The 508,355-nt window shown below is 52.9% G+C and overlaps 7 protein-coding genes, 2 long non-coding RNA genes and 1 other non-coding gene across 16 annotated transcripts; 5 read left to right on the forward strand and 5 right to left on the reverse strand.

The window, feature by feature from the left end:
* Positions 1-19,462: 19,462 nt before the first annotated feature.
* Positions 19,463-36,916, forward strand: PGD (phosphogluconate dehydrogenase). Its single transcript, XM_004741519.3, has 13 exons — positions 19,463-19,603; positions 20,244-20,319; positions 21,097-21,276; positions 23,159-23,224; positions 24,352-24,470; positions 27,250-27,319; positions 29,533-29,667; positions 31,978-32,167; positions 35,372-35,502; positions 35,680-35,813; positions 35,982-36,081; positions 36,220-36,342; positions 36,427-36,916. The coding sequence occupies exons 1-13, from the start codon at positions 19,596-19,598 to the stop codon at positions 36,544-36,546; spliced, it is 1,452 nt and encodes a 483-aa protein (XP_004741576.1). The 5' UTR covers positions 19,463-19,595; the 3' UTR covers positions 36,547-36,916.
* Positions 36,917-43,556: 6,640 nt separating this feature from the next.
* Positions 43,557-53,502, forward strand: CENPS (centromere protein S). The gene is made up of 5 exons (XM_004741517.3): positions 43,557-43,841; positions 46,364-46,487; positions 47,213-47,246; positions 51,526-51,592; positions 53,236-53,502. Exons 1-5 carry the CDS (start codon positions 43,572-43,574, stop codon positions 53,371-53,373), a joined length of 633 nt encoding a protein of 210 aa, XP_004741574.2. The 5' UTR covers positions 43,557-43,571; the 3' UTR covers positions 53,374-53,502.
* Positions 53,503-57,937: 4,435 nt separating this feature from the next.
* LOC106003379 (cortistatin-like) lies at positions 57,938-59,754 on the forward strand. The gene is made up of 2 exons (XM_004741518.3): positions 57,938-58,442; positions 59,410-59,754. Exons 1-2 carry the CDS (start codon positions 58,341-58,343, stop codon positions 59,623-59,625), a joined length of 318 nt encoding a protein of 105 aa, XP_004741575.1. The 5' UTR covers positions 57,938-58,340; the 3' UTR covers positions 59,626-59,754.
* Positions 59,755-65,483: 5,729 nt separating this feature from the next.
* On the reverse strand, positions 65,484-73,158 carry DFFA (DNA fragmentation factor subunit alpha). Of its 2 annotated transcripts, none has more exons than XM_004741515.3 (6): positions 72,941-73,158; positions 70,747-70,908; positions 69,328-69,470; positions 67,352-67,541; positions 66,985-67,136; positions 65,484-66,296 (listed from the first exon to the last, which is right to left on the reverse strand). In XM_004741515.3, the coding sequence occupies exons 1-6, from the start codon at positions 73,062-73,064 to the stop codon at positions 66,084-66,086; spliced, it is 984 nt and encodes a 327-aa protein (XP_004741572.1). In that variant the 5' UTR covers positions 73,065-73,158; the 3' UTR covers positions 65,484-66,083. The 2 variants fall into 2 exon arrangements, 1 of the variants encoding a protein (XP_004741572.1); XR_198635.3 differs by having other exon boundaries at positions 66,203-66,296; positions 66,453-67,136.
* A 1,680-nt stretch (positions 73,159-74,838) lies between these two features.
* On the forward strand, positions 74,839-214,342 carry PEX14 (peroxisomal biogenesis factor 14). 3 transcript variants are annotated; one of them, XM_004741514.3, is made up of 9 exons: positions 74,839-74,939; positions 90,060-90,107; positions 125,205-125,289; positions 186,109-186,237; positions 202,876-202,961; positions 206,082-206,184; positions 207,334-207,431; positions 211,099-211,190; positions 213,045-214,342. In XM_004741514.3, the coding sequence occupies exons 1-9, from the start codon at positions 74,904-74,906 to the stop codon at positions 213,490-213,492; spliced, it is 1,125 nt and encodes a 374-aa protein (XP_004741571.1). In that variant the 5' UTR covers positions 74,839-74,903; the 3' UTR covers positions 213,493-214,342. The 3 variants fall into 3 exon arrangements, with proteins under 3 accessions (XP_004741571.1, XP_012904599.1, XP_012904595.1); XM_013049145.2 differs by lacking the exon at positions 186,109-186,237; XM_013049141.2 differs by lacking the exons at positions 74,839-74,939; positions 90,060-90,107; positions 125,205-125,289 and adding an exon at positions 184,729-184,991.
* LOC123387498 lies at positions 85,227-85,333 on the reverse strand. The gene has a single exon (XR_006601935.1). It is a non-coding gene; the product is annotated as a U6 spliceosomal RNA (small nuclear RNA).
* Positions 214,343-221,766: 7,424 nt separating the features above from the next.
* On the reverse strand, positions 221,767-366,967 carry CASZ1 (castor zinc finger 1). 4 transcript variants are annotated; one of them, XM_045063736.1, is made up of 21 exons: positions 366,825-366,967; positions 334,040-334,189; positions 286,564-286,615; positions 274,754-274,792; positions 246,776-247,252; positions 242,840-243,674; positions 241,771-241,839; positions 240,156-240,246; positions 239,297-239,461; positions 238,279-238,451; positions 237,259-238,103; positions 234,820-234,955; positions 234,531-234,594; positions 233,038-233,192; positions 232,811-232,933; positions 231,541-231,879; positions 229,815-230,013; positions 228,950-229,121; positions 227,123-227,274; positions 226,774-226,915; positions 221,767-224,105 (listed from the first exon to the last, which is right to left on the reverse strand). In XM_045063736.1, exons 4-21 carry the CDS (start codon positions 274,767-274,769, stop codon positions 222,961-222,963), a joined length of 5,298 nt encoding a protein of 1,765 aa, XP_044919671.1. In that variant the 5' UTR covers positions 274,770-274,792; positions 286,564-286,615; positions 334,040-334,189; positions 366,825-366,967; the 3' UTR covers positions 221,767-222,960. The 4 variants fall into 4 exon arrangements, with proteins under 4 accessions (XP_044919671.1, XP_044919670.1, XP_044919669.1 ...); XM_045063735.1 differs by lacking the exons at positions 286,564-286,615; positions 334,040-334,189; positions 366,825-366,967 and adding an exon at positions 275,233-275,457 and having other exon boundaries at positions 221,767-224,081; XM_045063734.1 differs by lacking the exons at positions 286,564-286,615; positions 334,040-334,189; positions 366,825-366,967 and adding an exon at positions 275,233-275,456.
* A 10,659-nt stretch (positions 366,968-377,626) lies between these two features.
* On the reverse strand, positions 377,627-382,897 carry LOC106007460. Its single transcript, XR_006601664.1, has 3 exons — positions 382,345-382,897; positions 381,023-381,167; positions 377,627-380,157 (listed from the first exon to the last, which is right to left on the reverse strand). It is a non-coding gene; the product is annotated as an uncharacterized LOC106007460 (long non-coding RNA).
* A 592-nt stretch (positions 382,898-383,489) lies between these two features.
* Positions 383,490-388,557, forward strand: LOC123387299. The gene is made up of 4 exons (XR_006601663.1): positions 383,490-384,142; positions 385,083-385,211; positions 385,445-385,558; positions 388,108-388,557. It is a non-coding gene; the product is annotated as an uncharacterized LOC123387299 (long non-coding RNA).
* A 99,302-nt stretch (positions 388,558-487,859) lies between these two features.
* On the reverse strand, positions 487,860-494,481 carry CUNH1orf127 (chromosome unknown C1orf127 homolog; the record flags this gene model as incomplete). Its single annotated transcript, XM_045064931.1, is given in 6 exon segments — positions 487,860-488,874; positions 489,491-489,516; positions 489,519-489,572; positions 489,575-489,907; positions 493,868-494,009; positions 494,221-494,481. Coding segments are annotated over 6 exon segments (903 nt in total), but the record flags the coding sequence as incomplete, so codon positions are not given.
* Positions 494,482-508,355: the final 13,874 nt, after the last annotated feature.

Here is a 508,355-nt window from a genome sequence, read left to right on the forward strand (position 1 = left end):
CACTGGCCGCTTCTCTCCCGGGCTTCCTGGCGGGAGCAGGAAGGTTCCAGTAACGGAGCCCACTTCACGTGGGAGGAGACGTCAGGAGTGCGTCTGCCCTAGCAAGGTCATTGGTGAGCAGAGCAGCACTGTCCTGCGTGGCGCTAAAGCAAGCCCACGGGGTAGGTTCAAGGGAAAAGGGGAGGAGAGGAGGTTGCAGTAGGACGACGGTCATTCTTCCGGACATTTGTACCGCAGCGGGGAGAAAGGGCAAGGACGCGGAGTTTTAAAGGAGAGAGCCCTGCGTACAGCCGTGTGCGTGCGCGTGCGTGCGTGCGTGCGTGCGTGTGCGCACGCGTGGGTGAGAGCAGGAAGGCTAACCCGGCCCCGGAAGAGAGCGGGCCGGAGAGCTTTGCTGGAGCCACACCCCGGAGGCTGGGGCGGTGGCGCGCTGGGTCTCAGCCCCCCAGGGGCTCCGGGAGGCCAGGCACGGCGGGAGCTCCCGCCGTGCAGGGCCACTAGTGGTTGCCACAGTTTCTCTCCGTGGGCGGCCTCAGCCCTGGAAGCGGGGAGGGCCCCGGGGGGGGGTTATGCCTTCCCGAACCCCAGCGGACCGCGCCCTGGCTCCAACTTGCTCTCACAGAGTGCGGTGTCTCCTGCATCCTGGCCTCATCCTGGCTCGTGGACACTTCGTCCCTCGCCAGGGTCGCTCTCTGGAGAGTCGCCATGTCTCTCACAAAGCTGACACAGGGGACGTCAGGAGGTCCCCGGGACAGTGCACATCGAATGCGTTACTTTTCTACCTGGTGCTTCTTACTTCACTTGCGGTCGGGTTCCCTTCGGAACTGATGGTCTCTGCACAGCCCCTTTTAACCTAGCTTTTTGAGTACTTTACCTGCTTGCTCCTCTGGCTTTTCAAGATACGGTCTCCTGGCTTTTTTCCACAATTGCTCCTTCTAAGTAGCAAGTGAACAAGTCCTTTGCGTTCAGATGCAGGAGTTAGAGCAAGTCAGTGGCAGAGCAGGGATTTTCAGATCTGCCCCAACTAGTATGTTTGTTAACTCGGACACCTTCTTACGTAAATCTAACAAAGGATTCTGCTCTGGGAGAGTTGCGTACAAGGACTGTTTTTGTATTTTGTAGAATTCATAGCCGTGCTTTGATCTGGGATTTGGGGATTTAGGGCAAGGTGCAAAGTTAAGGTGAATAATAATGTGAGTTGACTTTCTTAAGCATTGTAAGCCAAGCACTTGAGGATTTACTAAAAACTAAAGGTCAGCTTGCTCTGGCTCTAACAAGCTTTGGCTTTACTCTGTTAGTCTCTGGGAGAAACTTGCCTCTCTTGCCGCCCAGCCATTGTGTGCGGGTCTCAGCCTGTACAGCATGTTGTGGCTAGACCAGCCCTGTGGTTGAGGATTTTAACTGCAAGGTGCCCTTCAGCAAAAACAATCAGGAAACTGGGGAACAACAACAACAAAAAAAGTTTATTATTTTTACAGGACCTGGAAATTGCCTGGCACTCCTGGGGCCACCCAGCAAGGTTACAGTTAGAGCGCCCAGGCCTGTGGTTCTGCTTTTATTAGGGGAGCAGGGGATCCAGGGTTTAGCTGGGTTCACTTTTTTTTTTTTTAAGATTTTATTTATTTATTTCTCAGAGAGGGAGAGAGAGCACAAGCAGGGGGAGAGAGAGAAGCAGATTCCCCCCCTGAGCAGGGAGCCTGACACAGGGCTCGATCCCAGGACCCTGGGATCATGACCTGAGCCAAAAGCGGACACTTAACACACTAACCCACCTGGGCATCCCTGGGCTCACTCTTTATTGGTGAATTTAAAACAAAAGAAAGAATTTAAGGTGAGAAGGAATAAAAAAGTGGCCCAAATGGTCAGTTAATCAAGATCTCTAAAAAACAGAGGAGCCTGGGGAATTGGGGAGCAGGGGACGGGCTCTTTATCTAGCAGCCTGGCTGCAAGACGTCTGAGAGCCCCATCGAAGCTTAAGTGTCAGGTACTTAGAAAAAAAAGAAAACCCAGCTGTCACGGTACTGACACCTGTCCTCTCCTAAACCAGGTTGCGGCATGTGGCCAACAGTCCTGGGAAACAGCATTTTTTTGCCGGTGGTTAGCACCTTAGCCAAGAAGCGGGACAGCTCTGCCGCGTGTAACATTAGTAATATAAGGAAACAAACGGGGCTGTTGGATTCGATACTTAAATGTATTTGCCTAAAGCGAGGCCTGTTCAGTAATAACTCGGGTGTGTCCAGATGTTTAGTCACATTGACTCAGCACAATTTCTCTCGCTTGCCAAATCTCAGACGAGAGCAATCAACTTGTTCCTGCCGCCTAACCCGGTGGTCGGTCTTCCTTGCAGCCGAGCCTCACGGAAAGAGGGAATCCTGGCAGCAAAGCTGAGGGTGTGCGGGCCCCGAGGCCCTCCTGAAGGGAGCCGCCGTGTCAAGTCCCACCCGTACAATTTCCGGAAGGGCTGTTTGTTCTCTAAAACTAGTCACAGGAAGGCCATTTCGATTTAGCTTTCCTTTTAAAGTCCACTAAAGGTCACTAATATGCAGCTAAACCCAGTGTCGCTGGGGAGACGTGTCTCTGCGAGCCTCCTGACCACAAACGGCCTGCTGCTCCCATGAGGATGGAGTACGGGGCTCTGCCTCCGCCAGCTTGGCCTAAGTTCTGTTCTGCCTCTAACTGGCTAAGGAAGTCAGCTTCCCTGCACAGAGTGCCCTTGTCATATTAGATAAAGGGGCGTCTGGAGGGGCGCCTGGGTGGCTCAGTTGGTTAAGCGTCTGACTCTTGATTTCAGCTCAGATCATGATCTCAGGGTCAGGAGATCGAGCCCCAGGTTAGGTTCTGCTGTGCTCAGTGAGGAGTCTCTTTCTCCTTCTCCCTCTGCACCCCCCCACCATGCTTTCAAAAAACATAGCAATTTGAAGTTTGCAAGGAACTTTGCTATATACTAGCTGACTTTGCTCTGCCCGCCCTCGGAAGGAGGCAGGACAGACAGGAGGTGGTCCTGCAGTCAAGGACCCTACTAACTTCTTCTTTTTTTAAATAAACTCTGCCTGCCATGCAGCTCAAACTCTAAGAGTCACATTGTCTGGGGCGCCTGGGTGGCTCAGTGGGTTAAAGCCTCTACCTTCGGCTCAGGTCATGATCTCAGGATTCTGGGATCGAGCCCCGCATCGGGCTCTGTGCTCAGCAGGGAGCCTGCTTCCCTTCTTCTCTCTGCCTGCCACTCTGCCTGCTTGTGATCTCTGTCTGTCAAATAAATAAAATCTTTAAAAAAAAAAAAAAAAAAGGTCACATTGTCTGCCAACTGAGCCGGCCAGGACCCACAAACTTTTGTTAGCCCCTGCGGAAAAACAAGAATTGGGGGAGGTTCCTGATGCCTTCGAAGTCTTCAAAGCTTCTCCATGCACACTGTGCTTCTTGGTGGCTCTTGTCCTGTTATGAGGCTGTGGTGCCGAAGGTGGCCTGTCAAAGACCAATGCCAGTGGAGGCAGCCCCGGCCCAGAGTCTGTTTCATTTTGCCCCCAGATTGGTGTCTGGAAACCCCCAGACCCTGGCCACGCTCTGACGGACTCAAGGTGAAGGCCCTCATGGCCGACCAAAGGACAGTGCTGTGGAGGGACTGATTAAGAAAGTCAATTCGATCTTTAAAATGTATTTGGCTGAACTTGTATTTCACAGGTTGGGCAGCAGCAGTGATACCTGAAGCAAACTTCCAGCAGCACTTGGGAACGGATAGGAACTGGTGTGATCCCCGTGAACTGGTAGAGTTCACTGCCTTTCTCGCTGTTTGCAATGGCTTTTGGTGAGTTCCTCCCGGATCTAAGCTCTGCCCTTTTTGTGTTCCGGCTCCTGATCAAATCAGCTCTGCATTACAGAGCCGGTCAGTTTGAGTGGCAGAGAGTGATGCCCAGAGCCAAGCCCCTGGCCTTTCAGATCACAGGTCCCTGGATGGAGAACCTCTGCAGGTGTCCCCGGGTAGCGGTGGTGCTGCCCACGGGGCCGTCTCACGGCTGATACTGTAACATCTCTTGGTCCTGCTAATGCGTTAAGATGCACGTTTGTTTGTCTGGTTTCATAGAGATAAAGGCTTACTAGCAGGGATCAAAAAGAGGTCAAAAAGCCACAAAAATTGGTGGGCCCAGGTTGAACATTTATTTTTCTTTAATTTCTATATATTTTTTTAAGGATGTTATTTATTTGACAGACAGAGATCACAAGTAGGCAGAGAGGCAGGCAGAGAGAGAGGAAGAGGAAGCAGGCTCCCCGCTGAGCAGAGAGCCCCATATAGGGCTCCATCCCAGGACCCTGGGATCACGACCCAAGCCGAAAGCAGAGGCTTTAACCCACTGAGCCACCAGGACGCCCTGCAAGTTGAACATTTAAAGACGGTCTGAGCACTTGCCGCCTCCAGAAGACTCCTGTGAGAGGATTACGTTGATCACGGAACAGGCTAGACTGACCTTAGGTCACCCACCGACCTCAAGAAAACTTCATGCAACGAGGTACGCCGTCCAACACACACAGTCTCGGCCTCGCCACACATCCCATTACTTATCAGCTCGGCTCCAAGAAACCCAAAGTCTTAGCTAATAGGGTCCTCAAATTCTAAAGAGTCACACGCTCAACCTTCCAGCAGCTCACCTGCTTGCTTTATGTGTAAGAACAACAGAAGCTTTTCTTAGAAGTTGTAGAACTAGCAAAAACAGCAAAATCTCTTTAGGCTTCTTTTGTGTCCTGAGGAATTTGGTTCGAGAACCGTCAGTCCGGAGGCCCCAGAACAAGGCCAGACAGAACCATGCGTTGCCCGCCATGGGCGGGGCACACGGCTGTGCACAAGTCCATTTGCAGCCAGGGTCCTACGGAGCTGCCGCAAACCCTCAGAATTACAGCCTAAAAAAAAAAATCACACCTGAGGGGAATATTCCAATTAGAAAAGCTCAGTTAGGAAGTACCCTTGGAAGCAAAGTTTCCCAAATTAAGCCAAATGGGATTCCTGTTTTAATCGGCAAGTAGAAGCCTCTAAAAGCTTTCAAAACCCCAAAGTGGTTTCATTAAGATTCACTGCGAGAGGCTAATGAAAAATCTCAGAGGTGAGAGGAGCCTAAAACAAAGCCTAGAAGCCTGATAAACCACCGTTCCCCTCTGTGCTCCTCCCAGTGCTCGCTCTGCTAATCCTCTGAACGGTTTCTCCACTCTGAAAGGACCAAAGAAGTGTAGACAGAAGTCCACCAAGCGAATGGCCTTACCCACACACCCCCATCTACCTTCAAAGAAGGACGGGCCCCTCCAGAGCTGATGGAAGGGAGGGGTTTTCTGGTAAACCGGCAAAGGGCAGCTCTGGGAGATCCCAGAGCCAGCAGCGGGGATCCTGGAAAAACTGACAGAGGCCAGCAAAGGGTGGGAATTCTTCCCGGGATCTGCTCTTCGGAATCTCTCTGCTGTGTCCGGTTGCAAGGGGAAATTTTCATGTGGTCCCTTTCCCTCCAGACCCGCTGGTCATAGATTCTCTGCGTCCCAGAGGCTGCCGCCTTGCTCCTCTCGCTCACGCAGCTGGGCTGGGCCTTCCGCCTGCTTGGGACTTGCGGTTGAGTTTCTTTCTTTTGGCTCTCATTGGGAGTAATCCTGGATCTTGGGAAGTTACTGTCCTTCGCACCCTCTTTGTGGGCCGTCTTACACCAAAGGGGGGATTATTCAGTACTGCCAGAAACATTTAAAATTAGAACTATGGACCCAGGGGTGCCAGGGTGGCTCAGTGGGTTAAACATGAGCCTTTGGCTTAGGTCCCCGGGTCCCGGGATGGAGCCCTGCCTTGGGCTCCTTGCTCTCAGCGGGGAGTCTGCTTCCCCCTCTGCCCGACTCCCCCTTGCCCTCTCCCTCTCTCAAATAAATGAATAAAATCTTAAACAACAACAACAGCAACAAAAAACTGTGTACCCAGAGGGAAAAAACAAATTGAGATAATGTAGCTGACCCAGGATGTCATTGAAGGTACAACCCAATTGTCTGAGGAACTGAAAGCAACTATCCTTATCGTTCAAATCTTTACAGAACTAGAAATGCAGCTCTAGAAGCAATTCAAAGTTCACCCGTTCCTTTCTCAATCCCCAAATTTCCCCTAATTATCTTAAACCACTTGTAAGCTATTGGCTTTAAGAAACCAAGGTCCTTCTAGAGGAATGTGCATTCTTTCTTGGTCCGCAAACTTAACACATCTTATCAGAACTTTGAAATGCAAACACAGTCCACAATCACCTGAGATTGAAGGGAAAAGAGGGGGTAAAGAGGCCTTTTAATAATATAAACCACTAAAAGCGTTCTCATGCCCAAACTCTAGCACATCTTACTCAGGACCAGTTCCAAGAACAAAGACGAGTCTTGAAAATCGCCTCCGCAAATATTAGAATGACAGTGTCCCTGCATCTGCCTGGGTGTTCTTAGGTACATATGGTACAAATGTGACATTTTTCTACCTCCGGTAGTATTGCTCAAATTAATTTGTCAAAGAGCTCTATTTAGTTGGACAAGTGCTTGTCACAATGGGGCATTCTAAAATTCTCAGACGCACGGAAGCTAATCCAAACGCTTTTTCAAGTTCACATGATCTGGGAAAATATTCAGTTCCTGGTTTAATTAAAATAGACTTGTCTCTGGAGTTATCAGCATTAAAATTAAAATTTTCATTCTGCCTGAGTTTACTGAAAGTCAAAAAGGTTGATATCAGGATCTCTTGCACAAAATGTTTTTTTGTTTCCTTTTTAAGTAGCTCGCAAGAATGATGGACTTTGATGTCTCATGAAGTTTCTTTGTACCCATAAAGATCTTCGTAACCTAAAATCTTAAAGTTTTGCTGAGTTAGGTTAAATGATGAATTAAGTTAAATTCATTACCTATGTAAATCAATAAAGATATAACACTAAAATATTAGTTACTGAACATAGGTTTATCTACTTTTGGCTGTCTACTTAACAGAGAAACTACAGATAAATTTGGGTCGTTAGTAAATGTGGGTGGGGTTTTTTATTTTTTTAAGTTTATTTATGGGGGGGGCCTGGGTAGCTCAGTTGGTTAAGCAGCCGACTCCTTTTTTTCTTTTTCTTTTTTTTTTTTTTAAAGATTTTATTTATTTATTTGACAGAGAGAGATCACAAGTAGGCAGAGAGGCAGGCAGAGACAGAGGGGGAAACAGGCTCCCCATTGAGCAGAGAGTCTGATGCGGGGCTCGATCCCAGGACCCTGAGATCATGACCTAAACCAAAGGCAGAGGCATAACCCACTGAGCCACCCAGGTGCCCCTTGAGCAGCCAACTCTTGATTTTGACTCAGGTCATGATCTCAGGGTCCCGGGATCGAGCCCCGCATGAGGCTCCCTGCTCAGTGAGGAGCCTGCTTCTCCCTCTCACTCTCCCCCTACTCTCTCTCTCTCAAATAAATAAAGATTTCTTCGGGGGGCGCCTGGGTGGCTCAGATGGTTGAGTGCTTGCCTTCGACTCAGGTCATGATCTCCAGGTCTGGGGACTGAGCCCCATGTCGCGCTCCCAGCTCAGTGGGGAGTCTGCTTCTCCCTCTCCCTCTGCCTCTGCCCCGGCTTGAGCTCTCTCTCTCCATCTCTGTCTCTATATCTCTCTCAAATGAATAAATAAAATCTTTAAAAAATATATATATATTCCTGGGTTTGTTTGTTTTACTTTTAGTCTGCTTAAGTCTTTCTGACCTGGAACATTCCAAAGCATTTATCCAACTAATTGGCCTTATCTGCTACATTAAATTGCATCGTCAAATAAGAAGCAAAACTTAATTTTCTTTATGCTGTATTTGTACAGTGGTGGCAATGTGCATAATGTCCATTCTGCTTCTACAATAATGGCCCCTCGTTGCCAGACTTGCCATCCTGACGTCCTGGTAACATGGCGACAGTCCGCTCCTGAATCAGAGGAGGTAAGGGGGCTGACCCATGTCTGTAAATTACCCGAACCGTCAGGACCTCAGGCAAACCAGGACAGCACTTGGTGCTTCCCAATTTCCCAGCAAACGCCATTTTTCTGTTTTTGCAATCCCCCACCTACCATAGGGCCTTTCAAATAAGAGCACTCAAATTATGGACAGACATTGGTGGAGAAGCTTCTGTATTACAGAAAGTCTACCTGTAATGTCTACTTGTCAGGTCCATAATCCCTAATCCATAATCGACTTCGAACACCTGCCGCTGGCCTTCGGTTTCCGGTTTCCACCTAGTACGAGTTACCAATATGCCCTTGTCATTATGTACCTGTTTTCCAGGTGGATTAAAGCCTTTCCCTGCCTCATGACTATTGCCCTCACAGTGGCAAAGAAACTGTTAGAAAAATGTGTTTTTCATTTGGGTCTATCTTCTATGATCTCCAACGATCAAGGCACCCACTTCACTGGGCAAATCACACGAGCCTTAATGAACCTTGCGAATGTTGACATTCTATCGGTGTACGACCTTCTGTCAACTACCGTTAAGCCTCCAGTGTCTCCCATGCAAGGCTGTCACCGAAGTTCAAGGGGCCTTCCCAGATCCCAGTTCAGAGGATCCTGTGGGTCCCAGTCCAGAGCCTGATGAGTGGGTGTCCTGCAAACGTGAGCCGTGCTAGACAGTCGGAAGGGACCATGGCAAGGGCTGCTGAAGGTGTTACACCTCAGGTTCACGTCCCACAGCTGAAGCAGGTGCCACCTGCCACCTGGCCCGGCACAGACGCTAGGGACCTCCGAGTCCAAGTGGCAAGGAAGGAGAGTAGCTGATGCCAAGGCAGCGTTTCCGCCCAAGCCAAGGGATCAAGGCTTCTTAGTTTAAACACAAGAACGCTCTCCTTCTTTTCCTTTCTTTTACTCTGGTGTTGTCCTGGACAGATAACGCTCTCCTCTCTATGTCCCAAGCCACAGCTAAGGGGAGGGGTCAAACCTCAGGATTCACAGTGACCTTTTATTTCAGGCTATGAGAAAATCAAACTGTGCTCCTGACTTTTCACAAGCGAAATCAGACATCTCCTTGGTCAACTCCCTTGCCAGGAGGCTTTTGTGATTCTGGACGCACTCCTTTCCCTTCCTTTCCTGGTTAGGGATGAATGTCGGTGAGGGATCTACCATCAGGAACGTCTCCTCGGCTCTGAAAATGACAGTAAAATCTGCAGCTGAAGTTCAGGAGCTCTCCGCCAGCAAACTTGGGACTTTCTGGCCAAGACAGTTTTGTTTTGTTTTTTTTTTTTTATGATTTTATTCCTTTATTTGACAGAGATCACAAGTAGGCAGAGAGGCAGGCAGAGAGGGGGAAGCAGGCTCCATGCCGAGCAGAGAGCCCGATGCAGGGCTCAATCCCAGGACCTTGAGATCATGACCTGAGCTGAAGGCAGAAGCCGACAACAGAGTCACCCAGGCGCCCCTAAAGACGAAATGGTTAAAAAGTAACCACAGGCCTGAAATGGAGGCCCCTGGGTTAAGGCCCCAAGTCAGTAAACAAACAATACCTAATCTAACTACAGTTTTGACCCCCGTGCAAACCCACCTCCAAATGTGTAACCTTTAACATGAGAATTTCCTGGCCAGCATTAGGAATTTTACTGAGAGACTCTTCTGTTCCCATTAGGAGGCCAACCTTGCCTAAAACAATGAACTCATCTTCTTCTTCTTCTTCTTTTTTTTTTTTTTTAAGATTTTATTTATTTGATAGAGATCACAAGTAGGCAGAGAGACAGGCAGAGAGAGAGGAGGAAGCAGGCTCCCCACTGAGCAGAGAGCCCGATGCGGGGCTCAATCCCAGGACCCTGGGATCATGACCTGGGCTGAAGGCAGAGGCTTTAACCCACTGAGCCACCCAGGCGCCCCTAAGACAATGAACTCTTTGTGAACAATTTCTTTTTTTTCCACTCTCTTCTCTACCTTTAAAAGCCTTTCCTTTTCTGGGTGGGGGATAAGCTAGCCCCGGTGATGGGCATTAAGGAGGGCACGTGTTGTAGTGAGCACTGGGTCTTCTATGCAAATAACGAATCATGGACACCACATCAAAAACTAATGGTGTACTATATGGTGACTAACATAATTAAAAAAAAAAAAAAGCCTTTCCTTTTCTGTAACTAGGAGCCCTGCTCTACTTGCTAGACAGGATGCTGCCGATTCATGAGTCGATAAAGTAAATTAAATCTTTAAAATGGACTTGGTTGAGGGCACTGGGCGAGCTCAGTCAGCAGAAGGTGTGACTTTTGTTCTTGGAGTTTTAAGTGCAAGCCCCACATTGGGTGGGGCTATCTATCAAAGTAAATAGATAGATAAATAAATAAAATGTACTTGGTTGACTTTTTGTTACTTAACAGATCCAAAGAGGAACGTTTCTTGGTCGTGAGGGATCAATACATCAGAAGATAGAACCATTATAACCATTATCTACATCTAACATCAGGGCATAACATATGAGGCAAAGACAAGCGAAAAGAAAAGTGGGCAACTGAAAATTCATGATAAAAAGTCTCAGCAAATGGGATGCCTGGGTGGCTCAGTTGGTTGGACGATTGCCTTCGGCTCAGGTCATGATCCCGGAGTGCCGGGATCGAGTCCCGCATCGGGCTCCCAGCTCCACGGGGAGTCTGCTTCTCCCTCTGACCTTCTCCTCGCTCATGTTCTCTCTCACTGTCTCTCTCTCAAATAAATAAAATCTTTTTAAAAAAAGTCTCAGCAAATTAGAAATAATAGAAATTTATCAACATAATGAAAGACATCTATGAAAAACCTAAACTATCATGCTTAGTGGTGAAAACCTGATGCTTTCCCCCTAAGATTGGGAACAAGGCAAATATATCTCCTCTTACCACAGCAACACAACAGTGTACCTGAGGTGCTCTCCAGTGCAAAAAAAAACAAGGAAAATAAAAAACAAATTGGAAAGGAAGAATTAAAACTGTGTGCATTCACAGATAACGTGATCACAGATGACAAGGTGTTGGGACATGACAATCAATGAACAATAATTAGTTGGGTTTCTATGTACCAAGAATGAACAATCCAAAACTGGTCACAGGAAAGTCCCATTCCCAGTGACACCAAAAGGAGTATTTGGAATTCAGTTAACAAAAGTGCAAAGCCCCTGCACTCAAACTACAAACATTGCCGAAGCAAATTAAAGAGTATCTAAATATAAGGAAACATTGTAACCTGTTTATGGCTTGGAAGACTCAATATCCTTGAGGTGGCCATTCTCCCCAAATTAACTGTAGATTCAGCACACTCCCAATAAAATCCCAGGGTGCTTCTCTGTAGAAACTGAGAATCTCATCCTACACTTGATTTTAGCCAAAAGGCCGAGAAGTGATTAAGAATCTCATTCTGAAATTTATATGAAAATGGTAAATGACCTAGAACAGCCCCCCCCCCCGCCAAAATTGACAAGTGTTGCTTGAACAGTTGGATATCCATATGGAAAAAATATGAACTTAGACCCTTCCCTTACATGTCATACAAAAATTAACTCAACATGGATCGTGGCTCTACATGCAAGAGCTAAAATTATAAGAGTTCTGGATGAGAACATAGGAGAAAAACTTTGTGACCTTGGCTTAGGCCAAGATTTTTTGGATATGGCACCGAGAACATGATCAATTGAACTATATCAAAATTATAAATCTTTACACTTTAGAAGACACCACTGAAAAAATGAAAAGACAAGGCTCAAACTGGGAGAAAATATCTGCAAATCATATATCTAATAAAGAATTTGTATTTAGAATATACAAAGACCATTAGAACGCAATAAGACAAACGCTCCTACTTTTTAACAGAACAAACAGGCAGAAGTAGGCTGTACTTACGGAACGGCTTCCAAAGAATAGAACATGGAAAGGAGGAAAGAAATAACTTATAAGTTAAGAAATAACTTATTAGGGGTGCCTGGGTGGCTCAGTGGGTTAAAGCCTCTGTCTTCGGCTCAGGTCATGATCTCAGGGTCCTGGGATCGAGCCCTACATTGGGCTCTCTGCTCAGCATGGAGCCTGCTTCCCCCTCTCTCTCTGCCTGCTGCTCTGCCTACTAGTGATCTCTTTCTCTCTGTGTCAAACCAATAAATAAAATCTTTTAAAAAAAAGAAATAAAGAATTAACTTACTAGTTGGAGGGGCTGAACAGACACCGCCTTGGCTGGTGGTGAGTGGTACCATCCTTGGGGAAAGCCTGTACCTCTGACGTGATGACAAGAGAATAGCATGTTACCTCTGCGGCATTCTTCCACAAAACCCACAACCCCAGTATAACCAAGAGAAAAAAAAAACATGAAAAAAAAAATCCAAATTGAAGGGCATTCTATAAAATTCTTGACCAGCATTCCTCAAAATGAAGGTTACGAGGGACAGTTGGCAAAGTTGGTGGAGCCCATGACTTGATCTTGGGTTTGTAAGTTCTTACCCCATGTTAGGAGTAGACATTACTTAAGAATAAAATCTTTAAAAAAAAAAAAATGAAGGTCATTAAAAACAAGAAAAGTCCAAGAAATTGTCATAGCCCAGAGGAAATAAGACAAGATAGCTAAATATAATGAATCCTGGTTAGCCCCAAACAGGAAAAGTGCATTTGCAGAAAACACTGTTCTAATGAAGTCTGGAGTTCAGTGAACAGTGTTATACCAACGTTGTGCTTTCTTAGTTGTGACAAATCCGCCACGGTAACGTCAAGATGTTAACCACAGGGGAAACTAGGTGAAGCCTGCACGGTTCCTGTCTGAATTTCTGCGACTTTTTAAATAAATCTAAAATTTATTAAAAACAAACAGTGGGGGCACCTGGGTGGCTCAGTCGTTAAGTGTCTGCCTTTGGCTCAGGTTGTGAACCCAGGGTCCTGGGATCAAGCCCCACATCAGGCTCTCTGCTCCGCAGGAAGCCTGCTTCCCCCTCTCCCACTACCCCTGCTTCTGCTTTCTCTGTCTCTCTCTCTGTCAAATAAATAAAATCTTTAAAAATTTAAAAAAATAAGAATAAAAAAAAATAGTGAAGGGGTGCCTGGGTGGCTCAGACGGTTAAGCCTCTGACTCTTGGTTTTGGCATAGGTCATGACCTCAGGGTCATGAGATCGAGACCCTCATTGGGCTCAGCAGTGGGCATGGAGACAGCTTAAGGTTCCCTCTCTCCCTCTTCCTTCCCGCTTCCTTCTCTCTCTCTAAACAAAAGAAGACAAAACAAAACAGCCAAAAACAAAAACAAACAAAAACAAAACAAAAAAGCAAGGAAAAATTTGAATGGCTATTTCATCAGAGACAATACATGAATAGCAAATGAGCATTTGAAAAATATGCTCATCATCCTTAGACATTAGGGAGATGCCAACTGAAGCCACAAGGAGCTGCCCCCTCACACCCACTGGGATGGCTGGAATCTCTCAGACAGCACCAAGCGCTGGCGAGGATGCGGAGAATCAGAAAGGCTCCCACACTGCCCACAGGGGTGGGGAATGGTGCGGCCACTGCGGCCACTGCGGAAACAGCTCAGCCCCTCCTCAGAAGTTAAACTCGCACCCCTGGGGCCGTTTCTGCGGAGTGTCTACCCAAGAGAAATGAAAACATGCCCACACCACGATTTTGTATGTGAACGTTCAAAATGTCTTCATTTATTTTTATTTCTTTATTACTTTTATTTATTTACTTACTTTTTTTTTTTAAGATTTTATTTATTTATTTGACAGAGAACACAAGTAGGCAGAGAGGCAGGCAGAGAGAGAGAGAGAGAGAAGCAGGCTCTGCACTGAGCAGAGAGCCCGATGCGGGGCTCGATCCCAGGGTCCTGGGACCATGACCTGGGCCGAAGGCAGAGGCCTTAACCCGCTGAGCCACCCAGGCGCCCCTATTTACTTACTTTTTAATTAATTAATTTATTTGCATTTCCAAACGTCCATCAAAAGATAGACAAATTGCGTGGCTAGAGTACGCACAGCGGACTACCACTGGGCGATAAGCAGCAACGTACCGTGCATCTGTGCAGCAGCACGAACAAAGCTCAGAAGCTTCGTCTGCTTCTGCTGCGTGGAGGAAGCCAGACACAAAACATCACACCCTCCAGTCCTACGAAGTTTCTAGGACGGGCAAAACCACAGAGACCAGAGGTTGCCTGAGGCTGGTTGTGGGAGTAGAGGCTGACTACAGACAGGCACAAGGGAACATTCTGGGGCTGACTGGGGGGGGCTGGTGAATGCCACACTGCTGTGTAAATTAACTGAAAGTCGTCCAACCGCACACCTCCCATCTAGGGACGGTATGGCGCATAAACTACACTTCGAAACATCTTTTTTTCTTTTTCAGCTTTATTGAGGTATGGTAGGAAATTTCAAGTCTGTCTCCTGATGATCTGATACACACACACGGGGCAAGGCTGCATCCCATCTACGCAACGCATCGATCTCCTTATTACTTGTGTATGTGCGGGTCTTTGGGAACACCTGTCGGTTCTACTCTTTCAGCAAGGGTCAACCCCACAGTGTCGTGTTACCAGGTATTGGGTCCGTGTGAACATCACATCTCGGAACTTGCTCGTCTCCCGGCTGGAAGTCCGTGTTCCTTCACCAGCCCCTCCTTCCCCGCGCTCCCCGATGCATCAGTACATCTTTTTTTTTTTTTAAGGATTTTTTTTGAGATTTTTTATTTATTTATCTGACAGAGATCACAGGTAGGGAGGCAGGCAGAGAAAGAGGAGGAAGCAGGCTCCCCGCTGAGCAGAGAGCCCGATGCGGGGCTCGATCCCAGGACCCTGAGATCATGACCCGAGCTGAAGGCAGAGGCTTTAACCCATTGAGCCACCCAGGCGCCCCTTAGATCTTTTTTTTTTTTTTTAAAGGATAGTTCTATGAAGAAGTTGTGACATGTATATATATATACATATATATATATATATACATGTCACAACTTCTTGTGACATATATATATACATATATATATATATATATACATGTCACAACTTCTTGTGACATATATATATATTTTTTTTAATGTAAGCTCTATGCCCAACATGGGGCTTGAACTCACGACCCCGAGATCAAGAGTCAAAGACTCCACCGACTGAGCCCACCGGTCACCCCAGCATACGGTTTTAAGCCAGCGTGCCAGTAGAGTTTATCATTCAAGCCAGAACAGTTTAGAGAGTGAGAAGGATTGCTACTAAAGCTAGGCAGGAAAACAGGTGTGAATGAAAAGTGTTCTAGACATCTGCATGAACTGTACCCCTTTAATGATTTTTTAAAATTTTTTATTTTTTATTTTTTTTAATTTTTATTTTTTTAAAGATTTTATTTATTCATTTGACAGAGGTCACAAGTAGGCAGAGAGGCAGGCAGAGGGAGAGGAAGGGAAGCAGGCTCCCTGCTGAGCAGAGAGCCTGACGCGGGGCTCGATCCTCGGACCCCAGGACTACAAACCAAGCCGAAAGCAGAAGCCTCAACCCACTGAGCCACCCAGGCACCCATGTACCCCTTTAAAAAACAAAACAAAATGGTATAAACCAGACATTTGACAGCAACAGTTAGTGAGTGGCCATCCGTTGTGTGTAAGGCACAGGAAGGTGACAGAAACACACAGGACCGAGATAGACAGGATAGATAGGGTGTCTCTGCTGCTGCCCCCTTCCTGGGATCCCCTAAAGGGATGCAGGGCAGAGACAATGACTATGGGGAAGAGGATAGGCTGCTTGGAATGATACACATTTGGATGAGGAAGACAGATATTGTGCGATTCAACTTCAGGGGAAGTTTTTCCGTAGCAAAAAACTCAAAACAATGGAGCATTTTACCACCAGCTGAGTTAGAACTGCTCAGAAGCCTGCAGGAAGCTGCAAAGTTGCTTTTGTGTGTCTGTCCCCAGAAGGCTGGGAGAAGCCTGGGAGCAATGTTGTGACTGAATCCTCTTTTCCGCTACAGTTTGCGTCTCTTCTGTGTCCATTCCATAAGAAAAGACAGAGGCTAGCACGTCTCTGTTGTGTCATTTCACCCTAGAGCTACCCTCTGAGGTTTTGTCCTTCCTGTTTTACACATGAAACTCTTGAGACTCGATAACTGGCCCCAAATTGCATAGCTGGAAAGAAGCGGAACCGGAGCGAGCTAAGGAGTGTGGCAGCAAGACCCACTCTTCCCTTCTCTATCAGGCAGCTTCTGGATCATCTGAGCGGCCGTCCGACGGGACTTCTGCGTGCTGTCCTACCACTGAGTCTGTCTCCGGACCCCAGGGTCCACTGAGGGGGACCCTGGAGAGCATCTAATCTGTCCCCAGAGGGGCAGTTCTGGTGCACGTCTCCGATTAAGCCAGTCTGGGCTCTCTGAACCGCAATCTCGTCCTCTCTGAAACAGGAGTCGGGCTAGGTCTGCGGCTCGCGAACCACTGCTCTCAGTCCCTTTTATACTCTTAAAAAGGACTGATGATACAGGGAGCTTTTGTTTCTATTCTACGGATATTTACTATTTAAGAAATCAAAATGGAGAAACTTTTGAGTAACCATTTCCCAAAACAAAAGGAAACTCAGTCATTGTTTTACAGTTGTGAAACCTGATGTCTGGTTTACTACAGTTTAAGACAGCTGGATTCTCTTACTTGCTTCTGCATTTAATCTCTTCCATATCACCTGTCTCAGAGCCTCTAGAAAACTCCATCAGACACTTGTTAAGAGAACGAAGATGAAAAAGGCAAGTCACGTCTTGCTAGCCCTAGCGAAAGAGCTTTGGGCCCACTTCTCCCTGAAGAGGGTACCAGGGACCTCCACGGTCACGGACCACCCTTCAAGAACTATTGCAAAAGGTAGTCCAGAGACCATCTGGAGTGAGAATCACGGGGGTGATAAAACGCACTTCCAGATCTACCCCAGATCTGTGAAATCGGAGTTCGGATTTATCAAGCTTCTTTGCACACTGGAGTGTGGACACACTTCATTGGGAGAACTCCAAGATTCCTGCCAGCTGGGTCCACCCAAAACGACAAGGTCGCCGAAGCTGGGGTGAAGACCCAGGTCTCTCGGCCTCAGCGGTGACCCGTGGCCAGTGATGGCAGCGGCTCTGCCCTCCCTGGTTTTGCTCCGTCAGCTCCCTGTCCCTGTCCTTCCCCCTTCAGGGAGGTGTTAAGGGCAGCCAGACATCTCGCTTGTAGCTTTAAAATACATTCTGGGGCGCCTGGGTGGCTCAGTCCATTAAGCGTCTGCCTTCGGCTCAGGTCATGATCTCAGGGTCCTGGGGTGAAGCCCTGCATCTAGCTCCCTGCTCCGCGGGGCGTCTGCTTCTCCCTCTTCCTCTGCCCCTCCTCTCTCTCATGTGCTCTCGCTTTCAAATAAATAAATAAAATCTTTTTTTTTAAAAAGCTACTGTTCCTCTTTAAAAAAATAAAATACACCCTGGGCTTTATTGGTGAAAATCAAAAACAAACCACAACAGGTGTCGGCACAGGAGGTGGAGGAAAAGGAAACCTCTTGCACTGTTGGTGGGAACGCAAGCTGGTGCAGGCACTCTGGAGGACAGCATGGAGGTTCCGCAAAAAGTTAAAAATAGAGCTATCCTATGATCCAATAATTCCACTACTGGCTATTTACCCAGAGAATAAGAAATCACGAATTCAAGGGGCGCCTGCGTGGCTCAGTCGGTTAAGCATCCGACTCTTGATCTCAGCTCAGGTTTTGATCTCAGAGTTGTGAGTTCAAGCCCTGAGTTAGGCTCTATGCTGGGTGTGGCACCTACTTGAAAAAAAAAATGCACTACTTTGAAAAGATGTATGCACCCTTATGTTTATAGCAGCAGTATTTCCAGTAACCAAACTATGGAAGCATCCCACCGTCCGTCGATGGATGAATGGATAAAGACGATGCGGTAAATATATATAAAAGATTTCTATCGGAATCTTACTCAGCCTCAGAATGAACGAAATCTTGCCTTTTGCAACACGGATGGAGCTAGAGAGTATCATGCTAAGTGAAGTCAGTCAGTCAGAGAAAGACAAATACCAAATGAATTCACTCACATGTGGAACTTAAGAAACAAAACAAACGAAAAACAGACAAACCAAAAACCAGACTCTTAACTGTAGAGAATAAACTAATGGTCACCAGAGGGGAGTGGGGAAGGAGATGCGTGAAACAGGTGGAAGGGATTAAGAGTAGTTATTGCGGGGTGCCTGGCAGGCTCGTAGAGCGTGTGACTCTTCAAGCCCCTCACTGGGGGTAAAGATTACTTTTTTAAAAAAGGGTACACGTATTGCAATCAGCACTATGTAATGTATAGAATTCTTGAGTCACTACGCTGCATACCCGAGACATATTAAAATACTGCATGTTAACTATACTGGAATTTTAAAAAAATGACTAATGCTGAACCAATACGTAATTAAAATAAATTCTGGGCTTGCTTCCAAGCCCGTATTTCTGTGACCAGGAAAAGCAAGAAGGAATCAAGGAAAGAGCCTCAAGGGACAGGGACTTTTTTTTTCCTCAGAAGGAAGTTCTGTTCTAATCTTGGCCCCACCTGGACATTGTACAGCGGGTCAACCACAGAGTTCATGAACACCACCCTCCACGCAGGAGAGGAGAGAAAGGAAAATTGGAACTTCAGGACGGGAAGCGCTGGCTGGTACAACTCAAGGGAAACTCGAGGAAAAGAACAAATTAACAGAATGCCTTTAGTGCAAAAAATAATACAGGAAAATTTCTACATCCAAGACAGATCCTGAGATTTTAAATATTCAGAGTGAGATTCCATTGGCATTCACAATACTGTTAACTGTGATTTAGTCTGACCTAACTTCCAATAGGAAAAAACACGATAGTGGGACACAGCTTACAGGTAAGTTATTACACTGTATCTCTTAAAACCTGTATTACAAAGTAGCTTGTGCAGTTGCTGGGATGGAACTAGCTTTGGCCTTGAACGGGTCACAACTGGGCCACTAACGAGCCATTAACCAGCTGCGTGACTTTGGTTTCTGGTGAGCACTTACTACGTGCAAGGGTGCCAGGTACATGTTAGATGATACGAAGCGTTCACAGAAGAAAAAATCATCAAATGTACTGGAGGCGCCCACCCGAGTGTCCTCTGCTCCGGGGTCCGGGAGGAGCCGCCCGCCGTCCCTCCGCCGGTGACCGCGAGCCGCCGGGCCCCCAGTGCCCGTCCCGGGAGCCCCCCCCGCGCCCCCTGCGTCAGTCCCGGGAGTCCTCTGCTCCCGACCCGGCCCCCTCACTTGTCCCGGCGCCCCCGCTCCCTCCAGCGGTCCTCGCGCCCCGCCCACGCCCCCGTGTCCGTCCCCGGGGCCGCCGGGCCGCCTCCACCTGTCCCGCCTCCTCCGCCAGTCCCAGGCGCCCCCGCCCTGCCGGCCTCTGCGTTGCCATCGATGTGCTCGGCGCTCTCCTGAGCCGGCCCCCGGGAGTGGGCGGGTCCGTTTGCCTCAGGTGGTCTAACAGGCGCCGGGGAGGGCCAATGGCGTAGCTACAAAGCCCCGCCCCTTCCTTCCGATTGGTCAGCGCCGGAAGGCCGCGGCCAAGGCCCTGGGGGCCAGAGCAGGAGCGCGACTCAGTCTCGGTCGCGTCGCCGCGCGCTCTCCGCTCTCCCGCTCCGTCCGCTCCTGCCCAGTCTGCCGCCGCCGCCGCCGCCGCCATGGCCCAGTGAGTGACGACCTGCGGGCCGCGGGGGAACTTTCCGGGGGCCGGCGTGGAGGGCGGAGCCACCCCTGACGTCGCCTTGACCACGGGGGTCGCGGGAGCCCGGCCTCGTGGCGCGCGGAGTCCCGGACCTTCAGGGTCCCAGCCCCGGTCGGGCCCAGGCCCTCTGCCTCTTGCGGCGGCGCCGGGCGGATCCCCGTGTCCAGAAAGGGTCCGGCGGGGAGGGGGCCGGCATGGCCGAGGGAAGCCGGGGCCGGAGCCGGAGGGGAAGTGCCTGGACGGTCGGCGGCTGTGCCTGCGGGGCTTCTTCCCGGCGCGGGGGCGCGGGGGCGCGGGGGCGTGGGGGACGGGGACGGCCGCAGTGAGTCATCAGCGGGTGGCCTGGGCAGAGCAGAGGTTGCACGCCCTCCTGCAGGATTAGTGGATCTCAAGAGAACTCGCCGTCTGGTGAAGTGGGGAGCGCTGGGTGGCCCGTCTGCAGTGGCCTGGGCGGTGCACGCCTGGTTCTCCAGGGTGAAGGGGGGGCAGGGGAAGAGGGAAGGCAGATTGTTCATAGGAAAAGCTAGGACACTCTGGGTCTCTGCGTTGGAATGGATTAAGTGGAACTGACACGTTTTCTTTGTTCCCTTTCCTGGTCTTTTAGAGCTGACATTGCACTGATTGGACTGGCTGTCATGGGCCAGAACTTAATTTTGAACATGAATGACCACGGCTTTGTGGTAAGTCCGGAGAACACACACTTGTCTTGTGGGTTCTTGGTGTGTCTTGGTGCGCTGCTGCTGATTTCCAAGATCCTATGCAGCTGCCACTTCTGACAGATCCCCTGTTGCTGCTCAGGAGGTTTTGCCAAGGAAGGACAAGCACCTGTGGGTGGTGGGGGGGTGGGGTCAGCTCCACCTTCTCCGAAGGAGAGTCTTGCTAAATGCATCTGTAAGGTTGCAGCCGGAATAAACCTACCCAGATCTTTCTTTTCTTTTTTTAAGATTTTACTTATTTATTTGAGAGAACGGGAGAGAGAAAGTACGAGGCAGGGGTGAGGGGGAGAGGGAGAAGCAGACTCCCTGTGGGCAGGGGTCCATCCCAGGACCCCAGGATCATGACCTGAGGGAAGGCAGACGCTTAAGTGACTGAACCACCCAGGCGCCCCATCTTGCCCATAGCTGGAGGAGGAGAAATCCGCCCTGGGTTGGTAGAGCTCTAACATCTTTGTCTAGTGAGAACTGGGGTGAGTGAAAATTTAAACAGTACAAACACTAAGCTTGTTCTGATACAAGGACTATTGGTGACAAAAGATAACAGTTTGCAGCATCGAGTCCCTTGATTTGAATCTGAGTCCCAATCAGCTGGTGACAGACTCCAGCCTGGTTTGCCTCAGGCAGCTGACCTTTGCTTCTGTTCCTTTCTCTGCGGTAGAAGTTTCACTGCCTCTTAATCTAGGGGTCTGAAGGTCTTCTGTGTCCCTGATCTCCTGAGCAGACCTTTTTTTGTCCTTCTAGGTTTGTGCTTTCAATAGGACAGTCTCCAAAGTTGATGATTTCTTGGCCAATGAGGCAAAGGGAACTAAAGTGGTCGGTGCTCACTCCTTGGAGGAGATGGTCGCGAAGCTGAAGAAGCCGAGGCGGGTCATACTGCTGGTGAAGGCTGGCCAAGCAGTGGACGATTTCATCGACAAACTGGTGAGGCCAGCTCTGCTCCCAGCTGCTGCTGGCGGGGCAGCTTTTCTCCTGCAGTCCGTCAGCTGTGTCGCCACTTTTTACTTAAGAGATTTTTTTTTTTTGCCTCTTTGGTGTCTGGATGTGAGCTGCTTAGTTCAGACAAAACAGTGCTTCGATGTCTCGGTGTTGGTTAACCTGATCGGCACAGATTAAGTCACCGCATATCCTCAGATGGTAATAATTCCATATATATGAAATTCTAGGACACCAATGGACATTTCAATTAGAATTCACTAACAGTAGGAGTAGAAGTAGTAGGGAGCTTGGTCTGTCTCTATCATCGATGGTCAAAAAATTTACTGTTTTGGTTATGAATTATACGTGCTTAGAGCTGTTCACCAATAAACCGTGGTGTCCAAATTTAGAAGTAGATTTCACTTTTTTCAGCATTTGTGTAAAATAACAATATGTAAATTGTTCTATAATTTAATATAAATGATGAGATCTCCTTAGGGAATCCTAGGGATATCTACATGCTGGGTACTTATTTCTGAATGATTTGGAAGAAAAAAACCTATGTGTATAGGCTGCAATGGCCTTGGGAGGACAGGAGGGTGACCCTCGGGCAGGTGCCCAAGAGAGGGCCTCTGTTGTACTTCGGCCCTGAGCCTCAGCTGTAGGGGCACTGCTTTGTAGGGCTCATTCTGTTTCTGTAACACATCGTAGGCTGATGGGTCTTGTAGGCCCCAAGGCTAGGGGGTGGTGGGTTTCCCTGCGTGCTTCGCCAGGCTGTGCCCTCGCCGAAGGGCCGATGGCCACGCATCCACTGGGATGGCAGTGGAGGGGAGGAGCCAGTGGCGACAACAGGTTCTTCCCCAGGGAATGTCCCCAACAGCGTTTGGTTAACGTACGAAGATAACTCAAATTCTCAGTGACAGCTCTGGAAAAACCAAGGCATTAGTTGTGAGAGCGTAGGGATAGACAAAGGCAAGGGATGAACCATTCCTTTCCTGCGGGAGCCCTGTTAACAGTGGGGGGGTCTCCGCAGGGAGCAGAATTTGTAACCAGTGTGTTACCACTTTAAAAAAGAATGACCTAGAAAGGAAGAATGCTGTGATAAGGAAAGGACACACCAAGCTTTTCGTGTAGCAAGATGCTAAGCTGATCATGATTAGCTATACACAGAATGGACTGGAAGGCCGTAGCTTATTCTCCAGCATAAGAAAGTACAAAGTCAAGTTCACTGGATCCTTGTGCGGGGAGACGAAAGAATAACTAGTAAAGCCAGCCTCGTCGTGCCCTGTAGGAAGACGTGCTTGTCCGAGGCCTGGTCTCCTCCTGCCACCTCCAGACCGGGCTGGTCATGGAGTCACGCACCAGACCCGCTGATGGCTGCTTACCGGGCCCCTCCACTGCTGTGGGCAGATTCTGTAGGAAATGATGGGATCCTTTAGAACGAGTCCCTTTGCTGGGATTTGGGACTGTAAGACAGCCGGTGGCACCCAGTGGAAACACAAAATTTTTCAAGCAGGTTTTGGTTGTAAAATTTTAAATCTCTTTTTTTTCTTTTTTAATATTTTATTCATTTATTTGACACAGAGAGAGATCACAAGTAGGCAGAGCAGCAGGCAGACAAGTAGGCAGAGCAGCAGGCAGAGAGAGAGGGGGAAGCAGGCTCCCTGCTAAGCAGGGAGCCCAATGTGGGGCTTGATCCCAGGACCATGAGATAATGACCTGAGCCAAAGGTAGAGGCTTAACCCACTGAGACACCCAGGCGCCCCAACATGTGCTTTTAGATTGGATTTATCTGGGATAAATTCTTGTTTGTTTTAATTGGTTAAGGTACATTCTATTTTTGTCTTCCATTTCTTTGGCCCACCGTAATGCTTGCGTCTGGTTACAGGTACCATTGTTGGACACTGGTGACATCATCATTGATGGAGGAAATTCTGAATACAGGGACACCACAGTAAGTATTCTTCAGTCTGAGTTCTTTCTGGTTCTGAGAACATTCTAGAAAAAAGTATCAGCATTGCACACGTGCTGAAAGAGTGGGCCGTCCTTCTGCAGTGCCGATCCTGGGGCTTGGTGCCAATGCTGCTGTCCTCAGCCTCTGTTTCTGCTAGGACGTACTTGAGGTCACCTCAGGCATACGTGTAACTCAGAAGGAGGGCTTCCGCGTGGATGCAGGAGGCGGACGGTTCGTGCTTAGCTCTTCCCTTCTCCGCCAGCAGCCCATGGTTAAGAACCACGGCTTTACTGGCCTCGTGTGCTGGGAGAAGACCCTGTATCGTCCTAAGTGCCAAGTGGCAGGAAGTCATACTTGTATGAAGCCAACTCTTAAAAACCAAACCCGCACCCCCCAAAGCCCACCAGCTCTTAATGGAGTCTGATGGTACTAGACCTTCCAGGAAAAAGAGATTTATTTATTATTTCCCTTTGGGGAAAGGTAGCTATTTTAAACTTCCATGGATTTTTTTTTTTAATATTTTGCTTATTTATTATTTGTCAGAGTGATAGCACAACCAGAGGGAGTGGGAGGGAGAGGGAGAAACAGGCCCCCTGCCGAGCAAGGAGCCTGATGCGGGAATCGATCCCAGGACCCTGGGATCATGACCTGAGCCGAAGGCAATGCTTAACCAACTGAGCCACCCAAGTGCCCCAGATTTTTTTTTTTAGTTAAGTAATTTCTACACCCTCAAACTCACAATGCCGAGATCAAGAGTCATACACTTTACTGACAGCCAGCCAGGCTCCCTGGATTTTTTTTTTTTTTTTTTTTTGTCCTGATTCCCAAACTGAGGGTATTAAATCTCTTTTTAAAATTATTTATTTCTTTTTATTATTTATTTTTTTAAGTAGGCTCCACACCCAACATGGGGCTTGAACTCACAACCCTGAGATCAAAAGCTGCATGCTCTACCACTGAGCCAGCCAGGTGCCCCGGGATAAAATTTCTGGAATGATGAGGTTATTCTTGGCTCCTGGGGTCATTTCATGTCCTGGGTGGGCTCTCCATACCTGTCTTCTACCTCCTCTTATCCACTGGGAGAAACTGTCTTACGGAAGCATAATGAAATTCTTTCTCTCATGTAGAGACGATGTCGCGCCCTCAAGGCCAAGGGAATCTTGTTTGTGGGGAGTGGAGTCAGTGGTGGAGAGGAGGGGGCCCGGTATGGCCCCTCACTTATGCCAGGAGGGGACAAGGAAGCCTGGTGAGTATCAAAGGTGCCACCCGTTTCAGCACAGGGAGCCTGAGCTGTGAGGGGAGTGAGCCGTGGGTACTCTTGCCCCCCTGATCTCTGCGGGGCCTGAGTGGTGGAGATCCCAGGAATAGTTCTTCCGTCTGTACATTGACTGCTTTGACTTCCTGTGTGCGAGGTTCTCTTCTGCCCTTTGATCTCTGCTATTTCCTCCAAGACTGATACTAGAAGCTCTAAACAGGCTTACCGAGTTCAGGGGCTTTAAGGAAGCCGTTAGAATAATGTCCTGGGTGCTGTGTGGACTGGGAAGTAAAGTCTGCCTCTCTAAGTGGTGCCCAGTCCTAAGATAAACACTCATTTAATAATCATGAGTGATGGAAAAATCTGATGAGGCTTGTTTTGTCCCTGGGAGAGTGAGGTGGAAGTTTTGTATCTGACTTGGGGACAAAACAAGTTTTACACTGTGCTCTGTGCTGTCCGTAAGGGGAAGAGTTGGCCATGGCATCGGTGATGTAAGAGCAGGGGTACACGAGGCGTGGGGGGTGGTGAGTGGGACAGAACCAAAATGAAAAGGTACAAGTAATAATCACACCTGACTCAGACGGAGGGAATCCTGCTGCTGATACTGCAGAGAGAGCAAGCCAGACAGAGGGAGGTGGGTGAGCAGAAGAGAAAGAAAAAAGGGATCCTTTTGAGGGAGACGTGGAAAGGTACCATTCTTTTCTGAATGAGTTTGATTTCCAGTGTGCTAGAATGATATTAGGGGTTAAAGTAAGGAGTGATCAAACCTAATTCCCAGAGGCAAAGGGTTTCCTGGGGAAGGTTATTCTTTAAATTAGCTCTCTGATGAGTTACTTGGGATTCTGTGCAGTATATGAGATCTAAAAATTTTATTTATTTATTTATTTGAGGGGGAGAGAGAGAGAGTGTGTCAGTGTGGGGAGAGGCAGAGGGAGGGAGAGAATCACAAGCAGACTCCCCACCCAGCGCGGAGCCCGAAGTAGGGCTCGATCCCACGACCCTGAGATCATGACCTGAGTTGACATCAAGAGGATGCTTAACTGGGGCGCCTGGGTAGCTCAGTGGGTTAAAGCCTCTGCCTTCGGCTCAGGTCATGATCCCAGGGTCCTGGGATCGAGCCCCACATCGGGCTCTCTCCTCAGCAGGGGGCCTGCTTCGTCCTCTCTCTCTGCTTGCCTCTCTGCCTACTTGTGATCTGTCTCTCAAATAAATAAATAAAATCTTTTTGTTTTTTTTTTTTTAAGATTTTATTTATTTATTTGTCAGAGAGATCACAAGCAGGCAGAGAGGCAGAGAGCAAGAGGGGGAAGCAGGCCCCTTGCCGAGCAGAGAGCCCGATGCCGGACTCGATCCCAGGACTCTGGGATCATGACCTGAGCCAAAGGCAGTGGCTTAACCCACTGAGCCACCCAGGCACCCAATAAATAAAATCTTTAAAAAAAAAAAAAAAAGAATGTTTAAGCCACTAAACCACTCAGGCGCCCCCACAGCGTGTGAAATCTGGAAGTAGATAGAGAGCTTCCTGCTTCTCAGAAGTTTACAAACATTTTTTTTTTTAAGATTTTATTTATTTATTTGACAGACAGATCACAAGTAGGCAGAGAGGCAAGCAGAGAGAGAGAGGAGGAAGCAGGCTCCCCGCTGAGCAGGGAGCCTGATGCGGGCTTCTATCCCAGGACCCTGGGATCATGACCTGAGCCGAAGGCAGAGGCTTTAACCCACTGAGCCACCCAGAAGTTTACAAACATTGATCTCAGGCTAGATATGCAGACGATACACATGAAGACACTTGCTAAGGCAGCGGTGCCTCACTCGTTCAGTGACTCCATCTCTCAGACCGTCGGGCAGTCGTAAGCATACGGAAGACTTGTTCACTGTTCACTCAAAGTAGTAGGAACAGTGGTTAATACAGTATTTAAAAGGCGATTGTCTGGGTGGCTCAGTCAGTTGAGCATCCAACTCTGGATTTTGGCCCAGGTCACGGCCTTGGGGTGGTGAGATCGAGCCCCAGCAGAGGTAGGAGTGGCGCCGTTGTCCTAAACACTCCGTACGAGTTCAGGGAGGTTCTAAAGCTTCACGCGAAGCTGTCGTAGCTCTGATCCTGAGCATGAGCTTTGCAACCCTGGCAGTCCCGTGCCTTTACCAAAAACTTTTTGGGAAGAAGCCTTCAGTGGTCGTAGTGAGGAGAGCATAAGCGGAAAGCCTCGTGAGTTCGCGTCTCCTCTCCGCGGACAGTGGGAGGGAGGAGGAACAGCCGCTTTTTCTCCGGGTCATCACAAAGCTGCCCTGGGAATCCTCGCCCGGTTGTGCGGGTGCGGAGCCCCGCCGGGCCTGAGGCCGCGCGTCCAGACCGACGACAGGACGACAGGACGACAGGATGACAGGAGGACAGGACGACAGGACGGCAGGATGACAGGATGACAGGACGGCAGGACGACAGGATGACAGGATGACAGGACGGCAGGACGACAGGATGACAGGCGTCTCCCCGGGAGCCTCCCTGTTGCTTGCTGTTTGAGTCCCAGCGCCCGAGAAATTTCTCCTGTGCTTTGATGCTTCCGCTGGCCTTCCTGTCTTCTCTCACCAGCCAGTCTGCCGCCTCTGCGGGGCTTACCTCGTGGACTCGCTCATTCATTACTTTTTCCACAGTGGGGGGGGCGCTTCCACCTCCCACCCACAAGAAAACGATTGGGGTGGGGGGTCCTTGAGTATTTAACGGAGATCTCGGTCCCTCTTTTCAGGAGCTAAACTACACGGTTCCTTCCCACAGGCCCCACATCAAGACGATCTTCCAAGGCATCGCCGCAAAAGTAGGAACGGGGGAGCCCTGCTGTGACTGGGCAAGTTCTGGCTCCTCTTTCAAGCCGGCTGGTAACACGGGCACAGACGGGACAAAGCGCACAGAGCCAGGACCACCTGGGGGGCCACAGTTAGTTTGGGGACCAGCTTCACAGTCTTGAAGTCGCTAGCGCAGTGATGGCCGAGGACGCGGGCCTCTTTTACGTGGCCTTGCCTCCTGAGTGTTTCAGAGCCTCGAGGCTGGTGCTAAAAACAGCCCTGCGCCATTCATCTAGAAGTTGGATTCTTCAAGAAGGCACGGCAAGGACGAGGTGAAGCGAGACTCGTGTCATTAGCTCTGTGACTTCACGAAAATGAAGAAAGTGTCACAAAGCTGGGCTTCGCCCGCCTGCACGGAAGGAGGATTGAGGGGCTGGTGCGGGGCGCTCAGAGGTCCGGGCCACGGATGTGGAAAATCCTTCCCGTCGCCCGGGATCAGGTGTTCTGTGCTCGAACAGAGCCCGCGACGTCAGGCCTTGCGCCCGCGCGAAACAGGAGGGAGGCCTGGGCTTGTTCCCGTGCGCCGCCTCCCTGCGTCTCGTGTTGCCGCCAGGATAGTTCTGTCCCAGCTGCAGACTCAGGCCGTGCCACGGGTGGGCGAAGCGCCAGGCTGAGTGACCTGACCTGTCACCCCGGCTCTCCGTCCACCGGGGGCCGTTAGCGAGTCAGGAAGGTACACGGGTCAGTGTTTTGTCCCTAAAATGTGAGGATGGGGTGGTCTCCGAGGTCTCTAGCTCCTAGTCCGCTCTGTTTGACTCTGTGTGCGGGCGGTGAAAGGCAGAGATGGAGGAGGCCTGAGGCCGATGAGCAGTGAGGGGGAGGCCCGACCGTGCCCGGGGACGGCCGCGGGAGCCCCCTGTCTGGTCTGTGCCTCTTAACCAGTGTCCCCGAGTCCGGCCCGGTCTGCTTAGGGTGGAGAGGGGCGGGGCTGGATCTGGAGGGTTGAGATGTTCTCATTAGTGTCAAGGACTAGGAAGGGAACATTCCAGCCTCGACAGTCAGTGACCGCCGTGAAAGGACAGCCGCGGTCCCTGCTTTGTAGACGCGCTTGGGACAGAATCGTGACGAGAGGCCAGTACGGGCCCTGCTGGGTCTTGACCGAGTCGGGGGCTGACATTCCAGAGCCTCCAGGCTTACTCTCGGGCTGTTGGCAAAGCTGGTGCGGATACTGAGAGCAGACGCTCCTTCGCTCACTACAGGAGCGACGGGGCGAGGGAAGACGATACTGGCCGTGGTCCTTGGCAGCCACAGGTGTCAGGAGCCAGAGGGGGCGGGTCAGCCGCGGAAACGCAGGTGGCGGAAGTCTCCGACAGAGGGGTCAGTCGTACACAGTCAGCGGGCACAGCAGAGAGCACGCGGGTCAAGCAAACCTCGGGCCACCGCGCACGTGGATGCCTGTCGTGGAGATGGCTGCGCCCGACTCGGAGCTCGTCGCCACCGGATGCTTGACCCCGAAACTCCCTTTGTTCTGATGCCTGGCCCACCGTGCCTGGCCTACCGTGCCTGGCCCACCGAGCGATTTTCAGATGCTTTGGTTCCCCACCCAGCTCGTCTGTAGGGGCAGAACATGCCGCTGGGACTGAGACTTGTAACCACTAAAGTCTGTAGTTACTTGAACTGAATTCACAGACTGGTGTTCCAACCGTATGCGTCCCGCCAGCTTTCTCATAAACCGTATCTCGTCACCTGAGACGCGCTGGCACAAACACATTTGGAGGCTTACCAGGTGGACGGCCAGACCATGGATCCAGGGTCATTTTACCCCTAGGTAGCCCCGTAGCAGCAACTACGACACAGTTACATGTTTTCTAACTTGCCGGTGGTTTAATCAGCCGACGGGCTATAAGCCCCGGCAGTGGGAGAGTGGTAACTTCGGGAAGGGGGCATCTTTCACTCGTGGGCAGGGTGGGGAGCGAGGGCCCTGCTAGCAAGGGAGGGCGGGAGATGCAGGCTCGTGAACCGCACGTGCTTGCAGCGAGTTGGGAGGCTTGGAGAAACCTCGAGAGAACCGAGTTCTGAGTGAGTTTGAGAACACTCGGCTGGCTGGGGCTTTCATCGGATTGTTGCGTGGTGATGCTCCGTGTCAAAGACACTACAGATATTTGCTTCCAGCCTGTTATTTTCTCTATGGGGAGGGAGCCTCGCCAAAGAATGGGCCGTGGGCTTTCCCGGGGTCCTGCCTCTGAAGGCCGCCTGGTGCCTGTCACCCCGACAGGTGGGAGATGAAGGAGCCGGCCACTTCGTCAAGATGGTGCACAACGGGATCGAGTACGGGGACATGCAGCTCATCTGTGAGGCCTACCACCTGATGAAGGACGTGCTGGCCATGGAGCATGACGAGATGGCAAAGGTGAGTCCTGGGCCTGCGTCTGGGCTGCAGCGGCCCCTGCTGCTCGGGTGAGAGGGATTTGCCTGCGGAGTAAAGCCTTCCTCCGCCTCCTTCCAGGGGTCCTGCTGGTGGGAGGATGGAGTCAGCCTCGGGGCGTCTGGGAGGCTCCGTTGGTGAAGCATCGCCTTCAGCTCAGGTCGTGATCGTAGGGTCCTGGGATCGAGCCCCACATCGGGCTTAGGGGGGAGCCTCCTGCTCCCTCTCCTCTCCGAGCATGCGCTCTCTCTTACTTTCACTCTTGCAAGTAAATAAAAATGTTAAAAATCTTTAAAAAAAAAAAAGACAGACTCAGTCCAATAGAAGGGAAGCTGTACGATAGGATAGCGAGCCACGGAGCCAGAACTCCCCCGAGAATCTTGGCATTGATCACTAGCACCATTTAGTGGCCCTTCCTGTGTCGGGCCTGTGTGCTTTCATGGTCGTTACCTCATTTGGTCTCGCATCGTCCCACGGGGGCGGTGGAATGGAAGCTTGCTTTCCTGGTCAGGCTGGGAATGGCTATTGGGCAGTTAATCAGAAGTTAGTCAAAGTGGGGGAAACATGAACATCCCCCACCCCGGGGCGCCTGCGTGGCTCAGTGGGTTAAAGCCTCTGCCTTCAGCTCAGGTCATGGTCCCAGGGTCCTGGGATAGAGTCCTGCATCAGGCTCTCTGCTTGGCAGCGACCCTGCTCCCCCCCATCTCTCTGCCTGCTGCTCTGCGTACTTGTGATCTGCCAAATAAATAAAATCTTAAAAAAATCCCCCCCCAGCATTTTATTAGGAACCAGATATTCAAACACACAGCAAAGTTGAAAGAATTCAGTCGTGAATATTTGTGTGCTCACCACCCACGGTGTCCTTGCATTTTTCTTGCTTTGTCAAATGTCTGTCCCTCTTTTATCAGTTTCATCTTTTAAAAAAAACATTTCAAGGGGCACCTCATTGGCTCAGTGGGTTAAGCCTCTGCCTTCGGCTCAGGTCATGATCTCAGCATCCTGGGATCGAGCCCCGCATCGGGCTCTCTGCTCAGCAGGGAGCCTGCTTCCTCCTCTCTCTCTGCCTGCCTCTCTGCCTACTTGTGATCTCTGTCTGTCAAATAAATAAAATCTTCTTTAAAGGGCGCCTGGGTGGCTCAGTTGGTTGGACGACTGCCTTCGGCTCAGGTCATGATCCTGGAGTCCCGGGATCGAGTCCCACATCGGGCTCCCAGCTCCATGGGGAGTCTGCTTCTCCCTCTGACCTTCTCCTCTCTCATGTTCTCTCTCACTGTCTCTCTCTCAAATAAATAAATAAAATCTTAAAAAAAAAAAAATCTTCTTTAAAAATAAAGAAAATTTAAAAATAAAAATATATTTCAAGGTTAGCACTAGTACTCTTTTCTCTGAAGACTTCAGCAGTGTCACTAGGTAAACATTTACTTTAACTGGAAATCGAGGAAGACACGTTCCTCCCGCATCCAGTCCTTTCCTCCAAGTGTGGCTCTGCTGGCCGGCGTCATAGTCCTTTTTTTCGTCATCTAGGGTGTCCCCTTCCAGTGCCTTCGAGTGGAACATGATTTAGGGATACTTCCTTGCAAGGTGCACGCTGCAGAATCCTGCCAGAGTTTTTACAGTTTTCCCCCCTAATGTTTTTGTTTTAAAGTTTATTATTTTTTTAGAAATCTCTACACCCAAGATGGGGCTTGAACTCAGAACCCTGAGATCCAGAGCTGCAGCCTCCCCTGACTGAACCCCAGCCCGGCCGCCCCCCCCCCCCAACTTTGAAACGTGTCATCCCTGCTCTGCTTTGCTGACCTGCCTTCACTCTTCTTTCTAAAACAATTTAACTTTATTTTTGTAGAAACAGGGTTTCTCTTTTTGTTTGTTCAGATGTAATGAATTTACTGAAAACAATGTATTTATGGATACGAGTGCTGTCCTATATGCCAGGAACCATTCTCGGTGTTGGGGACATAATAGCCAAACAACCAAAGCCCCTGCCCCCTGGCTGCACGGAGTTGGGACACACGACAGTTGCTCCGCGGCAGTGTGCAGCTGGCTGGCGGGAGCTTTTGCAGGAGAGGAGGGGGCATAAGGAGGTCCCGTGAGCCGGGGCGGCCTCCGAGGAGGCGACGGTGCGAGCAGACACAGCCGACTCGTGGGGAGCATCAAACTCGACTCAGGGGAGCGGGGCTCAGCCCCGTACGTAGAGCGAGTCGTGAGCACCAGTCCTTGCAGACGAAAGCCGGGGGCCGGGGGGCTTCTGCGCGGGCCGGGTTTCTCTCACGCTGTGCCTCCCACGTCCCGCGCTAGGTGTTTGAGGAATGGAATAAGACAGAGCTCGACTCCTTCCTCATCGAGATCACGGCCAACATCCTCAAGTTCCGAGACAGCGACGGCAGACACCTGCTGCCGAAGATCAGGGACAGCGCGGGCCAGAAGGGCACGGGCAAGTGGACGGCCATCTCGGCCCTGGAGTACGGCGTTCCCGTCACCCTCATCGGTAACGTGCGCTCCCCGCCGAAGCCCCTCGTCTCTTTCGCTCTTGCTGTGCTTCTGGGATGCTGGTGTAGACCGGCCCCTAAGGACCGGCCCCCGGGAGCCTGTGTGCGGCGCTCAGCGGCGTTCAGTGCTTTCTGCTCCTCGGGCGCGAGCCTGCGCTCTAGCCTCTCCTCCTGCCAACCTTCTCTCGGTCACACGGGCTCTGAGGGCCATTTGGGAGTTCCTGGCTTTCTTATTCAGCTCGACCTTCTGGCTGGCTTTTGTCTTGGGAACTGAACTGTGGTCGGTGACCTCCATGACCTTTCTAATGGGGGAGGTCCCGGTAACGAAATTATTCACGAATGACGTGAGATTCCGTCCTCAACTTTTGTTAATATTTTGCTGTGGTTCCCCCTCCTCGACACTTTACTTATTATTTATTTATTTATTTTTAAAAGATTTTATTTATTTATTTGACAGACAAAGATCACAAGTAGAGAGTCAGGCAGAAGGAGAGGGAGAAGCAGGCTCCCCACTGAACAGAGAGCCCGATGGAGGGCTTGATCCCAGGACCCCGAGATCATGACCTGAGCCGAAGGCAGAGGCTTTAACCCACTGAGCCACCCAGGCACCCCTATTTTTAATTTTATTTAAAGGTTATTTATTTTTAAGTTCTCTCTACACCCAACGTGGGGCCTGAACTCATCACCCCGAGGTGGAGAGTCACATGCTCTTCCTACTAAACCAGCCAGGCACCCTTCCCCCAGACATTTTAAAAATGAAATACAGCCTATACATTTCAGGTCCTTTAGGAACTCTCTTCCTTTGTTCCTTCCCCTTCGTTTAAAGAAAGGCACGATCCGGACCACTGGTGTGTGTCCTTTTTGTGGATGTTGTGTTTTAGAGCAGCGAGCTCAGCCTCGAACGGGAAGATACGGGGCGACGGAAAGCAGAAACGGACAGATAGCAGATAGTAAGAGGACTCAAACAAGTTGGTCCTTTAAGAATAAAACAGATACACTTCCGGCGAGATTGAAAACAGTAGAACAAGGTGCCTGGCGAGCTGAATGAAAGGCTCATCTCCGCTCCTGGCAGAACGGCTCTCCCTCTAAACACAGATTTTCCTCTCTGCTCGGCCGGTTAGAGGCTGCGTCCCCCATGGATTAGGGCTCCCCGCGGCTGGCTGTGAGCCACGCAAGAAGCAGGTCGCTTAGCCAGCTCGGTGCAGAGGGCAGCGGCCGCTCTTGAGCTAATGTGAGGGCTGCCCAGGGCAGGGGAGCGAGGGCATAGCCGCCAGGAACAGTTTCTTGGTCACCGACACCGGTGGAAGGGCGAGGAAGGGTCAGAAACGATCCTGCTCTTGGGTGGGGAGAGGCCCGTGCCTCCCGGTTGGGGGCAGGCCAGGCTTCGTCTCTGGGTGGGCGCCCTTCGTGTTTGCTGCACCACTGGGGAAGGAAGTCTTCGAGCTGACCCTTGGGTAACACAGGGTGTTGTGCCACCCTGGCCTCCTTGCGCCAGCCATGTCCCACTGACACTTCCGTCCCCTGGTGCCAAGTCATCGTGTGTGTGCAAGGCTGGCGAGGGTGGCCCGGTGGGCTCGCCCCTTGACGCCGGCGTGTGTGCTCCGAGTTCGGGCAGTGCTGTTGGGTGTGTGGCCAGTCCCCTTCCCTCGAAAACAAAGCCCAGAGGTTTTACTTCATTTTATCTGCGGGGGACGGATTCGTATGTGTAATTGACTCTAATTGTGTAATGTGTCAGTTGAGCAAGTCGGCTTTTCGAAGGGCAAATTTTTGAGAAGTTTAAATATCTTGATATTGAAATGTTCATTCAAATGAAACAAAATTATGGTGATTGTGGACGTACTGGAAAAGAAATTTAAATAATTAAAAAATGGGGTTTTGGGGGCTCCTGGGTGGCTCAGATGGTGAAGCGTCTGACTTCCTTTTAGATCATGATCCCGGGGTCCTGGGATCTAGTCCTGTGCCGGGCTCCCTGCTCGGTGCGGAGTCTGCTTCTCCCTCTGCTGCTCCCCCTGCTTGTGTGCTCTGTCTCTGTCAAAATAAATAAAATCTTAAAAAAAAAAAAAAATGGAGTTTTTTGAGGGGCAAGTCTGCTGTTTCTCCGTGTACTGGCTGTTGCAGGCAACCCCCAGCTCAGGGTGACCCGACTGTAGTTGAGCACTGAGCGAAGTTCAAGGCTGTCTGCTGTGAACTAGTTTTTGAGGGGCAGTGAGTGCTCCTATAGAAGAGAGTCTTTGGTGAACATTAAAAATTCCAAGCCCTCCCAAGTGAAATTGATATTTAAAAAAAATAAGATTTTATTTATCCATTTGTCAGGGGGGGGGGAGCGAGCGAGCACAGGCAGACAGAGAGGCAGGCAGAGGCAGAGGGAGAAGCAGGCTTCCTGCTGAGCAAGGAGCCTGATGTAGGACTCGATCCCAGGATGCTGGGATCATGACCTGAGCCGAAGGCAGCTGCTCAACCAACTGAGCCACCCAGGCATCCCTGAAATTGAAATTTTACATATGGATCAGCAGAGTAATTCCGAACCAAAGTGGTTTTACTTCCTTGTTTTTTCTCTAGAACTCCTCCCGTTTACTTTTTTTTAAGATTGTATTTTTAAGTAATCTCCATACCAACGTGGGACTCGAACTTAAAATTCCAAGATCAAGAGTCGCAAGCTCCACCAGCTGAGCCTGCCAGGCGCTCAGAGCTCCCGTTGTGAATTGCACGTTGATCTTTGTGACTGTACTTGGGTTCATGCTGGAAGATTGATTTCTTTGGAGTTTTGATTATCAAATCAACTGTCTAGAGGTTTTTATAAGTTTAAAACTTTTTGTAAGTTTGAAAATTCTTTTTTTTTTTTAATTTTGTTTGACAGAGATCACAAGCAGGCGGGGGGGCAGGGAGGAAGCAGGCTCCCCGCTGAGCAGAGAGCCCAATGTGGGGCTCGATCCCAGGACCCTGAGATCATGACCTGAGCCGAAGGCAGAGGCCCAACCCACTGAGCCACCCAGGCGCCCCAAGTTTGAAAATTCTTTCTGAGCCAGGTTCAATTTTGCAGCCGAAGGTTGAGACTTCAGCTCTTGGTGCGACTAGAAATCCGATCTTGACTAATTTCCCTCCTCCTCTCTGGCGTCTGTGTCCTCTTTTCCCGCCGGCTTCACGAATGAGCTCCGGTCACGCTCTCCCCTCCGCGCGGTCACGCTCTCCCCTCCGCTCTGCAGGAGAAGCGGTTTTTGCTCGATGCTTGTCATCTCTGAAGGACGAGAGGATTCAGGCCAGCAAAAAGCTGATGGGTCCCCAGAAGATCCAGTTTGAAGGTGATAAGAAAGCATTCCTGGAGGATATTCGGAAGGTGGGGCCCAGTCCCTGACCGTGGTGGCTGTGGGTGCCTTGGGCAGCAGTGGGGGCAGGAGGCCGCGGGAGGCCGCAGAGTCCAGCTGTGTCCTGTTGCCACCATCCACGCTAGGCCCGGCCTGCTGGCGGGGAGCGCGTGGCGAACTCTGGCTCACACGGGTCCATTGTCCCTTAGGCCCTCTACGCTTCCAAGATCATCTCGTACGCGCAAGGCTTCATGCTGCTGAGACAGGCGGCCACGGAATTCGGCTGGACCCTCAACTACGGCGGCATCGCCCTGATGTGGAGAGGGGGCTGCATCATCAGGAGGTGAGTGTGCGGCACAACCCCGCCCCCCACCGCCCGCCGCCGTGCCCCAGGGCGGTGCTCTCGGCGCCCGAGCGGACAGTCTCCCCGACGACTGCTTCCCCTGCTTCCTGCCGGGCGCTCAGTGCGCCCAGGTTAAGGTGGTGCTTTCTTCCCTCCTGCTCATTTCAGCGTGTTCCTGGGAAAGATAAAGGACGCATTTGACCGGAACCCACAACTTCAGAATCTCCTGCTCGATGACTTCTTTAAGTCAGCTGTCGAGAACTGCCAGGTAGGCCGCCCAGAGCTGGGTGCGGGGGTTTGGTTTTTCACTTCCCAGCCTCGGCGCCCGTGGAATTCTGCCACTTGGGAAGGAAGCAGGCGTCTTCCCTGTGGGCTGACCCCTCGTCTTTGGCTTGTTTCGGCTCAGGGCTCGTGGCGGCGGGCAGTGAGCACCGGGGTCCAGGCGGGCATCCCGATGCCTTGCTTCACCACCGCCCTGTCCTTCTACGACGGGTACAGACACGACATGCTGCCAGCCAACCTCATCCAGGTGAGCTGTCCCAGCCGGGGGGCGGCGCTAACCGGGCGGCGGCGCGACCCCGTTTCTCCAACCACCCGACTTCTTGTCTTCTAGGCTCAGCGGGATTACTTCGGGGCTCACACTTACGAACTCTTAGCCAAACCCGGACAGTTTATCCACACCAACTGGACGGGCCACGGGGGCAGCGTGTCGTCCTCTTCATACAATGCCTGATCAGACCAGTCGCCTGCCACGGTTCCCGGGACGGGGGGGGACATTCCAGGGGCCGCCCGACGCTGCTCACCTAGCCCTCCGCCCCGCTCTCTGCTCAGACCTTTTCTAAGATAGTCTCCTAAGGGACTCCTGACAAGGTCACGTGAGTGTCCATGTGAAGTGGCCCTGGAGAAGCCCGGTGCCCTCTGCCCCGGCGTCCTGGGGCCGAGTAGGAGGCCAGCCTGTGCGCCCGTGTGCCCCAGCCCCATGCGGCCGTGTCCCAGCTCGAGGCACACGTGGGGCGGGGGGGGGGGGACGTCGCTCAGACTGGAACGTTTGCGTCACGTGGTAGGTTTCCCGCTTTTCTCCACACAATAAAAGGTAGATCCTACGTGTGCCTGTTCTCCCGATCAGTGCTCTCCCGTCGGCCACGCGGAGCCGCCGCTTTCCCCCCACTGGAGCCCGTTCCTTCCGGCCTCGTGCGCTTTCTCCTCTCCATTTTCTTTTCAACTCACTGAGCCCCCCCAGGCGCCGCATCTCTGTCTTCTTTTTAAAAAAGACTCCCAAACGATACAAGAAACACAGCAGAGTTTAGCGTCGTTACCTGTGCGGGGAAGGACGAGGAGGCGACACGGGACACGAATGTTTTCTCGGGTTGGGTGCTGGTGTGTGGCTGTTCGGGGAAAAGTCTTTGAGCCTTCTCTGTGTCACACTTCACGCTGAACGCGTCAGGAACTACATTTAAACGACATGAGGGGCTCAGTGTGCCCCCCTCTTTCTGCTCGTCCCTCAGCCGGGCGCATGGGACCTGGGCATTTTTAGCGACCTGGGCCTAGTCTTCAAATTGGGCTGTTCGCTTTATCTTGTTTACTCAAGAGAAAGAACCCTGCTGGCGTACTTCCTTACTGGTAGGGTTACGTGGCCTGGGGCCAGTGGAATTGCTTTATTCCAACAGCTTAACTTCAGAAGAGTTCTCTGGAACACTCTACACCATCCTGCGAGAAGCCTAGCATAGAGCAGAGTGCTTCCTTGTTTTGACAGCTGGCGTTACTCCGGCCTCTGACCGCTTTCAGAAAAGCGCAGGGGCTCGCAGAGCTGACCCGAGAGCCCGTCCTTTTCATCAAATGCTCAGCTTTTGGAGTTCTCAGCCTGGATGTGAAGCCTTAGCTAGACACGGCCCTGTCCCCCCGCCCCGCCCCCACCCTCAGATCTCAGAGGTGCTGAGTCACTGCCCATGACAGTGTTTTTTCTTTCTTAAAAGATTGTATTTATTTGTCAGCGAGAGCGTGCAGGCACATCGGAGAAGGAGCAGCAGGCAGAGGGAGAAGCAGGCTCCTTGTTCAGCAGAGAGCCCGATGCGGGGCTCCATCCCAGGACCCCAGGATCATGACCTGAGCTGAAAGCAGACGCTTACCTAAGCCTCCCAGGTGCCCCGACAGGGCCTTTTTTTTTTTTTTTTTTAATTTCAGCTGGCCACCGTCCGGCAAGTACGTCCTTCGTTTCTGACGTAGCGTTCAGTGATTCACTTGTCACATAGAACACCCAGTGCTCGTCACACATGTGCCCTCGCCCCCTGACTTGGTTCTGTTTGAGGGGATGTGAACCCCTTGATGCAGCGTTTCTCACAGGTGACCTCTGACGGCCTGCGCTGAGGCAGGCAGGTGCCCCTCGGGTGAAGAGCGAGTCCTTCGAGAGAAACACTAGGGCGGGGCGGGAGGCCAAGCGTCAACAGCCTGTGACGTAGAGCTGGACCGTCCAGAAGGCTGAAATCCTACTACCGCACGCAGCAGAACTGACCTGCTCAGCACCCAGAAGCTACGGAGCTTCAGATCCAGCCTCTCCCTGCCCCCCTGCCCCCCTCTGCCGAACCCCGGATGCTCCCTGCCCTCAGTTTTCCCGTGTGTAAAACGGGATAATAGGGCCTGTCTGCTCACGGCTATTTTGAGGACTCAAAGGCCAGCACCTGCAGCTAGTAAGCCCCTCTGTGGCATTCCTGTTCCCGCTTCGGGCTGCCCGTCCCTGACGCAGCGGGGTTTCTGCCTGTTGGAAACCACATTGTGTCCCAGCAGCCCGCGGCGAGTGCACTGCAGACCAGGCCTCGGGAGGCTCCTGGTGGGCTCTCCTGCGTCTGCTGGTGGGGCGTGTAGGTTGAGACTGACATCTTCCAGGAGACCAGAGGAGGCCGGTGGTGCTTTTCCAGTTGTGGTCAACCCCCCAGCCCCAGGGGAGGGTCACGAGAAAAAGGGCAGATTCGGATTCAGCAGGATGGGGTGTGGCCCCGCGCTGTGCGCGTCTGAGCTCCCCGCTGCCGCCGCGGTGGCCCCTGGACCCAAGAAGGGCCTGGGCGCACGGGGAGGGCGGCCAGGCCCCGGGGGTGTGCGCCCCAACTCTGCTGGCCAGGAGCGGCACCAGAGGCCTCCGACCGCCACTTCCTCATCTGCGAAGCGGGGTAAAAACCACTTCCCCGTCCCCGGGGATGGTGATGCTGTGTGAAGTGGTTGGCACAGCACCTGGCACAGCAAGGCCATGGTGAAAGGCTGCTGTTCTCCCGGTGGGAGGCTACCGGCCTCGGCCCATGCCCTTGGTGGGGAGACTGTTCCCACCAGATCGGCTTTTGGGCTTCTTGAAGTTTATGTCCCATGACTGACTTGAAGAACAGATCAGTAAGAACTGTTAGCTCCGGTAAGCCCTGCCCGGATGCCCTGCTAGGGGCCCAGGCCCCCTGCCCAGCCCCGCCACCGACTCACCACCGCGCCACACGTTACTGACCCTCTGGGCCCAAGCGCTTTCTCAGCGGCACAGAGGCCACTGCACAGGGTCCTGGCCCGCCGCCTCTTACCCGGCTCCTGCGGCGGGTGTGCTGGTCCGCAGTTCCGTGGCGGTGGCGGTGGCGGTGGCTGCACTGGGGTTCCACCTTCCGCCGAGTCTGTGTCCTTCGGCCTGGCCATGCGGGGACAAGCCGATGGCTACTCCAGGAAAGGGCCTCTCTGGGGGCAGACATCCTAGGCCTATTTGTTTCGGGACACAGACAAGTTGGTTATAAAGAGTGACGGGTCAGACGGGAGCAGACGGGATTTCTCAGCAAGGAGACTTCAGGCAGGGGTGGGCGAGTCACACATTCCTGGAGGAAGATGTGGAGCCCCCCCCCCCTTTCAGAACAGGCAGAGAGGCCTTCAGGATAAAGGTACCATGTTAGTACACTCACACGTACGTTAGCGCGTCTGTGTTCACTGCCTGGTAATCCTGTGTGCTGTCCCAGGTACCGGCGCGGGGTACATTACAAAGCACCCGAAGAGCAGGTAATAACCATTATCACCCTAATTCTGTGGGTCAGGAACTGGAAGGCACAGAGGGCATAGCTTGTCTTGGTCGACGGTCTCTGGGGCTCCGCACAAAGACCTGAAAGCTCAGGGCCACTACATGGCCGGCGTCACTCCGAGGTGTCTATCCTCTTTGTTCATCTGGTGGCCGATGCTGGCTGCTGGCTGGGACCTCAGCGAGGCTGAGGAAGGTACGTGTGGCCCCACCGTGTGGCTTTGGGCTGCCTCATGGCCTGGCAGCCCCGGGCTGGACTAACGTCTTACCTGGGGGCTCGGCTCCAAAGCAGTGTTCCGGCGAACAAAGCGGACATGACCTCGCCTTTTTAAACCTAACGGTGGATGCTGTGCGACATTGTTTCAGCCACATTCTGTCAGTTACAAGCAGGTCATAAGCACCCCAAATTCAACAGGTGGATGGCAGTGCGGCAAAGTTCCAGGGGAAGCATGTGGGTTGGGAGAGGGTAGCTCGATTTTTTGAGCCAGTAGCGGCCACATATGCTTCTCTGGAAAAAGGTGATTTGTTACATGGAGAAGCCAGGAGCTCTGGCCCTATTCGGGAGATTTTCTGAGCGTCTCACACCATATCGATGGCACATACAAGAATATAGTCAGAACTGTGGGCCAGGCGCTGTTTTAAGGGACTCATTTAGTACAACACCCCCCGAAGCAGGTACTGTCCCTACCCCAGTTTACAAAGGAGGCACTGGGATGTGGAGGAACTAGTCCGAGGTCACAGGCCCCTGGAGCCCTGTCGCCGGAACACGGCCGCCCCGCGCACCACCCTCCTGCTCCTCGGGCACATTCACTCCTCCACGCAGCCCCCCACAGGCTTCCTGTCACCTCCACATGCCAGGCACAGTGTCGGGGACCCCGCGTCCGTGCGGGGAGCAGACAGAAGGTCCTGAATCCTTATGACGGCCTACAGAGATCCAGTGTTCGGAGTCAGCATTTAGAGGGCAGTTTTGGAGGAAATAAGTGAGGACTGTTAGTGAACTAAGTGTTCAGGGCACCCTGTTTAATGCAGCTGAAAAGGATCCAGGAAACCTGCAAAGGCCGGTCTGACGCAGGGCGAGGGCTCAGAAGCCAGGCGGCTGCTCGTCAGATCTGGGCTCCACCACTTCCTAGTGTGTCAGCCTCGAGCAAAGTCCTCTCGCCTCTGTGACCCTGGCCCCTCACATATCAAATGGGGCCCCAGTACCCACTGTGAGGGCGCCTGGGACAGCGGAGGAGCCTGGTAAGCCCCAGAGAAGGGCAGGCTCACCCCTGGCCGGACAGGCCTGCTGTCACAACGTGGCACAAGGCTGACATCTAGTGGCCGTTGTCGTGGCTGGGTCTTCACCCCGCAAAATCGCTCCATCCGAATCGATCCATTTTCTGTGCCACAATGTCTCAGCTCCAGATCTTCTCTATCAGACTCCGAAGTGCATGGGTCCCCCACAGACCCCTAGAATAATGTTCTTTTGCCGTGGGAAGCGACTTATTTGTTTATACATATAGATAGATGTGTGTGTGTGTGTGTATTTTGTAGAGAGGGCGGGGTGAGCAGAGCAGGAGGGAGAGAATCCCAAGCGGACTTCACACCTAGCGCGGAGCCCGATGCAGGTCTCAGTCTCATGATCTTGAGATCACAACCTGAGCTGAAATCAAGAAGAAGACGTCTAACTGACCGGGCCACCCAGGCGCCCTGGCAAGCAGCTGTTTTAAAATGGGGTAACATGCAAGGTACAAAGCACAGACACGGCCCAGGAAATAACCATGACTATTTCTTGAGCACTCAGGTGCAATTTGGGCCTCACAACCACTCTCTGACGTTAGTACTAGGGTCCCCACTTTATAAATGTAGGAACTGGGGCTTGGAGAGGTTCTGTGGCTCGCCCTGGGTCACAAAGCTTGCGACAGGGGCTGGACTCTGAACCTGAGGTCTGGGCCTAGGGCTGGAGCTCCCCACCTGCTCCCAGCCGACTCCACACCCCCACCCCGGGGTCCCCTTCTTTCCTGCTGGAGACCAGAGAGTGGCAGCAGGGGGAGCAGGGTGGCTTCCGACGGGCAGAACTGGGCCTGCTAAAGCAGAGGCTGCATGTCAGGGACATCCCATGAGAGGTCGACCCTGCATGGCACTGGGGACCATCCCAGAAGACTGGACACTGGGATTCTCTCAGGGACCAAGAGAGAAGAGGCCGGAGGCACCTGTCACCTCAGATTCAATGGAAATTGATCAGAAGGCCAATTCCTCCAAAAAGAGGTTCTCTGGTCTCTGCCATCTGCACGCTTGTAGGGCTTGGGGGGCACTTCTGTGGAAGAGGAAGACCAGGGGTGGCTGATGGGCTCACCTTTAATTGTAACACACACACACACTCGTTGAGAAATGTGGAATACAGGAAAATATGAAGTGAAAATCTGAGTGCCTTTCTCTGCCTTCTCCTCAACTCACTGCTCAGAAGTCAACTGTGTTTATCACGTGTCCTTCTGGCTCTTTTATTCCTTTCAAGTATCCCACATCTCCATACAGATGCACATGATCTTTTTTTAAAAAAACAAAAAAGGTTATTCGGGTTCATACCGGTCTGTCTGCAAGTTTTCTCTCCCTTAAGGTCATCATTCTATAAACTGACAATTAAAATACGTTAGAGCTTTGTGTTTCTAAGAACCCTTTGTAGATATTTTGAAGAATAAAATCTCCGGGTTCGGCGAATAACCGGCCCTCACAGCTGTGTGTGTCAGATCGCTGTGGGATTTGGCAGAGACGTGGACCGCTTGCAGGTGAGGAGTCAAAGGGAAATCCCTGTGGGATTCTGCCCCGCAACTTCTCCCCTGCCCCTGACTTTCTCCACACACCTGACAGGCGGGGAGGTTGCCCGTGGGTTCTCTCCGTTGAGCACACCCCGAGCGCCCTGGTTTTCTTCCTTAGTTCCGTTTTTGTTGGGAAAGGCCGGCGATTTCCTCTGCACTGGGAAGGGGTTGGTTAACCTGCAGCGGCTCTCAACGCTCACCTCCCGCTGTAACCAGGAATGAACAAACCCTAAGCCTTAAGTGTGGGGAGGCCCAAGGACAGTGTCTGCTCCCTAATGACTGCAGCGACACCAGAAAAATATACAACCAGGTCAAAGGCCTTTTAAAAAACTGGGGGCCCTGGGGCGCCAGGTTGGCTCCGGAGGTGGAGCTCAGACTCCTGATTTCAGGGAAGGATCTCAGATTCCACGTGGCTCTGTGTCTACTTTCTCCCTCTCCCTCTGCCCATGTACACGCTTGCTCTCTCTCTCTCTTTAAAATAAATAAATCATTAAAAAAAAAAAAAAAAGTTGGGGGCCCTGGAGCACCTGGCTGGCTCAGCTGGACCAGCATGAAGTCTCTGGGCGCCTGAGCTCGAGCCCCATGTTGAGCAAAGCTTACTTTTTTTTTTTTTTTTTAAACTGGGGGCCCTTGGACTGCTGATGAGTGACTGAGCCTCTGCTGTGTCACCTACTCATTGACTGCGCTGCCGAACGGGACAGTCATCCAGCAGATATCTGCAGACTGACGTCCTAACGCGGCTGTTGGCGACACAGTTACGGACAAGGGGTGGATTCTGCAAGGCCTGCGGAAGTTAGAGCCCCACGCATTTTACAGGGAAGGATGCCGCCCGGCGACGCTGTCCCTGCACACACGCGTTCTTTCCGACGGCTCGACTAAGCCGCCATCCAGGGACCCAGCCGCGGGGAGCTGGTGGGGGGCCAGCGCGGCGGGGAGATGGCTTTGCGCCGCCGGGCCCCGCCCCCGGACCGCGAAGGAACGTTCCCGGAACGGCCGCCAGAGGGCGCGCGCGGCGCGCCGACCTGGAGCTTCGCGCTTTGTCCCACCGCGCGGCCCGTCGCCCGGCGCCGCGGCGGGAAATACGACGCGCTCCTCCCGGCCACCGCCTCCTTCTGCTCTCGCGCGCCTGCTGGGGTCTGCCCTGCTGTGATGGAGGAGGAGGAAGACGGAGCGGCCGAGGAGCAGCAGCGATTCTCCTACCAACAGGTACGGGAAAGTCGGGTCCCCGCCGGGCTGGGGGAGGACGGCGTCGAGCTTCCGGAGAGGGAAAGCCCCGGAAGCCTCCGCCGCGCGCTCCTGGGGGCGCGTTCCCGGGGGCGGAGAGCGCGCTCCGGCCGCCTGCGCTTGCGCCAGCTGGGCTGCCGCGGGGGTTGCTGGGAGGCGGTCTCCAGGGCAACGCGGGTTGGAGTCGGGCGGAGGGGAGCCGCCTTCTGGCTGGGACAGCCGGTCGGCCTTCTCAAGACCCGGCCGTGGTGAGCATAGGGTGTGCGCCCCGAAAGGGGATCCCGGCGAAGCCCTCCGCGCGGGGCCGGCTCGTCGCCGCCGGGACGTGCGCGCTCCGACCTGCAGACGCGGGGACGGCGTGCGAGCCCGATGGCCGGCCGGCTCCTTCCCGCGTGGGTCCCAGCCCCGGCCCCGCAGCCCGAGCGGCGCGCGGCTCTGCCCCGGCCCGGCCGGCCCGTCCGCAGAAGCCGAGCGACCGGACCCTCCTCCCAGGGCGGTTGCGGGCAGCGCCAGGAACCAGCGCCCGGCGCGGAGGCCCGAGACCGAACCGCAACGCCCTGAGGAGGTAAAAAGCAAGAACCAGGGCGGCCGCCCCGAAGAGGGTGAACTGAAGAGCCGGGAATGAGCTCAGTGCCCGGGAGCTGTTTGCGCACCGCCTGCCTTTCTCTCGGGAAGCGCACGGTTGCGGGGAAAGTTGCGGGACTAGTGCACGCAGCAGCCGCGTGCCTTGAACCCGCAGTCACCCGTTGCTAGCGCTTGGCTGCATTCACTCCTTTGCTCTTTTTTTCTGAGTCACTGGCGATTTCACTGCGGGTATCTTCACACTTTCCCGTTAAGTTTTCGTACCTTCGTACCTTCGTACGAAGTGACGGGGTGTGCACTTCCGTCCGTGACCTCCAGTACCACACTCAGGCAGTTCACTGTTGGGAAAATCCTCTTGCCCGACGTTCTGTCCGTTCGCACAGTTCCCCAGTTGTCCCGAAGCTGTTTCTCCTACTGGTCTTTTTTCTCTCATCCAGGATCCAGTCAAGGGGCATAACTTGAATTTAGTCATCCTGTCTCTTTGATCTTCCCTGGAACGGTTCTCCTCCACCTTCTCCGTCTTTTCCTGACGTGGACGGTTTTGAAGAGCCCACTGGTGGCAAAGGTGTCCTGGGAGATCAGCTCTGAGAGCTGGGCTGTCTTCTCCAGTTTTGTATTCTCAGACCCTAGTCCAGAGCCTGGCCTCCTGTGGACAGTCGGTGCTCGCTGAAGAAATGAGTAAGGCTGCAGAGATGGGCCGAGCAGGCTGCCGCTCATTCCTCCGCTGTTCTTGGCGCTGGGTGGACAGGAGGGAACGAAACTGTCAGGGTCCTGCCCTTGAGCCAATCAGGATCTAGGGGTTCAGCCTTGAAGTGCAGGGTTGTCTGCATCACTGAAGAAGGCACTTGGCCTGGTCCAGGAACATGCAGAAGGAGGAGGGACAGAAAACTTCTGGAACATTCAGAAGGCTCCCTGTCCTGTTCCTGTAATGACACCCCCACCTGTACATAAAAAAGATGACCAGGGAGGCTTTTTATCCCTCCCAGGGTGATGGCCTCTTTGTCTTCTCCTACCATAGGCCTCAACTTACCTTTTGACATCTGAAACTAAGAAAGGTCATTGCCCTTGCTTATCTCTCTGGCCTTTCCCGGGGGGTCCTGGACCCGTGTTTCTGCAGTTCCTCCTCCTCCGGTCTCAGCTGTGAACACGTGCTAGTAGAATTTATGCTGTTGGGGTTCAGCTGCCCCCCCTGTCCAGTTCAGTTCTGTCTCTAGCATAGAGGAGGAGCACATCCAGGGGCACAGTAAGTTTGTTGACAGCAGACTGAGATCTTGGCCTGGCTTTATTTTGCTTCTTTGCTCTTCTGCAAGGGAAAGCTCTGTTCTTGAGTATCTAAAAGGGTTGCTAAGGAACAGTGAGGGTCCTGGTAAGGAACAGGGAAGGCTAGCAAGTTAACAAATCAAAAGAAGGTAGGAGGTGTCCTCCTAGGCCTTTCTCAGCATGGTCCTGAGTGTTTGTCCTTTGTCGCATGTGGGCCTGAGGCTGGCAGAGACGCAGCAGAGGGGTGGGATCCTTTCACATTTCACTACAGTAACTCTTGTCTGGTTTTTCATTGTTTCCGAAACACCTAGCATATGCTTTTGCTCAGTAGGAAAGGGTGCGTGTTTGTGGAATATCTGGGTGAAATCATGCAGATATTTTGCAAGTGCGAGTCTCACTTTTCTCCCCGCTGACCTGCCATTGTAATTCCTTATCTTTACTTGACCTAAATCATAACCATTAGCAAGGAAGTAATGTTTCTCCAAGTCACACTCCAGAGGGCCTCACTAATTTATTAGTACACTCGAAAAGTCACGCAGCCATTATGGAAAGTGCTGAAGGAATTAGGCTGAGCAGACCCTCTCCTCCGTCTTAATTTTCAGAGACGCGGAGAGCTCTTATCTGCAACCTCACCCATGAAGTATTTTGCTTTTTTGCTTCAGAGGCTGAAAGCAGCCGTCCACTACACTGTTGGTTGTCTCTGCGAGGAGGTCGCATCAGACAGAGAGATGCCTTTCAGCAAACAAACCATCGCAGCGATCTCGGAGCTGACCTTCCGCCAGTGCGGTATGAAGCCAGGGCCTTCTTCTCTGTGGATAGAAATCCCCCAAGTAGCTTTGCCCGGGAAAAACGTGTGGCTGGTCCTACCAACAGGTGGAGAACATTACCGTTGGGTACTATTCATGAAACATTCCTTTTCTTGGCTGTAAGATTCAGATGTTTTATGAAAACATCTACTTCTGATACCTAACCACTGGGCATGAATCCTTTTATTTCTTCTGTTTTAAAGTACCTGGAACATTAGTGTAATAGACATTGTAATAGACATGACATTGTAATAGACAATGTAATAGACATTACATTTTTATCTCATCGCTTTATAACATTTTTATATCGCCCATGCCATGTTCATAAGACAGCTGAGCTTATGGCATTGGTATCTGCCCAACATCCAGGGAAATGAATGTCCTCTCAAGCCTTAACTTGTAGCAAAATTTAAAGCTAAGGACTAGTTTCATGGAAGGAGAGGTGTGGCCACAATGACCACAATTATGACAAGGAGGTCATAATGAATAAAATACACAAACCAGGCTAAAGGCTCCCAAGATAGAAAAAGTCAAAACCAGTGAAAAGCTCCTGTCCAGGGATGGGGTGACCCGAAGTGCCTCCTCCCGCCGCAGAAGAGGCTCGATGCATTAGTCACTGTGTTGTGGGAGCTGAGGTTGCACTTTGCCACCTTCCGAAATAAGATTGACATGAAGATCGCTAAAGTACTTCTTTTTCTCTTTCAGAAACTTTTGCCAAAGACCTTGAAATGTTTGCAAGGTGGGTAGAGAGCTTACGTGTCTGATGCCGTGTGTGGTGACGTCCTATTCGCTCTCTCCATCTGCTGGTGCATTTCAGGAGAGCTTTCAGATTTTGTGTGTGTGTGTGTGTGTGTGTGTGTGGATTTATTGGAAGCTCATCCCTCATCGTGATTCTGCAAGAATAGAACATCTGTTTTAATCACATTCATTCAGACTTGATTTGGCATTTTTGTTTTTAAAATCTCTTCTGAGTACTTTTTGTCAAAGAAGCAGAGTTGTTCAGTTCCCGGTTTAAAGGGAACAAAGAGGGGCGCCCGGGTGGCTCAGTGGGTTGAAGCCTCTGCCTTCGGCTCAGGTTGTGATCCCAGGGTCCTGGGATCAGGCCCGCATGGGGCTCTCTGCTTGGCAGGGAGCCTGCTTCCTCCTCTCTTTCTGCCTGCCTCTCCGCCTACTTGTGATCTCTCTCTGTCAAATAAATAAGTAAATAAGTAAATAAATAAATAAAAGGAACAAAGAACAGCTCGAGGGGTAGGAGCGCGCAGGGTGTGTGTGTCCCGCAGGGCGCCGTGTGCCTGCTGTGGCAGCGCCCAGCACCCAGCACCCAGCCGCCGGCACCCAGTGCCTGCTGCGCTCAGCCTCAGGTTCGCGGCGTCTGTCACCAAAGAGACACATTCCTTGAGAAGTGGGTGACTTGCTTTTAGTGGGGAACCTTGAGCTTTTACATGTGATTTATGCTCGTCTCTTCAATTAGTATCTCAGGTAATTGAAAACAATCGCAACGAACTGCTTTTACGGAGCAGTTTGAGTGACGGGGGCCGCGAAGGGCTAACGCTTTCCAATTTGCTCCCACCTCTGAGGCGGTGCCAGCCTCTCCCGCAGCCCAAGCTTTCACCTTGCTCCTCTCAGCACTTTGTTGCTGGGGTGAGTGTTTTGAGTGAATTAAAGCAGTAGGGTCTCAGGGCAGGCTCTAAATCTTTCCTGTCCCTGTGTATAGGAATCCCTAAAAACCACTCAGCATCGCCAACTTGGCCAAAAGGGGTGAGATAACATTACGGGATACTAACAGTGCCTGCCATTTCTTCGTTGTAAATTCAGGTGGTGGCTCCTTACGCGACGCCCGTTACCTCCCCCACCATGTCCCCTGCGATCACAATGTGTCACCCCTCTTGCCACGTCGTTCCTTTTTTCGGAAAATACAAATTCTGTTTATTACGAAGGGTGGCACAGAAATGAAATATGTAAGCTCATGATTATTTGGTTTGACCATAGAGTGGATCAGCACCAAGCTGGGTTTCTACATCTCAGCACCGCTGGCATTTTGGCCTGGCTCATTCCGGGTTGCGGTGGGGCCTGTCCTGCGCATTGGAGCGCGTTTCTGGGCCTCTCCGGCCTCTCCCAGGTAGATGCCAGCAGGAAGCCCCCAGTCACGACTTTACCTGCCTTTTCTGTGTTTGCTGTGGGAAAAGACAACGAGTGTTTTTAGGTGCTTCGGTAAAAAATACTAGAAATAAGAATGGAATTGGAAATATTTAGCATTATAATACATTGAGCTTTCAGGACTGGGTGTTTTATGATTGCATAAAGAGGTTGATTTTTTTTTGCTGGCTGCTTGGTGGGTGGGGGCAGAGGGGTGTGTGTCGCTTGGACTGTAAGCTAGGAAGGGCATCACCTAAGTCAGGGGATCTGTGTAAGGATGCTGGCTGGTGCTGTTGCCGAAGTGGGAGAGGGAGAGGCTTACTAAGAGATGCCTCCCCTCTGTGTCCTCCAGAGCTGCCCCTGCTCCCCCTGCCCTCTGAACCCTGAGCCAACACAACTGGGGATTTTCTTTGAAGATTTGTCCTTTGTCTATTTTCGTAATACTTCAGTTTGCTGCCATATAAAAAAAAAAATCCTGTTTTAAAGTTTATCACAAGGTGGGGGTAAGGGGGCTCCTGGTGGCCCAGTCCGTTAAGCATCTGCCTTTGGCTCAGGGCCTGATCCTGGGGTCCTGGGCTCGAGCCCCGTATCGGGTTCCCTGCTCAGTAGGCGCAGTCTGCTTCTCCCTCTGCCTCTCCTCGCTGCTCATGCTCACTGTCTCGCTCGTTCTCTCTCAAATAAATAAATAAAATTAAAAAAAAATTAAGTATATCATGGAATAGAATTGATATGCCCAGAAGGTAAGCTTTGTTTATCCTGTGGCTTCGTGTTTTCCCCGAGGCCACTGTCTTCTAGAACTGTGAGTCCTGCAAGGAGTCTGAAGTGCTGTTTCAGGCAGCTGTGTATTAAATGCTCTTTGTAAGCTGGCTGGGGAGCGAATGGGGATTTATAACATTGTTTCCATGAGGAAAGGGGTTTGAATTTGATACAGTTCACCTGTAAACTATGGAAAATCATTTCCCAATTTAAGTTGCGAATTTCCTTTACTTGGCTTTGAAATCTCCAGTCACCTGATACCGTTAACGGGTTAAAGATGTCACATTTTGAAGAAGATAGATACGAGACAGTAAATAGATTTTAGGAACATTTTGGGAATAGTCTTTAAAACCTGTGTTGCTAAAAGTGTTACATGAAAAACTGCTTTGTAATTTTCCCCCTGGGTAATTTTCTGGAGTCGGTGGTTTGATTTAGAGAGTGTCTGATGTGCGGGCTGCTCTGTTTAGGGAGGCGCTGGCATTAAAGCGGGGTGCAGAGCTGGCACATACCAAGCTGAGTAGCGGAGAGGCTCAGCCTTGTGGTTTCCCAAACACTTCCTTGCGAACAGATCAACGAACCTTACTCTGCAAACAGGTCACTATGCTGCTTCCTCCTGCTTGTTCCTTTTGTGGCACTTTGTGAAGAATGTGAAAACCAGCAGAGCGGCCCGAGCGTGTGTCTGGGGATCACGCTGTGTCCGTGGCACCTAACCGCCCCCTCCTCCTCCTGGTATGTCTGTGGCCTGGCACCCTGCTTTGTGGCGGCTCTGATCTCCCCTCTGACTCTTCCCCTTCTCTGCTGGGCCTTGCGGATGGCTAATTAGAAGTTGTCTCCTGCAGTGGAATCTGTCGCCACGGGCAGATGCTGTCAGTCGTGAGGCGAGGACACGGCCACCTGCACATTTAGTGGGATGTGATGGTTTAGTTGAGCCAAATTATGGAGTGTAATTTCTGTAGTTTTATCTTTTTTTTTTTTTTTAAGATTTTATTTATTTATTTGACAGAGAGATCACAAGTAGGCAGAGAGGCAGGCAGAGAGAGAGAGAGGAGGAAGCAGGCTCCCCGCTGAGCGGAGAGCCCGATACGGGGCTCGATCCCAGGACCCTGAGATCATGACCTGAGCCGAAGGCATCGGCTCAACCCACTGAGCCACCCAGGCGCCCCTGTAGTTTTATCTTTAACGGAACAAATAGTCAGGAGGACTGTGTTGGCCAGTCTACCGGTTATTGAGGTTACGAAGATGCCTACTTATTCCTGTGAGCAAAGTTTCTACTTACTTTTGGCGGAAGTAAGAAATGGTGTAATTAGGGGCGCCTGCGTGGCTCAGGTCATGATCCTGGAGTCCTGGGATTGAGTCCCATGTCAGTGTCCCTGCTCGGCGGGGAGTCTGCTTCTCTCTCTCCCTCTGCCCCTTCCTCCTGCTCATGCTCTCTCATTCTCTCTCTCAAGTGAATAAATAAAAATCTTTAAAAAATGGTGTAATTAGAGCAATAAATTATTCACTAGAGCTTATTATCTGAAATTACCTTTTAAAGCAAAGTTAAGAGGCCCGGAATGAGAATTCGAGTCCGAGTTGTGAGCAAGACACCATCCCCAGTTGAAAGGACGTTCTTCGTTCTAGCTCGGCTGTGTCTTGCTGGGAGGTGTGGTGTGGGGGGGATGTTTGCCTGAGCTGCTTCCTGTCATTCAGCCCTCGGAGAAGAGCTTCGGGGTCTTGGGATCTTTGTTCTGCTTCACATCGGTTTAAGCAGAGGCGATCTTTGTGCCGTGAGGTACGGTGCCACTTTCTCTTTCCACTAAAGGCGTGCGCAGACGTGCCGCGTGCGCTTCCTGCCGTGTTCCGTGTGGCCGCTGTGCCCAAGCAAGTGCCCACTCGCGCCCCCGTGGCCTCGGGTGGCGGACGACAGACAGATGGGCTGCTGCTTCCTTGGTCTCTTTATTTAATTAGTGTCTTGGCGAAGTCACTCTACTCATTTTTATGTCATTGTTGCTTAATGAATTTAATCTAAAAAGATGAGCTACTTAGAGATCCTTGCTAGTTTGGAGTCTGACCATGAACTTTTGGGTTTCATCAAAACTCGAAGTGATACTAAACATTTGGGTGAATTGTTCCTGCCCTTTCTACAGACATGCGAAAAGAAGCACAATTAACACCGAAGATGTGAAGCTCTTAGCCAGGAGGAGTAATTCACTGGTGAGAGATGAATTTCTTTCCTCACTCCCCTTTCCCATCAGAATACATTATTCCCAATTAATCACTTCCAGCCATGAAGCGATTCCCCGGGGCACCTTGCATTAAAAACGAGAGAGGGTTGAACCATTCAGACCCGCCCGCAATTTATAGTCTCTCTTTCATTATGATGGATCTTGCTAAGCCAATTTGAAATTTTCTAATCAGCACTCTCTAGATTTCATAATTTGCCTTTTTCGTAATATCTCAAAACTTTGGCCCTGTGTTTCATTTAGCGCACGGTGTCAGAGACAGGCCACAGGCTAGAGCGTGTGGGAGAGTTGTGCTGCGTCGCCCACAGCTCTGATGGCCGGGTATGGAAGGAAGGTCCGCACAGCCAGAATGGACAGAAAACTGAGCAGGTTTCTATCTCTCCAGAGAAATCTAGACGTCGTCTTGGCCACACCCTCATTTTCCAGCTGATGCTGTGATCATCCCTGGCCAGTGGCCGCGACCCGGGCCAGACCCAGGGCAGCTGAGGTTTTCTGACTTTGTCTAATCCTGGCAGTGAGGATCCGTTCCCTTCCCCGTCATGAGCGCGCCGCCAGGGCAAACCTTTGTCTCTCCTCTGCTTCCATCTGCGGTGCCCAGAATAGGGCCGGGCATACAGCAGGAGCTCAATCAGTAGTTGCGTAACAGTTGACAGTTTACAGGGGGCTTTTGTAGGTATTATTTTACATGTATTATTTAAACCTCATAACCACCCCCTGAGGACTTTTCATAACACAATTTATTAGCCCAATTTTGTGGAGTTCCAGAACCTTGCAGAGCTAAACACGGAGCTCTCGGGTGGGTAGCCGAACCCAGACGGTCTAGCCCAGAATCTGGTGCTGCTTCCATTGGGCTCTTTTTTCTAATACCCTCTCTCCAAAGTAGAAGTCAAGGTTAAGGATGATGTGATTTCTAAGGAAAACAGCTAAGGTGGCAGGCGGTGCTGTGTGTCCTCAGGGAAGATACTTCACTCTCTCCAGCCGTTCTGTGTGGGTCACGGCTGGTAGCTGGCCAGCTTCGGCGAGCCGGGTCTGCCTTTTGCAAAGGAATGTGCAGTGCCAGTCATCTTAGAATATTAGCTGGGAAGTTACCTGTGTGTTGGACATATGTTTACTTCCAAATACTGTTTCTATTTTGGGCTTTTAATTTTTTTTTTTCATGACAGAGTTGTGGAGTTGGTAAAATTTACATAGTTTTGTAAAATTCTCCCCGATGATCGGGACTGGAGTATTTCCCTCCAGCTGCTCCGCGATGCTAGCTGAATGTGCTGAGCGGGTGTGGATGGTCCCGGGGCTTGGCAGTATACGTAGGCCTGGCGTGCCTTCTGCTCGCCCCACATTTTAACTCTTCCGGGCACTCGAGGAGCTCCTGCCTGTTGGGTAGCAGCATGGGCAGCCGTCCCTTGATGTCTGGAGTTGACTGCTTCTTCCAGAAACAAATTGGAAGTTCTGTTTCACTCTGAGGAATGTAACCCAGGGTTTTCCACCCGAATTCTTTGGATGGGGGCGGTTAGGAGGGGTGAGACTCCCTTCCCCTCTCCTAGGCTTATACAGTGGCTTCACAACCAGCCAAAATGTAATTCTTTAATTTTTTTTTTTTTTTTTTTTTTTTGGCAGCTAAAATACATCACAGAGAAAAACGAAGAGCTCACTCAGTTTAACACAGAACAAAAATCGAAGAAGAAGAAGAAACTAGAGGATGACAACACCAAGTCAGTGGCTGCGGCCGCGGCTGCTGGCAAGGACAGTTCTTGACCCTGTGACCCTGTGGCCACCGGCAGCCGCGGCCTCCGGCAGGGGGTGCAGCTGGGAGCAGCGCTGCCACAAAGGGATTTTCTTTCGAAGGGGTCAGTAGAGATTAAAATAAAAGGCTAAGAGGCTTGCTGGGCTGGTTCTCTGAGTCATTGGCTGCAAAAGCTAGTGTCCAAGTGGGAGACGCTGGAGCGGAAGGCTCCGTGTGTCCCCCCCGTGCCAGCACAGGGGCCCAAGTGGTCACTGGCGTCGTTCATCAAGTGGTGGCCACAGTGCCATGTGCTCGACTTTTTCAAGCAAACATCTTCTTTATTCTTTATTCAAACTTATCCTTAAAGCTGTTTTGTTAGTTCCATCGCTCGCCGGTGTGGTTTTTAAGCCTGCATCACGTGTGACCAGGAGGTAAATGGGACTTTCCCAGGTGCACGTTTGGAAAATGTCCATTTTTAAAGGTGATTTTCTCCAGAAATAGCTTATGCCACTTTTCTCTGGCCACCTTGTAGTTTAACTGTGGTTCTATGGGGCGAAGACTTTGCTTGAGAGGAAAACCTCCATTCGCCAGCACTTCTATGTGTGGGGCTCTGGTTCGATCTGTGAGGGCCGGAGCTTGCAGTCTTGCTGTCTCCTCCGCGAGGTGTCAGGGGCGCCCAGGGCATCCCCGTGCCTGCTGGGGCAGGAGGGATAAGGAACGGGACTGCATTCGGGAGCCTTCTCTGGACCAGGCTTCCCCGGGCTCCGCATGCACCTCCGTGCCCCCTCACAGCCTTACGGGGTGGGTCTGATTCTCCCCACTTTACTGATGTGCACACTGAGGCTTGAAGAGGTGGGCACGCTGCCCAGGTCTGCTGACTGGTCGAGATGGTATTCACCCTGGGGGGTGCTCACGCCCAAGGAGGGGGCGAGAGAACAGGACAGATACGGGTCAGCAAAAGACACCCCACAACAGTTGGCTCTCGAGGGAACACATAAACTGTGGGCACAGGAGGGCCCTGGACACAAGCTTCATAGTCACACTGTGTCAAGTGTCACACCAGGTGAGAGAAAGGAATCTTAAAGCTTCTGTCCTGAACGTCCTGCTCCCGCCAAGATCCGGATGGCGCAGCTTCCTTGCCGGGTTGGCTCTGTACGTCCGCATCAGGCGACGCGGGCGGCCGGATGCGGCAGACTTGCCGCAGGGCCACAGACAGGGATGGACCTCCGGGCCTCGCGACTCCAGTGGCGGTGTGACTCCCTGTAGCCCTGTCTTCTCATCCGCGAGATAGGGCGTGCGTGACAGAGGGAATGAGGAGGGCCGCTGCTGGGGGTCTCGTTTTGATGGCTTCCATAGCGCTCTGAACTCCGCATCCACGGGACTGGAAGTGGAGAACTCTGGGTGCCATGGGGGTCCCGCGTCTGGTTACAGGGCGGGGGGGAGCGGTTGGGGGGGGACCCTGGCCCTGGCCTGGGTATGTCGATGAAATTTTCTAGCCAGGTCGGAAACTCGACTTGATGTTCAAGTTATCTTTTGGTGTATTTGCACATTTATGTATGATTATGTTTTTGAAGATTTCATTTATTTGAGAGAGAGAGAGAGAGAGTGCGCGCACATAAGGGGAGGGGAGGGGAGGGAGAGGCGAACTCCCCGAGGAGCTGGGAGCCCGATGGGGGGCTCGATCCCAGCACTCCTGAGATCATGACGTGAGCTGAAGGGAGATGCTTCACCCACTGAGTCCCCCTCATGTCCTGTTTATACTTCAGATGAGAAGGCTTACAACACATTTTTCATGGCTTGTAGCACAGGAGGGGTCGGACTCTGCGAGGAAGAGCCGACTCCCTTTCCTGGGTTCTCTGAAGCGGCCTCCCCCCGCCCCCATATGCTCCACGTGGGGTTTCGCTCACTCTGGAATGTCCACAGTGATCATTCTGTGTGATTCCGTCTTTGGGGAGAGATGGCAGAACGGACTTAATGGAGGGCCCTGCCTCCGCGGGCTGGCTTCCTGAGTCCTAGAAGCTCCCCTAAACTTGAACCTATTAACCCTTTACCAGGCGATGAACCAGATAAGGAAGTGGGTGTCTCTGGAAGGAATGTGTCCTGGTCACATAGAAGGGGGCAACTTCCGTTTATAATACTTGCTGTCTTCTTGTTAGACCAGTTTTCTTGAAGCACTTGAAATAAAGGGCCGCTGGTGACGTGTTATTACTAAAACTCAGCGGAGTCTGGGAACTGAAAGCCTCCCTTTCTGCACACAGCGGCAGCTGGAATGTGCCGGGAGAGGTCTGCGCGCGCTCAAGCACAGCCGAGGCTTTAAAACCTGTAAGGTCCAGGGGCGCCTGGGTGGCTCAATGGTTTAAGCCTCTGCCATCAGCTCAGATCATGATCCTAGGATCTTGGGATCGAGCCCCGAATCAGGATCTCTGCTCAGCGGGGAGCCTGCTTCCTCCTCTCGCTCTGCCTACTTGTGATCTCTGTCAAATAAATAAATAAAATCTTTAAATAAAAAATAATAAAACCTGTATGGCACAGAAAGCCTTCACTGGGACAAGTTTCTTCCTTTACTGAACTGTGGAATTTCTAAAGAGCCCCTCGGGGTCCTTTAGTCCAGGTTCCCCACGACCTGGGAACTCCGGCAACATTCTCCAGGGACAAGAGCCCTTCTGGTGACAGGACGCTCGCTCTTAGGTTTCTTCTGTACTTAAGAGAAAAATTCCACCCTCAAACTTTCTCGGTTCCATTTGGACCTTTAGAAGGAGCACTCTTGTTTAAAATAATTCAGGACTGAGCTCCTTCTAATCAGAAGTTCCCTTTTGACATCTTTCCAGGAACATGTTCTTGCCTAAAACCTTAGGTTATCAGCTTCCGGAGGGCAGGCTCTGGGCCGGAGAGGTGAGGTTGGGCGCCTTGTGCAGTGTGGGGCTCGCGGCAGGCACCCGGGATACCCGGACCCCGGCGTGGAAGATGTGCTGGTGGAGTAAGTGGGAGCGCTTGGGTTGCCCGGCTCTTGTCGGGGCGGGGGGGGACTCCCACATGGAGAAGGATGGAGAATGTCTTCGTCTTAGCGCTGCCCGATGTCCGTGCCTCTTGTGGGCTCTGCGTGGGCTGGGGTCTTCACAGGCGGGACAGTTGTTGGTCCTCACAACAGCTCTCTGAGGAGGTAAGAAGGTACTGTCTTTTTGTAGCCCCATTTTACAGATAAGGCAACAGGCCACAGAGAGGCCAGGAGCCAAACCTTCAGCCCTCTCCTCGAAGGACCAAGACCAGTGGCCGCTGGCTTAAAGGCAGCCCGTAATGAGAGGGCACGTGGCCTTCCTCCCCCCGTGGCACCCACCCTCCCCGGCACACTCCCATCGCGCTGGAGCCGTGCTTCCGTTCGTGGGCTGTGGGTGCTACCCCCTGGCTAGGGCTCTCCCGGCCCCTCTAGCGTGGGCGGCATGGGTCCTGCGCAGTTCTGTGGATGCGTGCCAGGTGCTCAGAGTGTCCAAGAAGTCCGTCCAGTAAATTCGGCAAGAGGAAGCAGGCTGAGCTGCTGTGAATTTCTCATCTGTAAAATCTCTCCATCTGGGGGGCACCCGGCAGCCTTAGTCAGTAGAGGAAGGGATCCTTGATCTCAGGGTCATGAGTTCAAGCCCCATGCTGGGCATGGAATCTATTGAATTAAAAAAAAATCTCGGGATGCCTGGGTGGCTCAGTTGGTTAAGCAGCTGCCTTCGGCTCAGGTCATGATCCCAGCATCCTGGGATCGAGTCCCACATCGGGCTCCTTGCTCCACGGGGAGTCTGCTTCTCCCTCTGACTCTGCCTTCCACTCTGTCTGCCTGTGCTCGCTCTCCCTCTGAAAAATAAATAAAAATCTTTAAAAAAAAATGTTTAAAAAAAAATCTCAATTTTTAATACCATTTGTGGGAATTTTCTTAGGCAAAAAAACCACATTATTTTTGTATGTAAAGAAAGGACCAAGCAGCCTGCGGTGATGACCCACGACTCCTTGGGCCACCCCCATTTGGCCTAGAGTGGCCACAAGCCTCCGCAGAGCTGGGCTTGAAGATGGAGATTTCCGGGGGGGGGGGCAGGGGTGTGAACCAGGACTCTGGAAAACTGAGAGGGTCCGTCCGTCTTCACTTTTGGAGAGAGCCGTCCCCTCGGTGGCTTCACTCTTCCACTTGGAACCTGGCCGTGGCTGCTGGCCCGTGTGGCAGGTCTGTGGCCAGTGACTCAGTTTACCAGCTGTCTCAGTTGGATGAAGACGGTCTGCGCATTTGCCTGTGGAATTCTCAAACCGGGGCCAGGGAAGGGGAAGCCCCCGCGGGCGGCGCAGAGGAGGACTCCAGGGTCGGGCCTTCCCGGGAGAGCCGGTCAAGTGCAGGGCGTCGAGTCGGAAGTAGCAGGTCCCTCCGGGGCCGGCCCCGCGCTCCGGCACCTGCTGCCCTCGCGTCTGGGTTTGCAGCCTCCCTGCCTGCGTTGGGGAGAACCGCCGGGTGCTCCGAGCACCTCCCTGCACCCCCCCAGGCCCCCTCGTCTCGTCGGCCCACGGCGGATCCCGTCACACCTCACGTGGGCGGAATTTCAGCTCCTCGGCTCCTCAGCCGCCGCTGATTTTCTATTGTGTGGAATCACTTGGCTTTGTGCTCCGGCTTCCTGCCGCCGCGCGCGTGGTCGCGGGGAAGCGGGGCCGCGGGGGGCCCGCGCACGTGTCGCCAAGTCAGCAGCTCCGCTCCCAACTGGCGCCACCGTCGGCGGCTTTAATGAAGGGGTTAACTCTGTTCCAAAAGCGCTTTTATGGACTGATGGCTTCGGCAGGTGCGTCACTGCCTGAGTGTGAGGGAAGCGGGGGCACAGGCTTTTGACAGGCACAGAGACCCGAAACACAGCTGCAGGTGGAGCTTAATTAAAATGCCCCCCCCCCCCGCACCCCACCCCTCCACGAGACCCAAGTGCACAAAACACCGACTTCGGGGCTGCCCAAGACGAGCGGCCCCAGAGCTTCGGCCCTCAGAATGCCGCCACCTCTCTGCTTGCTGCTGCTGCTGCTGCTGTCGGGGGCCACAGCCCCGGCGGCCCTGCCCCTGGAAGGTGGCCTCAAGGGACACGACGACCAGGTGAGTAGCGTGACGGGCAGGCGAGCCTGCTTTCTGGGCGGCTCGTTCCTTGGCCTCTTTGGATCGCCCCCGTCTCCAGGGCCGAGTGTGTGTAGGACAGTCAGCAGGCAGGGCTGACCCTTGCGGTGTGCCCTTCAGCTGTCCCCGGGGCCCGGGATGTCCCCTCTTAGACCACGGGTTCTCGTTTACCTTCGGAGGTCCCAGCAACCTGCAGAGAGCTCAGACACTCAAGCGGGAGCCTCCCTGCCGGGCCATCTCCATCACGTCATCTTTGAAACGGCCCGCATTATTCACACATGCTTCTAGAATCTTAATTTATAGGTATGGGACTCTTCTCACTGGCTCAGATTCATTGACATCATTACAGTTTCTGTTGTGAGAATTCGTGACTTTGTAAGGTGATTTATTTTTCTCTCTTTTTTCCCCCCCCCATTTTGAAAAAGTTCCAAGAAAGAGTACATAAAGTTGGCCATTAAAAATGGATTTTTCTCTAAAATTACCAGATGAGTTTCAGACAAGTCATTTATCATCAGGTTACTCCTAGAAGCTTTCTAAGGAATTTGAAAGAGGGGAATATCACGTCTCAATCTGATCTGTCTCAAAGAGTAATTTGTGGACATCCAGGAGTCAGACCGGGCTTGGTGGCGGTCTTGGCGGCGGGGAAGATGATAGATTCCCTGCCCTCTTCTAATGAAGGACCTCGGCCAAGATTATGGGCCAAACAAGCCATTTGTTTTCTTTGAAAATTCTTAACTTTTCCTTCTCTAATTAGAACTATTTCATTAAAGTGTTCTCTTGAGTTCTTCATCCTTTATTTTTTAAATTTCTCATCCTTTAAATGGAAATGTGATTTATTCTTTTGAAACATCTTTTTTTTTTAAAGGAAGGAATTATGGATCTTTTAATGCTGGCTGAACCAGATGGTTGATTATTTTTCTTTCCTTTGTTCTCTGCTTCTTTTTAAAAGCATCTGCAGGAAGGGATGGAAATGAAGAAAAACAGCCTCTTGACTTTCCTGTCTGGGTGGTACCAGTGGGTGTCCCAGGCGGGTGCAGCTCCCTTCCCAGGAGGGGGAGTCGGGGAGGCGGCCAAGCGACAGGACATCCCACCCCCTCAGCGGTCACTGCGGGAGAAGACACCCTGCAAGGATTTCTTCTGGAAGACCTTCTCCTCCTGCAAATAAAACTCCACCCCATCGCTCACGCAAAGGAGTGTAACGAACCATCTGAATAAAATGTATTAACAGCTGTGGTCTTTCTTCTACTTCCCGAGTAATATGAAAAGTTTTATTTATTTATTTATATCTTAAAATATTTTATTTTTAGGGGCACCTGGGTGGCTCAGTGGGTTAAAGCCTCTGCCTTCGGCTCAGGTCATGATCCCAGGGTCCTGGGATCGAGCCCCCAATCGGGCTCCCTGCCTGGCGGGGAGCCTGCTTTCCTCTCTCTCTCTGTGCCTGCGTCTCTGCCTACTTGTGATCTCTGTCAAAAAAATAAAATAAAAATCTTAAAAAAATGTATTTTATTTTTAGTAATTGCCACACCCAACGTTAGGCTTGAACTCAGAATTCCAAGATCAAGAGTCCTGTGCTCCACTGACTGATCCAGGAGGGCGCTCCCCAAAGTGAACATTTTGATAAAGATTTTCATGTTTTCTGCTGTAGGGGACCCACTGGGCTTTCTTTCCACCTTCGTTATGTGCTTGGAAGGTCTTCCTTTTTCTCCCTTACTTTGATTTAAAACAGCTAAAGGTGACATATTTAGGAATCCAGAATGACATCTTACTCAGTTTGTTTTCATAGAAATTGTCTAATTTTAAAAAATATTTCCCTCGTATCAGAGGCAAATTTTTAACATTGTGCTCCAAGGGCAAAATAATTACTTCTTGTGTTTCGGCAAAAACCAATTTAAAAACAAATGTCATGCTCTCAAGCATGTTCTCCTGTTCACATACTTAGAAGAAGAGTTCCATTCAAACCTGCTCTGATAAAATACCCGCACTGGTTTTCATTAGCAACTTAATTTTAATTTGTTACAGTTCTTTCATGGATCAGAGCTTCTACATTTGCGTCTTGAAGAATGAAGTCTGTTTGCTCCAAGGCCTTATTTCAAACCAAATACACAGCAGGGCTGCTCTCTGGTCTGATTGCCTCAACTTCTAATTCCAGACTATCAGGATCACAGGGTCCAGGCTTTGTTCCGTGACAGATGCATACATGTATTTTTTTAAAAATATATTTATTTATGTAAGACAGAGTGGGCACACAAGCAGGGGGAGCGGGAGGCAGAGGGAGAAGCAGGTTCCCCGCAGAGCAGGGAGCCCGAGGCGAGACTTGATCCCAGGACCCCGGGATCATGACCTGAGCTGAAGGCAGACGCTTCACCGACTGAGCCCCCCAGATTCATATATGTATTGATATCGTTACGTGCATAATTGTGACATTTTCCCGATCCTCAATAATTTCCACAGAAGGGACAATGAGTGATGGCTACGCAGGAGGGGCGTTTCTTTTTCTGTGATCTGAGGCCGAGCAGCTGTCAAGCCGCACGCGGACTGGGATTTGGGGCTGGTCCAGTGAAATGATGGGTGAACAAGTCAGTTTCTAAACCCCCAATCAGGTCTTTATTCTCCCCATAGCCCCAATGTCCTTGCTCGATTCTGTGTATCGTTTATGGCTCTTGAATGACAGACTCTAACGGAAACTTCCAGGGTGATGGTATTTAGATGCTAAACTTTGAAGCTACGTGGAGTTACGGGAAGTTTCTGGGGGTCTGATATGAGGAAGCTTGGCAAAGGCTGGCTGGAGGAGCATCGTCATCGTCTTTTCTCTGGACACCAGGGGAGCAGGCGCGGAGGACTGCTGACCGTTCCGTTCTGTTTTCCGCGGCGCTGAGCTCGTGTTCATAATTACGAGCTGAGTAAAGTATAATGTGTTCGAGGAGCCTTAATAGCACCCACACTTCCAAACACAGCAGCTTTAAGAGACCGGTAATTGGGTCAGTGCCCTGGTGCAGGATGCCAGCCTGAAGGGCCAGCTAACCTTCAGAACTTGGTCTTTTAAGATTTTTCTAGAAGAAATAGCCTGCTCATTGTTTTTCAGTTTCAACTGGGGTCATACATACAGAGTCCTTAGGATTGGGGACTTTTAACTTTGAACTAAGTAATATCTGAAGGATAATGAGGCTATGCTAATGAGACTGGCAGGACATCTGTCAAGTCTAAGCTTACCTTATTTGGTTCCGGGGCTTAATAAAACGTTAACTGGCCGCAACTGCATGGTAGGCTAGATTAATATGCTCATGATGAATATACATTAGGGTGAAATGGGTATATTAGGGCAATTTTCTACCATCAGGTTTCACGTAGACTTTTCTCGAAGTATACCTTTGTGTAGCTCCACATAGACAAGTGTGTAGATGTGGTCGTCGGCACCTGGACAGCTTGTAATTCATTCTTGCGTGCTTCTTTTTTAAAAACTTGTTATTTGAGAGAGAGAAGCACAGATGAGCGGGGGTTAAGGGCAGAGGGGGAGAGAGAGAATCTCAAGCAGACTCCATGCTGTGGGCAGAGCCCAATGCGGGGCTCGATCCCACGACCCTGAGATATCATGGGCTGAAATCAAGAGTCACACGTTCAACTGACGGAGCCACCCAGGCGCCCCTCTTGCATTTATTTCTAATATTTGGCACCAGAATGGATCCTTAACTGCTGAGAAAGAATTCAGTGTGACACGAACACTCGACAGAAATCCTTCCTAGTAGCCCTATTTCAGGACTGATGGCAAACCATTCTAGGCTTTAGGAAACTCAGACCAATAGGCTCATGGGAGACACTTAAAAAACTTGATGTAGTAGCACCTGCTGAAGGGATCACCCACATCCTAATACCAGCTTCTTCAGTAGCGCTATGGGTTCCATTTTTAAAAAGTTTATTTCAATAACCTCTACAGCTAGTGTGGGGCTCAAACTCTAGAGATCAAGAGTTGCACCTTATGCCAACTGAGCCAGCCGGGAGCCCCTGGGTTCCATTTTGAATAAATCGGAAGAGGAAGAGTTAGGTAGGTTTTAAAAAGAAGGAAAATTTCAGTTTCTAGATGAGAAAGGAAGAGGCAACGGGCAGCTGGGCTACCATTTCTAGCTTGTCGTAACACTAATAAAAGTAACACTGATTTATCTTTTCCACTTATAATTAGTTAAGGGATCAAAAATACATGTGCTTGTCTTGTTAAAATAATAGTAAACTGGAGGAAAAGCTACATTTTGGTGATAGTTCTTAGACAACTGTTGGGAAATGCTGAGGAAAATCCACTATCTGTCCATTAACCTGTTGGTTCATTTCCTCGTAATTGCAAAGTGTGCTCTTTTTTTTTTTTTAAGATTTTATTTATTTATTTGACACACACAGAGAGAGAAATCACAAGCAGACAGAGAGGCAGGCAGAGAGAGAGGGGGAAGAAGGCTCCCTGCCGAGCAGAGAGCCCGATGCGGGACTCGATCCCAGGACCCCGAGATCATGACCTGAGCCGAAGGCAGAGACTTAACCCACTGAGCCAGCCGGGCGCCCAAGTGTGCTCCTTTTAAAAAATAGATTTTACTTTTGAGTAATCCCTACAACCTGCCTGGGGCTTGAACTCACAACCCTGAGGTCCAGAGTAACATGTTCTATACTGACAGAGCCAGCTGGGCGCCCCTGCAAAGTATGTTCTGATTTAGTTTGAGCAAACAGTGAACTCTGAGGTTCTGCAATCCGAAAATTCAGTGCATTTCCTGGGAATGAGTCTATCCCCGTCATTGGAAGCCTTCCAGTGGGACGGAGGACCCCACTGTCAGAGGACTCACGCAGTGGCTGGGTGTTGAGAAATACCACTTATAAAGTCCTTAAAAACTTCAGGTAATGCAAGACACAGCCAAGTGGGCGCCTGGGTAACTCAGACCCTTAAGCATCTGCCTTCAGCTCAGGTCGTGATCCCAGTGTCCTGGGATCGAGTCCCATATCGGGTTTCCTGATCAATGGGGAGCCTGCGTCTCCCTCTGCGCCTCCCCACACTCGCGCTTGCTCGCTCTCTCTCTCTCTCACACAAAAATAAGTGGATAAAATCTTTAAAAAAAGAAAAAAAGAAAAAAAAGACACAGCAAGATATTTTAAGGCAAAACCCTACAAATAAAATAGAATGGAGGAAAAACCCTGAAGCGCCCCCCCCCAAAAAGAACAAAAGAAAAAATTGAGTGGATGGCTAAGAAATAAAAGAGCTAAACAATCTGGTTAGTAAAGGCACATTCATCATTTTTGTAATTAATGAAGGTTTTCTTTTCCCAGACTGCTATTATTTCATCCCTTTCTCTCTGGAAAGTGAAAACCCCATTAGTTTTTTTTCCCTTTTGCTTTTCCCCAGAAATTAAAGGTTGGTAAGTGGTAATTAGCACAGCTCCTGTCAAAGCCAATTGCCTAATGGGGACCGACATTTGACTTGAGCTGAAAGAATGGAATATGGCCAATGCAGAGTTCAGTAGTCCCGGCTGCTTCCTCTGACGTTCCTTTCTCCCACCGTAGGAACAGGCTGCCCCGCTCGCTCTCTCCTATTTTTAGACATATTGCTGGCTGCTACGTTTCTATTCTAGAAGGCCTGGAGGCACAGCAGCGAAGGGACGGTGAATGGCACTGTGGGCAGTAGAATGTGTTTGCGGCTGCAAGCTCTACGCATTTTGGGCCCGAGTTTGCAGACTAAGGTCTTTGCTCTGTGGATCCATAGCTGGGGGCCCCCTCCCGCAGCTCTGTCTTTGCTCCTGCCCCACCCCTGGGGGGAATAAGGGAACCTGCTCTCCAGCCTGAGCAAGGCACTGGGCTCCTCCTCAGACACTGCTTTATTTAACCCTTTCAACAGTGGGCTTGGTTCCCTCCAAGCCTACAGTACTTTCCCCATTATTCTACGCAGCCAAGAGGCTTGGTGGATTGGTTTCTAGCATAGCATACCAGCCCCGACACCCAGGCCAGTCAACGAGAGCTCTCCTGTGGATCGGACACACATCACTAAAGACAGTATTTTTTAACTCAGTGGGGCAAAGGTGGAGATGATGTTAGGACTGGTGAGTAGAGGTACCACTGTTCCTGGAATCCAGGCTCCCTTTACCACTGGGCTCACTGTACAGTGCTCGCAGGGCTGTTTACTTGGCTTATACCACCAGCACTGTGCCCGTGATCAGAAATCTTTTGGCAGTTATGCTGTAGGCACAGGAGGACTTTTCCAGTTCGAGCTGACTCCCACTTCTTAGGTTGGTGTAACAAAACCAGTGATCTGGATGCAGAAGGAAGAGTGTGTGGACCCAAGAGAAAACACCTGAAAGTGGGAAGATCACTGGGAACCCGGTGGCTCAGTCATTATCAGTCATGATCCTGGGGTCCTGGGATCGAGCCCCGCATCGGGCTCCCTGATTGGCAGGGAGTCTGCTTCTCCCTCTGCCTCTGCTCTTCTCCCCAGTTTGTACGTGTGCTTTCTCTAATAAATAAATAAAATCTTAAAAAAAAAATAAGCGGGAAGAGTACTGGAATTCGAACCAGAATCCTGACCCTCCAATTAGCCTTCTGACATGGGGCCCGTCTCTACGCTGCACTGAGCACAGCTTTGCTCATGGATGTGAGACGGGGAGCCGCACCCTGGCAGCTCACTCAGTTTTGTGAGGCTCCAGGATGGTCAGTGCTGGCACAGAGCAGACCGCAATGTACTAGAAGAATCCCCCACTGGCATTAGTGCCCCTCCAGGGGCATCCTGAAAGTGTGTGGGCATGTTTTCAGTTGTCTCGGGGCCTGCAGACTGCCACTGGCATTAAGCGGGCGGAGGGAGGCGGGCGATGCCAGTTCTGCCCGCCTGTGCAGGATGATTCTGGATAACGAAGAATCGGCCCATAGCATGTCATGCTGGACATTCATCTGGATGGAAATCTGTTCCAAGTCAGAGTACAAAACCCAAAGACCAAGTTTGTACAGAAACAGGAAGTACACAAACCAGAAGGCTCTGCTTTGCACCCAGAGAGACTCACAGTCGTATCACATGGAGATCGATTTAATGACCTTTCATCCCCCCTGCTGATGAAACATATTAGAAGACTGGAAACAGTCTCACAGTGGTAACAGATATAATTTCACAATTAGAAATGGCAAATTGCACTCACCATATGTCCCTGTGGTCTGCAAACTTAATACGTGTCTTTACACAAACCAAAAAACTCATTAACTTGAGACGCGAGTTTGTGGCCGTACATCAACTCCGTTCTGTCACCTTCTCGACTATCATCTGCGTTTAGAATTCTGCAGTTCTGGCTTCAGAACAAGGACAGTGCGTCTGGAATTTCTTTTTACTGTCCTTGACAGTTTCTTTCAAACAGAAAACGTAAGAAGCTCTCATCAGAAGGGGCGGGGTTCTGTGGACACGGCCTCGTCATTCGAACAGGTGGAAGGGCTCCTCGGGAAGGGAAGGAGGCCGGCCCTCCGGCCTGCTGCGGGAGAACACCCCGGCCTGCTGCGGGAGAACACCCCGGAAGCGGGGGTGAGGGGGGGGGGCGGCCACCAGTAAGGCACCAGCTCGGGGAAACAGGCTGAAGGTATTTCTCGCGAATAAAAACAAGGTCGCAGGTTCTCCAGCGGCGGCTACGCGGGCTCTTGTTTGGCTCGCTTGGGCTCCGGCGGTTCTCCGGGCGGCGAGCTCTTCCTCGTGGACATGCTCCGGAGAGAACGCAGGCTCTGCACCTGCTGGAGCCGCCGGCCGAGCTCCTGGCGACAGGCCTGCTGCACCGTCTCCGTCTTCTTTACGTCCCAGCTCAAGGCAGCGGCCAGCGCTCTGGGGTCTTCCTTGGTGACCAACTGCGGCAAGAACAAGAGCCACTGAGAACCATGACCTCTGCTCGCAGGCTCCCGGGAGCTTCTTTAGGGGAACAAGACCAGGCCGCACCAGCCTGGGCTATGTCCTGGCGCGGAAATGGCAGCGTTTGCATTTGGCGGCCACAGGCCTTTTCTTACCCTCCAACACCGCCAGGAAAGGATCTCTGGAAAGGCAAGTCCTCCCCTTACAGGAAATGTAGCCCAGTGCGAGTCCATAGGCTTCCTCCCTCCCAGCGACACTGGGGAGGTGCTTGGGACAGGGACGAGGATGAAGAACGAGAAGTGGCATCCGGCTTCCGGTTCCATGGCTGTGGAGCCAGCACAAGAGGACCCCCGCAGGTGCGCCTTTCACTACATCCCGCGTGTGCCTCACTGCCCACGGATTGTCCTCCGGGGCCGACAGAACCAGACACCTGAGCCCTGCCATTCCTCCCTGTCAATGTTTGCTCACTCCATAGCCCGCCGTGCCCCAGAGAATAATGTTTGACGATCTGAGGGAGTGCACCCCGTTTTGCTCAAGCCATGTGATATAGAGATGCTTTGCAAACGGGCAGCTGTGAGTCAGGGTCTGCAGAGGTGGAAAGCGCCCTCGCACGCGCCTCTGGAGGGCAACACTGCACCCCCGGGGGGAGTGGCTCGGTGCAGCTCAGGGTCCCTGGTTCTCGCCCACCTCCAAATCCCGGCTAGACAGACTCAGCTCTGGGGCCGGCTTCTCCTTCAGCGCGGTAAGGACCTGGCCAGTAAGGGTGACTCCGGATGAGCTCTCACGGTTAGTGCCTGCATCGACTGCATCCATGTCATCACTGAAGCTGGCACTGGACTCTGCAAAGCAGACGTGACGGAGACGGCACACGGTGTGAGTGCACCGCCGCACACCCAGCAATCAGGCAGGACGGAAGCAAGTCATTTCATTTCAGGACACCAGCAGCTGCGGCTGCTCGCCTGTCTGACCCTCTTATAAACCCCGGTTCTCTCCCCAGGAAAGGCTCTCTAGGCCTTCGGCCCTCAGGGGGACTCCCCTGGCCAGTGGTTCCTACCTTGTTGCTTTGACAAGATGCTGCCCTCCTTCTCCAAAGCCTGGAGGTAGAGCTCCAAGAGCTGCTTGGACTGACGGGCTTCCTCCCTCTGGTCAAGCACCTGCTGGAGGGTGTTCTGAAGCCCCTGCACCGTGATGCAACTTTGGCAGAGTTCCTGAGCCAGGTCTGAACACGGAACATCAATGAGGACCTAATGAGCAAAACAGACTTTAAGAAACCTACAAATAGGGGCACCTGGGTGGCTCAGTGGGTTAAGCCGCTGCCTTCGGCTCGGGTCATGATCTCAGGGTCCTGGGATCGAGTCCTGCATCGGGCTCTCTGCTCAGCAGGGAGCCTGCTTCCCTCTCTCTCTCTGCCTGCCTCTCCATCTACTTGTGATTTCTCTCTGTCAAATAAATACATAAAATCTTAAAAAAAAAAAAAAGAGTAAATATGCTTCCACTTGTGTAATATAGGGGAGGAGAAAATATACTTGTATTTACTAGTATATAAAATAGCCCTAGAATGGGAATCTGACAGATCGGTTATCTCTGGGAAGGGAAATGTAGTGGCTGGGGCAGGAGTAAGATTTTTCACGTACGCCCCCACCCCAGCACCCCCTCCCATCCCCCTCCCCCACCAGGCCAGGCAAACAGCTTTACTGAGATATAATTCACACACCTCACAATTCACCCATAGGACGGGCATACCTAGGTGGGTTTAGTATCTGCACAGAGCTGTGCAGTCATCGCCGCGATCCAGTTCAGAACATTTTCACCACCCCGAAAAGAACTGTACCTACTAGCAGTTACTCCGTTTCTTCTCCAAGTTCCCCCAACCGCAGCCCCAGGCAGTCCACTCGCCTACCTTCTATCTCTATGGATTTGGCTATTCCGGCCCCTTCACAGAAATGCAATTATAAATCTGTAGTCTTACACGTCTGGCTTCTCTCACGTAGCACAGTATTTTGAAGGCTTGTCCATGTCACAGCGTGTGTTAATCCGACATTCCTCTAAGGGCTGAATGACACGCCACTGTGCGGCTCGGCCACATTGGACTCAGCCGTTCATCAGTGCCTGGCGTGTTTCGGATGCTTTCACTTCTGGGCTACCAGGATAGCTTTCCATACCCCTTGGATTTTGAGCCATGTGACTGTATTCATAGTATTTATTCAAATATATAAGCTTCTAAGTTTAAAAATGACCAAAGCCACTCCTTGAAGGGGCCTCCCCTGACCTCCCCATCTAGACCGCTAGCCCGGCTGCTCTCGGCACACTGCCCCACCTGCTACCCCTCTAAGATGCTTCCCTCCATCAGAATTCTGGGTCTGGCTTGTTCACCACTGCACCCCTAGACAGGACCCTGCCAGGTACAGGGCAGGGGCTCAAGAAATATTTTTTGGAATTAACACATACTATTTTTATCCCAGTTTTACTGGACAGGAAATATAGGCAAAGAGGCTAAGTTACTGGCTCAAAGTCATAGTGAAGGAGCTGAGATTTCACTCGGTTCCTCTCAACTCCATGCTCTGGTGCTACGGCCTTAACTCCCCGCCCCCTCCGTGAGCCTAAATAGGTCTAGTGGGGCCTGGACATCTGAATTTTCTTTTCTTTCTTTTTTAAGATTTTATTTATTTATTTTGAGAGAGATGGAGAGTGAGAGAGCAGGGGAGGGGCAGAGGGAGAGAGAATCTCAAGCAGATTTCATGCTGAACACAGAGCCTGATGTGGGGCTCCATTTCACCACTGTGAGATCGTGACCTGAGCCAAAATCAAGAGTCGGACACTTAACTGACTGTACCCCGCCAGGCACCCCTGAGCTTCTGTATTTTCTACTCTAGGTGCGAGAATTAGAAAATGAAGAGTCTTGGTTGTCACCAAAGTAGCGTTTGAAAATTAAGAAATAATGAAATTATTCTGGCAAGATGCATGGAAACTAAGGGGCTGGGGGCAGCGGAGGCCGGGTGAGTGTGGCTGCGGGCTGTGGAGGGGGCTTACCTGGAGGTCTTCCTCGGACAGGAGGATGATGCTGGACAGGTCCTCCTTCAGCTGCCTGGCCACATGCTTCCACTTCAGCCCTGCCCCGCTGTCTGTTTCATCCACGTCAAAGGACTCTTGGGAAATCCACGCTGTGCCTCCATCTGACATGGGGGGAAGCCAGTCACAGAGAGACCTGAGGTGCTATGTTCACCTCCTCCTCCAACACACAGGCCTCGAGGATACTGTACGTGCTTCCCTGACCATTTAGGATAATTTCAGTGGTGAAGAAGAGCCTTTCCTCAGGGGTTCAGAGGAAAGCCAATCCTCATCTAGGACCCCGATTTTCCCTTCTTGTCCACCTTCGATTTTTTCCTGTTTGAAACTGCTCTGTATCCTTCTTACGGAAAGAAGCCACTTTAAACCTGATGCACGATCACGCACACCCAGGACCCTGCCACATTTCCCTTTAGGTGGGCTGTATTTCTGCGTGCACCTTGTTTTTGTACACAAAAACGTTCATTGTCCGCAGCACTTTCTCCTGTGCTTGGGGTTAGTCTCATCCTTGACTGGAGCAGCTGTAGCCACTGTCTGCTGTCCCTGGGGCTGAGTACAAAGGCGACTGGCAGAGCCACTGCTGGAGGGTGACTTCCTCAATTTAGCGGCATGGTGGCTGTCTCCAATGGGGACATTTCTTAGCCTTTGATCCTTGCTCATCAATATTAGTCCCCTTTGTATCTCCAGTGATGATGATGGTGTAACACTTACTGAGAGCTTTCTGTGGATCAGGCAAGATCTACAGGTTTTTTTTTATCAGTGGTTCTCTGATTCACTGGGAGTGATTTTGCCTCCCCCCAGAAGACATTTGACAATGTCTGAAGGCATTTTTGGTTGTCACAAATGGGGTAAAGAGATACTGCTGGCATCTAGCCGGCAAAGGCCAAGGTTGCTGCTCACATCCAATGGACAGAACAGTTCCCACAACAAAGAATTCTTCAGCACAAAGTGTCAATAGTATTGTCGAGAAAGCCTGGTTTGGTATATACTATGTTCTATCAGCCCTACCACACCTAGGAGAGAGAGGTACTACAATTATTACCTCAGTAAGGTGCTAAGAAGTTAGGGAACTTGCTCAAGGTCACATGGCTAGGAAATAGTACTCTGGAGTGAATCTGGACAGCTTGACTCTGCCTGGATCTCCCTGACATGCCGCATTTTAGTTACTGTTGGTCTTTCAGTTATTTGAGAACCGGGCCCACGTCTCATTCATCTTTACTCCAAGACTCTGCACCACGCCGTGGCAGGCAGAAGGGGCTCCGTAAATGTTAGCTGCGTAAATGCTGAACCAGACAAATGGCAACTAGGCGTCTGTGCAGTAGAACGAATCACGGTGGATGCTGTATTGTATAGATGACTTCATATGTGGCCAGGGTTTCTTACCTGAATTGCTGTATGCCCACTTCTCATTATTGGCCAACGCTACAAACTTGGTATTGGAAGGTAAACACAGGAAGTAATCGTCATCATCCACGATGGTGCCGTCCTCTGCCAGAACCAGGGTGACTGGAGCCAGGGACTTATCAATGGCCAGAATGTCACAGGCTAAGAGGAATAAAAAATTTGGCAATTGACAAAGTATCCATAAGGAAATTACATCTGTCCCTGTACTCTCACTAATATATGCTCCCAGAGCATAGCAGAATTCCTGGTAGTTAACGTAACTACAACAACAACTAAAACTACTGGCAAATATACCACTTACTACATGCCTGGTACTAAGTGCTTCTCGTATACAGTATTCTCCTAAAAATCCTCTAAGTATGGATGATTGTTATTCCCATTTTACAGATGTCAAACCCAAGGCTCAGGGAGGTTCCGTAACTTGTCCAGAGTCACACAGTAAGTATCAGAGCTAAGATTTAAACCCCACAGACTGACTCTTGTAGCTTCTCTACCTCCACATTAGAAGGCCCTCACACATCTTTACTTGAAAGATGGATTTGGTTTGAAAAACAAAGCAAAGTCTGATTTGATTCCATGGGAACGGGCAGTCTTTCATTAATTTACTCGGTGGTCATCTTAAATTCTCCTGTGTCAAAAGTCAAAAGAAAGAAAGAAAGAAAAGAGAGAAAGGAAAGTAAAGAAGGAAAAGGAAAGAAAAAAGAAAAGAATAGAAAAAAAGGGGGCTCTGGGTGGCTCAGTGGGTTAAGCCTCTGCCTTCGGCTCAGGTCATGATCTCAGGGTCCTGGAATCGAGCTCCGCATCAGGCTCTCTCTGCTCAGTGGGGAGCCTGCTTCCCGCTCTCTCTCTGCCTGCCTCTCTGCCTACTTGTGATCTCTCTCTCTGTCAAATAAATAAATAAAATCTTAAAAAAGAAAAAAGGAAATGCTTTGTGTTCTTTGAAGCATTGATCTCTGCATCCTTTCTAACCTACAGGAAGGCACAAGAGAAGCAGAGGTTTGTATCAGTAGCGTCTCATCTTTATTGTCACAGGGCAAGAGGCTTGTCCAGGGAGGTCTGTACCTCCCATTTGGTGATGACAAAGTCTAAAATGCGACTGGGATGAGAGTGAGCAGCAAAGTAGCCACGAGAGGACATATATGGTTGGGCAGTGCTGTCCAGCACCCGAATAGAACCGCAAGTCTTGCCAAGGCTGAGCTCCAGAGAACACAAACACTTAACACAAGCTTCTGTGCCCAACGCATCCAGCTAATGCACTCAAGGGGAACTAAAACGTAAGCACCCTAACGCCCAGAAAAATATATTCATGTTGGTATGGCAAAAGCCATCTCACGAAAGCATCTATAACGCTTTGGCTGCTCCTGGGTCTCTGAAAGATTCCTGTCTGGTATCTTGCGGGTCTTGGTGACTCTGAGAAAAAGCACTGAACACTGACATCCCCTTTGACTACATTCCTGGGGACCGCTCGGCTCACACCTTTAACCAGTAGAACTTCAGTGGATAAACAATCCATTGCTACCGGCTCATAATACATGTAAGTCATGTAAATGCATCATCTGCTTTGAGAGTCCCAAGGATCCTGTAAAGCAGGGCTGGAAATATTAGACCCATTTTGCGGATGAGAAAACTGAGGGTCGCGGGCTGCTTAAGTACAAGGTCAAGCGGCTAGTCAGTAGTGTGGGGCCAGACTCAGGACTCGGGTCATTCACAGCACCTGCTCCTTGCCTGGAACTCCAGAATGGTCTGCAGCATTTCCCTCCTGGCCGCACAAGTGCCTGCCAGAACTGACGGTGCAAAGGCGCTCCCACCCCGCCCGGGGGCTCAGCTGGGGGCGCCAGGATCACCGCAGGGAGCCCGGGAGGCAGGAATACACCCCGGGCTGGGTCTGGTCCGAGATCTGAGTGATTTTAGGCAATGCACCCAAGTCCAGTCGGTCTTAATTTGCATATTGCTTCCCGTCTACCTTCCCACCATGAGGAGTCTCACACGAGATAATCGCTTTGAAACTTGTCAATCGCTGTGCCCACGTCGGTTATTTCCGTCCCAAGTCGCTCCAGCTGACCCGGCTTCGCCCCTGCCAGACATCCTCACCCGGGCCGGCTCCCCGCAGCCACAGCCCCCGCCCCGGCCTCGACCCCGGCCCCCACAGCCTCCGCCCGCGTCCCGCGCCCACCCTTCCTCCTCAGCTCCTCGAGACAGGAGGCCGCCACGCCATGCTGCTCTCGGCTGTGGTTGCGGCGCAGCAGACAAGGCTTCAGAGCCCGGGTCTCAGTCTCGGCTTCCCCGACCACCTCCATTCTCTTCAGGGTGGGACCTGACTGACTCGGGGAAGTCAGGGAGGTTCGGCGCGGCGCCCTCCTGCCTCCCGCGGCGTGCCGGGAGATGTAGTTCTCTTTGCGGCAAATCACGCGTACCACCAAGGCACGCCGGGAGATGTAGTTTTAGTTGCGGCTAATCACGTATGGCTTCGGGGGCGTGCCGGGAGCTGTAGTCTCTTGGTTCGAAGCCTACTTCGTTATGTGGCTCAGTTCGGCCCAGGGGAGTGTTTTTGTACTTTATATTTAGGAGTTTCAGTACCGGGATCAAAATGAGGTCAACAGGGATTTATTTTGCATAATGAAAGACACGCATATATACTCCCTTGTGTTTTTAGGGCACTCTTGTTTACATATATAGATGCAAAATGTTAATATTTAAATGGAACAATCTGTCATTGTACTGTATTAATTTGTTTTTCCTCTCCAAACTGAAAAGATCTGTAAGATGTCCCAACTTTCAGGATAATCTGAAGGAAGTCAGTTTAAAAATTGATGACTGTAGTTTTCAGTCCTGCTGAAAATGTAACAGAGAAGCACAAGATACATTTCCACCAGTTCGATTCCCTGCTTTAGCTGTGCAAATTGGGTTGGGATCAAAGCAGGTGCAAATTGGGTTGGGATCCCGGAACAAAATGCTTACACAACTAGATTAAACATTAAGGTCTCAAAGAAAGCAGAGGGGAAAGGGAAAATGTGAACCGCATCACAGTTTGAGATTGTCCAGATGCTGCTTGGCAATAAATTTATCTTCATTCTAATACTGCTACTTACCCACTCTGAAAAATTAAACATTAAAATAATAATAAAAAAATCAGGGGCATCTGGGAGGCTCAGTGGGTTAAGCCTCTGCCTTTGGCTCAGGTCATGATCTCAGGGTCCTGGGATGGAGCCCTTGGGGGGGGGGCTCTGCTCAGCAGGGAGCCTGCTCCTCCCCCCTTGCCTACTTCTGATCTCTCTCTCTCTCAGACAAATAAATAAATAAAATCTTAAAAAAAAAAGTTTCCTCCTTTAAAAGTGGGGGGATATTATGTAAACAAGAAATAACCCATATTCATCGAGTCTCTTTCATATTTTGTTTATAAGAAAATAAGATATCTCCTAAAGAAAGAGTAGGCATTTAAAACAGCTTTTGGTAGGGGGAATTGTTACTTGAGGCAACCGTTTTGAACACTCCATAATCAATCACAAAACACAACTGCAATACGAACTGAGTTCTAATACATGCAATCTTTTCGTGTAATTTTATAGTTAGCTTAAAATCTAACTACTATAAAGTAAGAATGTGGAAGCCTATCCTCTCCAAAAAAGCTCCATTCAGCGTTCTCCTAATAGATCTGCAAACCTTTATCAGACTCCTATCTCCAAGATGCTGTAGTTGTGTGTGCAGGAGCTGAGTCTTGGATCTTTTTATTTCTAGCGGTTACCAAAGTGCCTGGCAAATAGTAGGCATTCAACAAATGGTACTGAACTGAGCCTAAATTAATTAATTTCCAAGTTTCTTCCCATTCATTCATTTATTAAAGACTTTGTGAGTCCCTGCCTGTACCCAAGGCATCGTGGGGATGGGCAGAGATTTAATTCAATGAGAATAATACACATATAAAAATGCAAAAAGGACGGACTTAGGATCTCCCTGGCCAGCGGAGACCTAGTAGCAATAGCGTGAGGTGACCCAGACGTGGGAGTTCACTCTCCTCCCTACGTGCCTGCCATCGACCAGCTCAGTTCCGGCTACTTCGGTCTGGGCGTGTGTGCGAGAGCGAGGGCGCTTGGGAGAAGCCTCGCCCAGCGGCGATAGATTAGTTAGGCCTCAGAAAGATGGCGTCCTCGGAGCAGGCAGAGCAGCCGAGCCAGGTAAGGGGAGTGGGACTGCCCTGCCGTAGTGGCGGGGACCCTGGCTGGAGGGGGCGCTCGGCGTGCGGCTGGCAGCCGAGCGGGGGCCCAGAGCCTCCGCAGCGAGTGGCCCCGACCTCTTGCCCCCTCCTGGGCCCCGCCCCTCCTCAGGTCCTAGCCGTCCGGCCCCTCCTCCGGTGACCCCTCTTAGACCACATTCCCGAGCCCGGGCTCGGGGGCACCGCGGGCCCGCACTTCCAGCCTGAGGGCCCCTCAGGCCCCACTTGCGCTTGGCCGGGACGGTGGCAGGACGCTGGAGAAGCCTCCAGCCCTGAGCCGTAAGGGCCCCTGCTTGAGAAGATAGGGGTGAGAGGCTCGATCGTTCTCGGTTGTCCGCTCCCAGGAGGGCCCAGACTCCGGCAGGGTTCCCACTTTCCCACAGCCTCAGCCTCGCTGAAGTGGCCCCACTGCCAGCCTCTCTGTCACCTTTGCGCGTTCCCTGCCAAATTGGAGGGTCGGAAATGTACTTGGACCCTCGCAGTGCGTTGGTAGGAAAGGGACTCACTTGTAAACAACAGACGCCACCAGGCTTTTGGTTGAGGATCCGTCCTTGCTTCCCAGAGTTTGGTTTTCTCCGCCAAAGGACTCCGTTCTAGCTTTTCAGACACCGATTCAGCTAACTCCCATTCCATTTAGGGGACCTTGAGGGCCGGTGCTCTTGCCTGTACGTCTGCTGTCGGGAAGCAGTGGATGATAAGGCCTAGGAAAGGATTTGAAATTCAGAGGTGGAGTGGGCTGGAGTAGACATGGATGGGGTAAGCGGTACCTAGCATTTACTGAGGGTGTGCTGTCATGCTGGGGACAAATTAACGTTTATGGTTGTTTAGTGCTCATTATGACCTTTATGAAAATCAGGCTGTTAACTGCCATTTCACAGAAGTGGATGCTTAAGGTCTGTAACATGCCCTAAATCATGTGTCTGATTGGGTCTGGATTTAAACCCAGATGTGTGACTCCACTAGTTACCACACATGCTTACATTTAGTTAGGATTAGACAGAGGAAGAAGAAAATGGTTCCAGTCTGGACTTCATCATTCACCTCCCACCTCCTTGAAACCCCTGTAGACTTTTCATAGGTTACTGGTATTTTCCTTCCTTGGGAGAAGAACACTGCTTAAAGTTTCTTACTGTTATATTCTTCATGATAAGTCTATTACAGGAATAGCACTTAAGAGGAGCTGTGTGTTCCCCAGACCAGCTTCTGTTAGCAGAGTGCCTGGTTCAGAAAGATGTCTGGATTGTAAATTATGGGAAATAACTGAGACTGATTCTGGCCTTCTCACTGTCAGAAATTTTGGAGTGTAGGAGTGTCTCAGAGGAGGGGGCCTTCTTTCTTGCCTTCTACCTCTTAGCTTGCTCAAATGCTGAGGCTTCTCAGAATCTAGGCCTTTCTGAACTGTTTTATGTTAGGAATGTTCACAGGCTGAGATTAAAGGGGTCTTCAGTCCTGATTCTTCTAGGACTTTTAATTTGCCAGTGCTGTGAAGGCTACTAAAACGCTTGCCACTTGGAACCATTGTAGTGCCCGAGGATTCCTTTGGTTCTGGAAATTGTCCTCTCTGTATGTGTAGAAGGGATCTAAGGTCCTTTCAGAGGGTTTGGCCAGCACTTGTTTGGTTTTCAGCTCTGCTGCTCCTTTGCCCTCCTTTCCAAAGCTGGTAGAGATGGGATTGCATCAGAATACGCTGGCAGTCTCTGGAGAATTTGAGGTCCTCATGCCAAATTCTGTCACTGTCTAACAATAAGCTGCAAGTGCACACTTATGAAATGAACGAACTCTTTTCAGCAGTTGCTTGTCATTTTATTTTCAAGTCCTGATCTACTTGGCTTCCCATTCCTCCAGTCAAAGCGGAATGGAATTGAAGGGACTATTTGGATGATTCCCTGCAAACCTGGTCTGTAAGAAAGAACACATTTTGCCTTTGGGGCTGAGTCAGTATTTGTTTCATAGAAGGTCTAGGGGTGGGCTTTGTGGCCTCAGTCACTCATTTTGAAAGCTACAGGGTGATACCCAACCCTTTCTTCCTTTGAGAGACAGTGTAGAGCAGTGGTGTGGGCTCCAAAGCCATCCCTATTGGCTTAGAATCCTAGCCCCACTACTTAACAGCTGTGTGATCTTGGGCAAGGTACTTCTTTGGCTTTAGTTCAACATCTGCACAATAGGAATAACACCAGTGCCTATCTCAAAGGATTTCTCTGAGAATAAAGAAAATCACTTAAGCAACCAATTAATTAATTAATTAAAATATTTATTTATTTATATGATTTTATTTATTTATTTGACAGACAGAGATCACAGGTAGGCAGAGAGATAGGCAAAGAGAGAGGAAGGGAAGCAGGCTCCCCCCTGAGCAGAGAGCCTGACGCGGGGCTCGATCCCAGGACCCCAGGATCATGACCTGAGCTGAAGGCAGAGGCTTTAACCCTCTGAGCCACCCAGGAGCCCCTATTTTAAAGATTTATTTATTTGAAAGAGAGAATGCACACGTGTGCATCAGCAGGTGAGGGGCAGAGGGAGAGGGAGACAGAGCCTCAAGTAGACTTCCCACTGAGTGTGGAGCCCGATGGGGACTTGATCCCACAACCCTGAGATCATGACCTGAGCCAAAATCAAGAGTTATATACTTAACCAATTGAGCCACCTAGGCGCTTCTAAATTAACTTAATTTTAGAACAGTGCTTGACATAGTGTGTTATCTGTTATTATTGCATTCATTAAACTCTGGATTTTCACTTGCAAATGAGAAATCTTTTTTCAAGTCTTATAATGTTTTTTGGGGGGCATGATTTTTTACATATTGCCTGCCAGCCCACTGAAGTTCTTCTTTTATTTGTTTTGGAGTAATTTCCTTCCAATTTAAAGGAATATCCTGAATGTTGGTGTTTATTCCAGTTGTCCTTTGTGACTTTTAGAAATCAGTAACATACTTGCTTTTTTTCATAATGGTAGTCTTTTTAGTCTTTCTTCAGGATGGTGTGTTGGAGTTGGAAGTCAGATTTATTGCTTCCTACCCTTGTTGTTTTCTTCATGTTACTCTGGTGTGCATGGTTGATCTTACAAGAGGCCCTTCTAGTCTGTATGTGGTGTGGCCCATAGGAACAGGAGCTGTTATCCCTGTTTCTGTACTTCCCCGCCAGTTGTCTTCAATGAAGAGCAGAAGCATGGTTCAGTTTGATTGTTTAGTGGGTTACTGACTATTGAGTCTGTTACAGAGCATAGATTTCAAATCTGTCGAGATTCCCTGGATGTAGTATATTCGGGACTGAAAAAACCCAGAAGCAGGGAAGGGAGAAGAACACAGTGAGGACAGTAGGGAGTAGAAGAGCATGACCGTGTATCCTGACAGACTTTGAACTCGCACTCATGCATATCGGACCTGTCACTCCACCTCTCTGACCCTGTTTTCCCCTTTGTAAAATAGCGATTACCCTGCAGGGTTGTTCTGAGGGTCAACTGAAATCGTGGACGTAAAGAGCATCTGCTTCAGTCGGTGTTCAGTCTGCGTTGGTTCCCTTCTCCGAGAATCTATGGGTAGTTTTAGAAATCTGCTGAACTCTTGAATCACAGGAGTTCAAACGACATACTTTCCCCCTCACCTTTTTTCTATTTTGAAAAATTTCCAACCTCTAGAAATGTTGAAAAAATTATACAGAGAACTCTTGTAAAACTCCTATGAAAACTTCAAGATACACTGTTTACATTTTGCTGAATTTGCTTTATTTCTGTCTCTTTACATATATTTTTTTAAAGATTTGAGGGTGAGTTATGGACATCATGGTATTCCATCCAAGAATACCTCACCTTGTCATAAGAGTGAGGTTATTCTCTTATATAACCGTGATACCATGATCACACAAGAAATTTAGTATTGAGGGGCGCCTGGGTGGCTCAGTGGGTTAAAGCCTCTGCCTTCGGCTCAGGTCGTGATCCCAGGGTCCTGGGATCAAGCCCGGCATCAGGCTCTCTGCTCAGCGGGGAGCCTGCTTCCTCTTCTCTTTCTGCCTGTCTCTCTGCCTACTTGTGATCTCTGTCAAATAAATAAATAAAATCTTAAAAAAGAAAAGAAACTTAATATTGATAAAATCTTATTTACTAATACAGTGCACATTCAGATTGTCCCAATTAAGAAAAATCCAAATGCAATCAAGAAATAGGGATTGCATTGATTTTTCTCTTTCATATGCTTTAATCTAGAATGATCCCCTAGTCTTTAAATTTTTTCTTTTTCTTTTCGTTTTTTAACTGAAGTTTAACATAGACTGAGAAAGTGTACAAATTATGAGTCCGGCCTAGTGAATTCTAACGGTGAAAATACTTGTGTAATCAATACTTACAGTAAGAAATCAAACATTACCAGGACTTCAGAAGCCCCTCTGGTGTCCCTCCTGTCCAACCTCCTAAAAGTTGCCCCCATCGTGACTTAAAATTCATACATTAATTTAATAGCTTATTGAGTGACAAAGTCCTTATGGCCAAAAACTTTACTGTGGAATTCTAAGAGGTGTGTTGTGGTCAGTTTAATGAGTTTTGACAAATGTATATACCTGTGTAACCACCACCACAGTCAAGAGCAAAATAATTCCAATTTTCCTAAGTGTCCCCTTATGCTTTGTCCCAGTAAATCCTAGCCTTTGGCCTCAGGAAATCTGAACTACTTCTGTCATATTGATTATATTTGTCTTTCCTAGAATTACATATGAATGAATTCATAGTGTTTGTGTTCTTTTGTGTCTCACTTCTTTTGCTCAGAGTAATGTCTGTGAAGCCTACATTGTTGTATCAGTAATTCGTTATTATTATTATTATTATTGTTATTTTTTAAAGATTTTATTTATTTGTCAGAGAGAGGGAGAGAGAGTGAGCACAGGCAGACAGAATGGCAGGCAGAGGCAGAGGGAGAAGCAGGCTCCCTGCCGAACAAGGAGCCCGATGTGCGACTCAATCCCAGGATGCCGGGATCATGACCTGAGCTGAAGGCAGTGCTCAACCAAGTGAGCCACCCAGGCATCCCAGTAATTCATTATTTTTTTATTAGTATGTAATATTCTCTTATATAGACGTACCACAATTTGTTGATCTGTTAGCCAGTTTATGGACATTTGGATTCTGTTAATTATCTGTTTCTGCATAACAGCATTACAGCAAATTTATATAAATTACCAAAAAGAGCACACATTTTTTTGTTTCATTTTTTGACACAGTTTAGCTGAGTCTGACAAGACAAGAAATCAAGGTGTCTGCTGGGGCTGTGATCTCATCTGGGTCTTGGCTGGGGAAGGATCTGCTTCCTAGCTCGTGTGGCTGTTGGCAGTATTTAGTTCCTTACGGCCTGTGGACTGAGGACTTCAGTTATTGGCAGTGAGCCAGAGGCTACCAACTTGTTTTTTGCCACAGGGGTCTTCCTAACATGGTCTCTTGGCTTCTTCAAAGCCAGTGAGGAAGAGAGTCTCTTAGCAAAATGGACATTATAGCCTTACATAGTGTAACCACATACATGTAGTTATGTTCATCCTGTCATGTTTGCCATGTCCTATTGGCCAAAAGCAAGTCACAGGTCCTGCCCGCTCTCAGTGGGACCACACAGGGGCAGAATACTAGGAAGTGGGGGTCCTGGGAATTACCTTTGAGTCTGTTCCCGTACATGATTGGTTCTAGTGGGGCTGCTCTGAATACTCATGTATTCTGAGGAGATATATTTTCATCTTTTTTGGTAAAAACTTAGGAGTGGAATTGCTGGGTCATAGGGTAAGTATATGTTTAGTCTTTTATAATAAACTGCCCAAGTGTTTTTACACAGTTGTACTTTTTATTCTCACCAGTAGTATACAAACATTCTACTGTCCTACATCCATACCCACACTTGGTATTGTGTCTTTTTAATTTTAGCCATTCTACTGAGTATGTATTCAGTGGTATTTCCTTCTGGTTTTTTTGTGATGACTAATAACATTGGGATCTTTTCATGTGCGTATTGGTAGAGACTGGGGTTCACCCCCCCATATGGATATAACTTATTCCAGTATTATTTCTTGAACAGGTTAGCCTTCCTCCATTGAATTATCTTGCCACCTTTGTCAAAAATTAAAAAATTGGGGGCACCTGGGTGGCTAAGTCGGTTAGGTGTCTGCCTTCAGCTCATGTTGTGATCCTGGATCTAGTCCTGGGATTGAGCCCTACATCGGGCTTCCTGCTCAGCAGAGAGTCTGCCTCTCCCTTTGCCCCTCACCCCACTCGTGCTCTCTCTCTCTCTCTCAAATAAATAAATCTTTTTAAAAAATTTCAAAATTGGGGGCGCCTGGGTGGCTCAGTGGGTTAAGCCACTGCCTTCGGCTCAGGTCATGATCTCAGGGTCTGGGATCGAGTCCCGCATCGGGCTCTCTGTTTAGCAGGGAGCCTGCTTCCTTCTCTCTCTCTCTGCCTGCCTCTCAGTGTACTTGTAATTTCTCTCTGCCAAATAAATAAATAAAATCTTTAAAAAAAAAAATTTCAAAATTGTATATACATAAGTCAGTTTCTGAGCTCTGTTTTGTTTATTTCTATGTCTCTCCTAATGCAAATGAAATGCTGTCTTGATTGCTGTAGATATATAGTAGATCTTAAAATCAGGTAATGTAATGTCTTTTGACTGATTTTTCAGAATTGTGTTAGCTTTGGTCCATGGCATTTCCATACAAATTTTCATTTCATTTCATTTCATTTCTTATTATTTTTAAAGATTTTATTTATTCATTTGAGAGAAAGAAAGAAAGCATGAGCAGGGGGAGGGGCAGAAGAAGAGGGAGAAGCAAACCTCTGCTGAACAGGGTGCCCGACACAGGGTTCGGTCCCAGGACCCCAAGATCATGACCTGAGATGAAGACAGACGCTTAACTGACTGAGCCACCCAGGCACCCCTTCATACAAATTTAGAATCACTTTATCAATTTTTTTTTTAAGATTATATTTATTTATTTGATAGAGATCACAAGTAGGCAGAGAGGCAGGCAGTGAGAAAGGAGGAAGCAGACTTCCAGCGGAGCAGAAAGCCTGACTCGGGGCTCGATCCCAGGGCTTCTGGGATCATGACCCGAGCCGAAGGCAGAGGCTTTAACCCACTGAGCCACCCAGGTGCCCCCATTTTATCAATTCTTTCAGAAAAGCTTGTTGGAATTTTTGTTGGGATTGTGTAGAATCTATAGATCAGTTTGGGGGGAGAATTGACATCTTGGCAATATTGATCTTTTTTTTTTTTTTTAAAGATTTTATTTATTTATTTGACAGACAGATCACAAGTAGAGAAGCAGGCAAAGAGAGAGGAGGAAGCAGACTCCCCACTGAGCAGAGAGCCCAATGTGGGGCTTGATCCCAGGACCCTGGGATCATGACCTGAGCCGAAGGCAGAGGCTTTAACCCACTGAGCCACCCAGTCACCCTGTTGATATTGATCTTTTAATTCATTAACATGATACATGTCTCATTTAGGTTGTCTTTTATTTTTCTCAGTAGTGTTTTGTAGCTTTAAGTTTGTGGGTCATGTACACATTTTATTAAATTTCTCTTCTAATATTTCATATTTTGGCATGCTGTTTATGGTTGTCATGTTAAAATTTCATTTTTAATTGTTGAATGCTAGTATATAGAAATAAAGTAAAATTGTATCATTATTTACAATAGTCATACTATGGAAACAGCCCAAATGTCCATTGATAGATACATGAATAAAGAAAGTATGATATATATTTATTTATATGTACATATATGAATATATATAATGGAATTTTTTTTTAAGATTTTATTTATTTACTTGAGAGTGATAGAGCAAGCACTAGGGGCAGAGGGACAAGCAGACTCCCCGCTGAGCAGGGAGCCGGATGTGGGGCTCCATCCCAGGACCCTGGGACCGTGACCTGATCAAAGTGTTGAAGGCAGACACTTAACTGACTGAGCCACCCAGGTGCCCCAATATAATGGAGTATTAATTCAACTATAAAAAAAGAATGAAATCTTGCCATTTGCAACAACGTAGGTTGAGCTAGAGAGTATAATGCTAAGTGAAATAAGTCAGAGAAAGACAAATATCATATAATTTCATTCATATGTGAATTTAAGAAATAAACGAGCAGAGGGAAAAAAATAAGAGAGACAAACCGAGAAACAGACTCTTAACTGTAGAGAACAGCCTGATGGTTGCCAGAGGGGAGATGGGTGGGGGGATGGGTGAAGTAGGTGATGGGGATTAAAGAGTGCACTCATCATGATTTAAAAAATAATAAAATAAATAAAATTGAGTTTGTATATTGGTCTCGTATCTGTAACCTTGTTACACTCACTTAAAATTCTAATAGCTTTTTTGGTAGATTATGTGATTTCTCTGTAGATGATCCTCTCATCTGCAAATGAAGATAGCTTTACTTACTGCTTTCCAATTTATATGCTCTCTAGGACTTCTTATACAGTGTTAAGAGGAGTATTGAGAATAGATTTTTTTTTTTTTAAGATATTTATGTATTTATTTATTTGCCAGAGAGAGAGGGAGAGATCACAAGTAGGCAGAGAGGCAGGCAGAGAGAGGGGGGAAGCAGTCTCCCCACTGACCAGAGAGCCCCATGCAGGGCTTGATTCCAGGACCCCGAGATCATAACCTGAGCCGAAGGCAGAGGCTTTAACCAACTGAGCCACCCAGGCGCCCCAAGAATAGATATTCTTGCCTTATTTTTTATCTTAGAAAATTCAGTCATTACATTTAAATATGACATTAGCTCTAAGTTTTTTTTAAGGTGTCCTTTATCAAATGGAAGAGATTTAATTTTTTTCAACTTTTTGATTTGTTGAGTGTTTTTGAAAAAAATATGTGTTTTGACTGTTGTCATGTGCTCTTTTGCTATCTGTTGTTCCTATTGTTTTCTTTATTAATATGATGCTTCATGTTGTTTGGTTTTCAAATGTTAAACCAACTTACTGTTTGTAGAATAAATCCTATGTGGTTAGGATTTGTTATCCATTTTATATATTGCTGGATTTGGTTTGTTAGTATTTTGTTAAGGGTTTCGTCATTTATGTTTGAGAGGTATTGATTTGTAGTTTTCTTTTGTGTGTATGAAATCTTTGTCTAGTTTTGGTATTAAGGTAATGTTGCCCTCATAGAATGAATTGGGAAATTTTACTGTTTTTTTTCTTTCTTTTTTCTAAAATAGTTTGTGTAAGGATGCCTGGGTGGCTCAGTTGGTTGGTTCACTGCCTTCAGCTCGGGTCATGATCCCAGGGTCCTGGGATCGAGTCCCACATTGGGCTCCTTGCTCAGCAGGGAGCCTGCTTCTCTCTCTGCCTCTGCCTGCGTTTGCTCTCTCTCTCTCTCTCTGACAAATAAATAAATAAATAAATAAAATCTTAAAAAAAAAAAAAGTTTGTATAAGATTGGTTGTATTTTTTCCTTAAATGTTTACTAGAATTCACCACTGAAGCCACCTGGACCTAGAATTTTTTTGTTAAGTTTCATTACATATTAATTTCTATTTTATTTTATTATTTTAAAAAATATTTTATTTATTTATTTGACAGAGAGAGAGAGATCACAAGTAGGCAGAGAGGCAGGCAGTGGTGGGGAGGGGAAGCAGGCCCCCTGCTGAGCAGAGAGCCCAAGGCAGGGCTCAGTCAAAGGATCCTGAGATCATGACCCGAGCCAAAGGCAGAGACTTTGACCCACTGAGCCACCCATGAACCCCTATTTATTTATTTTTTATGATTTTATTTATTTTGAGAGTGAGGGAGCATGCGAATAGGGGGAGGGCAGAGGGAGAGGGAGAGAGAATTTCGGGCAGACCCTTTAAAGGTCATGATCCTGGAGTCCTGGAATTGAGTTCCGTATCAGGCTCTTTCCTCAGCAGGGTGTCTGCTTCTCCCTCTGACTTTTTCCCCCTCTCCTGATGGCTCCCTCTCATTCTCTCTCTCTCAAATAAATAAAATCTTTAAAAAAACCCCTAGAAATGGATAATAGAAAAAAAATCTGGAAAGATCCCAAATGTTTGGAAATTAAACAACAGATTTCTAAATTATGGGGGAAAGAAGAAATCATAGGGAAGTAAAATATTCTGAGCTGAACAAAAATGAAAACAATATAATTTAAATTTGTGGAATGCAACCAAAGCAGTGCTGGGAAGGAAATAACATTTTGAGTACCATACTAACTTTAGAAAATATGCTAGAGAAATAAGAGCAAATGAAACCCAAAACAGAAGGAAAGAAATAAATGAGAAATTCTACACGTTGCAAAAAACATGGAATGCTTTCAGATTTGCATGTCATCTTTGTGCAGTGGCCATGCTAATCTTCTCTGTGTTGTTCCAATTTTAGTATATGTGCTGCTGAAGCAAGCACGTACTTTATTTTGTATTTATTTTTGAAATATATTTTCACTGGATATAGAATTCTAGGTTGACACGTTTCCCTTCAGAGGCATTTTAAAGATACAGTGCTATTATATTTTTTATTTGGGTTGCATATCTTCTGATTAAAGTCTGAATTCATTCTTGGTCTTGATTAATATTTGTAGGTAATGGTTTTCTTTGTTTTCTGGCTGCTTGTAAGATTTCTCCCTTTTCATGGGTTTTTAGCAGTTTGATTGTATAGTGCTTTAGAATGCTATGTGTTTGCTTTGCTTAGGATTTGTTGAGCTTCTTGGATTTTGGAGTTTGTAGTTTTCATCAAACTTGAAGAATTTTCATCCATTATTTCTTCAAGTATTTTTTGTTCTTTTTCTTTTTTTCTCTGCCCTTCATTTTGGTCAGTTTCTGTTGCTGTGTCTTCAAGTTCACTTACCTTTTTTTCTGCAGTATCTAATCTACTGTCATTCCCATTTGGTGAAATTTTTATTTCAGATACTATATTTTCATCTCTTGAAGTTCTACTTTTGTTTTATGCAATGTATTTCTCTCCTTACTATGATCCTGTTTTCTTTTTCTTTTTTTTTTTTTTTTAAGATTTTATTTATTTATCAGAGAGAGAGAGAGCGAGCACAGGCAGACAGAGGCAGAGGGAGAAGCAGGCTCCCTGCCGAGCAAGGAGCCCGATGCGGGACTCGATCCCAGGATGCTGGGATCATGACCTGAGCCGAAGGCAGCTGCTTAACCAACTGAGCCACCCAGGCGTCCCTATGATCCTGTTTTCTTTTGAGTTTTCTTTTTATTGAGGCATAATTGACATATGTCATATTAGTTTCAGGCATGCGACATAATGATTCAGGTATGTATTTTTAGAATTGCATTAAGTTCTTTTTTTTTTTTTTTTTTTTTTTTTTTAAAGATTTTATTTATTTATTTGACAGAGAGAAATCACAAGTAGATGGAGAGGCAGGCAGAGAGAGAGAGAGAGGGAAGCAGGCTCCCCACTGAGCAGGGAGCCCGATGTGGGACTCGATCTCAGGACTCTGAGATCATGACCTGAGCCGAAGGCAGCGGCTTAACCCACTGAGCCACCCAGGCGCCCGAATTGCATTAAGTTCTTGAATAAAGTTATGACACCTGTCTTAATGTTGTCTGTGAATGATTTCTTCTAATTTTTCTTATTATTATGGATCATACTTCCCTGCCTTTTATCTTTGAGATTATTATTATTTTTTAAAGATTTTATTTATTCATTTGACAGAGATCACAAGTAGGCAGAGAGATGGGTAGAGAGAGAGGAGGAAGCCGACTCCCTGCTGAGCAGAGAGCCTGATGTGGGGCTTTATCCCAGGATCCTGAGATCATGACTGGAGCCGAAGGCAGAGGCTTAACCCACTGAGCCACCCGGGCACCCCCATCTTTGAGATTATTGATTGGGTGCTGGATGCTGTGAATTTTTACATTGTTGAGGTCTGGATTTTGTGGTCTTATTTTGAAGAGTGTTGAGATTTGTTCTGGTGGGTAGTTGGGTTACTTTTGGTTCATTTTGATCCCATGAAGTCCCGTTTTTAAGCTTTGTTAGGGTGGACCTAGGATGGCCTTTACCCTAGGGGTAGTCTGTCCTTCCCCTACCAGGCTGTGGTCCTTCCAGGTCTCCACTGAGTGCTCTGACCGAACGGTGAGGACACCCCGTTCTGGTGCTCATGGCTCACGAGGGCCTGTGAGGGCTCCGGGGGCCATTCACCTCACGGCTTCTTCATTGCTGTTTCTCAGCCTGTGGAGTTTCACTCTGTGCTTGCACACATGTTGCTGTGCACACATTTACTCAGGGAGCTTCTGTGAAGGTTTCTGGAGCTCTCTTTTGGCATAGCCCTCTCCTCTCTGCAGCTCTGTCTTACAACTTTGAGCTGCCTTAGCCTCCCTGAACCCTAATCTCTGTTTCCTCAACTCCGCAAGAGACTGCCATGCTCTGCTGGGATTCCCCCCGCCCCGCCGACCCCATTCCCCTTCTTCGTCGGAAGCATGCCTCTTGGCAGAAAACCAGAGTGACCGTAGGGTCATATCATTTGTTTCTGTTCTGTCTGGACTCAGTACTATCCAGTGTCTACAAACAGTGGTGTCCTGTATTTTGTTTAGTTTTCTAATTGTTAACAGTGGGAGGTTAAATCTGGTCCCAAACCCCATCACAGACAGAGCAGAAGTCTGTTGGTTGATTTTGAGCGGAGAAGCGAGAGCATATACCTTCTATCTGCTCATCTCACCCTGAACGCAAGGTGGTGATATTTTTCCCATTATTCCCACAGGTGGGGAGACTGAGGTTTGGGGAGGTAGAGCAGTAGCCCCACCGTCACTCACTTACTGCCGCCAAAGTTCATGCACTTGCCTCGGTAGCAGCGCCTCTCAAAAAATAATTGTTGAATTGAACCTTATTCTTCTCTGCAAAGAACTACAGGCCAGACTGGCATAAGACGTACTCAGAGTTACCCAGCCTCAGGGCAGACCTGGGACAGGATGTTCAGCCAGGTGCTCTGACCTGAGCTGTGTGTGCCATCGGTCTTTGTCGTGCTTCAAGGTCAGCACTTGGGCACACCTCTGGCTGGGGGAGGTTGGCGCCTGGGCATCAGGAGAGAGAGCACCTTTGTGCCTATCAAACCGGGAGCATCTCTCTACCACTGGGTTTTTTTTTTTTTTGTCTGTTTGTTTTTTTAAAACAGTCTTACGCCGGGCGCCTCGGTGGCTCAGTGGGTTAAAGCCTCTGCCTTCTGCTCAGGTAATGATCCCAGGGTTCTTGGATCAAGCCCCACATTGGCTCTCTGCTCAGTGGGGAGCCTGCTTCCTCCTCTCTCTCCCTGCCTCTCTGCCTACTTGTGATCTCTGTCTGTCACATAAATAAAATCTTAAAACCAAAAAAACCCAGTCTTATGCTCTTGCTCTTGTGGCCACACTGAGAGGGTTTTCTGTGTTAGAGCCGTTGTCGTAGTGGTTTGCTGAGGTGGGCGGGGGCGAGATCTGATTATTACCGTTTTGAAATTATCGTCTGCGTGCAACATGGAAAATGAATTAGAAGAAGCCAGCCAACATGGATGTGGGTGAACGGTTGCGAAGGCTCTTGGCAACGGTCCAGGGAGGAGATTTTGGAAGCTTTGACCAAAGTGATGGCAATAGAAGTGGTGAGAAGTGGACGGACTGATTGCATGGATATTTAGGAAGGAGTGTTGGCAGGACTTGATAATGTGTTAGCTCTGGTGAGTGGGAGAGGAAGAGCTGTCCAGAATGGTCCTTTGGCCCCGGGTTTGTGTATTTTGCTGGAAGACTGCCATTCTCGCAGACAGGGGACACTGGAAGAGCACGTGTGGCAGAGGGAGAGGATCGGGAACCTGAGGAGGAACTTGTTGAATCCAGAGGAGGCCGGAAGGCGGCTGAATGGAGAACTCGGACGGGGTCAGGGCTAGAGGTCCTAATGCGGGAGGTTATTCCTGCCCACGGGGAGCCTTAGGAGGGAGCCAGCAGGGTGGGGGAGGGGAGGCAGGGAACAGGAGCGCAGATTCCCTGAGACTTTCCACTTGGTTTCATGCGGGCTGACCTCGTCCTGGGACTTTGGATGAGGAGAGAGAGTCCTTCTTCCAGCAGAGTCCTTGTCATTGTGCTATGTGCCAGCCATTCAGGGGCAACGGGGAGCAAGGAGATCTTTGGGGACCTTCTGTGGACTGGACTCTTTCCTCTCCCACCTCCCCCCCCACCCCAACAGGAGGCCTGGCACTTGCCATCTGAGTGAGGTGGGAGGAGTATGGAGGCCGGAGGCTGGCTCCGGAGACCCACAGATGAGCTGCACTTGTCTGGATATTATCTGTAGATAATTGGAAATTGGCTTGAACATCAGTAACAGTAAACTAATCAGAACTCCCTCAAACTGCTTGTTCTAGTCTTTTGGAGATTTGTGAGTTTCCTCTGAGTCTGTCTGTCTCTGTCTCTTCCTTTCTCTAAATTTGGCCAGATCATCAGCCAAAGGTTGGAGGCAAATGGGAGATTCAGTGAGAGGAGAAGGTAACAGACTGCGGCCGGCGAGTGGGCCACATACTCCTTGCCGGCCGGTTGGTCTTTAGGTCCGTCAGTAGCTTATTTACACAGCAGGTTCCAGCTTCCTTACTGCTGGGGGTTGGGGTCCTCAGTGATAGGTGATAGTAGGAGCCATCGTTCCTTGTTCCTGTTTCTTTGCTTCCTGACTCCAAGTAGATGCCCAGAGAAAATCCAGATTGTGGGTACCTGGGGCCCCCTTGTGGCTGAATCTTGTTCTCCACATCGTCTCTGCTTTTCCTGGTCACTCGGTGGGAAGATGGCAAAAGGGAAGTTTCCCTCTCACATGAAGCCTTTCCCCTGGACTTTGCTTTTCCTATGGCTCTTGTGATGGTCCGCAGCCCTCGCTGCTCACCTGCTGATCTTGGGCCCTCCTAAGCCAAACCTAGCCTTCTCCTTGAGGCGCTGTGGCAGTGAACCCCGAAGAAGTCTCTTCACGTTCACCAGCACATTCAGACTCTGTGGGTGGGCCGCTTCTTACAGGCAGCCCACCATGGAGCCCTCTACAGTCTGAGAGCTGGTGAGAAGTAGGAGGAACAGGTGCTGGTGTGTGGCTTGAGAATGGCCTATCTTTTGCGTATCTTTGGTTTTTGGATGTCCATTGGGTGGCACTGTGATCTTATTTTTGTTTCTGTTTTTCTTTGCAGCCAAGCTCTACTCCAGGAAGTGAAAATGTGGTGCCTCGAGAGCCTCTGGTAAGTACCCAAGATGTATAGTATCGTTTCTAGTCATGAAAATACTGTGTGAGTGTGGAGAAACCCTAAGACCCGGTAGTTTTGCCTCCTCGTTGTCTCCTGAAAAGTAAGTGCTGTGTGGAGGCTAACTTAGTGACCTTTGACTTATGTCTTACTGTCTGGCATGTAGGGGTTAGTGGGCTGCCTCCTTGGGAAAGCCTGGTCTTTTCTGGAACGGAAAGCATCCACCGCAGGGTGTGGTGCACCACTTCGTTTGTTGCTGATCAGTAGTGATCAGTGGGATGCCCGAACCTTCTGGAGGTGGGGTTGGGACCAAGTTGCTACTTGATTGTCTGAAATAGCCATTTTGCCCTTCAGGGTGAGGGCACGGTGCGGTGGCCTTTGAGGAACAGGTAAGGCAGGGAGTTCTGTTTTTGCCTGGTGGGTCATTTGTGATGCTCGCTACCAACAGTAAGTGCTTCTAGTACTGACAGGGCAGTGGCCTCCTGAGTACTGAATGAAGGTAACCCTTCTTCACGAAGTGCTTGTGCTTTGATGTTCTGAGCCCCAGTCCCTGCCAGCACCCCCCCCCCCGCCCCCCGCCATTTTCATCCTGGCTTGCATTTCAGGGCCCGCCGCAAATCCTGTTTGTTGGGTAGCAAGACCTGTTCTGCACTAACCAGATAAGTTTTATGGCGGGCCAGCTTTTAGAGCTTTGTCTTTGTTTGGATGGTGATAGCAAGCTCAGGGATGCACCGCCCAGCTTTGGTTTCCCAGGCCTGGTTTTCTTGCCTCTCCTCCAGCAGTAGTGGGAGGAGGTGATGTGAGGCCCTTAGCTGGCATGAATAGGCCTGAATTCTAGCCTGCACTCAGGCTTTCCAAGGCAGAAGGTGAGTTGGATTTGGCGGAGGCTGAAAGACCAGGGTGACGCAAGCCCTGCTGGGGCTGTTTCAAGGAAGTGTGGTTGTCTTCTGTGACACCCGCTGTTACCAAGCGTTACCCAGTCCGGCTTCCTTCCCACCACACCCCACAGTGCCTTCGGTTCACTCTTGGTATTGCCTGGGTTTGTCCTGGTGATCAGGGAGGTGGGAAAGCCAAAGACTTCAGAAGGGCTTCCCCAGGCCAGGCCTGTCAGTGCCCCGCAGGCTGGAGTTGTGGTTGGTTTTGGATTAAAGTCCAAATTGAACGCTGTAGTCCTCTGCAGCCCTACCTCCTTGGTCTCCTTTTACATTTTTATCTACTGACCTGACTACTAACCCCCGGCAAAGCTGGCTGGTCCTTCTTTTGCAGCATGATTGGGCCAACACTTCGGGGTTCTTTCTAGCAGCGAGTGCTAAGCAGTGGCAGCCTTGCTGATTTCTGGGCATTTGGAGCCCTTTGCTCGGCTCGTGTTTCTGGATGCTGTTCTTTTTCCTGCTCTACTCTTCATCTGCTTGGTGTTTGGTTGGATTTTCATTTCTTTCTTTTCTGGGAGGCCCCGAGCAGTCTTCAAACCCTAGTAGCCTGTGATTGTCCAGAGTTCAGACTTATTCTCTCCAGGCCAACTCTACAATTACCTTATATTTAATTAATATTTTTTTCCCCTCTTTACGTACTTGCTGCATAATTGCTCAGAGGAAAGAAAACACATAGCAGCAATTTATATATATATATAAAAAAACAATAATTAAAAAAAAAAACCCCGAAATAAACTCCCATCTCATTTGGGACTGATCCTATGAGTTGGGTAATTAGGGCCCTATTAGAAGGTAGACCCTTTCTCCTTCCCCCCCTTTTTTTTTATTAATTTTTTTATATTAAACTCCCACAGTCTCTCAGTCATGCCCTTATTGCTTTTGGCCAACCATTCGCAGCAGCCTGATTAAATGAGGGCACCAGCCGAGCTGTATGGTCTTGTGTGAGCTACTTCTGCCTCTCGAGAGCGGTGGTGGGGGGGTGCCAGGCAGGGGGGCCATCCAAGGACTAGCGAGGACTCATGGCGCGTAGGGGTACAGGACTTTGAGCTGGCAGTAGGCTGGATGAGAGTCACAGGGTGCCGGCGAAGGGATGGGGTGCTATCCCCCACCCACAGAAAGCCCACAGCCCTCTGTCTGAGTCTGCCTTCCCTAGGGGAGGTTTCTCAGGCGTGTGCGTTACCCGTCTCTCGGATGCTCAGGAGGAACAGACAGTTGAAGAATAAAATTAAGCCTTCTTCTTAAGTAATTTATGCACTTTATTGGGGAAGAAAAGGCATTTGTACACATGAAACAATTAGTAGACAGCACAAGACCATATATAATTTTAGCAAACAGTACAAAATCGCATATAATTTGGTGCGGAATTGCCTGGCTGGGAGTAGAAGAGCCCTCATTATTCGGGAAGGAAGAGTTCTGCCCGGGGTATACTTAGGGATGTTTTTTGGTAAAACTTGAAGCGAGGTCTTGAGGAGTAGGATTTTCCCGTGTTGGGGGAACACCCTGCTAGTTGCTTTTGGTTTTGTTTTTAACTGAGAGCATATTTTCCATAAAATTCTTCCGTGGAAGCTGCCTGTTCCCTACACTGAAAGGGCTGAGCATGGGGTACCGAAGGCATCTCCTCTTACTCTTGGTCTCCAGAACAAGATGATGACTTTGGAGTAAATTTTCCCTTTATTGGGGAAGGGAGTTGTGACCGAAGAGGCTCCGAGGAGTGGTCAGTACAACGCAGATGGCAAGGACAGGTGATATTCTGTTCACACTAGTTTTTTGCTTTAGCTGCTGGAGAAGGAGGGCCTGATTTTCATTTCTGCCCTCTCCGGCCCTGTCCGACCAAGTTGTGATTGTGGTTGTGAGGAGTATTGCCTTGTAGTCTCTGAAGGACGCGCTGATGTTTTTCGCCATCCCCATGTCCAGGTGACACCCACACAGTGACTGCATGTTACCTTCCCTTGCCCCTCAGTCCTCCTCCCTGCCATGAAAAAACCACCCCAGCAACCCCGGCCCTATGAGTGAGATAGTTGCCCTATAATGTCGTAATGCCCTCGGGGGTGGAGACTGGTGAACAGACCAGTCTTGATAAATTCTGTAAACTCCCAGTTGAAATTCCCTTACTATTGACGATAAAACTCTGCCCAAGTTAAAATGGCTGATCGCTGTTTCTTTTTCATACTTTCTTCCCTGAGCTTTGCCTCCTGGGGCAAGGAGCTTTGGCAGTCCTCCAGAGTATTGACTTCCAGCTCCCCCCACCCCACAGCCAGTTGTAAACCTTCCATAAATTCTCTCAGACCCAAGTTTTCTCATCCCCTGTGGTGGGCATGTGCTCGGGCCTTGGGTCAGGTCCTGCACAGCTCTTGCAGGATCAAGCCCCACGTGGCTCACGGGTCTTTAAATCGGTGGACGGTTGTTTGCACGGAGTAATTGGGGTTCTGTCTTGCTGGGATTCAGAAACCAGGTGACTTTTTTTTTTTTTTTTAAGATTTTATTTGTTTATTTGACAGAGAGAGAGAGAGTATGTGCAAGCTGGGGGAGTGGCAGGGAGAGGGAGAAGCAGGCTCCCCGTTGAGCAGAGAGCCCGACATGGGGCTCAATCTCAGCACCTTGTGGGATCATGACCTGAGCTGAAGGCAGATGCTTAACCTACTGAGCCACCTAAGCGCCCCAGAAACTAGGGTTAAGTAACCGTCTTTTAGTCATCTGAGTTTAGGTTATTATTTGAAGTGAGCAATCAATAAAGTTTCATGTGTACCTTGCTCACTGGTTTCAACACAAGCTCCTCAATACCCAGCGGTCCTGGAAGCCACCTGTTTTATACGATGCTTAAACTAGCATTTTGGCTTTTTGCTCCTTGACACCAAGTTCTTCTAATGGATGTGTCTTCTGCCATTCTTTCTTCCTCTGACTTACGGGTATAGTTTTTGGTTCTGTTTTGGTTTTTGTCCTTAACCTGCATCCCTCCACCCCAATACTCCCAAACTACGATGAATTTATTCTTAAAAATATGATGGTCATTTCTACTTTATCACCTTCCCTAGGCTTAATTCTTTTTAGTAGGGTGAATTATTATTAAAAATAAGGATGCCCTGCGCTCGCAGAGCCAGGCCACGTCTCAGCTTTGCCCTTTAAGTACAGAATATCCTGTAGCCTCTGGTTTCTCCTTGAGGGTGATGGAAACTTGCCCGGGGCTCCTACATCATGGATCCGATCTCAGTCCTTCTCGGGGAACTCATCTACCTTATGCCTGGGACTCCGGAGATTTTCTGTTTGGTTTTTGAAGTCAGTTAATCAGAGGCCAGTAATCAAAAGGCCATTAATCATTAATATCTTGCTGAATTAGGGAGTTTGTGAACTCTTCTTTAAGAATACCTATGGCTAGTTGCCTATCTCCTAGAGACCTTGAGAGTGTATTCCTGGCACTCACCCTGTATTTGTATCTTTTGTGGCTAGAGTACTTCGGTTGTACCTCCTTGTGGGCTCACCAGGGATAGGTGCTTCTCGTGTCTTGTTCCCACCAAAAATCTCCGAAGGATGACATCTACATGCTCAACCCATTTTTCGTGTACACTCATGTGCCCATGTGTGTATGTAAGTGTGTGTATGTAGGACGTATAATGGATATATTTCATAAATGCCAAAGCAGTTGGCAGAGAAATAAAATGGATTTTTAAAAAATATATTTTATTTTTAAGTAATCTCTGTACCTGATGTGGGGCTTGAACTCAAAACCCCGAGATCAAGGGTAGCATGCTCTACCGACTGAGCCAGCCAGATGGCCCAAATTCATTTTAATACTGTTTTCATGAAGATATATTCATAAGCTCAGGGGTAATGAAACTGGCCCATTTAGAGATTTCAGAAAATTGCCATTTTCTTTAGGAAAAACAAATCAATATGGCAGATCTAAAGTATTAAGCATCATTATTGTGAGGATCCGTCGTGGTTGAGTCCTGTGCTGAGTTACGTTTACTCAAGTGAGCTGTAATTTCCACTCAGGGACATCTGTCTGGGTCCAGGTGAGTGAGGCCGACATCATAGGGCTAATCCTAAATCCTCTCTGCTTATTTCTTTTTGAAAAGTGAATCATCTACAGATGTTAGTACTTAAACCATTACTAGCAGCACATGGGGGGTGCGTGAGCCCCTCACAACTGCTGTTGAGAAACTTGGGACTGAAATCAGGAGCAGACAACTGAAGGGTGGGGATGGCAGGACACCCCTCTGACGACACGCCTTTGCCGTGGGAGCAGGCCTGAGGCCTGGTGCCTTTCAGATAGGAAAGGTGGTTGGCTCTCCTTTCCCACTCTTAATAGATGGTGGAAATCCTTCATTGATGAAAATGCTTATTTTGACACTGACACCTTTTGTGGGAGGGTGCCAGAGGGTTCCATAGGCCACGGGGAGAGGAAGCTGATGAGAGTCCTCCGTGCTGGACAAACTTGAGAAAAGCCTCCTTCTGGCTCTGGGTGGATTGTCTGTAATCTCTAGGCCACTTACTGATTGTGAAATTACTGTCTCTCCCTACTTCGTCCTTCCCGTTCTAGAGGAGGTTTATTGAATAGATTAGGTGGAGGCCCTTCAAGTTCTTTCCTCTTTCAGGTGAATGAAGAGGTGGTTTTCTTCAGTTTTAAGGTATCCTTGTACAAATCATTATTAGATGAATTGAAACTCTTAGGAGTAATAATTAGAGAAATGGAATTTGAAATAGTTACTCAGCTTTGTTTATACTTTGGGTTCCTGGCTTTCATGGAAGTACCTGCCGTTGTGAGAGCTCTGCAGTCAGAGGCCCTGTCTGGTGACCGACCCAGCCAGTGTCCTGGGACTCAGGAGCCGAGCGCCCCTGTGTCTTTTGCAGAGGCACACAGAGACTGGGCGAATTCAGCCCATAGTCTTGTCACCTGCATCACTGGTCCAGAAGGACAGGCTGCAGTCACCTGCTGTCTCCTGGAGATGGTCTCAGAGATCTTCAGATGTTCTTGGTCATTGCTGAAGAGAGGGTAAAGGAAGCTCTTACTTGGGCAGAGGGACAGTCAAAGGTTTTGCTTCTGCTGCAGATCGATCATTATCTTATTTGAAAGACTTTCCACTTAGAAGCATTTTTTTTTTTTAAGTGCCACCTAAAGGATGGGTATTCCATACGCCAACTCCGTAAATCTCTCACGAGCCCCTGGTTTGAGGACCGCCGAGTGTCATGTACTGAGGACTGCCAGGTGCCCTGGCTTTTCCAGGATAATTTCAGTTGAAATATCTTCATGCATCCTCCAACCATGCAGACCAATTTGGGTTTGAGAAATACGGTCCTGTAGTTCAGAACCACTTCTGCGCTCTGAGAAGCCGTGGGAAGATGAAGTAGTGCTTTGCAGGAGGGCGCGTTCGCCGCCCTGCCTTCTCCCCTGCCAGCTCTCCTTTCCTTTATGGTCTGTAGTTATCACCGAGATTTATGCTTGTTGCTCCACAAATCTTCTCCCTGCCATTATGAGTTTGTCTCAACAGCCTAGAGATGGGGCTGACACTGAGTGATTCTTGAGGTAAATCTACCCGGGGGCACTCTGTGACGCTCAGAGTCACCCAAGAGCTAACTCATAGCCCCCAGTGGGCCGGATAAATTGCCCTTGTCGAGAAAAAGACGTGCCGCCACCTTTGTGAGCTCTTGCCTTAGCAGTGTCCCTGGTGGCACGGGGGCCTGTTTGTGCTTACTGAGTGTGGGGGGTGGCGCGCTGGGTCCCAGTCACACCCTTCACCCAGCAGTGTCTGTCAACAGGCCTTTCTCTGTCTCTCTGCTTCTCTCCCCCTCCCTGTCTCTCTCTCTCTCTCTCAGTCCCCTGTGGCCGCAACAGGATCTCTGGGGGGACAGGCCAGCTTTCGGCAGCCTGGTGGGGAGGAGCTGCCGACAGGAGCGGCGGGCACCCTGATGGTTTGTACAAATGGCTTCGTTTGTCCACATTTCTCTGCAGATGGATTTTGGTGGAAAAGGGGAAAAGTAGGCCGCACGTCTTAAACATTGTTTCTGCCCTTTCCTTATGATTTGTCTTTGCAGCATCCTTTGGCTTCTGTGTGCTTTCAAGACTTCTTTCAAACCTCTTGTCATGTGAAGCACCAGCTCAGTAAATACGTATTTTTTATTAAAGTATCAAGAGCTCACATGAGACAGCTCCTTGAGGCGATGGACCTGCTGTTTGGCACCAGGTGCGGCGCCGCTCCAGGAGGCCTGGGGGGCTCCGAACGGGCGGCTCCTGGCCGGTCCCATCTGCCCCGCTCTGCAGACCACGAGGTCCTCAGCTCACCCTGAACCTGTGCGTGCCCATCGTATTTGTTAGCGAATGAGGCAGTTTTGTTAAATATGCTGTAAAGACACGAAATACAGAAGTGCACAGAGGGAACTACAAATACGGGGTGTTTTGTAAACACGAACGTGAAAAGAAGGTTCTGGGGAAGCTAAGCCGAATGCTTTGGTCCATGTGAATTTACCAAAAGAGAATAACTTCTCAAGTGTGAGCAAGATGACAGTTAAACTGGGGGAAGATCATAAAAATCTAGAAGTATCCAGTACTTTGATTTGCCTTACTGGTGTCTTTAAGTTCTCACTTTGCTTTAGAAATTGCGAAGGGTGTGTCATGGGTGGGGTTAATGTAAGAAAGATGTCTGGGAACTTCAGTCTGTGGGCCCACACTCAAAGAAAAGGGCTTGGCTCCACATCAAAAGATTAGCAAATGACTGTACGTTTATAGGTTTTGAGTTAATGTAAAATGTTTAAGGTATGTGGAGTAGGCTCCATTTTTAATGATTCCCGGCTTTAACCGATTTTTCGATTAACTGACCAATTACCAGCTCTGATGCCCTAGGTCAGGAGGGGTCTCCTGTGCATTTTTGCTGGGCTTGGTGCTGGTCTCTTCATTTTTGTTAGTTTGCTTCACCCTAACAAGCAGGAGAGAACTGAACTACTCTTTTCCTCAGTTTACAGCGAGGAAACCAGCCCAGGGCAGTCCAGTTCCCACAGCTTGCAAGGGGCGGGACTGGGAGTGACCCCCCCCCCCCCAGTGCAGGTGGGGACAGCCGGGATCTCTCATCTGGGTCACAGGCAGGGACAGCGTGCTGACCTCGGTCTGCCTCCAGCCAGGGTGCGGGAGGGGCCTTGGCTCTGTTCAGGGGCTGCCTGGTGAGTCTGGGCTGCCTCTGAAGCTGCTGCCTTCGTGCGTGTTCCCCGGTTGGAGTCTTCCTTTCGCATCTTTGCTGTTGAACAGGCACCTATTAATTTATCAGAGGTGATGTGGGCCTCCTCGTGCTGGAGGAGGCGTCTGTGCCCATGAACCTCACTAATGACAGGTTAAGGGATCGAGGCGAGATAATAGGGTCTTTGCAGCCGGGCCTCTCGAGCAAAGTGCTGTGTCCCTGCTAGCTTCTAGGGGGCAGCAGCTGCTCACTGTTTTACCTCCTGCGGGCGGAGGAAAGGTTCCACAGTCGAGCCCTTTGCCTTCTATTCGAGCTCTGAGCTCCGCAGTGGTGCCCGGGCTGTGCAGGTCTCCGGGAGTTGCCTGAACCCGCATGAGTAAAGAATTCGCTGGATCCAGGGCACTCCATCCCTGCTTTCTCTGCCCCCCTCAGGTGGATCCTTTATCTGCGTCCCCATCAACACCCATAAATCCCTCACTGTCACAGTGAACAGCAGAGTTCACTTGCTTTGAAGATAAGAGACGTAGAGAGACGTCGGTTAAGAGGGTAAAATCTCTTTGTCAGATCTTACTTGTTGCCATTGATAACCCACTCTAGTAATGTGTAGATGTTTTGAAATTTTCCCCTGTGGGCACGTGTCTTTTCTCTGTTGGGAACAAGACTGTCACATGCTTGATTACCTGTTCTTCCTCTGGGCGCATCCTCGGCTTCCCTCCCCTTCTCTCCCCCACCCCAGCCAGGGTTTACAGAGGTGTGTGTGTTTTCGCTAAATGACTCACTTTCATGAGCACATCCAAGGGGAGACTTTGGATTTGCCGGTTTTTTGAGACGTTGGGGCCCGAGTGTGCACATGGCTAACTTGTGCCTTGGGTTGAAGTGAGTGACAAGCACCCGCCCTCCGGCTCGGGGCCCTGGCTCTCAGGGTCATCCAGGCCTGTGGCTCAGGCGAGAGGCGGGAGGGGGCCGGCTGGGTTGCAGGCAGAGCCGGATGCTTGCAGTACACACCGAGAAGCAAATTGGCCACGACATTTCGACATTTCGGCCCTGGGAGGTTTATTTAGGATTAGCTAAGAATTCTCAGCCCTGACTCCACTGTGGGAGGAGCTGGTGACTGACGGCCCCTCTCGGGGCTCTGCCTGCTTGCGGGGCTTTCATCTGAGGCCCCCCCCGAGCGCCGGGGAAGGGTGGGGGTTTCCATGCCGGCTCCCAGAGTGGCTTTCCTCAAAGACAAAGGCCTGCCTCTTCACCTCACCTCTCCAGCTCGCTCTGTTGTCTCTCTGAAAAATGGCAGTTAATAGAACCTGCTAATGAACAGAAGAAATAACTAGAAATAGTGGCAAGTCATTTGACAGTGAAGTGGTTTATAACTTCTGTTTATCAAATGATTATAATTATTATTATTGTTATCTCTATTGGATTTTTGAAGAACTCAGCCTGGTCTCCAGAGCCCCATTGATACCGCCTTTTCTTATTTTCTTCGTCATGTCTAGAAAATAACTTTATTCCAGTGAAATCCAGATCTGTAGTCCTCCCCGCCCCCGCCGCCCCCGCCCCGGGCCCCCACGCCCTGGCTCCGTCTCTCCCCTCTCTGCTTATCTTCTGTAGCCTCAGCGGGCTCCATCAGGTGGGGTATCCCCCACTGACCAGCCTGGCAGAGCTAATACTGGCTGCAGGAACGCTGCGGTGTTTGTTTTTGCCGTTCCTGGATTTGGTTTAATGTACAATTGATTTTTTTAATGTATTTAATCATTTTTTTCTTACCTCATAAGGATTAACCTGCACAAACCTCATTTTATCCAAAGTGTGGCTTTGGGAGGAAGGGAGAAGAAAATTGAGTTTCTCTAGCTTATTTTTATTCTTTCACTTTTTATTTTCCGAATGGCTTTTCCTGCTGAAGCAGCTCCGTAAAATACAATGTATTTTAGTGGCCATTACTTACTCATTACTAACTGGTCTCTCCTGCTTCCCTTTGTCTGTGAACTAAATACAGGGGGCCTAAAGATAATTGGTAGCTCTATCACAGACTCGCCAATTATAGATCAACAGGGAAGACAGCCCCGTGATGGTTTGTGGTTGCCACTGGCTGCCCACCTAGCAAATGTGAGTTATCCCTCCGTATCTGCCACCGGGCGGGGCTTGACGGCAACAGGCCTTTCCTAATTTTGTACCTTGGCTTTCCTAATTGCTGCACATGGTTTCCCTGATTTACAGATGTCAGCTTCACCTCATTTCTCCCTGCGAGTGGTTCTCACGTCCGTCTTGGTCTTCTTATGAGTTCCTGCATCTTTGTTATGTCTGTGAAGTATTAACGTAGGTTTTGTTTCTGTTTTTCTTTGCGGTTCCCTGTGGGCCTAGAATGGTGAGGCAGCAGGCTGCAGATAAAAGATGCTCTTGAAATTAGTGCTTTTCTGTAGTTTGGTCTGCTGAGTCCAAGTAAAGGCAAGTCTTTGTGGGTGCCCAGTTTCGTCCCCTTTTCGAGTGTTTATCTGATTTGTATGAGAGGAGGCCCAGGAGCGGGAGAAGGGTTGCACCTCACTGTTGGTTACCGAGCTCTGGTGGAAGGGCGTCAGGTGCAGACATGGCATGGGGGTCCCCACGTCGTGCGGCCGAATTTCCAAGCAGAATGCATATTTCGTTCGTTTGTCTCCTGGGTATTTGGCACCTAGGCATCATGCTGACGCCTCTGTGGGATGGGAAAACATCCTTATAGCTCTGCTCTGGGCAGGAAGTAGGCGCTCAGTACATTTCTGTGGAATGTGTGTGTGTGTGTGTGTGTGTACGCGTGCAAGCGTGCATAGACTCACTTCGGTCGGTGGTGATGTGCCCTGGAGCCAGAGAGCACAGCTGCTGCCTGGCTCCGATGGGATCTTAGGGTGCGAGGCTCCCACTGGTGCCTACATACGCGGGTGTGTAGTGTATCATTGCCACGTAAGCAACATAAAGTGGGCATTTTATGACAGGGAACATCAGAGGAAACATTAGAGCTGAGACCTTTATAGCCTTTCCATTATTATGGTTTAAATCTTGACAGTCTTTATTCGCAGTGACACTGGGACCAGCCAAGACCGTGCTCACTCCCACCGCCCTGTCCTCTCTCCACATCCTGTTCCGTCGCTGTGATAGGCATCGCGAGTGTGCGGGCAGCAGGGCCGCTCTGCAGTTTGTCTAGAAACAGCCGCTTTTGACTCAGAAGTTGGAAACCAGATGACTCACCGATCTGTTTGTTTTTTTGTAACTGTCATTTCGTAAAATGCCCTGAAAGCTTTAAACTGTAAATGCCAAAGTGGGCTTTTCGTCTTTCTTTTTTGGTTTGTTTCCTCTTGGGTTATCTCTCATCTTTTCTCTCCTGCCTCTCCTTCCTCCTTCCCTTTCATACTTGGTTTCTCTTTCATTACTCTCTCTCTCTCTCCTCTCCTCCCTGCCTTCCCTCTCCGCCTTTTGAGGGCTGTCAAGGCCGCCGCAGTCGAGGCAGTCTGCTAACATCATGCTGCTTTCTCTCCCGCCACCTCTTTGAGAGTCTACACCCTCCAGTTTTTGTGCAGTGCTTAGACTTAGAAACAAACATCTGTGCACGTCAAAGTTTATGACGTCCTCGTTGGCGGCGGCTCGAGAAGCTGAGTGTCATGTCAGATCATAACAGCTACTCACCTGTCGTGAATCTACGTTTTGCACAGTGGGTACATCCTGGCTCTGCCCACATACCCATCTCCGCCCTTCTGGGTGCCACAATCATGGTGAGAGCACAGGATTTCCTACGACTGACTGGAGGACCAGCTACCAGTCTCCCTCAGCAAAGTGCTGATTTCCGTGAGAGGCCTTGAGCGAGCATGCCAGCCGTTTTTGCTGCACGATGTCATTTAACTGGAATTCCTGAAGTCAAGGGCACCTGCTGAGTCCTATAGCTTAGGTGGGATGTTGGGATCTAAATTTTTAAGGACCTGAGCTCTCAAACCAGGACTTGCAGGATCTTTTTTCCAGCAGTTTCTGACACCGTGGCACTTGGCTGAGTTACCTGATTGATGACATGAACATCACTGGGTGTTAAACACCTGGCCAGGGAAACGGGGACCCTCAGTGGATTCCCCCAAAGGATGGCAGACAGATTGTGGAATTTTAATGAAGGTGGGGTGGGTCCCCGAGGTTCATCTGCTTTGGAGCATAGCAGAATCCCAGCATTAACTTCAGGATTGTCGGTTGGAGGCCTGCACTGGTGTCAGTGGTTCTGTTCCGTGTTGGTCAGATCCATAAATCCAACTGAGCTAATTTTAGAAGGAGCTAGTTAGAATGAAAAGGAGCAAAAACTTCAAATGTGCAGGAACTTCTCTTAATCAGATACTCCTTATTGTTTTTCTTCTTCTTTTAAAGGCTTTTGGTCTGTTTTGGCCTTCAGAGTGAGCCATCCTCTGAAGTCTGTTATAATTAAACTTCTTTCCTATATGTGTCCAAGGAAGGAGAGTATTTCCCAAGTTGTGAATCAGGGTGGGGGAAATGGGCCATCGTTATAATATTTAATAGATTGATGGCTGTGAATTTTAAAAATGAGTTCTGTGTATCTGTCTGCTGGGTGGCATTCAACATAGAGGCTCTGTTTCTCACCCACTTGGCTGGATGTCTGATTCCAACACGACCGCCATCCCTGCTGCTGGAAAACAGAAAACCACAGGCTGTTAACTTAATACTCTTCTCTTCTGGGGCTAAGGTGGGAGTAGCGGGGGAGTGGGCGGGCAGGAATGGGGCGGGGGCGGGGGGCACGGGCTTCACATCAAGATACTCTCATTCCCCACTGGAGACAGATGTTCCCCTGTTGCAGCTGACCTTTGAGCAAGGATTCCAGAGTTTCTGGCCATTTTAATTAAACCTCAACGAGAGGTGCCTGGAAAGCCTGTGTATGACCCGGACATTTACTCCTCGGGACCAGGAGCAGCCTGCCAAGTGTCCGTTGCAGGCTCCCCCCACATACCCTGCATATGGATGATTTCTCCCTTCCTGGGCAGGGCCTGCTGGAGAAGCAGAAGGATCATTTAGTGCTCATGGCTTCTCTGCTGAGCTATCCAGCAGGGGTGCCAATTCTTCCATTTAGCTGACTATTATATAGCCCTTAAAAGGGAAGGGTTTATTTTAGCTGGCTGCTATATTGATTGCTACAGGGACGTTTCTATTTTCACTGGCTGCTATATTGACTGGGAAAGGGAAAGGGGCCGTATTGCCGGGAGCTGTCATATTGACTGTTACAGAAAAGATCTGTATTTAAGCAGTACCAGTGCACTGGGATCTCCCAGGCAGGATATTAATGCTAATTCATCCGCTCACCCCCTGCTGCGAGTGTTATTTGTTTAAATCTGTAGATTCCCACAGCGCGTTTATATCCTCACTAGAGTGAGCTCTGCTCCCTGTAATTATTTAACATTATATGCTGATATAAATTGTAACAGTTAAAGAATGGTAATGAGTAGCCAAAAAGAAAAGAAGAAAAAAGAAAAGAAGGAAAAGGGGAAAAAAAAGAAAGGGGAGAAGATATATTAAAAACACATATGATGTGTACGGATTAGAGGTGTGTACATGTACACGTATGACATTAGAAACAGAGTCAGGTCCTAAAACAGCAGCGTACAACTTGTGGCATCCTTTCTCCCACTTCAAGTTGACTTGTACAGGGCGGCAGAGTCCCTGCCTTGTGCATTGGTGTGTGTGTGTGCGTGCACACGTGTGCTCACATCCCCCATCAGAAAGAGACTGCACTGATGTGTGTTCTCTGCAGTTTGCACACACGTGTATTACCACACGCGGTGTGTATATGTACTCTGTGTAACGGCAGGAAATTTATTCATTAACAATTCAGTTTCTTTAAAGATTTTTATTTATTTTTTTGATAGAGATCACAAGTAGGAAGAGAGGCAGGCAGAGAGGAAAGGAAGCAGGCTCCTTGCTGAGCAGAGAGCTAGGGACCCTGGGATCATGACCTGAACCGAAGGCAGAGGCTTTAACCCACTGAGCCACCCAGGTGCTCCAGCAATTCAGTTTCTTGATGACTACCTGATATCTGAGTTTCTTTGGAGCTTCTGCGTTTGGGCAGGAACTCTGGACCTGAGACCCATCTCTGGGAGAGCCACAGGGAATGCTCAGTTGGGATTGAACCAACAGGCCATTGGGTGTCACTGTCGCTCTGTTGGCTGTAGTTGAAAGAGGGCTTTCCTGCTGGGGAAACTGGATCTCACGGGAAGTTCTGCTCAAGTTGGAGGTGTTGTCTTTGAGTTGTTTGTCTGCCTTCTGAGACACCCTCCCCACCCCCATTGTAGAAAGTTGTTTTTTTTGCTTGTTTTTGCTGTGTTAAGCCCTGACATTTATATTGTTCTTGAAAACTGTGTGCAGATGGCCAGTTTGGCTATCACCTGGAGCACGCAGGATGAGGACTTCCCCTGAATAGAAAACTTCCGCCTTCATAGAGCCCGCTCAACAGCATTCTGGAAACCCTTATTGAACGAGGAGAGGGGGTTTGGGCAAGAGCTTGAAAACAGAGGAAGAGAAATCTCCTAGCATCGTCTAAATTCGGTGAGTGCCTGTAGCTCCTCCGCTGCCTGTCCTGGCCTCATGGAGGTGGGAAGTGTGCTGAGCGCCAAGCTGCCGCCTGGTCTCCGAGGAGCGGACGTGCTCCTCCAGCTGCTCCGGCAAGCGTGGAGCCGTGCCAGGCTTCACCACAATTCATACTGTGTCAGTTTAATAAATGCACTACTTAAATTATGAAATTACAAAAGAAAAAAGAGAATGCACTTATTCAGACTCTTAATACATTAAAAATAAGGCATTAAAACTCTTGACTTTTTTTTTTCTTCCAGAATCAATAATGAACAGGAAGGGTTGTAGACATTAACAGTCATGGACATTCAAACTCTTATACATAAATTATCTCAGAAAAATGCACATAAGACTTGAATAATGTAAATACATTAATGCATTTAATAATTTAAACATTAAAGCACAAGCAGGAATTTGAGGCAGAGGCTGTTCTGAGGTAAGGGATTGGTCCTAGAACGCGTGTGTCCTAGGATCGATGGGTGATTTCCCCTAGAGACACCCTGGGAAGAGAGTGCCTGGCTTGCTGGTGTGAGTTCCCATGCCAAGAATCCCTGGGCATTTCTGATCTCAGCTGCCTCCCAGCCCTGCATTTTCATATGTCCCGACCTTCATCCTCAATTCCGTGTTCTCACTAGTTCTGTGCTTCTAATTGTTTGTGTGAAAATCAAATGCTTCCACTTCAAAAACCAGTGAACTCTGAGAGTGTCTTGGTTGGAAAACCAAGCCAAATTAAAAAAAAATCCTTCACCCAGCTCTGGCTGCTTGTGTCTGGGAATACAGAAGTGCTTGTTCTTATCATCTGGCGGTGCGCTCAGCCCGGACCTCCCCCGCAGCCCCGCAGTCAGTGGGGCCGGGTCGCAGTGCGCTGATGGATTTGGAGACAAGATCTGATGGGAGTGCAGCAGTGATGGATGGTGTTGGCAGCTGGGTGTTGGGCATGAAGGCCACAGGTCGCCCCGCCAGGAAACAAGACAGGTGCCATGCTGTTAGACTCACTGGTCGGTGACTGCTTATGCCTCACTTCGATTTGAGGGTTTAACCACCGGAGAGACTGATGTTACTGTTTTGTTCCCCTGTCTTCCAAAATCATATTCACAACAGCAGAAACGCTGGAAAGTTAAAGCCCCCTTTTTCTGGCAGAATACACAATGACTGGATTCAATCTTTGGCATCTGCACTGTAGAGTGCCCTAGGAAAAACTCGGAAGCCAAGTGTTCATTTGTTCGCCCGCTGCTGTTTCCCGGTAGCTCCCCAGCATCGTTTGAGAGCCCAAATCACATGCGAAACTGGCAGAACCACAGCAAGTGCGTTCCCGGGCACAGAGTCTGAGAACTTTTTCTCCACCTGTGGAGGAGGTGTGTTCACTGGGTCAGTGACGCAGGTTTGCTCCCCTGGGTTTGCCGTGGGCCTGAGGGACCCTTGAGAAGTGGTTATCAGATGGTAGTGACCAGACAGAACCTGTTTTCGTGATTGCCAGATCCGTTAGGGATTCTAACCTGGATCTCTGATCGCCTACCTGAAACTTGACCTGGGGTCATCTTGATTTGACCTAGGCCTTGTCTGTTCTGGCATCTGTGGCTTTGTTTGCAACCATTTCCAGGCTCTCTTGCAGCCAAAGGCAGCCTGCTCTCCAGCGACCAGTGATGGTGGTTACAAGCCAGCTCGCAACCATTCTCAGGACCAGCAGTAGGCTGTCCTGGTGTGGGGACCGTACAAACAGCGTTGGGCTGTGCTGCCCAGACAGTCAGAAGGAAAACCAGTTTTGTTTTTTTTTTTTTAAAGAGTTTATTTATTTATTTGACAGAGATCACAAGTAGGCAGAGAAGCGGGCGGGGGTTGCGGGGTGGGGGCGCAGTGAAGCAGGCTCCCTGCTGAGCAGAGAGCCCAATGTGGGCTCGGTCCCAGGACCCTGAGGTCATGACCTGAGCCTAAGGCAGAGACTTTAACCCACCGAGCCACCCAGGTGCCCCAGGAAAACCAGTTCTTTAAAAACTGGTAATCAGGTATTGGTTTTGAAGGGAGAAGTGTCAGGAATGGGTGAGGAACGCCTGGGAAGACATCTTGAGGTCATTTTGTCACCCTTGTGAGGTACACAGGTTCTTCTCCATACCTTGTGAACAGAGTCTTCAGGTCATGACCCTTCCCCACCTGTTTTGCCTTAAAGAGGCATGGCCTTCCTGGCCAGCTGCTTCTCAGCTTCGGGATGAGATGTCCATCCCAGGTCTGTTTTGTTTATTTCTTTTCAGAGTTTTCAAAGCCCAGGCCTGGTCCCTCTGTTGCTTGTCGACTGAATAGTGGCTGCCTTTCCTGACGGCACTCCCCTCTTCATCCTGGCGCAGGGAAGAAAGTGAAATCGGGGAGCGCTTGGATCAGGGGGAATCTAATTCTCTCTGGGTTAAATCTAATTCTCCCTGGTCACACCCAGGGAGGCTTCCTTCTCTTCCCTGAAGTTCCAAGAAATGTTTTATGGCCTTAACCGCATAATATGCTTGTGCCAGATTGGGATGTGTAGCAGAGGTGATGGGGGGAGGGGAGGGGACACCACCTCACTCTCTTGTTGGAGGTGCATAGTGTTGGCTGCCGGCAGGCGGAGTGAGCAGATAGTGCTGATTGGGGGTCAGTTCACCCCTGTGATATATCCCTTATGCAGATTTCCTTTGAAGAGTGAGGAGTCAGGTTCATTAATTAAAGGAGCCTGGCTCGAGCGCCCTGTAATTATAGGTGCTAGAAATCTGAATTTTAAGAGGTCTGTGCAGCTGCATTTTGAAAAATGTTAGGGAGGCACCGAGAAGTACAGGCTGTGGGCAAGAATGTGGCTGAACCAGATTTGGGAGGTTCAGGTTTTGGCAGAATTCCCCTTTAAATTCATATTTACTCTGTCATTTTTTTTCTTTTTTTTTAAATGGGAAGCTGAAGCTCTGATTTTTATTTATTTATTATTGTTACTGTGATTATTTTGGGGGATGAAATTTACACCCTGTGACAGGCTGGTATTGTCAGAGTATGGAGGCAAAAAGTATAAATTAGATGCTTTGTTTTTAAGGAAGCAAAGGGTATCTTTGGATTCTAGGGATGCAGTGTTTGAAAAAATTAAGTAACTTCTTTCTTGAAACGAGTGAGGGAGAAGGGAATAGGAAGTTATTTTGAATTCGATATAGGGAGAGCACTCCCAGGCATGTGTGGGACTCTAGAATCTCTGTGCCTCCTTCTCTTCCCCAGAACAGTGTCCCCTCTGCCATAAATCACTTTTTGATGTGAACCGAGAGGTATAAACAGAAAACTTCAGACCTTTGTGGGAAGTCCTGACCTGTCCCTTTTCTTTCTCATTTCCTTAATTATTTGTAGGTTGACCTTTTGCTTTGGGTGGTTTCTCTCTCTCTCTCTCTCTCTCCTTTTTTTTTTTTTTAATTTTTCTGTTTGATTTATAAGGTCTCTTCTTACTTCTTGTTCAAAGCCTTTATTTTGGACCGTGACTGTTTGCATCTCTATTAATTAACACAGCTAATTTGGAATATGGATAGGAGGGGGGAAATGAAGATATGTAGGGGTCCCTCACTCACTTCCCCCAAGAAGGAAAGAGGAGGCAGGCGGTGAGTGGGGTCTCACTAGACACCTGTGCGGCCAAACACACGGCTGAGACACACTAACCTGAGGCCTCTGTGAGCCTCCTTTGTCCTTATTGGCCATCTTTTTGGGGGTCTTGCAAACGTTATCCCATTTCACAGTACGGGCGCTCTGCCTCTCCTTTGGGAATTACAAGAGGCTGAGGAAATATTTTTAATGAATAAATACACACAGATATAAATAGATAAATAAATAAATAAATATATAAAAATATAAATGTTAAAAGATCACCTTCTGTACTCTTTTCTTCCATTCGCTTATGTGCATATACTGGGAAATCTAGTGAACCCATAAACTGTGGAGTAGAACAAAAGTCTCGAAGGCTGTCATTTGCTGCATTTACAATATGCAGATTGCAATTCCAATTAGATTGAAACCTCTATTTAGCAGAGTGGTTTTGGGAAATAAATAACTTTTGAAGAAGGCCTACTACATATAATAAAGACCTATTTTTCCTTCACTCGCTGGCATCGAGCTTCCTGCCTTCCACACACTTGCCCTGAAGTGCTGATTCAGAAGCAGGCGGCATCTTTGGGCTCTTTACAGAAGAAATGCTTCTCCCTTGCTTTCCTGGCACAGGGATTTCATCCTTGATTTACAGGGCTCAGCTTGTTAGCGCCGGCAAAGGGGAGATGGTGTGAAGGTCATTATGTCCATTTTGTCCTCTCGGGGAGAGAATGAGGGTGTGTGTGTCTCCCTGTGTGCGTGCGGTGGTACCCTCCCCCCCCCCCCCCGTTCTGTCCAAATGAGCCAAAACACAGCCAAAACTCTTGTTTCTCTTTCCCATCCTCTCTACTACATGTCGTCCAACAGGGGGTGAGTGATTTTGAAAGCCTAATTCAGAATTTCAGGAAGAGTAGCGCACCACCTAGTAGAGAGCTTCCTCGCGGTGCCCCCCCCATCCTCCTCCCCTTCTCAGCCCAGGCGTGACAAACTGGCGGGTAATGAACAGATCAGGTCCTCCTATTAGGCAAGTCCCAGGGCTGGAAGCTGCTCTCGCTCTGTGCAGGTCCTTTAGTAGCTCTGCGTTGTGGGTGGTGGTGCTCTAAGTGGCCCTAGTAGAGGGCAGTGAGTGCTTTGGGGAAAAGCGAACAGAACGCTCTTTGGAAGAGAGAGTGCTTAAAAGGGAGAGAGGGGGCAGTAGGTGCCCAGCTTGAAAGCACCTGGTGAAAATACTTGGACTTGCACGGTTGCCGTCCTGAACACCGCTGCCTGTCTCAGCACCGGTCCTCTGGGTTATAATAGGATGCCTGATTACAAAGAACATTTTGAAGGCCACTTAGTTCCAGATCGAGCTGTGCATTAGGCGGCTAATCCTTTGCCGTAACGCTGGACTAGAATCGCAAAATTGGAAGTGAGCCGTGTGTTGTGTTCCAGCTTTGGTGGTAAATGATTGTTACAGGTGCTGCCCTGTGTGGCTTTTTCTCAGCTCCCCAACTTCTCTTTCCCCAGTGGAAAGAAAAATTCGTTGTGAGAGTGTCTTCTTCTACCTACTAGTGACTTTTAAACATGACTTTTCTACTTACCTTATGTGGCTGCTTTTCTCATCTTTGTGATTTGAAATATTGACATGTAGATTAATATAGTAACGTGCAGGAGGCTACACATAGGCTCAGGTCCTCGGGCCTGGCATGTTGGAGCAGAAAGAAATACCTAATTGCATCAAAACCACTCTAAGTTCATATATGTGGAACCCATCAAGCTGAAAGCATCCAGACAGCATCTGCTGTTATCAAATCACTCGCGAATTCAGCTAATTAAAATAGAGCTTCATTTTTCTGAACCATTGTTTGGCAGGAATTCGAAACGGGTCTAACCGAATTTCTGCGTGTTTATGAGCCTTTATTATATCAGAGGTACTTTTCTGTAAATGTACAGGGCAGCGTTAAATGAATTGACCCGCGCTGTATTGCTGTAGACGCACTGTGGACTTGCTAATGATCTCTCCTCCAGCTTTCTGGTTTCCAGACAGACTCCGGAAAGCTTCATGCCCTCCTTTTATCCTCTGCTCCTCCTCCTACTCTTCTTCTTCTTCTTTTTTTTTTTTTTTTAATTTTTAGTTTTTAGCTTTTACTTTTGAATGTCTTGCTTTTTTTTTTTTTTAAACAGGACACACTTTTCCTATTTGCTCCCTCAATGTTTGCTTTTTCCATTTCTCCGGTTTTCTTCCTTCCTCCCTTCCTGTTCTTCCTGTGCTTCCAGGGGATGGGGTTTGCCCGCTCGTGATTTCTCGCTGTTCCCTATTCCTTCTTCCCCTCCCTTGCCTCTCCTCCAGTCTCTTGCCTCTGACATTCTCTTCATCGCCTTTCCTGGAACCTTCTTTCTCCTTTTTCACCCCCTCCCATTTTTCGCAATAAAACGTTCTTACAACTTTGTCTTCACATGCAGATGCAGATTAGGGCAGAAAGTCGGTGCCTCTGGAGGTAGGGGCATTGGCTGGTGGGAGGTGACGTCAGCCCGTTTTGTTTCTCTGAATTTGCTTGCATGCTTTATTTTCGGTTTTTAAAAGATTTTTCAAACCACATCTACTCTAGTTTATAGTCTAATAATCTTACTTTGAAGATCAAAAGTGTGGTATAAATGCTAACTTATTTTTCCACGTGACACTTCGGCGCGTCTCTCGGCGGCCTTAGTTCCATTTTACAGATGAGGAAAGTTAAGCACCTCTTGGAAAGTTACCAAAGAAGTTGGTGACTGAGTTAGAATTAGAACCAGGTCAAGTTTGGCTCTGCTTCGTTGACGATCCTTCCTCATCAGAGCTTACTCTTTGCCCTTTAAGAATCCTTTGTCTGCCAGAAAGGGCGAGAGAAAGGGCGAGAGGACGCTGCTCTGCCTTTTTGCCCTTCTCTTCGTGTGCTTCCTGTTAGCCTTATGAAGTTTTTTACATTTATAGTCTCTAGACGTTAAATGAATTTCTAGGTAATGCCTGGGAAAGGAGGAGGCCAAACCATTTACGGGCTGGTAAAAACCCGTCCCTTACAGCAGAGCGCTCTCTTTTTGCTTCCAGCAGCTTCCAGTAAGTGGGTCCACGTCACGCGCGCTGGCCCCAGTGATCAGAGCATTGTAGGAAGCATTGCCGTATTTGATTGAATTTAGCCATTCGGGAGTGACGTGTATATGAAGTCGTCTCTTGCATTACTGTGGCCTTTATTATTGCTAATGCATTCTGACATTACAGGTGTAGCCTTGGCCCTCCCACAAAGGGCAAGGCTGCTCTTACCAGGCTTAAGAGCAGAATTCATGAAGCTGTTATACAGTGAAACTGGTGTTCACATTTAGTTAATAAGCAGAGTAAGGGAGATGCTTTTATGGGAAAGATAGCCAAGTGACAGAGGCCTTTCCTAATTTTTCATCCAGCATTGTTTCAAAAACTAGATCTGTTATTGTTTTCCTACAGAGAATGGGGCCGAATGGATAGAAGGCTCAGGAAAGTAGATTTCAGCTCTGTTTAAGGAAGGACTCCTGAGGGGCACCTGGCCTTCTTAGTCAGTAGAGGATGGGACTGTTGGTCTCAGGGGTGTGAGTCTGAGCCCCGCATTGGATGTAGAGATTACTTAAAAAATAAAAAAAAGACTCCTGAAAATGAATTGACAGCCTCTTGAGAGTGTGTTCTCTTGTTTCTCTATTTTATCTGTAAGCATTGAAGTGGAAGCCCATGATCATTTGTCTGGGTTGTTGAAGAGAGGGGAGTCTTCGGTCATATGAGGGCCCAGATGGCCTAAGATCCCTTTTGACCCCTTTCCTTCTCCTGGATTGTAACAGCAAAAGCCTCATCTCCGCTTTGTTGTACCTGGTTTTGTAAGTGCCTGGTGTGCTGTGTGGAACCGGTGGGCGCCCACCACGAGTCATTATTTAGTCTTGGGCTTCCTGCTTCTTAATCCGACTTGAATAAAGACTGTTCTTGTTTCGTCCAGGAAAACCGCCATCTCTTGCTCCCTCCTGGATGAGTCATTTTGGACAGGCACAGGGAGATGGCCATCCGGATCCAAACAAAACACTTTGAAACTTTGGGCTGGGAATGACATAAAATGGGTTATATACTTTCTTACTTTATTAGGCAGAGGATCTGGAATGTAATTTAGTCCTCATGACTCAGTATTGCCATTGTAGATATAAATGTTTATATTGTGTTACAAGTGTAGCTCTGCTTTCAAAAACTGTTAGACTGTCGACATGTTGTATGACTCCACCTATGCCGAATGACCCCCCATCTAATAAAGTTTTTGAGTTTTTTATTTGCTTTCTATAGATGTTTCTCTCTTGACATTTGTTGCTAGGCTTCTTCCACGGTCTGGTCTTTGTCCCCTAAGTATATCTCTGTTAGCTGGCTTGTTTCTCTTTTCTCATTTACAGTATTAAAACTGCAAATGGCTATCAGATAACTAAGCCTGTATGTAAATTAAGTTGTAAGTAAGTGGTGTGAGTAAAGCTTTGCTAGGTCCAAAATACGTGGAATCTGTCATTTCTTTTTTGACAGTGGCGATTTTCCCTCCTTTTCCTTCTCTCCTTCCTCTTCTCTGTTGGTTTTCTTGGCCCCCCCCCCCACTTTTCTTTGATTTGGGTGAGATTAAAGAGCTGAGCTCCAGAAGGGTTGGGTCTTATCCTTGACCCTCCTTGACCGAGCCCGTATCCCAGGGTGAGGTATCACAACAGACCTGCCGCCTCTGGGAGTCAGCTGAGAAGTGATAGAGTGGATGGCAGGAGGGTCCAGAAGGTGTCTGCATAAGCTCTTCTTTTACGGAAATGAAGGAATGAATCTACGGCCGGAGTGGGACTCGAGTGGCCGCGTCTGAGGACATGTTAGTGTTAGGGCTGGACTCTGTGTGCAGGTGTCTTGAGACCCAGCCTGCTTTCTCTCCTGCCATCCTGCCAGGTTCCGTTCCTTACCAATTTTGAGCAGAATGTGGGTGAATGAGGAAATACAGGGTTTGTGCAAGGTAAAGTCATGGAGAAAACCTCTCTGCTGGCTAGGAGCAAGTTCAGATGAAAGTACATAAAACCAAAAATGGTTTCTGTTTGTTGCACTGTTTGGCTGTGTTTGCACTCAAGGCTGATATCGATATTGTAGGAGAAGCTTTAATCCTTTCATTCAAATTTACAAGAAATGCTGTTTCCTTTTAGTTAAATGCTCTCTTGGACTTTTTTTTTTTTTTTTTTTTTTTTTTTTTGATTTGAGGAACCAAAAGTCTAGAAAATGTATCCGGGAGTCCTCGTCAATTTGGGGCATAATGAAATATAAAAAATATTCAATAAAAGCTCCTTTATTACTTTAACTGTTTAAATGTGGAGTTTTTAGCCATCAGGTTAATGTTTTGGTATCATTTTTTTATTTGATTGTGAGCACTTTTCCAGGTAGCTCTGCCACTCGGGCGCTAATCAGATTCCCACAGATGAATGGTGCTAGCTGCAGCCTGACATCACCGCAGTTTTGCTTCGACATTATTTTATTTGGTTTTCCTGTAAAAGTGAATAACTCTGTGTCCATGTGTTTAAACAGGCAGGAAGAGGGAGAGAAAGGACAAGGAGCAGAGAACGGTGAGCGAGGTCTCAGGAAGCTTCTGCCACACTGAGGAAATGTAGGGATTTCTGTGATTTCAGAGTATCTCACCCTCCTGGTGGGGCGTGGAGAACCGAGGAAGGTTGCAGAACAAGATGGTAATTCATAATCCTTCAGATAACAAAACGTGAACTTCCCTGTTTCCCAGACAGAGCTGGAAGGCATTGGAAAGGAGCTACTGTTGATTGAGAGGGGGAGGAGCAAGGTGCTCAACAGAACTGATTTGCTTAATGGTGAAAATTGTTTAAATGTTGCGTTAATTGTAAGTAAATGAGGTACTCATTGTAGATGACCAAGATTGGTAAGAACAGCAGATGTCGGGTGTAGAGAGCCTCCGTCTTATCTGTCCATCAGAGGTGGGAGGTCTCTAATGAGGGCCTCGTGGCCAAGGTGGCTCTGGTGTCTAGTAGGCTTCTCTTGAATCTTTTATCTTTAAAGGTATATATATTTTTTTATTGGTAGCATTGTTAATAATAGGAATGTTCACGATGTTTAGTGAAAGATAACGGAATGGTTCAAGGCCATGATAATTACCATTTGATTCTTCCTGTGAGCCGTGGATTTCCTTGCTGAGCTAAAAGTTTTTAAATTGGGGCTTATCAGAGGAGGCAACTGGAGTGATAGTGTTTGATTCACTCTCTTTTCTGAGTGGCCTGTGGGTACAGATCTGATAGTGGGGGTAAGAAAGTTCCACAGCCCGTGTTTCAGTGCTTCGGGAAGACCTAAGAAGAGCGATGCCTCTTTCCCCATCTGTGTCCGAGGCATAGCTTGACTTGCTTCTCTATTCTGTACTTGTGGCATCGACAAGTTCCTCCTAAAGTCAGCTACAGCAGCGTGACCTACATCAGATATCCCTTTCTTAGAAGATAGAAGCTGGCCACCAAGTTTCTTATCTCTCATGGATGACAGATAGCCAGAGTCAGTTCAACCAATGTGGCCCATCTCTGTGGACGGCCTATTCCTGTCTGCTCTCTGGGGCTCGTGTGCTTGGGGAGGAGGGTGCTTTTCCTCTGAGAGGAGCTGATTTCATTTCACTTGTTTCTAGAAACTGTTTCTAATCCCTATCATCTTACTACAAATTTGAAGATTTTTGAGTCTGCCAGTATAAGGAATCATACTTTTGGATCTCACACTTTTGTTTTTTTCCTCTTAGGCTATAAAAGAACCTAAACTAATGGCAGAAACTAGGACTTGGTCTTCTGTTAGTACAGATGTTAACTGTTTACTTACCTGGGCTCTCTAGCGGATGTAAGGGTGATTTAAAGGCTTTCTGCGTTTGTCATTCTATATTTATTTATTTATTGGTATGCAAAATATTTTACATTTAAAAAAAGATTTATTTGTTTATTAGAGAGAGAGCAAACATGAGCAGGAGGGGCAGGGGGAGAGGGAGGGGGACTCCGAAGCAGACTCTGTGCTTGGGGTTCGATCTCATGACCCTGAGATCATAACCTGAGCCAAAAACCAAGAGTTAGAGGCTTAACTGACTGTACCACCTGGGCAGCCTGTATACAAGATATTTCAAATAACACACTATTCTGTTAAGCAATATCCAGTCTCAAGGCCAAGGCAATTGCATGTGAGTTAGAATGGAGTCCAGGCGGCCCAGCTGAAAATTCCTTTTTATTTTCTTTCTTTTTTCTTTTTTTGTTTTGGAGGAGTACAAATTAATTCAGTAGGTTAAGAAGGGAATGCTCCATGCAAAGAGGGCAGATCAAGTACAAAAGCAAAAAATTACAGCCTAATGTTACAGTGTGGAAAGAGCTAGACCTTGTCTCTCCTTTTGTGTGTGGCATTGCTCTAAAGAAGAGCTAGAGGCATACTGGCTTCTGTTACGAAAACAGTTTTCTCTCTTCTTTTACCGCTGTCCGTCGTCTCTCTGCTTATTCGCTCAGTCCCAGTACACGCGTATAGTGGTACCAGGACTGTTGACTCGCACTCCCTGGGAAACAACTGTGTGAACCACATGTCCGTGCTTACGTATGGTTCCTTTAGTCCTCAGACTACGGTCTGCACTTGTTTCCTGAGGTACCTTCGTCATTTTCCCCACATGCCCTTCAATGACCTTATGTCCTACACCTGAAACACAGATTCTTTTTTTGTTTTTTATTTTGTTTAATTTTTAAAAAGATTCTGTTTATTTATTTGACAGAGATCACAAGTAGGCAGAGAGGCAGGCAGAGAGAGAGGGGGAAGCAGGCTCCCTGCAGAGCAGAGAGCCTGATGCGGGGCTCGATCCCAGGATCCTGAGATCATGACCTGAGCCGAAGGCAGAGGCTTTAACCCACTGAGCCACCCACATACCCCCACAGATGCTTTTTTTAAAATAATTTTTTACCCCCTTCACCCGTTTCTTCTATCCTTCAGCCCCTGTCTGGCAACTACTAATCTGTTCTCCCTATCTATGAGCTTGTGGTGGTGGTGTTGTTGCTGTTGTTTTAAAATTTTATTTATTTATTTGAGCAGTGGGAAGGGGCAGAAGGAGAGGGTGAGGAAATCCCAAGCAGACTCCCTGCCGAGTGTGGAGCCCAACAGGGGGCTCCCGCCTGCCACCTTGAGACCCTGACCTAAGCTGAAACCAGGAGTCCGAAGCTTAACTGACTAAGCTACTTAGGCATCCCTTCTTTGTTTGTTTGTTTGTTTTTATTCCACATATAACAGAGGTTATATGGTATTTGTCTTTGTCTGACTTCACTGGGCATAATACCCTTGAAGTTCTTCCAGGTTGTCACAGATGGCAAGATTTTGTTCTTTTCTTTTATGGCTGTATAATACTCCTCCATGCGTGTGTGCACTTGTGTGTGTGTGTGTGGGGAGCAGGGAGAGAGAAGGAGAAAGAGAGAAAGGGAGAACACACATAATAATTTCTTTATCCATTCACCCATTGGACACTTAGGTTGTCTCCATAGCTTGGCTATTGTAAATAATGCCATTTGTCATTTTAAACTCTTTTCTTGCTGTCTTTGCATTCAAACTGTTTCTAGGCTATGTCTGTTTCTATTGTATTCAAATCTATTTTTTAATATTATGTCTTTCTAGTTTTTTTGTAGCATGCCTGGTAGGAGTATCTTTTAGTGATGCCTCGAAGGTTTTAGTGTTGTGTTGTATGTGGGGTGACTGTAGACAGAATTTCTTGGTCCAGAGCTTTTCTTCCGTGGAATCCAGGAGCCCGTCTCATTGCCCTCTGAGCCCAAGGTGCTAAGCCAACCTAAAGGGGCCCTGTCCTACACGGCCTGATGGTCATCCGTTCGGTGTCCAGCCTCTACCATCTCTGTCTATGCCATAACCTTTGTCCCCTTTCTAGTCGTCCCACATCTCGATAACGCATGACTGGAGAGAGCTTTGCCAATCTCCCTGTGGCCCCGACTTCAAAAGTAGGGGGACATGAGGCACATCTGAGAAGTAGTGGCATTGGGGAGCCGTAACCTTCAGAAAGCAGAAAATTCAGCCTGCAGTGGAGAGGCACAGGGAAGCAGAAGCAGTGGTATCATTAGGAAGGTCCTGGGGACTGAGTGCTACATATTTTTAGTGTTGGAGTCACCGGCCACCATCACTGAGTGAGCTCACAGTTCTCCTAGGGAGCATCTTGGACACTGAGTCATTACATTCCTTTGGAGTGATTCAACTCAACAGCTTGACACCTTCATTAATTTTACAACACGAAGCCTGGGTGCTCTCTGCTTCCTCTTTAGCTGCGCAGGAAATTAGAGGAACATGGAAAATGCAGAACCGAGGGAAGCCGGCAGAAGGAGCAGTCAAGGAGCTGTTGAAAGACACCGTGTTAAGGAATTGAACTCCTTGCCTTTTCTTGGTATCTCTTGGGACCGAGCACCCAACTCTTGCCACACATCTCTGGCACATAAACCTTTTATTTCTGTTCCTGGCACGCCGGCTGGACCTCCGACTTGCAGCCAGCTCGTTGGCCTTCTGCGCTGAGGTCACTGCTACCGTGATCCGTGTATAATGGCATTTTCCTTCTCTTTTCAGTATGGAGGCTATTACAGTTTCTTCTCTAAGCAGGACTTCAAACAATTTGCTGCCAGTTGGATTTCAAAGCCAAGGAAAAGGCAAATGTCATCCTTTTTTCCTCCCCTCTTTGGGTAACTGCTTTGTTGGTCGCATCAAAAATTAGAGGGGCTGCTATCTAAATTCAGGTGGGGAATGCATGGGGACAAGGCATTTAAATTTGCTTTTCTTTCTCCCTGAAGGAGAAAATTCTTTTCCTTCTCAACCTTTCCTAAAAAGGAACTTTGATCTTCTCAACCCAGAAGCAAGGGTTTTCATTTCCTCCCGGGCAAGCGTGTGCACTCCGGCCCTGTGTGCGGCAGGCATGGTGACAGGCGAGCTGGCGGCACAGCTCCTGCCTCTCAGCTCTGCCGCCAGCTCCCCGTGGGCTGCAGGCTGGCACCGGAGTACCCTCCAGAGTCAACCTCGCGCCCTGAAATCACTGTCACTTGATAGTAAACCACGCACGTTGGCTTGAGATGCTTTTTATTTCCACACACATTTCTGGAAGAACTAGTTTAATCAAATAACAAAACAATGACATGGTGACAGGCAGTTCATGCAATATTTTTAACTCGGGCCAAGAAGAAAAATGTAAATGCAGAGGTATTTCACTTTGAAAGGTAGTTTTGGTGCACACAACGTTGCCACTTTTCATAAAGGCTTTTACTACATATATCAGTGTGTTTTAAGAGAGACTAGGGTCAATAATGCGTGCTTTGGAATTCCCTAAATACAGATTTACACAGCAGACCTTAAAAATATTATGTTCTATCATGTCAACTCTCATGCACTCCTACCAGATACATTTTATTTCCTTAATGTGAAAAACAAAGGGACAGAGGAAAGTAAAACAAAGGAAATTAGGGCCCACAAGCTTAATTAGTATAGGGTTGGAACCCAAATCAACAATGGGAAGGACACAGTGACAAAAACCAGGAAATTCCAAGTTGAAAGAGAAGCTCCTTCCTTTAACTCCTTGAGTGCTGGGGCGCTTGCTAGCGTACTCCTTGCCCAGGTGCAGGAGGCTGACTCTAGTACAACGCACTGTCTTTAGCTTTGAACTTCCTGGCTTTTGTTGACTTCCCCCTCTCCTTTCCCCCCTTGATGTAAATGAAACATACCTGTGTGTGTGTGTGTGTGTGTGTGTGTGTGTGTGTAACTGTAGATAAATGGGCTAGAAGTACCTCTTGATTTTGTAACCCTTAGAGAAGGAGAAAGAGTGAAAAAAAAAATTCCTGTCACTGTCATCTGTTCATTTTTAATGAGCAATTTTAAAAAATTGAAAATAAAAGAGGAAAATGAATAGGTGTTGAACCAGCCCGTGATATGTAAATGCCAACTAGTAATTACCTAAAACCTCAATTTTCATTCTGTTTCATCTTGCAAAACATTTCATTTTCCTGGAGTGAAAACACTTCACTGGGGCTGTGCGAGTCAGCGGGGCGGCTGCCCCTGGCCTGCGCGGCCGCCGGCTCCGGCTAGGGGGCACTTTGGCTCTGCGCTTGGGCTGCCCGAGCGGCGCGTCCACCTCAAGGTTATTCCCCTCTTGCCATTCCAGTGGTTTTGCTCCGTGCGTTCCGTGGCGCCCCTCCCCCCGCTCCCACTAGTCTGGTTTGGGGAGCCTCGTTCCTCCTTGTCCTTGCACGGACGGGATCGTATTGAATTTTGGCTGACCGAGCCTTCCTGTGCATATTAACTTTCCCCTCACCTGCCTGCGAGCCCCTCGGCTTCCGAGGGGCACCTCGCACTCTTCAGAGCGGCTTTCTGCCAGGCCCCCTTCCTCCCTGTGGGATTTCAAAGGCAGCAGTCTCAGTTTTTATGTTTACTGCTGCTGCTTTTTCTTCTTTCTTTTCATTTGGGCGACTGGGGGGAGGATGGGGGTGCGCTCCCCCACCCCCGCCCCGGTTCTGAGCTCACACTCATTTGCTCCCGTTTCGTACTTAGAACAAGGGTTCTGACGTTTCTTTTGCAGGCTCATAGATTTCCTTTCGTTCTGGTCTAGGATCTGACCCCTGGTGGGTGCATTCGCGCAGCGTCTCGCTGTGTGTCTCATGGGTGCCCCTGCTCCTAGGGCTGTTACCCTTCTCAGCCCCTTCCCTAGCTAGAAGGAGAGCAAGGAGGCTTGAAAGAGCCTGAGATGGGTGGCTGCAGATTAGAGAAGATTCTGGATGCCGAGAGCCAGAATTATGTTGTCCTAGGACCCTGGATCTCAGAGTGCTTTGCCTGGAATCTCAAGGAACACGGCCTCTTTAGTGAGATATATAGCTTCATAATTAGCCCGTTGCATTTTTTCACGAGTGCTAGCATCAGCGTTCTACGATGTGTTTCTCTGATTAACAGCTGCTTTGCAACTATTTCCTTGTGCCACCGATGACCATATTTGTCAAGGAACTCCTGACAGAGTACTGATTTCTTACTAAAATGCAGCATTTCTGTTTGAAGAGGGTGCTCTCATTCTCAGTACTACCCAGCTTTTAAAGTCAGTCCTTGTTAAAACTCCAGTTGGCTTTGGTCTAACGCTTGTTAACAGGATTCTGGGTATCTATCTACTTTAGAGCTCGAGCATAGGAACCTTTCACAGGCAATTTAATCTTCTCAGCAGCGCACGTGTGGCCGCGCAGCCTTGGGAGTGGGGTTTCCAGGCCACACATCGGTCATTTCTTTTGCCCTCTGGTTGTGATCTCTCTGGGTTAAAAAGGACTTGGCTTTGGTTGTTGATGTCATTAATTTTTGAATATTTTTAATATTTTAAAATGGCTAATGAAGGCTCACAGTTTAGGAGATAGATGTGTATGTAGCACACAGGAGTGCTGGAGTTGGTGGCATTCCAAATAAGTGTCACTAGAGACAATGCATCCGGTTTACATGTCAGGTGCAAAGTGCTCAGGCTTCCTCACACCCCAGGCTCTTTATTAGGCAAGCTCTGTTCTCCCCTCCCCTGGTGCAGAAAATAAAGTGTGTGTTCTGAAGATCACAGTGTGCAGGTCTTTTGTAGGAGAGTGGAGAACACAGGGGAAGCACCTCTCCAGTGAGGACTGCCAGAACCTCGATTCTTCTCACCAGGGATTACTTACCCTACACAGTGCATTTAACAGCACATAGTTCATTGTAGATAGCCGCCGAGTATACCGTATTCCATTGATTTACAGTGACAAATCGTAGGCTCTCAAAGAAGGATCTCGCGATTGGCCGATCATCTGGGGTCCATAGGGACCTTCAGCCCCAAGTCCCCTCTTCCTCCTGGATGCAGCGATCCCTCTGGCACGCCCAAAGTGGAGGTGGGCAGTCACTTTAGTCACAAACAGGGAAAATGACTAAATCTCAGCAAGACTGAGGAGTTGGTGGTGCCAGGGTGGTTTTTATTTTGCTTTTTGGGGGAGGGAGACAGAAGATAGGGTCACAGGAATAGGAGTGGCAAGAAACTTTGCTTCTGTTTTCTTCTGAGTTCGTCACCTATATTTTTATGACTCCAGCTCCTGGTAATTCAAGGTGCATTCATTTGGAACTCTCGGTGCAAGAGGAGGGGAAAGGAACGCCGATTCTACGTTTCTCGTGGGCTCAACAGCAAGTGGCTTCCCACAGCGGCATCAGGTGCTTTGCACCAGAATTTTCCCTGGCTTGCTGCACTCCCACAACATGTGCAATAAAGTTCCTGTCTCCGTTTTACATCTTTGACATTGAGGCGGAAGATTTGGCCTGAATTTATGTAATTTAGTTGGGCACAAATATAACCCATGAATAGTCACATTCATCTCCTAATTAGAAAATCAAACGATAATACAGGACAGGCTGCAGGCACCCCATCACGGCGGCCAACAAAAGCATGCTGTGTGTGTGGGGCTCTGCAGAGGAAGAGTCAGTTGAGTTGCTTCATGAAGTTAATGAAAAGTGTCCAACAATGGGTGAATGAAAGATGCAGCGAGGGGTGCTGGCAGTTATTAGTGTGCTAAAATCTTTGCATTGTGGGTAAAGATTTGGGGGAAATCTTGGGCCATCTGTAGATGAATCAGCGGGCATATAAAATTCCAGATTGGACAGGCCTTTCCCCCCTTTTGTGGCGCCAGGGCCTCGGGCGGTGGGGTGGGGTCGGAGGACGGGAGGAGTAAAGAGTAGCCAAAGAAATAATTAGTGAAGGCGGAGCGAGGTTTTCCCGTGTTCACACTTACACGGAGCTGCTTCCCTGGGTATCTTTCTTATTCAGCACATTATGTTGAGGCTGTTAGTTTGGATGCTTTATATTTTTGCATCTGGCGTAGCGATACCGCTGCTGTTAAATATGTGATTTGCCTGTCGCCTGCATTTTCAGACAAAGATCAAGAGGAACATAAACAAGCCCCAAATATACTTTATGTAGGTGTTTGGCAGTATGATTTTATATGGCTTGAAATTAGTGAATGGAAACTTTAAAAGAAATTGTTCATATTTTTGCAAGTTTGAAGTGTGCCGGGACTTTGTCAAATTCCCGTTAAAATAAATACGTCAATTTCATCTCCCTTCCGAATTCATTTATCTTGCTTTTTTAAAAGGTGTTTTCTACTTTACCTGATGTTTAAATTGGATTCGCTCGTTTATGCTGTTCTTTGCTATATCCCCCACGTTTTTCTTAAATGAATTACTAATGACAGAGCACTCCATCATTCCCTCTCTACAGCCACTTTAAGGAAAGCATGGTGATCTAAACCTTTTAACCTATTAAAGATGATTTTTCCCAATTGAATCAGACCCACCACAGGTGTAATAACTAATCATTTAAACTACACCTGCTATTATGTATTTTTAAGCCATTATGCGTGTTGGATAGATGATAATTCATGTTTATTGCATTGTCCGATGGATCCGTTTTGCCTACACTAGGCTGATTAATGTATTTAAAGAAATAAGAGATGCAATTTTTAAAAAAAAATTGATGGAATGCGCCAAGCACTGCATTGAGTGCACCATTAAACCCATCAGAACTTTGCTCTCTGACCAGAAATGCATATACCAAGGACTATATTAAAAAAGCAAGGTGAAACCTGTGCATTTTAGTGGTGGGATTCTGTTTTCTTTCTCTGTCATGGAAAATTTTGGAAGGATGAAGGAAAGGTCGATGCTTCTATGGGTGAATGAGAGGAGCTGTGCCGTTAATATCTGCTGCTTGAGGCCCGCTCATCCTCGTCCCCCCGACAGCTGGTGCACACGCCAGCACGCGCGCTCTCTGCCGCATGATACCGGGGCCGTGATTGTCTTGTGTGTAGAGGTGTGTTCTTCCTCCAGAGGAAGAACAGTCATCCCCGAGCCATGTGAACCAGGCCAATGGCCACTGACCCCGTGGGGCCTGTGACTGTGTAGCTGTCCACTCCTTCCTGGACGTGGGCGTCTCTTCCTCTTGTCTCTCACCTTCCCCCTTCCCCCTTCCCCACTTCTCTTCCCACTCCTGCCTCCCCTTCTGGTCCAGCTCCTCTGCTTTCTCCGCCTGTGCCATGGCCACCTTCCCCCCTGCCGCTCCATCCCCCTCCCCTCTTCTGTTTTCCTCTTCTTTCTCTCCCTTCTCCCACCGATTCATTAAAATGCATCCATTTTGTCGATGTCTATTAGATTTTTCTTAGATTTGGTACCACCCGAGGGGGGTGCATGCGGAGTTGGGTGTCTAGAATCTGGAGCGTCGGTTCCTCTCTGGTCCAGAGCTGGCTGGCTACCACCGCAGCTCATGATGGGCGCTAAGAGGTTCTCAGTGCTGGACGGATTATAGCCAGTCTCCAGGAACATGAATGTGTCTTATCGCCGCCAGGCCTGCATCTGAAGGTCTGGGACACCTGAATTCATCCTTCAGGGTGAATGTCTCGGGCAGCCTCCAATAGAGGGATTACAGGGGAAGGTACATAAGGGAATTGACCTGGCTTCTCCCCCCCCATTACCCTCGTATCTTTTGTTACCAGAGAGGTCTGGCTGGTCTCAGGATTAAATTCATATAAAATATGAGGGGAATACTTGTGAGTTGTCGTCCTTTGATAGTCACAGTACTTTGTGTTGAGTCTCTGGATAGCTGCCACCCTGAGTCTGAAGGATCTTAGAAAAGTTCCTTATATTTGGTCCCTTACAAATGTTTTCTTTCAACAGCTTGGGAGTGCACGCCGCGGTCTGTTGACTCTACCTGTAACGCGAGACTGTATTATTCTTTTGGTGTTGATGAGATGAATAATGCCAGTCATTTAAAATGGCCCCTTTCCTCTGTGGGGCAGGTTGTCGTGTCCCACCCATTGCAGTAGTGCCTGGGAGCGCACACCAGTGACGTGCAAAACACACGCATCCTGTGGGCCGGGTGGTGCGAAGGCTAATCCGTTCAGTGGTTTTCCTTCCACCCCTTCCTTGGCTTATTTGCAGATATGCAGATTTCATTAAATAATATCATTACCAGAGATGGGGGAGCATCTGTCAGTCTGTCAGCTTTTAGTCATGAAACCCCAAACTTTGTCCTTTGAAGTCTCTTCAGTATCGAGCTCCGTTGCATAAGAGGGACCAGTGTGAATGGCCGTGTGTGCGTCGTCTCTTATGTAATCCTTCCCAGCCGGTCTGTGCTCAGCACTTTGCCAGGCTCTGTGGAGGCAGCTTGGTCTCTTCTCCTCCGATGCTTGCAGTGTAGTTGGGGAGGCAGCCTGAACATTAGAAGACAGTATAATTATGTCTTCAATTATATGGTACACACTACGAGCATTAAAGAATTCAAGAGAAGAGGGAGATCAGAGATGGCTTGCTTACTTAGGGAAGGCTTCGAGGAGTTAGCACAGGCTATAAAAGGGCCGTGCTGGTGTGCGTGCGTGTGTGCGTGCGTGTGTGTGTGTGTACATGTGTACGTGTGTGTGATGTTTAAACTGGTAGAGGCGAGAAGAGAGACCTTTTAGAACAAGGGCATAGCGCGAGTGCAAGGATCGTAACATGGTTGAGCATCTCCAAGAGAGGGCTACCTGCCGAGGAGCAGGAGCATTCAGCTTGAACAGGGAGAAAAGGAAAAGATTATGGCAGGTCTTAAAAGCTAGGCTGAGGGGATTAGGTTTGATAGAAACAGATACAGGAAGCCAGTGGGAACTGACATAGTCTCTTATTTAGGTAGATTTTAAATGTGAGAAACAACTGATTATATATTTGACCACAGTGGTGTGCTTATTTCTGTGGACTTAGGATAAACTGGTGGGATTTTTAATCTTGAAATTCAGACTATTGAAGTTTACTTTTCTCTCTCTTTTATCTCCCCGACCAGATTGCCACAGCAGTGAAGTTTCTGCAGAATTCCCGGGTCCGCCAGAGCCCACTTGCAACCAGGAGAGCATTCCTTAAGAAGAAAGGTACAGGTTCCCCATGGCCATGCAGCGTGGCCTGCAGAAAGGGACTGGGGATGGGACAGATGGAAGCCCTGGTGTTGCTGGAGGGACCTTCCGTCGCTGTCCCGTTGATGTGGGGGTGAGGGGAGCCCCCTCAGTGGGAATGCAGGCTTTTCTCCTTACAGAGGAGCAGAGAGGTGATACTGTCCGAATGACCCAGCACCAGATGTAAGGCCAACAGCTTAGCCCAGGACAGCCCGGTGTGGGCAGCAAGAAGAGGCCCACTGGATAAGACCGGAGGACTTCTGCTTCTGGTCCGTTCCTCTGCTAATACGACCCTGGCTACACAGTGACTAGCTTTAGGTTAGGAGGTCAGCTGCCTCAGTAAAGAATCAGGAAGAAAGAAATTGAAGGACGAGGGAAATGAGATGACTAAACAAGGTCAGGTTAAGGTCGAGCTTGGGGTCAGTCTGATTTACGGATTGAAGTGGTGAATTACTGGTTTCATGGTATTTCTGTAAGCAGGGATTAAATGGGTCTTGACAAATTCAATATTGTCCAAAGCAGAAAGAATCTCTTCTGGCTCTGTTGCAATTTAGGATTTTTTCTTGTTCTGTAAAATACAAAGCAAACCCCACAACAAACAAAAAAAGGAATGTGACTTTTTTACTCTTTGAACATCTGATTTTCTAGAAAGCTGGAAGGTTATGTAGAGGCGCTTATACACTATGGTGGGGGGAGCCTTTTCTTCCTCCTCCTCCTCCTCCTCCCCCTCCCCCTGCCCAGCCCCGGCAAACAAAACTCTTTTTCCTTCAGGGGCTGGAATGTCAGCTTCAGAATTCGAGGTTGTGAGCTTTAAGTCAGCTGTGGTTGGAACAGAAGATGGAGTGGTTTGGTGGCGTTTCCTTGGTCTGCCCCATGGCGTCCCACTGCAGAGATGCTCGCAGGACCATGTCCCAGGCCTGCACCCTTGGGGTCGGGGCAGAACGAGCCCGAAGCTCTCCACTTGCAGGCATCTGTTCGGAGGTAGCCTTAGGGCTGGCCTCTGCGACCCAGTTGGTGAGGGGCGCTGTGCATTTGCAGGCGGCATCGCTCTCGCCCCCCATCAGTGGGAGGTTATTACAATTTGGAGTGCGTTGGCCGGCCTCTCTACTCCGCAACCATCATGCCATAAAAGAGTTTTTCCTTGAAATATGTGTACCTATGGGGAGTAATTAATCATAAAAGCTTGGGGATTTCAGCTCTCTCATCAAAGCATCGAAGCCGGGGAAAGCTGAGCCTAAAAGCTGTGCTGATTACCCGGGGTAACCTGAGACAAAATCTATGGTTGCCGAGAGATCCTCTGCCCTAGTATATTGTGCGGTATTATAACTGCCTGATCTTCTCTCCCACTGACAATGACCAGTTATTCCTCATTTTCTCTCAAACGCAGCTGGGTTAGAATTTCATTTGCAGAAGGTATTTAGAGCAATTTAGAGACAAATGTCTCTGGTGTTTGCTCGGCACTTCCCCACCGCAGGCTTTGCTGAGCAGTTTTAGTATCGGGAGCTCCATCTAATCTGTTTAATTTTAATAAATCCCTGACTGGGAGAGGGAGAGGGAAAAAAGGAGAGAGAGAGAAACTCTGGACCAAATAATACTTCTTTTGAGTTAGTTGGCTGATAATTACTGTGGAGAGGAAACTGTTTTGTGCAATTATTATTTGATGCTCCTTTAAAAATAACACAAAACGAAACTGATCGATTAGTTAACCCATTGAAGAGTGTTTGCCCTACACATGCCCCATTCTGGGCCCCGGGGACTCGGCAGAGAAGAGGGCAGACAGCAACCCTGCCCTTGCCAGGCTAACATTCTAAGGGGAAGGCAGACATTTAACCAATGAGAAAATGAGATCCATAGTATGTAGAGTGGCAGGTGCCACGGAGAAAGACAATGCTGGGCGCACAGGGCTGAGGAGCACCAGCACCCGGTGGTGGGGAGGGGGGAGCTCTGGCTTGCACACCTGGACACGGCCACCGAAGCACACCTCTCTGAGAGGAAGATGAGTACTGGCCAGTGTGCATGGGTGCAGTTCCTCCTCGACCCCTGATGTGGGTGAGAGCTTTTAGAATTTCAGGCAGCAGGAACCCGGAGAGGCCTCCTACCCTTCTTCCTCTAAAGAGAGCCACAGGAGTCTATCCTGCGCCTCCGTCCAGAATCACTGGCCGTAATCACCCGTCTCCATTATCCTGTAAAATGCTGCTTCAATCAGTAATTATCTGTTTCCGAGTTGAGTCCCAGTAGGGTTAGTTCTGGCAGGACCTTTTCTGGGCAGAGGATTCCAAGATTTGATTGGAGTCTGGGGAAGAAGCGCCCCTACGTGGATTTACACTTCACTTTTTAAATTTCCAACTCTTCGGTGGGTCAGGTATGCTTGGTCCGTGGCTGGTGCTGACGGGGTGAGGGAGGAGGGGCTTTTGGAGAGGAGCCAGCATCTCCCCTGTCCCTAACAGTGCTTGGGAAGGAAAGAGAACTGGCTGGCTGGTGTGTAGGGGCGGGGAGAGTGTCCTGAGGGGAGGGACCAAGGTTCTGGCATCCTCCCCACGGCTCCCCGCAGGGCTCGTTGCAGGGGTGGGTTTGGAGCGCTGGCTTTGGGCGAGCTCACAGCTACTGTAGTCTTGGCTTTTCCTAGCAAATGTCACTTCAGGGAATTGCAGTGGAGCACTGCCTTGAATTATAATCTTGACTTTCTTTTTTTTAATAAACATCTCTTTCCTGAAAAGGCAAATCCAATTTTGTTTTTCTTTTAATATTATTTAATATTTAATATAGAAATTGAGGTCCCTGTAGTGCATGTCAGTTCAGTGGAAAATGAGGGTTACTTTAGGCACATCAGCTGAGTTTGTTTTAATGTGAAGCCTCAGCCCGGAGCAGGGCTGCCGCCTGCCCCTGTCACTGACAGGTTACATGTTGTGCTTTCTGATTCGGGGTGCTAGGGGCACCGGGGGCAGGCTAGTGGGGAGTGGATGGAATAGGCAGGCAAGAGCATTGGTTTGCAAAGGTCTTCTGTGTTTGTGGCTTTTTGGTTTTGTTTTGTTTTTGTGTTTTGAGTTCTCTCTTAGATGCTTTAAAGTCTGAATATAGAGTCAGTAATGAGAAACATGAAGTCATTGCGATCATTTATCATTTTCCTTGAAGTTTGTACTGCCATTTTGTGTAATTTACAACATTTCTTTCTTTTATCGGGAATTTTTTGGATGGAAGAGAAAAGCAGCTGTTCACCTTCGGAGTATTAGAATAAACGTTTTTGTTTTCCTTCCAAGCACTGGATTTTGCAGGCAGCACCTCAGCCACACAGGCAGCCGTGCATGAGCGTCACAGGACTGTGCGTGGGGTTTATGCCCTCCTGGAGCTGGACCACGTACGGAGGCTGTTCTCACCAGGCAGGCATCATGTCTGGGCTTTAAGTGGGCTGCAGTTCAGGAGGTTAGAGCAGCTTATAAACAGCCATAGAATCGGTCCAGAAAGTTGAAGGCTTGGACAGTGTTGTCAATAGGCTTACGTTGATTTGACACCCTGTCCGACCACAAAGTGTAGGAGGCAGGCTGCTTCCAAACACGTCAGCAGGCTGAGTGTAAGGTGGGTAACAGTGATGCCTGTTCGTTGTGGGGGGCATGAGGGGAATAGGTGGGGTGGGCGGGGAGGTAGTGCTGCCGTAGCTTACTCCTAATATATCTGTTGGCAGAGCAGGCTTCTAGAAAAACGAGCATCATTCACTTCTGTGTAATCCTTTATAATGGGGCCTGGGTGGTGTTGGGTGAGACTTGAGACTTGAGATACACTTTCTCAAGTGTGTAAGTAAAGGGCTGTGTTCTTGCTCATCTCATAAAGAGCCCAGGGGGAAGGGAAAACTAAGCAAAAGAGACGTGCCCCCATCCTCTCTCATTCTAAAAGGGGAAACAAGATCTGATCTTTCTTCTGTTCCTGGAAGCGGAACCCCTAATAGCAAAGCCGCCTCCTTGCTGGAAATGAACTTGAGGAAGAAACCTGATGGTCTCAACCTTGGTAGTGGGGTAGAGGTGAAGGGCTGATCTCGATGGAGTATTTCAAGGGGGAGTAAATTCTTACACAGATTTCAATTTAACTCTCTTTTATTACTTTTCTTTTTTATCATTTACGTCCATTTCATGAGGTAGTTTGCATGTCCTTGAATGGAATCTCGTTACCATGAAAGCTTTTTTAGCATTGATTTCATAACAGTCTTAATTTAATAGCTCCGTCATTACTGAGAAGCTCTGGGAGTGGGGCCCTGGCTTTCCAGGTCACTGACCTTTTAATTACAAACCTTGTTCTGATGGCCAGGTTATCGACTGGACAGCTCCCAGCTTGTGCCCCCAGGATGAGAACGAAAATAACTGTTTCCTCCCCCATCTCCAGGAAAAAAAAAATTGTAACCTCATGTGTTTCTAAAATTAATTTTCTCCTTCAGCTTTACTTTGTAATTAATTCTTTAATGTGTCTTAGTGAAGCCAGAAGTATTTTTATAACGCTGTTTTTTCTAGAGCTTGGGTCCAGCAGAGAGCTTGAGGGGGCAGGGAAGGAGGACCCCATGCTTGGCTGTGGCCCATTTCCTCACCCTCAGAAACTTCTGTGGCTGAGCTGGAAGGCAGGGTATTGGCTCTGTGAGGGATTGTCTGGCCCTTCTGATTCTTTCTTAATGAGATGTGGATTGTGGCATCGAGACTCAGATCCATTCCTACATTTGCTGGAGTAATTGTGTCTTTTCTGTCATGGACATTTTATTTTATTTCTCTGTTTTTTTTTTTTTTTTTTTAAAGTAATCTCTACCCCCAATGTGGGGCTTGAACCCACGACCCCAAAGTCAAGAGTCATATGCTCCACCAACTGAGCCTGCTGGACATTTTAAAAAGATGCTCCCCTTCTGGGCAAAGACGGGGATTAGGTGATTTTTCTCATTGTCTTACCTCTCTGTTAGTCAGAGATGACTGGAAGAAACAAAAGACCCGACCTCGAGAGTTCTGCTCAGTCATGAGGTTGAGCTGAATTAGATGATCCAGGTTCTCTCTCACTGATGATGAAGAGGGAAAGAAAGAGGAGAGGATGGTGGCTGGTGAGTAGGGTGGCCACTGGCTCTGGTTTGCCCCACACTGTCGTGGCTTTAACACTGGAACTCCTGTGTCCCGGAATTCCTGTGTTCCTTAGGCCTGGGCACACGGGTCACCCCACCCCGGCAGGGCAAGCCTTACCCCAGAGCGTGAGTGACCCAGAGAGACAAACTGGGTGTGTTTTAGGAAGCTGGAGGAAGAAGCTCACCAGCAGTCAGTCCCCGAGAGTCCTGCCTGCAGTCCAGTGGCATTTCCTCAGACACTGCCTGCTGTCACTCCCCTGGAGCCCGGCCCGGTGTGGGTCCCGTGCAGAGAGCCTCTGGGGCTGGGGCCGCGCCCTGCAGGCGAGTGAGGAGCTGCCGGTGCCCGAGCAGATAGGGCTGTGTATGGCAGCCTCGGGCTTGTTCCTGAGGATGATTGAGCACCTCCATCCATCTGTCGTGGACGGACCGTCTTCCTTCCCTGCCGGTCTTGCATCTGCAAATCCGTCGCCTGCTGTTCTGGACCAGCCTATCCATCACACTGACTGGTGTTCCCCCCATCAATTTTCCTGCTCCCCTTGTTATCCAAACTTGTCTTAAACTCCAGAGATTTTTTTCAGCATCCAGGCTGAGAGCTGCAGCAGTTAGACCAGCGGAAGGCTGTAGAAATGGGGACGCCATGGCTTCCCTGTTCAGAGAGGGAGCTGGTAGCACTTGTTCCCCCAAGAGTCACGTGGTTCCTACACTTCAACCTACCACGGGGGACCACGGCCCAGAGGAGCTTTGGTGGCGGGGGGCGGTGGGCAAAGCGCTTTTGGATTTACCCAGTTGCTTTGAGGTTTTTCCTGAAAATGAAGAATTATTCCTCTTTTCTTAACCTTGTGTGCCTGCAACAAGACCACAAGGAAAAGCAAAGTGACGTTATCATGTATGGTAGCAGTGGTTTTGGAGTTTTGTTTTCTTTTGGAAAGGTAAGCTACGTACGTGGCTTCAGATATTAAAACCATAAGGAAAGATACGCAGTAAAAAATTAGTCTTCCTTTTGTCTCTTTTTCCTGTCCCCCTCATTCTCTTTTCCAGAGGACGCTTCTGTTTATTCACAGTTTCTTCTGTATCATTCCCAAGATCATCTATCCATATAAAAGCACGTTAATATTTATTACTCCTCTCAGAGAAGCACAAACACTTTAAATACAGTAGTAGCATATTTTGCACTTCACCTTTACACTTGACATTACATTTGGGCATTCATTCCACATCAGCACCTACGGATCGGACTCATTCTTCTCAGTGGCTGCGTAGTACTCCAAGATGAGTGTGTATCAGACGTTTTTCTAACCAGTCCCAAATTAGTGGACATTTAGATTGGTTCCTGCCTTCTGCGAACGCCCCAGCGAATATTCTCGTGTTGATGTTGTTGACCCCGTGTCAGTTGGCACGATGCTAAAGTAGAAGCGCTTTGCATACGTGAGTAGGCCAGGGTATATTTTTCTTGCTTAAGGTTTTGTGAGACTTTGAATAGAAAGAATACAGAAAGAATATAAAACTGTTTTCTAATATAAATGGGACTATAGGTAGAAAGAATTTAATAAGAGAGAAAAGGCTGCGTAGCAAATTGTCGTTAACCCTTAGCACAGATTTGGATTCTGAGAGGACGTTCTGGTCATTGGTTACAGGAAAAAAGCTTTCTAAAAGAATCTTTTTTCAGCCCCTTTTTGAAGGGATGTGGGCTCAGAAATTTACTTTTTGATGCAAAAAGGCATTCAAATAAATGGAAAGCTTCAGAAACTTGGCTGCCACCTGTTCCAAATGGAACACACGGCTTAGTGTTCTTTTGTCGTTATTGGACGTTTTACGGGTCTTTGGCCATTGGTTAGGTCATTGGTCTTTATTCAGTACCTGTTGTGTGCAGAGTGTTACCAGGTTAGGCACTCCCTGAGAGAAGAATGAAGCACCTGTCTTGCACAGTGTAAGAGGCTCCTTAGAAGGAGGCGGGGACGGGGGTGGAGTGCCTCTGAACAGTGTCTACACGGAACCACAAAGGGCGCCAGAGTCTCAGTGAGAAGGCGGCCCTGTCCGACCAGGACAGACCGGCGTGTAAAGCTCGCTGGGCTGTGAGTCCCTCGAGGGCAGAGACTGTCTCACTCATCCCAGCTTCCTCCATTGCCAGCGGAGTCAGCCCCAGTGTGAGGCTAAGGCTAAGGAGGGAGGGCCTGGGCAAACGAGGCATAGGAGGTGCCTACCAGGACGAGTTGCAGAGGAGGTTCGCTTTTTCTTGACTTGACAGCTGCACACAACTGTTCGTCTCCGGCGCACACGTAAGGCGGATTCAGGACTGCTAGCCTGTTCACCGTCACCAACTGGAGTATGGTGTTTGTATGCAGTTCTTTTTTTGTTTTTGTTTTTTTTTAAAGATTTTATTTATTCATTTGACAGATCACAAGTAGGCAGAGAGGCAGGCAGAGAGAGAGAGGGGGAAGCAGGCTCCCTGCTGAGCAGACAGCCCGATGCGGGGCTCGATCCCAGGACCCTGGGGATTGTGACCTGAGCTGAAGGCAGAGGCTTTTAACCCACTGAGCCACCCAGGTGCCCCCATATGCAGTTCTTTTTGTCTTTAGCCTTGTAGTGTCCAGTGAAAATGCTCTTTTCTAGTTACTTAGGTCAGCAGAGTTCCTTCTTAACTGTCTTAACATGGACAACCCGGGAGGCAGTGGGTGTAGATGGTCAAAAGAGTGGGGAAGGTTGTGTTAGGGAGTGAGGCTCATGCGGAGGCTTATGTGCTGTTAGCTGTTAGCTGGGTTGGCCCCTGGGCTCGGCAGAGAAGAGAATTGAGGTTGGTGAGATGGGAACAAGGTAGGAGCCAGCCTTAGGTCTCAATATTATAAATCACAGTTGACAGCAGTATTTGAACCAGTTGAAACTCTGGCTTGGTGCTATCGAGGAAGTTAACTCTGGGCTCTGCATTTATGCTGAATAGGCCTGGCGATAGAACCCAGGGAGAAGGCACTGCCACGTCTCTTGTCAAGTATGGAGGATCTGGATGGGGAAGGTGGCAGCAAAGATGGAAGAATGCCAGCACAGGGGCCCCCCCGGGGGGCTCAGTCAGTTAAGCCTCTGCCTTCGGCTCAGGTCATGATCTCAGGGTCCTGGGATCAAGTTCCGGCTTGGCCTCCCTGCTCAGTGGGGAGCCTGCTTCTCCCTCTGCTGCTACCCCCTGCCCACGCTGTCTTCTTGTGCTCTCTCTCTCACTCTCAATGAAATACAATCTTTAAAAAAAAAAAAAAGCCAGCATATTTATGTAAAGAATTTTAAGGTTTACAAAACACAGGTTAATTTCTTCTTCACTGTGGTCTTTTAGTAGGCAAGTTAGTAAACATTTGTTGAATGAATGAATACGTGATTTAATGAGTCTCCCATTTTATAGTTGAGGACACGGAGGCTCAGAAAGATTAGGTAGTGCAAATACATGGCAGAAGTAGAGGTAGGACCAAGACTTCTGACTAGAATTCTTTGAACTCTGCCCCATTATTTCTGGGAAGAAAGGACAGAGCTACAGACATTATAGGAAAAAGAGTAAGCCATGCTCAGTAGTAGTAGTAGTAGTAAACTATCACTGTAGTCAAGATAGTGAACACCCTGGTCACAACCAGATGTTTCCTCCTGCCTTCCTTCTGCCACCCACCCCACCCCCCACTCTGGTTCCCACGTAAGCTCCGGTCTGCTTCCTTTCACGTAGATTACTTCGCCTTTTCCAGAATTTTATATGAATGGGATTGTAACTGTGTATACGTTTTGGTCTGGCTCTTTTCACACAGCATAATTACTCTGAGGTTGACTAGGTTGTCATGTGTATTAGCGTTTTGTTCCTTTTTTATTGCTGAATAGTATTCCATTGCTTGGATAGAATACGACTTATTTATCCATTCACCTGTTGATGATTATTTGAATTTCTGGTTTTTAGCTAATAAAAATAAAGCTGCTTTGAATATTTGTGTATAAGTCTTTGTAGGGACATATGATTCTTTTTCTCTAGAGCAGGTACTCAGGGGTAGAGTGTCTGGATCCTATGGCAGGTGTATGTTTAACTCTTGAACAAATTTCCAAACGGTTTTCAAAGTGGTTGTGCCATTTTTTTTCTCCCCAGTCGGGTATGAGTGTGTAGGTTTGGAGCCTGGAGAAGAGGAAGATGCAGGTGTCATATTTATAATGTCTTTTCAGTGGTAAAACCACGTGGCTTTGGAAGCATTGTTAAAAGAGACTAAATAATAGGTATGTTTGGAGTACTCCAGCGTGGGAGGTAAGAGTGCACAGACTGGGTTGAAATGCTAATGTCACCACTTTCTAGCTGTGTGGCCCTGGATAAAATACTTACCCTCACTGTGCTGTGGTTTGTCTGTCTGTAAAATGGGGTTAATGGTAGCATTTACTACAAAAGGTTCTTGTAAGGATTAAATGAAAATAAGGTGAAAAGCACTTAGCAGAGTGCCTGGTGCTGAAAATCAGGGCTTAGTTGACAATGACCATGATATGACAGAGTATATCCTGTTACAAGGCAGACTCTTAATGGGGTACCATCAGTTTGCTGTCATGTTTTTTTTTTTTTTTTTTAATTTGTTTATTTGACAGACAGAGCTCACAATACGCAAAGAGTCAGGCAGTGTGGGGGAGGAAAGCAGGCTCGGCTCCCTGCTGAGCAGAGAGCCTGATTCGGGGCTCGATCCCAGAACCCTGGGATCATGACCTGAGCCAAAGGCAGATGCTTAACCCATTGAGCCATCCAGGCGCCCCACTGTCATGTTATGTTAAAAAGACAACTGTGTTGGTATCATAAAAATCCACCTCACGAGAACCTCTAGGAATTTTGAGCAGAGAGGGATTTAATACAGGCAGTTAGAAGCTTGCTCCCTATAGAAAGGGCCGGAGAGTGGAATCAAAGCCAGGCCTCCAGGAATGACTTGCCGGGGGTGGGTGCCGCTCCGCCCCCTGTTCCAGTCAGGAAAGTGGGGAATCAGGAGGCTGCCACCAGAACGTTCAAGTTCAAGAGCACACCCTTGTAGCTGTGACTCAGGGATCGGTAAGTTGCCGTTGCCACCACTGCAGTGTGTTCTACATCTATAGAAACAGTGACAGGACATTAGGGTGTGAACTTGGCTTCTGCCTCTGTAAAATTGCCCCCAACCCCCATGAAGCGAGGGCTAGAGATTGGGCACTGCGATAGGGAACCTAGGTATTTCCAGTATCTGACTTGCCGATTGGCCCATGTTCGCCATAGTCAGAAGCAGCAGGTATAGGTCTTTGACCTTGGTTCTACTTTTCAGATCACCTGCGAGTGCTCCTAACTCCTATCCAGAACCCTTGCTGCCAAGGAGTCTGGGGAGGGTAGCCTTTAGCATCCGGCGTCTCTAACAGAGAGGAAGGCACACTTGGAAGAAGTGGGAATGGACGCCGAGTGCCGTCGGAGGAGCCCGTAGAAAAAAAAGATTCACACATAAAACATATTTGCCCCCAAACAACTTCTAAGCGCCTCTTGATCACAAGCCTCTTTCTTACTGAAGGCTTAACTGGGGATTTTCCAAGCCATTTAGATAAACGGTCCACAAAATGAGGGAGGCATTCGTTGGGCTCCGAAACACTCTAATAAAAAAGTTGTGCCGAGGGGCACCTGGGTGGCTCAGTGGGTTGAAGCCTCTGCCGTCGGCTCGGGTCATGATCCCAGGGTCCTGGGATCAAGCCCCGCATCGGGCTCTCTGCTCCGCGGGGAGCCTGCTTCCCGCTCTCTCTCTGCCTGTTTCTCTGCCTACTTGTGATCTCTGTCTGTCAAATAAATTAAAAAAAAAAAAAAGTTCCGCCGAAAGAGTTCACTGTTTCAGTCTTCAAGCAGGTGGCGGTGGTTTAGTTGTCGATCTGAAGTACTTCATTCAACAAAGAGCAAGTTGGGTGTATGGAGGATTTTGTGTTTAGTCACCTGTTTTGAGAAGAGCTGGCCCGTTCGTTGTTGACAGAAGCCGTGTGGTGATGTGTCTTCGGTTTGTCTGAGAGATAAATATTGACGTGTTCTTTATCCCCCTGGCTTTCCGAGCTGGTTGTAAGAGTACTTGTCAGTCCTTCCTGGCTCACTTAGGGATGGGGTCGTAATGAGATTCAGCTGCTAAGGGTGGGCAAGCGAGTTTTCACCAAAGGGACTCCATGGTCCGTGGGTTTGTCCGGGAAATGTGGGACGTTTAACCTAAGGTCTGACATGAGGCGATCTCTGCTTTACAGTGTTTTATGTTGACTGGACTATAGTTAGAAAGATTTTCAACTAACTTTGAATAGTATTCATTCATGTACCAGTACATTATTATATTAACATTTGTGAGCCTCTCCTGCTGTGTGTGTGTGCATGTGTTAAGAGTATCTGTGTTGGGGCGCCTGTGTGGCGCCAGTGGGTTAAAGCCTCTGCCTTCCGCTGGGGTCATGGTCCCAGGGTCCTGGGATCGAGCCCCACATCAGGCTCTCTGCTCAGCAGGGAGCCTACTTCCCTTCTCTCTCTCTCTGCCTGCCTCTCTGCCTACTTGTGATCTCTGTCAAATAAATAAATAAAATCTTAAAAAAAAAAAAAGAGTATCTGTGTTTGCGAAGTATGAGTTAGAGTGTTTTTATTTATTTATTTATTTATAAAAAGATTTTATTTATTTATTTGACAGACAAAGATCACAAGTAGGCTGAGAGGCAGGCAGAGAGAGAGGGGGAAGCAGGCTTCCCACCGAGGCGAGAGCCTGACTCCGGCTGGATCCCAGGACCCTGGGGTCATGACCTGAGCCGAAAGCAGAGGCTTAAACCCACTGAGCCACCGAGGCACCCCTAGTGTGCTTTTATTTTAAATTTACTTTTCGTTGTAGACTTGCTAGGTTGGTCAGTCAACAGCTCTATCTTCTTTCCATTTGGGATAGTGAGTAGAGGTCGCTTCTAACGGTCCCGAGGCAGCAGTGTGGTGGGGCAAGCAGGTTCCTGCTTCCATTGAACAACTCGACTACTTTTTCCCTTCCAACTTTCCACAGGCCTACATCTGGTTTTGAAACCAGCCTGGTAGGCCCTAGTCTTCGCAGATGTCGCTCCTTTCATCAGACAGAAGACTTGTGAGCACTCCAGTCTCTTACTGTTAATTATTCTTTTTAGTTTGAAAGCCCTTTCGAGCAATCTTTCTGTAATTAGATTGTCGAGGAGATTGTAGTAAGACAGTGGTCTTTAAGTTTTGTGTAGATTTTCAGTTTGTTAAATGATTGCAAAGGCTTTCATTCATAAAGTTGAAGTTTACTTTATCATGGCATTTCAGGGGAAAAAATGATGACCGTCTGTGATAAATTAAATATCACAACCACACAAATGTCATCTTTTCAACAAAACCTAAAAGTGCAGAGGAACGGGGCTCTCGTCCACTCTGGTTTGGGCTTCAAGCTGGATCTATACTCTCAGCCGACAGGAAAAATATTTTACCACTGACAGGGGTAAACCTGTGAAGCTGAAGAACAAAGCCATACCCTCTTCTGCTTTGCGAGTCACAAACAGAATTGTCAATTAAATTATTCTAATTGCAAAATTTGGGGTCTTGGCCGAAAGAACACAGGTTGAGTTTGAAGAAGAGGCTGTTAGAAAAATCGGTTTAACTTACAAACGGAGCTAATTTGTATAGAATGTAATTGAAAGAGAATAAATATGGAGATTCATGATGACCTCTTTTGAGTCCATTTCTGATATTTACTTACAGTTTTTTTTCAGTCAGAGCCTCTCCGTGAAGCAGTCCTGAAAAGAGCAGACTAAGTACTAAAATAGCACAGGAAATAGTGCCATCGTGTGCAAGACCTGAATGTCTGATTTTGAAAGGTTTTTACCCTTCATTCATGCATTCATCCGGCAAGTATTTATTGAGCCTGTTTTTTTACAAGGCATTTTGCTGGCCATAGGACCAAGAATATCAGGATTGATAAAATGCAGTATTTTGGGGGTGGAGACAGATGTGTGAAATGTGCAGAATTGTCACAGTGAAGCAAAGGTGCTCTGATAGAAGGTATTGGGAGGGTGGGGGCAGGAGTGTTTGCATCGGGAGGGTCGCTGAAACCGGGCTACAGAGAACGAGTGTGGGCCGAGCAACAGCCATCTCAAAGACTCCAAGGCAGAAAAGGAGCCTGATGTGACCCAAGAACGCATAGTAGTCATCAGCAAAAAGAAGAGGGACATCTTACCAGCTTCCGTCTGGAGAAGCCATTGAAAAGAAAAGTTCCATTGGAGTTTCATATCCGTCAGTCTGTAATGTTTCGTATCACCAATGACCAAATTCACCCCTGTTCGCCAGGCATTCCTAGCGTGTGGTCTGCTGAACACTGTGCTGAGTGCATGCAGTGGGGACACAAAAACCCGCGTCATTGCAGAACTTGGTGCTGAGACCGTAGAAACTACTAGGGATGCAATTACCGTGACTCATAAGCAAGCCCGAGGTGATTTGATCCGGCCTGTAGGATCACCGCTAGCCTATATAGATTGCTTTATATTTTTAAAAGTGTTCTCACATACGTTTACTCATTTAATCTTCATGCTAACCCGAATTAGTTCCTCAAAAAAAGTGCCCGTGAGTGTGAAGGCTTTGGGCAGCCCGCCGAAGCTGAGGAACAGGTGTCTGCTATCACTGAGCGGTTGAGTTTCAGTGCACCGTCTGCTCATGCGGACTGGGGCGCGCTCCTTGAAGAGTTCTGTTATTAGCAAGGAAAGCCGGAGTGACCACAGAGGTGGTTTATTTCCTGCGTGCCTTTTCACATACCTTTCTGTGATCAGGAATAGGAGTTGAATGTAATTTTAGTTTTATTTCGTGGGATTTTCTCGCTGCCTTCTGCTAGGGTTCTTGCCTAGAGAGCTTATTCTTGCGTTCGAGGAGAGGAAGGTTCGGGTTTGAGAGGATGGCTGCATTCAGAAACACTGTTGACTTTGTTGTTCTGTGTGGAGGCTTTTATCAGGACAGTAAAGGGTAAACAGAGTGATCTCTGCTCTAGCGGAGAGGTCGAATGGTTGCATCACACAATCTTCTAGAGCATCTTGCAGCAAATACATGGGTTATATTAAAAATTGCAATCATATCATTTTTTATAGTAAATTGCTGACCTTATGCAGTAGAATCAGCTTTATTGAATTTCGCCAAAAATGCGTTTATAATTCTGCCATACACACATGATATTCATGTCCTTGCTGTCCATGTGGAAATGTCCCTCTTGATGATGTTAAACAAATTAAATCGACTTTCTCCTGAGCCGCTGTGCCTCACCTTTAAGATCCACTCTCAGGAGCTGAACCTCCACGGAGCAGAGCTCACCTCCGTCAGCACGGATGTCATCACGTTACCCGGAACACCGGAGTCTGGTGCCCTAGGAAGCCTTGCCCCAGTGACACAGACCTGGCTTTGAGATTATTTTGAGGTGGTTCCAGGGCCGTTAATGTGTATCGCGCGTACAGCTGAACGCTAACAAGGCCTTACCGTAATTGCTCTGTTTGGTTTGAGGAAATGGTAGGTATTTGTTTAAAAGCATCTCATGATGAGCTGAGAGTAGTTCACCCAGTCTGGTTGGTTCTCAGCTACTCGTTGGTGAATATTCATCGCAGAAGTTTAATCCTGGATCAGTTCTTTAATTCTCTGTAGCTCTGCTTCCTTTCCTGCCAGGGACGGGTCCAGGATGCAAACTAGTTTTCAGGTCAGTCTGACAACAAACATGGTCAGGAAGTTATAAATCATTTTCAGGTCAAACAAGCATTTTTAAATTTTCTGGTTCTTAGAATCATAGCTCTGAGTTTGTTTCTCCTTTATATGGACTGTTAGGTAGGTATATGTCTATGTATGTCTTTTTTACGAATTGCTGGTTCCCAGTTTCATACACAAAGACAGTATGATTCAGTAGGAAACCCATCCATCCATTCTCTAATTTAGTAAATACCCGTTTTCTCTGTGGCCAACATTTGTGCTAAGCGCCGAAAATATAAAAATAAGATTTAATATTCGTGGTCTACTGAGGTTCCATGATGTGTAAACACGCGTCGTATGCGTGGTAACAGATTACAGGGCTCTAATAGGTATATGTGGAGGGGCCCAGAGGAGGGGGTGACCTGTTCTTTGGTGGGGCAGGAGGATTAGAGTGGAAGGGTTAGAAAAGGCATCATTATAGGGGAAGTTAACCTTATAGGTCTCCCCAAGAGGATTAGTTGTCTTTAGGGTTTGGGGAGCAGTGGCTGACTTTAATCTCTGCAGGGATGTCATTTTCTCTGACAGTAGGAATGGCCTGGAGATTCAGGAAACAGGCTGGAAAGTTGGAGAGGTAGAAAGGGGTCAGACCTTAGGTATAGTAACTCGGGGTTTGGATTTTATTACGTGGACGGTGGGGAAGCACTGAAGGTTTTATGTTGAGTAATGTTGTGCTGTTTGTGTTTGAGAAAGCTCTCTAGAGGCCGGGTAGGCAGTTGGGAGTTTGGTGCAGTAATTCAGGTGAGAAATGATGGATGGACAAGGGCGGTTGTTCTGGGGTTGGAGAGGATGGGTTGGGGACGGTAGGGAAGAAGAATCTGCAGGCATTGGTGGCCGAGTGATGGAAGGAGTGCAGGCGTGAGAGGCGTCTGCGCTCACTGTCAAGGTTTTGGCCTGGGGACCTGGGTGGAGGAGAACAGATAGAGGGGAGAGAGCACCGGTCCAGGAGTCAGACAACATGAGGTCCAGCGAGGGTCCCCGTGTGATGAGTGCTTACACCGGTGGCTGCACCACAGTGTGTCACCGTCAACACCAGTGGCGTGGTGTGGGTCTCCTGGCTTTCATATTACTTCCACGTGGTGACTGTCAGATGTTCTTTCTGTGCAGACGCTGATGAGTGGTCTCACTGACATTGGAAGCTCTCTGAAGCTAGAGAAGATGGCATTTGTGAAGCAAGTGGTATTTTATCTGGAAATGGCTTCTCTCTCTCTCTCTCTCTTTTTTTAGATTTTTAAAATTTATTTGACAGACAGAGATCACAAGTAGGCAGAGAGGCAGGCAGAGAGAGAGGGGGAAGCAGGCTCCCCGCTGAGCAGAGAACCCAATGCGGGGCTCAATCCCAGGACCCTGGGATCATGACCCGAGCCGGAGGCAGAGGCTTAACCCACTGAGCTGCCCCTGGGCTTAACTCACCTAGGCACCCCTGGAAATGGCTTCTCCATGAGAAGGCTGTCACTGCTTCCTGGTGAAGCCTGCCTCTCCTTTCCAAGAAGAGGGTCTCACTTCCAAGAAGAGGATCAGGATCATGGTGGGCTGCCACTGGAAACACTTCTTCCAGAAAGCTCCTCTCTCCCCCGCCATCTGTTCTGTTTGGCTGTTTATTTTATTTATTTATTTGATCCTTTTATATTTGTATGTATTTCCACTAACCTACTCATGATGGCCAGTAGGCTCTGCTGAGGTCTCCACGAGTGTCAAGGCCTCCCTGCACAGTGTACGACCTGATGGTGACAGCGACCTGACCCTGCATGTACCGTGGTTTTCTGGTAGCAGATGGCCTTCTCGGTACCTTAACTCTTACGAATCTATGAGTCAGAGGGGTAGAAAGCATGTGGAGCTCAGACAGAAAGCCCGAGGCAGCAGCTCCAGCAGGAGTGAGAGCGAAAGAGACCCAGTTAGTGTTGTTAGAGGTGGATGACTCCCTGGGAGGTCGCCCAGCTCACTCAGTGCGGGTGCCCTGGAGGGGGAGTGGGGAAGAGCATTTTCCTTTCTCATCTCCTCTGGTGCTGGTCCAGCTCCACCCCAGGGGCAGACTCTCAGCCGCAGACTGCCCTGTGGCTCCCTTCCGACCCATGCCTCGGGCAGAGTACACTTATTTTGGTGGTGGGTTATGATCCGCAGTTTTATTTATTTATTTATATTTAAAAAGAATTATTTATTTATATGTTTATTTGACACAGAGAGAGCACACGTAGGCAGAGAGGCAGGCAGAGGGAGAGGGAGAAGCAGGTTCCCCGCTGAGCAGAGAGCCCGATATGGGGCTCGATCCCAGGAACCTGGGATCATGACCTGAGCCGACGGCAGCCACTTAACCGACTGAACCAGCTGTGATCTGCAGTTTTAGAAATCATGTAGGTTGCACACCTTTTTCAAAAAAGCATACGTGAGAGCAAGTTTCTTCCCTGTAGAGATCTTGCTCAGTTGGCTTTTGTCCAGCCTTTTCATGGAAAACAGCCTCCGTATTTGTATTGGGGCAGCTTTAAAGCTGGACGTCTCCAGAATTCACCCCTCTGGTCCCCGCATTAGAGTCATCTGCAGGACGGCTCCTGGTCCCCACACGTTCCCCCTACCCCAGCCCGGTCAGGTCTCTCACTGACCATTTGTGTCTGGGATGGTCATTGTCGTAGTCTCCTTTGATGGCTTTTGCCTCTTCTGGTTTTTTTTAGATTAAGATTTTAAAACATTATATTGAAAAGAAATTGTTAGTGCATGGTTTGGATGTGTGGTATTGGCATCCTTTGCCCTCTGGTAACTTTTCAAGACATTGGCCTAAAGAGCCTTTCTCCTTCCTCTTTCCCTGCGCACATGGGGGCGGTGGGGGGGGGGGATGGGGAAAACTATGGAGAAAAACATGTTAAAGATGACTTCCAGTGTAAAACGAGAGGGAAAAATCAATGTTTAAGGAAACCCAAAAAAAGCACCTCTCATTATAGTAATTAAATGGCAGCATTTAACCTATCAGAATGTTCTGCATGTGTGAGAGACAAGCCGGGGAGCTGTGGGTGAAATTACAGCTCTAATCCTCAGGGAAGAGAATAGTTAAATAATTTGTTTTTGAGGTGCAAGAGCAGAGCCGGGGAGGTTGTGAGTGTGCGTGTGCGTGTGTGTGCGCGCGCATGTGCCCCTGTGAGGGTGAGGGGCCGCGCTGCCTGTGTTTACCGAGAATACCCTGGAGATCAGTATTTATCAGCACCTGTGTGCTGTCAAGAAGAACACAAGCTGCTGTTGCCCGTTCATTAGGTTTCCAGAAGAGTCCAGGTCTCACCTGTGGCCAGGCGTTGCATCATAACCGTAGGACTTGCTTCACGCCTGCCCTCTGGGACACACAGGAATAGATTGGAGAGGAGGCCGGGTGAGACAGAAAGAGAGACAGGAATTAGGGAAGGAAGGAAGCGGAATAATTTTAAAGAATGTGCATGGCACAGACTGTCGGGCAAAGCATTCCGACTGACAGGGCTGGCACTCGCAGGCCAGGCTGGACATTCAGTGAGCGCGGGGCCAGAGGGAGAGGGGCCGCCCTCTCTGTACGGCCTCCTCTGCCAGTGTTCCCGGCTGCTGGCAGGGCTTGTCCTACGCCGTGATGCAGCGCTGGGGTCTCTGTGCATGACGGGGATTAGCCGTGGATCCGATCTGCCCCGTCAGTGGCGTGACCTTTGTCTCTCCGTGCCCCTGGCTGCACTTCGTGCTACTGTTAACGCTCTGGCCTCTGCAAGCTGCTCTGTTTCTCCCGGGTTAGTCCCCGAGATTGGCAGCTGCAGTCAGAATTCCACAGGATAGGCTGACACATAGCAAAGGGGAGCCGTGCACATCTGTCCCCGTGCCCCTCATTAGGGCATGAGTTCTTCGGTGACTTGGGGTGGGGGTGCCGAGATGCTGTGTTTCTTTTAGGCTCACAGTCCCTGCCGGTCTCTATGAGAGTACGAAGGGTTTCTATTATACTAATAAGGAGCCCTGGGGACTCTGGTTACAGTGTGATAATCGTCCCCTTGGAGGGCCCAAGGCAGTCTGTGTGTGCTGACCTCATCCTGGGGGAGAGCTGATGAAACTCGGGCGGCCTCGCTGCCTGCTGTGGAGGAGGAGGGGACAGGGTTGCCGGGTTCTTCTTCTCCTGCTTCATTATTATCACTCTTGCTTGTCTTTGGGGCATTTCATCAAAACTTATTCAGTTTTGCATAAGAACTTTCAAGAGCTGATGAACCTAATGGAAAATTTTCTGTAGTAACTCAGTACAGCAACTCCCTTCACAAATACTAGCTAATTAATCCTCAGAGCACCCTGCGGACTGTAGAGGGATCATAAGGGCAGTGACATTTTTAAATTTCCATTTTATAGGCTGAGAGACTGAGGCACCTGGAAGAATCTGTGACTTGGGTCCAAGGTAGGGGGGTGTGCCACAGATCAAGAAGCTGAGCTTAGAGCTTCTCTGCCTTTTGGCTTCTGTTGAAACTGCTGGGTCCCACCTTAGAGGCACTGAGAAAACCACCTGGATTTTGCTTCTCCTCCCAGCCTTCCCCTGATCCCCACGTGACGCTGTGTTCGTGTTCACGACTACAGATCCCTGCCATTCGTTGTCATTGCTGCCTGGTATCTGCGGAGAGTCTGTGCCGTCGCTGGCTTTAGCCGGTCCCCTAGGTGGACATCTAGGTGATTTCTGCTTGTTGCCACTATAGCAACCCTTCTTTAATATCCTTAAGAAATAGGCATTTTCTTCCTTTTGTGATTACCTTTTTAGAGTAAAGACCTTAGAGTGGAACTCTGGGGTAGGGAGGTGGGCTCGTCTTCATCTCCTTGCACATTGCTGGCCTGTGCTTTGACAGCCTGTGCCCGCTCCCATGTCGGCAGCTGCCCCTGGTGCGCTTGAGCCGCGCATGAGCTCCGTGAACTCAGCTGTGTCGTCATCACTGAGTCTTCTTCCGGGCAAGTGTAGAAGCCGCTGCCCAGGTACACACACACCACCTCAACAGCATAGAAATACTCACCTGTTTCTCTTCTTTTATGCATTTAGTTTTCTTGTATAGAATTTGATTTGTTGTTAGTAGAGCCATAGGAGAGAGAACTTTCTTTCTTCCTAGTGACCAACTCCATTGTTCCAGCACCATTTCCTCCCGCTCATGTCACGTCACTGTTCACATATAGGAAACTCTTAAGTATGCTGATGTGCGGTCAAGGATGATCTGTTCTTGTTCTCAGATATACGTATTGCTTGTTGTATCTTGATTGTTGTAGACTTGTTACTTTTTTTTTTTTTTAGATTTTATTTATTTATTTGACAGAAATCACAAGTAGGCAGAGAGAGGGAGAAGCAGGCTCCCCGCTGAGCAGAGAGCCTGATGTGGGGCTCGATCCTAGGACCCTGAGATCATGACCTGAGCCGAAGGCAGAGGCTTAACCGGCTGAGCCACCCAGGCACCCCTTGTTACATTTTTTTATCCATGTAGTGTAAATTGTACTCTCCCTTTGTACTTTGGAAGAATATTCCTGGCTTTTCTGGCCCTTGTGTACTACTTTTTTTTTTTTTTTTTTTAAAGATTTTTAAAAATTTATTTGACAGAGAGAGAGGGCACAAGCAGGGTAGGCGGTAGGTGGAGGGAGGGGGAGAAGCAGGCTCCCCGCCGAGCAAAGAGCCTGACATGGGACTCAACCCCAGCACCCTGGGATCACGACCTGAGCTGAAGGCAGAGGCTTAACCGACTGAGTCCCCCAGGCGCCCCTTGGCCCTTGTGTACTTCTAAGCTCATGTTCAAGGCACTGCTTCAGGTTTCCTCCCCTCCTCCTTGATCCCACCCCTCCCCCTGCCAATCAAAAATAAAAATCCTTTTGGAATTTGGAATTACATCCAATGTAGAAATTGCTTTGGGGAGAATTGGCATCTTAGCGATACACAGTTTTCCACTCATGAAGGTGGTGTATTTTTCAAGTAAACTACGGTCCTTGCTGATGAAGTTTGACACTGTTCCTTTTTTTTTTTTTTTAATAATTTTTAAAATTTTTTTTATAAACATATAATGTATTATTAGCCTCAGGGGTAGAGGTCTGTGAATCGCCAGGTTTACATACTTCCCAGCACTCACCATAGCACATACCCTCCCCAATGTCTATAACCCCCCCACCCTCACCGCCCCGCCCCCCACCGCAACCCTCAGTTTGTTTTGTGAGATTAAAAGTCTTTTATGGTTTGTCTCCCTCCCAATCCCATCTTGTTTCATTTATTCTTTTCCTACCCCCCAAACCCCCCATGTTGCATCTCCACTTCCTTATATCAGGGAGAAGTTTGACACTGTTCTTGCATTAACACTTACAGGGCCTTAATTTTTTTATTTATATTTTCTAATCTTTGCCAATATTTAGGAAAGGTATGGATTTTTATGCTTTAAAAATGATCTTACTGTATTCTTTTTAGTAGTCCTAATTGTTCTTACTGGTTTTCTTAGTAACACATTATGTGGAAATAGCATTTTCTCTTTCCAGTGTTATATGACTTTGTTCTTATTTTGACGGGGCCCCCCAGAACAGGATTAACCAAATACATGTGCTCAGGGAAGTGAAATGTTTCTCTTCAAAGCATCAGTTTAGAAACAAAAGGCATAGGAATATGAAAGAAATAATAACAATCCCTAGACTTTTAACCTATGCTAGCCAATATGTATTCTTCGACCAAAAATGCTTGACATGCTCGTAACAACTTGGTATTAGACATTATTTCCATTTTTTTCAGGCGGAAAAGCTGAAAGACAGTGGACATGATTTCCAAAGTCACTTGGCCAGTAGATCAGTGACTAGACTCCAGAAGTGTTGCTCTCTGTGTGAAACAGAGCCACCGCCTCGGAGAGGGAGGCGGAAGGGTTGGGGGCCAGTAGAGCTGCTGCCCCTGCCAGCACCACCACAGCCCTTCCTACAAACACTGTAAAGTCTGGGGCAAAAGGGCAAGTTTTTGACTTAAAGAGTACGTAAGAGGAGAATACCATGGGCCATCAAAGGTGACCTCTCCTGTCTCAAGGAGGTGTGCGCTAATGGCACCTTCTGTATCTTCAGGCTGCTGCTACCCTCACCCTGAGACAGATTATGGCACTGGATGGAACATTGGATTAATGTGGGGCTGGATAACTGCAGGTTGGGGCACTGGGGCTGCCGTTGTCACCAGATCTTGTCTGTCTGTGCACTGTCACCGGATGGTAAGATTTCAATTCTGCTTTTAGCTGTCTCTTCCCTGCACAGAAACTTGGGGTAGCTCTTCGTCGTTGTCTTCTTCTTCTTTTTTTTTTTTTTAAGATTTATTCATTGAGAGAGTGAGCGAGCGTGCATGTGGGCGCACCAGTGGGAGGGGCAGAGGGTGAGGGAGAGAGAGAGAGAATCCCTAGCAGACTCCCCACTGAGCACCAAGCCCGACTCGGGGTTCAATCGCTACAATCCCCAAATCACAACCTGAGTAGAAACCAAGAATCAGAGGCCCAGTCAACTTCGCACCCAAGCACCCCTATAGTTCTTCATTTCTTATAGGATCAGATCCTGCCTGTGCATACTCTTTCCGACCTGGGCTTCTTCCCCCCCCCCCCATCTTTTTATTTTGAATAAAATTTATTTCAGAACTACTGAAGAATTGAATGGTGTACTCAACATCCAGATACCTCAGATACCTCTTATCCAGTCTCTCAGTTGTTAACATTTTGCCACACTTGCTTTCTCTCTTTCTCTTTCTACACACACACACACACACACACACACACACACACTTATTTTTCCTGTTTTAAAAGTAAGTTTTAGGTACCATGACACTTCAACCCCAGTTATGTCAGCATGTCTCCCCAAATAGGGCATTCTCTCATGTGACCATAGCACCTTGTCACACCTAGGAGATTAACACTAATTCCATAAAATGGTCTCACGTGTAGCCCATACGTATATTTTCCCAGTCCCCAAATTTCTTCTGTACCCTGTAGTCTGGAGCTCATGTAGGGGATTTTACTGCTGTGTCTCTTCATCAGGAACTGTCCTCTTGCCCTTTCTTGTTTTACTTGTCATTGACTATTTCGAGAAGGTCAGTCAGCTCAGTTTTATAGCATATCATACATACTGGATTTGTCTCATTGTTTCCCCTTGATAAGGTTGAAATTAAACATTTTCGGCAAGGATACTTGATAAGCAATATCATGTCTTTATTATTGTATCACATCAGAAGGTGAGAAATGTCAGATTCTTGCTAATGGTGGCGTTACGTCGATCACTTGGTTTGTCAGGTAGCTACCAGATTTCGCCACTGTAAAATTCTCCTTTGTAACGAGTAAGACATCTGAGACATGCTTCTTTGAGGGCATGTTCTCTTAGTGCTCAAGAACCTGTCATTCGGTGGTTTTAGCGACCACTGGAGATCCTTGCTTGAATCAGCTGTTTCTTTGGGATTTTAAAAATAGTAATTTCCCAATTTTATTGTTTTATATACATTCACTGCGTAGTATTTTTCTATAAAGAAGAACTTCCTCACCTTCCCTTTTCTGGCTCTCTTTCTCTTGCTCTCACTTTCCTTTGAGTATCACCGTATACTCTTTAGTTCAGAGTATTATAGTTCATTGTTATCATATTTCATTTTAATGCTCACATTGTTCCAAGTTAGATCAGTGGGTGCCTTGTTCAGGTTAGCTCCTGGGTCCTTTGCTTTCTGGCACAAATGTCTCAGGTGCACCTTTTACTGTCTGTGACCTAAGCCAGGCATCAGACATTTTCCTCAAGTGTTGTTTAGTAGGAACATTACTTAGAAGCTGGGACCTGGACACTGGTTTTTACACACACACACACACACACACACACACACACTGTTTTCTTTTTTTCACATAACTTATGTGTATATGTATACATGCAATTCAAACAATATTATAAGATTTTCCTTTTGTCTCTTATTTTGCATTTATATATTTTCTTATAGTGAAAAACTGGATTTTTCAGAAGTTTTATACAGTTATCATTTATTGTTTCTCATAAAGAAAAATGGTTTTTAAGTTACAAACGAATATTATCATCAACATTTCTCTCACTGAGGAGCTTAAGAAAGTTTTGAGCTATCTTTGCAGCTCTTTCTGTCTTTAGAGTAGATTAGAAGTTTTCTGAGTTTTAGCTCTGTGGAGGTCTGGGGTCCCCCACAACCCTTTCAGGGAGTCAGGTCAGAATGATTGTCAAAGCCAGCAGTAAGACATTATTTGCCTCTTCATCATGTTGACGTTGGCAGTGACCCTGCAGAAGCAAGGCTGGGTAAACCTGCTGGCCTCTCGCTGTAGTTTCTACTGCTGTGCACAGGCAGTTTAAAAAAATGCTATTTCACTGAAGACCATCCTTGATGAAAGAGTGAAAATGATTAATTTCATTAAATCTTGCCAATTGAGTATGCATCTTTGTAATATTCATGTGACGAAATAGGAAATAGGCATTAAGTACTCCTGCATTCGTAGCAGAGTGGGTGCCTGAGGAGAAGTTCTCGTGTGCTCGTTTGAGTTATGAGCTGAACTAGCTGCTTTTTTTCTTGGATATCAGTTTTACTTGAGGGAGTGACAGAGACGCTGTGATCAAGTCAGACTTCGGTGTTTGGAAGACACAGTCTCAAAAATGAAGAATAAAATGAGCCGGTTGTTTTGTGGGAAGCATACTGACAGTATTTGTTGTCAGTAATAAAAGTTGAACTTTCAAATGAAATTAGAATTTTGGAAAAACATGTATCCACCACCGTGAACTAGGCAGTTTCCCCACAGTTAATGAATTCTGAGGAGATCATGGTGATCTGATGAGTGTGCTGTTTTGATAGTATATAAAACGTATGTTGGGGCGCCTGGGTGGCTCAGTGGGTTAAAGCCTCTGCCTTCAGTTCAAGTCATGATCCCAGGGTCCTGGGATGGAGCCCCACATCGGGCTCTCTGCTCAGCAGGGAGCTGCTTCCCCCTCTTTCTCTCTGCCTGCCTCTCTGCCTACTTGTGATCTCTGTCAAATAAATAAATAAAATCTTCAAAGTACAAGATAGACCATTAGATTTTAATGAAACAGGATATGGAAGTTTATTGATAGAATTTCAGATACCACATTGCAACGAATCCTTAAGAAACTGGCACTTGTGGGGATGCCTGGGTGGCCCAGTTGGTTAAGCATCTTGACTTCAGCTCAGGTCATAATCTAGAGGTCCTGAGATCAAGCCCCATGTTGGGCTCCCTGTTCAGAGGGCAGTCTGCTTCTCCCTCTGCCTCTGCCCTAACTCTGTCCCTGACGCATGCTCACGCTCTCTCTCTCAAATACAAAATAAAGAAGTAAATAAAAGACTCCTCTCTTTTTGCGCTATATATTTGTACTAGTCTGTATTTTCTTCTTTTGCTTCAGCCAAACCAACATATCATAGCAGATACGAGAATCCTGTTGTCTTCCATTAAGCCAGACATAAAAGAGATTTGCAGAAAAGTTAAAGTGTGCTACCCTTCTCAGTAATTATTTTTTGTTCTGGAAACTAGTTCTTTTTTTTAAGATTACTTATTTGAGAGAGCGCTTGGATTTGTGTGTGCAAGTGGGTGGAGTGGCGGAGGAGGAGAGTCTTCAAGCCGAGCCCCCGCGGCAGGCTCAGTCTCAGGGTGCAGGAGACCATGACCTGAGCTGAAACCAAGGCTTGGACGGTTAACTGACTGAGCCACCCAGGAGCCCCTACTTAGGGTTTTTTTTTTTTTTTTTTTTTTTAAAGATTTTATTTATTTATTTGACAGGCAGAGATTACAAGTAGGCTGAGAGGCAGGCAGAGAGAAAGGAGGAAGCAGGCTCCCTGCTGAGCAGAGAGCCAGATGCGGGGCTCCATCCCAGGACCCTGGGATCATGACCTGAGCCGAAGGCAGAGGCTTTAACCCACTGAGCCACCCAGGCGCCCCTGTTTTGTTTTTTAATAAAGATATTATTCATATTAATATGTAGGAAGTTTATTACTATTATTTTTAGCTGAATTATTTTTAAATTTCTTAGTTTTGATTTTTTTAAAGATTTTTTTTAAAAGATTATTTATTTATTTATTTGACAGATAAAGAGAAGCAGGCCTCCCCGCCAAGCAGAGAGCCCGAGGGCAGGCTCGATCCCAGCACCCTGGGATCATTACCTGAGCCAAAGGCAGAGGCTTAACCCACTGAGCCGCCCATGTGCCCCAAGACTTTTTAATTAATCTCTGCACCCAGCCCCGGTCCCGAACTCACAACCCGGGGATCAAGAGTCACATGCTCTTCCGACTGAGTCAGCCAAGCACCCCTTCAGTTTTGATTTTTTAATTGAGGAATAATTGACATACAATATTATATTAGTTTCAGGTGTCCAATGTAGTGACTCAGTATTTATATACATTATGAAATGGTTGCCAGGATAAGGCTGGTTACCATCTGTCACCATACAAAGTGGTTACAGTGTTATTGACTATCTTCCCTTTGCTATATACATTGTATCCCCGTGTCTTATTTACTTTGTAACTAGAAGGTTGTGCATCTTAATCCCCTTCACCAATTTTGTTCACCTCCCTCCCCCTTCCCTCTGGCAGCCATCAGTTCTCAATGAGTCTATTTCTGCTTTATTTTTTTAGATTTATGTAGAAGTGAAATCATACAGTATTTGTCTTTGATATTTCATTTAGCCTAACATCCTCTAGGTTCATCCATGTTATCATAAATGGCAAGATTTCATTCATTTTTTTAATGGCTGAGTAATATTCTGTTGTTTATATATCAGATTTTCTTTATCCATTCATCAGTTGGAAGACCCCTTAGCTTGCTTCAGATCTTGGCTGTTGCAGACAGTGCTGTGATGAACATAGGAGTGTGTATATCTCTTTGAATTAGAGTTTTCAATTTCTTTGAATAAGCACCTAGAAGTGGAATTGCTAGATTGTAGGATAGTTTTATTTTTAATGTTTTGAGCAAACTCCATACTGTTTTCCATTGTGTTTGCACTAATTTACATTCCTACCAACAGTGTAGGGGGGTTCTGTTTTCTCTGTATCTTTGCCAACACTTGTTCTTTCTTGTCTTTTTGATAACAGCCCTTCTGACAGGCGTGAGGTGATACTTCATTTTGGTTTTAATGTGCATTTCCCTGATGGTTAGTGATGTTGATCATCTTTTTTGTGTGCCTGTTGGCCATCTGTATGTCTTGTTTGGAAAAATCTCTGTTTTTAGTTCATCTGCCTATTTTTTAATTGGATTGTTTGTAGGCTTTTTTTTTTTTTTAAGATTTTATTTATTTATTTGACACAGAGAGAGAGAGAGATCACAAATAGAGAGGCAGGCAGAGAGAGGGGGGGAAGCAGGCTCCCTGCCCCACACCAGAAAGCCGGGTGTGGGGCTCGATTCTAGGACCCTGAGATCATGACCTGAGCCGAAGGCAGAGGCTTAACCCACTGAGCCACCCAGGCGCCCCTGTTTGTGTTTTTGATATTGAGTTATATATATGCTTTATACGTTATAGATGTTAACCACTTATGGGTCTGTTATCTGCAAATATCTTCTCCCATTTAGGAGGTTGTCTTTTTTTGTTTCATTGATGGTTTCCTTGGCTGTGTAAAATCTTTTTAGTTTAACGTAGTGTCAGTTGTTTATTTCTGCTTTTATTGTCTTTCTCTGAAGAGACAGATCTAGAATATTACTAAGACCAATGTCAAATAATTTACTGCCTTTTTCTTCTGGGAGCATTACGGTTTCAGGTCTTAAGTGAAGTCTTTAATCCATTTTTTTTTTAAGATTTTATTTATTTATTTGACAGAGAGATCACAGGTAGGCAGAGAAGCAGGTAGAGAGAGAGGAGGAAGCAGGCTCCCTGCTAAGCAGAGAGCCCGATGCGGGGCTCGATCCCAAGGACCCTGAGATCATGACCTGAGCCGAAGGCAGAGGCTTAACCCACTGAGCCACCCAGGCGCCCCTCTTTAATCCATTTTGAATTTGTTTTTGTATGTGGTATAAGAAAGTGGTCCAGTTTTATCTTTTTATATGTAGCTGTCCAATTTTCTCAGTACCATTTATTGAAGAGACTACCTTTCCCCTATTGTATATTCTTGTCTAATGTATTGCAGATTAATTGGCCATATATAGTGGGCTTATTTCTGGGGTCTTCATTCCATTGATCTTTGTGTCTGTTTTTGTGCTAGTTCCATACTGTTTTGATTATTGTAGCTTTGTAGTATAGTTTGAAATCTGGGACATGATATATCCTCCAGCTTGTTCCTTCTCAAGATCACTTTAGCTAGTCAGGACATTTTGTGATTCCATACAAATTTTAGGATTATTTGTTCTAGTTCTGTGAAAAATACCACTGGTGTTTTGATAGGGATTGCATTAAATCTGTAGATTGCTTTAGGTACTGTGGACATTTTAACAGTATTTTTTTTTAAGGTTTTTGTTTATTTGAGAGAGAGAAGGTGAGAGAGAGGGAGAGTACAAGTGGGGTGAGGGGCAGAGGGAGAAGCTGAGCAGGGAGCAGGGAGCCTGATGAGGGGCTCAGTCCTAGGACCCTGAGATCACCACCTAAGCTGAAGGCAGATGCTTAACTGTTGGAGCCGCCCAGACACCCCTTAACGAGATTAATTCTTTCAATCCATGAACATGGTTATCTTTCTATTTATTTGTGTTGTCTTCTAATTCTTTTTTTTTTTTTTTTTTAAATTTTTTATTTTTTATAAACATATATTTTTATCCCCAGGGGTACAGGTCTGTGAATCACCAGGTTTACACACTTCACAGCACTCACCAAATCACATACCCTCCCCAATGTCCATAATCCCACCCCCTTCTCCCAAACCCCCTCCCCCTGTCTTCTAATTCTTTAATCAGTGTCATAGTTTTCAGAGTATGGGTCTTTCACCTTCTTGGTTTAATTCCTAGATATTTTATTCTTTTGGATGTAATTATAAGTGGGATTGTTTTCTTAGTTTCTTGTTCTGGTAGTTATTGGTGTGTAGAAACACAACAGATTTCTCTATGTTGATATTGTATCCTGCAACTTTACTGAATTCATTTATTCTGATAGTTTCTGGGTGGAGGCTTTAGGGTTTTCTATATATACTATCATGTCATCGGCAAACAATGATAGTTCTACTTTTCCCTTACCAAGTTGGATGCTGTTTATTTCTTTCCCCTGCTTAATTGCTGTGGTTAGGACTTCCAATTCTGTATTGACTAAAAGTAGCAAGCGTGGACATCCTTGTCTTGTTCTTGATCTTAGAGGAAAAACTTTTAACTTTTCACCAATTGAGTATGATATTAGTTGTGGGTATTTGTAATATATGGCTTTTATTATGTTGAGGTACATTCTCTCTCTACCTACTTTGTTGAGAGTTTTTATCATAAGTGGGTATTGAATTTGTCATGTGCTTTTTCTTCATCTGCTGAGATGATGATTTGATTTTTTAAGAAGATTTATTTTAGAGAGAGCGAGAGCATGAGGGGAGTGGCAGAGGGAGAGAGAGGGACTCTCCAGCAGACTTTGCACTGCCCAGGGAGCCTGACGCAGGGCTCGATCTCATGACCCTGAGATCATGACTTGAGCTGAAATCAGAGTCAGACACTTAACTGACTGCGCCACCCAGAAGTCCCAGATGATCTGATTTTTATCCTTTGTTATGTTGACGTGGTGTGTCATGTTGATTGATTTGTGGATATCGAAACATCTTTGTATCCTTGGATTAAATTTCACATGATTGTGGTTTATGATCCTCTTAACATGTTGCTCAATGCAGTTTCGCAGATTTTTGCATCTTTGTTCACCAGGAATATTGGCTTGTGTGGGTTTTGTTTTGTTTTTGTTTTTGTTTTGTTTTGTAGTGTCTTTGGTTTAGGTATCAGGGTACTGCTGATCTCAAAATGAGCATGGAAGCATACCTTCCTTTTGAGTTTTTTGGAACAGTTTGAGAATGATAAATATTAACTCTTAAAATGTTTGATATAATTTACCCATGAAGCCATCTGGTCATGGACTTTTGTTTGTTGGGAGTTTTTTGATTATAGATGCAGTTTCATTACTAGTAATCAGCTGTTCATATTTTCTCTATCTTCCTGATTCAGTCTTGGAAGATTGTATATTTCTAGGAAATATTTCTTCTAGATTGTCCAGTTTGTTGATGTATAATTGTTTGTAGTAGTCTTCTTTATTCTTTGTATTTCTGTGGTATTGGTAACTTCTCTTTCATTTCTGATTTTATTTATTTGGACTCTCTCTTTTTTCTTGAAGAGTATTGCTAAAGAGTTATCAGTTATCTTTTCAAAGAACCAGCTCTTAGTTTCATTAGTCTTTTTTTTTTTTTTTAAAGATTTTATTTATTTATCTGACAGACAGAGATCACAGGTAGGCAGAGAGGCGGGCAGAGAGAGAGAGAAGAGGAAGCAGGCTCCCCGCTGAGCAGAGAGCCCGATGTGGGGCTTGATCCCAGAACCCCAGGATCATGATCTGAGCCGAAGGCAGAGGCTTTAACCCACTGAGCCACCCAGGCACCTCTAGTCTTTTTTTTTTTTCTTAAGTTTTTGTTTTATTTATTTCTTCTCTGATCTGTATTATTTTCTTCTTCCATCTACCTACTTTGGACTTAGTTTGTTCTTTTTTTAAGTTTCTGTAGGTGTAAGGTAGATTGTTTATTTGAGATTTTTCTTGTTTCTTGAGGTAGGCCTCTATTGCTGTAACCTTTCCTCTTAGAACTGCTTTTGCTGCATCCCATAGAGTTTGGAATATTGCGTTTTCATTTTTTATTTATCTCAAGGTAATCTTTCATTTTTTTAAATTTCTTCGTTGACCCATTGATTGTTTAATAGCACATTGTTCATTCTCCACATGTTTGTGTGCTTCCCCCCCCCCCCAGTTCTTTCCTTGTAACTGAAATTGTGGACAGAAAAGATGTTTGCTATGATTTCAGTCTTAAATTTATTGAGACTTACTTTGTAGCCTAACATGTGATCTGTCCTAGAGAATGTTCCATGTGCACTTGAGAAGAATGTGTATTTTGTAGTTTTGGACGGAATGTTCTATATCTGTCTGTCTATCTATTAAATCCATCTGGTCTAACGTATTGTTCAAGGCCAGTGTTTCCTTATTAATTTCCTGTCTTGATGATATAGCCACTGACATAATGGGGTGTTAAAGTTCCATACTGTTGTGTTGCTGTCAGTTTCTCCCTTTGCATCTGTTAGTATTTGTTCCATATATTTAGGTATTCTGATTTTGATTTCTAATATGGTTAAGTATCAATGCATATGATCTTTACTAACAAAAGTTGTTTGAAATCCTTAATAATTTCTAAGAGTGTGAAGGGGTCAGGAGATCAAAATATTTGAGAACCACTGCCCTTGAGATTGTAGTGCACATCTTTATTCACTAAAGTCTCATATCAATGAGGATCTGTACTGTTTCCCAGCGTGCTTGCTCCTTAGAACACTTCACTTCTCTTTATTCTCTTCCTGCCTTTTGTGTTATTTTTGTAGTTTAGTACAACATAGATTTCAAACCCTATAATATATATAATATATATAACAAACAATATTAATCAACATTATAATGTATAATAAACATTATTGTTGTTATAATATACAGTCTATATTTATTTGTATTTGGTTTTACTTTGTTCTTCATACCTTCCTGCATTTCTGCCATCTGTCTAGGATCATTTTCCTCTGTCTGAAGAACTCCTTGAATGTTTCATTTAGTGCAGGTCTGCTAGTGACAAATCCTCTGATTTTATCTGTTTGAAAATGACTTCATTTCTCTTCATTTTTTAAAAGGCTTTTTGATTTTGAAATGATTCTTTTAATAGTTAATATATTTTTTAAAGATTTTATTTATTAAAGAGAGAGAGAGTGCACAAGTGGGTGAAGGGGCAGAGGGAGAGAATCTCAAGCAGACTCCGTGCTGAGTGTGGGCTCATCATGGGGCTTGATCTCATGACCTTGAGATCATGACCCGAGCCTAAACCAAGAGTTGGTCACTCAACTGATTGAGCCACCCAGTCACCCCTCCTTAATCATATTTTTAAATAAATTGTAATAGTCGCACAATGAATTCCCATATACCTTTCACCCAGATTCCTTAAATGTTGACATTTACTTCACCGTATATACTTTCTCCCCACTTCCTTTCCCCTTCCCTTCTCCCTTCCTGTAGACACATGTGCACATGCATCAAAATCAGGAAAATAGTTTGATAAAGTTCAATCATGTAATCAATGCACCTAGTTCAGTTGTGAACTAATATATATATATATATATATATATATATATATATATATATAATATATATATATATATAAAATAGAGTCAGTTGTCCTAATAATGTCCTTTGTTGCAAAAAAGAAATGTCTTTCCAGGTCTGCTATCCAGTCCATGATCTTGAGTTGCTTATGACTGCTATTATCTCATTAGCCTCCTCTAACTTGGAACACAAAAGGCTTTGTCTTTTGTGACCTTGAAATTTTTGTAGGATAAGAGGACAGTTTTGCACTCTGTACCTCAGTTTGCATCTCTGCTCTTTCCTGAGGACTGGATTTAGTTCCTGTACTTTGTGTGGGAATAGCGTGGCCGTGGTACTGTGTTGTTCTCAGGGCGTTGTGTAAGGAGGTATATGACACTGGTGTGTCCCACTCTTGGTGGTTTCACTTTGGTTTGTTGGCTGAGGTGGTGCCTCCCAGGTTTCTCCACTAGAGAGTTAAGATTTTTTCCCTTTTGTAATTAAAAAGTATCTTTTGAGGAGATACTTTGAGATTTTGTAGATATCCTATTTTTAATCAACTTTCATCCATTCTTTTTACCATTAATGATTCTTAATCAGTTATCGTGGGGGTTGCTGAATCCTCCTATCGGCTCCCTTGGATAAATTATTATGAGGATTGCTGAATGGTGATTTTCTGATCCTTTCTTTTGAAATATGTTCTTGCTGGTACAGAATTCTAGATTGGCAGCGGTTTTCTTTCAGCACTTTGAAGATGTTATTTCATTATTTTCTGGCTTCCATTGTCATTTATCAGTCTTATTATTGCTTCTTTGAAGGTAATACGTCTTTTTCTTCTTTAGTTGCTTTTAAGATTTTTCTTTTTCTTTTTAAAGCAGTTTTACTGTGATTTGCCTAAGGTGTTTTCTTTATAGTTATCCTGCTTGAGTTTTATAGAGCCTTTGAATATGTGCCTTGATTGCTTTTTGTTAGCTTTATAAAATTATTGACCATTATATCTTTAAATATGGCTTCTGCTTTGCTCTTATTTAGTTCTCTTTCTTGGACGTCAATTAAGATTATGTAAGAGCGTTTTCTCCATGTTCCATATGTTCCTATGTCTTTTATGCTCTGTTCTGTGTTCTCCATCCATTTCCTCTTCTTTCTCTTTACCGACCTATCTTCTAGTTAACTAATCCTCTCTTCTGCTGCGTCCAGTCTGCTGGTAAACTATCTATTGAGTTCTTAATTTCAGTAAGTACATTTTATAACTGTAGAGTTTCCATTTGATTCCTTTGCATCTACTCTGATTGTCTCTTTGTGTTCCAGTGTCACATTATCTTAGAATACGTTTAATTAGGGTTAATCTTCCCTCATTGTCTTTTCAATTACTCAGAATTTATTTTTTTGGCCTTTTTTTTTAAAAAAAGATTTTATTTATTTATTTATTTGACAGAGAGAGAGATGGCGAGAGGGACTACAAGCAGGGGGAGTGGGAGAGGGAGAAGCAGGCTTACTGCTGAGCAGGGAGCCCATTGCAGGGCTTGGTCCCAGGATACTGGGATCATAACCTGAGCTGAAGGCATATGCTTAATGACTGAGCCACCCAGGTATCCTTTTTGGTTATTCTTATTACTTCCTGTATAATTTTCAAAATTAGCTTGCTTGGTTAGAAAAAAGACATAAGACTGTTAATGTTTTAAATATTGGAATCATATTAAATTTATAGCTTAGTTTAGGCCAGATGAAATCTTTATAATATTGACACTTCCTGTGTAAGAGTAAGGTAACCCCTTCCATGTATTCAAGATTTCTTTAATATTCCTTAATATCTTTATATAGATCTTGCCCATTTACTTCTTTTTTTAAATTTTTTTTAAAAGATTTTATTTATTTATTTGACAGACAGAGATCACAAGTAGGCAGAGAGGCAGGCAGAGAGAGAGGAAGGGAAGCAGGCTCCCTGCTGAGCAGAGAGCCAGATGCGGGGCTCGATCCCAGGACCCTGGGATCATGACCTGAGCCGAAGGCAGAGGCTTTAACCCACTGAGCCACCCAGGCGCCCCAAGATCTTGCCCATTTACTTCTAAATTTATGTTCTGGTATTTTTCTTTTGTTTCTGCTTAAGTGGTATCTGTTGTTTCATTATGTCCTCCATCCAGCCTTTAATACATTTATTTTATTTTATTTTTTAAGATTTTATTTATTTATTGGAGAGAGAGAGCATGACTAGAGGAAGGGGCAGGAGAGAGAGAGAGAGAGAGAATCTCAAGCTGACTCCCTGCTGAGTGCAGAGCCCAGCACAGGGCTCAGTCTCAGGACCCAGAAATCAGGACCTGAGCTGAAATCGAAGAGTTGGACACTTAACTGACTGAACCACCCAGGTGCCCCCAGCCTTTCAATTTAAAGGTGATTTTCTTATACAGTTGGCCCTTGAGCAGTGTGGGGTTTCGGGGTACCACCCCATCCATTCTGTGCAGTTGCAGATCTGTGTATAATTTTTGACTCCCCCAACACTTCACAGCTAATCAAGTGTTGATTGGAAGCCATACTGATAATAGTTGATAATTACATATTTTGTATGTTATATATATTATATAATGTATTCTTATAATAAAGTAAACGAGAAAAACCAAAATGTTATAATGGAAGTCATACGGAAGAGAAATTTCACTTATAGTATAGGATAGAAAATACGCATGTTAGTGCACCTGCTCAGTTCAAAGCCATGTTGTTCAGGGTCAGCTGGACTGATTTTGAATGCAAATATGTGTCTGTATGGTTTATAAAAGGTGTTTTTCTTCCTCTTTTTTCAGTTGACTCCTATTAGTTTTCCTGGCGTATCAGTTTTCCGGGTACTATTGGGAAATCAGATTTTCACCTGTTCCTTTACAGTATTTCTGTCTCTTCTCTTCTTATCCAGTGGCATCATCTAATACCTTCAGAAAAGTAAATACGATGCTTTGTGAACATCTTTGTCCTCTTCTTGGCTCTAAATGAAATGCGTTTGTTTCCCTGTTAAACACGATGTCCGCTTCGGAGAGTGACGCTAAGCCACATATATACAAGTACTCCTGCGTCTGTCTGTCTCCCTCTCCTCACCTTCCCATCATGTTAAGGAAATATTTATTAAGAGTTTTTACTGTTCTTGGAGTGGGGCAGGTTGCTTAGTGTTCTATATACTTATCAATAAGGAATCCTCAGAATTTCTGCTGGAGCTGTAAAACTCCCCTCAGTATCATCAAAAACATCATATGACTAATTTTTTTCTCGGTGCCATTTGCTCTCTTGCTCTGGTCTGAACTTTTTGCTCTCTAGGCCTGCTGTGTAGCTGTCACCCTTCTGCCGTTATTCTGGATAGTCCCTTTATCTCTCTCTTCTGATCGGTTCCCTCTTGTCCGGCTTCCTTATGTTCTTTCTTGGAATTGCTTTTTCGGTTTGGTGGAACAAATCTTTCCAAAGCTTCCTAAGGAGCATGTGGGAAGAGGGGAGTAAACATTTTTAGACCTAGCATTTCTGAAAATGTTCTTAATTTTACCTTCATGTTTCACGTTTAAGTTGGCTGGGTTTAGAGATTTAATTTGGAAATATGTTGCATCAGAATTTTGAGGGTACCTGCTGTTGTCCTAGAACCTTCCAGTATTGCCGCTGAGAAGTCTGAAGCTATTCAGATTCCTGATCCTTTCTTTGAGAACTGTTGGTTTCCCTCTGAAAGTTTACTTCTCTTTTTTTTTCTTTCTTTTTGAAGATTTTATTTATGAGAGAGAGAGGAGAGCTCCCAAGTTGGGGGGAGGGCCCGAGGAAGAGGGAGGAGCAAACTGCCTGCCGACCTGTGGGGCTTGATCCCCTCTGGTTCCTGACCTGAGCCAAGAGCAGATGCTCAACCAGCTGAGCCACCCAGGTGCCTCTGAGGGTTTACTTCTTATCTTTAGTCTACAGATTCTGAATTTCACTGAAATTTTCCCTGTGCATTAGGGAGCCCCCCCCCCCCCCGCATTCACAGTGTTCATCCTTTGGTGACCTTTAATTAGAAAACTCATATCCTTTAGCTTTGTGGAATGTTCCTAAACTATTTCTTCAATAATTTTCTCTCCTTTGTGTTCTGTGTTTTGTTTTACAGAAATTCCTGTTGGACTTTAGATGTCCTGGGCTGACTCTCAAATATTTTCAAAAAATTTCTCTCCTGTTTTCCATCCTTTTAGGGGGTTTGCCCTGCTTTGTGGCTAGTTCCTTCCAATATCTTCTAGTAATTTTATCTTCCAGTATTACTCTTGAAAAAAGGTGGGGTTTTTTTTTGTTGGTTTGCTATTTTGCTCAGATCTTTAAATATCTTCTTTTTCTCTTAGTGTTCTCTTTTTCTGACATTCTGTTCTTGTTTCTTGGCTGCAACATCTGTTTTTTTCCTCTGAGAATATTTTTTTTTTCCTGTTGCCTAAGTAATTTGTTTCCTCTGAATTCTTTTTGATTGTTTTCGGGGCTCTGATTTTCATTTTTTGAGATTTTGTTTAAATGTCTGGTGATCCTTTACTGTCTAATATTTAGACAGAGGCTGTAAAAAATTATTTGAACTATTTGGAATACTTTGGGCATGAGTGCTTTTTATCTTGTTAATGTAGAATGAGTTAAAATCATAATCAGAGCTGTGTGTTCAAGCTGCCACATCTAGCCGGAAGTCTCCTCTAAAGGGGATTTCAAGCGCTATTTTGACTCTACAGAATTTTCATTGCGTAAATAACTAAAATTTCTGGCTAAAATGTGATTTCATTTTATGTTCAGTGTATTAACAGTAATTGCCTCTGGATGGTATTATGTAGGTGATTTTTCTCATTTGGCTTCTTTCAGCTTTTCTCTGTTAAAATAGTTGTTTTCAGTTTTGGAATATTACTTTCATAATCAGAAAAATAGCAAAAGGACCGAGTTTTCTTCCTGTTCCTTCCCTTAAACACCATCATTCTATAGGATATTTGGGAAAATTGAAGCAAAAAATGGAGTTTAATTAATTAAGTGCAATCAGGTGGCTAGATACTGGACACAAGTTAGAGATTTTTATTCAGTTGTTTCCTCAAATAAAAAATTTTCTGAAATTAAGGGCTGAGAGACCGACTTGTTAAACTGCTCAGTAGAGTCCATGAGGATAGGAATGATATCTTTCTTGTTTACTGATTTGTCTTCAGCTCCAATATAGTGTCTGATTTAGTAGGCTCTCTATAATACATTTTTTAAAAGATTTTTAATTTGTTTATTGAGAGAGAGAGAGAGCGAGAGAGCATGAGGGGGGAGGGTGTGTGGAAGAAGCAGGCTTCCCAGCTGAGCAGGGAGCCTGACACGGGGCTTGATCCCAGAACCCTGGGATCATGACCTGAGCCAAAGGCAGCTTCTTCTTCTTTTTTTTTTTTTTTTGAATTTTTAAATTTTTTATTTTTTATAAACATATATTTTTATCCCCAGGGGTACAGGTCTGTGAATTGCCCGGTTTACACACTTCACAGCACTCACCAAAGCACATACCCTCCCCAATGTCCATAATCCCACTCCCCTTCTCCCAACCCCCCTCCCCTCAGCAACCCTCAGTTTGTTTTGTGAGATTAAGAGTCACTTATGGTTTGTCTCCCTCCTAGTCCCATCTTGTTTCATTTATTCTTCTCCTACCCCCTTAAGCCCCCATGTTGCATCACCACTTCCTCATACAAAGGCAGCTTCTTAAGTGCTGAGCCACCCAGGAGCCCCACCTATAGTACCTGCTGATAAATAGGTAAGTTAACAGAACATGCCATTGCTCCAAAATATGGTTTTGGAATAATCAAATACTTATGTGAAAAAGTCAGCTTTGATTCTTACCTCACAACAAACATAAACAATAAAGGTAAATCTGTGAAGTTCCTAGAAAAACACAGCAGAGTATCTTCATAATCTTTGAGTGAACAAAAATTTTTAATTTAGCCACAAAACCTACTACCATAAAAAGAAAAAAAAAGCTATATCAAAAGTAAAAACTTTTATTCATGAAACAGTAACAGTGAGAGCAAAAGGACAAACCATACATCTGGGAAAATATATTCATGATCTATGTATTCGATAGAGGTCTTGTATCTAGAATGTATAAAGAACTCCTACAGATCAATAAGAAAAAGTCAAATAACCTGGTTTTAAAAAGTGTTCAGAAGGGGCACCTGGGTGGCACAGTTGGTTAAGTGTCTGACTCTTGATTTTGGCTTAGATCATGATCCCAGGGTTGTGAGATGGAGCCCTGAGTCAGCCTCCCTGCTCAGCATGGAGTAGCTGTCTCTCTCCCTCTCCATTGTCCCTCCCCCTGCTCATGCTCATTTGTCTTCTCTCTCTCAAATAAATAAAATTTTTAAAAAAATGTTCAGAAGATTTGAGTAGATGTTTTATTAAAGAGCATTTCCAAATGATTGATGAGCTTATAAAAAAGATGCCCAACATCATAACTTACAGGAGTAATATAATTCAAAAGTGCAGCAAGTCACCACCATATGCCCATCGGAACGATTAAAATTTAAAAAACTGAGAATACCAAGTGTCGACATGAATGTGGAACAGCTGTAACCCTCATACTTTGTTGGTGGGCGTGCAGCCACTTGGAAGAAAACTGTCATTTTCCACTAAAGTTAGATACATCCTTGTTCTGTGACCTAGCAATTCCAGGTGCTGGGTACAGACCCAAAAGATACGAGTATATATAATCATGAAAAGACATGTGCATGAGCATATATATCAGTTTTTACTTCTATTCAAAATAGCCTAAACCTGGAGGAAAGTGTCCATTAGCGGAATAAAGGGTAATTTGTGGTTTAGACACAAAATAGAATATTACACAGAAAGAATCAATTACTGCTTTGTGCAGCCAAAAGGATGAATCTTAAAGCATTTTGTCAAGGAAGTCAGATGTAAAAGAACAGATACCATTTATATGAAGTTCCAGAACAGGGAAGACTACTATTAAGGATCAGAGTAATAGTGTTGCCTTGAGGAGGGTGTGGATGGAAAGTGCTGCCTTACTGCATACTGAGAAGTGTCTGGGTTGCCATCCGAGTGGTGGTTACACAGTAAATGCATATGGACAGATTCTCCACGCTGTGTACATAAGAATAACTGGTATATTATCTCTCAATTTTGTAAAAAAAATATTTTACCCATTTTTTTAGGCAGAGAGACAGCAAGAGAGGAAACATAAGCAGGGGGAGTGGGCGAGGGAGGACAGGCTTCCCTCCCAGCAGGGAGCCTGATGCGGGGCTCTATCCCAGGACCCTGGGATCATGACCCGAGAGCCGAAGGCAGACACTTAATGACTGAGCTGCTCAGGCGTCCCTTATTTCTCAATTTAAAAAAACAGGGCTCATTCTTATATTAGATTAGAGGAAAATAGGATTTAGAACTTTCAAATCACATTCAGAGGGAAGAAAATGATCAGATCAACAAAGATCGGGAAAGGAAAAACAAAAACTAAAACTAGAGGCAACGAACACAATAAATATTTGTGGGATTAAAACAATCCCCTATTAAATAACAGATCCCAGACCCACTACAACCTGAGGGAAAAAGCAAAGGCCAGTTTTATGCTGTTTATGGGAGAAACACTTTGAAATGAAACAGCATAGGAAAATTGAAAACAAGGAACGGGCCGGATGTAGTGAGCAAATGCAATCCCAAAGAAGCAGAATTGGCAGTATTTATATTTGGCAGATTAGAAATTCCAGGTTAGAAAATATTAAAAAGAATGGTCAATTTATACCATTACAAAGTTCACTCCAGCCAGAAGACATAATAATCATGAAACTTTATGCACTTGAGAACATTTAATAAAACTATATAGAGCAGAAGCTTTTAGAAATACCAGAAGGGGCAGCTGGGTGCCTCAGTTGTAAGCATCTGCCTTCGGCTCGGGTCATGATCCCAAGGTCCTAGGATAGAGCCCCACATTGGGCTCCCTACTCAGTGGGAAGCCTGCTTCTCCCTCTCCCACTCCCCCTGCTTGTGTTCCCTCTCTTGCTGTGTCTCTATTAAATAAATAAACAAAATCTTATAAAAAAAAACAACAACCAGAAATACAAGAATTTAAAATTGCATAGTTGAAGATATTAACATACTTCAGAATTTAATATACCAAAGTCACAAAATAAATAGGAATGTGGAATAATTGGATAACAATGAATAAACTTACATATAAATATGTAGAATTTTGTACCCACCAAATGGAATATTCAGTTTTTCAGCATGTATGTACATCTGTAAAAAGGTAAATTGACTGCAAAGAAAAATCTCAAAGTCCAAAGGCAGAAATCATTTAACACCCCCTTCTCTGCCCAAAAGACAATAAAAGTAAGACTTACAGTAAGAAGGCCCATAAGAAAATTTGGCCACTGGAAAACTTATAACATTTTTCTACAGAATTCCTTTCATCTATTTTGTTTGGATTTTTCTGACATTCTTCTTTTAGCTTCTTGAGATGAGTACTTTATTTTCTTTCTTAATTTTTATTTTTAGGAATTAGGGAAAAAAAAACCCAGAGATATCTAATACTCCCTCAAAATAGATTCCTGAAATGAGGAAGTATTGACTCACAGGAAATGATTTTTTTTTTTTTTTAAAGACTGGATACATAGCAATAGTTTTCCACATAATATTACCAATTCCTTCACCAGGGTCTAAGAGTATCTGTCTTAGTGTACTAAATGTGTCTCATCCCTAAAAAACAACAAAACAGGAACAAGATCACTTTCTCAGATTACTTTCATTTGCATTTATTTGATTAGTAACACAGTTGAACTTTTATAATATGTTTATTTCTTCTCAGAAATGTTCATTCAATCCTTTATTTTCTACTGGGATATTAGTGCTTTACTTATTGATTTTTAAATGCCCTTTATATATTAAGAATATTAATTCTTTGTCATGTTTGCAAACATTTTCCCCATTGTTCCTTGCCTTTTATGTTTTTTAATATATAAAAGTGATTATTTTCACATAATCAAATCTATCAATCTTCTAATAACTTCTCTATTATTTTTATGAAAGAGATTCCTTTCCCATAATTATTAAATAATAATAATTATAGTAACAACAGCAGCAACAGCTAACATTTATTGAGGGGTGATTATGTGTCAGGCAATGGGCTAAGTGACTTTATTTAATCATAAGAGCCCTGTGAGGTGGGTATTTTTTTTATTATCTTGTTGTATTTGAGAAAGAAACTAATGAGAGGTTCAGTACTTTATCCACAAATATCAAACCAGCAACAAGTTAAATATTCACATGCATTTTATTTCAGTATATGGTTTAAGTTTTATACTTAACTCTTTGATTCCTGAATTTAATGAAGTGATATGAAGTGACATTCTTCAAAAATCAGTTTTCCCAAAAATGTTCTTCAGATAGTTTTTCCCCATTTGTTTGTTTTGCTTCCTTTATCATATATTAAATTTTAGTATATAACAAGGTCTCTTTCAAAGATACCTGTTGTATTTATTGGCCTATACACTCTTACACAGGTGCCACAATGTTTTAATTTCTGTATCTTTATCATTAGTATTAATATATACAAGAACAAAATTCACTACATCATTTTTCTCCTCTAGAAACATTCTGGGGGCACCTTAGTAGTTTATTTAGTTAAGTGTTTGATTTTAGCTCAGATCATGATCTCAGGATTGTGGGATCAAGCCCAGTGTCGGGCTTCGTGCTCAGCAGGGAGGCTGCTCAACATTTTTCTCTTTTCTACTCCCCCTTCCCTGCTTGTGTATGTGTGCACTCTTTCGCTCTAAGACATAAATAAATCTTAAAAAAAAAAAAAAAAAACCAAAACATTCTGAGTTAGAGTTCTGGCTTTCAGTCATAACCAAGTAGCTTGTATCAGAATAACATTCCCACCAATAACAGATAAAAATTCTGGACAAAATATTTTGAAAATGTTATTTGAAGGAAAAAAAAGCAACCAAATGCAATCAGAAATTGGGAGTGAATTTGATTCTTTTTTTTTTTTTTAAAGATTTTTTATTTTATTTATTTGTCATAGAGAGAGAAGCGAGAGCAAGCACAGGCAGACAGAGTGGCAGGCAGAGGCAGAGGGAGAAGCAGGCTCCCTGCCAAGCAAGGAGCCCGATGTGGGACTCGATCCCAGGATGCTGGGATCATGACCTGAGCCGAAGGCAGCCGCTTAACCAACTGAGCCACCCAGGCGTCCCGGGAGTGAATTTGATTCTTGAGAGAAGGAATCACTTTGGGTGAGAGCCAACTCTGTATGCCTTATCCTTGAGGGATTCTGTCCGTTAGGTTTTAGCAAGTAGAAGTTAAACAGAAAGCTGCTACCATGTTGGTTTGAGGAATTGGGGGATAGATTTCAAAGATGCCAGATTGGCTAGAACTCAGAAATGGAAATTACAGGACGAAGAACCTTGGAGGGAGTAACACCAGCCTGCATAGAAACACCCTTCAAATTGTAGGCTAACTCCTGAACTGCCCATGCACAGGGCAGGTGTCCTAGGTTCCAGGCTGATTTCAGCAGCTACCTACTGTAGGAAAGGCAGCATTTAGAGCTTGAGTCTTATCAGGTTAGAGGGTCTTCATAAACCCTTTGGGCTTTCATTTGAATCTGCAGAAGGAGCACCCAGTAGGAGGAAACAGGTAGAAAATGCCTACGACTATGGCATTTTCCCTAGGATTAAGGATTAAGCACAAAAAAGAAATAGGTATAAAATGGCCTGCCCCAGATTAAGATGATCTGCCAGTAATTTGACTGCCTACTAGGATAACACTCAGGTCTTTAGAAGGAGACAGCAGGATCCAGAGCCTCTCTATAGCCTACCATCCACAATGTCCAGTATAAAATAAAGACTTTCTAGACATGCGAAGATGAGCAAACAGGAACCTGCGACTCTTACTTGAAGTGAGAATCAATAGAAATAGACTCATAGATGCACACACAAAAACACTTTAAAATAGCTGGAAAATTGGGACGCCTGGGTGGCTCAGTTGGTTAAGCAGCTGCCTTCGGCTCAGGTCATGATCCCAGTGTCCTGGGATCGCGTCCCACATCAGGCTCCTTGCTCGGCAGGGAGCCTGCTTCTCCCTCTGCCTCTGCCTGCCATTCTGTTTGCCTGTGCTTGCTCTCCCCCCCCCCCCCCTCTCTGATAAATAAATAAAGTCTTTAAAAAAAAAAAAAGAAAAAAAATTAAAAAGAAATAAATAAAATAGCTGGAAAATACATTGAGTATATGTGAAAAATACGGGTGAAAGGATGAAGAGGTGGGGAGTTGCTGTGTAGATACGGAAGCTGTAAGGAAGAACCAGGGGAAATCTTAGAATTAAAAAAGATAATACTTGTCACTGAGATCTCACTGGATGGGGCTAATAGCCAGCTGGGCACAAGAGAAGAAAGGATCAGTGATCTTAAAGACAGGTCAGTAGAAGTCATTCAGACTAGAGTACCGAGAGGAGAAAAGATTGAAAAAATAGGACCAGACCTTCACTGATCATGTTGGCTAATACTCGGGTAATCACAACCTCCAAATCTGAGAAGAATGAGGCTGAAAAATACTTGAAGGAGTGTCAGGGCTCCTGGGTGGCTCAATGGGTTAAAGCCTCTGCCTTCGGTTCAGGTCATGATCCCAGGGTCCTGAAATTGAGCCCCGCATCGGGCTCTCTGCTTGGCAGGGAGCCTGCTTTCCCCTCTCTCTATCTGCCTCTCTGCCTGCTTGTGATCTCTGTCTGTCAAATAAATAAATAAAATCTTTTAAAAAATATTTGAAGAAATGTTGCCTGAAAAACTTCCACTTTTGGTTAAAACATGCACACACAGAGCAACCAGGAAACATGGCCAACCTCAAGCAGGATAAATACAGAGAAAATTACATATGTTATGTTATAGTGAAGCTGCTGGATACTAAAGACAAGAAAAAAGAACAGTGATCAGAATGATGCAGTCAGAGTTACAGTTAGAAGTTAGGTAGTCCATTAGACAGTAGAATAACATCTTCTAAAAACTGAAAAAAAAGACCATCAACCTAGAATTCTGTACACAGCAAAAATATCTGTTAATATGAAGACAGAATAATGGTATTTCTAGTAAAAGCTAAGAGAGATTGTTGCTAGCAGACATGCATTATAATAGATATCAGTGGAAGATCTTTGTACTGAAGAGAAACTAATACCAGGAGGAGATTTGGATCCTCAGACAGAATAAGGAGCATAGGGAATGTGAAATTTGTGGGTGAATACAAAATACTATTTTTTTTTCTTAAGAAAAAAGTTGTCTAAAGGAAGAAGATACTTTTGGATTTATAGCACATACATGTATGTGTATATGTGATGAACATTAGAACAACATCACAGAAGGTACAAGGAGGTGTAAATGAAATTGATTCCTAATAAAATGTGTTAATATGTACAATATGGCACATATAATTATATGTATCGTATTAAGGCCCTTAATATGTAAAGTGGTAGAACATTAATTCAGAGTAGACCCTGATGAGATATGGAAACAAATCCCTAGAGGAGGTAGTTTAAACGCATTTCCAAGAAGTAGAGGAGACAGAATGAACTCTCAAATATTCCTTATTCTTACTTATACATTTTTTTTTTTTTTTTTTTTTAAGATTAGTTATTTATTTGAGAGAGAGAGAGGGAGGGAGAGAAAGCACAGAGTGAAAAGGAGAAGCAGACTCCCCGCTGAGCAGGGAATCCCGACATGGGGCTCTAGCGCAGGAGCCTGAGATCATGACCCAAGCTGAAGGCAGCCGCTTAACTGACTGAGCCACCCAGGCCTCCCTTACTTGTACATTCTTATGTGCTTATGCAAGATAACCTTTTGGAACTTTGGAAAATATTTAAAATAATTGGAATTTTTATTGATCAGATCTTTCAAATTAGTTTGAAAAGACTATTCCATTTATTTCAGTATTTTTATTTGTTTCTTTCTTTGAGGGACGGATAGGTAGGGGAAGGGAGAGAGGGAAAAAGGGAGAAAGAGGATCTCAGGCAGGCTCCACACTCAGCGTAGACCCTGAGGTGGGGTTCGATCCCTGGACCTTGAGATCATGACCTGAGCTGAGACCAAGAGTCAGATATTTAACCCACTGAGCCACCCAGGTGCCCCATCAACATTCTTACTTCTCTTGCAAGGTTTTCTTTGTATAGATCTAACATACTTTAAGATTACTCAGTAATTTTATATTTCTTGTAGCTATTGTGAAAGGAATTGATCATCATTTTAATTTTTAATTACTTGTTGCTGGTATGTAGGAATGCTCTTGAATTTTTTAAAAGTATATATTATAAATCAGCTATGTCATTAAACTTTTTTATTGAATTGATTTTTTTTGGATATGTAATCCTGTTGTCTACAAGTGATTATTTTGTGATCTTCTTTCCAGTTCTTAAATATTTTAATTTTATATCCTGCCTTATCACGTGGGGTAGAACTTCAGAAATAAGGTTACATGCCTATTATGGCAGTGGTAATGAGTTTTATATACGTAACTTTATTTTAAAGAGAGAAAAAAAGAGATTGTCCCCACATGTTATAAGTATATCTTTCAGTTATTAGCGATCTGCAGTCCATTAAATACCAGTAGGCTTTATTCATGTTTACTGACGCACTGAACAACTGTTCAGTGACTGCGCTTGACAGGTTGATCCATATGTTAAGCTTTGGGGATACAGCAGGGAGTAAGACAGTAAAAGTCAAAGTTCAACAATGTTAGACTCCTTAGAAAGCCATCCAAGACAAAAGGAAGGTTACAAAGCTACCTATGTTTGACAACCAGAGGAATACTGTATAGATGGCAGTCACTGCAGACATGTGATCTGGCAGGGGAGGGGACCAGAGGAGACTCCGGTGGTGGAGGAGAGAACCCAGGACAAGGGACAAGACTGGAGTAGGATTGGAAGGAGTGTGCGGTGCGTGGAGCATCAGGGGAGGGGACTGAAGAGTACAAGGCCTGTCCGACTGGGGAACAAACTAGTTTGCCATAGTGCAGGGTGAATACACAGTTTTACATTCACCTCTGGGACTCCTTGGAGATTCTAAAGAGATGTTTCAAGGGCAAAGAGGGGTCAAGAAAGTCGGACTCTGGGTTTGCTCCATGTGCCAGCTGGCTTTCCCCAAACCTGAGCAGCTGTTTTGCATATTGGGCTTCCATTGATATATTTCTTCTGCACAGTTTCGTTGAACACCTGCGTAAGTGCCCATAGAATCTAGGCAGTATTCTAGGTCCTGCGAATATAGCAGAGAATGAAATAGGCCCCATGTCTGCCTTCAGGGAGCTTCCATTCTAGTGGTGGGAAGGAAAGGAGACCGTTAGGGGAAGAAAATGTGACCGTAGTGTAAGGGGAGTAAGAGCAATAGAGAGCTCTTAGAAGGTTATGATTTTAAATGGAATGGTCTGGAAAGTCTCCACCAAGGTGACATTTAAGCAAGAACTTGAAGAAAAGGAGGAAGCAAGCCATGCAGATTTCTGGGCAGAAAGAGTTCCTGGAAAAGGGAACCAACTGTACGAGAGCCTGAAGTGGGAGCTCGCCCGGCAAATTCTAGGAACAGAAAGGAGGCCACAGTGCGGGCGAGGCCGGTCCCCGCGAGAGCTGAAGACACAGCGTTGGTAGGAGGTGAGGCTGTGCGGAGCGGCACTGATCCCCAGGAAGACTTTGGTCTTACTCTTTTAATAAAATGGAGACCATCATTGGGTTTAAGCAGAGGACTTAAATGGTCTGACTTAAGCTTTTACAGGATCACCTTGGCTGCCGCCGTAAGAGCGCGCAGTTGGAGAACAATAATGGAAACTGAGAGAGCAGTCACATCCCTGGCCGTTGCGTGGTGGTAAACCCGGCAGAATATCCTGATTTGTCGGATCTGAAATCTGAAAGAGAAGCAGAAGTTAAGGATGACTCTGAGGGTTTTGGCCTTGTGACTAGAAGGATGGAGTCACCATTAATCTTGGTGGGGCAAGATGAGGAGCTAGGTGGATTTGAGGGCTCTGTCAGACATACAGGTGAAGCCACAGGTGGGCAGACAAATGAATGTGAATAGAGTTCAGAGGGGAGGTCTGAACTGCAGATAAAAACTCAACTGTGTTAACTTCTTGATTTTGATAGTTGTACTATGGTTGTATATGAGTACCGACTCCCTGCCCCAGAGTCAGGAAATTAATACTGAAATACGTAGGGAGGAGGGGGCATCCTGTCTGTAACATAGTCTTAAACAGTTCAGGGGGAAAAAAAAAAACCAGGTAGACAGATCGATAGAGAATAATAAAGCAGATTTAACATTTAAAGAACCCAGGGGGAAAATATATGAGATTTCTTTGTACTATACTTGCACCTCTCCTGTAAGCCTGAAATTATTTCACAGTAGAACACTTTTTTTAAAAGTGAGGGAAAATACAGATATTCCAGATAAACAAAACTGAGGGAGTTCATTGCCAGCACACCTGCACTGAAAGGAACACTAATGGGGTTTTCAGACAGAAAGAAAGTGATCGTACCTGAAGACGCAGAGATGCAGGCAGGCAAGGGAAGGGACAAATAGAAATGGATATTGGCTGTATAAAATCACACAGTGTCTTTCTTGGGGGGTTTAAGACGCATGTATAAATGTGATGCGTGACGGTACACAGGCGGAAGGATGGATGAAAGCGTTGGAATTGCTGACAAAATGGTAACATTTCTCATTTATATGAAACGATAGTAAGTCAGGGGTGTATAGTGGCATCTGGGGCATCAGTTTCAGACTCTTTGAGCCTCGGACCCTGTTCACTCATAAGAATCCAGGATCCCCCATTAGGCAAATGCAACAGTGGTTATCATCGCAGATGCACAGTCCACCAAAGGATGCTGAAATTAGAGGGGAAAGTTTGAGAGTCTCTCCTCTAAGCTATAAAAGGAAGGTTTGTAACACTGTAGTGAAGAAATCCATCAAAAATCACCTTGTCTACAAGCCTGTGGAAGGGAAAGCGGAGTTAAAAAGTTGGCAAAAAGCGAAAGGAGGGCATTAAACAGATCAAAAGGAAACCAGATTGTGAGATGAAAGAGATAAGCCCCCAAATTTCCGTATTCATCTTGGATGTAAATAGACTAACTACTCCCATAAAAGCAAAGTTTGTCAAGATTAGATTAAAAAAAAAAGCTAACCCCCATCAGTGCTGCTTACATCCAACATACCTTTAATGAAAAGACACATAGGATTAAGAGTAAAATGATGGGAAAAGATACTACGCAAACACTAACCAAAGAAACCAGGTACTAATATCAGACAAGATAGACTTCAAAGTGGAGTGAGAGGTAAGGAGATTTCAGAATGATCAATCACCAGGAAGATTTGACATTTCTAAGCATGTGTGTACCAAATAACATCACTCGATTATACAGAAAGCAAAAAATGGACAGAACTGAAAGGAGAACTAGACAAATCTGCTGTCACAATGGAAAGTTTTAAAACCTCTTTCTTACTAACTGATAGTACACACAGGCAGCAGTCAAGTTTCTAACAACACAGTTAATCAGCTTACCGTATTTATGCATCTGTAGATAAATGGCGCGTATCCATACATACATGTACATGGCACTGTACCCAGTGAAGACAGTAAGTATGCGGAAAGATAGTTCAACCTCATTAGGCATCAGAGAAATGCAGATTCAATTCAGAATGATATAATCACTTCACACCCACCAGAATGGCCAAAATGGAAAACCCCTGAACTTTGGTGTTGGGAGGAATAGCTAGAACTCTCCCGCACTCCTGATGTGAGTGGAAATTGGTGTGGCCACTTTGGAAACTTGACACTGTCTGTTTGGCTGAGAATACGCACACCCCATGTGATTGAGCCGTTCCCCTCCCAAGTCTGTGTGTAAAAACGTGGTCAGCAGCATGGCTGTGGAGCAGGCAGATACGTTGTCCTGTACGGCAGTCAGAGGGAGTGAACCAGGCGATCACACAGGCATCATGTTGAAAAAATGCTTTTGGAATTGTTCTACTTATATGTAGTTCAAAAATGGGCACATTTCATCCATGAGGGGAGAAGTTCAGTGGTGACAGGGAGGACACATGAGAGCTGCTCCCAGGGGCTGTTGTTTTAGTATTATAATTTTTTAATCTGGGTGGTGGCTACATGGAGGTTTTCACTGTGCGAAAATACATCAAGCGGTCTGCTTAAAATGTGTGCTCCTCTCTCTGTATATGGAAAGCCAACAGAAGTTTACTTAAAACCACAATGAGGCTATTCTTTTACCTTTCAGGATGACAAAGGAAAAGCTTGATAGCATCATGCAGGCAAAGTTGGGAAACACACGCACGCCGGTGGGAAGTAAATGGAAGGAAACCACTCTCAGGAGGGTCCGTCGATGTTTATCAAAATTAGAGCTGCGCGTATCAGAGTCCACTTCCAGGGACAACTTGCACATGTACAAGTGGTACATGTAAGGACTTGTTTTGGGGCTTTGTAGTATATGTACAATAGGGAGCAAGTGAAATAAATCATGGTATAGCCACAAAATGGATTGCCTTATAGTCAGTAAGTAGAATGAGAGAGCACTACAGATGCTAGTAAGAAATGCTCCCTAAGATGTATTAATTACAAATAGCAACTTGTAGAATAGTGTTTACACCATGTTATTATTTGTACCAAAAATATGCATGTGCATATATACGCTAACATATAAAATGTACATTATATGGATATGGAAAAGCACTTTCATATTCACAAACTATCTCTAAAAGACACCTAAGAAACGAGTAGCAGTGGTTGTCTCTGGGAAGATCTAACGGCGTGGCCAGCTGGCAGGAGTGGGAGGGCGACAGCTTTCCACTATATTCCCTTTTGTATCTTCAGAATGCAGAATTGTACTGTGGAAATATACCTGTTGAATATTTCTTTTTTTTTTTTTTTTTTTTTTTTTTTTTTTTTTTTTTTTTTTTTTTTTTTTTTTTTTTTTTTTTTTTTTTATTTATTTATTTTGTCAGAGAAGAAATTTTTTATTTGTCAGAGAGAAAGCTAAAGACAGAGTGGAAGGCAGAGTCAGAGGGAGAAGCAGGCTCCCTGCGGAGCAAGGAGCCCGATGTGGGACTTGATCCCAGGACGCTGGGATCATGACCTGGGCCGAAGGCAGCTGCTTAACCAACTGAGCCACCCAGGCGTCCCCTTGTTGAATATTTCTAAAACAATTATTAAAAATCCCATAGGTGGTGTTTCGCAGGATACCGCTGTGTCGCTTCTTAGTAAGTCTGGTACGGCCACATTTTCCTTCCCATTGAAGCAAATCTTTGGTTTAACACCGGACGACACGGTTGGCTTTGCATATGGGTGCCAAGATGTATGGGGAAAGCGTTCCCGCTGTCAGGATGCTCCGACTGTGGGGCGTGTGGGAATGAGTTGATGAGCAGACAGCAAATTCGTTCGTCCTGTGCCATGCCTGCTTGCAAACACAACACTCCTTGAATGGAACGGTGGGCCCTCCCTGCGGCTTGTAGTGTCATTCCCTTCTCTCTTCTGAACATGTATAAGTTGGATTCAGATTAAGTTAAAAATGATGCAACTCTCCTGCTTCCTTTTGTTCTTTTTTTAAATGTAATTAAGATCAAGCTATGAATATAACATCTGCTTTTTATGTCTTAATGTATCAAAAGCATTTTCCCATGCCATCAGAAATTGTTCATGAGAATGTGCACAGTTGAATAATATCACATTACTGAAATGTGTCCTAATTTGTCTAATCAGCCCTCTTTGGACATTTATGTTGTTTAAATGTTTTGCTTTTCTTAAAAAGAAGGCGAGGAACCGTTTTTGCACAGTAGTTTTATACCACATTATTTTATTATTTCCTAGAAGCAAAATTGTTGAATCAAAGGGTTATGAACATTTTTATTTTTATTTTTAAGATTTTATTTATTTGGAGGGGGGAGGGACAAAGGCAGAGGGAGAGAGAGAATCTCAAGCAGATGTCATACTGAGCACAGAACCCAGCACGGGGCTTGATCTCAAGACTCTGAGATCATGACCTGAGCTGAAACCAAGAGTCGGATGCTCAACCCACTGAGCCACCCAGGCGCCCCTGAACATTTTTAATACTGTTGAGATAAAGTGCTGACTTATCTTCTAGAAGCTTCTCGGTTTGCACTTCCACAGCAGACTTCTCAGTTGGCACTTCCTTTGCCAGCTTTGGGGTATTCTCATGCCAAAAAGTCATTTTTATTTTGAAGAAATCCAATCTTAATAACTTTACCAACACATCTGAATGATACGCCCGGAGCGAGGGCAGGATGTCAGTGCCTGCTTTCAACATGAGCAGAGGTTTGGAATACTTCCCCTGTGTTGTCTGGAGTCCTGCGGATTCCTGAGCATCCGCACCCGCGGGCACTGGGACCTGAGCTAGACCGCTTACTGTCCCTGTAGCTCAGCTTCCTTACCTGTAAACTGGGAGCCAAAGGGGCTACCCTGCCACCCCTCACTGCATGGGCTACACGCTGCACAGGCCCACGAGAGGCCACGGGCACAGGGACATGGGACCCTGCTCCTGTTTGGGATTCAAACAGTTAAAAATACAAAAACTCCTTAAATTATTCTTTGACACATGGGCTTGATAAATTTTGGTGGTTATTTCTAGGAGAGTGGAAATGTGGATGAATTTTACTTTTCGTATTTTTATTTTCTGTGTGTTCTGCAGTTGATGTGCTATTTTTACTGTCAATAGATACGTCTATGTATTACAGATCTTATGTTTATATATTATACAATATTACATGTTTTATATTATAAATAGAAGACAGACAAAATATTCTTTCAGCATAGGAAATTGAGGCTGGAGGAGGTCTAAAGGAGGCTGCCATGTAACAGGTAGGGAAGATGAGGTCTCGGTTCTCACACTGCCTAGCAAAATAAGCACTCAAATATTTATGCATTTGGTTGAATACTAAATATTTATCTCTGCGCTAGTAATGTTGACTATAGCAACCAATACCAAAGTCATTTGTGCTACACAAATAGGTGGTGACAAAATAATTTATGTACTGTATTGGCCTATTAGGACATAGAATGTTTTAATGTGTTAATATCAGATTAACATGAGGACTTTTAAAAGAGTTTGATAGCTGCATAGTAATTTAAAACTTTAGGAAGTAAGTTGAATGCCAAATAGTAAGCCTTTTCATCATATATTTAAGATTCAAGATGTTAAAGAAAATCCCAAATAAACCTTGAACCGTCACGGCATTCAGCTGAGTGACTGTGTCTTCTTGGTACACTGAGCTCTTGTGCCACTGTTCTCCGTAAGGAACAAAAATCTCCACCTTGATTTGCGTCCCATAGTAACTTGTTTCCCAAATCAGTAACATATGAAACAGCTTATGGCTGTCCCTACCATCCCAAAGCAAATGTTTGTTTTGTTGCAGTGATGGAAACATTTCCATTGGCGAAGCAAATATTTAGAGCTGAAAGAAACATTTGGGCGGCCAGGATGTGTCAAAATAGAACAGATGCCTGCCTTTTAAAAACACACATTAAAAATAAAGAAGAAAGAAAGCAAGCTACCTTGTACTTGGCTGCTGTGGTTACAGCCACAATGGGTTAAGCAAGAAATTAGAAAATGTGGATATCGTTCTGATCGGTTTCTGGGCTCGTCCCTATACCTTTTTCTATCTTAGTTTTTCTCTTCCAGGAAATGGGGATAAATAACCATTTTAAGTGATCTTGCTCCGGATTCAGGGTTTTGGTTTTTTTTTTCTCCCCTTCTAGACATTTTTTTGTTCTTGAAAAGTAATTTATCCTTTTGGGGCGCTGGGGTGGCTCAGTGGGCTAAAGCCTCTGCCTTCGGCTCAGGTCATTGGTCTCAGGGTCCTCAGGTCATGATCTCGGGCTCCCTGCTCAGCGGGGAGCCTGCTTCCCCCTCTCTCTCTGCCTGCTTGTGATCTCTGTCAAATAAATAAAATCTTTAAAAAGAAAATAATTTATACTTTTGAATTGGAAATATATTCACATGGAATACAGTTCCTCAGGATAGGCAGTGTAAAGTCTGCCTTCAGCCTCTGTCCCCAGCTAAGTCCCTTCTCTGTCTGTAACCAGAGTTACCTCTGTCCTCTCTATTTTATGCCTGCAGTGACTAACTAGACTTGTTTTTATGTGTGTAGATGCAAATATTTATTTTTTTTAACGCAGAAGTTCTATATACCTTTTACCTTGTTTTCTTCCTATGGTCATATATATTCTTTTTGTTTTTCTTTTTGAGGTGATTGATTTTAAGAGTTTGCTTATCAAAAATATTCTAGTTGTGTCAGATAGTAGAGGGGAGCAGGCATGTCAGGCTGCTCCTACTTAACCCCCCCCCCATAAAAAGAACTCAGTGTGGAAAATCTGGTTCTGCCTCTGGGCTCACCAGGGGCTGTAGGTGAGTCACTGTCCCTCTCTATATCATTTTCTCTTGATTTTTAACAGAAGAAGAAGGAAAGGAAAAGAATAGGTCAAGCAGATGAGCTTCAGCTTTTCTGCCAGATCTGAATTTCTTGCTTGGATGTCAAAGGTGGAAAAAAAAATTTTTTTTTTTTTTAAATGTACTTCTTTGCCTCTTCTAAAACAGGAGCAGGATTCAAGTGTAGTTAAAAGTGCTTATCAAAAAAAAAAATTTAAAAAAAAGTGCTTATTAATTTGGGTTTTCTGCCTATGCACAAACATAGGCTTACCTGCCCTTGGCATTCAAATAGCTATGATTCCCGATTATCACACCCTTCGGTCTTTAAAGACACAGTTCCTTCCCCAGGACTTGTTCAGTGCACCGTGGCAGGGCTGACTTAGCCTGTTGCCAAGGACCTGCTGGCGTAGATACTGCCGTCCACAGCCGGCAACAATATTTGCCGTGCTATTAATCCTTTGGAATAGATGATCAAATAACAAAATCAACTCCTCTTTGTTTTTGTTTTTGTTTTTAATTTAGAGGAGAGGGATTAAAAAAGAAAAAAAAAAAACCCTTCAGACTATAGATCTAAAAATAGACATTGTGGATGCTGATTGGAAACCCTCCCAGTCTTTCATACGAGAGATCTCAATTTGTGTTACACCAAGGGGCAGCTCACTTCTGTCTTGTTCACCAGTTATACTACTCCCCAGAGAAGCTCAATAAATTTTATAGGGAAGTTTCCTCCTTAGGCGGAAGGAGCTAAGCTCGGTGACTGGTGTGGCTGAAGTAATTTAGGGCTCCGAGGGAGTACATCTGGCTGTGGAATAAGGTATCCGAAGTAAATGTACAAAACTTGTGATCCTGGCCATTGATGCTGCTGTGCACCGGGTCCCGTGGCCCCAGCCTGTCTGATTTGGAGTGAAATTGATCCCTGAAACTTGCATTTAATTCACGGCTCAGACAGTCCTGCAGTCTTCACTAGTGGAGGCTGCAAAGCCTGCCTGCTGGTGTGCTGGCGTTTTCACCACCAACTGTTTGAAACATCCAAACTTGGACTTGGCTGAGTTTTTACATCTCTCGTCTGCCTCTCTGAGACACAGAGGGATCCTCTTCCTCTGACATCAGGGGAGCAGACTGCCTTCCCTTTCAGACTTACAGTGGAGCGAGGCTTCCCGGTTCCTCGGTCTCAAAGCTAACAGTGCAATACATTTTGCACTGGCTTTTTACTCAGTGATTTATACTAGGAGACGTGCTGGGTGATATCCAGTGTCCTTTTGTCTTTGTGTTTATTTTTCTTGCACATTTAATGTATTTAAAGGATATATTGTCTTTATGGTTCACTGGGATAAGGACGGGGTTGGTGCAAGTTTTAATGAGAGGTCCCCCGGCTCCCTGTGTTGAGATGAGAATTATATTCATGGTTGGGTATCTTTCTTTCTTTCCTTAGGTGGCAGGAGGCAGTGTTTTGCTGCCTTTTCAAATAGCATTTCTACCTAACGATTTTTAGAAGGGTACTGTGAGGACATTCAATTTCAGGGCATCACCAGCAACTTTTCTCCTGTTGTTTGAACTTTCCTCGTTTAAGGAGACAGGAAAGTCTCATATCTTGTGTCTGCATTTACGTATTAGTGTCAGGATGGTGGAGACCGGCCCTGCCATCAGGTCAATTTTTATAAAAACTCTTTCATTTGTGAGGTAATGATATTTGGAACTAGTTTTCTCAAAAACTGTTTTAGCCGCTTGGGAATAGTTAATCAGTAGGGGAGAAAGCACTTGGCTTATTTGCTTAATATTTTAACCAAGTGAATTAGACAGGTTGGGGGGCTGGGGGAGGGGATAAGAAAGTGGGTGGGGGAGGCCCCATAAACAAGGTGATATATAATATTTTTTTTGTTCTCCTTTTAAATAAATACCGATCAGCTTTATGTTCAGAGACAATAGGAGCCGTTGGCTTAAATTTGCAGTTTACTGTATTTATGGCTGTAATATCAAGGTGCTGCCGTCGTAATTTCATGCCCCAATGAGAAGAGCAAGGTCGAAGCAAATGCTTCCATCGGCATCTGCTAACACACTGACTCATAAACAAGGCCCGGCTGGATCAGGTGGCACGGAATAATACAGGCTAATGAAATACAGCACAGCTTTCCATTACTGTTAGTTTTTACAGTGTCGTCATTACGTGTAATTTATGTTTAAAAAATTCAATTTTATACAAGGCACTGGGAAATAGGGGTCTACAGGTCATCCAACGACTTTTAGAGGCTCTGAGAGTCCTTATTGTACTCTACTGTTCCAACAAAATGTTAATAAAATAAAATAAAAATACTTTTTCCCCTCCCCCCCCAAGCCTTTTCTGAGAGAGTTGATTTTTCTTTTAATTTGGGGAGTATTTTTAGCCAGCTGTCTTCTCTGCCTCATCTCCTCTCAGAGTGCACATGGGGAGATAACTAGTCGTGTTCTCAGAGAGGTGACCCCCGCACGGTCTCCGCGCGTCCCAGATGAATCACCCAAGTCCTATACATGGGCGGACTGTGACAGGGGAGGAAGATGGCCCCAGTGGCCAGCCCGCAGCTGCTGCCCTTTGCTGCCGGCCCTCTGGCCCTCTTCCCTAATCCCAGCCAGACTTGACATTTTTATTATAAAACTCAGGTCTGGCTGGAAGGTGCTGTCGGGTGTTCATTACCTTGCTTATTTCCAAACTATTCCCAACCCCGCTGTCCCGGTCGTTGTTTGACCTACAAGATGCAGAGAATGCTGCTGTCTGCTGTCACCTGTCTCTCTGCTTCACCTGAAATGGGCCAGGCCCTGTGGCAGTGCTCTGCGGTCACTGGGGACAGCACCGAGGTGACTTATTCTGAGAAGCCCATGCACTGCCCGTCCTGCAGGGAAAAGCTCTTCCCGGTGCCCAGTTTTGTCTGAGTCCGTGGGAAAGGACCTGCAGCCTTGTGCTCCGAGCCAGCAGGCTGCAGCTCACTAAGTCAACCCCGTTTGGTTTTGTTTGCATTTGAACCGAAACCTCTAGAAAAAGAAAACAAATCTGCGTATTTTCTAGGGGATACAAATAAGCAGGTGTGGTAGCCCCAAGGCACTTCAGTTGCCCGCAGCAGTACAAGGGGCTTTATTAATCAATAGCTTGTAGCTTGCTTGCTCTGTTCTTTGAAAAGAATCCCACCCTGGAGAAAGCATTGGAGAAGAAATCTTTGGCCAGCTCCTGCACAGGGGCAGCAGCCGTCTCCTTGTAAAGGGCACTGGTTATGGAAGTAGATTCCAGACAACCGAGAACAGGGAATCCACCCTGATGGCTGGTGCCTGGGACCTTCGTTTGCACAATGTGCACTGAGAGCTCTCAGTTTTGCCAGTCAGGCAGCTGTGGTCTTTTTTTCTTTCCTTTTTTTTTTTTTTTTTTTTTTAAATTTCAAAGATTTTACTTATTTGAGAGAGAGAGAGAGAGAGAGAGAGAGAGAATGAGCAGTGGTAGGGGCAGAGGGAGAAGCAGATGCCCCTGCTGAGAGAGAGCCGGACGTGTGGCTCGATCCCAGGACCCTGGGATCATGACTTGAGCCGAAGGCAGACGCTTCACCGACTGAGCCACCCAGGCGCCCCCAGACATCTGCGGTCTTAAAGGTGAAATGACACTGCCTCTCAGAGGCAGGCGTCCTGGCCTTCTCACTTTGGACAGGTGCCCTCACTCCTTTCTCCTCCTGTTGGCTAAAGCTAGTGAGAGGACAGAATACCTGAGCGGGACTTTTAGTTTGATTCTCTGTCAATGATACGTTTTAACTGTCACAGACCAGGGCTGGTAGCTCTTGGAATTGGCAAGTGGCAGAGGTTGACGTTACTGAAAGCGTCTGAATGCAAAGTGCTAGTGATACCACGTAATGCAAGCTGATACTCCAGCTGAAAGAAAATCTTGGGCTTTACTTTTATCGAAATGGGCTGATTCTTCCAAAGGTGGCAGCTGAAGGAAGACTTGAGGGCAGGAGGTTTTCCTGCCCTGGGACGGCGACACCCTTGGCCCCCATCTCTGCTCTGCTCAGCCCTTGCACGGTCCCTCTGCGGTTAGATTTTTCCTTGCAGATAGCAATCAACTGGAAGGAAGTGTGTGTGTCTAATTTGCATGAGATTATTTAAAACAACAACAAAAAAAAGGTCTGCATTAGTCAGGGTGGTGGTAAACAACGCAGAGATGCCTTTTATAATATAGCCTGTGCCTCAGCCTTCACAGCCAAATATAATTCACTTCCAATTGGCGGTTTCCTTTATTATTCCTTTTAACCTTTAGGATTCTGCAAGGTCTCCATCTAAGCTCTCCGTCGCTTGTCTGATGAGGGCGGGCGGGGACCTGGATGTCCTGTGTGTGGGACCTGAAGCTGTCCCTCTTCCTGAAGGCAGGGTCGGTTCAGCACCAGGAGCCCATGACTGCATAGTTAACTGCTGTGTTCTGAAGGAGATGACACCCCTTCCAGCCGAGTCTCCGTGAGTCCCATATGAGTCCCCTGAGTTGAGAGAGTCCTGAACCTGAGCCTGAACCTGGCTGGCCAGTGCCCCCGACCTGGGGACACTCCGAGGAAGGGGGCTCTGAGGGAAGCATGGGCACCCGTCTGGGAGAGGCCTCCGGATTTCCTGGGAGTTAGAATATTAGAACGATGCGGGGACACTACCCTTGTGGTTCCGGAGTTGTACAAAAAGTTGTCCCAGTGTCATTTGCAGATAGGATGCAGGCGTTCTGTTCCTGTGCTGTTTTGGTCTCTAGGCTCCCAGCGCCATTCGTCAGCCCTCACCTGGGGATGGGGGTGCCAGGTGGGGCTCAGAGAGACCCTCTAGTGCTTCTCTCAACCTCTCACAAGCTTGAAGACTTAAGACATGGTCTCAGAAGCTGCCGTTTGTTGTTTCTGTGCTAGAGGGGCAGTCACCAGGCCCCAGAGAGAGAGCCGTGGAGCCGCGGGTTGTCAAGCTGGCAGCACCGTGCCCTGCCTCGTGGGTTCTGAGGCACGTTTTCCCCCTCCTTGGGCTTAGTTGTTGTTCTTTATCTGTTAAATGAACGCAGTGGCTAGGATCATGGTCCAGCTCTGAAATTATATTACTCAGTGAGATCATGAAAATGCTTTTTTCTTTTTTTTTTTTTACAAGAAGAAAAGTGATTCATTTTATGTAACTAAATCAAAATCCTGGCTCTCCGGAGGACTGGGGATATCAGAATTCCAGCCAATGTAAATTTAGAGCATCAAATGATAAGGTCTCTGAAAAACAAGAGCTTGGAAGGAAGTGCTGATGCCCTTTAAACCGCGGCCTCACTAGTGGGCTCGGCCGCAATAATGCAAGGAACATGTTTTATTAGGAAAATAGGCTTTGTAAGAGCTGTGGGCCAGAGGGCAGAGGGCAGGGAGCGCTGTCCCTTTAACCAGCTCCGCAGCACAGCCGTGACTTACTGTATATTTCCCCAGCGTTAACCGTTATCGTACTTGTTTATATTTGAAAGAGCCAAAAGGGAAAATGAGAAAGCAACTGAATGCTCCTTTTGGGAAAATTATCCTCATTTGCAGCCAGCGGCTGACAAGGCACACGAACCACCAGGTTTATGAAATCCCGGGGTGTACTGGTCACCACCCGTCCCCGCCCATGCCGCAGGCGTGCCTGCTTCTCCTGCGGCTGATGATGAACTCGTTAAAACCGGGTCTTTGCTCCCAGAACTCTGAAGGGGGTTCCCCTTCCCCTTTGGAAGTTGAGGGCCGGGCCTCCAAGCTGGATGGAACCTGAGAGACACAAGCTCGGGGTTCCTGCCCGTCTGTCCTGCCCCCGTTTCTCTCTGGAGGCCTTTGGGGCAAGCCGGGAATTTGGTAGGAGGAGTGGCCCAGTACAGCCCTGCATACTTTTGTACTTGAAGGTGCTGGGCGCCGGCCTTTTCGTCTGCCCGGGCAATGCGTGGAGAGCTGTTGGGGGGAGGAGGGCCAGCAGCACTCCGGCTTCCCAGAGGGGCGGCCTTGCCCACCACTGGCTGGCTCCCCTGGGTGCGGGGGGGGGGGGGGGGGGGCCGCGGTTTCAAAGGGGGCACAGTCCTCAACTGCTCAGCGCAGGGAGGGGCAGGGCCCGCAGTCAGAGTAGTTCAGGCCTTGTCGCCCACCTGAGAAGCGGCAGAGGCGCTCAGCCTGCCACACGCCAGTGTGGTGTGGGCAGCGTTGGGCTTCGGAGCATTAATGTGTCCCATCTGTCAGCCGCTTGGCACAAAGTGTGCAGCGCCGAAGCTGGAAGATGCCGGTCCTCCGTGTACTTCCTCTCCCCCCCACCCCGGGACGGATCCACTGTGCTGTGGGCTGCCAGGTGGGGAGAAGCTCTCGGTCCTCGTGTAAAGGCTCTGTCTGGCAGCCGCCCTGGATCCTGGGATTCCTGGAATCCCGGGCCAGAGGGGTGTCTGCAGACTTAGCGATACGTCCCTGCTGCTGCTCCCGCGCTCGGTGGCCCCAACACTCTTGTACCCGCTGTACCCACTTCTGGGACCGGCCTTGCGGGCAAGTCTTTCTCACACCTGTGCACCACACCTGTTCCTGCTCTTCGGTGGGTGGGCTCGCTCGTCCTCTTCCCACAGGGCCAGCGTCCCCAGTCAGCCGCAGCCCTGTGCCCCCTGGAAGTGGGGTCTCGTCCGGCCCATCCCGGCCTGTTACTCTCCCATGGGCAGATCCTCGCCACACCCGGCGGCCACTGCAGATGGCGCCCTGCCGTTCCCGGCCCGTCCTGAGCACAGCGCGCTGGTGTCGGGAGGATTAAGACAAAGAGAAGCGGAAAAGCTAGCCAAGGGCGGTACAGGCAGCCTGTGCTAGGCTAGAGCAATAACCATCTGAAAGTTTGGGCCTGGCCTTGTTTTGATCTGTTTTCTTGTTTTATTTTCTTCTTTACATTCTATATCCCATTCATACTAATCACAGTCAGTCCTGATTTTTCTTTTTATTTCTGCATTTGTCATAAAATAAAGCAAATTATTCCCGTCTTCGGAAACGATCGAGACTAATTAGTCGTCTCACCCAATAATTAGTTTTTTGTTTCCCTGTCTGTTTTCATGCATTATTGTTAGTTTTTCCCCCTCTTTTTTTAACACCATTACAGATTAAAATGAGTCACATTTGCAGTTGATGGTATCTGTTTTCGGGGGAAGAATGGAGAATTGCAGTACGGAGCGACTTCAAAAGCAGCAATAAACTCAAGGATAAATTAAGGAAATTGAATGAGCCACATTTGGAAGCAGTGTGGAGGCTAATATTCTGTCGCTTAAGGTTAAATTGCAACTGAGAGAGGTTCCGGAGAATCCGAAATCGGAGAGGAAACTTACCAGGATGCTAGGCACTCTGTGGCTCTCAGGGTCTTTTCTCAATGAAGATTTCGTTGCGTCCAGGGACAGTGGCAAAAGGTATTCACCTGCAATTATGTCCTCTTCTCCCCCCAGGGCTGACAGATGAAGAGATTGATTTGGCTTTCCAGCAGTCGGGCACGGCTGCCGATGAGCCTCCGTCCTTGGGCCCGGCCACACAGGTGGTTCCTGTCCAGCCCCCTCACCTCATTTCTCAGCCGTACAGTAAGTCATCCGCTCAGTCTCCTGCTTTGACCTTGACTGGGGTTCAGGATTCTGGCCAAAGAGCAGTGCTTCCCAGCTCCCAGACTCAGAAAGCCAGGGGGGTTTAACCGGGACTGGTAGACTAGCTCTTGGGTTTTTCCAAAGGAATGTGCCACACCCAAATCCTCTCCTAGACAAACTTTTAAGTATGTGACAAAGATTTAAGGAGAGACGAGGGACCAGAATAAATGAGTATATTGTGTTGTTTCAAGTATTTTGGTTACAAGTAAGAGTCTATAAAAGTATTTCTTGGTTCTGTTTCTGTTTTCTTACATCATGCTTTGCGTGTCACTCCTTCATCAAGTACGTGAACGTCTGATTCATGAACCCGGTCTCGTTTGCTCACTGAAATGACTCCTCTCCTAATTTTACTTTTTAAAGTTAATATTAGTAGATTTGGGGTGGCTCCTTCCTTCCTCCCTTCTCCTGGCTATACCGTGTATATTTGTGTGGTGACAGTCTCTTAGAGAACTTCAAATTAAATGTAAAGGTCCTTTTTGAGTTAGCTTTTAATTAGTACATGAGAACATACCCATGTTGTTTTTAAGTGAAGCTCTTTGAGGAATAATGCTTCTTCAAACTAGCAATAAATGTACAATCTCCAAAATACGGCTAGAACCCCTTCTTTAAGTCACTTATGAGAAGTCAAAAAAGATTAAAATTCACTTCAGAGTGGTGGAAAATAGCTCAAGTTTCATGTCTTTAACATAACTCACCCTTGGATCTGTTGTCTTTCAAAATGCCTTTTCTGTAATTGTCTTCATTTTAATTTTCTATCTCGGAAGTTTTATTTTTTCAAAACTTGTTAATTTAAAACAGTGTTAGATGTCAGATTTTGGGAGGCATAACAAAATGCCTTCCAAGCCCAGGCTTGTTTGGACCCCAGCACGTGGTCTGGCCCCTTCCTTTGCCATCCTTATGGGCTCAGGCAGTGCAGGGGGCCGGTGGTGGGTTATGGTGTCACAGATCTCAGTTAGACATCTCCTTTTGCTTTCTGGATAAGGCTGAATGGGCGAGGTCAGGGAACACGAATTCAAGTTCATTTCATCCTTAGTCACCTTGTCTCACAGACTACTGGCATCCTCTGACCTCTGAGACTCAAGAAATGGTGCTCAGCGGTAAGCCTTGCACTGGATCTACTGAGTCAGGAGCGACCACTTGTCGGCCTGGGACTCACGTCTCCTTCCTGGCCAGCATTCTTTCGCATCTCTTGTGTTTGTTTTGGGTCACTAAACATACTCTCCATGTTTCCTTCTATCCAAAGACTAGGTCTCCACACATTTTCTTTAGTTGTGTCCCTGGGCCCAGCCATTTAATGGGATTTGTTGAGGACAGACAGTGGCAGCTGGGGTGCAGAATTTTCTAAGACGCACATCTGTTCTATTCCAGCTGCTTCCTCCATGGCTTAAAACCAAACAGGTCTCTCGGCTACTTGGAAACTTCTTGCTCAGAACAAATTGTTCTGGTTGGTCACAGAGTTGGCCTAAAACCTCATGCGCACGTCTACTTTTGGTAGGCACAAGGGGTTAAACTGTTGGTCCTTCTGAAAGAGAAGAAGGGGGGGTGGAGGGGGACAGTGCCGTCATCTAGATTCTTCTGTCCAGGTCTCTCTGAGAAGAAGCATTACACGTTTAGGTATTTAGGTAGGAGTATTTTTAAGAGTCTCCCAGCCCTAAAAATAAAATATATCTTCTTAGAGACAGACTCCTTCCTGCTTTGACGCTAGTATAAAAACAATGGTAATGGCAATTTTAAATTCCTGAAGTTTCTGCTTGTCATTGTCGAGCTTCGTTCCTCTTGTACTGTTACACCGCTCCTTCCAGCTCCGGGGGTGACTCTACCTCTTCACTTCTGTACTTTTGCCAAGAGGTGTCAAAACTGTTCAAAAGGAAAAAAAAAAAAAAAGCTTGATTTTGATTAATATAGAGAAACAAGACTTTGCCTGACTGATAATAAAACTGATAAATGACATTTGAATTACTTGTAGCGGTAATTTATTACATAAAATATCTTTTATTTGACATGCGATTAGTTGCTGGAAGCATCACTCAATCTGACTAGTTTAAACATGCTCTAAAATGAACCCCAGTAAAAACCAGGGCTGTCTGCTGCCTGCGTTATGAAATATACTAATCCTGGAGTGAGGAAAAAATCTGACTTTAAATATTTAAATGATTAATTGGGTTTATATATTTTTTTTACCTTTCTAACCCCCTTAATTACAAGCAAACTCAGGGGAGTTTCTGAACTAGGTGTGCAATCTGTATGCTTATCACCGAGGCATTGTCTGCGTCCTGGGAGGGATTTATGGCCTCCGCTCGTGTGTATTCCTGCCCATTTCACATCCAGAGCCCTTTCTTTCCATGTCTTGGCTCTTTAAGGGCAGATACTCCATCTCTGAACCTTAGCCTAGAAAATGGGATTCTCTGGGCTCAGTCCCCAATGCTCACATCTTGGGGAGGGGTAAGCTTTTTCAAGACAGCCCCGGGGAGCCCGGTGCTCTTGGATGATCTCCTCTGGATCCACTGGCCCTTCTGCTTTGGTGGCAGATGTCCCACCCTGTACCTCTTTTGGTGTCTCTGCTCTTTGGTGAATGTGGTTGACCTTGAGCTGGTGGTAAATGCCTGTGTCAGCAAAGGGAACTTGGACACCTGCCGTAAAGGCACCAGGTCAGTCTGCCCGTGTTTGCTAAGCATCTACTGTGTGTCATCAGAGATACAAAACATGATCCTTAAAAATCTTACAGGCTCTCTGGGAGAGAAAAGATGAACTCTTAAGAAAAGGATAATAATCAAAGACATTGTGATTTAATGCCAAAATTAATTATGCAGACAAGAAATTCCGTAAGAATACAGAAAAGAGAAAAATTAATGTGGGCTAGAGAAGTCAGAGAAGTCTTTGTGAAAGCGGTAGGAGGTTGACATTGAGGGGAAGCTTCATGTCACCTGGTGTGAGAATAAACCAGTGTTGTCAGGGCTCAGAGGAAAGTCAGGCAGAGCTCTGGAAAAGTCAGACTGGGATTCGAGAGCAAATCTGATGTTCTCTGCTTCTCGTTTTGCTTTCTTTTTGTCCAGCTTTTTTTTTTTTTTTTTTTTAAAGATTTTATTTATTTATTTGACAGAGAGAGATCACAAGTAGGCAGAGAGGCAGGCAGAGAGAGAGAGGAGGAAGCAGGCTCCCCGCTGAGCAGAGACTCCATCCCAGGACCCTGAGATCATGACCCGAGCCGAAGGCAGCGGCTCAACCCACTGAGCCTCCCAGGTGCCCCTCTTTTTGTCCAGCTTTGAATCAGGAATCGGTACCTGTGTATATCCACAGCGCCTACCCAGTCCTGCACGTCAAGTTCTGATAAGTGCTTGATTGATTTGCTGCAAGCTGATTTTTCTTCTTTCCTCCCAAAGAAACAAGAAGCAAGGTAGCTTTGAGATTTAGGCAGGGCCATTGTAAATTTTGTAGGATAATATTTTTTTTCTTAGGCTTAAATATCTTCCCTCACTGTCTTTGTTAACCAGCTTAGGTCTTTCAAAGAGTGACCTGTATAGCTTCAATTAGGATGTACGTGTGTGAGGTTATTGAAAGGCTTTGACATTTGATTAGAAATCTCAAGAGTGTGGGTTCTTTCTCACTGTGCTTCTTCATAGCCCTGTTTAGCACCTATACGTACCTTGAATATCTTCATTCACTGAGCAAGCATTTATTATTTTATTCCTGCTGTGGGCCAGGCACTGTGCTAGACCTCTGCGGTGAAGTGATTAATAAGACTTGGTTGCTTTCTCTAGTTTTTCTTGTTGAGCAGAAAAGGCAGTTAAGCAAAAAGCGGTGCCTGCGAAGTAGGTCCAGGTGAAGCCAGTGGTGCAGATGAGGCCAAGGGGCACCTCAGACCTCGGGAGAGGCTTAACTGGGTGGGCGGAGGGGGACATGGTCAGTCCATTGACCAGCCAAGACAGGTAAGAGCAACCAGGCTAAGGCAAAGGCATATGGACCGTCAGAAGTACATTGATTTTTCTTTTTTTACATCAAAATGTGTCACCTAATCATTCTTGAGGCTGTATTACCTGTCTGACCATATTATTCTTAGACTAATATGAAAATTACTGGGATCTTCTGAGAGGATGCTGCGTGGAGAGTTCGGGAAGGTGTTCTGGGAGTGTGTGAGGGGCTGTCCAGATGCTCTGCCGGAGCGCCTTCCCCTCTTTGCCCGGCCAGCTCGTTGCTGTCCCTCAGGGTCAGGGGCGGCCGCCAGCTCCTCCAGGGACGCTCTCAGATGCCTCTGTTCCGGCAGGACGGAGGTTCCCTTTGGCCTGCGCTCAGTCCCCCGTTTCCTGCCATACTACCCTTAAGTGTGTATTCACTTGTCTTTTATGTCGGAGTTCCTGGAATTAGAGGCTTTTTTTCTTTTTTCAAGCTCTGTAGCCCAACACTCAGCCTCAGCCCTGAAAGTGCTTGTTGAATGGGTGGGTGGTAGTGGAGATGTGCGTGGGAATCGACAGGCTGTTCCTGTAATACCGCCAGCGGGGCTGGGGGGCTTCCCAGGCAGCCAGCGAGTGGGGCCTCCCGTGTGCTAGGCCATGCGGGCTGTGGGAGCGGAGGACGGGCCTTGCCTTCGGGAGGCCGCCGTTTGACCATTTAGAGGAAAGCCCAGTGCTTGCGGGAGTCCAGCGAGGACTAACCCGTGCCATCTTGCTGGGGGCGATGGGGACAGCTTTCGGAATTTACGAAGGCACGTCTCGCTTTTGACTTACATAGGAGGGTTTGGCTTGTGTATTGAAGGAAGTATTTCTCTAATTTCTAGGAGATTATATTTTTTCTTTTGTCCATGTGATTGGTTTAATAAGTGGTTTAGCATTTCAAGAGCGAGCACCCTGTGTGTTCTGTGCTTTGTGGTTCCCCCATTGCGGTGCCATGCGGGTGCCGCAGAAGTGCTATTTGGAGACACTGAGGAGGGCAAGTGTCGCAGGAAAGAACCAAGTAAAGGAAGCCAAGCCTTCAGGTTCTTAGGCCGCTGAAAGCGTCTCTGGTGCTGGTGGTAGGTAGGATTGTATCTTTGCCCACAGTGCAGCCTGTGTTCGTTTTACAAGTTTCTGCAACAAATAACAGGAAACCCAAGACAAGAGTGCCCTTAAACGAGATGGAAGACTATTCCTCAGTTCTGTGAATGTGCTCTGCACCCCGACACCTGGCCGGCAGCTGGTCTGTGCTCCGGTGGGACAGCTCCAGCCCCAGCTGTCCCTTCTGCCGTCCAGCCAGCACGAGGAGGGACAGGAGGGAGAAGGGTCAGCCTTCTAAGGACCCACGGCTACACCCTCTGCACAAGAGGCTGAGAAGTGCAGTCCTTGTCCTGGTGGGCACGTTCCCAGCTTTTCCTATCCCGCAGAAGGTTTGAGTTAGAAAACGCACCGACTGCAGGATGATGGTTTCCCTTGGGTGGAGAGGAGCACGTGGCTAGTTTCAGTGGTATTTGAAAAGCTTTAGCTGGTAGAGTAGGTGGGTTTAGGATTGCTAATTCATCATGCTTCATAACTTATATAAATGTTATATTCTTTTGTAGGTATCAGAAATTGCTGGGGGGGCACTTTAAAAAGTTGAATGTGGGGGTGCCTGGGTGGCTCAGTGGGTTAAGCCTCTGCCCTTGGCTCAGGTTATGATCCCAGGGTTCTGAGATCGAGCCTCACATCGGGCTCTGGTTAGTGGGGAGCCTGCTTCCCTCCCTCTCTCTGCCTGCCTCTCTGCCTACTTATGATCTCCCTCTCTAATAAATAAATAAAATCTTAAAAAAAAAAAAAAAAGCGGAATGTGAATTCTCAGGTGTTGCTTCTCCCCTTGGTGTCAGCTGCCCGCCGAGCAGAGGGAGGACCCGGAGTCCACACTGCCGGCTGCTGTTCGCAGTCCCTGCTGGCTCCCTGTACCTCTTCTCTTTGTTTTAAAAATTCTAACCCTTTTTTTTTTTGTTGTTGTTCTTTATCAGTTTTATTGAGGTGTAATTTACCTAAAATAAAACACATGTATTTTATTTGTATGATTCTGAGCTTCGACAGGTGGACACTCCCATGTAGGCATCACCACATTGTCGAACATTGGCGGTACCCCAGAACATTCCCTTGTGCCCTGTTCCCGGCCAGCCTGATTCTGGGGCAACCCTTGGTCTGCCATCCGTTGCTTCTCACTAGACTTTTCTTTGCTGGTTTTTTTTTTTTTTTTTTTTTAAGATTTTATTTTTTTATTTGACAGAGATCACAAGCAGGCAGAGAGGCAGGCAGAGAGAGAGAGGAGGAAGCAGGCTCCCTGTGGAGCAGAGAGCCCGATGCGGGACTTGATCCCAGGACCCTGAGATCATGACCTGAGCCGAAGGCAGTGGCTGAGCCACCCAGGTGCCCCTGCTGGGGTTTTTTATACATGAAATCATACAGTATGTACTCTCTCTGGTCTGGTCTTTCACTGGTCTTTCACTCAGCATAATGTTTTTGAGCTTTATTCAAGTCACTGTGCAAAGAGGTACTTGTTATTTACCGCTTGTACATAACTACTTGTTACTACTGAGCTGTATTCCGTGGTGGGGATGGGCCATGTTTGTCCGTTCACCGGCGGACAGCCTGTGGGGCTGTGGGCTGTCTCCAGTTCTGAGCTATGGTGCTCAAAGCTCTTGCGAATGTTCGTGTGCAAGTCTGTATGTTTTTATGTCTCCTGGGTGAATGCCTCAGAGTGGAGTTGCTGGCTCATATGTTAAATGAATGACTGTCTCGATAAGAGACTGCCAGACTCAGGGCGCCGGGGTGGCTCAGTGGGTTAAGCCTCTGCCTTCGGCTCAGGTCATGATCTCATGTTCCTGGGATCAAGTCTCGCATCGGGCTCTCTGCTCAGCAGAGAGACTGCTTCTCCCCCACCACCTGCTCCTGCTTGCCTCTCTGCCTACCTGTGATCGCTGTCAAATAAATAAATAAAATCTTTAAAAAACAAACAAACAAAAACTGCCAAACTTGTTTTCAAAGTGGTAACACCATTTCCCATCCCCATCAACAACGTGTGAAAGATGTGGTCGCCCCGTAGCCTCGCTCTTGGATGTTTTCCGTCTTTTCTAACGCCAGCAATTTTCACGAGTATACAGTGGTATCTCATAGTGCTTTGAGTTTACGTTTCCGGGATGGCTAATCACGTTGAGCGTCTCTTTACGTGTTCACTGTGCATTTGCATAACTTCTTCGGTGAAGCGGCTGTTCCCATCTTTTGCCAATTTTTAATCATCTTCTTGAGTTGGAAGAGTTCTTCCCATCTTCTGGATTCATGTGCTTTGTTGGATGTCTGTCAGGATTTCCTCGTGGCCCATGGCTACCTTTTTCTTTTTGAGATTGTCTTTTGGAAAAGGTTTAAAAACTGATGATGTCCGTTTATCTTTGGGTTTGTGTTTAGTTTAGTTTTGTTGTTGTTGTTTTCATTTTTGTTTTTACAGCTTACGGTTTTGGTGTCTTATCTGTGATAACTTTACTTCCCCCAACGTTGGAGAGGTTTTACAAAATTTTTTTAAAATTTTTTTGTTTTTTAAATTTTTATTTTTTTAATTACTTTTCAGTGTACTAAAATTCATTGTTTATGCAATACGTGCCCTCCACAATACCCACCACCAGGCTCACCCACCTTCCTACCCCCCGCCCCTCCAAAACCCTCAGATTGTTTTTCAGAGTCCACAGTCTCTCATGGTTCATCTCCCCCTCCAATTTCCCCCAACTCCCTTCTCCTCTCCATCTCCCCATGTCCTCCGTGTTATTTCTTATGCTCCACAAATAAGTGAAACCATATGATAATAAAAATTTTTTACACGAAGTGCATTTTACATATCGTAACACTCACCCGTCTCAAAGGTGCAGTTCCTGACTTTCCGTGTCTTACTGAGTGGCACACTCGTAATCAGTGCGAGCACTTTCCTTCCCAGATGAGATCCTCTGTGTCTGTTTACCGAGACTCTCACCACCCACCCAGGCAGGCACTAATCTGTCGCTGTAAATTTACCTTTCTTGGACATTTCTGGTAAATGGAAGCATCCTATGTGTGGTCCCCCGTGCCTGCCTCCTTTCAGCGAGTGCTTTTGTGGCTTCTCCACGGGCTGGCGTCCAGCAGCACTTCCTTTGTATTGCTTTTCTCGGCACCCGTTGTATGGGCAGACCGTCTCGAGTCTAGCAGCTCACCGGCTGACCCACAGTTAGGTTACCTTCAGTTTTGACCAACCTGAACCACACTGCTGAGAGCACTTGTGTGCAAGTCCGACGTGGGTGTATGTTTTCAGTCCTCTTGTGTAGACCTCTGGGAGTTAAGTTGCTAGGTCATATGGCAGTTTTGTATTTCTGGGTTTTTCTTAATTTTTCTTTCTAGTCAGCTTTCTTGAAGTATGATTTTTTAAAAAAAGATTTTATTTATTTATTTGACAGACAGAGATCATAAGTAGGCAGAGAGGCAGGCAGAGAGAGAGGGGGAAGCAGGCTCCCTGCCGAGCAGAGAGCCCGATGTGGGGCTCGATCCCAGGACCCTGAGATCATGACCCAAGCCGAAGGCAGAGGCTTAACCCACTGAGTCACCAGGTGCCCCTGAAGTATGATTTATACATCAAGAAGATTAATCAATTTTAGGGGTGCCTGGGTGGCTCAGTTAAGTATCTGCCTTTGGCTGAGGTCATCATCTTGGGGTCCTGGGATCAAGCCCCTTACTGGCCTCCCTGCTCCGTGGGGAGCCTGCTCCTCCCTCTCCCCCGCCCCTCCCCTGTATGTGTGTGTGCATGCTTTCTCTTCCTCTTGCAAATAAATAAATAATCTTAAAAAAAATCAATTTTAAGTGTATAGCTTGGTGAATTCACAAGTTGTAACTCATTTAACTCATGTTACCAACACTACAATTACAATATAGTAAATTCCCATGACCCCAGGAAGTGTCTTTGTGCCCCCTGCCCCGCACCAGTCTTCTCCCCAACATCAGGTTCTTTCGAACCAGCAGTCTACTTTGGATCACGCAATTTCAGTTTTCCAGAGATGTTCACATAAATCGCATGATATAGCAGGTAGTCTTCTGTGTCTAGTTTCTTTACCCCAAAGTAATTCTTTGAGACGGATCCTTTGAGATATATAGTCCGATCAGATCACACACACACACAAACCCACACACACACACACACACACACAAATATACACACGTTTCTGTGACATATACCCCCCCCCATTCCTTTAAAATATAAAAACCATTCTGAACTCACAACTGGATAGAAGTAGGCCAAGGTGGGGCTTAGCCAAGTGGGCAGTTTGCTAACTCCTATTACTTCGCTCTTTGGATATACCACAATTTGTCCATCGACCATTGATAGTTGTTTGGGTTTCTAGTTTGGGGCTCTTATGAGTAATGAATGCTGCCGTGAACATTCACGTGCAAGTGCAAGCATGCTTCCTTCTCTCTCAGTTTCACATCTGGGAGTAGATTGCTTTAGCCACACGTTAGGTGGATGTTTGACTTTGTAAGAAATTATAAGACTAGTTTGCAGAGTGGTTACACCATTTTACACTCCCTTCAACAATGGAGGAGAATTTAAGTTGCTCTGCATCCTTGTCTACACTTGGTATTCTCAGGTTTTAAGTTTAGCCATCCTAGAAATAGGTGTGTAATAGAACCTCATTGTACTTTTAATTTGTATCTCTCTAATGACTACTAGTGATATTTTCATGTGCTTATTGGCCATGCATAGGTCTCTCATGGATCATCTCTTCCAATCTTGCACTTTCTTCCAGATCATGTCGTTTTATTGTCGAGTTGTATGGATGTAGCCCTTTATCAAGTACACGTTTTGCAGATATTCCCCCCACCCCCAGTCTATGATGTGCCTTTTTGTTTTCTTGGCAGTGTCTTTTGAAAAGCCCCGATTCAAGCTTTTGATCATGTCCATTTTATTCTTTTTTTCCCCTTTTATGGCTCATTCTTTTTGTTTTTTAAGATGTCTTTGCCCACCCCAACGATTTTCTTCTCTGGTTTCTTACAGCAGCTTTAGAATTTTTGCTTTTTGGCCTCAGCGTGTGATCTGTTTTGAGTTCATGCTTATGTATGACACAAGGGGAGGGTCGAGGTTCGGTTTCCTCCCTCCGTGGCTCTCCACTTGTCCTGGCACAGGTGTTACACAGATTATTCTTTCTCCGTAGAATTACGTGGGCCTCTTCGTCAGAAGAATCCTGGACTAGATACGCCTGGGCCTATTCCTGGGCTCTTCTGAATTCTTACAGTTTAATTAGAGCTCATATATTTTAATCTGTGAGTGAGGATATAGATATGACTGTCAGTGTCCTTCCTGCCTGAAGATGACACTAGCGATAGAGTAGTGGCCCATGGGAAGTGGGAAGATTGTCTTTCACAGGATGTTCACGTGAAGACAGGTCTTGGATTTTCAGAGGTGACTGCTGTGGGGCTACTATGGTGTCTTTGCCTCACAGCTGTCCAGGTGCTTCTGTTCGGAGCTGTTGTGTTTCTAGCTCCTGCTCTCCGGTTGGTATGTCCTTCCGGCTGCTGCTGGCCATGCTCTGCCGGGGGCCTCAGTGAGCCCCCCACACGGTGGCCAGCCCCCCGCAGCTCCACCGGTTACAACTGTCCCGCGGGTCGCCGGCCTCGGTGTGTGTCGCCAGCCCCGCCCCTCCGTGCCGTAACAAGGCCAGGTTTGGCAGACTGGCTTGATGCCAGGACCTTGCTGTAGAGGAGCCTGTCTTATTTAATTTTCAGGGTGGCTTGTTGGGATGATTTGAGCAGCTAGATGCGGCACCGTGTGGCATCACAGCCCCAGCCTTGGGGAGTGTGGAGGGGACCTTGCCCCGCGCTCAGGCTGTTGGCCTCCCCGAGGACTTGACAGTTTCTCCGCGTGGTCAGAAGCTCCTCAGACTGCCACAGCAGGACGATCCTGGGCCATCTCTAGCTCTTCTCTGCTGATGACCCGTTAGCAGATGCGGCATTTCCACGGCATCAGTGAATCCAGGTGCATGACCAGGTGGCTTCAAGTTCAACATTGCTGTGGTGTGTGTGTGGGATTGCCAGCCCCACACGTGCTACCCGATGTTTGTTCTCGCCTACTAGGTGAGAATTTCTTGGTCAGCGGAGGTTTAACTAAAGGAATGGAGTCATGTTGGTTTACGTGTGTTCACAGAATGGTTAGGGAGTCCCAGGGATGCGTCTCTCCTGCCCCCGATGGGGCCACCGTATGCTGTGGAATTGCTTTTGGGCAGCCGGACCTCCTCAGAGAGTGTCCAAGCTCCCACTAACTGACAGAGTCCTTGGGAGGTCAGAGAAGCCGTTGAGGTTCGAAGAACCCCACGCTCTTCTCCCTGCGCGTTTGTCCTTGGACCTCGTTGCTGCCCGAGACAGCGGAGCAGGGCCAGCAGTGCGCGTGTGGGGAGACACCTGCTGCCAGTGATGGGGTCTTGGTAAAATACTGGGCCATTCAGTTCGTGAGCTGGTCGCGCCTGTTGCGGGAGTGCTGGGGACAGTTTGAACCTGAGCGACAGAAAACATATCATTGTTCCTCTGTTCTTCCAACGTAGCAGAGCTCTGCCACCTTCAGTCAAGTGGCCTGTGCTTGACGAGAAGAGGAGAACGTCCTTGGGAGCCGTCGGGTTGGTGGTGTGGAACCAGGATCTCTGATCTCGGGCTTCGTGTCGGCTTTGTTCGCAGACAGGACTCTGCTTCCGGATTGGAGGCTCTGAAGCTTTTAAAAAGCTCATTCCTTCCACTCCCCTTTCTTCTGAGTGAGAGCGGAAAAGTGACGGGCCCCGTTTTCTGCCCTCGACTATAAAATTCTGGACGTTCGAGGAGCGTGGGGACCTGCTGCCCTGCTCTCCGTGCTCCTGGGGGGGTCTGCACCCGCTTTGGGGAAGATGGGCCCCAGGGTCGGTGGCAGACAGGACTCCAGATGGTCACGGCTGGGGCTCTGAGCCAGTTTGGGATCGCGCCGAACGCTTTCCCGCGAGCCCCCGTCTGTTACCCTTTGAAAGGCGTGCGGCAGGTCAGAGTTCCCTCCGTCTTCGTTTCTCTCTTTTTTCATTTCACCACAAGACAGAATTGTATCACACATCTCCAAAACGAGTAAAATGGCATTTCAGCTTCTTGTCTTTATAGACTCTCTGAACTTTAGGAAAGATCATTCTGGTCCCTTTTCATTAATAATGAAAACCAAGGGGCAATAAAATGTTCTTAACGCGAGCATGTCAGGAACGAGGTGCGCTGCGGCGGGTGAAGGGTGCGGCCGGCAGGCAGCCACAGGTGTTGCTTGGTGCTGAGGAGGTCAGCGCTCTGGGGAGGCCGCTGCAGCTGTCGCCGGGGCTCTGGTTCTCGAACCCGTGAACTGCCAGTACCTGTTCAGCCGTCCAGCCCCTGCGCACGGGACGAGAGGCTGCGCTTCTCAAGACAGCGCACGTTTGCGGCAAGAAGGACCCGGCCGACTTCGGCTTTGTTAGTTTCTTGCCCGTTGCTGCTGTTCTCTTGCAAGGTTTTGACGGGGGATTTGAGAAGTCGGTGGTGAATACAGAATTCTGGACACGTGCCTGTCTTGAAGGTGCTCTCTCTGATGACTTTGACAGCAGGGATGGATGTTCTGCGCATGGATGAGAGCCCTCCTGGCCAGCGACTCTCTCCAAGAGTGATAAGGTTACTCTGTCTCCACTTTTTCCTCCTAAAAATGAGCTCGTGCTGGATGTTGGGTGTTGTATCAGGGCACTCAGAGCAGAGTGGACTTGGAATGAGACAAGCGAGAAGGTTGCCCGGAACTCAGAGCCTCCTGGCTCCTCCAGGTCAGGGTGAAAGGTCCATCCATGGTCTCAGTGGTCTCAGAGCTTACGATTTCATGAGTCGCAGCTTCGCCACATAGACGCTTGCTTGCTGCCTGGGGTTGTTCCCACAGCAGAGCCGCAGAGTTCCTTCCCTTCTTTCTTGTTAAGAGAGGGGGTCGGGGGAGGGACAAAGGGAGAGGGAGAGAGAGAGAATCCCAAGCTTCACACCCAGCATGGAGCCCGGGACGGGGCTCCATCCCAGGACCCTGAGGTCATGACCTGAGCCGAAATCAAGAGTTGGACCTTTAATCGACTGAGACTGAGCCACCCAGACGCCCCGGTGGAGCTCCTTTCTGGAGACAGTTTCTGTGACCCTGCGTGTCACTACACAACCCTGGGAGGGAGCGGGGATGTCCTGGCTTGCCATAACCCACACCCCAGAGCCCATGCGAGAGTGGACGGATGCATTTATATAAACATGGGTACACTACACACCAGGAGACACCATAAGCAGAGTCAAAAGAAAAATATACTGGGAAGGATTTTTGCAATTTTTTAAAAGGATTTTATTTATTTATTTGAGAGAGAGAGAGTGAGCGCACAAGCAGGGGGAACAGCAGGCAGAGGGAGAAGCAGGCTCCCAGCTGAGCAGGGAGCCCAATGCGGGTCTCAGTCCTAGGACCCTGGGATCATGACCTGAGCCGAAGGCAGACGCTTAACCGACTGAGCCCCCCAGGTGTCCCGGACCTTTACAACCTCTGTCAGAGATGGGGGGCTTATTTTCCAGGCTCTTCCATCACTGTCCCCTCTGCCTCCTGAAAGCCACATTCAGCTGTATAAGAAGTTTCTATAAATTGATGAGGACATTGCTAAAGACATTGAGTAGGGGAATAGGGATCGTACACAATACGCCAAAAAGGACAGGTGCTGCAGGGATGCTGGGTCCTCCCTCACAGCGAGGTGCACGCAAACGAAAACGGGCTTGAAGTCGTCTCTTCTGGTTAGTACGGGCAGCAGTCGGTGTGAGGAGCCCATGGTGGTGGCCGTGAGGGGTAGGCACTCTACCTAGAGCCACTCTGGTGCGAGTGGACCGGCTCAGCTCCCAGGGGGGATGATTTAAAAATCTCTTTCTGGGGCGCCTGGGTGGCTCAGTGGGTTAAAGCCTCTGCCTTCAGCCCAGGTCATGATCCCAGGGTCCTGGGATCGAGCCCCGCATCGGGCTCTCTGCTCAGCAGGGAGCCTGCTTCCTCATCTCTCTCTGCCTGTTTCTCTGCCTACTTGTGATCTCTGTTAAATAAATAAATAAAATCTTTTAAAAAAATTTTTTAAAAAATCTCTTTCAGAATTTGCACATCGCATGTACCTCCAACCCAGGCTCCTAGGAATTCACGTGTACAGGTGTCCTCATACATACGTATGAGATGATGTGTACCCGACCCTTGTGGGCAGCATTTTGTGACATAGTGGAGGCTGGAAATCAGTGGGGAATGGCTTCAGCGGAGTATCACGCGGCTCTGGGCAAAAGCAGGATGAGAGATAGGAGGGACTAGAAGGAAAACAGGGCACATCTGTGTCGTCTCCCTAGTGCGTAAGAAGTCTCGGGCCAGACAGGGAGCTGCTCACGGGGACTCGTGGTGGTGGAGGGAACCAGCTGGCAGTAGGGTGACGGGTGCTTTGTGCCGTTTAGACCACATGTATCCATGAGCCACTCAAAAGTTGCCAAACAAGGAAGGGCGCTGGGGGCTGAGGGTGAGGCCGCGCAAGACTCCAGGGCTGGGCCACCTTGGGAGGCTGGTTTGGGGTCCACGGGCCCTGCTGGCAGTGTGGGGAACTGGCCACGGAGAGCCTCCTCCAGGCCCTGCGTCACAGTCCCATCTGCCTCCTGAAACCCCATTCAGCAGCTCCGGGAAGAGGGAGGGTCTCCCTCGCCCCTGGGAGGTCTTTGCTCCTTGGGCCCCCCGCCGCTGAGCCTGGAGAAGGTCCCTCTCCTGTTCCCCTTTGTCCGGAGATGCCAGGATATGACGAGTACCTGGCGAGCTTGTGGGTGCGGGGGGAGGTGAAGGCTGAGACACACAGTGTCTGTCCCCGCAGGTGCCCACGGTGCTCTGCTCCGGGAGCCGCGCTGCACTTTTCAGGAAGTTGGGGACAGCTGCTGCCCTTCTCTCTTCACTTTTTTGCTCCCAAATGTGCGTCCAGACCCTAGCTTCCTTGTCATAACAGCAGACCCCGGGTGCACGCCGTCCGGAGAACTTGCCGTGGGCACTGTGGTCTGATTCTGCAGACCCGATTGGTGTCCTGCCCCGCCGATCATTCTGGAAATGGTATGCGGTGCCTTCGTGGCCGATCCCTTGAGAGGAGGCAGAGCGTCCAGGGAGATTGTGGACATGCAAGCCCTTTGTGAACCGTCTGTGGGAAAGATCATGAGGTAGAAACTTCCGCTCTCCTCCTGTGGGATTGGAATTCCGTTCAGGAGTCGGGGGAGCCCCTGAGATGGTGTTCTAGAGCCCCAGGCTAGGGGCCTGCTCCTGCAGGGGGACTGGCTGCCCGTGTCTGGTTCCCGCCCAACAGCAGCCTCTGTTCTCCTGAGCCTCTTGTCCTCTCCCGGTTGGTCTCACCTTTTGTAGCCCCTGGCAGGAGCCTGTTCCCACCTCTGCGTCCCTCCCCGCCCAACCTCTATCGGCCCTCGAAGGACCCTGCGTTGTTTTCCCGGAATGTCCGCTGCCTGCGCCACTCCCAGATGCAGAGCCTTCAGTGACCTCACTGCCTGGGACCGATGATCGGGTGGCCGGGCCCCGCGCTCCACCTGGCTGCTGGGTGTCCCACCTCTTCCCCCCCCCACCCCCCCCTCCACCACTCCCTCTCGGTTGACTCCGCTCGGTTCTCGCCCGTCTCCCCCCGTGGGTAGGCCACTTGCTCACTTGGACCACACCAGCTGCCTTCTCTCCTTTGAGCCCAGTCAACCCCTGCCTCGGCACTTGCTTGCCCCCTTCCTCGAGCTCTGTCCCTGGGACCCCACATGTTTCCGCGTCTGCCTCCTCTAAGACCCTGCCACCCCCGGCTCCCCTCTCTGGCCCTCCCCCCCAACATGGCCCCATTGGGCCTTCTTTTTGTTGTTGTTTAAAGATTCTATTTATTTAAGTAATATTTCCACCCAGTGTGGGGCGCGAACTCAGGACCCCGAAATCAAGACTTGTATGGGCCTGCCAGGCCCCCCTCCGCACTGAACCTTCCTGGTCACTCTCTGGAGTCACTTTGTTCCGTCGTTCATCAGCTGCCTTCTGCACAGTTCAGGGTGGCGCAGGCCAGGGCACTGGGGTCTCGTCGCCCCACGCCCCTGGGCCTGCGGCACTGTCGGGCGCACAGCCGACGCTTCGTGAAGTCTCCAACACACAGATGGTTCTGTCTCTTCCTTGTCCCTCCCCTCCTCTGAGGTGGCTCTTAGCTCATCCCTGTCTGCACTGGGGCGTGGGAATGCGTATTGATGCACACCCAAGTGTGTTTGTGTCAGCCTCTCAGGACCCTTTGTTCCCGGAGAGTGGAGACCATGGCCTAGGTCTGTAGGTCCCTCTGCCACCTGACTGCCGCTCCGGGACTTGGCTCCCGGCTACCCACCTCCACCCAGCAGATGTGCGGTTGAGGCGGGTTGTTCCGAGAGCCTGGACCGAAGAAGGCGACGCGGCCAGGCCGCTGTTCCCACTGGCACATGCTGCGTCCTACAGTTGCGTGTCGCAGTTGCTGGTCCTTCGAGATTAAGAGATGGTGCCCGTGCCCTCCCCTGCCCGGGAAGGACGCGTGCACTTCTCCTGATGCGCCTTTTCCCCCAACCTCAGGCCCCGTCGGGTCCCGATGGAGAGACTACGGTGCCTTGGCTGTCATCACGGCAGGCATCGCGTTCGGCTTTCACCAGCTCTACAAGGTACGTCCGCCTTTCCCTGTGCCCCCCACCCCAGCCTTCAGCCCCACTACCCTCCCTCCCGCCCCCGGCCCGAGGTTGTTCTGTGTCAAGGTGCCCAGCCCTGGAGCGCGATGGCAGGACGGCAGCTGTCCCGGGGCAGAGTACGCATGAGCACGTTTTCTGCGGGAGGCATCTGGTTCAGTCTCCGACCCCTGCCACCACCTGGGCGGGTGCCTTGACGACTTCAGACCCTGCTCATCTGCTACTCTGGGCATCTCTCCTCAGAGTCCCCACTGTGCAGAGTGACCGTGGGGCCCGTCCATCAGCAGGCCGTGTCGGGTACTTAGAACAGTGCCCAGCATACGCTGAGCAGTCGGAACATTTTTTTTTTTTAAAGATTTTATTTATTTATTTGACAGACAGAGATCACAAGTAGGCAGAGAGGCAGGCAGAGAGAAAGGAAGGGAAGCAGGCTCCCCACTGAACAGAGAGCCCAATGTGGGGCTCGATCCCAGGACCCTGGGATCATGACCTGAGCCGAAGGCAGAGACTTTAACGCACTGAGCCACCCAGGTGCCCCATTTGGAACATTTTTAAGAGACAGAATGACAAGGTTGTTGAGAGCAGGGGCACTGGAGCCCAGTGGCTGTGTTGCATCCCGGCTCTGCCACTTAGCAGGAGCTCAGTGGTCCCATATGTAAAATGGGGACAGTTGTATCTACCTCACAAGGCTGTGGTGAAGCTCCTTTGGAACGTCTGCGTGCCCGGCACATGGGAACCACTCTCTGTGCTGCTCTCGGGTCTTAGTTATGGGCTCTGGGTTTGTCTTCTACGTATTGTGTTGGCATCCATGTAAATCTAGGATTTTCCTCCCAAACTACGTAGTCAACCCTCAGAATCCCAGTGTTGGTTGCTTCCAACAGAACCGCAGGCATGAAATGAACACGTACTTCCTTGTTATCAAATACTAACCAGATACGAACTACCAGAGACTAACTTCGACTAGAAGCAGGCAGGTCTTTTCTGGAGGATGCAGAGCCAGGGTAGGCCCCGGAGATAAAAGGCAAAACAGTGGCCAGAGGACTTGCTCTCTGCTGTTCCTGGAGAGAAGGCCTCTTTCCTCCTGATGCCGCCTGCGGCTCCCGCCCTTAGAAGCGGAATGGACGCCCGGCCTCACCGTTGTCACTTTCAGCACGTGAGACGTGTTTCAACTCCGGGATTTTAAATTTTTGACTTCTGCAAAAGCTAGTGACAGGGTTGTTGCAGAGTATACTTTTTTCAGCGGAACGTCTATTCTTGGAATTGGAAATTTCCATGTCAAAAATCCAGAAGCAAAATGTTAGAGGTCCTGGGACTTCTCCACTTGACCCGATGCCCTTCCCTTACCCTGTGTGCTGGAAGCCCTATTTCCAGTCACTGTGTAGTCACTAAGAAGAGTAAAATTCTAAGCCACAATTCTCAAAATAATGTCCCAGCTCTACTCAGCAGTACTTAATGATCACATGGCTGCCCTCGGACAGCCTGTGTTCTGCTGGAAGCAGCATAGTTCCTGTTGCAGCGAAGAAAACATACTCAGTTTTTCCCGTGAAGCTCTGATCTTTATTCTTTGCCTTAAAAAATGCAAGAGACATTGAAAGACCAGTGGCCGTGGTGATGAAAATTTTTTTCGTTTCTTTAAATTAAAAAAGAAAAAGGTAAGAGGCCTCACCTTGTTTTGTGACCGTGTAACCATGTAGGCTAGGGGAGCATGTGCTCTTTCCTTTGGCTTTTTTGATCTCAGAGGTTTTCACGTGTTTCATGTGTGAGAATCCCTGACTTATCCTTGGGAAACTCTCAGCCTGGAAAGTAAGGCTGCATTTGGTGAGTTTCCGCTCAGTTGTGGGTAATAACTCACATAGTGGTTGAAAAGCACTTTGCGAAATAGAAAATGCTTCTGTGTGTTTGCTAAATAATGATCTTCACTCCGGAGTCGCTCCTGAAGGGAGTCTCCCGCAGACACCTCGTGAGAGAGCTCTCCCTTCTCCTTCCCTAGGATGGAACCCTTAATGGAGAAGTCGCTGCCTTTTTCCCCATCTGGGCCCCAAATGGAGTAGGAGCCAAGTGCTTTGGTCCCACCTGCCAGTTACCCCACCTGCCGGCCCCTGCTGCCTCCAGTGCTTGCTCGCCCCTCCCCCGTTAAAGCCAGAGACTCAAATACAGAGCTTCTGGGGTGTGATGCCGGTGTTCTGTCACCCAGCCCTCCCAGCGGCCGCCCTGCTACCGACCTTCCACCCCTTCCCACCTCAAAGCAGGCAGCCAGTTACCCGTGACGCCCCACTTGCCTTCTTCCTGAATGTTCCAAGACCCGTCCTCGCCTGGGCTTCCCAAATTCTGGGCCGCCTTGTTTGGTTGCCCTGTGGCATCTGCTGCCTTCTCCCCAGGGTCAGTTTCTTCAGGTTCTGCCCCTTCCTGTGCCTTCTGGCCTTGTGTCTGGAAGAATTTGACCGTGTCTGACTCTTACCCGAAGGACGCTGGTTCCGAGGGTTCTGAGGACTCAAGGCTTAGTTTAGAAATAACTGAGTTGTGACGTCCTTCACTGGCCTCAGAATACCGTGTATTGTTCCCTCGTAAAAGGACCAAAGGCCCCGAAATCTGCTGTAGATTTTCATCTAGTTTCTTGAATAACTTTTTTGTTTGTTTTATTTTGCTCATTTGTCTCTGAATGGTGGATCATTCACGTGGGTCAAAATGTTTAAAGGATCAGAAAAGTGTGCAGTCGAAAGCGTCCCTCCCGCTGTTGCCCGGAGGCCACCAGGGGTGTCACTGTCTTGTATCACCTTCTACATTTTTATCTTAACAGCTTTCAAAGCAGAATCTTAAATATTTTTTGTTACAGAAATATACGTAGCATCATGGAGGTAATTAAATAAAAGGGCCAAAAATAGACTGACTTGACTTTAACTTGTCCCTACTTCCTGGTCCTGGTCCTTATGCAGAATCTTAATCAGCCTCGTAACTTTCAAGCGTCTCATTTACGGTGTTTGCGTCGGGTTTCCGAAGCCCAGGGGTGGCAGAGAGAAGTGGGTGGGCAGAATTTGCGAGGTGGCTGGAGAATGACCCCCCGCACGCGCCCGCTGCTCATGCCTGCCCTGCTCCTTCTAGAGATACCTGCTCCCTCTCATCATGGGTGGCCGAGAGGACAGGAAGCACCTGGAAAGGATGGAGGCAAGTCTCTCGGAGCTGAGTGGCAGCGTGGCACAGACAGGTAAAGATTAATGACTCCATCAAGTCGCCCCTCCGAGCCTCGGCGAGCAGCCCCTTCTCTGCCCCGCCCCTCCCCCTCCGTCTCCACTTTATGTGGTGACTTCATTTATCTGCTCTGAGAATCTGTTCACATTTGCAAATGAAGCCGCCGTCATTTCGGTTTAATTTGAAATTGCTTGTTTACTGTCGGCGCGGCCTCAATTAATTATGTTTTTACGGAAAGGCTCCCAACCTCAGAATATTAATAAGGGGAATAAAATGACAGCCTTTCTAAGGGCTGTAAAGTTCATTTTTAATTTCTGCTTCTGTGAGGTTTTCAGGGGGGTTTTCGGCGGTTTTTCCCCCTTCCCTCTAAGAATCCAGCTCAGGGTCAAGAAAGGCTGTAATTACTGTGGCTCCGAGGACCCCAGCCACCTCCTCTGTCATCGACTCCACGGGGCTAGCGTTCATTACCCGGTGCCCCAGCGATGGCCCAGATTAGCTGGGACCTGTCGCACCAGAGGTGGCTTTTCCTCTTTATAAACTTGTTTACTAGGTGGAGGCTCTGAAACTAAAAACTCCCGCAAGTTCCGGCGCCCCCGTCCCACGCAGGAGGGGCCTGTCCCCGCCAGAGTGCGTTCGCAGAGCCCTCAGAAACGCTGTGCTGTGTCGGCCCCGGGGGCCCATGGCTCCTACGGGGTGCGCTGACACCGTGATCGGGGCTGGTGGGGGGCACCTGCAGCCTCAGGACTGGAGGTGGAGGGCAGGGCTGTAGCCTTGAACCGCTCCCAGGGTCGCGGACCTGAGATGCGTTTCTGCCAGCACGGAGAGTCCGCAGGTCCCTCCAGGACGCGGTGAGGGGCTGCGGTGAGGGAGCACGGAAGTCGGCAGAGCCGAGCACATCATAAGCACGTGTAATTGGAGGGGAGAGGTTTCGGACGGATATACTGTTGACCACGGACAAGTGCACAATGGGAAGATGGAGTGGGAATGCTAGAGGTTAGCTACGGCGCAGGTAGCTGGCCCAGAGTGCAGATAAATTACATGCACTGCGGGGTGGGGGTGGGGGTGTCTGCGGATCAATGAGATGCGGCAGCTCTAGGTGTGTGGACAGAGAGAGAAGAATCCGTGTGTATCATTTAACAGAGATGCGACTGCTTTCTCCTCCCAGTGACTCAGTTACAGATGACTTTAGCGTCCGTCCAGGAGCTGCTGATTCAGCAGCAGCAGAAGGTCCAGGAGCTCGCCCATGAACTGGCTGCAGCCAAGGTACTGGTCCCTGACCCTCTCCGGATCCAGGTCTGCCCTGCTCGGGGCTCAGACCAGGGCTTTGTGCCCGGTTCACTGCATTCCATGGCGGCCGACTCTTGTCTTCTCTCATGCCCGGTACAGAGCAGGGGCCCACACCGTCCTCTGCAGAGAATGGAGGCAGTCACTCTCTTTGTGTCCCTTCCTAGCAGGAGCGGGGAGAAGCAGCTCTTTGCCTGTGGCCCTCCCGCGGGAGCCCACACCCAAGCTCTGGACATGGTTGGGGTGGACACAGGATGGTTTCCACAAACATGTTAGGTCACAGGAAAGTAGGGGGAGTGTGCCAGGTGTCAGGTGACGTCTGCTACAATGGGCGGATTCTCTGCACCCAGCTCTCTTGAGTCCCATGAAATCAGGTGACCCCCAAAGGCGCACCAGCTGGGGTCGCCCGGGGCAGTTTCCATGCCTCACTGCCCACATCTGAGTAGTCTCGGCAGAATGAGAGCCTAGGATCAGACTGCCTGGGTTGAAATCTGCGTCTGCCATGGGCTAGCTGTGTGAGCACAGGCAAGTTCCTTAACCTTCCTGATTCTTCATTTCCTCACCTGTAAATTGAATCTGTAATGGCACCACCTTCATTGACTGTGCCCACAGCAGGGCCTGGCTCCTGTCGGCAGCCAGCCTGGGTCTGTGGGTGCGTGATGGGTCATTCCCGGGGCACTGTCTTGGACAGATGCAGTCTAAGAGACGCTGGTCCAGGGGCTCCAGGACATCCTCTGTGCTCCCCACTCCTTCCTCTTCCCCATGCTGCTTTCTGGCTGCTTCCACGCACAGCCCATACAGTCAAGGGACCTCCTCTGAGTGGCTCTCCCAGGAGAAGCCCTGCCCAGCGCAGAGCCACATGGGAGCCCGCACTCAAATCTTTTGCATTTGCGAAACCAAGTGAAACAGGAATCTTTCCATTTCTGATGGAATCCGGGGTGCTTCCTATGAAGAGGGTCCCCGAGAATCCCCTTCAAGTGCGTTGCCTGCACTTCCTCCTCAGATGGCTGTGGTTGTCCATGGCCACCTCTAGCCACGGTGCGTGCTCCCCGTGGGCAGGCAGCCCGTAAAGCAGCCGGGAAGGCTGGGGTATGGCCCCCACCCTGCTCTCTATTATCTTTGGGAGCGGTGGCCTGCCAGTGGCCAGAAGCCATTCCGGAAATCGGCAAACTATTTGCAGACCTTAAGCATTAAGATTAAGACCACATGTTGCATTTTAAGGGGGTTGGGGGCAAGATGGTGCTTGGAGGCTGAGAGCCGGCTCTCTGAGTTTCTCGTGCTCGCTTCTCTGACGGCCCCCAGCCCCCTTTCGTCCTCTCTTGTCCTGAAGCGGGGCTCACTGGTGTGGTGTCTGAACCAAACGCGTGAAGACTTCGGTTACCCCGTAAACCAGCGACTCAGAGCTGTGTTTTCTCAGCTGTAATGTAAGTTTTTATATCTGGCTTCCAAACTCCTACTGCAGCACTGTAAAAAATTAAAAAGAAGAGCGTTAAGTAATTAAAAAACCTACATAAAACTGAGGGCTGAGAGTTTTCTACAACTGTTTTTTAAAGAGACTGGCTAAAAAGCCCCAGATGTCAGATTTTATTTCTAAATCCTGGCATCTGGCACCATATGCGTTTGGAAATTTGAGTCCTTTGTAGGCCGGTGAGTGGAAATTGCTCCCTTGTTAATGGGCTGCTATGGCTTTCAAGGTCTCCGAGAAGCCAGAACGGTGGCTCCTGGGTCTGCGCCGTCTGGTGGTCTGGAGTAAGGACCCCGAGGGGATGTGTGTGCGGGGGGTTGCGTGCGCTCCCTCCCAGACCTCCAGCCCTTCTGCAGGGCTTCTCCTGTAGAGGAGTGCTTGCCCAAGCGGGGGTCCCTACCCCAGGTCAGACTCCCCCCCCCCCCCGCCAGGCTGGTGGGAACAGCTGGGGTCCCTCCTTTCTCCCAGTCTGGGCCTCCCTACATTCTCCTGAACTTACAGTTCCGGTTTCTGGGTCAGGCCAGGGTAGAGGCATCAGCGAAGCTGGGTCCTGCACGACTCATTCCCCCCACCTCCAGGCTGGCGGGTGCGGCCCCCACACCTGGGCCCATCACACCCGGAAGTGCCCGTAAACACTTCATGGGCCACGTGGCCACCGGCAACTGCCATCTGGGGGACCACTGTTTGGACTTTCCTCTTCTCCTCGAACCCAACAAGATTTGCCAAAGAAAAATCTTTGTGTGGTTCTCTGAAGTTTATTTGGAAAATGGTCAAGGATGGCGTTTGTCCGAGGGGTTGTGGCGGCTTCTCCCGCGGGCCCTCTTCAGGGAGGGATTTGGCGTTAGGTCCTGGGACAGCTTCTTTCTCTGCTGAGCCTTCAGGATCATCCCAAAGTGGTAGCTGCGGACGGGTGGTGTGGTCCGCGCATTTTGGAGCTCTGCAGATAGCAGGGTACAGCCTGGGGGCCTGACCTTGCTGCGGCAGGAACCACGGGCTGCCCAGCGGCGTGGGAAGCTGCTTCCGAGGCGAAGCCTGCCTTCTGGCCTGCTTGGGGCTGGAGCTGGGGGCCAGCCGGACAGGTGCTCAGTGGTCTCCCCGGCCCTCCAACATGGGCAGCAGCTCAGGGATACTGCGGGTCTTTTTCCAGATCTCCACAGTAAAGCCAGTGTTGCAATGAAGTGAGTCAAATTACTTTTTTGGTTTCCCAGTGCGTATGAAAGTTATGTTTACACTATAGTCTGTTAAGGGTGTAATAGCATTATACCCCCAAAACGTGCATACCTTTTAATTTAAAAATACTTTATTGCTAAAAATTGCTAACTGTCAGCTGAGCTTTCAGGGAGTTATATGCACTGATCATAGAACACTATAGCAAACACAACAATAATGAAAAAGTCTGAAATACTGCGAGAATTGCCGAAACGTGACACAGACACACAAAGTGAGCAGATGGTGTTGGGAAAATGGTGCCGACAGACTTGCTCGACGCAGGGCTGCCCGCAAACCTTCACTTGGTAAAGACGCCCCCAGTACCTGCGGAGCACCGCGGAACGAGGTGGGCTGTCCAGCGTGGGTCGTGGCGGCCGCCGGTCTCGGCCCCGGGGTTCCCTCCTGTGTGTGCTGGGATTGTCTCACGCAATCCCAGGGAGGGCGGCTCCGGGGGAGCAGTCCGTGTGGAGCTCGAATGCACTTAGTTGATTAGTTTAGTTTTAATGGGACATTTCAAACACGGGCGGAAATGGCTGCAGAGCGGACAGCGTGCTGTTGGCCGTGGGGCATGGTCTCGCAGCCCCCAGCTCGCTTGGTGGCACACACCAGACGGGGGATCACTTTCTCCTGCAGACACTTCCGTCTGCTGCTCTTGGGGATAAGGGCCCTTGCGTGGCGGTTGTTTCACACAGTCGGAATACCGTTGTTACAGATCTAAGTACGCGTCACAACTGCCGGCATCGTCAGATGCCCAGACAGAGGGTGCCATCCCTGGAACAGAGAGACCCAGGGGCAGAACCTTCCCGAGGGGTCTCCAGTCTGTGTCCAGGACATAGCAGGCCCTGGGTGTCGCACTCTCGCGCTGGGTCCTCTAGAAGCGGCAGCCCCTCCTGCCACCCTGGCGTCTGAGCCCCGTGGGGCGGGGGGGGAGGTGCCTCTCTGATACTTGTTCTCTCATGTTTTGACTTTCAGGCCACCACATCTACCAACTGGATCCTGGAGTCTCAGAATATCAATGAGCTCAAGTCGGAAATTAACTCGTTGAAAGGGCTGCTTTTAAATCGGTAGGAGGAGAGCGGGGGTGGGCTCGGGCCGGCGCTCCAGGGGCCCGGCCAGCTGTCGTGGGAGGGGCTCGTCTCCCCGAGGGACCCTGTGCAGCCGGCGCCTGATGGAGCTGGGCGACTCAGGCATTGAGTTTGGGAATCTTCGGAGCTTCTGCCTTCCCTCCCTGGGAGGCCCCCTCCCTCCCCACTCCACGGGGGACAGTGTGCAGTGTCCCCGAGTTCTTGAGCACAACAGTTCCTCGGCCCTGTCAAGACCCGCTCAGGGATACTTGGAACCAAAATGCAGGACCTGGGACGAAGGAGAGCATCCCCATCCTGAAGCAGGGCCTCCAGGCAGAGACACCACCTCCTCCTCTGTCCTGAGCCCCAGCATGGGCTGCTTGGGGACTGTTTGGCCCCAGAGAAATTTTTCGCCAAAGGGCCAGGGAGTCCTTGGTTGGAAGGATTCTAGATTCGAGGCAGGGACAGAATCAGTGCAAGCCACCCCCTCCCCAGCTCCTTTGGTCTCCTTCTGCTGTCCCTCTGCGGTGCTGGCACCTTCCATGAACCCCCACAGGGGAGGCCGTGTGACCAGTGCTGCCCTGAGTGGAGGGTGACCCACTTATCCTGGTTTTAAAACCACAAGCCCTGTGTCCCAGGAGCCACTCCGTCCTGGGATGGGTACTGGGACGGTGGGTCACCTCACCTGAGGGGCAGTGAGGGGCTTCAGGTGGCCTTGCCTGCATTCTCAGTTCTCCGGGGCTTCGTGGGGACTCCGTGAGGGGGTCCAAAGGCACCAGGTGGCCCTTCACTTGGGGTCAAAGGTGGGGGCTGCAGGGTCTTGTGGCCCCAACTGGGGGATCCGGTTGTCCAAGGCACCTACTTCTAGGCCCTCTCGAAGGGAAGGAATGCGGCCCTAAGAGAGGTGTGTCAGGAGGAGAAGTCCTTTGTTTCTGAACCTCAGAGATACGAGCCTTGGAGGTCAGAGGGGCAGAGTGTGGGCCTTTGGGGAATGTCAGAGCCAGAGAAAGCTCGAAACACTCATCTTGTTAGCATCTAGGCAGCGGTCGCTCTGTGCTCTCCGTGCTGTGGGATCCGAGGAGAAGAGCTGTTCTGGGACCAGCACTGGTGGACAGAGTGCCCGGGAGAGAGCAGGCTTTTGTCTTCTTGGCTCAGGCACAGATGGGCCCGTATGCCCTAGACCATTGCCAAGTTGACCTGACCTTCCGATCCCTCGTGGAATCGGCTTTGGGTCGGCTGGCTGCGGGCGCAGGGCGCAGGGCGGGGAAGCGGGAGCAGAGAAGCTACTTCCCTGTCCAATGTGGAGCTCAGGGGTTTTCTGGCAAAGTGCACCACTGTTACCCTTCTGGTTGGGAGGTTTCTGACCCCACGGCCGGCGGCCAGGTCTTCCCACTTCGAGCCAGGCCATGGACAAGGTAGATGGGAGTCGAGGCCTTGTGGCTTGGGTTCCCGACTCAGACTCAGTGCCCTGCTGGCTCCCCGTCCTCACCGCCTCTGCTCCAGGGCCGAAGGCCCAGGGGGGAGCGGGCTTCGGTGGGGGCAGCCCCTGGGGCCAGGAGGCTAGTCCCTGCCAGGGAAGGTGGGCCCAGTCCCAGCAGGGAGGGCCCGAGAGGGACCGAGAGCGGGGCCGCAGCGGCACAGGCCTCCACTGGCTTCCACTGCGGCTGCTCCCGCCTCCGGCCGGCCAAGAGGCCTTCTTTTGGGGAAGCCAGCAGGGAGGGAGGTGAGGGGCTGAGTCCATCCTGTGCCCTGCTCAGCGGCCCTGGGGGAGCGCTGTGCCAGGGGGTGGGGCCTGGGGCTCTGCTCAGGGCCCCAGAGTCCCAGACCAACCCTGCTTCTCGTCCCCTCTGTCAGGAGGCAGTTCCCGCCGTCGCCCTCAGCTCCGAAGATCCCGTCTTGGCAGATCCCGGTCAAGACCCCGTCACCCTCCAGCCCCGCGGCCGCCAACCACCACAGCAGCAGTGACATCTCGCCCGTCAGCAACGAGTCCACGTCGTCCTCGCCCGTGAAGGAGGGCCACAGCCCCGAGGGCTCCACGGCCACCTACCACCTGCTGGGCGCCCAGGAGGAGGGCCAGGGCGTGGTGGACGTCAAGGGCCAGGTGCGGATGGAGGTGCAGGGCGAGGAGGAGGAGAGGGAGGACGAGGAGGACGAGGAGGACGAGGACGCGAGCCGCGTGGACGAGGAGCACTGCCTCGGGGTGCAGAGGGAGGACCGCCGGGGCGGGGACGGGCAGATCAACGAGCAGGTGGAGAAGCTGCGCCGGCCGGAGGGCGCCAGCAACGAGAACGAGCGGGACTAGGCCCCGGGCTGGTCCCCCGCAGAGGGACGCCGGGGCCTGGCTCCTTCTCTGGCTCCGGGAGGGCGGCCTCGACCCGTGTCCGGGCACAGCCGTTGCAGCCTCCGTGGGGCCCGAGCCCTGTGCGTGGGGTCGCATGTCCGTGCGGCCAGCTGCCCCTCACCCGAATGCCAGCCCCAGCCCGCCACTTCCTCGGCTCGGCCCCAGCCCCGTGGGCCTGTGACCTCGGCTCATGCCCGGCGGGGGCCACCGAGTGCTCTGGGCTCCGCCCCCCTGCGCCCCGGCTCCCGGACGGAGGTCTCGGCCAGGGCGGATCTGCGGGCCTCTCAGCTGACCGAACCCGTGCATGACCAGAGGTAGCTGAGTTACGGGGCTCCGGGTCCCCGTGGGGGCAGGGCTGCCCTGGGGTGTCTGCTGTCCTGCCGCCCTCTTGTCCTGCCGTGGCTCCTTGATCTGCCTCACGAGGGGCAGGGGACCGTCCTGTCACGTCTCCGGAAGCCACAGCCCCGTGCTCTTCTCTCTCGGCCGGGCCCCCCGCCCCGGGGTCCCCCACAGCCAGGTCTCGTTCAGGTGATGCTGCCCCACGCACTGCCCCGGCCCCCCCGTGTCCCGTCATCCTTCCAGACGAATGAAATCATTCTGCACTTCCGCCGTCCTCGCTTGCTGCGTCGTGGCCCAGCTGACCCCGTGGCGGGACGTGCTTTGCTCTTCCACGTAGGAGCCGGGCGCCAGGGCCTCCCTGTCTGCCCTTCCCACCCAGAAACACATGTTCATTTGTGTGATCAGGTAGAGGTTTCAGAATACAAGATGCTACTGTATATAATTGTAATAAATACGAGTTGTCACTATTTAATTCCTGGCTCCCTGTCTGTCCTGGTACCCTGTGCCCGGTGGCCGGGCTCCCCTGGGGCTGTGCCAGGTGTGCCCTGGGGTTGGGGGGGTGCGGCTGGGGGGCCAGGCCTGGGCAGCCCTGCCCTCGGGGCCAACGGGTGGCGGTCCCCTTCCCGAGGCGGGTTTTGTGAGCTGCGCGCTGCCTGCTGGAGTGTGGCCCTCGGGGCCGAAGGGCGACATCCTGATGCAGGAGGAGAAGGGACCTCACGTTACTGTATATAGACCTGGTGTGGAGTGTGAGGAGCTCCCCTTCCTTAAATGGACGCGTGTGCTCCCAGGAGAGCGCGTGTCTCGCTCTGTCTTCCTCCCCCCGGCTCCTGCTCTCCCTCCCGGAATCCGTCAACCCTCACACAGCGCTCAGCTGCGCCCGGAAAAACAGCGCGACCCGCCTTCCGAGGAGCCCCCGCCCCCCCGCCCGACGGAGGGGATGGCCACCTCCAGGTGCCTGTGTAGATACAGAGTGAGGACAGACACAGCGCAGGACGCGCGTGGCCGTGAGGGCGGAGCCCCGCCCCGCGCTCTGTCCCCGCCGTGGGCGCGCCCCGCGGGCCTGCTGACCGCCCGCTTGTGCCGCTGCCCGCTGCCCGGACTCGCGCCCGCCGGTGGCTTCAGGCAAGGAGGGGCCGCGGATCGACGGGTGACAGACTCGGCGCTGGGGCTGTTCTGGCTCAGAAAACATTTCTTCTCCTGCCTACGCACCTTTTGGGGGCTCAGAGCCCAGTGCCCTCCCCGCCGCTGCAGACTCATTCCTGGCTCCGTGGCCCGGGGCACCATGCAGGGTCCCGAGACGGTGATTCAGCTCTTCCAGCCCCTCCTGACCGTCCTGCCCTCTGGCTGGCTCTCAGGTGTCACCTTTGATGCCATAATCTCCCGCAACATCCCTGCGGTCCCTTGTCCCCACCACGTGCTCCCTAGGGCCCAGCAGACCCCGCAGTGAGAGGCCCCCTGCCGCCTCGGCTGCCGCCTTGGCTGCCCCCGAAGCAGCCGGGCTTCTCAAGTCTGCGGGGGCCACAGCATCCTCTCTGGGGCGGGGACTCCCCCGTGTTGGGGAGCCGGGTGGGGGGACCCGAGACAAAGGAGCAGAGGGTGGAAGCCTGGGCCCAGCCCTCAGCCTCTGCGGGATGTGGCCGGAGACTGAGCTGCCTGCTGTCGGACCCCTGGGCCGCTGCCTCTCCTCAGGGAATGGAAACCCCAGGTCCTCGGTGGGGTGGGTGCTTTAGGGGTTCCCCCATTCAGCGCTTCAGCCTGGTGACCACTTGTCACCGTCTCTAACTTGCTCTTGAGCTTCCCAGAGGTCCCCCCTGCAGTGGCCCCAGATGGGGAGAGCAGAGGGCAGGGAGCCTGGGGAGGGGCTGGCCGGAGCTGTCGGGGTGGGTGTGCCGGGCAGCGGCCCCCGAGACGGGGCGACCCGAGGCCTCCTCGTCCCCAGCCGGGGGCAGCAGGGTTCATTTGGGGGTGGGCAGGGCCCTGGGGCTCACGTGTGGGGGGTGGGGAAGGAAAACTGGACCTGGAGGCCTTTTGCCCTGCGGGTCCTGAGCTCCAGTGTCAGCTTTTGAGGACAGAGAGTCTGGCGAGATTTCAGGGAGGGAAAAAACCCCTCCCCAAAACGGCGTGAGTGCTGCCTAATAAAGGCAGCCGCTGGACGGAGGGAAAACAGCCCTTTGAAAAAAAAGCCTTTCATTAGAAAAATAATGCATTTCATCCAAATAAGGTAAAAATATTTGGAATGGGGCAGAAGTGAGCAGCAGGCAGCGCCCATCAGGCCTTTCTGGAAGGGGGAAGATTATTAAACTCAATGACAATGTAGTTTTGTAAAGTGTCTTTTAGGAAGGAACCAGCCTCAGCTCTGGGAGGCTGCGGGGCTGCTGTCCCGGCCCCCGAGGCCTCCGCCACCGACCCCCCGTGACTCCCAGGCTCTGGCCCCGCCGTGGCCGAAGCCCACCCAGGCCAGCCCGGCCTCGTGCCGGCCCTGCTCCGGGAGGCTGCTCCCCCACCTGCCCACCCGGCCTTCTGCGTTCCGGGGCCCGGGCCCCTGGGGCTGGGAAGGAGAGCTTTCTGGGGGCGGGAAGGGGCTGGTTTGGAGTGTTGGGTGTTTGTCCTACGGTGGAAGCACAGCGCAGAGGTTTAAGCAGTCCCGTCGGTACAGAAAGGAGTAGAGAGCACGGGTCTCCCCTCCTCTCCGGCTTGGTGTGCGGCTGTGCCTGCGGGCCTCCCCCCTGTATTTTAGTAAAGACCCGAGTGGTCCTGTGACTTGCTTGTCATGTGTCTTTGGGGGCTCACACCAAGCGGGAGTGGAGGGCTTCTCTAGAAGCTTCCTCTTCCGCCCTTGCCCTTTGCCCAGCCAGGAGCGCTGAGGTTGATTCTTGGGTTCTGGGTTCTTGGGTCTGGTCCCAGAACCGCCCTCTCCTCTGGTGACTGCCCCAGCCCTGCCCCTGCCCTCCTCCTGCCTCAGCCCTGCCCCAGCTCTACCCCTGCCCCAGAGCCCAAGGAGGAGGAAGGGCAGGCAGGAGACGTTTTCTGACAACCTGACCTCAGGAGTTTACTTAATCCTTAGTGTCTCTTCCTCTGTTTGTTTAAGACAGTTTCTGCCAAGGCACCCAGGGAAGAGGGTCGAGGGCTCCAGGCAGCAGAAACGAAGGTGCTGGTGAGACCCTGCAGGTGCGGCTGCGGCCTGGGGTGCTCACCTGGGGGGGGGACCCCAGTCCTGCAACTTGGCCTTGCACAGCTGTCTCCCATCCTGGGCTCAGCCGCCCCTGCTGGGGAGGGGGCGGGGAGGCGGCCACCGGGGAGACACCCTCTGGGTGTGGTGCTGGGATGCGACGGACTCCCCCATCCGTGGGACCGCCTGAGCTGGGGGGTGCTCTCTGCAGCCCCCCGGGCCCCCAGCCCCCGGCTCCCTGACCGCCCTCCAGCATCGTGCGTGCCTTTCACCTGGATTATGAACAAATCTTAGTAGTTCCTGAGCACTTTAAAGTTCAGGCTTTTCTAGAAGAAGAGAGAAGATTTTACTCTTTCGTAAGGGGAATGCCTGAAGCCCTTCCTTGCTCCCTGGCAAGTCCTGGAAGGACCTTCTTCGTGTGGCAGCCACAGTTTTAAATCCCCCGCAAACTCACAGTGTCTGGCCTCTGCCTCCCCCAGCCAGCGGCCCCGGGAGAGTGGTTTCCAGCATTTAGCAGTTCCGGGGATGCCCGAGAGGGGCTCTGGCCGGGGCTGAGCGGGTTCTTGGGTGGGGAGAAAGCTTTGGACTTCCCGAGGCCACGAGGCCACGTGTCTCCCCCGAGTGGCAGGGGTGCGGGGCTCACAGCAGCAGCAGCTGGGGCGCGCTGCCCCAGGCGCCGTCTGCCTCCCGTGCTGGCTGCGGGCCTCCTGGGAGCCGCTTCCTGTCTGGCCGACGGAGAAGGTGGGGCAGCTCCTCCCAGTGAGGGTGGCACGGGCCTGGCCCCACAAGGTCCCCAGGGCTCCAGCCCGTCTGAAGGGCCCTGCTGTCCACCCTGCTTCCAGGAAGCCTGACCTGGGCCGCGGGGCGGCCACACTTCTTCGGCCACACGTTGTGCCCTGGTCCTGGGCCAAGAGTGCCCGAGGGGCCAGGACCACCTCACGGGGGCCGGCGAGCAGGCCACCTTTGCCCGGGTCGACTGGGCATGCTGGCGACGGGGCCCAGGGAGGGGGACCGGCCCGTCGCTGGGTCCCGGTGGGGATGGGGCGAGGAGACCCGTGAATGCCGGGCCCGACTCCCGTGGACGGATGACTCAGCTGCGGGTGGCACCCAAGCCGGGCCAGGTCTGTGGGAGGTGGGCAGGCCGCTGAGCTCAGCGTGAGCCTGTGTGGCTGGTTCTGGCTCCTTCCGAGAGGTTACAAAACTCTTCAGTTTGCCCCAGTTTGGGTGTAGGAGCATCACAGCACCGCAGCTCATGAAATCCAAGAATGAAGACGTGTTTTACTGCGCTTCCTACTGGGTCCGACTGCTGCGGGCGGGGGGGGGGGGGGGGGGGGGGGCGGGGCGCTGCTGCATGTGCAAGCCCCTCCCTCCTGGGGGTGGAGGAACATGGTCTCGGTGGGCACCGGCTCCAGGTGGGAGACGTGGCCACTTCTCTCTGCCCTCATCTGGGGGCCGTGCCTGGGACTCGGGGCAGGGAGCTGGCCTGGTGCAGCCTCCTGAGGGTTCCCAGGTCCTTGTCCCCTGTAGGGTGTATGGAGGGGCACCTCGAGACCCAGCGCCCACCTCCTTGGGCCGGGTACAACGCCCTCCTGATCTAGCCCCCTGGGCCTCGTGCCTGCCTTGTCCTGAGTCAAGCTTAGAAGCCGGACCTGCCGGCACCTCGGCCGGGCCGCCCTCTTGTCCACTGTGTGTGGGTCTGCCGAGATCTGTCTGGGCCGGGAAGGCCTGGGGGGAACTGGGGAGGGAGCGTTTGTGTTTGTGGTGGGGGGGAGTGGGGGGGCATCTGCTCTGAGTCGCTCCTTCCTTCCCTGGGCCCCAGGAGTCCCTGAGAAGCAGCTGATGCGGGAGCCCCCGCGAGCTGGCCCTCCAAGGCCTCCCTGGGCCCTGCCCCCCAGCCCCCTGCTGCGGCACCCAGGGGCAGCCCTGCGGCCTCGCCACCCACTCACCAGCTGAGGTCCGGGCTTGGCTCCGTGCCACCCCTCGGGCCCCATGGGAGGGCCGCTCGGCCCACCAGGGCCTGTGAAGCTCCAATAATGGTTTTAATTTGTTGAACTTGTGTTTTATCCCATAAATTAGTCACTGTTTTATTTAACAGAATCGAGATATCCACAAACAATAGGCGAGTTCCAACTTGAACATTTTAATAAGACAGAAAAAAGTATATATTTTCGCGTCTGTTACAAACATATTTATGTAAATAGCCTGTGGGCTGCGATCCAGGAAAAAGAAGAAAAGGAAGGGCCTTCTGTGCTGGGGCTGGGCTGGAAAGGAGCCTTTTGCGGTGGGAAGGGCACCGAGCGGGGGGGCTGGGCGGGGCGGCCCCGGGGAACTCGGGGGGGGGGGGGGGGAGGCAGCCCCTGCGCAGGTCCTCCTGCAGCCACCGTACCCCGCACCCCCAGCCCTGGCAGGCCGCTGCCCAACCAGGAGAGTGGGGCCCCTGGTTCCCTCCTCGGGAAGGTGGGTGTGCTCAGTGCAGGGCTGTGACACGCAGGGAGGTGGTCCGCCAAGTGGAAGGACTTGGGGGATCCCACACATGCCCCCCCCCACCCCCCGTGGGGCTTTCAAAGCGATGCTTTGGCCACCCGGAAGGAGGTCAGCTCAGGGCAAGGCTGGCAAGATGGCGCCGGTGATGAGGGCTCATGGGAACTGGGTCACCATTTAAAAGTGTCCGGGATACCAGGCCCTCACTCTGGGCCAGCCTGGTCCTCATCCTGCCGCCACCCACGCTTGCGAGGGAGCCCCCCTGCCCGGGGGCCGCCAGGGACAGCAGCTCAGGCCCGGGGCTGGTGGCTGCGGACCTAGGAATCAGCCCCCTCTGGCTCTGCCCCCGTGTGCTCCAGGCAGGAGCTGAGCCAGCATCCGGATCGGATCCGGGTACGCGCCGTTCCCAGCCCAGGCAGGTCCCTGCAGGAAGGAGGAAGGAGCCGAAGGAGGCGGCAGAGGGATGACCCTGCCAAGCGCCTGCCCAGTAGCCCTGGCCAGAGAAGTTGGGGCCGGCCAGGGTCTCGGGGGCCCGCGGAGCCCATGGAGCCTTTGCCTGAGGCCAGAGGCTTCTGTGCCAGTCGGCTGTGCCCTCCAGCAGCCCCTGAGCCTCACGCGGGGGCTTCGGGCAGCGCTGGGGAAGGCGGCCGCCCTTTGAGTGCACAGGGCCTGAGCGCCCCACCGCCTGTGCCCAGCAACGGGTAGGAAATTGGGCCCATCCCAGGGCGAAACTGGTCTGCCCCTTTCCTGCCAGGGTTGAGGGGTGACTGACGCCCTCCATGCTCCCCTGGCCTGTGGAGTCCGGCTGTGGCTGGACCACGCTGCACAGCTGGGTCCCTGCCGGCCACTTGGGGCTGATTTTTAAAAATAAAAGCTCACTTGATAGATTTTTTTCCAGTTTTTATTGAGTGAAAATGTCAAACCTTGCATCAGTCATGCAAAAAAAAAAAAAAATCAAATAAATAAAACACATATATTAAATTTCTAATAGCACTAAATTCAAGTGGAAAAATATTCAGTTAACCAGGTGCCGAGGAGACCAGATTCAAGTAATCAGAGCACACGCTGTTGAGTTCGGTTTTCACGTTCTGCATTTTTTCGTCTCAAAACCTCTCTATATATCTCTATATATCTATATATGTATATACATATAGATATATACACACATATGTGCATACATATTATTTTGTATTTATATATATACACATACATAGTTATAAAACATTAAAAAGAGCATTGGTGGATCAAGCATTGTTTTCCCCACAGAAAGAAAAGAAAACAAGAATTACACATTAAAATTCAAAATGAGCTAGCAATGGCTTATAGTCCTAGTGTGCAACATGGAGGTTACAAAAGGCTAGACTTCGCACTGTCGGCATCTTCGATTTTTTTTTCTTTTTAATTCTGCTACATTGAAAAATGTTTTTGTGTTTTGTATTTTTTTTTTGTTGTCGTTTTTTCTTTTTTTGTTTGTTTTCCTTTATAAAACTCCCTCCACACACCCAGCGGTTCGACGCTGGGGCACAGAGTCTGGGCAGGTGCCTGGCAGCAGCGCGCGGCGCCCGCAGAATTCAGGAGGCTCCGGTAGGGGCTGTTTTAGACAACGACTCGCTGCCCGTTGAATCAGGTACGCTCCGTGTGGCCGCTCCTCCCTCCCTCTCCAGTGCAGATGATCCTGGCTCTCTGGCTGTGGGCAGCCAAGAGGACACGCACACACACATAAACACGCACACATACGTACACACACGCACACACATACAGACCAAAAAAAAAAGAACAAAAACAAAACACCAGCTCCCCCTGCCATCTGGGGCTCCCCTTGGAGATCTGCCGGGAGGCTCTAGGCGACAGGCCTCCTCCAGGCTGGGCACGGCTCTCTCCCTGTGGCCGAGTCTCAGGGTCCCACCTGAGCCACGCTGGTAGCCAGGACTGGAGACACGGGAAGCTCGGGCCCTCTGCCCTCGTCCCTGTCCCTGTCCCAGCCACGGGCCGCCCGGTGCCCTCCCCCCCGCCCTGCCAAGCTGGGCTCAGTGACCTCATCCACTCTGGGAAGGGGGAATGTTTTGCAAAGGGAAGCAAATCTGGGTGGGCTGCGCCAGTAAAGAAGCATCCAAACAAACAAGAAATAAAAACAAACTGGGAAAAAAAAAAAAGCCCTATAAAGCCACACGCATAACCAATAGAGAAAAACTCAATTGTTAAGTTAACTACAAACTTGTATCAACAGTAATAGTCCTTTTTCCTTGTTTCTACAAAATTCAAGTTAAAAGTTGGAATCACGCAGCTCCCGTCAGTGCTAGTGTAAGGACAGACAGCCTCAGACTGGTAAGGCCTCGAAAATCAATGCGAAACGAAATCCCACGTGAGCGATTGCACTCGGTCTCCAACCTCAGGGCTGGTCCGAGGCGGGCCTGTGCTCTCCGGGCCCGCCTGCCTTTTTTTTTTTTTCTTTTTTTTTTCTTTTTTTTTGTTCTATGTAGAATAATAACCTTTACAGGAAAAATACTGTACAACTTTCTCGCATTTTTCCCCCCATTTTGAATATTAAAGCCCCAAACAGTGGTATCCTTCCTGTTCCCACCACGTGGGTGGCTCAGACCCCTGCGGGGGCCCAGCACCCCAGCAGCAGCTGCTCGTTGGTTTGGAAGCGCACCCAGCTTCGGCCTCCCCCCAGGGGGCGAGGCTGGGGCCTGGGAGTCACCGAAGGGCAGGCCGAGGGCCCCAGCCCTCGGGAGCAGACGCCAGGGCCTCCCAGCTCGCCTAATTCTTCCGTGAGGTTCCCTCCGCGGTCCCTGCAGTGTCGCCTCTGCCCCGCGCCCCCCCCCCCACGCCCCAGGGCCCGGAGGGAGCGTCTTAGCTGCATGAATGGAAGGCCCTGCCAGATGCTGCTGGGGCCCGCCTCTGGGGGTGAGGGGTGGGGGTCGCGGGGACCCCCAGCGCCCTTCCCAGTCCTGAGCAATGAGGAATCCCACCGGCCTGGTCGTGGAGCCCGGGGTCCGGCCGCGGGGAGGGGCGCGCGGGGGCGGCTGCCCGGTGTCGGCGCCCGCCTGGCCCTGGGGGGTGGGGGCCCCTGCTCCTCGGTCCCACCCCGGACAAGAGCACCTTCTGTTTCCCTGAAGAAGAAGATCCCCGAAGTGCAGCCAGAGGAGGGTCGCTCGCAGCCTGTCCTTCCAGCCGCGGGCCGCGCGCCGCGGGCGGGGCGGGGGCGGCCCCGGAGCACCAGAGGGAGGCCCCCGCCTCTGTCCTGAGACGGACTCGGGGTCCGGAAGCACCGGCGGGGCCGCCCCGAGCCCGGCAGCGGGGGCGACCGTCTCGCTCTGGACCGAGGGCAGCGCTGCCCAGAAACAGCATCTCTTACGAAGGGAATCGCAGTGGCCACCAGGGCAGAGGGCGCGGGCGAGGCGACCCCGGCCCCGGGCCCCCCCACCCCCGACGGCCGGCTAGGGCGAGGCTGCGGCGGGCGCGGGGGCCGCCAGCTCCGGCCTCCGCGCCCCGGGCCCCGCCGCCGCCGCCTCGGCCAGCGACTCCTCTGAGTCGGTGCGCAGGTCCTCGTCGTCGTCGTCCTCCTCGTCGTCCTCGTCGTCGTCGTCCTCGTCGTCGTCGTCGTCGTCCTCGTCGTCGTCCGCCTCCTCCTCGGGCAGCTCCAGCTCCTCCTCCTCGTCCTCCTGCGACGACTCCTCGGCCGCGTGGCCAGGGGCGGGCGCAGCGGGGCCATCGCGGGGCGCGGGGCCATCGCGGGGCCCGGGGCCGTCGGGGGGGCCGGGGTCGCCGGGATCGCCCGCGTCGCCCAGCCCCAGCGCCCCCGGCCCGCCGGCAGAGGCAGCGGCGGCGGCAGCGGCGGCGGCGGCGGGCGGCAGGAAGAGCAGGGCGCCCCCGGCCTCGGCGCCCAGCGACAGCGCCCCGTCCAGGCCGACGGCGGGGCCCGGGGACGCGGCGGGCGGCTCCCCGCGCTCCTGCTTCTCGTGCTTGCGCTTGTGCGAGTCCATCTGCGACATGCCCACCACCGTGTGGCGGCAGCCCGGGTAGGTGCAGTGGAAGTGCGAGCACTTGAGCTTGTACTTGCAGTCGGGCACCGCGCAGTCGGCGCTCGAGCTGAACTGGCAGAAGCCCGCCGCGCTGATCACGTCCTGCTTGCCGTGGTGCTTGCGGTGCGCCGTGACCTTGGTGCTGTCGGTGCAGCGGAAGCGGCAGCGCAGGCAGTGGAAGTGCGTGCTGCTGCCGGAGAAGGGGCAGTCGGCGAAGTGGCAGCTGAGGGAGGCCTTGAAGCGCTTGAAGTCGTCCAGCACGAGGTTGTCCACGCGGTCGTGGTGCTGCGCGTGCTTGTACATGTGCGTGCGCCCGCAGAACTTGTAGCCGCAGTTCTCCCGCGTGCAGTGGTAGTGGGTGACCTTGAGCGAGAATTGGCATGCGGCATCCTTGCAGTCCTCGTAGAGGTCGAAGCGCCGGAAGCCCTCCAGCATCATGCCCTCGTCCAGCATCTTCCGCGAGGAGGCCGTCTTGCGCCTCTTGCCGAAGGGCGACATGTCCTCAATGATCCAGAAGCGCTTCTTGGCCCCGGAGGCTGTGGGCATGGAGATGGTGTTCCCTGGGGGAGGGGCGGGGGAGGTCAGTGCCCCTGCGGCACCATTCTCAGCATGGCACCCATGCGGGCTCCCAGGGCCTGGCACCATGGCCAGGGGGTGCCCCTGGGGGGGGGGGTCACCGCCTTGGCTCCTGCGGCCCCAAGGGGGCTCTGGGGGCCTCTGCCCTCCCCCTCCCCAGAAGAGCCTGGGAGCCCCAGGCTTCCCCTGGCGTCATCCCGTGTCTGCAGGATAACGGCACAGGCATCCGCCTGGGGTGGCAGAGCAAGTAGCTGGGGCGGGGGGGGGGGGGGGATGTGGTGGCTGCTTCCTGGCCAGTTTGGGTGGGAAGTGAGGACACGTCCTGGTGCTAATTGAAGCTGAAGGGGGAATCTAGGTCGGCAGAGTATAATTACCCAGGTTGGACGAGGGCCAGGATGCCATCATGCACCCGCCTCTAATGAGGGACAAGCCAGCTCCTTCTCCGGCTGGCTAACCAGTTCCCCTGGCTGCCCACCTGTCTGCCCAGGGGACCAGCCTATTTGCAAAAGGGAGGCCAGGCACCCTGGGGCTGTTTGGGACTGTAACTCCCTGCCCCGAGGGACACCTTCCCCTTTGTACCAAAAGGTTCTTTAAGGTCTTGTTGGGGTCTTCTGGCCCCAGTTAGCCGGGAGAGGGCAGCTCTGCTGAGGGCCTGGGGCCAGAGCAGGGGTTCAGCCAACAGATGGGTGCCCATCTGTGCCCTCCCTCCTGAACCCGACTTCTTCCCTAGACTTAGGGTGCCCTATAGCCAGGGCTGCCTGACTGGCGGTGTGGCTCTTCTTCCGCTACCCCCTTTCTGGGATGCACCGTGGCCCCTGTGGCTGCAGGGTGAGGGGTGCGGCACAGGATATCTGGGAAGGGGCAGCCATCCTAGGGCTCCCTGCCCCCCAGCCTAGAAACCAGAGGGAAAGCTCCAGGGCCCAGCCCTAGCCAGGGTCAAGGGCGGGCATCCCTCCAGCCTTCTCCCATGTAGCTGCCCCACTCAGCCCACCGGGAACCTGCCTAGAAGGCCCAGCCTGCACGGCCCCACTGGGCTGCACCGTCCACTCAGGTATAGACCAAGTCACCCACCCTTAGCGGGTGAAACCAAGGTCTGCCATGGGTTGGGGGTGCCCAGCAGAGGACAAGGGACGGCCTGGGGCTAGGAGATCAGGTGTGTGAGCAGCAGCAGCTCTGGTTATGCTAGGGACAGCTTTCCATGGGCTGAATTCCATGGGTGGGGGGCCCTCTACCTTGCTCTCTGCCACAGCCCCGGGGCTGGCACAGTACTGGCCTGGCACTCGGGCAGAATGGGAGGCACAAATGAGTGAGGGCAGGTGCAGAGCCGAGGTGATGAGTACAGCGGAGGGGAGGGAAGGTAGGTCTCATCCCGGCACAGCATCGGATGTGTGGAGGTGGGGGGTGGGGAGAGGAGGTCCCTCTGCCCGCGAGCACGCCTGGGGCTGGGCCCTGAAGACCCCCTGCCTCTCCCTGCTTGGACCCAGGGATGGGGTTCAGGCCGCCAGGACCTTGCCTGGACCTAGTGCGGGCAGGTGTCGAGAGGAGCTGTCCATGGGGCAGGACTAGGCTCTCCGGTTTGGGGTTGGGGGTACTGGCACAAGGTGGCCTGGTCCTCGGCCCAGCAAAGCCACAGAAAAGGTCAGGTCCCAGATCTTGGCCTTGAGGGTCAGCCGGGGTGACAAACACCGGTGAGGAGGTGTGTGCGAATTACCTGCGGCGTCCTGAACTAGGGGTACGTCACTTTTTACTGGAGTTGGAGTGGCAGTGGCGGGCGGGAAGCGGGGGGGGCTGCCGACAGGGTGGCCCAGACCCCGCGTGGTTCCGAGAGTGGCACTGAGCAGAGAGTATGAGAGACAGGGCGGAGAAAAGAGGCATGGGAGGGAGGGGAGGGGTGCCCGGAGCACGGCGGCCGAGAAGGATGGGGCCAGTGGGGGCTGCGGAGCCCCGCGGGCAGCCTCGTCGCCAGCGGCAGCAGGAGGAGGAAGAGGAGGAGGAAGAGGAGCCGGGCAGCCTGGAGAGGGTGGAGAAAAGCAGAAAAAAAAAAAAAAAAAAAAAAAAAAAAAAAAAAGAAAACCAAAACAAAGAAAAAACAAACAAAAAAGAACCCAAATGAGAAACCCAATGGCAGAAGCAAGTATGATATGAAAACATGTAGACAGAGGAGGAGCAGAGAGGCAACACGAGAGAGCAGGGAAGGAGGTGGCGGGGCAGGGAGAGAACGGGAGGGGAGGCTGTGCAGGGTGAGGTCAAGGTGGCCTTGGGTGGGCCTGTGGCCCAGCCCAGCCTGGGGCGGAGTCCGGTCTGGGCCAGCGGCTGGGGTGGTGGGCCAGGTGCCTGGGCCCCCGGCTCTGGCATGTCCTGGCCAACCTGCCCTCCGGGCGGAGGGCTGTGCTACTCTGTTCGCGCTCAGAGAGGACAACCCAGGGTCCCCTCCTGGAAACTGAAGCCAAGGGCTGAGTGCTGGCAGGAGATGGCCTCTTCGACCCATGTCCCAAAGGCTCCCACCCACCCGCCGTGCCACACTCAGAGGCCGGCTCTGGCTCCCTCTGAGGCCACTTGACCATGACCCTCCAGTCCTCAGGGGGACCCAGCAGTGCCTGGGGACCTGGATGGAGGGGCCCGTCTGGAAGTCCCCAGGACCCCCGCACTCACCGGCTGCGGTGCTTTCGTTGCCCACCGGGGTGCTGGAGCAGCTCCGGTCCATGGTGGACGACTCGGAGGACACGGCGCCAGGGCTGCAGCCTGTGTAGTCCATGTAGTCATCCGTCTCCGCATCCATCAGGCTCGGGGGGCCCTGAAAGCAAGCAGGGGAGCCCTGAGGAAGCTGGGCTGGCGGCTGTGCTGCCCCCGGGGAGGTGGGCGGACTGTCGCTTCGGGGTGGTGTGCACGCCCCCACCTGGAAGCAAGAGCGGGCTGCCCCCGGTGATGCCCTGTTGCCACCCCAGCGCGAGGTGGGGGGGTGGCGGGGGTGGCGGCCGTCCCGCCCGGCCCCGGCTCTCACCTGGGCGGGGGGCGCGCGATCGAAGTTCTTCCCCAGCATCCTCCGCATGTGCTTCCGGGCGTGGGAGGTCATCTGGTGCTTGAGCAGGAAGGAGAACTGGCAGCCCTCGCGGATGCAGTGGAAGTGGCTGTTCACCTGGTTGTACTTGCAGCCTGTGGGCAGAGCCCCGCCGGGCCATGAGCGCCCGCCACACCTGCTGCGGGTCACAGCGTCTGGGCCCCGGGGAAGTGTGGCCCGCGGTGAAAACGGCGTCCCCCCACCTCCTCCTCCGAGGGCTTGTGCTCCACCATCCCCGGGGGCATGAGGGCATGTGCCATGGCAGGCTGGGCCCCCATCCCCGGCCCCTCCTGGGGCTCCAGGCGAGAGAACTTAGTGACCCATCCACCAGGTCAGCCCCCTCCCAGCAAGCGAGATGTGTCCCCTAGTCCCTTCTGGGGAGCCCCGGTGCCTGTCCCCGGCTCTGTTTAGGCCTCTGCCCTGCCCCCACCCACCTCTTGGCTCTGGGCTGAGAACAAACAGCAGGCAGGGCTGAGCCAGTGTCGGCACAGGGCAGGTGAAGGCCTGCCCGTCTCCATGGCACCGGGGCTGGCCAGGTGTCTTATATCACCCCCCAGCTTTGTTTGGCCCCAACTACCACCCAAACCCCCCAAAGTTGAGTAAATACAAACAGCTACGGAGCACCCCGACACCTGTAAGCTGAGCCCGAGGACAGCACGGGCCACCGAATATTGACATCTGTTGCCACGGTTACCAACCCTCTCCGGGGCCATGAATTCTTCTTGAATTAATACTTGAAAGAAAAGGTTTGTTCCCTGTCTTTCTCTGGCAGTCGCCCCGGGTGTCTCACCCTCTCCCTCTGGAAGGGGCAGTCAGCAGAGGCAGCAGCCACACCTCGGCTCTGGCCACCTGAGTCCCAGCAGGCCCAGCCTGCGCCCAGAGGTCTGCTTGCCTGCCTCACAGCCACCTGCCTTCCGGGTTCCAGTTTGTTCTGGCAGATTCCTGCCCGACCTCAGCAGGCCTGGGAACATGTGGCTCTATCCTGAGGCACATGGGTGGGCTTGGCCTCTGCCCGCTCATGGTGGAGCCCAAAAGACACCCCCACTCAGGGGCCCTGGCTGGGGGCTGTGGCCGGCTTTCCAGCTGAGGGCCCAGCTCTCAAAGCAGACTCCGTTCCCCGGCATCTGCTGAGAAGCTCAGGGCACATGTGGTCTCCTTCCCGACCCTACGGCCACCTCCCTCTGAGTCGCCCAGGTCGCAGACACTGGGCTGAATCACAGTGCCCCTGCCTGTCCCACCAGCTCCCCCCGACCAAGCACCGTGCTGGCCAGAGCAGACGTTCTAAACACTGCCTCCCACCAGCCCTGCCACTTCCTGCAACAGTGCGCTCCACACACAGCCGTCCCTCGATAACGCGTGCTCCATGACCATGGGGGCAGACAAAGCAGGGTCCGCTCTGGACAAAGCCCTTGTAGTGCAAGCCCGGGAAAGAGATCCTAGGGCGGCCCACTTTAGGAACTCCTACGTTACCCGCACGGCCCCAAGGGAAAAGGAAAGAGCAGCAGGTTCAGGGCCTGACTCTGCCCATGTGGCATTTTCCCCGGGAGATGTGGGGGGTGGTTGGGGCACTCCAAATCACCCTCGCCCCGATTCCAGGGCTCTTTGTTTGGATGGTTTTCCCCATGTGACAATGTCCAGCCTGTGAGATCTGGGATGTTAACGAATCGCAGAGCCTGAGAGGCAGGGAGGAGAGGTGGTACCAGGAGAAGGGGCCAGAGCTACACCCCGCCACCTGCCGCAAGCTGCCGCCCCAGTCCCGGCTGCCAGTACCTAGCCTGCCACACTCTTCGCGCTTGGTGAAGTACTTAAACCCGTTGGCCGCCCGCCGCTCGGCCTTCTCATGCTTCTTTATGTGCCATGGCAACTTGGTGGTGATGTTGGTCACGAAGTAGCAGCCGGTCCGGAGGCAGTGGTAGTGTCCGCGCATCCGGAACTCGCAGTGCTGCAGGAAGGGGCAGGGGGCGGTCAGGAGCAGGCCAGTAGCAGGCCAGTAGCCTCTCTGAGCTCCCACCTGGCCCCCGCCTCTGGGCCATGGCAGGCCCTCCTCCGTGCTCAGAATCAGGAAACATGATCAGGTACAGGCCTTTCACGAGTCCAAAAGCAGTATGTCCCTTTTGTCATTTGACTGAAACATCGACCTGGTGATTTGCCCACCACCACTGATCTCACACCCGGAGCAGACATCACTAATCTATCCCCGTGCTCTTTCCCGCATCACTCAGCTCTGGGATCAGACTCCTCCTCAAGGTGTTCTGACAAACAGCCCCTGCTAGTCTCAGGGTAGGCCTTCATGAAGGTGAACCTGATCTGCCCTTCCTGCCTGTGGCATGGACAGTTCAATCTCTAGCTGTCCAGTGGGCAGGCATCTGGGGAGAGGGAGCACAGTTCCAGAGTGGGTGGAATGATATCAAGCAGAGAGCAGTGGTTCAGCATGAGGTCCCCACTGAGGGCTAGAATGACGTGACGACCCTCACCAACAGAGCCCCAGTTTGGACCCCTGCCCAGGAGCCTCCAAGGGCCCAAGGCCCGACGGCCCCATTTCCAGGGCGGAGGGCGTAAGGCAGGAATCCCTGCCGGGCGGAGCTGGTCCCAGGCCCCGCCCCGGGCCCCAGCCCTCCCCCGCTCCCATGCTAACCTGGTTGGGGCAGAGACACTGCAGGGAGTAGTATGCGAACTGGTCTCGCACGTTCACCAGGTTGTTGCTGGGGTTGATGTGGTCCAGGCAGTGCGACTCGGCCTTGCCGGAGGTTTTACACACGTACTTGCAGTTCCCAAAGAGACAGTGGAAGTGGAACTTGTTGGCATACTTGCAGTCCGTCGTGAGGCAAGGGTCGCTGGAATGAAACCACAGCCCAGAAGGTCACTGGCAGTGCCAGGGCCCTCCCTTCTGACATCCTGACATTTGTCGTGTCGGGGTTTTGCTCCCTCATCCCCCGTGGCGCAGCCCAGAGGATGGCCCCTGGGCTGCCCTTCTGAGCAGCAAGTGGCTTTGGCCAGAGGAGACTACAGATCCCAGCATGCACTCCTGCCTTCTTTTTGGACTGGATGGGGCAGGAAGGATTGCACTGTGCAGGCTGCCCAGAGCATTGCATGCTGGGACACGTAGTTTCCATGGCCACACCTCAGGATTATAGATAAGGACGGCTGCAGTAACCTCTTGGATGTGAAAATGAGAGATGGTGCTGCCAGCCCTGGCGGGGGGCCAGTGAGGGCCTGGCTGGCCTGGCACAGGCACTGCCCTGGGTGTGGCTGACTGACAGGGTGCAGATGGGTGGGCAGCCCTACCAGGAAGCTCAGCTACCACGGGGCCCTGGCCATTGGGAATGTGTGCCTGGTGTTGGGTCCTGCCGAGGCGCACGGCTGCCGGGGGCCCCCCAGGGTTGGCCCAGGATGTGGGGCTCCCGTCCACTCAGAGGACCTCACAGGCCGGCTGAGTGGGGGAGCTCGGGGAGCAGAGGGGTGCTGGGCCAAGCCCCCTTGCTGGCTGGCCCCAGGAGCAGCAGCCCTGCCCCACGGCCTGCCCCATGGTCGGGCAGACAGGTGGGGAGGACGCTGTACGCTGGCCTTCCACCCTGGCCCCCGGCATGGCTGGTGCCACGGGGGCCCCGGGGTGGGCACCTGGCCATACTGTGGCAACTACGAGGGCTGCTGCGGAGGGGAGGCGGAGCGGAGGAAAGGAAGCCCGGGGAGGAACGGAGAGGAGTGCGGGACCTTCCATGCCATGGCCCAGCCCCAGGTGCTCAGAGAGGGAGGACAGCTGCCACGCAGGCCATGTGTGTTCACATCCAATTTATTACTTTTATTGAGAACAGGAAACCGCACACATAACGATACAGAGTCACCGTTCTCGCCACAAGGCACCACCACCATCCAGTGAGGAGGGGCCCTTCCACCCCTGAGAGCTCAGGCCATCATGCAGATGGGCGCGGGCCCGGGGGGCGCCTAGCCCCCTCGCCCCCACCCGTGACTTCTCTTGTTCTGTAAAGGGTCGGCCATGAACACGAGCCACCGAGACCAACAAGGAGGCCCAGGGCAAGACGCAGCCCTCCTTGCGAGGCAAGGACTACCACTCCCAGCCCACCTAAGCTGGTCCTCGCAGTGTCAACACTGCCCCTCTGGAACAGCGGCCACGGCCACCACCATCTCCCCCCACCCCAGCTGGCTGCTCTGGGAACAAGCGGGGAGGTCCAAGCAGCAGCATCTTTGGCTAGAAGGACATTGCCCGGTGACGGTGTCCCAGAGAGGCTGGGGACAGCCAGGGCTAAGTGCAGGGTGAGGAGTTGGGCCTCGGCTGCCCTTGCTAGCACCTACTCCCGAGACATGCGGGGGACGCGGGACTCCCGGCTCATCGAGGGACTCACTTCTCCTGGAACTGGAGGAATCCGGGTTTGACCTGGGGCTTGGCGTTTTCTAGAGAAGTCGTTGCCAAGGGCGAAGTGGGCAGGTGAGGCACTGACGCTGGAATCTGAGGCATCTGGGGGATGGTGGAAGCCAGCTGCTTCCAGGCGAGCAGCGTGGGGGTGGAGGGCACGGTGGCCGGGCTGGGAGTGGGACCCTCCAGGGAGGACACTGTGGCTGTGGTGACAGGAGGCGCTGGAGGGGATGACGGGGCCAAGGCAGGTTTGGTCTCAGCAGCCGAGGTGGGGAAGGAGGCCTCCGTGTTCCCCTTCACTGCTCCTCCCTCCGTCCGGAAGTGGAAGCTGCAATAGGCCGGAGCCACGTCTCAGGTGGGGAGTGACAAGGGCCCTGAGCAGCTAGCCTTTCCTGGGGTCTGATCTCATCACAAATCTTGGGGCCCAGTGTCCCCCCGCCAAGTCTCCAACCCTAGGCGTGATCCTACCAGGAAGGAAGGACGGACAACAAGTGGTTGTATCCTCTGGGCCTGAACTTGGGCTCCTGGCTCTGCCCTAACTGCACCTTCCCACCTGTGACCTTCCTGCTGTGGCTGTCCCTAGCTCCTCCCTACACGGAGTGGGGCAGGGGATAGGGACACCAGGCCCTGGTGCACAAAGTTCATGCTTCCAGAATCTGCTCTGAGAATTAAAGGTGGGTCTCAGCCTTCGGCGAAGCTGGCTACCTGCAGATGAGCATCTGGGGCTGCCTAAGAGGAAGCAGAGCCCAAGCGAGGGTCCCACAGCCTCGATCTGTTTGAAATGTCCTCAAGTTCTGGGTTCAGTTATGCTGGGCGGCTGGACTGCTGCTTTTCAGCTCAGTGGGTTTACAAATTAATTTCATTATCTTTAGGTCAAAGAGAATCTACAAATCTACAACTGTGGCTTAGAAAGATCTTCACCCAGGGTCCCTGCCTGGTCAGAGCAGGGTCTCTCTGGCTGACTCTGCAGGAAACATCTGTGGTCGGGCCGCACTGGGTGGGGGGCTGAAGCAGACCCTGCTCCAGGTCTCTAAGTGGGGCCTGGGCGGGCTCAGAGGGCCCTGCTGGGAGTTGAACTGGTGGAAGGGAGGGCAAGTCTGCCTTTTCCTCAGGCAGTACCTTCTAAGAAGCCAGCTCAGCTTCTGAGGTCTGGTGGGAGCTGCACACAGGGCAGCTAGAGGCCCGTACAGCCCCCGGCCCCACCCAGCCCGGAGTCCGGCTGGGATGAATGAGGCTGGGCCCCGGGGACCCCCACTCACTTGGCGTGCTTGATGGCCCCGTCCAGGGTGCTGAAAAGCGCGCCGCACTCCTCCACCACGCAGTGGAAGTGGGCCTTGTGCAGGAAGTCACACTGGGCGTCACAGAAGTCCTTGGTGCCAAACCTGGCAGAGGAACTGCTGGTCAGAGGAGACCCTGGGGGCAGTGGCCACCATGAAAGGTGGGCGTGGCCCTCCCTGCGCCTTTGCTCTGCCAGGAAACCCCTCACCTTCGAAGGTACACCTTCCAGGGCTCGGACAGCTTCTCCTGAACCAGCGCCTTCACAGCCTTGCCCAGGAAGGGCGAGGACTCCATGGCGGCACTGCCCTCTGCTTCTGTCTTGATGTTCAACAGGCTGCCGAGGTTGGGGTTGCCCTGAGACATCTGCGAAGGGCACAGGGGCTGTGCTTGAGGCTGGGGACCTCAGGACACAAACGTGGCTGCCCTGGGAGAAGGAAGAGCTCTGGGCCCCTTGGGCCTCTTGCAGCGGACCAGAGCCACAGAGAGGAGCGGAGACCTGGCCACAGCCAAGCCTGCTCTGAATGGAGGTCGCCGCAGGCAACGTGCAGCACTACCCTGGCCCCATGGAGATGTCCGGACTCCTCCACACAAGCCCCGGGGTGCTACGATCCATCACTCAAGTAAGGCCAAGACTCTGGGCACACACTCCAGCCTAGCTTTTCCCAGACTTCGTGGCTCCCTGGTTATTTTCCTGCCAGGTTTTCAAAAGAAGTGCAGGAGGAGGGGGGGAGCCCCTCTGAATTCCTTGAGAACAAGAGAAGGCACACAAAGGAGGAGCAGAGAGGGAGGGAGGGAGACTCACAGGGTGAGATCAAGATGGCTGCTGCTGCTGGCCGGGGGGGGGGGGGGGGGGGGGGGGGGGGCGGGAAGAGTCGGGGGGGGGGGGGGCGCGGAAAGGCTCCACCCACATGGGGCGTGGGGCCCTGACAGGAAGGAACCAGAGGGTGCAGGGGGCAGTGACCCGATTAGGGTAAAGAGAGCTAGGAGGGAGGGAGGGAGGGGAGGCGGAGGGCCTGGGGCCTGGGGTGGAGGGCAGAGGGTGGCAGGGGGTGGCAGGGGGTGGCAGGGGGCTCCTTTCCTGCCAAGGGCCCAGCCGGGACCCCCGTCCGTGAGGTCCGGCCTGGGCCCGGTTCCTTCAGCAGTCACTTGTGTGCGGTAACCAAATTAATCTTGCTGTAGTCAAATTTATCATGTGAAGGGGGAAAATATATTTGAGATGATGTATAATTTACAAAGACCCTGCATTATTTAAAATAAATATTCTGGAGCGACCTCTGCGGAAGGCGTCCGAGACCATTACTCAACCCGAAAAGTGGAAATTGATGCTTTGCTTCCACTTCAGGGCCCCTCCCCCACCTCTTTTTAAACAAACAAAAAAATATATAAAATAAATAAATAAAATTAATAACTGAGAGCAGAAGAAGTTAGAGGGCTCTGGAAAAGCTTTTGGAGCCCTCCATCTGAAGGGAAAAAAAGGGTGTCAGAGGCTGGAATATATTTCTTCAGCCAGTTCATTAAATTAATTTGTAAGCAGTGGCTCTGAAATTATATCCGATGAAAAATGGCCTCAAAATTTAAATGGTACAAACTCATCTTATTAGAGGCAAAACATTAAAAAACAAACACATCCCCCCCACCCCCCAGCGTAGCTTTAATTTCTCTGGGTGGGGGAACGGGGGGCGTGTGATCGATGGTCCTTACCTTATTCATAAGCGAGGATAAAAGAGATGAATTTGCCGGGACTGCGTGGCCATTTGATTCATTACTGGAACATACAGACCAAGGGGCTTTAGCGTGGATGTACGTGGGACTGAGCCCAGATACTCACCCTTCCCAGCCCACTCCTCGGGCCCTGGCCCCCACTCCCCCCCCACCCCACCAGGCTCCATCTGCCTGGCAGGAGGATGACCCTCCGCTAGCCTCTGTGGGCTCTGCCTCCAGGGGTGCTGTCCCAGAGCCTGTCGCCTGGAGCAGAGCTGGGAGGCCTCACCTGGGCTCCTTCACAGTGAGGTCTAAACTGCGGTCCTGGGAGACCTCGTGGGGAACCGGGGCACCAGCGTTCTCACCGGGCTCCTGCTTCACCGAGGCCGGGGGGAACCTGGCGGGGGTGGCCTGCTGCCCGCTTCCTACAGGGGAGGGGAAGGAAGAGGGTGTTAGAGGGGCCTAGGGCTTCCTCTGGGCATGAACCAGAACCCCTCACCCTGCCGGGCAGGGAGGACACTGGGCTGGGTGGGCCGGGGGCCGTGGGGAGCCCTGGCTGCCGGTCAGCGATTCTCCCCACTGACATGATCGCTTGTGACGCTTACCCCTGTGTGGCAATTCTTCAAGTGATAATTATTGCAAAATTATGTCAAAGTTGTCCTGGCTCAGGGCCTCCTGGAGGAGAAGGGCGGGAGGCTGGGGAGGGGGCTGGCACGGGGGTGGGGGCCCTTCATTTTCTCCACCGACTGTCACAGTCAATTTGTGGGGCTGCCGCTTAGGCTTTTATTAAAGACTCTGTTAATGCTGAGGCAAAGTGGCAGATCTAGACTGGGAGCTGCGCCCCCTCCACGTCCCTGTCCCACTGTTGCCGGGGCGACGATCCTGCCTTCCACTGAGCATGCCTAGGAGGGGCATCTGCCCTGTCAGGGCTATGGAAGCTGACAGCCAATCAGAGTGGTTCAAACTATGTGACCTCGGCCGTCAAGCTGTCCGGGGCAGGGAGAGGAGGCCCTGCCTGGCCGGGCCGGGCCGCACAGGGGCTAGGTGGGAGCTGGCGGGGTGCAGCCCTTGGGGGAAAGGCTGAGCAGAAGAAATTGCTGACGGGAACGTGTCCACTGAGTCCTTCTCCACAATCCCCAAGTGGCTCAAATATTACTTTGCCCCAAGGCACTGCGGCTCACAGAGGGCTGGTTCACAGGCAGCAAGTGGCATTTTATTAAAAAATCAAGGAAAACGGGCCCCCTCCCCTTCCCTTCACCTTTGTTTTGGGGGTAGATTTTTCTAATGAAAAGGAAGAATTTGCCAGTCTGGCCACGGAGCCCCGTGTGGCCCTGAAGTGGGTTCCACCCCAGCCGGCAGGCAGCTGGCCAAGAGGGGCTCGGCCCCAGGGTGGTCCTGCTGTCCCTCCCACACCTGGAATGAAAGGTGGGTCACTCCACTTCCAGCTGACAGGAGCGTCCCACAGGGGACGGACGAGTTTTTGGAACTCAACATCCACATGCTGGGAGGTCCCCAAAGTCACTTGCTCAAGGTCCCCCAGGACATTGCCTGGCCCCGCCGCCCAGTACTGGCTGGCCCTCCGGGTGTTCTGGGCAGATCCCTGGGAAAGGCCGCAGGGTCTTTAGGGTTTGGGGGGGTCTCGAGAGGCTCTCACGGAGGAGCAGGGTGCTAGGGCTCAGGAGCTGGCCCACGGAGGTCCAAGTCCAGTGCCCGCGAGCAGACTATCCCCCCTGGTCCTTCAGCTCCACAAGGCAGGACTCTGGGTCCCTGCTGTGCCCCAGCACTGGCCAGGTGTGTGGCCCCCAGCAAGCACAGTGGTTGTTGAGTGAGTGGATGGAGTGGCCGCGGACTTCTGTCAGCCAAGTGCCAAAGGGAGGCTGGGGGCAGCAGGGGACAGGAGCCAGGTAAACAGAAAAGCCAAAGAGCTCCAGAGACACAGAAGACGTTTACAAAGACTAAAAATGTAAGCGCCTCACAGCAAGCCAGAGGGAGGGCGGAGGTGTCACCGGGACGCCCGGGCTGTGTTGTCCAACATGGCAGCCACTGGCCAGGCGTGACTCAGTTAAACTAGTTCCAGTAGAAATCCAGTTCCCTGGCCACACAGCCAGCCTCAAGCACTCAACAGCCCCCTGTGACTAGCGGCTGCCTAGGGGACAGCGCAGAATAGAACGTTTTCCATGGCTGCAGAAAGTTCTCCCAGATGGCACCGACTGACGGGGAGAGACTAGCAAGATGTCCTTGGCCTCGAGGGGCTGGCCAAGAGTGAATCCCAGGGATCCCTGAAGTCTGGCCACCCCACTGGCCACCCCTGAAGTCCTGCCCCATCCAGGGACACAGAGGGGGCCCTAGGGAGACATGAGCCTCTGGACTGCTCTCATCAGGGGCCAGACTTGGTATGAGGTAAGGTGAAAAGTCAGAGCAGTGGGCAAGGACCAGTTGCCCTCAGGATGCAAAGGCTTAACCACCTCTGCTTCACAGATGAGGGACCAGAGCTGCCTGGGGTGGGGTGAGCAGGCCAGAATGAGGCCCACCCCCCAAGAGCAAATAAACAGTAGGAGGCAGAGGCCAGGCAAGCTGGGGGTCTGAGCAGGCAGGGACCGTGGGTGTGAGCGTAGAAAGACCCCTCGCCGGCCTCCGCCCCCACTCCCACTCTGCTCCGCAAACTGGCGCCGTGGGCTCCGGGGGTCTGTGAGCCGCCTGCTTCCTGGGCAGGGCCCAGCCTGCTCACCTGGGTCAAAAGTGGCAGAGGGCTTGAGGGCAGCAGCGGCCAGCCTGGCCATCATGGGTGAGATGAGGCCCTTGCTCGCTGAGATCCTTTCCATGATAGAGGCGGGGGGCACCGGGACAGAGGAGGCAGCCGCAGGGGCAGAGTCGCCGGCTCCCGAGGCAGCCAGAGCAGGTGTGTCAGCGGCTGCGGAGGCCGCTGCCCCCGATGACATGGCCCCCAGGAGGCCAGGGGTGCCCACAGGCAGGGAGGCACCGCTCCGGCCAGGCAGGATGGGGAAGTAGGGGGCGGCGGTGGGCAGGCCCGAGTTGGAGAGGGCCAGTGCCAGCGGGATGGACGCGGGCAGGCCCTGGGACAGCAGCCCGGAGATCTTGCTGTTGGGAGGCTTGGTGGCGCCAGGCACGGCCTCAGCAGCGGCAGTGGCGGCAGCGGCCAGGGAGGCGGAGGACTGCTGGCTGGTCGGGGAGGCGCTGAGGCTGGAGTTCTTGCTGCTCAAGGCCGAGAAGTCGACCAGGTCGTCGTTGCTCGACTCCTCGTGCTCCGTGTCCTTGGCGCCCAGCAGCGAGGACGGCAGCCCCAGCGCGCCCGAGGAGCGGACGTGCCTGCGTTCGTGCTTGCGCTTGTGCGAGGTCATCTGGCTGGTGGAGGTGAAGGTGAAGCCGCAGCCGGCGCGGATGCAGTGGAAGTGGTTGGTGGCCTTGCTGTACACGCAGCCCTCGTACCTGCACTCCTCGTACTTGTAGAACTTCTTGAAGCCGTCCTTGGCGTACGCGTCGTCCTTGATGTGGTAGCTCTTGTGCTTCTCGATGTCACACTTGTTCTTGAAGGTGAACGTGCAGCCAGGGCGCCTGGACGGGACGTCGGGAGCCTGTTGCAGGGCCTCGGGGAAGGGGGAGCCCAGGAGGAGCTTCTGGGCAGACCCCCACCCCTGTGCCCACTGCCTTGAGGAAGCAGGACCCCAAGCCCCCCGCACGGGCCCACCGGCCTGGGTCCATCCCTCCCCCTGGCTGGCACCCCACTCACCTGCAGTGGAAATGGGTGGTCTTCTGCCCGTAGAACTGGCAGTCGGCCGTGCCGCAGTCCTCAGTTGCTCGGAAGCGCTGGAAGCCGTCGTTGATGAGCTGAGTGTTCTTCTTGTGGAAGTTCTCGTGGGTCATCACGTCCGATGTACTGGTGTACACCTTGTTACAGCCCACCTGCAGGCAGGACGGCCGTGGGGGCAACTGAGGCCAGGAGCCCTTGGGCCCAGGCCAGAGCTGCCGTGTTGTTGGCCACTGACCTTCCTGCTCAGGGTCGTCGGCCCTGTAAACGTCCCCCTGGGCCGTGGGGAGTCTCTAACCTCTCCAGCCCTCCAGGCCTTGCCTGTGCTGAGGGCCGGCTTGTCCTCAGGGCCTCTCCTACGCCCCTCCGGGCAGAGGTGTGGCAGTTCCCTCCTACAGGAGGTGACTTCGGGGTCCTCAATGGTGCCTCTCTTTCCATAGCCCCTAGCGGTGGGCAGGGTTGGACCCGGGGGGCCTGGCAGTCACCTTCAGCCCAGGGACTCAATGAGTGGACAGTTCCTGGCATGGGGCCCTCCCCACCCCACCCGGGCTGGGCCACGGCAGGCAACGTTGCCATATTGAGTAAAAACCCGTGGAATCCGAGCACTCTTGAAGGCTGGGCCGTGCCAGTGTCTGCACCATCTCAGGGCCCGGAGACCGAGCCCCCCTCTGCTCCTGGTCCAGGTTGTTCCACGGAGCCCATAACAACCCCCTGACAAATACCGGGGGAGGCACGCCTGCTGTTATGTGCAACCCCCAGCCGCTCCCCCGGGACCTGACACCTTGAAAAAGCCCAGACTCTGCGTGGCATTAAAACAGAGAATTAAACAAAAACCTCCTCGGGAACCATTTGCGATGCGGCTCTTGGTGTTAAAGCCTGAAAAATGTTGGTCTGTATAAACAGCTCCCTGAATTTCGCCCGCACCAATTAAGGCCACGGGGGTGGCCCCGCCCCCGTCCGGCCCACCCCCGGCCCCGCCCGGCCCTCCGTGGGTGGGCACCTGCATGCAGTGATAGTGGGTGCTCTTTCCGTTGAGGTGGCAGCCGTGGTAGTAGACGCTGCAGTCGTCCAGCGGGCTGAAGCGCATGAAGCCATGCTGCAGGGAGTTGTCACGCTTTTTGTGCATGTTGTAGTGCCGGATCACGTCCTGCTTGCTCGTGAACCTCTGCGGGACAGCGCCATGTGGGTCGGGGTCGGCCACCCGGTGGGGGCCGGCCCCTACCCTCACCCCACAGCCCAGACCGTGGCCCCCAGCTCTCCCAGGGAACAATCCTGCTTCTGGCAGAGGCAGCCTGTGTGGCCTCTAGGCCAGCACCGGGGACCCAGTCGGAGCCATTCCAGTGGTTCCGGAGCCCCCAACCCCCAACCCTGTCCTGCCTGACCTCCCGCCAGGCTCCCCCGCAGTCATGCCCACGAGTGGAAAAGCTCGGAGCAGGCTGGGCCCCTCAGGCAGGGGCTCTGGGGCGTGAGGACAACTTTTGTCTACGGGCCCCCTGTTGAGCAAGAGGGGACGACCCGCTCTGCACGGACCAGAGGTGGTTTGACCATAAACAACAATCTGTCTGGGCCTCAGTGTGATCATCGGTTGGATGGTACAGGAGTCCTGACTTCACGAGGACACTGGGAGGCGTCCCAAAAGGGGCCTTAGCCCACGGGCTCCATCCCTGGGCCAGGGTGGGCTCCTAGGGAATGGGAGCTTCTGTCACTGTCCCGGGCGTGCAGAAGGCTCTGGATCCTATCAGATGGCTTTCTGGGTTCTCTGCCTGCTTGGGTTCAGCGCCCCCAACACACCTGTGAAAAGCTTGTCTGCCCCCTGGAGCTGGCACACGGGGGCAGGGCTGGTGCCCACCAGGCCCTACCTGGTAGTTGCACTCGGGGTCCAGGCAATGGTAGTGCTCTCGGTACTGGTAGGCGCAGTGGATGTGGCCACAGTGCTGACTGCCCGAGAACCTGCAGGGAGGAGGCGAGGTGGGCTCAGGCCTCTCTGGCCAGCAGCCCTGGGGAGGACACTTCCCAGGCTCTCGGCCCGAGCAGCTGAGAAAAATCTGTGCCTACACCTCAGGGAAGTGCTGCTGGGGTTCAGAGGCCCTGTGCTGGGGTACAGGGGTGGGAGGCAGAGGTAATCTGTAGGGGTGAAATGGCAGAGGCCTAAAAAAGGCAGGGGACGTGACTGCACCTGTTGTGCATCCCAGAGCCACTGGACTGCAGACCTTTGCCCCCTGCCCTGGGGATGAGGGCCCAGGGAGGCACACAAGCCTCGCACCAAGGCGGGAAGGAAGAAGCCAGGGCAGGCCAAAAGTCAGAGCAGAGACAGGGGAAGAGGCCAGGATAGGACGGGAAGGGACGGGGTGAGGCGGTGAGGGCAAGAGCCCCCATGGTGGCCCGACTGCCTTTCCTGCAGGGGCCACCGCTGGCCGCCTACCCAGGGCTCAGCTAGGTGCAGCAGATACAGGCTGGGCGGGCCCGGCTGCTGAGAGGTGTTAAAGCCTCTCTCTTTCCTAGGCTTTCCTGACACTTGAAACAGCCCAGGGTTATGAATTTTTAAAGTACAGCATCTGTTCGGCGCCCTGCGGCAGGCAGGCTACGCTCCAGCCAACCCGGCAGCCGGGAGCCCCGTGCGGCCCGGCTGCGGCCTGGCTCCCGGGAAACCCCGTGCCTTCTCCAGGCCCCGAAGGCGCCGGCTACCCTGGGGAGGCCGCTCTGGGGGGAGAGCCCGTGATGACAGCAGGGGAGGAGACGGTCTCAGCCGGCAGGACAGAGCTGGAGACCCCCTTATACGGAGAGAACAGCTCGCAAATACATATTTACGCTGAAGCTGCCAAAAGGGCCATCTGCTGCGGCCCTAATAATAATGATAATAATAATAATAGAGAGAACGGAGCGAAGCCGAAAAGACAGAGAGGGCTGGGAAGAACCGGGCAGATCCGCAGACAGACAGAGGCTGGGGAGAGCTCCCGCCAGGTGCTGCCCCATCGGCTGCTGGCAGTGAGGGACCTGACTGGGGGGGAAATCTGTCGAGGTGAAGGTTCTCGACCTGCCCATCCCACTGCCTCAGAAATGTACAGGAGTGGGTCTAGAGTCGGGCTGTGGGGCCTGGCTCAGGGATCACCCCAGGCCAGGTCTGGGAGGACCATCCCCCACACCCTTCTCATCCCCGAGGGTTCGGCACTGGTCTGTATCCCACGCAAGACTCTGTAAGCAATTGCGGGGCTTTGGGCTCCCCTGTGGCCTTCGGACACTGTGGCACTGCCTAGGGCTTGAAGACATGCAGCCCAGAACACGTTAAGGGGCGAGGGCTCTGAGATGGGGTGGGGTCCCTCAGGGGAATTTGAGGGCAGAAGCAAGCGCACAAGAGTGGGGAAGCAGCAGGCACCTTGGCTCTGGCGCTCAGACGGACCTACGGTCCCACAGTCCCCAGGCGTTCCTGGCACCACCCACCTTCTCTCCATGGCTGTCTCCTCCCCAGGGGCCTACCTGGCAATATATTTCTGGTAAATGTTTACATCTTCAGTGACAGCTGGTTTATCTGTGGGCAATCCATTCCTGGCAAGAGACACACAGGGCACAGCTGATTAGCGGATGGGGGTAGCCTCATGCCCCAGGAGCATCTAGGGGGCAGCTCCCTGACCTGGGGCCCTGACCCTTCCCTCTCTTGCTCTGTCATGTTCTGAGGCCCTCAAGGTGGGACTGAAAAGCGCTTTTGGCGGAACCTTGGCTCAGGTTCAAGAAGCCCAACTGTGGCAAAGACAGGGCCACCCAAGCTGGCTGGCTAGAGGGCTCCACCTGAGTGGTGGGCCCGACCTGGAGTCCAGCTGGGTAGGAAGTCTTGGAAGCGGGGGCCTGGCCCCTGTTGCACACTGGGAGTCAGGAGGATGCTGGGACGACCCAGGGGAGGGGGCGAGAGCAGTGCCAAGAAAGTGTGGTTAGCTGGTCAGAAGCCCCCTCCCAGGCCAGCGGGCAGCTCCCTAGATCACTCCCAGGTTGGGGTCTGTCTCCAGGGGGACAGCGGCACGGGGGAGGGTGCCTCTGGGCCACACAGCTGATCCAGGGAGCAGTTTGCCATGGCCTGGGCGTTAGCAAAGAGTGGGCTCTTCCCCACCCCAGACTCGTGCCTTCCCTCGCTGCCTTCCCCGGGGCCCAGGCTTCGAGCCTGGGAGCCATGGTCACCAGCTTGGAGCCCAGAACCCCTAACCCGGACTGGGGCTTCCCGAGCCAACTGTGAGGCTGCATCTGAGGTGGAGAAAGCCTGTCACTGGGAAACGGGGGTCACAGAAGTCCCCGGTGTGCATGTTGGCGGACGAGCACATGCGAGAGCAAGTGTGCACACGGCTAGATGTCTGCCCATGAACCGAGCATGAGCGATTACGTGTGTGTATAAGTGTGCATGTGTGCGCACACATGTGTGCAAGCATGTGTATGAGAACCTGGGCGTGGTGGATGCGTCTGAGGTATGAGTGGATGTGTGCCCAGGGCTGGCCTTCTGAGGCAGAGAGTGGCCTTCCCGGCGACTCTAGTCCCAAGCTCAGGACAGGGGGTGCCTTACTTGACAGTGGAGACGGTTCCCGTGGTGATGGAGTCTGTTTTGGAGAAGGTCGACTTCAGGTACTCAGGAGTGTTGAAGGGCAGGGAGGCAGGTGGCTCAGGCCCTGGCCCAGGGGCGCTGGGAGCACTGGGCACACTGGGGAGGGGCGCAGGGGCCAGGCTGGGGGTGGGTGGGACCTTGGCGGGGCCCGGCTTCTGGATGGCCCGGACGTCGTACTTGGAGGGGCGCCCCACCTTGCCCGTCTTGAAGGCAATGGCCCCGCCCATATCGGGGCTGCCCTCCCCGGGCTTGAAGAGATGGAGGTACTTGACGTTCTCCAGGTCATACTTGGATGGCTTCTTGTAAGTGCTTCCGTTCTGGGGCCGCAGGTTGTCACCTGTCTTCAGTTTTTGGATGAAGAAGTCGTACTTGGAGGCTCGGGCCACCAGGCCCTGCATGGGGACGCTGCTGTGTGATGGCAGGGGCAGGATGGTAGCCTTGGTCTCCAGGTGGGCCGTGTTGCTGGGCAGCCGCAGGCCAGGCAGAGGCCCCGCCCCCTCCTTGCCCGCCCGTTCCTCGGCCTTGGTGCTGTGGGCCGGCCAGGAGAGCTGCTCGCCGGCCTTGAGCTTGCGGATGTACTCCTCGTATTTGGAGAAGCGCGCCCGCTTGCTGAGGGCGTCCTCAGAAGCAGGCAGCACGGAGGAGGTGGCCACCTCAGGGGTGGAGCCCGCCTGGAGCTTCTCGAAGCTGATCTTCCTGGCCAGCTCGTCCCTCGTGTTCTGGTCATCATAGCCGAACATGCCGAGGAATTCAGTCATGGTGGAAGCCGCGTAGTCCCGGAGTGAGGAGGCCTCTCCTGTAGCACAGGGAGAGCCTAGTCACCTCTGGGAGGGAGCAGGGTGGCCGAGGGCTGGGGGGGGGGGGTCCCCCTCCCCGCGAGCCCCCACCCACGGAGGGAGGAGGCTGGCGTGGGGAGGGGGCGGAGCACGACATGATCTATGGACATTTGGCTCACTTGTTAGGTTTTACGACTCTTAAATTAATTTGTTTAAAAAAAAAGTAATTAATACCGGGGTAAAATAAAACGAGTTCATCAATGCCAGGAAAATCAATTTCCTAAATGTTCTGGCCGATGGCTTTTCAGTACATTAAACAAAGTTTCATAAATGTCTCCTCTCTCTTGCCTTGGCCTAATATGAAAGAGAAGTCACTTTACTGGAAGTAAGGCCAGATCCCAACCTGCCTCCTTGGGGTGGGGTGACACAGGGGCTGGGGACAGGTAGGGACGAGGGGTGGCGTCTGGGCAGTCAGGAGGGACCCCAGGAGCTGAAGCAGCCACTGGGGACAGGGATGGGGTGGGACTGGCTGAGCCCACCTGGCGGACTCTCCCTGGGCCCCATAAGTGGACATACAGCCCCTCATCCCTGGGAGGTGGACAGCTTGCCCCAAGCCTCCCCAGGAGCGGGTCTCTTGGCTCCGCAGCGGCCCCCTGGTGACTGAGGGTCCCAGACAGCAGGGCGGAGGGGGCAGGGGCCCTGCTGAGGTGTCCAATCAGACTCACTCAGGGCTCCTTGCCTCAGCGAAGATTTATGACAGGGGGAGTCCTACGCACCTCCCCTGTCCATCTACTGCTCGTGTGTGAGGGTGGTCCCCTGAAGAGAGTCCGGGCCCGTGAGGCTGGGCCTGCCAGCCCTAGCAGCGCTCACTCCAGTGCGTCCGGGGGCCCCCTGTGCCCAGTCCGGGGCAACCTCTCCACAGGGATGTGAGCAAATACACGTGCACACGTGCACACACACGCACGTCCCTGGCTACCTGCCCAGCTCTAGAGACACACACACACACACTGATACAAACCACCCCGAGTCCTGCGCGCATCTCCCTAGGACGAGTCTCCTGGTGGTGGAGGCAAGCCGATCCTATTCTGCCGGGGTTTCTCCTGTGGGGACCCGCCTTCTTGCACACACGACCTTCCACCACAACACACGTGTGGCTTCCAAGCATGCCCAGACCGGCTCATCCCGTGCAGAAACTCACTCCGCACCTACTATGTGCTCTGCCTGAATCAGGGGCAGGTGCACCTAGAATGGTGAGGCCCACACCCGCCTCAGGGACACACACATTCTCTGCATTCTCGCCTGAACCAGCAAGGCCGGGCATACTCAGCAGTAGGACACTGGGACAGCCGGGGAAGGCGTGGCTGCAAAAGAGGTGGCCCAGGACCCCAGCAGGGTGGCCGATTATGGGGGGCCACCTCCCAACCCACATCCCCGCCTCCCAGGTCCGTGTGAGAAGGACAGTCACAGGCAGCACCTGACCCGCAGGGTGAGCAGAGTGACTCCAGGAGCCAACAGGTGGCTGTTCCTTGGACAGGGTGGCCAGTGGCCACTGTCCTGACCCCAGGCTACGTGGGGTAGGGGGCCCAGCCTGGGAGGAGTGGGCTCTGGCTGCTAGATTCTGTGGTTCAGGGACCAGGGAAAGGGGCTAAAAATAGCAGGAGGCAGCTGAGCCCTCACTATATATGGCAGAGACAGAAGGCTTTGAAGGGCAGGCAGCTTAGAGGAGGGAAGGGGCCTGGTGAGGGTCTAGGGCAGCCCCGAGGCCTGCATTCCTGAGCCCCCAGGCCCAGAGAAGGTGGCCCACCCCAGCCCCGGTGGGCAGCTAGGGCTCCAGCTGCTTCTCCCTGGTGCCCCAGGCTGAGCAGGCTGCCCCAGGTGTCAGACTACAGTCCCTCGGGGCCTCTACCCGAGGAACGATGCCTGCCTGGATCATGAGGCCACTGGCAGCTCCCGCCCTGCCTCCTACGGCCCCAGCTCTCCACTCGCAGGGAGACAAGGCAGCAGTCAGGGCAGAGCTGGTCCTGGGAGGGGCTGGGGCCCTGACGGGACAGCGGCCCTGTCCCTGTCCCTCCCTCTCCTCTGGCTCAGCACAATCACCTTGTGTCTGGGAACGGCAAGGGCTTTTCCTATCAGAGGAAACTGAAGGTCACACTTTTCCTCATTGATCTTGCAATGTTTGTTAATTACTCTGTCACTGATGTGGCGAAGGATAATTAAACAGCTCTGTTTATATCTTATATGCATAATTATGTGGCTGCGCAGGGCTCCCCGCGCAGGGAGGAGATGCGCCCCTCGCTGCAGGGGAAGGGGACCGGGGAGCAGGCAGGGGAGGCTCGGGGCGCCCAGCGCAGGCCTGAGAAGGAGGCTGGGAGCCGGAGAAAAGCCCCCAGACCTGGGGTTCCATCCCAGCGGTGGGGACCATGGGCCCTCCACCCGAAACCACAGGCCCTCCCTCCCAGGAGGGGAAGGAGCTCCGGCTGCTCCAAGTCGTGAGGACAAGGAGACGGCCGCAGAGCCAGGCCTTAGCCATCTCACGTGCGGGGAAGGACGTCAGCCAGAGGAGCGTGTCCCAGGCAGGTGGGTATTATGGGATATTCGGGCTGGGCCGGGCGGGGCCATCCTGCTGCCCTGGGCCTCACCCCTGAGAGGTCCTGCCTGGCACAGCCAGTGTCCTTGGTGAGGGGAAGGCTTCCAGGAGAGGGCAGGGGAGGGTGGGGCAGCAGACCCATCCTGGAGCCGACAGCCCGGCCAGGCCCCCCCCCCCCCCCCCCCGGCCCCCCGGCCCCCCGCAGATTTCTCTGATGCAGGTGTGGAGAGACAGTCCCACCGGCTGTCCTCCGGCCCTCGTCCCTGAAGCTGTCAGACCCACGGTGCTCATGGCGGCCCCCAGCCCGGCTCACACTGGGAAGCTTCCCGCCCGCCCCAAAAAAAGTCTCCCCTGTTCTTGCCACTACTTTGGCCCCGGGCCCCCACAGCAAGAGAACCGGTGGGGCAGAATGAGGTACCCATAAGGGGAGCATGCGTGGGGGAAGCGGGCAGGTTCTGCAGACCCCCCACTCCTTCCCCTCCAGGGTCATGCCATCCATCTATCCGTCTGTCTGTCCGGGGCTCAGACACCTACCTGAAGCCTGCTTGGCACTGGGGCTGCCGTCGTCCCTGGAGGCTGCCCCACTAGACTCCTTCTCCTCGGCCACGCCGCTGCCGTCCTTGGAGGGCGCTTCGCCATGGTCCTCCTCGTCGCTGCAGCCCTGGGGCTGCACCATGTAGACGCCCTCGGGGGGCAGCTCCAGGCCCTCGCGGCCGATGCGCCCCAGGCTGGGCGCGGGCGCGGGCTCCTCGCTGTACTCGCCGTTGACCCACTTCTCGATCACCGCCCGCCTCTTGTCTTCCTCGCTGCGGGCGCCCCGGGCCACGCCGGCCTCTCGGTCCCGCGGCCGCAGCGGGCTGCCCTCGGCCTGGGGACCCGCCTCCGCCCCCTTCTCCACCACCACCTGGCGGCTCAGCTTGGCGCAGATGGCGTTGAGCTTCAGGCCGCCTTTGCGCTTGGCCGCCATCGCGGGCTTGCCTGCGGGCGGGTCGGTGCACCGGGTGCCTTCAGCTGGGGACAGACAGAGAGGTCAGAGGTGGGCACGTGCCGGGCTCGGCCCCCCAACCCCCGGCAGCCCCCAGGCCCTAGGTCTTCCCAATCCTGCTTTCCTCGCACTGCCCTGAGCCTGGATGGTGGGGCTTTGGGCCCCTCCCCAGACCGTGAACTCCAGGGGCCCCGCTCGCCCAGCGCTCCGTGCCCAGAGCTGGGCACTGGGTGGGCCTGGACCGGGTGGTTCAAGGAGAGCTTGTTTGTAAACGAGCATACACATGGACGATCTTCAAACACCAGGGGCAGGCTTTCCTCAGCACCTGGTTTCTGGAAGCATTTCCTACACCTGTTCGGCCCTCAGTTCCTCTCCTGAGAGGCAGGCCAGACACGACCCCAGATAGAGGAGACAACGCATCCTCGGACACTCAAGGATACTGAGGCATGCACGCTGGCTGAGGGGCTGGTCACTGGGGAGCTCTGGCAAGTGACAGCGGCCTGACTACTTGTGAGCCTCTGCCACGAGGGGAGGAGGCAGCTGAGAGCCTGGGAGCAGCCCGCACCAACCTCCTGCTTCCCTGTCCCAGTCGCAAGGGGTCGGCGGCACCCTTGCCCACCTGAGCATCTCATCCCTGGCCGCCCCTCCCTCAGACCGGGCCCTGGGCCCTTCCGGACCCCTACTTGCGCTCACTGGAGAGCTCCGATAGCTCTTCCTTCGTCCCTGGCTACCCAGGGCCCTCCAAAGGCCTCTGTTTTTCCTCCCAACCCTCCCCTTCACAGACCCGCTCGAATTATCTGACCATGTCCCTTGCCCAAGCCTCAGTGAGGGCCATTCCAGGACAAAGCTCCTCACAGCCGCTCCGAGAACGGCTCATCCCTGTCCCGGGATCTCACTCAGCCTGCTCGGCCTCACCCAGCTCCCGCAGCCCTCGAAGGCCTGGTTGATTCCGGGAAGCCCACATCCCAGCCTGGAGAAGCCACAGCTGGAAGAGGTTGGGTTCCTCAGATCCCCAGCAGCGAGCCCGAAGGCTGCAGGCGCGGTGCCGATCTCCTGCACAAGACGGAAACTCTAACGAAGGCTGCCCGAGGTGTTGCCACCTCCATCACGGCTGCTGAGCGGGGGCGCCCAGGGTCCGGGGTGGGGGTCCAGCGCCCAGCAAGTCCCCTCACCACACAGCCTGTGACGTGCCAGGAGGGCCAAGGGTGGACACACATACGCCTGCTTGCGTGCCTGTCTGTCTGTCCTCCGCCCTTCCATCTGTCCATTTAGTCAGCTCCTGCTGTGTGCCAGATCCCGTGGTGGGCCCCACACGCAGGTTCAGCCCAAGCAGGCTTTGGGCACGGGGGGGCCCTGCTGGAGTCTCTCAGTGGTGGGACCCCCTTGCGTGGGCTTGTCTGAGTGTCCACCCACAGTGGTCAAAAAAAGGCCCCTCATTCCGGGACCCTGAGTGAGGGCAGGGCTCTACTCCCCAGGCCGTGGACGGAAGGGTCTCCCCTGTAATGGGTCAACCCCCCCCCCACCTGGAAGGCCCCCGAGAGGCACGCTCAGACAGGATGACGGCACCTGGGCCTCCCCAGGGACCCCTCCGAGGAGACTCGGCTTGCGTGCACGGGCGCTCGTACGATGCCCAGCAGCCCCAGAGCGGCCCTGGAGCTGGCCGCCTATGCACAAGGCCTCACTAAGCCCAGCGGCCCGGCGACCTAGCCCAGGCCAGGCAGCACCCTGCCAGAGAAGGCTCTGCTCCACTCCCAGTCCTGGGGTCCTGGCTCTGCTGGGCCCCACCCTTGCCCAGGCCAGAGGCCCACTCTATCCAAGTTCACCCAGATCTCCAAGTCTGTGCTGCCCACACCCAAGTCTCCAAGCACTGACGTGGGCTCCTCCTCAAAGTGCGGCGATGGGTCCCCTATTCCCACTGTCCCGCCTAACTGCTGGGCTGGCTGCCAGGCTGCACGCTACCAAGTTTCCTCCAGCAGACCCAGAGGCCGCGGGCCTCACCTGGCCCCGTCTGTCCTCTGCCCTGGTGGGGAAGCGAAGGGGGGGAGCAGGGGAGCCTGCTCTATTTTTACCAGGAGGTAAGCAGCCAAGTGTATATGGCCGACAGCAAATGGATCTATAAATATTTATCCCAAGGAAGAGGGAAGCAGAAGCTCCCAGGGCTGCACTTGCCGCTGGTGACAGCCCCTCCCCGGGCTCCCACCCATCCTGGAGCCTCCCGGCCCTTGGGCCCACCCTCCCCTGGTCCCGGCCCTGTGCCTGGCTCCGTCCCTCCTGGGCCCCCGCCAGCTGCAAGGCAGCTGTGCACCCAGGGCCCACCCGCAGCCCGCAGGCCCCTTTGCTCCGCCTACGCCCCCCACACCTGCCCTCCAGCTGCCGCTCTGCCCCAGCCCACCTGCCTTCCAGATGCTGCCCTCCCTCTGACTCTACTCCCGGCCCCAGGGCTAGAGGCGGAGAAGGCATGTGGGCCGGGGGAGCAGGGCAGGAGGCAGAGGCTAGGGCAGCCGTAGGGAGTATGAAAGAGCTCAGGTCCCAGTTGCCTGCCCATCCGTCTGCCTTCCGGCCCACTCCGCGGAGCCCTTCTCCCCTCCCCCTCGCTCAGGGCCCTGGGACATACAGACTACCCCCCTTGTGGTCTGACCCCAGGCTCCTGTCCATGTAAACATTCCCCCGACTTTCTTCCCTAAAATATAAACGCCGTGGCCAGGCCTCAATGGGAGGAAGCCATCCGTCCCCGGCCCTGTCACTGCCCCTTTCATCTCCTTCCCGCCACCAGCCTGCCCGCTGCTCTATTTACACTGGACACTTCCTCTGGGAACAATACTGCCCAGGAGGCAGGCTTCGGCCAGAGGGTGGGAAGGCGAGGGGACTCCTGCCCTGCTTACTCAGGGCCGCGCTCCAGAAGGGAGGCAAGGGGCCGGGCCGCTCAGGTGGGCCTCGTCAGGCCCGGGGCAAGGGCTGGCCAGGACCTGCGCACAGGTAGCAAGCCCAGCGGCCCTCCCAGACTCTCACCCGTGGCCCCGGTGGCTCTGGCCCCGTGCGGTGAGCCTCAGGAGGTGGCACGGCTCCAGGACATACCTGGTTCTCCCCCTTGCTAGCTCAGGACCCTGGGCGGTCTCTGTCCCCGAGAAAGGGCCACGGGGCTATAAGGTGGGAGAGCTGTGGCAAGCAAGGACCCGAGAGAAGGCTGCTGAGCTCCGCTGGGGACAAGCAAGTAGGTGTGATGCACACCTAGGCACAAGATCCCAAGACCTGGACATCTCGCCCAGTGCAGAAGAGAGAGGAGAGCAGAGAGGCTGGGGGGCCTGGTGGGGGACAGGCTGCCCACTCAGCAAAAACAGCACGGCCCTCCCATCAGCTCCCAGGGTCTGACCCTTCCCTCCCAGGGCTCCAAACTCCACCAGCCCACCTGCACGCCGCTTTCCTCTCTGAGCTGAGCAGATCCTGGCGGCAGGCCGGCAGGGGCAGAAATCGGACACACATTTCTGGGTACTATCTCACCGTATGCCTCACGATGACCCAGCCAAGCAGGGACCGCCATCATCCCATTTGATGGAAGAGGCAACTGATCCCGGAGCCACGCAGACACCCCAGAGCCTGGGCTCACAGAGGCCCCAGGATCAGCGAGGCGCTGGAACTGCCACCATGTCCCCAGTTCGGGCTCCTGGGTGGGCTGTGGGAAGTCTTGGGCCTCTCTGCGCCGCCTCCTCCTCACTCCCACCCCCGGTTCCCATAACACAGAGCCCCCTAAAGTGTTAACTGCAATGGGTAAAATGGTGCAGCAGATTGCTACAATAAATAATTTACTGATATTTATAAATATTCAAATCAGCCAGCTTCAGAAATCAAATGACGGGAGGGCCTCGGGAGAAGGGCCCGTTATGGCAGGAATCTCATCACTCCCTGCAAAGGCTGAGGCGGCCAGGGCTCCTGCCAGTTACGGGGGAGACAGGGGGGCTCCTAGAGCTGCACCTGGGCCCCTGGTCCCTCATCTCAGGGGACTAAAGGGCTGGGGGTGGCTGGGACAGCTCCACCCCCTGGCCAGGTTGGGGCCAGCCCTGTCCCTGACCCGCGCAGCCCACGCTCAAGGGGATGAGAGGCTCCAGTGCCCGGTGCCCATGGCCTGGGTCTCCAAGTTGCCTGTCCTGCTGTGGGCGGGGGTGGGGGCGCGGTCCCTGGGGGCTGGGCAGGCCTGGCAGCGCCCCCCCCCCCCCCCCCCCGCACTCGTGAGTAATGTGTTTCGGGGCTGGGCGGCCTGTCAGCTACCAGGCTCCGGGTGCTTTATGGGCTCTGCCTGGTGGCTTTGAACTCCCTGGTAGGAAATAAAGTTCTCCCTGTGCGTCCCTTCTAAACATTTCACTCAGTGGAAACGGTGTTTAAGAAAAATGAGGACATATTTCTTCCTAAGGATGCAGTGTCCCCTTTGGGCAGCCTAATGCCCGCTGTATATCAGGGGGTGGGGAGGCAGGGCCCGGGCACCCGTCCCCTGGGGTGGGGATGCTCCAGGGCCCACCTGTCCGTGGCCAGGCAGCTCAGGGGCCACGGGCACTGCCAGGCCACTGGTGGCTGCCCTGTCCCACAGCCCAGAGGGACAGGGCAGCTGACTGGCTCTGAATACCTGGCCTATGCCAGAGACCACACCGGGCACTTCACAGTATCGCTTCAGTGGACGCCCCCCTCCCCATCCCCATGAGACTTTTGACCTGTCCCCATTTCCAGACGAGGAAGCAGAGCCCGGTGAGATTGGTAACTGCCCATGGTACCCACCCCCATGTCAGTGCTGGAACTGGACTCCCACGGGGCTCGGATGTCCGCGGTCATGGTCTAACACCCCCCCATACCCCTCCCACAGCCTCCCAGTCTGGGTGGTGGCAACGTTGGAGCCTCCACCCTGTCATCCCTAAGAACTTGAACTTGATGGGCCACAGGCCCCAGTTTTGGCGGGGGGATGCATCTATGTTTGTTCAATAGCCCCTCTGAGTTCCTTCTAGGGGCCAGGCTCTGGGCTTAATCCTCTGGACACGACGTGAGCAAGAAAGACTGTCCTGGTTCCTGCCATCCCAGCCAGCCCAAATTTAGACAAGGGGGCAGAGGTTCACGTCATTACAAGCACGACCGCTGCGGTGGAAGGTCCAGGTGCCACAGGGGCAGTGAGCCTGGGGAGTCAGAAGATCCTCCCAGGGACAGGCGTCCCATTCCCTGCTCCCCCCAAGCTCCGTGACCAACTCCTCCCACCTCTCTCCTTGCCCCCACTGCCAGCCCAGTTCGCTCCCCTATCTTCTATCTTCTCCGGCTGTGACCCCCTCCCCCAGCCAGCACCTGTCCCCTAGGAGAGGGTGTCCTCCTCTCTCGGGCCAGCTTGGAACAGAAGGGCCGTCCAGCTTTTGCGGGCGGGAGCAGTGGCCGCTGCTTCCCAGGGCTCTCAGCCAGGCCTGCTGGTCCCCAGCAGCGTTAAGACGGGAACTGGGGGGGCCCCGGCCACGGGGCCCTACTTGCCCCCCTTTGTTTATTTATTTATTATGATTTTTTAGTCCAGTTAAAAGGTTTACTATCCAGACGCGTCTAAGTGGCCTCACTTAGCGTAAGTAACTCTATAAATCAGGGCAACTGTTAGCATCCACCGCGCGGGCTGGCTATCAATCTCCCCCAGGTCACAGCCAAACAGGAAGGGGAGAAAAAAAGAGCTACCACCCAGGGGAGATTTAAAACACACATACACACACACACGGGCGCGCTTGAGGCACACACACACACATGCACCGTGCACACGCGCGCACACTCGGGCGGCTCCCTATTTGTACAATCATGTTAGAAGTCACACATGCACAAGCAGAGCGGCCCGGAAACTGGCCATGCCGCGTGTGGTCATGATAACAAACAAGGCTCCTGCAGCCGAACAGGGAGTCAGAGGCCTAGGGCAGGGAGCCTCTGTGGGGCCCCGAAGGCCCGGAGCTCACTGCTGGAGCTGCCCTGCTGGGGGAAGTGGCTCTGGAGGGCCGGGGAGGGGCTCCGCTTGGTCCCCTCCGCTCTCTGTGGCCCCTGCCTCTGCAAACCCAAAGGGCTGAGCGTTCCCCTTTTGCGTGCCCAAGGTAAACAGCAGGGAGGCTGGGGCTCGCTGTGGTCCCGGGTCTTTGCCAGGTGCACCCGAGGCCGGGCACGCCCCCCGACACAGGGTGGCACCATCTGAAGGAGTGACCAGCTGCCTCGGAGGGTGCCAAAGCTAGGAGAGCGGCCGGAGCCACCTGTCTACAGGGACGCCCCACCTTTTTCCTCCCCTAGGTGTGGTTGGATGTGCACGTAGACTGGACACAGGCCCCTACCGCCATCACCCCAAGAGGCCCCAGACCTGGAAGGACCCACTGGCTGGGCCACAGCAGGCAGCGGAGTGGGAGAGGCCTCCTCTGGCCTGCTCTGTGGATCCCCGCGGCCAGACAAGGCGGGCCCGACGGGGGACGGGCCCACCCGGGACCCACCTCTCCCACCTCGCCCTGGAGGCCTCCCGGCTCACCCGCCCGCCTGCCCGCAGCATCTCCCGTGAACTCTATTTCTCTTTCCTCTCTGAAAACAACTGAGCTGTAAATACTGTTTAACCTTCTCCCCCCCTCCCCCCCACCCCCTCCCCTCCGCACTATAAAAACACAAATATGCCATAACTCAGCCGGCCCGGCCGCCCAGCCTCCAACATGCCCCGCGCCCGGGCCTCTCAGGAAGGTCATTACAAACGACTTTCCGATTCACTGCTCCTGAAATAATTTTGTGTATTAAAACCTGAATCTGCACTTTCTGGGGCCGAAAGCCTCGCTTAATTATGGCGGGTGTCCTTGGGACGGACAGTGATCCTTCACTCGCCAGCCCGCTCCAGCCCTCCGCCCGCCAGCCCGCCCCCCTCCCTGGGCCCAATCTGTTTTCAAAGTGTGTCTGTCCTTTATTAAATTGTTTTCTTTTCCACATTATCAGTTGCCATGGAGACCTCATCTCTCGGATTATTTGAATTTCATTATATCTATTGATTTGGGAGCATTTCATCTTTTTTATTGTTTTTCTGTCAATTTTCAAAACGAATAACCATCTAATTTGCGTCAGTGCTGATTATGTTTGTCCCTCAATAGAGGTCGGCAGCTGCGCTGGGGAAACAAATCAATGAAAAACCATCATAAAACTCCCCACTCCAGTCTCCGGGATGTGTGGGTGACATTCCACGCCTGTGAGAGACACACTCATCAGCTCCAAGTTCGGCTACGGTGGCAGCGCTCGGCTCCACGTCCGCCTCTTCTGGCCTTAATATTTAATTTTGCGATTTGGGCCATTATTAGTGGTGTTTTTATTAGTGCGTGTGCATGTGAGTGTCTGGTGGTGAGCCGGCTGCTCCGTTAATTTGTGGGTGAGGCTGGGAAAGCCCAGAGGAGGGCAGGGCGGACGGTGCCGGGGGTGCGGTGGGAAGTGGAAGGAGCAGGAGGGGAGCCCCGAGGAGGGGGGCGGGGGGCCCCCGGGAACGGAAGGACCATGCCGAGGGCCCGGAAAAGGGGGGTCGCGGAAGGGGGACCAAGCGAAGGGGAGGAAAAGAGGGAATTCAAATTGCTTACTTTGTTGGTTTTTTTTAAATAATTTATGCAATTTTAAGCATTTATGTATAAATTTTTTAATAAGCCACCCTGGAGCAGGATGGCCATTAACATCCCAACGTCCTTCTGTCCAATGGGCTGGCGGAGAGGATCAATTTCTGAGAGTACTTTCCCTTTTTTATGACATGATAAAATGCTTTTAAAGCAACTTACACAAATATGGAAATTTTTTTTTTCTTTTTTCCCTGTCCCCTCTCCCTTCCCCTAACAGCCTTCTTATCCACCAGGGTGCGGGGCAGGGGGGCGGGGGTGTATGTGTGTGCACGCACGCGGGGACACGCACGCGCACGCGTTCACACGCACACACACACACACACACACACGCACGCTTGTGCTCCTCCTGCTCCCTCTCCTGCTGGGGAGGGGGGCTGCGGGGGGGCTGGCAGGGAGACAGCCCCAGTTCTAACTGGAACTGGCCGCCTGTCCTTCTAACAAGGGCATAAACTTTCATTACCCATGCACGCAGTCAAAGACAATTTAGGGAAACGCGCTGCTCGGAAAAGGAAAACCTCAGCGATTCGTGACCCACGCCGCTGCCATCTGGGGGGCTTTCGCCTCCAGCTCCAGGGAGCCTGGGCCCTGAACCTCTGGCCCTGCCCACTGGGAGGGTCAGGGAGGGGCCCTCGTGGGGGGAGCCTGTGGAGGGAGGGGAGAGAGCAGAGGGAGAGCAAGGGTCTCTGCCTTGGCTGGCAGAGAACACCCGGGCAGACCAGAGGGCAGTGCCCCTTGCTGTGCTCTCCCCCAACATGCCTTCACCAGCCCCACCAGGCATGGGCCTCCGAGGGCAAGCATGGGGCTCCTGCCCTTCTGCACCCAGTGCTGGCGCAGAGCAGAAGCTTAGCTCTGTGGATGGATGGCGGGATGGAGGGATGGATGGGCGGGCAGATGGAGGGACCGAGTGAAGACAAAGTAGGAAATCAGGCCCAGACGCCCTCAGACCCCAGCAGGAGACTCACAGATGCTGGAGAAAGGCTCCCTGTCCGGGTTATGGGGATGGGACAGGAGTGCCTCTGGGTAGAGAGGATGGGGGGCACTGGAGCAAGAGGGGCGGCCTGGCTACCATCGCCCCTACCCTAGGCCTGAGTCCCAACTCCCTGAGATGGAGCCAGGTCTTGTGAGGAAGAGGGCACGTGTCCTCCGCCCAGCCTTGGGGACAACCCTTACTTCCATGCCCCCTTCCCTTGCAGCCCTTCCTCCCTAGGGCGAGCAGGACGAGGGGCCCAAGGGGGGAGCCCCGCCCCAGGGCTGAGGGGGATGGTCCTGGTTCCCAGCACAGAGCCTGGAGCCTTTCCGGGCCTTGCCGCTGCCGGACAGTGCCCGGCCCTCCCGTAACACCCATGCTTGGGCACTGGGACTCCGGCTGCGTCCAGATCAGACAAACCGACACCAGAATCTCAGTCCTCCTCTTAAAGCTTGCCACTTCTGACAGAGTTTGGTCTCTGCCCTGGAACTCAGTGTCCTCCTCTGAAACAGGGCTCTTGAAAGTATGGCATCGAGTGACCGGTCTGGCACAGCACCACGGAGCACGTGGGGCCTGCCCCTTTACTGGACAGTGACTCTGGGCAGGGTCCTGTCTTGGGAGCAGGGAGGGCTGCTCCCTCCCAGACCTGGGGGCAGACGCGGGCAGGGCAGAGAGTCCAGCCTCCCTGAGCTCTAGGAACTCTGGGTCCTCCTGCTTCTCCCAACCCCCAAAGCCCCTTTTACTCCTGGGCCCCTCAGCTGTCCAGGCTACTGAGACCCGAGTTCCCTCCTACCCTCGAGTTCCAGAGCATCTCCTGGGAAGCATCTCTCCCTCTGGGTGGGCCTGACCTTTGGCAGTCCAGGAAGGGCGCCTCAGCGTTCTTGGAGGCAGCAGCAAGGGGCACCCCTGCTGTCACCAGGCCACCCCAGCCCTTGGTGGGGACCTGAGGGGAGCCCACCCTCCGCCCCTTCTGTGCTCAGATGCCCCCCCCAACTGTCATTAAAATAACAAGTTTCTGTTACAATCTAAACATTCCCACATCGCATAAAGGGTTATATTACACCCGAGTCACTCCCGGGCCCGTGTTTGCACAGAAAAGCTCACGGCAGGTCCCCCCTCCTGACGAAGTGACTTATTAAAGTTTAAACAGTAATTAACAGAACAATAAAAATAAAGGGATGTTTGGGGAGTCATAGCGCACACAGGGTTTTTGGCAGTGCCAGCAGTTTTTCAGTGCCCTGTGCTGGCAGCAAAATGCGACTGTGAAGCCAGGGGGGACGGAGGACGGGGCCGGGCTGGGGCCAGGGAGGCTTCAGGCCTGAGGGGTAAGGAAGCTTGGCCAGACTGTGGGGGAGGGGAAGCGGGGCCCTGGACGGGGACGCGGAGCTGGGCGGGGGCCACCATCCCCCCCCCCCCAGACCCAGAGGAGCAGGGTGGGTACCCCGGGAGCAGGAGAGAGAGAGAAGGCCTGACGCCGGCAGGAAACGGCCAAGCCCAGGCTTTGCCATACCAGAGCCCAGCTTGGCCCCGGGCACTTCCGGGAGCCCAGTGCCTTGGTCACATCCAGCCAACTCCAGCGCGGCCCTGGCTGGGGGAGCCCTGTGGGCATCACCAGACCCTGCCGAGAATGATTCCCAGGGCTGGACCCCGGCCACTCTGGGCTCCTCTCCCAGTCGGGCAGGTAGCTCTCCCGGCTCCTGTGGCTGGGACACCGCATACCCCTCAGATCTCTCCGGGAGCTTCTGGCCACTAGGAAACACGAGCAAGGACTCAGTGGCAGGGAGATTAGCCCACTCACACTGGGCCCCAAAGGGAGGAAGCCCGGGGCCATGGAAGCCAGGGTGGGCCCCGCTGGTGGGAGTCCTCACTCAAAAACTGCCCCAGGGAGCTGGGCCCGGAGGGCTGGTCCAAGACCAAGCCAGTCATCCTTCACCCTCTCTGGTTCTCCCTGCACAAGCTCCGCCTAGAGGCTCAGACACCTGGCCATAGGGATGGCCGAGAGCCAGGAAGGAGCCCTGGAAAGAGGAGGGGCTCCACCTGGACAAGGCCAGCACGGTCTGCTTTTTCCTAAAGCTGTGGGGGCTGGGGAGGAAGGGGGGGGGTGGGAACTCCTGGAGGCCACAGTGCATGTGTGTTCTCAAACGCCGGCCGGGTGACGGGTACCAGGTGCTGCTGGGCCGGCCTCGGACTTAGCAGCCCCCAGATGCCCTTACTTCATCCCTCTCCCAGACTCCTTGGGCTGCCCTGGGCTGTGCTGTGGGCCGTTCCCTCTCTCTCTCTCTCTGACCTTATAATCTCAGAGCCCGTGGCTAGTCTTGAGGACCTCGCCTACATGCCCACTGCCTATGCCTGTCCTTCCCAGAGAAGCCCCTGCACAAAGCTCCCTCCTCACCGCACAGGATTCATTCCCAAAGCGGTTTTGGGTACAGCACCTGCAACTGCAGTTCTTCTCACAAGGGCAGAGCAAACGGCCAACCTGGGGACACCATGAGGCCCTCAAGCACTCTTGACCCTTCTCTTGGCCTCTTCCACCTCCCCGTGCTTCAGTGCACCAACCTGTCCAGGCCTGCCTGGGCATCTGACCTCTGCTGGAGCCTCTCTCCACCATGGTGGCTGCCCCGAGTGGCCCGGACCAGCACCCAGCCAAGACCGGCCCCAGGCTCGGCAAAATCAGCTCCATTGGGTGGCTGGCACTGGGTCCTGGCCAGTTCCCCTGCATCACAGCTATGGGGGTGGACATGAGCTGCTGATAGCCACACGGGGAGGTGAGGCGCTGGGTCGGTGCCGGATATACTCTCTTAGCTCTGTGTCTCTTGGGATCTAATTCCTGCGCAGCTGGCGGGCATAAAGGGCAGGGACTCTGGCTCTGGGGGCGCCCATGGTGCACGGCCATGCCCCTGCCTCTCACCAAGTTCCCGCAGGTACATCTAGGGGAGTGCTGGGCCCAAATGACCTCCCTGCCGCCTGGGCTCTAGGCAAGAAGAACTTTGCCCTGAAGACGTGGAGAAGAGGCAGTAGGAGAAGGGCTCTCCTCCCCCTCTTTCCTGGGCAGAGTGCTTTGGGGCTCCACCCCCTGCCCCAAGATGAGTGAGGGTCAGGCAGAGAGAGCTCAAGAAGGGGGCAGGCGATGCTTCCCAATCCCCCAGTGCTCAGTTTGGGAGCCAGCCTGGAAGGAAGTCGGGACTCAATCCCCCCCTTGCTCCTGGAGGAGGCCCCCCACCAAGTCACCCAGCACCAAAGCTGGGGTAGAGCCGGGAGACAGTCAGGGTTAGGATAAGGACTGCTGGAAGGAGGGCAGGTGGGGCCAGTGAGCTTCTAACAGGTGTGTTGTAATGTGGGGCAAACTGGGAGCAGAGTGCTCATCCTAATCTGCTCTGTTTCTAGAACCTTCTACCTTTTCCCTTATTGCAGGGGCATGGCGAGGAGCTCTGGCTGGACAAGGAGCTCCAAGCGTGGCAACAATCAGAGCACAGGTTGCCCTAGATCTGCATAGAACTTTAGAACTGGAAGGGAACTGAGGCCCAGGAGGTTGAGAGGCTCGTCCGTCAGAAGCCCACGTCACTAACTTGGGAGGACCAGACAAATCCAGAGCCTCAGTTCCCCACCTGGGCCGCTCCCATGACCAGCAGATCAAATTGCTCCCCATTGTGCTTTAAAGGGGAACTTTCTGCAGCCCTCGCAGACTGACTGCTCCAGGACCCACTGGCCCCAAACCCCACAAGGGCTCCCTGCTGGAAAAGCTTCAACCCCATACTGGACCATCTGGGCAAGGCTCTGAACCAACACTTCCAGGGTGCAGGGCCTGCGGGGGGTGCACGGGGAGAGCCTGCGGCCTGGCTCACGCCCTGGAAAAGGGGCAGGACACGGGGGTGGCCATCTGAGGGAGAGCCTGCCTGGGCTCAGGGCGGGAGCATGTGTGTTCGAGGGAGGGGACCCTCCTCTTGCAGAGACTGAGACCCCCAGAACTTGCGATTTGTTCTGCAAAGGGGAAAACAGGGCCAAGCACCGTTCGGGGACTTAGAGGAAAGGCCCGAGAGAGAGGCAGCCCCGGGCGAGAAGGTGGGGACGCGGCAGCAGGTGGCAGAGGGGTGCCGTGGGGGACGCCGCTGTCCCCACCCTCCCTACAGCCCATCTCCACAATCCCTTTGCTGAGGCTGCCAACGACATGAGGGGACTAATTTAGGAGTATTTTTAAAACTGTGGCCCTGGTGGAGGGGTTTAGCAGTTGTCAGCCATCTGGAGTAAGGAATTACCGTCACCTCCCTGATCCTATAGCCCTAAACCCAAAGCTGGTTACAGCTCAAGGGGGAGGCAGCAGGTGGGTGGGGTGGGGGCCTGTCCCAGGGAGGTGGCCCCAGGCCTGGGGAGCCCCTCCCTTTGCCCTGGGAAGGGGGCCTGGGTCTGGGGAGGGGGCTGGAGAGCCCCGTGTCCTCTGTGCCCACTCGGGCTCCCCCGCCTGCTCACGCGCGCTCACTCCCCGGGCCGCGCCGGCTCGCGCAGGGGCCGTCAGGTAAATTAGATCTGAAAGCTGACAATTTCTGACCATATTTCCTTGATTATTTCAAACAAATGCACAGCAGCCGCTGTAAGGAGATTAAAGTGACATAAACGTCCCGAGTGGGAGGGGGGAGGGCAGAGGATTCAGGTCACCCCCATCCGTCCCCCGCCTGACAGACGCTATATCGCTATCCAATCCAATAAAAAATCCCCCCCTTTTGCTTTAATTAATTTTACAGCTAGCTTGCTTAATTACTTTCAATCAAAATCCTCCTGCCATCGCAAAATTAGAGATGGTTGAGCTCCATTAGCCTAAATTCTTCATTTCCATATAGAAAAGAGGCTGTCTGCGTATCCAGCCTGGGCCCCTGGCAGGACAGACGCCCGTCTGCCCGCCCGCTGCCAGCCAGCCCACTCCTGGCCTGCGCTCCCTGGCTGGCTGTGGACTGGGCATTTCCCCCATCCCACTCCACCACTGCTCTTGGTGGCTGGGGGGGGGGGCAGGCAGAGTTGAGGTCCGGGAGGGTTACACGCCCCCCAGACCCCAACCCTTCCCCTGACTCATGCAGAGACTGCGGAGCAGAGCAGAGCTGGACGGCCAGGGCCCTGGGGCCGGCAGCTCCTGGCTGAAGGAATGGCGGATCCTGGGATCCTGCTTTCTGCTCCAGGGGCCCCTGCTGCTCCCTGGAGGAGCCTAGTCCCCTGGCTGCCCAAGCCCCCCAAGGGACCCTTCTAAGTCCCCTGCCTCAGGCCTCTTCAGGAAGCAGAGCTCCTGGGAGGACAGAAGCCCTTCCTGCCTTGCACTTAGGCCCTGGTCGGTGGAGACCCCTGGAACCCACAGCACCCAGGGTCCCCTCCCTGCTGTCTCTAGGCCGGAGTCCTTGCTCACTATCTGAGCGACTCCAGGGCCAGCTGTCTCAATGGTGCTAACAGACCACGCAAGCAGCCCCCACAGACTCTGGTGTTCTCCAGGGGGCCCCGTGTGGGCCCCTCCTCGTCCTCTCATATCCCTGGTTCCCAGTTTGCAACAGCTGCTCCTCCACCCCCAGCCTGGGTCGGGTGGGTGGCGGCTCTGGGCTCTGTCCACATCCTGTGCCTGCACTGGCTCTCTTCTCCTCCCCTCCACCTGCCTCCTCCTGGCAGCCCCCAACCCCAACTCCGGAAGCTCCGCTTCAGGTTTTCCATCCTACAGCCCTGAGTGTCACCACAGGGTCCGGCCCAACCTGGGCTCCAGCTGATTAAGGATCTGCAACAGGATGTAGGGATTACAGTAAAACCTGGCTCCGGATCTACAGGGGCAGGGGGCCAAGTCCTGGCTCTGGGACTCCCCTCCTCTCCCATTTCTGCACGCCTCCTTCCTCTCGCCTGCCCAAGGGCCTGGAAGGCTGACCCTCTGGGGCCTTCCTGGGGTCTTGGCTGGACTCTGAGAAGTGGATGACAAGGGGTGGCATTATGGGACCCAGGCCAAATCTGGCAAAAAGGCAGTGTGGGGATGGGGTGGGGATGGGGAGTTACGGCTGAAATCTGCCCTGGACCATTTAACAACGGGATGGGACTGGGCGCTAACCTGGTCCTCCTCAGGGAACAGGTACAGAGGCAAGGTGTCCCGGCTCTGACCTCTGGGCACAGGTGGAGCAAGGGAGGGAAGGAAGCGCTCTAAAGGCTCCGTGAGGCCCTTCTAGGCAGCGGGCCTTATGGCTGCCCCATTGCTATGGAGGAATGACTCTGGGGTGTGGGGCCAGCTCAGGTTCGGTGAGGAAACTGACCCTGGACCCCCAGAGCCTGGCTTCCCGGACACCAGGGGCCCCCTGGTCTGTCTCTGGGCTCCTCACTTCTAAGGGTCAGTGCACGTCCTCCTCTTTCGCAGCCCGGCTGAGTTTCTCCGATACATCCCAAGTACCTACAGGCAGATACTTCCCAGACTCCGGCTGGCCCTAGGGACTCAGGGAGCACGGTTCCAGGTGTCAGAGGGCTGGAGTCTCCTGGGGAAGACACACCAGCCTGGGAGCATTCTGCACACCACGGAAGGCCTGGGTGGAGGCCAGCTGTGAGTTCGAGGGGGGCCTCATGGAGGCCAGCAGGTGCAGGAGGTAAGAGGTGGGTAGTAAGCAGATACCCGGACTCGTGCCACAGTCCCAGCTGGACTCCCCTGGGCTTCTGCAGCAGCTGTGCCCCCTACGCGGGTCTGCACTCTCCCCTGCCCCCTCTTCAGCGAGGCATCAGCAGGAGGAACGGGGAGCAGCCCACCCCTCCGTGTCACTTGCTGACTTCCGGGCTACTCCCCGTCCCCCAGGAACAGGGCTGAGCCCATTCCTGCTCTGCCTCCAAGCACTGTCCCTGGCACAGATAGGTCTATTTGGTAGGAGGGTGGCTGGAAGAGCAAGTCCCTGGCCAGTTAGCCAGAGCTTGAAGGAGCACGGCCCTAGTGGACTGGCACAATTCACCACCCAGCCCTGGCCCGCCAGCCAGCACCTGTGGAACAGGGAACAGCAGCCCCACCCCCATAACCTCCTTCAGTTCAGGGACTGGCTAATCACACCAGGACCTCCATGCATCCATGCATCCCTCCAACATCCCAGGTGAAATTTCACTTCCTCCTGGAAGCCCTCGGAGATCACCACACTCTGTAGGGCCCTGGCCTCGTCCTCTCCTGACGCCCTGCTCCGTGTGCAGCTTTGGTAATGACTTGCTTAATGACCCTTCTATCTCCTTAGACTGCAGGATCCGTAGGACAGAACTACTGTTTTAGCAGAGCGCCTGACCCAAATAAATATTTACCGAATGAATACAGAAAACTAAGTGCTTCTTAAGTTCATTAGGGGAAGAGCGGGGATGAGGGGTGTGTGGCCGTGCTTCTGTACCAAGCAGGCCCTGTGGAGCTCTAGGAACCCCTCCTCCCTGTCATGAGACAGAGGCTGAAGCTTTTGGGTCTCTGACCCTCTTGCGCCTCAGGCTCACCTCCAAATGCCCTTCGCAGGGCTCTGCCTCGAGAACAAAAGAGGCCCCAGTTGTTCCAACATTTCTCTGGGAGAGGAACAACTGTTACCAGCCAGGCCCCTTCGGAATCAATCCAGCAACTGTTTGCACTGTGCTGCCCGGCTCTCCCTCCACCTCCAGTCTCTGTCCCAAAAAGGAGAAAAGAAACTGAAAAAAGATGGGGCGAAAATCCCATCCACAGCCCCACCACCTTCCTGCAGCCCCTCTCAAGTCTGCCTGAAAATGTTATTAACACAAAGAGGGCACAGGGACAGACACCTGCCCCAGCAAGCAACCGGGACAGCCACAGCAGAGGGTGAGGCTGTGAGATCAGGACCCAAAAAAAGGAGAAGGGAGAGATCAAAGCGGAGGGAGGGGGTGTGGAGGGCAGTGGCAGAGCAGGGAGAGCCGGCCCGGCCCAGGAGAACAGCTCTGGGGTGAGGGACAGACGGAGAGGCCACAGGCCAGTAGAGACCCCAGAATTGGAGGCTCCCTGAGGCCAGGCTGCATGGAGAGGCAGGAGGCTTCTGTGGGGGCAGTGGCTACGGCGTGGGGGGAAGAGGGACAAAGAAGTTGACTGGGGAGGAGAGAGAGGTCTATTAAAAACCTCTCAGTGCATAACACAAAATGTCAGGGTTTATAGCTTCATTCTTGGCATTGCCGGGACCGAGAACCCTGCACAGAAATGTCACCGCTTGTCATGTTTAATCACCTGCTGTTTGTTAACACCTTCCCTGCAAGGAGCCTGTCTCAATCTGCCCCTGGGCCCCCAGGGGACCCCGAAACAGAAAACATCCTGGGTTCCTTCTCTGGGCTCTTGGCCCTGCCCTGGGGTCTCCAGGGAGGCACGCCATTCACCACCTATCTGAAGGCCTCCCGGGAACCCCCAAAGTGACCCTTCCAATCAGGCAGGCCCAGGGAAGGGGCCCATGCAGACTGAGCAGGAGGCTGAACCCTCTGGCCGGGGGCTGGGTGTTCCCAGGCTGCCTGTCTCCTGCTCCGTCCACCACCGGCCTTTCTAGAGCTGGCTGGCCGACTGTCCCCCCTGTCTAACCCGGCATCACTCCCTCCCCTCCAGGGGTGAGAAAAGATGAACAGAGGAGGGCCTGCTCAGATCCCCACAGGCAGGAGTTCCCCAATCAGTCTGCTTGAACAGCAACTGCCGTAGAACATGGAACATTTGCAGCTCCTGTCCGCGTAGTTACAACCCAGGCTCACACCAGCTGAGGTTCCGGCTTGGCTCACTCTTGGAACATGCTTTCCTGAGTTGTTTAGACTAGGAATTCTCAGTCCTAATGCCCCATAATTCCTTCCTCTGGGGTGGCAGTGGGGGGAATAGGTGTGCGGTAGGAGCCTGGAAGAGGCCACTCAAGCAGCCTTAGTCCGCCCCAGAGCACCCGGCCGCTCCCTCCCTCCCTCTGAAAGCAGCGTGGGCAACACGGGGAAAGGAGCGGGTCCCCTCTGGGATTACACCTGCCATACGCAATACAGCCCCTGGGCTCAAACCGCAGGCAAGGACAGCAGCAAGTTTATCCTCTCTGGTTCCCAAGGAGGCCCCACTGCTTCTAGAAGCCGTGAAGGCCAATGGTGATATGCACCCCTTCGCTGAGCTGCAAGTGTCTCCTGGTGAACCAGGGGAAACATCCCTCCAGCGAAGTCTATGCGTACACAGAAACACATCCACAAACTCGCTTTTGCTGTCCTGTCTCCTAGGGGAATGCCCATTCGTTTAGACTCTCCTCCTGAAGGGCCCAGCGTCCAGTCTGCACATTTCCATTTCACCAAAGAGACAAGCCAGGATGTTTCCCCACTCCTCTGCAACCCTTCCCTGCACACAGAGGGGGAGACCCTTTTTCAGGAGATAGGCAGGGACGAGTGCCTCGAGGGGAGGCTTCCTCCAAAAAGCTCAAAATGCAACCGTGTGAAAAAGTGCGCTTTATTTTGCAGGGAAGGCCCAGGGTGTGCCACAGGTTACTGGCGGGATCTCGGGGGGACCTAGAGATGTTTGGGGCAGTGGGCCCAGCAGCACGGGAGATATCCAGGAGCGGGCTGCCAGCAGAGAGGTCCTCCAGCAAGACCCTCTTCCCCATGGGAGGCAGCCCCACTCCCTGACCTATCCGTGTCTCTGAGCCATAGGACAACTCCCTGTCTTTCTCCCGGGGACTGCAGTATTAGACGTGGAGAGCTCAGAATCTCTCGGAAGGCAGGTAGGCACCAGGTAAACTTGCAGGTGCTCTGCTGTCATGATCCTGCCCCGTGTGCCCATCCTTGCCATAGGGGGAAGGGCTCAGCGGAAAGGGGCGGGGCATGGAGGTGGGTGCCCAGGGGCAAGTCCCTTCCTGTGCCCTGCAGAGGCTCCGAGGCAGTGCCTCGTCCAGCCTGGGAAGGCTTGTATCATACCCGCTTGAGTTCACACACGTCAAAGGCAGCAGCCCTAGTAGCTGGGGGTTTTAGGTGGTGCCTGTTGTAAATCACCCATCCTGGACAGACAGCAGTCTAGTCCAGGAGGTGCTTGGGCTCTCTGGGACCCCAAGGGAGGGGCCGTGTCAATCAGCCTGTCCACCGGCCTCCAGAACTCAGGTATTCACAGGATGTGGGTCTTTCCGGTCCTGGGCGAACTAGGGCGGCTGGTCGCCATGCTGGGATCTGGAAAGTGCTCCCGAAGCTCTGTGTTCTTGGGTGTCAAGAGACATGCTCCTGGGTGAACTGACTACTACCCAGAGCCTTCTCATGTCTGAGGGACATCAAACTTGAGCCTCTCCCACTTGAGGGCTTTGAAAAGCCGGTCCCCGGCATTGACAGGGACTTGAGCATGCATGGGACGTGTCCTCTTGGCTCAGCAGGCCATGGTGAAGCACGAGAGGAGCCGGGGGGGGCAGGGCCTGGCCTGAGGTTTAGGGGACCCCGACTCTAGACCTGTTCTGCCCAAGCCACTTGGCTTTATCCGATGAGCACACGGCCTCCCAGCCAGGCCCTCTGGTATAACCCTTCCATTAACTTACTATTCGATGGGAAATTACGCCTCACCCAGGAATATAAGTTTTCATCTTATTTTAAGTTAGATTCTTAAAGCAATTAGCAAGGCATCTGGCGATGACCTCACCGCTGTGGCTGGGCCCCGCAGGGGAGGAGGGCTGCCCTGAAGCTGCACAGACCCCGGGCTCCAGGCCATGGGGGAGCTCAGGGAGAGCTGGGAGCCCCTGGACACCTGTCCTGGGTCCTGGGAGGGAGGTTGGTTGGGGGGGGGCGCAGTAGTGTCTGATACTCGCTATTTGTGGAAAAACGCCTTTCCCGCACCACCTGCCCCGTGAAGCTCCCGGTGGCAGTTGCCGAAAAGCCTCAGCAGCTGGGGCCGCGGGCACATTTTCTATTTTTAATTGTCTGATTCGGAATATTAACTCATCTAGGTCCGCTCCCAAGACAGACTCCGTAGCCAGAGGGTTTCCCCCATTTCCCAGACCTTCCTCTCTTTCTCCCTCTCGAGTCAGAAATCAACTTTGAAATTAAAAATTGGAGACGCAGACCTCGGTGAGTTTGCAAAGGATCAGGGCACTGGGGAGGAAAAGCAAGTAGGCGCTCCTCACCCAGAGGCGTCCCCACCGGGCCTCTGCTCTTCCCTCTGAGCCACTGACCCAAAGTTTTGGGGCAGCAGCTACGGGCTCGAGCGCGCATAAGCACTGCCCCGGAGCCCTGCTCTTGCCAGCTGAGAAAGACTCCGTCTCTCCCCCACCCCTCCCGGTCAGCCCCACGGACTGGCTGCTCACTTGTCAATCTCGAGGGCCATCCAGAGGGGCTGGGGTCACTCAGGAGGCCCCTCGGGAAGAAGGCGCGAGCCCCTGGGCGCAGACGGCCTTGGCAAGAGGCTGACATTCCTTTTAGCTTCCATCTCCGAAAGGCAGGGAGGGCCGCGTCTCTACGGAGCCCAGAGGAGAACCTGCCAGAAACTCCTCTGTGGGAGCAACACCCAGGGCTCCCAGCCCAGTCCACCAGCGGGAAAGTCACACACGCCAGCCCGAGCCAAGTGTCACTCGAGCTTGAGGCGGATCACGCTGCTGGGAAGAGACAGTTAGGGCCAAACCCAAACACTCTGGCCTCCTCACCCCATCTTCGGGGGCCCCCCAACAGCACCGGGACCACTAGGTCTGCTTTCCCCTGCATGCCCTTGGCCCCCCTGCGACGCTCCTCCTTCTCAAGGTCACGGGGCTGTCCACACCAGGAATATTTACTCACCAGCCTGGCCCTGTTAGCAGCACTCACCACAAATATGCTTTCTGATAAAGTTGGCAGAAAAAAAGTTCTAGTGCTCAAAGCAATGTCAGAAATCATCCCCCACCCCCAGCAAGGGAGGGCGAGGTGAGGCCTGCAAACGGGCTGCACAGCCTGGCCGGAGGAGTCCTGGGGGAGGCTTCTGTCACTCTCATGGGTCTCCTTCCTGTGCTACTTCCCAACATACAGCCTGTTGCCAGGGCACCAAGGGCTGGGGACGGTTCTGAGCCAGCCCTGGGTCTCGGCCCCCAAAGGGTACAGCTCAGAAGCCAGGCCATAGTGAGCGGTCCACTGCTTCCACCGGCCAGGAGTCCTCTTGGTGGCCTCTGGAGGACAAGGCCAGCGGCCTCTTACCTCTGCTTCTCCCTGGGCCGTCTCACCTCACTGAGCCCCCTTCCCACCCACCGCCCTCCCTCAGTGCACATGGGCCTTAATGTTTTTATTACCTGTTTGACTCGCTGCCTTATTGCTTCTCCCCTTAATGGGGCCGTAACCGTGGAAACGAGGAATAAACGGCCACCAGAAAATGAGATGATTAAACAGGTCACCCTGGCAAAACAAACTCAGCCAAGGAACCTCTGGGGGTGGGGAGGGGAGGCTATCCCTCCCCCCCACCCACGGCCAGAAGGCTCAGACCAGACAGGGGACCAGCATCCTTGTCCTTAGAACTAGGGCAGATACGCTGGGGCGCCCCCTGCTGGGCAGCAGGGCACCTGGCCAACCCCTCCCCCAGGCAGCCCACCTGGCTTGCTGTGGCCTTGGGCTGAGGGGGAGGCAGGCTCTGGTCTACAGGCAGGTGATGATCTAGCCAAGATGTACTTCCGGCAGCCGTGAGGTGGTGGACCCCCACTTACTCATCGCCAGTTTGCACGCAGCACATTCCCTCCCGGGGTGGGGGGGGTCCCCCGAAAGCCCTATAAGGAAAGGCCAATATGGGCTAAAGCTCAGCGAAGGTTCCCTCTGGGAATCCCTGGTCTTTGGCAACACAAATGTGTCCATTCCTCTGCTCTACTCTGCTCCCCCAAAGCCAGCCAGTGCCCCAGCCTCAGGCCAGAAGGCAACAGCCTTCTTGGCTTTCAGGAGAGTCTCAGCATCCTGGAGCCCATGGCACCAGCCGAGACTGTGGGGCCAGAAGAAGCCCCAGGAGGCAGCCTATGGGATGCTCTAAGAACCACAGCCAGCTCAGGAGGGGCCCCAACGCCACGCCGGGGGACAGAGGTCCGAGGTCTCGGCAATGCAGGCTGGGCCCTCTTTATGGCACAGGGTCCACCTAGTTGCAGGGCTCCTGGGACCTGGGAGGTCCTGGGACCAAGACCTGCAGAGGATGGACATGCTGCTGTGAGGTCTGCTTGGGGGGAGATGGAGGTGGGCAGGGGGGGCGGTGGAGTCCCAGACCGCACATCAGTCACTGCCTGCTTGCCCCTCACAGGGTGGCAGGCTGCAGGCACTGAGGACCCTCCCAGGCCCAAGCCAGAGTCATGGTGAGCAGCTAATGGAGGCCCCCACCTAACCATACAATGCCTATCTTTACCCTTGGACCCCCTTCGTGTCATCCTTAATCCCAGCCCCACTCCTTCCTGTAAACCAGGCTAGAGAAAGCTCTCAAGGAGCTAAAACCCAGGTCCCAGGGGAACCGGCCAATGTTTCCTGCCTGCCTCCTTCTGCCCCCACTAAGAAGCCGGGAGGCACTTGGCAAAGAGGTACATCCATCAATCAATTCCACCAGCACTAACAGTGGGAAGGCGCGAGACCAGCCCCAGACCGAGTGCTGGGAGGGGGTGTCAACACAGAGCTAACTCTAATGGTGGCCATTAGAAGCAGGAGTAGCAGAAGCAAGCACTTTGCTTGACCTTCTGGGGGCCGGGGTCCAGAAGTCTGAGTGCCACCTGGACACACCCCTGCCGTGGGTCTAATCAGATCCTCAGAGATGCAGGCCTCCAGCCAGCCTCTTATCTGCTAGGTCTTTCCAGGGCCAACTGGGTACGAGGCTGTCAGGAGGAGGGACGAAGTAGGCAGGAGGGCCTGCCTTTAGGGAGCTGGGCGGCCTGGAGCTAAAGGGCAGAAGGCTGCGGTTGCACGATGGGAAGCAGGAGTTCTGCTGGGGGTGAGGGGCTGGGTGGCCAGGGACTAGAAGGCAAGGGAAGCAAAGTCGTGTGAAGTCCAGAAGGTGCTGGGGGTGCGGGGAACATCCCGCCACCTATCTCCTCTGTCCCGCTACTTCCCATCCTTTATCAAGTTCAAAGGTGGCTCCTTCACAGAGCTCCTGGGGCTCTCCGCCCTGTGCTCCTCTGCCCCTGGTGGCAGATGGACACACCTGTCTCCCTCCACCGGACGGCTCCTGGAACACAGGGAAGGACCAGGCAGCTTCACTGCTGTGGCAACTCTACCAGGTTCTCCCTAACACGTTCTGAATCGCCAGCCTCACCACCTGCATGGGGTCTCCTCCAGACAGGGGCACTATGAGCTGATGAATGCAGGGCATGAGGATGCCCCCCGAGGATGCCTTTGGGCAGCCAGAAGGTGAATGCTGGACCAATCGGGGTCCAAGGGATGAAGGCCGTCCTCTGCCCCCTGGGATGGCCAGCCTTCTCCTCCTTCCTCCGGCTGTACCCTGGTCCAGGGACCCTGGGACAGCTGCTGCTTGCCTTGGGGGACCCACAGGCTGGAAATACTAGAGAGCAACTTCCTCCACCACTGCCCTCCCCAACCCCAAAGATGAGAAGGAGATGCGTCCCCCACCAGGGTGGTCAAGGTTTAAAAACCAGCTCGGAGAGGGCCGTGGTAGAGGACAAGGCTGAGGGCCCCGGGTTGAGGGTTGGGAGGAGAAACGGCCTGACCCCTCTAAGCATGGCTGGGCTGCCGGAGAAAGCTGATGGGGGGACAGGCGCACCCCTAACCTGGCAGGGTCCAGGTGGAGAAGCTGGCGCCCAGAATCTTCCCGGGCCCCACCCGATCCCCAGCCCAGGGACTTGAGCCAGGGGCAGCAGCTTTAATGAGGAGATGCTGCTGCGTGACTCAGCCCTCCAAAGGTGTCTCCATTTATTTTATTTTTCCATCATAAAAACCCAAGCTGCAACTCAGCCAGATTCCCTGGCCGTGGGGGATGGGCGGACAGTGGCAGCGATGGCGAGGCGGCAAGGCGGTCTGGCTAAGTGGCCACAGTGCCCTTGTCGGAGAGGAGAGTTAATGGGTTCTCCTGGCTGGTCCCTACAGGAATAAACGGCCCAGGGTGGGGCCCTTCTAGGGATCCTTCCAGATCTATCTGCCCTTGCTGCCTCTGCCTCGTGTTGCAAGAATGGTTACGCCAGCGCTTTTATCCTGTGTTCTGCTCTGATGTCTCACAGCCAGGACCGGGGTTGGTGCGAGGGCCTCCTGGCAGTCCAGAGCCCCGGGTCTCAAATGCCTTCTTCCAAAGAGAAGGCCCAAACCATGTGCTTCTCACCTCATCCCCTCAACCACCCCCTTGCTCCCCCCCCCCCCCACCGCGCCATGAACTGCCCCCACTGAAGCTTCCCAGTAAGATCCAGCTGGGAACTGGAGAGCCAGAGACCTTAAAGGTCATCTGATGCTCCAGTCCCCGCACACGTCACAGCCAGCCTCTGTTTGAATGGTACCAGGAAACTCACTACTTCCGAGTCAGCCCACTCTGTCCTTGGCTCTGACGGCTCCTTCCTGCCAAGATGGCACCTACCCCTCGCGGCAGACTGGCAGAACCGGTGCACAGCCTGACTGCAGGGACTGGCCCCAGCTTAGACTGGTCGAGTGGGTGTATCTGGCCAAGGAAAGGCTTGAGGAAGGAAAATTGAGGACAACCTGCTCCGGCTTCCTCCACCGCTGAGGCTGGGGCTGGGAAGCAATGGTGGGGGTTGGGTTGGGGTAGGGGTGTCCTGGCCCAGAGTTCCAGCAGAGCTTATCTGAGGGAAAAAGAAGCAGGCCTGGCTCAGCGAGGAGCCCCGATTCCTCCCACTGACCTCACCTTGACCCAAGGCTACCAAGTGGACAGAGCCACCCCTCTCTGGCCCTCCATCTGTGGCCGTCCTCTTGAACTCAGTCTCTTGCCTCTTTGGCCCTTGATCTGGCAGGGCCTAGCTTGGATCCTGACATACAGCTCTAGCCCTGGACAGCCTCTCCTCTTCTTCTCATGCTCTCCCTGGGCAGAGTGAGGGCAGTTACAAGCAGACCCTGAGAATCAAGGGCAAGGTCCTTCCCAAAGCTTCACTGTTGCTTCGCGGCCCTTGTGCCCCGGCCTCCAGTTTTGTTGGGCCAAGTCATCAGCCTAGTGGGACCTAACCCTGGGGAGCTTCCCAACTGCAGGATGGATTTACCTGTGTCTGAAAGCTCCCTCCCCCCTCCCCTCCCCTGCCCGGCTCCCTCCCCCAGGGAAATCACTCTAAAAGGGCCTAATGGAACTATGTCCTCCCCTCTTCCTCTCTCTCCTCCCTCCCTCCTCTTTCCCTTTCCTTTTTTTTTATTAGCATTTGTGGAATTTATTCCCAAACTCTCCTAATCTTCCGTACACAACCATTTGATTTGCATAACCCAACCCCCTCTCATAAAAACTGGCTGCTAGTTTAATTAAAAAATGTAAATTTGCTGTCATCTCGGGGCCTGGTGAATTAGGACGACATCGGCATTTTTTATTGCTAAAGACGTCCAGATTGAACTATGGCTGAACTATGGTGGGGGAACAGGGGTCCACATGGCCTCTAAGGGTCCTGAGGTCCTGCTGTCCCCTCCTGAGAAGCCTAGGTTCTGCCACCACTGAATGGCTTCTGAACGGAATGCTTCGGGACCTGGACCTGTCCGAGGCAGGACAGGATGTTAACCCGTAATCCAATGCTTGTAGGGTCCCTGGTGTCAGCAACCTCTTTGGAGCTTGTGCCTCCAGTCTTGTCCTGTGCTAGAGAAGCTCTCGGTGGAAGCTGTCCAGGGTCCCCCCAAAGAAGAGAGCCCCTCACAGTCCCAGCAATGAACCCTGGCCAGTATTGAAACTCCAGGCCCTGGCTGGGTCCAGAAGTACCTTCCAGATCTTGAGGGAAGGTGAGCACGGAGTCAAGCCAGAGATGGGCTCTGAGGGGGATCTCAGAGTTCTCACCTGCTTCCCTTTTTTTGTGAAGAGAGAAAAAAATGCTTTTCTTCTGAAGTTCTGAAATTAAGCAAAACTTCCAAATTCAAAGAAAAGGCTGAGATAGTCTCACCAGATGACTCCTCCAGGAAGCAGTCAGAACTCTGACACCCAAACCTCCCCTCACTGAGTGGCCAGAGTACAGGTCTGGGTCCTGCTGGGCTAGCCCTGCTCCAACTAGAGAACGTAGCAGTCCATCTCAGTGGCTCTTCCCAGGTTCTAGGAAAAGTTTCCAGAGCCTATCCCTGGAGTGCTGGGAGAAGTCAGTCTCCCTAAGGCCCAGGAGAGATGCTGTAAGAGGTTCTGCACACGCAGGCTCGGGAGGCTCTCTCTCCAGTCCGGGACACCTTCCAGAAGGGCTTCGGAGTCGTGCGCCCACAGCAGACTGGGAGGCACTGTTTGGCGTAACGGCAGGAGGATGGACGCCCGCTCTAGTTGGCAGCCAAGTTAGAGGGAGGAAGATGGGGAGGGTCCACCTTCCAGCTGAGTAATGCCCAGGTCCACTGTGCCCGCCCACAAGCAGAGGCCCGTCTGTAAGGACTGCTTCTTGGCTGGTTGGGTGGGGGCCCTTTTTCTGAAGAAAGGGGGTGGGGCCCGAGGGAAGGAGGTGATGAGGCACCTGATTAGAGTGGGGGTGGACTGCCTCTCTGGGGCGTGGAGGCCAGGGAGGGGCAGGGTGGCAGCACTGGCCTTAGACACCTTCACTGATTTGCCCAGCAGGGGGTGTTACACCTTCCCTGGGCGCAGAGGTCCTGAGGCCCTCCACATCCGATTACCCGAGATCACACCTGGTTGGACACTGCCACAAAACTCTGAGCCATCTCCCTCCCCACAAAATACACACCCACTTCCCAAAGCTGACCACCTTGTCACCCACCCTGGGCCCCACAGTGCTGCCTCCTTCCTGTTCTCTCTGCCTACTCCCCTTTGACCTCAGAAGGTCAAATGTCAGCTCATGGGTCCCAAGGGGCAATGCCATGAACTTGAGCCCATTATAAACAGCAACCCAACTGCCACCTCTCCTTCTATAAATGAGACACAAGGGTTCAGAGATCAGCCTCAATGAATGATAAGCCTGTTTCTTACGGACTTCTTTCAAAAACGTTTAAGACGACGACGGTGGCTTTTCCCAGGCTAGGATCCGAGGGTCCTGGTCACAGTGTGGTTTCAACAAAGAGGGCTAATTGAGAGCCTATGGTAGACCTCACTCTGGCCTCAGGTGCCCCCTCAGGAGCCCCAGATGGGAGGAGAAGCAAAATATTGAAAAAAATTAGATTAAAACCAGTAAAAACACCAACATATCAGGATAAATGGCTCCAGGCCAGCATCATGCTATCTGGAACCCTAGCCTAGGTGCCATACTAGGCGCCCCCCAAACCCAGAGACCACATTTAGTAGTTTGCCTGGTGTATCCCCTGGGGGGAGCTCAAAAGGGGGATGGGAGAGAGTCCTGGGCCCCTCACTTTGAACTGATAACAGCCGCCTCATCCCACGGATTCTCAGGTGAAAAATACTCATTAGCCATAATAAGCAGCTTGATCATCCGACACAGCCTTGTCCCAAATAAATTAAATTCCTTTACCTTGAGACAGTCGCCCCGAAACCAGACTAACCACCTTTCCCAACAGGACGCTGCTTTCAAAAACTAAACCACCCCCCACTAAAAAAATAAAAACACACACCCCACAGCCTGACACACAATCTTTGCAGGAGAAAAAGAAAAACACACCACACACTAAACACGGAGCCATTCAAAAAACACGGAGAACAAAAAACCCCCACAAAAAACCCCTAAATCCTCTCTTTGGGTGCCCCCCAGCTCCCTCTCCCCTCTGTTCTTTCATAATGACAAGCATCAAATTAGTCACAGTCACTAAGCAAGTAACAAATAATAACAATAATATCATCCGAAGCCTCGCAATCCAGAAACCAGGGCGAGCGAGAAGCGCAGCGGGCGCCGGACCCTCTCCAGGCCAGCCCCCACCCCTGCTCAGCTGCTACTGCATTGGGCTAAAAATACTAACTTCCGTAAAAGAACCGAAAGAAAAGTGAAAGAGCCTCCCCTCGTTCCCACCGCCGGTACCTGTACCAAGATCCATTCTCCTCTCTTTGGTCCCAAACTCTTCGAGGAACGCCAAAAACAGAAGGGGAAAGAAAAAAACATCTGTTTAGTCTCGCGCAGCGGCCCCCGCCGCCCCTCTCCCGCCCCCCTCCGCTCGCCGCAGCCCCCAGCGAGGGCCGGACGAGTCCCCGGGACCCGGCCGGCAGTGACAGGGGGACCCGGGAGGGAGAGCGAAAGTTTCTCCCTCCCTCCCTCCCCCGTCGCTCTCACGCTCCGGCATTGCACACTCGGAGCAGCTCCTCTCGGCTCTCGAGTTTATTAAACTAAAAGAGAAACTATTTATAGACGCGGCCCGGGTCGGGGGGCCCGAGCTGCCCGAGAGGCCGAGGGGGGCCCCCCCGCCCGCGCCCGGCCCGGCCCCGCCCGCGCCCCCCGCCCGCGCCGGGGTCGAGCCCCGCGGCGGCGCCCCCTGCCCTCCCCCGCCCCACTGCCGTACTCACCATAGTCGGAGAGTCGAAAGCCGAATTCACTTAAATAATCAACTTTCATAATACTTAATTAATGCCTAATTGCAACTGATTACTCCCCGAATAACAAGTTGTTTTAAAGCCCTGATGTCATTGCTCCTGACGGTAACACTCAGGGTAACAGTTTGGCAGGAGGGAGCGGGCGGGCGGGAGCGGCCGGGGGCGCTGCCAGGCGCCGAGGTGATTGGCAGGGCGGCCGCGGCGCCGCCTCCTCCGGGCCGAGCCGCGCCGCCCCGGCAGGTGAAAGAGCAGAGCTCGGCCCGCCCGCGCGCGCGCCCGCCCGCCCGCCGCGGTGCTGGAGTGAATGGGCGCGCGCTCGCCCGCCCGCCGGCCGCGCCGCACGCGCGCCCCCGCCGCGTGCGCGCTCGCGCGCGGCTCCGCACACCCGCTCGGGCGGCCCGCCTCATTGGCTCAGTGATTCCCCAAACCTTAGACTTCGGAAGGAGGGAGGCGGGGACTCAGCGCGCGGACCCGGGCAGCAGGGGCGAGGCGAGCGGCACTCGCGTCCCCGAGCCAACTCTGGCCGGACAACGGCGGGCCCGCGAGCTCGCTCGCTCCCGAACGCGCCCGGGTCCCGGCCCCGCGCGCGCCCCTCGACGGCGGCCGCGCGCGGACTCGCTCCGGGTGCCGGCCGGCCCAAGGCTCGCGGGGCGCGCGGCCGCGCAAACTTTTCCGCGAGGGCGGACGCAGGTGTGAGCGCCTCGGGGTCGCGCCTGCTCGGTCGCGCGCTCCCGTGCTCCATCTCGCGCGCCCTGTGGGCTCTGGGTGAGGCGGTACCAGGGCTTGTGCTTCCCTTCATACCCGACTGTCATGGTGGGGGTGGTGGCCGGGCTCTTTAGTCGCAAGGAGGCTACCGGGAGGTGGGCCTGGCGGGGTGGGGGGCGGGAAGGGGGACAGGACACGCGCTTTGGCCCTGCGCAGCTCTGCCTGCCACCTGCAGCAGCTTCCACGGAGAGCCAGGACCCCTAGCTTCCACCACTTGGGCTTGGCTGTGCCTTGAAACGGGCGCTGATGCCGCGCCTACCGAGCCGACCCAGGCCGCCTAAACATCCCTGCTCTTGGCCCGGGGTCTTTCTCCTCCTCCTCTGCCCGAATTCGGCCCCCCAGCCCTGCTATGGGGCCCCGAGGGGCAGCCAGTACCTCACTCCGCTAGGCAGCCTGCAGTCAAGCTCCCACCACAGATCCATGCCATCAGCTGGGCTTCCCTTCCACCCTCTTGCCTCATTAAGAACCTTGGCATGGAGGGGAAAGGCACCCTTGAACCAAGGACCCAGCCTCCTGCCACCTGCCCCTCGGGCAATGGCCGCATTTCCTGTCTGCCATCTCATCTCTGGACAAGGGTTCCTGTGCTCTCTTTGGCCCTCCTCCTTTTTCCTCAGAGAAAGTACTTTGGTGGGTCTCTCTGTGCCCAGACATCCCTGCTAGGGCCAGATACGTTGAAATTCCTTAAATTTTAGTGATCCAAGTTACCCAATGGTCGTGGTGGGGAGAGGCGGGGCGGGCTCAGGAAGGAGGCAGTCCGGTGAGCAAGAACCTGGGCAGAACCTGGGCAGCGTTGCTAGTACAGTACCTAGATCTCACTGTCACAAGCTCTTTGTCCCTTGTGTCTCCACGCTGCCACCTTCCTCTCCTCCTGTTTTAGGAAAGGCCACACTGCCTCCAATTAGGGCAAGGGACTAGACCCTGGGTTTTCTCTGGTCTTTGGGCAGCATTCAGCAAAATGGCACTGGCCTATTGTTGCAATATTTCTATTTTGCAAAAGGAGAAGCCCAGGGAAAGCTTGGGGCAAAAAAATCAGGGACTAACCAATCTAGTTGTTCTCCCACTTTCTCCTTGGTTTTTTTTTTTTTTTTTTTTTTTTGTTCCAAATGGCTTCACAGGGAGTTAGCATCTCTTCCCTATTTGACTGCCTTCCCTGATGCCTTCTTGGCAAGCACCTTTCCTGGTTGCCACATGCAACCCTCCACCCTTCACGCCTGCCCTGTTCCTATGTAGGAAAAGTAGCTAGAGAGGCCCAGACACTTTGCTGGCAGTCCCCCGTCCTTAAAACCCTGAATAACCAAGCCTTAAGCTACCTGGAGACCAGGACAAGCATTGGTATAGGGCAATCACTCACAGAAGACCGTGAGCTCTGCTCCCCACGCAGGATCTCAGGGAGCACATCTCCGTGTCCAGGACTACTCCAGAGTATACACAGGCCTCTGGCTGCTCTCACCCACGACTCTCCAAAGCAAGGCTTACAGCTTTGGGTTTTAACAACAGACACTCAGTCCCAAACCCCAGTCCTGGGCAGCTGGGGTGAGGCAGAGTAAGAGTCACAGAGGAGTGGAGGGGTGATTTCTGGGTTTATTTGATGACGCACGTAATGGAGGCCCCCTGCATATGTGACCCACATGACCTCCTGGCTGTGTCTAAGTATCTTTCTGGGCTTCTGCTGCTGGTGGTCGGGGCATGGGAGGGCGTAACTTCCAGTTACCTAGACAAGGCCAAGAGGGTTGGCTGTGCAGCGACTTTGGGGCCTCTGATGGACAAAAGCTGGAGGCACCCGTCAGGCACAGTGGTGGAGGGGGGTGTGGGCGGCCCGAAGAGCCTCTGTTCTGCCAAGGCGACAGGCGCAATCAGCCACTACAGGCTTAAGAGGCCTCGCCCGAGAGCAGAGGACAGGCCAGAGAGGCCCAGAGAATGAGGCCATCTTGGTGTGTTATGATTTAAGAAAGTCTGAGAAGAAGGCTGAGGCATCGAGGTCATGAGGTATGAGTCAGAGGCTGCATAATGGAGGGGTCCCCAGACTTCTCCCTCTTTCTTTCTCTTCGGGTGTGTGCTTGTAGGAAGGGGAGAGGCCCAGAGCTCTGCCATCTCTGAGGCTATGGCCCATTTTTGCCTTGAGGACCCCGATGAGGGGACACCTCTTAGACCCTAAGGCCAGGCCACAGTGAGGACATTTGTGCCCAGGACTCAGGTCACGGAAAGCCTAATGCCTCAATTCCTCCCGGTCTCGAGGCCCCAGCTCCTCCTCACGCACTCCATCCCGTCCCCAAGAGAAGATGCGGAGCTGCGCACGGGAAATCCCAGCCACCGGGCCCCTCACACGAGTCCAGGGAAAACTGTCAGCTCTCCCCAGGATGGCTTCCACGCTTGGCTCCCAGTCCCCTCACACCCCCAGAGCGTGCCCACTCATTCTCTATCCCTCCCGAGCCCGGGGCCTTCTCACTCACCAGCCTGTTTACACACCAGGTATCTCAGGCTTTATCTGCTCTCATTCTGAATTTGTAACTTTCACATAAACTTGAACAAAGCTCCTTTTGTTCCTGCACCCCACCCCAGGATCCCAATAAACTGGTTCCCTCCGAGGCGACTGGGCCAGGGCACGGAAGCCTTGGCCAAAGGGCTGTGTGTGCATGTGAACAAGCATGTTCGCACCTGCGATGGAGTCCGTGTGTTTGCGTGTGAGCGCACTGCTCAGGCTGACGGAGGGAGGGTTCGGGGAGAGCGTCGAGTGAGCAAAGTGTGGGCAGGAAACATTGTGGCACGGGCACGGGACGGTCCGCCAGGCCGCAAGAGGCCATGGGCCAGGGATGGGTGGGTGTCCGGGCAGGGGGCACACAGGGATGCAGAGAGGAGTAGGGGAGTGGGCGGCGGAGTGAGGGGCCGAGGCCAGGCTTAGGCTAAGTATAAGGCAAATACAGGGATCGCATTATGGCCCATGTATGGGGCTGGCACAGCCGCGCGCTCGGCCCCGTAATCCTGTTAGCCAGCAATCTCCATTCCGAAAGAGCTTCATTTCTTTGTGAATATTTGTAAACTAGATATCTAATGGAAAATTATAGGAAAATTATAGTGAAATTCATGACGGAGAAATCCGATTATCCCTAATTCAATTATGCCATCTTAGCCCACACAGCACATTTCCCATTTTTTTCCCATAAATACCGATGCCAGGGGTCCCGGTAATCAAATAAAATTGAAAATCATCTTCCCATTAAATTCAATTAGCCGCAATTTCTAAAGCCTATCAGAGATTTTAATTACTAAATTATAAAATTCTCCAATGCTAAATTGAAACCAAAAAAATTGCACATCCTTATATTTCAGAGAAAAAAAAAAGGGCCAGCAAAATCCTTGAAAAAGAATGCCCTCCTTTCTGTACCCAGCTCCAAGGCAGGCTCCCCACCCAGAGGGACCTCATATTGCTGCCTACTTGCCCACTTGGGGTTGCAGCCAGGGGCATGGAGGAGAGGTCTCTGCCCGGGGAGGGGCTGAGGCATATTCATTTAGCAGAGGGACAAACCACACCTCCAACTCTAAGCTTTGGCTTGGCTGGCCCCTAGGGAGGACCTACCTTCCTCGCTGGCTGTCCCGTCTCCCGAGATACTCTCTACTCTGTCCCCCCACGGAGACAGTCTAGAACTGCCACCTTCTTGGCCCACGGACAGGGCTCAGGCTCAGGTTGGGGCTTGGCCTCGGGGCTCTGCATGTTCTAGGGCGGCAGGCCAGCGGCAGCACAGGGTACCCTCACCACGTTGCGGGGCCCCCGGATAGCCTGGGCTGGGGCAGAGGTGGGAGTGGGATGAGGCCGGTGTTGAGGGTAGACAGTGATGGCGGGATGGCTCCGTGGCCCTGAGTCTCCTCTGAAGAATACCCAAGGCCCATAGGTCCTGGCAGTGTACCAGCCTCCTAGGAGAGCTGGGGGTGGGCCTGGCCCCAGCCTGGCCTCTCTTCCACTGCAGCTCATTCTGTTCTCCTCGCCCTCTTCTGGAAAGCGGACAGCCGCGAGCCGGCCAAGGGGCTTATGCCCCAGCCCAGGGGTAGCCCTCGCTTCTCCTTTTAGGGAAGTGGTGGCCATAACCCCAACAGTAGCCCTCCTCTCTCTCCCCCACTTACCCAGCTCTAAAGGGTGCTCTAGAAGTCAGGAGAGCCTGGGGACGTGGCATCGGTGGCGGCATAGAGTGACCCTAGGTCTGACCCCCGAGGTGGGTGGCTGGGGCGGCAGCCGAGGGGCCGGGCAGCAGCCGAGGGGCCGGGCGGTTCCTGGGCAGCCAACAGCCGAGTTGCCAGCAGCCCAGCGCCCTGGGAGCAGGGAGAAGCTTTAATTTGCCAGGCAGTCAGGAGTGCCAGCAGGGGAGGCACCCGCAAACAAAACAAAAACAAAAAAGTTAATTATCTTTGGCTTTTTCTTAATAAATATCCAAACTGGCCGGGCCGGATCCTCCGCTTTGGAGGGAGAGAGGAGAAGGAGGAAAAAACCCCAAACCAAATCCAACAGACTCATTCTCTGGTCTGCCTTTCCTTTGTGTCTCCTCCTGTATTCATCTCTTATCAGAGGCAGGATGAGTTTCAGATTAATGTCCAAATTTTGCAAGTCAAGAGTATGGCCACCAAAAAAAAAAAAAAAAAAAAAAATTCTTTTTGCAGCTTTGGGGGTGGGGACAGCGGGGGTGTAAAGAAGAAAGAGGCGGGGGGAGGACAGGACAGGAGCAAAGGAGAGAGCGAGAGTTGGACAGAAAGAGAGTAAGTGTGATGTGGTGCTGAGCTTCTCCAGTTCCCCTGTGGGCACCACACGGCCCAGCCTGTGGCCCCAACCCGGGCGGGACCTGTTCTGGAATGTTGTGTTGGCATTGGATTTTAGTTACAACAATCAGCTACAGGAGATGTGGAGATTTCTCCTTTTAAAACTCTGAAACAACCGAGGTCTCACTGGCCACTCCAGCTCCCCTGTTGCCCTTGGATCCTGTGCCAACCCTCCCTTCCAGGAGCTGGGCTGGGGAAGAGAAGGTGCTAGAGGAGGGGACGTTGGCCGTCCTTCTGCGGGTGAGATTTTTCTGTATGGGCTCGCAAGGGTACCTAGGGAGAGAGATGCGTGTTGCTGCCTGGGCCTACGTGTTTGCATGGTGCTTGTACACGCCTGAGCCTGGGCTGTTAGAAACGTGTGGCGGGGGAGAGGGGGTGGGGTGGCCGGGGCAGCCAGGACATGGGCAGACAGTCCCTCAAGGAGCGCTGACTCTGGAGGAACCCACTACCTGGGTTCACACTCCCGCTCCCTCACTCCCTGGCTGTGCCACCTTGACCAAATCACTGACCCTCTCTGAGCCTCCATTTTCTCAGCATCAAAGGGAATAATTAGTGACTGCCTCGGGCTGGGGGTCAAGGAGGAATGTGGAGTGACTGCTAATGAGTATGGGGTTTCTTTCTGGAGTGATGGAAATATTCTAAAATTAGATAGTGATGGTGATCACACGATATTGGGAATATACTAAAAAACCACTGAATTGTACACTTGGCATGTAAATTACAGCTCAGAGAAGTGGATTATAACAAAGTGGGAATGAAATGGGGGGGGGGGAGAACAATAGCACTGCACAGAGTGGTAGAGGGCACAGCATGTAGCCTGGCACAGAGTAAGCACTCAGAAAGGACTGGTGAGCAGAGATGAACACGGACCTGGCCGGATGGGCTGGCATCCCGGGCCCTGGGCTGGGTGCCAACAGACATCTACCTGGGTCCCCAGCACTGGTCCAGCAGGTCGTTGAGCAAGCTGAGCCACCCGCCCCTGCGTGGATGGGGTCCCGGGTGGCTGTTCCCTGGCAGGGATGGGAGAGGGCATGGCACTCCTCCTGCCTCTCTGCCCAGGTCCCTGGAGAGGAGGCTGCCCACCGTGGCAGGCAGACTCTGCCGCTCACTTTCCTCGTCTCACAGAGCACTCATATTTTCCATGTGCAGCAGACCGTGAATTCACCTTCATACTAGTTACAGGGTTATTTAGCTTCTCCTGACACTGACAATCACCAAACTTTAATTCGCTGCTTGGCTTCTCCCTGCTGTGCCCTCTGCCCACCCCCAAAATCCCTGGGAGAGGGTGGGAAGGATCTAGTCCGGCCCCCTGTTGCCAAAGCCTGCCCTTCCGAGTGATGGAGTGACAGCAGGAGGGGGTGCTCAGAAGAAGATGATGGGCAGAGAGTGGGGGCGGGGAGTAGGGGGGAAACAGTGCGGGAGAGAGGAAGTAGCACCAGGGCTAAGGGGAGCTTCTGTCCTGCTCCTCCGGCCTGACACTAATGTATTCAAGCCGGCATCCATCCTATTGTGAATGAAGATTCGGCTGACCGGGCTTTGGGTCTGAGGGCTGGGAGCCCCAGCCAGGACCTTCAAGGCCGGGGCTCACCGAGCTCCCAGGACCGGGCAGCTGGCATGGACTGGCTCGTTTGCCTGATTGCTGGATGAGGAGGTGCCCGCCCGGCAACCCATGAGGGAGCCCGTTTTTACTAACCTGAGAAGCCAGCTTTCGTTTTCCTCTGCCTCCCCCATGCCAGGTCCTCCATTAGGCTTCTGCCTGCCTTGCAGAAGCTTCTCCCTGGCTTACTGCTCCGCTGCCTGCATCCCCTCTCTCGGCCTCCCGAAGTGGTCACCAGTATCTTTCCCCAAAGCCCCCGAGACAAGCGAAGGAGCGCCAGTTTGATCTGAAAACCCTCTGGTGGAACCAGGCGATTCCCTTATTCCCCAAATCCAAAAGGGTCCTGTCAGCCACTCATTAGTCAGAGTCCCGGGAGCGGAGAGCCAAGCCGAGAGGATTCTCCAAGACCAGAGGCCAGGGGAAGGACCTGGGCTGGGAGGTTCCGAGGAGGAGGAGAGGGACAGCAGGGCAGAGCCAGGAGGAGGGGAGGTACTGGGAGATCCCTGGGGGGTGGGGGGAGCCAGGCTGTGTCAGCTTCCACCCAGCCTCATTCCGCCGCCCCACCCCTGCCCACGGGGGAAGTGGCCATGGTGGCCGGGGCAAGAGAGATGTCACGGGGCCAATGGCAGAGAAGGGAGAAGGAGCTTGTTGACTGTAAACTGTCCATTATGGCTCAGATTATAAGCATATTGCGCAGGGCTCTCTGCACGATGCCGAGGAATCCAATACGCTGAAAGGTTAATGCAATCAATTAGGGTGACAAGGAAGTAAAGTAAAGCCTTCGGAGTAGATGAAAAGGAGAGAGAGAGAGAGAGCGCGCGTGCTTGCGGGCGCTGTGGAGTTGGGGGTGACGGTATGGGTGGTGGGAAGGCCAAGAGGGAGAGAAACCAGCGGGATGCTGGCAGGGGGAAAGGGAAGGACAAAAGGCCGGGAGCCCAAGAAAAGACGGCAGTAAGAGAGCCGGCGGCAGAAGCAGCAAGAGTGGGCAGCCAGTGGACAAGCTCTGGCCTCAAACCTCCGACTGCCGCCCAGCTTCACCTTCTCTCCCCCCGCCCCGGCCCCCTCTCCATCAGCGGCTCCCCTAGGGCTTGGAGCCAGGCTCCCAGATCAGCTCACAGCACCAGTAACGTGTCAGAGCTGCCTTGGTCCCTGTTCCCGTACGCAACAAGGGCCCACCACACAACTTCCAGGGCCTTCTCAAGTGGAGCTATGGCCTAGTTGCCACCTTCCCCAGAATGGGCCCAGGTTCAAATGCAGACTCTCCCCTTGGCCTGCTTCACTCCCAGCAGCACCCATGAACACAACCTTCACGGCTCTCCCCTGAGTACCTAGTTCCTCCTTGCAACAGCCTGGGAAGCAAAGAACATGGTGCGGGGCCCTTTTACAGAGAGAAAGTCAGGTGCTCAGAAAACGTGTGTGGTTTCCCAGAGCCTGCCGCAGCAGAGGACCCTGCAGGGGAGGGCACACAGGACCCCACACTGACCTGGGAACCCCAACGCCACTCAGCCTGCCACCGCGGGGCTTTTCTTTCCAGGGCACCCACTGGAGTGAGGAGACTCATCTTCCCCAAGAAGTCAGCCCCATAAGTCCTTGGGCAGGGGCGGGGAACCCCTGAGAACCTGCCTGGGGATGGCGAGGGCTCTGGGAGGTGAAAAGCTACGGGGGAAGGAGGGAATGTGAGCTCTTGCTACCGGTCAGGCCCAGGCCAAACACCTTTGGCCACGTGAACTCACTCATCCCCCTAATTTTGTCTGCAAAAGTAGTTGTTTTGGGGGGCGCCTGGGTGGCTCCATGGGTTAAGCATCTGAGTTTCGATTTCAGTTCAGGCCATCCTGTTAGCGTCCCACATCAGGCTCTGCGCTGAGTGCGGAGTCTGCCTGAGGTTCTCTCCCTCTCCTTCTCCCTCTGCCCCTCCCCCCCACCACAGGCACACTCTCTCAAATAAATATACAAATCTAAAAAAAAAAAAAAAGTAGCTATTCTGCTCACTTTACAGAAGAGGAAACTGGACGTGAGAGCTTAGTGAAGGCAGAAGACTACGCTGGGCTCCTGGAATAGGATGCCAAGCTCTCAGGAAATGGTGGCTGTCAAAGGAAAGGCAAACCTGGACTTGTAGGTGGGTAGGACTGAGCAGAGGACAAGGCCCTGAGGAGGGCAGAGACAGGGGGGGCAGCCCCTAGCAGACCAGGTCTGCCAAGTAGCCCGCAGCCCCCAGGATGGGCTCCCACACCACTGCTGGAACCCCCTGGAGCAATCCCATGGAAGACAAGAGCACACGGCGGGTGACAGGCAATGCTATGGACTTAACGCCAGGAGACGCTACACTTAAAAATGGTTACGGTGGTAATTTTCACTTTAGGTATATTTTGCCAGTTAAAAAAAAAAAAAAGAGCAGAGGTCAAGAGACAGCAATCTTTTTTCATAAAGGCTTAGAAAGTATTTACGCTTTGGGGGCCAAATGTTCTCTGTTGTAGCTGCTCAGCTCTGCCACTGTACAGTAAGCTGCAGCCACGCCCATATGCAAATGAGTGGGTGTGGCTACGCACCAATAAAACTTTATTTACAAATACAGGCAGTGGGCCTCCAGAGAATAGAAGCACCTAGGGCTGATTTTCAAGATCCAGGATGCTGTCCCGCTGCTTGGGGACAGGAGTATCTGATCTGGACCTTGCCTAGAGTGGAGGGAAGGGCTGGGCAGAGGCCTCAGGTGGAAGTCAGGCTCTCATGATCAGCAGAGGATAGATTAAAAGAAGAGAAAGAACAGGTGCTGACAGGGGGAACCCCATGTCCCCGAAACGGGTCTGGCACCCAGCCTGCCCAGAAGCCCTTCACTTGGCTTCGGATCCTCATGGATGATACGCAGGGGCAGGCGGTGGTGACTTGGAGCTCTCTACATTCTAGGAGTCTCGACACCACAAGAGAGGCATTGCGCTACGGCAAAGAGGGGATGGGAGTGGGCAGCGGAGGGCCAGCCTGGCCAGAGGGGACGCCAGGGGGAGGAAGGCGAGGAGAGAGGCCCGGGGAGTACGGCTGTAACCAGGGTGGAGCTGGCGGCAAAGGGAGGAATCTCCGGGCCCCAGCGAGAGCGCAGGGCGCGGGCCGGGCCTGCCCTACACCGGCCGCCTCTGATCACGTTTTCAGGGCCACTGCCCGCAGGCACAGACAATGCTGGGGGAGCCTTTGAAGTCCGAAAGGGATGCCGCGGTGGGAGCCGCACGAATCTCCTCCCTTCCCCCCATCCTCCCGGGGGAGGGGGCCAGCAGGACAAAACCCGGAGCCGGTCACAGCCAGGCCCGAAATGCGGGAGACAAAGGGAAAACAAACAGGTTTGGAGCCAGGCGCACGGTGCCCTGTCTGTCCCCCGCCCCACCAAGCCAGGATGATGGATGGCTGCAGCCAGCCAGCTCGCCCGCCGGGCGGGTCCCGCTATTTACATAACACTGGCGTTCCACCGGTCACCTCTGACACCGCGCTGCCTGGGGCCGAGGCCCGGTGGCCCCCGAGGTTCCTCGAGCCACTGGCGAGGGGGGGGGGGGGGACGACTGAGACAGCCTGTGAAGGCCCAGCCAGACGGGGGAAGCCCCCGGGTCTGGGAAGGGCAGGTCAGCAGCAAGATCTGGGCTCAGGATCTACGGCTTCCTCCCTACCAGCCACTCACGGAGAGGGGAGGAGGCCACCGGGGACCTGCAGCTTCAAGGAGAGAGGCAGGGCTGGAGTTCTAGGGCTTTCAAGTCCATGAGGCTCCCCAAGAGCTAGAAGCAGAGCTTCCAGAGGTAGCCAGCAGAGGCTGCCACAGTGGGCAGACGGTGCTGTGCAGAACCGGGGCTGGCACCGACGGGTGACCGAACCCAGGCACCAGGGAGGCCTCTGCCCCACACCACCTCGAACACATTCCATGCCCACAGTCCACTAACCAGGAGCCCCTGGCCCATTTCCAGCCTACAAGCCAATCTGACACGTTCCTACAGGGCTATTGTTTCTGGCCAGGTTCAAATGGGCAGTGTGGCTCCGATCCTGTCTCCATCTTCCCAGTCCCCCTTGGGTACTCCACAGGACAGGACCCGGCCCTGAGTGACTCCAGCACCAGCTCTCCGGTGCAGGAGACAGGACAGCATATCGGGGGAGGGTCTCGGCCTTACCTCGCAGCGGGTCCTAGAGGCTCCTCTTTAACAGTAGGGGCGTCACTTCATCCTGGGGAGGGAGAGAAAAAAAGGCCGGTTAGTCTTTGAAGGCAGGATGCCTGCAACTGCCTAGTGCGTGCCCTCCATCCTGCTGTGTGCCCAAGGACTCCCTGACACGACGGGCCAAGGGGCTGATATTCCAGGACTGGCAAAGGGGGTCAAAAATGGATTTTGGATCATTTAAGTATATTCCAACCAAAATTTGAAAAAGTTCAGAAAGCAGTGGGAGCTGATGCCAGGGGAAATAGGGCCCTCAGGACACACCCCTAACCAAAGAGGGAACAGTCACACCCTACTGCACACCTGTCTGCGGAGACAGAGATAGAAGTCTGTTGGTGGCCGGGGAGCGGGGTGCAGTGGTAAACTGAGGGGCCTGGGACGGCAGAGCACAGCAGCACCCATGCCTTCACTCTCTTCCCCAGCCCCTGGGAATAAAAACGCCACAAGGCAAGCTGTTCACTACTTGGAAGTGAGAGACAGAGGGCAAAGATGGACCAGGGGCCACATCACCCAGAAGCCTCACCTCCCAGGAACAGACTAGGACAGTACCTTCTACCTTGAGGTCCTACCAAGGAGACGAACCCACCCACGCCGGGGGCCCACGTTAGGGGCCCATGTAAGGAAAGGGACATGGTCCAACAACGGAGAGGATCTTTAGCCAACATATAACTCAGCCCAGCTTGCCAGGCTCAGACCCTCCTGCCCGGAGTTGAGTTTGGGAAGACAGACTCCTGATGTGGATAAAAAACCCAAGGAGCCCTTAGTCCCCACCCCGACTCCCACCTCCACCCTCCGGCCCTGAGGCCTCAGAACCCTACCCCTACTCGGGAAGACTTTTCTGTTTATTACGTTTTTTCCTCCCCACTCCCTCACTTGTGGCTTATCAATGATGCAAGAGGAATAACACCAATTTCCTTAGGCTGTGTAATCCCCAAATCAGATTGGGGGGATTGCAAGAGGTGAGGTGACCTTGTACAGGGCTCCCGGAATGCCACCCAGTCCTGCTGCCTGCCCTCTCTTTCCCAGGACATATTTAGACAGATAATGCTAATTGTACTTGACAAGTCCTCCTAAGGAGGGCTGGGTCTTCTGCCAGCTTTCGTGGCCTTGGCTGAGCTGCCTGGGCAGAGGGGCCTACCCAGGCAGAACCCACCCTGGCAGGCACAGGGCTCTGGGGCACGCTGGGCTGTTGGGAAGGCTGCCCCCCGCCCCCAGGGGTGCCTCCTAGGCCCACCCGACACAGAGGGTGAGAGGCCGGGGGTCCACTGAGATAGGGGGCAGTAGAGAGGAAGGGAGGGCTCTGAGGTAGGAGAGTGGAAAGAGCAAGAGGCCAGAGAAGGGAGCTGGGGCACACAGAGGCCGAGCAGGGCGGGGCCGCAGGGCGGGGGCTGGAGAGCTGGGCCTCGGCTGAGAGACTCTGGGCAGACCTGGCTGTCAGAACCCGGCCGCGCGTCCATCCCACACTTGCTGCCTGAGATCTCTCCGGGTGCCCTGGCCAGCCTCCCTTGAACCCCCAAAGCCCCCCAACCCCGTAACTCCAGTATCTCCCTTCCACCACCTTTTTCTCCCCTCCCATCCTCCCCTGCAACTGTGCATTTATTAATTCATGAGGCACTAATTAGTTCTTTGTTTAATTTTGTGTTAAACAGACTGACCGGAATGATAACGACTTGCAGCACGGTGTTGCCGTCCCCAACCACCCCTGTTTTCTGACAACAAGGCAGCGAGGGAGGCCGGAGCTCTGAACCCAAATCCCTCAGCAGTTGCACTTCATTAAGTCAAAATGTGACAAGAAGCTTAGAGAGCAACTTGCAGATCCGATCGCACACAACAATCACAGGAAACTTTGCGGGAGTTGGCCCGGGGGGGGGGTGGGGGGGGGGAGTCGGGGGGGTGGGGAGGAGGAAGGGGGAGGGGCAGGGATGCTGCCCGTGGAGCCCCAACCTGAGGTGGCGCCTCTCACAGGCCCTGGGGCAGGTGGCCTGGCAGACAGGAGCAGTGGGGCGGCTGGGTGCGTTTTGGAACCCCAGGGGGAGCTTGAGAAGTTCAACTTCTCTGTTTTCTTCCTCCCCCCTACCCCCCCTTGCTCCCAGGCATCTCCTCCTGTCTCTCTCTGCACCCCCACTGTCCCTGATGTCTGGTCTGGCCTGTGTGAGCTAGTGGCCAGGCACCCTCAGGGCCCCGCAGAGGATCAGAAGAGCGCTGGGGCTCAGGAAGGGCTTCTACAAGGCCAGGGAAAAGACACAGTGTGCGAAAACACAGAGTAGAGCAGGAAGCTCGAGGTTTGACCGAGAAAGAAAAGTAACGCGTGCTCAGGGATCATGGCCCATGCGTCTCTTCTCTGCCAGCTGTCCGCGCACTGCTCCTCTGGCCAGCTGTCCGCCACTGCCCCTCTGGCCCATCCACCCATCCGATGGTCTTTCTCTTAAGTACTCCAACCGGAAAACTGAGGACCGAAAGGTTGCGTTCTGGGTCGAGGTGCCCGGGAAATCAGATACAGAACCAGGTCCTGGAGCTTCCAGAGGGAGGCAGGCAGCTGAGTTAACCAGACCAACAGCCGGAAGACTGGATCCCTCCTGTCCATGTGAAAAAGCAGAAGCCTGGCCCCAGAGGTGTCAAGCCGCTAACCCCACTGGCCCGTGGCCCGAGTGAGGATCGGGGGGGAGCCCACTCAAGCCAGCCCCACCCCAGTCTGAAGGCAGGGCCCCTGGCCTCCCTTTATACCTGGCCCTCATTCCGCAGATGTGGACGACACCATCTGTGAATGAGAACACGAGAGGGGTGTGAGGAGGAGGAGAAGAACAGAAGTGCCCAGAGAAAGTTGCCAGTTATGTGCCTCGTGTGCCAAGAGTCCATTGCCTTCTCCCCATTGGCCACTGTGCGCCCGGTGCGGCCCGGCCCTGGCTGTGAGCGCGGTGCTCCTGGAGCCCGGCCGGCCGGCCCACGGCACCCCCCCCCCGCTCCGCCTGGCCTGCCCTCACCCCCGGCCAGTGCAGGAGTGCGGTGGTCTCTCCCCGAGCCTGGCAGCCCTGGGCTGGCTTCTGTTAATTTGCTGTCAGGCTGCCTAAGCAAACCAATTAAAACTAATCATTAATTATAAAAGCGAGTGAGGAGAGTGGAAGAGAGGGAGAAGGTGGACATCTGAGAGGGGAAGGGGGAGAGGGAAATGGGAAGGAGAGGGGAGACCCCTGCGGGCCAGCGGGGAGCTCTGGGGCGGGGGCGGTAGCGGGGTGGGGGGGGGACACTAGAGGCTCCTCGGGGCCCAAGGAGTCCTAGGGTGGAAGGCGGGCTGGATGGAGGCCAGAGCTATGGAGGGGGGCTGCCTCCGGTGAGGAGACGGAGGGACAGGCAAGGCGAGGAGGGAAGGGGCAGAGGGAAGTGTGAGGAAGCTGCCGTGCCCAGCACGCCGGGACCTGAGGAGGCCTCACCCAGCTGTAGTCCCCTCTGGCTGGAGCCACCGACTATCCCGGACTTGGCTTCGCAGTGTCTCCCCCACAGCTCCCCAGCACCATATGTATGAGGCTCTGCTGATTATGCAGCCCCAGGCCAGGCTCCTCGGCCCCTGCCGCCCCTACCTGCTTCCCCAACCCTCTCAGGCCATGGCGGCTCGGGGCAGCTGTCGGCCCCCATCTACCCCCCCCCCAATGCGTCCCCTGCCCCCGCCCCCATCCTCACACACACCCTCTCCACGGCCCTTTCACAGGAGCTGAGGCCATGTCAGCCGGCAGCTTGAGGAGGGGGGCAGCACAGACAAGGGGCAGTGTCATGGAAACGGGCACTTTCCCCGAGAAATATTCTGTTTGGCCTCCTTCCTGCATTGAGGAGCTGTCAGGAGCCTGAGTGAGAGCCACACCACCCCGGGACCAGGCGTGACAAAACCTATTTTCTGCCTCAAATTTGATTGATTAAAAAACTTTTTAGGAAAACCATGTTAAAAGAGTGAAAGAGGGAGAGAGAGAGAGAGAGAGAGAGGCAGGGAGGAATAGAGGGGGAGAAAAGAAAGAATGGAAAGTTCTGCCAGGGAGAGAAAGGCCACAGGCAGGCAGGGGCTGAGCAGTTACCCCGCAAACAGGCCAGGGGATGTGGGTCAATGGGACAGCCGCAGTGTAACCAAGCAAAACGGAAAGGTCAAAGGAACCTGAAACTTTTACACAGTGGTTAGCAGGACAAAGAGGGGTCCAAGGGCTCTGCACAATCCAGCAGGCATCTGTCCCCTCTTAGGGAAAGGGACCTAACACCCCAAGGCAGGCAGGAGGTGGGCCCCCCAGCACCAGGAGTCTGAGCAGGTCTCTGGATGGGTTCTGGGGGTGGGGAGAGTGGGGAACTGGTTTCCAAACACTCTGGGCTGGAATTTGGCCAGAATCCTGAAAAATCTGTACAGGGTCAACAGGGAGAGAGGGTCCGGTCGTTTTGGGGCAAGAAAGGGGTTTTCCTACCTTGATCTGTCAAGTCTTGGCTCAAGAAATATGTTTAATAAATACATAAATGAAAAGCACGAAAGTACTCAGCTGACTCCCACCAGCCCCAGGGCCTCTCGCTCACCCTCTCCGCCTTACACGTTCCCTGCCCAGGCCTTGGTCCCTTTGCCGGAGGATGCCCTGAAAATCCCCATTCCTGGCTTGCCGTTTCTCTTCTTCCTGTCTCAGAAATGCTGGGTTGTGATGTGATCAGCCCGTGATGGGATGGGAGGCCCCTGCCTGATACTCAGGCTTCCAGAAGAGGAGCCAGCCTCCCCACCCCTCCTGAGACCCCACGAGAGGAAGACACTTTTCCATTTCCCAGAGGCCCTGCCTGATCATTGAAGGCAGAACTGCCTGAGGTCTTCCTGGTGGAGCACATCCTCTCCCTACTCAGAGGGAGCCAGCTTGGTAGCGGGGTTTGCACGTGCTTCCCCATCTGAGAGCCTCGAAGGTCAAGGCGAGGAGTCATTCTGGCCAGACCATCAGCAAGAAAGTTTCCTGGGAAGAGTGCTCGGCAATGTCCAATCCAGTCCTTGCCAGCTCAGAGCTCAATGAGGGTAAGGCAGTGCCTCCTTGGAAAGACGGTCACATGCTGCCACATAGATGCACAGACAGACAACACCTGCTCTGGGCGTCGCCCAGCCCCTCTGCCAAGTGAAATGACCCTAGATCTCTCTCTGTCCCCTGCTCTGTAGTGGTCTTAGAAATTCAGGGAGTGCATATGGTGTGCATGGGGTGCGGTGCTAGGCATGTGGAAGGAAAAACATCCAGCACATGGGAGCAAGAGCAGAGTCAGGGTGGAGGGACTACAATCTTGCTTCTGTCACTTATAACCATGGGGTCTGGCAGGCCAGCCTGCTTAACCTTTTCCAGGCCTCAGCTCCTTTAATGAAAAGTAGGAGCAGAAGTGCCCACCTCAAAGGCAGTTGGTTCCCTGAGTCTCCCCTGAGTACGCACCACAGGCTGGATACGGTCCTAGGCCTAGAGAACTGTGGGAAACCAAAGACAGTCCTCACGGACCTTCTGTGCTCACGGCTGTGGCCAAGATTTGCTGAAAAAACGCGCCACACTCTGGTCCCACACCGGGGGGGAGTGCTCAAGCTACGTTCCCTGTTCGTACCTTTCAGGGTCCCCGCCTGGAAGAAGCTGCGGGGAGATGCAGGTATAAGCCCAAAAGAATGGAACATGGACCCAAGTAAACTTGGACACGGACATTCACAGATGCTCTCCTCACAAGAGCCCAAAGGCAAACAGCAGCCCAAACGTGCACCAGCGGATGACGGGATGGACGGGGTGGGGCGAACCACGCTGCGGAATATCGGGCAACCGTAGAAAGGAACGGGGTCCTCAGACACACCCCAGTGTGGCCGCACCCCGAGAACGTGCTAAGGGAGAGAAGACAGACACAGGGGGCTCGGATCGTCCCATTGTGAGTACGTGGAATATCCAGAGCCGGCAAATCCATGGGGACAGAGGGCAAGTGGGTGGTTGGCAGGGGTAGGGCGAAGGGGACTGGGGAGTGGCCGCTAACGGGCATGGGGTTCTGTCTGGGGTGACGACCAATTCCCAGAACTGGATGTTGGTGAGGGTTGCACGACACCGTGAAGGTGCTTAATGCTACTGAATCATACGGTTTAAAATAGTGACGATGGTGAATTTTAGGGGACGTCCCTTTTATCTCAATGAGGTAAAAGAAGAAAGCCAAAGAAATGGTGGCAGAAGCAGTCCTGGCAGCTTGAGAAAGGAGAAAGATGGCCCCTGGGTGGCGGCTCAGCCTGGGTGTTACAAGGTCAATTGTCACAACTCAGACGGTCCCTTATTCTCGAGAATGGCGGGCGCCCCTGCCCAGGGACTTCCTAGGCCTCTGCGAGATGCGGTTTATGACCGCCAAGGGGAAAAAAGACAATGTGGAAAGGCGAAGGTGGCTCCAGGGGTGGGCCTCCCAGCAGCCTACGTCACTTAAGAGCCCAGGATTCTGTATCCCGGATGCTCCGGTTCCTGCGAACACGCGAGCGTCCCGTCTGGTGAGCGGAGCCCAATGCACATGGCCTTGGCCAGCAGCCTCTGCCAGGCTCCCCCGATGACTTCCGCTTCTGCTCAGATGCCTGGTGCGACACGACACGCTGCCCTCTGGGCGGGGAAGGAGGGTCTGGATCGAGGACTTCCCCACCCACAGGGCTAAGGGCCCCCCCCCCCCCCACCGAAGGATGGGGTTCCACCTGGCAGGGAAAGCCTGGGACATCGGGAGCGCCGGGCCCTGGGGGCAGCCTCCCGAGCCCTCGCCCCGCCCTCCTGCCCGCATCCTGAATGCGTGTGCGCCCGGAAACCCCTGCCTTGGCCCGGGAACTGTCAGGAGATCAACAAACAAAAGCTGCTTCTTGACAGGGAGTCATTTATATTTTAGCTTCGTTCCATTATCCTAACGAATCCTTCATCAGCAGATGCAATATTAACAGCAGAAAATCAGCTCATTACATCCGGGGGGAGTTCATCAAGACGGCAATCATGTATGCAGCTCCCCAAGCCTGCGAGCGGCCAGTGTGGCTGTTATTTATTTATTTTGTTAGTTATTTATTTAATTTTGGGGGTTCTTTCCACATAATTGCGCCGCATCTCAGATCTTTAATAAATAATTTGTAGGTCCTGAACTGCAGACGGCTTTGCTCTCTGCCATGAGAGCCTGCATTAGCCAAAATATTTACCAATATTTAGAAGTCATTAGAATCAGAAGGGAAGTGAGGAGGGGTACTCTGTTCTTCCACAAACAGCCTGGTTTGGGGCTAAGGTGCTCTGCCCTCACTCCGGTCCTCCGACCCCATCTCCTGGTCTGAGAGGAACCGTTCTGGATGGGATGGATACTGCCGCAGGGCAGGCCTGCGTCACTTGCTTGGGCTCACTTGGTTTGAGGGGGTTTCCTGGGAGCTCTTAGACACACAGGGCACAGAGGTACTGCGGGCTGCTCACGGCTGATGGGACTGGCTGCTGGAAGAGCCTTCCTGGGTGCAGGGGTGGGCACCTTGGCTTGGCATGCCGCAGCATCCTGCAGGAATGGCACTCCCCGGGTCCGCCCAGCACTGGGGAGCTCAGCCAGGGAAGACTGACCCCCTCCTCTCAGCCTTCCCAAGGCTACGCCTTCAACATCAAAGGACAGGAAAATTCAGGCAGACTTGTCCCATTTTACAGATGCGGAAACTGAGGTTCAACCAACTTAATTAAGCTTTCTCCCCAAGGTGGCACCACTAGGCAGAGGCCTACAACCAGGGTTTAGACCCAGAAGGGGCTCTGCTGCACTTCCATTGTGTCCGCTGGGTCTGAGGCTTCCGGCGACACAGCCCGGCCTCCCAAAGGCTCCTGGCTCCAGCCCACAGGGCTGAGGTGGCCACTGGGCCTGATGGGCACCCCCGCCACCGCCCCTGGGCTGGCCATGCTTTCACAGGTTTTTCCCAGCGGGGGCTGGATTTCTGCCCAGCCAGGAATGTGCTCCCGGGATGTCAATTCTAATCTCCCTAGCGCTCTGACAGAATTAAGCTTCAGTTTGTCCGACAACATCCCAAAGTTTCAGAAATCCAGGGCAGACTCTCTAATCAGGCTGGAGGACAAAGGTCTGGCCTGACCCTGTCACTTCCATTCACTCCTCCTGTCTGTCTCCCCGCTGCGGCCTTTCCACAGCTTCCTCCACCCTCTGCCCTTCCCTGGCCAGCTCAGCTCCCCCCTCTCCTCCAAGCTCCCCTGTTTCTCCGCCCAGCATTTCCCCTCTCCTGGCAGTGGGCTAATCCTGGGGCTCCACTATCTGTAGCGGCACTCGGCCTGGCTGGCCTCACCTTGGCCAGGTGACCTCTGGGAAACTGCCTCTAGAGAGCACACAGGCACGGCCCCTCCTCGGCTCCAGGTGAAGGGTGCTTAGGGCAGAGCTGTTCTCAAACTCTGCCTCCCCTTGCCTTGGGTCAGCCTGACTTTGGGTTCCCCACAACTGCTCCTGAAGGATCTTCTGGCCTCAGCCAGCCTCCACCCAGTTAGGAGGGCCCTTGGAAGCCTTGGCCCTTTAGCCATGTTTGGGGACAGCTATGTGAGCAGTGATGTCCCCACCTCAACCAACCCCTTGAGGCACTGAGAGGGACACTGGGTAGAGAAAAGGGGCTGCGGCAGCCATGGATCGGGGATAGGCAGGGCCTGTGGTGACCACCCTGATCCCTTAGCTCTGCCAGGCCATGACACCGCTAGAAAGGGGTGAGGGGCTCAGCAGCGAGGGAGCGGTGCTAGCTGGGCGGAGGACAGTCCCCAGGAAGCTGCAGAAACAGAGGTGCCTCCTTTTTACTACACACAGCACCTAACTCACTCCTCTCCACGTGGCTCTCATCTGGACCCAGAGAGGTGGTACCTGCCTCCGTTTCTGGAAGGAGTCGGAGTAGGCCCAACCTTCAGAGAACACACACAGAGGTGTCGTAGGGACTGCAACTTAAATTCCATCTGCTTACACCGAAAGGTGCACATGGAGCTGAGTGCAAGGGGAGGACAGGGGCAGTCCTTGAGCCAGAAAGCCAGCTCAGGGAGGGGCTCCCCGAGAGAAAGGGGCAAGAAGAAACATACAGGGTGTAGAGAGAAGGCTTGAGGAGGAAGAGACCGAAGTGGAAATGTCGTTCTGTCCTTCTGCTGCCCCTCCAGAAGGTACAGAAATCTCGAGTGGCCAGGATAGGGGGCTCCCCCAGAGCCACCCAACTGGCAGAGAGCTTGGAAAGTCCTGGAATGTTGCAGTAGGCGAGGCCTGCCAAAGCGCCTCCAGCTTCCTCCTGTGACCTGGGCAGAGACTTGACCCTGGGCAGGGATCCTCCCCTCCCCTGCTTCCTCGGCCATGCGGACGGATGGACCCCCTTTCCAGAGTTGCAAATTGCCATGCCTGAGGGTCTCTCCTGCATTCTGCCTTCACCAGCTCAGCTCGAAGGATTCGCCTAGAGACTGAGTTGGGTTGGGACGGCAGGGGGACAGGAGGAACAGATAGAAGTGGCCAAGGAGAACGAAAGGTCTCTTTCACCAGCCCTTTCCCCGGAAGAAGGAAGATACTTCTTGCACTTTTGCCAAAAACCAGAAACATCTACAAAGGCCACCGGTGGAGAATGGAAGAACACCTGCCTGTTAGTACTTTCCAGAAAGCGCCTGCAATTCCCACTGCTGCCACCAGCCCCCCCCACCCCGTGCAGCTCCACAGCCCCCCAAAAGTCCAAGTTGGCTCCTCTGCCCTCCTGCCCGCCTGGCCTTCTCTCCCTCGCCGTGCTGGGTGTTGGTGAGATGTTGGGTTTTTTCTTTTTTGCAATTTATCAGCGGATTGTGTGGAGCTGAGTGGTGTGAGCCTCACCCTGCTAAATAAAGCTTTGGTATTTCTGATAAAGCCATCAAATTCCTTATCACACTGACACAAAGTGCATTTAAAGAGACAGACACCCTGTCCCTCCCGCCCCACCGGCCCCTGCCCCCTCCACTCAGTTCAGATTTCCAGCTGCTCCGGCTGTTCTGGATCAGACACCAAATAGAGCGTCTGAGGATGTGGAGGGGGGTCGGGGAGAGGGCGCAGGGTGGAAGCCAAGGGGCCAGTTGCCCCCTCCGACTCCCACCCACCCACCCATGTCAGAGCGGCCGGCACCCAGACCAGGGACCCGGGTCTGCAGGGAGTGGCATGTACTTCCTGCCCCAACTCTGGAAGCAGAAGGAAGCTATCAATAGAAAGGTCCTACAGCAGGGGACGTCCTCATAAACAGAACAATCCTGTGTTAGGACAACAGCCGGCAGCTGGAGGAAGAGGTCCTGATGAGCTGCCGGACCAGCAAGGCTGCTCAGTTGACATGAACATGTCCAGTCACTGTGCCCACAGCAGTACCAAAAGGGGTGCCCCGGCCGTGGTGCTGCCCAAGACGGGGTGCCCCAGGAGTACCAAGGTGGAGTGCCCTGGCCATGGCACTGCCAAAAGGGGGTGCCCGGGCCACGGTAGTGACAAAGTGTTGTAAAAGGAAGACCAAGAGGGCCACTGGACCCCACTCAATGTAGGGCTCGACTCCTCCCACTGCCCCATGCGGTGGGGGACAGACGAGGAAACCGAGGCTGGCCCAAGGCCACAGAGCCAGTGGCAGGCCCCAGCAGGGGCTCCAGCCCAGGCTGGCCAACAGCTCTGTGGAGTGAAAGACCCTCTTCCCCTAATTGATTTGCCAAGCTCACGTCTACCTCCTCGTTTATGATCCCACAAAGACAGGCCTTCCTGTGTCCCACGGCCCCCTCCCACCTCCTGGCCCTAGCTCGGCAGCCCAGGCCCTGCGCCCACACACAGCCTGTTGGTTGAGGAATCAAATTTATTATTTTTAATTATTTTGATTTATCAAAGCAGCAGCTACAATCATATTAAACCAACTTGGCTTCTTGGCATTTAACAGATACGCTGCTGCAGGACTCCCCCAGACTCCATAAAACACCCAGCCTGTCTGCGGGCTCTTCAAGGAGGGCACCCAATGCTCCTTCTCCAAGAACCCCAAATTTGAGGGCCACGAGATATCCCCATCTGCCCTGCCGGAAACACATGCTGACAAAGTTGCTGATGGCCAGAGAGAAAAAGGAACAAGCTGGGCAAAGCTGCCAGGTCCTTTGGGAAATGATCGCTTCCATTCCAAAGTCTCGACCTCCTGAGGAGTGGGCAGTAGACCCAAGCCCCTGCCCCCTTAGCTGGCATGTGTGGGGTGTCTGTCTTATCCCAGGCCCATGTCTGGGCCCTCAACAGAGATGAGCCAGATTACTCCTTGGGAAGAATGACTGCCCCCTCTTTGCAAGGGGAGAAATCCTGCCCAAGGTACACAGCTCAAAAAAACAGCCAGGCCAGTGTCCAGGCTGATTCATTTTGAATGAAAAGCCCTGGTTCTTTCTACCATACCTCTGTACCTTCCCCCCAGACCCAGGAGCACTGTTTCTGCCCAAGCACCATGGTTAGTAGAGGAAGACTGTGAAAACGAAAGAACCCTGAAGTTCAAGGTGATGGCCCAAGGCTGCACACACCAAACATTCAGAATCTGGGTGCTTGGGAGAAGGGGTCCCTAGAAGCAGCACTGTGGGGCAGGCAACACCAACCCAATAGCCTTCCACTGGATGCTCGGGCCCACCGCAGGGTGTAAGGAGAGGCTGGCCTGCTTTTTGGGTGGGGTGGGGGGAGTTGCACAGGTGAGTGGCTTCTCAGCTCAGCCAGGGAGCTGACCACGCCCTCAGGGCCAGCCCAATCCCTAGGGAGCCCAAGAGCCCAGGGCCCTGCATGGCAAGGACCAGCAGGGTGTGGGAACAGGGTAAGTGGGCACTTCATAGTTCTAAGCAAAACCGCACACCAGGAGCATAGGTGGGCCTGGAACAGACCCCTCCGGTTCAGGGGCCCACAGAACCCCCAGCAGTCAGCCCCCTGCAAGTCTTGTGAACACGGGCCGGCCTCTCTCGGCGGGGTGAGAGGAGGCAGCAGTGCTGAGACAGAGTCTCAACCCACGTCCTCTGATTTCATATGTGGGAATTATAGTCAGCTGCCGTCAAACCAGGAGCCAGACCCCACTGGTCCCCACGGCCCAGAGGTCCCACAGGCTTGTGTGAAGAGTGCGGACCTTATCCGGTCCCTCTGAGGTCAAGTTTCCTTATCTATCAAATGCATGGGCTGATAGTAGCAGTGATGATTCGGGGAGACAACGAGTGCCACGCTTAGCCAAGTGTCTGCACATTTCCTAGGTGCAAAAAGTAGTGGCAATCAACCTTGTCATCATTGTCACCATCATCATCATCATCATCATCATCACCTAAACACAAGGGATTGTGGCTTTAGGCCCAGTGAGGGCAGAGAGACTGGGGAGCAAATCTGATATTGCTGACTGGACTCACTGCTGCGCTCCTCCAAGAGTCCAGGGGAGCTCTGAAATGTCTAGAGGAGGCTGTCCCTGGTGCCTGCCCAGCCCACAAGGACCTAGAGTTGAAGGTGGGGGGGGGGGAACCAGGCTGACTCTCTGGGAGTCACATTTGCCTATCAAAAACTCTACCTTCACTCAGCTTTCCTGGGGAACTCATGCCCTAATATGGGCCCAGCAGCTTTCTGGGTTATTTCGAGTGAGTGCTTGTGATAATGACTCCAGGCTTTGCTTCTGCTGCCCCCAGAAAACTTTCCATGTGGGGACAGGAAGGATGGCAGGCGCAGGGAAGCCCGAGGTCAGAGAGCATGCCAGAAAGGAGGCACAGATGGGTAAGCCAAGGGGAAAGGAAAGCAAGAGGCCAGAGAAGCAGCTGACCCAGAGGTCAAGGTGGTAGGGGGGACAGAGCTGGGCAAAGAAAGCCAAGATCCCCAAGACACAGGTGGGCACTGAACCACGCCCTCTGCCCACTACTCCCTGCCCCTGGGAAACGCACCCGGGACGATAGTCAGGATGGCACCCTACCTCCTTGCCCACATCTCTGATAGGGGTCCCTTTTGCACAGAGGCCAAGTCGGGCTCCTGGGCCACTCCGAGATGCCTTGGGGCCCCTGGTCTCCTGGATTGATTTACATATTAATGATCTTCTGCCCAAGCTTGGCCCAGGACTCCAGCCCGCACAGGGTTAACTCAGACAGAGGGGTTGGCTTGCCTTCACTCTACCTCAATTTCTACTGCACCCATCACCTACCTCCCCCACCCCCTGATCTTAGGGAAAAAAAACCCATCAAAATAACTATTTTATGTCTCCAAATATGCAGATCATTTTCTTTAATGAAAGATGCTTGACGTCTCCGATCCAATTAATATGCAAATGCAGGAGAGGATTTATTTGTGACATTCTGTCTGGGTGAGAGAAAACAAAAAAGGCCTGTTAACCAAAACACTAATTGCTGTGACTGATTGTCACATATCATCATTTTCATAGGATCTCCTCCATTCCTGGCTCTCAGGGAGCTCGAAACCAGGACTCATCCATGTAGGCATCCGGGAGAAGCAGGGCAGAGCGGCTGCCCGTCTGTGTGGCCCCTCCCCACCAGACCTATGTCTGGGGCCAGCTGCCTGCTTCTGGTCCCACGGGGCGGCCGGTGACCCTAACCTTCTACAGGACTTTGCCAGTGGTTCTCCCTTCCTATGTGCGCTTCGCTCAGGTGTTGGCCTGCAAACCGGGGAGCGGGAGGCTGGGGGTCTGCTGGGTCTGATAGGCTGGGGCGGGCCTCAGGCAGGCCACCTTTCTGCCCCACTCCTGGCCAGGTGCTTTGTTGCTTTCTACTCCCTCCTGCTAGGAAGCTTTTAGAGGAAGGAGTGGGAGCTTCTTTGGGTCCTGCAGATGCCCAACCCCAACTCTCTTCTCCTGCTTCTCCAGATATATTTCTCACAGCACTTGTTGAGAGAAGCCACCTGGGGAAACTGAGGCATGGCACCCTCCCTTAGATGACACAGGGAGTCTACGGAAATGTCTGAAATGCCTGGGCACACACGCCAGCTAGGCAGACATCTGCATGTCAGCCCCCACCTGGTGACCTCACTGAAGGGGGTGGGTCAGCTGCCACAGCCCAGGCACCTCCAAGCCACTTAGACCCCTCAGGAGGACATGGGACTTCCTTTTCTTTTAGAGGGAATGGGGAAGGGAATGAGTGGTGACGGGCATCCTTATTACCAAAGGCCAAACGGAAATGGTAAAGACAGTTTTTTTTTTTTTTTTTTTTTTGCTCAAGATACCAGGTGAAGAACAAGAGGGTTCCAGGTGTGGTGCACTTCTCCCCACACAAGGGGCCAGTGGACCAGGGAAGACCAGAGAGCATTGCCTTGTGGCTCAGGAGCTTGGAAGGCTGGTCTCTTGCCATTTGGGCTCAAACATTCTGGACACTCAGAAGGCCTCTACTATCTTCCTGCCTCCTCCCTAGAACCCCACCGAGTTCCCAAGGACATTGAGAACAGGGATTGGGGAGCCAGGGTGGGCAAGGCCAAAGAGCGATGTGGGTCCCTGAGCACCGCTGAGTGCTGGGCACAGCTGAGGACACAGCAAGGGACTCTGTGGGCCTCCTGCAGGTCAAGTGCCCCTGAGGGCCACTGAAGCCACAGCCACCTAGTGGGCACCAACACACATCTGCCCAGGGCTCTGCAGTTGTCTCTGGCCTGGGCCGCGGTGGCGGCGACAGGGAGGTGGCTCCATCCCAGTTGACTCCCATCCCCGACGTCCCCGGCTCCTGCCCTGGCCCAGCTGCCTGCCTCCGGCAACTCCGACATGGGCCTCCAGGAAGAGCTGGCGCCAGGGCAGCGCAGGGCAGACACTCTCCCCCCAAAAGGCCTGCCCCCGCACCCCAGGAACAGGCTCAACAGGATGCCGTGCGGGGGAGCTTGGAAGCCTTCCGGGAAGACCGCGGCCCTGGCACCAGTCCTGCGGGGAAGGAGGTGAGCTGGGTCTGCCACTCCGTCTGCCGCTCACCTGACTCGCGCCCACGGCGGCTCAGCACCAATGGGGTGTGCGTGGGCGCAGACGGGAGGCGCGCATCATGGCGCCAGGAGCCAAAGGGGGAAGGGCAGGCGGCTGGGGAGTGGCAGCAGGTGGGCTGGTCAGCTGAAGAGTGCTCTGCCCGTACACCCCAGGCGGGACCGCCCCACCGGCCAGTGGGGAACCCAAGAAAGGGTCTTCTAGAACACTGAGCCTCTCCCTCCCCCGGCCGGAAGTGCCCGCTTTCCCCTTGGTCTGTTCTCCACCACTGGCCCGGTGAGAGAGGACAGGCCTTGTTCCGACTTTGCATATGTCCACCCCACAGGCGCTCCCAGGCACAGCCAGTGGGGCACTGGGGTGTGGGGAACAGCGATATGGTCTCACGGTGCCATGACTTAGAATCCCTTTAAAACCAACCCATCTGTCCAGTAAACCTTCCCATAAAACAAAGGAGTACACGGCCGTGGCTCTGAGCATCGTGTTAAGGTCAGACGCCTGCCCCCCAGCCCACTGGCTCACCCTTCCCCCGGTGCCCAGCCTGGGAGCAGCACACGCCCAGCTGGACACGGCAGCCTGACCTATGGAAGGCATGATTACTGGATCCGGGTCAAGCTAGACCAGCTTCCTGGCACAGGGCAGAGAGGACCTGCCCTTCACAGGTGCCCTTGTCCGGGAAGGACAGGACCCCAGGGCACCAACTTGGAAGCACCTTCCCTCCCTCTGTCTTCCTCGGCCCCGTCTCCCACTTTTTCTCCCCAAGTGGTATGGGTCCAGAGCCAGAAGCCTAGGAAACTTGTCTGCTGGTTGCATTTCCCCTAAATTCCATCCGCAATGTGGCTGCTCCCCGAGTCTGCTTTACACCAGCTGCCGCAGGTGGCCACCCCGTCCAGCACGGCCTCGGCTTCATGTACCTCCTTCCCCATAGCCCTCTTTTTCCAGGACCTCGGGGTTCTCACCAAGTCCAAACCACATCAGCCTGGGTCAGCCCCAATCCTGGTGTCTCCTAGGGTCTCCCAGATCATTCAGGTTCTTGGTAGGGAAGAGTCTAGAATCTGTTCTCAATCTGAGACCTAGGAGCTCTTTCACCCTGGGTCACTTTCAGAGAGGTAGAAGCGTCCCCCCATCTGGCTGTAAAGGGTAGAACGTCAACGCCATACTAACGTTAAAAATACCCCAGCACACAATCCACGGGGTTAGAGCAAGGGCCACATGGTCAGAGCCGGACTATAAATAACCAGCAAATCATTTCCCAGAGCCGCGGCCCCCTCCCCAGCACCAAGAACCTTTCTGAGGAAATCAAAGTGAACACAACTGTTACCAAGTCACTACTAAAATATTTACCAGCCTGGCGAAGTGCCGAAGGTGCTTGGCACCGAGTGTTTGCTTATTTACAAGGCTGTTTTAAAGGGTAGAAAGCAAAATAAGGTAACCTGAGCTATTAAATGGAGGGGCCAGGTGGTACCTACCAGCTGTCAGCTGTCCCAGGCACACGGGGAGCTGGGTGAGGGCGGGCGCAGAGTCCCCCAAAATGGGCTGGAAAAGCAGAGACAGGCTTTGGAGCTCCAGAATAACCCAATCAGCAGTGGGGAGCTTGGGGCTATCAGTTGTGGGTCTGTGTGTATGTGGGGGGGGGGTTCTCCTTGGCCCCAAACACCAGCTAACATAAGCCCCCAACCCGCTCCTGGACTTCCGCATCCACACTCAGAGGGGAAACAGGGGTCACTGCCCTATCTAGAGGGGGGTGCCTAGGCAAGGAGGGGGAAGTAGAGGAAGACGGGCGGTGGGGTCCCCCAGAGGACGCCGTACGAGGATCCAGGGGAACCTGGGGGAGAGAACTGCACTCCAGTGTTCTCATCTTCCTCTTTCTTTGAAGTTCCCTTGTGGTTTGAATTTCATTTTGATTTTCTCAACTTTGGCAGATTGGAGTTGAAATAACCTACAAATTACTTAATGTGTTGTAAATCTGGGGGAATTCAGGAGTAATGGGGACCACATGTTGGCCTGGAGGAAGCCCATAGAGGGCTGAGGAGGGGCGGCTCTCTCAGACACACAGGTGGCTGTCCCAGGCAGGGACCCTGGATGCCCGCGGTCCCCTGGAAGGAGGGGACGTGGGCTCCCCTGCAGGTGGGGTAGCCTTCCCGAGTGGGCCAGGGAGCTCCGGATGGACGCAGAGGGAACGTGTTAAGACAGCGGGCTGACCAAGTCGCTGCCTGGGGCAGCCTGGTGACCCTGGACAGGGGGCAGCCAAGTAGGCCGCGTGCCAGGTGCCTGCCAGGCCCCTCGGCTTCACCAAAGCCGCTGCGCTGGCCGTGCTCCCCTCTGGCCTCCCGCTGCCTGTGTGTGGCTGTCAGCTGAGCTCCCACCGCCCTCCCCCCTCCCGCCCTCCCTCTTCAGCAGATTTCTCTCAAGTACTAAGCCATATGGTTCCAGTTAAGCTCCATATTTTTCCTTGTCGATTGAAGAGACACACTTTCCTCTTTGCCAGACAGTTTGCAGATTGCTCTGTTGGCTCAATTTCTTATTGGATTTCTCAAAAAACCTGACATTTTAAATTAATTTACAGCCACAACAAAAAGAGTTCAGAATTTTAATGGTGTTGTAAGTAATTTTTAGGTAATCCACTCCAGATTTTGATATTAACCTTTGAAACTGGAGTTCATTCAGCTACTATGTTACAATACCCAGTCAGATTCCAGGCCTGGGGGAGGCCAGGCTGGGCTAGGAGGCAGAAGTGGGGTTCTGGGGGAGCCCTTTCTGCCAGGAAAGCCCAGGGGGATGGTGCCTGGGGAATCCTGGGCCAGTGGGTGACAGTGACAGAGGGCCCGGGGGGCATGGCCTTGTAAGACAGCGGGGCAGATGCTGGAGAGTAAATGTGGGGGCAAGGGGACCTACGGAACATTCTAGAAGGACCAGCCAGACTCGGCAGGGGGCAGCAACTCAGAATCCCTCAGTAGCAAGAGCAGGGCTCACGGTACGGGGTGTGCCCTATGAGAGAGGATCCACCTCAGTGCACCAGGAAATAATAATGATAATAGTAATAATAATGGTGACCGCTAACATTTGCTGAGCTTGCTGTTTGTCAGGCAGCGTATGAAGTGCTTCACGGGCTCTAGCACATCCGCTCCTCACACCACCTCTGGGGTAGCCACTGTCACAGCTACAAACACTACTGCGCCTTGTTCACGTGTGTGGAGGGCTTACCGTATCCCAAGCAGGTCAAAGCCCTTTACACCCACCGCCTCACTCAATGAGACAGGAGCTAGGGTATTCATCTCCGCATTTTACTGAGGAGGAAATGAGGCTCTGAAACATGAAGCCAGCCCCCCCCCCCACGCCTCCCCGTTTGGCCTCTGCTGACCAACAGCCAGAGAGTTCTGGGACCCCAGCCTGCCCCGGCTGAGCCTGCACCGTGTGGCCCCTTGTCCCCAGTGCGACAAAACCACCCCATATGATCCTTCCGGCGGGGGCTAGTGCAATGTGGCAAGGAGGTGTGGTCCTCCAGGCAGGCCAGGCTGGGCCCTGCCCTGCCACCTCTTCCCCACGCTGCCCTGGGTTGGCTGAAGGCCGCGTGCCAGTCCGGACAGAGGAAGCTCTGGGCATGGGAGAGGAGCCTCGCCAGCTTCTTTACTAGGCTCTGGCACTGAGCAGCCCCTGCCTGGGTACCGAGCCAGCTTACTACACCAGCAGATTGCTCGCATTCCTTCCCTGTAGGAGCTTCCCGGGGCACCCAGGAAAGGAGAAGCAAAGACAGAGCCCCGGCCAAGGCTGTTCCAGTCCCTGGAGGGTCCTCACGCCAGCAGCGATCCAGAGCTCTGAAGGGAGGCCAAAGACAGGCTGGACCGGGCCTGCCCTGAAACTGGGGTGGCTCCCTTGGCCTTCTCATCTTGGGGGAGAATGGCTCAGGGCGCGGGGGAGCGGGGGCAGAGAGGTGTAGGAATCAACCCCCGCCAAGCCCATTGAGATGTCATGTAAATAGTGCTGTGTGGGCCCTGGGGGGGCTCCCCCCTACCCCATCACCAAAGCTAGAAGAAAGGAAGGAGTGACGGCTGGGTGGGGGGTGGCTTTACCGGCCCTGCCTGTGAACAGAGCCCCAGGGCACACGAGTGTGAGTGAAGGACCCAGCACTAAAGTGAAGGCAGAGAGGGGAGTGGTGGGAGCCAGGGTCAAGGCCTACAACTTGTCAGGGAGGGCAGGGGGGCAGCGAGAGGGCCATGGGAGAACTGGGCCGAGGTAGCATGGGGCCCAAGCAGTGCCAGGTCTGGGCGACCACGGTGTCATGCAGAGCCTTGGCTACAAGGCCATGAGGCCTACATATGCCCTTCAAGCCCAGCCCACAGCCCCAGTATAGGAAGAGGCCCTGGGACCCCATGCTTTGGCCAGGTCATCCGTCCATCCATCCATCCACCCGCAACCCCTGGTTGTTTGCTTATTCTGGGTGCGAGGTTTTTGCAAGGCCTTAGAAGTCCAGAAAAAAAACTAGCCTCCTGGAAGCCCACAGACTCCAGAACCCCAGCCCTTTCATCCTCGGGGACCTGAGGAATCAGCATGGCCAAAGGGTGCTGAACAAATGCAGACCCAAGGCCCACTCTCAGACAGGCTCTGCCCTCCTGGGTCCCCCCCCCTCACTCCCCTCAGACCCAAGTTGGATTCTTAGACTCCAAGGAGAAAAGCCTCCTGAGATGCTGGGAACCAGGAGCTTCTGACTTTCCCCCACTCCCGTGGAGAAAGGAGACCTGGGGCCCCAATTTCCGGATGGTCGGCATCCCAGAGAGAGAAGGTCCGGGCCTCGAAGCTGGCCTTTGCCTGTTTCCTGAGCACAGAAGGGCCAGGCAGCAGCTGCCAGGCCACCCGTGCCCAGACTGCACCCGTGCCCAGACTGTGCAGACCTTGGAACCTGTGGAGCCCCTGGCTAGCGGCCAGACAGCATGTATGAGTATCAGGGGGTGAGGTGGGGGGGGGGTGAGAATTCAGGCTTTCCGTGCCCCCGGCACCATGCCAACACGTGGAAGGTTGAACTCACCCCTGGCGGGATGCCACGTGCCCAAGGAGTGGGCATCTGCTGGCATGGCATCGTGTGAAGAACTAGGGGCCCAAGCACCGCCTGTCGCTCTGGGCTTTCCCTGACACGTCACAGGGGTATGTCTGCTCCTTCCCTGCGTGGCACGGAGTACAGGGGCCCCCAAATGTCCCTTTGGCGCAATGCCCACCACATACCATGGGCCATCCTCATTGGCACCCGGCCGCACGTGGAAGAGCTCAGACGCTCTGCTGGACCCCAGCCAGGCTCGGAATGGTTCTCCCTGCTGGCTCAAGGCCATAAACAGGGCATCTCCGTGTTTGGGCCCATGGTACCATCTTTTCACCATGGCAGCCCAGAAGACCGCCCCACCTCCCACTCTGTCCACAGACAACCATCTTTGACCATTTTATGGACCATGGGATGATGTCAGAAGCCTTTGTCAAATTAGTTGCAACATAGGTACTATATGTAAGAATTAAAATGAATATCCTTCCCCTACAGTCACTGGGACAACTCACCCAACAGAGAAAATTTTCATTTGTGTTCCCACTGAGGGAGCAAACCCCAGAAACTTTCTGAATTGTACCCCACCCCCGCCTTCCCCCGAGTTGTCTACTGGCTTCTTGCTCTCTTTCCAAGTCTTTCTTTCTTGGCTTTTTTTTTTATTATTTTATTTTTTATTTCCCCCTCTGGGTCAGGTTAAAGCGCTCCTGAGGGGCGACTGACGGGGGTTGCCATGGAGACCCTGGCTTGAAAAAAAGCCTCGTTAGTTGCCAACTCTGTGTGTTGTTGTTTTACAACTGTGACCGACCGTCACATGAGAGGGGGGACAGCTGGGGGCCGGGCAGCACAAAGGGGAATGGCTTTTTAATGGAGCGCCTGGCCAGCGCTTGAAGACTCAATAAAGAGTTGCTGGCGAGTCCCCTCACTGGGCCCGGCCCAGCACACGGGAGTCGGAGGCCCTTTGTTCCTCAGGAGCTGGGATGGGAAAGTTGAGAAAACCAGCCACTGGGAGGTGAAAACAAGAGGCCTTCCCCCACCGCTCACAGGCCAGCTATTTTCCCTCTCTCTCAGGGTGCCGGGATGGAGGGGACAAAACCCAGTGTCTCGGACAGGCTGCCATGCTGGGGCGGGGGCGGGGTGGTGACTGGAAGGCAGCTGGGGGAAGCCAAGTGGGGAAGCAGAGGGAGGAGAAGGGGGCGGGGGCCTGCCTCTGGCTCCTGCATGCCGCCCCGCCAGCCCCCAGCATGAAGGCAGGTGGCCGCTGGGAAACTGGGCCGCTGTGGGGTGGAGACAGAGAGAGCTCAACACAGGCTGGGCCCTAATGGGAAAACAGGGGGCTACAGGACTACAGTTTTCTGGGGGGAAGGAGACCCTGTAGGAGTGATTCAGGCCACGGCCAGGAGGGTGCCAGTGTCCACGGACACAGACCGCAGGGTGGTTCCTGTCCCACTCCCTGGGCCACCTGCCAGGACCTCCTTGATGTCTCTCCCCACAGCAGCTCTTGATGGACCCTGTCCCCAGGGGGCCCAAGGGAGGGGCTGAATCTGGCCAAGACCTTAGCTTTTTCTGATGGGAGAGACAAGATGCTAGAGCAAAACGCTTTTCTTCAGCCCTGACCAGAGAGACGGACAGAGATGGAGAGCGAGAGAGGGACACTGGGCTGTCTTAGGGTGACGGTTCTCAAAGTGTGGCCCGATGGCCTCTGGGGGTTCCTGAGAACTTTTCATAAAGATGGAAAGGTGTAACTGCTTTTCTCACTGCAGCAACCCGGGCATTAAGGGGGGGAAGCAGTGGCAGGTAAAACCGCTGGTGCCCCACACCAAGCAGTGTGCCGGCGGTCACTGTGGTCGTCATCGCTGTGCCCTTGCTGGGAAAGAAGAGCTATATTCGCTTAAGAATGTCCTTGATGAAGCTATAAAGAATTGTTAATTTTTATGAAATCTTACCCCCGGAGTACATGTCTTTTTAACATTCTGAGAGATGGAGAGGGAAATACACACAAAGCTCTTGCTGTGTCCTGACATCCAGGGCTTGGCCTCGAGGACAGGTACTCTCGTGACGACGCTGAGAGCCACTTTTTTCACCAAACGCCACCTGAACTTGAAAGAGTGACTGACAGACAAACCCTGACTTTTTTGAATTTGGGTATCTGGCAGACATTTTCTCAAAAGTGAACAAAGTCAGACTGTCACTTCAAAGGGGAAACAAAACTGACAGTATTTGTCACTAGTAATAAAATCTGAGCTTTCAAGTGAAAATGAGACTTTGGATAAAAATCTCAGGCACTGTGACTCTGACAGTGTCCTACGACTCAACCAGTCACATGTTCCGATGAGACCGGTGATGATACCAAGGAATGTCATTTTCTAGAACATCGTGGCATGAAACGTGTCGACATTCAGAAGATCTGCATTCCTCAGTGAACCAGTATTTTCTGAATGACCCACGCAACAGGTTACAAAATCACGCGTTGGGAAATGATTCATTCAAAGTGCAAGGCAGACCAGTGGGTTTTAATGGGAGAGTGCGCAAAGTTCAGAGCCGTGGTTTCAAGATTCCACACTGCACCCGACCTTTGAGAAGCCACCACTGGCCGAGTTTTAGTGTAATAGCAAAGAAGAGCAGCCACCGTGATCTGCAAAGTCCACTTCAATAGTCCTCCCTTTGCCAAACACACATCCGTGGGAAGCTGGATTTTTTCCACAGCCTGACCAAAACAATGTATCAGCCAGGACTGAAGACAGAAGCACATCTGAGAGCCCGGCTGTCCTCTGTTAAGTCAGACACTAAAGAGGCTTACGAACAAGTCACGCATTAATGTGTTACCACTGTTATCTTTACAGAAATTAGTAAGTTCCGAATTTTTTTTTCTCAGTTGTAATTTCTCATACAATGAATATCCATAGCAATTGGCCACACGAAGCCAAAGCTCCTTGGGGTCCTCAATACTTTTTTAAGAGCATCAAGGGGCGCTGAGACCAACGGTTCTAGAACCACTGGTTTAGGGCATGGGAAACAGATAGGAAGAGGGCAGAGGGCATGTGTTGTCACGTTTTGTGGAGCAGGGCGCCGGCAGGAATCATTCTCTGCCCCCACAGTTGGCCTTGGATTCAGTAAGGGCGTTTGAGAATTCTACACTGCATCCTATGGCGACAGACACAACCTTGGGTGGGATGGTGACATGGGTGAGGGGGTCCTGGCAGGTAGTAGAAGAGCCACTCAGAGGCCCCGAGTGAGCGGAGGGCGAGGGAGAGGAGGCAGCCACTTCCGAGTTGGCCTGGGAGAGGTGGGGCTGGGGGTGGTGGCGGCGGTGGCGGCGTGGGAATCCGGGCTACAGGGGAGGGAACACACCCTGGGCCCCACTGCTCCATCAGAAAGTAAAGAAGAGCTGGTGGAGGGGGTGCCCAAGAATTTAGAGCTGAACAGGGAGGGATTCCTGCCACCAGTGTGCAATTCACAGGATGCCCCGGGCCCCTTCCCAGGGACGTGTTAATTACCTTCCCCCACTGGTCCCCATGGGTAACCAGGCTGGAAATGAGCAGAGGCAATCTCCAGCTCACTTTCCTCTGTTCTGGCTGGGAAAACCAACCATCCTCAGCCCCAACCTTGGCTCTGGTGCAGAGATGTGGAATTTTCCAGGAAAACTTCAAAATCATCACTGAGAGGGAAAGACAGTTGAAAACTGATCTCGAAGAGGGGAAAGAAAATAAAAGGGCAGGGGCTGGGTTCCCCAGGTACCCTCAGAACACAGGGCGCTGGGGATGTGAATGCTGAAACTATGTGTTTTCATCTCACACACAAAGTCCCCAGGCCAGCGCCCAAACTTGACCTGGCGCCCCGGGTCATGACCTCCTCCCAGGATTTAAAGCTAGGGGACCCACAGGCCTTATGGTTTTTGCTGAGAGCAGCATCTTAGAGGCAGTCTCTGGACAGTCAACCAGCCAAACATCTAGGGTCTGATATCCCAAACAGAGGTGAGGGTACAGCACTCCACCAGACACACCTGTAGGCCCATCCATCCCACAGCCAGCCATGAGAGCTGGCTTTGCACCAGACACCAGATTACATGCTAGGAGCCCATCAGGGACAATGGCAGGAAGCCCTCCACCCTCACAGATCTCACTCTCAGAGAAGGAACCAGGCCACTGGGACAGACACCTTGCATGCAAAGCTGTGGGAACGCAGGAAGAGAACCCGAACACAGCCTTGGGCAATCAGGGAAGGTATCTGGAGGACCTGCTCAGAAGAGACAATACAGTGTAGGTGGTAGGAGCCTTGGGTTTGAAGCCTACTTCTTAGCTCTGTGATTCCAAGCCTTGACCCCTCCCCTATAAATTAAGATGATATTAGTATCTGTATCAAGGGTTGCTAAAGAATTAAGTGAAATAATGCCGGTAAAGAGCACGAGATGGGGATTGCCACATAAATGTTAAGCGTTCTATTTACAACCATGCCAGGTTCTAATCTTTCCCTTGCTAAGTCCACCCAGAGCAGACCCCGGACTGGTCCATACCAGGCCAAGCTGCCAGTGCTGGGTGGGAGCACTGACAGACTGCCTGGCCCAGTCAGCCTCAACCCTGACCCTTTCCATACAGCAGGCACACTCGGGTTGGAAGGGTTCAACCCCAGGGCCTGGTCCGGCAGATGGCAACCAAAGGTGGCGGCTGCCCACCTCTCCTGGGTCTGTGGAGCATCAAGCACAACTCAGTGCTGATCTTGATGAATGTTATCTTCCAGCATGGAAGCTCCAAGTCACCTGCCTGGGAAGAAGCAGGGGAAAAAAAAAAAAATCCCACGGCCATGCCCTTCCCTGGAAAAAAAAAAAAAAATTTCTAGGAAACAAAATACAACGACATCTTTTTATTTTGTTTTTTTCGGTAATTATACTAAAGATGAAAAACTCATAATAAACATCTCCCAGTCCCCACCTGCTAACAGTAATTATAATAGACTCAACAATAAATGGTAAAGCAGGGCAGAGCTGCATCTCGGGAATTCTCTAGGGCATGTGGATTAGCTCGGAAAGCCTGAATGATTAAAATACACTAATTAAAATTTTGTGTTCCTTGGTAACTCGTCTGCCTGGGCCCCTGGTGTTGGCAAAATGGGAATTAACGTGACAAAAGCAACACAGAGGGTTTTTGTTTTAAATAAAGAAAAAAAGAGAGAGAGAGAGAGAGAGAGAGAGGGAGAAGGGAAGATCTATATAAACAAGTTAGACACCAGGAGAAAAGAAAGACGAGGTGGTTTTCTTTTTCTAACTAGAGCACCAATATGTTTGGGACAGCAAAGTGTAAGGGACAGGGTCTGGGGCCTGGAAGGGAGTCCCCCTGCCCGCTCTGGGGTCCTGTGTGGGGCACGAGGGGCATGTGTCCAGGGGTCACTGTTTAAAAACAATTACTGGAGAGAGGAGGGTGGGAGGGAGAAAAGTGGGGGCAGCAGGCGCCCACCCAGTCCGGCTTTCCAACGACATTCCTCTAGGGCAGGCCACATACCCCCAACTCCCCGCCCCATGGCCAACGGGACCCTGGGAGGACGCAAGGGAGCTTCTACCCCATTGCAGTTGCACAAAAGAAATTGAACACTTTTGAGTTGCCCTTAGCAACCTAATTGCATCAGTACATTGCACACAGGAGCCAAAGTAACTGAATTTTGATGAAAAGACGGCGGTAATTTACGGCATCACAAAATTAGTTGTCATGGCGACGGGTTAATTACATCTCAAATTAACAATGCAAGTGTGGTGAAATTAAATATAAATCATATTTTCTGCATAAATTATAGGGGTTGATTAGACCGGGGCTCTGGGAGAGGGAAAGGTTGAGCCGCCACGGGCCCCAAGCTGCATTCTGAGCTGCCGAGAGAGGCGCCTGCAAACGCGGGCGCGGATGGGGAGCTCTTGGAGGGGACGGGGGACCGGCGGAGTCAGGCGCCGGGGCTGCCGAGGCTGCCTCCCTCCGCTCCTGCTGCCACTCGCAGGCTCAGCTGGCTCCACGCAGTGCCAGGGCTGTCCCCAAAGTTTGCTTCTGTTTGGATCAAACTTTGACTGGGGGAGGGGGCAGGCAAGCGAGGAGGAGGGACCGCAGGTGCCTCTTAGCTGAGTGCCGGGGACAGAAGTTCTCTACCTTTAACCATCCCAGATGACTTTCCCGCTTTCTGTGCCCTGAGCCCTCGAAGAACCCTCCACAGATGGCCGGCTTAACCTCCCTCTCTTCAGTTAAATGGGGTCAAATGGTTTCTGAGTCACAGGCATCTGCCTACCAGGGGACAGGCCCCATGCCACCTGCCAGGCAAACCGCGCGTGGCCAGCGCTGCACCGAATGGGCAGCCTTCATTGTCGGTGTCCAGGGTATCCAGAGACAGACCGTGGGGGGTGGGCAGCAAGCACATGTGGCTGAAAAACGAACTTTTCAAGCCAGCTCTGGTCAGGGAGTCCCCTGCTGACCCCGCTCCCTGCTCCCCAAGGGCAGGGCAGGCTGACCCTGCCTTCTTTGAATGGGGGAAGAACAGCAGAGAGCAAAAAGCACCATGGGCATGTCCCCTGGGGGCTCTGCCAGCAACATGCTGCTCTGGTGCCCGGGCCCCGGTGCCACCCACCTGTCGCAGAGGGCCAGTCCTGCCATTGAGCACTAGCTCTGGGCCAGGTGCTCATCGGCAACCCCCTGCTGGTAGAGGGTTTAGAATTGGGCCTCCCTCCTCCTGCTCCTGGCCTTGTTTCTTGGCTTCTGGGAATCATGCCGTAGAACTCTGGTTCCCAGAGGAAAGCCCCATTTGCTACCCAGACAAAGGTATCATGAGGCAATAAACTGGGAGTTCCAAACTTTGGTGATCAGTGACTCACTGGAGAACCTCCTTAAACCTGTAGGCTCATCAGGCCCTGGCTTCAGAGAATCTGATGCTGTATCTGGAGGGACCAGAATCCGCGTTTTTAACCTGTCCCCCCGAGAGCCTGAGACAGGCGGTCCCAGGCCCACACTTAAGAGGCACAGGCAACACGGTCTGTGATCCCAGTCTGCAGATGAGGCAACGGAGGCCCAGCGGGGTTAAGCCACTTTTGCAGATAGGGCAGGACTGAGATTTGAAGCCACCTCTGAGCTGTCACCTGTAACATGCAATGCCCCTCTCCCAAGGCCGTGTTAGGCACCGGGCCAGGTCACGTGGGAAACACAGGGACCAATGGAGCCACAAGCCCGTCCTTGAGGAATGCACGGTCTAGTGAGGACACAGAGGGTCAAGCAAACACACACGGCCTGACGTGTCCAATCCGTCACTAAGGGACAGGGACATGGGAGCACGGGAGCGACAGTGGGGACAAAGGGAAGGCAGGGGTCAACACGCAGTGAGGTGCTCCCCCCAGGGTACCTGGCAGGGCTGAGCACCCCGCTGGGTGCGCCACACCTCACCTGGCCCAGGTGGGAGGAATTTCCTGAAAGGCCCCTGCAGAGAGATGGGGCGGAGGGAGGAAGAGAAGGCCCCTGGCGGTCCCCTGACCACGGATGTGCATGTGCAGCTCATGAATATTTCAGCGGCCATTTATTTATCCCTACACCATCCAGCTGCTGGGGCCACAGACCCAAGGTGGGTAAATATAGCCACTGGGCGATCAATGAGGCATCCGCTCCCCCCCAGCCACATCCATTAGGCCCCTCGTTCCCACAGCCTGCTGGCTGGGCACCCTGTCCTGCTCAATTGGTTTCCGATTTTCATTAGTGGTGGAGGCACAGCCCTGCTCCAAGGCTGGGCGTCCCCCTCACCCCTCTGGGCCCTCCCCCTTCGGGCTGGGCATGGCGCCCAGGCCTGCCTACCATCAGCCTGGAGGGGCCGTTCAGAAAGCCCAACCCACCAGAGTGGTGAAGCCGGGACGTGCAGATCTCAGCAGCCAGACCTCGCTTCCCTGGCTGGCCCTTGGGCGACGCAGAGGGTGGCGGGGTTTCCCTAGGACTCCAACACCCACAGTAGGACCAGCCGGTGAGCATGAGCTGGTTCTAGAAAGCTGAGGTTCTTGTTTGCTGGCTCTGAAGTTTCTGGGGGGGCCTCCACCTTCCACACCTGGAGTGAGGGAGCCCAGGGGGGAGTCTGGCAGCTGTAGGGTTGGGCTGCCACAAGGTGACCCCAGCTCTCTCGGCCCCCACTCTTCCCCTGAGCCAGAAGTTGCACCCAGGCCACTCAGGCTGCCTGTCCTCTAGGGTCGGGTCTGGCTCCAACCTCCTGTCCAGCCTGTCCAGTGGGCTACCACGCCCTCTTCAAGGGCCTCATATCAGACTGGAAGGTGCTGACCAATTCCCAGTCCCGCTCCTCTTGCCGGGCAGAGCGCCCCTCGCACAGGCTGGGCTCAGCAGCTGGGGGCGCTGTGCTCAGCTGGTGGAGACTCCGGGGTGGTCTCAGCCCTGGCTGGGGTCCGGGCGCCTACTCCTTCATCCGACAAACGGTTCCTCAACACCACGATGTGCCAGACCTTGTCCTACGGGTACAGGTGTGAACAGACCCAAATCTCTGCCTTCATGGGGCTTAGCCTTGGTGAGGGGGTGGGGAGGGAGGGTGGGAACAAATAACTGAGTGAACCAAAAACTACTGAGCTCTGGGGGACAATAAAATAAGGACGGTGGCAGAGAGTGACAGAGGACAGAGGTGGGATTACTTGAGTTGCCTCTGAGGAGGTGCCATCCAAACCAGATACCAGAAAGATAAAAGGGAACAGGGCAGCCTGGGCCTTCCAGTTGAGGAAGGTGGGGAAGCTCTTGTCCCAGGGGGCTGACGCAGCAGAAAATGCCAGAAGGAGCACCCCCTTGGTGCCAGGTGTCCAAAGGCTTAAGCCAGTGGCTGGCAGGACGGGCGCCCTGAGGCTTGCCGAGCATCCCCATGGCCTGGGAAAGGGTAAGAGGGGCAGAATGAAGGGAGCAGGACAATGGCTGGCAGAGGACCAGGGACATGAGGGCACCTGCCCTGTTGCTGTGAACACAGGGCCCTCCTCCAGGGCCGCCGCCAGGACAGAAGGGAACTGGGTGGCCCGCGTGGGGTCCTGCCTGCACTGGGAGGCTGGAAGGCCAGGGGATGCCCAAGGGCCCCTTGACTCCACCCCAGGCCAGCCCCAGAGATGGACGGCCTTGACCCTCCTGTCCGCTTGCCACGAAGACACAAAGGGTGGGGTGGGAGGTGAGAGGCAGAGTGAGCCTGAATTCCAGAGGGAGCAGGAGAGGGAGGCAGGCCTGTGCCTTTAAAAGAATTTTCATTTAAAGGCTCTTCTCTCTTCTACCATTTCAGTGATCTATATGCAAATATGCTAATGCATGCAAATTAAGACACCACTTTTAGTCCCAATTTAATAGAAAGCATTAAAATACCATTTTTTTTTCCAAAAAACTCCATATGCATGAAGGAAGGATTTTTTTTTTCTTTTTTTTTTTTCTTTCTTTCTTTTTTTTTTTTTTACTTTTCACTAAAGTCACATTCCGGCAGCAATTTTATGCTGTCAAAATGTTCTCAACGAGGGGAGATTTGACTGGCTTCTCTGAGAGCCAGTCACAGGAAGCTTGGGCTCTGCTTCTTGTTGAGTTTTCTTTTTTCTTTTTTTTTTTTCATTTTGGAGGGGGTGTCAGAGGGAAAAAAAAAAAAAAAAAAAGAAAGGAAGGAACAACAGAAAACAAGACACCCAAGAATTTTCTGATGGGTAGTTTCTAATTCCAGGCCAGGGTCCAGTCGGCTCTATATCAAGTGTGTCACTCAACCACAGTCACCAAAGACATGCGCACATGCGAGCCGTCTGGGTGTGTGTGCACGTGGGTCACTCCTGCTCTCTGGTGTGGGCGCAGAGAGAGTGGGCAGGTGCCCCTCTGTGTATGTCACTTGGCGGGAACATCCTCCCAGGGGCCTGGAACTACCAGCCACACACACCTCAGGAGGGCAGTGCCCTTGGAGAGGAGAGGGCGGAGGGCACCGGGGCTGGGGGAAGGGTGCCGGGGGGCGGGGGACACGCTGGCCGCTCCTCGGCAGCCCCAGCTGCACATCAAGGACGGCGTATTTTCACTCCACTCGCTGCTCTGTAATTAAACTCGGCTGCTCCCACTTGGGCTAACAGACCTTTTCCAGAGCGCCCCAACCCTCCCCCCGTTAGGGAGCCCAGTCCCCCTACCCCAGCCTTGCTGGCCCCTCGGTCTTTCCAGAGACCCTTCAAGAGACTTCAGATTCTTGATCTGAAAGGCCTCTGTCAAAACCACGGGCGCCCAGTCCCTGAACCGCCGCTGTGGGTCATCGCTCCCAACTCCCTGTGCCCACTCCCCGGGGTTCCGCTCCGGATTAGACCCCCAGGCCTCTGGCACCTGCGGTCCGCCAGCTCCTCCACTGTCCCTGGCTTTTCCTTCTGGGCTGAAGCTGGTCAGGGCCTGAGCTCTGGGAAGCTACAAGGTGCTCTGATCCACCTGGGGGCCTCCTGAAGGGGTGACACTCGGCCATTCAGGGGGAAAGGGGGAAAGGCCACCCTGCTGTGTGTGGGCACCCCTGGCGGGCAAAGCCTCAGTTCCGTGTCACAACGGGTCCTCATTTCACAGTTACGGTGAACACTGACTCCCACCACCCTCTGCGGAAGGGCGGCCCACAGGCCGAGTGCCCACCTAGGGGCTCATCAGTGCCTGGCGCCTTTACTCTTCTCAGAGACCCTACGGCATCAGAATGACCTGTTCCAAGTTACAAATACAGAAAAGCAAGGCCAGGGGAGGTGAAGCCACTTGCCCAAAGTCTCACAGAAACGACTGCCAACTGGTGGTGCGGCCTGTGGGTCTGTCCCACTCCCAGAAACAGCTGGAAGGCCAGGGGTCACACTCCCCACCCCGGCTCTGCCCCGTCCCAGTTAGGAAGCCCGCCTGCGCCACGCGGGGCTTCAGGTCTCCATCTGTAGAATGGGAGAGGGAGGCCGCGCTCGTACTTGGCTTTTTTGGCTCCATCTGTTCACAACTGTGTAACAGATGGAAGAGAATCTGGGGCGGGGGGTGTTCTCCCCAAGCCGGGGAGGTAAGGCAGACGGGCTCCCCCAGGCCGCCTCACGCTGTGGAAGAGGCCCTGAATGGGCCAGGAGGTTAAGCAGGGCTTGGGAAAGTGGGGAGAGAAGGATCTAGAAGCAGGAGACTGAGGAAGAGAAGCTGAAAACTGGGGGTAACAGGGCCTTAATGAAATCAGAAAAATACTTAGATGGGGCTTTAAGGGATAATGAGGCAGAAACCCCATTCCAGAGAATTGTTCAAAGGGAAAAAAGAGCAAAGAACAGAGAGAAGCCCCCCAGGCAGTGGCTGGGTGAGGGCAGAGGACAGGGACACGCAGCAGACACGAGGTATGCGAGTGCCCACGCGGGCCCGGGCTCGGCGTGCAGGGAGGGGGCTCGGCACACACGGGCTTCTCCGGTGCGCATGAGAGGGCAGGAGGGAACAGCGGAGCTGGGCTGACGCGCTGGGCCGCCTAGCAGAAGCCATGGTGCAAAAAGGTTGAGATATTTACCGGAAGTACCTCGGTTGGTGCCAAAGCCCTGGTTTTATTGTCAGGGAAAAAACAAACCCAACCACCGAAACTCGTCTTCAACTGAGAATCCAGGCAGAGGGAAATGATTTCCCCATCAAACCAGTTTTATTGGATATAAATATCTAATTATTTGTACCAGGCCCTGGAATGCCAGACATTCTGCAGCTTTTATAACATGTGTAGGAGTCTTTACAAACGACATACATACAACTATACACATATATATCGTTATATAGAGAGTTATATATAAATATAGCTATATATTAACGAACCTGATTTGAATTTCATCTGAATTTTTTGCTTAGCGAGCACTTTTGTGTGTGTGTGTGTGTGTGTGTGTGTGTGTGTGTGTTTTCTCCCCCTGAACCTGGGAAAGAGCTAGAACAGTGCTGCTCAGACCCTCTTTCTGGGGGGCATATTTCTGAGCCCTAATGTGCCCAACCCAGAAAGCTCCAGGGAAAGGGCCACCACGCCGTATGCGATGACACACGTGCCTGCCCCTCCCACGGCCACTCGGTGGCTCTGAACCGCACACTGGCTCACAACACTTCACAACCACGGCTGCAGGGCTGCAAGTTGATACCTCACACATGACACAAACATGATGTCCCAAACAGACAGACAAAAGTATTGACTTTTCAGACACAAAGAGCACCATCACGCTTCGTAGCAAGCCCGTTGTCGGCTTTGCACAAACCGTGGAGGGCGACAAAGAACCGGGCAGAGGGAGGGGGGAGGGTGAGCGAGGGGGAACTTGTCTTGTGGGGAATAAAGGAGATCAGCCTGTCATCTGGAGACCCATCTTCATCTAGAATTAATGCACTAAAGTTCTTTTGTTTTTCCCCTAAATGGTTTTAAAGAGACGGGCGAATGCTCCGTCCGGACCCGGGGGCTTGGTGTGCAGCTGGCCCGGCCTCTGGAAAGTGAACAGGCGGCCCATTCTCGCCAGGCCTGAGCCCATTATCTTTCTTTCCCCGGCCCACCCTGCTGCCGCCTGGTCTTCTCCCAACTTGTAGAAAGAAAGTTACCCAGGTCTGGCTTTCACGGTTCCCGGCCTGGGCAGCATCCCACAGCAGAGCCCGCGGCTGGGCAAACTGGGGGCAGGCGAAGGGGTGCGGCCTGCAAGGGCTGTGAATCAAGGTGCCGGGGTCAGCGCCGGGGGCAGGGGGGAGGCTGGTGGCAGTCTCCCGGAGACAGCGCTAAGAGAGCACGCAGGGAGGGCGGAGGGCGGCTCCCCGAGACAGGAGTCCCCTGCAGCTGAGGACAGAGAGGCCGAGGCTAGGGAAAGGAGGAGACTGGGCATCAACCACAGAATTCCAGGGGGGCCCTGAAGGAAATCACGGTCAGGGGAAACTGTCCCTTGAGGCCCAAGGGCCAAAGGACCCAGTCCAGTTTGAGTGATATTTGGGGAGACTGTAGCCAGGGGTTGGCTATTGGCTTGGGTGGTGAGAAGAAAACCACATTTCCAAATGTCTCTGTCTCGGCCCTGTGGATTTTCGGGGAGAAAGGGCTCAAAATCCAGCCGAGCCCTGGACGTCTACCGAGAACCTTCTGAGAATGCCCGCACACCCTCTGCTTAGAGACCCATACTCCGGGGGCTGGGCCGGGGACCCAGGGGCCGATTACAGACAGTAGCAACAGGAACAGAGTTGAGCCATTTCAATTATTCATATGCCAGATGGATTCTTTTCCTGCCTTTTTTTTTTTTCCCTATAAAAATAAGGAGGGTGGCAGGAGTGGGTCTTACGACAGTCTCCAAAATGGGGGGAGGAAGGGGAAGGGGAGAACACATAGAAATCAAACCCCTCGCTTGTGCCCGTCCCCTTCCCTGGAGACCCCTGGTCTCCGGACAGGAGGGCGGGAAGGACAGAATGCCCTATGGGGCTGAGATCGGAGGTGTCGTTTAGGTTCTCTATGAGCAGAGAGCAAGGAGCAAGGAAAATGGTTGAAGGAAGGGAGGGAGAGAGAGAGAGGAGCACGGAGCATGGGGTGGAGGGGGGAGGCAGGCAGAAGAGGGTTCCGACCTTCTGTGAAGGATATAAAAAATCCAGCCGCCTCGGGGGACACCCAACTATCTAGCATATTGCTGTTAAAATGTCTGCAAAATTTAATACACTTGGCATGCCATCTAATCAGTCCTTGGAAACTCGGGCACTCTCTCCCTCCTATCTATCGTCAAACTGCCTTAGACCTCAAGCCTATGGGGTTCCCACCTGCACCCTGTCCCCCCATTTTAGATAAAACTGCCCCCCCCCCCCGTAAAACCAGCTGCTGTGGCTTTTAGGACACATTTCATCCTGAAGTTTGCCCAAGGTCCAGAATCTATAAGGTTTTCTAGGAAGCAGGCGGTGCCAGAGCGAGCTGGAGTTGGGGGTCCTGGGGCCAGGACTTTGGTCCCCAGACTTCTTGGGGTGGGTGGGTGGGGTGCATTAGTAGGAGAGAGAATGAACGTGAGGGGGTAGCATGTAATGTCACAGGAGTGTGGTCCCAGACAGCCAGGCAAAGGCCGCTCTGTCTGGGGGAGCCGGCGATAGCCATTCACTCGGTTCTTCAAGTGGCGGCCTGGGACATTGAGAGCCATGGCCTCACCTGAGCGCACGCACACCCCACTGCACGTGTGGACCTGTGCCCGCCTGGGCACTCTATCAGTCCATCCATTATTGGGAAACTTTGGTGAACCCCACAATGTTCTGTGGCTACTCCAAGTCCCCAACAACCCTCCAGGAAGTTTCCAGATCAGCCCCAGGAGTGGCCGCCTGACCTTCCTCCCCAAGCGCGGCAATCGGAGCCCAGCACGACTTGGATACTTTGGTGAGTCACCACCTGCTTCAACTTGACCAGGAGAGCTCTGTGGAGCTCCTGAAGGGGCCTGGAGGATCAATGCCCAGAATCTTCCCTCCACCCTATGGAAATGGAGTTTGTACCAAATTCTCTTTATTCTTTCTTTTTCCCCCTCACCTCTGACTGACTTAAAGTCTCAGGAGAACTTAAGGAGGCCTGGAGGACCCTGAGAGACTCAGGGAACCCCAGAAAGCCCGCACCATGCTAAGGCAATGGTTCTTCATAAGATAGGGGTCAGGCAGGACAGGCCAAGAATCAGAAGAACGCAGAATCCCCTCCATCTGCAGGAGAAAGCCACACTGGCTGGGGACCCAGAGCATAAGTGAGCCCTTGTGAAATTCCCTGCCCCTCACCACGCAGGCAGGAGTGTTGGCAAACAAGAGAAGGGAGCTCAAGGGGGTGGAGACAGCGGGTGCTGTCTGGGTAGGCAACCCACACAGTTACCCAGGGCCCCATGCTCAGGAGGGCACATGCTGTCACTGCCATGAAATCACTATTTTTTTTTTTTTAAGATTTATTCATTTATTTGAGAAAGAAAGAGGGAAAGGGAGGAGCAGAAGGAGAGGGAGAAGGAGAATCACAAGCAGACTCCCTGACATGGGGCTTGGTCCCAGCACTGAGCTCATGACCTGAGCCGAAACCAAGTTGGGCACCCAACTGACTGAGCCACCCAGGCACCCCTGTCATGAAATTCTTAATAGTTTAGAACAAGGGCCCCCATATTTTCATTTTGCACTGGGCCCCTCAAATTACGAAGCTGGTCCTAGGTTTTGGGAGATCAGAGGATCTGGATTAGAACCCCAAGGCTCTGCCCCCTATAAGCCAAGTGACATCAGAAAAGCTACTTATTATCTCTGGCGGCAGGGAGCCTCGCCTATCAAGCGGGGTGATCACACCTGCTCTCACGGTGGCCGGGGGAACCAAGATGGGCAGAGTGGGGAGAAGAAATTTGGGAACATGATTACACGATCCTGTCAAACATGAGGTGTGTTGACCAAGAGGGAAAAGTGAGGCTGGTCGATTCGTGTTGGGGGCGGCTTCCTCCCACCCCAAGGATGACCTTCCTCCCTGTGGCAAGATGTCTGCTTTCAAAGCAGTGTGGTAGGGAAGCCTGTGCCATATGCCCAACCCGCTGGCCCCATTCTCAGTTGAAGAAACTGGGACAGAGTCAACAGATGACCTGCCTGTTGTCACAGAGCCGCCTCCAGGCAGGGCAAGGCTGAGGACATACTGTTCCTGCTGTCCAGGCTCTGCTCTGGCCACAGGACACTTGAGATGGGGGCAGTGAGAAGGAGGAGGAGGCAGGATTTGGAATGGTGAGGACGGAAAGGCTTCATTCCATTCTATCATACACACACACGCACACACAACTCGGGCGCGCATGTGTGTGCGTACACACGGCGAAATTAAAGCTGAGAACTTGCCCAAAAAGAAAAATCTTACCCCTGTTCCATCGAAACTTATTTTAGGGCGGGAGGTAATTGCCAAAGACCCAAATAAAAAGCCAACCACAGGCTGTAAATGGTTCCAAGTCTTTAATTAGACCCCAAGAAAAAATAGTGGCAAAAGGAAAATGAACGTAGGAGAAGGCTCCCCGAGGAGGGATGACGCGTGTGGCCCCTTCCCCCTTCCCAGGGCCAGGGGCTCGGGGTGAAGGCTACCCTTCCTGTGGCGGGCACTGGAGTGTTGGCACTGCCCATAGTGAGGGCAGGCACGAAGCCAAGCATGGCACACCCCAGGTGAGGGCCAGGCTTGGTCTTGGGTCCTTCACCCAGGGCTTTCCTAGGCCCCAGCCTGAGGCGGCTCCCCCAGCGTTGGGGCGCCATGAGGCTGAAGGGAAGGGAAGCTCTTTCTACCAGCCCTGGAGGTGAGGAAGCAAGGAAAGAGGTAAAGCTTTGGGTCTGGAATGACCTTTGACTCACTGAAAGATGTGCCCATCAAGTCACAAGGCCCGGCTCATTGGCCACCGACGAATCTACCCACATGACACGGCTCCCATTCCCCGGAGCGGTCCTCCCATCTGTGACTCTAGATCCTTGTCCTGGGTCCATGAGAAACTGGGTGGCCCTGAGGTCATGTAGGCAAAGCAGATGCCCCAAGGCCTCTCTTCACCCGGGCCCTCCATGTGACGGCGTGCTCTCAGGAACCCTCGGGGTGACAACGTGCCCAGGCAAGGGAAACACACATGGCCCCTGGGCTCCAGGTGGCACTGGCCACCCCGTGATCCTGCCCCAAGCCCCTGCCCTGCCCTGCCCTGGCCCTTGGAGGACACAGGGGACCCTGGACTGGGTTTGTGGGTCTGGAAAGAAAAGAGAAGATAAGGGTGTGCCGAGAAAGGTGTCCATACTCTTCCTCCTCCTGTCACCAGATGCAACTCAGCAGCCGGAGCAAACCCCACAGCGGGGGGATCGTGCTAAGCAGCAAGGCCAGCACGAACCCCACCATGGCCAAAGCACCGGCTGGCATCAATGTCATAACAGCAGCTGGTCCCCATGGCAGGAGAGAGGCGGCTGGGGAAGAACCCCGGAGGGTAATGAGCCCCAGCCTGCCTCAAGCCCACCGGCGGGATCAGGTGGCCTGACCCCACACCTGTGAGGCATGGCAGGATGGTGAGGGGGCTTTCCAACTAAAGCCAGCCAGCGACCGTTGGGCACATCCGAGGGAGGGACAGGAAGACCCTGCCTCACTGCTGGCATCCAAGGCAGTGGGACAACCATGTTGAAGACCCCCGTCCTGCTTTGTCCCACGTCACCCCAGTGACCACACCCACACCTGGTTCTCCTACCAGAATGGGCACTCGGGCTGAGTGGGGAGCACGGCGCTCTCCTGGCTTTCCTCTGCATTACCCCCCACCGCCTCTGCGAAGCCTAGGCTAGGAGGATGTGCTCCAGAAACCCCACCGAATGGATGGGCCAGCCCTTGCCTGCTGCAAAGACGACCCCCTGCTGGAGATATGCTGTGTTCTTCACCAGTTTCCTTTCTCAGCTCTCGAACAGACTGTCAGGGATGGGCGATAACCAGCGGGAGAGGCCAGGCAGCACGGAGCGCTCCCTGTTTCTTAATAAGCTATTTATCACCAGCAACGAAGGCAGGAGCATCTAAGGGGCCCAGACCCTGTTGTGAGCACTGTAGAGGCCATACCCCTGCAGAGAGGGGACTGTCACATCCATTTTACAGAGGCGGACATTGACGCTGAGCATGGTGACGTGATGGCCACACATGAACCCAAGGTGGTCCTGACTGCAGCCCAGGTGGGCCCGCTTCCAAAGCCTGTCTCTCACCACGAGCCCCTTCTGCCGCCCAAGGTCTCTCGTCTGACCCCTGGCATGAGGCCCGGCTGGCCCATTCCCACGGGCTGCTGGATTCTCTGGTTACTGGTTTAATACATATGCCTTGAGCGCTCAGAGTGTAAAGCAGGTGATAAGCATGACTCTTCCTAGCTACCGCCCATGGTGAAGGTCAAGGCCTGCGTGGCCAGAGCAAGCTGGAAGGCCTTTCCAGGAGGAGAAGCAGGCGTGAATCTGACCTTCCAAGGTGGTCCCCACATCACCATCTGGTCAAGTGGGCCTCCCTGCTGGCACCTTCCTGTTTGCCTTGCTCTGCGCGGCTAGACAGGCTTCCAGCCATCGGGATAGGTGGAAGTCCTTCTGGACGAGCCCTGTGGCCACTGCTTCCCAACTTCCTTCCCAGCTTGGGAATAGGATGGGAGAAGCAGTCGAAGCTCCTAGAGGAGGCAGCGGGAGTCCTGCTAATTATTTCACTCTCCATCTTCCCCATGTGTTCTCCAGACAGAACCAGATGGTCCCAGCGATGTGCCCCGTCCTCCCCTTAAAATGACAGGACATCTTCACCTTACACCCTGCCTCCAGCTTCCCCTTCTCTATTGCATAAATCCCCCCCTCCAAACCCCTTCTCTGCCTCAGCCTGTCCTGGGCCCAGAGAGCCCCAGGAGGATGCGGAGGACGATGAGAACTCTGATCCTTGTTTGCAGCGAAGAGAGTTCTAAGGGGAGCCAAAGCTCAGACAAGACTCCACTTTCTTCTTGCCTTCAACTCTTCTTGCCTTCAAACAATTCAGCAAGGGGGTAGGGGACCCAGGGCTGAGTCTGCCCCTATTTCTTGGAAGTGTTAAGAGATGACTCTGTTTCCAAAACCACTAACTTAAAACCCGACAATCAAAGCTGGCTGGTCCGCTCTCCCCTGCCCGAGGAGGACACCATAGAGACATGGCTCCAATCAGAAACAAAACACTCACTGGTGGCCAGCCTGTGTAGACACACTCACCCAGACATCAAGCGATGGAACAGCTGGGTCCCAGGGCAAGGAGCTACGGACAATCGAGGCTGAGAAGCCTTGCTGTGTCCCAGAGGCCCTGGGATGGGGATGGCCCTGTTTCAGGAGGCCACCCAGTGCCCCAGTGCTAGCACCTGTGAGGTGGACTCTGGCTGGTGAACCTGACCCACTCTTCTGGGCGTTGGTTTTCCCGCTTGTAAAATGAACCTGAGCTGCACGACCCCTGGGGTCGCAGGGAGCAGGCCAGAGCTGCTACAGGGGAGAGGAGGGGTCACGGGCCTGCTCCCACTCAGCCCTCAGAGGTGCCAACTGTGATTATCATTGTCATGATTATTATTATTATTAGCAACATTTTCAGGCGCATCACTCTTTTGGATTCCAGACATTCTATGTGCCTCCTTTCAGAACTACAGAGTGAAGGGGTCGATCTGAGCTTATGGCCTAGAAAAGCCACATTTCCCGAAGTGTTGAGCCCAGAATTGAAACTAGAGAGGAGAGAGAGGGCAGTGACGATTTGATTCGAGGCTGTGAGGGGTCTGGCCAGGTTGCATGAGCCTGAGTGACCCCTAACTGGCCCACTCGGGCCCCACAAGGCGCCCAGCTCAGAGCAGCCAGACCTTGGACCCCCGGCTGCATCGTCCAGGCCCACAGTGGAGTTGGGGGAGAGGAACTTTGGGACGAGACACGATTATCTCAGGCAGCAAGGGTTAACGCCGGGGCTGGGAGAGGCCAGGCGGCACGGAGCACTCCCTGTTTATTAATAAGCTATTTATCACCAGCTTTGCTTTTAATGCCATTTGGGCTTAATGTCGTTAATGAAATATAAATGCCCATGCTAACGATGTGGGTCAGAGGCAGCACGGGCAGCAGACGGCTCGCGAAACAGGGCCAAACCGCCGGGCACGCTGGGGAAGAGGCTGAGAGCTCGGCAGGAGGAAGAGGTTCCCACCGGCTCGGCACCCCCAGCCCCCTCTGCTCCTGCGCCAGGAGCTTCCTCAGCTGGCAGTGCCGGGAAGGGCTGGGAGGAGGGCAGCCCAGGGGCTGGGGGAGAGGCGGCCTCGAGGGCACGGGCTGCCGTTACCTCCTAGAGGACGGAAGGGAGCGGGAGTGAGAGCGCTCCCACCTCGGGGGCACCGCCTGCCTGGCATCGGGCTCCTTGGCTGCAGGCGGCTGGCCTACCACCAGCTGGCAGTGGGCCCCTCTCCCCGCCCTGAGCGCCCTGACCACTGGGAACGGAGCCAGGGTGAGAAGGGTCATGACAGGGAATAGGAAGGACCCCACAGCAAGGACGGACTCCAATAAAGACCACCCCAGCATGACATCACAGGCTACCCTGGCTTCGGCGGCTCGGTGGCCTTGGGGGTGGGCCCCAAGAGGTCTGCACATGGGCATTTCCATCCCGTGCCCCGAGGTCCTGGAACCTGGCGGGGGCCCTGCAGGGCAGGCTGTTGTCCCTGACCTCCTGCCTGACCTGGCCTGACCCTGCCCACCCAGTGGGCCCCCCTGCTGACCTCTTCCTGGGCTCAGAGCAGACAGGTGCCCTTAGCAAAGGACGGCCACCTAGCCCAGCTGACCCCAGCAACTTCACACCTTCCCCTCTGGAGAGGCCCCAGACTCCAGCCATCAGCACCCCTCCCGGCCATCGCTCCCCGACTCCCACCAGGGGGAAGCAGCCATGGGACATCCTTCTGGGCCCGGAGGTCATGGATCCTTCGGAGGACACTTGGACTCTACTCATCCAAGGGCCACCTGGGCCCAAATATAGGTCAGAGACTCCTGCAAGCAGCTGGCTTGCAGGAGTCTGTTCCATCCTCCGTGTCCTGCACCAGCAGACCCGTGGAGGTCTCTGGCCTGGTCCTCCCTTGCTCCCTAAGGGTGCTACCTCTTCCAGGGGGAGCTCCAGGCTGCTCTTGGGAGAGAGCCCAGAAGCCTCCGTCCCTCCCTGCTCAGGACCGACCGTCTGAGAAAACGACGACCACTGGCGAGATCTGAATTTCAGATAAACCTCACCTACTTTTTTGGTGTACGTCCCCAGTATTACACGGAACATGCTTCTACTCAAATTTACTTGTGGTTTATCTGAAATGCAAATCTCACGGAGCATCCTGTATTATTATTATTATTTTTTTCAGTTTTTATTTGAATTCCAGTTTGGAAACATACAGCATTCTGTTAGTTTCAGGAGTCTGGCCCCCAGCCTGTATTTTTATTTGCGGAGTCGCCCCTCTCCCACTTCTCAGCCAGGAACACCTGGCAGGTGGCTGAGCAGGACTGCAGGGGTGCAGGGGGCAGTGAGGGAGAACGGAGATCCCGGCCCGTCTTGGGACAACCATCCATTCAAGAGGCTGCTTGTCACTGTCCCCCCACTTCCGCCCTCAGCCTCTCCCCTCAGTGGTCACTACAGCACAGCCTGGTGCCGCGGCTCACCTGTGGGGGTCCCCTCTCCCTGCACCCCTCAAAGTCACCTCCGTGTCCCCAAGGAGTACAGGGCTCATTTGCTGGGGCTTGGTGGAGCTCAGCTCAGCGGCTAATCCCCTGGGTGGCTCCTGTCAGATTATTAATTAGCTAAAGCGGATCGGTCCTGGAACAACATGCGCTTGGACTTCAGATAAAGCAGGCCAGGGAAGCTGGGCGGGGGGCTGCTTAAAGTGACAAGAGCCTGTTTCTGAACCGCTCCCTGAGGAGGACTGAGGGGGGCAGGCAGAGCCTAGGGAGGGTGGTTTGCAACAGAGCCCTCGGCACTCCCCTCCCCTGCTCAGAAGCGACCACCCAGGAGGCAGTGGGTGCCAATGCACCCAGGGACTACACCTAGGGACCCCGGAGAGGAGGAGTCGGTGACAGTTGGGTCCTGCTTTTTAATAAAGAGCTTGTGCCTAATCAGATCGAGTCACCCGGAACTCTTCCAAAAGCTTCTTATTTCACTTGGGGTAATGGCGACGAGGCCTGTGGGATCTGGGGTCCCCCACACACCCCCATGACTTCATGTGGCTTCTGCCCCATGAGCAGCGCTTCAGCAAGTTGGGCCGCTCTTGAGCCCGGGAGTTCACACGTGCTGTTCCCCCTGTTGCAACACTTTTCTTCCAGGTACTAAGCAGGGGACTTGCTCCCTCACCTCCTCCATCCCTACCCAGATGTCACCATCCCAGTGCTGTGTCCCCCAGATGCCACACCTAGAATTATAAGCCATCCCTTCCACTCCCGCCGCACGCTCTCCCCAACCTATTCTCCAAACCTGCTGGTTTTCTCCTGGACGCACGTGACCATCCTACAAATACCGCATTTCTTTATCTCATTTGTCGTTGGCTTCCCTCCACTAAAGCACAAATCCCACAGCACTGTTCATTCACTGCTGTGGTTCGGGTCCAGTTCGCCGTGTCTCTCGGTGAGGCTTGATGAATGAATGAAAATGAGGAATGAATGACTGCGCTTGAAGGTCGAGATTTGGACCACCACCTCTTCCGGCTCTGAGCGGATTGTGGCTGAACCCTGGGCCGCCCTGGGGGCTTCCCGGGCACCCACCTCCCCGATTCCTCCTTCCCCAGCTCTGCCCCACTGAGGCAGGCGTTCCTCTCAGCGGGTCCTATCATTTTCCCTAAGCCGCACTTCCGGCTCCGGGTCTCCTGAGGGATGGCCCCGGGGACCCATCTCCCTGCCACCCAGACCCTCCCCTCCCAGCTGGGCCTGCTAGCGGCTCTGCCCCAGAAGCGGGGGTGCGGGTGGTGGCAGTGAGGAATGAGGGAAGAGGAGAGGGAGCAGGGACTCCCAGCTGCTGCCCATGCCCGGCTCGGCTGCCGGCAAACTCCTGGGCTTGGATTGTTTTGACTTGAGTCGGTGAAGCTGAAATATTGAGTCACGACGGCCCTAAACTTCATTACCAGCTTTTAGCGCAGATTACTAAGGGAAAAAAGTTGCTTTTAATTGCTTCTCCCGATTAGCATTTCTGGAGGAGAAACTAGTGATTAATTACACCTTCCCATTTCCACTCGCCCTGGCCACAGGGGTCCCAACCCCGGGTTGCCATATGGAGGCTCAGGGACAGAAAAGGCACCTGCTCCCTGGGGGCCAGGAAACCAAATGAGAGAAAACTCGAGTGGGGAGTGGAAGGTGAGGAACATGTCCGGAGCTAATTTAGCAGAGAAGCAGTAGCTGGTGGTGTGAAGTGGCCACACAAGGATCTCCACACTGGGCTGCCCAGGCCTCCGTGTGGTGTCCTCTGGGCTGGGGGGCTTTCTAGACCTTTCTACACCTGGGTAGATTCTGGAATAATAGAGCCCAGAGAAGATAGGGAACAAGATCTGCAGAAGCCCCAAGATCTGCCAGAGAGGATGACGTGTTCACAGCCCCCCGGGCTTCCTCTCTGGGAGCAGACCGATGGTGGTCCCCCAACACCACCAGAGTGCTCTCCCTGTGGAGGCCCCAAGGTCATGAGGATGGAAGCAGGGCAGAAGAGCTTCTTGCCTTGTCCACCATACATTAACCCTCCCAAAGCCATGGGCATCACCAAATGAAGAGAGGCTCCGAGGTAGCTCCAGGCAGGCAGGAGCGGCCGGTCCTTCCCCATCCCTCTCCCCTTGGGTCTGCACCTGGGACCCAGGGGCTTCCTGATTTCTGAGTCTGCTAGGAGACAAGGGAGAACTGAGAAAGCAGGCCCAGGGCTGGGGAGTCCACAACATCAGGGCTGAAGTCCCACCCCAGACAGAAACCAGAAGGGTCGATGACACTTCCCAAGCCTTGTGTTCAGCCATCCCCCCAGGTGTAAAGTGCCCCAGGTGGGGGGCAGAGTCCCGCAGCCAGCTCCTCTCCTGATCACCCCCTAGCCCAGCTGCTGGCCTCAAGCAGCCAGCCCCACATCAGATCCGAGCCTGGGAGGAAGGAGTTAGAACTGTCCAGTCTGGTTACGAGTGAAGGCCATGGATCTAGTACAGGCCATGGAGGCAGAAAGCCAAAGAGCCTCCCCTGCGCGCAGACGCAGACGCACACGGCTGCCCGCCCAGATGCACCCTCCCCCGGGGCTCAGCCCAGCGTTCTGATGTTGGCAGACACACCCAGGAAGGCTGGCTGCCACCCGCTCAGAGCCAGGCGGAGGCACCAGCTGCCCGCTCGGGACATCCCTGTCACCCCCTGCGAGATGTCACCAGCGTGCCCTTCTGCTCCCTCCTGTCACTCCCCCTGGAGGTCAAGCCTCCAGAGCTTTCCTGGAGGGCTGAGCTGGCCCATATGGCTAGGAATATGTTGCCAACATGGGCAAGTACTCACTGGGGCGCCCGCAGCCGGCTGTGACATCTCCGTGCTCCCTCCCGCCAGACCTCTGGCTTGCTGTTTGGGATGCGTGACATTCAGCGAGGAGGGCCCAGGGTCGCTTCACTGTGATAGCATTGCTGTTTGGGGTTGCCTGTCTCACCTGAGCCCCAGCAGATGATACCAAGACCCAGGAGAGTCGAGCCTTGTATCAGAGGCCCAGAGAAAAGAGACGGTGGCCCAAGTCAAATCTTAGGGGGATACCCATGGGAATCCACACCGTGTATTGTGAAAAGACTTGCCACATGCAAGGACTGCAGGATCCCTGCCCACACACTGGGGCTGGAAGCTGAGATGGCCCCAGCGGAAATGAGGTCTCAGACAAATCCTTTCCTCGGTCCTGGGTGACCGGAGGCCTGGGGGAGGGTACGCAGATGCTCAGCCCTTGAAAACACAGATCCTGTTCAAGACCGCAGTGACAAGAGCGATACGAACTAGACCCAACCTCAGACCCAGCACCGAGCCCACGGAGCAGAGGCACAAACCAGGCTCCAGTGCAGTCTTCGGGGCCGAAAGGATGGCGAGCTTGGAAATCGCAGCTGAAAATGATGCCAGAGATGAGCGGGCCTCTGGCCTTCCCTCCGCACAGTGCCGGCCAAGATGTGCCTAACCCACTCAACCATGCTCTCTCAGCAACCAGCCCCGGCCCCGGGTGGTGCTTCTCCCTAATCCACAAAGCACAGGGCCTCTGAAAGGCCTGGGAACTTCCTGGCCCTGGCAGGATGGGGGCAAGAGAGGGGAGGAGATGCAGGGCGACATTGGGGCGCCCAGAATCTGGGGCTGGCCTGGCTTTTCTCTTCACCGTTCGTTCCCACAGCAAGTGCTCCTCACCTCCCCCTCAACACATGGACCCTGAGCCCTTCCGGGCGGCCCACCTCCTGGCGTCAGCGCCCATAGCAGCCCCCCTTGGGCCTCCTGCTTTCTCCCCGTCCCCGTGTGATCCAGTCTTCCCACTGCAGCCCCAGCCAGTTTTCAAAGCAAAACCCAGATCGTTTTCCCTCCGCGCCGAAAACCCTCCAGCAGCTTCCTGTCACCTGGAGAATAAAACGCCAGCTTGCCTGGGCTCCACGACGCCTACAAACCAGGTCCCCGTCCCGGCCTCTAGGACCTTCTGTCTGTTACCAAATGTACTAAGCTCAGACCACCTCAGGACCTTTTGACCAGTTGTTTTCTTTCTGGAATATTCTGCCTGCTCCTCCGATGGTTGTCCACTTCCTCTCCTTCCATCTCAGCTGCCTGTCTCCTCCTCAAAAGGGCCACTCGGGACATCGAGTGATGTCCGTAAGAGTCCGAACTGTTTTCTCCACTCTACCCCTAATGACTGGAAGACCACAGACCCTCGGCTTCTGTTGATTAAACATAACCAGATCTTAGATGGCACAGCCAGAAATGGGAAGAGTCTGAACTAGACAGGAGCAGGCCTGTGGACAGGGCCCGAGTGTAGACTCGCTCCTGGCCCACACTCCAGGGTGGTGAGGAAGGACCCTTCCGAGACCATGGATCAGCCCTGTCCCAGAGGACGCGGGCCTGTGGCCAAACCCAGTCCCCGGGAAGAGGTGGGCGAATGCAGAGCGGCTTAGCCACGACATTCCCTCTCAGGGTCCTCGGAGTTCCCAAGCTTTATTATGAAGCCTTAGACGGCCGATGCCAGGATGCGGGAGCCCCACAGGACTCGTGAAGCCCGTCCCCTAGGCCAGCCTGGCCCCTGGGAGTCAACAGTGAGTGGAAACTTCAGAAAGGGAAAAACTAATAGGCATGTTTTGCTGAGGGAACGAAGAAAACAAAAAGCCTGCCACTGAGAACAGAACAGGCAACATTCGCCCTTCAAAGCAGGGCCACACGCACTTTGGCAACCTGCTCATGGGTTGGGCCCAGGCGGGGCCTGGGAGGCCAGCCAGAGGCTCGAAGACACATGGGCCTGCTTTCCCAGGACCCCTGATCATCAGAGATGCCGAGTCAGGCAAGAAGGACCCAAGAAGTGTAGAGCCATCGAGGTACACATGCCAAACACCCAGCAAGACCGCGACGCCAACAGTCTCGACGCTGCCATCAGAGGACAATGGCGGCACATCTTAAATGCAGACGGACCAACTCCCGGCGTGTGATTGCATTCTAGACACCAGGAAGCAGAGTCTCCGCCACCCAGTTGCTCCACTGCAGTAACCCAAGGCGACATTTACATCTGATTTGAAATCCCTGCTCTGTATCCAAGGCTTCTGCAGGTCCCTGAGGTGGCACGGCCCGGAACGAAGCAGGCCCACAGCTTCAGGGACCTCTCAAACCCCAGTGGGCACCAACGCACCCATCGCTGCCAAGTGCTTCCTCCCTGGAAGTTCAAAGTCCAGAGTTGCAGAGCCTGGCCATGGAGGGAGGGGCAAGACACACCTGCCCATGGCACCCGCGGGGAGGGACGGAACTGGTAAGTAAGCTGGGGCTGCTGACTCCCATCCGGTGCACGGAGAAGGCGTGGCTTACAGCCTTGCCCTCCCTGCCATTTTCTAGACCCTCCACCTTGGCCCCTGTCCTAACACCATGCCCATCAACTTCATCAGCACCCAACCCCTCTGGACTGGTTTCCTTGGGACCCCGAGGGAACGCTGAACAAGGAGGAACACATGGTAAGTCACCTGCTGTGTGGGAACCTCCCACCACAAAACCCACCAAGTCTGCTGCCTGCGGGGAGATGTCTGACCGCACTAGCCTCACAGACGACCCTTCCGTGCTGTAAGGGACCAGCCTTCAGCGAGGGGCAATTTCTGAGCCTGGATCAAAAGACACCTGTGGGATGTGCCCGGGTGGCTCAGCTGGCTGAGCATCAGACTCTTGATTTCGGCTCAGGTCGTGATGTCAGGGCCTTAGGATCGAGCCCAGCACTGGGCTCTGGGCTTTGTGCCCAGCAGAGTCTGCTTGAGATTCTCTCTCTTCCTCTGCCCCTCCCTGGGCTTGCATATACACACACACAAACACACAAACACACTCTCTCTCAATAAATGAATAAAATCTCTAGGGGAAAACAAAAAAAGACACCTGTGGCTTCTCCTCTCAGGAAGGTCCTGCCTGGGCTGGAGGACCACCCATAAGAGCTCCCACAAGTCATACCTGAGCTCAGAGCGGCTCTGTGGCCTTTGGACACGCAGACGGACCAGACCTATGGCTCCCAGAGAGGATGCACAGAAATGACCCAACACTTAGCTCCAGGAGTGCTGTCTGTTAGGGCACAGGCCTCGCCTACAGCACCCGCGTGCTGCTGGCACCATTCAATGTCATACACAGGTAATGCTGGGAGGATTTTAAAGGCCAGTTATTCTAATACCCTTATTTTACCCACGGCCAAACCAGACCTGGAGGGGAGAAAGCAGAGACTCAATGTCAAAGCCAGGGCCAATACGTCTGGTCCTGTTCCTAGGCCAGGGCTCTGTCCTCAATCCTACATCTTCTTATTTGCACCGAGGGTGCCTGAGCTGCCGCCATCCAGGTCAGAACCCTCTGAGAAGGGCCTCCTTGTGCCCTCTCCTAAGAAGGAACCCCCAAACTGGCCAAGCACAGCCCCCGCCCCCATTTCCCAGCCATATCCTGGGCATTAGGAGCAGCTACCTTTGCATCCCAAGAGGCCGGTGTCCGAAGTCCACTCCAATGCTGGGGTTACAGGATCCCCTTCTATGGGAGGGGGTTGACAACCGTGGCGGCTGAAAGGGCAGGTGAGATGGAAGGAGTCTTTGCCTTCAGTCAATGAGTTCTGTTTGCCTACCAGAATGAAGAGGGAGAACAGATTATTAGGCTACAGTGGAGACCCACAAAACTACTCCAGAGAAGAGGGCAACAGACGGCGTGATGCCGACATCTCACACCGTAACCTGTCAGCAGTTGCTGGTAACAGAGCCTCGGATTCTGCCTGCCAGTGGGCAGACCGCATCACCGTGTTACGTCCGGTGATGGACCCGACGACCAGGCCCCCTTTGCACAATCACTAGCCAATCGCTAAGCAGCTGTGCCACCAAACAAAAGAATCAGACAGGTGGGAACCATGATAGGCCGATCAGATGCCACCCCGGCTAGTAACAGAGGGATCGCACCCAAGGCTCCGCACCCCAGGGGGAAGGTCAGCCTGACAATGGATCACACAGACCCTGGAAGCCGGATCAGAGTCACACAACTGCACGAAGCCTTGGGCTCCCCAGCCTCTGCTCCCTCCAGACTTTCCCCAGACCAGCTCCCAGCTGCTCTCATGACCCTCCAGCGGCCGTGTAGGAGTCTCTAAAAACGGAATCGACAGGTGTCTCTGCAACGACCCCGGATGGTCAGTTTGGTTTCTTCTGTCACCCCCCGGCCCCCAACTCCCCGCCATCCGTGCTGGCCCTGTGCCATCTCATCCCCACTGAACAGAACAGAGGACGCAGGCACATACCGAGAGGGGCTGCGGAGATTCGTGTCATAGGTGGCGGGCCAAAAAAATGTGGCCAAAGAAAGTTGGTGCCCTGCTACCGGCAACCTTTGTGTCAATTTAAGCAAATATTGTGGTGTTTCCATGGTGATTCCTGTTTTGAATATCCACTACACTCACTTTTTAAAGGGCTTTTCCTGTTTGCGTTTCAACTTCAAATCTGTAAATATTTTCAGCCTTTTTAGAAAAATCAGCCAGTGTGCGTTCAAACACAAGCACGGCACCTGACCTCGGTGCACAAGCTTCCAGACCCAGAGGTCCGGCCGCATGGATGGGAGTGGGGTGTGGAATCCCCAAGGGGGCTCTCTATCTGCTCCCACACCCACCCCCTTGCACATGGGGTTGGCATCAGGGAGGGTGGTGGCTGAAATTCTGGTCCCTTCCTTCCCCCCCTTGGCTGGGGGATGGCAGCATCCAGGGTGCCTATGTGTTCCCAGAGTGTGTGAGTGGGCTCAGCCTGACTTGACGGTGTTGTGTGGTGTGGGCAGCGACCCAGTAGGTTCTCCAACATGACCCAGCCCTCAGATCCCAGAGCCTCCCTGGAGGGCAGGAACCCCTCCTCTCCTATCTCCCAAGGTTGGGCCCGGAGTGGAAGGGCTGGTTGGGCTGTGAAGGTGAGAGGTCTCAGCAGCAGCTCCCCCCTGCCTCTGCTCTGGGGCACTGCCACCGTGATGGGCCAGTGACAGTGGCCCCGGGGCTTGAATCAGCCTGGCTCCCACCCCACCCTTCGGCACCACACAGGGTTAACAGCGGGTTTCCTGGTTTCCATGGATTCCCGCCAGGCCCCTAATGTGAGTTTCGTGTGATTTGGGGGAAGTGGATTTCCTTTGTTTTCCAGTTTGGGAATATTTTTTTCTTTAAAAAAGAGGAAAAAACACTTTAATGGGAACTTCAGGGCCACTGGGAGACTTACTCTTCTGGGCTCTGACATTCCCCTGCCTGTTGGTCCAGAATCCTCCAGAGCTCTGGGCAGCCCACCCACCAACCAAATATCTCCAAGCCAGAGAGAAAGGGGTGCCTCAGACCACCTCCAGCTCCCTGCCCCCAGAACATTCTTGGGCTGTGTGTGTGTGCGGGGGGGGGGGGGTGCTCCAGCACCATTCCAATATGCCATCAGAATGGCCCCTGCCTCTCCTTGTACAGGTGGCCCACACTCTCCCCTTGCAAACATACACATTTCCCAAGGAAAAGGTCAAGAAAAGTACTCCCAGCTCCCTGACTCCTGGCAAGGAGCTTTCTAGATAGACCAGAGCCTGGGGGCACCTGGGTGGTTCAATGGGTTAAGCCTCTGCCTTTGGTTCAGGTCATGGTCCCAGGATCCTTGGATTGAGCCCCGTATCAGGCTCTCTGCTCAGCAGGGAGCCTGCTTCCTCCTCTCTCTCTCTGCCTGCCTCTCTGCCTACTTGTGATCTCTCTCTCTCTCTCTCTCTGACAAACCAACAAATAAAAAATAATTAAAAAAAAGAAAGACCAGAGACTGATCACACACAAATGGGAGCAATACTAGGCTCTCATGCCCTGGCTTAGAAGGGGATTCTAGTTACAGGAGAAGAGGGGTTTCTAGACCCTGGAGGGGCCCTTGTCTGGCCTCTTCCAGCTGAGGTAGGGGCCTACCCAGGGCAGAGGGAGCTTCTCACCTTAGCAGCAAGAACAACTGAAGAAAGGGTGTGGCCAGGGCTCGTCCTCCCCCTCCTCCTCAGTCTTCCCCATTCCTGCCATCCTCCAGCCCTGCCAGGGTGCGGCCTTGCTCAGGGACTGTCCCCGAGCAAGTGGCCTGACCTATTTACCAAACCAGGGCACAGGCCTCGGGGCCTGCCATGGACGGGGCCCTCCCACGGCACAGGCCCCCGGGGCCATGGTGGCAGCAGGAATCTCGGTCAGTAGGTAGAGAGCCCAGAGGACAGAGCTCTCTGGCCAGCGGCTCTGGGGTGAAGGGGTGAGAAGCCATGTGCAGGTACAGAAATAACACTGGGCCGAGAATCAGAAGACATGGGTCTGAATCCCAGTCAGGCCACTATAGACCTCTGCAGGGCCCCATTTCTTCACACCTTCTTCCCTCCTACATAGCGGCTGTGGTAGGGCATCCCCAAGAGAGGGGCAAGGTGCTAAGAGCGCTCCAGAAACTTCTCCACTCCCACCACCTTCTCCTTCCACACTTCTTCAAGGTAACCTTCCAGAATCCGCTCCAAGCGGTCCATATACTTCTCTGCTCTGTTCCTCACGCATCCTTCACTGTGGCATTTAAATCTGTACGGGACTAAAGCACTTTGTTCACGAGTCTGTCCCCACCACTGGGTTTTTAACTCCTCAAGGGCAGAGAGCAGGTCCTAATTATCTTTGTGGCCCCAGCATTTAAGCACAACAGCTGGTCCATGGTCGGCAGCGTAGGTGTTCGCGGAACTGAACTCATGTCCCTGATCTCACGTCACAATCAGATGGGCCCGGCGCAGCTTCCTCCCTCTCTAATGACAGAACACTCCTCCGGCCGTTTTTCCTGCTCCGCTCCCTCTGGTTCCCCTAAGCCCCCACCCGCATCCAGATCTTCTCGTTCCTCCATTAGCACTGCGAACGAACAACTCCCAGGTTCAAGGGGAGTGCTTGCTGACCTGATCCTCCTCCGGCTGATGCCAGTGAGAATGGATTGAGCAGCTACTATGTGACGGAGAGCATGCCGGGAGTGCAGGGCACACCAGCTGAGTGGTTTTCACCCTCTGCCAACAGGCCCACATGATGCCTTCTATTCGCCAAGCCCCGTGCTAAGTGTTGTACACGTGTGATCTTGCCAAATCTTTACAACGCGAGGTAGGAAGGATTAGGGTCCCCGTGGATTGATTAGGGAACGGAGGCACACAGATATGAAGTGACTTGCCAAAGGTCACACAGCTCGGGCCTGGACTTGGGGCTGACAGGCTCCCAGGCCCAACTCACATGAAAGTTCTCCTCTGTCCCCACCCCTGGTCTCAGCAGCGACCCATACCTAAGGCTTTTTCTGCTCCTGGATCTCAGTCCTCCTGCCCCCAGACAGTTCTCCCTCAAACCCCCTAAAGCCAGCAGGAAGCACCCAGAGGTCACAGCCAGAGGGAAGACAAAGGTCATGCTTACGTGCTTCCTTCTGGCTGGGCTGTGAATGGGGGCAGGTGAGGCCTATGGGGAGGTGCCAGCGGAGCAGGAGAAACACCTGAACCTACTTGGTAAATGGGTCCCAGCCAAGGGCATGGCCTCCTGGAGGGGAAAGGGGCTGAGCCGCCCACTGCTGTCATTTGGTGAGATGGGGACAGGAAGGCTACCCAGAAGGCCGCTCTGAGTCAGAAGGTTCTGTTCTTCTCTCCAAAGCAGCACGCGGTGGGGCTGGGGGGGGCAACCTAAGGGGCTTCACCGTGGGGAATGAGCGGTGGGGGGGGAGGGGCACAGAGATTTCTGCTGCCTCCTCCACATAGGGGCCTCCTATTACCAGGCCCCTCTGCCACAGAGATGTGGGACTGAGAAGCAGGGACACAGGAACTTCTGATTATCATCTGGGTGAATGCATATGGGGAGGGTACCCAGCATCTCCCGAAAGGAGAGAAGACAACAGGAGGTGACAGGGAAAGATCTACACCCGAGAGGATAAAGGGTGGAAAGATCAGGCCAGGTTGGGGGCAGGACAGAGCCTTAATGAGCAGATTTCACAAACCACCCGGAGTGAAAACAAAAACACAGACATGTACATTGCCCAACTTCAGGCTGTATGGAAAAGGGGAAAAAAAAAAACAATAAAAAAATCCACATCTTAATACAAAAATCCTACATGATGTGTTGTGGCACGAAAGTGTTTTTCACTGCATTTTTCATCTGTGATCTCACACAGCCTACGACGGGTCCGCCCAAAGCAGAAGGTATTTGATGGTACACAAACAGAGCAAACACATACACAATTAACCAAAACAAGGGCAGCAAATATTCAAATTGGTCTGAGTTGGCATCTCAGGACTTCAGGTGGCCACCAGAGATGGCTACGTTGGCTCTGCGGACGGGCCCCTCGATTTCTAAGGGAGAAATAAGAAGGGACAAGCGTGCAGCTCAAATGGAAGGAAACTCAGGAGTTCTGAATTCTCAGAACCCCGCAAGCGGAACTCCTGGCCAGCTGCTTATGTGACACTTAAGGTGCTGTCCTGCTGCCGACTGGGGGAGAGGGAGGGGACCCACGCCTCGGACGCCCCTCCTGCCTCGCTCACCCCAGTTACTATCCGTCTCCTTTTTGTTCCGCCCCTCCTCCCTTTTAATTGTTGGATGAGTTTACAGAGCTGTGTGCCAAAGACAATCAACTCTAGGGAACAGAGTTCTACAAAAAGGGCGTGTCGCCAGAGGGAGCCGGATATCCATGGAAACCACCACCTTTTCAGGGCAGCCTAGGTGAAGCCAGGATGAGGGGGATGGTGCAGCGGTAGGGAGAGGACACTCCACACAGAACAGGGCCCCAGAAAATGCTGGGCTTCCCGATGATCCGAAGGAGCCCCATGAAGTGTGGAGGGTCAGGAGGAAGGGCTGGTCAGAGACCACCATGATGGCAGGGCTCTTGAAGCTCGTGTCAGCGCACACGTGCAGGCACACGCATCTGGGCCACCCCTGCCAGATCCTGGGGACAACACGACACGGGAGTTTAGTGTACAAGTCCCAGAGCCAGGCCGTCAGTCAGGAATCCAGGCTCTGCCATTTACAATTTGGGTGACCTGGGGCAACTGACTTTAACCTCTCTGTGCCTCAGTCTCCCCATCTGTAAAATGGAATCATAAATCAAAAAAGCTAAATGAAGGCGGGGATGAAGGGTCTCCAGACTGCTGCAGTGCAGGAAAATAACAGTTGATGTTTATTAAGCAGTATGTACTAAGGATTTTAGCCCATTTATACGTATCATCCCAGGAACCCAATGAGGTGGGTTATCATCTCGACTGGAGAGCTGAGGAGCTAAGACTCAGGGAGGCATGTGACCCACCCAAGGTCACACACTCAGAAGCAGATTGAACCCAGGCCTGCCGGCCACCTTTGCACCATACTGCTTGACAAGGAGAGGCAGGGGGGAGTTGGGGAAGGAGCAAGGGAGGGATGGGCTTCCAGGTGGTTCTCTTTCCAGACTGGATCCCTGGGTGCATAGCAGTGGGACCCAGACCTGTTTCTCTCAAGCTTCCAAAGGGAAGACAGAAATCTTCCAAGCCAGGGACTGCAGACGGAAGGAACAAGCAGCAGGGAAAAGCTGAGGTGGTCACGTTCTTCCGGAGTTCCTATCCCAGTCCTGACTAAAGGAGGCCCTCTGGATCGCCCCAGTGCCCACGCGGGCACGTCTAGAAGCAAGACCTCCCTGGAGGGAACACAGCAGCACCTTCCAGCCACAGAGGCCCAAAGCCTGGGAAAGGCCTTTCTTCTGGGTCGGAGCCCTGCAAACAGCCCAACTGTCTGCCTTCCCAGAAGCTAGCCAGATCCCTGCAAGGGATGGGGCACAGGCAAGGGAAGCAAAGGGGAGCACGGGCTTCCCCGATGGCAGGTGTAGGCTGGAATCACAGGCTGCCGGCCTGAGCGGTCTGGTCCTTTCTCTGCTCCGGAGACGGAGGCCACGCAGGCTTGGTGGCTCAGCCCTTTCTGCCATCGACCACCCAAACTCATTCAGATATTTCCTCTCTCACTTGCTTTTTAAAAAAAAATTTAATGTTCTCTATAATTCATCCGTCCCAGAAGATAATCGATAGAGCCCGTAATGAAAATCTGAGCCATATTTTATGATCCGCTGCGAGCAGAAAGGGCCACATCAGCAGGTCCGGTTTGGACTCTGCCTATCTGTCTTGCCCACCGCTCCGGGGATCACACTTTCCGAGCCGGTCCTGCCCACCCGCAGCCCCCATCCGGAGCGCCGCCCTCAGCCACGTGCCCGGGGCGTGGACCACCCCGCTGGAGGAGAGGCTGGGGCCACGACCCCGGGACCCCCACACTCCCTCCAGCACCCCGCTGCAGGATGCCACCTGCCATCGCGAGGTCTTCCTGGAGCGCCCCCGGGCCGGGACCCCCAGCACCCCCACCCTGCCACCTCACCCCCCACCTTTAGTCCCAGCCCTTCCTGAAGCCTGAAGACCCTCACTAGGATCCGGAGGCCTGCGCTGGGGACCCCCAACCACAACATTCATTCCCACGGAGAAAGGTTGCCCGCTCCCTGGGGGCTCCCTGAGTGGGGGAGGGGTCTCGGCGTGGGGAGGCGGGCTTCGAGGTACACCTGGGATTCTCCACTCAGTGGAGGATGGGTCATTACTGCTCGTTATTACTACCTCGGACTCGTTCCTCCTCTCCCTGGTCTGGGAACTGAGAGGTGACGCTGTGGATGAGCCAGCCCGAGGGGCACACACTGGGGGTTCAGGGGAGGCAGCCTCCTCCTGCTCTGCCAGGACCAACTGGGGGCGAGCAGAGCCCCGCCCCTTGCCCTGGCACCACCACCGGGAGCCAATCAGCAGGCAAGGCTCTGCTCCTCCCAGAACCCCTTGCTGCCTAGCACCAATCAGAGAGCGCCACAGCGCCTGAGCCGGGCAACCCCAGCAGGCCCAATCAGAGCCCAGAGGATGCTCCAACACCCCAGGAACAAAGCCTCAAGCCAATGAGAAGGGCGGTTCCCACCTCACAAACTACTATGCACCCATCAACACCCATTTACCCAAAGCCAGAAAACTCAGATGGCTCTGTTGTTTAGAATGCGGTCCAATAGAACTTTCGGGGCTGTCCAGGATGGGCAGCCACTGGCCACGTGTGGCTGCGGAGTCCTTGAAGTCCGGCGGCTGCGACGGTGGCGCTTAATTTTTGTATTTGACTTAATTTAAACAGCGACACGTGGCTAGAGGCTACGGTATTGGGCCGCACGGGGTTAGACAGAGAATTTCATCGATGTCGGGAAAAAAAAAATTCTTAATAAAAAATTTAAAAGCCTATTATCCCAAAGCAGTGGAATAATCATTATTAACTACAATAACAGAAATCGTGAATGTTTACGGGCGCTGGGTGCCAGGCTCGGTGCTCAATATTTTATGCGGATCCTCACACTGAATCTGCCCACTTCCAAGCTGCAGATGACCACGATCCCCACTCTACAGGCGAGGACCCTGGGATTCAGCAAACTTGAGTAACCCACCCGAAGTCGCCCTGCCCGGGTGGTGGCAAAATTAGGTTTCAAACCCAGGTCTCTCTGTTCTCCTAGTTCATGTGATTAACGAGCACACTGCATATTTTAAAATTATTTTCTTTACACTTTCTTTGTATTTTTCCAATGAGCCATAAGCATGCGTTATATAATCAAGGAGAAAAATGTGTTTTTTAAGACCCTAAAAAGAGGCAAATCCTTCCTCCCCTGGTGGGGAGTGTAGAGAGAGATCTCTGGGACCCCTGACCAACTGGGCCTCCCACTTTCAGATGGAGAAAGAGAAGGAGGTGAGGTCAAGGGTCCCCTCCGTCCCTCATGCTCCCACTGCCCAGATGCCAACATTGAGGCGGCGGGGGTTGGGGGGTGCCCACAGACCACACTGGGGCCTAGGCTCCTCCAGCAGCCAGGCTGCCAGCCGGATCTGGGTTCCTCCCAGCCCCACCCCAGAGTCAGTTCCTAACAGGTTTCTCAGCAGGTTTGCAACCACCACCCCAGGTCTGCATCTTAAAGAAGGCAGCAGGCCACAGGGCTGTCTGCAAAAGACAGTGCCCACCATTCTTACTATGGATCACCTTTCCCACTGCGTTCTAGGAGAGCCAGGAACTCTGGGCCTGCGGCCCAAGCCTGGGGACACCCTGTCTTCCTTCTGTGAGCATGGAGAGGCTTGTTCTTCCCGGGGTGGGGCGGGGGCAGCCACTGCCTGCCTTTGCTCCCTCTTGGGACTGCATCTAGGCTCAGAACAAGGGGGACGATGAAAATCCTCTTGAAAGGTCTGTGATGAAAGAAGCAGCCTCAGCAAAGAAATGGAACCAGGGAAGAGTCCAAGTGGTTTTTGGGTTTTTTCCATAGCACCAACTAGGGGGTGCGGGAGAGTGATAACCCCACTCGGTCTCATTTCCATTTCAGCTCCCCCCTATCTTCCAACAATCCCAGATGGGAAGACCAGTTCTCCTTTTGGGCTAGGCAGGATAAATGTCCTTACTTAAAAGGGTTTTTTTTTTTTTTTATTATTATGGATTTTCGGTTCCCTGCTGTCTGCCGTTCTCGGTCATTTCCAATCTACCTTAAGATCCCCTTGGATTTATATATTTATTTTTTTGGGTTGGTTTCAGGTGCTTCTAGTTTATCAAACAATCAGCCCTGTGAGGTACACTGGGTGTTTCCAGAAATTACATCACAAAAAATCATGCAATTAAAGTGTAAGGGAAAAAAAAACATAACTGTTGCTTCACTTTGTATTTTAATTAGCGACTTATTGTAAACGTAGACTTTTAAAATGGAGGTGCCTAAGCAAAGCCAGTAAACAAGTTTTTCTAATGAATGAATTTCACCGCTTCCCTCCTCCTCCTCCTCCCGACTGCCCAACTGTCATCTTCCAGAACTTCTTGGCCCCCTTTTTACCTATTCCACTTTTTAATCCTTGCCTAACACATTCTAGAAAAAGAATACTCCCAAATAAAATTAGGAGCCTAGCTTGTAAGATCACAGAAGAAGCCTGGCTGGTGAGCATCCTGGCTGAGGACCCAGTATGCCACACCCTCTGTCCTGTCCCCAGCCCTGCAAACCCCTCTCTGCCAGGCCCCAGAGATCCCTCTGCTCCTGTCGGTGCCCTGCACTCAGAAAGGGAGAGAGAAGCCCAGCGCAGGGCTGACTGCCCAGGCAACGGGGACAGGGTGGACCCCCGGAAAATCTGCAGCAGGATCCAGGGTAGACCACCTGGAGAGTGAGGGAAAACCAAGCCATCTCCCCACGCCCGCCCGGAGGAAGAAGGGGAGAGAAAGAAGAGGGAGCCTGCCGCTAGGGAAAGAGAAGCTGAAACTGGAAGGGTCTGTCTAGGTCACGTGGCAGCTCAGAGACAGGACACACCCATCAGTCCCAGGTACCCGGGAAGGGTAGATCCAGGCTGCCACCACCAGTGACGTTTCTGAAGGTTGCTGTAAAGTCCTGCCTCTCCCTTCCTAGAAAGTTCCCAGCCATGGGGGTGGCGGTGGATGGGGAGAGTAAATTAATCTGCGCCTTTAGCCTAGTTTCCAAAAGAGAAGGCTGAGCATGGGGACAGAGTTCGCAGGAATGGGAGACAAGCCCTGGATGTCCCAGAGAAGGGAAGATCCCCGGAAGCCGCCTCTGCCCCAGATCAGAAAGTGAACATCACCGGGTGATTGACTGTCCCTGTTCACTGGGGAGTCTCTGAGCCCTCCTGTTGCTCCTCCCCAAGGCCAGGCCAGCTTAACTAGGGCTGCCAGGAACACACAGCCTCCCTAGTCCTGCCTCTCCAAAACCAGCGTGGAGACACCATGGAGGAACAGGTTTGCCTTGCGGACTGTCTCCTAGGGCGAACCAGGCTACTTAGCATGGTGAGCAGAACTCCACGCTGGCCTTCTGTATTCTGAGTGGGAAGAATCCGAACGATGTCCTGTCCTCGGGAGAGGCTCTCGTTCACCTGCTCATTTCCACCGCAGACCGTCCTCAAGCTGGGGTCCTCCTTGCTTTTGACCCTAAGCCTACTCTGGGGTTCCCTCCCCCAGATGACAGCAGGTGGCCTCAAGACAAAACTGGTGGGGAAAGGGGCAATCAAGAAGGCTCTGGAACACCTGGCAGCAGAATCCTGGCCTCCCCATTCACTAAGATTCCCTGAGAAAGGAAGGAGGAAAGGAAGGAAGAACCAGAGAGGAAGGGGCTGGCCCTCCATGTCATCGAGCACCGGTGGGAAGCCAGACCCAGCCTCGCGACAGATCCTGCTCAGTTCAGCTTCAATCGGAAAGGAAAGCTCCCATCAAACATGGGCTGGGCAGGGATGTGGGCACCGAGATTAGGAATTTGGAAAACCATCTGAGGAACCTGGCCCTGGGAAGACAGCAACAGGATTTAATACCTTATCCCTGCTGTCTGGTAAACACCCTGAACCATCCCCACACTCCGTTAGGCAGCCTCGGATCCTCAGGTGTGCCGGCGACGGGCAGGTAGAGACAGACGTGGGCAGAGACAGGAAGGGAGGGAGTGTGGGCCTGGGGGGAGGGGGGCGGGGGAGGAGCTGGCCTGGGAGGTAGGATGGGTGGCAGCCAAGCCAGACAGTCAATGAAACAGCTGACAGGTGCAGGGAAGGGGGGCAGGGAGAAGAGAAAGGTGAGCCGGGGGTTTGCAATACTTGGGGATGCCACCGTCACACCCCAGGGGGCTGAGTAGGATGACAGGAAGGGTCACGGGCTTGTGGGCCAAAGACCTAGAAGTTCTGGCCACCTTTTCACCCGATTAAAATGGCATCTGGGGAGACGCTGTGGACCAGGCCACAGGCTCCCCCAAACCAAACAGGACAAAGCAGCAGACAGGGAGCTAGCTTCTGGGGCTTACCAATGCCACCTATGAGAGTGACCCGCAGTGTCGTCTAGGGTCACTCTCTTTCTCCAACACACGTGCACAGACCTCGCGCTGAGAAGAAAGTCCGGTCCTTCTATTGCAGGCTGGAACTGACATGCGGAAGCCAGCGTGGAGAGGAAGCAGGGAGCACAGGCAGCAGCCCTCGAGCCGCACGGAGGAGCCTCAACTCTCCAGGGCTGGCCTGGGGGCCGTTAAGAGCAGACGAACAGAAAAGAGGTGCCCAGGGTCCTGGCTGTTCCTTGGGGTGGTCGGGGGCGAACCACCTTGGCTAGGATCGTGGCACAAAGGTCGAGCCTGAGAGGGGCTCCGGGAGCCACTTCCACCGCTAGGCGCAAGCAGGCCACACCACTAATCTGCTTTTCCCATTTCTGTCTGCTCCTTGATGTAATTACAGTTTGGGGTTGAAATCCACCCAGAGTGTAACCCGCCCCCCCCCACCTGATGCACTCTCTAAATGCTTGGGTACACAGCAGCGCACCTCCCTGCTCCCTGAGAATCGGAGACTATTTCAAAAGTGCAAAGTCTGGGGCGCCTGGGTGGCTCAGTGGGTTAAGCCACTGCCTTCAGCTTCATGATCTCAGGGTCCTGGGATCGAGTCCCACATCGGGCTCTCTGTTCAGCAGGGAGCCCCCTCTCTCTCTCTCTCTGCCTGCCTCTCTGTCTACTTGTGATCTTTCTCTGTCAAATAAATAAATAAAATCTTTAAACAAAAGTGCAAAGTCGCACCTCTTTTCAGTGTCCTCATCTCTGGTTTCTTTCAGCAACCCTCTCAAAGCTGTCCTCACCCTGGCTGCTTCAGCCAGCTCAGGTCCTCCCCCTCTCTGTCCCCTCAGCCACCGGGGCCTCCTGGGCAGCACCCAACAGGGGAACAAAGAGGTTCCTGGCCTGTTACAGGGCTGGGTCTGGAGTCCCTTGTCTTTTGCAGGAACACCATGATCCCAAGAAATGCCACCTACAGACCCTGGATCCAAAAGGAAGCTGAGAGGCCCAGATGCAGAACTTTCCTGCCCTAAGCAAAACAGTGTGGGGTGCTGGCTTTGCTGCTGGAAGCCTGACCCGTGGTGATTTCCCGGCACCCCAGTCTGCTCCAAATATGACCCTGTAGGCCTGACCATAGCTGGTGCCCACCCTCCTCTGCTCCAGTGCCAAGTTCCCTGCAAACTCAGAGTGCTGACACCCAGAGCTCACACCGTCTGCAGTCAAAGGAATTTCCGATTGCCTTCTGCCACCATTCTCCTCCAGTTTCTCAGCTCTGGTCTTGCCAGTATCAACACTTTGAATCTTTGCATTAAACACACAGACACACACACACACACACACACACACACTACACTCCCAGATGAGAGACAGAGAACACACTGACAAAAAACCCATAGGACCTAGGGTTGGGGCTGGAAACCAGTGTCACCAGCTCAGTTTCCCCCACATCAGGCAGGCGGCCAGAGAACCCTGGGCAACACGTGTCACAGACCTCGCCAGACATCGGTACACTTGTTCGGGTCCCTACCCTTTGGAAGCTGGTCCCCCAGTGCATTGCTTCGGGCCACTGCTGCTGATAATTTCTCAGAGATAAACAAACCGGTTTGGATAAAACAAGAACCAACCTGAAGCCTTCACCCAAAACTCAAAATGAAACTCTCCCATCTCCTGTTTCCTTCTCTTCTCCACCTTCCTATGCCATCATCATGTTCCCTAAAACTCAGACAACTGGATTTTTTTTTTTTTTAATTCAGCTTTCTAGCCTTTCTGTTCATGAATATGACCATACCTGGGCGCAACCTGATGGGATGCTGGCTTTTACCGAAAAACGTTTTGCTTTCTTTCTCTTAAGTATGCACAGGTCAGAAGGAAGAACAGACAAGGGGAACATGCCTTGGAACATGGACTGGTGTCCTGCCTTGGTCCTTTTCCCCAAGCTCCTTTTAGCCTCAGGTCTTTCGCCCACACCCCATGACTCCCCTCAATTGTCAGCCACTTAGAGAAAAGGGTGGGGGGGAGCCTGGGTGGCTCAGTGGGTTAAAGCCTCTGCCTTCAGGTCATGATCCCAGGGTCCTGGGATCGAGCCCCGCATCGCATCGGGCTCTCTGCTCAGCAGGGAGCCTGCTTCCTCCTCTCTCTCTGCCTGCCTCTCTGCCTACTTGTGATCTCTGTCTGTCAAATAAATAAATACAATCTTAAAAAAAAAAAAGGACCAGACATCTGGTCTACCCCTCCTTTCTAGGCGCAGAGGAAAGAGTTGCTCAGTTCCTTCTGAGGAGTCACCTGGTTAATCGAGGCTCAATGTCAAGCAAGACAGGAAGGAGGCCAAAGGGCAGAGAGGAAAGACACAGCCCTGAGGTCTGTGGCCACGTGTGTCTCCCCACAGGCTCAGTGAGTGACATGCTTGCCTACCCCCAGAGTCGTTCGTACCTGACACGCCCTCACCCATCTCCCCATCCACCCAGTAAAACCTCTGTGCCCCTCCAGCCTCTCTGTGGAACGCGGTCTGCTTCCTGCTCTGAGGGAGTCTGGAACCTCTGCCAGGGCTCCCGCCTCCCAAGTCCCCATCAGTGGGGTCTGCTCGGTCCCTGTAGCTAATTTACACCCGTCAGGGTTTAAAATAGCAGAGGCATAAATGAAAAGTCCAATTTCTTCAAATTTGCATTGTAAAACCATCCTTCAACTTCCTTGAAATAAATTTTACTATTTTATTAGTGCAAACAAAATGGTAATAAAACACTAATACAGCGCCTTGTATCCAGGGGAAGAGCTAAAATTAACATAGCGCGAGCAGTGTTTGCTATTACATTCAATTACCTTTTTACTTGAGATTTACATTCTCATCCCCTTAATCTCCATAGTAGTGGCTTCAAAATCATTCCTCCCAGGCTCTGCCCTTCCGGAGCCCCCACAGCTGGAAGCCAGGCCTCCCGCCCAGATGGCGCTCACCCTGGGCATGGCGCCTACCCCCTTCACCACAGCTGCCTCTGGTCAGAGGGTACCACTTCTCTCCCCTGCTCGTATTTCCTCACGCCCCAGCCTCTCAGTGCTCAGCAAGTTCAAACCAAAGGGCTCGAACACAAGGCACATTCAGAGACGCGGTTATCAATAAGCAGGTGCATGGGGAATGGGCCGGGGCATTGCTTCACAAGTCGGCAGAGGCTCTTCTTGGCATAAGAAAGGGGCCAGGAGCTCGTGGAAGCCCTGAGGAGACTGGTGCCTCTCGTTTGACAGGTTGTGGGAGAGGGTTTGCTGCGTGGCATGGCTGGGGACTGGATTATGGCAGGAAGCTCAGCTGTCCTGATGTGGGACAGGACGGGAACCACTGGGGACAGCCTCTGACTCTGCATACAGACAGCAAAGCTGAGGGCTTGGGACGTGGCTGCTCACAGTGACAGAAGCAGGGGGCTTGCCCTCCAGTGCTCTTTCTTCCACAGAGACAGACCCTAAAATCAGACCGGTCACTCCAACCACAGCCACAAAGCGTCTGATGCTCCAAGAGGGTCCCTTTGTTTCCCAGAAGAGGTGAAAAAAGCAGAATTCCTTGTCTGGGACCAGCCAGCCTTGCCCCGAGCCACTGGTACAGATGACCATGTTTCCAAGTGGCCCCAAACACTGTCCTGGTTCCAGATCTGTCACTGACTAGCTGTGTGATTGTGGACAAGGTGCCTCTCCTCTCTGGGCCTCAGTCTCTCCATCTGTGAAAGAGGCACAATAGCATCTGTACTGCCTTTTTCGCAGGCATGATCACTGCGACTAGAAGATCAAGAAAGCCCATTAAAGCTGGAACCTCAACAGCAAATCCCAATATGGCCTAGACGAGGAGGGACTGGGGAGGCAGGGCCGGGGCCCCAGTAGGGCCTCAGACATAGACACCTGAGTTCCAGTCCAGGCTGCCACAGACCTCTGCGTCTTTGCCTCTAACCCAAAAGACTCCTTTCTCTTACTGGTCAAACCACTGCCAAGAACCTGGATTATGCCTATGGAATCCTTTGAACTACTCTTGAAGAAAGAATCACAAATCCGCCCAGGGTCCAGATCGCCTGAGGGGTTCATTAGGAGAAATGGTTTGGGGCAGGCAGACAAGGTAATACAGGAAAAAAAAATGATGTAAAGCAGCCCCCCTCCCCCATAAGCCTTGCTTAGCCCAGCCATTACAACTAGGGAAAAAAGTGGCCGGGGGAAACACATGCACATGCACACATAGTCACATACATAATCACACAACCACACGCAATATCACTCACACCCTATTAGACATGCACAATCACCCATGCCCCCCTCCCCATTCCCCATTCTACCCTCCCAAGGTCTTTCTTCCTGGATCTCAAGCTTAAAACCTCTTCCAGTGGACACTGGGAGGATCATTCTGCTCCAAGCTGGTCCAAGCCAAACTCATCCTTATTCCCGATTCACATGGAATTCTGAGCCCCACTCGCACAAAGCTGCTTCAGGGACACCAGGAGGTAGGAATCTCCCTTAACACAACCAGCAGTGGGGGCAAAGGCTTTTAGCAGTTAGGCATGATTGGCCAGAAGAGCCAAGAGAAACACTGACGTTCACTAGAGCCCAACCTGGCTGTCCTTGCTCCAGCCCTTTCGGCTCAGGCCCCTCGGTTCCTGCCCTCATCATGTTCTGGCCCAGAGATGAGATTCATGCAATAGCTTTCTTACTTAACAAAGGGCAAAACCCACTGTAAGAAACAACCCCATGCACAATACACGAGGAGCTTTATTTGGTTCAAACTGGTCCTCTGCATTTTTTCCGCCTTATTTTTTTCTCCCCAGGGGGAAACAAAAGAAAGTTTGTTGGTGAGCCTCAAACGTTTCTTGGGCCTTGTCCGAGTTCTACCTTGTTTTTCTTCTCCTTTCTCTCTGCCCCTCAACCCCCACCCCGCCCTCCCTGCCTCCCCACCTTGAATAAATAAAGCACCCGAGGCCAGCACGGGCTGGGAAGGAAAGTACAAACTATCTTATAATTTTATAATTTTTTTTAACACACTGGCCTAGGGTTTTGGGCAAAGGACAAAAGCTATTGTTGAACAGCATAACACGAAGGTCTGAGTCACCGATACGCCTCGGCTTCTGGAGATCTCATAGGTTTCTGCCGCTGCCACAGCCGGTGAGCTCAGCACCCTGCGGGGGCCGTGGGAGCAGGCGCCCTCCCGCCTGGCGCTGCCCCGCCCCCTCCCCCTCCCCGGGCTCCCTCCTTGGGCCGCCACGTTGGCTTTGTTGGTTTTTAATCACAGGGGGGAATTTAAAGAAAATGTTGTGAAATAAAAAACAAATCACCGTGGTCCCACCGCTCACGCTGTAATTTTCATTTTGGAGGATTACCTTCCAAGCTTCGTCCGTATGCATTTGTGATTTTTATATAGTTTCTATAGTGGCGTATACTTGGCCTTCGGTGTTTGTTTGTTTGTTTTTTTTCACTCAGGTAATAAACATTTTCCCATGTTTCGAAATCATCTTTAACATTATTACCTGTAGAGGTGACACAGTATTTCTTCGGCCCTGTTGTTCTTGGGTTGACGCTAGGAAGCCAGAGGGGGAGAAGGGGGCCTGCAGGAGACCTTTCCATGAATGGAACCATTTAGCCACATACTGGTGGCCGCGGTGGGGGCTTTGTCCGAATGATCTGGATCACCCTGGCCTTGGAGTGTGAACCTGTTAGACAGGCAGAGGCTCCACCAAAACCCTCCCCATCCTGTACGGGGCCACGCACGCCTCTGCCCTCCTGCCCAGGGAGACGCTGGTTCCAGCAACGGCCTTCAACCTGATGCTGACCTTCACCCCCACGAGCCGTACTTCCTCTTTATAAAGCGCCCTGGCAGCAAAGGGCCCATGACAACACTCCGCTCTCCATTTTTATATCTGAATATCGCAAAGCACTTAGCAAAGACTTTCATTTTCTCATTACCCCAAGGAGAGGAGGTCATTCGGGAAAATGGTACAAATATTCCCATTTGTCAAAAGCAAGGAGGAAGTGAGTTAAAAGGAAAATTCTACCACTTAACTGCGCCCGATCAGCCCAGGAGGGAACGCAAGGGTCTTCTCTGCCTCTCCATTCACCCAGTTTGCTTTTTCCGATGCAACTTCAGGAACCTCGTTACGGAAAAGATGGCTCAGGGCCAAAGCCAGGTTTCCATTTTGCTAAGAATCAATCACTCCCCGGTGACCCCAGCTCAGGAGACCCTCTTACTTCTCAACTAAAACCATATTCTCTCATGATTATAATTATGTAAAATGTATATTATACAAGCATAGACAGTCACCAAAGAGGGGAAAAAGACACCAGAAGATACTAAATGCTAAAAGGAGGTGATATTACAATAGTCAAATTACGAGTGAATGTTTTCCCTTTTTTTATTCTCAAAAACTATTTAAAATATGGTGATATTCTCCAAGCACATGGAGAAAAACATCAAAAAATCATCAGAATCAACATAAGCATCAGAATCGTATCAGCCTGCGTTCAAAGGCTGGCTCTCCTCTAGGCAGCTGGGTTATCTCAGGTGAACGACTTAGCCTCTCTGAGCCTTATTTCAGGACTGGTACAGCAGGGGTCGAGCCACCACCTGCCCTGTGTCCTTCAGTCCCACAGAACGTCACGGTCCAGCATCTGACACCTGGTTGGCACTCAGAAAATGTCTATTTCTTTCCCCTTTTAATAAACTGAAAAGGTAAAATCACCTCCGCTTGCTTGCTGCCCCTTGGGGACAAAAGCAAGAGGCTTCACCCGCATCCTCTCCACCTTCCTCCTACATCCTTCACCCCTTCTCCTGGCTCCCGGCACTCCCCCAGCAAGTCCCCAACACAGCCCTCAGGCTGCTGGTCCCAGTTCTCCTGGGACCCTCCTGGGACTCACCTGGAGGGCTTGCAGGGCAGGGGGTCTCGGGGACGACGACACGAGCCCTGCTCTGACCTCCTCCACCAGGTCAGGCCCAGGCGAGCCCCTCCAGGGAGTAAACTGGCCTCGCGGAAGGACTCACTCGGCAGACACACTGGGCGATCCCCAGGTTTGCACCTTCCTGGCAGCCGCCGTCCAGGAACAGGTGCCAGGCTGCAAAGGCCACCTGCTCCTGGGGGAGGGCAAGGGCCATGCTCCCGACCGCAGAGGGGAGGCCAAGGTGAATCAAGATGGTGCCAGCGTCTGGGAGCCCACACCTCCCTGAATCAGGCAGGCCAGGCCAGCCCAGGGGCTGCCACTTTGGGGGGGGTCTGTGAACTCAGCCCTGCGTGTGGCAAGCCTTCTCCCTGCTCCCCTCCAGTGCTCTGTACTGGGCCGACTCGTTCATATTCATGTTCACTCTGCTGGTTAGGCAAGTATGCTTCGGCAGAATTCTGGTGGCCATGGCCTCCGGGCTGGGGTGCCAAGGCTCCAGCCTGGCCCGGGGCGTCCTGGAAGCTGAATACAGCAACAGGCCTGAGTCCTCCACCTTCCCGCTTTCCTGATAACAGACGGGGAGGGAGGAGTCATCATAGTGATGGCCGCCCTCATGGCTACCCCTAGTTCAAGGCGCCAGGCCTCTCGCCAAGGGCCTCACCAGCATTATTTTATTTAATCCCAGCAGCAACCGAATGCTGGAGGCACTATGATCGCTCTCCTTTTACAAGGAAGGAAACTGAGCCTTGCAAGGGTTAGGGACGTGCCTAAAGTCACAGTACTAATAAAGAAGGAACTAGGAATTTTAACGTTGCATTCAATGATCCCACAGTGCCTCAGCAAGGGGGCCATTCTCCCACACTCCACGGGACCTCTTCCAGAAAGGGACCTCCTGAGAGGCATCCGCAGCTCCTGGGGGACACAGGACCCACCCCGCAAATCAGGCTGTGATCCTGCCAAAATGAGTGCTTCTCCTTGCCTCTTGCCCCCGAGGAAGAAGAGGTACTGCACATCCCCACCGAGAGAGGAGGAGGGTCGAGTGAATGAGCTACGGCTTTAGAAACATACAGATCTTAAACCTGTAAGGTGGCTATGTCCGTCCCTGGCTCTCTTGGGCATGTGGAAGTGGGGAGGTCTAGGGACATGGGACCATCACAAGGGCCAAGTACAAGTAAATGTTTGTTGACCAACTTACTAGTGTGCGCGTGGCGGAGAGGGGAAATACGGTGGGGGCTGCGGGGGAAGAACAGGGCCACGGTACATCCAAACCATCGAAACTGTGTACCTTCTTTGCAGACCAGGTGTGACACCAGCTCAAGATGAGGCCCCTTTTCTTTTAAAATTCAAATAGGTCTGTCATGGAGGTTGGACGTGGGGACCCCCGGACAAGGCTCCCCCGTGGCCAGGATCGGGTCCCGTGGAAGCCTGTGGAGCCTAGCAGGGTGGGGGCCTGGTGGGCCACCCGGGGCAGACAGTCTCCAATCGTGCTGAGCACAGCACATCGCTTCATTCAGGAACCCAGAGTAAAACGTACAGCTGGGTCTCGAGTTGATTCAGCCTTTAACTCATTCGGGATCACTGGCGGAGCCACCGAGGCGACAGGGAGGGGGTGAGGCCATCCCTGGGGAAGTGGGCAGGTTGGGGCCGAACCCCTGCTGATAATGTGGATATGTACAAAAGGAAACAGTGATTTTTTTTTTCCCCCAAAATCCTCTAAAAAACCTGACGAGCCTTGGGGGTTTAGGGAGGGACGAGTGAATTAGCGTTTGGTGGAGGGCAGGGGTGGGGGAGCTTGTTTTCTACCCACTGCCAAATTCTCATTTACTGTCAGCTCCAATCCATTCAGAACTCACTGACTCAATTGCCTTTTCACGGGGAAAGGAGCCTACACAATACAGGGGACTTTTCAGTTCCATATTAGCACACAGGGCACTGGGCAATGTCCAGGAATAAACACACACGTCCCTCCCAGAGGCCACGGCCCCCACCCTCAGCCCCAAACAATCCAACCAACCCCGCCTGGGCCACATCTGCTCTCCCCTATTTTAATACTTTGGGTGGTTGTTTTATTTATTTATTTTTAAATGTATTTTGGCCAGTGGAGAAGTGTGTGTGTGTGTGTGTGTGTGTGTGCACGCGCGCACGTGTGCGTGTGTGTGTGTCTGTGTGTCTGTGTGTACACACACGCATGGGCACAATTTTCTGTGTGCTGGGAAAAGTAGGGGTCTCACAAGTAGAAAGGCTTACGAGAGTTAATTCTAGGGCAGTTCCAACTCTTCTTTTTGCCCAGAAAAAGAAGGGATGGGGAGAGATGGAAAGAGATCCAACTTAGGCTCCCAGAAGGTAGGGATTTTGGCCGGGGCGGGCGGTGGGGGGTCGGGGGGTGGAGGGGTGTATGGGGGGGTAGGCTCCATTTAACCTAATTCTGGAAAGTGTTGATTGTAGAGAAATTAGCATGTGGCCTGGGAATGTCCCTAAGAACTTGGCAGCTGCAAAAGCTCTCCAATAATCACATTAAAATAATATCAACAGTAATAATATAATTATTATAAAAACCGGGGTCCCAGTTTTCCAAGTGTTCACGATGAGCCCAGCGCTCTACTAAGTGCTCTCACCCATCGGCTCAGGCAATGACCCCAAAGACCCACCGAGCAGATGCGGTGTCCTGGTAGCCTGCGTCCACACAATCAGACAGTTACGACCCCCGCCCCAAGTCAAAAAGACAGCGAGCGAGAAAAGAATTTAAATCCCATTCTGCCAACCGTAGCCCCCACCATCTTGCCCTGTCCTGGGAGAGAGGAAACCTGTAGGGGATTCTAGAGAAGAGGAGGGCCCAGCACCACAAAGGTCTTGGCTGCAGGCTGGGAGCCCAACCCCTGCCTCCATCACTGTCCTCTGGGGGCTCCTGCATCCCTTTAGCCTAGGCCCACTGGAGGGAAGCTCCCACCCCTCTCATACCCCCCTTGTCCAACAGAACTTGCCAGTGATGCTGGAAATGCTCCTTATCTGTGCGGCCCAACATAGTAGCCACGAGTGGCCGTGGAGTACTTGACATGGGGCTAGTTCACAGAAGAACTGAATTTTTCACTTCAGTTCGTTTCAATTGCCACGTGGGCTAGGGGCCGCCGGACTGGCCCGTCCAGATCCAGAATCCCCCCAGCTGCCCCTTTCGCTCCCAGCCAAGAGCGATGTGGGAAATAAACTTAAAAGCGTCAAAAGACAGAAGTGGGGCCCACTTGCAAGGTCCCTGCTCAGACACCAAGCCTCTCCTCCATCCTGGGAGAGCCCTCCAAAAATCACAGGTCTGCCTCCAACTTCTCTCTCTCCTTCCCTCGCTCGCTCGCTCCCATCTTTCTTTTTACTTTTCTTCTCTTTCTTCTTCTCTTCCCCTTCCTCTCCTTCCATCCTTCCTTCTCTCCGTCCATTTCTTCTTCCTTCTTCCTTTCCTTTCTTCCTATCTTTCTTTACTCCCTCCCTTCTGTCCTTTCTTTCTTAGCAAAAAAAAAAAAAAAAAAAAAAAAAAAAGCATCAGTTTAATTAGATAAATCCTCTGAGCACGTGGCCTGGAGTTCGTCATGGAAATTAACCTGCTCCCAGATCGCAGATAGTGAAACAAGAACCGGGGTGTTTTGGCATAGCACAGTGAAATGGGAGAGGCTGGTGGCGATTCACACACCTCATCTTCTGTAAGTGCCCCTCGCCCCTCCAGTGCCCCCTGCTTCGCAGCCCCCAGGTCCTTGGCTCCCTAGGTCACACTACCTCCAAGCCACCTCTGCTTCTTCTCCCGGCCCCTCCCTCCCCATCTCCTCAGGCCCCGGGCTGTTCCCCATGGCAGGACCACCCAAGGGCAGCGGGGGAAAGCCTGGGCTCCATCCCCACCATGCCTGTTTCCCTCCAGCTCTGCCCTCTGTCTGAGCACTGAGCTTAGCGTTCAGTGCGAGATAGTCCAGGGATCAGCTCGGGCTCAAAGCCCGCTGCTCCTCGAATTTTGACCCCGCAGTCCCCGCTGTGTGCTGCTCCCCAGGCTAAGTGAATTCCAGAAATAATGGAATTATTTCTCCAAGTCAAACCTCAGTGAATGGGGGCGATGACTACTGTCCTTTTCTCTTTTCCAGCCCCATTTTACAGATGCAGGAACAAAGGATTAGAGAAATTAATCTGCCTAAGCAAGAGAAACATGGTTCGCATTGGGTCCAGCCTGACTCCAAAAGAAGGCTCTCTACCCCTCTGCTGTCCATGTCGTCTTCCATGTCATCTCCGCCACAGCAGCCCACATGCGCTGGCATCCAGGGCCCGCCAGCTCTTTGCATGAAACTCGCGGGCCCCCAGCACCTTATAGCCATTCCCAGGGGCTTCCTCCACCAGCCCCCTTGCCTCCCGTCCCCAAAAGCTCCTGTGATGAGCCTCCCTGCCTCCCCAGCTCCAGAAACATCTTTTCTGGCCACATGGAGGACAAGAAACCAATGACCCCTCTCCCATTTGGGGTGGGAAGCCAAAGGTGGGCACAATCTCGCTTCTCGACACCTTCTGACTCGTCGCCAAAACCACCAGGAGGCCTCAGGGTAGCCCCAAAAGAGAAAATGCAAACTCAGAATTTCTAACGAACACCATGGCACCCCACACCTTCGGGAGTCCCAGCCCCCAGATATAGAGAGTGGGTTCTCCCTTCTCTCTCGCCCACAGCACGCCCTGGTGGGCAGCAGGTGTGTCCACACTCCCTCCCATGCGAGTCTGAATCACACACAGGGGCCAGGCCAGTTCTGAATACTTCGCAAGTCTCAGCTCATCAGATCCTCACATCAACCCCACAAGGCTGGCAGTGTTATCCCCATTTTACAGATGAGAACACTGAGGCACAGGCTAGTTAAATAACTGATGTAAGGACATGACTTTGATCCCCAGGTAATTAGGTTCAGAATGCATGATCTATAAAGATACACAGCTCTTCAAGGGATTCCCTCATCCTGCCTGAAAAGCAGCTATCCACCCTGCCCCCCAACTCAGCCCCAAGCTCCCGAGGATGAGAACCAAAAAACACAACCTGATACAAACATGCAGCCCCAGCACCGCACACACCATGTCCAGGCCCCTGGCTTTCTGGAATCCCTGATACCCTACTACATAAAACGGATTCATCTGATGCTGGGGGCACCCTGCGCTTGACGGGACCGTGATCAATTCTCCATCACATTTCACGGTTTCAGCGAATGTTCACAGCTACGAGGCCAGCTGACCGGCAGAGCGACCCTATCAGGGAAATTGGGTCGGAGGCCATTTGATAAGAGAGGAAACCGAGGCCCAGAGAGGTCAAATGACTCGCCCAAGACCACACAGTGATTTACTGCAGAGCCAGACTGGGAATGCGGTCCCCTGACCCCTACAACTAGGCCTCAGTAGGGCTCCGGACCACCCAGGTCCCACCCCGTCCCCTCATGCCAGACCAGGGATGCTGGGCTCGGCCCATGGTCCCCCGAGGGATCAGATTTCCCTGAAATTCCCAAAGGAGCCTCTGGGACTAGTGGGCCCGGAAATGGCCCTCACATAGCGAGTGAGCTGCACAGCTGAGCTCCCCAGGGCTGAGGGGGGCAGGCGGAGCTGGAGACACTGGAGCGGCCCCCGTGGGTACTCTGCCAGCAATTAGTGCCGGGGAAGGGTGCCAGCCTGGCAGAGCTGATTCCCCCACCCCGCCTTCCCATCACACACATACACACACACATACGCACGCTCACACATGCACATGCACACACGCGCTTACCCACCCCGAGACCAGCAGAGAAGCCGTGCGCCTTCCTTTCGGTAAATCTCGTCAGCGAGCACACGCAGGGCATGCAATTTGGTCATTACTGCTTTTAAACAACAGAAAAGCAGAATCCACCCGCCATTAACCCGTCCTGCTCTCCCTCCGGGTTTCACACCAGCTCAGTCACCAGCCTTCATCTCCAACTCCCACGCACCCCCTTTTGCATGCTCCCCAGAAGTTGCTTTCCAAACGAAACACAGAGTTAAAACACACACTCTCACACACACACGCGCGCGCGCACACACATACACACAACCTGCCTACTGTAAGTCAAACCTGAATTTTATCTCTTGCCTGCTCTGTCCCCAGAGAAAATCATCCAAGGTTTGGACATGACCTTGGCTAAGACCCTTCCTCAGATAACCCTAGAAATCCTATAGTATGCCTGCCAGATGAGGGGGGAGGCTGCCTTTGTCCCGGAGAGGGGAATCTACCTGAGCAGGTGTGGGTTCTTCAGGCGGGACTCTGAGTGCTGGCCCCAGTCCACTTGCAGGAGACCCTGGATCACAGTTGACGTGGCTCTACTCCCCCAGTATGGAGGTAGGCAGGGGTGTGAATGGGCTCCTCACTTCCTTACCACACCCCCCAAAAACAGTCCTGGAGAATTGGAAAGAAGCCCACCAGAGCCAGGGACCCTAGAGGGTCCTTAGCTGGGTTTATAAGACCTGTGAAACCCCTCAAACAATAAGCAGTATTTATGCTTAGGAGATCTTGTTTTATGAAGAGGATTCTCAGAGGGGGCACATGAACTCAAAAGAGGAAGAAGCAGAGACACCCTCCCAGACCACTAGCACGGTGGGCTCAGCAGTGTTGCATGCCCCCACTGTTCCTCTCCAGTGGCCCTGACCAGCTGCCTCTCTGGCCCCCGGGGGCTTCCTCCTCGCCTGGCCGGGAAGCCGATCATCAGGAGCGCTGGCCCCGGGAGCTGTGCCAAGCCCCTGTGCCAAGGCCCACTCACCCTCCTGCCAGTGTGCCAGGACAGCCGCAGGCCTGACAGAGGACAGGCACGGCAGAGCCCACCAGCGGGGAGGAGAGAGGAAGCCAGCGGCTGTCTTGGAAAACCTCGAAGATCCTCTAAGCCACCTAGTGTCCAGATCTGAGCTCTGGCCGCGGCTCTGTCCCTCCCGCTTAACAGGGCGGACAATGCAGGGGAGCCCAAGGGAGCAGGACAAGCCACCCTGCCTCCTCTTCCAGGGACCTGAGGCCAGGGCGCCAGGGGCTGAGCCTGCGGGGGAGACAGGGCCCGGGAAAGAGGAACGGCCCCGTGCCCCTGCTCCCTACCCCAACCCAAGGCAGGGCAGACCCAGTGCCGATGATAGCCTCAGCCCTGCTCCTCGCCTCAGCGAGTCACCCTCTCCTGGAGATCCCCAGTGTCCTCTCAGACAACGGGCTGGCGGGGCTCCTGTGGGTTCCCCCCACCCCAGCCTCCAGGCCTCCCACAGAAACTCCCAAACGCTGGGCCCACCACTCCCCCAGGACTGCTTGCCCCCCCTCCTCTGCTCTCTCTTTTCTGTGTCCTCAAGACTCCTCTCACCTTGAGAAGTGTTAGGATTACCCAGCATTTACACTGCACGCTCTTCTTTATTCCTTAAGGCTTATTAAGAATGATAATGAGTTCCAAAGGAGCCACACGTCTCTCTCTCTCTCTCTCTCTCTCTCCCTCTCTCTTCTCTATCCCTCCCTCCCCTCCCCCCTTTGCTCTCTTTCTCTACATGTCTTTTCCACCAAAGACACACAGGACAAATCCAGACCAAAAGGAAAAAAAATTCCGACAATATGGACCAAGGGCACTTGAGGATTGATATTCCATAAATCCCTTTCTCTTCTTCCCTCTCCCTAGTTGTTCTCAATTATTGAGATTAAACACACACACACACACACACACACAACCCTCCCCCTTCCACTCCTCACCCTCCAGGCCACCCCTCACTCTGCTGGACTTTGAGCTGGGGGAACTGGAGAAGGGCCCGGCTTGCCTGCACAACCTCGTTAATGTCCGGCTCTTAAACGGTTGATTAATTTCTGCAGAATTTATGACAGGCTTCAGCTCCCCCCCCGCCCCCCCCCGCCCCAGCCCACAGCAACTTAACTTGGTGAACTTGACTGCGGCGGGATTGGGGGACAGAGCTGGGATGCCCCCCCCACCCCCGCCAGTGGCTTCCTGCAGCCGGAACCACAGGCAGCCCAGTGCCAGACAGAAGACACACAGAATGCCAAAGGCCAGGCGGGAGACAGACCCGCACAAGGAACGGCATGGCACCCACGGGGTAGGGGTGGGGGAGCGGTCCCCGGGCACCCAGAAGCCACGGCTAACTTCTGGCCCTGTGCGACTTTCTAATTTCAAAACAGGGAAGCCGTTAGAATATGGGACAACGAGGAAAGGAACCGGAGAGGCTGAAAATGATGTCCAAGTTCGCGCCCACCGAGCCACACCACACATCCCAGCAGAGGGACCGGCCTTATCGGTCTGCCGGGCTGCCCTTCAGAGAAGGGGAAGAACAGATCCTAATGAAATTACAGTTTTTAAAATGTCTATAAATTAAATCTCTCCCCCCACCCGGATCGCGCTCGCTCTCTCTCTCTCTCTGCATCTCCCGGTGAGCTCCCTCCTTTACAAGGCTTGTTTGCCTCTCTTCGGTTCCCTCTGCTCTTGTCTGCTTTTCTGATATAGACATCAAGAGGTTACGGGCTCAATTACAGCTCCGTTTGAGTCTCAGCACCAGACTCGCCTGGCCTTCTCTTCTGCTCTTCAGAAACCAGATACCAAAGAAATCTCTCTTCTGCTTTATATTTTTATTTTTAATGCCAAAAGCCTCAAGATTCATTCAGTTGAGTCACGGCCTTTTTTAACTTACTTCAAATGGTGGGGGGGGGTGTCCTTTTTAATTGTGTCTGAGTATAAATATCATGAAAATGCTTTTCTCTGTATCTCGTTCCCCTTTCTTAAGGACACACACAAAACCTTAGCGATACGTGGAATTTCAAAAGGGGGTAGGGGGACACAGTACAAGTATGCTTAATTAATGCACGTCTGTGCGGGGGGGGGGCAGGAAAGAGAGCTGCTGGAGAGTATCAGTTGGACATCTAGTGTATTTCTAAAGTTAAGGAGTGACATCATAAGACTTCTTATTAGCAAAAAAGCCTATTTGAAAAGGATGGAATATACATGGTGATTTTTTTTTTTTAAAGGAAAACATTTCTTCTGCCTTCCATAACACTGTCTCTTGATAACAGGAGATAGGCCGTCTATATGTTACATCCTCAAAAAGCCACCCCCTCCCCAAAAAGTGAAAAAAAATCCAAGTCACAGTCAATCATCATCGTGGATTCCTGAGAAGGAGAAAGGAGTTTCGAATTATGGGTCTAAGGGGAAAAAACAAAAAACCCCTCCACTATAATTCTGGAAATATGAACCAGAGGGGATTCCAAAAAGTACTTTTCCAGGAAAAAACACTTGAGACAAAGGCTGGAGAAAGCTGAAGCTCAAGGTGAATCAAAAAAGGAAAACTTTGTCTTTCCAATTAACTAGACTGGGAAAAAGAAAGGGGGGGCACACATTAATACCAACTCATTAATTCTTTCCTGTAAACAATTTAATTAAATTCTGCTAAATACAGGAGAAATACTCATTTTGGAGGGCTTCCCCCCCCACCTCAAAAGCAAATTCCTGCAGGTTACTCCCCACCATGCCAACACTTCCCCTGCTGTACAACCTTCAAATGGATTTCCAGCCCAGGCGTGGACTCTACACGGCTCGCGGCTCTGCCAGAATGACAGCCTCATATGTCTGAAAGCTGACACTTCAGCTTTTAAAAGAAATGGGGGAAAATAAGCTGTTGACTTCTTGGTTAAAGTATTTTCTTGTTCTAACTCATGTTCTTATGTCACTGGGCTAAAAAAAAAGAGAGAGAGAGAGAGAGAGAGAGAGAAGAGAGAGATATGACTTTCCTTGAATGATCTGTTTAACCTAAGCCAGAGGAAAAAAAAGAAAGTCATTAATTACTTATGTGAGCTATTGCTTCAGAAAGACAATAAACCTGCCCGGTCGCCATGGATATGACATATTTGCTCTGAAAACAACACAATAATTAGCAAAGGGGAAAGATACAAGGAGAATATGCAAACTCCTGAGTTTAAAGCCACAGTGCTCTTTTCTCCCGTAAGCCTGTTCTGTTTGCAATCCAAATCAAACAAATTTTTAAAATATAGCGAAGGGGGAAAGAGCAGCAACGGCTCCTCTCTCCTCTGAGCTGAGAAGCAACAACCACGCCACCCCCTTCTAAAATATAATAATGTAAAAGAGAACCAGGATGGCATGGGGGGGGGTGTCAAGTATTGACTCTTTTATTTCCTATAGCAGGGGTGGAGTCTGAGGTTTGTTTTTGCTTCTTTCTTCTTCTTTTTTTTTTTTTTTAAGTGTGCTCTTATTCAGCTTTGGACCTTCTGGCCAGATATAAATTTATTTATGAAAGCCAAATGCCCTGTGTGTGCCTCACCCCTCCCCAAACTAAATGGAAATGCGAAGGGGTGGAGGTGGGGGGGACTGTTCTTGAAAAAGCAAAACAGTATACTCAGAAAGCATCAGCTCCAGAGAGGGACATCCACTCCCCCCACCTCCAAGAAAATGGAACCCGGGCCTTACTTTAAAATTAAAAATGCATTAAATGGTTTTACCTACAACTTAGTCCCAGAGGATCATTAGGAAATGCAATCGCTTTGTATCATATCTGTCAGCGTGATAAATACTGAGTTCAGAGTAGGTTTGCAATTTTTCAGAGTGTCACAGACCAAGATAATTTTTTTTTTTTTTCTGCCTTACTTTCTTAATTCACTGCACCCACCCTCTCAAAGTCAGGAGTCGACCAAAAAATACCTGAGAAGAACACAGGAGAAGAAAAGGAGAAAAAGTTGATATGCTTTTATACACAGGACAGAGGTTACTGATCTTCCTCCTACCCCAAAAGTGGGGAAATCAGGACTGTCAAATATTTGGATATTTAAAAAATTTTTTAAAGTACTCCATTAAGTTTGAGTAGAAACTTTCCCCCTCTTCCCAGAGGCTAATTTTCCAAAAACAGATGGTCAGGATCTAAAAGAGAAGCAAATATACCTCAACCCCCACAGGCAGAGAAATCTAACTTTGAACTTCCTTTTAAATTAAAAAAAAAAAGGGGGGGGGAGCAGATAAACTATTAATAAGTATGAAAAATTAGCTGAGCTACAAGTTTTGTTTTTCTTATTTAAAAAATTCTTTCAACACAAGGGGAGCAGATACAAAGGAGAGGTTCACATTCGACTGACTTCCTATTTTTTTTTTTTAAACAATAGTTGGGTTTTTTTTTGTTGTTTTAGATTGAACTCTTTGATCTTGAAAGAATTTTGCTCTTATACGATGGGGAAGATGGGGGTGAAATGATCTGTTTTAAATGATGATGCAACTTCGGGATCAAAGCCTTCGCTCTCTTCTAGCCATAATAAGCTGTACTTGCCACAAAGCGCGAGCCTCCCGGCTCCTCTCCTTCGTAAGAAGGAAATAAAATGCACGGAGACTCAGGGAAAGACGTGAAGTCTCTGCAAGGTGCAAAGTCTAAAAAAACAAAAATCAAAAAGACAGAAAGAGAGAGAGGCACTGCCCCTTTAAACGTTTTAGTGCATATGGAGTTTGATTTCTGAAAGAGATCAGTTTAACATCTCCATAGAAACCAGCAACAGATTATCATCAACAGAATAAATAACTAGTCTAATAAATTAAACAGGAGGCATAAGATCGCTGGAAACCTGATTACTGAAGTTCAACAATATTCCCCATAAACTCTCGTTAACCGCCTCTAAGGTGGCTAACAAGATGGGGGTGGGGGGGGGGGCTATCTCTCCAGCTCGCGGGATCCCCGGAGAGGCGGTGGCCGCCGCACGGGGAGGGAAAAGTTCCCCATCCTGCCCTGCAGAGGGTCTGAGAGCTCGAGTGAGGGGCACACCGTACAGCCGAAGTTTGGCAAGTGGGAAAGCGGCTGGCGTCGGGGGAGCTGGCGCGAGTCGCGGGAGATCGCGCGGGACGCGACGCCCGCTCGGGACGCACCTCCTGGCCGCCACCAAGGCGCAAACCCGGAGCTTTGCGCTCGGGCGCCGAACAGCCCAGCGCCCCCTCTGGGCACGTGGAGCGCAGCCCGGGCGCAGCCCCCGGGGACCAACTACCCCCCTCACCACGCCCGGCGCAGCTGCTCCTGCTCAGCCCGGACAGCTCCCTTTAGGACGGCGATGTGTGTGGGGTGTGTGTGCGTGTGGGTGTGCGCGCGCGCGCACGCGCGCGTGTGTTGTGCGTGTGTGTGTGTGTGTGTGTGTGTGTACGCGCGCGCGCCGTGGGGTGGGCGGGGGGGGGGCGCCAGTTTACCCGGCGATCTGTTTCCCCGTCCCCCTCGCGCGCTCTTATCGAGCGCCTGTACCAGCTCCGAGACGTCCTAAATTTACCAACTTTGCTTCACGATTACCCTTGGCCTTTTCCCCCCTCGCCGCCCCCATCTCTTTGAGTGTACCGGGTGTTGGCGGGACGACCACAGGCTCTGGGGGGTCGTGCCCCCAGACTCCGCTGAGACAGCGACGCATAATTCCCCCCCCCCGTCGCCCCTTGATCCAGCTGGGTTTGGGGGAGCTCCGGGCTTGATGGAGGGGTGTTCTCGCTGCTTCCCTGGTGGACAAATGATACGCACCCGCACACGCACCCGCACCCTCCCCAGCGGGACTGGAAGGAGGTCCTCGCCGCACCCAGGGCCCGCTTCCCAAGCTGAGGCTGGGTCCGGAAGAACTTGGGTAGAGGGAGAAGCGGCCCCCTGCCTCCCTCGGCACTCTTCTCCTCCCCCAACTTCGGACCTGGGTCGGGGACGACTTGGAAGAAGAATCTGCACCCACCCCCTAGAGAAAAATCTATTATTATTATCTTAATCTACGCCCCCGAAGTGTCCCTCCCGCCGTGATTGACGGCGCATACACCTGTTCCCCTCGCCGAGAAGCTCCCAGCGCTGGGGACAGACGTTCGCCCAAATGCTCCGCCGCAGCGACCCAGCGCCCGCTCGCCGCCCTCGCCGGTCAGCCCCCGCCCGCCGCCCCAGCGCGCCCCTGCCCGCACCTTGCCACCCCGGCAGCCGCCCCCTCCCCTCCCAGGCCCGGCTCCCCAGTCCGCCCGCTCCCGGCCGCGCTGGCTTCGGGAAGAGAGAAAGAACAGAAAGCAAAACTTCCTGGCGGCCGACGGCCATCAGCTGCACATTCTGCAAATGCCACCGAGTAAAAATAAACCGGCCGCCGCTCCGCCCGGCCGGCTCACCCCGGGCGCACGACTCGGCCCCCTGCCCCGGGAGCTCCCTGACTGTCGTCGGTCCGACCCGGTCCCCCATTCCGGCGCGCCCCCTGGAGCCCCGCTTCGCGACGCTCCTCCGCCAGACACCACGCGCTCCTCTGCCCTGAAGGTCGACCCCAAGTGACCGAGTGGTCCGTCCAGCCCTCTTCCCTTCGGTGCCCCCCTGCTCCCCCACGAGCTGCTCTTCTCTCTGTCCTCCCCCTCGTGCCTATTTCAGCCGCGCGTCCCTGGATTCACGGATTCCTCTCCGCAACTGCTAAGCCCCGGGGTCACCCTCAGCCCACCCTGGGGCACAGCCCGCCAGACCCTCTCCCACCTCGGCTGAGGCCCCTGGGAGCGCACCGCTCTACCCGCCTGCCGGCCCGCCAGCCCAAAGTCCCACATCCCCGGGCGCAACTTCTCTCCCAGCGCACACAACAACCGCGGCAACTCCCCCGAACTTTTCCCCGGACCCAGGCGGGCTCTGGCGGACAGCCGCATGGCCGTGAGCCGGTGCCCCGGCTCCCTGTGTCCAGCACTGCCAGCCCTGCGCCCCGGGAAGCCTGGGGTGGGGGTGGGGGGAGTGAGGAGCGCCACTTGCCGCGCCCGGAGCAGCGCACTTGAGACAAACTTCCCAGGCACGAATGAAAAAGGGGGCGCCGCTCCCCCCAGCCAAGCAACCCTTCGCCTTCGTTTTCCCACCCGGAGGCACCCCTTGGCACCCCGCGCCTAAGTGAACACTGCCTACCTCTGCCGGTGGCACCTACACCCTGGTATGGGGGCACAAGAGTCGGCTGGAGGGGTTCCCCACCCACCCCTTCCCCTGGGCAAAGTCTTGCAAAGTCACCCCAGGCACCCCTCACGCCTGCCTCCTTCTCTGCCCTGACGGGCGCTCGAACCCCTGCAGCCGGGGGTGGGGGTGGGGGGGCGTAGGGGGAAGGAGTGATTACCCGGTATTGGCGAGCACCTGCCCCCCCCCCCAGCCTGCAGCGCGGGGGGCGCCCCCACCCTATTCGCAAAGTCCTGCACTCGCGCCTGGCACCTCCCCCTCTTCTCCCCTACCCCGCCGCCCCCTCAGCTGGAGTAAGTGACCCCCAGGAGCAGCAGCCCTCCCCTCTACCCGAGCCGCGCGCTGGGCATTCCCCTGGCCGCGGCGGGCGACGCGCCGCCCCGCGCCCGGATGCCAGCCCTCCGTGCCCCCTGCCTCCCGCATTGCCGGAGTTGGGTGGCAGCCGCCGCGCGCAGGCAGGCTGGCTGGCTGGCTCTCTCGCTCGCTCGCTCGCCCGCTCCCGGCTGCAAGCGGCAGCCCCGGGGCTGGGGGGCTGCACCGGGACAGGGGGCGAGGCGGGGAAGCACCTCGGGAGGCCCCGGGAGCTGAGGGGCGTGGGGGGGCCGCGGCGGAGAGAGCGCCGAGTCTCTTACCTGCACTTGGGGCGGCTTTGGGTGACTTTCCAAGTCCGGGGGAAAAATGTGTGTGTGTTTGGGATGGAGCGCCGCGGGCGCGCATGCGCTGCCCAAAGTTGCCGGATCCCGGATTTTTCGCTCCCAGTCTCCGCTCTCGCCCGCTGTGATTATGGAATTCTCCGCGGCCGAGCGGGCGAGTGGGTGGCATGCAAAACCCGGGCCGGATCGCTGGGCCGGGCTCCGCTCCACCCTCACACCCCCAGACCTTCCCCTCCCGGTTTCTTCCCACCCACCGCCCGGGCTGAGCCCTGCTGGTGCGCGCAGCGAGCGAGACGCGGCCTGCGGAGGAGGATCTGAGCGCAGGGCTCCCTTTTGCGGCTGGAGAAGCTCTCCGCACCCCCCCCCCCAAGTTGAGAGGAGCTGGGGACAAGAGAGAAGGGGCAGAGTGGGTTACTTTTCACCTGTTCTGATCCCGGAGAGCCAGTCGGCTTCCCGCTTTCCCACCGAAGACCTAGCTCTTTTCTGCAAGTTAGAATGTTAGAATAGTCGAACCCAAAGGAACGTGATGTTCTCACTGTTTGGTATCTGCTTTGCACTTACTCTTTGCAAGGGAGTTTTTCATTCAGTCCATTGTGCAAGAAATAAATCCTTAAGTGAGCAAGATAGGCCGAGAAGAATGAACCTGGTTGGGGGTGGAGGGGTGTGAAGGCGAGAAGGTAATGAGCATTAAAACAAATGAATAATATTATTTCAGAAAGTGAAAGGATCCGTGAAGAGAATAAAGCCAGGCAATTGGATAACGTGTTTTTAGGAAAGCTAATTTACCCCTCCCAGGTGAAGGAAGACGGCCTCTGTGGGGAGGGGGGGCCTTCCAACCCCACTGCAGAAGCCCCTGCCTTTTCTCCCTTTGTCCCCATACCTACCTCCCAGCTGGTCTGAGGTGGCCACACCAGGCTGAGCTTGGAGATCAGCAGCAGTCTTGGCGCCATGGCTCTGGTCCTGCCTTTCTCCGCCAGGCCACCCCTGTCCCAGGACTGAGCTAGTCGCTGTACCTGGTTTTCTTTCTGAACAAGGACATGATGGAAATAACATAAGAAGCGAAAGAAATGGGTAAACACTCCGGTGGTGAGAGAAGTGAAAAATTGACCACCATAGTAAATGAAATAACTAAACGATTTGTTGAATAAATGAAAATAAATTCAAAGTGTGACCCTCAGTTTGGAGAGTGCATTAAACTAAGAGGAAATGCCACAGGCTAGTAAATGGTGGTGCTGGCTGGTAGACTTTGGGACCTAATCTGCAAGGTTTCGGCAAAGCTTCTCAGGACCAAAGTTTCCAGAAGCCCTGGATGGTAATTGCCCGAGACAGAGACATCCGCTGGGATGCATTCCATGCCCTGCCTTAAACTGGAAGTTTATTGGTAAATGCATAGAGACTGGGGACTCCATAGCCCTCTGGCCTTGAAGTGGCCAGGATTTGCCCTGTTCTCTAATAAAACCTCCAGATTTGGGAGAGGAGGCCCAACCATGCCCTTATCCCATAGTTGCCAAGTGATCTCTACTTGTTTTGGACCAGCTGAGAAAAAAAAAAAACACACCAAAAAAACCCTCAAAAGTACAGCTTGTCTCCTTCCCACCTGGAACGGGTCTGAGAATCCCATGTTTGGGATTTGTCCACACAGGAAGGCAGATTTGAGGGTGAGACACACCTCTCAGGTTCAGAGAATTTTCTCCCCTCTTTAACCCTGTAATTAACAGGACGCAGCAACACATCAATAATTAACACTTCCCATGGACCACTGACCCATTACTCTCTACCACCACCCCATGCCATCAGATCAGTCTCCTGTTTCAGGAGTTGCTGTCCTGGCCTACCACACATAAGACCCTTGTGTCTGGTGACTCAGCGGTATACCCAGCCCCAAGGATCTCAAGCCCGATCCCTCCATTCTGCAGAAGGAAAAACTGAGGCACAATGAGGGTAATGACCTGAGTAGTGGTGAGGGAGAATTTCTAGCTTTGCATCTGAGGCTAATTCCAATCCTGGGGCTATATGGAGAAGTGGCTCACAGCTTGTACTTCGGGGTCAGACCCTAGCTACTCACCAGAGGGGTGACCTTGAGTAAGGCATATGACCCCTCTGTGCCTCAGTTGCCTCAACCGTAAAATGGGGACAATAATAGTCCTGCCGCCTGGGCTTGTTGGGAGGCTAAAATGAGTTAATGCAGGAAAAGTGCTTGAGCCAAGAGAGTGATCGATAAATGCCAGAAATTGTCATTGCTCCTTGGGACATCCGGTGCTCCCTCTACTTCTCGTTTCTTCCTGTCCTCTCTCCTTTCCTTCTTCTCCTCTGTCCTTTCCTTCCTCCAGAACGGCTGGAGGGGTCTTTTGCCGCCTGCCCTGCCGGTGAAGAGCAGGTCCTTCCCAGGGAAGACACAAAGGTCTGATGGCTAGTTTTCGCCTTCCTGCTTTCTCACTAGAAGCCTCATCCCCCTCCCAACAGCTGTGTCTCAAGCACCAAAGTTTTAAGACATTTATTCTTCCATCCATTTTTTTCTCAGCTACTTCACAATTCTCCTGTCCTCTGGGGGAGGGGGGGTCTACCTCCTCTGAAGGAACCTCATCTGGGAGGGGGAAGCTGGAAACAGTGACAAGAGTGGGAGAGGGGAGGAGGACTTTGGGGTGAGGTGAACAGGGACTCTAACTCTTCCTTTCCAGACCACCCCCCAACTCAAAAAAATCTTTGTTTTAAACAAAGCAAGGGACTAAGAGAGAACACCATACCTAAAACGTGGCCCTGGTCTCTCAAGCCTCTTGCTGTCTTGTTCCCCCCCCCCCCCACCCTCCCAACTAGCCTTGCAGAGACTAAAATCACATGCTATTTTCCTCATCTGCTTCATCTTAGCATGTCCTGAGCTATATACAAACTTTTCCCCATGGTCAACAAGATCTAACACTGCCTGTCCCTGGACCTCCCCTCAGTCACATTGTCCTGACACACTAGCTTCTTGCTGTCCTGGAAAACTAAGCTTATCCCTACCCCAGGGCCTTTGCACTTGTTCCCTCTGCCTGGAAGGCCCGTTCTGCGCCTGCTTCCTTGACATCACTTAGGTCTCTGCTCACGTGTCACCTCCTCAGGGAGGCTTTCTCCCTGAAGTAGTTCTCTAGCTTTCTCTCTCGCCTTATCCTGTTGGAGTGTTTACAATAATTTTGCTTATTCATTTTGTTCTCATATTTCCTGTCCAGTTGCCCCCGCTAGAATGGGAGCTCCTGGGAGGCAGGGACTTTTTTCTGTGTCCCTTCATGTCCTCAGCACCTCAAACTGTGCCTGGTGCATAAAAGACCTTCACTCTCTTTGAGTCAGGCACCAGATCAAGAGGAGTCTACACGGTCCCTGTCCTTGAGGAGCCCATGCTGCAGGAAAAGAATGACCCAAGTTCCTAGGACAAAGTTTAGGGGAAGGAGGAGGAGCTGTTACAACCCAGGAATTGCCAGAAGTTGCCAGGTTGGCACGGGGGCTTTGCCGAGTTTCCCACTCCCTGACCTGAGGCCAGGGGTCAACAGTGGGGAGAGAGTAGGTTCTGTGAAACCAGACCCCAGCAGAATAGCCTCCATAGGGTCAGCAAGGGACCCTATGGAGGTCATCTATCTAGCCCCTGTCTCCACTGAGAGCCTCTTCTGAGTCTCGAAGGGAAGACCCCCTCCTCTTGCCCTTACCAACTTCCTCACTGGACTGTGAGCTTCCTGAGCAGAGGATCTGGGCCTTTTTGGCAGAAGCCAGAGAGACAAGCACAGTTCCTGGCACCCAGGAGTCTCCTGATGATTGTTGCACAAAGACATTGGTCTGTCTCAGTCTGTGTAATTGGGAAAGACTTGAAAGAAGCAATCATAGCTCAGCCTCCTGGTCACAGTCATTGGGTTTCTGACCCCTCTGCAGTGACGGAAAGCAACACCCAGCCGGACACCAATTGTTACTATTTGCCGAGTGGTTGTCGTGCACCAGGCACCAGGCTAAGTGCTTGGGTCATCTTATTAGACCCTCACAACAGCTGTAGGGAGGAGGGGGGGTTGTTTATATAATATACCCATTATACAGATGAGGAGGGCAAGGCATAGAGTAACTTTCCCAAGGCTGAACTGGGCTGTGAACCCAGAGCCAATGTTTTTCACATTTGGGCTGGGAGGTGACTTAGCCCAGAGCAACAAGCATTTTTTTTACCCTTCCTCTGAGCTCATAAAGAGATGAAAGTTGAAGGTGAGTGCGTTGGGAGAGGAGGAGAGAGGAAAGAGAACAGATCTGTCCTTTAACTGTAAATTGTATCTCAGTGTTGTAAAAGACGAAAAAAGGAACCAAAGAGATTCAGGACCCAGTGCTAGGTTCTGTATACAGTAAGCACTCAATAAGTGTTGACGAAGAATGATGATTTTTCATTTAAAAAATTGCAGACTATGTGCTCGGTCTCCCTTTCCCTAAGCTGCTCCTGGTCTCGAGACTCTCCTGGGCGAGGTCTCTTTTCTGGAGTCCCTGGGCCTAGCCTGGTACTAGCCTCACAGTAGGCGCTCAATAGATGCTTAGTGACTGAATAATTCAACAAATGTCCGAGATAAGTGATTATGGTGATTACTGGGCAAGTTGTAATTAAAAATGAAAAAAAAAAAAAAAAGCTGAGTGCATTTCTTTTATTTACAAATGCCTCTCTTGGGAGTCCTGGGAAGGGAGAATGGGAGAGGGTCTTTTTCCCAAAAGCCAAGCGTGGTTCCTGAATGCCATCCAAGTCGATGAACTTGACAAATCCTTCCAACTCCCCTCCACCCCCCACCCCGGTTTCCTCATTCTTTTTGCAAAGTACACGATTATTTGCTTCTGACTATATATTTATAATACGTGTCTAGCGTAGGAAAGTCACAAAACACAGATAAACAGGAAGAAGAAAATTTACATCATCTGTAATCCCACCATCCATGAATAAGCACTGTGGATGTTTTGGTGTACTTCCTGCCAGTCTAGGTTTTTTGCTTCGTTCGCTTGTGATTTTTCGCTGCGTTTTGTTTTATAAAATCAGAATGGCGCCAAACACACCTGTCCGCGGCGGTGGCTGTGTGTCAGCCTGCCACGTGCACGGAGCGTGGACATTTGTGCAACCACCGGCTGCTCTTCCATGCCACGATTCTTGCTGGTTGGATTGTAGAGGGTGTCCTAATTTGCAGAACCAGTCCCTCACTCTGAGAAATTTTGGACATCAGACGCCCTTCTAATACTTTCCAATATTCTGAAGAACTCTAATGAATATCCTTGTCCAGAAAGAATCACGCACCATCCTTAAAATGGAAATGTTGAGTCAAAAAGTGCATACATCTCCAAGCTTCTCATTCCTGTTGCCAGTTGCCCCTTCTGGGGAAAGGCCATGTGGATTTGCTCTCCCACTGGCCGTGTTCTCCCGGGAAGCTCTCCAACCTTTGGTATTCGCTCTCTCCTTTTATTTTTTTATTTTTTTATTTTTTTAATTTTAACCCCTGTTAATTTAATGGGTGAAAGAGTCTGTGATTCTGGTAATGAACCTTGTTAGAACCATGCTGGCCACAAGCAGGGGCTGCTTCAGGGTTTGAGCGGCCGTGTTCAGACTTGCAAGCTCAGGCAGAGATGAGCAGAAGGGCAGACTCCCGGAGCTGAGGGCAGAATCCTTTTGTAGAACATCTACCTGAGCCCAGGCTTCTTGGCCATCCGCTCAACCGTCGGGGGCGGAGGGGTGGGGCCTGTCTCAGTCTTTCAGCCTCGGCAGAGATGAGCGCTGGCTGCCTCCCACCTCTCTGCACCCACACCTTCCAGAAACCTCTCTCTCGACAGAGGAGCCTTAGGGATTTCTGTGCCATAAATACTATCTGTTTTCCGAGCTCAGGATCCACACATTGTACCTGCTTTCGCTTTCCCTGCCTGGCCTCTCACCGAGCTCCCGTTCAAGCTTCTTCTTTCCAGTTCTAATTAAGTCACTTTTGAGGGGTTTGTGTTTACCCCTGCCTGATCACAGGAGAATGGCAGGTGACTAATTTTTTCCCTTGTAGGAAATATTTTCCGATCCCAGGGTTTCTGGTGTCTATGGCCCGTTTCCGTTTTAATATCCTCTGAACCATCTTACTTTAAAATAAAAAAAAAGACAGCTTTACGTTTCTGAAGAAAAGGGTAATTCACATTCCGTGCTAATGGTTCAGGAAACATAGAAAAATACACATAGAAATATCATGCAGAAAATTAAAAAAAGAATTCAGAAAGTCATGTATTTGGATGTGACTTGGATTAAAAAAAAAAAAAAACACTAGAAGAATGAATTTAAATGAACCCCCTTCCCCCTCCCCTACCTCTTTTGGGGACCACCCCAGCGGTGGGCCTGGGCGATTGGAGGATGTGTGTGGATAGGAGTGACTTTCATGCCCAGCAGTGAGGTGTGCGACTGATTTTATCTGCGAGGGGAAAGTGTGTGTCTGAGGGTGACCACACGTGCGGAACTCCATGTCCCTTTAAAGGAGGGTTTGGTCACAGAGGTATGGCCGGGCGCTGTTTGCACACCACAAGATCGAGCTCCTGCTGTCAGCGACACCTGAACGCAGAGAGGTACAACCAGGTGAAGGGCAGGGCTGACTGCTGACATCACCTCTTACCCACAGATCCACGGGCAACACCTGACCCCTCCCACGCCTGCCGGGGAGGGGCAGGCCTGGCCCGGGGTGGGAGGGGGGACGCTGGGGAGCCAGGGAGACCCCATGATGGAGAAGCAGAAGGGCCCACCTGTGCTTGGAGCAAAAGCCACGCTCCCGCGGCCACCACGGAGCGCGTTCTTGCCACGGGCCCACGTGCGCCCCTGTCGCCCGTGCCCCTTCCTGCCCCGCCTCGCCCAGATCTGAAATCAGCGCGGTCCTCCGGGGGCGGGAGCAGAATGGACCGGCCCTGGCGGGGCTGCCTCGGCCCCCGGGGATGTGATCCCGCGTGAGGTCGGCGTGGCGGGACCACGGCCCGGGGAACCTGCTCTGAGACTCCGGAAGTAGCCATGTTTCCTCCCGTGGCACCTGCGCAGGTGCCAGCCGCCGCCCGTGGCACCGTGTCTCAGAGGGCGGGGCTGGCCGGGGAGGCAGGAAAGAGCTGTTTTGCTGAGGAGGTGCCTTCGTGTCACACGGACGTGCCAGGGAGCTGAATGTGGGTGGGGGAGGGCTGGCCCGCTGCCCCGGCCTGGCCAGGATGTGAGCGACTCCGACCTGCCTCTCCAGCCTCCCCTCTCGACATTCTGTCTGTGGCGCACTTGCACAGCCTCTGTTCCAGCCACACGGAGCTGCTGAGAGCTCCAGGCCTTTGTCCAAGCTGTTCCTCCTGCCCTGAAGGCCTTCCTTCCCTTTCTTTACTTGTCCTGCTCCCACTTGCCCATTAGGACCAAAGGAGGTATCACCTCTTCCAGGGAACCTTCCCGGATGTCCCCTTGCCCCAAATTGGCTTGGAGGCCGCTGTTTGGGCTCCCGCCACCCTCTTGTTTCCTCTGTGCCAATACTTGTCACACTGTATTATAATTATCTTCTTGCAGCAGACTACGTATGTGATTTTTAAGTCTGTGTTTAAATAATGGGTCTATGCGAGTGTGGATTTCTGAATTGGGTAACATGGGTTCAAACTCTGCCTCTGCTACTGACTAGCCTACTACGTACTAGCCTCATGACGTTGGGCAGGTTCCTGACCTCCCTCAGCTTACAGTACTCATCTGTAAAATGGCAACACAATCAGTGTCTGCTTCACACAGCACTGTCAGAAGAATGAATGCAGGTAATTCATGCAAAGCACTTAGCCTGGATTCACACATAACAGTATTATAATAATCTAGCAAAATGCTTGGAAAATGTCTGGGGAACGAGCAGCGCCCCTGTGTTTGATGTACACGTGTGTGTGGATGTGTGGTAGGTATATACCAGGGCATGGGGGGATGGCCAGCCTCTAGAAGGAGCAGGTCCTGTATGGATATGTGTGTCCACTCTGAAGGGTAATGGGCTGGTTATTTATGGTCATGGCTTAAGAAAAAAAAAAAAAGACAAACCAGTGTTCAGTAATGACAAAGTAATTACCTTTTTATTATTTTTTCAATAGGATTCAGAGGGAGCGTGGGCCTTGGCTATGACCAGAACAGCCCAGCTTTGAGAATATCCTGATGCTTTGATCTACCCCCATTCCAACTGTCCAGGCAAGGAAAAGGCTGGAGAGGGCTAAGGGATGGTCCTAAACATGCGGGGGGAGGGGGAGTCTGGGACAGATGGAGAGGGACTGCCCAGACTACAGAACAGGAGATAGAGTTCTTCCGAGTTCTGGCTGAATTGTCTGCCTTGAAGGGACCAGACTCTGATCCTAGAACATTTAATAGAGGGCATTCCAGAGGAGACAGTTGAGGCCCAGAGGGAGGAAGCCACGGGTCACCTGGGACCATGCAGCAAGTCAGTGACAGAGTAGGAGCAGAGCTCCGGTCCCCCAACCCCAGACCAATGCTCTTTACCACATGACTCACTTGAACATAGCACCTTCTTGGTCCCAGAGCTCTGCCTCAAATTTCTACCTGGAAGGGATTTGACTTGCTAGTAGGTGATTTTTTTCTGGTGTCCTTCAGGAAATTGGTGGAGACCCCAGATGTTAAGTGATTGTTAAGTGATGTAACTGTGATTGGCTTATCTATCTGGTAGTAAGCTAATGGCTAGTGAGGGGACCAGATCAGCTTAGACTCTATTCATCTACCCATCATCCTTCCATCCATCCGTCCATCCATCCATATCCACCATCCATCCATCCATCCATCTATCGGTCCATCCATTCATCATCCACCCATCCACCCATCCACCCAACTATCCGTTCATCATCCATCCATCCATCCATCCATATCCATCATCCATCCATCCATCTGTTCATCATCCGTCTGTCCATCCATCCATCCAACCAGCATCCGTCTGTCCATCCATCCATCCAGCATCCATCCATCCATCCATCCATCCATGTCCACCATCCACCCATCCATCCAACGATCCGTTCATCATCCGTCTGTCCATCCATCCATCCACTCACCAATCCATATATCTTACAAACACCTGGTGAGTGCCCCATGTATCAGGAGCCTTGCTAAGACCTGAGTATCTGGGGATGCTGAGATGCACAAAACCAAACACCAGGAACAGACTATGAAGAAAAGTCAACTTCAAGTGCAAGTACATGACAGGTGGCCTGACAGGGAATCAAGCCCCCAGAGTTCCAGGTCCAGCTCTGCCCCTAGTTTGCTGGGGTGTCTTGGACGTGTCCCTTCATTCTCTCTTTACTATGGTTTCCTCCTCTATCCACTGAAAGGGTTGGACTAGCTCAGAGGACAGGCAGACGCTACACAGAGAAGCTCCCTTGGATGGGCAGCCTTTTGAGAGGGACGTTGTGAAGCTCCAAAGGGGCAGGGGACAGGGTTCCCTTGATTGATAGTGAGAGGATGAGGAGCAGAAAATTCTGGAATAAAGAAGAGGAAATGAGGGTGGAGAGTCTGCTCCAGCTCCACCCTGCTCTCTGGGTCTTCAAACACTTCCTCTCCTATTCTGACCCTGCCTGTGGGTCACTTAGAACCGGGTGTCTGTTCCCAGGTAATTGACAAGGGCCCTGTCCCTTTGTCCTTCCTTCCCCACCCCCCAGCCCCTGCCTCCTCGCAGCTGTCATAACCCACACGTAGCACTCTGCCCTCTGGAATTTATTTTAAGGTCTTGGCTGTTTATTTATTTTATTTAGAGATTTCTCGGTGCTTTGAGGGGAGGAAAATTCGAATGGGGTGATTATGAAATACTATTTCACCTCGCTGTTCATTCACAACAAACAAAGAGAAATGATTGGTGATTAAAAATGCATTCTCTCTGCTTGTTTTCTTTTGTTTTACCATTATGGAAATATTATAAATACTGAATACTAATCTGGACCTGCGGGGACCTCACAGACCTTCCAGAAACCAAGGCTCCTGCTCTTCCCTGGGGCAACCTCATGCTGTCCTCTCAGGCACAAAACTACGGCTCAGACCCTCCCAAGAGGGTCCCAGGTAGGCCAGGAGGCCCTGGCGCTCTGTCCTCACAGGACAGGTGTTATAAGTGTCTCCCCCATTTCCTTGTCCTGGTTCCCTGCTTAAGCAGAACCAGTCAGGGAGAGCAGAGCTGTGAATATCAAGTCCAAAAGTCACGACCATGGGGTTTTACTCCCAGAGTCAGGCTGCCCGAGCCCCACTCCCTGCCCGCTCCTTCCTGGCTGTGTGACCTTGGGCACCTTGCTCCACTTCTCTGAGCTTCTGTTTTGTCCTCTGTAAGACGGTGGTGAAAGTGGTACCCTAGCAGAGCGAAGCCCTCCTAAATGTTGGTTCCCAGAGTGATTAATATTCTTTACCCTTCTTTTGAGGGCTCAGTTTCTCCTTCTTGGTTTCTCCTTCTGCGCTGGCGGTCATCTCCGTCCCCCACCCCCCGCCAGCTCTGGTGGGCGAGGCTTCTGCCTCCAGGATGGGGTGCAGTGGGGACATCCTCACCCACCTTGACTCCCTGTTGGAGACCTTGGCTCCTTCCTGGGAACGCAGCCGGCACCTGTTCGGAGGCCTCCTAATCAGAGCCTGCTTTACGTGGCCTCTTTCGGAGCCATAAACCCAGCACTTCCCCATTTATGTCGATCACAAACAAATAAATAAGAGCCAAAGGGCCCGATCCAATTCCAAAGTGTTACACCAAGTCCAGATAAACAGCGAGTTCTGTGGCGTCCGCGTTCCTTTTATCTTTCACTTTATTTAACCAAATTAACTGCTCTCCATGTCCCCTGCGTGTGAGTGTCTCTCTCTGTCATATAAAATACAATCACGCCTGCTTGCTACATGTTTCAGATACTTTATCATTAACATCAATTCCAGCCAAATTAGGAGTTTCTCCCAACATAATTGCCCTTCCCATTATCCAGCACTTTATTTTTTCAAAGCACTTTCCAACCATTAATTAGTTAACCCTTAGGACGCCCCAGAGCCGGCGCTCAATGTCACCCTCCCTGTCTCCCAGCTGGGAAGGGGGGGGCGGGGGTCAGGTGGTTTGTTGGAAGTCACCCTGGATGTGGGGGCTGGGGGCTAGGGTGGGACCTTGGAAATCCTCCCTCTAGTCTCAGACCCTGTCTCAGCTGGCCGGGTCCAGGCCTGGGCAGCAACTGACTTTCATCTGATCTGAGTTGGCAGAGCCCGCGGGGGCCCGCGGCGGGGTTGGGGGGTTCCTCAACACCTTTAAGTCGGCTCATTCCTGATTCTCTCTATGGCTCGCCCAAGGAAGGAAGGAGCAGAATGAAGGAGTGTGGCTGGGTGGTGGTGCCTTCTTTGCTGCGGGGAGCCCCAGGGCAAAGGGAGGAGAGAACAAGAGAACAAGATACCCCTTGGAATGTCCAGGAAGTGAAGTGACCTTGGCATTATGGTTATGGGTGCGGATAACCAAGGTTAGGGGGCTGGGGGTGTCTGGAGGATTGGCTCTCTAGGGCGCCCTTACCACAGGGGGTCCAGACCTTTCTTTCCGCCGAGGCTTTGGATGCCTTCTCGGCTAGGTGTAGCCCCGGTTTTCATGGGCCCCAGGTATTCGGGTCAATGAAGACTGGGTGCAGACATCCTGGGAAGATTTAGGGGGAGCCATCTAGGGAAAACAAAATGATTTACTTCTTGGACCGAGTTCTGCCTTGTCAAGACGAACTCTGCTCGCGGCTGCTCGAGATACACTGTCGAACCACCAATATTTTACATTTACCACCGCTCCATCGTCCTAACTTCTTTAATGATTTTTTTTTTTATTAAAATCCATGAACTGGCTCCCACAGGACACTGCCAGGAACCCTCAGAGAGGTTGTCCAAGCTTCTCGTGACCTCAGAGACTGGTGAGTTTCCCAGCGCTTCTGTTCCCGCATCTCCCCTTTCTGTCCATTGCCTTGAGGCTGGGGCCACGCGTGCTCAGGCAGCCTTGCAGAGAAGATACCAGCCACCAGCCTGGGGACACGCCTCTGCCTTCCCCCCACTTGCCCTGTGCCACATGCTGTGTGCACTGGGACTGCGGGGAGCTTTTCCAACCCAAGGAAGGGAAGCCCCAGAGCGCACGCTGACCGCCTGGTCTCTGCGGTCAGACACTGTGGGGTCCGAATCTCAGGTCCCCTTACTAGCAGTTTGACCTTGGGCAAGGTGACCTCTCTAAGCCTCCGTTTTTCAGCTGCCAAGTGGAGTTGTTTGGAGGGCCAAGGGCAATAAAGCATGTGGGGGCGCTCAGCACCCCACAGTGGACGTGAGCTATCCTTTTGGTCAAGGAGCAGCTTGTAGGCTGTCCTGTGGCTTTCATTCTTCCAACCCCCAGTCTGTTACTGTGTCTCCATCCGCTTTCCTCCAGGCTCTGGTCTGGATCCGTAAAGCAAGGCGATGGGACTGGACCGTGCCCTCATTCTCAAACCCTTCATCTCCCAGAAGAGAGTGGGCACATAGAGCGGGTGAGATGTGGTTGGCCCCAAGCCCCGACCTGCTGCCCCAGATGCGTTCCCTTCCACGAGACCCTCCTGTGCAAGGCTCCGCCATTGCCACGTGCCAGAAGCTCCCCGAGGGCAGGACGATGTCGGGTCCAAGGAGCATTGCGTCCTGAGCCCCTCCCCCAGTGCCCAGCGGGTAGCAGCTCCTCCAGGACTCAGTGACTGTTCACACTGGCCATGGCCATGGAGCTCTGCTCTCTTCCTTCTGGGCAGGTTCCTTCCTTCCCCTGGGCCCTTCCTTCCTTCCGGATTTTTCTTTTCTTTGCCTTTCCTTTCCCTTCTCTTCTCTTCTCCTCTCCTCATTTCTTTTCTCTTAAGCTTCTGGAGTTCTGTGCAATAACAGGTAACAGCTTGAGACCAACCTAAGCCATGGGGGACTCTCTCCCCACGCCCCCTGCCTTTGTAGCGTCACTGAAAACAAGGGGCCCACTCATTACCCTCCAACCAATGATGCCCCTGAACCCCGCATTCATCTGCTCATTTCTTCACTCTGTAAAGGTGGACTGAGGGCTCGGGGCGGCTGACCGGGGTTGGAATCTTGGCTCAACCCCTTAGCAGTTGAAAGAACTTCGTCGAGAGACTTAACCACACTGCTCCTGGGTTCCTCATCGGTGAGAGGAGAGAAGAGCGCCCATCTCTCCCATGAGGGGTCCATGGTGAGGAGTCGAGACAGAAGGAATGTCCGGCACTTAGCGTGTGCCTGGCACATAGTAGGTCCTGCAAATATGGCAGGGATTTTCATGAAGGGTAAGACTGTGTGAGGACCACAGTGGCTGCAGCTGAATTTGAGTCTCTGTAAAGATTTCTGTAACAGATAAAGGATTCCGTAGGACCATCAGCCAATTTTGGATCCTAAATAACACAATCCCTGAAGTTTTCTGACATGCTATCCATCTACAGAGCACTGGACTGGAGACGCCGTCTCCTGCGGGACCTGCCACCCTCCTTCCACCCATGAAAATCAAAATTCAGAGAGGTTGTGTGGCTTTTTTCTGGTCACAGAGCAGAGCCATGTGGTCCACCAGAGAACCTCAGACTCAGTTCTGAGCACCTCCCTCGACCACTCCCCTACTCTGCCTTACAGCAGCCCCCAACCTCCACCCCTTGGTAATACCTTTCCCTTACACTGGGGTAGCCTGGGACCTTCTCTGGCACCCATGGATGGTCAACTAACATTCTAAGGGGCTGAGATGCATTCCCCCACCCTCAAGACCCACCATTGCAGGGGGTCATGCTAGAGACCCTACTGATGCCCCTTCCGTGACAGCAAGGAATGAAAACCATCTGTGGGGCCCAGCATCTTTAGGGGATGCCGAGGGAGAAGGACCATGCCAATGTGTTTGGAAAAGAACGACTGGATTTGGCGACACCTGCCCATGGCTCCCCTGACAAGGACCCATTGAGACCTGAAGCCACGTCCCTAAGTCCTGGCCCTGAGTGGGGGAGTCCTCCCAAGCAGTCCCACCAGCCCTGCCCCCAGCCTGGCACCTTTCCAGGTGGGTCCTGGGAACAAATCTGGGCTCTGAGTAATGGAGGTAGAGACCACCTGCCTGGCCTACAGCCCCCCGCCCCTCAGTTCTCCTGGAGCACCTCCTCCCCCTCCTCCCACCCATACCCAGCCGCGTGGGGCTCAGCCTGCGGCAGGCCCAGAACTGAGGGTTTTGACTTACAGCATTGCATTGAAGCCTCCCTCTGCCCCTTTGAGACAGTCTGTCATCAGCCCCATTCTACCGGTGGTCTGACGAAGGCTTGGAGAGGTTTGTGCAACCCTGCCCTCAGCACCCAGGCCTGTGCTGGGCGGTGCCCAGGAAATGTCTGCGGGAGAAATAAAAACACAACCAAGAGAGTGGCTGAATGAAAGAGAAGAGGTCCTTTCCGTGGGGGGCCAACCACAGGCCAGCCACGGTCTGCGGAGTTTCCCCGAGTTAGCTTGTTTAATCTCTGCTGCAGTCCTATGGGCAGGTACAGCGATCATCACCTCGACACAAAACAAGACCCAAGGAGATTAAGTGACTCCCTCGGGGCACACGGGTCGCTGGCAGTGGGGCCGGGAGTCAGCCCCAGACTGTCTAGCTGCAGAGCCCACCTTGTGACTGATCTCAGCCATGGGGGTAAGTGAGTGGGTGTGGGGGTGGACGAGGTTTTGGAGGTCCAGGAGCTCTGCCCCCTGGGTCTCTCTCTGCCTCTGCAGCACCGGTGTTCCCAGCTGGCAACCAAGCAAGGGGAAGCGTTTCCTCTAAGTCCTGACCGCTCTCCCAGGCACATTCCCACCGTTACCTACACAGGGAATTAAGACTCAAATCCTCGTTTGACACGATGCAGAAGGATGCTAAGTACTTAAGCGCTAATTAATTAGTGAGCTGTACCCGCCGCCACCAGCCGCTGGAGGAAACCTCAAACAGACCCCCAGAGCGAGCGCCAGCGCTCTCCCTGCCACGGAGGCCAAGGCACCGGCCAAGTATAGGGGACAGAGAGGAGGGGGCTCCATGGGCAGCCCCGGGTCCAGCCTCTGCAGAGAAGGGGTTCCAGGCCAGGTCTGAGCCCTGTCTTCAGGTCTTCAGAACCCCGTGGGAGCTGGAGTTCTGGGACCCTGTCGTGGCCGGAGCCCTGAATGTGACTCACCCGTGATGAACAAGCCTGCGTTTGTCTGACTTCACAACAGGCTCTCAAAGGAAAGCGAGATTCCAGGGGCCACACTGACCCCCCACATCTGGGGAAATTTCTGGGACCCTTTAGATAAGCCGGGAGAATCTTCTTGCCCCAAACCAGCCGGTACGTGTTTGTCAGGGGTGGGACCTCCAGTCGTCCGGGCCTCCCAAGACGGGTAGGCAAGGGCACCATAAAGCCAGCCACACGGAGGGAACAGTTAAAGACAGGGCTCTCTCCACCTCTCCTGACCTTGGTCTTACCCTCTGTAGTTGGCCAAGGTCAATCTCCCAGATGGGGCCGAGAGTAACTGAAAGCTAGGGCTTTGGAAACCCACTGGGTTTACCTCGCTGCACTGCCCCTTCCCAGCTGCATGGCCTCACGCAGGTCAATTTCTGAGCCTCCGTTTTCTCAGCTGTGAAATGGGCCTCCCGGTCGCCGTCACTCAATAAATGGTGGCAGTGGTAGTAGCGGATGTGGTCAGCCTCCTCCTCCTCATCTCCAAGGAGCCATCCCTGTGGACTCTCAACGCTTAGAGCCCTGCAGAGTGAACCAGCCATCCTGGTTTGCTCCAGACTCTCCCAGTTCTAGCACTGACAGTCCCATCACAAGAAACCCCACAGTCCAGAGCAAACTGGGGCAGTCTGTCAACTCCCAAGTGCCCTCGAGAGGGTGGAAACAGAGGGACGTCTGGTGTTGGGGGGAAATCCTGCTCTCCCCATCATAACTCCTCTCAAGTCAGGGCTTCCTCGGATCCCAGACCCTAAGGGCCCCTCCCCAGAGGTGACTGGACTTGGGAGGGGCAGACAGGGGGACCCGGAGTCCCCGGGGAAGAATCTGGAGGCATCAGGGCCCTGGGACCAGGGCTGCAGCTCTGATAATACCCCAACCTGCGTCAGCTGTCCGTCCCGCCTCCTGGAATATTTGCTCAGCAACCAGCCCAGAAACAGCATTGTTCAGGACAAAAATACAAAACACTGGGTTGGGGCTTGTTGTTTTTTCTTTGCTGTCCAAATTCCTCTGGGCCCTGGGGAGGGGAGCCCGCGTCTCTGCGCTGCCACCCCAAGGACAGGCAGAGGCAGGAGCTGGCCCGCCCGGGTTCTGTTCCCCACCTGGACCCCCAGGAGCAAAAGAACAGGTCCTCAGGCTCCCAAGGTGCGCAGAAGGAGGAACTTCAGCCCTGTAGCAGAGGCAGGACGGTATCTGGTTAAGCTGGAGTAGCTGTCCCTCCTGGTGCTTTTATTGAAGCCTCGCAACCCTGCAGGAAGGAAGTCTCAGCCCATTTTACAGAGGAGGAGGTTGAGGCCCAGAGCGTTCAGCAGAGGCAACATCTAAACCAAAGCCGGTTGTGGCGGGGGTGAGAGAGGGAATGGCTTATGTGGCATCTCAGAGGAGGCGGTCTTCCCAGAAGTGGGCCTCCTCTTTATACCTGTTTGCTCATGAAACACCTTTACAGAGGGCTGAGAAAGCAGCCTGGGGGATCTGGGGGGGGGCGCTTTGCCCTTTCTCCAGAACTCTCGGGGCCTCAGAGGGCATGGCTTCCTTCTGTGCCCAGTGCCCACGCTCCCCCCTGCCCCAGCCAGGAGCCCCCTGCTCAGCGCCCAGGTAGGACGCCCCAGGGCCCAGCCCTCTCCCCCTTGCCTGTGCACAGGAGGGAGGGCGGGAGGCGGGCCCAGCTCACCGTCCAAGGCTGGCGGCTTGGCATGCAAATGGGCGTGGAGCAGAGACAGTGTGCCCGGAGACAGGTGCGTGCGACCGACGGAGGCCGGGCAGGGCCAGGCTGGCTGCCGGACGCCCTTCCTGCTCCAGACCCTCGGAATGCATCACCTTCCCTGTCTTCAGAGCAGCTCCTTGAGGTCAACTCATCCTCATCCCCACGTTCGGGAAACAGAGGGAAGGAAACTGAGGCTCGGGAAGCCAGATAAATGACAATCGTCACTTAGTGGCGTGGCGTGGGCTCAGGCCTGTCCGACCCACAACTTGGCATAACCCGGATCTGCCCTGCGGTGTTAAGAGACGGCTCTGGGGTCAGGCCTGTCAGGGTCCAATCCTGACTCGCTCATGGCTGTCACATCAAGATGTCACTGGTCTGTGCCTCTGTTTCCTCACCTGGAAGACGAGGCAATGACACGACCTCCTTACAGGTGATCACGAGGGCCAGTAAGCTAGTGCTGGGCACATAGCGGGGGCTTGGCGGAGGGTGGCCGTGCTGTCACCCCTGTAGCTCGAGTAAGAACATTGTTACTTTATGACCCAGGCTGCCTCTTTGAAAGCAGCGAGGCTGGCAGGGGTCCCCCAGGGCTGGGGATCCCGCAGCACACGCACACCTGGTCCTCTACATGCTCTCCCTCCCCCCGTTTCTTGGAAAGACTTTTCTCATCCTCGGCCCCCAGTTCTGGACTATTCTAAATGCCCTGGTCTTGCCAGGACCACTCAAGACCACCTTGCCTGTGGCCTGAGCATGTGCGTCCGGACGCACCCCTGCTTTCACAGGTGCCCACCACCCTTCCCTGGGGACCTGGCCTGAGGCCTGGGACCCAGGTTCTCACCCCCAGTTCCTTCTCAAACTTGTGCAAGTCTGGCCCTAGTTCTGGGGCCCCCCAGCGCTCCCATGTGGAAGTTGAAGACAAGACTGAATGAGCCCCAAGCATCCCCGGAGGCTAAGATCTGGAAGCCCCAGACCGTCCCAGCTGAGGAAGGAAGAGCAGAAAATGCAGCTGCCTTCGGGCTCTTCAGGAATCCTACAGCTGCCCAACAGGACACCGGCACCCGGTGCAACAGGGCCCCAAGCCCATTAGAGGCTCCCGGGGCCTGTACGATGGTCCAGTCCAGCCTCCATCACACGACTCACGAGGTCCCACCTAGTGGGGTCTAGCCTCCCTCTCCCACCCTGCCCTCTCCTCTCTCCTCCGTGGCTTCCCCTTTTCCAACACTGACCTTCTGCTCTCCCTCAAAAGTGCCATGTGATCTTGGTCCTGGTCCTGGCTCATGGCATGGCCTTCCTAGGAATGGTCTCCCGGCACTCTGTTCCCTGCCCCTAACCCTTCTCTCCCCTGCCTTCTCCCCCTCCTCTTGCATTGTCAGCTCTGCAAAGACACCGCACTAGCTAACCACCTTAGGCCGGAGACACCTGCTTTTCCTGAGTGTGAGACCACCTGGTCCCTGCGCTCGAGAAGCTTAGCATCCAGGAGAAGGAATGGCGCCAACCCACAGGTACCAGGTCATTCATTCATTCTTCACCCAGGAAGTACTTTTTGAGGACCTACTGTGAGCAGACACCAGGGCTGAACCTAGGGTGGCTGCACCCCTGGGGCTAGAGACCTGGGGACCTGGGGGCACGGGAGGGTGCTTGTGCTACTTAGAAAAGTGCTGTGGGAATGTACGAGGAGATACCCTGATAAGGCTGGGCTGTGTGTTGCTGTTTTCTCTCCCACCCCCCAACCCAGAGAGCCTCGTGAGTGGACTGGCCCACGGGAGGGGCTCGGTGAACGTGACCAAAGAGGACTGCACAAGGCACAGAGGTCTCATTCGAGCTTTGCAGGCTTGGGGTTGGTGGCGAGGTGAGGGGGTAGGGGGGGCGGGACGGTTGTGACCTGCAGGAGCCGGAGAGGCCTTTCTGGGGAGACTCTAGGAGCAGAGCCTTGGAGACGGGCCCTCTCTAGGTATGGTGAGGGCGAAGCTCGGGGTGGAGGAGCAGGGGCTGTGGTTGAAAACAGGGTAGGGTGGGGAAGGGGGCATCGGCACAAACTTTGGGGCTGAGGGTCTTGTCTGTGAATTCTATTCAGGAAAGATCCAGGCTGCCCACCTGGCCACCATCGTGCCTGGGACCCCCTAAGCCCCACTCTGGCTGGGGATGCCAAGGAGCCCCAGCTCTTGGGAGCAAGGAAAACTGTGTCTGTAGTCAAAGATGTGGGCGCCCTCCCCCGAGCCCCAGAGCATGGGGAGTGCCCTGGGCAGGGCTTGCCCAGGCCTGGCGCTCAGGCTGCGCCCTCTGCCCTGGGACGTCCCGTACCAAGAAGGACCTATTAAAGGGACAAAGGTCCTCGCAGGGTGCAGGCACCCCAGCTCAGCCCTGGCAGCTGGCCCGGGTTCGGGCTGTGGCAGGAACCCCCACTCTCAGGGCAGAGAGGGAAAAAGCGGGGTCCTTGGGCTGTCTCCCTTCAGGTTCAGCCACCCAAGTTACGGGAGGCCAGGATGCCTCTTGGCAGTTTCTTCCCACAGGCAGGAGGCGGTCTGCAAGTCATGAGTCGGAATCTTGACTCTGTCCCTGAGCAGCTGCGTGATCTTGGGCAAGCTGCTTGACCTCTCTGAGCCTTAGTTGGCTCATCTCTGAGTAAAATGGGGTTAAGAATAATACCTATGATTTAAGATTTGTGGAGAAAATGCTCGGATACTTGCCACAGAGCCCATCCCCAAATAGGGGCTCGGTTAACAGTAGCTGTTCCTTGCTGTGTTTGGAGAGGGGGATGGACAGACGGACACCGCACGTGAGTTTCTAGGTCCCCAGAGGAAAGGAAGCAGCTCTGAGATACTTCGAGAGATGGGAGGCTTCATCCTTTCCCCAGAGGACCCAAGGGAGCCAGCCAGGGGTGGGGTGATGAAAGTGGCCTCAGGTGCCTCGGGGCCGGACTGAGGTCTCCTGCCCGGGACTTGGGCTATGGTATCGCTGAATCAGGGCGTGGGGCAATCAGCTGTTAGAAAGTGGAGTCGGGTTTATTATTGCTGAATGTTATCATCCCCGATAAGAACTAGATTAAAAGGAGGGAGGGGGAGGCAGAGGCGGGGTGAGGGGTGGAGGAGGAGCAAAGAGCAGCTTCGGTCTTGCTGAGCAAGCCCTCTGGCCTGGGCCTGGCGGGGACCCCGGAACCAAGCCCCTTCCTTGGAGACTCTGGGCAGAGCCTGGCGAGGGGGTTGCGGGCACCCGCCTGGTAGAACAGGGTGGGGCGGGGGGGGGCAGGGACTTTGCAAGCTGCGGGCTTGGCACAGGGACACAGCTCTCCCCGGCGCCGGCCATCATCGGGGGACTGCCTGCTTAAAGGACCCAAAGGAGGGACAGAACGGAATGCTGATCCTGGCTCCGCCCTATCAGCCGGGTGGCCGTGGGTAAGCCACTCCAGCTCTGCTGGCCGTGGTGTCCCCATCTGTCAACCACGCTGACGACTGCTCCTACCCCGAGGCTCAGGGGGAGGATTAACTGAGGTAAAGGAGGCAGCGCGCCTGTGACACAGAAACACTTCCTCCCTCCTCCCGCCAAGCCCTTTAGCGCGGCAGGACTGAAGGAGGCTCTGACACGGACACGGGCCTGCCCACGGCTTCCCTCGTCCCTTATCCCTCTCCCTCTTACCATCCCAAGGTCCTGGTCCTGAGACCGCTGACCCTCTGCCCCATTCATTCCAAAGCTTCCCGACCTTTCACCGCTGCCGCCCGAGGCGGGCAAGGCCCAGTAGACCCATTTTATAGATAGGGAAACTGAACCCAGAGAGGATCATGGTTCGCCCGAACACCACAGTTGGAATTGGGGACTCCTAGCTCTCTGTCCAGGGCACTTCGCCTTCTCGGCCAGCCTCCCTGCCCCTTTGGCACCTAGCGGTGGCGGGGTAGGGGGTGTGTGCTTGGCTTGGGAGGGCCCCAGACTCCTGGCTGGCGTGGCTGTGGGGCCCCTGCCCCTGGAGGTGTCTCTGCCCCAGGACAGGACTTCCCAGGACGGGCCCCACAGGCATTCCTTGCCATCAGGGAAGGCTATAAAAAGCAACACTTTTCAGCCCCAGAGTGTGACCTATGCGACTTCACAGAATCCAGAGAAAAACAGAGATAACCTTGGGAAGGCCCGACCTTCCAGAGGAGCGGGGACAGGAAGGGGGCGCCCCTGGGCTTGGCCGGGGTTTAGGATGGGGCATGGGGGCATGGTCTAAAATGAAAAACAGAGCTTCTTGGTAGTAGTTAGAACAATAATTACTATTATTACCATTAATTATTAGTCAAATTATTATTAGTAGTAATAGTATTGCCACTGGATATTCAGGACTGGCCATGGGCTGGCCCCGTGCGCTGATGCCTGGGTCCTCCGGGCTGCCCATGATGTGGACCCTTTTACTCTCTCATTTGACAGTCCAGGGGACTGAGGCTCAGAGAAAACCAGCGACCTGTCCAAGGTGACACCACGTCCGGATGCAGTCACATCTGCCTTGTCTGCTCTTCCAACACTCACTCACTTGTCGGGCTCTGGTTGCCTGAAGACCTCCAGCCATGCTGTTCCCTCTGCCTCGAGGGCTTGTCCCTTTTCTCCCACCTCCTTATCCCTCAGACTGCGGCTGGAATGTCACTTCCCTGGTCTGTCCCTCCCTCATACCCAGAATACCTACTGTAGGACCAGTGCTGTTCCTGCCGCTGATGACACAGCAGCGAACAGCACTGACAGACTCCTCCGTCCTTGAGGGGCTGGTGTCCAGGGTAGACCAGAAAACCCTGAGCGTCTCTAGCCAGGGGAACCGTCCCCCTGCAGAGCTACTGCCCCACGCTTGGGGGACACAAATCGGCAAGATAAACTTAGTGTATCATCCCAACACATCACTTTCTTAAATTGGCCTGGGGCGGGGAATCATGGGGGCTTGTGGGAAGAAGCATTATCTTTTATTTAAGCAGCACAGATCCCTTATGGGTTAGCCTCTCAGACGTCTGTCAAATTTTTAATTTGGGGAGACCCCTGAGGCTTCACTGTCAGCTCGCCCAGGCTAGGGGTGCTCTTCGTGGCTCTTTGGGGGAGAAGGTTGGAGACCTCACATGCAAGGGATGCAGCTGTCCTAGCCTGAGAAAGCCAGGCATCTAGAGGCCTCTGGATCCCTCTGGCTGAGCCCAGAGCTTCGAGGTCAGGAGGATGTTGAGCGCCGGGGCTCAAGCTGGGGTTCTGCTCCTGCCTGCCGTTCAAGCCCTCACCCCTCTGGGTCTTCTCAGTCTTGTGGATAAAGCGATGCACTTGAACTAAAACTTCTTTGGGAGTCCAGCAGGCCCGAAAAACCTGTCTGACTCTAAGGCCAGAATTGGTCGACCCGCTCATGGGTCCCATGCCACCTCCCAGACCCTTCCCCACGGTCTTCTCTCCCCCGCCCCACGCCCTGCTTCCCCATCCTCACCCCCGACCTGGTGGTACCTCCTGCCGGAGGCCGACTGAAGGCAAAGACCACCCCAGGCTCAGAGAGGAGAAAGAGAAGAGGCAGGAGGAAGGTCACATTTCTGACTTGGCCCGCTGCCTGGTTTTCATTAGGCCCACTGCCTAATTTTCCTGGGCGGCACTTGCTTTCTTGGCTAGTCTCCCCTCTTTCTTAACCGTTTCAGAGGAAAGAGCTGTCACACCCCCGGCCCCGTTGCTGCCGCTGGTATCGTGGCCTGAAGTGTTTTCCTGCTGTGTCACCTCTGTGTCTCTTGCTGCCACGTCAGCCACATCTCCTGTCCCTGGAGTCCCCAGGCACAGAACAGCAGCTCAGATGTACCCAGACTTGAAGAATAACACTAATTATGGGCATTAGCATTTATTGAGCACCTACTATGGGGCCAGGCTCTGTGAACTCGGTGACTTCCTCCAACGACCTCATGAAGTAAGGCCATTTGAGCAATGGGAAAACTGAGGCTCACAGTTGTTACGCAATGGAGGTGGGACCCCACATCAGTGCCACCACCCACCATGCCCTAGGGACTCCAAGAGCCTTCGAATATCCCTCTTCTGGTTAAGTGCACCTTTCCTCTACCCCTACACCCTTGTCTTCTGGATCTCTCCCTGTCTGCTCCAGAATGGGGATTAAGGGTAAAGGCCAAAAGCCCAGACACAACGCCTTTGAGGTACACACAACCTGTTTGAAAGGTGAAGGAGATGAGGCTGCTCAGGGAGGACTTTGGGGCCCCCAAAACCAGTTTCTGGGGCCAGGGAGGGGCTGGACCTCTTTCTGGGAGCAAGATCAGCTGAAGGTGGCCCCAAGGGGAAATCGAGTCACTGGGAAAGGATGAGGAGCTTCACGGGGCGAAGCAGGGTGGAGAGGTCATGCTGGAAGCACGTCATTCCCATCAGAGGACTCCGTGGGTGTGGAGCGGGGAAGAGGGGGCTTTTAACTCTGGCTGATGTCCTAGCCAGGTGGGGGGACTGTGGCCCCTCCATCAGAAGGGGGCGCGGGAACAGGCTGCTCCCACCAGCCGCAGTACTAGCCCCTTCCCCCCAGGAAGGGCTGCCCAGCTTTCCTGGGACCCGGCGCTCGGCAGGTACCAGTGGGGCTGCCCAGCTCCTCCGGCCAGGGCTGCGATAAAAATCCTGCAGTGATCTGCGTCAGAGAGAGAGAGAGAGAGAAGGGGAAAAACACCCTCCAGTGCCTGACATTCTTTTTAGGATGCCCATAAAAAATAATGTGACCTGTAAAACCGGCAAGCTGCTTCCCAGCCCGTGACACGGGGGCCCCCACGTCCCACTCCCACCCCCCAGGTCCACTCTCTCTCCCTCGGGCCGAGGGCATTACCCTGGGAATCCCTGAGGGTTCAGGCCTTCAGAGCGCTGGGGACCCTCAGGCCGGGGGAGAGAGCAACCCCAAACCACTGTGGTCTGCCCACGTGGGGCCCCTTCCTCCACTTCCTCCTCTGCACCCCCACCCCTTCCCGGGGCCCTCGGGTCAGCAGAGCTGCTGCTGCCAGGCCAGGGGGCGGGAATGTGCTGGGACAGGTGTGTTCTGCTTTTGCTCTCTCGCTCTCCCAGGTGAGTCACCCCGTGGGAGTGTGTTGATGAATCCGAACCCGGGCTCTTTGTTTGGAGCTCCTGGGAATTCGTGCACGGGGGCCAGACACCCGGGCCGTCTGCGGCCGGGTGGCACCGAGAGCTGGGAGTCGGGAGCCGGAGGTGCTGGTCCCAGTTTTGCCACCAGCCGGCTGCTCGAAAACGTGTCCGTTCGGAGACGATTCGGGTCTGGGTTTCTCTACCTTGAAAATGGGCATAACAATCGCGTCCTTTGTAGTTTTGCTAGAAGGCAATAAAGCAGGTATGTTCTAGCGAGGGTAGTTTCTGGGTTGGTGACGCTAACTGCCATTTCCTTAGTGTCTACTATGGCCCAGGCACTGATCCGGGGTGGTTTACAGTCCACTCTCCCGGCAGCCCGAGGGGTCTGTGAGATTACCATCCCCTCTGCTAAAGGAGGGGAGCGAGGCTCAGAGAGGTTAAGTAACTCCCCTCAGGCCACAAGGCATACACCCAACGGCCACCCACAGTAGGAATTAAGGACATCCCAGCAAATACCAGGCACAGTGATCACCGCCGAGCCCCTTCCCTGCCCTGTAGGTGAGGCCAGTCCAGAATGAAACCAGGTGTTCCCCTCCCCAGTTTCCCCTAGGCATGGCCTGCCCCTGCCAGCGGCCTAATGGAAGTCACAGCTTCCTCCCAGTGCCCTGCCTCCCCAGCCCTGCCCCAACTCCCAGAGGCCTTAGCTTCTTCCAGCTCCCTCCCGTGGGCGGGCAGGGCTTAACGCTGTGTCCCAAAACCCAGAGATACATGCGTCATGACTAGGGAGCCTTCCAGATCTGCCTCCGGAAGGGCCCACCGGCCAGATTTCCCAATTTCCTGAACTCCACATCTTCACCCTAGCCAGGGGAGTGAGAGCCTCCTTGGGTCCCCAAGGCTGTGGGAGGACAGACCCTGGGAACACCCTTCCTTGGTGGGGGCTGGAAATCTGAGTTGCGTTCATACTCTCCCTCAGGCACATTTCCTGGGTTTCATCCATCATTTCTGAAGCCTTCAGCTGCGCAGTGAGGCAAGGCTTTAAATGCTCCCTCCCTGGGGCGCTGGGGGAGGCAGGGTAGCTCAGGCGGTTAAGCGTCGACTCTTTGATTCTTGGTTCACATCATGATCTCAGGGTCATGATCTCTGGGTCTCGAGATCAAGCCCTGACTCTAGCTCTGTGCTCAGCAGGGAGTCTGCTTGGGATTCTCTCTCTCCCTCTCTCTCTTTGCCCCTCCCACCTCCCTGCCCCATGCACCTGAGCACGCGCCCTCTCTAAAATAGATTAATCAATAAATCTTAAAAAATATAAATAAATGCTCCCTCCCAGGGAAGAATCCCCTGGACCCACACTTACATTTCTCTCAGCATCTCGTTCCCTACGTGGCTTAGGAATTCCACTGTCTCCTCGTGCCCTCAGAGTGACAAGACAACAATGGCAACAGGAGTCACAGTCGAGCATGTGTTCTGTATTAGATGCTTTCCAGACTGTCACTCACAGCAGCTCCCTTTTACGGATGAGGGAACAGAGATGTCCCGAGGGCAAATGACTTGCCTAAGGTCATAGAAAGAGTCAGTGGCAGAGCCAGGATTCAGAACCCACATCTCTGGACACAAAGGCTCCGGCTTTTAACCACCAAGGTTGCTTCCAGCTCCAGCGGCTGGCAAGTCTTTTGCTGATCCTGTCTGCGTGCAGAACGGCCTGGTATACAGCAGGGGTCCGACCAGTGCTTACAGAGAGGATGAATGTACTGAGAGGTTTTTGAATGTGTGCAGATGGGTGAGTGAATCAGCAAGGGAATGAATGAATGACCTCAGCTCTCCCCATAACCGTGAGAGACGAGCAGCACTGATCCTCGTGCATCAGATGAGGAAATTGAGGCTCAGAGAGGGAAAGCAACATGCTTGGGGTCACACGGTGAGCTGAGGCAGAGACGACGATCAAGCCTCCTGACCCCTCCCCTAGGAGCCCTTCCCACCTCTCTCCTCCGGTTGTCCCAGCCGCACTCTGGGCCCGGCTCTGCCTCCCATCTCCGAGGGAGGCTGCGGGCACAGCGTCTTTAAGCTGCCCTTTGAGGGACGAGCCAAGGAGGGGGCTGGGGAGGGGGCCTCCACCCAGCACGCAGGGCAAGGAGCCCAAACCCGTCCGTCTGAGATGGGGTCAGTGCGGGGGGTCTTTCTCTGCAAGCACTTACGGCACAATTGATGGGAGAAGCTCTCATCAAACAAGGGACAAATCATAAAGTTCGGGAGATGGAAATTAGGCACGGACAAACGACCCAGGTGCAAGGGAGAGATTTATGGGGGAGGCTGTATTCTAGCTAATGATTTCTGCTAATGATTCTCCGAAGTGTACAGTGGCACAGAGCCCGCGCTTCATGGGGTGACGTGAACCCTGCGGGCCGGATGAAGGACATTTCTGGGGAGACAGGGATGGCAAGGGGATGATGAAGAATGACGGAGGCACCCCCGGATCCCCGGTGCCCCCTCCCTCGGCAGTGGCTGGAGGGGATGCGGGTTCTTGGGGTGTGAACGGGCTCGGCCGGAGATTAATCGCTCGACCCGGCTCTTTGGCTCTTTCTCCGCTTGCCCTGAAAGTGCCTCCCGGCCTGGCAGCTCTGAGCGTTGGCGGGGTCTGCCCACTGCTGACACACACATTTTCAGAGCCCACCACCATCTTTCATTCCACCAGCCCCCTCGCAGACGCAGGGTTCTAGCTGCAAACGGTCCCGCCCTCCTCCTCAGTCCTCCCCTCTGGAAGAGCCGTCTTCTAAAAAATGCCACCTGCCCCGACTTCATGACCCTTCTTGTCTACCCTCAAGGGTCAGTGCCATGCAGGTGGCCACCTCCACCGTGGCAAGGTTGTGGGCGGGGGGGGGGGGAGGGGGCTCCGCCGGCCTCTGGTTCTGGGGCACCTGGCCCTTCTCTGTTTTCCTCCACCACCTGAGCTAGGGACATTGACCCTCTTGGTTAGGACAGTCCCTCCCAATTTACCTTCAGTCCTACTTACAGCCGACCACATCCTGACCTCCTGGTTCTGCAGGGTAGGGCCCTCAGGGAACAGCAAGGCTCTGCCTTTCAAATCCATGACCAGCGAAGAATGAAAAGGTGAAGATGAGCAGCTGTGAGAAAGAAGGAATGGAGTCCCCCCGACGTCACCGCTCGGCCTGCTTCTGCCTTGGCTTTGCCGTGCTGGGCCCCCACCAGATGCCCAGGACTGGCTCACACCCACGAGCTCACAAATTCCTCACATTGGCTCTAAAAGAGGGGTTTACTAGTTCCCCCATTTTTCAGATGGGAAAATTGAGGTTCATCAAGGTAAAGCGCTTATTCAAGTCCTCATGGTTCATAGATGGCCCCAGGTGACGCTTCAGCCCAGGTCTCCTGCATTCACACCCAGGCTACTTCCACGGCGTCGAACCCTTGCCCACCACCGGCACCATCATGGCCTGTGAGCTGAGACCCTTCTTGGGGGAAGGAGCTGGAGGAGCACAGGGGGAGGTGGAGGCCGAGACGCCTGGCTGGAAGGGCCAGAGGGAAAGCAATCTCCATGTGCAGCATGAAGGGATTGTTTAATTACAGCCCAGCAAGGACCCCTGTCTGGTGACCCCCATTGAAAGCTACATTTAGGTAGCTTTCAATGGCCACCGAGAAATGTTCAGAATACATTGGAAGCCAAAAAGGCAGGTCTGAACACTGTGAGACAGATTGTCCTGTTTCCACCAGTGGAGAAAGACCTCTGTGGGCACGGAGGTAGAGAATCAGCACCCCCTTCCCCCATGGCAGCCACAAGGAGGGAAGATTTGGGGGGAGTTTTACTTCTGTGTCACCCGAGCCTCATGCGACAAACATACGTGTGGCCTTAACAATCACGGGGGGGTGGGGAGCTCAGCAAAGCGACTTTCATCCGGAAAACAAGAAGAGAAGTAGCCCCGGGAGTGGGCCAGAGGCGATGTCCGGTTGGGGACCTTGTGTAGGAGCCCGGGCTCCAGCTGTGTTTGTCCCTTGTCCTCAGAGCATCACTCCCGACCGTGGGGGAGGGATTTCTCCTTGAAATCCTCTCTCCCCCACAGCCTGTCCTCCTTGGCCCAACTGCCACCCCCTCCGGGAGTGAGCAAAGGCCAGAGTGAAAACGAGACAGGAAACTCGAACCTGGGTAACCAGCGTGGCGCTGATGGTGGATAAGGAGGGCTCACCGCTCACCAGCTGGGCGCCCCCCACCCTGGGAGCCGCCCCTTCCCTCTTGTCACCTTCTCCCTGCATCCCAGGCCCTGTGTGGGGATGTGACGCCAGGATTGCCCCCCCCACCCCTCCACCGCGATCGCAGACTGAGAGACGCCCGTTATCCTGCACGGCCCTGTGCACTCAGGCAGCAGCTCTAGAAGGCGCCTGTGACAATGAGCAAGACCATCCATGCAACTGGCGGGAGAGATCAGATTGGCTGCTGAGAGAAGAGAGCCCTGGTGGGCTTGGACCTGGGACAGGGACGTGGGGTTCCCCGGCCAGGGCACTCGCACAGGAGGGAGGACCCCTAGAGAGCTAGGAGGGCGTGATGCATGCCAACTGCACAAAGCATCATGGGAAAATCTCACACTCGGCCACCAGAGCGACACAGCTGAGATCCCCGCCTGACCTCGCCTAGCTCTGCAACCTTGGGCCAGCCACTCACCTTCTCTGAGCCTCCTTTCCATCCCCCGTAAAATGGGATAATAATCATAACAACCTCGCCTGGCATATAGAGTGATTAGATTCAATGCACACAAAGAGGTGTGTAACTGGTAAGTCCTCAAGAAATGAAGCTATTACTGTTGTCATCGAACGTGGAGACAAGGCCTAGCAGTCCCAGAGCGCGCTTGTCTGGCGTAGGAGGAATCTGGGGCTGAGTAGTCGCAGTGTTGGCCTGGCCCACCCAATGACAGGGTGGGGGTGCGGGGGTGAGAACAGGAAGAGGAGGGGCGCCTGGGTGGCTCAGTGGGTTAAAGCCTCTGCCTTCAGCTCAGGTCATGGTCCCAGGGTCCTGGGATCAAGCCCCGCATAGGGCTCTCTGCTCAGCAGGGAGCCTGCTTCCTCCTCTCTCTACCTCTCTGCCTACTTGTGATCTCTGTCTGTCAAATAAATAAATAAAAAATCTAAAAAAAAAAAAAAAAAAAGAAGAACAGGAAGAAGAAGGGGAAGGGGAGTCACTGCGGAGATGACAGAGATAAAGATGTGTCCTGATCTTACCCCATCTGGGTCACCAGCTGCACCCCAGGGGTGATGACTCAACTAGTGAGGAAAAGTCCCCACCCAAAGACTTGTCCCACAGGCTGTGGCCCAGTCCCATGGGCACAACAGACACACGCCAGGGAGGCCCATGGAGTGATGCCCAGGGTCATTGGTCTGCCCCATGGCTCACACATCCCCTCGTCTCTTTACCCCAGCGGGGGCTGAGGACCAGGAGCTGGCTAAGTGACTTCCCTGAGACGGGGCAGACGCAAAGACAGGAAGGAGTTTTCGGGACTACACAGCAAGTCCCGTCGGCTTCATCCCATTCACACCCAGAGACGTCAAGTCACCTGCCCAAGGTTCCACAGTCAGCCAAGGTCCATGTTAGAGCCGAGAAGCCAAGATCTTGCCTGTGATGGCAGGATGCCCAGAGTCTGGCTGGAGATGGCACTGGTCTGAGTCGTTTTACTCCTACAACCCGAGAACCATGGAATGTTCAGCAGGAGTGGCCCCGGGGGCCCTGGTGTTCAGAGGATGCTTCCGCAAGGCTCCCAAGGACCATCCATGGGTGTTTTCACTGAAGACCCGGCCCCGGGAGTGAGAGACGGACAATCCCACTTATCCACATGCCCTTGGGGACTCGCCTCATCCCTGAGCTCCCCAAACGCGGCTCCTTCCACTGGGAACAGCTCGTTCTTGCCTCCACAGCCTCTCTGCACCCCTGTCTAAAGTTCTTGTCCTCCTCCAGGCATGCCTCCCTGAGCCATTATGGACCTCAGGCCCGTGCCCCGGACGCAACGTCCCTGACTCTGGGGGATGGGTTACTTCTTCAGCCTTTTTTCTCCTTTTCTGCAAGGTGTGTGTGTGTGTGTGTGTGTGTGTGTATCACCTCGTTGGTTTCTTCATGGCATTTACCACTGCGTGTGCTTGTCTTATCCCCCAACGAGGCTCGAAGCTCCCAGAGAGAAGCAACCATGTCATCACTGTCCTCCATCCCCAACCACCACAGAAGGGCCCTTGCCCACCACAGGAGGGTTCCAGCACTTATCCACATGCCCTTGGGGACTCGCCTCATCCCTGAGCTCCCCAAACGCGGCTCCTTCCACTGGGAACAGTCCCCTCCTGGGACTCACAGACCAGGCCTTCCTTGCTCTAAGCAAAAGTAACTCTTTTAAGGGGCTGATCCAGCGCTCAGGGATGGGGAGGATCGTTCACTTTTAAGAAAGTCTTTGCTTTAGAGAAGGATACTGGCAGAGGCTCAAACGGCCAGCTCTCCCCGCACCTGCCAGATGTATTGTCTGTAGAGATCCCCCCCGTGCTCTGAGAGTCTTGGGCTGGGTTCACCAGCAGCCTGAGAAGCCCACATACCTACCTGCTCTTTGGTGTGGCATTCAAGGCCTTCCCCTGTCTAGCACCCTTGTGCCTTTCTTTCTTTCTTTTTTTTTTTTAAAGATTTTATTTATTTGACAGGGAGAAATCACAAGTAGATGGAGAGGCAGGCAGAGAGAGAGAGATAGGGAAGCAGGCTCCCTGCTGAGCAGAGAGCCCGATGTGGGACTCGATCCCAGGACCCTGAGATCATGACCTGAGCCGAAGGCAGCGGCTTAACCCACTGAGCCACCCAGGCGCCCCATCCCTGTGCCTTTCTTAATAGAAATAAAAATGGCGGTGGTTGACATTCGCCAAGTGCTTACTCTGGGGGGACAGCTGACATCATTGTCACTCATTCCTCAGATGACTCTCCGATGAATTCTCCTCTGTCATTCTCACCGTAGAGAGGGAGACAGAAAATCTAAAAGATCCAGAAAGGGGCTGGGACTTGAGCCCCGTTTGCTGGGTGTCCCCTGGCACAGCCCTAATCCCAGGGCCACACAAGTCCCCGTAGCGGCAGCCTCTCCTACCGGCAAGCTGGCCAGCCCTGTCAAGGCCGGCCAGACGCCCCAGTATACACCCTGCCTGAAAGTACTCCCCCTGCTTGTCCTGAGGCCCACCTCCTCTTTATCTTTGCTGAGCCAGCTCGAACGTCACCTGCCACCCAGAACTAGGGCCACTGTGGCGGCCCTGAGTTCAGATCCTTGTGTGACACCAAGGACACAGCCCGAGGGTTGCCTATGTCTGTCACCCTTGCTGAACCAGGAGACCAGCCATGCCATCAGGATGACTCAAACCCGCTCGGATACTCAGCTGATAGCGAACACGTACTAGACCCCAGGACTCATGGTGAACAAGACAGACAAGGCCTTGAACTGCCGGAACCCAAACCCGAGAAGGAGACGCAGGCAATACATGTGTCGACAAGATCATTTCAGATAGCCACGAGCAAACGAGGTGATGTTCCGGAGAGAACCTCAGCAGGCAGACGTCACTCCGGTCTTTAGCGAGTGAGTCCCGCTCTGAGCCTGAGTCGGCCCTGATGTTCGGCCACATCTGTCACTCACTCACCCACTGACTCACTCATTCATTTGTGGACTCATTGAATCACTAGTTCACCGAGCGCAGACCGCGCGGGGTGTTGCCTTCCAGCGCCCGGAGCTGTCTCTGCGGGCGGCAAACCTGCTCCGAGTCCCCATGAGCCCAGGGAGACTGAGGCCAGGGTGGGGAGAGAGCCAGGGGGTGCTCCATGGTCTAGACCATCTCCACTCCCTCTGATCAGTCATGCTTCCTAATTCAATAAGGTGAGAAGGAGCATAATTTGATCATATTTGTTTTGCATCACTGCAAAAACAGAAAATGAAGGGCTGCAGAGCCGCGCCAATTTACTTCATCCGACCTTGATTAAAAGAAAATTAATTGTCGCATCTCTCAGGATATCACAGGCAGCAGCCAATGGCTCTCCAGGATACCACAAAGAGAGGGAAAGGCAGCGCAAGAGGCTCCGTGCCCTTTTCTCTAACCACTTCCAGCCTGGCTGGCAGCAGACATCCAAGCTGCCGTGGCCTCGTGCAGCGCGGGCGACTGATGGCGAAGGGGTGGGGGCGGGCGAGCGGGGTGTCCGTGAGCCCTTCCTCTTCCCTCCCACCCACTTGGGGTTCTTGTGCACCCCCATGCCTGCCCACTGCCCAGAAAAGATTCTGTGGGCTGGAGCCCTACCCCAAAAGCCCTCTGGGGCTCTCCTCTCTCCCCAAAGTTGGCAGATGTCCTGGGGAGAAGCTCCCCCTAGAAGGGGCCTCCCAAAGAGCCAGGCCCCCTCGGGCTTACCCCACCCCCACTGCAGGCTGCCCAGCCCAGCTCGGAGAGGGAAGGAAGGAGGGAGGGGGCTTGGTGCTGCCCGAGTGAGCCAGGGCAGGGGGGCGGCTGGTGTCAGTGGGGAGAGCATCTCATGAAAAGTTAATGCCCCCTTGCAGGTTGTTGATTTTTGTTTGTTTTTCTCTTTTTGCCAGAAGAGAAGCCTCTTTCATTAGCCCAGACTGTCATTACCCAGCATTAAATTTTCATAGAGCGGGCGGGAGGCCGGGCAAGGGGAGGCAGGCAGGGGGGGTAGGCTGGGGGGTCCCTTGGCTGGGTCTGCTGGGGGCTAAGACTGGCTCCCCTGGGTTCTGGGCTGCACGCTACCAGGTCTTCATAATCATAATGGCTTTTCTCTGTCCCCACTAGGTATTCAATATGACACGGACTGTATTGCCTTTGATCTTCCTAACGCCCCTATGGGGTGTGTCCAATGATTATCCCCATTCTACAGACGAGAAACTGAGGCTCAGAGCCCTTGTGTGTCTTGCCCATTACAGCCAGCAAGTGATGGTGTCACTGATACGGGCTCAGAGGCAAAGAGAGGACCAGGGAGGTGGTGGGTTTGGAGGGGCTGGAGGCACAGACCTCAGGCAGGGACTCAGGGTGTGGCTGGGGTGCTCTACCATGGGAAGAGCAGCGGGAACCTAGCCCCTAGCTCGACCCCTGGTGGCGGGTGGGCTGCGGCTCAGCCAGGCGAGGGTCCTTGCTCGGGGAGCCCGTGCCCCACCAGGCAGGTGTCAGAGCCCTCACAATGGTGCACCTGGTGTGGGCGCCAGGCCTGCCCATTCAGCCCTGAACAATCACTGCTCCGCAGCCGCCGGCCCAGCGGCCTCCAGGGGCGGGAGGACAGGAGGGCAGCAGATGGGCTCCGGGTGTCAGATTTCCAGTCCCGGGGTTTGGGGGTGGGGGGCGGCCCAGGATGGTTTGGGGGAGGGGTCAGGCTCCTCCCCACCCTTCAGCCGCCCCACCCAACCTCGGGTCCCTGAGGGAGAGTAGGAGGGACAGAATTAGGGGTTTTGGGGGGGGACTGTCAGCCCACCACCACTGCCACCTAGAGAAGGGCAGAGGGGGAACACCGGCCCCAGGCCAGACTGGGCTGACTGGAGGAACTGGTGGGCTTCTCGCGGTGCGGGGAATCCAGAGAAGGCTGTACTCTGGCTCAAGGTACCACCCACTGGAGCAGTGCACAGAACCACTCTGGGCCTCAGTTTCTTCATCTGTAAAATGGGTGTCTACTCACTAAATATACACAGAGCACTTGCTATGTGCCTGGCACAGCCCTGGGCATGAGATGAGCAACAATGGGGTGAAAAAACAGATCCCGCCCCACAGAGCTCACATCCTAGTGTAAGAGACAGACAATGGTCAAGACAAAGAAATTAATTACCTCACAGGATTAGGAGGGAAGCCAAGGAAGGGCAGTGAGGGGTTACAACTTGAAACAGGTGATCAATCCCCAAAAAAGTCTGGAGCCACCCAGGCAGATCTGAGGGAAAGGCATTCCTGGCAGAGGGAACGGCAGATGGCTGGTGAGAGTGCCTGCTCATAGGATTTGGGGCGGGGGGAGCTGGAGAAGGGGACGCAGGTGAAGTGCTTAGAACAAACAACATGCTAACAACAGCGCTGATGATGACTCTTGTCACACTCCTTTGCAGATGCATTTATCCAGCGCATGGCCTCTGAGCCCCGGAAATGTAGACTCGTCACCCCCATTTTCCAGATGAGAACACTGAGGCTCGAGAAGGGGAGCACCCCGTCAGTCATGGCCCAGGTGCTGGGTGCTGAGCTCCCCTGTCCCAGGTCAGGCGTGAGGACATGGTGCCGTCGAGACCACCCCAGCGCTGCGGAACCAGACAGAGAACAGGAAAGGGCGGGGAAGTAGCTGGTGCGGGTGTGGCCCATCTCTGGAGGGGTCTCCGGTGTGTTTCCTCCCCCTGCAGCTTGGGAGACCTTCTGTGTGGCTCTGAGCTTGGCTCTGAGGCACCAGGTGCCTGTCGGGGTGGATTCAGGAGGATCTTAGAAGGAACGGGAGAGAGTCCAACCTTCTCCTGCAACGGAAGGGGAAACCGCAGCCCCGAGGATGCCTTTGGAGAAAAGCCCTTGCCCATCCCTGGGCTCAGCGACTGCCTCTGTGCCATGAGGCTGGGGCCATTGTGAGTAGAAAGTACCCCCGGCTGGAGGGGTCAAAGGGATTGCCTTCATCTAAGGCCCAGAAGGAGGAGCCTCAGAGATCAAGTCTCTGCCGTGGGCCTGGCATGCCTGGGAGGGTCCTTGGGAAGAAGAAGCCCTCCCGGTGAGCAAGTAAAGGCTCCTGCACGCCCCGGGGCCAAGGGCAGGGTGCCTGGCCCCGAAGCAGATGGGGACCGAGGAGAGGCTGCAAAAGGTGGCTTGCCTGCTACGCCTACATTGGCTGCGGTGGCCTCATTTCCTTGGGGGACAAGCCACCAAGATTTCTCCTTGGAGGGATGTCATGGAGGCTGCAAGGCCCTTTGCTGGGCCAGGAGAGGGCCGCCGGCAGACACGGGGTGTCCCAGAGACCTGGCTTAAACCCGAGCTCTGCCCCTTGCTTGCGTGTGACCCCGGCTCTTGGTATGGCCTCCCCATGCCCTTGGGGGGTTGGGGGGAGGACTTGCTGAGAGTGCACACTGGGGCCTTGCCCAGCCTGGCCACGGGGTCAGCGTGGGCACTGTCGTTAGTGCTCCGTGACCTGGGAGTGCCGAGCCAGCCAGGAAGGGTCAGGGGCTCAAAGCGTTCAGGGCGTCACCCAAGGTGACAGAGCCCAAAGTGCAGGAGTCAGGATTTGAATTCAGGTCCGTGTTGTTCCTGGGCCCTTGGCCGCTTCTCTAGTGCACAGCGTGGAGGGCAAGGCCCAGGGGAAGGCCAGGGCAATGAGGCGGTTCTCAGGCCCCTCCAAGGCCCAGCAGGTCCCCAGGGACTCCCCCACTGGTGGGCTTGGGTCCTGCTGGTGCCAGCAGATGAGAGAGGAGGGCACCCCGCTCCCCTCCACACCTCCCCCTGAGCTTGGCTGGGTTCCTTCTCTCCCATCCCCCACATACTCATTCTAGGAACAAAGGCAAGGCGGGCACACCCCCACTCCTGGCGGTGCTGGTTATCTAATTCTCTACCCCGCAATTACTACTTCCGGAGGGAGGAATTCCCAGGGAGCACCCACCCTCTTGTCTGTCCCAGAGGCTGTCGGGGGTGTTTTTAGTGGGGGGTCCCCATCCATTCAGGGAAACTCATGGGGCGCCACGCTGGGCCCTGACGGCTGGCCTCCTGGGCAGCCTCCAAGAAGCAGCCCTCCCGTCGTCGGTCTCTGTAGGTCAGTCAGTAAGTTGGTCTGTCTGTCTGTCTGTTGGTCTGAGCACCCAGTCTGCCCACGGCCCCACCCAGCTGCCTCTCCCAGGACCCCGGACTCTTGGCCTGGATGGGTTATAGGTCCATAGGTTCCCACGAGTTCAAGGTTAGGCGTGTGCAGGCGTGCGAGTGGGTGTGTGCTAACATGTGCAAGTGATTGTGTGTGCAGACAACTGTGCTATGGGGTAAGTGTGTGTGAATGTGCAGATACAAAGACGTGACTGTGTGTAGGTACATGCGACAAAGTGAAAGTGTGCAAAGATGTCGATGAACACTTACGTGGGTAACACAAATTATTGCATAAGTGAGTGTGACAGGGTGTGGCTGAGTGTGGACAGGGTCAGCTGAGGCCGGAGCAGGAGGAGGAGGGCCACTCCCTATCAGGGGAGCGGGCTGGGCCCCGCAGTGGGGAGGAGGGGGGATGGCCCCCAGGCTAGCAGGCAGGGACCCCGGAACTAGCTGCAGCCAGAGGCCTGCTTCCTCCCGCCGCTGGAGCTCCCATCCTTCCTGTGAGAGGGAAGGAAGTGCTCACCTAGGGCAGGTCGGGCTGGCTGCAGATGCAAAAAGGCTCAGTGCTGATTTGCATCTTTCATTTGCATATATTTCCATAAGGCCTACTGATTGGTTATTTGAAAGCCCCCCTCCCCAACCCCTGCCTGCTTGCCGAGGGCCCTGCTTGGGAAAAGAAGCAAGATTGGGTTCTGCTTGACAGAGGGCTCAAGCTGACCCACCACAAGCCTGGTCTGCGTGGGGTCGGGGGCTCAGGGCCTTAGGGACTCCTCACTAGCGCAGAGCAAATAACAGTTTTCAGGTCTCCCGACATCTAGAAGGTGCTCCCTGGCTCTCCCGTCTATGAATGAGCGAAGGCATGAATAGGGCAAAGCAGTCTTAGATCTTCAGGTGGGGTCTAGGGGATGAGATCCCCAGAAGCTCTAAGCTGGGGCCTGGTCCCCTGGGCCGGTGAGGCCAGCCCTGGGGAGGCGGCTGGGGGAGACCCGAGGGCTGCTAGTCAGGACCCTGCCTCTGGCTTTGCCTCCTGCCTCCCCATAACCCCTATGCCTTCTCCCTCCAGTCCTCGATAGGAAGATGGGATCCAGAGCCATGACTTCCTCTCTCCAGATCAGGCCCAGATGCCTGGTCATGCATTTTTGAAAACCCTTTCTGTTTGCCCCCTGGCCTCGGAGTCTCCCAGTCGCCCAGAGGGCGGGTAGCAAGAGTGCGCCAATTCTCAGGGAGGAGGGAAAACGTGAGATGCCCGCAGAGGGGTGTGTGTGTGTGCGTGTGTGTGTGTGTGTGTTGGTGTGTACACAACTGATATGCCTGTGAGCACAAGAGTGTGGCGAGTCAAAGGCCCGCTTACTGTGGGTGTGTGCGACACAGTGTCCGCGGGTGGGGGAGGGAGCGGACGTGCATCCCGGGCGTGGCTCCTTCGCGGGCGGACCTGCGGGTCTGGGGGCTCAGGGCTTCATCCGTGTGCTGCGCACACGTGCTCAGTAACATGTCAGGGAAAAATACAAGTTTTCAACATGAAAGGCCTCCATGCCCCTTCCCATCACCTAAATCGCCTAATTTTTCCTTATGGTGAACTACTCGCGACACAAATTGGCCATGCTTCTTTTCTCAGCAAAACCTCTCACACGTGCGTGTGTAAGCACGGGTCCCCGAGCGGCTGTATCGCAGATGTGTGCCCTTCTGTGTAAGCATGTGAGAAATGAATGCGTGCATGCACACCCACCCAGAGGGACTGCAAACACGCTCACGTTCACACCCACAGGGGCTCTGTCCTGGTTTGGGCGCACACCCCACCGCAGGCAAAGCCTGCCCGTATGCCTCTATGTGGAGCTCCTGTGCGAGTGCTGGGCAGGTGTGCACATGTGGGCACGGGTGGGTGTGCGAGGGCTCCGTGGCTGCGCCTGCACACGGGCGTGGGCACACAGGGTGTGCATGACTGTGGGCAGTGGGTGTGTGTACGATTCAGCGCGTGTTTGCACATCGGGAGTCGGGGATGTTTAGTAATGAAATCCCTTTTCATCCTCCCGCACCTGTCTCCTTCTGAAAGCTGAGAGAACAGACGTCAAACGGGACAAGGGCTGGATTGAATACAGTCCGGCCTGAAATATTTATTAGCTCGCGACTCCGCTCAATAGAGGAGAAGGAAGGCCAGCTAGTCCACCCAGCAGGGCTCACAGCGGGGACATTTTCCAACGGGGACTTATATTTCAGCGACGCCCCACTCTGTCCAAAAATGGGAGAGTTTTCATCGGGCCCGTGTGGGGTTCTCTAGCCCTCCCGTTAAGGACCCACAGGCCAGAGAGCAAACCTGAGCGCTCACCCTCTGTCACCCCCTCGCCCCCCTCCTGGGGGCCCCTCCTCAGGCAAAGTCCTGAAGAGCCTGTGGGTAGTCACACTGGCCCTTGCCAGCACGGTCCTTGGGGCCCTCACTATGTCCCCGGCTCAGCGCCTGGGGTTGTCCCTATGCTCTCTCATCTGATCATCACAAAAACTCAATGTGCTAAGTGTCAGCCAAGCCACTAGGCTAGTCGGGAGCATTTAACAGAGAAGGGAACCGAGGTTCAGAGTAATGAAGTAACTTGCTCAAGGTCACAAGCTGCTTAGTGGTGAAGCCAGGATTTGAACCCAGGAAATCAGGCCCCCAAGGGCAAACTGTCAAATGTTACACCTGTTGCCTCCTACGTGAACCAGCGGGGCCCACTGTGTGCACTGAGCTCAGAAGCATTCCGAGGCTGTATCTGAGGTCAGTGAGGAAGAGTACAGCGATGCGTCCATGATGTCTGCCATGGTGGCGGAGATGGCTCTGTGTGAGCTGTCCCCAATTCTCACCACCCTCCACAACCTGCTCATCATGAAGTCTTCTCTTCCTATAAATGGTAACTCAGTGCCTCTTGACTGCCAGGCCAAAGCTCTGTTGAAGTCTTCCTCTCCTGTCCTCTCCCTCTACCCCACATCCAACCCCTAGGCAAATCCTGGTGTCTCTACTTTCAAAAGGTACGTATCCAGACTCCCGCCACCTCTCCCCAGCTGCATGGATGTCGCCCTAGTTTGGGTCACTAACATTTCCCCCTTGGATTATTGCAATGGCTCCCCAGTCTCCCTCCTGTCAATCTTGCCTCACAAGGTCCAGAGAGAACCTTCTAAAACCCTATTCAGTTCTGCCATTCCTCTAGGTCCTCCAAGATCCCTATCTTCCCCAGTGTAAAAGCCAACGTCTTGACCTTGTCCACAAAACCCAAACTCACGGACCTCATGGGCTGATCTAAGCCCAGCTCATTCCCGTTACATTGGCTGGCTTGTTCTTCCTTGAACACTCCAGGCATGGTCCTTTTAGGGCCTTTGGCCATCCTCTTCTTCTGCCTGGAATCTCTTTCCCCAGACACCCGTCCATGCCTCTTGCTCCCTTGTCTCCTATAGGCTCTACTCCAATGTCACGTTATCAGACGCACCCTACGGAACACTTCCTTCCCCTGAGTCTGGCACTCCCTTTCCCCCTTATCTTATTTAATTGTTCTCCTTAGCTTTTATTTGACATTCTATATATTTGTTATTTTCATCCGTTTCAATAGTTGGCAAATACTTATTGAACATTCGTGCCAAGCACTGTTCTTCCACCACAAAGTAGTTTTCAGCAATTTGCCTATGATGTCCCCAGGTGTGTTTCTCTTGGGGTTCATGAAGCTTTTGAGGATTAGAGGGGTTAAGAGTTTCATCAAATTTTGAAAAAATTCAGCAATATTTCTTCAAATATCTTTTCCTACCATCTCCTTCTGGAACTCGATTACATGTATGTTAGACCTCTTGGTGTTTTCCCACAGGTCCCTGAGGCTCTGTTATGTCTTCCCACCACCCCCAAGTTGTCTTCCCCTCTGCATTTTATTTTAGGTCATTTCTACTGTGAATCTCTAAAGTCAATGAATTTGAAAACTTTTTTAAAAAATATTTTATTTATTTATTTGACAGAGAGAGACCACAAGCAGGCAGAGAGGCAGGCAGAGAGAGAGGAAGGGAAGCAGGCTCACTGCTGAGCAGAGAGCCTGATGTGGGGCTCGATCCCAGGACCCTTAGATCATGACCTGAGCCGAAGGCAGAGGCCTCAACCCACTGAGCCACCCAGGCGCCCCTGAAGATTTTTTTTTTTTCTAATTTATTTATTTGACACACAGAGATCACAGCAGGCAGAGAGGCAGGCAGAGAGAGAGAAGGAAGCAGGCTCCCCTGCTGAGCAGAAAGTCAGATGCGGGCCTCTATCCCAGGACTTCGGGATCATGACCTGCGCTGAAAGCCGAGGCTTTAACCCACTGAGCCACCCAGGCACCCCTGGTCACTGAATTTAAACAGCAGTGTCTAACCTGCTGTTAATCCCCTCCAGTATACTTTTCATTTCAGATACTATCTTTTCCACCTCTAGAATCTGAGAGTCCTTCCTACATTTTTAAACTTTCCTCATCATGTTTTTGCTTTTCCTCTACCGTCTCGAACGTGGGGAGTTTTTTAATAACAGTTATTCTAAACGTTCTCATCTGCTGATTCCAACTGTGACATTTCTGAGTCTCTCTCTATTGAATGGCATTTTTTAAATATTTTATTTTATTTTTAAAAATATTATTTATTTATTTATTTGACAGAGAGAGAGCGAGAGAGGGAACACAAGTAGGGAGAGTGGGAGAGGGAGAAACAGGCTTCCTGCCAAGCAGGGAGCCTGATGCAGGGCTCAATCCCAAGACCATGAGATCTTGACCTGAGCCGAAGGCAGACGCTTAACAACTGAGCCACCCAGGTGTCCTAAGATTTTATTTTTAAGTCATCTCTACATCCAGCATGGGGATCGAACTCACAATCCTGAGATCAAGAGTTGCTGGCTCTACCAACTGAACCCACCAGGCTCCCCAGAACTTTACTGATCACAATTTCTCCTGGTTGTGCATCATATTTTTCTCCTTCTTGGCTTACTTGGTAATTTTTATTGGGTGCTAGACATTTTATAAATAATTCTTTTATTTTGGAATAACTTCAGATTCTGGAAAAGTTGTAGAGATGGTATAGAAAGTTTGCATATATGTCCTGTTTGATATCTGTCATTGTTGCCATCTTAATGACCATAGTACATTAGACAAAGCTAAGCAACTGACATTAGCACGTTACAATGAACAAATGAACTCCACATTACAATGAACTCCAGACTGTATTTGGGATTCACCAATTTTCCCATTAATGCCTCTTTCCATCCCAGGATCTAACCCCGAATAACACATTCCACTGAATTTGTCACATCTCCCCAAAGTCCTCTGATCTGTATCAATTTCTTAGTCCCTTCTTATTTTTCATGACCTTGACTGTCTTGAGTAGTAACTGGTCCAGGTAGCTTATAGAATGTCCCCCGAGCTGGGTTTGTCTGTTGTTTTTCTCATGATTAGATTGAAGTTATGGATCTTTGGGAAGAATATCATCAAGGAGAAGAGCTCGTTTTAGGGCATCATAGTATGAGTAGCTGATATTGACATGACATCACTGGTGTCGTTAAACTTCATCCCTGGATTAAGGTGGTGTTTGTCAGTTTTCTCCACTGTAAGGTTACAATTTTTTCCTTTCCTTACTCTATTCTTTGGAAACAAGTCACTAGGTCTAGACAACACTAAAGGGGAATTAAGCCTTACCTCCTATAGGAAGGACATCGATATACCTTTTTCGGAATTCTTTTGTAAGGAAGATTTACCCATTCTCCACCCACCCCTTTCTTCAGTCAACCTTATATTTATATCAGTATGGACTTCCATATTTATTTTATATTTTGAATTATAATCCAATACCACACTATTTATTTTACTGTCCAAATTGTTCCTGCTTTGGGTTAGTGGGAGTTCTTTGAGTTTGTTTCCTATGTCCCTTTGACATACTTCATACTTTTGGTTTTATAGTGCTTCCTTACTTTCCAGTGATACGAGATGGTCTGGCTCATTTTGAGTTTTCCCTACCTCAGTCCTAAAATCTCTCATTTCTTTTTTTGTTGGGGAGTGGTATTAAAAACCAAGATCTTGGGGTGCCTGGGTGACTCAGTGGGTTAAAGCCTCTGCCTTCGGCTTGGGTCATGGTCCCAGGGTCCTGGGATCGAGCCCCACATCAGGCTCTCTGCTCAGCAGGGTGTCTGCTTCTCCCCCTCCCCTCTCTCTGCCTGCCTCTCTGCCCACTTGTAATCTCTGTCTGTCAAATAAATAAATAAATAAATAAATCTTAAACAAACAAACAAACAAACAAGATCTGGCTGGGGATGTCTGTTGCTATTAGCATATCAGTGTTTCTAGGCCCTTCCATCAGACACAACCCATGTATGTGCACATGTTGATCATCTGTTCTTCATTATTCCATCTGTATCTACATTACACCAAACATGAATTTATACTGATGTCTGTACCTAATCTAATCCACAGAGTTCAGTCTAACTCCCCTTAATCTGTAACTGCCCCCCCTAGCCATGGGGAACCCAGCTTCCAGCATTCACCATCCACGTACTTATTTGTCCCACCAACATTTTAAATTTGACATGGCTGGAGACTGGATTTGGTTGTATTCCTTTAAATATTACTGGCTGCGTTCCAAGGCAAGTTAGACTGCATGGAGTTGGCTTGACGCCATGAAGGAAGGCTTGCTTTTAAGCTTTGTTAACGTCAGTTCAGCGAAGCCTTAGGCTGGGGCTCAGTTGGCCCCACTCCAAAGCCATGTCCTTCCAAGGACTCTGCCTGATGCCCCATGTAGCGGGGAGTCTTTCCACTCCGGGGGGCCGAGAGAGGACCTCTCTTCACTTCTGTGCACACGCACTCTGCATGGACTTCCTCTTCCATACTTGGCTCCCAAATTCAGTCTCTTAGCCTCCCTGAACCCAAATTTCATCTCCTCATCTCAGGGAGACCACCAGGCTCCACTTGGCTTTCCTCTGTTCCTTCCCTGTCCCAGCACCTTCGCTGGCCTGGTGCTTTTCTCCAGGCAGTAAGCTGGGGGTCATCTCGGGCTCACATCATGTTTTCCTCCTCTTAGGGATCACTATCCTGTGCCAGCTGCTGTCCAATATCTGAAAACCATGGTTTCGTAGATTTTGTCCAGTTTTCTAACACTTGAGGTGAGAGGATAAATCCCAGTCCTGATACTCCATCTGTCCAGAACGTAAGTCCAATCGCTGTTCTAGAGGCCGGGGACACAGTAACAAGCAAATAGACAAAAAGTCCCAGCCCTGTGAAGCTCGCATTCTAATGCAGGGGTCAGCAGACTTCTGTGAAAAGCCGGATAGTAAATATTTAGGCTTTGTGGGCCAAGAGGCAAAATCGAGTTGTAACCATGTCACTGTGATTTGTAGCGTGCTGGGCAGCAAGCAGAGAGTGCCACATATGGTCTCGGCCACCACTGCTCAGCTCTGCCTTTACAGTGTGAAAGCAGCCAGAGACAGTACGTAAATGAATGAGCATGGCCGTGTTCCAATAAAACTTTATTTATGGGTATTGAAATTTGGATTTTATATCATTTTCGCATGTCACAAAATACTATTCTTTTTATTTTTTTTCTTTAACCATTTAAGAATGTAAAAACCATTCTTAGCTCACCAGCTGTACGTAAACAGGCAGTGAGCCAGAGCTGAAGAACTGTGGTTTGCCAGGGTTTGATCTGGTGGGAGAGATGAAAAAAAGACAAAGATGTTAAGAATACTGTATTTTAGACAATCCAAGCCAAGGAAAAGCAAAGCCCAACAAAGCAAAAGGGTGCAGGGGGACATCTTGGACAAGATGGTCAAGCTTCCCTGAAAAGGTGATTTTGTGTCGTAACCTGGAGTAAGTGGGAGAATGAGCTACCTGGTGTTTATAGTAAGTAAGCGAGAGGTCAGTTTGCCATTGGTCTAGCGCCCGCCTCTCTGATTGGACTGGGCTCCTTGAGAGAGTGGAGACTATTTGTGTCCCTGCCTGGTTCAGAGCAGGAGCTTAGTTAATACGTGTGTGTGTGTGTGTGAGAGAGAGAGAGAGAGACTTCACTGACCAAATGTATCCATAGGCATCAAGCAGGTTCAAATTCAAGTTCAGCCACCTGCCCACCATGAAACTTGAGGCAAGCTACTTTCCCTCTCTGAGCCTCGTTTCCCATTGATCAAACGAAGGGCACCCCACCAGATGGCTGTGGGATTTATATGAGATGGCATACGGAATGTGCCTGGCTTGTCCTGATGGTTGGTAACAGGCTGCTATTTTATCAGAAAGAGACAAGGATCTGCCGTGGACCCGCCTCTAGGCTGTGTCTGTGAAGACGGAGCTCTGGGCTCCCTGCTCCCTGCCCATTCCCTCTGTCCCCAGAGGTCTTGGATGTTCCACAGCTGGGCCCAAAGCACAGGGATCCTCCACCCAATTCACGGTAGGGAAGTGGACAGAGGAAGGAGCACTGGACCAGGAGTCCAGAGCACTGAGTTCTAGTCCTAACAGCATCACTGCCTCCTTTGAAACTCTGGGCAGGTCTATCTATACCTTTTGACTGGACAGTGATTCCTGAGAGAAGGAAAATGAACAAGATGGGCCCCACGACTGTCCCAGCTTTTTGCCTGGAGAATAAGTAAATCAGTAAAAGGAAGAAACTAGGAAGCAGCGGAACCAGGATTCAAAACGAAGCCTCAGGTGCTGCTTCTCCAGCGCCCAGCCAGCTTCGGCCCAGGCGGCTGCCCTGGAAAGGGATGGCAGCCCGGAGACCCACGGTGGCCTTGCCATGGTCGCTTCCTGGCCACGTGGCCCCAGATGGTCCGACTGGAGCGTGGATGTTGCCTGCAGGCTGAGTCCTTCCTCTGCTTATGTCATCCGGGCTAATGTCACCTCCCCAAGAGTCTCCTGCCCTGTCCATGACTGCCACAAAGACAGGGCTCATGTTGGCTCACGCAGCGGGCACAGAGTCTGGTCACTTATAGGTGCTCAGAACACGCTCGTGGAATGGATGAAGCCAAAGGAGCTCAGCGATTTTCAGTCCCGCACCGGGCCGTGCCCCGTGACACAGATTTAGGGGAGCTAAAGGCCACGTGGGGGCGGGCTTGCCAAGGGTCACTGGGACTTGGAAGCCGAGCATGGCTTGTTCCCCGACTGTGCACTGCTCCTGTCTTGAGCCTCAGTTTCCACATCAGGACAACGGGCTGCCGTGGGCTCTCAGTGAGGGCTGGGGCACAGCAACCGGCTCCAGCCCTTTGCTCTTTGTGATTCTGCGGCATGATGCAAAAGGGGGAAGGGGCCCTACTTTATTGTTATGACCAATAACGGTATCCCGGACTTGTATTTACAATATCCCCCCCCAGAAGGTATAAACAGGGTGATGTAAATCTGCTTGCACTGACAGATCCTGAGAGGTACGAAAGCAAGGAGGTCTCTAACCTGATCATCCAGGACCTGGAGAGGTGAGGCTACTTGTCCTAGGGCTCCTGGTCGGGGGCCTGGCTGTACCCATCCCAGCCACCCTCAGAGCCCAGGATGCTCTCCCTCCCTTGCTCCCTGGGTCTGCCGGCCAAAATTCAGCCTGTGCCCCCACCCCCACCCCACTTCCTCTGAGCTTGGCTGACTCTTCCAAGGCAGGCCCCCAGGGAGGCCCCGGTCCCTGGGCAGGGAAGGGACAAGTCAAGGGCAGACAAGGCTGGTTTGGTTCTGATGCTGTTAAATTCACGGTGCCCAGTCAGCCATTAGTCAGCCCCTCGGGACAGACGGAGCATTAAAGGGGGCTCAGCCCACAGGAGCTGCACGGCTGTTACATCCCTCCCTTCACTGGCCCTAGCCTCACAGGGGAGCCAGGCCCGCCCACGTTCTGTCCTCACTCTTGAGACTCGAGGCCTGTGCCCACTGGAGAGCTGAGCAGCAGAGCCAAAGGAGGTGCAGGCATGGTGGGGGAGGGTCTTGAATCACCTTGTGACCAAGACCAATAAATATGGCATTTTCGGAGCTCTCCCTGAGTCAGGGGGCTGGAGGTAAAGGCAGGTGTCTGCCCACAGCCAGCCCACGCTCAGTCTAATTGTGGAGCGAGACAGATCGCCAGGGTACAGCACCAGGACGCAGCCATCCCAGAGGAGGTGATGGACCCCCCCCTGAGGCTGCTCACCCAGGAGGCCTCCCGCGGTGCTAGCCAGGTCAAGGGCAGGGTGAGGGGGTTGGGGAGAGGGTCAACAGGGTTACAAGGGGAGAAGAGGAGAGAGTAAATCCCACGCAAAGTAGTGACTCGGGGGCACCTGGGTGGCTCAGTCAGTAAGCCTCTGCCTTCGGTTCAGATCTTGGTCTCAGGGTCCCCGGATCGAGCCCCACATCTGGCTCCCTGCTTGGCGGGAGTCCTGCTTCTCCCTCTCCCACTCCTCTGTTTGTGTTCCCTGTCTCGCTGTCTCTCTCTCTCTGTCAAATAAATAAATAAAATCTTAAAAATAAATAAATAATAATTTAAAAAAAGATGAAGCGCAGGACACATGGGAAGAAGTAATATTTGGGCCCTTAATACAGACAGGAGCCCCAGGGCCCCCGGTTCCTCCATCAGAACCCCCAGCTCTGGTGTCCCTGAGCTACTCCCACCGCCGTGGCTCACGCTGTCATCCCTGTGGAGAGTCCAGACCCTGCAGGTCCTCTAGGTCACGAGGCCCACCCTGGACCCACACAAGGCCTAGGCAAACAACAACTCCCACCCAAGCTCTCCGCCGACAGTCCTGGATGTGCACCCTGTGCGCTCAAGTCCTGACTTTGTCTAGCACTCAGTCCTCCGAATCCTTTTGCTTTTTGTCCTGTTTCCGTCCATACCTTCCGTCCATACCAAATCGTGACTTGACAGTCTCTTAACGGGCATGATTAAGATCTACCACGTTCCTGCCTAGGACGACACTGAGGCAAATAATCCTTTTGGTTTGATTCGGCGATCACCACGACAACCATCAAAGGATCGCCATCTTTGATCAGTCTGATCACCACCATCACTAGCCTTACCACAGGTCCCAACCAGCACTCTCATCACTCCCACCATCACCACCACCATCACCACCATGGTCACCACCACTGTGATCACAACCATCACCAACCCCCCACCACCACCATCACCATCACCACCACAATCCCTGCCATCACTGCCACAATCACCATGGGTACATGCCTATCAACATCTGTACCCCCATGTGCCTCCAGCACCCTCGTCTCATCACCCCCCTTCTGCCTCATCATCTCTCCTGGTTATCATCATCGTCATCATCCTCCTGCCACCATCTGTCATCTTATGTAACCTACAAAAAGAACTTTTAAAGGTCCCCTCCCCTACCCCCCCAACCAGGGGACCCACGATCATAGGTCTGGTCCCTGTTTTCTGGAGCTTCTAAATTGAGGACCCGCGCTGCTCCGAGGGCCGGCCATGCGTAGGATGGGTTGTAAGAGTCCTTCCTTCCCAGCCACTCCTGCTGAGCTCAGCCAGACCAAACTCTTACACGTGTCCCCAGGGCTGTGCTCCTGTTTGCTACTGTGCCCTGCCCTGTTTCCTTAGCTTGCATTGTTTTTTCCCCTTGACACCTCCACCAACCAGCCCCTGATAGCTCAAGACCCAGCCCCTCGAGGAAGCATTTTGCCCCAAGACCAGGTGGAGATCCTCTTCTCTGCTCCCAGGACCCATTCTGCCCACGGAGATCAGGAGACTTGGCACCCGTGGCTCCCTTGTCTTACTGCCCTACTGTCTGCCCCGCGAGATGGGGAGCTCCTTGGGGGCAGGCTGAGTCTGCTCCGGCTTTACAGCCCTGGCACAGAGCCTGGCTCAGCGCAGGAGCTCTAGGAGTACCTGTTGAACAAATGAACACTTGTGAAGCCCCTGTATGAGATGCCCACCCATTCCGACCCGACCTCAGGATCCGGACTCAGACAGCTTTCTGTAGGAAAGGGGGGACCATGTTCTGTGTTTCTCAGGGTGGCGCCAAGGAGGGGTGCAAAGCAGGAGGAGACCCTGGAGGGGAGTGGGGGGTGAAGTTTGGTAAAACTTCCCCGGAGTGGAGAGGCCTGGCTCAGATATGCTCCACCGGCTGAGGAGCCCTCTCTAGCCGCAGCCTCCGGGCCGGGATGTTTGGGGAAGCGGGGTCAGGGGTTCAACTGCCCACCGGCCTGGCCCTCTCCTCAGGGACCCTCCAGCAGGGGAGGTGGAGGAAGAGGCAGGCCAGCACCCCTTGCAGCCACGCGCGCTGTGGCCTCCACTCGACCCCTTTAAGACAGCCTGGGCGGCTTCCCTTTGCTTGTTGAAACTGTTCAGTTTTCGGACAGGACAGAGGAGGGGGGCGGGGGAGAGGTCACACCTGTTGTGGAACTTGAGAGAAGGCTTATTTATAAATGTTCAGGGCTCGGGATTCTTGCGGAGCTGATGTCCGGAGGGGAAGGTCACCAAAATGCTTGTTTATAAAAGCAACAGCAACTGGGAGCACCATAAACGGGCTAAACGATGAAATTAACAAGCTACCCGAAGGGGGGGTGCGGCGGGGCAGGGCCTGGCCGGGGTGTCACCGCTGGGCAGAGCCCCAGGCCTGCCTCCAGGCCAGGTCCCTCCGCGGCCTCGGCCGCCCTGCCTGCCCCCCACGGCCCAGCCCGGCTCCACAGACACCCCCACCCCATGCTGCCCTTGCCCCGCCCCCACCCTGGGACACGCAGCTCCCAAAGCTCTTGCTAGGCCACCGTCACGTGGGCACTTCTGGGCCCCCCACCCCTCGTGGCCTCCCCAGTGCATCACAATTGTGCCAGATTGGGAAGTTTTTGGTTTTCGTTTTTGGTGGAGTTTGTTGGGGTTTGGGGGGTTTTGTTGTTGTTTGTTTGTTTGTTTGTTTGTTTGCTTTTGGCTTTCAGGCCAGACACAGGCTGCCTTGCCGAGGGGAGGGCCCCCTGGAAGTGGCAGAGGCAGGCACTTCCCCCACGCACACCCCCTCCCAGGACTGTCTGTCCAATTCCCAGTTTCAGGAAAGCTGTGTTTTCCTTGGGTGACTGATGGCTGAACAGGTGGCTTCTGGGTTGGAGAGTGTCAAGTGAACGGCGGCCAGAGAAGTGGCCCTTTGGCGGTTCACTTTCACTGCCTGCCTGGTCCTTGGCTGCTGACAGCTCGTGGGCCCCCCCTTCCCGGGGAGGGCGTGCGTCCGGCTGCCCACCCGTCCCGGCCCTGCAGCCCTCCAGCCGGGCCATCTGCACACAGAGTCCTCGCCGAGGGGGCACGGGGACAGCTGAGGGGGAGACTGAGCCCTGCCCCAGCCCTGCACAGCATCACACACTCACATGCGTGCCCACCCCGCACATGTGATCACAGACTCGGGAACAGTAACATGAGGAGGACACGCGTTCTCTCGAGAGCAGGACACCTGCCCCCCCTCTCAATTTTCCATCAGATTTCAAGTTGGCCAAACGGCTCTGTGCCTAGCAGTGTGCTCGCAGCCCTTAGCCCAACATGCAGACCCGCTGAGCCCCGACGCTCGCTGTGTCTGTCCGTCTGCCTTGCACACGCACACACAATCCCCGCTGGCCTTACGCTCTGGCATCTTGGCTTCCGTCCCTCTCATCGTGGGTCTGTCTGTGTCCGAGGAGTCACCCGTGGCCGCTCCCTCCTTCTTTTTTTTTTTAAGGTTTTATTTATTTATTTGACAGAGGGAGCGAGATCCAAGTAGGCAGAGAGGCAGGCAGAAAGAGAGGAGGAAGCAGGCTCCCCGCCGAGCGGAGAGCCTGATGCGGGGCTCGATCCCAGGACCCTGAGATCATGACCCGAGCCGAAGGCAGAGGCCTTAACCCACTGAACCACCCAGGCGCCCCACTCCCTCCTTCTGTCCGACATCTTTCCGTGTCCCTCTGGCTCTGCTGCTGTGTCCCTGGTCTTCTCTTTGCTCTCCTCACCCCCCTGAATCTTTTTCGATAAATCTGTCTCTTTTTGTCTTTCTCTGCCTCTGTGTCTGTCTGTCTTTCCCCACTCCCTCCCGTCTGCCTGTCACAGAACCCCCAGGTCCCTCCGGCCCATGGCACCCCGTAAGCTGGAAGGCTCATCGTCCAGCTCAGGCCCCTCAGATCTGTTTTCTCCCTCAGCCTCACGACACAATTTTTGAGAGTTGCTGCACTTTAACCTGGCCCTTGCCAAGGACCCTGCAGGGAGGTGTAGCCAGTCCTCGAGGGCCGCTATGTCCTCCTCTGCCCAGGGCAAGGGCACGCCTGGCTTGTAGCTTGGGCTGCAGGTGGGCTGCCGGCCTCCGGCCTGTCCTTGCGGCCAGAGTCTGTGAGGCCCTGAGACGTGGGTGACTTGGGGCCACATGGACTATGGCAGTGGGACTGGGGCTGTGGGAGGGCGCGCTGGCAAAGTTTCTTCTTCATCCTCCTTGGCCACTGTCACAAGCTCCCTGAAATCTCCAGCACCCTGCAAAACCTACCTGGAAACGCTGGTCTTCGGCTCTCTGTTCAAGGGCTGCAGCCTCTCTGGGGAAGGGAAGTCAGGCCACTGGTTTTTTAATTTATTTTTTAAAAAATATTTTACTTGGGGCGCCTGGGTGGCTCAGTGGGTTAAAGCCTCTGCCTTCGGCTCGGGTCATGATCTCAGGGTCCCGGGATCGAGCCCCGCATCGGGCTCTCCGCTCGGTGGGGAGCCTGCTTCCTCCTCTCTCTCTGCCTGCCTCTCTGCCTACTTGTGATCTCTGTCTAATAAATACATAAATAAATCTTTAAAAAATAAAAAATAAAAATATTTTACTTATATATTTAAAAGAGAGCGAGCATGAGCAGGGGGGCAGAGGCAGAAGGAGAGGGAGAAGCAGACTCCCTGCTGAGCAGGGAGCCTGACATGGGACTTGATCCCAGGACCCTGGGATTATGACCCAACCCAAAGGCAGCCACTTAACCAACTGAGCCACTCAGGTGCCCCGGGCCACTGTTTAGACCCTGAGGAGGGACAGCTGAACCGTGCTAGGGAGGCTTCAATCCCATGGGCTGGGGGAGAAGCCAGCCAGGAGGTAAGGGGGTCTAGACACCGTGCATGGCCTTGGGCAGGCAGAAAAGGAAAAGCCTGGGAGGAGACACAATGGGAACCCAGGTTGGAAAGGGCCCTGCACCCCATCCCCATGCCCTCCACCAGCACCTCACAGCTCCTGAATCCACAGGGAGGCAGGAAAAGTCCATGCTGGTGACCAGATAGGGACAGGACCGTGGGCAGGGCAGGATTTGTACCTGAGGCCCAGGACAGAAGTAAGGGGGTCCGGGAGACCGCCCGCCCCCAGTGCCTTTGAATCGCCCCTCCTTGTGCACTTTGCCTCCCGCCCTTCTGCATGGGTCTCCTTCTGTGACTCCTTCGTCCCGCAAGTCTTCATTGCGCACCTGCGATGTGCCCGGCTCTCTCCTCCAGGTGCCCTGATAAACCCACAGTCTAGAGAGAGAGACAGACAATAAGCAAGAAAACAAATATTTAGTTACAGGCCGGGATGAGCTCAGTGAAGGAGCAGAGAGCAGGCTCCCCTGGAGATAACGGGACAGGAGGCGGCAGAAGGCCCTGAGGAACGGCTGCGTGAGCCTCAAGACTCTCCTCTCCTGGGAGAACGCCTCCTCCAGGTAGGAGGCCAGGAGTCCCACACTCAACCTCACCACAGACTGTGGGCAAAGCCTTATCAGATGAATAGTTATGCGAACTTCAGCTGTGAGTTCACCTGTTGAAGACCTACACGAACCAAGTGCCCTGCAGTTTGGTCTCTTTTCACGTATGGACCAACTGAGAGGAACATACTAGTAAAAGACTTTTAAAGATGAGAAAACTGAAGCTCAGAGAGGTTGAGGGGCTTGTTTAACGTCACCCAGCCGGTGAGAGGCAGAAGCAGGATCTGTGTGGTCCCTGCTTCCCCATGTCCATCGTTCCGGATTCTCCTTCCCCTCAAGGGGCTGTGTCCTCCCAGGAAAGGGAATCGGCCTGGGCCCTGCTGAGGCATGAGGAGGAGTTGGAGGAAGAAGGTTCTGATCCCCTTTTCCAGGGCTTCTGGCCCCAGTCAGACCCTCTAGACTGGGACCCTAGTCCCTCTCAGCTTCTCCTCTCCGGTGAACTGTGGACCCCGCGGTCCCCAGAGGCTCCCAGCTCAGGGCCCCAGCCTCCCCAACGCAGCCTAGGCTCCCGCACCCTGCAGGCTCTCTGAGCACAGAGAAGCCCCCGTCCCAGTGCTGCAGTCTTTGTCTTCTCCAGACAACCATTAGCATATGTGCAATGCAATTACCCTTCAGCTCTCCTGGCCTGGGCTGACACGGAGGTCCCATCCCCAGTGATTTGGGGGAAAGGGGGGTTATTACAACTCACAAAACCTTAAATTAAGAATGAATAAGGGAAGCATCGCATGCCACTTCTGAAGGGCTGCCAGCCCGGGCTGAGGTGGGCGACGGGTGTATTATATTCCTCGTCGACGGAGGAGCTGATGGATGGGCGGATGGCGGCGAAGACGGGGTTCTACTCGTACCTGCCCTTGATGCGGGCCCTGCGCATGCCCAGTCTTGCCTGCTGGGTGCGGACAGCCAGACCCCGGATAGCCCCTTACGGAGGTAGGATTCGCAAAGGGAAGAAGTGGGGCTTGATTTGGACCGGATTGAGGGGGTGGGCGTGTGTGGGATCCGAGGTCTTCCTGGGAAAAGGGAAGGAGAGCCTGAGGGTTGAAAAGAAGGGAGGCAGGTCAAGTGGGGAGTACAGCCATCCAGGTAGAGGGATCAGCTTGTGCCAGAGGCCTGTGATGGAGGGACCCGTCACATGGGTGGTCCATGTGGCCCATGGCAGGTCAACAGTTGGTCCATGGCAGGTCAACAGTTGGAAAGGCTGTGGAGACCGCCGGAAATGGAGCTGGAGAGGAGCGGATAACCCTGGGGACGTCGGCAGGGTCCACTCCCCAAGGAGCCGTCTTGACCAATGATTTGGGGTCAATCTTGGCCAGATTCGGGGTCAACCCCAAGAGTACAGGAGAAGAGTATGACTTAGCTGTGATGCGTTTTTTGGTTTTTTTTTAAGATTTTATTTATTTATTTGACAGAGATCACAAGTAGGCAGAGAGGCAGGCAGAGAGAGAGGAAGGGAAGCAGGCTCCCCACTGAGGAGAGAGCCCGATGCGGGGCTCGATCCCAGAACCCCGGGATCATGACCTGAGCCAAAGGCAGAGGCTTTAACCCACTGAGCCACCCAGGTGGCCCCGTGATGCGTTTTAACACGGTCTCTCTGGCCACCGGGCTGAGCACAGACTGGAGTTGGCAGGCAACTTTGGGGACACTCTGGGAGGCCCTGCAACGTTCCCAGGAGAGGGATGGTGGTGAGGGAGGGAATGTTGCAGGCTGGCTGGTCCTGCCGAGGTGGGGGTGCGGCTTGGGGAGGCGGGGGATCCCAGATGGGCAAGCCGCTGGGGGCCAGTGTGAGGGTGGAGAGGCAGCCAGGTTCACGTTTGGGTGCGAAGGTCACAACCTTCCTGAACTTTAATTTCCTCAATCTGTAAAGCGTGACAGGAGTCCTGGCTCCCTGGTGGGAAGGTCAGCACTAAGCTAACAGGTGTGGGAGTCCTGGGGGGGTGGGGACGTGAGCCATCCTGAACGCACCATGAAGGTACAAGGGCACAGGACCCCACTTGTCCAAGGGGGCTAATGGCAGGCAATGGGGGTGGGCAGGGGTTGGGTAGGACCCCCCCATAGCTGCTTCCCAACTTTGCCCACCGTGAGCCTTAGCTTCCTGGAGAGGGGCCTCCTAGTGCCCTTGGAAAAGGAAAAGACCCCTGGCCTGCCCCCAGCCCAGTGTTGGGGGAGGGGAGGTCTTGGGATGGTTGGATGTGACCTGCCCATCCCTGCGTGATTGAGCAGGAAGCTTCCACACACCAGCAGAGGAGCCTGAGGCCAAAGCTATCATCTCCTTCTTCACGAGAGCCTGGGGTTGAAGGTGGAGGTCAGAGACCCTCTCCCTCCCATGCCCCCCCCTCCTGTTGGTCAGGAGGGACCCTCTGCCTCCCCCAGCTCCGGGGCCCTGTGCCTGGGGGATCCTCCCTCCCTGCACACACCTGCCGGCTTGCAACTTGGCCTGGAGCTGGGAGAAGCAGCGGCTTCAAGGTCAGTGGAGATGAGCTCACAGGCAGGAGAAAGATGGGGCTGAGATACCCCCACCACCCTCTGCGGGCGTGGGGGCACAGAGGGCTCCCTTCAAAGCTCTGTGCCCTCTTGGCTGCAGGGGAGTGGGGGGGGGAGGAGAGAGCAGCCCCCTTCCCCCAGCCGGGAGCCCTGGGCCGCTGCTCGTATATCTGTCCCTGGATAATGTATATCCAGCTTATGGAAAATATTCATAATGCTCCTTACACCAAACTGGCCCCCTTCCACAGTGCGTGATCTAAAATTAAATCCATTTCAAATATACAGTAGATCGAGTCAAGCTAATATAAATGAAACATGATTAATAGGCAGAACGCTGTCCTCTTCACAGGGACAAGGAGGCAGGGCCGGGGCCCTCTCCATCTCCCTCCTCACAGCTCCTAAACCACCCCCCTGCAAAGCCTCCGAGCCCCTCTCCCCCAGACGCTCACACTCTCCCCCAGCCTGAACCGCGAACCAACCCTGGGATTCACCCGAACGGGGCTGGGCCATTAGAGCAGAGCTGCTAGGAGAGCAGACTTTGACATCAGCGCGGAGCTGAGACTTGAAGCACGTGACTTGGCATCTCGGGGCTCAGTTTTCTCATCTATACAATGGGATCCTAAAGACCCCTGCCTGTTGCGGTCGTCTTAAGCGAGATGAGAATGCTGGGAACGCACAAGAGAGCTGGAACCCTCATAAAGATATTAAGCACGGACCTGTCTGTCGCCCCGTCGCCCGCTCCCCACCACCCCCCGCCAAGGTCTGTTCCTTCTGTCCCCAACGGGAGTCAGGCTCTGTGCCCCCCGCTGGCCCCCTGACCAGCCAGCAGAACCAGGGCCAGCCAGAATTCCTGCCATTGCAGGGATACGCTGGGTGGGTTATTTTTAGTTCATTGGCAAGTGACTGTTACTGACCAAATGTTCCCACCACTGGGGACAGACTCTGTGAAGAGGGCACTTGTGTGCTGAATGCAGGGCAGGGAGGGGCGTTTGGGGCCTGTCCCCAGGGGCTCCACGAGCCTCCCTTTCACACACACGTTTGGACACGGGTCCTGTGGCCACCGAGAGAGTGGGGAAGCCGAAGGGCCTGGCTGGGTCAGGCAAGCACGAGTGCCTGGCCTTTCTGTCCCTCCCAGCTGGGAACGTGGTCGCCTCCCACTAAGGGCGCGCCTCGGCGTGGAAACGAGAAACAATATCACCCTTGGAGAGCAGTATACGCTCAGCTCTTGGCCAGCACATCATGTTCCTCCCTTCAGGAAAGACCTAGGCTCGCGCTGGCTGAGCGCGTGTGCACATGTGTGTGCGGGTGTCTGGTCACTGCTCACCCGGGGACATCCTGCTCCAGGGAAGGGGGGGGCGCCCTTTCTACCTGCCTGCCCTCCCCCACGCTCCGTGTTCTGGGTCTCGGCCCCACGCCATCATCCCCACGGTGGGTGGTCTGAACGTCCTTGTGGACTTGCCCCAGTGGGAGAACTGCGCCTTTATCAGGAGCCCAGGACAGTCGTCCAACCACCCGTCCCTGGCGCACTCACCCCTGGGCTGCTCTTTTCTTCTCCCTGGAGGGTGGGGAAGGGGGCGAGCCCCACGGGGGGGGGGGGCGATGGCTCTTTCCTTGTCATTGGCCATTTGCTGCCTGCTTCAGCAGGCGTGTTTTGAGCGTGTTTGCATAAAGTGGACGCAGGCTGCAATTCCGTGATGAATTCTATGAATACTAATCCGCTACTACCCTTGACCTTGGGGTCACTGAAAGATCAAAACCAAACCATTTAATATTTTCCTTTTGCAGATCAATAGAAGCATAAATTCCCCCTCAATGACAAGTATAATTTCAAACAGATCTATAGGAGGCAGGCATGCATTTCCAGCCGGAGACGCTCGCCGCCTGCTTTGCCTTTTGGGGAGCAAACGAGGAGTTTCTTGCCTTTTCTACCATTGAATTTCTTTTTGCCTTTTTTATGGCTCTGAAATGCTATTTTCAGCAGCTGCTGTCATATAAATATCTCTTGTTTTTCTTCTCCTCTTTCCCTCCTGGTGAAAAGGGCAGGGGACCTATTGAAAATTCTGCTTTATCTCTTTCAGTCGGGTTCAAGTACAGGTCGAATAATCGATCCCTCCTCCTTTTCTTTTTTAAGTTTCCTGTCGTTCTTTTGGCCGGATCAGCAGCCGGGAGGCATCGGAGGGAGAGGGCAGCTCTCTTTATGCAGATCCGAGCCCGCCGTGTCTGTGTACGTCTGCACGTGCGGACGGGTGGTCTGCGACGGGGGGAGGGGGGCTGGGGGGTGCGGAGCATGGGCGTGTGCACGCGTGTGTACCTCCGTGCACACGACAGGACACGCTCGGGCCGGTTCAAACTCTCACTCAGAACTTGAGGAGGCAGGAAATGGGAAATCATCAAAGAGAAGAAGTGAAGAGCACGAGGGGGCATCGTGAACCCTGCCCCATCCAGGCCGAGCTGGGGGCGGGGCAGGAGTATCTCCCTGCCGGCCACGCCGTGGCTCTGTGGCGCCGTGGCTCTGTGGCTCCGTGGCTCCGTGGCTCCAGGTCCCCCTTGCCGAGCGCCTACGAACGCAACTCTGAGAAGGGAAAAGATGCGAAAGGAAGGGGGGAGGGTGGCGGCTGGCGAAACAAAACCAAACAAAACAGGAGGCAAAGAGGAAAATGCAAAAGAAAAGAGAGAGAATTAAACCATTAATCTGCCTGGATTTTCCACTTCACAGAGTAATCAGTCTGGAAGGGACTGAAATAAAGTGGAATGCAGGATTGCTACCACCTCCTCCCTCCGGTTCACATTGCTTATTGGCAGAAAAGCAGGGAGCCGAGAGGGCAACCTCCCTGCCCCCCGCAAAGGCTCCCCCGGTGTCTGCCCGGGGTGGTGGTGGGGGGGGACAAGGACCCCAGCGCTCAGCCGCAGCCACCCCATGCCTCGACACCCGGGCGACGGCCGCCCTGAGCTAGAGGAGCAAAACCAAGATGATTTAATTTATAGAAAGGACAAGGATGTCGTGTAGCAGATTTAATCATCGGAGAGTTTAAAAAAAAATAAGGACCGGGCTAATGTCGTAATTTACATTTCAGGATAATAAAGAGAGAAAGACAGAAAAGGAAGGGCCCATAGCCTTCAGGAGGGAGCGAGGAGGGAGACTGACCAGGGGGCCGAGGGAGCCCAATAGATTTGCCTGAAATACCAATAAATTTAAAAACAAACCCAGAAAGCTAAAGACAGCCCCTGGAAAGTGCTGGGAAAATGGACCATCGATTTCAGACTTGATCTGCATTTTGTATTTTAATAATGCTCTCTCTGTCTTTCCTCTTCCCTCTCCTCTCCCTCACTCCCTCTCTCTCTCTCTCTCTCTTTTGCAAAATATAAAAGCTGATCTGATAAATATTAATTTGAACCATCATAATGTATTTGAAAATTCCAGCTAAAATGTCACCACATGGAACATTAATGTAATATTTCAAGGCCCTGAGAGCAATACTCATATTGATTGCATTTATTTCACTCTGGGGAGGAGAGATAATTCTTCAATGTGGGACACATCTGGGAGCCAAGGAGGCAGGGGCTGAGGGGAGAAATGCGAAATTATATATGGTCATAAAAAATACAAAACAGAAAATCCTCCCCAAAACTCTCCCCTCTCCCGCAGCGCCCCACACCCAAACTTGGCTTTTTAATTTCCCAGCACCCGGCAGGGCAGAGGGAGGCAGAAAGCCCGTATGCCTTTGGGCAAAGGACACATGCTGGGGTGTGTGTGTGTGTGTGTGTGTGTGTGTGTGTGTGTGCCTCGGGGTGCTGTGGGTGCAGAATTAGGCAGCCTTTCTTGGGCTCCACTGCACGGGCCCTGCCTCCCCTATGCTGTCTCCTGGGAAGGCGTCAGGGCCCCGCTGGGGATGGACAGACGACAGGGGGACTGGCCCCGCTGGGACCCCCTGAGCGGCTGGGTGAAAGTTTGTGAATGCCTGAATGCTGCGGGGCCCTGGGAGGAGGAGGAGAGGGAGAGGAGGGGAGGGCAGAAGAGGGGAGGCGAGGGGAGACACTCCCCCCCCCCCCCCAGCAAGGATAGAAAAAAGGGAGGAAAAACAGCAGGACAGAGAGAGGAGAGACAGGGCCAGGCATGTGTGAGAAAGGAGGGAGCGAGGACACAGGGAATGAGGGAGAAAAGGAGGAAGAGGCAGCGGGGAGGGGTGAGGGCGAGGGTGGGGGGCGCGGGCGTCTGCAGTCCGGCTCCTCTCACTGTCATTAAGGATATTGATGTGCTCAGGCGTCAACGAGTCTTTGCACAAGTGAAAGGAAATCCGATGCTGGTGATGACCCCGAGCCCACGCCCTCCATGCCCCCTGCCCGCAGGCCCAAAGCCAGCCAGGGGACCTGGCAGGCCACCAGGAGGTGGGGGCGGGGGATGGCGAGACCCTCACGGAAGACCCCAGGCCGAGGCTCCCCAGCCCAGGGTCTGCACAGGGGTGGGGAGGGGGCGCCTTTCAACACAGATGCCCCTGCTCCAGGCCTGGCTGCCTGGCCTCCTGCCCGGCCTTCAGCCATACCCGCAGCCCAGAGGCAGGCGCAGGGGGGGGGTTGGGGGGGGGTTTGCTCCTGGGTCCCCTCAGGGCCTCCCCCTTCTCCCTTTCTCGGGGTGGTGGGGGTTGACCTCTCTATAGCACCCCTAGAAGGCCAGAGGCAGGACAAGGAGAAAGACAGACCCCAGAGGCCCAGGGACTGGCCAAGGTCAGGCTCCTCCAGGCCATTCTTCCGGCCTCTACACCAATGTCACCTTCTCCCAGAAGCCCTCCGTGACCACCCAAACAGCCTCCAACACACACCCGCTGTCAGGCCTGCGTGTTTGGTTTTATTCAAAGCCCTCGCCACTACCTGGAAGTATCTTAATTATGCGTTTACATGCATTTTATCAGTCTCTCCCCCCACCCCCACTTGGAGATGAAGTTTTGTCAGGATGGGGACCTTGCCTACCTTGGTCACCCTTACAGCCCCTACACCTCGCACAGAGCAGAGCTCCCTTAGGTGTGGGTTGGCGGATGGAAGGAAGGACGGAAGGCAGGGGAGACGAACGGACGGACGGATGCACGGACAGATGGAGGGACGGACGCTGAAAGCCCTGCCGGTCCGCGAAACCACACACCATCCTCGCCTGAGCGCCCCCCCCCCGCCGCCCCCAGGCCGCGTGACCCCGCATCGCCCCCACCCCGACCCCTCCCAGCCCCAGCTCCCGCTGCCGCCCGCCGCCCGCCGCCCAGGCTGCGCACCCCCGCCTCCCCTGAGCCGTCACTCGCGGAGCTGCCACAATATTGTGAAGGCTCCGCGCTCCCGCTCCTCGGCGCAGCCCGCAGCCCGCGCGGGGAAAGCGAGGGAGGCGGCGGCGGCGGCGCGGGCGGCGGGCGGCGGGCGGCTCGGCGATGAATAATGCATGACCAAGGCGCCCCCTACCGGCGGCCGCGGGCTCCGCGGGGACACGGCCCCGCCGCGCCCGGGACCGAGCGCGGACCAGGCGGACGGGGCCGGTCTCCCTGCACGCCGCCCCCCGCCCCAACCCCGTCACGGTCCCCCCTCCCCGGCCCAGCCGCCCAGCGCTCGCCCTCCCCGGCCCGCCCGCCCTCCCTCCCTCCGTGTCTGGAGCTGGGGGCGGCCTCCACCCACCCGGAGCCTGAGGACCGAGTTTGGGGAGGAGGCGGGGCGGGCTGCGCAGCGCCTGGGACCTCCCGCGTCGGGATCCCGGGCTGGGGCGGGGTGGGAGGATGGGGAAGCCCACGCCCACCCACCCCAGGGCTCCTGAACTAGAACTTGGCCCGGGCCAGGAAGGCAGCCTTGGAGAAGGACCAGCTGGAAGGCCAGAGAGAGCAGAGGACGTGACTTCATTCATTTATAAAAATTAGCAGGACTGATTTGGTGACACTTTTGTCTCTATAGCTCATGGTAAATATCTAAATATATAATTATCTGATTAAGTTAATGATATTTTTTAAAATAGGGCAAACCATTTCACAAGTGTTTCCAAGTTTCTGTAGAACATTTAGAACAATAAGATATCTTTTTTTTTTTTTTTTTTTTTAAGTTAAAATGAAACACAGGAAAGCCCACTGGGTCCCAGAGGCTATCTGTCAATTTAGAACAGGGGTCTTGGTGGTGTCTTCCTTAGGGCTCCTTTCTGGGGGGAATGGACTATCTTGGCAGCCCTCCACCTGGAAATGGCAGGTGGCAGAGGACACAGGCCAAGAGCAGGCCCCTGCCAGGCTTGGGGTATCCCCCAAGATGGCTGTGATCTCTGGGGGTCTGCGGCCGTGACTGCTGGGGCTCTGGGCCCACTGCCTCCTCCCCACAAGCAGGTCATAAGAAGGGGAGCAGAGGTCTTAGCTGAGCTTCCCGGCCGCTGATCTAGCTCCCCGTCATGCAGGCCCCTGGAGACACTGGGAACAGATTCTACTGAAAGCCCCACTCCCCCAGACCCTCCTGCTTTCAACTGCCCCACTGTCCAGCTTCAGTGAGCCAGAAGGGTGGGGCAGCCATTCCAGAGGCTGGGACCTTGGGCCTCTGGGTCACATCTCCAGCCCATCTGTTGAGCCCCTGCTGAAAGTCTGTCACATTTTGGGATCACTAGTCCCAGCAACATCCTGCAAAGAAGGACTGCAGGCCCCATCTGCATGCTACAGATGATGAGACTGAGGCTCAGAGAGGTACCGTCATAAACCCAAGATCACACAGCAGACCTGAACTCAGTCTTAACACTCTACAGAGACTGAGGTTAGAATGGAACAGGAGACTTGGAGCGGGGAGGAGGAACGCCATCCTTCCACCCAGAGAGCCCTCTCTGTGTCCTGGACCCCAGCCCCGGAAGTTAGACGTGGACCTTGAGCTGGACCACCGGCCCCCTGGATCAGGCCAGCACTTGGTCTGGGCCACTAGAAACAGGTTGAAAAGTCAAGTGCCCGGGGAGCCCGGACTGGTAACAACACACATGGGAAATGTACAGTCCCCCAGGAACTTCCCGAACAGTCTTGGTTCTTATTTATTTATTTATTTATTTATTTGACAGACAGAGATCCCAAGTAGACAGAGAGGCAGGCGCGGGGGGGCGGGGGGGAAGCAGGCTCCCCAGTGAGCAGCGACCCGATGCAGGGCTGGATTCCAGGACCCTGGGATCATGACCTGAGTCAAAGGCAGAGGCTTTAACCCACTGAGCCATCCAGGCGACCCAACAGTCTTGGTTCTTAAGAGGTTCTTAAGAGGATAACAGTTCAAGGTTGTGAGGACAACCTGTAAGCAACCTTCACCTTGGAATCTTGCTCCTTCAAGCACGGCCCGGGGTTCCAAGTCCTGGTTTCCTTCTGCTCTGCTCTGTTAGCTCCGCGGAGGAGCCCGACGTCTCTGTGCCTGGCTTTCTTCATCTGTCAAGTTGGGAAGGAAAGCAGTGCTGGTGTCCCACAGGCTTGCATGGGCCGGGTGAGATGAGGGGTGCGCAGGGTTTTGTAGGGCAACCCAGCCTCCTCCGGGAGAATGCTGCGTAGTAAGCAAGGGTCCTCCCACGGATGCTGTCTCGGTTTGGGCTTCCCCAAAAGCAGACCAACCACCTGGGTGTGTGGCATTTGGGAGAACAGTGAGCGAGTGGGGAAATAGGACGGGCAGGGGGGCCCGTGTGCAGTTGCTGCTGTGGACAACTGGGGTTCACTTCACCGGGGATTCCTGCATAGACGAGAGCCCATCTCGGGACTGTCCCAAAGAGTGCGTGTGTTGGCGGTAGGGCGCCTGCGGTATTGATCCAGCATCTTCCATCTGTTGCTGGTTGCGAGGCATGGGGACCAAGCTTGCTCCTACGGCCAGAGGGATGTCCTTGGGGTGCTTGAGTCAGAGTGATGGGGCCTGTCTGGTAAAAGTTGCAGGGGCCTTCTGGGACAGGCTGAAGGATTTGACAGAGGTCCAGTTATACTGGTCATCCTCAGTGCCTACCTTAGGCCATACTGAGGCCCTGGAGTCAGAGATGGCCAGACTCAGCCTTAGCCCTGCTGGAGGGTTGAGAGGAAGACCACTTTTCGAGAGAATTAGTGCTGAGGGGGGCGGTGGGTTCTCTTGGTTGTTTAGGAGCCCAAAGACAGGGTACTTACTCAATTAACCTGGAGGCTGAGAAGGCTTCCTGGAGGAGGGACATTTTCCTAGCAGAACCATGAGTTAGAGACTATGCTGGGGTCCAGAGGGGCCTCCTCCCACACTGTTCCCTGTGCTCCAAAGTTCCTCTGACTGGTAGCTGATACTGTGTTGCTGGTTGCTGTGCTGGGCCCACAGCTGTGACCACTCCACCATCCTGGACTCCAGGACAGCTGTCCTGGGGCCCAGACACTCATGGCGGGTAGTAAGGAGAGAGGCCAGTTCTGGACCGAGGACCTGAGGCGCTGCCTGCAATTAGCCAGCAAGAAGTTCCCAAAGCTTCCAGAATTTAAGTAGGGACACTGGCCCTTTCAGACCTCCTGACTCAGAATATTCAAGGGAGGATATGAGCTTCTGCATTTCCAAGCAAGCACCCCAGGGTCTTGTGGTGAGGCCAGCAGACTTGGGTTGATGACCCATCCCCTACTCCAAGATGAGCTACTGGCCACCTCCCTCAAATTTGGGGGAGTTGCCACTAGACTTCCCGGGACTGCGAGTCCTGGGAACATGCCTCCTGCCCCCCCATTTTCCCTGCATCACTCCTCCCACACCTTGGACCTGTGGAGCTAAGGCCAAACAAAAGGGTTGAGGAAGAGGAGACAGCCTCCCCAGGGATGTCCTCCCCCTCTCTGGGAGCTCCACCTGGCATAGACCCCCGACCTCTGTTCCCTGCAGAGCATAGAGAAGTGCGGGTGCGTCTGTGAATGAATCTGTGACCTCCCATTCATTCATATGCATGGATCAGATTTTGGAAATGCAATTAATTACCTGTTGTTGTGTCTGCTTTAATTATTGTCGTGTTTTCTATGCACTCTACACAACCTAATAAACAGTTGGAGAAACAAGATCCTCCTGGGGGCCGGGGCTCAGAAGAAACTGGGCTCTGCCCCCAGCCCTGGGAAGCTCTTTCCAACCTGATGGCATCCATTCATTCTCTTGCTTGTGTAATCATTCACTCTCCAGCCAGTCAGTCATTGATTCATTCACACAGTCCCTCATTCATTCAGAAATAAATTCATTCATTCATTCATTCATTCATTCATTCATTCACTTATCCAGTGAATGCATATTAGCATAGCATGTGACAAGCTCCAGGAAAGGTGCCAGGGAAGTCATGGTAAATAAAACATGAAGGTTCCTGCCTCTGAGGGGCTGACAATCTGGTGGGAGAGACAGACACATGCAAGGTATACAAATAGAGCTAGGATAGTCAGGGAGGACTTCTTGGAGGAGGTAACATTTAACCCCACTTCCTGATTTATTCATTTGCGTTTTCGTCCATCTGGGCAGAGCAGACTCTATTCCTAGAAAGGGCTAGAGATGGAAGGCTCAGTTCTGAGCCAAGTCCTAGGGCAAGAGACAACCTAGAGCCAAATTATTACAGGGTAATGGAAAACCTGGAGGTGAAGGAATGAACTAAGTGAGATGGGAACATGGAAGCTGGAGAAACAGCCAAAAAAGGTTTTCCTTGGGAGGAGGCATGGAGGGGGTCATCCAGGACTCACGAAAGGTGACTAATCTGAGCCCCTGGAGGACAGCCTCATCAGGGTGCATGTCCCAGCTGCTTTGAATAAGGACTGGCCGGCAGGTCCCCATTACAAGCGCTAGGCACCGTGGTGGTGGCAGAGAAGAGGAAGGGGAGGACAGGTGACTAAAGCTTCCTGGTTCCCAGTCCCCTGGGCGGGCTCTGATGCTCACTTGGAGTCTGTGGGAGCTTGGTAAGGCTGGGCCTTTGCAAAGGAGCAGAAATTTATCAGCCAGAGAAGGGTACCTGGAGATAAGCCCCGCATACACAGAGACCTAGGGGCAGGAGGGAACAGGCGTGCTTGGGGAGGGGGAGAAGCCTGGCTCCTGGCAGAAGATGGTGCCTTGGGCCCAGCAGGTGGGAGAAGAGGTAGCAGATCACGGGTGGGGGCGGGGTGGGGGCGGGGTGGGGGCGGGGTGGGGAGAGGTGGGAACAAAACTAAAAGCACTCAGGAGCCATCCATGGTCTGCACGTGGGGGAAGCACCTGTCAGAGCTGAGTATGTTTGTTTACAGATGTGTTTGCCTGCTGTGGGCAGGGGATAGGGTGATAAGCAAGATGTGGCATTGACCTGTACAGAACCAGTGATGCCAAGGGGGCCCAGCTCAAGAGGTGAGAGTGCCGTTGGAGTGACCATCCCAGGGGCCCCGGAGCCCAGAAGAGCAGCTTGGGCTCGAGACAGGAAAAGTAAAAGCCTATAATATATAATATATAATATCTATATTTATATATAATATATTTTATATGTATATATATAATATTCAAGGTATAAATACCTCAAATTTATCAAGTCCTCCTGCCACGCCAGATGCTTCCCATTCGTTATCCATTAAAATAACCATAGCAGGAACGGCAGCTATAACTAAGTCTTATTCTGTGCCGGCTTCTTTCTGCTCCATGTGCTTTTACCCACATTACATTATCGTCACTGTCCCCACTGGACCCACGAGGACCTGGAGGCTCAGAACAGAGTGACTTCTCCAAGGAGCTGGTGGCTGGGCCAGGATATGAACTCAGAAGTTCCCGGTCCCTCAGTCGAGGCTGGCTTCACCCCTCCCCTCATCCCCCCTCCAACCCCCTCACCCCGCCAGCCCCCTGCTCCACCAAAGGATGGGCTGGGGACCCAGAGCTCCGGGTGGGCTCTGGGGATGAGCCCACGGCCTGGTCTCTCCCCTCAGGCGGCCTCTGGCTGCCGCATTCCCCTTCTGCCGACCGAGGCTGGTGTTTTATGAACCCAGAACCGCAGCAAGATTCTCCTATTAATTTATTGGTATTGCTAATTAAACATCATATTCGCAAATGTAAATTTCCTAATGGCCTCCCTTCCATTTCCGAAGCTTCCTTAAAGAGCCTTCTTGTTATGCTTGTCAATTGAAACCAATTAAATCACGCCGGATGGGTAGGCTTTGGCTGGCTCAGGGGTCACTGAGGGGCCCCGGGGCCTCTGGACAGGGTCTGGCTGAGGCCTTTCTTGACCTCAGAGGAAAACTGGGCAGGCAGTGTTGGGGACACAGGGACAGAGAGCTCTTGAGGGTCATCGGCTTTCTCCCTGATATACCCTGGCCAAGAACAGATTCTCTTCTTACTGGGTGTGCCTGCCGGGTGGGGCCTGTGGCTGTTCCCGAGGCTGGGTGGTGGGGGGGCCAGGACTAGGACGAGTGAGGGTGGGGAAGCTGAAAGGGGTCGGGGAGAGGATCCAGTGGGAGGATCCAAGGAGTGAATGACAGGGCTGGGAGGGGCCTCGGAGGATGTTCCATTCACACCCCTAGTTTGAAAATGGGGAAACTGAGGCACGGGGAGGAAGTGACTTGGCCAAGGCTCACAGAGTCATGAAGTAGAGGAGCTGGGACTTCACTAGAGGTCCGTCTCTGATCCCTTGGAGAATCTGGGGTGGTAGGTGCCTTCACTCCTACGAAGAGATTGCATAATCGCTGGGACCTGCTACCCCAACTCATTCACTGCACAGTGTTTGGAACAACGGCTCTTGGCTCAGAAGCACCACTTTCAAACCCCCATTCAGCAAGCTCTCTGTCTCTGTGGACCTCAGTCTCCCTCTCCATAAAATGAGGCAACAGCCTTTCCCAACCAGGGTTGCCTGGAGGGTTGTTTGACCAGGCAGGTGAGCCAGCACTCGAACAGGTGAGCCAGCACTCGAACAGCCCAGATCAAGACGAATCTCATTTTGAGAGCCCAGTGGGGCAGGGGTGCTGGCGTGCCTTGAGACAGGGTGCCACGAGGACCCAGGGATGCTGGGAGAGGTGAACTGCACAGGCCTGGGGGCTTGGCCTCGTGTCTGGAAGGATGATCACTGTTTGCTCAGCACTGAGACATCGCACACGCATCATCTCTAACCCTCCCCAGCCAGTGAGGTAGGTGCTGTCATTGCTCTCTTGACAGATGGGGAAACTGAGGCTTGGAAATTTGGTGACTTGCCTGGCATGGGGTTCCCTGGAGGAAGGTCTCCCTGGCGGTTGTTCTGTCTATGCTGAGCAGCGGCATGGAGTTTAAGAACTAACAGTATCAGGCCTAGTATCCCCACCCACCAGCTCTGAGCACAGCCTCTGGAGGGACAAGCAGAAAACAGAGGCTGTGGACAACGCCAAGTCCGAGGGCCAAGGGATTTGGTGAGAACCTGGAGGGTACAGAAGACCCCCTCCTTTGCCTTTGTCCTTTGTACCTCTGGATAGAGCTGGGGAGGGAAGCTGGTGGGGGGGTGGTGATAAGTGAGGGGGGCTGCCCCAATGCCAGGAAGCTTCCACCTCGCCCCAGCCCTCTGTGGCCCACAAGGCTTTTATGTGTCAGTATCTTTAGGGGACCAGTGGGTAATTTGAGTGTTTTGGTTCCTGCCTGGGAATCTCCATTAAGGAAAGTTTTAAAAATACACTCTATTGTTGTTTATTATTAATGGTAATGACACAGGGAGTGAGGCTGCCCGTCAGCTCCCTGTTGTCCCAGGCTCCCAACGTGCCGGGGCTGAGCAGCCACAACCAAGAGCCTTCCACAGAGTGTGATCTGGGCTCAGGCACAGGACAAGGCCCTGGGGTGTCCAGACATTAAAAAAAAAATTTTTTATTGTGGTGAAATACACAGAGCATGAAATGTAACATTGTAAGCATTTTAAAGTATATGAGTCAGTAGCATTAAGCACATTCACAATGTTATGTGACCATTCAGTTCCAGAAATTTCTCATCACCCCAAAAAGTAACCTTATACCCATTAAGCGGTCACTCCCCATTTCCCCATTCCCCAGGCAGCCACTAATCTGCCTTCTGTCGCTGCGGATTTCCTTTTTCTGGCTTTGCCTACTCTGTACCCATTCAACGCTCACTCCCCTAACCCCTGCTCCTAGTCCCTGGTAACCACCATTCTACCTCTGTGTCTGGATTTGCCTGCTCTCCGTACTGCGTATAAATGGAATCATGCACCATCTGGCCTTTTGTGTCTGGCTTCTTGTTTTTCAGGTTTATCCGTGTTGTGGCATATACCAGGACCTCATTCCAGTTTATAGCAGAATAACGTTTCATTGCATGGATATACCCCATTTTGTCCATCCATCCATCCGTCCATCCACCCACTCATCCATCCATCCATGGACATTTGGGCTGTTGCCACCTTTCAGGCACTATGAATAATGCAGCTACGAGATGTCCAGATCCTGAGGATAGAGTTTTCTGGATTCTGAGCAAGCAGATGTCTTGATTCTGGTGCGTAAGTATCTTGATAGCAGATAAAAGGATATCCACAAAGGCTGGCTATGGGAGTGTCTGGGGGCTGGACCTGAAGGTGTGAGGGTCCAGACTTTAAATTCCCAGCTCAGGGGTCTGAAGGACCACCTGGGTGCTCTCATTAGGTAGGTAAGCTGTCATAGGGCTCAACTCTAAGCCCCAGGGAAACTATCTACCGATTGAAAAGGTACAAATTTAGGGCACCTGCCTGGCTCAGTTGGTAGAGCATGGGATTCTTGATCTCCGGGTTGAGAGTTCGAGCCCTCTGTTGGGTGTAGAGTTTACTTTAAAAAAAAAAAAAAAGGCGCAGGTTCCTTGAGGTGGGGGGGAAGAGGGACTGGGGAGTACCCCTCAGACATGGAAGCCTGCGGGAGGATGGGGCTGGATAAGATGAACTTCTGAGGGCCCTTTGGGGCTGGTATTCAGGCTGGAGTCTCTCCCTAACAGGGCAGAACCCTGGTGCATAGATCATAATGCCAAAGAGAGACAGGCCTTGCCATTGTCCTGTTCAAGTGCCCCACCCAGAGCATTTTAGACATGGGGAAACTGAGGCCAGGAAAAAGAAATGACGTCTTCATTAGCGTCACCAATACCATCATAACTACCGCTGACTGGCACTTCCTGTGTGCATTCAGCACGAGCTCCCTTAAACCATGCACTTAGTTGGGGCACCTGGGTGGCTCAGTGGGTTAAAGCCTCTGCCTTCGGCTCAGGTCATGATCCCAGAGTCCTCGGATCAAGCCCCGCATCGGGCTCTCTGCTTAGCAGGGAGCCTGCTTCTTTCTCTCTCTGCCTACTTGTGATCTCTGTCTGTCAAATAAATAAATAAAATCTTAAAAAAAAAAAAAAAACACGCACTTAGTGAAGGGCGTTCTAACGTGATTCCCATTTTACAAATGGTAACAGGAAGATTCAGAAAGGTGAACCCCTTATCTAAATTGTAGGGAAGGGGTGGAAATTCTCAGGTGTCCTAAAGGGAACCAGAGGTTTTCTGGCTGAGTTTCCACATCCCTGTGGCCAGTGACAACTGTCCTTGAGGTTGGCACTGAGTCACCCTTGCCCAGGGGGTTGGCTCAGCACCCGTGAAGCCTCCTGCCGGCATCCCTATCTCTCAGCCTGTCCCCTTGGTAAGTCTAGCTCCCTGAGCCTCAGTGTGCACATCTGTAAAGCGGGGTGACTTGCAGACACCTGCTGCAGAGTGCTGTTTAAGCGTTAAGTGAGTTGACATACCCACGTGCCTTGGGTAGAGTTTGGCACACAGGGAGTGCTCCAAAAATGTAGCCTAGACAAATGTAGCCTGGCCTGCCTTTGTGGGCTCCCCTTGCCCCCCCACCCCCCCACCCCCCCCACCCCATGTGGGAAGAGCTGGCCAGGAGATCAAGGGAGCCTGGTGCTGCCCCCTGGGACTCAGAGCTGAGAAGGAGCGGCACTCACGGTCTCCACGGGATAATCGGAGAGGACACCACCTTAATTCCACCTCCATCAGACCTCCACCAGAAGACACGACCCTTTCACCTCATCAATATTCAAGAGCTTAACAAAAAAAGCTATAACTAGGGAAGTCAGAAATAATGGAATGCAGTATTGATTATTTTATGGTGCGATTAGGGGTAATTACATCTCTCAAATTTTATTTTAATGTTACTTTCTACTACTTTTAGCCTTTTAAAATTATCCCAAACATCCCCATTTAATGGAACACACATGCCTTCAATTTCAATGTGAAATACTTTTTTTCTGCTAAAGTGTGACCTCAATATATTTGAAAACATAAATTACACCATGTATAAACCATAAAAAATGAATGATGAATTTAATTCTGGTGGAGCGTGAGGGATTGAGGAGGCAGGCGGGCGGAGGCGCTGTTTATCCAGTGCGGAGGGGACAGTCGGAGGCGGGAGGGGGCAGCGGGGGCCGGAGAGGCTGCCTGACCTTCAGGGGCACCAGAACGGGGCTCAGAGCTCTTGGACGCAGGCCAGGGAGGGACTCAGCGGCTGTGCCTGCCCAGCCTCTCCTAGTGACCTTGCAGCCAGTTCCTCTGCCCGCCTTCCCTGGGTGGCCAGTTTCCAAAACACCTGCCCGGCAGCCTCCCAGTGCAACTCTGTCCACAACAGGCAGTGTGGTGCGGCCACAAACGTGCTGCGCTGCTGCTATTTGATTGGTCCATTAGACAGATGAGCAAACTAAGGGGGCAGGGGCTCCCCCCTGCCCCGGAAGTGGGCAGGGAACTACTGCAGGGCTCTGGGCTCGCTGTGGAACCAGAACTGGGAAGTCTGCAGTCCGAGAGCTTCAAGCTGCCAGAGGGAGAAAAGTCTGTTGTCGCTACCCACATCCCCATGGACATCTGGGGAGGGAGCAGAGCCCCATAGGCTTTGGGACCAGAGAGCCCTGAGTTCAAATCCTGACTTCTTCTAAGAATGCTAGGCCGAGTCTTTACCCCTGAAAAGCTCCTAGCAGGATACCCCTGTTCTTCCCCCCACCCCACCGTCCAGGGTCTATGCTGGGGTGGGGGAGGGGGTAGGAGGCTTTGGACTTGGGGATGGAGGTTTTCTCCTGATCTCTGGGGCAGGACCTCGGCACCTTAGTTCTGGTCTTTTCTGGCTCTCCTCCTTCCCCTTTCTTCCAGGTGACTCGCAGCTCATTATTTGGGGGCTCTGCCCACCCTCCAGCTACATGGTGAGCCCTGGGGGGAGGGCAAAGGCCCGTTCGCCTTGTTCATGTTGTACCTCCAGCCACGGCAGTGATAGGAACTCGGGAGTGCAGTAGGAATGAAATGTTCTGGTCAGCCGGTGACCAGGTTGCCAACTCCAATGGTCACCTCGGGGCCTTCCTCAGCGTATCAGACCATTTTACCCCAGGGCGGGCCTCCCTGCTTGCAGAAGCTTTCAGGCCATGGTTTCTGGGACAGATTCCCCCCACACTGCCCCCCACTCTTCCTCCAACCTCCCTCATTGCTTCTTCTGGCCTCCTGGGCGATTCTGGCTCAAATTTTTCATTGTGGAGGCTCGGCGGCATGTCCTGGGGTCTCTGCTCCGCCACACTCACTCCCACGGTGACCTCATTCCACTGATGCCTTTTAACCAGCATCCAGACCAGCGCTGTCCAACAGAAATATCACACAAGCCTCTTGGACAATGAAGCACTTTTTCAGTAGCCACGTTTTTTTAAGTACAAAAAAAAGTGAATTGAACATAAACACTGTATTTTATCTAACCGAATATATTCAAAATATGATCATTTCCACTCATCAATGGAAAAGAATCATTAATGAGCTGTTTTAGGTTTTTTCCTCCCCCCCCCCCACCCTGAGCCTTTGAAATCTGGTGTGCATTTTACACCGAGAGAGCATCTCAGTCGGACTGGCTGCCTTTCAGGTGGTCACCAGACCCTGTGGTTCACAGCCTTTCTGCCAGCAGTGAAGGTCTCTGCACGGTTTCCAGCGCCTGTGTCCAGCCCAGATCTCTCTTCTCTGCTGGGGACAGGACTGTTTCCTCCTACTCAGCGGCTCCATGTAGAGGTAGGTCTAAGAGCATCTCAAACACCAAACAGTCCAAAGCTGAGCTCCTGATCCCCACCCCCACCAGCCTTCTTGCCCCTGTAAATTGGCGGCCCCTGCCTTCCAAAGCTCCAACCAAAACCCCTGAAGTCATCCTTGACTCCTCTCTTACTCCTCTCTTCTCCAACCCACCCAGTCTATCAGCAAATCCTGTCTATCTTCAAAATATGTCCCGCATCTGACTTCCTCTTTCTTCCATGCTTCCATGCTGGTCCCCCTGGGTAACTGTAGTCTCCATCCCCCCGGGTCGTCGTAAGTCAACTCTTACTCTGACCCCTACAATCTATGCTCCTCCCAGACCACAGGGGTCCAGTTAAAGCATAAATTGGTTCCTGTCACACTTCTGTCCCCAGCTCCTTCAGGGTCAAAGTTTAAGTCCATACGTTAGGGCTCAAAACACACAAATATGTTCTTGCCCCAGGGCCTTTGCACTGCCTGTTCCCTGAGCTCAGATGGCTCTTCTAAACATCTACAAGGCCAATGTCCTCATCTTCTCTGAGTTTTGACTGAAATATCACCTGTTCATTGAAGTCTTTCCTTCCCTTGCTATTTTAAATTGCCATTTCTCTCCTCATCCCCTGCCCTTCTTTATTTCTCATAGATCACATAACTTACCTATGTACTGTATTGATTAACTGCCTTTCTCACCAGAATGTCGGCTCCATGAGGCCAGAAATTTCTGTCCTTTTGCTATTCTATTCACTGCTTCACCCACACACAGGGTGCCTGGCCCATATTAAACATTCCCAAATATTCAGAGGATAAATGAACAAATATTCACTGCCAAATGGATAACAATTTGAACCAGGACCACTTGTTGAATTCTGCTTATTTGAAATGTCATCTCTAGCATAAAGTAAACTTTCATATAGACACGGAGACCTGTTTCTTCCCATTGATCAAGCTACCTGATCTGATCTCAATACTATACTATTTCTTAAAGTTTGTTTGTTTGTTTGTTTTAAGTAATCTCTATGCCCAACATGGGGCTTGAACTCACAACCCTGAAATCAAGAGTTGTATGTTCTACCAGCTGAGCCGGCCAGGTGCTCCTCCAACACCACACTATTTTAATTACTATGACTCTACAATGTATTCTGCCAACCGTTCAACTATTCACGTTTGAATTTTTTAAATTACTCATTCCCTTTTCATATACATTCTATCCCATTTGATAAAAACATTAGATTTATTAGGTAATTTAAGAAGATTTATTATTTAATTAATTAGATTTATTAGATTCAATTTATTAGTTAATTTAAGGAAAATGTATTTTACTTCAAAATTGTCATCACATCCAAAATATATCGCTCCATGTACCTTTTAATATTAGAGTAAATATTAGAGGAAACTATTTTCCCAAACTTGGGGTAGGAAAAATAAGACACGAAACCCAAGAGCCAAAAAGGAAGAGAGTTGCACTCTTTGTATAGACATGAAATTTAACATTTCTGTGTGAATAAAGACGGAGCCACGAGAAAAATAATCCACATTCAGACTATATAAGTCTGGATTTCCACCTCTAGGGCTTTAAAAAAACTCACTTGGGTACACAAAGATGTGTGTAAGGAGGTTTACATGTTTTGTAAGAGAAAACATTTCTGAAAACCATATACGTCCATCCAGCAGGGATGGGGATAAATACTGATAACACAGCCACACTATGAAACCTTGAATAGCTACTTAAAAATAGTGTAGTGGGGGGTGCCTGGATGGCTCAGTGGGTTAAGCCTCTGCCTTCAGCTAAGGTCATGATCTCAAAGTCCTGGGATCAAGTCCTGCATCGGGCTCTCTCACAGCGGGAAGCCTGCTTCCCCCTCTCTCTCTGCCTGCCTCTCTGCCTACTTGTGATCTTTCTCCGTCAAATAAATAAATAAAAATTTTAAATTATAGATAAAATACTGAAATTACTTAAAAAAAAATAGTGTAGGGGGTGCAGGGCACCTGGGTGGTTAAATCTGTTAAGCCTCTAACTCTTGATTTCAGCTCAGGTTGATTTCAGGGTTGTGAGGTTGAGCCCCACATTGGGCTCCGTGAGGGTCATGAGCCACCTGCTTAAGATTCTCTCTCTCCCTCTGCCCCCCTAAAATAATAATAATAATAAATTTTTTAAAAATATTTTATTTATTTGACAGAGATCACAGTAGGCAGAGAGAGAGGAAGGGAAGCAGGCTCACCGCTGAGCAGAGAGCCCCATGCAAGGGTCGATCCCAGGACCCTGAGATCATGACCTGAGCCGAAGGCAGAAGCTTTAACCCACTGAGCCACCCAGGTGTCCCAGTAATAATAAATTTTTTAAAAATTACTTAAAAATAGTGAGGTTGATCTATAAAGATCATGAAAAGCTCTCCAAAGCGTACGTCAAGTCCAAAGACGCAAGTCAGAACAGTAAGTGGGTTGTGATGCCATTTGTTTAAAAGACAAGACGTTTGAAAAATGGGCAAAGAGTTTGAACAGACATTCCTTCAAAGAAGATACACAAATGTCCGAAAGTATGTGAAAAGATGCTCGGCATCATTAGCCATTAGGGACATGCCCATCAAAACCACAATGAGATCCCACTTCACACATGCTAACAAAGCTATAATCCAAAAGACAGATAATTGCAAGTGCTGGTGAAGCTGGGGGGAATTCGGAGCCCTCGTACATGGCTGATGGGACTGTAACAAATCACATCCCCTTTTATTTTTTTTTTAAAGATTTTATTTATTTATTTGACAGAGAGAGATCACAAGTAGGCAGAGAGGCAGGTAGAGAGGAGGGGGAGCAGTCTCCCTGCTGAGCAGAGATGCGTGGCTCCATCCCAGGACCCTGAGATCATGACCCCAGCCGAAAGCAGAGGCTTTAACCCACTGAACCACCCAGGCGCCCCACATCCCCTTTTAAAAACAACCTGGGATGCCTGGGTGGCTCAGTAGGTTAAGCCTCTGCTTTCTGCCCAGTTCATGATCTCAGGGTCCTGGGATGGAGCCACGCATCTCTGCTCAGTAGGGAGCCTGCTCCCCCCTCCTCTCTACCTGCCTCTCTGCCTACTTGTGATCTCTGTCAAATAAATAAATAAAATCTTAAAAGAAAAAAAAAGAAAGAAAAAGAAAAACAACCTGGAAGTTCCTCAAAAGGCTAAACACAGAATTACCACGTAACCCAGAAATTCTACTCTAGGTAGACACCAGAGAGAAATGAAAACATATGTCCACAAAAAAACCTTGTACATAAATGTTTGTAACAGCATTATTCATTACAGCCCCAAAGGAGAAACAACCCAGATGTCCATCAGCTGATGAATGCATGAGTAAAATGTGGTAAGTCTGTACAAGGGCAGATCACCGGGCACTAGGAAGAAAGGACTCCTACACGCCGGGACAGGGATGAGCCTTGAAAGCATTATACTTAAGTGAAAAAGCCCCACACGAGAGACCACATGTTGTATGGTTCCATTTATAGGAAAGAGCCAGAATAGGCAAATCCATAGAGACCAAAAGATTAGTGGTTGCCTAGGGCTGGGGAAATTGAGGGGAACGGAGAGCTGACACTAGTGGGTACAGGGATTCTTTTGGGGGTGATGAAAATGTTCCAGAATGGGTGTGGTGATGGTTGCACAACTCTGAATATACCAAAAACCATTGAATCCGACGCTTTGAATGAGCGAATCGTATGGTGTGTAAATGATCAAACAGCTAATTAAAATTGATGCTTTCTCACTGGTTAATCATAGCCCTGGGTTTGAAATCCCACCCACAAGCCCAGCACCCCTCTGGATCAACCTCCTTTTAAAGTCAGGAACAATCCAAGATGAACAATATACCAACATTTGAGTTTTTTATTTTTTTAAAGATTTTATTTATTTATTTGACAGAAAGAGATCACAAGTAGGCAGTGAGGCAGGCAGAGAGAGAGGAGGAAGCAGGTTCCCTGCTGAGCAGAGCCTGTTAAGGGACTCCATCCCAGGACCCTGGGATCATGACCTGAGCGGAAGGCAGAGGCTTTAACCCACTGAGCCACCCAGGCGCCCCTATTTTATTTTTAAATATTTTATTTTTAAGCAATCTTTGCACCAAAGGTGGGGCTCTAACCCACAACCCAGACACCAAGAGCCACACATGCCACCAACTGAGCCGGCCAGATGCCCCAGAACAGCAACATTTTAAATAAAAAAAGATCGTTGTCTCCCTTTGCTGCAGGGCCCCAGTATGGCTCCGCTTGACAGTTACAGACCTTGCACTTAAAATGTTGATATATTTTTGTTCACGGATTTTTTTATTTTTATTTTTTTGCATTAAGTTTGCTTTCTAAAAATATTGCATTAAAGTATTATTTTGATCCTGACTTTTTAGGGTTTGGGGGGCACTCCTCAAGTGTTGCCGCCCAGTGCCTCATTTGCCCCACCCTGGTCCCCCTGGCCTTGGCTTTGTCCCCAAAGGAGCCTCCTGGGACTCCCAGGCTCCCAGCGGAGAGAGGAGCGGCAAAGGGGAGACTGGGAGCGGCGTGGGGGGTGTTGGGGGGACGGGAGGCCGCCAAGCCACTGGCCCCAGGCTGCGGACAAAGGCCAAAGCCTCCCGGATGGGGCGGCTGATCCGCCGTCCCCGAGACCCCGACGCGGAGAGCCGGAGACCGAGAGCGGGGAAGGATAGGGGCCGACGGGGCCCGCGGAACCAGGACAGGGGCAGGGAGCGAGAGATGGGAGAGAGCGAGCGCCGAGCCCCCAGCGGCGGAGAGGAGCCCGGGGACGACCCCCGGCGGGGCGACCCCCTCCCCGCGTCGCCCGCCGCCGCCCCCCCGCGCGGGAGGCCCCGGAACGACCGGGCAGAGGCGCCCGGGGGAGGGGGTTGCTCCCGGCCGCCCGCCGCCTGATGCGTATCGATCGGCGCCCGGGGTCGGCGCGGGGGCACCAGCTGCCGGCGGGCGGGGCGACCGCACATTAGCGCGGCCGGGGACCACTCCCCGGAACCCGGGCCGCGCAGCCCATTAGACGCCCCCGGCCGGCCGCGCGACCCCCGCGCGGGCGGGGCGAGCTGGCTCCGCGGAGGCGGCCCCTGCGGCGGGCGGGCCGGCAGGGGATGCGGGGACCTGACCCCGCGGGTCCGACCCCCGTTCGCCCCATGCCCGGTCCGCACAGCTGGCTCCCTGTCGGTCGGGCGGTCCAGCCTCGAGGCCTTGGCGCGTGCTGTGCCCTCTGCGGGACACCCGTGGGTCCTCCCACCGCTCCCGACCAAGCCCCCCCCTCGCTCATTCTTTGCCTCTCAACTTAGAAGTAGGCTCCGGGGAGGCACTTCTCACCGGCCCCCTGAACAGTCAGCAGGACAACTGATCCCCCTTCTCATAGTTGGGATCGTGGGTGGATCTCCCCCGGGGGGGGGGGGTGTCTGTGAGCTCTTTGGAGGCTACTCCTTGTGTCACATCTTCCTGGCCATTCGGGCACCCAAGCACAAAGGCTAGTGGGAAGCACCATCCGCAGAGCCCACAGGGTCTTATCTTTGAGTATGGGGGAGTGGGGTGGGCACCATTAGGGTAGATAGTTCTAGTTCTGCCACTTAGTAGCTGTGTGACCTGGGGCAAATTGTTTGACCTCTCTGGGCCTCCGTTTCCCCATTTGTAGCTTTGTTCAGGTTTGAATCCTAATTCCTGCGCCGCATAAGACACGCCCTCCCCTCCCCCACAGGGATTAGCACCCGGGCCTGGAAGGGGCCTGGAAACCCCATAAGGTTTCTCGAAGAGGGTAGAGATGCTCCAGTCGGGACGGGGTGTGTGTGTTGGGGTTGGGAACTGGCCGTCCTCACCTGCTGCTGCTGGGGTCTGCAACCAGAACTTTCTGGCCACAGGGACTCTCCTGCCTTCAGGGTTTTTCTCACCAGCTTCTCGTGCACACGACTTCTTCCTCAACCCTGTTTCCCCGACTACCACCCTGTCCTCTGGGCCTTGACCAGCAAGAGTCCTTAAAAGAGGTACCTGAGCTCCCTGTTCTCCAGTCTCCATCCCTCCCCCATCTTCTCTTGAACCTGATCCCTGCAGCTGCCCTCCGCCAGGACACCTGTGGGTCCCCCGAGCTAAAGCCCAGCGGTCAGTTCTCGCCTCTTGGTTTTACTGGAATGGGCTGGTCAGTTCCACCCTTGGGAACGTCTTCTTACTTGGCTTGTTCTCTCCCATGCCCAAGCTACTCCTTCTGCTCCCAGAGGGAATCAGAGGCTCGGTCTTCTGCCCCTTCTCCGTGTGAAATCCCCCCCCCCAGGACGCCCCCCTCCACAACCAGTGCCATGGCCCCTTAAACACCAGTATATGCTGGCAATTCCCAGATTTGCATCTCAAGCTCAAACATCTCTCCAGAGCTCCAAGCTTGCCTCTGATCTGTCTTCCTTAAGAAAAACGGTGCCGTCCCTAAGAAAGGAAATGAAACTTTAAAAAAAAACTTCATACTGCATATTATTCTGTAGGCAGGCTGGCCACAGGAAAGCAGAATGAGCTGCCCACTCATTCCAGGCTGCGCTGGGCAACCCCAGACTGGCTCTCCTATAAAGCAGGGGGAGGGGAGGAGAGCGAAGAGAGGCAGCAGGGGAGAGGTGGAGAGAGCCCTAGGTCTGGGGCTTAATCAGTAGCATCCAGCTTAAATTCGTATGAATGGCAGTTCCATAAATCAGACTTCTTGTTAAATCTGTAGCCAGAGCATATGTATCCCGTTAGGAAGCAGTGAAGCTTCTGGAGCGTGGCTGTGTCCCCTCACTCCCCTCAGCTTGGCCTAGATCTGCCCGGGAGAAGCTTTCCAGGTAGTGGTAGCCCTCTACACACTCCTATTCACACTCTTGCTCACTTATACCCAAGTGCTAAGGCAACGGTCCCACTCCAAACACACCCACCACCCCAGGGAGATTGGGGCAGGCTTAGAGTTGGGTGGGGGGTGTGCAGGGAAATCGGGCCTTTGAGAGAGCCTAGTAAACAAGAAGAGCAGCCTCAGGAGTGCCCTGATCATGGTTGCAACAGCCAAGTCTATGATCAGAATGAAACCCCTTTGGGGATACTGCCCTGGTACAGTGTACAACCTGTGCAACCTTACATACCAATCCTACTAATAAGTACCTGTATTATTCAGGAGAGGATAAATTATGCTGTGTAATAAACAACATCAAGGAGCACCTGGGTGGCCCAGTCGGTTGAGTGTCTGACTCTTGATTTCAGCTCAGGCCGAGATCTCAGGGTCAAGCTCTGCATTGGGTTCCATGCTCAGTGGGGAGCCTACTTGAGGATTCTCTTTCTCCCTCTCTTTCTGCCCCTCCCTGCTCTCCTGCATTCTATCTCTCTCTCTCTCAAATAAATAAATAATTCTTTTTAAAAAATCAAAATCTCAGTGTCTTAGAACAACAAACTTTTTAAAAAATATTTATTTATTTGACAGAGAGAGAGCACAAGTAGGCAGAGCAGCAGATGGAGGGAGAGGGAGAAGTAGGCTCCCTGCTGAGCAGAGAACCTGACACAAGGCTCCATCCCAGGACCCCGGGATCGTGACCTGAGCGGAAGGCAGACGCTTAATTCACTGAGCCACCCAGGTGCCCTCAAATATTTATTTCTGATGAGACATGTCCAGGGCAGGTGGGCAGAGGACTTTCCTCCATGGGTCACTCAGGGGCCCTGGCTGGTGGCAGTTGTACCCAAGAACGTGCTCACTAAGGGATCAGCAGAGATGGAGGAAATAAAACCCTAGCCCAGGAGTTACACACATCCCCTCACCCACAACTCCTTGACCAGAGCTCATTTGTGGTCACGTCTAACTCCAAGCTGGCACGACATCCCCTCCTCCTGGAGGCCCGACAGAAGGAACGGGCTAGGAGGCTAGCAGTGATGTCTGCCTTAGTGTCCAGAATGGGTTGAGTTCAACCGATTCAAACCAAATTCCTCCCACACTTTTCTCAGCTGGGCTAAATGCATCCCCACCCCCCGCCGCCCAACCCCCTCTCCCCCCCCACTCCGCTCCAGGGCTCAAGCTCCATACTGTAGACATTCTTGAGTCCTTAAAGTCCCATAGCCAAGTGGTTTATAAATCCTGTCAACTCCATTTTTAAAAATATATCCAGAAGGAAACCACTTCTTTCCACCCCACACTCCCAGCCTGGTCTACACCGCCATCTCCAGACTCCATTGTCTCAGGGGCCTTTCAGTGGCCACCTTTGCCCCTTACAGATGTTCTCCACCCACTAGGCAGAGGGATCCTGTTGGATTAGGTCCTGTTAGAGTAGGATCACATCACTACTCTGCTCCAAAACCTTCCAGGGCTCTCACCTCTCTGGGAGAAAACTCCAAGCCCTTACAGTGGCCCTTGGAGCCCTGAGACCTGACCCTCTGATCCGTCTGACCTCTCTCCTCCCACACTCCACCTCTCACTCGATTCCAGCCTCTCTGGCCTCCTCGCTGCCCCTTCCACAGTCAGCTCACTGTTGCCTCAGGACATTTGCACCTGCAGATCCTTCTATCTGGAGTATTCTCCCATCAGATCACAGGAGAGCTTCCTTCCTCACCTCCTTCAAGACTTTGTTTTGCCACTTACTACCACGGAATTTGAGGCAATTTGCTTCACTTCTTCACCTTCGGTTTGCTCATCTGTACAATGGGCGTAAGAATAGTACCCACCACTTGGGGCTGTGCATTTCAATGAGCCAATGGGTACAGAGCTGTCTGCACCATGCCTCGCAAAGAAATGCTTAGTGTATATTGGCTGTTACCATTTCGAAACTCTACAATTCCACTTCTATCCACTTAAAGAAACAGAGAGCATTCTGATTATGGACAAAGATTTACATCTGATAGGGTTCATCACAGTGTTCTTTGAAATATATAAAATCAGGAACAATCTGAATTTCTAAGAAGACGGGATTTGTTGAATAAAATATGGTACAGCCTTTGGAGAGAGATGAGGAAGCCAATAAAACTCAGGTTCTCAAAGAATATTTAATGGCATGTCCACAGTGTAATGGGAAGTGAAAAAGTAGTATATAATTCTTAAATGGAGTAGTGGATATCTGGCTGTCTGTTTTATTATTATTCTTTAACTGGTGCGTATATTCTTTAATAGTATTACGTAACTCATAAGGATGCAGGAAAAAAGCAGGATACAAGACTATGTGATCCCAATATATTTTTTTAAGATTTTATTTTTTTAAGTCATCTCCATGCTCAATGTGCGGCTCGAACTCACAACCATGATAGAATCGCATGCTCCACTGACTGAGCCGGCCGGGTGCCCCTCTGTAAATTTAGATTTACATGTTTTTATGCATTTTCTGACAGGCTTACACGTTCCTAAAAAAAAAAAAAAGGCTGGAAAGAAATAGACCAAAATGTTAACAGTCGTTCCTTCTGGGTGATGAGATAGTAAAAGATCTAAACAACCTTTTTTCTTCTTTGTTGTATTTTGCAGGTCTCTCACAATGAACAGGGAAACTGCAGTGCTTGGGTAATCCGGACAAAGGGGGTTTTAAAGACGTAGGGCAGAGTTTTCCAAATGCTGGTGCCACAGCATATGACAAGGTGAAGTTTTCGTGGGGTCAGGGAATTGTGACCACTGCACAAGCAGTCCACCTCTGCAGGCCTTATCAGAGCCTCTACTGTAGCGCCCATGACAGCTGTCAGTAAGAGGGCGCTCCTTGCCTCACAAGGGATTCGTGGCAAGTCTCTGCATATGAAGTGGTGTGGGGAGTGCTTGAGGGCCACCCTTATGCTTTGTGGGGCCTCTGGGGGCTGTGCTGGTCTCTCTAGGTGTCCCCGGACAGGGTCTGGAGCTTGGAGTCTGCCTCTTTGCCTTTTCTCTCTACTGACCCCAATGTGCCTGTCTCTGGGCCACTCTCACCCAGGGGTCCCCAACTGCTTTGAACTCCAGGGGCACTAACTGGATGGCTAACTTAGGTGGGGATTCTTAACGCTCCCATGATTTCATGATTGTATTTGGATGACGGAAATGATCTGTCCTACGAGCTGACCCACAAGGTTCCTGGCGGTGAGGCTGCCTCTGAGGGCCTCCCTGGGTCTCACAGGGCACCCGGCACAGCCTGGCTGTGTGCAAACATGCCATCAGGAAGCCCACCCCCGCTGCTCTCGCTGCCCGCTGCTCCCAGAGCCTGCCTCCTTCCCCTCACCCAAGTGGGGACAGCCAGCCTACAACTCTCACATGCCCACTTCCCCCTTCCTCTCTGAAGACCTCTCCTGCCCATCCCCTCCTCCCAAAAGTCTCCCATGATTCTCAGTGTGGGCGGAAGCCATCTCCTCCTCTGCTGTTGCTAGAAAGAGCTACTTCTCCCCACACCCACCCATGCCAGGCCCAGGGGCACGGAGACCAATGCGACAAACACAGAGGCATCCAGCCTGTTTTTCTGGAGCATCGGGAATCCAGGTGCCTTCCTGTTGGCTGCCTGATGACTCACCCAGAGTCTGAATCATTTCTCTTTCCTAGGTTTTGGTGTGCCCATCTCTCCGATAGGAACAGGAGAGAGAGGGGGGAAAAAAAGTTGTTGTTTCTAATCACCAGAGAGCGCGTTGTCCCGGTGCACACACTGGGGACTGCTCCAACACCAAGAGTCACCCCTGCTGCGGGTGTTACCTGGGGGCACACACATCCAGGCGCCCCTGTGACGGGCACACCTGCGTCAAGGGCTCACTTTGTGGGCGTGATGCCTCGAGGGCCTGGCTCTGTCCCTGTGCGTGTGTGCGTGTGTGGGTGTGTGCGCGCGCGTCCATGAAGAGACATTGCGTGGAGGCGGAAGCCATGGGAATCAGAAGCAGTAGAACCATCTAGTTCGTGGCCCCTCCCCTCTCCCCAGCCCCAGGAGTCACTGAAAAATTCAGACCAAGCAAGGGACGGCTGAGGAGTCCACCCCTCCCCTCAGCCACTCTGAGGGGAAGATCGGGACCCTGAGGGGCCAGAGGATCCCTTCCCCGTGTTGCTGGACCCCCAGGGCCCTCTCTCTGTCCCCCCACAGCAAGGCTGAGCAGCTGGGGAACACCTCCCACCCTGCCCAGAGAGACCTAACTTTGACTCACAGCCACAGACAAATGGAGTGAGGACCCCTGGCGCCCCGCCCCCCTCTCCTCGTGGCCACTCTTCCTGCAAAATCAATCATCCTGCCGCTTCGCTTGCGGGAAGTGGGGGCAGGCAGGAGGGCTCTCGGGGCACCCGCTCCCTGGAGGGGTGGCAGCCCAGGGCGGGTGGAGGACAGGGTTTGCGGGCGCTGGAGGGATTTCGGCCACAGCAACTCCCAGCAGACTCCTGTCCCAAGGTCTCGGCCCCTTCCCCGCTGGCCAGGCCCTGGGCTGAGCTCCTGGAGCCCGTGGGAGTCACTGGGGCTCTGCCAAGGGTGTGGCAGACACGGCTGGACAGGGAACAGCCCCCAGGAGGCTGGGGTTGGCGGTGGGTGGCGGGTGGGGGGTGGTGAGTGTAACTGACTTTGCCGTGTTAAGTGCCTCCTGAGTGGGAAGTTGGACCTGATTCATTCCTCCGTGTGTTCGGAGCCTTCCCCACACCCTCGTGGGCGGGGCAGGTGACGGAGCAGCCTCCTCCGCCCTCCAGGAGCTGAGTTAGGATACCGGGAGTCTCCTGGGTGGAGGCGGAGGGAGCGGAATTGTGAGGAAGAGCCCCGGGCACCTGCTTCACGGGCTGGCCTCTGCTGCCACCGGGGAGTCTACCATTACCAGCTCCCCACCCCAGAGGGGATACCTCCCCTGCTCCCCTTTTTGTCACAGGGAAATGCCCCAGGGTGGGGCACAGCTAAAGAGCCCCCCCTCTCTACTATCCACTACCCGCCCACACTGTGTCTACAGGAAAAAGACAGCTAAGGCTTACGTCTGCACGGGGCTTTAGCAGGTCAAAGGACCCTGTGCGGGGAGGCAGGGCGGCAGGCAGCTTGATTTTCAGCCCCATTTTACAGAGGAAGTAACTGAGGCTCAGGGAGGCCCACCTGTCTGAGGAAATGAGTAAAATGGCAACAGGGTCAGGGCCGGCGGGGCCAGAGGGGCTGGGAGGAAGGCCTGAGTGTGCAGAGTGTGTGGTGGGAGGAGGGCAGTCTACCAGGAGATGCATTGTTCTTGTGGGAAGAGCACTAAACCAGGAGTCCTATAGCCTCGGTAGAGCGCTGGCTCTTGCACTGACTCGCCTGGCAAGCTGTGTCTCCTCCCTGGGCCTCCACTTCTCCTTCTGTAAAATGGAGCTAATAATCCCTGCCCTACCCTGCCCTGCCCTGCCTGTGGGATGTTGTAGGGAACAAACCAGTGCTACTGGATAGGACAGCTTTGGAAACTGCAGACAGCGAGCTGCCCATGTGCGGGAGTCGTCAGCCCACAGCTGCCTTCCAGCAGCGCTGGGCCCAGGGCAAGGCGCCCCAGCTGGCCCCGGGCTTCCAGAGCCTGGAACTTGGCCATCTTGCAGTTTCCGAGCCACGTCCTTGGCTCACCAGCCCCTTTTCTAGACTTTTGAGCTACTGGATCCCAGCGGGGCGCTAAGTAGGGAGCAGAGCCCCGCACCCCAGGATCCAACCGAGGCCGCCTCCGCCGCCCTCCCTGAGCCAGACTGCCAATGTGAATATTAGCTGGTGTGAACTAATTTGATGGTGCTGATAAAGGCTAGGCTGCCTGGGGCCCCGGAGCCCCACCCAGCACCCCCTCCGCCCTCCCGATAACATCGAGGCTGAGTTGTCCCGGCTCCCCGTTCTCGGGTGACGAAATCCCCACCCGGGCTTGGTTGAGCTGGCTAGCTCTGCAGTTACCAAATCGCTGTAATTGAGATTAATTTGGGTGCTTGATTGGGTCAGCCCTCACAGGCACCCATTAATTAGTGGGGGAAGCCAAAACCCCAACAGCTGGGCCCTGCACCCAGCAGGGGCTGGGGCCACTCTCTGGGTAGGGGCTGCTGAGAGATGCCCGGGGGAATACGTGGTGGGTGTGGGGGGCACACTGGGCAGATCTTCCACACCCCCACGTCGCCCCCCCAGCTTGCTCCCTCCTGAGCCCTTCCTCCCCTGCCCCTAGGACTGGAGCCCTGAGGCAGCTCTGGGTCTCCAAGGGTTAAAGGGCTCATTACTGGGGTGGGGAGAGGTGTGTGTAGGGGGGTGCTCAGAGGCCTCTTGGACATCAAACAGCTCTTGCAAAACTTCTAGATGAGTTAAGTGCAAATGAATTTGAAACAGACAATGAAGTTCCCTTTAGAGACACCTGGGCAGAAAAATGAAGGGAAAAGTGCCCCAGGGAGAGCTCATTTGGGGAATTTTTTTTTTTTCCTGAACCCAAAACATACAGGGAAAAACAAACCCACCCGTCTACACTGGGTGCCAGAGGCGGGCTGCTGGCGCGCCCTGACTCGGTGCTGGACTGGCAGGGGGCTGGGCGCGCCTGGGAGGCCGGGGAGCAGGTATGCGAGTGGAGAGCTCCAACCGGAAGTGCTGGGCACACATACGCCGGGCTGGGAGCCGGGGGAGGGGTGCGGCGGGGAGGGCAGCCGCCCTGGCATGGAGCAGAGCCCAGCTCACTCGGGGAGGATGAGGGCACTCGAGGATGGGCAGCTGGATGGAGTCTACATGGAGGTGGGGAGGACAGGGTCTGTCTGTGGCAAGGGGCAGAGCCCAGGGTCCCGGAGGGTGGCAGCGGGCAGGGCTGCCCCGTCACGTGAGTGCTCCCAGCCTGGGCGAGGTCCTCCAGATTGCCGGGCAGGTGCCCCGCCCGCCCTGTCCCACTCACCTGACTTGCTCTGGTTAATTGCCGGGGTGTTTTATTTTTTTCCCTGTGAATCTCACAGAGGGACAAAAGCAGGCTCTGAGTCACCCAGAACCGGCCCCCACTTCCACCCACTCTGGAGCCTGGTCCTTGCCCCCACCCTCCCTGAGGCTTAGGACCCTGAGGCAGCTGGGGCCTGGCCCAGCTTGTCTGCAGGGAGCCCCAGACCCTTCTGGGTCTTCTAGGTGTCCCCATCACTGTCCGGCGCCCTGGGGCGCAGGGCGTGTGACCTCCCTGGGGGGCCTAATGGAGCAGCCTCCTCGATACAGCGCATTTGCAATTCATGGCTCCAGCCGAGATTGCATTAGGGCCCGGCTGTCACTAGTGATGAATGTCGCTTGTTTTCCAGAAAAAAACGGACCCTGGATGCAGAGTGACAGAGCCCAGGGAGGCACCCGGCCCTTCCCTGGCCTGATCACCAGGGCATGGCCAGAGGCTATCACCAGCGCCCTGTCAGTGGCCTTGGAACTTGACTCCTTCTTAGGGCTCTCAGGGGTTCCACAGAGACTCTTCTGTTCAGCAAGCACTTTGCACTCCCTGCCCCGCACGGTTCCCGCAACGGCCCTGCCTGAGAGGCTCAACCTCAGTGGTTCCACCTGACAGACAACAGACTGAGGTCTGCAGGAGGCTGGCTGGAGGTGAACCGGAGAGTGGCCCAGGAGCGCGCAGGCTCAGGGGGCTTCCCGAGGGGGGATGTCTGGGTGCTCTGGGGGGAGGCCGGCAGAAGCGGGAGAGAAGAAGCCTCCGTAGGCTCAGCCATCCCTACTTCACCCTAGCGCAGAGATGAGGGCCCTGCCTGGGGGCCCAGAACGCCTACCTGCCCGCTGGCCTGCCCCAGTTCTGCCTTCTCTCTCCCTGGCAACTCCCTTCCTGTCCAAAAGAGGAGATCCCACGGCTCTGGGCAGGACCTCTTGCTCGCTGCTAACTTTGATGGGGGCAAAGGGAGTTCTTTCCTTCTCATTCCACCCGATCGCGGGCCCACAGCCAGGTCAGGGAGAGCAAAGAACTCGGGCACGGGGATTTAGCTGGACGTCTTCTCTAGGGCTCCTCCCGCCTGTCCCTGACCCTCGACTTCTCCCCAGGCCTTTTGGACCAGAGAAGCCTGGATAGGCCTCCTCGGTGACTTATTCTGGCTCAAGAACCCACCATGGCTCCCACTTTCCCAAAGTCCCATATTTAATTCTGTTTCCCCTCTGCTCCTGCCCTTACCTTCTGCAGGGACACAGACAGAAAAAAATAATCCCATCCATGAGGGTCCTGTCAAGTCTGTCCATTTATTGGAAAAAGAACAACAGCTCACTTGAAGGCAGCTTTCATCATGGGCTTGGTCACCTCTGAGATTTTGCACAATTTAGGCAGAAGTCGTGGAAACCGGCAACGCTAATCCTCTTGTCCCAGATGACAAAACCGAGGCAGAACACCCCTGGCAAGAAGGAGGCAGGGGCTCTGACTTGGTCTACAAGTGCTGCTTTGTTCCCTCATGGATCCCAGGCCCTGGACTTGTGCTCGGACTGTAGTAGGTGTTTGCTGAAAGAGTTCGAGAATGAATGGACGCTTTCAACATGTGGGAGCTGTGGGTGCTGGAGAGGCTGAGCTGCAGGGCCAGGCACTCAGGCCCCAGTGCTGCCCTCTCCCCTGACCCTCTTGCCTCCCCTGTGCCCTAGGTCTGGGGAGAGGCAACCTGCAGACAGAGGCTCATGGGTCTCCCCCTCCGGCAGAGGCATCTGCTGGGAGTGGGAGCTGGGCTCTCCCCAATACCGAAGGCCTGGTTCTTTGGCACCCAGCCCTGCAGCCCCAAACCCACCCAAAAGGACTAGGGCTGTGCAGACCAGAAGGAAAACATTGCTCTGGAGGTCTGGAGGCCAAGTGAGACCCCAGATAGCCATTATTACAGCCGCCGCGGCAGCCGTCTATCATGCGAATGGGCCCTTCCTATGAGAAGCCGCCCAGGCAGGTAAGTATCCTTCTCCCCACTCCACAGAAGCGAAGTAAGACTCAGAGACTCAGAGGTGTTTAGGGACCAGAGCGAGTGTACCTGGCCCCATCCCTGCTCCTCCTGACGTCCATCATTCCTGGGCTCATGAAGCAGGAGGTGCCACCCCCTTGTGGGCCCTCCCCTCCCCAGTTGGAGCTCCTGTCCTGGTTCTTTGACGGATGTGGAAAGGCTCCACGCCGGCCAGCTGCTCGCCCTGCCGGGTCTAGGGTGGTCCCAGAGACGTCGTTGTCCTCGGGTTTCGCTCCCTGTCAGTCCACTACTTGGGTTGTCCTTGGTGACAAGGCCAGAGGACCAGCTCTGGATCCCTCTGAGCAACCCTTACCTGGCTCCAGAGTCCAGGGACCAGACAGGTTCCCAGAACCCAGATGTGCCAAGTCCTTGCCCCTCCCCCGTAGGGACAGCTGGGGGTCCATCTACACAGCTCTGCAGCAGGCGAGAGCCCAAAGCTCAGGGTCAACATCATCCCCGCCCTCCAAGTGCCCCTGGTGAGAGAAGCCGGGAGCCACTGCAAGGAGAACACTGGTTCTAGAATGCACGGGCTCTGCCAAGCCCAAACCTGTGTGACCTTGGCTTAATCGTGGTGTCACTCTGAACTCCAGCTTTCTCCACCATAAAATGGGCATGACCGTGCCTTACAGGGAACGGGGGGGGCGGGGCTCGCGTCAGCTGTACAGAAAGCCCTTGGCGCACAGTAGGTGCTTTGAGAAATGGGGGTCGAAGATTCCATCGGTCCTGTAACTGGGCAGAGGCTTGGTGCTCTGAGCCAGTGGGCACCAGCCCTCTAGGTCTCTGGGTCCTACCCACTCCTGTCATCCATTGACGTGGCCCTGCCCCTTCCAAGGCCATCTGTCAGCACCGGCTGCCATCAGGGCACCCTCCAAGGCCCCAGATGCCCCCAGATGCCCCCAGGGGCCCTGCCACGCCCCGTCCTCCAGGGCCGGACTCCCCCAGCTGCCTTCAGGCCCCCCACCGGCAAGGACGGCCGCAGGGCACCCCTTCCTCCTCACCCCGGGGGGCCTTCCGCAGCCACAGGGGCTCCTGGACCGAAGCGCTCCGGCCCCCTGCCCCCTCCCGTCCCCCCCCCCGCCCCCCGCCAGACCACATCCTGCCGGCAGCCCGCGTCTATTTCATCAAGCCAAGGATTGCTTTTTAAATAAATCTAAAAAACTCCACTTCCTCCTTGGCAAGTTCATTTTAAGTCATTTTATCTCTTTCCCCCCTATATTTTTCCCAAATAATGTGATTAAGTGACTCAGCGCCGGCTGCCTCTGGCAGGCCTGGCCTCTAATTCAGTTTGAGGACGGCCACCTTTGACCCTACTCCACTCAGGCTAAGAGAACACTTAAGCGCTGTTCTACCACTTCCTACAGAGAGAGGCTGGGGGCGGGGGGCGCGGTGAGGGGTGGGGGGCGGCGGCGGCGGGGGCGGCGGGGGGGGGGGGAGCGAAACAAACTTTCACATAAAATTATGGTATATGGATAATTGAGAAGTTTAAAAACATGAATCTAATTGTACGGTCCCCGGAGAAACCCATATTGAGCCACCCTATAAGAGGCCTGGAATCTCCCGATGATGATTTATTGCTAAATCCTAGTATTTTTCAATACATTATAGTTTTTAAATTGTGTTTAAATTGAGTGTAGAGGAGCAGAGGCCATTAGGAGATGCAGAAATGATGATTATATTTAAATATTCATGCACGCAGTACCTTATTATTGAATCTGAACACTAACAAAATCAATATTAAGTGCGGTTTGACATGAATTTATTTATGAATTTCGACTTTCTAAGTACTGTATTTTTTCACTCAAAAATTGTGAGTATAATGTAGTAATGATATCAAAACACAGTGTCAGAGAGCATTAGCTGAGGAGGTTATAAACCTCTGGATTAGGGGGCCCCAGATTGCCCTCAAAAGTGCTTAGTACACAAAACCCAATTCTTTTTTTTTTTTTTTTTTTTTTCCTTCCCTGTTTCTGAATCGTGCAAATCCACATATACTCCGGGGAGGGCGGGGAGGAAGGGAGGCTCGGCTGGAGTGGCAGGAGGAGCGCGGGCACTCGGCTCAGCCGCAGCCCGAGGGGGGTAGGGGATCGGTGGTCCTGGGCTGGGTTCTCCCCTGAGCTCAACACCCAGGGAGCGGCACCTCTAGCTGAGGGGCTGGGGGTGTCCCAGGGGGTCCCAGGTAAGGAGGGTCGGAGGGTCCCTTTATTTTTCCCCCGACTTTTGATCCTAGAGGCAGGGTGGAAGCTGGCAGGGTCTGGCCCCATGGAAACCAACTCCTAAGGATATAGAAAAAGAGGTTTTGCCCCCCTCCCCCAGATTCTCGGTCCTGCCACTGGGTGCGTAAACAGGGCAGAGTGTTAAGGCTACCTCCTCTTGTGAGGCCCACCATGACCTCCTGCCCACACTTTGGCCGCGATGTTGGCAAAGATGCTGGATGGGTGGCTTGTCACCTGTCCGGGGGATCCCTGTTCCTTCTCTCCATCCATAGCTTCTCCTTCCCGTGGCCTGGGACCCTTCCCCTACCTGCTTCCCCTGCACCACTCCTGGCCAGGAGGCCACCACCATCGGGGGGTGCACCCCCAACCCTTCCAGACACTTGATGTCTGCCTGTTGACCTAGCCTCCGAGCCCCCGCACCGCCATGCCAGCCAGTAGTGGTCCCTGGATACGTGGAACCACTTTGCCATGCCTCCTTCTTACACACCACAGGGACCTGTGTAGACACATACACCTCGACACCCAAAACCCCTACGTCACCCCCCTAAGAAACATTCACCTGGACAGGCGGTACCTAGCGCCCGTGCTAGTGCATATCCCCGGACATGCAGTCAGACCTCAATCATCTTTGCACAGAGCCCTGCGCACCTTGGCACCCAGACGCCCCGACACAGATACACCCCCACTTCCCAACACCCAGAATGCTCAGCACCTGCCTGCCCCTGCCCTGAAGCTGGCTGGGGGCCAGGTGAGCCGAGCAGCCATCCGACAGGCCGCGGTGGACACAACCTGAGCCCCGGGTCAAAAAGCACTTAGAAGTCTTGATTCAGAAAGAATATTCATCAGCCTTTGGTGGGGGGGGGGGGGGAGAAGCCCACACAAGGGGAGGGGGAGAAAAAAAACTCAACCCCGACCCTAAACTCTTTTCCAGTAAATCGATGTATTTTGCTATAATTTTATTAGGAATATAAAAGGAGCCTTTTCAAAAGTGCTTAGGACGCAAAAAAAAGAGGCGGGCGATGGAAACATTAGTCTGTCTGTATTAGCAATCCCATAGTCACATTTTATTGTTACTGTCAGGATGCAAAAGCTGTGCTTAAAACAAAATAATACATAATGTATTACTGAGGCATAAACATCAGTGAGCCGCGAGCGGCCGGCGTTTTTATTTTAAAAAGGAGATGCAAGGGGAAAAAAAGATTGAGGGACATTGGGTGGGGGAAGGGTGCAGCAGCCTCTGGGGACCGGTGAGTCTCGCGCTGGGATCCCAGGCTAGGAGGACTGGGGAGCTTAGAGCATCGATGGGGGCTGACCCCCCAGGGATGATTTCAATCACAATGTCACCCTCTTATCGACTCCTCCCAGAAAAAAACCTGCCCCCCAAAGTAGCCCCAGGTTCAGGGACCTCCCACCTTCCGGCTTCACCATCAACACCCTAAGGCTGATAAAGCTCTGGCCCTTTGTCCTGCCCCCACCATGACCTTCACTGCATCCCAGGGAAGGAGCCTGGGCAGCCGTTCTTGTAGTTAAAAACATTGAGGCTCAAAGCGGAGAGGGGGTGACTCCAGGTCACCAGCCAGTGACCCATGTGGTCAGGACTAGAATCCAGGACAGAGTCCCAGAGACCCAGTTCCAGCTACCCAGGTGCTTGGCAGTCTCCAGACTGGGCCCCTGGGCCCTCGGGTTGGGGTCTCTCTGTCCCATCCTTGCCTGTATAATCCATTCGCTAAAATTGGCCAGTGTCACCTTCCAAAGTGCAAACCATCTCTTCTCTAATACTCTCCAAGCACATCCCATCCCACCGAGACAACGTTTTGCACCCCAGAACGTTGCACCCCTGGCCTGGGCCTGCTCTCCTCTGGCGCCTCCTTTCCCACCCCCTGCCCCGTGCTCACTCTGTAGCGGGGCTACTGATCTTTGCTCTTTTCCTCCAGCCACTAAGCTTGCTCTGGCCTTAGAATCTGGGATCCTGCTGTTTCCCCTGCCTGAAGTCTTTTCTGGCCCTTTCCATTGAATGCTGCCTCCTCCAAGAAGCCCTCCAGGATCATCCAGTCTAAAGTAGACTCTCCATTACTTTTCACATTACCTCTCTGCTTACACTCACTTGTTTTTTTGCCAGTTTCTTCCAAAATAGAGCATAAAGCCCAGGGAGGCAAGGATCTCCTTGGTCTTCTTCACTGCAGGGTCCCCCGTACCTGGTACTATCCGTGTGTAGACAGAAGGCTGGATGGATGGACGCTGTCATCGTGGCTGTCATCGTGGCCAAGCCTAGAGCACATCTGGCCCATGACCCATCCTGCTCTGTTTCCCAAAGCCCCCAGAGCAAGCCCAGCTTCCCACATTTGGGGGTTCCATCCCTCCACCAGAGCCAGGGCCCCTAGTCTGGGCCTGACCCAGCACAGTCCGTGCAGTTAGACAAGGCCTCCCCACTTCAGCGCCGTATGGACACAGCACTGCCTCTAACATCTGGAATAGCTCCTCCTCCATCCTGTGCCTCCCCCCTGCCTGAAGTTTCTCCCAGCTCCTCTTGGCACTCTGGGGGAGCGGGCTCTGCTTCTCCACCTCAGTTTCCCTCCTAGGCCCTGACCCCCTCCTGGTACTCCTGCTTCCGTGTCCTGGCCCCTTGGCGGGACAGCTGCTGGGCGATCGGCAGGAGCAGGGACTTTTCCACCACGGCCTCCATCCTGCTGTGAGGTCCTTGTTTTTCTCTCCACACCCACCCCTGCCCCCCAAGCCAGCGTCCTCCCTCTGAAGACTTCCTCAGAGCCTCAGGCCAGCTCTGGGACCCCATCGTTCACTCAGGGGGGACACAAAACCCTTAGGAGAGAGCTTCAGGGAAGCATCGGTTAAGAGTAGAACCAGGCTCTGCTTCTTATTAGCTATGTGACTTGGACACAGAGCTTCAACCTCAGTTTCCTTATCTGTAAAATGGGGCAAGGATGGTGCCTACCTCCTCCGGCCTTTGTGAGGCTTGCAGGGGGGTGTGAGGTCATGTATGAAAATCCACTAGCCTAGAGCTCAGCATTTAGGGGCTGCTCCGCCATTCGAAGGAAGGGCCATGGCAGCAGGAAGCCCAGCCAGCGCCAGAATGTATGATACGGGGACCCACCCCCACCTGTCCCCACCCCTGAGAACTTGCAAGGGGGCGGGGTGGGGGGGAGCTCCCCACTGTCTCAGAGCACTTGGTGCCACCTAGTGGTAGGCAGGGGCACCAGGGGGCCTGGCAGGGGCAGGTGGGGCTTTGGGGCAGGATGGGGACCAGAGAAGGATCCAGGAACATGGATCTGCCACCTCTCCGGGCACTGCCTGAGGCCAGTGTGCACCCAAGAGGCTACCCACCCCCGGGTCTGCTGTCCATGTGGGAGAGCAGAACAGGGAAGGGACACCTCCAGGACACCCAGTGCCCAGCTCAGGAGCCCCGGGTCAGCCCCCGCCAGCCACAGCTCAGATGTCTCCCACCGAGAGACACCAAGCGTGAGGCAGGAAGGGGCTAAGAGTGTCTTCTGCAGCCCCCCAGTAGCCGCAGCCTCCTGCCTCACAGCCCTGGCTCCTCGGGGCCTGGAACAGCAAGATGTCCCGCGTGTCCGCGGGGATGACCCCGTTCATTCATGCACCAGTCCTTGCGGGCAGCACAGAGCTCTTGAGTCCCGGCTGTGTGCCAGGACACTGGGAGTGCAGACAGGACAAGACACGTGCTCGTTTGTAATTCTGGGGGGTTTACATGGTGCGTGCGGTGGGGGCTGGCGGAGGGCAGGGAAGGAGAGGGAGAGGAGGGGGCAGAAAAGCCAAGAGCTCCAATTCACGGTGCGTTTAAACCAGCACAGATGGTTAAAGGGCTGGGGCCCCTGGGGTGGGGGTGGGAGGGACAGGGTGCCAAATCGGGGAGGCTGTGATGGAATGGCATATTAGGGCCCCCGCACTGCCCCAGCCTCCCCGGGCGAGGAAGGCCTGGGGCTCAGGGCTGCCACGCTGCCTGACACTATCCCTGCTGTGTGATTTTGGGTGAGCTGCTTCACGTCTCTGAGCCCTCTGTGCTTCATCACTACTGAAATGAGGCACAATAGGAACTACCATCTTAGGGCTCCCGGGTGGCTCAGTCGGTTAAGCGTCCGACTCTTGGTTTCGGCTCGGGTCATGATCTCAGGGTCGCGAGATGGGTCTGCTTGAGATTCTGTCTCTCCCTCTGCCTCTGCCCCTCTCCACGCTCGTTCACTCTCCCTCTCTCTCTCAAATAATAAATAAATAAATCTAAAAAAAAAAAAAAAGGCTACTCTCTTACTACCTGATGAATGGGATTGTCCCCAGGACTGAATGAGGCTCAGAACGTAGGAGATCTGTGGCTTGGATGGAAGTCTCGGCTCTGGGACCTTCTGCTTCTTCTCAAGACTCCGCCCCACCTTCTTCATATGTGTCTGCCCAGAGCCAAGGGACACCAGGGGCTGGGGGCCTGCTGCGTATCTGTGTAGACATGCCCAGGTGGTCTCAGGAACCAACGCTGAGCCCGGACAGGTGGGCAAGGGCTCGAGCACACCAGGCCCTGCAAATCTAGGACGCCCGACCCACGAGGCCTCTTCGCATGTGGTAAGTATGCACACGTGAGCCTCTGAACACAACCGTGTGTGTGCCTGTGTGTCTGCTGGACTGGGGGTCTGTCCCTGTGTCCGCATGTGACCCCGCGGGAGGTCAGGATTGCACAGGGCAGGACTTTGCTCACCTAATTACCGCCATCACCGGTCACTGGGGGAGAGTGTCACTCACCCACTTCTCTCAGCCTGGCCTCAGCCTGGCCTCTGCCTGTGGGAGCTGGGGGTGAGGGGAGCTTCCAGCCCACCACAGAGCAGGCTCATGGTCCCATTCTGGTGCCTACTCACCTATGGGGTTCGGCCCCTGGGGTGGGGGTACCTGCCCAAAACAGGGATGGGGAAAGAGACCAGGGAGGCCATACCCCCCTCTTCTGCCATCATTGTTAAACAGGCAGTGCCAAGATTGGCTCTTTGTGCCGTGGTGTCAGCTGTCACAGCTCTGGGCCCTGCCCTGCCCAGAAATACACAAGGATGGGAGGCAGGGAGATCTCTGGGATCAGCCGGACCTGGGTTCTAATTTCCAGCCCCATCTCTCCATGGCTGTGTGACCTTGGACAAGTCATGCAACCTCTCTGAGCCTCATTCCCTCCCCTATGAAACAGCAATGAAGATATTCACGCCTGCAGGGAATGGATGGGAACTGATGGCAGGAGAACACGTGACACCTAGCCCCTTGCGCCTGGCAAGTTCCCATCAAGGGTGGCTTCTATCACATGAATGGCCTGACTGGTGGGGAACACGGAGCACTGCACAGAGCCCTTGGCGCGCACCCCACAGGCTTCAAATCCTCCAAGCAGCTCCCCACAGCATTTGCTTTATTGCTGTCTCCATTCTCCAGATGAGGAAACTGAGGCTTTCTGAGTGATTCGCCCGAGTCACAGCAGTGAGGAAGAGAAGCGGACCGGCAGGCAGGCAGGCAGACTCCAGACCTTTGCCCTTGACCCTTGCCCTTGCCTCTCAGTGGTCCTGGCCCTGCCCGCAAGATACACCTGCTCCCAGCAGACCCTCAGTCATGCCTGGGTTCAGCCCCCAGGGCTGCATTTTGCTGAGTCTCGCCAGAATTCCCACAAAATCCATGAAAAGGAGCCAAGATGGTCAGACAGAACTTCCTTCCCATAACCATCCCTGCCCCATTCCTTGTCCGGTTATCAACCTGTGCATCTGTGCCAGGAAAACTGCCTCACCCTTCTCGAAGGATCCCAGAGAAAATGGGCTGGAGGAGCCCCCGTCTCCTCGTCATCCAACATTCTCCTTTCACAGTGGGGGGAAACTGAGGCCTGGAAATGGGAAAGCCCAACCCCCGGTCACTCAGAGTCCAGATCAGGCCCTCGTGTCCAACGGCGATCCCTAGAATGGGCGCTCAGGGGACAGGCAAGGGTGGCCCCTAAACTTCAAGGAAGGACCACCAGGCTTCCTGGGACAGCATGCATCCTCTGTTCCTTCTACTCAGTCAGAGGAGCCTGTGTCTTTGCCAGACACAAGGGCCCCAGGTGCTGGCTGGGGCAGGAAGCAAAGGTGCCGGGAAGAAACAGGGTCTGCGGCTCAGGAGTCCCGGGTCAGCCCCCGCCAGCCACAGCTCAGATGTCTGTACTCCCACCGAGAGACACCAAGCGTGAGGCAGGAAGGGGCTAAGAGTGTCTTCTGCAGCCCCCCAGTAGCCGCAGCCTCCTGCCTCACAGCCCTGGCTCCTCGGGGCCTGGAACAGCAAGATGTCCCGCGTGTCTGCGGGGATGACCCCGTTCATTCATGTACCAGTCCTTGCGGGCAGCACAGAGCTCTTGAGTCCCGGCTGTGTGCCAGGACACCGGGAGTGCAGACAGGACAAGACACGTGCTCGTTTGCAGCCTATTGGGGGAACCGGGGACTGCTACAATAGTAGAAATCAGTGAGATGAGCCTTGCAGGAAAACAGAAGAGCACCTCACCAGCTATAGGATATCAGGGAAGTCTTCCTGAAGGAGGAGACTCCCAGCCAGAGTTTGAGCTACTTCTTAAAGGAAGAGTCAGATATTTGCCTGGAAAATGGAGAAGGAAGGACATTCCAGGCCGGGGGAAGAGTGCAGCCAAAGGCAGGGAGTGTGGGAGAACATGGCCGTTCTCTCCAGGGAGGGAAATACATGTGGGAAAATGGAGAGGTCCATGCGAGATTGTTCTAGTAACTATGACTGCGTAACACCCAACTTGCAAAACTTAGTGGCTTCAGAGAGCCGTCTCACCAGGGCCACAGACTGCGTGGGGCAGGAACTCGAATAGGGCACGACGAGTCTACAGCCTCATCTGGAAGACCCAGAGTCTAGAATCCTTGACGGCTCTTGTTCATGCATCTGGCTTTGGCCGGGGCCTCCACTGGGCTCTTGGACAGAACTCTCTGCACCGCCTCTCTCTATGGTCTCTCCACGTGTCTCCTGCACGGCACGGCACGGAGCCGGGGTCCCAAAGGCTGGCGTCCCAAGAGAACAAGACTGAAGCGCATGCAAGTTCAACGATGGAGCTTCGGGAGGCCCAGAGCTTCACGGCCATCCTGTCCATGGGTCGAGGCATTCCCAGAGATCTGCCCACTTTCAAGGGGAGGGTCGCAGAGCCCACCCGGGGCAGGCAGGGCTGTGGCAATCACACTGAGCACGGACTCGCGGGAGGAGAGATGAGGCGGCCACGTCTTTGGCAAACGATCACCAGGGATCACGCACATCCTGAGGGCCGGGCTCATGGGGCGGACCTCCCCCAGGACAGGAGGGCAGCAAAACCTCTCAGGGCATAGACAGCAAAGAAGACAGGAAACCTTGCGGGTCTGGTCACCAATCAGGGATGGAAGCGGACATCTCGCTTTAGGATTTCCCGGATGGCTCCCCAAGGGTGCTGCGAGGCCGCATGCCTAGGTCCTGGTGCCCACACAACACACCCGGGGAAGGCCTCGAGGCCCGGTATCTCCCTGGAGCCCCTTATCCTGGGCTGAGGGTCCCTGCTTGTGGGGGGTCTTGCTGAGCACAGTAATGGGGGTAGCAGCAGGAGGGAGCTCTCTGTTCCCACACCACAGCCTCCCAGGCAGGCCCAGGACACCTCCCAGCAGGTGGTAAACTTCACCGAAAGACCAGCTGTCCTCCGGCGTCTAAGACAGGGAGTTGGGGCAGAGCAAGGGGGCGTGTCTCCTTGACCCTGCCAGGCTGGGCCTCGCATCTCCCTGCCCCCATGGACCTCAGGGCTGGGACCGGGATGGCCTGTCACCTTCAGAACCCTTCCTTGTCATCAGATTCACAGGTCCAGGCCACAGGACTCAGATGTCATGAGGGTCTCCCTCCCTCATGGGGCTGCCTCCACGCGCAATGGAACAACCGAAGCAGGGCTGGCCCCTCCAGCCTGATCAACTCGGTAACTCATTATCTGCCTAGAGGCTGTCCCCCAGCTTCCCTGTGAGCAGCCGAGGGTGGGCACAGCCCACCACAGAACCTGGCAGCTGTTAGGTGAACAAATGAATGAGTGAATCTTTGTAAGGATCTGTGTTCCTGGTGCACAACACTGCGCTTGGCCCATGGAGGGACTCAATCGGCACTTATCAGAGGAATGAATGAATGAATGAATGAATGAATCTCTGGATCCCAGCACATAGCAGATATTCAAGGTTTGTGGAAGCGGAATGACAAAGCAACCCCCCGTGGGCCGATCTGATCTGATGGACCCTTGCTCCGACTGGCCCATGGAGCCCTGGCCTTGAGACATCCGAGGGTCTGGGATCTGGGGGCTGTGGCCATGCTTTTCCTGCCCCCGACCCCACCCTGTCCAGAAGGCACCCTGTCCAGGAGCCTTCTTTCCCCCAGCACAGGACAGTCGGGTCACAGGCAGGAGGAAGAATGGGGAGAGGCAGACAACCCAGACTCTTCCTGCAGGGTTGACACCAGGGCTCCCCCCGACCCCCGGGGGCATCTCTGAAGGCCCCTCCCCTGCTAACCAGGCCATCCCTGTGAGTGTCCCCAGTGGGAAGCTCTTCCCACAGCCTCCCACTCCCCCAGAGCCTGGCTTCCCACCCCGCAGTGCGCTCAGTGAGTTGGGGGCGGGTAGGGGGGCAGGTCGAGGGGGAGACAGAATCCTTCCTGACAGTTTAAAGAGTTTTGGCATTTTCACGAGGGCACATGTAATATTTAAATTACTTCCCCCCAGCACGCCCTCATGACTGCCTTGGCTTCCCCAGGTGAATTTGTAGGCGCTGAAATGGTCTAATTTCCCACACAAGCCATGTCAAATATAATTTGGGTGCAAAGTTGGTAATTATACGTAACATCAGTCTGATGTTAAAAACACTGAAAAATTTAGCAAGAAGACACTACTGGAGAGACATAAGTCTGAGGCCCAGCCAGAAAAAGGCAGGCCTGGGCCCCACCGAAGCCAAAGTCTTTAATTAATAATGGCATGTTTTCAGGGACTCAAAGGACGCAGGTCCCCAACTGTCTGAAACTCCTTTGTCTACCAATTACCAGCATTTGGGGGAGAGGCAAAGAGGAAGTAGTGGGGGGGCACCCAGATCTTGGCTGAGAAGGGGCTGGGGTTTGGGTCGGGGCTACACCTCACCTGCGGGCCAGGGTACTGCCACCCGGTGACACCACTCTGCTCACCTGTCACCAGAAACCAATGCCAATGAGTCCAGGGTCAGCTGCTGGAGAGACACGTCGCCCTGGGCTCTGTGGGAGAATTGCGGGGAAGGGGGGAGGTTTGGCTGCAAGCCAAGCAGCCTGGCAAGGCTCAGAGGGTCCATAAAAACAATGCCTGTGTCCCTCTGGGTTTGGAGGGGCTTTTTTCTTTTCTTTGCAAAGAGTTTAATGGGCTGTTTCTGGGAGCACAGGGACCACATCTTGTTTGCTTGCCCCTATGTCTGTAGCACCTGGCACATAGTAAACGCTCAAAAAGTACGTGCTAAAGGAAGGTATTGTGTGAAGCAGGCTCTAATGACCCCTCACCCGAGGTCCGTGTGGTCCAAGTGAGACCCGGAATTCCTTCCTGCCCTGAGAAAAACACAGCAGACATCTGAGAGGTTAAGGGATCAGGATCCCAGCCTGGATTAGAATCACACAGTTCCACATTTACAAGCCCCGTGGTCTTGGAACCATCACCCAAACTCGGCCTCAGTTCCTCACCTGTAAAATGGGCATAAGAAGAGATCTACCTCCTGGGATGACCAGAAACTCTGCATAAGCCTTTCCGTGTAAAGCACTCTGAGCGGACCAGGGCAGGGAGCTCTTGTTTTGCTAAGGGACGTGGGTGACATGGGGCTTTGTAGAATTTCTCTTTGGAAACGGTTTCCAAAGGCTGTCCAAGGAAGAGGAGAAAAGGGGCAGCCAGGAAGGTGGAGGAGGCTGGAGTAGAGAAAGAGATCCCAGTAGACAGTTTGGAAATTTTGCTGCTGTCGGGGACATGACCAAAATACCTTCTTCCTTGATTGCTTATGAACCTTTGATAAAATAGCTTCTGTCTTGTGCTACACGCATGGAGCTGCGTCTGTTGGGACATCTGGTCTCCAGTGGGGCAAGGATGTGAGCTTGTGGCACCTGTCGGTGGAGTGGGGGGGGGGGGCAGGCCCACCCTGAGGTGGGCACTGTTACTATTACCAACATTTTCTCGATGCAAGAGCAAGGCTCAGACAGGTTAAATGATGGCCTCACACGTCACACTTTGGCACAGTGGGTTCCCCCTCTGACTCTGCTCGTAACCCACCGAAATTCATATCCGAGGATTCTGCCCCAGGGTGAGAAAAGCTGACACGAAGCACTTCCTGAGAGCCGGACATCCTGTGTGTCTCACTTCATACCAGTGGCCCGGGAGGCAAGCACGGGTGGCATCCCCCTCTCACGGATGAGGAAGCAGGGCCACAGGGCTTAAGTAACCTGCCCCAGACCACAGGATGTGGGAAGTGGAATGAAATCCAGGCTGATCCCAGAGGAGCCCCTAACCAGGAGCCCCCAACCCAGCTAAGCCTTCCACATAGAGGTTCCCACCCCTGCACGTTGGAATATCTGGGGACCTTTCAAACCAGTGACGCCTAGCCCTGGGTGCTGCCTGGGGAGAAGGGTTTTTTTAAACTGCCGGGTTATCTTAATGTTGGGACCCCCTGCCATCGCTGGGCTTCAGCTAAGTCCTCTGAAGCTTCTCCGACTTCAATCCTGATCCAATGCCAGGACCGACCCAGCGGGTCAGCTGGGTTGGAGTTGGAGCTTGGGGTTGGAGTGAGTTGGAGCTTGGGGTTCTCTTTTTCTAACAGGCCCCCAGGGAAGAATGAAGCTGTTTGTTCAAGGACCCCATCAAGGCTCCTGAGCTTGTCTGCACATTGGAATCCGCTGCGGAGTTTTTAAAAATCCAAATGCCAAGTTCCAAGCCCAGAGATTCTGCTGTCATTGGAAAAGGATCACTAGCGATTCTTGGGGTGCTTTGGAAAAAATGTCAGTGCCCAGGCCACACCCTAGATGGGTTAAATCAGTCTCCAGGGGGGCGTCTTGTTGGTTTAGTTCATAAAGCATGCAACTCTCCATCAGGAGGTCATGAGTTCGAGCCCCATGTTGGGCATGGAGCCTACTTAAAAAAAAATAATATTCATAAAGAAAAATAATTTGAAAATCAATCAGTCAGAGTCTCTGGGGTGGCACCTGGCCACCAATATTTTTTAAAGCACCCCAGGGTTGAGCACGATAGCTTTGTACGGTTAGAACCAAATCTGATCAAACCTGGGCTTTGATTTCGTTCTTCAGTGGTTCAGAGTCACTGGGTCTGGGGTGAAGCCCAGGGGGCAGGGGGTAGGGGTCAGGATTCTCAATACACTTCCCAGGGGATGCTGACAGAGGTGGACCCCAGGTCATGTGTGAAGAAATGCCCTTTCATCTTCCTCATCCTTAGGCCCTGCTCAGCGGGCCCCTCTAAGCAGCATCCCCCCCCACCTCAATCATCAGGAAGTCTTCACGGGGCTGGTGGGGGGCCATTCCCTGGGGCACCAGGACATGTGGAGATGAGAAAGGCCACAGAAGGAGACCAGAGGCAAGGCTGAGGAGGGGCCAGCCCAGGCTGGAGGCTCCCGTCACCCCTTTTGTGGCTGACCAGCCCTCAGAGGTCAGCTTTGCCCTGGATCGGGCCAGGAGGCGGGACTCCTGGCTTCCGAAGAAGGCGGAGTAGGGCAGCGGCTGGAAAACCAGACAGGAGGACTCCCGTCTAGCCAGTTCCTGCCTCTGGCTCCCTGAGCTACCCACTTGGGCAAGTCACGACAGCCCCTCACCCATGCCTCCATTCCTGCATTTCTAAAATAAAGGAAATAATCTCACCCCACCTCACCTTGTATGTGTGATTTGTGTGTGTTTTATTTTTAGATTAAAGTAGTAACTGCTCAAGGCAAGGTATTCAAACAGATCAGAAGCGTGTTAAGTGAAAAGTCTCTTTCCGAGGTACCACTGTTAATAGCTTCTTGTGTGTGGTTCCAGACATTTTCTTTGCGTGTACAAACATACATCTGTATATCCTTTTTTAAATTTTTTTATTTTTTTTAATTAATTTATTTATTTGACAGACAGAGATCACAAGTAGCCAGAGAGGCAGACAGAGAGAAAGGGGGAATCAGGCGAGCAGAGAGCCCGATATGGGGCTCAATCCCAGGACCCTGGGACCATGACCTGAGTCGAAGGCAGAGGCTTTAACCCACTGAGCCATTCAGGCGCCCCTGTATATCCTTTTTTTAAAAGACGGAATCTTGTATGTTGCAATTTGTTTTTAGAACTTAGCGATATGTCATGGGGATCTTTCCGTGGAAATCCATAGAGACCGGCCTCATTCTGCTTGAGTCTGGCACAGTATGGACCTATCGTTGTCAGTTTCACCATCCTCCTATTGGTCGACATTTAGACTGTTTTCATTTCATTTTTTTCCCACAATAGAGAACAGTGCAACAGACAGCATGATGTGGGTGCTTCCGAAAACCTCCACAAGTATGTCCACGGCACATTTTTTGGGAAGAGCATGGAAGTTCACCTGACTTCCCTTTTTTCTCTTCCGTTTTATTAGAAATTGTCAAGCAGGAGTCTCCAACAGGCATGGATCCTTAATGAGAAGGGACACGTTGGTGACAAATAGCAACTCTGGTCAGAGAGGACAGGGCTGCCATGAATTTTGTATCACAGTAGGATTTCACCTGGAAACTAGTCAACCACAGCTCACTCCCTCCATTATTACCACCAGCACCCACTATCTTCAGATCATAGCGGTGAGTATTGCTGTCCCCCACCAGCCAGACCACTGACCCCCGTGCCATCACCATAACCACCAACACCATCATTTCCACATCAGCCCGTGTTCTCAGTTGCAGACGGCAGAACCCACGCTGAATTGAGTGAAAAGAGTAGTAGGCAAATGCCTAAATGTAAAATGTAAAACTGTAAAACTCCTAGGGGGGAAAAATGTAAGAGAAAGCCTTTAAGACCTTGAGTTAAGAAAAGATTTCTTAGGACAAAAGCACAGACCATAAAAGAAAAAAAAAAAAAGATGAGTTTAATTTCATCAAAATTAGAAATTATGGGGCGCCTGGGTGGCCTAGTGGGTTAAGGCTCTGCCTTCGGCTCAGGTCATGATCCCAGGGTCCGGGGATAGAGCCCCACATCAGGTTCTCTGCTCAGCAGGGAGCCTGCTTCCCCCTCTCTCTCTGCCTGCCTCTCTGCCTACTTGTGATCTCTGTCTGTCAGGTGAATAAATAAAATATTAAAAAAAAAAGAAAAGAAAAGAAAATGAGAAGACAAGCCAGAGACTGAAAGGGAACATTTCCAAAATGCCTGTGTGAGCAAGGACTGGTAGCCAGTTTGAAAACCTGTACGTGAATGTTCGTAGAAGCTTTATTCGTTATCAGAGACTGGAAACGATCCAAATGTCCCTCATCAGGCGATCGGACAAGCAAGGATGGTACATCCATTCAAGTATGACCCAACCGAAAAAAGGAACAAATCGCTGATATGGGCCACACCATGATGGTCCTCAAAGGCATTATACTAAGAGAAAGAAGGCAGATCCCAAAGGCTGCATATTGTATAATTCAATTTATATGATGTTCCAGAAATGGCAAATGCGTAGCAACGGAAATCAGATGAATGGCCACAAAAGGCTAGAAGTAAGGAAGGCACAACAGTGATGTGCTCCTAATGTCTAATGACCGGCTTGTGAGAGCTACATGTGGGTATATGTATATTTGCATGTATGTGTCCCCATATGTGTATTCATGTGTATGTAGACATATGTGGATATGTTGCTATGTGCACGGCAAGTATATATACATACACATGTTTATTATAAATCTTACTGATATAGAAGATGTGTAGCACATTTTTTTTTTATATTTAGGTGAAAGTCACATAATATACAGTCAACCATTTTAAAGTATACAATTCAAGGGCATTTGGTGCATTCACAATGTTAAGCAACCAACACCTCTCTCTCATTTCACAACATTTCATATCTTCTAAAACCCGGTACCCATTGAGTGATCGCTGCCCTTTCTCCCCTCCCCCATTGCTTGGCAACTACTGCCTTGCTCTCTGTCTCTATGGCTTTCGGACATCTCATGTAATGGAATCCTACAACATGTGAACTTTGTGTCTGGCTCCTATCACTCAGTGTGTTTTCAAGGCTCACCCAGGTTGTAGTCTATCTGGGAACTTTGTTCCTTTTCATAGCTGAATAATATTCCATTGTATGGATGTACCACAGTTGGTTTATCTGTTGATGGACGTTTAGGTTGTCTTCAGCCTTTGGCTGTATAAATAATGCTGCTGTAAACATTCATGTATAAGTTTCTATGTATATGTATGTTTTTATTTCCCTTGGGTCTATACTTAGGTGTAAAATTGTTGGGTCAGACAGTAATATTGTGCTTAAATTTCCAAGGGATTGCTAAACTGTTTTCCATGGTGGTGACACCATTTTACATTCCTGTCAGTGATGTGCAAGGGTTACTATTTCTCCATATCCTCATCAACAAATATTATTTTCCTTAAAAAAAAAAAATGGTTACAGGGCTGCCCAGGTGACTCAGTCGGTTGGGTGTTTGACTCTTGGTTTTGGGTTGGGTCCTGATCTCATGGGTCGTGGGATAGAGCCCCATGTCAGGCTCACCACTCAACAGGGAGTCTGCTTAAAAGATTCTAGAAAGAAGGGAAGAAAGAAAGAGAAAGAAAGAGGAGGGAGGGAAAGAAAGAGGAGGAAGAGAAGGAAGGAAGGAAGGAAGGACAGACGGAAGGAAAAAAAAGAGAGGGAGGGAGGGAGGAAGGAAGGAAGAGAAAGAAAGAAAGAAATCCTCTCCCTCTATGCCTTCCCCCACTTGTGCTTTCTCCCTCTCTCTCTCCCTCAAAATTAAATAACTCTTTTTTAAAAATTGCAATCATTGCAAAAACTGCAATTTTTTAAACATTACAACCCACTGGGTGGCTCAGTGGGTTAAGCCTCTGCCTTCGGCTCAGGTCATGATCCCAGGTTCCTGGGATCGAGCCCCGCATCGGGCTCTCTGCTCAGCAAGGAGCCTGCCTCCCCACACCTCTGCCTGCCTCTCTGCCTACTTGCGATCTCTGTCTGTCAAATAAATAAATGAAATCTTTAAATAAATCGCAATCATTCTAGTGAGTATGAGGTGGTATCTCACGGTGGCTTAATTGGCATTTCCTTAATGACAAATGGTATTAAATACATTTTCACATGTTTCTTGGCCATTTGTATATCTTCTTGGGAGAAATGTCTGTTCTATTCTTTTGCTCATTCTTAAATTGGATTGGATATCTTTTTGTTGTTGACTTTTAAGGGTTCCTTAGATGTTCTGGATATTAAACCCTTATCAGATACATGTTTTGCAAATATTTTCTCCCATTCCGTAGGTTGTCTTTTCACATTCTTGACAATACCCTTTAATGCACAAACATTTTAATCTGATGAAGTCCAATTTACCCATTTTTCTTTCACTTACTGCTTGTGCTTTTGTTGTCAAGTCTAAGAATCCATTGCCAAATCCAAGATCATGGAGATTTACTCCTGTATTTCCAATAATAGTTTTATAGTTTTTGCTCTTATATTTAGGTCACGGATCCATTTTTGTGTTAATTTCTGTATAAAGAGTGAGGTTGGGATCCAATTTCATCCTTTCATTTATTTATTTTTAAGATTTTAGGTTATCTCTACTCCCAACGTGGGTCTCAAACTCACAACCCTGGGATCAAGAGTCGCATGTTCCATCTACTGAGGCAGCCAGGCGCCCCATTCTGCTACATGTGGATATCCATCCATCCCAGCACCCCTGGTTGCCCCCTTGAATGGTCTGGGCACCCTTGTGGAAAATCGACTGCTCACAGATGTTTGGGTCTATTTCTGGACTCTCACTTCTACTCCCTGGCTTATATATCTATACTCATGCCAATACCGCACTGTATTGATTACCGTCACTTTGCAGTAACTTGAAATTGGGAAGTGTGATCCTTATTATGAGCCGAACTCTGTCCTCCCCATCCCCCAAATTCATAGGTTGAAGTCCTGACCTCCAGTAACTCAGCTTGTGACTATATTCGGAGATAGAGTCTTTGGAGATGTGATTAAATTAAAATTAGGTCACTAAGGTAGGCCCTAACCCAATATCACCAGGGTTGGAACATGAAGAGGAAATTTGGACACAGACATGCACAGAGAGAAGATCATGAGAAAGCACATAAAAGAGAAGATGGACATCTACAAGCCAAGGAGAGAGGCTGCCGAGGAAACCGAACCTGCTCAACACCTTGATCTCAGCCGTCCAGTCTCCAAAAGGATGAGAAAATACATTTCTGCTGTTCAAGCCACCCATTCTGCAGGACATTGTTTTGGCTACCCTAGCAGACACATACATCTCTTTTTTTTCTTTTCCAATATTCTCTTAGCCATTTGTGGCTCCTTTCAATTTTATAGGATTCTGAGGACCAGCGATTCCATCCCTACAAACAAGGCTATTGGAATTTTGAATGGGATTGCTTTGGACTGTACATCTCTTTGAGGAATACTGCCATCTTAACAGTATTAAATATTCCAATCTCTGATCTTGGGCAGTCTTCCTACTTATTTAAGTCTTTACTTTCTTTCAGCAATGTTTTGTAGTTTTCAGCATGCAAGTCTTTTGCCTCCTTGGGTTATTTTTCTGGATCAGTGTTTCCTAGGTATGGGAATCTTTTGGATGTTGCTGTAAATGGAATAACTTTCTGTATTTCCTTTCCACGTTGTTCATTGCGTTTATAGAAACACAGCTGAGTTCTGTGTGTCGATCTTTTACCCTGCAACTTTGCTGAATTTACAAATAAAATCACACATTTCATACAGCCAAATGATGCTCATAGAACGCTCTAGTTAATTTGGCCAAATTCTTGTGTCTGTAGCCAACCCGGGGCTGCAATTAACAAATAAGTGTGTTCTAACATGAATATTGGTCGGCATTTTCTTTAACACTAAAGAACAAGAGCTAAAACTCCCCGCCGTCACCAAGCTTTGACTCTGAAGCCTGAAACTATCTTCCCCCCACAAGTTAATCTCTACATTAATAAGACTTTTTAAAATTTTTATTTTTTCAGTGTTCCAAGATTCATTGTTTATGCACCACACCCAGTGCTCCAAGCAACGCATACCCTCCTTAATACCCACCACCAGGCTCACCCAACCCCCACCCCCCTCCCCTCCAAAACCCTCAGTTTGTTTCTCAGCATCCACAGTCTCTCAGGGTTCGTCTCCCTCTCCGATTTCCCCCAACTCACTTTTCCTTTCCTTCTCCTAATGTATTAAGACTTTATTTAAAAAGATTATTTATTTATTTGAGAGAGAGAGTGAGAGAAAGCATAAGCCAGAGCAGGGGAGAAGGAGAGGGAGAATGATCCCAGGACCCCGGGATCATGACCTGAGCTGAAGGCAGATGCTTAACTGACTGAGCCACCCAGGCGCCCCAATAAGAATTTTTTTTAAAAGGTTTACTTAGGGGCACCGTGGTGGCTCAGTAATTGGGTGTCTGCCTTTGGCTCAGGTCATGATCCCAGGCTCCTGGGATGGAGCCCTGCATCAGGCTCCCTGCTTAGCGGGAGCCTGCGTCTCCCTCTCCCACTCCCTCTGCTTGTGTTCCCTCTCTCACTGTGTCTCTCTCTAATACATAAATAAAATCTTTTTAAGAATGTTCATTTTTTTTTAAAAAAAAAGGTTTACTTACTTTTTTGAGAGAGAAAGAATGAGCATGCGCATGAATGGGGGGAGGGGCAGAGGAAGAGCCTGCCACGGGGCTGGATCTCAGGACCCAGGAGAGCATGATCTGAGCTGAAATCAAGAGTCGGATGCCCAACCAACTGAGCTACTCAGCCCTCCTTATGTTAATAAGACTTTTCTGTTCTGTTGTCTTTATGCTATTCCAAGAGACTTGCTCAGGTAAATGACTTGACTATTCACTACATAGACTTCCCTAAAGACCCATCAATTCTTCAGGGGAAAACATCAACAGACAGTTTGCACCTTTAGATTCCTCAACTCCCTTGTGTTGAAAAACCCTTAGCTTGCTGTCTCCACCAATTCTGGACTGTTCTCTTGTGACTTTAATTCAATCCCAATCAAACCCCAGCACTGAAATACTCTCCTTCAGCCAAACTCATAATTCCCAGTAAATTCTGATTGTGCCTGCCCACTTTGAGATACTGACAAAGCTCTGGTGTGGTGTTCTTCCTAACTGTGGCAAGCAATAAACTCAGCTTGGTCTTACCAACATGACCGTTGTATTGGGGTAGGATTGCGGGGGCAGGGAGCATCCTTTGACAATTATAAGACAGAACCAAAACCACTAAGACATATGCCAAGAATTTCCTTCACTCATCAGTGATCGGGTGGCTCCTTTGCTGAACCGGACACTAGTTTTTAAATCCTGGAAGAGCATTCCCTTAATTCTTTGGTGTAATTCACAAAGTAATGGCCCCAGACAAAGCCCCTTGAAGTTTGGTCTGCATGATTCACATTTTCTCCATTTCTCTCTATGTCTCAACGATGGGCAAAGGAATCCCTGATTCGCGGCCTTCGTCAGTTTCTCTGGCATCAATATTCCCACCATGGCCCATTTCTTGCTACCAATACGAAGTCACCAGACTCTGTTGAGAAGAGCTTCCCAGTGGCACATCATTAGCTAGTATTTCTACCATACAGATATAATAAACACCATCTCAGGGGCATAAATAGTAAAACGTAGCAAAATAATTAGGATGTGATGAGTTTATTACCTTTGTTTTTAATATAAGATATTTGTTAATTTATATAATTTAATACTTAATATTGGCTACATTAAACAGCCAGCTTGCAAAGTTTCTGAAAATTCAACAGTTGCCTCTCACCCACGGGTACAGCCAGCTTCAGCACACCACTGGGACTGAACACAGAGTGGCACTTCGTGGTGGGGGGGGTCGCCTGGATGGCTCAGTCAACAAGGCATGTGACTTTTAAAAAAAAAATTTTTTTTTAATATTTTATTTATTATTTGACACACAGAGAGATAAGGAACACAAGCGGGGGGAGTGGGAGAGGGAGAAGCAGGCTTCCTGCTGAGCAGAGGCTGATGCTGCGCTCGATCCCAGGGCCCTGGGATCCGGACCTAAGTAATGACTGAGTGACCCAGGCACCCCAGCATGTGACTCTTGGTCTCAGGATCAGGAGTTCAAGCCCCACACTGGGGATAGAGCTTGCTTAAAATAAATAAGAGCACCTGCGGGGCTCAGTCAACTGAGCAACCAAATCTTGGTTTCAGCTCAGGTCATGATCTCGGGGCCCTGGGATCAGGACCCTGCATTGGGCTCTGTACTGGGCTCCGAGCTCTGCACAGAGTCTGCTTGGGACTTTCTCTCCCTCCCCCTCTGCCCTTCCCCTGCCCGCGCCTCACCCCATCCTGTACTCTCTCTTTCTATAATAAATGGGTGAATCTTTAAGAAAAAAAAGTTTTCGGGTGCCTGGGTGGGTCAGTCGGTTAAGTGTCTGCATCTAGCTCACGTCATGATCCTGGAGTCCTGGGATCCAGCCCTGCTCCGAGGTCCCTGCACAGCGGGGTGTCTGCTTCTCCCTCTTCCTCTGCCCCTCCCCCACCATTCATGCTCGCTCTCTTTCTCTCTCTCACTCACTACATCTCTCTCTCAAATACATAAAATCTTTTCTTTTTTTTTTAAGTTTAGGGGTGCTTGGCTCATTCGTTAAGTGTCCGGCTCAGGTCATAATCCCAGGGTCCTGGGATCGAGCCCCGCTTCGTGCTCCCTGCTCTTCAGGAAGTCTGCTTTTCTCCCTCTCCCACTCCCCCTGCTTGTGTTCCCTCTCTCACTCTCTCTATCAAATAAATAAATAAATCTTTTTTTAGTTTAAAAATAAATAAATAAATAAACAAAGTAGCGCTTGGAAACTTTTGAGGGTGACCAAAATGTTCCACATCTTGATTGTGGTGGTAGCTGTAAGGCTGTATAAGCTTGTCAGGATAGATAGAACTTTACATAAGAAAAGGCTAATTTTACCGTATATGTCATGCTTCAATAGCCTGAAATGAAGGGGTATTTGGCAGCTGGTATCCTCTCCCGTGGCACCCCAGAACCAGACCTGGAGGCTGGCGTAGCACCCAGCACTTTTCTGGTGAAGAAGCTTTTGCCACTGGCCCGGAGCCCAGGGAGTTCTGGTCACCGGAGCTGGCCAGGACGTCCCCCCACTGGCCACCCCAGGCCCTTGCCACCTCTGCTCCAGTAGCACTGAGCCCGCCCCTCCCTCTTCCAAAGCTAAACCCTGAGCCTGCGCGGGATTGGTGGAGGCAAGTCACGTGGCCACGCTCTAGCTGCAAGGGAGGCTAGGAGCTGGCCTGAGTTCTCCCACGCGAGAGCAGGGTTCAGTGTGGGCAATGCCGCCAATCTAGGAACAGGGTTCTCAGGACGCTGAGCGGGCCCACGAGCACAAAAACGGTCCCCTGCCCTGCAATGACCACCGCTTACAGTCACCAGCACATGATATCATCCCAGTTATTATCAAAAACCTGGCTCTGGCCCTTTTGTGGGCAGGTGCCCCGTTAGAACTCACAGATGGGGACAGGTGTCAGACAGGCCCCTTCCTAGAGGAGCTTGCCATCTGGTGGGAAGACCTGGGGACCCGCCCTGCAGGACAGCCTGTGCACTGGCCGGGAGAGGGAGGGCTTCCTGGAGAAGGGGACATGGCAGCTGAGCTTTGAGGGTAGGAAAGACCTAGAGAGGAGCAACCCAGAAGGAGGGCACCTCACCAGAGGCCCGTGTGGGCAAAGGCTTGGAACAAGAATGTGCTCCTCTTGCTAGGGGGTTTGGCTGGTGCAGAAGTGTAGGTGGTGTTTCTCCAAAGTCTTGACCTCAGCTTCCGCCAAGTAAGGAACACATTTTGCGTTGCAGCAGGCACATAGAGACACACACACACATGAACCAGGAAAAGGTTCACATGGCAGTTCTCACTCTGCCACATGCCATGTGTCTGATATTTTCTACACTAACTTATCCTATCTTGTTATTATTTTTTTTCAAATGCAAGTCACCACTCACGAAATTGACCTCAGGACCCATCAATTCTGCGGGGCCCATGGAGCTGGGGGGAGACGCAAGAGCAGGGCAATGGGAGGTTTGAAGACCAAAACCACAACATTCGGACTCTGCCCTGTAGATTCTTGTGTGGTATGCTGATTGGAAATGATCGATATACACCATCTATCAATATTTAAAATGCACATAACTTTTGACCTAGCAGTTCCACTTCGAGGAATGCAGCCTGGAGAAAGACCCACCAAGGAGCTCGGAGAGGTGCAAAATAGGATGTTTGCTGTGACACTGGAAAGTCAGACGCCACTAAGTGGAATAGTATGCAGCCCTTCCAAAGACTCACTCTCTGTCACGGAGAGAAATCCAGGAGCCTGGGGAGGGGAGACAAAGTCAGGTCCCAGAGCCAGATAGACCATTTGCTCTCAGTTTTGGATAAACCACACCTGTATGTGTGTGCACATTCATGTGTATGGGTGCCTTTTAAAAGGAAATTTAGAAATTAGAAGGAAATTTGGACACATGCTACATATATCAAGCCAGATATATATCTCTTCAAGTGACCCTAGGAGTAGAGAGGGTTGGGGGCTTATGGGGGAGAGGTTGGGGTCTGGACAGGCTTAGGAGTATTGGAAGATGTGGGCAAGGAGGTTTTCCCATTACTCCCAGTGCTGAGTGCAGGGGGCAGTGGGCAGCGTGGGTGTCTGAGTCGCTCATTGAAAGAGACAGTTATAATCGCCCACCCGAATAAATAGTGGGGGCTCAGGGAACCCAGAAAAGGTGCTTCATCCAACCAGAGAATCAGGGAGGGCATCCTGGAAGAAGTGGCAGGAGTTTGGAGTATGAGTGATGAGCCTGAATGGTGCTTGCGGGAGATTAGGAGGAATCATCGTCTGCAGCCCAGAGCCTGGACCTTCAAGCATCCCCTGGGTTGGTGGCTGAGTGAGGAGAGGGCTGGGCCCAGCTGGGGACTGACAGCCAGAACACCACCACCCAGGAGGTTTCTGTTCAGAACCCCCCCCTCCCCCCAAGACTGGCCGCAGGGCACTATGGGAGCAGTTATGCAAATCACTTCCCCAGTGTGGGTCTCATTATCTTTCAGGGACTGGCAGCTGCAGAACCCCATTGGCCTGGAGGGGGTTGGGGGAGGTTGCGGGAGCAGACCGCCTCACCCCTTCTACCCCGCCCTCCTGCAGGAGCCTCCGACCCCAATCACATCTGGTCCACATCGGCCCTGTGTGGTTCCAATCGTGCCACTTCCTGCTACTGTCTCTGGACACCCCCAACCCCTGCCCCTCCTGCACCCCTTCCCTCAGCATTCAGCGAGTTCTGCACAGTGGAGTCCCCGACAGTCTCATGGGTCTCCCCTAGACCCCTACCATGAACGAGATGGGTCATCTCCCTCCGCCAGCTGTACCTCCTGGCCATTGTCTACTCTGACTGCACCCCCCGCCCCCGGGGCTGGGGTGTCCTGCGTTCTGATAGCATGCACCCAACCACATCCCTCCAGGTCCACCCCAGACCTCTAGGAGCCCCACTATCCTCTCTCCTGGGTCCCCCTCACCTCTTAGGGAGGGGCCTCTTGTGTCAGGCATTGTGCTGGGCTCCCCCAAACCCCCACCCAGCCCTCCCCGGGAGGTCCTCGGTGAGGGTGAGCAAAAGGAGGTGCGTTTACTGGAGGGCAGTTCTCTCCAAAACAGAAAGTCCTAAGGCCACTCTAGGGGCCACTGGACCTCAGGGACAAAGCTGGGAGAAGATATCAGGGAAAAAAAGGGATGAGGGAACCCGAAGCAGGGGGGGGATGGGTTGGGGGGAGGTGCTTATCTCAGAAAGCAGGTGATCCTGGCACCAGGTGGACCCAGAGAAATGACTTAGAGGGTAAATGTCAGAGGGAAGTGTGGCTCTTTCCAGCGCAGGACTGTGTCAGGCTGACAGGCACTCGACAGAATTTGTCCCGCATCGTCGCTAACTGCTGATGCACAGTAGCCCTGTTTTGCCAGCAGCAGCCCCATTTTACAGATGAGAAAGTTGAGGCCTGGAGAGGTCAAATAACTGACCCAAGGTCACACAACTGGTAAGCAATGAAGTCCAGGAGCCTCTTAATCTCCTTGCTGTTCAGAGGTCAAGGGCATCCCCCCCCTGCCCCCTGCAGAGCCGGGGGTCTCTAATTCCAGCTGCCCCTAACTGGACTAGACTCTGGACTAGGAGCTCCATGAAGGCAAGGAATGGGGCCCGGGTTCATCGGGGTCTCCCCTGCAGCCGGCACTAGACATTCAGTCCTTGACTCACTCCTCCTCCGTGTTTTTACTGTGCAGCATGTCAGAGTCCCAGTGCCCAAACCTGTCGGAGCCTCATGCCCCTCCCCCTCAGGATGAGAAGGTTGTCTGGAGCCGAGAGGTCCACATCAAAGAAGGTGGGCAACATCGGTACTTTCCTATCTCCTAGGAGTCAGACTTAAAGGATTACAAAGTAACAGGTGAACTTATTTTAAAAATATACCTTGTAAAGTAATAATAACAATAACAACAACAACAGTAATAATAATAAAATAACTAAAAAGGGATGCCTGGGTGGCTCAGTTAGTTAAACATCTGACTGTTGGTATCAGCTCAGGTCCCGATCTCCAGGTCGTGAGTTCAAGGCGTGCACTGCGCTCCATGTTGGGTGTGGAGCCTACTTAAAAAAACCAACAAACAAAAAGAACTTAAAAACATACCCTGTGAACCAAGTCCCCCCAAAATATTGTCATTTCAGCACGGAATCATCCACGTAAACTTGATAAGCGAGACATGTTATATACTTTTGCTCCTATTGGGTCCAAGGTGCGTATATGACCCTTCCCAGACCACCTTCCCAGACCACCGGCCACACAGTCTGGTGCTCAGTAGCCACCTGGGGCCGTCATGGTGGACAGCGTGGCTCCCGATCGGAAGGTTCTAGAGAGATCAGATGGCGAAGGGTATGTGAGCCCTTGCTTCCCAGCCTGGCCCACAGTGGGAACAAGCATCGGTGCGAGGCCCCCAACCCCCCACCCCCTTCCTCCCTCAGCTCAGCAGAGCGTCCCCTTTCCTCCTTTGTGACCGCGAGTCGGGGCCCCTGTGGGGTACCCCTGGGACTGAGGCTCTGCTGGCTTTCCAGGAAGGAGCAGGAGGGAGGGAGAGAGCAGGCAGGGGCCTCGAGGAGGGAGCTGCTGCCGCCTGGCACGGGGACAGAGTTTGTTTGCACCTCTTTGAAGCCAGAGATGAAAGCGGGGCCCACATGGTTGTCTTTGATTTCCTCCTCCCTGGGCCCCGCGCAGCTGCAGCCGAGCCTGGCCCCGTTCTGTGCGCTGCCCCAGGGGAAGCAGAAGAGGCCCCAGACCAAGGGTCTTCCTCCCCTGGGTGGCTTGGGGGAGAAGCGGAGGGAACAGCCTCCCTCCTGGGGGCTCTGACCACAGGCACAGACAGACCTGCCCAGGAAGGGACCGTGACAGGCTTCCTGGAGAAGAGGGACCAGGTGTGATGTGTAGAACTTAGGGACACCTGCTGCCCCAAACCTCTCTTGGGCCGGTGCCCAAGGGTCCATCATGAGCGGTCAGTCCTTAAGAATAAACACGGGAAAAGAGAATTGGGTGAACCGCTTGACCTCTTTAACGCAACAAATATTTACTGAGGGCCTACTGTGTGCTGGGCACTGCTCTAGGTGCCCGGCTGGCACGTACTACAGAGCAGATGGAATGAAATGGAGCGTGCAAAGTGCTTAGCGTGGTGTCTGGCACATAGACATGGCTGAGCACACGGCACCCTGCACCACCATCACCATCATCACCACCATCATCATCATCACCATCGTCATCATCGTCATCATCACGGCCAAGTTCTGCAGGGTCTCTTAACCACTCCCAGGCACCGAGGCAAGAGAACCAGCTGCTAGAATGGGGCCCACACCCCCGGGCTAATCCACCAAGCTCTGGCCTGAGCTCTGCTTCTTCCTATCTCCTAGGTGCCCTGGGGGCAGCCCTTGGCCCCGGGGGGGAGGCAAGACCACTGACCTTGACCAGTGACCACTGTGACCCAAGAATGGTGGCTCAGACTAGAGATATGCTCCTGGCCAGCATGGAGGCAAAGCCACATCTGGGATGTGGCAGGCCCCTCCCCTATCCCAGGCCGGCAGAGCCTCCAGAACCTTCCTCAAGCTGCCATCAGGGGCTGGGGTAGCTGCTCTACCAGGGGTGTGGCTTCTGCAATCCCAGCCCCATATCATCCCCGGCAGCGTGGTCCAGGGTTCCTGGGTCCTGACCCCTGTCCAAACAGCCTCTGGGGTCTCCCGGCCAGCCCACCTCTAAGGAAGAACCAGCTTTGTCCTTCTCCCGCTCCTGGCAGCGGGTGCTGCCGGCACCATGCCCACGCACAGAGGATCAGTGAGCCCCTCCTGGGAAGGCCCCTCTCTCCTGATCCCCTCTTTGTTGACATCTTGCTGCTTCTCATGAGTCAGGGAAGAGGTGGTAAAGCCAGGGCTGGAGAGAGGAACAAAGCAGGGAAGAATCGAGTCCAGAACGCTCGTGATGACCACTGGCTTGGTAGGGGGGCTGATGCAGACCCTTCCCAGACGTGTCTCTCTCTCGCTTGCATCCTTGTTTCCAGGCAGGTGTGGCTGTCCCCATTTTACAGATGGAGAAATGAAGCCTGACAGGGGCAGAGACACTCGTCTGCAGCCACACAGCGGGCAGGGAGGGAGCGCATCCAGGAGTCGGACCCACGTCTGGCTGATTTCGAAGTCTGTGTTTGTTCCTTTCAGCCACACTGCCAAGGAACTCAGCCGTCTTCCCCAGGAGCACAGAGCAGCCCCGGGTCGCTCCTCCAAAGCCTGAAACTCTAAAGCCAAGAAGCCTGCCCTAAGGACAGATGCAATGGAGCAGGAAGAAGTCTGGCCTTGGAGACAGACACCTGCCGCGACTCTCCCCAAACCCTGGGACCTGGGGCCCGGCACCTCACCTCCAGACCTTCCCCTCCCCGCCCCACCAAGGAAAGGGCTCAGGGAGCAAGGGGACTTCGGGGGGCGTGCACAGCGGGCAGCATGGCTTCAGGGGACCCATCGCCTCCTTTTATCCCAGCAGTGGTAGATGCGTTGACTGTGTGTAAGACAGAGAGATACACCAGCGCTCAGAAGCCCCAGTTTCGCGGATACTTTTGCTTAGGCGGTGTCTCCGTGTGTGACAGAGAGAGTGGTGACTGAAGGGACAGTACTAAGTGAAATCGGGATGGGGGGGGGCACGGCATATTGGCATGCCCACTTCTGGGAGCCTGGAGCGGACGAGATGACCAGTGTCAACCAGAGAGGGACCCCAGGCAGTGAGGGGTTGGAAGTGGGCTGTGGGGGACCCCCATGAAGGCCTGTGGGGGGGGAGGGGGACAGGGAGGTGGGGCAGAGGGACAGAGGCAAGCCGGACACAAGGAGCGGCCCCAGCGGCCAGCCGTCTGCACTCCGCCCGGTGCCACCGGGAGCCACTGGAGGCCACATTGCCGCCTCCCCTCCCCGGACCGGGCGGTCCGCAGCTGGCTGATGTAAAACACACATGTTTTGACTGAAGCTGCTCTCCCCTAACCTCCTGAAAAACGCCAACATTAAAGGGAGTGTAGCTTTGTAAAACTGAAACTGTAAAACGCTTCTGAAACCCAGCCCGGGGGATTAAAGAAACCACATGAAAAGGGACTTGGGACGACCTGGATGCTGACTTCCTGTTCAGAAGTTCGCTCAACATGTGCCTCCCACCCGGCCAGGGGCGTGTAGTGAGGAGGAGGAGGAGGAGGAAGACCAGGGCCAGTGAGGCCTTGGGGGAGGGGGCGGTCTGCAGAAGTCCAGCGCTCACAAGGTCCAAGGCCTGACAATCTCGTGGCGACCCCATCCTTCCCCACCGCCCTCCTCCACCGACCACCCCACCAGGCTTCTGACCTCCAGGAGCTCTGAGAAGGTGCCCTATTGCTCTTGACCTTGGGACCCTGCCCTACAGTTACAAAGGGATCGGGTGTCGAACAGACCAGTCGCCTACAGTCCACTTCCCTGCCCCTGTCAGTCTCCCCTGCTGCTCCCGACACGCTGTCCCTGGCCCTGGACCCTTGGACCCCAGCTCGGCCTCCCAGTCAATCCTGGTTAAGGGCCTCCCCCAGCCACCGGGGCTGCGACTGCAAGTTCAAGTCTCAGCTCTGCCCCTTATTCTCCAGGGACACCCAAGGAGCTACCCTTGGGAACTCTGTACGCTTTCCCTCCCCGTGTCATCCAGCAGTGTGTGTGTGCAAGGTTGCTGTGATTGGGGATGGCGCAAGCTGGTTCCCACTCTGCTCTCGCAAGCCTGAGGCCGGAGATTCCTCCCATGCGTCTCCCTCTTGCTACATGGCCTTGGCCAGTCCCATCCTGTCTCTGGGCTCAGGACCCTCATCCTTGAAAAAAGAAGGGAGAGTGTGCTGGGTCAGAGGGAAAGCCTGTGCTATGGCCACACACACACACACACACACCCCCATCATCTACCCTCCGTGATGGACAAACACACCCCCCATCACACACACACACACATCACATGGACACAGACCCATGCACACACACACATCATACAGACACACACACCACAGGCCACTTGGTGGCCACCACCAGCCCCATCTCCATTACCACCCTCCCCTCCATTATATAAACTCCCTGTGCCCTCCAGTGTCCCCCGCAATCACTTACCTAATATTAGGATATTAAAAAATATGGCAAGATTTTAAGAGACTTATTAAAATGCAATTAGCAGCGTGTACGACTTAAGCAGGAAGATTATTTTTAAAAATGACTTGATTGTGCAGAATACCACGCACCTTCCCGAGGCCGTAAACCTGCCAATCACACACATGCTCAAAGGAAGAGGTTTCCTCGCTTTCTCTTTGTCCTTCAGGGTTTTCTCCTGCCCCGGGTGACCATGAAGGCTGTGGTCCTCCAACCACGGACAGACAGACACACACGCATGCACGCACGCACTCAACACGAGCACACACGCAACGCGAGCACGTTCTGAGCCCGCCACCCACCCGCAAAAGACCCCTCAGAAGGAAGCTAAAGGGTTAATCGGTCCAAAGTCAAGCCCAGAGAAGTTTGGAGAAGCCAGCCAGCGGGTAGGCAAGGGGATGGAGAAGACCCCGGACACACACCCATGACCCTCAGCCCCTTGACGATTTGGACTAATAGAGGCTGCAGTCAGAGTAAGGACGGCAAACAGTCCTGGCTGCGAAGGGGCTGGGGTGGGAAGGCCTGGAGGAAGGAGGGAGAGGTCTAGGTTTTGGGTTACAGCTGACCCCCTCTGAGTCTCAGAGACCCCCTGCGCGCGGTGCCCCTGGCGCCCCCCTCCCGCCCCCGCCCGAGCTGGAACGGTGGGTTATGCTGCCCCCTGCCGCCCGCTCTCCACACGGCAGCCCCGCTGCCGGGGCCCGGCTGGCTGCGGAGCGAAGGAACTCGCGCGGTCCGGGGCCGACCCTTCTGCAGCTTCGGGGTTCACGAGAAGGACCTCGGATCTTCCAGGCTCTACGGTGAAGAGAACCGCGCATCTGGCAACGAAACGTGGGGACGGTTCTCCGATCCGCCTCCCCCCACCCCGGCTGCCCCACCCCTGGCTGAAGGAGTTTATCAAATGTGTTTGCTACTTCCTGGCATTAGGCTCCCGCTGGCACTTTTATTCCAACCATAAAAAGGCTATTTCATTGAGAAATAAAGTCCCATCTCCCTGACGTGTGACTCCTTTCAGAGCTCTCAGCCGCCAGGCAGAATTTATGTTTCCCGGATGCTCTCTCCTGGGATTGCAACTGGAAATTGGGGAGAGGGGACTAGAAGGGGGGCATTTCCTCTCTTGGTGATGGACTTGCACTTGTTCCTTTGGTCTGAGGAGCCCTGGACACGCAAGGTGTCCAGGAGAGAGCCTTTGCCTTGGAGTGAGGAGGCTGGTGTTTGAGCCCCTGGTTCTGCCATCCATTAGCTGTGTGAACTTGGGCGAGGTCCTGGACCTTGTCTCCTCATCCATAAAATGGGAAGAGCAGTTCCTCTCTTCCTCAGAGAGATGGAGCTAGATGCCCCGAGTACTTAGAAGCTGTCCAGATGCCCAAGTACAGCTACCATGGAGGCAGAGGAATTCTCTGACTTGAGGGGGCACGGGGGGAGCTGTTGGTGACACAGATTTTTCCCAAGCAGTGAGGGGGCCTCAGCTACTCTGTGCATCAGAGTCACCAAGAGGGCTTGTTAAAACACAGGTAACTGGTCCCCAGACTCTGTGTTTTGGGATCTACAGGTCTGGGATGGAGACCAAGAACTCGGTTTTTTTTTTTTAATGGATTTCTTAGGTGATGCTGATGCTGCTGGTCTGGGGACCCCACTTTGAGAACCGTTGTTTTTGAGAGCTTCGAGATCTTGGATGTAGGGCCCTTCAGCCTGGAGAGGAATGAGGAGCTGGTGGGAGGTCACCTTTGGAGCAAGGTCATGGTGGACCTGGGCCAGCTCTATGAGAGTACGAATCTGTCCGTATCGTTACGAATCTGTCCGTATAATCCCATCTTGTCCCCCCACTGGGCTTGGCCTGTGTCTCCGGTGGCCCCCACTGTCAGAGACCAGATCTGTGAGCAGCACAGAGGTCAGGCAGTGGCCAGGGGTGAGGCTGAGCTGATTCTCTGGGGATGGACTATCATGGGGGAGGGGTTCCGGCAGACCTACACGGGAGACTCTCCACATGTCTTCCCAGGAGTGGAAATGGCCTGGCCATCCGCTCCTCTTCCCTGGTTCAGCCTGTTGCTCGAAAACAACCCAGAGAAATGAACTGACTTGCTCAAGGTCACACGGCTTGGGCAGGACACCCAGAAAAAGCCCTTGCCACCACATTGCCTCTCTGGCCATGCAGTAATTTGGAGGATTATGAGGTTGATGACTCTAATTCCAGTTTAAGTAATATTCAAATACCCAACGGAGACTTGCCACTAAAGCTAGAAGAGCACGTTGCCGTAGAAGTCTGCCGTGGAAGCGGCTAAAATCTGGGAATTCAAGACCTTTGGGGAGGGAACAGCAATAAGCCTGCATGTTGCAAGGCAAGGAAACTGGCCCAGGGTTGCTCTGTGTAACAGGCAGAGCAATAAAGGCATCACATACCCCAATGGGATGGAAAAGATGGGGACCCGAGCACGTGCGGGGGAGAGGGAATTACGCAATGCCTAACCACCCCAAATCCTGGAGTGTCTGAGATCCTGCCCTGCAGGGTACTGACCTGGGGGGGAAGAGCCTCTCCTTGCTGGGACCTCCCTGATCACAGACACATCGGCCATCAGGAAATGAGTGCCAGACCTGGAAATTCTCCACGGGATGAGTGGCATTCCCCCATGCACGAGAACACTTGTACTCATGCCCACGCCATCCTGGGGTCGGGTACAGGTGCCACCCAGGCGCTGCAGGACCCAGAGCCCCAGTCTGCCTTGGGTCTGGGGCTGTCCCATATTGAGAGAGAACAGGAGACTCCCCAGAAGCCTGAGTGCTTTCTAATGCAACGTAGTATGTCCCGGTTTTGAGTTGGCGTGCGGCGGAGCAAGGGGAGAGAAGAGGAAGAAAGTGGTTGGTGGCAGCTGCGCCGCCCGCCGAGCTGGGCCAAGTTCCCAGACCCGCGTAGCCGCGCAGCTCACTGCCCGCTGGGGGCAGAGCCATTTATGCCAGGTAAAGGCTGGCGATTTCATTAACTTCCTTTCCTTTGTCTCGTCTCCAAGCACACAAGGCGGTTAAACATGCAGAGGACTTGGTAAAGGGTCAGCCACGGTTTATAGGATCCTTTTGGGGTGGGGGAGGGGGGTGTCCCTGGTCTTTGAGGTCCCAAAGCTAGGTGGTTGTGCAGAGATGGAAAAGGGGAGGACGGAGAGGGGGGCCCGGGAGACAGACAGACAGACAGGCAGAGACAGAACCTGCAGACCAGCCTGGTGACCTGTCCCATGTACTACCTGCAGCCCCAGTCGTCAGGAGAGAGGCCTTTTGAGTCCCCTTTCCTTCGGGCGGGGGAGGGGGGTTGGCCTCTCTCAGCCAGGGCCTCCCTCCCCCGTCCCCCTTCAGCTGCTCCTGCCCTCTGATGTCCACTCTGCAGCAAGCTCTTTAAAGCCAGAATAAAATCTGGGCCCCTGCGCGCCTGCGCCACCCGCCCACTCCCTCCTGTTCACTCCAGCAGCTTCCGTGAACTGATTTCTGTCCCTCCAAACCTCCTCAGAGCCCTTGGACTTGCTGTCCCTCTGTCTGGACACCCTGGCCCTCCACTCTTTCCCCGTTTCCCCTTCAGACGGAACGGCCGTGACCGTCCCGCCCAAACCTGTGCCCCATCCAGGCTGCGTGTTTCGGTGCCTTCAGAGCACTCTGAATTGTGCCATCTGAATTGTCCACGCGTGGCTTTATTGTCTGTCTCCAACCCCCATCCCCCGCCGCACACACTCACTCACACACTCACACACATGTGTGCCCACTAGAACGTTCGCTCCCACAGGAGGGACTTTCTCCGTCCAACTCCCGGTTCCCTTCCCAGTAGCTGGAACAGCGTCTGGCATGGAGAACACACTCCCTAAACATCTGTCCAGTGACAGGGGCTATGACAGGCCCTCTGAGAAGGCAGCTGGGGTCTGGAGAACCAGGCAGCCGTGAGCCCACAATATCAGCACTGGGTTCTAACCCGCTTCCCCACCAGCTTATGAACGTGACCTTCTAACCCGGCGCCGTGGGCTTCCGGAAGGTGATCTCAGCCCTTCTTTCCTCCCCCAGGCCAGGCCACCCAGCCAGGTGCCCTGGGCAGCCGCCATGGCCTTGGGCCTCCTCCTGCTGACTTCCCCTGTAGGTGTCGGGCTTGCCTTGGTACGGGGGCTGCCGTCCCTGGGCAGCGGGCTGCCCCGCAGGGGAACTGCCTGGCAGGGCGGAGGGGGACGAGGGGGTTGGCCTTGGAGTCACGGCTCCGATTCAAGAAGGGAAATCATCCGAGCTTTTAAAAAATTAAATGGAGTCAGTAATTTGATTTCAGAGAGAAGCTGAAAACCTCGTAATGGCAAGAGCAGCTCAATTCCGTGGTGAAAAGGAAAAGCCTTAAATGGGGCTATTAAGCTTTTGCCTGGGATGGATCGGCCCGGAGAAGGAGGAAGGAGGGGGGCGGGCCAGCGGGGAGACGTCGTCCTGGAGGTAGAGACCGTTTATCAGCCAAGACAACCCTGATTATTTATTTATTTATCTGTTTCGCGTTCCGGGCGGTGCCCACGGCCTCCTCTCCTTGGCGGCGTTTCAAACCCCACTTCCAGCGCTGGGCCGGCCCGGAGGGGGCGGGCGGGGGGCGCCGCCCTTCCAGGGAAGTACCTGGTGCAGCTCCCACTCGGGCCACAGCTGGGCTTCGGGCGCACCGGTGTCCCCAGAGGTCAGCGGGGCTCACCGGAGCTGCCCGAGCCAGCGGGGTACCGGCTGCCGCCATGGGAACCAGAGGCAGAGAGCAGGGAGTCATGAAAAAAAAGCAGTAATGCGCTCCGTTCTCCTCTCATGGGGTCCTCGCAAGACCTAGGGTCACGGCCCCGGAGGCCCAGGGGACAGCATCTCACGTAGGAGCCTGTCATCACGCAGCGCCCCCAGAGATGTCTGAGCTACGGCGGAGGGCCCTCTGTGCTCTCCTGGAACGAGCAGACATCCCCCCTGCCTGGGCCTCGGAGCCCTGCGGTTTGGCTGCTCTGATTTGCCTGAACAGCAACCAGAGCAGCCCCGAGAATGGCTTACAGGTTCTGAGCACGGGCTCAGTGCAAGGCCCTGCACTCCGGGCTTCGTGTTTCCTCACTTACCCCTCAACAGCCCCGATTATTCTCACCCCCATTGGACTGATGAGGAAACCGAGGCACAGAGACGTTAGCGCCTTGCCCAAAGTCACACAGTCGAAGAGAGGAGAGACCACAGCAGCCTGATGACGCGGTGTGCACGCTTTCCCCCTCTCCGCCCCCGAGGCCTGCATCTCCACGTTTCACAGGAAGCAGGCGAGCACAGGGACGCTGGAGGTCCCCAGGACGCTGCAGGCCCAAATACTATCCTCCCCTCTCCTTTGTGCTTAGCATCCCCTGGGGCACTCCTGGGACTCACCCCAGCAAGGGGACCTCAGAGAAGGCTCTCCATGTTCTTCTGAAGCTCCGAAGGCCTATGACTTTCAGGACTGGTTGCCTCTGTGGGTTGTGTCGGCTCCCGCTAGGGTGTCCCCCAGTGAGCAGAAAGGGTCTCCAGGCGTGGCCAGGCTGGACCAGGAAAAGTCCACAGAGGCCCACGGGCTCTGAGTTTGCTGGACGTGGGCGCGGCCCCGCACTCAGTCTGCTCCACTGGCCAGGGGCTGACTTGAAGCCTCGGGCTCTGTCTCACCCTCCCTCCAATGAAGCTGCACTGGGCTCCTTAGAGGTGCAGGCTGGTGAACTCCCCAAAAGACCTGTCAGGGGCTGCCTGCTGCCGGCAGCTGCTGGGTGCCCACCCCGTGCCTCCCCGAGGGTTTGGGTGGACCCTGGGCCTGGCTGCTCCCACCGTGCCTTAGACATCCTCACATGGAACAGTGACTGTAGCATCCATTCCCGACAGGAGGAGGAGTCCCGGCCCTGCTGTGTCCTGACTTGGTCCTGGGATGGCAGGTCTAGGTGCCCCTTAGTCTCCTTCCCGGTGGCCCTAAGGCCTCCATCATGGAGGGTATCCTCTGGGACTCTCTGGGGGAACAGCAGGAAGCTAGTGCCCAATCAGCCAGGCTGGTCATCGAGGGCCTTGTCAAAGGCCGGACCTCCTGGCTGGCCTGGCCGGGTCCCCCTCGCCTGGGCTAGTTTGCAGCCACATCCCCCCCAACAAGATCCCAAGCAGGAGGGGCCTTCCAGGTGGCTGGGCAGAGCCAGGCCTTATAGCTCCTAGACTGTCAGGGTGACAGATGGCCTTGAGACCAGGAATGCTTCAGACTGTTTGGATGCCCAGAGAGGCAGCTGAGGAGAGGAGACATCAGAGAACAAATGAATAGTCCAGGCAGCGGGAGCCAAGGAGGCTGGACAAGGGGACCAGGGCTGGCCTAGGCAGCTCACGTGGACTCTAAGGACAGTGCAGCTGAAGGCAGGCAGGTCCTGAGAACCCCATATTCTCTGGGGGAAGCCCAGGGCCCATGCTTCATCCATAGGTCTGGCTATTTGCAGGAATGGTCCAAGCCCCTTCTTCTGCAGCAGAGAGAGAAAAAGCATCAGAAGTAAGAGGAGGTGAGCTTAGGCCAGGCCGAGGATTGCAGCCCAGAGACAGCCTTCAGGAACTGCGCCCTCAGACTGGTGCCCCAGGCCTGCTCCCAGGCTCCAGCCACAAGGCCTTTGAAGCTCAGTTTTCCTTTCTCCGGGTGCACAGTGGCTCACCCTACCCACCACCTCCTTTTGCCTGGGTCTCAAGGTCCCAGGGGGGATGAGCCAGTTTTCAGAAGGCAGCTCTCGGAGACCCTGCTTTCTCAGGGGAATATTCTGAATTTTGTGGAGGAGACTTGGCCAGAGGTCAGAGTGGGGCTCCCTTGGGAATAATGGTGGTGAAGAAGAAGGGTCTCGTGCCTGGCTGGGTCCACCGACACCTCGCAGGAACGAGGCCCCTCAGAGGAAATCGCGGTGGGGAGGCCAGGTGATGGACTGGGCTTTGGAAGGCTCGAGAGCAAAGTTCTGACAAAGCCCTTCCCAGGGGTCACCAACGGCAGCCGATCCCGCAGATCGGAACTGGGGACAGACAGCAGACGGCATTCCTGCTGGAAGAGTCTCCTCTCTTGGGAATAGGGGAGAGGGAACAGTCCTCAGTATGGCAGTTCAGGCAGACAACTCCTCTCCAGAATTTTCCAGAAAGGAAGCAGGGATCGGCTCTCCTCCCCAAAGAGACATGATCTTCCTGGCACCCTGGTGAAAGGGCCACGCATGTCCCCCTTTTACAGATGGGAAAATAGAGGCTTTGGGAGCTCAAATTCAAGCACTGGGTTAGGAACCTACCTTCATTGGCTGAATTTCACAGACCCTGGACCTGGAGTCCTTGTTGAGAATACATGAATGTCAGAATCTGTTTTCGAAATAGAATTGCAGAATTGTACATTTTCTGTACGGACCCACCTGCTCCCAACTCCTGCCCCTGCTTGTTGCCACCAGCTGGTTTCCTACTTTGTCATTCCCTACTTTGAGGCCACGTACATCGAGCCAGCCCCAAGAACCACACAAAACCAGACTCTGCCAGGACCCTACTGACCTGCTGGGCCAGAACATTCTTTGCTGTGGGCTCCTGTGCACCACGGGATGTCTAGCAGTGCCTGCGGCCTTTGCCCACCAGATGTTGGTGGCCTCAAGAATGTCTCCAGACATCGCTAAATGTCCCATGGGAGGCAGGCGCGTGTGTGCACACACACACACAAAGACAGACACACATACACACACACCCCCGTTGAGAACTGCCAGGTTAAAGCTTGCCAATTCTGGTTCATAGGTCAAGTACAGCCTCAGACATGTTTGCTTTGGGTCTTTTTTTTTTTTTAATTTTATTTTTTTATTTGAGAGAGAGTGAGAGAGCGTGAGCAGGGGGAGAGGAAGAAGCAGGCTCCCTACTGAGCTGGGAGCCCCTAGGACCCCAGGATCATGATGTGAGCCAAAGGCAGATGCTTAACGGATTGAGCCCTCCAGGCACCCTGATATGCAGCGGGTCTTAAATATTTTTTAGATTAACCGATGAAATTTTGTAACCAGCTTCTTCTGGAAAACCAGAAGACTGGGCAGGGTCTGGTGGCCACCAGCCCACCAGCGTCTCCACCAGGCCCGGTCCTATCCCTGGCCATCAGCACCCTTTGGTGGGCGGCTGGTTCGCTTCCCATTCCTCATTTACACTCTCTGCCTGACCCCTAGAGGCATCTTTGTCAGAACCCCTGCTTGAAAATGTCAAATAGTTACAGTTTTAACCATCCGGCTGGGTTCTCTTCTCCAAGCGGGACAGACCCTAGTTTCCACTGTCCTTGACATCTACGAGCTTCAATAATTAGGATTTCTACTATAGGTTCTAACCACTTTGCGGGGGGGCCGGGGGGAGAGGGGGGCGGCGGGAGGGATGAAAAAGTCTCCGTAACCACAGAAGTCTCAGGCAATCCCGGTGCCTAAATATTCCGATGCCTTCGTCATATGTTTACACAGAGAATTGTCCTTTGTCTAAAACGTTTTTAAAAAATTCCTAGTGAAAATGTAGTCCAACAAGCGTCTATTAAGTGCTTACCAAGGGGAAGGCGGTATGATAAGTCCCAGGGAGAATAAAATGCTGAACAAGACACAGCCCTTGGGCGCCTGGGTGGCTCAGTGGGTTAAGCCGCTGCCTTCGGCTCAGGTCGTGATCTCAGGGTCCTGGGATCAGGCCCGCATGGGGCTCTCTGCTCAGCAGGGAGGCTGCTTCCTCCTCTCTCTCTGCCTGCCTCTCTGCCTACTTGTAATCTCTGTCAAATAAAATAAATAAAATCTTTAAAAAAAAAAAAAAAGACACAGCCCTTGACCTTAAAGGGTTCCCATACAAGAGGGAGACGGGGCATGAGCCAATAACCATACCAAAAATAGAAAGACTTAGAAGCAACAATACAGCAAGTTTAGCATGGCCCCTGAGCAAAGGTGACACACAGATTCATGAAGCCTAGCGTTCCATATTTTAAAAGAAGGAAGGAAGGAAGGAAGGGGGGGAGGGAGGGAGGGAGGGGGCGGGACAGGGGAGGTGCAGGGAAGGTGTGCTGAGAGCCCGGGAGAGGATAGATTCCTTTTGGCCGCTGATATTAAATTCATAAAATGAGGAAGAGAGCATTCTTTCCCCAGGTAAATCTTTCCAGAGAGACCAAAAATTCTTCCTAAATCGTTCTCATCACTGTTGCCTAACTATTTTTGTATTTTATTTACTATGTCCCAATAGAGAACCTACCCTCGCTTCAAAGCCTGGGACCAAGGTCATCTGCCCCTTGGCATCTCCCCCAAACCCACCTGTCCTCCTTTATAACTCTCCGGACAGGACATTCTCTCTTCCCCTCCCAGACAGACGCCACAGGGCTGAAGCTGGTGGCCTCTGTTCCCTCCCCCAGCTTCATACGGGCCCTCCCACTGCCAATTGTCTCGTGAATATTTGTCGGATAAAGATCTAGCCCTCCCTTTCCAAAGTCAATGTCAATGCCGCAGGAAACTGTTAAAATAAAAACAGCCAGAATGTGTAAAAACTTTCAAGAAACATTTCCATTCTCTGCAGACTGTTAGAACTCATCCCCCACCCCGCTTTTTCCCTTTGTTTCTAATTCTGAATTTGGGGCTAGATGTGGTAGGCAGTCCCCCTTTTAATCTTTAAATATAGTTCTGAATATAATTACATTTTTATGCAGCACCGAAACATCATATCCTGGTAACGGGGCATTCTTGCGCTATTAACATCTGCGTTAAATCTCCTCCGCGTCTGTCTTCTATTGAGGACAGTTGTGAAGTCTTAGATGAAAGTGATCGACATCATTTGTGAATTATGTGTATTTCCTTACGCTGTATATCAATGGGTTTTGCTCCTGGTGGTTTTGCGAAAACCAGGTTGTCTGGTAGCCGGGCTTTCGCCGAAAACCCCTTTTAAGACATGGATCCCGGCGTCCTGGCACAGAGGACATACGTTTTGTCTAGAAGAGCATTCGTCCTGGATTAAGAAATAAGTCGCGTCCAGCAGTGGTCTTTGCCAGAGAGCTTGATCCCTCTTGTAAGTGACCTGAGGAACTGGAGCCCGCCCAGAGAGCCGGGCGGATCAAAATGCAAAGGGTTCATCTTGTGCAAGGAACTCTGTTAAGCTCCTACCCCCGCCATCTACGGAAGGTCCTCCCTACAGGTACGCATATCCCCGTTTTGCAGATGAAAACACTGAGGCTCAACAAGGTTCAGCGACTCGCAGAGGTCCTGCGGGCCGCTAGGAAGGGGGTGGGGACTAAGTGGGGATGTGCCCAGTGTTTGACTCCAGAGCCAGTGGCCACATCACCATTGGGCCACCAGGCCACACGTGCTCCCGTGCCTGTTCTAGCCAGCGTGTCTGACACCGTTTAAGGTCGGGTGTGGAACCAGTCGGGCCCAGAAAGGGAAGCCTCATCACAGGAGAAAGAACCGCAGGGCCAGGGAAGGAGGATTCGTGTGGCGTGCGCTCCGGCACACCGTGATGGGGACTCAGTCACCCCCATGTAGGAAGAAGCTCTCCAGCATCCAGTGGATGGGGGCAGCTGTCTCCGCAAATACCAGGCTACCTAGAGGAAGCCTGCTTTCTCGAGGCTTCTTGGGCCTCCTGGCCTCGTGGTGGGGCCACAGAGTCAGCTGCAAATGTCAGCGTAGGTCCTGTGCCCCATGGTTACCGTCCCAGGGGGCCACACTGGCAAGAGCACCAGGTCCCGAGGTATCAGCGGTGAAGGTCCAGCTTCCCCCGGTCCCACAGTTTCTGCCTTCCATGTCTCTGATTCTACTTGGTGTCAGTGGCCTGAGGAAGAATGGGCCTCCAGGAGGGTCAGGACAGCCGAAGCCACCATCAGGTCACTGAGCTGGACCCAGAGCACCTTAGCCACCAAAGTGGCTGAACACCCCCGAGTCGCTGTTTTGGGAAGGTGCAAGACAGTGGACTTGGGAATTTTAGGCTCAGGCTTTCCCCCCAAGTGGGAGACTTATTTTTGACGAGATCTGGTCTCTGCTTTGGGATGGGAAGCAAGACCTCTGACTCTGGCTGACATGACCCTGGGATGGGGAAGGATACGTGACACAGAAAAACACACACTTTGAGGCGCCTGGGTGGCTCAGCATGTTAAGCATCGGACTCTTGATCTCGGCTCAGGACTTGATCTCGGGGTCGTGAGTTCAATTCCGGCATTGGGTTCCACACTGAGTGTGGAGCCTACTTGAAAAAAAAAGAAAAGAAAAAAAGTAAAAAAGAAAAACAGACACTTTGCAGGTATGGGGACAAAAGGGTAGAGCCAGGACCTCAGCCAGAGGCCATGGCCACGGCCAGCACAGCACACTTCCTGATCGGTGACATGAGATTTCTTGATGCTTGGTGTCGCTGCCTGGCGGAAGAAAAAGGCCATCCCCAAACATCCAGGGGACCCTGCCATCTGTGAAGGCCCATCAGGAAGCAGATGCCAGGAGCCGGACCGCCCCCCAGAAGCTGCAGAAATACCTCTACCGAGACGGTCTTTAGCTTTGAGTGACCCAGCCTGGGGCCCGGTCCTCACCAAAGCTGCTCTTAAGAAACAAAGCTCGTATCAATTGTTTACACTTTAGCAAGAATTTCCTGTGTCAGCCTTCTCGTGGGGGCGTTTTAAGCCAGCTCTGCAGTGGCTTAAATGCAAGCACCTGCCTCCCATAAGCGGTTTTAGGCATCATGAGCCAGGAAAGAGATGTTTGGGGGCTTGGCGGGGCCATCCCTAGTGCCTTAGAATCACCAGAGCCCCTTCGTGAAACTTGGTCCAGGATAAAATTCTATCACACGCGAAGCCTTGGCCCTCTCTGACCCAGCCACTCGGAAGGAAGCCTCCGGTCCACTCAGCTTTGCACACACAGTTCCTTAGAATCTAAACTTCCCAGAGGTAGGAAGTGCTTTTCCAGATTCTAGACCTTTCCGTATTTTACCCTGGGCTCAACAAAGTAGCTGTTACCTACAGGGTCTGGATTGGGGCCCCAAACTGGTGGATCACGGAGCCCCAGAGGGCCTGCCGGAGGCTGCACACCCTCTCCCATCTTTTTTCTCAGACCCTCCCGGAGCCATCTCGGGACCTCCCCAGAGTATAAAGACTCCCGGGTTTGGAAGTCTCTAGTAGATGATTCCTCTTTGCGTCCATAGGCCACACCTAACCCAGACCCCATGCACACTCACACCCTCCAGGACAGCCGGGGTCTCTCTGTCCCAAGCAATTCAGGGATGCGTGGTCAAGGTTGGGACTTTGGAGAGGCGAGGTGGGGTAGGGCCTTGGGGGGACGGTGCCCAGAAGAGGGAGGAACCGAGAAGGGATGGGGGGGGAGAGAGAGATGAAGCCGGAAAAGGTGGACTTAGGGGCCCAACCCGGCTGGACCGCTCCTTCCAGAAACACTCCCTCCACACGGGCCCCCGCTCACTTCCAGACCAGCCTCTGGCCTAAACCCCCAGGTGTCACAGAGCCAGGGACAGGGGCTGCCGCTCCAATGCCATCAGGAAATATTATTTAGCCCAGATATTTTTAGCAGGAGTCGAGCTCCGAGCAAATGTCATGTGAGCCGTCTTCTCTTACACGGCAACTTTGGGCTATTTAAAGAGATGGTAATTACGCTCCTGCCACCATGATCAGGGCGGGCTGCATCCGTGATTGCAGGAGCCCCTCATCTGCCATGCGGAGCACTTCACGCTAATGGAGCCCAATTTTCGAAGCCGCCTGCCTAAATCTGCCCGGCGTCCCAGCTGGACATTTCAATTGGCCCTGGGACGGGGGACGGGGGGGTTGGGCAGCCGACTGTTCTTTGGGGCCTCGTAGCTGCCCCCAACAGCGGCTCCAACAGTGGGCTCAGCCACAAGACCTCCCCCGCCCCCGACCACCAGGCTGGGCAGGACTGCTGCCCCCCACTGGCCTTCCGCCTCTGAAGCAGATTTAGGCTCGTAATGGGGGACATACTGATGCTCCCCCAGAAGCCCAACAGGCCGGCATCTTTCAGAGGACCTTCAGCTCCCCCTGAAGCCTACAGTGGCCTTGGGGTCTGAAGAAACAGGACCTACTCATCAAGGGTCTGACCAAGGAGATGTGGACACTAGGAGGTCAAGGACAAGGTCCACTGAGGGGACACTCGGGAGGGTGACGGGGCCAAGGAGGGGACAGGCAGGAACAAGAGACTGGGCAGCAGGCGACTCGGGGAGGAAGGCAACTGGACCTTTTCGGGGAGCGGATGCCTCATGGGAGGGCTTGGCACACAGTAGGGCCCTCACTGGGCGGCACATGGGTGAGAGAGTGAGTGTATGGTCACCCCAGCCGGCCATGCCCACCAGGAAGCCCGGATTCCGTCTGGCCAGGCACACCTGGGGTCCCGTTCTCGGCTCCCTCGGCAACGCTTTAGTGGACATCGGCCATGGGAGACTTGAATCTAGGTGGGTGTCTGGACGGAGGGAGTGGGGCAGGAGGGAGCCCCCAGACCCTATCCTAGAAGGACTGGCAGGAGGTATTCAGGAGATTTGAGGAAGGGAAAGCTAGCTAACTTCAAATATTCGAAGGGGCCCGGCTCCTTCCAGAGGCTGCTGAGAACAGACCCGGGACCAGCCTCAGGGCAGTGGGGACAGACAGCTCAGCCGAAGAAACTAGTAGTCTTGCAGTGGGATGGCCCTCCCTGGCCCTGGAAGCTTTTCGGAGAATCATAGCACTGGAGGGACCTCAAAGGGATCTCCTTCCCGGCCTCTGGCCAAAGCCGGGAACCCCTCCCCACCAGCTTTCCGGGGATGGCCTCAGGCCTCTGCCTGGAGGGCACCAGGGGAAGCTTCCAGCTTCGGCTGCCAAGACACAAGCCCAGAAGAGTTGGCACCATCCGCCCGCCAGCCCCTCTCCAAAGGAGAACAGAAGTCAGAACCTTCTGCCTCGGGGTGTCCCTGAGCACCGGGCCAGCAGAACCTTCCAGAAAGTTGCTCCTGCCCCACGTACCTGGCCAGTGGCGCTTCCCAGGGGTAGTGTCAGGGAGACTGCAGAACAAAGAGGAAGCAAGAAACTCCTGGCAAGCGGTGAGCAAAGGTGAGTGAGTAAACATTTCTGCCGGAGCGCATAAGCGCTGGCAATTACCCCAGCAGGAGGCCGGCGAGAGAGCGGTGCCGGCTGGGTTGTTTGCTCATTAAGACAAGAAAATCATTTATGTTCTGGGACTCAAGTGTCAACAGACCCAGAGAAATGTCGTTGCCTCAGCTGCCGCCCTGGGGCCGGCCAAGGGGGCAGCTGGGGTCCCGGGCACAGCTGGCGGGCCAAGAGCGGGTGTGCGAGGCACAGACGCGCTCGGGGACCCACTTTCCATCAGGGTTGTCTCCCAGGCCCTCCTGCCTTGCTTTCCCCCCTCGCCCCTTCTCCTTCCTTCTCAGATCCAGCAATCAAGGGTGGCAAGAGGGCGGCCGTGGGCCACGCAAGCACACCCGTGGCACCGTACGTAGGGGGACCCCCCCATCCCAGGTTCCCCTGCTGTGGGACGTTCAAGTTCCCACACGAGCGAGGGTAGTCCCAGGTCGACCACGATGGCTGGTCCCCATGCAGCCCACGAGCCCCGCCACCACCCCCTGGGGGGCACCGTTCTCACCATCTCACAGGTGGTGATGAAGGTGACAGCGTGGGCAGGGAAGGAAGGTCCTGGAGCTCCTGCCGCAGTCACGTCCTCACCCGCCACCCATTGGTCTCCCACTTCTAACTCCTTTCTCTGTTCTCCTTGTATGTGCTTCAGACCTGGGCAGGGAGGGAGTCACAGACCCTGGGAGATCCCCTGCCCGACCCCTGAGCTGGAACAAGACAGGGAGGTGGGGCTCCGGGGACCGAGTCACCCCAGTGACACCCTCCCCAGACCACCCCCTACTCCTCCAGACGAGGGACAGACAGGGGCCCCCAGCGGCAGAAGGAAGAAAGCAGGCAGAAGGAGACCTAGCCAGCTCAGCCTACTGGGGGCCCCAGCCCTGCTACCCCCTTGACCCTAGGGCCCCGCGGGAGGCAGGCTCAGGGCGCCCCGGCGAGCCCCCTCCGTTTCCCTGTCTTTGCAGATGCCACCTCCACTTGGGCAACAGAGAGGCTGGAATGGGGAACATGCCCGAGGGGTGGTGAGAGGGTGAGACCATTCGCCATTTCTGCTGGCCCCCACCAGAGCCGTCCTGCTGTTCCCACACTCCTGGAATAAGGCAGGGAAGCCCCCGGAGGCTGGGCTTTAAGGAGGGAACCGATTCTGCTTCAACAAGGAGGGGAAGTAGCGATCAGCACCGTGCCCTTTAAGGCCCCACGCAGAGGCTATATTTAGGGCCGAGGACATTCCGCAGGACCTCGGGCAGCCTTCACTGGGAGCAATCGCTAATCACTGCATTGAGTTTACGGGAGCCCCTGGGCACACTTAACCCAGGGCAATGAATAGTTACTGCCGGCCTCCCGCTCGGGGCCTGTGGGCACACTTAAGCAAGAGCGCAGATCGCTGCTAGCGGGCACGGCCCGGGTACACCCTTGGGCACCCTGCGCCTTCAGCGGGGAGAGGCATAGTATTAAATATCTCTGTGCCCTGCGCCCACAGCTGCATTTAGCCAAGGGCAAGGCCGGTGAAACGGCTTTAATTAAAACTTAATGCAAGTTCAAGGTGCAGGCACAGAAGCAGCGGCTGCAGAAGTCACCAGGAATGAATCAGTCAATTCGACGAGGTCTCAGGTGGGGGAAAGGGGTGGGGGAGAGGGGTGGGGGGGAGGGGAGGCCAGGGCAGCAGAGACCTGTCTTATGCCTGCTGCCCGCCACTCTGTCCGTGTTCTGGGATGCGGGGTCTCCGTGCACTCCCTCACTTCACTGGGTGAAGGACGCCGAGCATCCCAGCCTCTAAGGCAGGTCGTGGGAAACAAAGCAGGTGCCCGGGCCAGGAGCAGGTCCTGCTTTTCTTGTAACTCAGCCGTTGTTGCGTGACACTGGCCACACCGTCCCCCTGGCGGTAACTCCCAGAATTACAGGCCCAGCGCAGTGGGAGAAGTGACCAGCCAGAAGCGTGGAAGGTCATTGCCTGGGGCCAATGCTTGGGGCTCAGGGGTAGAGCACAGCGATTCCTAGGAGGACAGTGAGCAGGGAAAGCTGTGCCCATTCGGCCCCTGTTCCTTAACATTGGGAAGCAGAAGAATATCCAAACTGTCTGTCCATCCACCCGGGGTTCCAAGCTCAAGGAGCTCAAGTCTCCCATCCTGGGGACGCTCCCAGGAGTGGGGTTCCTCCTGCCACAGCGCTCTTGTTAAAATTTAGAGCCCGATGCGGGACCCGATCCCAGGACCCTGAGATCATGACCTGAGCCGAAGGCAGCGGCTTACCCCACTGAGCCACCCAGGCGCCCCTAAAATCAACTTTTTAAAATAAGAGGATTTCCCATACAATTACAGATGTTCAGTTTCTCATGAAAAGGTAGACCGTCTGGCCGGACAGGGCTGGGGTGGCGCGGAGTTGCGGGGGAGGATGTTGCCTGGTTCCCGGCCCAGGTCACTGTGCGCTTCCACATCTCTTGGCTCCGTTCTCTAGAATCTGTAGAACTGGGACAAGTGCCTAGGGTCGCTCTGAAGATGAAATGAGTCAATATCTGCAAAGCGGTTAGAACAGGACCCGGCATAGCACGGGTGCCGCGAAAGTATTCGCTAAATAAAGACAGGAGTAAAATTCTTGACTGTCTCCTCAGTCTGGCATTTCTGGGGCGGGTTTGGCCCCGGCGGCATTGGCATCTGTTGCCACCGGCCATCCACATCCTGCCGGGCTCGCAGAGGCTCCCACGGGACTTGAGAGGAACCCGAGGGCAAGGAGCCCACAAGGCAGTGAAGGAGCTCACCTGGGGAGGAACCTCCACGTCCCGGTCTCTGACATGGAGACAGTGCACCCGAATGCACCTGCCGTCCTTTTATGGCTCGAAGTCTACAATTCCTTGACATTCCCTGGCTCAAGAAGGAGCATCCGAATTCGCCATTTTTTGTTCAGTCTAGGGAGGGGAACACAAGGACATCGTGTTGCAGCAACAGTGGGCACCCCAGCGCTCCCGCTGTCCCCCGTGTCATTCACAGGCCCACTCTCCTCCCCTGTCCCCCCCCCAAGTCGCTCCGACAAACCAGGTGGGCACCAGTCAGTCCCCACAAATATCTGTGGGGGAGCAAGGCCATGCGGCACCCAGCGGCCACCTCTCTGACTGGCCATGTCTCAAGGCCCAGGAGCCTCAGCCTTTGGAGAGAAGCCCAGTCTGGGATGTTTCCCCCCCCCCGCAACATCGCATGTCCCTCTGGGCCCTCTGAGCCTCTTACCTGAACAGACGTGGGCCCAGCAGACCCTGGCCTGGCCCAGTCTGGACATTATCCCTGGACCCTTCATTGTGCAGCACACACGCTGCTCGAACCTCTCCACCCCTGTCTGAAATATTCTCATTTCCAACCTGTAATTTGCTTTCTGGAAGCAGGGCAAAATTCATGTGCGCGACTGGAAGAGAAAAACGCAGTTAATAAGCCGCAATTAGAGGTCGGTGGCTATTCCCAGCAAGTATGGTTAACATCAACGGACCGGAAGCTGGGCGGGCCTCTTGCAGGAGGGCTGGGCAGTGAGACCAGGGCTGTGGGGTGGGGGAGCCTGGGGCTGGTATCTGGGTTCCTACAGAGCCACCCCTACCAGGACGGCCTCAGGGCTGGGGACTTTTGAAGATTTCAGGAAGGTCAGATCGGGGCACAGAGAACAAGAGATTATGCTTGAACATCCCTTGACCGGTGACAAATGTTGGTTCAGCCCTTGTCTTCTTCGACCGCTCCGAATGACTCCCAAAGTAGGCTGTCCTATACCCATTTCATAGATGAGGCAGGGGAGGCTCAGAGTAGGTCAGGGACTAAGCCAACATGGTAACAAGGTGCGGTGGGAAGTTAGGGGGATGTCAAAGGTGACCAAAGAAAGGAAGAGAAAGGGAAGGCTTAGGTTACTGCCCGTGATTTCTGGGTACCTCCCCATCCCCGACCCGGTGACCGTGGCCCCCTTGCGGGAAACTCTGGGCTTGGTCAGGAAAGGGAGGACAAAAAAAGGAAGGAGAGGGAAAATGGTTATGGGCAGAGGGAAAATGAGGGGCCTGGGGGCAGGTCGCCCCTTCTCAGGGGCCAGGCCGAAGGATTAAAGCGGTTGGAGCACCTGCGAGCTACGACCCACCCCAACCCCCGCCCCCCCCAAGGCCTTCAACAGCTGCACATCAGGGCGACTCCTCGTCCTCCAGCCCTGGAAGGTGAGTTGGCAACCCAGCGAACTGGCATCAGCCCAGCCCTCAGACCCTAGCCCCCAAAACTCACCTCTCTGCACCTTCCCTGGGCCGGGTCAAGGCCGTGTAGCTCTTGAAGCTTGTGCAATTGGGGGGAATTTCCTTTAGGAGAAAGAATACAAACATGTCTTCTGCCAAGGTGACAGAGTCATGTGGTCTTGTGAGCACAGAAGGGACCAGAGCTAGTGAGGCACCCTGGGGCTTACGCTCCCTCAGCTCTATCAGTCAGCCTCTGCGAATCTGGCGGTGCCCTTTATTCACGTTATTAAGCACTTATCAAGCGCCTACTGGATACCAAACCCAAAGGCAAACACTGTGGGTAGGTCCCACCGTCCCCCACCCCACCAAAGACACTCCAGGTCCAGCCAGAGACAACTGTGTGAGCAGCTACATTATTCATCCGGGTGACAGGTGCACCGAGAAAAGCAAGTTCAACGCACAGAGGTGGTCAACTATCAGGAAGACTGCCTGAAGGAGGCAGCCTCTGAGCTGGGTTAACACACCCAGCAGTCCTAGCGACCCCCAGAGGCTACTTCTCTACAAGGTCAGAAACCTCAGACCTTGCAGGAGGGCTGGGCAGTGAGACCAGGGCTGTGGGGCGGGGGAGCCTGGGGCTGGTACCAGATATAAACCTAGAAGCTCCCTATCTGGAGTGAAGAAAATTAGTAGTCATAGGACAAGGCTGAAAAGGTGAACACCAGCAGGAAATCCTATCCAGTCTACCTCCAAAATATAGCTAGAATCCCACCCCTTCTCCCTGCTCTGGTCCCTGGCCTGCATTTCTGCCCCTGCCTTCCTTTACTTGTCGAGCCCCTGATTGTCTGTACCTCACACAGCAGCCATCCAGATCCTGGTCCACACTAGGTCAGATCATATCATGGCCTCTGCTCAAACCTCCCCATTTCTCACTCTGAGGAAAAGCTGAAGCCCCAGAAGGCCCACATGATTTGCCCCTCGCTTCCCTGAACTCCATTTCCACTTCCCTACCTCCCTCCTGCTCCCCACTGGCCTCCCTGCTCTTTCTCAAGCATGCCAGGCACACGCCTGCCTCAGGGCCTTTGCACTGACCAAATCTTCTGCCTGGAGCTGCCTTCTCTTAGGTACCCACATGGCTCACTGCCCCACTTCCCTCAAGTCTCTGTGCAAAGGTCACCTTCTCAACGAGGTCTCCCCTCTTCTTGCCTTTAGTCTATAATCACTTTCCTTTTTCTGGAACCCTGATGAGCTTAATTGACTTATCTATTATGCTTGGTGCTTGTCTCCCCACACCCAAATGTGGCTCCATGGACCGGGAGTGTTGGTTTGGTTCATCACTCTATCCCTAGCATCGAGAGCAGCGTTTGGCATGTAGAGGGCTCACAATAAATATTTGTTGAATGAGGGAAGTAGAAAGAGGGAGAGCTCTGGGCAGAGAGATCTTTATCATCTCCTTTGGACTTTCTCTAGTTTCTGTAATTACCTTGTATTGCTTTTGTCATGATTTTGTTTTCAAGTCGCTTTTTAAAAGCTCACCGTTTCACTCTCAAATCCTTGACTCCGTGGTGGGAGATGAATACGCTATTTCAGAAAACGGCCCCAGAAGACTTTGTAGGGGGGTTTCTTTGGTGACATGCGCTCCTTTTAAAAGCACGCAGCTTCCACCTCTATGTTTAGCAAGAGATCAAGGCCGTGCCTCTGGCAGAGGAAGGCTCTGGGAGGAGGAAGATCACTGGGGAAATAAAGTGTCTAAGCCTGGATGTGCAAATTGACCTGGATCGTTTTAGTTTTGCATTCACGTTTGCACTTTGTAAATATTTGCCTGGCGTCCCGCTGCTCACACCTGCTTGCTGTCCCCTCAAGTTTACGGAAGGCACCAGGCACTGTCATGTCTCCGTCTCCACCTGGCCCTGGCTGGCGCTGCCTTCGGAAGAAAACTCTTCGGCGAAAGCCACAGGTGTCTCTGACAGCGCCTAAAACTAATGGCCTGTGGCTGGCCGCTGTGACTAATTCTCTGATTATTGACTTTATGATTTTACGCTTAAAACTTCTTTATAATAACATACAGAAATGTTTAATGGGCTCTATCCAGAGCCATAAAAATTACTTATTGAACAAGCGTTTTAAAACTATTAATCTATTGTTTTCCATTAATAATGGCTCTCCAAAGAACAGGCGACAGCTTAATGTATCCACAGCATTTCTCCCCGAAAAGGGGCCTTTTAATAGAGAATTGTCACTCCCGAGGCTTCATGGGTTGGCTGGCTATCGGGCAGCTGATGCTCCCAGGACAGATTTAGGCTCCACCGGTCCCCGAAAGTGCTTTAAGGATGTCCTTAGTAATCCGCAAGGGGGCCCTGAGAGATTTTCCTAGCGTCTGAGAGAGATGGAAAGGCCTTCTCCCCCATCTCTCTTTCTGTGCAAAAGAGGAATTTCTAGGGCCTGTTCTGCAGTGCCCACACTGGAGGACACAGAAGGAAGGGGGCAATTTGCACAACTCTCTACTCTTGTACCATCCAGAAGATTCCAGAATGACCTGCGGTACCCACCCCCTTTCCTACTTCGGTTGGCAAATCCACACCTGAAAGGCCCGTTTTCTGCCGCGTCAGGGAAGCAGTCCCCTCACCAAGCCCGGGATGGCTTCCCGCCTCAGGTGTGTCAAAGGCAGCCCTATAGCCCCACATCATTTACTTTTCCGGGTGATTTAGGTTTTGAAGGATGGGCGTTTCTTCTAGGGTTTCAGGATGCTCGTTCATTCACCAAATGTTTATTGAGTGTCTACTAAGTACCAGATAGAGTTCTTGGCTCTGGAGATACAGCAGTAAACCAGGAACATGTGGGGCTTGCCCTCATGGCGCTCTCCTCTGTGGGGGGAGCACAGACGACAAAGGATCTAGAAGGTTATTGTAAGGAGCGGCGAGTGCTAAGAAGCCAGTGGGCTGAGGTTGTGACTGGGTGGGCGGGGACTGCGTTAGATGGAGAGTCAAGAGGCTTCTTGGGAAGATGGCCTTTGAGCAGAGATGTGAGAGACAGAAACACACCAGCAGTGAGAAATGGGGGAGGAGCATTGCAGGCAGGGGAAAGGCAGTACAAAGGCCCTGGGGTGAGGTATACAGACAGGCATCTCTCCCCGAGTGAAGGCCTACCAAGCCAACAGCTGTTCCCTACCTGGCAAGGGCAGAATTCTGCTCAGCCATGTCCTCAAACTCTCCACATGGCTCCAGGGAAATCCACAGGGAAAAAGCACTTGACCTTATCTGTGGAATGAGAAGACACGTCTGAGAATGAAGGAAGAATTTCTCCTCCCAGCCTTACTTTAATGGAATGGATAGGAAGGGACACGTAGGAGTCATATTCTCAACCCTGAAGGGACACGTTACTCCATGCAGAGGTCACAGTTCATAGATTATTAGAGGACAATTGTCTTAGGGTGGGACTTCTCAAACCTCAGTGTGCCTACAAATCACCTGGGGGTCTTTTTAAAGATTTTATTTATTTATTTGACAGACAGAGATCACAAGTAGGCAGAGAGGCAGGCAGAGAGAGAGGAGGAGGAAGCAGGCTCTCTGCTCTGCAGAGCAGAGAGCCCGATGCGGGACTCGATCCCAGGACCCTGAGATCATGACCTGAGCCGCAGGCAGAGGCTTTAACCCACTGAGCCACCCAGGCGCCCGCCTGGGGGTCTTTTTAAAAGAGAGATTCCGATTCAGTAGAATCAAGGTAGGGCCTGAGATTCAGCGACTCGAACAAGCTCCCAAGAGATGATGATGCTCTCAGGTGATGGGGCTCTGGGCCCACACTTAACATAGGGATGTCCTGAAGGTCATTAAATCCAACCATTAGGTTTTACAGGGGGAGACAAGGAGAGACGTGACTTAATGGTGAGACTGGAACACTGAGGCCAGAGCACCTGGGTGTGAATACCTCTGTTCTGTGTGTATATGCGTATGTGTGTACTGGTGGCTCAGTTACGGTTTCTTCCTGTGATTTGGTTGTATGATGACAATGGTGGTGATGATGGTGGTGATGGCAAAGATGGTGATGATGATGGTGGAGGTGATGGTGGCAATGACAGCGATGACTGGGGCGCCTGTGTGGCTCGGTTGAGTGTCAGACTTTTGATTTTGGCTCAGGTCATGATCCCAGAGTCATCAGATCAAGCCCCACGTTGGGCTCTGTGCCCAGTGTGGAGTCTGCTTGAGATTCTCTCTCCCTCCCCCTTTGCCTTACTCCCCCCCCCCCCAAAAAAAGATGGTGATGATGATGGTGATGGTGATGGTGGTGATCGTGGTTGTAGTGATGGTGGTGGTGACAATAATGATGATAGTGGTGATGATGGTGGCAATAGTGGTGATAGTGGTGGTGATGGTGATGATACAGATGATGAAAGTGATGATGATAGTGATAATGGTGGAGGTGATGGTCGTGGTGACAATGATGGTGGGGGTGATAGTGGTGATGGTGGTGATGGTGATGATACGGATGATGGTGGTGATGGTGACGATATGGAAGACGGTGGTGATGGTGATAGTGATGATGGAAGTGATGATGGTGGATGTGATGGTCGTGGTGACGATGATGGTGGGGTGGTGGTGGTGACAACAGTGACGATGGTGTTGATGATGGTGGGAATGATGGTGATGATGGTGGCAGTGATGGTGGTGATGATGGTGATGATGGTGATGACTGGACTTCGTAAAGTGGATGTGAGAGTTGAGTGAGTATATACTATGGTCTTTACAGGGTGGTTATCCCAGAAAGTGGTACCTAAAGCTGACAGCTCTTATGTTGGCAGTTACTGTCACCCAGAGAAAAAAGGACTTCTCTATGGTCACAGAGCAGTAGGACCAGATGCCCAAGCATCCCCACTGTCATTTTCTGACTCATCACATAGTCAAACAAATTAGAGTGTCAGAAATCAAATAAATGTTAGAACACACACGACCCTGAATCCACATTGTACCCATCGTAATGTTCCTCTGCTGGGATGGGAGGCCAATCTGCCCTCTGGCAGGCCACAGGATCATCACTGTAGACACAGCCTCCCATTGTCTGGGAGAGTTGGTGGCGGGGAAGGGGATTCTGAGCGGAATCTGCACAGCACAGATGTAGGATAGCCCTAGTGCAGTTTAAAAGATATGAGTAGGCCTGAGTAGGAATGTGCTTATTGGTCACTTGACTCATAGAAGTTGGGTGGGAGCAGGCCAGGGCATCCTGGAGCTTCACAGTGTAGCTGAGGACTCCAGGTAGCAGGACTCCATGCACAGGCTAGAGGAAAGAAGCAGTACATGGTGTCCTGGTGGAACTCCCACTCCAACCTCTGCTCACCCCATCCCAATCCAGCCTCCAGATGGCATCCAAGAAGAATCTTGAAAATGTGAGATCATGCCAGTCCCTTCTGAGGATGCTTCAACAGCTCTCCCAGTGCCCTTGGAAAAATCTGAACACTTGCATGACCCCCATGGCCCTGCCCACCTCTCTGAACCTTCCATCACCACATTCTGGCCAAGCTGGTCTTTTCTCTACCTCAGGGCCTCCACACATGCTGTTCCCCCTGCCTAAACACTGTTCCTCATTCTTCACATGGCTGGTTCTTCTTCATGCAGTAGATCTCAGCTTCAGGGTCGTCCCCATGGAGTACCCTCCCTGACTACCTCCATCTATTCTCTACCCTGGCCTTGTGTTTATTTCCTTCCTGGCTCACGTCACTGTTGGGAGCTCTGTTATCCGGTGGCTTACAAAGATTTCTGTATATTTCTCCCACTTGAGGTCAGAGAAGTGCAAAGACGTTTGTCTCCCACTCAAGTGAGGATGAGCTCTAGGAGGGCAGGGACCATATCTATCTGTCCATACTCCGCTCCAAGCCTCTTCCATTGACCTGTGCCTGGGACACAGTAGCTGCTCAGTAAATATTGGACCAGGAAATGGCTATGCCTGGATCCTAGCATGCCCAAGAAAAGAGGAATGCTGGAAGGAATTTTGGGGGGATTTCTTCTATTTCCCTTCTTCCCAAAACACATAACCAATGAGCTCCATGGAAAGGCACAGCTATGTCTCACTCACTCACCATCGCACCCCCAATGCCTGGCCCTGGGCCTGGCGTCCATGGATTCCTGATAAAGACGTGTTAAATATGTGTTTTCACCCCAAGTGTGCTGCAGTTTCCTGTAACCAGACCGAAGCAACAATATCAAGTGTGATAGCTTGGCCACAGTAAGTAGAATCTTGTTGGCTGTGACAGATTCCCAAACAGGTCCCTACCCATGCCTCCTTAATGGTACAGAGCTGATAGAGACCTTAAACTCAGTGTATTCTAGACTTCTCTGACAACTGGAGAGATGGGCAGTTGGGAAAAAATCTCATCTCCTGGGTTAATGTCTCTCTCAACAGAGACATTAAAGCTGCCAGGAAGAATATGAGATGCACGGGCTCCTAGAGCTGGGATGTCAGGACTCAGACTCTAGATCTAGCTACATGGCCCAGGCAAATCCTTTAGCATCTCCCAGACTCTACTTCCTCTTCTGCAAAATGGAGGCATGTCCAGTAAAGAACTAACCTTGCCTATGGAAAGGGTTGGCCCTTGACCCCCTAGATCCCAGGAGGCACATTCTAGGCCCTTGGAAAATATTTCTCCTGATAAGTATCTTTGTTTCCCTGGAGGCCTTGGGCCACACCAGATGGCCTAACGGCGTGACTTATGTCATGTCATCTCAACCTTTGGAG

This window comes from Mustela putorius, unplaced genomic scaffold, assembly GCF_011764305.1.
Source record: "Mustela putorius furo isolate JIRA1106 unplaced genomic scaffold, ASM1176430v1.1 tig00003853_pilon_pilon_pilon, whole genome shotgun sequence".
Classification (NCBI taxonomy): Eukaryota; Metazoa; Chordata; class Mammalia; order Carnivora; family Mustelidae; genus Mustela; species Mustela putorius.

What these genes read in the sequence shown, in the direction of transcription:
- PGD (XM_004741519.3), top strand. An exon ending in ACGATTTCATCGACAAACTG is followed by an intron (nt 21,277 to 23,158) that starts GTGAGGCCAGCT and finishes GTCTGGTTACAG; the next exon opens with GTACCATTGTTGGACACTGG. An exon ending in AGCATGACGAGATGGCAAAG is followed by an intron (nt 29,668 to 31,977) that starts GTGAGTCCTGGG and finishes GTCCCGCGCTAG; the next exon opens with GTGTTTGAGGAATGGAATAA.
- CENPS (XM_004741517.3), top strand. Translation starts at nt 43,572, where the DNA reads ATGGCTTTGCGCCGCCGGGCCCCGCCCCCGGACCGCGAAGGAACGTTC. An exon ending in GCTGACCTTCCGCCAGTGCG is followed by an intron (nt 46,488 to 47,212) that starts GTATGAAGCCAG and finishes TTTCTCTTTCAG; the next exon opens with AAACTTTTGCCAAAGACCTT. An exon ending in CCAGGAGGAGTAATTCACTG is followed by an intron (nt 51,593 to 53,235) that starts GTGAGAGATGAA and finishes TTTTTTTGGCAG; the next exon opens with CTAAAATACATCACAGAGAA.
- LOC106003379 (XM_004741518.3), top strand. Translation starts at nt 58,341, where the DNA reads ATGCCGCCACCTCTCTGCTTGCTGCTGCTGCTGCTGCTGTCGGGGGCC. An exon ending in TCAAGGGACACGACGACCAG is followed by an intron (nt 58,443 to 59,409) that starts GTGAGTAGCGTG and finishes TCTTTTTAAAAG; the next exon opens with CATCTGCAGGAAGGGATGGA.
- DFFA (XM_004741515.3), bottom strand. Translation starts at nt 73,064, where the DNA reads ATGGAGGTGGTCGGGGAAGCCGAGACTGAGACCCGGGCTCTGAAGCCT. An exon ending in CGAGGAGCTGAGGAGGAAGG is followed by an intron (nt 70,909 to 72,940) that starts GTGGGCGCGGGA and finishes TATTCCTCTTAG; the next exon opens with CCTGTGACATTCTGGCCATT. An exon ending in GTGGGCATACAGCAATTCAG is followed by an intron (nt 69,471 to 70,746) that starts GTAAGAAACCCT and finishes CCCCCATGTCAG; the next exon opens with ATGGAGGCACAGCGTGGATT.
- PEX14 (XM_004741514.3), top strand. Translation starts at nt 74,904, where the DNA reads ATGGCGTCCTCGGAGCAGGCAGAGCAGCCGAGCCAG. An exon ending in AGCATTCCTTAAGAAGAAAG is followed by an intron (nt 125,290 to 186,108) that starts GTACAGGTTCCC and finishes TTCTCCCCCCAG; the next exon opens with GGCTGACAGATGAAGAGATT. An exon ending in TGGCAGCGTGGCACAGACAG is followed by an intron (nt 206,185 to 207,333) that starts GTAAAGATTAAT and finishes TTCTCCTCCCAG; the next exon opens with TGACTCAGTTACAGATGACT.
- CASZ1 (XM_045063734.1), bottom strand. Translation starts at nt 275,281, where the DNA reads ATGAAAGTTGATTATTTAAGTGAATTCGGCTTTCGACTCTCCGACTAT. An exon ending in CTTTCGACTCTCCGACTATG is followed by an intron (nt 274,793 to 275,232) that starts GTGAGTACGGCA and finishes CGTTCCTCGAAG; the next exon opens with AGTTTGGGACCAAAGAGAGG. An exon ending in TACCAGAAATATATTGCCAG is followed by an intron (nt 240,247 to 241,770) that starts GTAGGCCCCTGG and finishes TCCTCCCTGCAG; the next exon opens with GTTCTCGGGCAGTCAGCACT.